Source organism: Zonotrichia leucophrys, chromosome 5, assembly GCF_028769735.1.
Source record: "Zonotrichia leucophrys gambelii isolate GWCS_2022_RI chromosome 5, RI_Zleu_2.0, whole genome shotgun sequence".
NCBI lineage: Eukaryota > Metazoa > Chordata > Aves > Passeriformes > Passerellidae > Zonotrichia > Zonotrichia leucophrys.
The window spans coordinates 27182969-27639375 of record NC_088175.1 but is presented as its reverse complement, the minus strand read 5'-3'; the positions used below and the strand labels follow the sequence as shown (position 1 = coordinate 27639375).

Sequence of the window (456407 nt, the reverse complement as noted above, 5' to 3'; positions counted from 1 at the left end):
TATGCTGAACATCCAATACTCAGCATTCACACATTTAGAAAAAAAACTAAGCAAAAAAAGCTGATCAAAACCTGCATGGTACTGGGGCTAGCACTGCAAGTACCCCACAGTTACTCAGCGCCTGTAAATCCTTCAGTTACTGCCCAACTTAAAACTTTTCAAAGAATAAAGCCACATAAATTTAGCATTTAGACAGTTATATAAAACACCACTTTAAGAAAAAGTTCTGTGAATTTCAGAGAAAGATGGACAAAAATTCAGCAAAATGATCCCCAGGAAGCTGCACTTCCCCTTCTGAAAAGGCAAATTCTCTGTACAGAAATTCCAATCCCCAAAAACGAAGCCTCATTAGGAACAATAAAATTGCAAAGACCACTACTTTAACTGTGGATTGAAGATAATTCAAATTCTTTTAAATTCAAATTGTATTGGCCATAGCTTGTCTGAACACTGAAACTTTTCAAAGCTACATTCATCTCTTCTCAACTCTGACAAGGAGAAAGGAAACTCACATTCCTGAGTCGATATGGTACAACCAACAGGTGCTGAAACAATGAATAACATCCATTTAATCAGCACTAAAAAAGTCAAAAACAGGGTGTGAGGACCTGTAAGAAGTAAAACACAATTTTATACTCAATATTGTGTAAGCTAAATGATGTCACACTCTCTAGTGAATCTTAATCAGAAAGAATTATCAGAAAATTGAGTTGATGGCAAATGCTTAAAAACTGGTCAAGAATATTTACAGTGGGATTAGCTACATATCCTCCATCAAATTTCAAGTGCCAGCTACATAAACGGCCCACCAAAAACTCGTAACTGTATATAGAGTGATAAGATTTAAATCTCTTTAGTTTAGTAACATGAACTAGAAGAGTTGAAGACAAGAGAAACAAAAATATAGGCTGGAATAACAGGCAACCTTAGTAACACTACTCACATTTTCAGTATAAACTGTGTGCAAGACACAAACTCTCTGAACAGGCTACCAAGACATTTAAGTCACTTGTGATAATAGATCTCTACTTTCAGTATGCAAGATCTGAGTCAATCAAGTAAGAAAGAAACAAAAGCTACAGAAAATCAGAGCTCTCTTGCAGCAACAGTCAGAAAACAGTGACAATTTAAGAATTTTGGAGTTTTAAATAAAAAGTATTTCTGGTGTCCCAGAAAGCTAGATACTTCTAAAACCAGCAATAAACAATACAGTAAATGAATCATGCTCAGACTATACAAAATATCATGTTATGAGCCAACATAAAATTTGACCTTATGGAAACACCAAACCAAATACACAAAAACCTGACCCTAGATATAACGAGCTGGTAATCCATAAAAGCATAAGCATGCTGCAAGTCTGGAATGCTGAACAACTTCCTTTAATCACAGAACTTCTGATAACGGGTGACCCCTTCCAAATCTAAGCCCCTGTCCCCCTTCCTGTTGTCTCAGGTCTGCATCAGACATCACAAATCCTCATCTCCAACTGTTTTGGGAAAATGCTATTGCCCAACTGCAATAAATGAAATAAACACGTAAGGAAAGAAAAAACCCAGATCAGCTCTCAAGTCCCTCTACACAGTAGTCCTAAGGGATGCAAAATGTAAAATATTACACTGGTAAAACCTTTAATTTGGTTCTCAAATGAAGGTGTGGCACAGCTGAGATTAAAAATAAGATCCAGTTTAAGGGAAGTACTAGGAACAGAAAATTTTATTTTAACTAATATGCATGGCATCAAAAGTCATAAGATGAATAATTTCAGAAACTGTTCTCTTAATTTTCTCTTTCTGAAGGTTTCTTTTGCAATTTTAAAAATTCTGTGACAGCAACTATAATGCAAGGTTGTTACACCAAGTCTGTTCTCTGCAAATTGTGTATCCAATAATACAGATTTTCAGTCCAAGAGAAGCTTATTTTGCCAAATTAACATTTAGTTCTATGGAGAAAAATTTGCAGACTTGCTCAGTAACAAAAATTTTTACTAGTTCATATGTACAATCTATATAACAACATTTGTAATTGAGAATTCCTTTCCACTTTGGAACTTGGTAGTAGCAGTTCCTGTACTTTCCAGATCTGTACAAGAGTCTGTTACACAGATTGATTGCTCAAAGTTTAATGGGGTTAAATCATGGCTTTGAACATCTTGCTTTGAACTGTTGATATCTAAGTGGGGAATCTTAGTGTTTCCACATGACACGTAGAGCTTTCCAAAATAAACCAGGTTTATGATTCTCTCAGTTCAACTTCCTATCACAAGTCTTACCAACACAGTCCTGGAGAGTGTAGGTGAAAGTCTTTTCTTCACAGATTACTCTCATTTCTGGCCTCCAGAGGAAGATTTCTAAAACCTGATAATGTTAGTACAGCTACTAAAAAACAGCACTTCATTCATTCTGGTCACTACTGGGCATCATATAAAATTCTGACTGGGATATAATCATGAGCAGCAAACAAACAATATCTCTGATGCAAGTTCATAACAGCAAAATTAAAGAAAAAGCACAAGTACTGTTTTGGTAACTATACTAACTATTCTCAAAAATATTGTATTTTACAAGCCACCATTCTTCATTCTTCACAGCTAACAATGTCAGGCTTCTAACATCTATTTAAACATACTGAATACACTAAACAAAGCACAGACCCCAAAAACTCTGTAAAAGAATAAACATACATAAATGCAATGATTTTGGTGTGCAAGGCAGATGCTAGAATAAAATATATACTAACAGAGACTGAAATAGAAGTGCTGTAAGGTGGTTTAAGTTTTCATTTGCTTCCTGGTGACTGTGGCTGGTGTGCATAGCAATCCTAATTGCTTTAACAACTAAATTCTGTACAGTAAAATTAAATTTGCTTTGCTTCAGTGACTTCCAAAGAGTAAAAATGACATTTTCTGGAGGCTGAGGTTGTGTGTTACATTTCAGCAGTGTTTAAATTTCTTTCATTGCTAGAAGTATGATTAGACCTGATAAGTCCCTTTTTAAAATTCATTAAAGTTGCAAATTCTGAATGACTGCAAGGAAGTTCACTGCTTACCTCCAGTGAAATTTCATTAGTTTTGGCACAGATTAGAGTATAAAAGCTCAACCTACATTTGTAATTTTAATATAAACACAAGAAATAGATATTAAATATTAGCACAGTGCAAGGATTTATCATCAGCTTAAAGCCATATACCACAACAGACATGGTATATTAAAATATTAATTAAAAACAACTGGAAGATGAATTCTAGGTTGCTGAAGTCGATAAAAAAGTAGATTAAAATCACATACAAGATGTTTCCCGATATCTGAACTACTAATAAAGTATGAGCATAAAACTATGCTACAGATCTCTGCCGTGTATTATTAATAGTGTGTCTTCTGGTATTTTTACTCAGTACTTCAGATTCTAGGCAACCAAAACCTAAGCCATAAAAATCACAAAGTACCAAAGTAAAACACTTCAATAATTCTACAAATGGAAGCTCGGTGTAGGAAAATAAAAAATAATTCCCAGCTTTCCTTGCATCATCTCCTATGCACCATTTTTTCTTCAGTGGGATTTCAGTGAATCTGCAAGATTAGGAAACTTGGAAAGCAATCACATAAAGGAAAACACAACACAAATAATGTTGTACAGCATAAAAATGACTACCACTAGTTGATGATAATTAAAGATTAGTGTTTATGACAGAAAATACTTCACAGATATTTCCTATGACTCTTAATAATACCTGAAATAATGGATATAGCCTGGAATGGACCGATGTTTTGTAAAAATAAGTAAAAGTTACAAAACTTATGGCAACCTGATACCTCTTGTCTTTAGTTTACAAAAAAAAATCTGTAATGAAAAAAATCTTTACACTAGCTTTGCAACATGTTCAAGAAAATTACTGTCTGGCATGGTTTCTTTTTTCAGTCTAATATTATTATTTAAACTATTCTTTCCTATAACTAGATATTCTAGCATAGACTCTAGTATTGAGAGCAAACTCTTCCTTTAATATCCAGCTGACACTTGTTTTAATAATTTCAAAACAGTTCATTATAACACCTGTCAAGCACAGTAACTCAGTACAACATGTGAATTTCAAAGGGCTGTCAGACATGCCGAGAGGTTTTAGCATTCCACGCTCACTTAAACGTGCAAGATATGTGAATCAACAACAAAAAGGGCTAAACCCCCAAACTGATCATTATTTTTCACTGTTAGCAATTTCTAAGTCACTTTGGTGATTTAGAAAAGAACAAGAGCAAAAGCAATGTTAATTTGCAGCATTAAAGCACAGAGAAATTGAAATGAAACTGAAAATTCAGATGCTAAGGTTAGATTCCAGTTTGATAAATGGTATAAACAAATTGCACAGCCTGGCAACCTGGGATACTATAAGCACATTTTTATATCACATTGGTATTACATCTAAGAACTGTGGTCTATTTAAGACATCAGATTTTATTAGGCTTGTTTATCTCTGAATGCAATGTCACCAATCAAAAAAGTCACAGCTCGAGAACGGGCCTCCAGTATCAACTTCAAAAGACACAAGAGGCAACTCCCTACAAAATAGATACAAAGTGTTTTCCATGAAAAACACGCACCAACAGGACACGTACAGCATGTCAATCAGCAGCCACCTCACTCAGACCTCCTTTCAGGAACTACACCTTTGCAGTAAAATACATGCAAGACCCCTCTTCATACAACTGCTGCAAGGTAGGAACAATCAAGGCTTATTTAAATTCCTTCCCATCTCACTGTGAAAGACAAATGCTGCCTGTTCTACCAGCAGCAACCTTTCCTGGTTAGCATAGCAACAGCGAGCTCCTTTAATCAGCTAAAATTGATAGCACAGGTCAAGCCACACACGATAGCACAGAACCACTCCACACAAAGCTTTCTCTAGTAGTAACACATCTTTCTACAGCATTTATCAACATTTTTTCTTTTCAGTTACACAAACAAAGTAATTCCTAAGTTGACTGAGATTTGAAACAATTGTTGAAAACACTAAGGATAAACATATACCACGATTCCCTTTGTTTTAAATAAACACTACTACTTACATATCATTAATTTCTGCTTTTTAGATCAAATGAAAGATAAATTGGGAGGAGCATAAACTTACAGCTAGGGTGAGAGGGAATAACAACAGAAACAAACTAGAGCCAGTTTCAAGAAGCTTATTGCTAGAAGTCACAGATAGACAAAAAAAGTTAAAATAGTTGTGGAATCAGTTAAGCAATTCTGTAACATAGTATTTATGTTCTAGGTTCTGTTCATATTTTGTATCCTCGATAAAGCTTCAACACAGCTGTGCTGACAAGTCCTAAACTGCGGTGACAAGCACAGCAGAGGGCAGTCTCTGCAGCAATTAGTGAAAACCTGAAAAAATCCCAAAGCTGTTTCAAAAGAGAGCTCACAGAAATCCAACGCTACAGCTCGTTAAATGGTCTGAGCCCACATCACCCCAAAACAGCACACACATATCCCACCCCGGCATTCCAGCAGGGCTTGGATTAATAGGCTACAACTATGCATACATTTGAATACTCAGTTCTAATCAGATCTTCAGCACCCATAATCCCGGTGACAAAACGCTTTTATTTTATATATAGATGTGAGTGGATAACACAGATGCCTACAAGATGCAATGAAAATATGACATAATAGTATGGGAAAAAAAAGAGTTACCTTAAGTGAGTAGTTTTTTAAATGTTTAGAAACCTTCAAGCATAACAAATGAAGAGAAAAGAAATTCCTAGAATTCCAGGGATTGTTAACAGATCTCACAGGACAGCCAGAAGCATGCTAACAAGTCGGTAATTTCTTATCACACATTCACAGCTAAGACTTCAGCTTTCATTGTCTTAAAAGTAAATATGCCTGTCCTCACTTTAAACGGTGGTTATAGTCCCTCTGAAATTAAAAACACTGCTGCTATTTTAGTTTTCTAGTAAGATTCCTCCAGCCCCCTTCAAACTGTGTCCTTGTTGGCTCAGGCTCTTGCTTTCTGGTCTCATTTTAACCCCTCATCTTTTTTAGAATGTTATTTTTTATGTCAATGCTTGCCACTGCTTCTATGTGAAACAGAGTATTAAGAGCAAACGTTCATGGGTACTAGTACATATGTGACACTGTCATTTCAAAGAGGTGGCTGAACCAAAGCTAAATTAATTAACCCCAAATTAAACTGAAGTTACAATGTTCCACAATTTACATCTCATCTAATGCCTAAATTCACACAAAATGCCATTAGTTTAGTATTCCACAGCAAGTTATTCTTAAACCACATTTACAATACTCTAAAGAAAGTCTAACTTCTTCTTTGCTCATTTTAATACTCCAATATCTGCTGAATTCAATTTAGAAATATCACCTAAAGAAAATGGAAATACAGCTATTCATCTAAACCTTTCAGCCAAAAATGCCAAAATGTTAGCTATCTAATTCAACAGTCTTCAGAGATTATACTGGGACCAAGACTGTCTTGTAATTTTACATGATTGAGCTATAGGCTCAATCATATGAATAATTGAGCCTATAGGCTTTGGAAGTTCAATAAAGCAAAATCCTACAACATTATGTAACAAAGATACATGTGCTAGCTTCTTTCATGTGGTCATCCTCCTCAGGCTCCCTTTTCAACTCTATTTTGCAAGATTAACTGGATGCATGTCAGGGATGATTCCAAAAGCTTTTTTTAAATGACCCCCAATGATATAACCTGATTAGCTGTGTCACTATGTTACTCACAGGTATGTGGGGGCGAAGGGGATAAGGATCTTCTGACTTTTTTTTCTGACCACAAAAATAGGTTGAGACTACTAAAAATTGACATTCTGAAAAACAGGACATCAATCACAAAACTACAATTATTCTCTCAGCTTCACAGGACTCACAATCACATACCACAAACTCAGAACAAACATATTTCATTTGAGCTCTTCTCTCATTATTTATAGGAAAAAAAACCAGTGCACAAACTATTTTAGCTACTCAGGTCTCTAATGTCACAAGATTTTCATTCCCAAATTCATCTGAGATGGTGGTAACAGTTTCACTGAGCTAATCCCTAAAAAAATGCTGCATAATTTAAAAAATTTTCTTCCAGAACTATTTTCTCTTCATGGGTATAAGATCTTCTTTGTCTAATTAGCATAATCTGTAGTTGATTTTTCTGAAGGAAACTGTAAGCAAGGTGTACAAGCCATGGGAGTGTGTATGAATTTTTTTAGCCATTTCAGTATTATTAGTATGATGAAATGCCCTGTTAGACATAAATGACAGAAGCCCTTGCTACTATGGAAGAAAGAAACTCTCCTCAGCCAGGACAAATGCCATGGATAACTACAGCAAATGTATCCTCTAAAGAACCAATGGGTGACAGTTGAAGATTCCAGAGGATTATGCTCAACCAAATTCAGGTCCATGAAATCTGCTGGGATGCTTCTCAGTTCTGAGAATACAAACAGCAAAGTCAAAACTCAACATTTTGCAGGCTGAAAAAACTGTTGAGAATTTGCAGTACTGTAGTTTCTTTACACTGTGTCAGTCATACATTACTTAGCATTTGCAAACACTGCAGTAATTTTTTCAGGGAACTCACATAATTCATATGTTTGTGCATAACTAACTGCCAACTGCTAGAAAAGAACAAAGCTGACTAGGCTTTCAAGTGTGCCCTACTTCTGCAGCCTTCCAAACACAAACAGTAGTTCATGAATTTATGACAAGAACCAAAAAAGAGACTGTCAGTATGATTCCTTGGACTGTTAAGCTGTGCTACTTTGCTGCTGCCAAAGACCTGCAGTCTCATTACTCTTGCTCTTGACTGCTCCCTTGTGCTCTCCAGTTCTGGGTTGTACAGCCACTGCCTTCTCTGACAGTTTTGAAGCCTGTCAAATCTGTCACCAAATCATTTTAATTCAACAAGACTGCAGAATGTCACAAAATCTTTTTGTTTGGTTGGTTCTGGTCAAATTGGCATGCCAGAACAGGTCACAATAACCTGAACGGTGATGAGATTGGCATAAGGGTCTGGAGCACATGTTTTGAGACCAGGAGGTAAAGAGGTAAGAATAAAGACAAGTACAAACTCCTAGCCCTGGCAGCAGGGAGACAAGTCCAAACGGGACTGCATCTTATGGGACATATTCTGTGAGTTCTCCTCACCTCCCACAAAAAAAATCCCAACAACACCTACTGATTCTTTTCATCCTAAACAGCCTAGACAAAATCTACCAAAAAAACCCTCAAAAAACAAGCAGTCAAAAAAAAAAAAAAACACCACCAAAAAAACCCACAAAAAACTACCACAGAAAAGCAACCGCACACCTACAACCATTTGCATATCTTCCTGATGATGTAAACAGGGCAGTTAAAAGGGAAGTATTGGTTTCTCTTAAAAAACATGCTCAAACACTGTGGGTGTAAAGCACCACAAAATTTACATTTATTTTTGAGCATATTTCCTACCAAATAAAAATGGTAAATTAATCACCCCAGTGTTTAACATGGTGAGTTCAGTATCTGAACATCTCTGCACATTCATTACTTGAGGATACTCACTAGTATTCTCTATTATCTTTGTGTAAATAGTATCATCCACAACTCAGAAGCAAGAGCTTTTTATCCCCCCTTTTTATAAAGGACAGCAATAACACTGATCTTAATTTTCTGCAGCAGATATTAAATAGACCACCTGCTGATTAAACAGTACACCTACTGGTCAAACACTAATACAAACAAAAGTACTACCTCAGGCATACAACAGAATTCATATATGGATGACCAGTTAGGAATGGACAAAAACTACAAAACACCTTTCCCAGTCCTTATCACAATGATCTCATAAACTTGCAGGAGCAATGCCAAGCATGACCAAGGAACTCATGCTGATTCCTGGGTCACACTATAAAGGAAACCTGCTTTTCATACGTACACCATGCAGTAACTTAAAACACAGGCCACACTGAAAATGTGCAGAAAAATGTTTTATGTGAAGTATGACCAAAATTTCACTATAGGATGTGAAAATCAAATGGTCTGTAAATAACCTCCATTACCAGACTTCATAATAAAAATGCATAAGAAAACTTCACAGGTTAAAAAGACATAACATTAGAGACCTTCTGTACCTTATAAAAACAGTCTGTCTCTTTCCTATTAGATCTAAGTGGACTCTTGGGCCTAATGTTAGCAATCTGTTACACAAACCAAAATAAAATCCTGACAGGAACAACCTCACTTCTGCAAAGTGAATTCAAGTACCTAACCAACTGCAGAGCTTTCCCTATAGCAAAGAATGATCATTTCAGTTTCAGAAACTTTGTTAAAGCACCATGTTCTTTTTATTAAGAAAACATTAGAAATTTGGGATAAATTCACAGGAATTTAAGACTCCTACATGAAGCCAGGCAAACTTTTTTAGTATCTAATGGTGCAATAATCCTGTCCAGAAAACTGTGTTGTCACCTGAGCTGTTGAACCAAGATATTAAACATGACTGTGGAAGCCAGGGAAAAACACTGGCAAGGTAAGTGATGTAATTCCCCCCTCAGAGCTCTCAAATCATGCTAAGGAACAAAATTTGAAGAATTAGGAAAGTGGAATCAGCAGAAACCCTTCTTTGCCTAGGATGATGGAGAGAACTTTTAATGCAATGAACTTCCAACACATCATTTGAAGTTAAGGAAGTATATCTTCTCAACTGTTATCCTAATCAAACTGAAGATGACTCTTCAAACAATACTGTTATAAACTTGGTCTAAAATGTTTTCCTTCTTTGGCAGCATCTTTAAAGCCATTTTTCCCCACCCAACTCATGAGTTTAAAGCTGAATAATGAACTTTGGTTTTCATACAAAAAAAAAAAAATTCCCGGTGATGCTTAATATTCTCTGCCAGTGAAACAGATAAACAGTGAAATGTATGTTAACCTGTACTTTACACTTGCTTATAATAACATATACACAATTACTTATTTTTAAAAACCCAACAAACCAACCCCCCAAAAACCTAAAATAAACATATACTTTGCCACATAGTTAGAACGTTCAGAAGTGTCTAACAACTGAAACTGGTTCCATAAACTCATATTACCTACTACGACCCACTGTAGAAAAGCAAATGTTAACATTAATAATATTAAAGAAAATGTTAACAGCAAGAGAAAATGGAAATCACAATACAACAGCCAGTCAGTCTCCCAAGTTTTATGTGCAAATTCAAAATTCACTAATTTGGCCTCACTTTATCTTTCACAAATTTTTACTTTGTCACCTGAAACAAGTTTCTATTTCTCAAAAGAAAAGTATAAGAGAGGTAAGTTATTAGGACATCACTTTTAGCTAAAGTGAGTGTGCATGAAATTTAAGTTAAATTAAAATAAAATTAAGTAAACTTAAGCTAAGTTAAAATAAAACATGGATGTAAGATAAGGAAACTTCTCTTAAGGAAAGATTTCCTCTTGGTGCTTATGTCAGATCTCAGCAACTGAGATGTTTTTTAACAAGAAAATGGGAAGAGAGGTAAGAATGCTTTCAACTGATGAATGCAGGATATCTTTGCATTACAAAAGGGCAGTAAGCATTAAGAATACCTGAAAGAATCTATCACACACCCAACCCCTTAAACAAATACCTAAAGATTAAGTTTGTACAAGTTATACATACCAGTGATGCAAACACATATATATGCACTACATCAACATACCTGACAAATCTCTCTGAAGAAAGCATCACAACATTTTATTACCCAATATTTATAGCTTGGCCATCAGGCACTTCTGAATCAGAATGTAAGAACTCAGTGTCCCAAAATAATCCCAAAGACATAAACTGTAAACTCTCTCATTTATAGCCACTTGAAGTAACTGTGTCTTCACTAAGCATTCCAGAACCACCAGAGCATAGACTCCTTTGGAACACACTTGTTAGAAAGTTGAAGCTTCATAAGAACACAAATGCCATCCAACTGAATACAAACTACTATTAAATTCAGAACTCAGAGCCAAATTTCCCTAATGAAGCTTATCTGAGAGTGTTAGCAACATATTTGGCAGTTTTTCTTTGGGTAAATAATAAAGTCTTCCATAAATTAGTCTTTGACTCCTTTACTATACTAATACTTTGAATAAAAAGAACTGTAATATTCTGGGCATACTTTCTCAAAATCATGTTTACATAACTGTAAAAGTATCAACTTTTGAGTGAAAGTATTACTTTGTAAACCCTTCAGCAAAATGAGATCCTGGACGCTGCCCTCACGCTGAGACCACACAGAGAGGCGTCTTCCTCTAGAGGTGGACGCAAATCAGCAACCTAACACTAGTCAATCTACAAGACTGCAATTGGCACTCCGATACTGAAACATTCTGGAAAACACTGTTACAATTATGAAGTGAGCCTGAGAAAGACTGATTACAAAAACCTACCATAAATGATTGTATACGCCATCAATAAAAGTCAGAACACCTGGAAATATTCTCAGCACTTTTGACACAAAATTGTCAGTCTTGCCCTAATGCAAAACCAGGCGTCATACTTCAATTGCTGCTCCAGACTACTACCAGAAGCTGTATGCAATATGAATGCTAAGGAGGACCAATCTTGTTTTTTCCTGAGAAAAAACAGAGAAAGGAATGAAAACGTAGAGGACAAAAATTCAGAGAAAAAAAGGGGAGAGTCTGGAACTAAATGATATAAGGAGAAGCCAGAGTAATTATCCATTCCAGCAATAATCAAACCAACAGTAGTCAAAATACTTTAAATTCCCTGCTTGTATAAAAAGCAGAATCCATTGTCAAGGAGCAAGGCTAAGATGACAGAACAGACACCAAGAACACTAACTGGATATGGGGCTCAGGGCCAATATCAGCATTTCTCTATGCTGCTTGGGAAGCTGCCACTGTCTTACACAAAGATTTTCAGATCAAAGAGGTCAGCCAAATGGTAACAGTAAAGAGTGAAAGTTATGGTCCACTGGAAGAGATAAACTGTGTTTTCTCTCTATGACAGAAAAGTAGATAGAAAGCAAGCATATTTTCTTTGATTCTGGTATAGGAAACGTGATGAAAAGTAAACTGAAAGGGTTATGTATGTAGAAATTATAACCACCCAGTCTGGTGCATATATCTTGTGAGCAACAGGAAAAAGCAGAAAATTAGAAGACAGAACACCTAATATCACTGTGAAGCACCAGATCCATCACAGACCAATTTTAGGCCTTCACTGCAGTCATCCCAGGAGACAGGCAGGTTTATCCTGACCTAACCATGGCATCTGACAGGCTGTAAGCACTCCAGTTGCTACAGTTATGTACATTTGTCACTGTAAAGTTTGCAAATATTTGGTTCTTCTCTTTCCTAGCAATTTGAAGAGTTTTGACCGGCTAAAACAGAAGACTACAGTTTCCTAAACATACTTTTTTCAAGACTTCACAGCAGTAAATTCACTCAATGTGCTGGAGCAGCACAGCTGAAAAACTTCAAGGTGTAGCAATACACATCACCCATCCCTTATCAAGTATGTATATCCATGTTTCAGAGCAATCAAGTTACATCCTCTATTTCCTCCTACCAGTTTCCCCACTTGAACTTAAGATATGATTCTGCAACACGGAGACATTCTCTACCTTATATCACAATGCACAAGAGCCAGCTTATCAGAATAAAGCGGCAGAAAACAAACCAAAGAGAAAGGTATCTACCATTCTCAGTAGCAAAAAGCTCTGAGATCATGAGATCATCTACATATCAAACAGTGGTCTCTCTTCATCACCAAAATGACTGCAATTTTTGATGAATTACAGATTTTTCAAAGTTAAATTGTAGAGTAGACCATACACCCAGAACAGGTTTTGCTCATCTTAAAAGAACCAGTAGTGTCTAAAGACCAGTAGTGCAAATTAGAGAGACACGACATGATTTACACATGAAACAAAAAAATACACAAAGAGATGTACAGATAAGGAACAGCCTACAGGAGTTAATTATTTAACTTTTAATTAAAGGCTATTTGACAAAAGTTAAGACCAAAAAAGTGGCTTACAAAAGTAGCAAAGGGCAGTGCACAAAATGAACCAAATAGTTGCATGAACTGGAAAAGACATGCAAATACAAGAGCATGATTTTACTCAAGCTATCACACAGCTATAGCAGCTAAATAGCATTATGAGAACCATGTTGCTGGCTCCCTTCATCCCCCATGTCAAGGGGAGACATGTCAGGACCTCAGTGAATTTTTTTCACCACAGAGGCAAGAGTATGAGGAGGACTGCCATGACCACAAGTCAGTTAAAAACAGTTTTCTAGCAAATTTTCAAAGGACCACTCAGTATAATGTCTGGAAAAAAAAATTGCAATAGAGATATTTTATCAATACTGCCACTAAGCAGCAAGAGCCTGGGAAACTGCATAACAGCGAAGTCTGCAGATACAAGTTTAGAGGACTAAAATCAAATGACATGGTGAAGTTTGTGGGTCCAGCACAAACAAAAGTGGCCTAAAATTAATAAACCATGATAAATTTAATTTCTGTCCCTGCTGTTCTAATTAAGCACTCCAAGTTCTTGACAACTTATTATCTCAGGCACCTGCATTTTAATCACAAGTATAGAGAACAGGGCTCTCAGAAAACAGATATGCTCCCTCCCTGGCAGACCAGTGCATCCATCAGGCAGTATGGCTCTGCAGGGTCCTGGCCAGGTGACAGGTTTTGTCTGGGCACAAACCTTGAATTCCTTCTTTATTCACTAGAAGATGTGACTGTTGTTTTTAGAGACACCAAAGAGTCTAATTATGAAGCTACTGAATATGGTCTTTCAGGCAAAGTCTGGTAGACTGAAAATACTTCTAGCAAAGAATTTTAACTGAGATTTGGAATGCCATATACAAGGCAAGTAAAATCAGTTTGGGAAATAGTTTGTCATAGTAAGAAAGTGCCAGAAGTAACGGTAGATACTCAGTTTTGTACTATTCTTCTGAAGGAACAAAAACAAATCTTTGTGGCTTAGAGCTCCTCGTGAGAGGTTAGCAGAAATGTGAAGCAGTATTAGTTGTCTGAAAAGTCCAGTAGGTTAGCCCAACCTCTAACCCAGCAGATACACTGTGAACAGCATCAGTCCCTCACCTGAAAGCAGCTCCTCTCATATTGTCTTAAAGCCTTACAGACAGAGGTTATTCACTAACAGCTCTGCACATCACTTTCTTTTTCAGCACCCCTTCGGAACACTTGTTACATGCATGCTGTGTGATAACAGGAAACAAAGGCAAGGTTGGAAGAATACCCTTTATAGTTTTGCACAGTGAGAACACAGGTTCTTAAATGCCCTAAGGAAGCATTTAATACTGAGAATTTTTCAGAGGTGGGAGAATTGAACAGACCAAGAACACCCAGATATTTTTCTGAACAAGCCAGGAACACTATGGTGACTTCACCAACCTGTCTGGAACCAGAGCATAGGGAGCAATAGCCACTTTTTCAAACAACATGGGAAAAACTCTGAAGACGTGAGTAAGAGCTGCAGCACTGTTCACATAGAAGGGCAGGTACTGATCTCTTCTCTGGTCACCAATGAAAAACCCAAGGAAATGGCATGAAGCTGCATCAGGGGAGGTTTAGGTTGAATTTTAGGAAAAGGTTCTTCACCTAAAGGTGGCTGGGCACTGGAACAGGCTCCCTAGGGAAGTGGTCACAGCACCAGCCTGACAGAGTTCAAGCAGCATTTGGACAACGCTCTTGACACAGGGTGAGACTCTTGGGGTGTCCTGTACAGGGCCAGGAGCTGATCAATGATCCCTGGATCCCATCCAAATCAGCACGTTCTGTGATTCTACACGTGGAATAACCAACTATCAATTCTGGTCACTGGGTTTAATCCTTAGTGCTGAATCAACCAACAGTATAAGTGAGGCAAATCAGAGCAGATAGATGTGATTTTCACAGAGTCTTGATGAAATTTCTACACTTTATTGTTACTTTTCACCTTTGGCTACTAAGGAAACAAACTAATTTTGGGATGTACATAACCTGTTATCCATTATTTCTGTTTTGTCACTTCAAACTGTCACTTTCACACTTACTACAATGCAGTTTAGGATGGGCTATAAGTCCATTTGAAAATTTCAAAACAATCAATGCAGCAGTCATTGATGATTATCAATGGAAACAGACTAATTCAACAGGACACTCAATATTTACAACAATTAATTCAATTTTTTTCAAGTCTGTGATTTTTGCTTCAAAGCTGCAGAAACTGACAACTTTTTAAACCAAATCAACTATTATATTCTTAAGAACATATCTGTTTAGCAGACATTCTGTTAATAATATCTCACTTAAAGTATAGGAGTGTAGTTGTAGTTCTTTGGTCCCCAGAGACTGCAAATCATCTCAGCAATGCAGGCAGAGAATTTTGGTCCACCACTACCAAGGCTACAATGCTTGACATAGCAAAATTTATTTTTGCAAAGCAGAAATAATAAAGCAAAATTAGAAAGGTTTGGGTATTCCATGGTTGGGTAAGTTTTATGTATCCCACAGGTGGTCCATCACTTCCAGGTGTTTTGAAACTTGAACCAAAAGCTTCACATGCCTTTTTCCAATGGACCAATTCATTGGAAGATACTTGTCTAAGACGTATTTTCTACCTGAAGCCAGCTCACATTTTATATTAAAAAACTCTTTAGTCAGATTTACCTAGAGAACTTCCAAGAGAACTGGCATTCATAACCTTTTTGTTCTTGATGAATTCTGAATTCATGGAAAGAAACAGTATTATTTCCATATATTTATTTATCGTTCACAGATGAAAAATATGCTGAGTTAGAGAAAAAAATAATGTTACAAATTAGGTACTGAAATCAGAATCTATTATTTGAGGTCAGTGAGATTTATGAATACCTTCATGCTCCACTAACTCAAATCATTCTAAGTATGCACCTATGCTCTTTCAAGTCCAAGTTCTGGAATTCTGAACACAAACAAGAGCTATTTATTAGAGAACTTTAAGTTTTAGCAAGCTAAACCCATAAACATACTTTTAACACTTTCTTATTCCTCTAAACTTTAGAGCACCCATTCACACAGCTCCCATGCACAACATTTCAGTGTTAAAGTAACAGGTCTTACACTTTTTACTGCTGCCATTATCTGCCTTTCAGTTCTGTATACCCTGTGGTTCTGTACATTAAAGTGATGCAGTGCATTTCTGCATGGTTTACCTGCTAAAAAAAATGTTCAGAAATATACCTGCATGAATATACTAAAACAACAACATATGAATCCACAATACCTGAAACAGTGTAATGGTCAGCAATAATATGCTACTTATGGATTTCTCAAAGTAGAAGTCACAAGTTTAACATGGAATTTGTTGTGAAGAGACCATAAAATAAGGTCAATTATTATTTCTCCTTGTGGTTTTTTTTCCAAATAAAGAAAAAAATAAGACTTAATATGAGGCTTAACTAAAAGAACAACAAGCTTAAATTAAAGATGCTGATAGACAAGCTCTAGCAAATCTTGTTGTAGCAGATTAAGTTACTATCCTCAGCTGTAGGCTGCTGCCATCAGAAGTCACTGATCCCAAAAGTAGAATTGGCAGGGGGGAAACATGTGCTGCCACCTCAGCCACTTCATTGCTAAGACTGGCATGGCAGTTTGCTTCAGGTATCACACCATGAACCATAATGACTGAGTAAAAGCACTTGTTAATTCTGCAAATGAACTACAGCAGAGGACTTGAGCAGGAAAAGGTCAAAAACTGACATCACAAAATCTAGGATTCCCCAGAGCTGTAGCTGCAATCTAAATTTCTTCTAAAGTAGAAGGAATCAGCTGGGCCAATCCTCACAAATATATCCAAGAATAAAAAACACAATCTCACCAGAAAGTACCAGAAGCACAATGTGAACTGTCGAACAATTTGTAAATAAGTTGAACAGGCAATGATTCATCATGTTAAGTACTTTAAAGGCTGAATGTTCAATTTCAAATTAGCTTTAAGAAATCAAGAACTAAAGATTTGTATGGAATGTTAATTATCAAAGTAAGTCCCAACTACGTAAGTTTTAGGGAGCACTAACACACATAGTATCAAATGAACAGCATTACATATCTTTCTAAGACTTGACAAGAGTATGCACTTAAGAGGGAACACAAACCAGTCTACATTTACTACCCAACCACTCAGGTATGCAGCTGCATTCATTAAATATTTGTATAGAAAAGGCTTCAAAAATATTGACATAAGGAGAAACTGTATGAAGTTTTCACCAACAGAGGTCAAAACTGGCTTAGGGGATAAAGTATATATAAATTCAAGTGTGCAACTCAAGGTGTTAAATTTTAAAGAACATATATGCAAATATTTAATACTTCCCTACTACAGAAGGCTTCAAAAAGATGTTGGTACATCATAAACAGGTCTAACTTAATTTCTGCAGATCATCCCATCTCAACTTTAACTGAGGTATTTAAATTCTAAGGCTGCTTTCTCAAACCAGTACATCATGCTGATTCCAAGTTCAGCATTGATAAATTCATCAATACAGATGAATTTATAACAGAGGGCCCTACTGCTGATCAAAGCTAAGCCATCAACGGACTCAATGACATTTCAGCAGAAAGGAGTCCACAGTTTTGACATTATTATGTTGCAGTATTGTTTTGTTAATATTGTTCAGTTATTCCAGTTCTTCAGTTCCCCCTTTTTGAAACCAAACCAAGCTGTTTACAATCTTGTAGCCCAGTGCAGCACAGCATCTAGCTGAGATAACCTACCACATTTTTACAGGACAAATTTCATTAAGTGCTTCCCAAGGAAATGTAGGAATTGACAAAGTAAACATAACTTGTCCTTCTTCCCAAAAGAAAGAGAAGTAGTGTGCTCCAACACAGAACCTTTGCTTCCCTCCCAGTTTTGCTCATCTTCCCTAAGCAGAGAGAACAGACAGACTCATGTCTGAAGGTCTGCAGAAGGAAAGAATCAAGAAGATGAACAAGGAGCTAAAAAAGCATGGTCAGAAATATAAGTCCACATTATATCAGGAAAGATCTATGGAAAAACAATATATCATGACTCTACAAAAGTGATCCTAAGACTAATCCCTAATAGCAGTAAGTGTACTAGTCTCAATAAATAGACACAAAACATTAGCATTTAACCTAAAAATTACTTCATAAGCTTTAAGCCAAAACCAACTCTTCACTGCTGCCTCAATATATATTATTAGGTGCTGGGTTCTCTTGTTTCAGTCAAGAAAAAATAGCTTTCCATTGCGTATCATTTTGACTTCTCCATACTTCAAAATTAACAAAAGCCTAAAGAAATAAATGACCCACAAAATACACAACAATAACCAGACTTTACCTGAAGAGCTTTTCACCTGTTATCTTAAAATCATCCTCAGTATTTATCTTTTGGGAGGAAGTACAAGTGACATTTACTTTTTCAGTTCTTAGCTTTTCTTGGGATACACTTTCAGTCTTTACTATTTACATCTTGCTTGATGAGCTAATGAAGAAAGAAGAAATCTAAGGAGGCTGAAAAGCAGAAAAGACTCTTCCTGACTGCAGAATCCTCAAACTGCTGCTCTCTTTCCATTGAAGCCAAGCAACTTGCCTCTTCAGACTTCTAGCTGGCCTTCATTATATCAGCTTGAAGGAACACACCTCACCAGAAGTGTTGATGACAATGGTTAAAATCTTGAGAGAAGATCACAACACACACTAAGTTAATATTATCTGAACAGGAAAGAATTAAATTGATAATTCCATTGAAAGAGTCTACAAATCTAACAAGAACTTAGGCTTAAATGGATTTTTAGTGTTATTTATACTCTTAAAAACATAAATATGAAACAGACTATTCCACTTGTCAAAAACAAAACCAATACCGTGAGGCTAGCAAGTAATTTTAGTCAGTCAGCCCAAGAGGACAATGTTGAGCTGATCAGCTTTTACCTCACTTTACACTAAGACACTGTGCTAATTCCTGCCTGTAAGTAATTAGGTTACTAATTTAGAACTTATCTTGATTACTGAAACAAAATTAAATGGTAAGAGTTTGTTTTATGTTGGTTTTAACCCTTGTACAACAATCACCATCCTTAAATACATGTACCCAGTTTCATTTTAAACCAATTTCTTTCTCTCTTGCATTTGAGGACTTTTAATATCACTCAAACAAAATGTAAATGTCATTGCATAGTGGCACTAAGCAATTCCATCACCACTTGATCCCACAGGAACTAATTCTGTGAAAGCACGTGATGTCCACTAATGCTACACTGTCCCAGTAAGAGAGGACCAGAGTTTCTCTCCTGACATCACACAGCTTTTCAGACACTGGGAAGAAGAGATTAGTTCTCTGAAAACAATTATATACATTTGTAAGAAGTACAATCAATATCATACAAACCCTCACCCATTTCAAATCTCGATGTTTAACCCAAAGGCTTGAGCTTTGCTTTCAGAGATGAGAGAACATTCAAAAAACAAGACATACCAGAGGAATTAGCAACGTGCTCTCTTAGCCAATACGAGACTTGCCATTTTCTATAATGCACAACGCAGTTATCTATAACACAGTTTCTCTATTAAAGCAACTTTAATTATCTTAGCCAAGGTACACTGAATTAACCTATAATTCATCTCTCTTAAGCTTAATTAACAGTAGCTGACAAGTAAATGGCAATTTGATAAAACAAGACAAACAAGGGCAATCACAAGCTCTCAACCACAACATTGCAGGAACACTGCATGATCTGATATTAAGGTGAGGCCATAGCTTTATACACAAAGGCATCACATTCAAAAGAAAAAGTTGCCATGGTATCTGTGACTGTAAAGAATTTAACTCAGTACCACAAACATCATGCAGACAAACTTGCTTCTCTCCCTAGTTTTCTCCTCTGCCACACTAAAAACCAGTGATTTCCAAATAAGTGACTAACAGCCAATGCATTACCAAAACATCCCACCTCCACTGACCTTAATTGTAAAGATCACCACAGTTAAGAAAACACTTGGGTTTACACTTGAATATTCAGGTTTGAGATCCAAGAAAACATTTAGGTTTTTACCTGAATATTCAGAGAGCTGACCCTGCTGATTTCTCTGCCGCCCAAATCAAGATCAAAATTTGGCTCCAGAAAACCTCAAAAGCTAAGTAATTTCTCTCAGTAGTGTTTTTACCATGCCATCACATCAGTTATATTTTATCTACCTTCAGATAAGCTCTTTAAAGTTTCATTCCTCTTTAATATACACAAATCACTCCCATGATATGACACAGCTCACATACTCTTCACAATATACTATTAAAATGAGAATTGACTCCTTCGGGTACTAGCATACATCGTCCTCCCTTGAGCTCACACATTTTACTCTGAACTCCACTCAAAACTACTGGTACCTAAATGAACACTCTTCCAGCCTCTCCTTCCTGACTTTAAAAACATACGGTTATCCTTGGAAACAGACTGGGAATGCATACCAGCCACCTCCCAGCACCATCACCAGGTCAAAGACCAGATGCTGAGGTTGCACTGGCACTTCCCAGTTATCAAAGGTTTATGGTTTTACTGAATTCAGCTTTCTAGAGAGCTTGAAAGCTGATTCACACTAGCCAATTCACACTCACTATTCAGTTGATGCATGTACCCAGGCTGATTTAGATACTAACATACTGACTATTACCACACTCCAGTGCTCCTAATACCTTTTGTACAGGACCTCTTAACTGTCGTATCACTTCTAATATATTCTTGCCAGAAATCATTCCCGGTTTTAAACTGCTTTTCCCCAGAAAAACTCCCACATTTGAGAGTCTTCTGTACTATCTGTTACAGCCAAATAACCACACATAACCTAAAATAGCTTCCCCAGAAGATGCATCCTGGTACAAGAATGAAAATTGTGGTTTGGTTTCAATCTTCTATTTCTTAAGAAAAGCTATATTTTCCCAGATTTTCTGTTTAACATCTATTCTTTTGTTAGACCTCTGCAGGACATGAGGAGTTTACTGTCTATGCTGATAAATTACAGCAAATTCAGACTCTAAAGACCATGAGCTGTATTGTCACATGTATCAACAGTCAAGCCTTTTCTCCAACCACAGAACTGAAATTTTAACAATAGAACACTAGAGGCAAAATCAAGTATTAAAAATGTTCAAACAAAACCTACTAGCATTTCTTATTCTTTTTTTTTTTTGTTGTTAAGAAAACAATTATTGCCAGAACTAGAATAGATACATGATGCAACAGGCAAATAATTTAAGGAAACACAAGTCACTGACCAGCCCTATTATAGCAGATAATAATCACAGGTATGTTGAAACAATTACATTTCTAGATCTAATTATTTGGCGTCTTAGAACAAAGCAGAACTAGATCCACAAGGGAACATAAATGCCATGCCACCTACTAGACTCCACAACCCACAAATAAACAACCAAGACCTGCTCTAAAATGAAAAGGAAGTGTTACAGGTACTGTTCAGATATTTAATATTCAACTTGAGTAGGAACCGGTCGAATCAGATAAGAATGAACATAAAGATCAGAGACTTAAGTCTTCAAAATTTCACACCATGCTAGGGAAAATAAACCACCCCCAAGAAAAATCCCTTTCCTTTACTCTTTCAACACTTTGTCTGTAAGAAGGAAAGAAGACCTGAATCCATATCATTATTTTGTACTTGATCAAGCAAGTCCCTGGGCTACGTATTCACTTCCTTCCTAAGTGACTACTACTCCTCAAGAATCAAACCAAACACTCACTGGTCTGGCAGTTAAGATATTCCTTTTGGGAACTGGCAGCTCCCCTAAAGAGTAGAACGATTTGAATCCAAATCTCAATATGCTGGGTAGGTACTCAAAATAATTTCCACCTCTTTAAGGAAATGCAACATTGCATCCTTTTTCTGCCAAAAGAGAAGTGTGCAAGATTAGGTCTTCACATAAGTGGGGCATTCCTTTTAGAAGTGTGCATTACTGATGGTATCTGTGTTTGCTTTCTAATTTAACTGCTGCAACCTTTGAGAGTTACAGCATTTTTTTCTTCCCACACAGCTATGTGTTAGTGTGCAATTAGACAGCATTATAAAACAAGTCTTTACCAACAGACATATAGAGCTGATCACCTCCCGTTAAAAAAAAACAAACAAAAGCTTACTTTAAAATAGTCTCAGATATAAATTTAATTAGTTACAATTTCCTCTTTCCTCTGCTTCATACTTTAGTTTGAACTATACTTAGTTTTGTCTAGCTTGTCTAGCTGTATTGGGAGTGAAGGAAAGAGGATGTGTACATAAAGTGCCCCTGTTGTCAGAACCACCCTATTGAAAAAAGCTCCAAGGTAGGCAACCGCACCAGAAAAGCAACTCTGCCAGCAGACCTGATTTTAAACCACCACTTAAATTGCTTCCACCGAGTTTTCTACCACGGACATACTGCTAACGTTTTCAAATACACAGATACCTCTCTTTGCCCGTTAATAAAATGAAAACAATAGAGCAGTATTTAATTAAAATTTACAAAAAGTCTTGTGGTTTTCAAATGCATGTTCAAGGCAGTAATTAGTCTTCCAAATACCGTAATGTCGAGTATTTCTGCAACAGTGACTGAAAAAGTACTTTAAAAATGTCAGTTGTTAAACATTTAAAAATTTTAAACACGGCACACGAATACAAACACAAATCCTGCTATCTAGGAAGTAGCACACTGTTTGAAATTTTAGCCTTCAGCATTCTAAAAGCCTAACACTGTAAAAGGACTGCACTTCAAAGTACAAACTGAGAAAAAAAAAAGTAGCTGAAACAGTTAAAACAGTTAACTTCTGATGTTAAGATCCAATCTTTGAAGAGACATAATAGAATTTGCATCTAAAAATGCTGTAAGTTTTTTAAAAGCCTGCAACTTTTAAGTATAGCAGGAGATTCTAATTAAAGCAGCAAATGAAGTATTAGGAAAATTTAATCTATTACAATAAATGTAATTATGAACAAGGATCAATATATGGATGCACATAAACTTCAGACTACATTAAGTTTTCAGTATCCATAACTCTTGGTATGAATCCCAACCTCTGCATTGCATTTTCCATAGTTCTTTATCACGTACTGTTGAGGTACTGAGAGATGCTTGTCACTCCTCAAAGGTCATAAGTAACTCCTGCAAATTCCTAAGCCAGATATATCAGTCTACTGATATTTTGATGCACACTTCTAAGTCCAGAACTTTTAAGAAGAAATTCAATAAAAACTAAGTAAAATTATAGTCTTTACCAACAGCTAACTCTATACAGAAAAACATCATCATCCACTGTTATTCCACACATTGCAAAGTAATATGACACACATTAGAAGAATGTAAACTCTGAAAAACTACTTTAAAAAGAGTCCTGTGACCATGGACTAACATTTAAACCTCTATTACTTTATTGACAATAATGATAATTAAATGTAACATCCTACAGCACTGCTTTAAAACGCTATTTTTGATGCCTTCTTAAAAGTGTCTACAATGCTAACCATTACTTAAGCTTTTAATGTGTAAAATACTGGATTTTTTTTTTAAGCACAGCATGTTGGAAAAGAGTTGACGTGTATCATCCAGCCCGACTCTAAATCGTTTGGCATTCAGATGTGTAGTAACAGCTCTAATATGATCATAAGAAAAAATAATGTACTGTGAAAATTTGGACAACATGTCCAATCCAAAAGCTTGCAGACTCACATGTGTAAAGACAATATAAAGATACCTTATTTTTTTACAAATTCATGAAAAACACCTCAATCCTCAAAAAGGACAGAGAGATCTGTTTAAGGCATAGGCAAAAGAAGCAGCAGACACATAGAAGATCACTACCAGTCACTTGTTAGAAGCCTGACTGCAGTCAGCTATATATCATCATGTATCTAGAATGAAAGTATTTTGCTCTATTCAGTGAGGTATGGACATAGTGTATGCCTAAATAATTCCAAGAGAGGCTTCATTTTTAAAAGAAAATACCCTCATATCACTTATTTACCCCTTTTAATATTCCTCATGAAGTTATTTTCGTGGATCTGTCCCATGTGAGACATCTAACAATATTATTATTTTAGGCAGCCTTTGTTTGTATATAAATATCCCTCAGTAAGGTCAAATACAAGTTAATTTCATTTTCTCACGCGGTCTGTCTTTGTTGCCTGGCTGTAGTGCGTCTCCCTCCCACCACACAGGCTCGATGCCTCCGCTAGGAAAGCGGCAGCACCGCAAGAGCATTTCCACTACAGCTCTGGGCACACGGAGCCGCTCCAAGCGGGATGTGCGCTACAGACTGCAAAACGCACTGCAAGTCGCTCACGTTCAACCTGCTTTAACTTAGCTTCGCAAAGCTTCATAAATCAATACGAAGCAGAAACTTCACTGGAATAATTTCCAAACACAGAGCTGCCACAGCATCAGAAGTGCACGGGAGGGGGGCCTAAAGTTCCTCCCTCCCCCTTGCTTAAACACGTACACAACCCGCTACAAGTCCGCAGAAAGAGCACGCAGCCAAGTGCGGGAGGTTTTCTTACAACTCCGGGGCCTAAGCTCCCGGGAGGCACCCCGACAAAGGGCGGCAGGGAAGCCGCAGGAGCCGCTCTAGGGAGGCCCCCGCGCTCCCGGCAGCGCCGCCCGCACCTGCAGCCGCCGCGGCCGGGGCCGCCCCGCCCAGGACCCGCGGCCGCGGTACAGCCCGGGCCACGGCCAGCGGGGCGCGGGGGCCGGGGCCGAGCCCCGAGAGCCGCCGAGCCCGGCTATGCCCCGCCGTCCCGCCCGGCCTCGGCCCGGCCGGACCCCGGGGCCTGCGCGGGCGCCGTGGCCGCGGGGGAGGCGCCGTGGCCGCGGGGGAGGCTCCGGCCAGCCGAGACTCGCGGCTCCGCGGCGGGACCTGTTGCTCGCACGCCGGGCAGGGGCGCTCCGCTCACCGTCTGTCTCTCTCCGCCGCTGACACGCTCCGCTCCGGCCGGGCCCGGCCGCCGGCTGGAACTCAGAGTCTCCGGCGTCCCGCGGCGTCCCCGCGCCCAGTCCCCGGAGCCGCCCGGCCACAGCCCCCGCAGCGCTGCGCAGCCGCCGCCCAGCCCGGCCCGGCCCGGCCCTGCCCCGCGCCCGCCCCAGCGCCACCGCCCCGCCCCGCCGCGCAGGCGCGGGGCCGCCTCACGGCCGCCTCGGCCAGGCGGGTAGCGCGGCGCTGCCCCGGAGGGCGTAGGGGTGGTCGGGGTTGTCGGGTTGGGGCTGCCCTCAGGTGGCGGGGACACGTGATACGTGCACTGCTTCTGTGTGTCCTTCTTCGCAGAATCACTGAATCGAGTAGGTTGGAAAAGACCTCTGAGATCGTCGAGTCCGACCTATGACCGAGCACCACCTGGCTGGACCCTGGCACTGAGTGCCGCGGCCAGTCCTAAACACTTCAGGGACGGTGACTCCACCGCCTCCCTGGGCAGCCCATTTCAGTCCAGTCCATTCCCGCCGTCATCTCCCGTCTCTCTCCCACGGCTTTCTGTGCGCCCCCGAGCGGGACCACCTCGGGAGCCCCGAGCAGAGCCGGCTCGCCCGCCGGGCCTCTCGCTCCTTCCTGCTCGCCCACTCCGGCTGCCGCCCCCGCCCGCTGCAGCTCCGCTGGGCCCGGGGCACACCGGGACACTGCGAGCCCTTTGTCCTCCATCCACCCTCCCTGGCATCCCCTCGTTCGCCTGCTGCTGCTGCTGCCGCGTCCTCAACCCGAGCTTGAATACCCCAGCCAGGCTGGAGCCTGTGTGGGGAAAAAGTATTTAATCTCATCGAGAGTCCACTCTGCCTCTCGGAGGCTGTGCCACAAAAGGTGCCCGTAACACACCGTCTGGAACGATGAAGAAAACAGGAGGTTACAAGTAGTTTTACCGGGTTGTTTATACTCATGGCTGTGTTTTTCATGAACAGGGAAACATCTTTTCAGTGTGCAATAGTTAAGTTTGACTTTTAGCTGCAAACTGCACCTTACTTCCCTGGTTTTTCAGGCTAGCCTGCCTAGATCATTGCTCAAGGCATTAGAAGAAATGTTCTCTGTAACTACACTAGTAAAGAAAGGCTTTCTTAGATAACTAAGTCCTAAAGAGATACCTGCCTTAGTCCATCTCTCCTTGCTTCCATTTAAACCATAAAAAAATCTGTGCCATTTAATGCTATCATTCTTCACAGTGAAATCCACAATTTCTATAATCATACCCTCTATATTATGTTTTCTTTCAGATCTGTTCTAAACACTGAGATACAAAAATTAATTTTAGAAGTCCCAAAATAACATTCTTATGGTTTTTCTTACTGTGTGAAAAGGCTTAAGACACTAAGGTATGTCCTGTCCAGTCACCTGCAGAGGAAAGTCTGAAAGCCTTTCACCTATCCACGTTGTGGCTCAAACTCCCCAGGGCAGTAATGCCTTGTAAGTGCATTTACCATCTATTAACATATTAACATCTATTTCTGTTCTGACCAATAATGAGGGGCTTTGCATCAAGCAAACACAACTGGAGCACTGCAGGACATACAGATGTTTGTGGACTGCAGAATTATTTACTTGGGAAATAAAAAAGAGAGGGAAACCATGACAGTGGTAATTTGTGGCTGAGCAGCACCAAGAGTGGTTCTTCTTACCTTCATATGAACATAGTTCATGAAAGTTCACATGAACCCTTTTTTAGAAAGCACTTTGACAAAGGATCTTAGAACCAAAGGGTGTTTTCAAAATGTCATACTTTCCTAGGAAATATGGCTGCAAAAAGTAGGTAAGTTGATCAGGTTATCTGTTCACTGTTGAACTCTCTTTTCTACGTCCAAGGTTGGGATGGTCAGACAAAAAAAAGGCACAAATTCTGCTTACAGTTTCCTTCAGCTGATAGCATTTGTACATTCCTTTCCACAGAAAATCTCATTGCCTCCAATTTGCATGTTGTCCAGCAGCCATTTTTAAACCAAGATAAGGGAATTTTCTTTAATATATAAAGAATAAAATAAAGGAGGATTCTCATCAGGTCTAGAATTTCCATTTCCATCCTTTACTGTCTTGTACCTGTAGCTGAAGTTTAATTTTTTTGCCAGAAGGGGTTACCAGACCAGGTTAAGACTGAGCTTGGGATATCTCTTGGATATATCTGCTTAAAGATCTGTTTGTTTCTTTGGTAACCAATCTCCTCCCTCTGGCTTTCACAAGGCATCACAGAAACCCTAATATTAGCCTGCACCCAGCTGGCAAATCCATTCAAATGGTGCTGGAATGAGATGTGCTTGGCTAATTCTATCCAACAGATTAAAATACTCTGTCAGGCCAAGAAGTTGTCACACCTGAAAACGATTCACAATAGAGCACAATAGGATCAGCAGCATTATTTGTGAAGACCCAGATAACCTTTCTGTTTTGAACCACTTTGGCAGACAGCTCTTACTGTTCATTTTGCCTTGTGGGTGCTGTTTGGTGGTATGCTGAGAACACAAAAATTACTCTGAGAAAATAAACATTTTAGCTTGAATTTAACAAAATCTTCAAATTAAAAAGAAAATATACAGAGAAAGAAGGTGAATGGGAGGATGAGGAATGACAGTGGAATGATGATTGAGAAGATCAAAGCTTTTAATCTTCCTTTGTTTTGTCTTAGCTGATTAATCTTTCATATGAGGATCTACCAAGACAGCTTTTAAAGGAAATGAGAAAACTACTTACCAAAGTAGTATAAAGCTTTCTGTTCCATGTCTTGTTCAAAGTGCTCAGTTATTATCTTTAAGTAGAAAGGAACAGAAAAGAAATACCCAAGTGATACCTTTTGTGAGCTTGGATCTTTGAACTTTTTAATTTTAGACAACATTTTTTCTATGTTTTTACTATCTGGGATTATGGAAACATTAAATCCTGCTTGCAGCTGCAGAATCAGTGTATTTAGGCAACTTTATTTATTATAGAACTTTCTTTTAAGATCGGTACATTAACTCCACAGACAAATATTATTTAACAAAGAAAATGTTCATCTTTGATGAATTGAATTTGACATGAATTGGTGTCACTGTTTGCCAGCAGGGTGCAGATATAATTGTCATCCATCTAAATCTGGCTGATTGCAATCGATAGAAAGGAGAAAAAGTAAATTCAGACTCAAGCTGAGGAATCAGCCTGACATAGAACAAAATGTTTTCTTTGAAACCATTGCCCTCTGGAGGGGAAATGAAAAATCACCAAGGGATCATGGAAAAATTCCTTTTAATGTCACTGTTTAACTATATTTATGCTTTGCAGTCTGTGAATGGTTCTACAGACAGTTGCAAAAGAGCAGTGCTGTCAGAAGAGCCTCGCTGGCCCCAGTGCTTATGTCAGTGGGTTGGAGAAGTAATCCCCATCTGTCTGCCCCATAACTCTCCTCCCCTTTATCTCTAAACTCTTTATCTCTAAACTCACAGGAGAATCAATTCTATAGCAGATGTACTTTCTCTTCTAACTCCCCCTTGGACCCCTTCCAAGCTGGTGTTGTCCCTCTTTATTTGCCAAAATACTTTTTTTATGCAATCCCTAAGACATTCTTGTCTGCCTGATGCCAGATTCTGTATTCTAGTCTCTTTCTTGACCTTTCTGCTGTTTGTTTGTTTGGTTAGTTCTTTTATTATCTTGATTACCCTTTTCTTCTTGATCTTTAATTCTTGCACAGCTTTGAGAAATTGTGTTCTCTTCTTTTTATCTCTCTACTTTCATGTCTGACATCTATTGAAACAGACTTTTTTCTTCCTGTCTCTGAGAACTTCACAGAGATTTTTCCCTTGGCCTTCAGATATTGATAGCTTATATCTTGGATAATCACATTTAAATGTCACCTGTAATTGAATATGAATGAAAGTGAGCTCCTGCCTGCTCAGACTTTGTCTATATATTCTCCCTGTGTTGCTGGGGAAATTACAGCATCTGTCAGTGAGCTTTCCAGTCTGATTTGCAGCAATTTGATATCTCATGGCTACAAATTTGATGATTAGCTCTTGACACATGCCCCAGCCATCTGAAAGAATGTAACAGCAGCGCTAGTCCGCATGTAGGGCTGGTTGCATTCAGTATCTAATGTTTTGAAGAAGCATGCAAAACACCAAAGTCCATAAGCCAAATTCTGCATTAAGCAAGAAAAATAAAATAGATTTCTTGGTCTCCATAACCCAGCAATAGAAACCCTAAATTTTGAAATCAACACAGGAATCCAATTTTATTTCAACATTTTTCATTGTTCAGGACAACAAATACCAAGGATTCAAATGCAGTTACGTTTTTCTCCTTGATAGCATCTAGAATTTTTGGTTATTTCCTATTGGATAACCTCATTTTGCATTCACTTTCATCTGGGTAGCTGGAACATCTTCCTCTCTGGTTTCTAGTGTCCTCTGCCACTCCTTAAAATCCTTCAGATAAAAAAAATTGTACAACTGCAAGTAAGGTACTCATAATATTTATGAGTAGGGTCATAAACCCAGCAGCAGTTCAGCTGCAGAAAAAGGTTAATCTCCAGAAGAAACGTCTTCAGTCTGGGAGTACTATCCATCCCTCAATGTGGGGTTTGAAGCTCAGAAATAGGAATGGTTCCCAGAAGATGAGTGCCTCAAATAAAAACTGGAAGTGAGGTTGTTAGTGTAACACTTTGGGGCACTATTTTTAATCCAGAAAAGAAAGAAGAGGTAATAAAAATTATCCTTCTTCCACTGTTTTCCCCCACTAAGTTAGTGATTATCTTATCTCTCTGTATCTGTTTGCTGATTCTTGCTTTTCCTCAGTTTGTGAAGAAATTACAGCATACGAGATAGCTCAGGGATCTGTGAGAAAATAGGGGAAGAACCAACAAAAAGAACCAACAAAAGTTTCAGCAGTTGATGCTGCCTAAGAAAAATACTTATGTGGTAAATCCTATTGAAGTAAGTCATTTGTGGTTTTTAGATTCTTCCCAGGTACAATCATCTTTCCTGAAAGGCAGCATAGAAGTGGTAATTATGTTGAAGACAAGACCTTCCTATCTGATCATGCTGCAGTGTAAAGCTTGAGCTTTATATCTTTGTCACTCAAAAGTGTGACACTACAGTTCACATATTCTATAAATGCAATAAATATTTCTCTTGAATGCAAACTAGATGTACAGTAGGACAGGTGCAAGATACTTTAAGACAAACATCATAATTCTCCTTGTTCCCTTTTTCTAAGTTTTCACTGACATAATCTTACATGCTATGCTTTATGAGTCTTTTTTGGTGTAGACTTGCAGTTTGTGCATCCCAGTATGATAGCTCTCCTCTTCCCTAATTACTGAAGATTTGTGGCTAATCTGTGTTGTACCTTTAACAACATGGATGTTTGAATACAGCATGAGGCAGAATCAATTTCAAAATTGTTCTTTTTCAAACCTTTGCTTGAATATTCGTCTGTTTTTTTCAGCTTTCTTTCAGCAGATTATAAACAACATCTGGGGCAATTAAGTGCCAGCCAGCATGTCTGTTGTTCCCCAGCATTAAAATTGTTGCTGAAAATCTGCTTTATTTGGATCCCTAATTCTGTACGTTTTATTGAAAATATTCTGAAACTGAGATCAACCTTTTTTTTTTTTTTCTTTGAGAACCATGCTCAGAAAAATCCTTCTTATCTCATTTCATCACATGCTATAAAGCTGGAGTTCATGGCACAGAGGTAATTCAGGTATGGCATCCAGTCCCTCTGTAGAAGTCCATGCTGATTCCAATATAATGTCTTCCTTATGAAATGCCAGTTGATTTCATTTACCCATCAAGTAATGGAGGCATAGCTGCTTGATTTGTGATAGTGAATTATGGGGGATAGCACCATGATATTCTTGTCATGTTACAGCATATGTGTCATATGCCATAAACAAAGCTGGTCTGCCTAATACCTTTAAGAAAGCAATAGCAGCCACACAATTGCCTTTAAGGAAGGAAAATGTTGTTTTGATACTAACAGAACAATCCTTTTCAGATAGCTGTGTAGAGCTAAATGGATGGTCTTCATTACCCTTGGATAAATCTATAAACTGCAGTGCCAATTCCATAACCTTCTCATGAAGCTGCATCTTGCCAGAGAGTTGCAAAAATTGCTTTGGAATATACTACATGAATACTGCTCAATTTTGCAATATTTCCTAAAAAGCATAGTCAAAACCATTATGCTTGGTAGTTCTACTGCTTGCAGGATCTTCAATGACTGTCATTCTCCCAGCAGTAATTTTTCTTTCACGGGAGCAGATAGACTGTATTGGCTCGGTGAGCCAGCACTGCATACCAGTCTACTGAATCAGCTCAGGATAGGACTGTTTTGGTATGTAACCCAGCAAGCATCCGTGCTGAGTTATTTTTCTTTGCTCCAGGCACAGCAATTAAGAGGTATTTTTTACTACATTTGCAATTCAGGCAATTCGTCCTTCTTCCCACTGTTGTAGTCCGGGAAACACTATACTCTGAAGTTGTTTATTCTTTGCAGCATTGCCTGAGAGCATTTTAGATGGGATTCCAGTAAACTGAGGCTGAATAGCAGCTCCATTTGCATGGGGCAGCAGTCCTTTGCCACACCTTGCCTCTTCGAGGTCTGTCAGAGTGACAGCTTTAGTCAGCACAGGATATTCTCAGAGATCATGGTTTCTGCAGTTAAAGGACCATATCTACCTGTTCAGTCAGTCAGGAGAAGCACAATGCTCAAGAGTAGTTATTCTGGTTTTGCTTTGCCAAATTAATGACTTCAGAACAAATGTCATGAACTTTATGGTTACTGTTGTCACATTTACCACTGCAGAAAGTCTTTGTGGAAGTATTTTGTTAATTCTTCCGTCCTGTCTCGTCAGCTTATCTTGGGTTATGACATACTTGGAATTGGGGCAAATACATTTCTTAACAACAATTAAGCTCTCAGAATTTGAAAGACTATATGTCATTAATGTCATTTCTCATGAGAACAATTACTCCTTGCTTGGCATCTGATCCCTATATTTTGATGGATTTAACATTTTTCCTAAAGATAAGGTTATTTCTGATGGCCCTGTTATTTGCATCCAAACAGGTTGTTTGAATGCAAATAAATGTTTTATTGTAGGCAGTGTGCAATGCTCCTCCAGATGTGGTATTTAGCTTATGAGGGAGGTACTCCTAATTAAATCTTAAATTTATTGCATTCTATTAGTTACTGTGTGCAGCATATCTTGGCATGAAGTCATTCATACCTGTTACCTCTTTTAGCAAAATAATAATTTCTGGTTAATATAAGCAACTTTTCTCTGTATAGGAGTACTCAAAATCCATATAATGAATTTACCAACATTGTACAATTTTAATCTTCTTCACTTCTAATGTGTAAGTTTATGTGAAGACTGATGGTAAGCATCTGCACCCAGTCTGTGCATTGATGAGTATGAAAATACTCTTACTGATCTGTATTTTTGCAGCATTTTAAATTTATACAGCAGCACTTCATAAATTTTGTGTCATCCCAGTACTTACTTGAGCAGAAGTACCTTGAGCAGAAAATATACTGCTACAACCATTTTCTTTGGGACCACCTTGGCAGTAAGTGCTACTTTGTTCATAAACAGAATCTAGAAAATTTTTTTTCCCCATGGAAAATAATGTTGGCATTTCCAGTTATACTGAATGCTATTTCACTCTTCTTCACAGTATGGGTACTATCAAGAATTTGAATTTGCCACTCACTAGTTCCTTACAGTGTTCCAGACTGGAACCTGATTACACATGAGCTGCCCTCAAAGAGTATTAAGTTAATTTATATTCTCAAGGATATTCTCAAGCAGGGAAGAAGCACAGGGTATCTTCTAATAATATGGCCAAACGAATGCTGATCTATTGGCAATGAGTACATAGGAAAATTTGTTCTGAAGAACTTGCAACCCATGAAGTTTCAGCTTCTCTCATCTATTATTAAATTAGGAATAGCAATAGGGAAATGAATAAATAGCAGAAAAACTGTCATACCTGAAGTCTAGTATTTTTTCCCACTTTTTCTTTTCATTGTATTTGACCTAATAAAAGCAGGAAAAAAGATTATACCATTTCCAACAAACTCAGGAATAAATAAGCCTACCCTAGTAATGTCATTATCTACCAGGATGAGTATGAAATAGGTGCTCTTTTAATCTCTTTTCTGTCTGCAGTAGAAACATATATTGGTAAATTATGTAATAAGCCTTGTTTTCAGGTGCAGGCACACTTGAGATATTTAAATGTTATGGACTGCACTTATATATGACACATCTGAACATAGTACACATCCAAGCACATCTCTTGATGTGTACATGTAGCTTGGGAAGTGATAGTGGTGAAGCCTTGTTCTTTGCTGTGGTGCAGATGCTTATATAAGAGACAGTTTTCATTTCCTTCTGCCATCTAACTTTTACTTGCCTAGTTTGTGCAACACCACCGACAAAAAATCTGCTCCTTTTCTGCGCAAGCCAGGGTGCATATGGCAGTGCAGGAGACGCAGAAAAGACAGATTTCTGGTGCCAGGACATACTGCTGATTTTGGGCAGAAAGGAAACATTGAGTGAGCCTCACACTATATGATTCCTTCACATACTGGCAGTCTAAATCAAAGCTATCTGTATGCAGATCCTTCAGCATTCAAGGAGACCACTGGCACTTCAGTCACTGAATATTCATGCACTTTTGCTTGATTGCCCATCTTTGTGAACCCAAAAGGTTATTGCTGAAATGGTCTTTCAAAAGCCCTGAACATCTATCTGAGAAACCAAAGTCTGGAAACTAAAACCTGTATTCTACAGTAAACCTGCAAATGTTTTGCAATAGCGTATTTTCTGAAGACAAAAATATGACACATTTTACTTTTCAAAGTCAGCAGCAGAAACTAAATGTATTAGATTCATTTTCCAAACATACATACCTAGTTTTCATGTTTTCTGTGTGTTTACTCTCCTGTTTTTGCTCCTATTGGGAAAGATAAGAGAGATAAGATCTTTGCTCTCTGCCCATCCAGATTTTGACACCGATCCCTACTAAAATCTTTCTGTCTTCTTTCAAGCAGTTGAGGTAGGGATACCTGTAAGTCTCCCATGTGCAGAAAGATTTCTGCCTAAACAGGAAGAGAACAGGTAGGATATAATAATACAAAAAAAATTAAATCTTAAACCCCAGCAATAAAAAAGACCACACAGTAAGAGCATGTGGACAAAAAAGGAGGTTGATGCATGCAAACAAGGGCTCATGCATACTTTCATGACTTAGCAAAATGGAGAATTGTTTGAAGGAAGATATTAAAGTTGAGAAGTCAATAGTGAGCAACAGCCAACACTTCAAGCTATTAAAGGTCTACTGGAAGTATGACTGGAAAAAATAAGACATCTATTCTGTAAAGAAAAATAGAGATTCTAGTTCTGGATCTTGATTACATTGAATCACTAGTGACAATGACTGTACATACAGGAGGTGACATTCATGTCAGGTCGGCTTATCTCCAGAAGTTGGTAAAGGATCCAGTCTTTGACAAGAGAAGAATGGTGGCTCTGTAGGTATAGTTGAAGCAGGAAAATATCAGCTAAGAAATTTTATAACCCCCTTACTTACTTTCTCACATTCTCTGCATTCTTGTCTCTACATTGCCTTTATTCTACTGTCTTATTTCCTGAGAGTCCTATATCCCAATCTTCCTACCAGCTGTCAGCTTCTGATATATTTAGAGAAAGGTTTATTATGTATTAGCAGTGATTTTTTAATCTATGTGTATATGGATAGCATTGGCCTGAAATGGTTACTGGAGTGGGGCCAAAAGGTGTGTTTTAAATTTGTTTCTCCTAACTTTATGGTGATAGTGGTGAGACAAAGAGCCAGTGTAAATATGAGCTCTGTAAAGCTGGCTTTTGTCTCAGGGTCACAAGGTCTGTTAATAAAGTCACCCTTAAAAGAAGAAAAACAGTGTATGGAAATGGAAAATCCATTTGTATTTCTTAATTAATCTTCAAAGAATATAAATCTTAATTAATCTTCAAAGAAATACTTAACACTTCTAGATGCTAAGTTACCTGGTAAGTTCCACATATTTCATGTGGGATGGCCACTGTGAGAGTTTCCAGAAGTTTTTCATACTTTCCTATGGGAACATGGGTGTGTTGCAGTATCACATTAGGCGTTGGTGAACAGGGATTGACAGCACAGGGATCAGTGATCACACAGTTGGGTCAGTTGTGGGCAAATGGGTTCTATTTTTTATTAACCTGAACAAAAAAAATAAAAGCTCCATCAGTGCTGACATTTGCCATATGGTCTACCAGAGACTACACTACCAATAGATTTCATAGTGGCTTGGTGGCCCTAGAGCTTATCTGCTGGGCTGGTGAGGAGAGAGGAGAATGTGGAATAATGAAACAGGAGTATGCATAAATGAAAAAGAAGGAAAAGAAGGTGAATAAAGATAAAGGATGATTGCAAATCACTCTTTATGTGTAGTTCAAAACATTGGATATCTGATTGCTGTGGTCAGAAACCACTTGAGTACTATTATCAATAATTTCTCCTAGTGTAAACATGATGGGAGAGACACTGTTCTGATGATTCGCTGTCTTTCTAGCATTACTGTGATGTTAATGGTTTTGAACCAGGATTATGCTAAATGCTGTACTAAAACAGACTGGAAAAATATCCCAGGTAATTTAGTGTGAGACATGAAATTACAGAAAGAAAAATGAGAAAATACAAGAAGAATAAGTTGCTAAGTATAATCATATGATTAATGTGGTATGTTAATGTGATAATGAAATCACATGTTATGTACCATTGCCAGAGCTTGGTTTTGACAGGCATCAGAATAAAAATGTCCTAAGAAGAAATATGAGGAAGGGCAGTGCTTTAAATTTCTGTATGTCTAGTAGAATCTCCTCCCAAATGTGAGACACAGTATGTAAAAAAGATCAAAGGCTACTTTTAAATTTTATTTTGGTGTAAATGATTCAGTAATGGAGCTATTTTCTTGGATTGATTGGTTAGGGCAGCTGCCTTCTTTGTAGTAAATTAGGTCTGATAAATAAAGTAGGAATAAATCATAGAGTACCCTGAAAAAGGAGACAAAGCTCATTAACATTCTGCAGGTGTATCAACAATGCAAGATTTAATTAATCAAGGTAAGACTAAAGGATGTCATAATTATCACAAAGGGAGGAGTGAAATCCTGTGAAAAACACTGCTGAGGTACAGCATGTAAATAAAATTCACTTATATTGGACACACTGTGAATGCAGAATTGTAGGGGTGTAGGCTGTTGCCAGAGTCCTGCAGGGCTTTGGCCAGTGCTGGATGACAGGCAGGGAGGATGGTTACACTGCAAGGGTAGGAGAATCTGCAAGTGGTGAGAGATTGCCCAGGAAGGGCTGGCTTTGATTTTGATTGGGTTGAACTGCCATTGGTGGCTAACAACCTTAATGAATTAGCACAGAACAATATTTTTTTATCTACAACACTTCTAGCTGCTGCTACAGGAAGGAGTAGGACCACACAAAGGAAAATGAAAACATAAATCTCTGTTCTTCTCTAATCTGCAGCATTGCTGTTGCTGGGTTTCTGAACTATTGCCTTTAAAATGTGAGCAGAGTGAGTCTACAGGAGAAGGGAAATGTATCTCTATGTGTGTAGTAAACACAGAAAAGCAATAGTGAGAATAACTGAATGAGGAGTACCTGTTGAGCTGAGAGAGAAAATGAAAAATTGTAATAATTGCAAGTAATTTTATCTTTAGCATGCTAAATGCTTTCATTTCAAGGAATTTTTACCTGGAGAAACTTGCTCTTGAAGATGGGAGTAGAAGTAAAAAGAACATATTCTCCTTTGCTAAGAAGTCTCTGAATGTCATACGTAATGGGCATGTACCTGCCCTGTACCTGTGTCCTCTGCTGTGCCTGCAAGTGATGGGCCTGGAGAAGCTTGGGCCAAGTGTTATTTGAGTTTGCCCACCCACCATCCTGTTTGTGATCATTAGTGTGTCTGCTTTTTATCCCAGTCCTTAACAAAGGACTTTTAACTTGGCTTTTTGTTATTGTTGTTTTGCTTGCGGGGGTTTGTTTGTTTGTTTTTATTTTAGGTTTTTCTTTGTGGTTTTTTTTTTTTTTTGTGTGTTTTTCTTTGTTTTGTGTTGGTTTGTTTTTGGTTTTTAGTTTTTGTTTTAATCCAACCCTAGTCACCACCTCTTAGCAAAAATCCAGCTAATGGAGAAAGCTGCAGCATGACTCCTTTGCAATGCAGACTGCCAAGAGCACATTAAATCCTATCTTCTGGTCTGTTCTCTGGCTTTTCATAGCACATTGGGCAAATTAATTGGATTTGGCCTTTAGGGAGTAAATTACAGAAAGTCAGTCATAGATGCATGGTGTCAGCTATCTTTTAGTGAGATGGGCTCAAGTACCATTGCATCTGCATGTGTGCCTCTCCCCTCCTGAGACCGGCAGGTAAATAGCTCTCAGGCCATTTTTATTTTCATTATTCAATATCTTTAGTGATGAATAGCTACCTAGCTCTGACACAAAAGTCCTGGCAGGCATCACAGTACACCACAACCAACCTGCTGTCATCAGCACTGGCTCCAGTTCACTCGCCTACACAACTCCCCGAGCTCATTCTCTTGAGTGCAGCCCATGCCCTGAGCCACAAAGCTCTGCAGAGCCACATCTCTGGAGACTGATCATCAGCCTTGACCATGAACAAGCCTGTTCCAGCAGCTTCATTCAAATACAAGAAAGCTATAGGAAAATATTAAGCCAAATTATTTTTTTTCTCTGCAGTATCTTCATGAATACAAGAGGATGGTCTTGGCTGTCTGGCAGTTCTCCAAAGCAGTGCAACAGCATCCTGAAATGAGCATAGCTGAAGAGACTGTCAGCAACAGCAAGAAGTCTAGCTGGCAAGAAACCACAAGAAAAGATCAGGCATAATAAGGTAAAGTATCAATATTACAGCATAGTTGTCAAACCACCAAAGCAGGTCTTTCCACAAAACATAGAACAGATCCTCAGTGGAGGTAATCATTGCAGTCTCCATTATCAGGCTGAACTGAAGGCAGCTAAATTCCAGGAAGATATCCATTTACCAGGAGCAAGAACTGCACAGGGATTGCTCAAAATTGAGTGGAAGTGAGTTAAAACAGCTAAGGAAATTTAACACAGATGAAAGTAAAGTTACTCATATGAGGAAATTATTTTCTTAAACTGTAGTTATAATTACTGTTCCCAGGTTGGATACTACCAATAAAAGCATGAGAATTTAAGGTCATCTCTTTTAAGAAAATAAGAATGTTACCAATAAAGCATGAGATTTTTAAGATCCATAAAAACATATCAGTCAGAAGTACCGAAGAAGAAAAATATTAGGAAATAGAGAACAAACAGAAGTCATCATGATGTGGTTAGTATGAGGCAGTGGTGCCTTTTAAGACGTATGCAATTCTGATCTCCTTGTTTCTGACAGAAACCTGAAGAGGGTGAAAAAGGAGTAACAGGGATGGGTGATGTGATTTGGGGATGACAGTGACAGTGCTGCATTGGTGATTGGACTTGATGATTTTGAAGGTCCTTTCCAACCTTGATGTTTCCATGAATCTGTGATAGAAATCATCCAATTTACAGACCCTTGCATATAGTCTGTGACCACAAAGGGCAGATTACATAGATTAGGACATTCAATTCAGAAGATAGCTATCTATAAAATTATGGCTGGCAAAGTGAGGATGACTTCTCTTTGTCTGCTCCAATAAAAAATAACTAAGAAGCATCAAACAGAAGTAGGAGATGGCAGATTCAGAATAAAACAGAGGAGATGCTGCTTCACACTGTGAAAATGTGGGTGGTTTTGCCACAAACACCGGGTGGGGATAAAACTTAAAAGCTGGATAATTATCTCCTTGCCATGCATTTATACTTCTCTGGAGGTGTGAACTATTGGCCAGTGTTTTGCAGAGGGCCAATCTGAAAAAAAAAACCAAACCCAAAAATCTAAAAGTGCACAGGCCACACAGTGCATGGATGATTCTGGTTTATGTTGTTTCCTTCTCAGCAGTATCTTAAGTAGTCCCATAGAAGCTTCTCCTGGTAGTATCAGTCATTGCCAGTGTAGGGAGGTGTGCTTGAAAATGTCCATGACGGCTTCTTGGCTCAAGGTCTGGTCTGTACATGGTCACAAAATTGGGTCCCCCTTAGTGGTCCAACCAGCACAACATTTCAAAATTACTAAGTCACTGGTTACTTTGCCATAAGAGACAGACCTAAATAAGAAAGGGTCTTGTCAGACACATTAATGTGTTATATTGTCTTGGGCTACAGTGATATCTGCATGAGGAGAATGCCAGGTACTGACAAAAACCACTTTGCATGTTTCCTTGTCAGTCCAGTGGGGCAGTTTTTTGTGTGCTAATATATATATGTGTGTGTGTATATTTATATATACACTTACCTTTCCTTTTATCTTACACTTTTCTTGAAGTAATTTTATTTTTCAATCCCTGGTTATCAAGGTCAGGGTAATACCTTTGTCTTCTGTGGTATGCTCAGATAATCTTCAGAGTTAGTGGAGTACAATAAGGTTTCAGTTTTGCTTGTGAATTAACTCTGCAAAAATTAATTACTTGGTTTCTTGTATTTTTAAACACAACTTGGGTCCATGGAAATGCAGAAGTCCTTGCATGAGGACAGAGCATGCTTGGTATTGCTGTATGGTGCTGGGATAGAGCTAGTCTTCTGAGCCAGATCAGTCTAAAACTAGAGAGCTACTGAGCCTCTGTGCATCACCTTCTGAAGGCTTCCTATTCCAAGAACTTTATCAGCTTGTGTGTGATATTGCACAAATGCAAAGAGCAAGTCTTAACTGAATGCTGAATGTGAGTCACTGAGCCCTTCCAGAAAACATGCAGCTAGCAGCAGCTCATGAGGTTGTAACATTTGCAAAATGTGCAGGCTTTTCCTCCCCACAAATTACCCAAGATTTGCCTGCATTTCAATGCTGACTTTAAATCCAGCATGACAACTCATCTCTCTGAGTGGAGGCTAGGATAGATTTACTAGAAAACAGTCAAGTTTGAAAAAAACCCAACCGAATAAAAAACCCCATAAAAAACACAGAAAAAATACCAATGTGGCTTTTTTCACTTGGAGTAAACATGGAAATCCAGCTGCTGACAGTATCATGCTGAAAATGCTGTGCTTTGTCTCTTGAAACCAGCTGGCACCAGGAAGGAGAAGGGTTATGTAGTTGCTCTTCGTCATGAGGATAAGGTACTTAATTGTAACTTATGGACCAAATACAGGTATGGGAAACTATACTTTGTTCTATAGATTGCTGCTTTAATGATCACCAGCTGCAACAGCTGTTCTGCCCATGCAAACCCTTTGTCATCAATAGTTGTGACTTCGATTGTCCTCCTCTCCTAGAGGAGTCTCTGCTTTTTTTGGTACATACAGAAATGCTCTTCCATGTCTAACCTGTAGTTCTTATGTTTCGCCTTTTACATGGGAGTAACACCAGCTGGCTTTAGAATCAAGAAAGAAGCAACTGTAGATACAAAGCACTCAAGCAAAGAGTTTTTTACCTGTAATTTTGGGAAATGTAAAAAATGCCTTCACAAAAGAAATGTTAGGTTGGGAATATATTCCTGAATTTATTTGGGATAAAAGTATATCAGAAATGTTTAGAAAGCACCAGCAAAAATCACAGACAATTTTCATTATTTTTTTCCCGATACTAAAAATTAACTTCAATTTGCCAGCTAAGGCAAAATAAAGGTTTTGGCAAATTTTGTGCTTGAGTATTTCAACATCTACTCTCCTGTTAGTCTTAGTTTCCTGCCAGGTAAGAGTATAAGAATCATTAATTGTCAGCTCCAACTTTTGCTTGATAATGTAGCCTCATTTGAGCTCTGACTCCTCATTTGTATTTCTTCTGAGGAAATAGAGGTGGGAGAGTGTGAAAATGTCAAAGTTCTATATCCAAATGCATCAAATGCATGTACTCAAGGAGTAGACTGCCTTTAAAACTATTGAACTTGATTGCTAGTGAGACTTTATGTTATTGGTGCCTTTTATAAACTTCTGATTTTCATTACACATGCTGCCTATAATAATCCTTAACTACATTATAATAATGCTTTGGCTTATAATGGGCAATGTTCTGCATTATTTCTCAGAGATGAGTTAAACCACTTCTCTCTTCCTTCTGTGGTTTATTAGTACAGTAAAAACAGGCATCTATGAATTTAATTTGCTACCACCCTGCTGCTACATAGAGAGATCACAAATGTGGACATGTAGTCCAGAACAAAAAAAATTATGATCAGCAAGTTCTGTTACTGTTTCTCTGAACAATCAATCCCTGGTTTGCCTCCAAACACAGTGTATGCCTACCTGCCTTCAACCTTTGCAATGGGCCACACAGGGAGGCCATTGAGTTTGGTTTTAAAACCAGCCTAGAGGGATGCCCTAGAAATATCATAGAACTATGGCTCTGGTCCACTGTGGCAGTCAGGATTTAAATTTTCTGTGTTCTCCCTGACTTAGTCTTCCAAAAATACTATAGATAAATGCTCTGGCTTCACAAATGGAGTTGGTGGAATAGCATTTTACCCATGAAGTCCAAGAAACAAGGTGTTGTAGGGCATTGCTATGGTCTTAATCCCAGATGAAACATGAAGCTACCAAAATACACAATCTGGTGGGAGCTGAAAAGTCCATATCTCATGGGGAAAAAAAAAAAGAAAAAGAACACTATGAAACTCCAGACAGTGCAGCACAAGAGCTGTTTGCAAATGCCATGCAATTTATATTCAGAAAATAAGTATTCCCCAGATTTGATTAGTCTGATTGTAACCCCACCCAACCTCCAAGTGCTGCTTCTGTTTTGTCCCTTGGGAGGTGTGAGACAGAGCTCACTCTGTAGTTTCAGTTCACTCATGACACTGTACATGAGGAAAGGCCCTAGATTGGACATACTATTTCTCTTCCTCCCTACACTCTTCCCCCACCCCAAATACCCTCTTAAATCACTGCTTTTTTGTTTCAAACAACAAGGCTGAACAGGTGAAATTTTAAATAATGATTGAGGATTTTTTTTATTCATTTAAGTTTCAATATCATTACAGAAAATGTTATGGTACAGAGTTGTTTAACATTAGTTTTATTTCTTTGCTCATTTAATTTCCACACGAATGCTGGTAACACTAATATCTGTACAAGATCAGTCTTTGATTTTTTTTAGTTTTTAGTTCTGTACATTTTTAAATGTATTGGTTAAAAAGGCTGTCAGCACTTAAGGAAGCAATTTTTTTGTTTGTTGAAATAAAAGGTATCCAGTTACTGCCCAAGAGTACTGAGCTGGGTGGCTGCTGGGACAAGAGACATCCCTGAATGCGCGGCGAGGTGGGAGAACCTCGGGGCTTCATTGGGTTCCCAGCACAGCCACTCTGCTTTTGGCACTGTGCACATCAACACGAGATACAAGATAAAGAACAAGCAGAAGCTCTCTGTGAAGCGGTTATGAAGCATACTAATAAGGGAAATCCAAGTGTTGTCTACGCTAGTATAAATAAGCAGACAGCCTTGTTTTAAGAGCGTAAGTAGTTGTATCTTAAAGATGAGAAAAAACACAAGTTCTGCAGGCACCTACTGCTGTCTACTAAAAGCTACCGCTATTGGAACTAGCATTGAACACACAAAGCAATTGCAAGAAAAGGAAAAAGTTGCTTTGATATAATCAGAATAAATTTCTTTGTTAAGATTTGTTTTAAAGTTTTTTTTTAAAAGGTCTTTATTTAAATTCCATTTGAAATATATTTCAAGATGTTGACTATACTGATCAACTTTTATCCAAATCGGAAAAACTAGCTGTGCCGTTGCATATTACAGGATACAGTCAATGATATGTGGACATGCATCAAAGCTTCGCTCTTGCTGGTGACATCATAGCCTTCCAATGACCATGACATCCACCACCTCCCCCTTGTGAAGCTCCACATACTGCTCTGTCTTTGGAGGTAGCATCAACAGTCCATTGGCACTGCGCATACTCATCAGACGACTGCTCATCTGATTCCCTACAGGAGAGAGGCAGAACAATTTCAGTGCACTCTTCAGTTAGTTCCAAATGCTGCAACACGGTACAACAAACAAAAGCTGTTATGATGAAAATATTTATGTGGCTAACTTATTCACGGAGCTTGGGTCTTTCTGTTCCAAGGTGGATGGAAACAGAGAACTCTGTGGAGATTTAGTCACTGCATTGGCTCTCAAAACCATCATTCTCTTTTCTGTTTGTTTTCCTCTCCAGCCTTCCACATTATCTGTACCATGTACCTTGTCCTAGTAAATTGCTAATCCTATCGAAATTACTTTATTTTTCAATTTGTACACCTATTCCACTTGTACAAACATTAAAAGCAGCACAATCTAGAATGTTTTTAATATCCTGTTCTAGAATAAATTTGATTAACTCTATTCTCTCTGAATAGAATAATTTAGGCTGAAAAAAAATCTCCAAGATCATTAAGTCCAACCTTTGACAGAACAGCACCATTTCAACTAAACCATAGCACTAAGTGCCATGTCCAGTTAGTTGTTCCTTGAACTCTTCCAGGGATGGTGACTCCACCACTTCCCTTGGCAGCCTGTTCCAATGTTCATCAGCCCTTTCAAGAGGAAGTTCTTCCAGATGTCCAACCTGAGCCCCAACGAGTGCAGCTTGAGGCCATTTCCTCTTGTCCTGTCACTTGCTGCCACCCCCACTTGGCTACAACTTCCTTTCAGGTAGTTGTAGAGAGTGATAAGATCTCCTCTGATTCTCCTTTCTCCAGGCTAAACACCCCCAGCTCCCTCAGCCACTCCTCACAGAACTTGCTCTCCAAACCCCTCCCCAGGTTCACTGCCTGTCTCTGGAAATTCTCCAGCACCTCAATGACTTTCTTGCAATGAGGGCCCAGAACTGAACTAATATTTTCCCTGTGGAGCCTCACATATGGTGCTTTTTGTTGAACAATTTGGATGTAGCAAAAAGACAATTGTCGAAGGACCTAAATCTCTTGCAAAAGTGTCACAGTCAGCTTTCTAGCAGTACACAGTTGAACCAGTATTCAAATCTAGTATTTACCTTAACTGAAGCTGAGTATTCAGAAGTATTCCTAGGTGGCAAACATGACTAATAAATCCTTACTCTGTTTTAAGAGGACATCTATAGCCTCTGCTATCTTTCCTACTTTTCCAGTTCAGGTAAAATCACACTTCTTTTATTTGTATTGCTCCTACCACTGCCCCAACTTGTGTACAACATGCACAACAGCAAAAGGAAGCAAGTGTGCCTGACTGCAAGTAAGCTTAGTGGATGTTTTAAAAAAGGAATTTATGCACATATTCAAGCATACACACGTAGTGCGTATGTGTATAAGGCAGATTATTCAACAAAAGGATGTTTTAATGGTTAAATTGACAAGCCATATCAGCACTAAATTTTGTACTAATATATGTGTATGCACAGGCACAAATGTGCGAGTAAATCAGCCTGCATAAAGTAGGTTCTATGAAAACAACCTGTGCACACTCTTGGTTGTTCCCAGACACCTCTTTAGGAAGGCAGGGCTGTGTGAGAGTGTCTGTCAGTCTGTGTGACTGGCACTGACCTGTACTCTGTGCCCAAGGTAGTGGTTCTTGGTGATGCCAAGTCAGAATGCACCGATGATATTCTGGGCGGGGGTCCAATTTTACATCACATGATAACTGTAGGATTAAAAAACAAAGGATGAACATGTCATGCATTCACATTGCACTGTCTAAGACAATGGAATAATCTGCTCAGTTGTTTTTCCTTAAAAACAGTCTTTTCCAAAACTTGCATTTTGAGGTAAGATGATGTCTAGTGCAAGATTAAAAGCTGTAGAAGGCACAGACTGCAGTATTTAAGAGACTGCAGTATTTAAGTAAATACAACTGTGATATTACAGTATCAAAGTATCTGAAGGAGTCTCTGTGCATTAAGTGGAATATTCCAAAACTGTTCCTTTACTGAGAGTTTACAGATAGTATTTCTCTAGAAAAAAAAGCCTGGTCTCTTTGGATTACATTGCAGAAGGATAAAAATGGTATTTGCATTCAAAATCCTCCTAGCTCTGACAAAAGGAAAATGGCCAATCTTTGAAATGAAAAGACATACGGGCGATGGCTTATAATGGAGAATACATGCAAAAGTGAAGGTCACTGCAAATTGCTCTCTCTTTTAGAATATTTTAGCTGTGAGATGAAATCTGGATGCTTGAGGAAGGGCAAAAAAGAGACATGGGATAAGCTGTAAGAGAAAAGTGGATAGCCAAGGACACTTAGAAAACTACAAAAGTTGATGTATGCCTTGGTACTTTATTTGAATCAAAAACAGAAGAAGAAGACATTATAATAACATGCCTTAAATCTATATTAAATAGAGTTACACTATCCATGATTTATTAGAAAAGTGAGAAGAGTTTAAGGAATTTATATTTCTTAGGGTGGGGATCATGTGGGTTTCTTATATAAATAACTCAACAAAAAGGCTTTAAAGTTTGTATTTTCTATTGCTAATACAGAACTATCCAGCTCTAGATATTCACAGATTACTCTGCATTTTTTACCATATGTCTTTTTTAAACAGGAGATTATCCTTGCTGCCTGATTGGCAAATGGCTGCCTCCGCATCTCTATATCTCACTCCATTAGATGGCAATCTAACTCTAAAACATTACAGGACTGAATATTACCATTAACAGAGACTGAGAACGTGCCTCTATTTGTGTGAACATCCTTCCACTGCCAGAACTAGTCTGGGGCTCAGATTCCACAAACACAACAGTCTTTCAGAGCCCAAAGAGCTGGGCTTCAACCTCTTGTGAGACTTTTTAAATAGAGGACAATCTTCTCACCCTGGCTTTGATGATGGTGGGCCGAGGATCCAGGATACCCTGCATTTTCCTCAGCGCAGGAACAACAAAGAGATTGCAGGTGACGACAGCTGACACAGGATTGCCTGTAGGACAAAGAACAGTTGGTGGTGATGCCCTCTTGGTTTACTCTGAAATGCTGAAAGTGAACTTATGTTTTATAGCAATTTCATTTTAAAGGACTCTAAAGAGCTTTCGATGCAATGTGCATACAGTACAGACTGCAGAGGTGTGTGGCAAGGAGCATGTGGCAAGTCCATCTGTTGAAAGCTGCACTCTGAATGATGTGTGCTAAGGTCCTGCTCTGACCAGAACTGCCCCATTTTCCTCAGGCCCCAATATTTGCCTCTGTTCTTCTGTTACCTTTCTCCTATGCTTACATTTGTCTGGGGCTGGAGCAGAGTTAATTGGTCATAGTTATTGGTTCTACTCTCACAAGGCTCTTTATTAACGACTAATGGTTCCCAGACACCAAGGGAAGAATAACTTTCAATTCCCTAAGAGAGCAGCAAAATGCTTTAGGACAAATTCTGAGGAGAATTCTATTGATTTATATGTTTTCTGCTGACTCACAAAAGAGGTCTATGACCACCTGTCAAACACCACTGTCTTACATATCTGGACTTCCCTAGGCAACAGTTTTGAAAAAAATACTATAATCAGATGGATGCTCCACTGATCTCTCCCCTGTAAGAAAATGTACTGCAGCAACTAGAGCAAGAGAGGGTAGAAGCACTAGAGATACATCTGAAAACCACCAGCTTATCAAGAAAACAAGGATTCCTTGTGCAGTCAAAATTCATGGAAAGCCAAAGCAATAAGAACAAAATAAATTCCTCCTCATTTAGAAGGACAGAAATCCATAAGGAAATCTCTATTCTAAACAAGTGCTTTCCCAGGGCACACAGCCAGCAGTGGTGCAGCCGTGCTGCCCTCTTTTGGTTCCACAGCATGAGCATGTTAAACCAAAATATTCCGTGATCCGTTCCTTGGCATTCCCTCATTTTTGTCTTCATTTTCAGTATGTCAGAGTGGATGTGCTGACTTACACCCACAGGATATTTATGGTGAAGGTGCAGGGAGCTGTAGGAAAAAACACCCCTGTGAAAAATAGAAGGAAATTGTTGGATGGAAGAAATCCTAAGACCTGTACCAGAAAATTCTGAGGACACAGACAAAAAAGAACTCTTTAGCACATCCCTGTAAGTCCATATATTTTGGAAATTTCTGAGAAAATCTTACAGGTACCTTCCTTAGGGGCCAAAACCAGGCACAGGTGCTGTGAAGTGTCACTATTCTGTTTCATGTCTGACATCTATACACAGCAACAAAAGTAATCCACAAAACATCTTACCTGGAAGCGCAAAGATTATTTTTCTTACGCCGTCAATATCCAGAGTTGCAAAAGTAGTTGGTAGGCTATAGAAAAAGGAAGTTATTTAATATCTGCATTAGAATTTGACTGAACATTATTGTATTATTTAAAACATTTGCAAAAGAAAATAAAAAAAAGCAGGACATCTCTCTCTCTCAGCAGTTCATTAGAACCTGCTGGTTATTCCATACTGGAGGTATAATCCTCTCTTTATGGTAACAGAATAATTTTTCTTGCTATGCAACTCTGAAGTTTTAAGTACACAAATTTGGAGAGGAAATATCTAAAAGGAAATGAACTAGTAATCAAAAAATCTAAATCTTGTCTTCATGCTAGAAGCCAATTAACAATGAAGTAATACTGGAATTATGCAATTACAGAGCCATGTTTGTTTTTCATATAAGGGTTCCCATTTTTTATAACATTGGTGACTCTAATTCTCTTACTCCAGTCTCTACAACAACACTACAAGGAAGCAGTATTTCTGAGCAGCTAGTCTGCAGATGAACAAATTCAGATACCATGGGCAGAGCTGCAGCCAGGTGACTCCCAGGTCTATCAATGAAGAGCTCTCTCTGCCTTTCAGAGCTGCTCAGTGATTTTGGTGATTTGCTGTGAGGGCAATTACTGTTACACAAAGAGGACAGTAATGTGACAGTTCAAGAATATGGCTGGCAAAGAGAAGGGACTCATCCATGAAAAAATAATTTTATATTAGTAAAATCCTTTCAAACATTAGAAACTATACTAGCAGCAATAATAAGGCTGGTTTCCTTGGCTTTATCTCGAGCTGACCACTTCCACCTGGTCAGCAGCTGACAGTTTACAACTTTGAAGATTTGCTGCACTTTTATCATTATCACCCCGTTTTGTATGTGTTAAGACTCATCAATATCCTAGTTTACAGGGAAAGTTAGTGTTTGATGTTCCTGTTTTAAAATGCCTCTAACATGATGGGAACTATGTGCCAGACCTCCAGCTATTATAACCAGTGCACAAACCAATGGACAACAAATTGAATTGCTAATTCATATTTACTAGAAACTCTGAATTCTTGTGTGACACTTCAGCACCATCATTGGTAGAAACTTTCAGTACTTCCTTCTGTCAATGCAGTTAGACAAGATAACCTTACATGAGCTCAGCAAATTTCAGACCAAGTGGAGGGATGGTAAATTCCAAGTACGACCCTGCACTAATGAAGCACATCAAATACAGGCATACAAAAAATTCTGACTTCACTCTTGGAACTTACTCAAGGGATTTTTCCCAATATAATAACCACAATCTACAATCTTTTAAGGTGCAGTTAATAAAACCCAAGATACAATATTTTCTATTGCACTACAGCTAATGAAAAAGAGAGTGCTTACATTCTCAGTAAGAACTGATGAGCAAATGTTTTGGTAGCAATAAGAAATACCTTTCTTGTAGCATAAATTGAAAAGGGACGTTTAAGGGAAAAACCCCACTTCTTGAAGTTTTTCCATCTAGTTATTTACAGTTCGTTGCTGCAGGTCTACAGAGGAGTCACCAGGAGAAAAAATTATGTTCTCTTACATATAAGCCAGAACCAGAATTTAATATTCTGAATTCTCTACATTGAGTTATCCATTTTTGTCAGCAGCAGAGACTGGAGTGCAGATTCTGCTTCTGGGACTTCCCTACATCGGTTGTAGCAGTATGACAGAAGCAGTGAGCAATTTCCATGCTTGGGCTACATCCACCACGGGAAGAAACAAGCTTTTCCTCACTCATTCCTTTTGTGGAAAGGAGGTGGTGGTAGGAGCAGCACAAGCAGCAAGCCCACACGCAGTTCTTTACCAGACTGTACGCAGAGACAGTGAAAGTATTTGTCTGTTTTCACAGCAAACACCCACTTGCAGCTCTGCTCTGTGACAACAGTTCTGGGCTAGAGGGAATCATTCTGCAAAGCTGGGCTTGATCTTGGGCAGCTGGACCATTCTGACCCGGCTTGCAAACAAACTGCCCTCCATAGGGAGGCAGGCAGAGGTGCAGACATCTTTCTGCTCTTGCACTGTGGAGAAATGGGAACTCTGTTTTCAACATGTGTGATTTTCATTCTCTCTGCAGAGCACACTTTCAGACTCACTGATGAGCAGTGCCACAGCACAGAAAAGCAATGCTGAAACAGTTTTCTGAAGCAAGCTAAACACATAAAGGACTCTGCTTACTTTAAAATTACTATGCTCAATATGCCAATTAGACAAAGCTTTGTAAATTACCTGTCATTCCACCTCTCTCAAGGAACTGCTTGTAGGAATATAAATTATGCAAATTTTGAAGGGAAATGAGATACTCTTTAAGCAAACTGCCCATTTAATATCCTTATATTTCCTGGTTATTTCATGGTAATGTCAATGTGAGCACTGTGATCACACTGAAGGCTGTGGCAATGTTTATACCACGCTGGCTTCCCACCAGTCCCCAAACCTGATTTGCAACAGTTATCAGAGAAATATCTCTTACTGATAAAAAAAATATCTCTGTTCCAGTTAATTTCACCCATAAAGATGATGACTAATCTGAAGAGCACTGATTTTGCTGCTTTTCCCTCATATATCTATTCTGTGGTTTATAGTATATTTGGAAAAGTGAAATCTACTGAAGCACTTCACTAGGATATTTGGCCCAATGTAGCCTCTATCGAGGCTTCCTAAGCAGAAAGATTTCTTACCCAGGTTTCATAAAAACTCTGCCAAAGTGAATCTGTGCGTGAAGATCAATATCCAGCACCTGTTTAAGATAGTCCTGTTTAATTAAAAAAAAATAAAATTAAGTAACATCAAAGTGGCTTTACATCATCTAAGCATTCAAAGCAATTAATTAGTATCAAGTGAAGATGAAAATTTGCATATCCTGGAAGTGCTACAGCCCAGTGGGGAATTTTCAGCATTTGAAAGAAAGTGTTTTGCAAAAGAAGTAAAGAACAGACTCATTTAGGTGCCAAACCTGACTCCAGGAGAACGTATATTTCCTTTAAATACATGTGCAGCATGAGAATCTTAGAGCACCCCACAAATACCTACTACTAAAACATTCTCCGTGTCAAAGATGGAAAAAACCCTTTACGATTCAAAGCTAAGACTTTAAATGATCAAGTTGTTTAAATTTTGCCATGAAAGCTATCAGTTGTAGATTAAGAGATCTCCTACTACTTTTGAAATCAATACTGCACTGTAGAAATCATAGTTTTCCAGGATACTGTAATTATTGTAATTTCTTGGCTCTAATGGTTTAATTCACAGTAGTTGGTTTTATATTACTTATAAATAAAAAAACTGGTTTGTGAATGAGTTCAAGCTAAATGATTTTGCACAAACATGATTGATCCAGTTATTAAAACAGATGGAATTACTTGTTTAATCTTTACTGACAATTCCTGTACCTAAAGATATAGTACCTTATCTGTTGTGTTTAGGCTAAAGACTTGGGCCCTAGCAGTCATCTGTGAAGATACTCTTTGAAAGCAGTAAATCTGAAACTCCCTGGCAGTTAGCCCATTTTTTTGTGCATGTGTGTGTTCAAGTACTTGGAAAGCAGCAACTCATTTCAGCCAGGTGTTAACTCTCAATTATTAATGCATTAACCCCTCCTTTACTTTCTGTTTACTGTGTGGATGTTCATAGCTATTTCATTAAAAATTAAGAAAGTTGCAGAAAGCTCAGTATCAGAGGGCAGATCATCAGTGGAATGTAGAGCCTATTGACTTTAGGCTGTTGCCTCAAATTGACTGGGGAGAAATGAGCTGATAGTCTGAATGTCTGTAAGACCAATCAGCAGTTCAGCTACTTCTTAGTGGCATTGTGTCTGCACTATGTTGCCACAATCCCAATTTAAAGACCAGTATTTGTCCTTGATTATTTTTCTAGGCATACTGGAGACAATGGGAATAATTGAAAGTTATTTGCACTGGTTTAATTAATTATCCATTTTCAGTATGTATCCAATGATATGCTTTCTACTCAGAAAAGTAAACAAAACCAGGACTCATGTTTCCCACCTCCTAATGACCATCTTTAGTATCTGTTAGTTATAAAAGATGTTTATTTTACCTGCCAAGCTCACAGATTCAGCTTGGGATCAAAAAGTAATTTGAGTTTTCCTTCGCATAAGTCATGATTAATAAATGTCCTGCAGGTTCATCTATGCCCCACCAGCATCTGTGTATCCCTATTTTCTTTAATGGTTTTGGCACAGGGATAATCAACAGGAACTAAATCAACAATTCTGTTAATGATTCAAAAGGCAAATATATCAGCTCACTGGGTCTCATATGTATTCTCTGTAGGACTATCAGGTGCAAAATGTGATAAAACTATTTTTGTAACAGATAGAGCTTTGTCACATTCAGGAAACAGATGTGCTGAGTAAAAAAAAATACTATTTATATATTCAGGTTGCTTTTCGAAGTACTTTCAAAGTACCTTAAATCTATCTACATTTTACCTGCTCTAAAAATAAAGTCTATTGTCTTCATGTGCTATTAACCCAGCACCTTCCTCATCTACATAAATCATTCCTTAAATAAAGACACATTTATAAATCCCTCACATCAAGAATTAAAAGCTTCTCTGTTGTACTATGTCAACTACACTACAGAAACAAGAATGAACAGAATGAGCTTTGAAGATTATTTTCTTAAGTAATTCACACATAAGTGTTCCAACAAAAGTAAGGCCCATTTTTAATAAACATTAATGCAAAAGTAGTAGTTTGGACAATACACTCTGGTTTGAAATTCTTACATATATTGTAGGAAGTCAACCTTAAATGTTGTGTACCTTTTCCCCCATGGATACACCTCCTGATGTAATGATCACATCAGCACGGCTGATGCCCTCGTTCAGTGCATTCAGTAAATCATCTGGGCTGCAGGAAAGAACACGCAAGCAGATTAGCAGCAGGGAATTATTCTGAGTTGTAATATAAGTCTGTGTGCACACATACAGATGCACATACACACTTGTTTTAAGAGAATAATACAAGCTCTTTTCCTTCGTTAGATTCCACACCGTTCAATTCTAGTCAAGAGCTGCAATCTCATTAAGTGAACACCAGACTGTTTGGCACCTTTCTGTCTAAAGTTTGCAACAGGAACAGTGGGATACTTTAGACTGGGACTGAAGAATGCTATTATAAGTGCCTAAGAGTATGCAATTGGCACAATAGGTAGTAATACAAATTGTGACATAGATGAACTGACAGGGATATATAAAGGCACCTGGCACATGAAAATTGCTGACCACCAAGCAGGCTGCAGTACTACCTGTCTAAGCTTATCTGATGTGTGCAAAAATGGGGATGATGCTCCACTTCAAACTTTTGAAGAGTGGGAGTAAATCCTTTGTTTCTCTTCTCTGTTAGAGGGCTCTGAAGCAAAGCCACCTGTACATATCCGCTTCAGCTTGCAAAAACACAATCCATGCTGTTAAAAGGTCTATTCACCTTCATGAGAAACAGTGCAATGGGAGCTATGATATTCTCCTTACAAAGAGTATAACTGTGAAGGAAATTAGTGTCCTAACTATTTTCTTTCCATTTTAGGTCTAAACTGGAAACTTTGAAGCAAGCATTAGATATTTAAGAGCAGCATTGATGCTAATTCAGAGCTTCAAGGCACGCAGTGGAGAAACTCTGTAGTACACCTCACACAGGTCCAAAGGAATCAAAACCAATTTCCAATATATTAAATCCATACTTTGCATTTAACATTTGTGAACTGACCAGAAGCTGACCGGTTGCTATGAGTGTATTGCTTCTTCAACAGTATGTTTTCAGTTCAGTGATCCTGAAAGATTTCATGGGAGGCTGTTCCTACTTAGAATGCCATTGAAAGAATGGGCAATAAGGCTAGTGACTGTATGAAGGCCTTCAGCTGGAATACAGCACCTCAGGTAAATATCACACTGCAACTACAAAACACCATTGTGGGTGATGAATGCAGGCTGAAAATGGCATGAGGGCTATCCTTTGAGAGCTTGAGCTGTATTTTATCCAAAAGTAGACCTACAGCAGTGATTTTGGAGTTTGAGCTGAAAACACAAAAATTAGGAATATTATGCAAATTCTAGGTGACCTTTCAGAGACTAGCAGAAACTCTGTGTTTCCAAATGTCTCAAAAAGAAAAATCCTTTCCTCTGAGCATCCTTCCTTTGCCCATGGTTCAGTGAAATATAAGCAGCAGTTAGCATGATGTGATGCTAGGATGCAAGAATGAGTGCACTCCCTGAGTAAATAGCTCAGTGCATGCAACCTTGCACATGCCTCATCTCACCAGAGAGCCCTCCAGCATCCTCTACCCTGGTTATGACTTACAGGCAGAAAGACTCAAGACTCTTTCTCCACAATGTCCAGTGACTGAAGCACCATGTTCTTTGGCATCACAGTGTAGTCATCCTGCACAACTTTATTATTTATGCTAGATTACACCCCTCTCTAGGGTCAGATTGCTTTGTGAGAGGTAGGCAACAAGATACAGCAGAAGGAAGGGCAGATTGCTGTAGACTGCAATCAATGGGATAGAATTATACACAAGCCCTTTTTAAAAGGAAATAGTGGCTGCAGTTCTGTGGCATGCCATCATGACTATTGTTTAGGGTACTGGGTATCTTGGATACTCTTAATGGCCTACAAAGAATGCCTAAACTGTTTTCTTTGGGAGAAAAATAAACGGGCCCAAGCAAAACCAACTTCTTTGTTCTTTAGAAAACTGAGACATTTTATCAGCTGCCCCTTCTGAAATCTCAGGATCATTTTCTCCAAAACTCTGCACAAGTCTTCACTAGTCATTGAAGGAAAGCAGAAAGGAGCAAGTCTGCTGTTGGCTACTTCTTCAAAACCAATTGTCTCATATTGATCCTCTAAGTAGTATCTGTATGTAACAAGATATTATTTAAGATTATTATAGAGTTTGTAACAGGAAAAGTCTCTCAAGATCTAAGTATTCTTTAATCCTTGTCAGTGAGGCTGCTTGGAATGCAACAAGGAATACATATTCATTACCTAGGTCGATATTGGCATTCCTGAGGCACAGCAGTCAGACATATGCCACCATCACTAGCCTAAGGTTGCTTTCAGTACATTTTTCTCATTAGGTTGTGATGGAGCTGAGGACCTTATCTTGAACTTGCTCCAGGCTGTTTCATTTTATCTTGTTTAATTATTTAAAAGTCATTCATAGGTAGCAAGTCTACCTGTCTGGGGACATGCTAATTCTGGATAATGAAGTGGGTTTGCTTTCAGTTGTGGTTTGAGAATAATGGAGGGAACAATAAAAAGCAAACAAATATATATTTGTTGTTAAAGTTAAATAGAATGGAAAGGCAACTACTTACATATGGAATATATATGTATATGTATATACATTAAATCACTTAACAAAGGAAAAAAATGCTCTTCCCCCTCCAAATAAGCCTAAACTCAAACCAGGTGAGGACACAATTCATGTCTTTCCTTATGAGGACAGCATACCACTGGACAATCAGGTATTTTTATTTTGTCATGTAAAAAGCTGTATGTTACTAGACTTGGTGCATTTTTAGAATTTCCAGTAGAATGATCTGTATAATATACTTTTCTTCAGCATTTTTAAATTCTTTTTTTACCATCTGGATAGTGCAAGGCATTAAAAAATTCTATCATTAAAACTTATCCAGGCAATAGCACTGCATATCATCTTTAACATAGTTACTGAATGAATTTAATTATTTCAAAAGGAAAGATGGGATAGAAATTTTGTTGCAATAAACTGAATAATTATGTTAGCTTGGTTTATATTTTGAAAAAAGGAGACAGAATTCCCTCCCTTGCTGTTGCAGAAAATGTCTCTTTTTTGGACATTTTTGGCAGACCTCTTTTTGCCATTCAGGTCTGCTTAACTTTATGTTGTACTTAAAACTAGTAGTTCCATGACTCTGCAATTAGCACCAAACACTCCTTTCAGGAGTCCCCTGTTGCAGTCTCCAATCAACACTGTGAACATTTCCCTCACCTTTAGTGGATTTAATGCAGAGAGTCATTACTCAAATTGCATATTAACACTGAGTGGATACAACCAGATAACAAGATACTACTTCTTGTTTCATTTGTTGTGTAACAGTGAGCAGCTGCTCCTTTAGATTGAAAAAGTATATAAAAGGAAAGGGAATAAATAATGAAAACAATTAGATTCTGAAAGAATAGATGACTTTGGCATCTGAGTATAGCATGACAAGATTGTTTTAAAAGGCAGGTGACAAATTGCCATGAAGCTGAGAAATAACACTCTCTGAGCAGGGACAAATCAGAAGCTATATTCTGAAGCAGGGCAGGATACTGGATTAGCTAGATTAATGGTCTAATTTACTGCAATAAATCCTTTAAAATATCTTGTCAAAGTGCTATTCTTGGATTTTTTTCCTTCATGGACAGAACTGTAACAGGTGCTAAAATATAATGGTGAATACCTTAATCAATGTAAAGTAGATTTTGATGGGAAGTCTAATTTCCAGATGGCAAAATTACTCAATTTCATTTGGTGATTTTCAAAGTCAGAGTGACATTGTGCAACACAAGGGAATGTGCTTTTCTAACATGCTGCAACTTATTAAAAACATTATACTCAGGTATGTTTCAGATCACATCTGATCATCTTTTTTAATACCTTGAAGAAAATTTGTTATTTAAGGACTGCATACAGTTTATGAAACTATTCATATACACAAATAAGGAACAAATCCAAACTTTCTCTCAACACCTGGAGCAGATTGTGTCTGCATAAATGTTATGTGTATTGTACACACATTTTTGAAGCTGCATAGTAATTTGCATAAATAGTGCATGTATTTTTAACTACATCTTTATATTCTCTGCTAATTTTGTCAGTCTGATAAACAGAGTGTCTACTCTACTATCGCAGTTTCCTGATCCTTCTTGTTCAGTTTGTGGAACAGAATGAGCAGTATAATGTGGAAATTGGTTGGAGGGTAACTATTGTACAATGGCAGCAGCAAAAATGCAGTAAGTAAATGTGTGACATTGCAGCTGACTCTTGCTTTCATTGATTGGAAGAGAGGACTTGCAGGATGGCAGTACAGCAGGAACACCTTCTGGATTCATGAAAAATTCTGGTTATCAAAGTTAGTTTGTGGAAAACTTATTCAACACTTGAGCTGTCAATTGAGCTGTCTTTGAACTGAAAAGATATACAAGAAAGCTTAAGAGCTTGAACAAGAAAACGATGCAAGCCTCATTAAAATAGACATCAGGCATGTAAATTTTCTCCTTTCCACTCTCAAAAGAAATAGCTACATTATAGTCAAGACCAAAGAATTCTCTGTGTTTTAAGTGCCAGTCTGAAGTACCCTAAATTACAGTGTAATTTTCTCTTTCACATAGAAATCAACACGTTAATTCACTCTTGTTGATCCTATTGTTGTGCTTCACTGTCATTAATTATCAATCTGTCAGCTTTTTCTGTGATACAACCCTTAACAGCAGCACTTTGATACATGCAATTAAACCGCTCAGTTCTATAATTTAATATAGAAAACAAATAACAGCAAATGTTCAAAAAATCACCTACTACCCTGCAATAAAATGAGAGATCCCAGTTAAAATGGGACTAGAACCTTTAGTTAGGACTGACTTATCAAGCCATTGTCACAGTACAAAACCCATAGTTCATTACTAATTTCCAGGACCATTTCCACCACGTTCTTTGCCACAGCAGTCTCGTTCGTTCAATGCAACCTCATTACCTGACAAGTCACTGCCCATCCTCGCTGCCCACTGCCACATACAGCTGCTGCTACTGGGTGACTAACAGAAACACTCGTGGTTGTTGCATTTCTCTATGCAGCAGCCTGGGCTTTTGTAAACCCAGGTCTTCTGGTAACTTGCAAAATGTGTGCATGCACCATCACAGTCAGCACCTTGAGCCTGTGTGCTTTACAGAGATCCTGGACACAGATAAAGAAAGATACACATGCACCATAATGCACTAGATGCATGCACAAGTGTCTATTGTGAGTTCCAAAGCAGAGCTGGCCAACCTTTCTTGCCTGCTGTTTTACTTTATTTGAAAGTATCTCAAGTGTTTCAGTTATATTCTGAAAGACATGATTCTTCACAAATTCTGAGGAGCTACAGATTCCTGGACACACAGGGAAAATGGAAGTGCTTAGCAGTGATCCTACACAATCACACTAGAGACCAAAGTAGTCCAGCTGCTCTCTAAAATACAGTAGTTGACTGCAAACTGCAACTAGAGGTGCCCTGAGCTTAGCACATTCTGCATATGTTCCCACAAACTGGCAACAGTGGTTTGTACTACTTTTGCATCTTAGGAAGTATCTTACCTGCTAAAGAGATGTTCCAGAAGAACAGGTTTAACTGAGGTACAAAGACCTGCTAGAAATTCCCACTGCATGCAAAGATCCCAGTTAAACTTCTAGTTCTACCTCCAAAATAACAAAGAATTTGCCAAATTAAAATTTTCATCAAATGGTCTACTTGTTGTATTCAGAGATCTCATCAAGCTCAGTGATATTTCTTCTTGAGGAAAGACGGGATATGGATTTGATCCTTTAAGATTAACTCTCATTTTTTCACTGCTCATTCAGCTGAGGTGACAGATTTCAAAATGAATAGATGAATGCGGCGAGGCATAAAGACAGAGTCTGTCACCCACTTCTCACCTCATGGCCAAGAGGAATACTTTGCATATCAGTAATTTGCAGGATGCAGAATGGTGCATAGATGCCATTATTTTTAGCCAACTAAAATCCACCTTCTGTAGAATATAACATTGAGTGTAAATCGATGAATACATTTCACTGAATGCAATTCAATGAACGAATATTTGACAGTAATAGGAATTCTGTGTTTTGACTTGTATGGTTCTTGAAAGCAGAAGAAAATCCAGTTTTGATGGTGTATGTAGTAACATATGGACACACTTCTGAAACGGTATTTGTTTCAAAATTCTTAAGTGTATTTCATCATGTTCTCATAATGTATCTTCCTTTTACCTTCTGTGGTATTTCCCTGGATCACTCTGAACAGATGCAGTATGTTCTCCCTAGGAAAATAGGCCAGCTTGTGAAGAAAGCTGGAATAATTACAGCAGCTTTTGGCTTGTTTGACATAACTATGTAAGTTTTTTTCTATTTGACAGAAATATTAAAGAATCTGTCTTTGGTACTTTTTGCTGTTCCTTTAATTGTTGCTGCAAATATAAATGTTACATGTATGAACTTTTAGGGATTTTGGTTAGAGGCCTTCAATTAGAGGTCTTCAACTTTTTGCTGAAGTAACCATGAGAGCTGTCTAATGCCTTCAATGTTTTTTTTTCCTATATCAGGATGATAATAGATTTTCTTCCACTGTTTCCTTGATCTGCTTCAGAAGACTCCCACTCATATATATGCCAGAATGACAAAACATCAGGGAGGTCAGAAAAACAGATAGCCATGGGAGTGCTACAGGAAAAAGTCTCATGCACAGAAGCCAGGTGCTTATGCACTGTGGGCACTTTCCTGCATGAAGGGGCCTCGAGCACATCCTTGTCTGCTGCTCGTGTACATTCAGCTGCAAGCATTTCAGGGTGAATTGTAATTTTTTCCAAAAATGCTAAAAGAACAAGACCAAAGCTTTGATAACAGCTGTCTTCAGTTGCTGTGCCATTATACTGACTATTGAGCACTTAATTCTCTCTAAATCCAGTATAGTGTGTGTCCTTGGAGTGTAAGAAGCAGCCTGAGAACTGCCAGTTTCCACTAATTAAAAAACTATTCCTGGCTATTTTTGCTGGCTGAAGATAATGAACCTTATCAGTACACTTACCAGAAATCCATTAGTTTTTCTAAGAAATTGGACGGGATTACACAGGTAAAGATTTTTATTTTATCTTCCTTCTTACAAAGGAAGTGAGTCAATATGGAGTCACTGAAAAGTTTTCACTTTTTCAGTGCACTGGTGAGTCTGAAGGGCAACTGTGGTTCTGCAATTGTTTCATTTAGAGCACTCATGAAATGAGAATTGGCTTATAGTGACACAACTGAAAATAAAATATATGATGGATGTAATTAGTGCCAGTTGTTTACATTTAGCAAATAATATCACCAAATCTGACACATAGTGAAATGGCATTGTAATCACAGAATTTCTTACCTTTTCATTTTACTTTAGCTTCCACTGTAAGAGTAAATTTTCAATAAATTCAAAAGGAATTTAAAATTATTTAATTCTGTTTACCCCTGTAAATAGGTGTAACTGCTATTGATCTACAGTCTGGATGTCTCTAGGACAGGTAGAAAGGCAGTCCCTAAAAGCAATGCCTCACAATGAAGCAGTTACAATTAAGGTTTTCTCTAGGAAGCTCCAGCCCTTACAGAATCATAACTTAATCACTCAGAAAAATGTCTGTCTTCAGAACAAAAATGATTGGGAAGCCACAGGTTAGAAACAATATAAAAAGATTCTCTGACATCAGCTGTGTCCTAAAACAAGTAGTTATGTTTTAGGAAATACCAAATGAAATATGGCATTGATTTTTGTTTCCTAAAAAAAAAAAATAAAATTCTCCATGAAGAGTAAACTACAGTGTTAGAAATAAATGAAGAGAAGGAACTGAGAAACTTATCCTGTTTGAGACCAGCAACTTAATTTTTTTGACAGCTGCTAGTTAGTGGAAGGAACTAGAACTTCATTTGTCTCTACAACACTGGACCATATTCCTTCAAGCACAAAGATGATTTAAACATAGCAAAATGCCCATTGCCTTTTCTCCTGCTCTGGAAGCAGAAGCATTTTTTATTGCTCATGCTTTGGGTAGGAAGACTTATTCTAGGGGTTGGTTTCTTTTGGTGCTTTCTCTCACACTGCCTAGAAGAGACTAAAGCTTATTTAAGGTTTTATGCAGCAGCAATGAGTTGTAAACTGACTTGTATGAGGAATTCCAAGTTCATCACCTGCTGGTAGATTTCATCTTCTAAGTAATTTCAGATAAAGCAGACAGTCTGTATCACGTTCTTCACATTAATTTAAAATGTTTTAAATAGAACAGATTGTCATAAATTTTTTGGATGTTTAGTATAGCTAAAGGTTTAGTCCATTACATGATAAAAACCTAGATTTATAACAACCTGGCTTCAGCATGAATAACTAATTGCTAAACAAGAACCAGTTTTTTGAAAGCCAGGGATATGGTAGATTGACTCAGTCATGAGAAAAGCAATTTGTTTTGTTTTCCAGTATGCAAACATTAAGCTATAACCCAATCCTCCAACTTTTTCTTACAAAAATGGGCCCATTTACCCTAGTGAGGATCCTCACATGTGAAGTTTTCAGGTACAGTCTTCGATAGGATTTTCATTCCTTTTCTACCTATTTTTATTTTCTACGTGAACGAAACTATAGAAACTCATTATTTCTGTTTGTTAATGGAGAAAATGACAGGTGGCTTGTTCTCCCTCTGTCATCACTCCTGCTCCTTAGGCCTGTCTGTGTTAAAGGGCAAGTTCTGAAAATTAATCTATATTATTAAATAATCTCCCTAAGTAAGACATAGTATATAATTGCATATGTATTTTGGAAAAAATGCATAGTGCATAGTTTAGAGATTTTCTGAATGTTTCAGTTAGCTTGCTTTAGAAAAGTGGAAAACCAAGTATGCAGTATCCCAGACTCACAGAACATCCTGAGTTTGAAGGGCCCCACGAGGATCACTGAGGTCCAACTCCTGTTACAACCGAAGAATCACAGCAGTGACTTCCCTGGATTCCACTACTACCTTCAAGCAGGATTTTTCCTAATTGGCTCAGTTTTTAAAAGGGAAAAACCTTGATGGATAAAGATGTTTGCTCCTACTGATGAGTAATGTAAACATTTTCATTTTAGCAATGCTGTGGAGCCATGTAAGTCTACAGTGCGCTGGTGCGTAAGACCTTAACTGAAAAGGCAGTGCTACTTAATGGAGAGAATAACAGACCATCTGCTCCTGTAGGCCAATGCTGGCAGGAACTGTGCTCCAAGCTCTGCCCTGACAGACACCTGGCCGAGCCTGCCTGTGAGCATGCACGTGCCTCACCGTCCCAAGTGGTTCAAAAACAGTGCTCACCAATCTGGTAGGCCTGTCTCCGCAGTGTTCTGGAAGCTCTGTGTCCCTTCTTCTTTAAAAACATCTGGCTTCCTGAGGGTAAAGGAAGCAGAAGGGGTATAATAAAGAGCCAGGGAAGGAGAAAGTCTCCTGGGGTCAAAGGGAAGCTCTGTGCCCAGCTGTGTCCCCCTTGGTGGCTCTAGATATTCAATATCACCACGGGAAATGCTTCCTCTTTGCATGGCCGGCCAATGGGAGCGAAAGGGAGCACACGGGAACATCTTTCCCTTACAGTTCGGATGGGCTTCTCCCAAGAAATGAAGAGTAAAGTTATGGAAGGATTTAGGCTCAACTGGACATGCCAGCAAAGCATAGTTCATCTTTCCTTGCAGTGTCTATGGAGAAACTTCTTTACTCTTGACTTCAAAACAAAGCAAAATGAAGTGTTAACTTGACGTTTTGGAAGGAGGATTACAGATAATGGGAAAATATTTGGAGATGGGCCCCATTGAAACATTTTTACTCACACTTTTAGCTTCTTATTCAGGAAATAGGTCTCAAGGCATAATAACTGTCACCGGGGGGAAAGAGCTGTAATTATCCTAATTTTATAACTCCATAGTCAATAAAGATGCCACTTCATTCATGAGAAGCTTCATACCCTGCTGCAAGAGGCAGGATTAGAAAAAATGTCCAAAACTGAGAAACTCCTATCAAGACCTTATTTAAAACAATTAATGATTTGTTATGAATTCCCAATTATGAAAGCAGCATTACCTTTTACATATATTTCTTCCAAGTCAGTTTTGCTGTGAAAAAACTATTTTTAGATAGTGTCCTTTGTAAAAGGAATATGAAATCAACAGAAATGATGTTTTTATACTCTTAAATGTAGGGCTATTAAATGCTAAAAAATCTTCATTAGACACGAAGATCTATAAATATACCTTTAAAAAAACCCTGAAATCAGATATTCATGATTGAAATGGACCATGACATCAGTCATCACTGTGTGACTCTTGAGCCATTTCTCCATATCAGCCGGCAAGACAGTTAACAACAACGAAGTCGACCTCCCTCCCCAGTCCATGGCCAGCTGAGCCTGCACAAGGCGGCTTCAGTCTGGTATTTCAAAGTTCATTTCTGTGCTGCAGACACTCATGTCCTGTCTGACTGGGGAATGTGAGAAGAAGACTGGGTCAATGTCCCTACACTACTGTTACACATGCCCAAAGTCACTTCTAACACTGAAATCTAAAATCCTCTTTTGTCACCTTGTAAATCCCCACCATGTTTCTCCTCATAGTTCATAAAGAGAGTCTGGCAGATTGAATGCATACTAATGTTGATAGGAAGAGATGGAAAAATATTCAAATTATTCAGGTTAAAAGTTTAGATGTCCATTTCTTTCTGACAGGCTTCCCAAGAAAGCCATTTCCTAAAATGGCTTCAGTCTCTCATTTTCTCTTCCATTCATTGTCAGAGTAACAAAGTCAATCTCTGTTTCTCAAAACAGGGTACCTGTGTCATGAAATGACACACACAAGACTTTGGGATTTCATGAATGATCCCAGATTCTGGTTTAACCACCAATGTTACAGACAGCAGTCTAAACAATCCAAAATCTTTTCCAGCATGATGCTAAGCTCTGTTGTGTAATTTCTGCTGGTACTAGTCTTCTGATTTTATGCTTCTACTATGTATTGTCCATTAGAATAACGTAAAAATTAATTTAATTCTCTGAAATAATACTTAAGAGATTATTTGCAACCAGGAAAAATAGCTCTCTTTTTTTATGATTTAGTATTTAAAATAGTGTGAGAACCTCCCTGAACTCGCTTCTGTTGGAATTGTAAATAAATATGCAATCTCACTTTGATATAAATATCAAAGCATTTGATTTAGTTTCCTAATAACTAATTACTATCACTGTTAAAATTATGCTTTACTTACACTCTGAATCAGTCTAACTTGAATACATAGGCTTTGCTGCTGAAATAGAAAGCTTATTAAATTTGTTCTCCATGTGGCTCAGTATTACTGGAAGGTAATCAAGTGATCTTGTAAGAATGAACATCTGTTGGACTAAACAGCCTGAGTTCTGGTATTACTTTAGTACTCAGTCCGTCTTTTAACCACTTAAGAGATTTAACGGTCCTTGTCCTGGGAATACAAAGGTGAGGGCGAATTTCATCTTCTAATTCTAGAGAAGATTAGCTCTTTATATATATATATATATATATATATATATATATATATATGTGTGTGTGTGTGTGTGTGTGCTAGAACTTGTATTTAGATGATTCACAAATGTTTCCTTAAATCTTTACTTCTTAGGATATAAACCGCCAGCCTGTAAATTTTACTTATATTCTTTACTCCTCTATAGATGAATTCATATTTGGCTGTATTAACAGCCAAATATTACTTAACCCAGTTTTGTAAGTGATTCCTGTCACTGACACAGTGAGCCATCTTCAGTGTTCACCACCTCTTTGGCTGTTCTGTATCTACTGCCTTTATTAGTTTTCATTGCCTTCTTCTAGGATATTAGTAAAATTTCAAGCCTCAAAAATTTCTCAGTGACTTAGAAACTCAAATTCCTGTATATGCTCTAGGCATTAAGAAGGTTGAAAGTCATTTAAGTGAAGGATACTTTGGCCTCTAGAAGCTGGAATTCTCTTGAAAACAGATCTTATCTCTTCAAGGACTTTTAAAATTGTTAACTTAAGCCTCAAAAATAGACCATAAAAATAGTAATTTTTATTTTCCTCAAACAAATAGATTCTCTCTGTTTTCAAAGACAGAATTTTCAAAGTGTTCTGTCCTCTTTATGATCTCCTCTTTACTGTCATGTGCTACTACTGAGCTGTGATTCTAAACATGCTAATTCAGGAAGGAGCCCATGCTTGTGTTGAACACAGTTAGGAGGAGAATGACACACTGCTGTGCATTAGCTTTGCACCAGCCACCTCTACAGCATGAAATTTTATTACCTGTCACACTATGTAGTTTCCTACTGGTACAGAAGACTCCCTAGGACTTGCACTGTCCCATTTCACAAGTTCTTTTTTCACCTCTGTTTTGGCTGAGACATTCCTTTGTGGTTTTGGAAGATGTGCATTAGAGGAGATGACTTGTCAATATGACAACTTATCTGAAGATTTCCCTAATGATTATCAAGAGTAGTTGTGACAGATATTAAACACTTCTGCTTGAAAAGGAGAATATTCTTGACAGGGCACAAGGAAGGAGAGGACATCTACATCTGAATCACCTTCAAACCATTACTCTGTGTTCCTGCATTCATTAGGCTATGATCAAAATTTATAACAACATCATTTTGTGAGTAGAACTGGAAGTGAAGTCACTTTAGCAAAACCTAATATCGTGACATTTAATGTACTGTCTTTTCTCTAACATGCATTTTCTTGCAGCCATTTGTTAAATGATACTACTACTACTACTACTAATTTGGTTCACAGTATATTTGCTTTTAGCCAAGCTGGCATTAAGCTGGCGCAGGGAGAGACCAGGATTCTGTGCCTGGATTTTGCCCATAACTCATATTGCAACTCGTATGATCATATATATCAGGCTGATATTGCATGAGAAATTTTGGAGTTGGAACAGTTTCTTCCCTCTCCTCCCTCCACTCCAAATGTTCCACCTATATTATAACAGTAGTAATTACATGCAAGCCTCACAAAGACAAAAGATTTAAACCTTTTTTTGGGACGACAAACTTAAAATTGAAGCTGAGCTGACTAAATCCTTCAGTAAGATTTCAGTATATACCTATCAAAGCTTTTATTTTAGGGATATCACAGAGTAATGCTGTTACAACAGCAAGGGTGATTTTTAATAGGTTTACCTGTCATTTAGGAGCTCTATGTCTAATAGTATGTCAAAAAGAAAAGGTAAACAAATAAGAGACTAAACACTTCCCATGTAGAAAAGCTCTCATAAACTGCTGATTTAAGAACTCTTCAGATAAATCTTTCAAGCAAGTGATGAAATAATATGAATTTCCTGAATTTTTCTCCTAAAGAGAGAGAGTCTCTCTCCACTGTGAAATCACAGATTCATAAATGAAAATGCTGTTGGAAGCAACTAAATATTATACATGCCTCTGAGAAAAATTATAAGGGAATTAGAAAATAGGGAAAAGAATGCCGAGAAGGGGAAAATGCACTCATGTAAACAAAAGTAAAAGCAGAGGAAATTGAATTAATTACATACATGATCAAAATTCCTTAGCAAGCCTAATAAGTCTTTCATAGGAGAAAAGCTGTCAAAACTGAAGACCACTTTGTAAAATAGAGGCCCATACTGCAGCAGATTTTGCTAGGGCTAAACTTTACACTTTAAACAATGGAATACAAAGAACAACACAAATGAAATAATCAGACACAAAAATATCCTGACAATTAGACTTCTACAGATCAGATCAGATATGCAACTTATTTTTATCACTGGTTTCCAAAAAAACAAATAAATTCACAAACTATAAGATAAGCAACGTAAATGAAAGCCTTTTTAACTTGATATTGTTATTAGGAGGCAACATTGAGAAGTACATTGGAATACCAACTTTAACAGGCCAGTTGTTATTTTAATTTTTAGCAACTGCATCTGAGATTCAGACAAGAAACGTAAGACACAACAGTAACAACAGTATCAGAAGGGTTCTTCCTTTCCTTAGTTTTGCATTTGTTTCTTGTGTTTGCAGTAGCTCTGGAAATGGATTTATCTTCCATTTCTACTCAGAGATGTGTGCTTTTGAAACAGCTTGGCTTTTATGTGCTAAGAACACAAATAGAGAAAATTTTGGCTTCTGGCCAGACCTAACTTCAGCTGTATCACATTCCCAGGTCTGTTCCTTTCTCCTATTGCTTTCTTCTAGGATTTCAACTGTAAACTTTATCTATAGGTTTTGGAATGGCTGTTTTTTATTTTGAATATTGTGTGATATATACAATTTATGAGAACAGAAATGATGGTGACAATCTCAGAAATCATTAAAATGCTCCCAAAAGAAATATAATATTGGTTTAAAATGAAAGTGCAATTTTAGCCTAAGTCAGACTTGAGTGGTCAGTTCAAAATGTAACTTCATGTATGATCAATATGCAAAGGCATTTTAAAAATGCTTCTAACTACTCTTCAGAAACCCAGACATTCAGTGTGCTTCCCCATCTTTTCACATTCTCTGTGTTTACATGTATCACAATCCTGGGCTTTAAAGCAGCTGGACAAGCTAATTTTTTACCTAAAAACCTCTGAGTGATTTGCATGCTGAAATTATATATAGGAATGACCTCTAAATTTGTCTTTGCAAATAATACTGTAAAAATTTTTTTATGCTTGAATATTAGAACTGCAAATATGATTGAAGAGGATTTCCATGGTTGTTAGAAACCTGAGCCATTACAGCAATTGTAATACTCAACTGTGCTCCCTATTAGCTTCTGTCTCCCACTCCATTAGTGCTTGTGGTGCACAGGAAGTGATACTCCCAGTAAAATGAAGCAAAATTTACCCCATGAAATTTGTTTTGAAAAAAGGAAATAGGAAAACAACCATCTAAATCTAAAGTATGGGAAGGAAGAAATATATACCATGACACATGAAAAAAATAAAAAGTACAAGTTTTCAACTTTTCCTTCTGAAAAGTATGTTTGCCAGTATTTTTACTACACCAGTAGATATTGCAGGCATATAAAATCTTTCTGTTTTTCAGTGTCTGGATACATATTATACACACAAAATACACATATATATGAGCACACACAAACACACATAATCTATGGTTTAACTTCAGTAAACCATAAAACAGACACTGAAGCCTTGTTCCTCTCTTCTACAAGCATGCTAACTCAAGTGTCAAAATTGCACCCTTTGTAACATCTTTCTCCTGCGTTTGTTCAAGTGCCACAGTACTCCATCAAATCAGTCATGTTAGCTCAAAAATATGTACTGAAATATTTGTATGGGCAACACTCTTTTAGCTTTATTACGTAATGAAATAACACCGTACTTCTTATCAAGCTGATTTATACAATCAGATTTTCCTTTTGAGTGAAACAGAACTGCTGATGCGTTTTGCTGTAAAGATGAGGATTGGGCATGTGAGTGTGGAAGAACGGCAGAAGACTTGCTAGGACTGAGTCCTGATATCTGGTGCAGAAGATTCTTAGCTAAGTCAACAGTGCTGAATTATTCTTTCTAAAGTTACTGCAAAGTACACTCTGTGATTGGAGGCTCATTATTTCTATTCTATGAGCTAAAGTAACTACCTCTGCAGAAGCTGCTTTGTTAGCATGAAACAGAAAAAAGCAGAAAACCAAACATTTAAAAAGAACTGTTACTACCTTTGCCAAGGTAATGCTATCTCAAGTCTCAGAGATCATTTTAGTAGCTAAGATTCAAAAGAATCCACCTCTCACATAACTGAAAGCAAAGCTGCAGGCACTTCCTTAGACTGATATATTGGTTTGCTGCCTGGTGTTCAGCTAGCATCTGACAAGTAAAAACAGGTCATAAAATACATTTGTAAAAAATATAGAAAAGCAAAAAGTTCTCTTGGGCCTTAAATCCCATTCACTGCAAGAAAGAAATTCCAAAGAGCAATGAAGCTGTTGAAGGATCTGGGGCACACATCTAATGAGGAGTGTCTGAGGGACCTGGAATTGTTCAGCCTGGAGAAAAAGAGGTGCAGGGGAGACCTTTTCACTCTCTACAGCCACCTGAAAGGAGGGTATAGCCAGGTGGGGATCAGTCTCTTCTCTCAAGAAACTTGTGATAGGATAAAAAGAAATGGCCTCAAGTTGCAGCATGGGAGATTTAGATTGGATATTAGGAAAAATTTCTTCTCTGAACGGTCCTTCAAGCATTGCAACAGGCTGTCCAGGGAAGTGATGGAGTTTCTACCCCTAGAGGTATTTAAAAGACACGTAGGTGTGGCACCTGGGGACATGGTTTAGTTGAGGACTTGGCAATGCTGGTTGGACTTCATGATCCTAAAGTCTTTTCCAACTTAAATGATTCTATGATTCTAAAACTGTTTGCTGTTTATTACTGAGAGCTTTCAAAATTATTTATCTTCACAGACTCTCCATGCCTAGGAGGTCACAGAAACAATTCCTGAAGGCAATGGAGTACATATCTACAGTTTTGTACAATGACCTTAAGTTAAACTTTTTTAACATTTTTAAACTTTTGATAGTGTTAACTTTACAGCAAAGTTGAGACTATAGCTATTTGATTAGGACAAAGCCATAAAGAACAAACAAGCTTTACACTCTTATTTTTCCAGAGGGGACTACCAGGGAAAGCATCTTTTGCACTGGATAAAGCCATTGGTAACACAGGATGCAAGATGCATTGACAATAATGTTGATAACAGTAGCTGTTACTTTTGCTCCTGCAGCTGGTAAAAAGTTCCATCTACAGTATTTTGCTGAAGAAAACCTCTGACAAACCCTTTACACAGAGATGACTCCCAGGAGGTAAGAGACTTTTTGCGGCTGTTTTCTTTTTTCTTGGCTACACAGATCTAGAACCTGATCTCTGGATATAATAGTTTCATTTGAAAACTTTTCTACTTATGCTTACAGTTTAAAAAGGTCCTTATAATATAGAAAGCTCCAGTGATCCAGGAGCAATTTAGCTATCTCATTTAGATACCACTCCTGGAAAGAAGAGCCTCATGAGTTTTTATGACATCACCACCTGAAACTGGAAGCATTCATAGGCAGGAGGGCTGGGTATCTCTTGCTGGTTGGAAATGCAGTGGCATTTGTGGTGTTTTGCTAGGTTAGAGAAGCAAAAAGGGATACCTGGATGCAGTGAGAGTATCCAGAAGGGTTTGCCTTCCCTAAGATCACAACTGTGATGTCACATTCCCTGTATGAGTACTTCAAACTCAACAACATTTCCTGCAGCCACCATGCAAGTTTAATTATTGCAAAACCATGCAGTGGCTGGCCCATTCATGCACTTTCTGTCAAGCCAGTCATGTTTTGTATTGAATACTGCTTTAGGGAAGACTGGGTTTGAAATGACCAGCCCTGTAATAGTAACCTGGTTGGATTCCTTTTTAGTCCTGACTGGGACCTTGTCATCTGCTTATCTGCTTTTCTTTTTTTTTATTTTTATTTTTACTTTTAATTACCCACTGGGATGAACTGAACAACTCCCTGTCAAACCAAGTCTGTCAGTTGGTTTGATACCCCAACTAAAAAGCAAGAAAGACCTTTCAAAGCCTCCAGGTCTCAATACATTGAGGAAATACATTATGCTGAGAAACTCAAGCCTTGGATAGCAGTCACTGCCCAGTCTTGGGAAGGACAGAAAGCTGAGCACTTCAATCACTTATCCCAGAGCTCTCAAAAGATGTCACTTCACTACCACTGGGAAACAAGGAGCAATCACTGTCAGATGAACAGAAAGACTGATCAGTAGGGTGCTACTCTGGGGCAATCAAAGTAAAGATCACTAAAGTTAAAAAAAAATAAAATTCCACATATTTCTGGAAATGATGACCAATATGCAGCAGTGGGTCCTTCCTCAAAAGAGAATTACTCAGAATATGACAAAATTGTATAGTCTAAATCAATTTTGGCATGGAAAATAAACCCTGAGAGAAACTTTCCTTCTCCCTTTATTTGACCAGAAAAAAGTGTAGCTGCTGTAGAACTGTCTCCCCTTATGTGTTTTAAGTATAGCGCTTGGAAGGATACTGCAACAAAAAATTCAATTTGCAACAGGAAACAGATCATCTGTTTCAACAAACAGAATGCAAAACAAATTAAACACCATTAAATACTATTTTTTTCAAAAGAATTGACCTAATATTAAAATAGACTTATTTCTTGCTATAATGAAAAGGATGAAATACTTTCTCCAAGATGTGCCTTGTCACAACACTGTGACATTTGTAATGAGTGACATTTTCTCTGGTATTTCTTTTTCCCATGGATGCCATAAAGTGCATCACATGAATATGAAGTGACATCTTTACTAACATGAGGTACTTACTTATCCCCCACAATTCCCAGGTTGATTGTTGGATAGCCGTGCTCTTGGATTGTAGCTAGCAGAGTTGAACGGTTACTGTCCCGAATCTTGCCTGGCAAGAGGTCATCCTCAGGATTCAGCAGCTATAAAACCAGAAACACTCAGTCAGTTGCCTTGGAACACTGTACTTTACACAAGTCAAGTGAGAATTATTTCTTCAGGTTGGACAGGATATTTTTAGACACATATCATGAAACATATGTATAAAGTGATTTAGTGAATTTTAATTAATAAGATATGTACTGTGCTTGTTTAGTCCAATCCTCCATTGTTTAGTTTGTTTCTACTGGTTCATGTCTGCAAAACATTCTTACTCCTATGAGTACCTGGCCTCTAATCTGAGACATTAGCAATCAAACAAAAAACTTTCAAGTTTTCACGTCATTCTTCCTCTTTAAATGATTCTAAGGGAACCTCATTGATGTTGTTAACCAGATTTAAAGGCATTAATAAACATTTGAACAGAATTTCCTTGTCTGCTCACCAAAAAAGATATCTTAAATACAACATTCTGCATTGGATTAATGAACAGAAGCCTTATGCTTAGTTCATATATCAATTACTGTTTTGGATGAAGAACTTTCTCTTAAGATAATCTATCGTGGCAATTACCTCACATGTGTTATGTATTTTGGAAGCTAAACTACAAAACATACATATATAAATGTATGTTTTATATATATTAGAAATTCCAATACAATATTGACAAGAGGTAAATAATGCTACTACTAATAAGAACATATCTGTCAAAATCACAGCATTAGATAATAAGGTAAGAATAATGAGAAGTGGAGTATGGGTAAATTTTATGCTTTGGCTTGCAGCTCTGTTTCTGTGAAGATTGTCATAGGATGTTAAAGAACATTTTAGCATTTTACAAAAGAGAATGTCTACATCAGTAAAGGACCCTTTAATGACATGCAAGAATCTTCAATCATATGGAAGCTACCAGTCAGAAAATCACCATCTGTAATCCTTGTAGCTCTATGGATTTATTCCTCAGTTAGTGGTTTGGTTCCTGCATGCCACACCCTGTTTATGTTATGAAATCTGGCAATAATCTGTACCCCAAGACAAAAAAACTCAACCTATGAAAAGTTTTCCAAGTCTTTCAAAATTGAACATATCCAAGCTGCATGAGAATACAGCTACTGAGTTAATATTTGAGGCTGGATTTCAAAAAGCTTGTCTTAAAGGACAGTGAAAACTTCATGCTGCCTTAACCCACATATCTCAACCCACATGTTCTTTAGATTTTGCTCTTCCTATTCTTTCTCTGTCCTGTTGCTGGAAGAAGTGAGAGGGCACAGTTGCTGGCCTGGGTCAACACACAACATATGTAAAGTTAGTAAATTAAGTTAATCTTAAACCTGATTTTTCTGATGTAGTTAAAACAATTATAAAGCTGGTCTGCAATTCTACCAACAGGAGAGTGTCTGGATGTCAACATGTGCTACTATAAGAAAGAATATTGAGGCACAATACTGCAACAAGGCATTTGGTAGAACTATTGAGTTTTCCAAGTCAGCTTGTCTGCCATTTGTGTTATAGACATAGAGGACGTTGCTTAAAATAAATTACTCTTCAGTCATGACTGGCAACGTGAATTACAACCCCAACTACCCCACAGGTTCTCCCTTGCTGGCAGGAGGAAAACAGCTGGCACATGGTTGGATACATTACCAAAATTTTGGCAAAGAGAGTGTGAGACCTGTGAGAAAGCCCCTAAGGGAGAAAACACAAGCAGATTATTATGGGTTGATGCCTCACAGAAATAGCTCATGTCAGCATGAGTTGCTCTCAAAAGTGAGTCTGCTTGGGAGTAGGGTGGAAGTCACTAATCCAAAACATTGCTTAAAAAAAAGACAGCATTTCAGACTATAATTCTAAACAAACTTTTCTTACCTCATTCCCTGTTGACATGACTGCAACCACTGGAAACTTGTTAACTTCTACTTCAGTTACTCCAACAGTTGCTAAGAGACCAATCTCAGATGGACCCATGTGGGTTCCTTTAGCCAGCACACATTCACCTCTTTTAATGTCATGTCCTATGGGTCTGAAAATCAGGACAGAAAAACAACATGAAAGAAAAATAGGATGAGAACCAAAGTACCTTTCCTTCATTGGTCCTGCTGCAAGTCTGGAGCGTCCACAGACTCTCAGTCTGACTGTCAAAATGTCAGTACCACTCATGATTAAAAAATTACTTTGAAATTCATCAGCCCTTCAATTCCTAACAGAGATATTTTAATAAATACAGACCTGATATCTTGGCCTGGCCGAGCTTGCACCAGGATTCGAACTTCTAGTTCTTCAGTGCCCTACAAATACAAGGACATCACATTTGGTCAGCTGAACTATTCAAAGAAGATTAATGTTTAATTTCTCAGAAGTCTACAAAGCACTCATTACACTGAGACATTGTGGCTTAAGCATCACATTGTTCTCCTGATTTGTTTGTAAAGGTTGTAAGACAATGTGTACTAAAACTGAAAAACATTTTAAGAAATGCTCTTTACGATGAGCTCACTAGGGAAGGACCAGCACTGAATATGTAGTTTTAACTTCCCTTTTTTTTTTTTTTTTTTTTTTTTTTTTTAATGATACCTGTGTTTATACAGCTTTCCTGTTTACCTCTTGATCCGGTATACTGAGTGGATTCTTTCTACTCCTCTCAGCCAACTTGATCTGGTCAAACCATTTCAAAGATGGCACTTCAAACAGACCATTAGTCTGGCAGACATTACATTAGCAGAAAAGTGGAAAGAAGCTGTGTGCTGCAGCTGTTTCAGGATTCTCACGAACATTCCTGTAGTGGATACTCCTACTTGAGAGCCTTGTATGAATCAGAAAGGGGCTCAATCATCTTGTTTATTTACTGTGAACGAGAGACAGTGGCCTGAAGAGTCTGATGCATTTCCTTACTCAGAATGTCAATAGTTTGGTGATTCATTCAATGCCAATAAATGGTACATGACCTCTATCATTAATATTTAAATTTAAGCCCTGCAAATGGGTTGATGATATATACACTCAGTTTTGAGATAGTGCCAGCCTGTCAGTACCACTAAATCTAAACTTAGACTAGAAAAAATTCTGGTTTTACATTGTGATGTAGTGCTTATATTTGCAATGTGGTAGTCCTCTCAAGATGAGGTGGGCAATGGTCACAAAAAACTTGCTCCGTAAGGCTAATGGAATGGATTAAAAAGCAGTGAAGGCAATGGTGTATTTTGCAGGAAGATATAATCTATACATATACATCTGTAACCTCAAAGCAGGATTGATAATTTCAATAATTTCCCTGCTAGGAATAAGGACATCCTCCACAGCTTGCTGAGTTCATTAGATGTAAAACTCTATGCATTTAATAAGATTAATAAGGCATGAGAAAGGATCCTGAGAGTGAGTTTCAGCTTTTGCAGACTTTATCAGTTTTGAACACTAGAATTCATCTGCTTACACCCCAGCTGCAATTACAATGCTGACACTGAGCTGTGGTGAAGGAATAGCTTGTCAGAACAGCAGCAGTAGAGCAAAGGCTGATCTGAGCACAGAATCACACACACAGCTCATTCCAAAGCTGAACTTGGAAATTGTGTCAATAAGAGACACATCTTCTCGCCTTGAAGTCTCTCAGATGACAGCAAACATGAGGATAGTGCCTTGAAATCACAGCTGGGATTCAGAAGCAAACACAGCAACACAAAGGAAGCCTTAAGATGCACTCTTTGGAATAAAGTTGTCTACAGAGAGCTCCTCTGCTTCATAAAAAGCGCATTTCATATGTTGAGACAATGACGCATACAGAATTAGTACTACAGTATTCATATTTTTTCTGTGTTTTTTTCTGTGTTTTCTTTCTGTGTTCTTATTTGCAGCATCTGTAAGGTAGTCCACTAATATGTAAAGGTAGGCTGGAAAATCTGTTCAAAAACAGGTTTATGCCTAGATTCTGGAGGAATATGCACCTTATCCATTTATTGGTTTTCAGAGGTCTTAAATTCAGTAATGTTCTCATTTTAAAGGAGCACAAATGTCTTTTAAAAATCTTAGTTGTAGTTTAAAAAAACATTTACATCCCCTGTTTCATAACAAAACCTCTTTTCCTAAACAGATTCACTGGAAGGCATTTGTATAAGAAGTATTCTCCAAAATCCACCAAATTCTCCTTTGCTGAAACAAGACCAACTCTGATAATACAGAACTGTCCTCATAGCACAGTTTAAAGCAATCCAAGTCCTCCTATGGACTTTGCAGCACTTAAAATAGAAGTGCAGAAAATCATATTCAGCTTTAATTACATCAGCAGTAATTCACTGTATTATTCTGAGATCATAATGTAATTTAAAAAAAAATTCCCCTTCTTATCTGGTGAGATTTCCACTAGCCTGTGTTTTAAAATGTAGTTACAGTAGGTAATTGAATTGGACTGTGGGCATGGATTTCCAAGAGGCATCTGCCTTTCACTCAAATCATGCTCCCAAACATTTTAGAGTGAGCACTCAACAATTTTGATGAAAAATCAGTCAGAACAGGAAGGTCTGTGGTACTGTTATCACAGCCTGAAAAAGTGAGAAATGCCACTAGGAACTGATGCAAAATCCCTCAAACTTCCCAGACTACTGAAGCACTTTTCTGTATGACTTACTTTCATATTAACAGGACTGTATCACATACCATTTGCTGCCACAAATAAAAGAAAAATGAGTTTTTTAACTTGTGACTCACATCATCTGATTCCCTGATGAGCTCTGTATCTTCCACCTGCACCACTGCATCAGCACCACATGGAATTGGAGCACCAGTTGTAACTCGCATTACCTGACCAGGCATCACAGTCTGAGTTGGCTGAAAAATAAAAAATCAGAAATTAATCTCTTTTTGGAAAAAAAAAAAATTCAAGCCACGGGAACTTTATGCAAGTAAACTATCTGAAAGATCAGAATTCTTATTTGCTGCATGACTCTTGATATATTGTGGGCAATATCAACAGGTACAATAAACTCCAATTCATACCTCGCTTTATTTATATGGCCACATTTTAGGTGGCTTCAGGTTTTTCTCCTTATAATTCTATCACACGAACAACTTTCAGAAGAAGGAATATACTAATATTCAGAAAAATATTTGGCACAGAAAAATAACTGGCTTAAAAATTTAACTGTTAGATGGAAACTTCCATGAACAAAAATCTAGCAGGTCTCAGTACATAAATATTTTTGCAGAGCACTCTGGCTGCCAGGGCTGAAATTGCTTTGGCTGGATTTTTGTTCTGTTTTACCAGCACACTATTTATGAAAAGCCAATATATAATAGTAATGTAACCAACTGCTTAATTTTTAGGCACATTTCTTAAAACTGAGACAGCTCAATACTAGTTCACAGACAATATCTATCGAGGGTCAATTTAGAATTGCCTAAAATTGATAATATTCTACAATTCTATAAAGTCACAGAGCATTAAAAAGTTTCAGCAGAAGCAGTACAAAGAATAGAAAAATATCAGAACAACATGATAAAACAAATTATATGGTTATAATAACACTTCTCACCAGGCAGACTATTTTAATAAACATTTGTCAAAATCAAGGTAAAACTGTAATTTGGCCATAACTACTTAAGAAATAAATGACAAAAATAAAATCCTAAAAAATGAAACTAAAAGAAGCTGATATGATGACTGAGATTTCATTGCTGGCTCCTCCCAGCACGGCAGGAAGCCTGGCCTATCTAGGTTTCAGTGTTATAAGTGAACATGTGCTACACAGAGATCTATGCAGCTGTGAGCAGAGTAAATATTCTGTACGTGCCACACGTACAACTCATGTGCACATTGACTCTAAACTCCATATGCAGCGCTGGAATTCATCCAGGACTTCTCAAGGTGTAATTAGCAGGCATTTGGCAGCAGCCCCCGGGCTGCAGGCAGTACCTCCCAGGAGTGTTACCTGCTCCTGCCCAGCAGGAATTTACTCTATGACTTCTGCCAGGGGCTCACAGACACGACCAAACCCTAGACCAGTGGTCAGCACTTCAGCTGCATAAAGCTCTTTGCCTTGCCCATTCTTCTACCCCACTTCAGCACTGTCATAACCTCTGAAAGGTGAGTTTTACTTTTAAATGTGTGTATTTCACACATTTGGGACAGAAGCCATAGGAAAAAGGTGCGATGGTTTTTATCTGGCTTACCACAGCATCACAGCGACCTTTGTATTCCAAGAAATAACTGACCCTAGAACTGACTGAATCTTAACCCTTCTTGGCAGGTAATGGAAATCTAATATCCTTGGAGAAGAAAAAAAATAAACCCCCACTTGCCATATGTCACAGTTAATGTATTTTTAGGGGAAGATTCATGCTATCATGCAAGTATCTAAACCAGATGACATTAAAAAAAAACTTTTAAGAAAATGGCATTTATTCCTCACCCCAGACTATGCAAGGAATTGTGGATGGATAGCTGAAACACTGCCATTTGTACTAAAGCTGCTTAAAAGGGAAAATAATGCTATCTAGTGTGTAATTTTGATTTTTATGAAAAGAAATGTTACGAAAGGCAAAGCTTACCCCTTGGATTATGTATTTTGCATCCCATTGTATCTTTTTCAAAGACAATTATTGTTCAAAACAATATTACCTATTTTTAATGTATCTTTTAATCTAAACATACATTACAAATAGGTAATATTGTTTTGAACTTACTAAGTATTGCCGGCTTAAATTTCAGAGGAATACAGTGCATAAAAAAAATTCTGCCTATTAAAATGCATCACAAAGAATACAAAATGTCTACTACTGCCACAAATCACAGCCTATGGTGATAAAATGTGCTGTAACTAACCAAATTTCTGGAGTTTATTGTTAGATGAGTTAATTTTTGAGATGCAATGATGCGATACATTTAAACAAATTCATGATACAATTGCTTTTAGAACTGGTCATGTTGCTCATAAATTTAATTTCATTTTTGTCTGCTGAGAATTTGATCAGATTAACTTTATGAACAAAAGTCAACCATTAGATTTATTTGTGAATCTCCAGGGCTGTGTTCCTCTATGATAGATTTTTTGGAGATAAAGAAATGATTGCTTCTCAGAAAACATATTAATGTGCAAAAATTTCACAGAAGCTCTTCTAAAGGCCTTTGGGATCTCACTTTTACCTGCAATGGGGCAATGCTGGTTTCTGTTCTTTGCCTTCATTACTGATAACCTGCTCAATTTTAGTCACTGAATAAAACCCAGAAATAATTTACTAAGCACAACCCCTATCTCAGCCCATTTCTCCTGCACATGATTACACCTCTCCTGTGTCATTTAGGATGATCCATGCTCCTTTCTGTAAAAAGGCACAAGTTAATGGAATAGTGGAAAATGCCTGCTTTTCATTCTAACATTGTAGCTGGTTAGTTTTAGTGCCTCTCCCAAACGCCTTTAGGAAGTCTTGCAGGAAATGCTATGGTCTATATGAGTCTGCAGAAGGAAAACCATTTTTCCTACGCTGAGTGTTCTACACACAGGCCATTGTGGATGGCTCGTGACCAGTAATCTCAAGTGTGCCCTAACCTTCCCAAAGCAGGGTGGTGCCTGAAAGCTTTCCCTGATATACAAAAAAAGGGTTAACATAAACATGACCATCTGTAAATGGAAATCAGAAAACGTACAAATTAAAAATTGATACAGAAATGTCCAACTTGGCTATATGGCCTTCCTGCAATGCACAGTCCCATCTTCTTCCTTGCTACTAGCATTTATGTAACCTTTTTCCCTACAGGAGGAGCCAAATCTAAATCTATTTTGAACTCCCTGCTGTGAATCATTCTGTTAATTGGTCTGTAACATGAAAAGCAGAATGTTGCTGCTGAGAGTGACTGAAGGGTGAAATGAGACTGAGGAGCCTTCCAATGCTATAAATAATTTCTTGGGAAGGAGATGAACCTGAAGATGTGTTTGCTCCAGAAAAAAACTTTGACCAATTATTCTGAGGTCAACAGCCTTGTTTTTCTAACTTGCCACTGGTATTTTCAGAAATAGCCTCTCTCTGCATGCCTGCTTCCCACCCAATTTTTGCTCCTTGCCAGAGAGTCTTCCTATTCCCTGTAATCTGGGAGGACAGACTGTCCCTGTAGAGACATTAGTGAGCTCTTGAACTTTGTTGGAGGGAAGCAGCTTCCATTTGCCCTTTTATCTTTTGTACAAACCTGCTGAACTGATTAGGACACTGAAACACTTCAGACCTCTAATGGTAAGTAGTCCCCATTAGAGACAACTTCAGCAGTACTGCTTTTAAGCAACACTGTGCTGTGATATTTAACTAGCAAAATGATAATATTGATGAGAGGGGAATAGTGATAGGAGTGAAAATTCAGCAAGTTCCTCTGCTGGTTCTTGCTATTTTATAGTGATCATAAAAAGGGTTGTAAAAATAGCTGTCTTTGAATCTTTCGGATTCTGGACCAAAGCTTGAAAATGCAGTCAGGAGGGCTAAAATTATAAGGCAGGTGAAAAAAACTGCTGAATTAACTTGCCCTTGTTTTTTTAGAATTGAAAGTAATTTAACATATTTTTGCAATTGATCCATTAATCTAAATTCATATGAATATCACTACTGAGAAGATGTCTATTATACCAAAGTATAGTTCATGATGATGGATGGGACCTAAAGCAAAAATAATTTTTACAGCTCTTCCTGACATGATTAGCCAAATTAAATGTCTATTACACATTTAGAGACAGTTCAAGTACATTTAAAAACAAATTAAATCATCCTGCACTTGATAATACTTCTAAAACCTGATACAACTTTTGAAATATGTTGATTTTACTTGGACTTTTTTGTTTAGCAGTCAAAATGGACATACTATAAAATCCTAATTGAAATTGATTAATTCCTTGTTTTGCCTGTTACTTATCCCTTTTTCCATCATTTCACATACAAAAAATACACAGAATTATAAATCAGGACTTGAAACAGCTGGACTAATTTTGGACTATCTCATGTTTTCCGGAACACAACTACCAGGTATGATTAAATGGACAGACTTAGACTAGTTGAACATAACTTTTTTTCCCATTTCCCCAGTATGAGTAAAGAACTTCAATGAAATATGCTCTTGAATTTGAGAACAAATCACAAAATGTGTCTATTAATGAATATTTATAGAGCACAGCAGGTCACAAACAGGTCATGCCTCAACTTGCTTTTAAAATCAATCCATGTATCAGCTAAGTTGCACAAACATTCTTCTCACAAACCAGCCTCAAACCAGGCTGCTGCCAGGCTTCCTCAAGATTGTTCTGATCGTTACCTATCTGCAAAAGCTTAATAAAAAATTTATACACTTCATTTTGCAGTTATCAGTGTGAAAAATGGAAGCATCTTATGAAAACTGTTATTGGGCTGACATCCTTAAAAAAATCTGTCAGCAAGAGGGGGTTAAATCACTCTTTTCTCTGCTTATGAATTGTTGTGCCACTAGAAATCTCATGTCCTCAAACATTGGACCAGGGCAGAACGTTACTGTATGCACTCCTATCAGACATGTCAGCACAATGCTCTGAAGTATTTTGGGATATCCTTGTTAGCTCCTTATGTAACTGTACTACCTCACTTTCTGAAATCATGTCCCAAGGCACAGAGCAGGAGGGTCAGTACAGCTGTGTCCTACTTCACACCACATCCAAGACTATTGAATTTTGGAGCACTAGCAAGGCTTGTAAAAATACAAAACAAAATCTTACAGAAGAAAAATACATTAAAAAAAGAGAAAAGAAATTGTGCTCACCTGCTCACCAGCCTGGGATTCTCCTATGATGAATCGATCTCCTGGGCCATCAGCAGCTGTTAAGAGGGACAACATAAATGGTAAACACTGAACCAAAACAAAAGGTGGCATTATAAATAAAGAACAGAAGAGCAAAGATGATATAATGTTCAGTTCTTCAGTGACTTCAGTTCTTCATGACTAAGGTTATAGAAGTTCTGTAAGGATTTTACATTTTAGGTCCATTTGAGGCGTTTATTGTTTTGAAAAACACTGGTTCTAAAAAACAGAGTATTTTTAACTGAAAATTTCTGGGCAGTATGAGGTCATGTAAAGGAAGACTAGGAGGAATTACATTAAAAACAAAGATTTAAGGGTGTTCATGACACTATTGCAATAGTGACAATTAGTAGTCTGAGATCACTGATTTAACAAGTATTCAGGACTTCCAATTTATCAAATCTGCATTTTTACGGGGACAAGGAAGGCACAATTACTAATGACATTTAAACTCCTGCCTGCCTCAAAGGTCTTTCAGCAAGTTGCATTAGTGGGATGATAGGCTTTACCATGGTGTAAAGCATGTGTGAAGCACAAGCAGCTCTGCCTTTCCAAGCACAGCAGAGTGCTCAAGCAAACTAAGCTGGAAAGACAGCATTTAAATCTGCATTATTACTAATTTTAAATCTGTAGCTATAAAAAGTTGATTTCCTAGAGATGAAGTCTAACCAGTGATAACCTTTATCTTAAAAACTTTGGTTTAACTTCAGGAGCTCTGAATGTACACCTAGGTAACCTTGTATCAAGAAGAACTACTTTAAGGAAGGATGTCCATTCAGTCTATGATTTATCACCTTTGTACTCCTGCACTGGCTGCAGCTTTGCAGATCATTATCTTGGTACTTACCCATGTTTGAAGACTAATAATTAACTTAGCTTAAAAGCTTATCAAACAGACTAATCTAAGAGCTTTAGAGCGAACTCAAAAAGGACTCTTCAACTAGATAGCCTTGAATAATGCATGTAATACTACTGAAAACAGTTGTAAGGCCTGCACTGAAAAAAAATGCGCTTGTATGATCCAGCAAAAGAAGAGAAAGAAATCCCTAATAGCTAAATTATTTTAAACCTGATAAAATGCTACTGAACTAGATTTTATTCCCCCACCAATAATAATACAGAGATAAAGTTTATAGATGATACACAACTGATATAAAATGAGAAAAGGACAAGGATTTGGGCAGACATGTTATGTCCCTGAGAGCTAATGCTTATATTTTTGTAAGAAGCATCCATTAATGTAGTCAGTGTCATCTCTGCCTAAAAGCTTTTTTTTTTTTCCCATATCCAAAGATAACAGGTTCACAAGAATAATAAGAATAGAACAAAACAGTATAGAATAGAATAGAACTGCCTGATCAATTCAGGGCTAACCAAAATGTAAAGCAAATTATTAAGGGCACTGTCCAAATGCCTTTGACACAGAGATAGGCTTGGGGCATCAACCCACTCCCTAGGAAGTCTGTTCCAGTGTCTGCCCACCCTCTTGGTAAAGCAATATTTCCTGATGTCAAAGCTAAACCTTCCCTAGCACAGCTTTCAACCATTCCCACACATAATGTCACTGGACACCCTGTGTCCATCCCCTACACAGGGAGCTGTAGGGAGTCATGAGGTCACCTCTCAACATACTTTTCCTCAAACAAGACAAACCCACAGTCCTCAGCTGCTCCTCATCGGACATTCCTTCCAGCACTTTCGCCAGCTTTAGTGCCATTCTCTGGATGCATTCAAATATCTCAGTGTTACTCTGCTTGAATTCACCACCAAATTAGGTTTTGTGTGTTGGTTCTGTCAGAAGTTGCAGGAAATGACATTCATGATCACTCTGCTCACTCTGTGTGTTTACTGAGATTGTACTCATGCTTTTCCTTACCCTGCAGCAATCAGGTTGCAAGACAGCTTTGCCTTGATCCCAAGGCCCTTGTCACTCAGCATTCTACTCAGAGCTCACTCTCTTAGCTTTTCTCAGTGTTACATTACCTGTTGTATTTCTCTGGCTTCATATGCACTCCCTAGACCACATTACTAGTCATTTTGGTCTGCCTGTTTCTCTCACACACTCATCTTGTGGACCTGAAATTTTATTTTTATGTATGGGGAAGCTACTGGATTTCACCCGTTGCCTGGGTCTGCAGGCAGTCTATTTCATGGGCAGTTGCTTTCCATGGTTTCAACTGCCAGTAACAAAAAAGATATTTTAATGTCACTAGAAGAAAGTTGGCTACTGTGTACAAATTTCAACATGGTGTCATGATTGCTACCACAATTAAGTCACTACTAGTAAAATGTTTGATTCTGTATATTTTAAATTTCCTTCATAGACATATGAGGTGAGCATCGTTATTCTTACTTTATGAAGGCAAAAACTGACACACAGAGAAGCAACTGGCTCAAAGTGATGTGGCACTTAGTGGCAAAGCAGAGTGTGAATTCAGGTCTCCTGGGAAATTATATTTGCTGCTTGAAATGAATACAGTCATAAAGCTAATTTTATTTGTATATGGCAGCTGCAGTATTTTTAAAGTAAGAACCTCTGCTTTTGAGGTGTCTCCATAAGAGAACATTATGGTAAGTTCTTCGAAAATTCTCTGATGTAATCAATATCTGTAAGAGTTCAACAAAGTAAAATACATATAAAAAATCCTCATTAAATCTATAACAGAGGAATAGAAGATGAATCCATAATTCAGAACCAGATGTTCTGTTATCGTCCAGAATTTTAAATGTTTCCAAGAAATGCACGAGCAACAGAGGTGTACATCTAGGAGCACACATGGGTGTACATTTTCTCTTGTACACCTGTATCCACTTAAAAGATCTGAACTCAGCTTTGTGACCTCCCTTCAAGACAGTGCATTTTATATAACTGTGACCCCAGCAATGATCTGTATTAAATCTAAACCAAAATAACCCTTGCTGGATCCAAAACAGGTGAATTAACATACTACATGTCCAGAAAGTGAGTGTTTACCTCTGACAGCGTAACCATCTTTTACTGATGCTGGAAATGGTGGCAGATTATCTTTTGCATATACATCTTGAGCAAGGACTCGCCCCATTCCATCTAGAAAAAAGAGAAAAGACTCTGTGTCATTACAATGGGGGAAAGAGGGAAATGAAGTTCACAGCTGTGCCCTCCAATAGATGAAACGTATGTGTATGGGACAGAGAGATCTCTCAGGCTTTGGATTTTTGACCCAACATACAGGAAAAAAGACTAGAGTCTGAAAGTAATGACAAAGGATTTGTTTAAGTCTGTGCTCCTAGTTATGGTGAGATTGCTGACAGTAGATTTGAATGCCAAGTATCCAAACCCAAAGGTGATAGTGCCGATTAAGGACCAGACAGAAAAAAAAATATTTGTTTCTTCAGGACTAGTTTTCCCCCTAAGATCTCTTGAATATATGCACTTTCTTTATTTTCCTTTATTTGAATTTTTATTAAATTAAAAAAAAAAACTTGTAAAATGACATTTCAAAAGTGAATCCTGTGCACAGAAGGTGAGAGGTGATGAATTGAGAACATTAACAATGAACCAGTTTTCATAAATTGACAAAGAAATTTGGCAATAGATTAGCTTCACCTAATTGCTGAGAGCATTTCTGCTTGATGGAGGATGAGTGCACAGAAGTGTCAGAATTATTTATATAAATTTACAGTGTTATAGTTCTAAATATTTTAATAGCTGTTTCAAACATACTCTTTCTCTTAACTTAGCAACTATGGCTGCTGAGCTGTAATGTGGCTCAGCCTCCCTGTAGAGACTGATATGAATTATTTCACCCTCAGTCAAGTGGCTGGTACTTTTATGGCATCAGCAAGAGCTTTATTTTTTAGTATGACATGCAACAGAGTGGAAAATATGTAACTTGGCCCTTGATATAGTGTGAGAGAGAAAGCAGATTTACTACATGTGTGATTAGATGTACAGGGAAAGGACACATGGGTCAGAACTACTGAGACTGGCTTGATTCCAGTATGTCTAAGTAAAAGAAGGGAAGCCCTGCTCATAGCAGAGGCCTGCTCCTAGCGTGCATTGTGGCACTGGAAGGAAATATCCTGCTGAAAGTATGATGGAGTGAGAGAATGCATGATTATTTCTGCCAGGAGAATTTGCATGGATATATGCTTTAGAGATTATGGTCTTTGAGACATGCCAAAAAAGAGAAGTGCATAAAGTGTGATTCTTATTTTACAGAAGAGCTAGTGCTGCACACTAAATGGGCAGATTTTGTAAAAAAGTTCACCTACTTGATTTGAAAACGTTCAGCTCTAGTGAAGTGGTATTACAATGAAGATTGTATTTTACTTATTAACACAAAGTGATTTAGTTAGCAATTAATTATTGTAACTATAACAATATTGTGCTCACATCCTTATGTATCAACTTTCAGCCTGAAGTTACTGTTCATGCTGCATTGCTGAAATAACTATTGCCATGAAAATGCTGCTGAAACCTGTTAAAACAACTAGAAAAGCACTTTTGTAATGGCCATTAATTCACCTGTGCAAACCTGCATATCAGTGCCTGTGATACACAATACAGAATTATTAGAAAGCTCACAGAAGCTTGTACACTTATACTGAGTAAAAGAATGCACACACAGACATTTAAATTATAGCAGAGAAAAGGCAGCTATCAAAGGCCTAGTAAAAACACCCTTTGTTCATATATGCAGGAAATCTCATACTAAAGTGATACTTCCAATTTTAGCAGGCATGTTGTGCCTTCATTTTGCTTCTTGTCTGCATGCAAAATCACGTCAAATAGAGTAAAGTTGAACAGTATGTTCATGGCATACTGCCATGCAATATTTGAAAGGAATAAATGGCTAGCCAGCAATGGGAATGAATTTCATTACAAGAAGAAAAATGTAAGAATTATTTGCTGAAGCAGCCTTAGGCATTTAAAATGAAGCAAGTCAGTAACTAGAGGACAATCTTAAGTGTCTCTGCAGTCTCTTTTAAGAAAATATTCTAAAAATACAGTTTGAGCCTATTTTGATTAATTGTAAGTCAGAAAGATGTTCTGAATTATTTTAATGCCATCAAACTGCCCCTTATGATGCTCATGGCTTTCTGACACAAAATGGAGAATTACATTTAACTCACTTTTCAAACGTGGGTATTTGCTAAGCTTAGGTGGTGAACCTGGTGCAGTTCCATGAAGATTTGATTTGATTTCTCTGGGGCACAGCAGTAAGACATCTTGTACTATGAAGTGATGGATTTTGTAAATCCTGCCCTGGTAGCACTGTAGTGTGATATGAAAAGTCAATGCTACCAAACCAATCAGTTGGGCTCTTGGACTAGACAAGAGTAAATGTGCTGTTCTCTGGCTTAAGCTCATAAAATGTAGATTGCTTCTGTATTATAATTTTATTATCAATTAAACTTCTGTGTCTTAGTTTCAGAAGAATAATAATAATCATGTTGTCTAAAAATTTAACCGTATATGCCCACAGACCTATACTCAGATAACTGCATTTATTTGGAATAAGCCTAATTGGAGGCTACCAGATATCAATGATGGCAGGTGGGAAATATGCTTCAGATGCCTTGGGTTTATGACACTTCCTTAAAATGCTTTAGGACAGTCCATTTTTTTAAAATATGAAAGAGGTTAAATTATCTATATGGTAACTGAGCAACACACCAGTGCAAAAGTCATGTTTCAAAAGACAACTTTAATAATTCTCTCCCTTGTGTTAGGAGAGAATAGATAGATCTGGGAGACTACAGCCTACCTTGACTTAATCAAGAATAAAATCAGGTCTGTACTGGGTATTTGTACAGAATAACATTCAGCTGCTTTATTTATGAGAATGAATGCTATGAAATATGTTTAGTTTTAACTAAATCAGGTTAAATTGATTAGGTAATTAGGACTTCTAGAATTTTGCACATTTCACTTTCCTTGGAGAGAAACTATGCTCCTGAAAGATAGCTCAGAAGCTCAGTTGTAATTCAAGACACAAAATCACAAAGAAAACAAACACAGCACAATAGGGCTTTTCTAAATACAGTTTCAGACCTCCAGAACTAAATTTATACCATTTTCTGAAATTTGACGTATATTAAAATAAAAAGAAAAAAAAGAACAACCCGTTACTAATTTGTCTGTGTAACATGATGGTGATCTTTTAAGAACTTCTGAAAATGCATTTCCATCTTGGGATTCGTAGATACAAATTACAAATCTACAATGTAGATTAAGAGAATTGAATTTGCAGTATCACAGACGCACACATGTCCTTTAGGCTGTCTCCCATAGGCTCAATCCTGAAATTTCATACGATATACTTGGACAACACACAGTACTAAAATAAGTGTATACTACTTAAAAAATAAATTGCAAGATAAAATCTTGCTCTACAGTGCAAAAATATGAAGGAATTGTTGGTATAATCATGTGAACATTAAATCAAGAATCTGTCTCTGAACCTGCTCATGGTACCCTCAATCTAATGCTTGGGTTTTGGGTGAGAGGGAAGAGGGTCAAAACTTAGAGCGACTCAGCAGACTCAGTTCATTACTTTTGAAAGAAAAAGAGTGCCAGGAATAACAATACATACATTCTGGACTCAGAATCTTTTATTTTATTATTCTTCTTTTATTCAAAGAAGAATAATAATCCTACAGTACCTTAACTGTATCTGACATACCAAAATAAATACATGATGTGCTTATCAGGGAGGCAGATGTCAGTCTTTCATCCTTTATTTCAGGAGTTTAGGGTTGCATACGCATTTATTTGGACTAAATGTACCCAACTGCAGCTCATCATATTGTTCACAAAGGGCTGTCTTGGAAAAGACATTTAACTGACAGCTACCCAAAAGGCCCAATAGTTATGCTCAGGCATTTATGCCTTAGTGCCTTCTAATCTGCATGCCATTATGAAAGTGCAGGATGTATTATGCATATTCCTTGTTGATCCAGTATTGGTGCTGTTCTGAATGCAGGGTATGGAGCATTTTCTCAGAAATCCTGCTGCCAAGGCATAGAGGAGCACTGAACTCTGCTTGGAGTCACTAAATGCACAGGTGTGATATTGCATACAGTCTGCTAAATCACTATGTCAATATGAAGACATCTTGAAGGCTTCTGGTAGCACAAAGTTTTGGCAAAGAACTTCCAAGCCAGAAGACAGAATATTCCATTAGGAAACCATTTGTGCCTCTCTGCTGTCTGTAGCACACCAGTGTCCCAAATGTTTTTGCCTTTTGAGGTTTATAGTTCCACAATCTCTTCACTCACCACCTTACTTTTGGACAATCTGGAAGGATCCCTGGAAGAGGTTTCTGCTTCCCTACCTAGTTTAGGCTTACTTGTCAGCATATTTCCTGTCATGGTTTTGTTATGTGCCAAGAACATCTCCCAGATAATGTCTAGGCTTGATGTAAGGAATAGCAGAAGCTTAGGGAGGCATCTAATAGACATTATGAATACAGTATTTCAGGAAGGAGGATAGTTGAGCTGAATAAACATGAGAGATGCCTTGCTAATTCCTTTTAGGGCCAGAAAAATCACTTCATCTATCCCTACTTATTCATGAGTATAGATACAGTCACAAAGTCATAAAGTCTGATATTTTGCTTGCTGTTTGGTGCTTTTGAAGACAATCTCACTGTATCAAAACCAGTTACTCTTTAATTACAAAGTTTCAATAGATGAAACATTAAAAGGAAGTTATTTCAGAAAATGGTCATGTAGTGTTAGATTAGAAAAGGAATTGTATTTATGAGAAGAAGAGGAAAATTCTGGAATGACTAGCAGGCCAACTAGAAACTGGAAAAAGAGACTGAGATGAACTGATAAAGACATGGAAAAAAGTGATCTGGAATCAATAATCACTTTGCTTTGATCATTAATCTTGGATAGGTAAGGGACTTAGTGAGAATCTTCCACAGTAAGACAACAGAGGGAACCAATCACAATACTCGGCACCTACAAAAGTCCACTGAGGCATGTTCAAGCTGAGTACAGTATGTTTCCTGCATGTAATACAAACAGGAAGAAAATAAATTCATGTATTTTATTAGTGTTCCATTACAGATTCCTTCAGGGAGCACCACTGAGTTCAACTAACATTCTCCTAACTTTGAAAGGTTTCCCCTATTACAGGTATTTCCTAAAGCAGTTTCTCCTGGGAAAAGCACTGTTTCAGACACCTCACAACATTAATAAAAGAGAAGGAAGGTTGCCAAATAGGGAAGAACTCACCCTCAAGCTCACAAAGAATCCAATTTAACATACCTCTGTAATTGATGATTTCTGTTCCCAGCACTGGGGTCATCTCCAGGACTGTGATGAAGGCCTTGTCCATAGATGTCAATGGGAATGGAGACATGCGATGTCTTCTTGCTACCTTGGTGATGTCAACAGCACTGTGACCTGCAATGAGAAAGAACAAATTCATGTAGGCTACAGTGAGCAGATTCATATAGTGATGCTCATTTAAACCATTTTACTGAAACTAATCAGCACTTTGGAGCAAATTAAATGAGTTAGTTATCAGTATTGAGCTTTCGTGTCTGACCCTGGGAAGACACTGTATTCAACTAGAAACAAGAGAGTGTATACCCTTATCTGTAGTGAAGAACATACCAGAAGTCTCAATGAGCATAAAAAGATAGGTAAATGTACAACAGAAGCCCTTCCAGGTGATGCAGTATTTTACACTGAGGATGATAATATGAGACTAATTCAGTTCTATGAACTCAGGACAATTCACTCCGTTCTGTTCTGCACAAACACATTTCAACATTCTCTGATAAAGCACAACAATGGACACTGTGCCAGTGAGCCTACAATCCAAGAGTGAGATGGGACTCCAAAGGTTTGAAAGGAAGATGGAGAGAGTACAATGAAATTACTGGGCAGTCAAGGCAGCAGACAGTGTCCCCAGCTAGTGGGCATCCTACCCATTGCCAAGATTTTGTTGTCACCATAGCAAAGTGTTTAAATGTATGATTGGAGTGAAGGCAGTAGGACAACCTAAGAAAGCTTGCTTTTCCTGGGTATGAGGGACAGGTGGGGAGAAAATATGACAGAAATAGTTTGAAAATGAAACCAACAGTGTTTTTGATTTAATGATACTTACTGAGAGATTAAACAAGGGGACAGCAAGCTTTGAAGGATTTTGGAAGTGAAGATGAGCAACTGAAGAGAGAACTATTGCAGGAATATATAAACAAGAGCAACAGATATAAACTGAAAGATTCAGACAATTACAATTGCAGAGTATCTTGAAAGGATTTACCTAGAACAAGAAGGTATTTATGAGAGCCAAAGTGGATGATGTTCTATACGTGATATGTAATGATATTCCTAAGTAATATAAACTACAGTACAGAAAGCATTAGATAATAGAAACTAATTTTTAATGACATGATTTTGCTTTGCAGTCACTACAAAAATATCTCATTTGTTACTGTACATGCCTTCAGATTCTGAAAAAAAAAAGATCATTGCTTCAAGGGTAGTCTTCTAATAAAAAGCAAGTAAAAAATAGCACAGCAATCATGCAGTCTAAGCCCTTCCTTCAGACGAGGAGGTTTCTTAATTAATCTATATATACAACACTTGTTCAGCACTAACACATGCTTACCTTTTCATGTGAGACACTGTTCACTAATTATTTCTTGCTATTAACAGAGTAACTACCTTTCAGAGGAAGAAGTAGAGACAAGTAAAACTGTCCACCTACTTCTTCCAGGAATGATTCTGGAAGAAATTCTTTGAACAATCTCTTTATACGTATTTAGAAGATAACATGATGAAAAAAGCAGGCACTGTGAATTTGTCAAGCACAAATAATTTTTAATTGATTTAATTCCTTTCCTTAAGATAGCAGTTGGCATTTTGAAGAAGAGAGAAACAACCAATGAGACAATTTCTAACTATATTAAGACTTTGCAAACTCAAACCTAACTTTCACATAAGAAAACTAGGGACAAATGATCCACATTAAACTATTGTAAGGTAAAAGTGTAGCATAGAAAAACTGCATTCCTGGTTTAAACAATGGGGATCTCCCTAGCAAGCTTACATTTCCGAGTTATCATGTCTGTTTTTTGTTGACAACATCATTAAAGAGGAAAAGGAAAGCATTTGTGAAATACAGTTAAACTTCCCACACCTGCCTTTGCATAGAGAAAGAAACCCTGCTTTAACAGCACTGTAATTCCAGCAGATTCCACGCAATACACGCTGAAAACCTTTTCCTGATGTTTTAAGTTGGAAAATATGAAGGAAAATGCTAAGAAAAAACATGTCACAGCAATGAAAGCTGAGGGAATTGTGTGGCAGTGCACAACCTTTATTCTATTGCCACTAGATGCTTTTACTGCTTCTAGCAGTAATTTCACTGCTACTTAAAACTCACTGTTAGCTACTTCAGAAAGTGACATTTCACCTCTTTAAACCTTAAAAAGTGAAAGAATTCACAGGTTTTCAATGCTTTGACTGGTCCCCAGAGAACAACCTTCAGATTTACAAGTCTGTCACTAATGCATGTCATTTGCTTAAGTCAAAGGTTCTGTTAAAATCTTCTGAGAAATGCATTCTCCAACATAGACTTTTTGGAAATAGTTAAAATTCCCTAACCTCTGACATCTTTTTTTCCAACACCAGAAGTAACACCCATTATTTCTGCAAAAAAAGTCAAGAAAATAGAGCCCCTTTAGGTTTAACATTAGCATGAATAGCATTTATGAAGGAGGGAAGATACATGCTGGTGTAACCTTTCTCTCTCCCATTTCTTCCTACAAACAAAAGCTAACACTTCTATTAGAGGTATCACAGATTTAAATAGACCCAGAGACAAACAAATGATTTTTTTAAATTGTAGAACTACTAAATGGCACTTTAATTACAAGTAAATGACATTAAACAACTCCTCAGACTTCACCAAGTTATCTTTCACTAATGTGAAATGTCAGATAGCTCTAAAAATAACTACTTATATTAGCTGCACTTTGTACAACAAAATAATCCTCTAGCTTTGAAGCAGCTAATTCAATTGGTTGCATAAGGTAGAAAATTCTTGACAGCCTGCTCTTTTACCACCAAAACAACTTCCTAGTCCTGTCATTATACATATACATGCACATATGGTGGATCAAATTTTAGACTAGAAAAGATTCTCACAACACAAAGAAAAAGATTTGTGCAAATTAAACTAGACATCATCTGGATTAAATGTGAACTCTTAACCTTTGCACTTTTTGGTTTGGTCTATGTAATCCCACATTCAAATTCATGTTTAAGTATGAAATAAAAATATGTACATTCAAGTTGAGAATCTCCATTTTCATTGTCTTTGAGCGTTAATTCTTACCCATAAAACCTGCACACACATGATAATTCACAACAAAACATCACAAACAACACAGACCTCCATGTCATTAGAACCACAACTTGGAAGAATAAATTAAAAGGCGACTCTCCATTAATACATGAACAATATGAGCTATTTACAGTTTTACCTTTGGAATGGATTTCTCTGTCTTAAGCTACTAAATTTCTGCTGCAAACCCACTTAGTCCCACCTCTGATCTGACTATCATTTACTGTCTTCTGAGCAGTCCTAGTTTCTCAATAGAGCTAAGAAGTTTCTGCACTTACTTGCTCTGAGGATGTTCTCCTTGCTGCTGCACCTAGACTGGACCTGCAGAGAGAGCACAGAGTCTATGAGCTACAGAAGTCAACAAGAATGCAAAATACAGAGATAAAATGGGCAAGCTCCTGGGATCTAAGACAGAGGCTATACATATTTTCAGCAACATTTTTAAATATTTCGCATGAGTTAAGTATATTTAAGCAGAAGGGTATATATATGGTCAGAATCTGATACAAGCAATTTGATTCCACACCCCTCCCATAAGAAACAAGATGGCCTAAGGACAGTAAGTGAGAAAAATCAAAGAACAGTGCTTAAGATTATGTGTTAAGCATCAGTTTTCAACAGAAAATCCACATTTTCTTATACAGCTGTAATTACAGTAGCTCTGAATCAAGGTCCTGTTTGATGATTAGATAGAATACTAACAAAAGTATATGATCTGATTTAAAATTCTATTGCTAATATTTTCAGGTATTGAGAGTTTAAAATATTTAGTTTCAATTATGTTGATTCTGAAAATGTTTAGTAAGAAGTCTTCACAATTGTATAAACAACACACAACTGTCTAAATGGCTCCTGGATGGGCTGATAAATTTACTCTGCTGCTCTTATTTGGTTAAAAGAAATGCTATGTTCACTTTGAATTTTGTAGCGGAATTCTACTTTAAAAAGTAACTGTGTGAAAATGACATGGTTTCTCAACAACTCCTCTTCTTTGATGCTTAGCTACCACTGTGCTATTCCAGACAGATTAGTCTGACTACAGGGAAACTGGGCAATTCACATGGGTCTAATATTCTAGTAACACTGAATATTTACAATTCTGTTTACTATGCAGATTTAAAAAAGATTTTTTTTTTTTTTAAGAGTATCAGCCCTGTAAACATCACACAATTGAAACTTTTAATTCTTCTCAGGTTTGGAAAGACAGCGCCATGTATAATAACCTTGAAGTTGCAAGTTTTGAGATGGACTACTGTCAGGCCAGATGACTGATCTGGCAGCACTTGAACAGAAAGCATTTGTATGGACAAAACGCCAGGTAAAGTAAACTTCACAGGAAGACAAACCTCTGAGATAGTAAGAACTGAACCCTTCTCTTTTTTACTTTATTGACAAAGGTCTTTTAAATTTCAATGAGAATACTAATAAAGTAAAAGTGTGTACATGTAGTGAAAGAAGTGGAATAGCACAGGTGATGCTGAGGGTGTAATTTCCCAGCAGAACATCTGTCTCTGCTGCAAAAGCAAAGGAGTGAATCCAGATTATCTTTCAGACCTCACTCTGGACTTGCAGTCACAGAAAAATTGCCTAGAAAGTGAATATATATTATCTAACAATTGATGAAGAATAATAAACCCCCAACTCCTCAAAAGCTGTCTTCAGAAAGGAACAACCATTTAAGTCTGAAACAAATGGTGCCCCAGCTTCTAAACCTCTTTCTTCTGTTCCACAGCAGCTTGCCCCTTAGATAGTCACATAAAAGAATTGGATTCTACAGCGCAACACAATCTACTTATTGTAATGGAATAACTTATGGAAAGTAATGTTGCAACTTAGAGTGGTTTATGGAGTCCTTCCCTGAAAAAAACTCTTGTTTAACAAAAACAAACAGAAAACCCCCACACCCTCCCCACTTCCCACCAAAAATACTATACAAGAAAACTGCAAACAAAATAGTAATGATGCCCAAATTTGGCCCAGAGTTGTTTTACCAGATTTCAAAGGCATAAAAGGAACTCTCTTTGGAAGAAGTAAATATTTACGTATAATTTACCAAAAGACAATTCTGGACCAAAAAGGTGGTATAATGGCAGGAAAGAAAACACAAAAGAAAGAGAAGCACAGCTTGAGAGGGAGAGAGAAGCAGGATGGATGTGGCAAGGCAGAAGATGGCGTATGCAAAAGGAGGCATGGGCCTATGTGTGTAAGACTACTGTTTAAAATGGAAGAGGCTGTCTTATTTCTCACTGAAAAACATGAAAAGAGAAAATGAGGAATGGACCTGCTGCAAAATAACCAAGCGATTCAGCAACTGTGGAATGAAATTCAGTGAGATAACACAATCCTAAAGAAAAAGGCAAAAAACCAAAAATACAAAACACAAACATTTGAAACAATCTACTAAAACAAACTAAGTAAAATATGTGATCCAAAGGACACAGATAAAAGCTACTAGAGAAGGAGGAAAAATGTTAGCAGACAAAGACAGTGCTAAAGAAGTAAAATGGAAGTCAAGAGAGAGTCTTTCAACAAAGTGGAGGAACAGAAGGAGCCCAAACCCATAGCGCAAAGCAATGTTTGCGAATGGAAAACAGCTCCTTTGAGCAGTAATAGTTACTCTCGAGTTGTAGCCTCTATTCCTCCTCAGTTCATCTTTAAGCCCTTCCAACCTATAGTGGAGCTAGTGTATGGACAAAAACAAGAGATTTATAATGAACAGAGCAGCTGAGATTTGCAGATCAAATCTTCTAATATAAAAAACGTGCTGACAAAGTTTTGCTCTTAAAATGTCCAAATGACAATGGTAACAAAAGACAGCTGGCTTCACATACAGCCTCTCACAGGTCATTTTTTTAATTCTGTGCACACAGAGGACTTCATATTTACTTTTTGATTTCTTACACCCAGCCTAAAGTTTCCATGTTATCACTCACCTGATGGGCAACATATGCAGTATGAGAAATAATTTGCTTCCCACAAATTTTAAAAGCAGCTGTGGAAGAGGAATCCATGATAATAAAATAAAAGGCTTGATCAGCTAGACTTGATCGTTTCCCAACCTATGCTCACAGCTGCAGAATACAAACCATGTTTTAACATAACTGACATCAAAATTAGTTATTACATAATACTTCTGTTTAATATGAATTGCACATTCTTATCCTAAATGTTATTTTTAATCAAAACTCCAGTAAAATGATTTTTAATAAAACCCACCAGTTCCCTAACACATACAGTTTTGGCAGCAATGGAGCTTTTTATAAACGGGGTCATGTACTTTAAGTGCCTTTTAAAATATTAATTATTTGTATGTTTTACTACTTTGTTATTTGTGACATTTACAAAACATCTGTATTCTTTTCACAGCTATTGTTAACTGAGGAATCCATGCTACATTGCATATAGTACCATGACTGACTAGGGAGAATTATTATTAGGAGAATTTACTGTAATTCTTCTCATTCACAGGTAGTTATAGAAATAACAACCTATGGCTGTCTTTTCTTTCACAGGGAAAGTATAGACTTATTGTTTGTCCATTCTACAGTCTCTTGGCTCACAATCTATTTTAGCAGAAGATACATTGGGCTACCAGCCAGTACCATTCCCTTGCATAGTTCAGACAGAACGTAACCAAACCCAAAGCATTCAGTTCACATTACTCTGTATTTTAAATAAATTGGATTTTATATTCTTGAAAATGTAACTTCATCATGTTGGAATGCAGAGTAAGCTTTCTCCCATAAGATGAAGTAGTAAATAGAATGTGAAATACAGTACTCAAAAATAAATAAAGGGAATGGTAAAAATAAAGAGTCCTGCTGACAACTTTCATCTATTGGTCATGACTGGTCTGAAAAAAAAACCAAAACAGTGGCTGTACTAAATTGGATTCATTTAAATTTACATAATATGTTTCGCTGCAAATAAAAAACAGTCTAAAATTTTTTTCAAGAAAAATAGAAAAAGACACAAAGAAAAGTTCATGCTACGAGTGAAAAATTCAGGTGAAAAATCATGAAAAAAGAAAACTGAGAAACCCTTTAACACTCTACACCATGACTGTTAGGAATTGTTAGAGAAATTACTTACCTTTTTAAAGTCATAACAAGATTAGCACAGAGTATTAAGTCAGCTCTTCATTATGGGAGGTACAATTAAAAGCCATTGGTTATAATAAAACAAATTGCTAGACAAAGGTGAAGAGTTTCCAGCCCAATATGAAAAGCTAACTCTTACAGGAGTACATTTGAACTCAATACTACAACATGAAGAACAATTCAGAACAACGACATCAAAACATGAGTTACCACCAACAGCAAGAGCCCATTTCTCAGGAGTACAGAGCCTGCAGGAGGCTGGCCCACAACCTTTAGCACTTATGGGGAAGCACATTGCTGCACTCTGAGGAAAGCATGCAGAATGTGGAACCACCAGCAGAAACCCAGACAGAGGCAGACACAGAGGACTAAGGTACAGCAGCAGGAATGAGTTCGCCAAGCTGTAATGAAGGAAGCAGGGGAAGCAAAGCACAGCAGCTGTTTACAATTTCAGAACTGCATTCTCACTCTGCCAAACACCAGGCAGGCCTGAACATGAGGTATTGCACCTACTGCACTTTCTGCTGATGAGAAAGTGCATAACTCATGCAGCCTTTCCTTAAAATTTCAGCAGCTTCATGAAGACAATGTACCTGCTGGGATGTGGGAAAGTTTGCTGCTGCTGCTTTTTTTCTGCATGTGATTTATTTAATGACCCAAGTTCTGTACCATATACACTGTGCACGTGCCATTTGAATGGTCTCTGAAATATTTGCCTGCTTTAAACAGATTTCAAATTACGTGTGATCTGGTTTATAACTGTAGGGGTTTGCACAGTGTCTTCTGCCTAAAATACCTTCTATCCTCTAAGAGTGCAACATACATTATTCACTGTCTCAAAATAAAGAGAAAAGAGAAAACTAAACCATGAATAACCATGTCTGAAGCTGCTCTTATAATACTTAGACAAACTGATTTTGGCATGTTTTTCTAAGCAATATCCATAAGGTTAAAATAGGAGAAAATAAAAAAATCCAATGAAATACATTTTTGATTTCACTAAAAACACTGGGCTAAATCTACCCTGATTTAACAGGATTAATCTATTAATTATTAATGATTATCTCTGTTCTCTGAAGAACAGAGAGAATAGCTTTGATTGAATTAATATGGAGTATAAAAATGAAGTTGTTAAAAAAAAAACATTCACAAGAATGCCTTGGGTTGGAAGGGACCTTAAAGATCATCTAGTTCCAAAAAAAAAGTGCATCTGGAATTGTTTACTTGACAAAACATTCAATAAGGTGTGTGATGTGAAGTTTAAAAAAATCCTATTACAACATGCAATCTTCCAATTTCAGGAATCAATTCTTATTCAAACGATGCTTTTACACTGAACTGAACACACAAGGTCTTAAGAGAATGCTTTATGGCCATCTGAATCAGAACTAAATTCAGTTCAAAACAATAGAATAATTTTTTCCTATTATACTGAGACTACTTCTGAAATGGAAAGAAAAATGAGCACAAGGAATTTGATAGCACAGACATTACTCATTAACACAATTTTTAAAACAAGCACTACTGATGGTGAGATTCAGTTCACCAAAACTTAAATATGAATATTAAATAATGTGGTATTCCACACAAGAAATCATTCATTTGGAGTGTGAAGAAATAAACAGAAAATTATTTCAAGCCAAAATAATTTTAGGAGCAGATTTTTACAACTTATTAAGTGTTATGTTTGGTAGATGGACACTGAACTAAAGTCAATTTTAAATCTTGAATATGTCACTGTCTTCATCAATACATTACTGAGTTCTCTTTTCTGAGCTTTTCTCTAATCACCTACACTTTACATACAGGTTTATTGAATTTTGATAATTGTTTCCCAGTAGACTATGACCACACATATGGAATTCTATGGTCAGATTAGGGCTCATCCTAACTATTATTCAAACAGGACAGTGGAAAGGGATTGATGAATACACTGTAGAAACAGAAGGGCTGAAGTGGGTCCTTTTATAGGAGCAGTATGCAAAAAAAGGTATTATCCAATATTTCAAACAATATGGATTGAAAAGGCAAAGAACAGTTTTCTTAGATTAGTCATCTCTCAACAGAAATTGACATTGTCCTGGAGAGGCAAAATCAAAACATTTATTTATTCTAGAAGAAGATTCAGAGAAATCTTACATGCCAACTAAAATTGCAAGCTGAACACCTCACAATGAGAAGACAGGAAGAATTGTGATATATACAGCAAAAAAAGGAGACAAAATAGCAAACCACAGTAACCTAACAGGAAAGCAAACTGGCTGCTACAAACTGGCAATACAGAGTTCATAGTTGAGAATTAAAAGAAGCAAAGAGAGGTTTCTTCAGTACTTTTTAAATGAAATGTTAACCTTAGTATGAAAAAAAATATATGAGCTGCATTTTGTGCTCTTAGGAGGGGGGACAGCATACAGATAATGCTGTATGAGTAACACTGGAAAGACGGCACATTTCAGTGATATTTTAGGGGTGGTTCAGAGCTTGTTCAAGATCACACTGCTTTTTGTTCAGAGAAGCTGCATTAATTATAATACCTAAATATGAAGAGATCAGGTATCTTGTATAAGCTAAAGCCCATATTAATTCAAGTCATACACATTGCCAAATTTGTTCACAAACTCCACCATCTATTTCTAACCTGTGCCATCAAAATTCAGGTGGGATTTGTAAGACACAAAAAATCTCTAGAAATGCTGCACTTGAAAAAATTAAACATTCTATTACTTGTTTACTAATTGTGAACAAAAGATTTTATTTTTTTGAATGAAAATCTTGAATATTCTCCAAATGCCCTGGAAATAGTCTCCAGTTTGAGAAGCAGATAGTGTAAGCAAAGGCAGAGAGAATAAAATGTATTTCCTAAGAGGTTCAAGGGCAAAAAAAAATCCTGTTATCCTTGTTGTTTGCCATAGAAATGGTATTTACTTGCCTATTCTCATATAATTTCACACCCTGGCAATTTGACTGACAAACAACTTTGCCTTATGAGTATGCATTGGATATCTGAGTTATATCCTATCTGACCAGCTTGAACTCCTTGTCCCAGATTAACCAACTTTTTAAGCTGTTTTCAATCAGATACATTAGTGATATATAGAAATTCTTTTCCTCAAGCACACCATAAATTACTCTCTCAACCTTGACTAGTATGGTTGACATTTAAAAAAGCTTCTTTTCTATTACAAGTATTTTGCTTTTCAATGAAATTTCAATTTTTTTTCACATTTTTATTTATTTACCCAGCAACAGCCAATTTCAATGCAGCATTAAATAGTGAAATATCAACATTACTGAAAAAAAAATGGGAACTACTTTTATTGAATTGCATGAACCATAAAATAAAATTTAAAATAAATTCTTTATTCAAATGTAGTAAAGTAAAATTGGCAAGTTTAAGTGAAACAACATTTAGGGCAAATCAATGTTATGTGGGCAACTCATTTTTCCTTTGACACAAAGGCATCGTAATTTCATCATAATTATTTTCAGCAGGGTTTCTGCATAAGACAAGGCTACTTCATTTTAATCTCCCTGCTCAAAGATTAGTTTCATGTTTTACTTACTAAACATTATTCAAACTGTCTGCTAAATGGGTAATTATTTAATTCTGTATAGATTTCTCTGTTTGGCTTGGTTCTACTAAACAAAACCTTATAATATGCACAAAGGAATTTATTTTTGCAAAATCTTTGTGAAGCAGGGGGATGAGTTGATTTTAGAAATGGGAAACTGAGACCCAGAGACATCTGGAGTAAATTTAACCTAATATGCCTACAGTAGAATTGCAGAGATTAGATCCTGAGTAGCCATTTATTTCAACTGCATTTGGAATGTCCAGTATAGAATCACAGAATAGTTTGCATTGGAAGGGACCTCAAAGGTAGTCCAGTTCCTACCCCCTGCCATGGGCAGGGACACCTTCCAGCAGACTAGGTTGCCCAGAACCCTGTCCAACTTTGCACACTTCCAGGGATGGGGCAACCACAACTTCTCTGGACAACCTGTTCCAGTGCCTCACTACCCTTAACATCTCAAGTGAACCTGCCCTCTTTCAGCTTTAAGCCATTTTCCCTCATTGTATGAGGGAAACATGCCACTGTTAAAAAATCTCTTTTCAGCTCTCTTGTGGTTCCCTCAGGTACTGAAAGGCTACAAAGGTCTTTCTGGAGCCTTCTGCTCTCCAGGCTGAACAGCCCCAATTCTTTTAGCCTATCTTCACAGGACACCTCATGGCCTTCCTCTGGACCCACTCCAACAGATCCATGTCCTTCCTGTGCTGGGATTCCAGAGCACATGGGATCCCACCAGAGCAGAGCAGAGGTGCAGAATCCCGTTCCTCACCTTGCTGCCCACACTTCCTTGGATGCAGCCCAGGATACAATTGGCTTTCTGCGCTGGGAGTGCAGACTGCCAGTGTGGCATGACATGAAAATCAAATAATATGTGTCTCAAGAAGGACACACAAAAAATGAATACTCCTGAAAGTGCTGCAAGATGTTTTTCCAGCAAGAACAATTAAGTCAGCACTAATGTGGAGACAGAAAGTGTGACAGAGGCTTCCTTGGCACCCTTTCAGGCCTTTCTGCTCCAGAAGGAGGAGAGATGGAGTCGCCATTCACCACACCTGCTACTGCTGGGAAATACAATTCCATTTTCTTAATATCTAGTTATTGTCAATATCTGAATAAATGTCGGTGAGGAATTGGCAGAAGCATGTTTGGAATTTTTAGCATTACTGCCTCTTCTTCTATCTGCTTCTAGGCCTACAGCCTCCATCCTTTTGATCCAAGGTCTGTGGAGCGAAAAAGCATCTCCCCACTGAAGTGTGACTCAAACTTGTAGGCTAACAAAGATTACAATACCCATCTCATGCTTACAATCTGGTCTTCCTGAAGGCTGACCACACTGGTAACATTCCTTGTATTCCTATGTTAAAGGAACATGAGCACATGTAAACAGGAACAAAGCAATCAAAACTTATAAACTCTGTTCTGTGACTTTGTGGCTTCAAAAGCCACCAATCAAATGAGCAGTGCCCAAAGCGTCAGCAAAAGCCACCCCCCCAATTTCTTATATTTTTTAAAGCATCTTTAAAGTTAATTTTCACCTTTTTCTTGTTGGTGTTTACCAGAAATTTTGGTTGGAGATTTTTATAGTTATTATCACTCTAAAGTGAATGGTTGGACTACTTTTTTAACTACATGAGCAAGAACAAAACATGTTTCCCTATATAGTATAATCATAACTTCTGTACTAGCATAACTTCAAAGAAGTTGATTTTAGTTAGTATTTTTATTTGAGCTAGGAAGATTAAATTTGAAGGCCTTCAAGGACAAGAGCCAAAACTAGTAAACCCAGGGTAACAATGATCTTATATCTGGTGTATATTATAGTCTCTCATGTATACAATATTCAGTCAAAACCTCAGAACTGTACACTTTAAAATATAAAAATAAATAAAGCTCTTTAAAGTTTAAGATTCAAACTAGGGAAAAACAGCTGTAAGAAAAATAAATCTTCATTTCATGAATCCAACTGAGTAGTAAATATCAGACAGGGAACTTGCTGTATGAAGAGGTAGATTTCTGCCTTTGAGCTGAGACAGAAATACAGACTGTATTCTCTGAGGAGACTCCTTAAACTGAAATTAGAGTAGTCATGGATGAATAACATGAAGAATTCAGAGTATTCATAAACAACAGAAAAGAGAGGCTAGAACTGAACAAATCTTGCACTAAAAACTATCATGAAACTCAAGTCAGAAATTATTTTTGAAAGTAACCAGAAATGCAAAAGAAGAAACGGGATTTGCATTTCTGATTTTGCTTTGAGCCTCAAAGGCTCAACCGGATAAGATTCCTTTAGTGTTGTCTTGAATTTGGCAGTCTGGATTGCAATCAGGCTCTCCACAGCAGATATGCACCTGAGAACACAATAATAATTGGGCTGGGCTTGTAGCAGCACTGAATTTTGGAAACTCAAAGATGAAAAAGGGAAATAGAAAATTCTGTGAATAAGGACATTCATTCTGCCCTCCAGTTCTTAAAAAAACCCCCAACTTTATGGCAAGAATGCTTAGCAAAAAAAGTTTCCACGTGAAAAGCAACATTTGAAAAATGGGAAAAACAGGAAGATAATTTAGGGAGCGCTCATAGGAACCCACTGACATTTGCGCTGTGCATTACTGATACTGACACTGTTGTGAATATCTAACTTGATTTCCATGTATTTAAATAGACTGCCCACTAGAGAAAGATGTAAATTAAATCACATGTGTGGCATTTTACATCAGCGATTTCTCCAAAAGCTTTACAGCAGTAGAAGCTTTCCTCTACTTTAGTTCATTGCTATTTCAGACTTTGGACTAATTTTTTTAAAGATTCTATTACTGAAGCCGACTCTTCAGAGTTAGATTGCTTTGTGAGCTGGAGCTAGAGAACAGTTGCACTAAGTGTTATTACTAGAGAAACACAATGCAAAATGATGTCTGGCTTCTCAAACAAGTTGATTTAAGCAGTAAGCAAATAAATTCTAAACACTGTATGCTGGTGAGCAGCACAATACTGGATCTAAAAAGGAAACAGTGGGTCTCTAGAAAAAACCCCTCACAGTTATATATAATCAAGCCAATTTTATTGCCATACAGTCAAAGGTATGGTACAGCATAAGAAAATGGATAAAAACCCCTTTGCATAAGTGGACACATTTACAGTGAAATAATGGCAAGACTACCTTTGGAAAATGTGAAGGAGCTTATGCTATAATGAAACAAAATAAAAATGACATTGATAGCTCTTTGGCTTGATCTAATTTGTTTCATAAAGGATTGCACATCTCTACCATAAGGCAAGGTGAAATGTCTTCCTGTTTTGTGGTACAAGAAACAAGGGAGAATAAGAATTAAAAACTGAAATGTGAAGATTTGTCTTGAAACAAAAAGTAGGAAATTTTAAATTCCACATGGGGAAGGTCAGAAATTATTTATTTGCCCTTTTTCTATCAGAGCTGATAAATGCAGCTCTGGAAAGCATTTCACCATAACAAAAATCAACAAAAAGTATTACAATTTTGTTAGGTTGAATAGATAAGGTTTAAGTCAAAATCTGCAACATTAAATGAGATGCTGTTCAAAACCCTATCTTTTACCACTCTCCCAAATGTTAAATAGTTTTTCTGTAAATTAACTTAGTACTTGAACTGAACTTATTAATACTGAATGAAAGTGCAAAATTTTAATATGAAGGGATAACTTTATTTGGCAGAAGTCAAAAGCTAAGTACCATGCATAGAGAAGGTGTAGGCTTAAGTAATATTTTGCTTTTATTTTTAATGTATGAACTAATAATGGATCTAATTTGAGATTCAGCAATGGCTGAGTAAAGATAAATAGCATTTAAAGCACAAATATAGCAACACTGGTTAAAGAATAAAAAAGAATCTGATGCCATTAATCAAAATTATTAATGCATATTTTGATCAGATTATTGCAATAACACAGTCCTTCCTGATGTAACTTTGAAATTTTGCCATACTCTATTCTTATAAGATAAAGAGAACACTAAAGATGTTCATAATCTTAATCCTAAACTAATCCTAATATCATGAATGAAGACAGCACTAGCAAAACTATTTTCTGTGAATAAGGAAGATCACCTTTTTCATATATTTTTGCATTTTAATGTGCATTGAGGAAACTGAGCTTCTCTAAAAGTAGGAATTTGAATTAATTAATTTTTCTTAAGCATAGAATAAGGTGGTACTGCTAGCAAATCAAAATGCAATCCTTTAAATGGCAATTGCCAAATAGAAAGCTCTGAGTTCTTGCTCATGTTCAAAAGAGAAATACCTATAAATTCTAATTTTACTTAAAAACTCAATGTTCTATTTGTAGGTGAAAAAAAAATCAAAACCACAGAAAACCAGGAGGAGATAGTGCCAACATATTTGGAAAACCCCCAAATGATTATGAGATTGTTATTGGCTTTATTGTGTTCATTTATTTCTTGGAAAAACATTATTTCAAATTGGAAAGAGCATCTCTGTAAAGTATATGGCATTCCTAAGGCAACAAGATAGGGAATCTGAATTTAATGCAGAAATTTCTGTTCAATGGCTCAGTATATTATTGTATGTCAGAAGTAATGAACTAAGTTCTCTATCTGCTGAACTTCTACATAAAATCAGAGAAAAGAACAGGGGACCTGCTTACATTTACTCAATTTGGGCTATGTAGAACGAATTTACAACAGATATGAACAGGGAACTTAGCATCCTATACCTAAAACTGAATTCAGGTTCTATGCTGGTGGTAAACATCTTCTCCTAAATGACCTCCTGGTCATTCAGCATTGCCTTCTAGTCAAAGCAGTCTAAGCAGAAAGAGAACCAATTCCTTACCTGGCTTTAATTCTGAAAAACAAGATTCAGTTATTTACAACATTTTGCAATGTACACTATATAAAATACTTTAATTTTCAGCACTTAAAGATCTTCATGCGGTCTCGGAATGGTCTTCTGGAGTCAACTACCTATTGCAGAAAATAGTATTTCGTCTTGTTCTCTGAATACTGCTCCTTAATTGCCTGTACTGGTGACCCTCAATGAGATAATACAGGTCTATGCTGTGTAATTAACAATGATAATTACACAATTAAATCCCCTCAATCAGTATGCAGCCAATACATTTTTCAAACCTATCTTTATAGAAATAATATTCTTTGAGGGACAGAGAACTAACACAGTATTTTGCAGATCTTTCACAATAAAAGACAGCATGTTCTAAGCACTCAATGAGGCTAAACAAAACACATGAGAAGCTATGGACCTGCGTGTCTTCCTCCTTGAAAGACTTTAGTATTTGGAAAGAAGGGAGTAGCACTGCAATAAACATTTTGTTGCCACTATCCTTCCAACAAGCAGATCAAGAGGTTTCCTTCATTACGCTTTTAGCCAAACACACAGCGCATGCAAAAGCCAGAGGACAGGGAGAGAGAGGGAGAGAGAAACTGATGCTGCTAATAGAAAGTTTGAGATACAAATGAGAATAAAAAATGGTGCCACTGCATAACACTAACTAAATGTAATTTTATAAATAAGGAGACTATGGGCCTTTATTGAATAATCTGTCCAATTTACATTGGGAATATTTTTGAGATTCATGCTGATGCCAGAGTAGTTCTAAAAATTTAAGTGAAGCTGATTTGATTTAATATCTTAAGTGAACTACTACTATTTAAAAATAAACTATGTTTTGTGACAACTGAATAATAAGTAAATTACATATCTACACTACACATACCATACTGCGCATCTGTTAAGTCATCGTAAGTCCTAATTAATAATTTAACTCTTAGATAAACCATTTCAGTAGTCCTGCTAACATCCACAAAAATTACAGGCATGAAGCTAACTGGTTTACATCAAGGATGAAAAATTTCATTACACACTGTGAAATTTAAAGAGCATATAAACTTATATTTTATCATCATACCATTCTACAGAATTGAAGCCTTACTTCTCTTGACAGAAGGAAATCTCTTTTTAAAAAACCCACTTCAACTTCACTGAATTGTACCAAAACCAAGACCTCATTACAGACATGTGGAATTGTAAAGGGGCTGACTGGGGCTAACAGCATGTATCATACTCCTATACCATAATGTCTGCAAATCTACAAACCTCTCTGTACATAAAAGTAAGTAGAAGTTTCTAAAATCTTCCTGCCCATTACTCTCAAATAGGCATCAGCTGACCACATTTGGAGTTCCACTTATGCTACTAGTGACTATAAAAAAGAACAGATGAAAAGAAGTTTTTCTAATTATTGGACTCTGAAATGCAAAATAGCCTCAACAAGGATATTTTCTATGAACAAAACAGGCAGCAAATTCTACCTCAAATACTTCACAATGCAGAATACACAGGTCCTGTTTGGCTTCTGCTGGAAGATCTTTTATTTCTTCATTCAAAGACCATCTATGTGACAGGAAATCATTGATAGTAGATTGACTTTCCTTTTTTACAATCTGAGCTCTACAAGTGCCAGTTAATCCAATTCCAGACCTTTTCTCAACAATTAAAATCGTGATGAAATTTTATAATTAATCTAATACATCTATTTCCTAAAATGAGATTTCAGAAATCATTTCTATGAGGTTATCTCTTTCAACTTTCATTGTACCTTTGTCAGAAGGCAGGTTCACCTGAAATCTCAGCACTGATTCCATTTTTCTTGCCATTTTGTTCCAGGTATCCTCTGAAGGTCCAAAGCTATCTGATGATGACTCAGATGCAGAAAATTAGGAAGCTCTTAACTTGGTGCTTTAAGAATTAAATTAAGAAAAATATTTCTTTGGAATAAGAACCACAGAAATAAGTGTGGACACAAAAAACCCATTGAGATCCTATCAGAAGTGTGGTTCTTTTTTCCCCCAGGTTATGGGATATTATGTAATACACCATTACTAATTTTCTTCCCATGATTGAAATTACTGACAGGCTTCAGGAGTTGATTTAACTTCAATTTGGGAGATTTTCTATCTTATAATTTAGAGGTCAAGATGTTTACTCATATTATCCTTTCCCATTTTCCAAAATAATAGAGGATGATGTTGAACATTGTTTGACATGCATCCTGATATGAAGCTGTATTTTTGAATGAAGAGCCTCTTAAAGATAGAAACTAGACTACAAATCCTTTATGGACCCCAGAGAACCTCCAAACCCTTCCTGCCTCTTCAAATAATCACAATTTCCACAGACATCTTTAGTTTCAATTGGTTTATAGCTTTGGCTCTGGTTAGTGGTTTGCATGTTCTGCTGAAAAACACACAGGGTGGTAGTCTGCCACCAGAGAATAATGTATCCGTATTTTTTATACCTTGTGCTTTTTACATCTTGTACTGTGTGTTTTGCGAGCATGAAATTCCGATCAGCTGCTGCATCACAAAATCTGGTTCAGCAGACAGCCAGGCCATTTGTAGTTTAGATGTGAAGATCTTGCCTTTGGACAGAGTCTAAAGGATGAACTGCTTGCACAGTCTTGCAGTGCCACTTTGATAGTCCAGATAGCAGATTCTTGAGCACAAATTGCAAGGCAGTGATAGTTTTGGGGAAGGAAAAAAAGTTTTTGGAATCTGATCAAGCAGGAGATCCATATATGCTGACAAGTCAGCAGCTGCAATATGCTGGTTTGTACTTCTGAAGACAGTGATCCCTCCATAAAGTGATGGACAAATGGCTGAAGTTCTGGGCAAAGCAACAAGACTCTAACTTCCCTAGAAGTGTGTCCTGGTTTGGGACAAATTTGGAAAGGAACTTCCAAAGGGATGTCTCCTAAAGGGCAAAATTCAGCGGCCCTTCCCCTCATCCTTTTGCGAGAAAAAACTGTGCTCTTCTTCTCCCCCTCACTTCACTGTAGGAACCAGCCTTAAAGGTGCAACACTTACTTTTGGGCTAAACAGATGAATGGGGATACAATTCAGCATCATAAAGTCACCTCAGGACAAAGTGACTTATTGACTTCATCATGTGTAAGAGCATGTTCATCACTTTTGCTGACATGAACTACGAAATGTCTGTTGATCCACTCCTTTTTCTTAATTTCATTTAGAAAATCAGAAGAATGGAGTGAGGATGGCTTCTGTCTTGCACCCATAAGCACTAAACTTAATTGTTTGTTCTGGTGTTAGCTTAGAAAAAAGTGGCTTTGTATGCACGCGAGTCTAATATAACTTATTTATTCCATATTGGTGCTCTGATGATAATCATGATAAAAACAGTAAGGCTTTCATATAATGCAGTGGTGAGGCACAATGAACTGCAGAATACATATTAGGTGCTTTTATGAACATGTACCTGATTATTTTTAAAACTACTCGTCTCCCAGTAGAGCCAGAAAGATCTGACAGAAAAACTGGTAACCATCTTTCTTTTTAAGAAAAAGTTCTATTACATCTTTTGCCTCTTCATAGACTGAAACTATAAAAACCTTTTAGTACTAAGGATAAGGAAGTGCAAGGAATGATTACTTGAGAAGCTGAAACTTCTGAGCACAAATTACACACACAATCAGCAAGGCAGATATCTTCCTGCTTAGGGACAAAGTGATTGAGTAGGTGAGCTCTTTATGTTTGCATTTTTTATATTGCTCATGAATATAACATCCAGATCAGGCCTAGAACCTGGCCCACAGTGCGAGGTAGAGCAAACTGTTAATTTCTTATGGGATCTTCTCACCTTTAAAGGATTCTTTTAAAATACAGAATAAATAACTGTACGTGTTCAAGACTGATTCAGCATAGCAGGAAACCTTAAGTCCATCTTTTTGATACTCATCCATTTATCAACTATAATAATATGCTGAAGCCTAATCTTTAAACAGCAGGCCATGGAATTAATCTTACATATCTATTCAGTATTTTATAAACTTTGTTTTATCCCATGATGTTGTGAATTCTAGTTTATCTTAAGGTATTTCTTCTTTCTTTCCCATTCTAATTACAACTGAAAGCATTGTCATTTTTGATTCTTGTTAAGATAGTACTATACTTCATTGTAGAAGACCATCATGAAGCTGATACAAAAGTATTTAAAATGGTACATGCATTTTGTCTCGAGCCAGAGCATTGGAAATTAAAAATGAATTTCTGGTGTCATAAACCCACCTATATCTATTCAGGTAATTAACAATCATAACTTGATGGCCATCTTTACAGAGTCCTTCCAGTTTCACTGTTCAAAAATGGGTCAGAAAAGTGAAGCATTTTACAGCCTTGGCATCTGTAAATTTGTTGTTTTTACTTAATGCAAGCAATAACTAAGGATGTTTTTATAAAATCATTTATGCTCATATGCCATGTAGTAGTTGCCTAGCTACTGGACTATACATCATGGTGGTCTCAGACTGGTACAGTGATTTTAAAACCACGCTGAACATGGTTGCAGATTGATCATGCAAAATCTGCCCCCCCAGCTGATTTTTCCCCACTTGTGCACAGTGCAATGCAAAAAAAAAAGAAAAACGTAAATAAAACCAAAAAAGTGTGATGGGTGAGCAGGTCGACCGTGTGAGAGAACACGTGCAAAGTATACCTCAGAAACACTATAGGTGGATGAGCACGAAGGGAGTCGAGCCTGGTTGTGCAGTGGGGAAAAGAAAACATTGTTAAAAAAGAAATGGTGGCACAGTAAGGGTCTCAGAAGGTTTTCTGTATAGGTGGTTCCAGCACTGAGATAGTGGCAGGGGGTTCATAAAGTTTCCATGACCAGCTATTTCAGAAACTTCAAATTTATGCCTTTTAAGGTGGAAGCTTCTTTAAAAGGGGGGAAAAAAGTACTCTATTTGAAAATAATTAAAACTAAAGATGAATCTGAAGACAAATATAAATTCTTGGTCCTCTAGATATCTGACAACACTATATTTAGGACAATAAGGTATTCTAGGACAAAAATTTACTGATCTGTTTCATTTAAAAGTATTAGTCTTATGCTAACTCTACAAAGGACACAATCTCATGGGTGAAAACCCATAAGAGGCTGTGAATATGTGCTGACATACCAAGAACCAGCATTTTGACAAGAAGGTTTTTCTTCAATCTCACTGCTCTAAAAACCAGAATAACTGGCAAAGTTCAATGACTAATGGCCAGATATAGGTCAGTAGAAATCTGCAGATTAGGCCCCTAAGCAACGTCATGTGTGTGGTTCTTGAGGGACTCTGTCCACTGTCAAGAGCTTTCAGTGCAAGTTAACACAAGTTAATTGGTAACCTATAGTTTCATTGATTGCTTAAGACACATTTTGTCTATGCATGATACCCATTATTCCAAACTATTAATCACTCAGACATAACTCGAGTATTAAAAAAAACTCGCCAGTAATTTATAGAAAAATCCTTTCTTTAGGTGAAATATTTCCTGTTTCACTGTCTGAAGTAGGAGTAAAAGCAGCCTAATAAACAGAATGTAAAAAAAAAATTGGTTCTTATAAATGTACAAAAAATAATGTCATGATTTTTTTCTAGGGGTAAGAAAATGAATTATCAGAAGCCTTAGCAAAACTTCCTTAGACTTAAACTGTACAGCAGTTTGGTTACATTTGTGGTAAAGATGAATCCAGCAAGGATTTCCACACAGGTTATTAGTGACCACTTGCTGACTTAGGTATATGACGGACTGAGCAGAGGACATAGTATTCATACAAGTTTCTCAAGAATATTTTTCAGTTTCAAATGTGTATTTCATATTTTTTCATTGAAATAGAATATATCACTTCCAGGAAATTTCTACAGTCACACTGGTCTATGCTAATTTGTGTCTCCATTAAATATACAACTCTTTTTCTTCCTCAAAAAGTTTTAATACTCCAAAAATATTTTTGCTCCTTTCTGGCATTCTGTATTTCATTTGCTCTTCTAAATAACATTGCTAAGAAAATTTGAATCCCACACACTCAGAATTTTCCTCAACTGATAAAATGTTTTCTTAAACTGAGATGAGTTGCAGAAGGATTAAGACAAAAATAGAAAATTCCTTCAACAAACAGCAAGACTGAAAAACACAGTTTTAAGAAATCAACTGTTATTCTTAACAGTCTATTTCATAATTAGAGAAAAACAAGAAAAAAGAAAGATCTTCTGACACAGCAAAAAATGTTTCCAGAAATACAGCTTTAAAATCTTTCTAAGAAAGGTAAGGTGTGCTTTTGCTCAGAACAGGGGTGCAGCTATTCACCTAAGACTTTTGGATGAGGCTCTAATCAAGATTTTCACAAATAATGTCCAGCCATTGTTCCCATGGTTTGTCTTTCAACAGCATGGAAAAAAACACTGGCCTCAGTTTTGCAGGTGAGGATCCAAAGAATGCATGATTAGCAAGAATCATCGCAGCATGGAGTTTTTACATATCAGCAACTAGATACACAGAAGCAACAATGATCAGAAGCTTTGGAACTATACTCCACAAATTTCCAATGGCCTTTGAACTCAATCTGGAAAGAATGTCTTTGCAATTCGTTCTCAAATAAAGGTTCCACCTTAATGGTATTTTGCAATAGCATTTTGTTTTCACTTCTGGAGCTGGCCATCAGATACTACATGCTCCCCCTCCCACACCATTCAATACTTTTGCCACATTGTAGAAATATCAAAAACCTACATCTAAAACCCTTTCCAAAAGCAGTATGGAAAAAATGAAAATTATTTAAAAAATTAACTATTAACTGATCCGTCTTTTTTTTTTCTCCAATTGTTCACTATTTCTTCTCTTTGATCAGACATTTGTATATTGTCTTTTAAAATGCTCTTATCTAAAACATCCATTATTCCTGCATGAATCAGAGGAGCAGTGACAAAGCAGCAAATTTTAGCAATGTGTTCTGCTTGTTTCAGGAGGCACATGCAGAATACATGGAATATTTCTTTATTTACTTACTTACATTCCTTACTAATTGACTGACTTCCATCATGGAGGATATGGTAATGAAATAACAGATGAAGTGGCACAGAGGAACAGGACAATTTCATGACAACTCATGTTGTCATGCTGCCATGGCTATTGCAGTCACAGCTTTTAGTTTGAAATCTTTCCCCATGTGACATGCTGTGAAATAATGTATAATTACAGCATATTTTTTGTAGTACCATGTTTCATGGCATCTTTTTTCCTGGCTTTACATTTATTCTTAAGTACTAAATCAGGAATTTAACAAAAAGTAGTTTAAACTAACTTGCTTTGTCTTTATTGTGAGTTATCACCAAGTCTAAAATATGACAGTTTCCCCCCAAAACTTGATTCCTAAAAGATTTGACAGGATAAAGATATCAGATAAAGGATAAAGATATCCTTTAATTAATTTTATTTTACAGGAAACTGCAAAACATTAGCAGCTCAATTTCCTTGTATTTGACTTGCAAAAGATTATAAACTCAAGAATTTCTACTTGACAATAAGCAGTAATCAACTGTATTCCAGATACAAAGCTGTATATGCAAAAGCATCCAAAAGGGGCAAAATTATAAAAAAAAATTCATTACAAAAATTATCTTGCACTGTATAACCTTACTGGATTATGCATTAGAGTGATAGTTCTGAGGATGACAACAATCATAGTGTATGGAAGACATAGAGGACATGAATCCAAAGAAATTACTGAGAGACCCTTCAGTGGATGGATGTGTAAAGGGATAAAGTGCTATTATCTTTCACATTTACTCTACTACAAACTTTTTCCTAATTGTCATTTTATGCAAAATACATGGCTTAAAGACACTTCTATATAGAATTGCTGGAAAGCTATTCTTAATTTATGAGGTGAACTACTAAAAAAGAGGTGTTGCTGTCTGTGTTGTTATATTGGATTTGACTTGCTTTATTAAATATTTCTGTGAAAACTGGGTGACTTTTATAGGGTGTCATGACTGATATACTAGATCCTAATTCTTTTTTTACAACTTTTTTCATTAAAGAACAAATGTGACACAGAAGAAACATGCTGCTGTATTTTTTGCATTATTCTGCTAAAAAAAACAAGCAACAAAATTTGCATAGCTGTCATTCAACCAAATATTGACCTATTTTGTAAGGTAAAACAGGGACCCAAAAAGATTAATGGCAAAGACAGAGGTACATGTGAACCTATATGCTTTTGGGTTACCTTGTATCAGCCACAGTTTTTGATTCAGGTAAGACTATCACTCGCAGAAAGCCTTTTAAAGAATAAAAATACTATCTGGTTTATTCCTTGCTAAGTTTAATATTCAGGAAACTTTTAGATATGCAACTTCGATTTTGGAAAGGGATTTTTTTTTTTTTAGTTTCTGTAAAGTCGAGCAGTTTGATTAGCACTAATTAAAATGCAGTAGCATATTCTTTACAACAAACTCTGTCAATCAGGTCAGGCTTCTCACATACATTAAGATGAAATCCCAGCTAGAAAAGAAAGAAAACACAAAGGAAGAAATAGAGAGAAAAAGGAAAAGAATGAGGATGAGAGGACAAACCAATCAGATCTGGTGTTACCAGCCAGTAGAGGTTTTTTAAAAAATGAGATCACCGAGTGAAATCATACATTTACTCGGAGAGAGCATCCTTTGACATTGCCTTCTGGGTGATCTCTGAGCTCCTCCAGCTTTCCATGGAGCTACATGTAAACATCAGAAAATGAATTGAAAAAGCAACCTGCTCTCTTGTCACAGTTGTTTTTACTTCATTTTTCTTTTGCTCTTTGTTTTTGTGTTTTGTTTTATTTTGTTTTTAATAAACCATAGCATAATGCATTTCTCACTGCCTCTGCCAAAACATTTCAAGATATCAAAGTGCTTTGAACAACACAGACATACAAGGCTCAGTCAACTTGGTATCTGAAAGCAAGGTATCTTTGCTTAACATGGCTATTTTTCACTACAGGAAAAAAAAAGAAAAATCAAGGGAACTATAAAGCTACTGAATCTCTGCTACATTGTTAGGGTTTTTTTTTTGCTTATTTATTAGTAAGGCTGTGTTCTAGAATTTATTTACATAAAAGAATTTTAATGGAAAAATATTTTATTTAATAAAATACATTTTATTTTATTAAAATATAATATTTTAATTTTTTTTCTGTAAAATGAATATTTTCACGTTTGGGATCCTCAGTTAGGATTTCCCATTTTCTACAGGGAAGATTTTCTGTCTACATATATATTTTAAGTCATGGCATTAAATCACATAAAGAAATATTAATCCAAAATGAGCTATCAGCAGGTCTTCATAATAGCAGGTGAAACCCACCATCTAAGTAAGCTACATCTTCTGCACAAGTGCATGCACTATGCATCTAGATCTGTATGTGATGACTGATGCCTCAAAATGCATGGTCACTGCAATCATGATCATAATTTTCAAAAACAGCACAGAAACTGTGGCTGTCTTGTATTTTTATCCATGTAAATTCAGTGGTCCTGAATGTCTTCCCATGAAACAGAGCCTCATTCATTACACTGCTCTTCTCATCTAACTGTAATTAAAACATCTCCCCAAAACACAAGATGAAAAGATAAAGCCTCACAGCGAGGAATGCTACAGATGCCTCTAGCTAGAACTTGTATAAACAAGTAGCAACTGGCTTCTTTTTCTCTGCTAAAAAGAAGGCAGAGGCATTAAACAGAGGCATTACCGGAAAGAGGTGCATAATTAATCCTTTCCCTCCCCTTCTTTGTGCTCAGTGAAATAACATTTTCACAAAGAGCAGCTGTAGAACAGTGTTAGAGAACAGAGAGGATGGCTTGTCCTGGAACAAATGCAATACACTTACATACAAAACCAAAACAAAAGATCATAAACCAAGAAGACGGGAAAGGCAAGGAGAATACAGAAGAAAAAAATAAATAATTAGTGGTTGAGAAAGTGCTAAAAGGAAACAAAGTAGGAAAAAAGTGAAAAACAGGATAACTGAAATAGAGGCAACTTGAGATCAAAATGGGTTAGACTGCATATGGTCAGCCTCTTGGTTCAAAATCATTCATCAGGGTGTAACACTGTGAATGGTGGGTACTAGTTTAGATATCTGCCTGTTCTATTAAGCAATCTAAATATTTTTGTATGTTTATACAAACGTTAAAAGGCAGAAGATACTATCAGCAAAACAGTGGCTCCATTCTTATTACTCTCCTGTGACTATCTTTCATTTGATCTTTACTTTGATTTTTTTTTCTAATTTAAAGGCTATATATATATTTGAAATATTCAACTCTCTTGAAATGGTCTTTTGCAGTATTAAATGCAAAAAGTGTGAACACTATAAAAGTTTAATTATGTTTCAAGTTGGGAAGCAGTAGTTTGAAGATGAGTAAATCACTTCTCTATGTAACAGGCAGATCAGAGAAGTGGTTTAATCATGATCACCAAATTACAGGCACTTAAAAAAGGTTGTTACTATTTCTCACTTCTAGAGACACCCAAAGCTACCTAACTGGCAGCCTGCCTTCAATTGGTTGTTCTATGTGTAGCACAGAAACAAACAAAATGTGACCCAACAGCAATAAGAATACTGAAATAAAAATGATGTGATGGTGAGAAATGGAAAAGCCCCTTCCCTCCCTCCCCACACCTCCCCCTTCAAAAGGAAAAGTGTAGGCTATAGAAGAAAACTTGCAAAATAAATGTTAGAAACATATTTACTTTGAGGGATCCAACTCTACTAGCAACTCCTTTGCTTTCATCCGGCCGTCTAATTTGCTACAATGGAGGAAGATGGGTAAAAAAGACAGAAGAATAAAGAAAAAGTGAACTTAAAAAAATTTCCACACAATCAGTTAGCAGTACATGCAAGACATTAATTTGACTCTCTGAGACACCTCTAGAGGACAAAGACACAGACTAATTTCTGGAATAAATGACACTTTATCATGGCATTTTAAACTTGCTTTGTTGACCACTTCTTTCTCAGTTTATTACCAATCTGGCACATTTGTTATATGCTGAATTCACTAACATTTTTGAAAAAATACATGTTACTTATCTGATTTGGATATTAAGAATAATGAAATTCTACAACTCTAACTGAAGAAAATCCCCCTCTACCTTCTATAAATTATGTGAGCAGAGTAGGCTATAGCTGGGAGCCTGCAAGTATCATGACTGATACCTGACAGAATGCAATACAGATTCCTATTGACCCAGGCCTAGAGATTTTAGCCACTGCTATCATATTTCCCAGTTAAAAATTATGCTGCCCAACCAGAAAATTTTAATGCCAGACCAATATTAGATTTTTATTTAAAATATTTAAATATCTGTGTATATGACCCCCAACATCTCCTATCTGATCACTTTTCCTTTATTATATATCGTTTTTCCTAGATGATGCAGAGGATGGAAGAAACAAATGAGGTAGCTGCTCAAAAGGCTTCATATTTTTAGAAATAGAAGCATGCAAAATAAAACATTCATTTACAGCAGAAGTTATTTTCAGAATTTCTTAATCTGGTAAATATACCTCTTTTACCACTAAAGTGAACATGTGTCATTTGAAGCAGAGAGGAAGAAGACAATAAAAATTACTTTCGTGACAACCTACTAGTCTCAGCCAAGACTGAACTGAAAGTTCTTATTATCTTAACTAAAACAAAATCCCACACAACTGAGGTGAACCTTTTCAAATTGCAGTAACTGGCTTGTAGAAATCTCAGCAAGGAAACCAAAGATTGAATGAACCATGGAAATTCAACTGTGCTTCATGCTCTCTGGAGCACACTAGCAAGGCACAAGTTAAATTGTCCTGTTTGGTTTTTCCTGACCCACACAAAATAGAGAAATACCTCTTCAAAAAACAGTCAACTGAGTGTTTTGTTTTTTCTACTTGTATTTGATTCTCAAGAAATCAATATGTTAACAATTTAAGTATTTAATTCCGATAGTATGTCCATTAGCAAAATACACTGGAAACATTTATGTTAATTTTTGCTTTCCTTCCCTGGTCTTATGGCATTAAAATCACATCCAGTTTGAACTCTCAAGTGAAACACTGTCACTACTGCTATCATGGGAAAATCTCCAATCAATACTAGTATACAGACCAAGAAGAAACAGCAATTCTTAAATAAATTATGTCTCCTTTAGAAGACACATTCAATTAAAATATATGCAGTTGTAACCGAATTAGTACATATTAGCTGCCTAATTGAGGAAAAAAAAAGAGCATCTCAATTTGGAAAAAGATCCTCATCTGAACAAAAACCATTGTGAGTTAGAGCAAAGATGCCTTCCCCAACATCCTGGTTAGGTACTACCATCCCAATAATAAGACAATCTAGAAGAACTGCAATTCATTTTATCAATTAGAAACTTTTAAATGAATAATAAATTTAGGTTTGTTTGGAAAATGAGAGATAGGAAAAAATAAACACTTATAATCTCACATAATGACATGGAACTAGGGCATTAAGAAAAGTAATACACAACACAGAAACTTGAGGAAAAGTTGTGACAGCAATATGCACTGCCCTTAAGGGAAAAAGTTTTTCTTGCATTACTCACCAATTGTGGCTGCTCAAGTTGTTCTGGAGGTTTAAGATTCAGTTAGAAATGGGACTGGAGATATTACAGGTGCATATATCTAATATTATTTGGTCTTTCTTCAAAATATATGTAGAAATGCATACACAATGTGCACACCGTGGGCAATGAAGCTCTAAATGCTTGCATATATAAATGACAAGGAGGCAGTCTAAGTCTAAGTCTTGCTTTACATCCCTGGCACAGTTAATATACATGACAGCATGTTTTCTGCAGGAACATTGCAGAGTGCAACTTGAATGCTTCTCAAGGGATGAATGAGAATTACATGGGTATTGCACAAACAATACCACATCTGTTCTGGGAGTTAAATAGGATATTACCAAGAAGGCAAGGGACAGCAGGAATAAACAGCCATATCTTTTTCATGGTGAATACCACAAAAAGGAATTCAGGTGCATCCTTATCTTTCTCTGGTCAACTGTAGGAAGATCTAGAAGTTATAATTCAGAAAATGGCATGGATTATACATCCCTTGTTTTTCAGAAACTCAGCTAACACAAGAACCCCATGATGGATGAACACTGGTAAATAGAAAAGATTATGATGAAAAATGTGTCTAAGTGATTTAAATCAAAAGTGTCTATACCACAACACAAATTAAATAAGTGGATTAAAAGATGAGGCAGGAGCAACACCAAGTAGTCATGGCAAAAATATTACCCAAAAATCCTAAGGGTTTGAAGGTGACAAAGGTTTTGAAGGGTCTGAAGGCGACAAATAAAGATACTTAATGTAAAGAAGGAAGAAGGGTGCTGTGTGGGGAACATTTTAGGAAACTAGGAGAGTATAATGCACTGACAGCTCATAAATGCATTATATTTACATCCCTTTCTTATTCACAATGGATAAGCAGCAGGAGTTAATAGCTAAAAATTAACTACAGCCATCTCTATCATTATATCTGAAGAACAAGGTGAAGTTACAGTTGGAGCAGAATGAGATAGGAAGCCAGTCAAAGAAAACTTCAGAAACAAGGAAACCAGAATCAAAGAGTGAGCAAAGAGGAATGCTCAAATATGGTTGGTGGATTTGTTAGAAGATGAGAGAAGAAAAAATGCATAAGCATAAGTCTCATACAGTTTCAGCGTTATTCCACTACCTTCTACTTCATAGAGCACATGAGAAATTACCCTGTTATCTTCATCCTTGATTTCCTCCAGAAAGCAGAATTTAGAAGACCTAACCTTAAATACATATCTAATGGATCTAATCTATTGCTTATACTTGTCATAAAGGAAGAACAGCTCTGAACAATTACCTAATCTGAGACTCTGCCTTTGCTGGATTTATTGAAAGGAAGAGTTCCACAAGAGGAGAAATAGCCTCAAATATTTAACACTATCCAGCTTAGACGCCTTCTCCTTTCTGATAATATATTCCATTTGTGCGGCCCTAAAGTTTCCCTGCTTACATTCCAACAAAGAAATTGGAATTTTGCAGGACCCAAGTCTTTCAGAAAAGTGTTTTCCCATCCACATTCACCAAAAAGCCAAACCTCTGCCAGACTTTTTTCCAAAATCAGCACATGAGTTGTTCATAATGACATCATCTTTTTGATATGATTAAATTACTTAATTCTGAAATCGAACAAGTGCAAAACTCACAATAGAAATTTTTTACAGGAATAGTTTAAAAAGATGCCAAGTACCTTATTCAATGATCTAGGCACGCAATGGTGGAATTACGATAATCAAAAGTAAGAGATTATACTACACAACATGCAAATCAAGTTCAGATTATTTGCTGTACACATAAGAAAAACCTAACTGTTCTCCCACTTGATTACTGCTTCAGAGATCAAAAATGAATGGCAAATCAATAAAAGCATTATTATTATGTGTGGAACATCATGGAGTCTGCAAAGAGATGTTTTGGCAGGTATGTTATACCACATATCCCTGCCAACTTGTGATGACAAGCATTTTCTGTTTCCTTCCACAAACACAGTCCCTGCCAGTTTGTAGCCATTGCCTCTTTTTGCTGCCTTAGGGAATGTGCAGTGCAATGGAGTCAATATCCTCTACTGAATACCAAATCTTGAAACTTGCTTGCATCATATTTGTCAATGTGAGTCCACATGCTGTTACGAAATATTTTATGAAGTTGTACATTCCATGAGAAAATAAGACCTTCCTTGGGTTTTTTTCAGTTTTACCTGCCACTATTTGCTTCCAGTTGCTGTTTTATCTCAAAGGGCAGGGCATCATGCCGAGAAAAGGATGATCAGTTTTGGAAATCCAGAACAAAATTGTACATGTGATGCTCCTACTTTGGTTCATTTCCTTCAGCAGAATTTCACAATATGCCCTGAAATTGCTTTTATTTTTTTTACCCCCAAGGGCCATTCAACTAAGCAAGGAAAATATAGAAGAAAAACAATAGGATAAGCTCCAGTCCAGCTTGAAGAGGTGTTTTGTGATTCAGTGAAAAGGTAGGTGGATGTATAAAAAAATGTGAAAATGATCCTAAAGATAAATGCATTAAGAGGATAAAAACCGTAACAGAAGAGAAATTAAATATGAGTCAGCATATATTCAAACAGCCCCCACATAAAGGAGTTCTGAAAGAATACAACATATAAAGAACAGGGATTTTTAGAGGGCCTCAAGAATTTGTTATCAAAAGCTTGGAGATTTCTCCAGCTGATAAAGTGCATTCAACATGAGAAGGAGGCCCAGTTGATGAAGAGAAACTACAAAAGCTACGCTATGCATATTATTGTACCATTATGTTCCAAATAAATGTTCTTGAAATCTCTCCCAAGTTCTCACAAAGTTCATATTAACAGAGAAACATATCTCAAAAGTAACTTAACTGGCAATGATTTCACATCAGTTGGCCAGGAACAAAAAAGTCTTATGTATTGGCCAGATCACATAAGGGAGCTGAATACAAAGGAGATTAAAACTTAGGAAGATGGAAAATGCATTTTCTGACCCTAAAGAATGCTAATCGAGTACAAGGTATGCAACAAACTGAAAAGAAGTGAGGGGCAGTGACATCCAAGTAAGAAGAAAAAGAAAGAAATGGTAAATATTCCATGCCTAGCAAGAAGTAATTTTAATTAGTGAAGCAATTACTTACTACTTCTGAACAACTTTGATGGTGGGCACAGTGACTGTCAACTTCCAAATATTATATAATACAATACTGGTCTAGGTGGCATGATTTACAACCCTTACTAGCCCAATCAAGAGTGGAAAATGCTGACAGAAATCCAAACTTCAACTTGAATATTCTTCACTGACAAGAACGATGTTCTACATCAAGTGAGCAGTTTCTACTGCTAACAAAGAGCTTAATACATTTTTAATACAGCAGCAAATCAATTTAAGTTTAAAAATGCATTATGTATAACTTTTACATCCATGCATAAAAAATACATTTGCACTTGAAAGTATTTTTACTTCTGCGGTTTTATGGCAGACAAACACCAATTAGAGGGGGCTTCTTAAATGGAGAATATTTCAAACAAAGGGAATACAGGCTCCTCTAACAATGACATACATTCTCAACCAATAAACAATGTCATGTCTGTGCATTATACCACAGTTTGGCATAAAAGTTTTATTAAGGTTGCTGCACTTCTTGATAACATTAAACCCTAATGTTAAACAAAAGTGTAATGTATGTGAATGCTAATGGATGCCAATAAAACATTCATTGATCATACCATCTCAAAATTTTGTTCACACTACCCACAATTTTTTTTTTCATATGGCCATTACTACTCACACTGTTCCATGTGCAGATGTAGGAATAAACACAGTGCAGGTGGAACAAGCAGTGGTAAAAAGTACAGCAATTTTCTTACTGTTTTCAAACTTGTATCATCACTAGATCGAATGCTCTGTTAGCACACATAATGGCAAAGATAATGTAACCATGTCCTTACACAAGAGACTTTGTACACTGATAATTTTACACCCACATTTGTCAATTCTTTAAAAATATCTATTGACCTCAGTGAAATTTAACGCTGAGAAATAAAAATTTGATAGGTAAATGCACAGCCAGGGCAAGACAGACTACAATAAATATAAATATTACATAGTGTACCTCTATTTGTAGTGACTTAAAGTCCTAAATCTCATTCAAGCTAGAAATCTGGGCATATGAGAGCTTGGTCCTTACTGTCACTATAAAGTGAACAGTTGGACAACTCTCCTGTCACACAGCTAAGTTTTGCAAATCCTTCTACCAGCTCAGGGCTGCCTTTTAGACACTTCTTCCTGACCACAGCCCTTCCTTTTCTCATAATGCTATTGCTGCATCCAAGCTACTTCCCACTCTTCCTCAAACACTCTAAGTCCTGCATGCCCATCACTCAAGAGCCACAAATACTGCTTTGGTCTATATTAGACCTTTACCTCCAATTTCCCCTCAATATTTTCAATCCTCTCATTTCAGACCCATTTTATCATTTTTTTACTGTCTGCTGGCACATTTTGCTCCTCACCTATGCCTGCAGCCTCAGTGATTCTCTAGCTCCCCTACAAAAGAAAGCAGGATTCACACCTCATGCTCCAGTAGACTTTTTCAAACCTATTCCTTATATCAGAAATCTGTCTTGGCAAGAAGGAAAGGTCATATTTAAGGCAAAAATAAAAACATTCTAGTCCTGGGTGGTGAAGTTCTGTATTCTTTTTGTACACCTTTTCCAAACTGACAATTCACTTCTGAATGTGCTATTTTGCCTTGCTGTCCTGAGCTGAACTTAAGTTCTAAAAGCTGCAGCAGATACAGGGTTATAGCATGTACAGTGGTGGATGCTGTCCTTGAAACACTTTTAGACACTAAGCTAGCTCCTATCAAAGATATCCTCATGGTCACGGAGAAAACTGTTGCACCAATGAAATCACTTAGGAGTGACCTGATGATGGGACAGGTAAAGCAAACCAGCTCTCTGGTAGGGTTATAAAGCAAATATCTGCTCTCTTTAACCACTTCTAGCACCAAAATTAAAAGAGAGATATTTGCATTAGGGCTCAGTGTAACAAGGAGCCTTTCTGAAAACAGATGGGGACTTTAAAGGGAAGAGGACAAGCACCTTTAAGGTTTCTTTTCAAATATCTGTAACAGCCTGCATTTTATCCTTTTGACTAGACAGGGCTGTGTGTAAACACCTCTTGTCACATGTATTTCCTCACATTTGTACATCCTGAGGAGTTCAATAATCAGAGGAGTGGAAGAGCTGGTAAGGATATTGGAAAAGGGTGTACCCACTAAAGGCACAGGAAACAATTAAAGCAGTGAGAGAACAGTATCAGAAGATTAAGTTAAGGTGGAAAGATCTGGTGAGCAATTCACTTAGCAGAAGCTTAAAACAATATGACCTTTAAGTGGCCAAGTACTAACAAAAACCTGGTAAATGGCCAAGGTCAATCTTTGTCTACACTAACAGCGCTGTTGAGTGACACCATTGTCCAGGGAGGCTGTCGGCAAACTTCATAAAGCAAACACCGTGTTGCAAAGGACTGCCATGCAAACACCTAAGAACTCCTTGATAAAGATGCTCCTCACGTTTTGAAAAACTATATATAAAAGAAAAAAAGGAGCTGTAAGAAATAAACTGCAATTTGAAAAAACACCAGCAGCTGGTTTGAAGTCTTGCCAAACCTGTTACTGTTTCTCACAGAATGATTTCCATAAATCTACTGTGAGTTAATCAAATGGGAGGCCCTATTTCCAACACAGGCATTACAGAGAAATATGTTCCAGCTGTAAGTGCTTTGAATGCCTCACCTTAAGGATTTCTGTTTTCTCATAGGCTTTTTCCATATAGACTTTACTATTGCTAATTTAAATAAAAAGCAACAAACTAAATTGTATGAAGGTTTCAGTAAATGTAAATATCAATAAATGCCTACAGAAATTCATATCCAATAATGTGCAATGATGGCATGGAAGCAATTAGAAATAGAAAAAATCACTTCCCTTCCTTTCAAAGAAATAAATGTACTGTTGAAAATTAATTGAAGAAATCAAATTCTACCCTACTCATAAATGCCCCTTATGTTTTGCCCTTAAAAATAAAACCAAATTGGTGAGCAAATTAAGGGCAATTAATTTCAGCATGTAAGACTTTGGAATGAGTTTGTTTTAAAGGACAAAACTGAAGGAACTTGACTTAATTAATGAAAATAAAATCTGAAAATTTTTACACATCCTTTTTGTCTGGCTGAGGAAAGAATACAAGCAAGGATAGTCCTATTTGAGTTAAAAGGCAAAAAGACAACTGAGTACAGACTGACCAATGAGATAGTGAGATTATAAAACAAGGCTTGAGAGAGCTGTGCAGAAGGGAAAAACTATTTTTAGTTTGCTGATCTTTGATGGTATCACATATTATAATGTTAAATAATATTAGATATTGCTGAAAATAGGAGTTAAGATCACAGAACCAGTAGGTGCCATTTACTCTTAAATCCTCTATTTCCTAAAACCCTTTCCAATGGTGAGAATGGGCTTCAGAAACTATTAATGCACTTGCTAAAGAGCCTACCACTTGAAGGGAATTGCATATTTACATAATGAGAAAAGCAATATCTGTGCTTCAGATTCTTGCTTCCCTCTCAAATCTTGCATCAGATTGATGTTACTCCTGTGATGAAACCAGCAAACTTTTACTGCAGATGATACATTAATCACTGGAGTATACATTCCTTGAAAGAGCTTTATTAGCCTAAATATCAGTTTTGGCTCCTGGGAACACAACTGCCTGCTGCTAGACCACCTTCAGTTGCCTGTTGTGCTGGCTTTGGCTGGGGTGCAGATAATGTTTTTCACAATAGCTGGCACAGGTCTATGCTTTGGATTTGTGCTGGAAACACAGTCAACAATACAGGGATGCTTTTTCTTCTGCTGTGCAGTTCTTGCAACATCATCAAAGCCTTTTCTGTTCCTCCCCACCAGCAAGTGGGCTGGGGGTGCACAAAAACTGGGGACGGGACACAGCTGGAACACCTGACCCCAACCAGAGGGATATCCCACCCCATATGGGGTCATGCATGTAAGCCTGAGGGAAGAAGGAAGGTGGGGACATTTGGAATGATGTATTTTCTTCCCAAACAACTGTTACAAGTGATGGGGCCCTGCTCCCATCAGTATGGCTGAACACCTGCCTGCCCATGGCAAGCAGTGAATTAGTTCCTTGTGTTGCTTTGCTTGTGTGTCCTTTTGCTTTCCCTATTAAACTGTCTTTGTCTCAACTGACAAGTTTTCTCACTTTTACTCTTCTGATTCTCTCCCCCATCCCACTGGTTGGGGAGAGAGTGAACAGCTGCAGGAGGCTTGCCAGCTGGGGTTAAACTGCAAGAGTCTTTTTGGCACCATACATGGAGCTCAAAACATTTGAGATAATGACAGATTTGATTGACATGTGCTAGATTGCATTTATAGCTGCTATTTCTGTTCAACTAATAATCAGCAGGCTCCTGTGATTGTCATGGGGCTCACTTGCCTGACTGTGTATTAGTCTAGTGCTCCTTAGTGGCTGCTTTTGCTGCTTGCTGTAGTGCTGTGTAGCCTCAAACAGCCCTACCCCAGCCAAAACCAGCACATGTGCACGAAATGCAGATGATGATGATGCAAAACTGTAGAAGGATGATACAATATCAAACTGTGACATGTTTGCTTCAATAGCAAGGTAATATAGACCAGCATAAGAACGCTCCTTGAATGTCTAACAGATATATTAAGGGTGGCAGACAAAAGGAGGGAGATGTATGGATGGGGAAGCACCAGAAAGCATATTGGAGGGAACATAAAAATGTTGATGGCATGCAGATTGGTAGTTCATTTAGTTCACAGCACTTCATGCAGCTTCTGGGGATACCCAAGCAGTAAAATCAGACAACCTAAAATAATTTACAGACCAAAACAGAGTCGAGCTGTTGAGATGAAATCAGAATGATAAAGAGCACATTTACATAAGGAGAACACAGTACGGCAAGAAAATCTAACATATTCAAGAAGTGGAACCAGATGGAGAAACAAATATCCCCTTTACTGTTAGGTTCTAAAGAGTATAAAAGATGTATCCAACCCTGACTTAGAGGATACTGGCATAAGAAGGATGCTAGAGAAGCTGTAGAGAAGGTCATAGCTGGTGCTCCACATCCTCTCTGTCATTTCAAGCTATCCTGACCAGACCAGCTGGGTACACACGTATGGATTCTGGACAGACTACTGAATGCAGTAGTTGAGCCTTTGAATACGCAGATATGAAAGGGTGAATAAAACCCTTTTTGTTCTAAAATAGCATCACCTATCTCTCCTATAACATCTGGCACTGAACTTTGTTACACCATCATTAAATTGTTTCATAAAAAAGGACCAACAAGAAGATTGCTGTTTATCCTCACAGGTACATTTTAAAAACTGCTGATTTTTTCATCAGAAAAGAACACAGCAATAAATGATGTGGATTATTTATTACGTCAAGAGTCAGTGAAGGAACAGAAGCTGAGCTGTTACTTAAATGAGATTAATGTATGAATGGACTAAGACATTAAAGAAGAGGAACAAAAGAAAACCAAATTCCTATAGACATAAGACTATATGAAAATTCAGCCTATAGGATGCACAGTTTTCTTATTGAAATAATTTTTCATGAAGAAACATGATTTAGTCAGTTGACATATGTAATAGGAACTAAGAGCTCCAAAGAAAAAAGACTGAATGGAAAAAGGAAGCCAATATTTTTCTGATGCCATCTTCAGCAAGACAAAAATTATTATCAGGTGCCAACAAACTTAATAAGAATCAGTGACAAAACCAGAACTAGATATACTGAAAATGTAGCCTGAAAACAATTCTGTAGAGGTGCATTCACAGTAATTTCTAACTGAAGACGCTGGATAAAATCAAATGTAACTACATAGCTGTTGGTCAAAGAAAACCAAACCACTAAACAAACCCTAAAACCTTCATCTTGTGTTACATCAAAATTCAAACTGGAGATTTGTTTTGGATAGGAACTGAAAAGATCTCAGTAAGGCTTCTAATGTGAGAAGAATGCACATCTTCTCCCTATCTCAAAGAAATGACAAATGGAAGTTACCAGAACTTGAAAATAACATTTGGCCTTGGAAGACAGCATACTAAGAAATGAAAACTCTTGCTCCCAAAGTTAATTGAAAAGAACATTTTAAGGAGGAACTGACAATCTGATGCAGTGCTAGCATACAGAGACTAGAACTCATGCAATGCATATATGTGAGCCAGGATGTACTGAAAGATTGTTCTCTTCTGAAGGAATACATGTAGAGAATGGTTACAATTTGAGAAGAAAAAGTATTTCTAGGGAAAGACCGAGTAACCTTTTCTGACCTGTTTGAAATTTTTCACTGGACTCAGGAAAAGAATGAAATTCTGTCGCTTAATAAACGTCAACTAGTAATTAAGACATACAAATGTAGAGAAGTTTTGCACATTAGAGCTTCTTTGTATGATTCAATCTATAACAGGTCTGAAGAGTAGCTGATTCTGTGACTGCAAGTATTGTTCTGGATGTTCTGGATCTGAAGGTAATTCCCAGCTACTCTAAAATAAACAGTTCCTCAGCATGACTAAGGGAAGAGAACTATATTTTGGTGCTTCTATACTATTTAATACCAACTCCAGGTATGAATAAATAAAGTACTACTTGAAGCACACATATTCAATAAAGAAAGATAATTCTACTGAAAGCCAATGTTCAGCCTGCAGTTCACCCCAGTCTGTCTTCTCCAGAGTTGACTTGTTGATGAGTCTACTTTGGTACTAATAAAAATGCCCAAAAGACTATCCCTGAAGTTTTTGACCTTCCTACAAAGTGTATCTTCCATTTTTGAAAGGATTTTAGTAACTATGATGTATTTGAGGGGTTTTTAATATCCTAAGCAACCAGATTGCTTCTTCCTTAGTTAAAATGTCTCACTCTTGAAGATGCAGCATGCTGTTAACTACCACGGTTTGTAATCAAAAAATAAGACATGCTAGGTCTGCATTATCCACATGTTTTGCCAAGATTATACATTTTAAACAATGGGGGTAAAAGGTAATGAATATATGAAAATATTCTGGTATCTTAATTAGTAATTGATGTGAAAACCACTGCTGCATTGTGCTGAGAAGAACACAGGAGGATACAGTAGATTGATGTGCCTTAGGAACCAGGATTTATTCTAAGGCAACTCGGGCCACTTTCTACTCAAATACACATTATAATAGCATCTCTTTTTATTAAGCATAATTTTCTGTAATCCTGGGTTGTACATTGAAAAAACTAAGAGGAAATTAAACCTAGAAATAACAATGAAAACATTGGAAGTTTTAGCAGGAACAAGTATCTAACTACATCTGTGTGTATTTTTAAAAGAAAAAGCAAGAAACCCTAACAGTGCTTGGAGTGTGATCTCACCTATGTAGATCATCCTAACAATCTGAAACATTCTTGGCACTTTTCTGTGCTCTTCAACCCAATCACAGCTAAACAGCCATGCCAAAGCACCTGCTACTTACTCAAACAAGTTCCTACTTAGAAAAAACTTCAGCTATGCAAACTTCCAAAATAAAAACAAAACAAAATTCACTTGGAAATTTAGCGTACGCATTCAAACTTTAAAATACATTCACCTACTTGCCATATTTCACTTTGATGACCACATTAAGGAGAAACAGTAAGTTTCAAGAAGAAAAAAATATTATGCACTCAAATGAACACAAAATATCTACACTGTGGATACCAATACAGCTTACTAAAACACACCTTCACCAGCATCTTATTATTAGCTAAGAATTTTTGGTAAGGAACCTGATTTTTCTTTTACTGATAAATATTGAACATATCTACTGAAAAATTTCTAACAACAAAAATTGACAAAAACTTCCTGCCAACTCCACCTGCTGCATTCTGCTAATGTGCTTACTTCACATAGCAATTCTATATTGAAAAAGCAATAGACTGAAAACATAAATATTAATCAGATTTATCATTAATTTGTAACTCATTTGATTGTGTGGATGTCAACGGACACATTTCACATTAAAGTGGTGGATCATGACAGATAATTTTTTGTTAGCAGTAAGCATAAGAAATTACTGAAATCAATGGCTTTTTTTTTTTTTGTCACAGAAGCAACTTTCATCAGCATTTTTTTTTCCCCAAAAATCTTTAAAGTATTTTCCTAGGCTATTTCATTTCAGATATTCTCTGCAACTGGAACATTTACATAAATTACATGTGTCATTCTTTCTACATTGGGAATATAAGGTCTTTAGGTGAATATCTACTTATGAATGATAAAGACAATAGTTTTTCATAGGAAACAGAGTAACAGAAAGGGACCAACTAGCAGAATTAAATGTACTGTTACAAAGAAGGTGTTAATGGACGGAGCAGTGGATAGGTGAGATGACTGTTTTGCTAGACTTGAAAAAATTCTGAAAAGCAGCCTTGCTTTCTCATTTTAACTGTAAAATAGAGCCTATAGACTTTTATTACACAGGAATTAAAAGTTATCTATTTCAACTACAAATATGTAAGGATCTCACTTACTACTGAGGGTTTTGTCTGGTTCAGTGTAACTAAACAATGGATAGCTAGGGAAGGGACAGAAAACAAGCAAGTAAAGTAGAGAGAGACTTTCTCTTAAGCAAAATGTAAGGAGTGAAGGGAATGAAGCAGCAAGATGGAAAAAAATCCCACACTCTCATCTTAGAAGTACTATGACAAGTTCCTTAGGATCCTTTATGATCAAAGATAACACTGGAAGAAACTTTGCACCTTGAAGTGAAAGAACGGAACATCAGTGAGACTGATGATCTTGCAAAGTGAAATACTTTGAACATCTCTTGTCACTGAAATGAATTCCTGGTGATAATTAAAAACCTGTCCTTGGTCTTCTAAATCTACTTCCTTTGACTTTGACATGCAACATTGCCAAAAATTAAGTACTGATTATATCATATATGTATGGGAGAAGTGAAGACGTCAACTTGAAAACTGTAATTTTCTTTTATGCTCATATGAACCCCCTAGGAGTAGAACAAAATTCAAAGTTTGAAATAATGATTCAGTCATTTATTCTGGATATATTCTTTTGAGTTATCTGAATTTATGGATCAAAGGTTTTATACTGTAAGCTTAAAAAAACCCCAAGAATCAACAGTAATGCAAACATTAAAAAAATTCTCCGTATTTCTAAAAGTATTTTACCCTAGGTACCCCTACTTGTTTTTGTGTCTGAAAAGAACATTGCATTTTACCTAATGAAAATGCCAAACCCAAACACAGACAAAAACATAGTGAGATCTTATAATCTGAGCAACTTCTCGAATGACAAGAAAAACTTGTAAACCACGCTGTGTCATCCTAAGCTTCTGTGACTACTCAGCAAATTCATCTAATCATGTTAAGAAAGCCGTGAAACTTTTAAAAAAATCAAAACTATATTGAACAAGATAAAAATATGTCACAATCACTGTAAACTTTATGGTTGAATGATTGAAAAGGGAGGACTGTTAGTGCAGTTTTCCTCTGAGTAAAACTTGATTGCCTCTGTATGTGATCCATCTATTACAAATATGGTTTAAATGCTCTTTGTGCAGTGGTCGATGTTCTTTGAAACTCAAACACAATTATAGAGAACAAGAAAGGTGTTCTACAGAGATTTATTAAAAGCTAACAAAAGCTGGTTTGCTTAGTCTTGGGGATGTACCTGATCACTGACATAGAGTAGTCCCAATGGCAATTTGTCTTAAAAAGTTCCTACCTACCAAGAAATAGAATGACTTCTTTTAACAGGAAATGACATTTATGAAAACTGATTGAAATATCCAGGTTCCAACTCAATATTTTTCATTTAGTACTTTGCTTGAAACAGAGATTTTCAGAAAACATGGATGATAAGTTGTAAACAGTAAAGCAAATTTGCAATTAAATGTTGTATTTTGTCTACATGATCCGCTTGTATACATAAACAGGAATAGGTTTTCCAAAATATGATAATGAAAATGTGCATTAGTAATCAGGAGCATTAGTAACCTGTTCTCCCATACCTTTTCTTCAATATCCTCAAGCTTAGTAACCTGCTACTTACATTCATTTAACAGAGGTGCTCCCATCATTGCAGAAGCTTGATTATTTTTTTTTTCCTGAGACACACAGAGCTTTGTGTTATTCAGCAAATTCAGTAAGAGAGATGTAAGGGTTCATGTACACTTAGGACAAAAAAATGCAACAAGAAAACAGTACAACAAAATAAACTGGAATATGCAGTTGACAAAGAAATATAGTGCCACTTGCTCTGTGGCTAGACCAAAAATAAGCGTAATCAAAGAAATAATTTTTTTTTCCCCCGACACTTCCTTTTCTTTGTTTCATGTCATATATGCATGTTTTGGAGCCCTGAAATGAGTTTCTATACCAGCAAATGAGCATATTGAAAAGATACACACTTACAGATTAAAGAAAAAAAATAAATAACCTCAGAACATCACCTGGATGCTGAATTCTATTTATTTTTATTCTCATTACTGTGTGGGGAAGAGGCCAGTATAAATTTAATTCATATTGCATTATTAGAAAGCCAGGATCCAAAAGGAAAAATGGAACAACTGAAGACATTTAGACACATTGATAATCTTGAAGAATCTGAATGAACCACATTTCTTGATAAATTCAGATGATGTTTGGAAACTTGAGGATACTGTAAATGACTGAACAAAAATATAATGAGTAGTTTCTTTGTTTTTTGAAAGTAATATATAAAATGAACCAAGAACTGTCTAAGTGGTAAAGAAGCTTATGTGCAAAATCCAACCCCTAAGTAATAGGAACAGATGCCATCTCCTGTCAAGTTTATTTTCCAGTATGTTTTTTTAAATTTTTTCCTATATCGGCTTGTAACAAACCACCATCAAATACACTGCAGAAAATCTCATCTAGCTAGCTGTTGCATGGCAATTCCTGTTATAAAAGTGCTGTGGTCTCACACATTTTGAATAAAACCTGATTTTGCAGTCATATGTGAAAAGCAGGTCTCAACATGAAATACCAAAGCATGATCTAATTATGAAATGAGCTCACCTCCACTAATAGCCCAAACGCAGTTTCAGATTTTCAATCCTTTTCAAACTTCCAGTACATTCCTTGTATAATCTCTGAATCTATCAAGAGAGTTTAGAGGACTGCATTCTGCTTCAGAGCAGATAGGCTTTACTCCTTCCCATTGTGACAAACTTCCTGAAAATACATAGGTATCATCTAGAGCTATTTTCAGCAGAGCTGTCTCTTACTTATGCCTGCTACTTGCCCACCTTTGGTTTTCTTTGGACAATTTTGTTTTATCAGTGGGCATAAGGCTCAGTGCAGTTTCTCTGTTTTGTCTTGCTCTTCTGCTCTGAGCATTGTAATGTAAAAAGCTCCATGTTTTTATTTTGAAGCTATCACACAAGATACAAGTTTTTAGGAAAAAAGTGAAGGAGATGCTTACAGATAGAATTTGCTGAATAATCTCTAAGAAAAGCAGACTATATAATGAAGTTCAAGTTTGCTGTCCATGAGAATAATTTTGATTCTATTACAGTGAAGGTAAGTACTGCATAAAAAAATCCCATAGGTTAAACCAAAATATTTCCTATGGGTGGTTGCCCATAAATCTTGTTTGCTGACAGAAAAGAATGAGACAGTAGGAGAGAAGAACTAGCAGATGCTGGTAATCATTTTAGCAAGCAGAATAAGCTTCAAGGATCATGAGTTAGATAAGGAAGAATGTTATTATTTGCCATCTGCTACTGGTTTATTATTATGTCAGCATCTGGTGCCACAGAAAGATCTCTGTGATGTGAACACACAAAGCAAATTTAGACAGTTTTCTTCTGCTTAAAGGAATTCTGCTGAAGGTAAACATTACAGGCCTTGCCACTGGTCAATTTGCTTAGCTTTTGATGTATGCTATTTAAAGCCTGATAAAAAGTAAACATATAGAGTTCACCTCAGTGATTAAATAGTACAGTCTAATCACTAAGAACTGAATAATAATCCCACAAGGTTGGCATTAAAACTTTCTTTCTATTAAATTTTGGCTGTTTTTTTGTTTCCAAATGTCAGGCAGCAAATATCTAAGTTTGAGCAAAGCCAGTTGGTTTGAAAGTCTTAAACTGAACAATAATAAAGTGGGGCACAGATCTGCCCCAGCCCAGGCTAGAAATTTGCACATATATTTTTTTATAAAATACTGTTTGGTTAACGTTGTTACTCAGTGGCAGGATTATCTATGTTCCTGGGGATACTGAAGGACGCTAAATACATTCAAGGTGCTAACATTTCATATCCATGACAGGTAGTGCAAGAGATAACATGAAACTTCAGTAACCATAAGGTGTTGGTGGACCCACAGGTTAAACTGCACCAGTACACGTGGAACGAGCTACACTGTCCTGCATTTATCTGTTATATAGAATGAAACAACCCTTGCATGCGAACCAACCTTGTTCAGCAGAGGCAAGACATTAATCTGATAGATTACAGGGCTGAGCATGGAGCTTGCAAGGCATAAATGTACTTACTTTTGGTGTTGGGCAGGATGCAGTGGAGAGGCGAGAGGTGGCTTGGGCACGAGGAGATTCTGAAGGAGTAGTACTGAGGGAGGCTGTATCACGTGGGAGAACCTGAACACCACGAGAGATGATGGAATCTGGAATCTTAAAAAGAAGAGAGGCGGAATTAATAGCAAAAAATACACTGTATGTGAAACTTAAGACCTTGCCTCAAAAACACAGGAATAGCCCACTCCTCAGTTTGCACACCTCCTCATACTCAGTGCTTAGCAGTGGTTAAGGGCATACTTTCCTAATTTCAGTAACAAACGCCTAAGAAATATATAAGGTCACATTCTAATTGAAGTAGCACAGAACATACTAGTTCTGAAAAAACTATGAATCAAACATACTACAACAAGAAAGAATAAGAAAACAACGGTTTCCTCTTAAATCTTTGTTTAAAACCCAACAATGATTTCTACCATGGCATGAAGGGAGGCAGACTTTCCATTCACTAACCAGGGGGAAATACTTTGAAAAGAAAACCCTTTGCTAGAAATTTACTGCAGCCCTCTAAAAGTATGTCATGCAATGAGAAAACTTCTCACAAGAAATGTCATGCATTGAGTAAATACTCTTTATTCCATGAAGACTTTATTTCAGCTACAAAAATTCTCAATGTAAGGCTTGTGCTGCAAAAGCTACAGGCCTCTCTGGAATGAGCGAAGGCAAAAGCATTAGAAACCACCATCTAAAGCCAACACTTGGTTTAAAATACACTCTGTGGGGAAAATTAAAAATTCAGTCTTTTTTTACTTTCCACATAATATATTCGAGTACCAGTCAGGGAAGCATATCCCTCCTGACAAACGACTGGCAATCTGGCAACAATGGATGAGGAAAGGCTGGGAAAATCAACAACTTTTTGCCTCAGTCTTCACTGGCAACCTCTTCTCCCATACTTCTTGAATGGATGGACCTGAAGCCAGAGGGACGATTAAGCCCCACACTAAGGGATGATCAGGTTCATGACCACCTGAGGAACATGAACATACATGAGTATGTGGGACCTGATTACATGAATCCCAGAGTCCTGAGGGAATTGGCTGATGTAGTTGAGAAACAACTGTCCATGGCATTAGAAAAGTCATGGCAGTAGGATGAAGTCCCAGATGACTGGAAGTAGGGAACATTGCATCCATCTTAGAAAAGGGTAGAAAGGAGGAGCTGGGAACTACTGACCTGTCAGCCTCAGCTCTGTGCCTGGGAAGATGACAGAACAGATCCTCCTACAAGCCCTGTTAAGGCATGTGGAGGACAGGGAGGTGATTTGAAGCAGTCAGCATGGCTTCACTGAGGGAAAATTCTGGGAAAATTCTATCACAGCTAACCAGAAAATATAGACATTCAGATCTTTGAAGGAATACATATACACATGCATATTTTAAGATCTTTCTCTTCATTAAGAATTTCTTCATTAGCCTGATGTTCATGTTCTAAGAGGAGCATCAGAAGAACCCTCGTGTCTGGGGAAAGTGTCAGCAGCAGACAATAAAAGGAAGCAAGAAAGGAAAATCCAGTGTCAAGCCAAATCATGAATGTTGGGAATTTCCAGGCAGGATATTTTTAATAAATGGAGATGTTGTAACCCAGTCTGCATCTAGGCATTTTAAGCATACTTGCCTACTAAGGCTTTAGGGCAGATAGAAGCCACTGGTAAGTATGGCTTCCAGGAACAAGCCTGAATCCTAGCTGAAATAGGTTACATTTACATGTAACATGTAGCTGTTACATTTTTAAGGACGTTAAGAGAGCTTTGTTGCTTGTCTCAGTATAGTTAAAATGACCAATCCTTATACTTGTGTCATTAAATACATGTCACTTTCCACTTCCTTGGTTCCCCTCCACAAATAATGACTATGTCTAACTTGGCAGCCTTGACTTAGAAACACTGGGTTACACCTAGGGGATCTTATTTCACCATATTTCCCACCCTCCTCCTGTTAACAGTTTCTTTTGTTTCTAACTTGTTTATAAGTTGGGTGAAAACAGACTTTGTTCTCAGAGTGCCACAAACTGCCTCCTTTCTGCTCTACCATGTTCCTAGACTGTTTTTTGCCAGTCAGTTTCTGTCAGCTCTCCTCAGAGGATCTTTCAAGGCTAAGCACCTGATGCTGCAATGTCCACTGTAAATTCTGAAGTCAGCAGAGTTTCTTTTCACTATGAACAGCTATGCTGGGGATATCTTCCTCTTCAGAAACAGAGCCTAACTGGCCTCTACATGGAGTATTCTGATTTGCAAATCACATCTCAGAGATGTATCTTAGAGGTAAACTGAATCAATGATATTCAAAATGCTCAAATGGTTTGTAATAGAAGCATGATTTCCCTTCTGTTTACTTTTTCCCCTGAAATCCCATCTTAAATTTATTAAAGCCCAAAACCAGCTGACAGTCCCCAAGTTTTATATTGGCATAGATACTCGCTACAACTTTCAACGCTTCTTTTTAATGTCTATGGCTAAGGAAAATACAGCAAAAAATACACTTTCAAAGGGCATAAAATAAAAAAAAAATACAAAATGAAAGAAAAATAGCTTCAATTCTTCAAACAAGATACCTTTTAACTACTCTCCTTTGATAAAAAGCTGCATGCATCTTGATATGATTGTGTATGGGTCCATTACCCCTTTTATGTACTCCAAGACCCCACAATGAATAAAAATATTGCTTTTGGAAATGATATCATGAACCATTTCTCCCTAGGTTTACTCTGGGTGCTCTAGAGTACCAGATACTTCATACCAGATACTCATACCCTTCAGGCAAGAAACATTTTTATTTCCCACCATATTGAGCAATCATTGCTTCTACAATTTTATCTGATATCACCTTTTTGTAATAAAAACCTCTCTCTGCAATAAAGTGACTGAGAGAATCCCAGTTTCCCCTGAACTGCATGTGTAGTACTAATTTTTGCCTGTGAGAAAATGAAAATTTAAGTAAAACTTCAGCCATGATATTAATCAGAAAAGAAGCTGAAGATTAAGGGAAAAGATGATCACAGGCACTTAATTTCAGTAAGAATTATTTCCAAATCACTACCTTCAAATAAAATGTAATTACCAGAAAATAATTAATATATAAACCTATCTAGATTGTAGAGAAAAATTTCTCACTGAGAGTATAAAGTTAGGTCACAGAGTTCAAATTTTGCTCTTTTTCTAATATGAATGTGCTGTATTGCTAGATAAATTAGCACTAACATTCACTTTGGAGCACTACAACCTGCTGAATTTTGTGAATCTACTAGTATGTCTATTCCATTAGCAGAACCATATAAAAAAAATAATGTGACATGGGGAATTTCTCATTTTTCTCACCTGCATTTAGAGAGTTTTTGAATTTTAATATTAAAAAATTAAATTTAGGCAATATAACCTTATAATCAAGTCAGCTTCTTGTTAACTCTGTTAAAGAGTTAATAAACCCCTGAGAAATTTCTGTGTGTCACAGAAACCTGGAATAAAGAAGGGCAGGAACATTTTGGACAGATTGTTTTTCTAACTTTCACTAAGGCACACTGAGGATTTATGATTTGTCTCCCTAATATTTTTATTAATCTTTCATTTTCAAATAAACTGAATACAGAGCAGAGATCTCACAACTTTAAATGGAGTACAGTGAAATTCTTAGTTCTTAGTGAAAATAGTTTCTGTTTGTACTAGCTGGAGTGGAAAACCTGTTGCAACATACTGACAAAGACAGAAAGTAAAGAGAAATGGATGAAAGTGATGGAGAAAGATATTCACCATATCCATCAGTCATGGCTTCTACAATTTTTATCTGACCTGGCCTTTCTCTGGTGTACTTTTATTTTGGTTTAAATATTTCTGTTTTCATATTAGAGAACTTTGACAAGATCATTGATAAGAAAAAGGAAAATATATGAGTTCTTTATTCTCTTTTGCTCAGAACTGAAACAAAGATTGACAATGGTGGTGAGGTGAGAAAACGCTCTCTAGATGGCAATTACTATGACTTTTATACAAGAGAAAAAATGTCTTGAAAACAAAGTACAGCTTAAAAACCGCAATAACCTGTCAAAAAAAATAACCACTTTCTGCTTTGAATTTGAAGATCTGATTTGGATTATATAATGCATAAAACAATAGCTCAAGAGTCATCTGCAAAAGAACACAGAAACATGTATGACAGTTTAACAGTGTTCTTCCTAGAGGCTAAATTAACTGTTCTATTGGTACTGAGTAATTTGGTGCAAATTCTAGTTTAGTGACCTCAACTCAAAAAAAAACCCTCACCAAAAAACAACAACAAAAAAACCACCCAACCATGTATATGTACTATATAGCTTTATCATCAGATGTGTGAACTTTAAAGTTTTCACATTTCCTAAGTGACTTTTCAAGAGACACAGAATTATGTTTTAAATACAGAAGCATTAGGCTATTTGACTGATGGTTTAAATTACTATTTGCCCAAGGGAACAGGTCCTTTATTACCATTCACTGGAATAGTTTTCTACTATTCACCAAAACCCAGTAATTTATAACAAGTCCATTGCTTCCTGACTCCCAGAGTCTTCTGTTTTTGAGAAATTCTACTTCTACACAGGAAGCAAAAATGAGGCAGAAACTGTAAGTCGTGAAAGCAAACTATGAACACCCAGTGCAAATGCTGTATTATGTTGAGAAAAACACTGAGAGAAAAGCAGCAAAACAAGACAAAGAGGAAAAAGGTATCATTTCATAGCTCTAAAGCAGTAATTTTAGGAGATTATTTTAATTATATCCAATTATTGAGTATATTAGATGATAAAACCAGTGACTAATGAGAAACATAAGCTTTATAGCAATTATTATATCTCAGCAGATAAATTATTCTAAGTGACAACACACATGACCTTTACCTTGTTTATCCCTTTATCTTAAACAGATATTTTCTTTAACATGGTCTCTCAAAGATACCACTGATGTGTCTTTGTTAGAAGAAATAAATAGCATTGTCTGTGCATACATAGGCTAGGAGGCAGGCAGAGCATTTTTAGTTAGTGTTAGTGCAAAAGCCTCTTGGAAGTGTCTCTTACCAGTTCTCCTGCACTGCCTGCTGTGTGATGGCAATAACTGATGAGACCAGGGATGGGCTGTTGACCTCTAGCCATGATAACAGCTGGACTGGGATAGGATGGATGCTTCTAATGCACAACACATAACAGCCATGAATACAGTGACAGGAAAACATGAAACTGGACAAGCAAATGACCAAAAATGAATGAGGTGAAAACAACTGTGATACCAAAATGCCAAGCTCATATGAACACAGCCAGTTGAAATCTCAAGTTATTTCCTGCCTTTAAAAATGGCATATATTATTTATCTTTGCCTGCATAAAAAGAAATTAAACAATTTAAAATTTGCATAATAAGAACTGATACTTGCAAAAGATAATTACCTTAATTCATCCCTGCAAAGACATATGTAATCAGGATTTTCTGTATATTGGGAGATGATCTCCAGCTGCAGCTGTCTTAGAAATGTCAAGATGTCTCAGACCTGAATTCACATTTCTGGAGTTAGAATGTTGCTGCTTTGGTTTAGAAATTGTTTAATATAATTTTGACTTACTTAGACTTTCAATTCTCATAATAGGAATTAAAACCAGAACATTTGGAGTAGATATGGAATAACGCAGTTTGGAAAAAACTGTTTCCAAACACACAGGGATACATTATCTTTCTGTTCAAAAACTGAATCCATAAAACTGAGGTAAATATTCATATATTGTTCAAATAGTACAAAAATTCTTGGGAAGATATTTAAAATTTGAATTCAAATTATTTACAAATTATTTACAAATTTCAAATTATTTATTTTTTCTTCTTTTGCACTCTCCAATTTGTTATTTTAGTTTGAGTAATGCTGATCTATGATTATTGGTTAAAGCAAGGCTATAAAGACTTTATGATATTTAGTTTGTTGGCAGAATTTCACATCTTTTATGCAGACATGCACATTGGAATACAGTAATCAGGAGAGTTTCCTGCTTAAATTATTACCTGTCTGTCATACTTTTACCAGTTTCCAGAAACTAAAATTTTAATTTCAAATTAGATATTACGGCTTGCAAAGTTTTGTTGTGATTCCTTAACATGCCGCCTACTGGACTTTGCATGTTCAGGCGTGTGAATACTTTGAATTATAAAAAGCCACTAAAACCAGTCTGTCACATCAGAATGGTATTATAAAACATATGTTAACACCAAGATAATAAATGATATTTCTCCCACTGGAATTCAAAACAGAATTCATATATTTTTATGAAGCTCTACTTCTACAAAATGTACCTGAAATAAATCTGTTTGAGACGAAGACATCAATGTAGAGTCATAACACGCAAATGAACGTTGGTGGGAAGTGCCTGAGACAGAAACTGAAGGGTCTCCTAAGGAAAGAAGCCAGACTCACCTTAGCTGCAATGGCTGCTGCTGTTATATGTGAAGAAGAACTGTCCTCTGTTGAGGCAACTCCGCTATCCTTCTTCTCTTCCTCCTCTTCCTCACACTGCACTCCTTTGTCTTCTGTCTGTTTGTGAGGGCTGGTGGTTGGAGGAGGAGAAAGAGGAGGTGGTGGTGAAGGTAGATCTTCAAGCTCATCGTGTACCTCCTTCACTTTTACAATGGCATCCCGCAAAAGATCAATGGCGTGAGGTAGGGCTGGCAGTATAAACTGAAAGCATTCCTGTGCAGAACGAGAAGAGAAACCACTATGAAAAGCTACCTGCACCTGCAAACAGGAGTTTACTCTTTCAATATATTTGGGATTTAAGTGCATCTTTTCACGTGATCAGAAAAGTGTCCTTATGCACGTGATCAGAAAAGTGTCCTTATGCAAAAAATGTCCTTATGCAACTGCTCTTAAAAGAGAAATGAACTCAGAAACAGATCTGGTGACTATTCTATAAATTTTTGCTTTTTTTCATGCAAGTACAGTAAATTGAACAACAGGGCTATTGTGATGAGCTAATACTGAAAACAAGAGTTACATTTCTGTAATTATGTAATACAGAAAACAGTTCACAGCAACTGGCAGAATGCTACAAAAATACAGAAGAAAAACATTAACTATATCCCTGCAGGGATATTAGCTTCAAATCCTTCCTATTATGCTACCTTACAATTAGAGAACCATTCATAAGGGTTTTTATAATTATACTTTTATATAATTATATCCTTTTTTATTCATGGACCTATTTTACATACTGGAAGAATGACAAACTACACTGATGTCATTGTAATGCCATGTAACTAAAAAACCAAAAATTTCATTAACAAGCTATTTTTTAAACCTTTCCTTGTTCTATTATCTTACAAACAATTAGAACGTTTATTTTATATGGGTTGAGAAAGCGAAACTGCAGATGCTGTGCAATTGCTCTTGCTCCATAATGGGCATACACATAAGTACCACGTTCAGCTACCTGTGCTGCTGAAATACCCTGGTGCTTCATCAGATCAAAGCAGCAGCTCAGGACGGGATGTGCTGCAGCTGCCTGCTCTGATCGGGGTCAGGATGAAACTCAGGCTTCTCAAGGCTTATTCAGTAAAGTCTTGAAAAACAATCCAACAACAGAGAATCCACAACCCTTGCTGACAACATGCTTTAATGCTTAATTACTCTCAAAGTGTTTGGGGTTTTTTTCAGTTTTGTTTTGGTTTTCCATTTCTTTTCTTTTTCATCTGGAAGCTATCTCATTCATTTTGTGACTATTGTCTCATTCCTCTGCCAGGCACCGCAAGAAAGCTTCCTCATGTCATTTGAGGAGACGGCATACAAACATTTAAATATTGGAGAATGATAGCAGGGTCACAAGAAATAATTGCCATGGCAATGCAGTCAGGAACACACAGGTTGACAGAGAAAGCTGGCAATACTCCTTTTGTTGCCCTTCAGTTTTGTTTCAAGCATAGGAAAATTTTAAAAAATGTATTCTGATATTTTAGATTATCCAGAAAATAAGTAATATTAATAAGTTCATAAATTGATAATGAAATAAATATTTTCAATAAATAAAAATAATAACGCAAACAAAATAACAAGCAAAGAATCCATCAGAAATTACTGGAGTTTATATATCCCACTTTGTTAGTAAAACACGACTCACAAGCATTGCAAAGGTTCTAAACAAGAGCACGCCTTTCAGTTGCTTTTTTACGAGTAATGAATGACAAGTCAGACTACCTCATAGGTTTATAAATTCTTTAAACATTCAAGTTGGTAGTGCAAACAGCTGGAGTAAACCAGATGAGTACAAATGCTGTACTCATCTGGTTTACTCCAGCTGTATATAATGAATGTATATTAAAACATATTCGTAAAGATAATAAAGATGATGACTTATAATGTAACTGCAAACTGCAGAGTTATTGTGCCTTTACAGCATTAATTTTAAAATGGTTCAAAATAATGAAGCATACAACCATCATTACTTTAGCAAAGAAGCAGATCTCAAGTAAGTGAGAAAAAAGAACCATTTCTGATCTGACCAATAACTGTAATAATTGACTATTTAGAGAAGCATGTTCCCCACTCCAGCAGTGAAATAAAGCCTTGCTGGCTTCAGTGTTAATGCCCAGATTCCCAGTAAGTCCTCCAGAAGCTCATGTTGCATATGAAACTCATTGTTTTAGGCAACTGTTATTGCAATTATAAAATGTCAAAGACTTAATAAACATCCGGTCATTTCACACTTTTCCTTCTTCCATAACATTAACTATATTTTGCAAGACTAAAAACAAGCCAAAAAAACCCTACAAAAATGGAAGATTTCTGCAGATCTGGATTCAATGGTATATGCCACACAAATGTTCTCTGGTGCATGTTTGGCATGCAGTTCATTTTTGAGGTGAAGCATTTACACTGCTGTCATTTTCCATTAATATTTTATTAAAGAAATATGTATACTGCTGCAAATTCATAGCTTTATATAAGCTTCTCATATGATCCTATTTATACAATGGAAAGGAAATTAGCAAGTGGTAAAAGAGAAAAATGAGGGAAATTCCTGGTGACAATCTGTCCTTTTTGGTTCTTGGGATCCAGTCTTTTATGGGCCAATTTTCTCCACTCTTCATCTTGAAAGTTTTTGCTCAAATCTGAGACTTTACAGAGGTCTCATACTAAAAGAAATCTCATACTAAAATGACAGGACAGATCATCATCATGACAGGAACAAATAAAAATCAGTTTATTAGAAGCTTGCTTGTATGATGAAATCATAGGACTTTTTTCCGGTAGAATTACCTTTTTTATTACTTAACCCTATATCAAACTACTCTTAAAATACTTATTAATGTTTTTTCATTTCTTTTCTTCATTCACTTTCTGCAGTTTACCTATCTTTAAAGTCTGATTGCCTCAGGACAATGACAATTGCTTCTGTGGGTTAGGAGTGCTCCTGAACACAATAAAAACTATTAGAGATTGTAGGCTATTTCATCTCTCTCCTAATTCAGCAAAAGAAGTATTTACTTGTGAAATAACCTTCTTACTGGTACATCACCTCTTTAAAATGGGGAGTCATTGCTATGTTAAATACAGGTACATATATATGATTTCTCATGTGTAACTGGCTGAATTTCAGGAAGGTATACTCCCACCTCATCATCCTCCAATGCATCTTGTGTCTTTTGAAGGCTTTTAAATTTCCTTTAAGTCACAGACTCACTAGATTTCCAGAAATGATGTAAGGAATGGTAGAATCATAGGAGGGCTCACACTGAGTCCTTGAACTGAAACACATCCACAGTGCATCTGAAAACCTGTGGTGGCTGCTTAAGACCACAGTATTCAAAACATCTCCTCTTCAACTTCCAGGTGACAGCCCATATAAATGTTGTTTTTGTATCTCCAGACAGAAGTCTAAGAAACAGGGACTTCAGAGCTGCTGCTAAACACATCAGTACTGTCTGCTCCGTGCCTGGGTACCACAGGTTCATCAGATGTGTACCAGGAACACATTTCTTAGAGGCCAGAGGTAAAGACATTTATTAACAAGGCCAGATGTAGTCTGAGTCTGGAAGAAATAGATTCTTGTGACTGATGGGGAACCTTCCTCAGCAGTCTTGTATCAGGTTGTACAGATCACTACTCAGCTTAGCAGTATTTCTGTGGAGAAGATTGTTTTTCTAGCAGCCAACTACGAAGAAATTAGTGAAAGATCTAGTCTTACTAACACACACAAATCCCTGCTGGAGTTTAATTCTCTTCCTCTCAGCTATAGAGTCAGACAGAAAGCATGGATGAAGACAAAAATTCTAACTTCTCCATCCAAACAGAAAAATGCAAGAAGAAAACAAACTTTATAAAGGGTGAAAAGTCTGATATACCCATATAGAGAAGATTAAAAAACATTCTCAAACATTATTTCCCTTTCTTCCCTCTTGCTGATCAAAACAACAAATGCTCCACCAATTTCTACCATATACTATGCATTCCTGTTCTGTATAAAAGTGAATGATTTCTTGGAAGCTGGAGACAATCCAGAGACAAGGTACAGCTAATTAGGGAAAAAAGGGCAAGTGTAAGAGATCATCAGACTCTTCACTGCCTGCTCAAGTAGGTGCTCTCTTGCACTACATGTAAAGCTGTCCTGGTCACACGGCACCTTCAGTCAGAGTGGAGTGGGACGGTCCTTGGCTAAGAGTGATGGTGTGGTAACTTTACATGAACATGCATTTCCATTCACTTTTGTGAAATTTGTTATAGTGGACACTTTCTACCATTTGAAACAAGGAGAAGTGCTCATCACAGTTCCTTCCTAGCAGATCAGTAAGAATGTTTCTTACCTGTGACCCTTTCTTGCTACCTGGAAGATTAATGATGAGAGTTTTCCCTCTGATTCCACACACAGGCCTGAAATGAAAGAAACACAGACTGAAATTCTTGCATGCAACTATCTCCACTATCAAAACAAAAGGAAAGCATTTAAGATAGATTCTATGATTTATCAGATTTCGTAAACTTAATTTCCAATATATTTGCTGATTATGTTCTCATGAAAGAACTTGGGAGAAGCTGAGGTGATAAAGCATAAAATAAGAATGACAGGGTCTAACCTTAATTTGATAGTATAAACACTGGCTAGACTTCAATTTTTTTGAGATCTGTGTAGCTCCCTTAATTCTACTGTTTACTTGTGCCAATACATTATTTGATATAGTCCCTATTTGGTCATACACATGGTTCCTTTGCAGTGTAATTGACTGTGTCAAACACAATGTCCCTAGCCAGGTAAAAATACTAAGTTGTGCCTGTTGCATTAATTCAAATAGGTTCTTTCTATTTAAAGATCAAACATAAGAAAAGCAGAGAAGGAAGTTACTCTCAGGTGAAAATTGTATTTATGCAATTCACATATAATTCTTCCTAATAGTTTCCCCTCTCTCTCTAGAAAAGGCAAAACCAACCGTCAAAGACAATCCACATTTTATACCATCATTTATTGGTTGCATGGCATTTTTTAGCAGGGTAACAAGTACTTCCATGACAGCTGGCACAACGCTCACAAGTAAATAGCACAGAGATCACTCTGTGCCACCAAATGAACTTTTGATATCACACTCAAGCCAGCCTGAAGTGTTGTTTTCAAATGGCAGTTTGAGTATTGCCTGACTCCTAGCCTCTCTTTTCTCATATTGCCTTCTTTCACACTATGTACCCCCAGTTTAGAAAGAATTCCAAGCTGAGGAATCTCTACTGCAGCAGAGAAGAGCCTGAATTAAAGAAATGTGTTCATTTACTCCTGTTGCAGTAGTCAAGCTTACAGAGTACAAACTCAATCCAGCAAATCCCATACATGGGTTACAGTTTATGGCAGACTTAAAACAAAGGAAATAAGAACTGCCCACAGAGGGATAAAAATGGAATAGTGGAATTGCGTTTGGTAGACAGCTCCTTTAGTAGTCATCTTCTTGTCTCTTCTACTCTGCTTTAAATATTTTTGAGCGATATAAGCTAAATGTCCAGTACAACCACCCAATAATCAAAAAAGGAATAAACCAGCAGCCCAAAACTCAAATTTCAGCTGCCAATAATCAGACCTAGTGGCTCAAGAGAGAAATGGAGCTGTCAAAAATTCTCAAGAGAGTGTGCAAAAGTAAAAGTGCTTAGGAACTGCATTGCTGGCAAAAGTATTGTGTTTGCTTTCAAGAAAACCACACAGATTGTGCATGCATGACAGGGACTTTGAGAGATAAATTAACAGTATTCCTCCAGAGCTGGGGTAGTACAAGCTACGGTAGTTTTTATCAAAGGGATTATTTTTGCCAAAAAACCCCATTTTAATACTTGATACACACAGAAAATTTCTTCACTCACCTCAAAATACAACAGTTCTAAAATGAAAAGGCAGCTATTTAAGAGTGTGCATCAATATGACAAATAACCCGGCACAGAAAACACAGGAGGATACAGTCTCTAACACAGACAACAAAGGGAATTTAATGAGACAGTGCAATTACCATTATTTGAATTTGGCCTCTTCTCTGAAGTTAAGACTTATGGTCTTGATAACAATGATAGTCTTCAATGATTTGTGCTCAGTCATTGGATAACAATAAGTAATTCTGTGGAAAGAGTTCACCTCCTCATATTTTGAAGGAAGCAGCCTTACCTAGAGAGCATGCCCAGAGGTGTAACATTAAGTGATCCCATCAGCATTGCCAGGGCCATTCCTGGGGCCTCTCGCTCTATTACTTCTTTAGTGGCCTGCAACCAAAGATTAATAACAAACTGAGTGAACAAGTGGAAGGATAAGGCAAAAATGAAACCAGCTAAAAATAAAGTAGGAACATCTCCTCATCCAAGAAATGTTGTTACTAAATTCTTAACTGAAACATGCTATAGAGTTTTCTTTTGGTTGTGTAAAAGCAAGGAGTTGGGATGAAGGACCTTTAGCAGCACTGTGAAGATTCTTACAGAGAGTTATGAAAAGTCAGGACCCTATAAATATAAAAAGTGTTAATCAACACCACAGAAATAACAAGTCAGCCTCCAACAGAAAGGAAAAAGTATTTGAGAATAAGCAAAGAATGTAACTGCCTTCTCTTCCGCATCAATCTTGTGCATTTTCCTGTTGAGATTTTCCCAGGCATGAGAAGGATGAATCAGTCTGCGCAGAAGATAGAAAAAAAAATTTGCAAAGGGAAGCCCATGTAGCAGGCAGGCAGGAAAATAGTCAAATGGTAATGATAATGGCCAGAGGCTGAGGCCTTCCCTTTTGATCATGTCAGCAAAACAGCAGTTCCACACAGGCTGGTGGCTTTTATTCATAAGCAGTCCATACACAGTGAGCATTGAAAAGTCTGGAAACAGTCTGAAAATTCTTGTCTTTTTATCCTTTTCCCAAACAGGGAATCAGATGGAAAATCATGCACAATCTTCTGTCCTTACTTCCTAACAGAAATTTTCTCAAATACACAATCTGTCCTGTCTCCCAACATCTAACTTAGGACACAACATCTCAAAGACAGGTTACAGCCCCATCCTCTCTTCATTTCCCCCACAGTAGCTGCTGTTCACTGGATCATATTGCTTCATGCTCTGAAACAAGATTCTAACTTATTCAGCACAACTAAATTGATAGCAATAGTGATAAAACTGTGAAATCCATAGTAGAACCTACAGCCAAACTACAATGCTTTGATGGTACAACTATCAAAACAGAAACAGAAAAGAACATCTTAAGTATAAGGACACCTTGAATAAGCTGAATTTCCTTTGCAGTTTGATATAGAAAAAACCCAGGCAAATTGTTTTGTGGGAAAGATTCAATTATAAATCACATACTTGTACTTTTGTAAGCTCTTAGTTTCCAAATAGAAAACTAAAGCACTAGAGAAGGGAAATGACAGAATTAACCCAACAGCATCCCTTAAAGAAGGACGCTTGCATGTAAGGGTTCTTACATGAAGCAATAAATAAAACAGAAAAAAAAATCCATCAAGAGTACAGACATTCAAATGGCCATATTCTCAGACATGATCACTAGCTTTTGACATTTTTAAAGGAATATCAGAATACTAATTAATTAGAAATTAGTATCAGTATTAGAAGACATCACACAGTGCTGCCATGTAAACCTTTGAATGCTTTATTAATAAACAAACTTGTAATGTGCTCAGTTACAGGAAGCTGGAACTTTGGTTTATAAAAAATCAAGCAATTTTAATTTTGTAGCTGACACCACAGTCTCCTGTATTTCAAGCATAGCATGTTGGTTTTTGGATCTGCCATCCTCTACGCAGAAACAGAAAAGTCATATAAATACAACCCAGTGACTTTACACAGGGGAAAATAAGAAGAAGTGAGCTTGGAATGATGTAGACAAAAATAAAACTCCTCCATGGAGAGAGATTACCTTAAGATACCTTAAGATTTCATACCTGCTGAGGTATGAAATCATCAATTACATTAAAAATTATTAAGACATCCATAGACCTGGTGATTTTTATAATATAGAAGACAAAGGCATTGCAATGGTGAAGAGACACTTTGCTGACCATAAAAAAGGTAAGTGAAACATGGAATTCTGAGTGCGCATACATAGCAAGTCTGTATCTATGCCTTTTCATTTCAGTTAATACCATGCTTCAAAGCTATTCAAAACTGTTTTTAAATATAAAGTGCATTTTGAGATTTATTTTCTGCCCTTGAGCACAGCGACACTTTGAAGATATCATTAGTTAAAATTCTGAGCAGGCTTCAAAGGTAGTACAAGATGCAAGACAGTCCATGAACAACGATCCTGCAGCTCAGGGATTCCTTCAATGAAATTCAAGTCCATTCTCCAACTTCACAAGAAAAATGACCTTCACAAAATGTCGCTGCTAGCAGGCAATGTGATTATTAAAAATGTATAGACTAAGCAACAAAATCTGAAAGGGCATGAAGTCCAAGCAGCAGTACGATCCTCAATACAAGTTTCTAAAAATAGTTGTTTCAAATATTTATGCTTATGTTTATTACTACAGATGGACCTCTACAAACAAGGAAATGTTTCCTGTTTTCATGTTTACAGGCTGACTGGACTGGATGGATGTAACCAAAAAAAGCTGCTGCTAAGTAAACCACTGTTACAGTGACATCTGCTCTTGAAATTAGCCACTGTATAGTCCACTTCTGGGATGTCCTTAAATAACATGACTTAACATGTGCCCTGAACAGGAGCTGAAATCACCATCATACCGAGAAGCAGACTCTAAATTTGCTGTATGTATATGAATGAAATCAGCAATGCTGCAATCTGTAACAACTTTTTGTTTCACCTAACAAGGTACCAAAGTCCTGGTGGCCAGGTTTTCTTGTACTTTTTTCAGTATTTTTTGCTTGAAGGAAGGGTAGAAGAGAGATATCAAATCTAGATTTTCATCTGTGTCCAGTTCAGGAGTTAACTGCTGGGTACCAACACCTGCCTCCACAGAAACTATTAAGGAATTAGTGACTCAGCACCATCACACTTTACCAGTACTCTAGCAAGGCTGAATTAAGGTTGTTCAGACTTGTTTATGGGCAATTTTTTTGCTGGTGGTCTCACCATCAGCCAGCTGTTGCACGCTGCAGGGGGCCATAGTGTTGGCACAGGATGAATCACAAATCAAGGCCGTTGCCCTCGGCTCTCTTACAACAGCAGTGAGGACACTGTTGGGCAGATGCATGAAAAAATGATGTTTCGTTCAGAGCTGTCACACTGATGTCTTAATCAGGACTGAAGCTTTACAATGATTCTTGAACCTGAGTCTGGTGACTCAGGTAGGTGGAAAACACTGGAGCAAAACTGCATAAAACACTAAAATAACACCAAAAAGCATCCCCAGTTTCTGATGGACAAGTTGATAGTGCAAAGAAAACAGGTCCACATAGGAGGGAGGTGGAAGAGAGGGTTTCCACAGAAACAAAAATACTTGAAAGTAAAAGCCAGAGCTCAGGAGAAAGACAAATGCACAAAGTCCAGCTTGGAGGTTGCAAAGAAAGGCAAGGTTTGCAGTTTAGATAGGACAAGGGAATGTGCAAAGAAGGAATCTAAAGTAGAAAGGCAGAATTGCAGGAAATCCAAGCAGTAGGATTCTCAGAAGGGGAGATATGAGAATAGTGAGAAGGCAAGTGAATGAAGTGAATGGGATGGAGAACAGCAAGGAGGTTAGAAATTGAGGATTTTTAAGTTTCCTCCAAACCCAAACCATTCCATGGTTTTACAAAGAAAGGCTGCCCAAGGCAGCTTTGACAGAAAATAGATGAGGGAGAAACTCAGGAAAAGCAAAATGGGAAGACAAGACATGACAAATGTCGGGACGTGGGGTAGCCATGGAGAGAGACAATGGGATTGAAATAAAATGCTAGTTTCCACTCGAAAAAGGAGAAGGAGGGACAAACAATTTAATTATTTAGGATTTACTAAGAACATCTATGAAAGCAGTATTTCATTGCTTATATTTCATTGCTATATGAATAAATGCAATTGATTTTAAAGCACATTTTTGATTGTTTACAAAGTGCCTTTTTATTGGAGTTAGGGCATTATGTTCCCAAACCAACTGGTGTATTTTTAGACATCTTTGACGTAGTTGCGGTTGCTTAACAGATGGCTCACTGCCAATTGGTTTCACAGAGTTTTCTGCTGCTTCACTGCCTTTCTTTGCCTCCACATAAATTGTTAGATCAGCTTCTAACCTGTGGAAACCCTCCCAGGCAGTTATTGGAGGATATACCTAATGCAGACTGATTTAATTGAAAGACCTAGGACTACTCTTCTGGAAATGTTCAGAAACTCCTTATCTTTGTCTTTCAGGTATTAAGCATAGCAAAAGTTGACCTCAATAGTAAGCAATGATCCGAGACATTTCATATACACTGCAGCTGGTTTTAGGCAGTAATATAGTTTTACTTCTTCAACTAAAATGCAAATATGAGACTCAGAAATCATAATAAATTCAATTAACTTGACTGAGACTGCCTCTGTGGAAAATATTATTTCTGTTGAACAAGTTAAAATCTATGACTCTGCATAGAATATAATAGAGCTATAAATGAAAATTAATGGACAAATTTGCGGATAATTTATATTTAACAAACTACAGCATTAGCATCAATAGGATTTAATTACCTATTTGAGCTTTCCACTGAAAGCTGAAATCTTGGAAGGGCTTTACCAAAGAAATACCTATATAACCTCTGCAACAGAGCTCACAGACCCCAGAAGAGCAAAGAAAAACCAGAGAGATAGATCAGTCAAATATGCAAGAAAAGGGTTGGTCACGTCTGTCAACCAGTTGTTTAAGAAGTGTGCACTTTAGGAATAAAAAATGCATCTCTTATCCTGGAGATGAGATGCCTTCTTCAAAGTTATTCAGAAATCCTCTGCTGGAGACAACACAGGTACCAGTAATTTTTATTCACAAAGCAGCTATTTCAGCTTATTGTCTACTTTCCTACTCTTATTTGGCAGGAAGAAAACAGAGCTTACATGGAGCTAGACTGATCAGAGCTTCTTACCAAAAAACACTAATCTATTTCTTCTCCATGAACAATAAGAAATACAGGTTTTAGCAGTTGGTTTCTTTCAATACATTGGAAACCTTTTGGATAAGGATTTTAACTCATCTCAGTTTGACCACTATGCTGTCTTTCCTTGAATTCTTCCTGTTCTTTGCCACCAATAACACGTATGGTGATATTCAGTGTCTTTTTTTATGGATAAGGCATGACAGGATTCGCAGACTTCGATGCTTTCCAAAATTAAATTTCTTTGGCCAATTGCTCAGTTATCTTGACAAATGGATGAAACTGATTACAAATGCTAGTGCTGAAAAACAACCAAAATCAAGTAGGTTTATAAAAATATAATGCTAAAGTAAGGCTAAAGTGGTTGCTGTGTTTGGGCTCACAGGATGACTGGTGGTGACTAGGCAGACATGGGGCCAGTGCTGACCCTGATGCATGTGTTTGTTCCTCCTCATGCAGTGAGCCATGCCAGCTTTGCCAATTTTACTGTACTATGAGTTTAAGAAACTCATATGAGATTGGTAAGTCCTTGTTGGGAATTTTTGATGTTAAATGCAGCTATGTCTACACACATGTGTCTATAGACACATACTAAGAGCACTCTCAGATTTTGTAGATTTTTTTTTACATAAAAGAAAACAAAATATGTCTAATCCTATTAGACATGCTTACCCTAGTGCCTTTTCCTCTTAGCAGTGATAAGCTTGATACATATTTCTCTGCTAACTGACCCGATTCCATTTTCTTTTACCTTTTCTTCTCCCAGCTCAAATGTACAAAGATCCAAAGTTGAATGGATCCTGATTAATGTAGCCAGCTAAAACTGAACTCTACAAACTGGTGTGTCTGCACACACTAATAACACATTTCCACTGACAATAATTCTCCAGCACAAGAATGCTGCTTGCCCTCTCAACACATCTGCACTGATTCTGCTGCCACCCAGAACCTGAACATCACAGAATGACCCTACAAAATGTATCGGTGCTAGGAACAAAAATGTCACAGTAGTTAGTACTGTTAGATTAAATACAGACACTGTTTTCTCTATTTCTCCCTGTCATATCCATGACTCCCTCTGCCTGCAAACTGCCTCCTCTGAATTCTCTCACTCCTTCCACTGGGACCCACCATATCATTTACTGCAGCCTAATGCCCGTGGCAGGAGACCCAAGTGCCAGAAGCTGATTCAGTGTCTGCCTTCTTTATAGACCGGTATCAGCAAACGAGTCTGTCAGAACACTTCCACTGAGGAGATGGCCACAAAAAGCAAGTGGCAAATAGAGGTACATCAATGATTTATGCATGACCAAGCCAGGAATATATTTAATTCCCAATAGCTGGATTCCAATAATAATTACCTTTATAAACAAATTATTATTAGTATCATTATCATCAAATAAAGTGTATATTAATTAATAAAAAATCTTAGTGTTCATTGAAGCTTTCCTTAAAAGTCTTTGTTTTCTTCAATTGAAATCAAACTCATTAAAATATTTACTTGATAACACTCAGTTGCTTTTTTACAAAGAAAAATGCTTGCAAAACACTTGGGGGGAGATGCTTCACCTTTTATACACTACAGAGAAGCTGAAAATTTAAATTAAGATACTAGAAAAAACAACCTTGTGGAATTTGTAAATTATTCTCCCACTTCTGCAGATCTAGATCTAAATTTTTAGCTAAACCTGATTGCATATGATTTATATAAACTCCATAGATCTCCATGAGTTTGTTTTCCAAACTCATGCAGCACAAATGAGAGAAATAATCATGGGTATCTACACTATGCCAATAAGAATTCTACATGACTGAAGTGACAACATAATGAGCTTTAACTAATGGAATAACAGCTAGGGAGCACTGTCTCATAAAAATATACCCTAGACAGTGTTTCTGGTTATGTGTACTATCTTCTAGAATATATATCTATACCTAAGTGGAGTCAGGCTACAGCCAGCTTCATTTCAAAACTAGTGCCAAACTTAGATCCTTCTATATGGGAAGAGTGGGTGTATTTGTGGTTTGGGGAAGTATACTCAGCAATTAACCAGAAAAGAAGTAAGAACCAGAAGTTTTAACTTGCAATTGCACTTCTATAAATAAATAATTTTGCAATGTTTTAGCTCAAGCACACTAGTTACTGAAATTGAAATGTGAAACTCTTCTCTTTCGAGGATCTCGCCTGATGTTTGCTAACATTTGCTACCTTTTGCCAAGAACAAATATGGCATTCAAAACACTTGCACTTCTGAAACTTCAGTCAAATTCTTCCACCGATTAAGTAGCTCCTCCAAACACTTTGAGATCTCAAATCTTCATGTTGAAGATTTATTAAAAACAACCCTTCCCAAAACCATCTTCTGCACTACAAAGGGCAGACTAATGAGCAATAACTTTTCAGGAATACACCATAGCAACAGAAGAACTACAAAAGAATATCTTCTCTTAAGATTTTCTTACACAGTATCTTTACTCCCAAGTAAATGACAAAGCATCTCTAATAAGAGCAACTTTAAAGAACTTTTTCCATAACTTAAAAATTCATAGAAATTATTCTTTTGTGACATTCACTTATGCAATTCATGTGTTCAAAGTCTGAGCAGTTGTCAGTTTTGGCACAAGCAAATGACACTTTCATTAGAACTGAACAAGCAAGCAGATTTTGAAAGCCAAAGTGACCTACTGTGCATTCTGTCAAATGATTTCCTATTTAGGACTATTTTAACTTCTGGCACAAGTCACATCTTTTACCTCCAAGATTCTCATGGAAACAATTGAAACAATTGTAGTTTCTCAAATTGTTTTGTTGAGACTGCTGTAGCACAGAGCACTAAAGTGGAAGACAGTAGAATTCTTAATCTATATTGAGTGAGGAATATTAAATATATCAAGTTTACCTTTTTCTCTGGAATTGCATTATTTAATTAATGGCTTACAGTAGCTTAGAGTAATAGGAAACAATATATATACACACAAAACCCCCAGTGTAGAATACATTTTCTCTGTTGCACTGTCCCTAAGATGTTTACCATGCACATTTCCAAAACAGCAAGTTTTTTCAGTTTTAGATGTTAAAACATCTTTCATGCATTAGATAAAACCAGTTGAATCATTTATTGACACTACTCAGCTGAGGCAGAGCAACGCTTTCACATTATTACAACTTTGCATTGTATAGACAAATTCTGCCAGTTTACTTCCCAGCTGCAGAACTCAGTTCTGAAACCCTCAGGATTCCTATACCATACACAATTTTTCATTAATATAGATATAGCAACAGGTACATAAGCGCCTCCCCTCACATACTTTTCTGCTGTGCTTGAAGCAGCAGACTATGTTGTGCAGAAAAATCTTTTTGCTTTTTAATAAAATTCCCCATGTCCAAACTTTTTCAGCACATAGATTTTCACACTAGCACACTAGTGTGAGTGGATCACTGAGAAAAGGCAGTAGCTTTTAAGAAACGACAAGGCAAAAGAGATTCTTGGATGGGCACAGTGAACAAGTTATTTCTTGCTGTTACTCAAAATGTACCCAGGACTCTTGCACTGAATGTTAAGCACCTCACTACCACAGCAAATGTGCTCATACTAAGTGTACAGCAACTACTAACATCACACCTCTAGGCAGACAAACTCAAGTGAAAAATCAGACAGTATTTCCGTATAAATGATATGAGTGATGCAAGATCATAATTCAGAATAACACAGAAATCAAATGCAGCCAAGGTTAGCTGCCCAACACTTCGTATCTGATGAAACAAATTACATCTTAAATAATCATCTTTCTTTAAAAGAAAAGATAAAAATGAAAATAAACAAAGACACAAAATATTTCTAGAGAAAATATTAGACTGTCTAAACAGTGTAAAAGCTATTGAGAAAATCCCACAATTCTAGCTAGATTGGAAAAATCCATGTTTGCTAACCTTAAAGTCAAAAGAAAATTTTATTCTTTCTTTCCTGTAAAGAATGACGGCGATTTAACAGCAGTTTCTCATTAAGATTCTGCAGGAAATTAGATCCCTAGGAGACAACACATGTAAAAGAATTTCATGCCCTTCTCTGCTCTTTTTCTAGGAATGCCCAATGCTGTCCAGCAGAAATCAGTAAAATATGGATGAATTGTAAAAGAGTTTGAAAGACACCATAGCATTAAGCCTTGCTGTTCATGGATTAATTCTGTATACCACTGGATACCTAAGTATTATTTGGTCTCAAAGGAAGAACTGGTCAGCTTATAGCAGAAAGTAAAAATAAATCAACAATTTTTCACTCTTAAAAAGGGAGGTGTAGGCCAAAAACTCAGCCAAAATTAAAGGTGCAACAAGTAGGTTTCATTCAGCTTTGAAATCTACAAAATCTCCCACTTGAATGGGATGGTGGTTAGTTCACTGGAATGATGTATATGATTGCAACATTACACAAAACAAAGCTTATTTACTACTCAGTCTATCTGCAGAAAAGTTGCAAGAAGAAAGCCTAATAAAGGTGTACAAATATTTATTGAAAGCAACCAATGAAGGTGAAAAAGATTGATTACTGTTGCTATGACGTTCCATGAGAGCAGCAAAGGTTGAATCAAATGAAAGCTTTGGTGCAGTCTCAGATAAAATTTCCAAACAATTATATAGATCTGACTTCATTAAACTTCCAAATGAAGTGAAAGAAGCTCCAGCAAGTCATAGAATACTCTGAGCTGGGAGGGGTGTTTTAAAGGCCATTTAAGTCCAATCTGCCCTGAAATAAGCAAGGATATCTTCAACTAGATCAAGCTGTTCGCAGCCCCATTGAACCTGATCTCTAAAGGTTTCCAGGGATGGGGACACAGACTCCTCTGTGCAAGCTGTGCTAGTGCCTCATCACCCCCACAGTAAGGAATTTTTTCCTAATATCTAAATCCACCCTCCTTCAGTAGAAAATAATTTCTCCTTGTCCTATCACATCAGGCCCTGCTAAAAAGTTTGGTCCCATCTTTTATAGTCCCCCTTCATGTCCTGAAAGAATGTGATAGGGCCCCCCTGAAGCCTTCTCTTCTCCAGGCTGAATCTAAAACCTGTCTGAGCAGAAGAGCAACAAAATGTATGGGGGGAACAATCTGCAGCAGTCGCTGATTCATTACTTTGCACATGCATCTGTAGGAATAAGGCCTAAAGCCAGGTGAGATGCTGTGAGATGTGTGGTGAAGGAATTGATGTGGGCACGATGGCCTGCTGCTAGGGGTGCAAAACCCTGCTTTACATACCAACAGCTGCCCCTCACCATTGATGAAAGCAGCAACAGGATATCTCCACTTCTCCCCAAAGTATAAATTTTGTATTTGAAATGCTCTTTCAGAAGCAAAGGATGAGAACATGATTCCATTTTGCAGACAAGTCAACAGGCTTGCTCCTCTCTTCCTTGCCAGAGCTGGGGTGCCTCGGCCTGCCTTGGACATTACATGTGAAGAGTTGTACACAGCACTGTATGCTGACATTTTGTAGATTTAGTGCATCTATTATAGTCAATCTAACACGAATGTATAACATGCTGCTTTAATGAGCTACACTATCTGTGAAACTGTGCTCATGAAAGCTCTTACTGAATGTACCCAGACTTAAAGTGCCACATTGGCTGCAGCCAGAGAGTAAGCTGACTGCACCTCCTGATCTCTAGCAGGGAAACAAGGGACTGATCTGCTGACAAATTTTTATACTCTAAATCAACATCATCTCCTCATTTTTTCCAACAAAAGCTGTTGGCCAACTAAGTTAAGAGGTAACATCAGAAAGACGCTGGAACTTTGTATCAATTAATTGCAACAGCAAAAGCCTTTGTCAGTGATGACAAGCATGAAGGAAAAGGCGTGTATGTTCTTTAGCACAAGACGTATCATTCAAAGCATTCTTGTCTAAAATTAACCAAATAAACTTTTCAATCTGAATCCAGAAGCAGCATACAGACATTATGAAATCTGAACTCCAAGTTGATACAAGTCACTGTCAGACACATTATTTTTAAGAGTGGAAAACATCAACTGAAAGTGAAGGCAGTGATTAAATGGATCAAGGGAGTGAAACACCTTCTGGAAATCCCAAGGTAGAAAAATAATAATGCATCTCTCTTTCTTTTTGAGTGCAAAAGACCTGTGTTAGTTAGGAATTTGTTTTCTTCTCAGAAACAACTGAAGAAATTAGTTGCTTAGAGACTGCAATGTTGCTATCATCAGAAAAGATACCTTTAGAAAACAGAGAAGAATAAAGTGAACTGTAAAAAAATAAATGGCGATTAAAAAATGCATTGAAGTAAAGAGAATATACAACAAACACTCTCCCGATAAATAATTTGCAAGATTTAGATATTTTAGTTCAGGAAATGACTATGAGAACTGTAACAGGGTTTTTATCAGAGATAATAAGGAAGGAAAAGAATCTGAAAAAAAGAGGAATAAAACAGAGAAAATTGGGCTGATAACAGGAAATTTAGTTATTCTAGAAAGGAAAACACTGAGAGCTGGAAGGACTCCTACTGCTCACAACTGTTTTAGAAGCTAATTTTTAGTAGAAAATCAGCACAGGATAGGTTAAAGAATACCTTCAACCCCCCCCCACCCCACTGAAAATAAGAAGGACAAAGGACTAAAATAACCTCCCCAAAACCCCTATTAAAAAAAAAATGTTGTATATCAGTATTAGAGGGATTTAACAGTGAAAATGTTAGTCTCAGGGCATTGTGTGCAAACTTCTCTTTAACCAAATGCTGACTCAATTATAAGACAAAACCGAAAATTTATTCTTTCAACTTACCACAGATTCTTTTAGAACTAATTTGAGTATTTGTACCAGGCAGAAAACTGATTTAACGTGATATGTTACACTGAAGCTGCCTAAGACAGCACTGCATCAGTTCTGCCATAGTATAAATTTCAGAGAAGTAAATTCCATTCATTCAAGAAAAATCTTAGAGTTTATTTTCCTCCAGCTTCTGCTGCTTTTCTGCATTTAAAACTCATGTAACTCAAATATTATTTAAAAAAATTCCTGCATTTTTGAAGTAACATTAATTTTAAAAAACCCTATATTAAAAAGAACTGAAATGATACACTAACAAATTACCTATGTTTCTTGGGATAAGAGGTGAGTTCTAGCAGTATCCTGCAGCCCCACAGTACTAAAGTGAATATTGCTCCTCCCTTCCAGCCCCTGCTATGCTTCTCAAACAGCCTAGGGAAGCATCAATGTAATACTGGGAGTTAAAGTTTGGAGAAAGAGATTTGCCATTGAGACCTGTTCTTGTCACCACACCCTTCAACAACATGAAGCTGGTGGGAAGTGAGAGACTGACAGCCTACCATCTTTAAGAGTTTATGAAGTTGTGCAAAAAATATGCTTGGAAAAGCAAGGGAGGGTTGGAAAGGCTGAGACAAGAGAGAACAGGAGAGCCTAGCAGACAGCAAAGGACTAAAATATAGGTGGACATTCACATCCTCCAGCTCCTTGGAGCAGAACACAAGTTAACTGGTTCCTAGGCATTAATGTGGAAACTGGGAGAAGGGTCCTACTAGCTCTGCCTCTGAGCATTCCCAACTGTCCTGGGATCCACCCTCCACAGCAGCAAGCTGGCGCTGGGGGCATGGGAACAAGGTGCTCTATCACAATGTCTGTATCTGATTCCACAGCTGGCCCCACACTGGGGAAAGCTGCTACTGATTCGAGGGATGCTGCCCTGCCTCTCTGCTTATGATGCCTCAGGTTTTAGCTTTCATATTTTTTGGATTCTCTGCTGCTTTAGTGTGCAGTTCTGAGCTTCAGATTAAGGAATAGTAAGCTCTTTTCACAGAGTACGTACACAAAGCAATTCCTTCTCTAGCTGGGGACCAAGGACACATGATCCAAATCTCAGGCCCAAGAGCATAAACAACAGTGGACTGAAGAGAGAAAAACAAGAAGAACGGGACTTCATAACCTAAAGCTGTAATTGGACAATTAACTCTAATATGCAAAATGGACCAGAACTTATAAAAGTCAGAGACCTCGTGACCTGTTGTCCATTTTGTGACCGTTTTGGTTCATCTTTGGTGTAGCCCTGGCTGGGCTTGTATGCTGCCCAAGGTGTATCCATTGAGGCCTTTTAATAAATCCCTACTTTATTCTTTAGCTCCATCTAGCCTCTGGTCTAGGTCAGCATTCACAAGGCATCACTTAGATATAATTTCACATATTTAAGGTACCTTTGAAGATAGCAAAAGCAGTAATAATATATCTGAAGAGATTAAAAGCTAAGGTTAAAAGATGTTACATACACTTTATTTAAATATAGTAAGAATTTACTATGAAATTATGACAGGATTCATAATGACAGAATATTTTCTCCAAGTCTAGTTGCTACTGGTTTCAAAACCACAAACCCAACAACACTTCTAATAACCTAAAAACTGTGGAAGAGCTAGGAAAAGAGGTCAAATGAGTTGAATTAAAAGAAGAGCAGGAAATCCTGCTTCTTATTCTAAGACGTGACAATGATTTATTCCTTTAGTATGGACCTTACTGTAGTAGGGTAGTCAAGTCCTTGGTCTTAATCTGAGTGACAAAAGGTTTCTGTAAACAAGCAATTGACCATTCTCCCAGTACAGAAAGAGTAGGAAGCAGCAATTAGGACACATTTCAGTTTGGTAACACTGTACTGATCCAGTGGTTTATTTAGATTAGCTGCAGCCCTCTGTTTTAAATAAGGAGACCTGTAAAATTTATTTAGCTTCTTTGATCCACTGTGTTTAATGAACACAGCTCTACATTCAAACCTTAATCTTTCTGAGCCTGAGCAACAGATTGTGTTTCCTTCCTGTTATTACCTACCTTCCATGGATTCTGAGGTACCTTAGGTAGTATTAGGGTTATAGTACTTAATTACTACTGAATTTAATACTTAATACAGTACAACTTAGTCATATACCTCTCAAATAAAGTGATGGAAGCAAAGACTAAATACAATTCAGTTTAGTTTGGGTTTGGTTTCTTTTTTCATAAGATGGGAAAGGGTTTTTGAGTAGTTCTAGGAAAAAGCTGAATGCTGGTACTGAGATCAGTTTTTGGCTGGTGTGTTATCAGACCATGAAGGAGCCAGACAATAGTCTTTCCCCATTCCTTACAATTCTTCTTAACCTTTTCAGACTGGTGCATATTTAGAAATAAAATCTAGGCAGATGGATAGGACAATATGATAGAAATGCCAGGCATAAAGCAAGTGGACAGGACAGTAAAAGAGCAAGTATCAGTGAGTAAAGCAGACTCAAAGAGCAGCAAGGGGACATTATATTCAAGGACCAGGTGAAAAGGCATGAGGAAAATGCCAAACATTCAGCAAGTTGCTAAAGCAGTACCAAACATTCATCAGGTGCCAAGCAGCAGAAGAGCAATTGCACAAAGTCAGCAGATGCACTCAGCAGGAAGGCAATGCCAGGCACTTGGAGCAGGAGACAGGGCAGCAGGAGGCCAATGCCCGGGTACAATTCGACTGAAAGGACGGTGAGGAGGCGACACGTGCCAGTCAACAGATGGACAGGCCGTAGGTAGTCACTGTCAAGCAATTAGCTGCTCAAGAGGCAATGCCAGACAGCCAGGCAAAGGGCCAGGATTTCTGCAGGACAATGCCACACAGCCAGCAGGTAGAGAGAATATAAGACAGCAGTGAATGCCAGGCAGTCCCCAGACAAGGCAGAAAAAGACCAAAGCCCACCAACAATCAGATGCAGCTGTTGGCAAGAGCAGAACATAAGCCTGCCAAATGACTGACAGGGCAGTAGGGTGGCAGTGCTTTTTCAGCAACTCAGGATACCATGAGTAAAACAGTCCCAAGAGTCTAGATGCTCACCCTTTGGTAATATCATTGATCAGAGTGAACCATGAAAATCCACAGGAGAATAGCACACAAATGGAAACAGCAAATGAGTCTGACCCTAGCACTTGGGGAGGCCATGGGACCTTCCTATAAAACAAAAATATGAGAATCCACAAGAAAATCAAACAAATGGGAAAAATGTGTCTAAAAACTGTTTCTGATGATGATTAAAAAAGCAAAAAAATACTAGCAAAGAATTAGTTTGGAAATGATTGGGTGGGATTGAAGATGTTGCTTACCCCTCTCTGGAGCCCACATAATGGGAATGTTGGGAATTTCTGCAGCAGAAAAACAGAAGAGAAAAGGGATTTCTGACTCCCAGTTCAAGGAAAGCATGTCAGTTTAGGACTGGGTAATCTCTTTGGGCAAAAAATAAGAATTCATCTGAATCTTTGCCCATCCCCAGATACATGCCTTTATGGAGGTTTTTGAAAAATTTAAGAAGCCCACATCACTTTCATCTCATGACCTCCCACCCTTGTTCCCCAAAACCACACTTACCTCTAGCACCTCTAGTATAAGAGGGGAAAGGGGCTGGTCTTGTGAGCTCATTCCCACATCCACTGCAAAAGGGCTTGTGAAGTTGCACAGGAGTACCCATGAGCCACTGCTGGCCATTTGTGAGATAAACAGGAGGCATCATTAACTGTTGCTCATTATCAGTGCAGGTTGGTGCTTGAATTTGGCTTGGACACACCCACACTCTGTGTCTCTAATTTGTCTTTTGAATCTTGAGGGGCAACCCTCTTCTAAGTATCAAACTTATCAGCACCTATTTGCTACCTTGAATATTCTCTTGTCTTCAACTTAAGCATTTTGTTATTTAACATGGTTGATTTTTTAAACAAATGAAACTGTTTCAGAAATCTTAGCTGCTGCTTTATTTCAAATACATGCAATGAACTCTGAAATGTAAGAGCTGAGAAAATCCCAGCACTAATAAAGTTCAGTAATTTAACTGACCTGTCATTTAAATAAGGAGACTTTTTATCCAGTATTCTACCTAGAAACTAAAAGAATCAACCAAGAATCAAACTTTACTATTTCTGTCTACTTAGAAGTCCACATTTTGTGTGCACTTATCTGGTTGCACATTCATTTTTTATTGCCATCACTGAAAACTTGCACTTCACTTTGACAAGGCAGTGATATGAAACAAGAAGCCAACTCTTCCCTCTTCAAACTGTAGAGGACCTTGGATAATAGAAAGGAATCATGAGCTTTTTGTGCCATTGCTGAATCAGGATTTGGAAAGGTTGCAGAGACAATCTGCATGAACTTGCCATGCACTCATATGCAACAAAGTTTTTAAAGAATACAGTAGTGATGGGCTAAGCTATGGAACTTTATTTATACTGATCTCTGGGTATCAACCACTCATTCTTCTCCTAGCAGAGCTAGGCACAAGAATAACAGAGGTTAATAGAACTTCAAATTTAGAAATTTGGATCATAGAATAGGAATTTTTTCCATACCCAAACTTTTCCATATTGAAAACTACTATTTGGACTTAGAAACAAAATGGCTAATAATTTAGGTAGAGAAGACCAACAGACTTCCATTATATGATTAGTAATGGCATAAACCAGCCAGGAACTGCAAATACTGCCTGAACCAGAGATACCAGAGTACAAGGTAAGGGCACACATTGGCAGTTTTATAAAATCCTGTGATTTTGTGGCCAGCAGGAACTACAATTAGCTGCATCACATCAAGAACAAAATTGCCATCACCTTCTCTCTGAGGGGAAATATTTCAAGCTTAATGAAAATGAACTATGACAAACTGATCTCAGTGTACCATAAGAAATTGCTTATTTGTGGAGGAAAATATGGACTTTAAAAATCCAGTGACAGTTTAAATGTCAACAATAAATAACAGTAGGTTATGCACCTCACTATTTAGGTATTCTGATGAAAGAGTAACTAAGAAAAGAATACATGCATGAAGGGACAAGAAACTAAAATATAGTCTAAATAAAAGTTAGAAAGTAATTATTTTCTTGTCCATAACTGATAAGACTTTCATGCCTAAGCGTGACAATAGTCATTTTGGTTTTCTATTTTGGTACTTATACTGAGTCAACATTTTGCTAAAGCTTCACTGCTCCATGCGGTAGCAATTAGCAAAAGCAGGAGAAGAACTAGTTATAATCCTAAGAATAACTCCTGAAGGCAGCTGCTTTCCAAGACTCTTCTAGTTTCTTTCCACTTAGTGGTTGGAAAAGCTCCTACACAGCAGGGAAGAAGTAAATGAGAAATTCTCTATTCTTTAATAAGTATTAGTTTTAATGATCAACTATTTTAATAATGAGTCATTTTGCTATTCTGGTGTGCTAATGTCAAAAGGACTAACTCACTCAATTTTTCATACATCTTAAATCCAAACTGGTATTTGCCATCTAGTTATTATGTCTTTAAGCTGCCTCCACAGGGAAGTCTCCCTAACATGTCCACATTATTTTTTTGTTAATTTCCCCTGTATTTAGCTTTAACTAAACTCTTTGTAATAGACCATGACCAGAAAAAAAATCACACATTAAGGACAAAAATTTCAGGCCTGACACTATTTTCAGGATTATTTTGCTTGAACTTGATGCTTAATTTTGTTCAGTTTCCTATTATCTGCTCCGAAGCCATGCTTTAATGGAAACTATTTCTAAAAATGCCTAAGAGGAAAAAAAATTCCAAAAGTTCCAATTTGAAAATTTCATTATGCAGAAGTCCTATGGCAGGCCTATTTTTCTTCCCCAGTTACAGAAAGGACTGCAAGATACATTCACTGTTGTGGCTACACTGCTAATAGTAGACAAGCCAGTTCATTTAAACTAATAGAGAAATGTCCACATGAGCTGTGGGCTCTACAGTGAAAACACAGCTAAAAGGCATCAGTAAAACCAAGAGGGGGAAAACCCTTCTCTTTATGGTGTGCAAAAAGCACACCATAATCATATTGTTCATCTGGGGGTACTTTTGGAAGTACTGGGCTCGCTCATGCAGGAACCATTTGCCCACTCTCGGGACATGCCAGCCTTCTTCCAACTGCCATTCCTAAATTACCTTGGAAAAAAACCCTTTAATTCCAAAATTAAAAAAAAAAGTTGAGATTTCCAGGCTCATTACAGTGGCTTTGTTTCTCATTTTATGAGAAATGTAAAATGAGTAAATTCCTTACTACTGTTTTACTGGTCTTTTCAGCAGAGCTCGCAAATATTTCCTACATGTTTCAAAGTCAAAAAACACAGCCTCTATTTGCGATTCAAAAGTATTAAGGACACTTTAAAAAAAGGCAAATAAAAGCTGATCCTCAAATGAGCAAAAATAACCAAAGGCTTAATGGAATTCTATTAGCATTACCTTTATCATTTGATAGTCAGACAACTTTACACAGAAGGTTAATAGATTAGTTAAGTAATTAAAAAGATATTTGCCCCAGCATTTTCAGCCAATATTATCAGGGTTTCACATTTTCAAAAAGAGACAAAAGCAGTTCATGAATTCCTTTTGAATTCAGGAAATAAAATAGTTTCATTACTAATTTCAGGATCCATTTGATTCAAACTATCTTCTCATCTAACATATACCGAACATAAGGCTGTAAGTGCAGGATGATTCATTTAACATCATCTATGATTTCTACAAGAAGTACAAGATAACTTGAGTTTTATAAGACATTTCTCCCACTAGCCAACTCTTTTGATTTGACAGAATTAAAATGAAGAAAGCAGTTCTTTAGGAATTTGCTTGTGTGATTAATCTCTTAAACCAACAAACCCTAACCCAAACACATAAAGCCTTTCATTATGACGATTTTTTTAGATTTTCCTGGCTCAAAATTTCTATTATCAGCTACTTTACAATTCTCTTTAGTAGGTAAAGAAAGCCTTTGGTACCTTACAAAGCCTTTAGTATTGTACACTATTTCCCAAAGAAAGTACAGGCAAAATCAAAGTTATTTATCAGTGTTCTTCATGATAAACTAAACAGACTGAGTAGTGCAACTCTCACAGAAATCATCTCTCTTTTTACCTTCATATTTCTACCATCATATTTGTTTTTACCTTTTTCTATATCCATGGTGGCAGTTGCAACTTTGTAAAAGGAATGTCAATAAAAATATGCAGCTTTGCATTTTAGACACATCAATCCCATATACAGACAAGTATTATCTGGTTTTTTTTGATGGTCTTATTTTTTGGATGACCTCTGATGGCTGAGTAATGGAGCTGAAATGGAATCTGCCTTTCTTGCCCCTCACATTTCTCATTAAAGGAGTCTGAGCAGCTCGCAGGTGTTTCCATGCAGACACTGCAGTTGATGATAGCACAACCAAGCCCTTCAGTGATGAGGGTGTGCTACCGAGAAGAGAAGAGAAGAGAAGAGAAGAGAAGAGAAGAGAAGAGAAGAGAAGAGAAGAGAAGAGAAGAGAAGAGAAGAGAAGAGAAGAGAAGAGAAGAGAAGAGAAGAGAAGAGAAGAGAAGAGAAGAGAGAAAGCACTCTTCAGTCCTTTGTAAGTCAGCTAAATCAGAGTGGAATTTCTCAAGACACAGGTACTTCTATAAACTGACAGTGTGTCGTGTGGTGCAAATAATTTGTATACTGCTGCTTCTCAAAGAAACTGGTAATAGATGTTTAGTGAAAACTGTTCTGCAACTAAACATATAAATTTTGCTATAATCTCATGCCTTCCAAGAAAGATTAAAAATCTAAACATATAATTTTAAATTGAAGCATTATGGCACATAAATATATTTGAATTTTATAACACCAAATACAGCATATCAAATAATAAATTTTATTGAAAAATAAAAGCAGATGAGATAAAGACCTAACCATATAAGCTAGGAACTGCCTGGAGGACTGAGTAAAAGCGGATGGTACTTTACAGAGTTGCTGATAAACTTCCAAAAGAGTAGCAGAGAATTTGGAAGGGTCTGTCAGAGAGCAATCTGCTCCATTTAAGTACCTTTGTTTGATAAGATGCACGTAGAAAGGTTTTGTAATGCCAACCCTCCAGAAGCAAGCTGGGCTGGAAACAATTTCCTAAGAACTATGAAGGCCTCAAAAGGTCAGATGTCATCCATACACAGCACATGTTGTTATACAATAGCTCACCACAGAAATCAAACTTAACTCAGAGCAAGACCTCTATTAAGAGATATGAAAAGCTACAGTTTTAAAAGAGACTACAGAAATATTTTCTTAAAATAGCTATTAAATTGGAGGGTACCTGGAATACTGAAGGGTGAAAAACTGAAACATTAGCCTGGGTTATTAGAGGTTGTACAATTTCATATTATTCCTACCATAAAATTACTTATGTCCCATGTGAGATGAAGGCTTCATTCCTCCACTCTATGGAGCCATCCTGAAGTGACAGTTTGTACAATAGAAATTATTTGCTTTTGGCCCAGTGCCAGTAATAAAACATTGCTGAGGAAGAACAGAAGTAGTCCTATATCCACAATAAACAATACTAGAAATCCTGCTGCTCTGGAAAGGCAGTATTTGAACTAGGGAGAACAAAAATCTACTATATTATTTCTAGTTTAAGTTGCTCCTATTGAATGGAAAATGTTATTTGAAAAGTTTAAGTCTCAGTGGATTTGGGTTACTTAGATGGAATGTGTTGCTGTGAGAGTATGGATACAACATGACAATCCCATTGTGTCATAAGTATCTCATTTCATTAACAAAGTTAAAGTGGAAGCGAACAAACAGAAAAACAAAACACATAAAACCTGAAAATTATAATAGAGGTCAAGAGGGTTTCCAATATTACTTGAGACAGAGGAATGGAAGAATATATATATTAAAATAGTCTGCAGAAGTAAAATGTAATTTTAAGAAAAAATCCATGAGAGATACCTTAGGGAATGGGGAAGAGTCAAATGATAGAGAATTTGCATTTGGCAATAATTATAAAAATGCTAATGCAATTTTGAACTGAATATAAAAAGACATACTACAGAAGAATTGAGACTTTCTTCTATCCAAATATGGCTTCTGTGTGGTATGTTTGGAGTATTTGTTTATCCTGAGCATGATTTTTCAGAAACATTGACAAACAGAAGGGAGTTCCAGACAACAATGATTTCTTTTCATGAGTTCTTACAGAACTCTGATGAAAGAATAAATAAGTACGCATATATTTTCAGACTAAATGAAAACAAGTATGTGTCTAAATACATTTTAAACCAGTCCATAAATATTGAAGAATATAAACAAGAACTGAAAGAAGATTCACAACTTTTCCAGAACACTCAAAATGACTGTAAGGAAACATCCATCTAGTGTTACATGCTGGAAAACAGCTCTTCTGTGTTTTTTATAAAGTATTATCTTAAAATCTTAGGGCTCAAAACTACCTGCAGTGTGGATGAACTACTTGTGAATACACACTGTGACACAGCTCAAGAATGTCTATCATCAGCTGAGGACAATACATTGATTTCCACTGCTATTATCTAAGTACATAAAATCTCATAGATGGGCAAACAAGACTTGCACAGAATCATACTAGAGACAAAGGATAAGAAAACAGCTAGAAGACTGTTAGCAGACAGACAAGTGAATTTTTTGAATGTACAGTTTTGCAAAAGAATAAATGTAAAAATATAGAAGACAGAAAACTGAGCAGAGCACCCATATACATAAGATTTTTTCTTTCCCTTTGTACTGAGCAACAGCAACAGAGAAAATACATTAATATTGCAGAAGGGTACCTTAGTGATTGATAAAAATGCTGCAAAATTCCTTAATTTTTTTCACAAAAGTTAATGTATACTGTTATCAACATTCTGTAAGAACTACCACTGAAGTGTTGTAGTTCCAAGAAATAAATGTATGCATCTGGAAATACAAAATGAAAGTTCCCTAAATAAACTTGGGCCATACTTGGATCTCTGTCCAGTACAAACACTTTTAAAATCAACAAGCAGACTGTATGAGCAAACTCCAGCAGAGATTTAAGCGCTATTCCCATAAATTAGATGCAAAATTACCTTGTAAAAAAAAAAGTGTATCTACCAAATTAGGCTTACACTTCAGCTTTAGTACAAATGCAAACTACCACCAACTGCCATAACAGTTAAGAATTCCAGGATTCACTAGTAATGCCTATAACACACTTACTCTCAAATTCAGCCACCCGTTGAGTGAATTTGGTTTTTTAAATATCCACAAACACTTCACCACTTCTACTTGTGCAGCCAAGAAAGTGAAGGATATTCACACTGCTGAAGCAAATGGACCTTCGCCCCTCAAAATGTGAATCGTAGGAACCATTTCAAAAGCTCCTCTCCACACACCAACTAGACTGAGGCTATACATTTACGGATCAGAGACAGGCAAGGAAAATCACATATGGTGAATATTCCTAAATTTTCTAGTCCATTGCAAGAAAAATTGTTACTACACATGACTGAAACAACCTGGAATGGTTCTGATACAGTGTTCAAAAGGCAAAGTGAGTGGGGAAACTACCAATTTTTTGGGATGCTTAATTACATATTTCTGAGATAGCAAGAAGCAATTTTAGCTACATTATGCTAGGCACTTAGTTTCATTTTTATCAATAATTACAAAAGTCAATTAACATTAAGTCTTTGGGTTGCATTATTATTGGGAACTACATTTATTGTGTATCTACAATTATATAACTATAGAAAAGAAACAGAGTAACCTGCTTTCTAATCCAAAGTACAGGGGAATTAAGGAGAAGTAGGACTGAAACATACCAGTGGAAGTATGATTCAACAGAATACTGTATCTATTCTAAGGAAAAATAGTAAAACATTTTCCAGTATCAAATTCAATTCTTAAAAGTTTTAAATTAACATCTCAAAGGTGACATCTCTATAGCATAATACCATGACCACATCCTTTCATTGCCAGCTCAGTGATGAGAGCGTGCTGAACCAATACCATACACACAAAGGTTGAAAACCAATTTCTACATAAATGCAAGTCTTCCTAAAGGCTTGTTATTGCACATTTCACGTTGACATAATGAATTTCCCATTTTGGGTTTTCTCATTGACACAAAAGACATAAAATATGGGGACAAAACTTAGGCTTCTTAGTATGTTTTTGGTATGACACATCCTGGCAAACTAATTTTCTTCCTTTAAAATAATTTGTTTGACTGAATGATGTAATAAATCCTATCATAGGAACAATGTTTGTCATCACAATTTTTTAATAACCTGGGATTCTATATCTCCACTGAGATTAGACTTAATCCAATTTAACTAAGTGAAAAACAACACAGATTTTCTTCAGTACAAGTTATTAATGATTTTTATATCAATGTGTTTTTATTATACAGAGACAGTAACAATTTAGATAACTATCAGAATGGCTTACTCAACCAAACTGATGAAAAAACATCCCTATCTGTATTAATTAGTATGAGTAACAGCAATGCAGAGTAAAGAATATACTGGGTGCTTGTGCATAGAGTTCTCATTTGTTTATTTTTTGTGCCATATGCTGCTTGAGAATCTGTAGCTAATTTTCTGCACTGGCTACAATGCTTCGTCTGGCACTGCTGCCCAGGCTTGACCCTGCACAAAGGAAAAGTGAAGCAGAAATTCATCCCTCCTTCTACCCAGTCCTGGTTACACAACCTTCAAAAGCATTATGTTAGTTTGCAAGAAAGAGACAAATTTAACCAACTCACTTTTCACTTGTGGTGCCTTTAGCAAAGGGAATAATCTGCAAACCAATTTTCATTATGTGACACACTGTGTTCATCTTAACATTGTTCCCATTTCCTGATACACTGACAACCCCCCAGGTTTTAGTTACTCTGGTTACTCAAGGTTTCTATTTCCATCAGAAGTAATGAACAGGAGCATTTTGTGTACATGTTTCTCTAGTTACACAAATGTTATACAATAAATTAAAAAAGGTTTTTAAATTCCTAATGGAAAAAAAAATGAACTTCAGGCATGTGACAAAACACACTTGTAAGTAAAAAGCATTGTAGATACACTATAAAGAACTCAAATCAACTGGAGAGTCTAAGAAATTGAAAACATACATGAGTACTTAAAAGAAATCTAGGTATGTTTAATTGTGCAAATAAACACAACTCACTCAATCTTAGTTCTGCCCGTTAGTGAACAAAATTAAACCAAATGAAAGATGTGATTTTCAAAGTTCATGTTAACCTAATTTGGAACATTAAATAACAAAATACTACAAGAACAATCACACAGTCATTTCACATGACAACTCATGGCCATTCGGTCAGGTTAGGTTAAGTTTCTCATTTTTCCCCCCTTACTTTAGCTTCATGTAAGTGTAACGTAGGCAAATTTCCTGAGCAACATTTACTGGTGCATTACCTCCACCTCTGTGCCTGTTTAGATTTTTCTGACAACCAGATCCATCTCTCTTATGCCACTCTTCCTTGCACAAGACACAACAAAAGCCACACAAAATTTTGCTTAGCAGTGTTGTACTGCAGTGCTAAGGAAAATGATGCCACAAAGCCATTAGAATTTTGTTTTGTGAGAGGACTGCAAAACCATTAAACTGTACCACATTTTAGTTTGAAAATTGTTTTGGGTCAAGAACCCAAGGTCAGAGTAATTCTAATTCTCTTGTGCTATATTTTCTATTACTTTTTTCTGATTACAAGTTGTGTAGCACTTGACCCATCCACAGATACTGCAAAGAAAAGTTACAGAGAAAATTAAAAAAAAACAAAAAACAAAAAATACCTCCCCTCCTCCAGACTCATGCATTTTTGCACCAAAGGGCAGATTTTTCTATTCCAGGACTATCTCACCTCTGGAGTGACATCTCGCGGTGCAAACCCTGTTCCTCCCGTTGTTAAAATCAAATTAAGTTCCTTTTCATCACACCAATCTATCAGCGTCTCCTGAAAGAGAACATGAATCCTGTCAGATCCAGCAAGAAATGGTTTTATCAGATAATACCTGAAGACTTGAAATGTCTTAAAACAGAGACACACACAATATGGGGAATTATAAACCACTCATGGCTTTTTATACAAAGATTTTAAACCAATATTTATAATCAAGATAAGACAGAACAATGCAAGTATCTACAAAATATTATTTTGCATATGGAAACTGAAATCCAGTTCTCTATCTCTTGACCTGAATTGGTGTCATGGTTTGAGCCTGGCACAGAGCCAGTGCCCCCCATGAAAATGCCCTCACCCTGGTGTCTGCTGTGAGATGTGACCAGGAATAAGCAAAACAGGCTTTAGCTTAAACATAAAGAACACTTTATTACCTAAACTACAGGGAAATAGGGAAAAACCATAAGGAAAAGAAAAAAAAAATTGAAAACCTTACAAAAACCACTTTCCTCCTCCCCACTACCTGACTTTCCCAATCCGATACATTCTCCCAAAACACCAACTGCCCAGCCTGGCATGACACTTTAGTATACTCAAACTTCAGTTCATGAAGAGGAAAGGAGTCCTTCTTGTTCCATAGGCTTCCCCTGGAAACACACTGAAACCTCGTGTGCCTCTCTGTCACTTCGGCACCGCCCGGAAAAAGTCCTTTTGCCGCTTGTGACATCTTCCTTCCATGCCCAGTGCTCTCACCACTGTGCATGGATCAGAGCTGCTTTTAGGGTTGTCTTTCAAGGATGCCTTGTCTCACTCCAAAAAGGCACAGTCTCTGCTTTGGGACATCTGTCCCCCCCATATTTTTCCAACCCCCTGGGGCCGGGGGGTCCTCACGATGAACCCTCCTGGTTCTGAGCCACTGCTTCCCCCTAAGTGCAGTCTCTGTGTCACAGGAACAACTGAGTCCATGGCCACAAGAAAAGTCCAGCCAAAAGGCCACTCCAAATCATCTCTCCCCATTCAATCATCTCCATGTTCTTCGGGCCAGGTCCTTGTCTCATCTCATCTCTTATCTCCCTTCTTATTCAGCTTCGAGGAGGATTAGCATTTTTGCAAGGCCCCAATCATGAAAGAAAGAAGTTAAAACTTTCAGTCTCTGTCCCGGAGCTGGGGCACTCCCACACACGCTGCCGCTCCGGCCGGGCACTCTTCCCCCCCCCTTCTCCTCCTGGGCCGGCTGCTATCACATTCGGTGTCGCCGGCTCTCTCTCTCTCTCTCCCTCCTGGGGGGGGGAATGGCTGCCCGAGGGCTGACTCCCTGGGGTCTTCCACCCTTCCATCCTCGAGGCCTCCTCACCTCCCATCTCTGTCCAGGCCCCGGGCCTACCACGTGGCTGCCCCTCCCCCGCCCAGCAGCAGCGGCTGGACGGGGGAGGGAGATCTGACCTCTTCGCCGCGACGTCCCAAGAGAGCCTGCCAGGGGCAGTGCCCTGCTTTTTAACCCCTGTGTATTCTCGGAGGTGTGTCCAAACCCCACTGGCTACACCAGGTGCCAGTCTCAAACTCAAAACCTTCATTGGTTTGACCACAGCTTCCCAGAATTCCCACTTCTTCCTGGTCAAACCACCACAATTGGAAAACAAGAACTCACAGTTATTAATTTCTACTGTTGTTTATTTTGATATATAAATATAATATTCTTTGATACACATTAATAGAGTATGTAAATTTAATTTGGATTACATAATTGATTCTTGTAACAGTAACTTTGGTTTGCATGCTGCACTTTTTCATAGCCTGAAAAAACCAAGAATCATGTATCTGTAAGCCTAACTACCCAAAGATTCAATAATGCACTTGATGCAGCAGGTGATGATCTATAATCATCTTTCCTACATTCCCCTAATAACTCAACAGGAGTGTGTATACCCATTCCAAAGCTGGACTGAGAAATCTGTCATTTAAATGCAATGACTTACAGTTCTGGAAAAATCATGACACTAGAAAAGTGTTTAATTTGATTTAATATATTCATTCAAAAAAATGACTTTTTAAACTAGGTTTCAAACTGTGACAAAAATTTGACATAAGCAGAAGACTTATTTAATGTTAATGTGATTATCTCACTTATCCTTCATACTCGACTGTGGGCCAGCACAGCAGAAGCATCTCTGCCTGGAGTGCAAAATTCACTGTGTTACCTTAAGTACACTCATTACACAGTAAAGTATCATCTGCAGAGATCATATCAATTATTGAGAGAGTTATCCATACTCTAGCAAAGAAACAACATTATTTGAAAATGCTAAGGACAAATTTAAGTTTTGGGAGCATTATATTGGGAAGGAAGGAATAGTTTTGGAGATTGTTGGCTTAAAGCTTATTATTTATCACAAAATTAGCTCTGGGAAATATAGTGGTTTAAAAAGCTTAAAATAAAATGTCTGGAACAATTGAAAAAGTACAACCAATTTAGGTAATCCTCAGCTGTATTTTTGCAGGCCTAGTACTGCTATGTAATTCTCATGTAACAGAAGGATCATACACAGACACTTAAAAATTACAGCTAGAATAAACCTATGTCTGACTGCAAGCCCCACCACACCAATACATCCAAGGATTACTAGAAGAAGTGGCAAAACCAAAGGTTCTGTCTTTATTTCTTCTTCCTTTACTCATTACTTCCACTTCCTCTTTGCATTCTCTCTTTTCTTTATTAAAATCACATTCATCTTTTCACTTTACCCCTTTGGAGAGTAACTCTCTAATTCACAGGGTTGTAAGTGAATATACCAGAAGTTTGTTATATGAACATTTCAAATAAGCTTGGGAAAGGAACAAGGATAATGCCTCAAAGTTGTACATAAATAAATGACTAGTAACTATAGCTCTTGTGTTACATTTTGAAAAAAATGTGAAATATGGTAGTAAAAATTTTAGGTCTTAAAATTCTTCGCTTCAATAACACAGTTACACATTAGGAAATTTCTTTCAAATAGGTGGCATCTCTATCATCTAGAAACATATTTGTCTTGACTTAAATAGGTACACATTTCAGAGAACAGTTTGGAGAAGCTCAGTTTTCGGCAAAGTTAGACCTTAATATTGTATTTATTTTAAAAATTAATATGGTCAGGGAAACATCTTCCTATAGAAAACAGGATGGATAGATTTTCGGTATTTGGTTTGTTTTTTTTTTAAAGCATAATTTAGCTTTGGATAAAATAAAACCTGCTAAATTTCTTTTAACAAGCAAATAGATCCTTCCTCTGTTCTCATTTTGCTACAGTTCAGTAATACTTCCATTAACGAGAGGAGAAAAAGTCATGTGATATCCTACAAAAAACTAAAGAAATTGGCATCCTAACTCTTCAATTAAACTGAGCAAAAATTAAGTGCCTATTCCTGCTACTGCATCAGTGTACCTAGGCAGACTCCTAGATAGAATTCTCAATCAAGTTCTAGTTACAGTAAAGAAACTTTCAAGCTTTCAAGTAGAAGACCTTTAACTACAAGGCAGTGAGTTTGGGTTTCATTGTACTTTAGAAGTGCAAATTCATCACTCAGATATTTTAAAACCATGGAAAAATACCCAAGGCTTATATTCAGCTTATTTATTTTCTTGCTAACCCAAAAAACTGTGTCCCCATGAAATATTCTCATTGCTGCAAAAGTATCTAAAAAAGGAAGCCCCACGCTCATCAATTATGAACAAATTGTGGACTCAGAACAGGTAGATTCTGTACTGGCTTTGCAGGGAAATGAATTTTCTCTGTCTTCAAATGAAGATTTCTCTAGGCAAGTGACCTGATACTTGGCTTTACTGACGCCATGCATGCAAAATTATTATATAACATTTCAACCAAAGAAAATTTAATTTAATATTTTTATGCGTATTTCTCCTCTTCTATTGTTTCACTGATGATAAGCTTTCGAGAGAAAATGGCTAGGTCAACAGATTATGTAAAGCACTATTATTTCATTCAAGCCATTGGAATGATGCTGATGGATACAAAATACAGTAGCTGGCTCTGAAAACAGTCCAGTAAAATTACCACCAAGTTTTAAAAAGCCAGAACAAAGCTACAGAACTCCAGGGTGGGAAAAACCCCAATCAATAAATAGCTTAATACTTTTAAAAATTAGTATTCTAAAGCAGGCTTTATTAGTTATTTTCCAGGGTCAAGTTGTAACAGAAATGAAGTCATTACAGACAGTTCCTCCACAAAAAATTTTATTTCAAAAGGACGCAACCATTTCAGATTTCACTGAAGTCCTAAAATAATTATATTAATTATGTCTTTCTGATGCACAGAAGTAAAATGTCAGGCCAGCTGTCTCCTTAAGCTTTAGATTAGATCTAGTTCCCTGTCCTCTTTACCCAATTGATCATATTTTCTCTCTCAAATACATTTAAATTTCCCTCATTCAAATGAGTAAGAAATCCTTAGGTATAACAAACAACCTCTTTCCATCTCTTGCTCCAAGGAGCTCTTGCTTCTATCAGCTCCCTCTCTCCCACAACATGGAACTACTCATTGGAGTTCCTATGCACTGCCCAGTATTGAAACTACTTCAATTATAACACTACTCAACAAAAACTCTGTTTATGATGCTTGAATTTTCTCATGACCAGTGTTAATTTTACCAGTGCAGAGAAACCTTGCGTCATTTTTTCTCTTAGTCTTTCACATGTGAATTTATTGATTGAAAGACCAATAAAGATCATTACCTCAGGGAAAAAAAGCCTACAGGTACAGCTCAGTGCAGAGACCCTATGTATTTGGCAGGAACAAATTCATAAAGGCACCACCACATCAGGATACACTAATTTGCAAAATCATAAAGGCACCACCACATCGGGATACACTAAGCCCAAAAGCTGTACAGATGCATTTTGGTGGCGCCACCTGACATCTCAGTCAGGGAACTGCTTGACCACTCACTGACATATTTCCTTCTGTGGAGGTAACTTAAGCATCTCCAAGTCCAAGACAAAAACCTGCCATTAGTCTAAACTGCAATGAGCAAGCCACAGAATTTTGGTAATTTCCTTTTGTATTTCAAACTAGTTCCAGGGCTCTGATTCTTCCCTATACCACACCCTGCCTTGATCTACAGCGTTCAAGAGAGAGAAAATACATTATGCTTTAATTTGGTAGGGTTGTCCAGCAATGCTTCATGATTATCATTAGGTATTGTTGTATTTCTAGTAACTCCTCTTCATTAATAATTTCTGTGGGATAATGTCTCACCATGATGCACAAGAAACCTGATCACAGGATACACAATTACAATAGACAGGGAAGTGGGATATTTCATATCTCCATTTTTAATCTCTGTGTAAGTGAACTGGAAAAACAAATAGGAATTCCTTTGTGGAACGAGAGGAACAATGCCCTAATCTTTAAAGATAACTAAGGTTTCTGGATTACTTATCTTAGCCAGAAATTTAAACTTGAGACAGGCTGCAAGTCTCCTCCAGTCCTCCTAGCACTACTGTCTGGTGGTTTTTCACACAGACATTGGGACTACGAGCCTTAACGGGAGCAGAAGCACTACAAAGCACATGAAAATGGTCATTGTGCATCAGATTAAATGCCTACATAGAAAAGCTGAAGTCCTGATGATTTTTCCTTTTCTATGATGCTACAGTCTATGGCACGTCATGCCTTTTTTTTATTGTCCTATTTTCGCCATCACTGCTGTGAAAGTGTGGTAACACTCCCACATGTTTATGCTTCCAAAATTACTAGAATATCTTCCTTCAAGTTAATATTCTGGTGCTTACCATTTAGATAAGAACGTATACATTTTTCTGATCAATACATAATTTACTTCATAATACAAGGTTTGTAAAAATAATTCTCAATCCGCACACAGATTTTCATATACCATAGCCACTAGAACATGACATGTACACTGTTATAATTTAAAACATCCAGAACGAACAGGGAAAATACTGAAAACAGTATAAACAGGGCAGGATTTCATAATGAATCCAATGAATCCATATAAAATTCTTTCATTCTATATTCAGTATTGAAACTAGTTAAACAATTCTTAATTCCATAGTTAACAAAGATGTTTGGCATTTGGCCCATGCTAGATTTTTCCAGCACAGTGCAATTGTGAAGTTATTTCACCTTATGTGCATCACTAACCATACAGTACATAAAATATATAAAAATTTTAACTGCTTAACAAATATAAGTGTTAAATATGGATCTTAACTATGGAAAAAATATACATTTATTTACATTGGACTTTGAAACATAGGTAAGTCGGTATAAACTGGTTTACAGACATGCATACTATCCAGAAGTATTCTCAAAACAACTTCAGGTGACTTAAAAGATCACTGTGGGTTCTAGGACAAACTACTGAGAGTCTTCAGAGATAGAGAAGCTGTGTTCTCCAGAGGGGATCTCAAAATTACAAGCTTTGTAAAATTATGTAAATTCTGCATTTGCAAGCAAATCCTGTTTACTTTAGGAAAATACATTTTTAAATGCAAGGAGAAACATAGGACAGTATGTTTTTAAATGAATAGTGATCAAATAAGTTAAATTAAAAAATATTCATATATGAAAAGCCATCATAAATATCAATCTATTTTTCTTTCACACTTTTTGGGCTCAAGCTTGAAGAGCGTACAAGATAAATTTCATGTATGATGATTTAACATCATCACAATGAAGAAACTATAATGAATGACAATATGACAAGACAGATCTAAGAAGAGAAATTCAGCATAGACACAGATTTTCCAGGAAAATGGGATGCAGTTTCAAGCACTGAGTTCCAGGAATATAAGAATTAGCACATTAAGATCTCATTACAATCTTTACTTAGTCATGTAGCTTGGACTACCCCAGAGCCCAGCTCACTAAAGTTAAGTCTGATTCTATGACAGGAAAGAGCATACATGAGTCAGAAATTCACGTCACAGCACACAAAGCAGAAGAAAAGAAGAATGAAAAGTTGAAGTAACCCATTTGTTCCTCATTGTATTATTTAGGAATTTGAATCTTCTCTATTCTATGGATCATGGCTTGTACATTATTTTAAAATATAGACTGGGGACTATGCAAGAACACGAATACCCACAAAGAAAGGCAACGAAGTAAAGAGTGGAGTACAACATTAAGTCTGAAAAGCAGGGAAGGTCTTCAAAATGTTAGCATATTCTTGGAATTAATTTCATATATTTTTGCCCTACTTCTTGTGAGGGTTTTATTTCTTATGCTAACAATCCTTTATTTATTGTTCAAAAGCTTCCATGAATTGTGGAGGCCTGAAGATACTCATGTGTGGAGCAACAACTTTCCAAGAATTCAATTTCAAAATTATTTAAGAATTCCATAAAATTAAATATTAAAGCATCATGAAAACATGTGTGTTGTTTTCTATTACCTCCATTCCTTTTATCCTTTCCTCACCAGCAGAAGGCAGAAAGTAAGAGAAATGTTAGGAATATGTTCAGTGTAATTACTGTAGTCAAGAGACTTGAATGAAATGCAATTATGTATCTTACTGTGTCTAAATACAGCTTTTCAAATTTTGAGATTTTACAGAACACAGTAAGTCATCTTTCAAAGATCCTACAGGTGAATTTCCAGTTTTCAGCATCACAGTTATGTTGCAGTTGTTTTTTTAAATACTAAGCTAATGTATTAAAAGACGTCATAAAAATGTAACTATTTTATTGAAATGCAAAACTAAAGGAGGAATGGAATAAAAATGTACTCTATAAATGGCTTACTTTTTAAATGGAAATTTAATTACAGGCATTTTCCATTTAAAGTAAATTGCAGCTATCAAGTATTTCAAGGTTCAACATACCAATGCAGTCTGTAATACAGACTTTTTAAAAAAGTACTTCATGTCTTCTAAAGCCTACTATTCAAGGTAATTAGCCCTAAAACAGAGGGGAAAAACAAGTAGGTTCTGAAGTGCAGTTATCAACAGAGTTCATCTATGCAAACAGGTAAGGGAAGTCTAGCAGAGAGATGGGCAAACACTGAAGTGTCTGGTCAAACCATCATGACTGGAAGAGCCAACACTTTTAAGAGCTGAGACTGGCAAAAGTATTTCTCATTATTTTGATGGAGAGAGGTAAAGATAGTTGAGGCCATGTACAAAGTCGATTTCCTCTCAGAAAAACAAAGGAAAGATTCTTATTTCAAGCTACCTACCTTGACATACTAGTCTTAGTATGTCTATACTAAATATAGCTATACTATAATTAAGAAAAATAGTGAGTTGTTGTATGATTTAATAAATTGCATTAAAAACTACAAGTAGATTTAGGTCAGAACAAACCATGCACCCTCATGCACCCAAAGGCACAAAGACCCTTTTCCTTCTGTACAAAAATCTGCTCCCACCTAATGTTGGTGCCACTGGATCCTCCTAGAGCCAGGTTAAGGTTACCCACAGGAAAGGATTGGCATAACAGCTTTCTAGAGATGCTTGGAGGAAGAGATGGAACTTAGATACTTTCCAAACATGTCTGTGTCTACCAAGACCTTTACTGTTGACTCTGCGTTTGGCAGATATACACGTAAGTGTAGGTCTATGTGCGCATGTGCTCATTTTTGTCTAATAAAAATGTAGTAGCAAAAGCACCAAAGCTCAATGTGCCTCATTTCTGCCATGCATAAAAGCCATCTCTCTAAAACACAATATTTACTCACTAAAATAAATATTACAGAGTTATAAAAATTCTGATTTTCTTAAGAATTGAAAACAATTAAAAACTTAAGAAAAGACATAATGTCTCCTTGCCAGTATCACTTTTCCTAGTGAGAATCTCGAGAGGGTTTTTTTTTTGATTATACAAGTATAAAACCAAATAAATGAACCTAATACTATTTACTAACTACAGATAGACAGAAACTTTCTCCATTTTTAAAATTTTCTTAAATTAAAACAGTGCTTCAAAGACCTGTTATCACAAGAATACACGCGTGGTTTTGGAGCCATAAAATTCAGATTATTGGGCACAACAAGATGGCCTTTCCCACATTTTCTTCCCCTTTGCATACATATAGTGTTCATCTAAGGTTGTTTAGAAAACTATTCTTTGGGTTTTCTTCTCAGAATGTGCAAAGGCAGCTTGATATTACAGACAAATCAGTTACTTTGTAAAACTAGAGCTCTTCATACTATTTTATGTATGCGTACCAATACCTACAGCACATGCATCTCATGTCCCACAGACCAGAAGCTGTAAATAAGCCCAGATAAATTACACCTCAATCTTAAGGAAAAGGCAAAGTGATAGAAAACCAACTGTAAATTTCTTTGAGTTGCCAAGGCAACAGTAATGGCTCATTAAGGCTACAACCTTAAGGAACTGGTAAAAACACATCCACCATATTTGCAAAGGTGACAGGTCTCAGAGAAGTCCCAGCACAAATGTCTCAGAATCGTATTTCTGTAACAGCCCTCAACTCACTTGAAAATAATCATTTGCAGAATTTGCATGTAGGGACAAGTACATCTCCACTTTAAGCTAGGTTATACCCCATGTCTACTTATTTAACTGGCAGGAAGTGCAGTGAATTAGAAAATTACTACAAGGCTTCTATGATTAAAAAGAAAAAAACACATGAGGTCAGCTGTGGAAAAAATGTTTAAACTCAAATGTTGACTTTCCTGCAACTAAGAAATTTTAAAGATCAATACACTAGTATAAATAAAACTGATTCTTATAGATCCAGTTCCATTTGGAGCCTCATTTTCTAATAGTAAATACAATCTTACCTGTTACTTCACACACTTAGCTACAATTGTGAACGACATTATTTTATTTTTTAAATTATGTTACAACTTAGACGATCTCAAGTTTTCATGTAGTTCTCAATAGAAATGACAAATTGAATGGAATGAAGATATTTAAATATCTAAATAAGGTTAGGATGGGGGGAAAGACAAGAGATGAAACCATTAGAGAGATAGGGAGCTACTCAGTGTAATGCAGTTTGTGGTATAAATATCCCCCCATGTGTTGCTCATGCATATGATCCATGGAGTCAATGAATTAAATTGGTTTTAAAAATAAAATCTACTGCTTTACCTGTGAGAATACAGTAAAGAAAATTTACCTACCAATGAACAGCTGCAGTACTTTGAGACACTTAGTCCATACATATACTCTAAGAGTGGGTGGGCTTGTGGCCTGCCCTGGAGTGTCCCGGGAGGGGCACTCCCACTCCTCCCCTCGTCCTGCTTGAGGCATTGACACACTGCCACCACTGCAGTTCCTCTTAAATGCACAATCAAACCTGAAAGAGATTCAGAAAGAGGGGAAAAGCAGGTAGGAGACTAATGTACATGCAGACTATACCTCTCAAAGAACACCAGTTACTGATGAGTAACCTTTCTTCTTTGAGTCTGCATGTACATTCCCACAATGACTCACTCTGATCAGTTACCTTTGCCTTTTCCCATCCAGGAGAAGGCCTGAGGACTCCCACAAACAACTGCAGCATCACTCCACTGAAGGCTGAAACAGCCCTGGATCCTATTAGACTAAGACAATGCTGGGTGAAAGCAAAGAGAGAACTCCAGGTGACCTTACAACACATGTCTAAATACCATACAATATAGATACTAAGTTTATCCAGAGATCTAACAAAATTTGGTTTGGCCACATGAAATTCCTTGAGTCTACTCAGAGACAGAAAGGCACCTAAACAATTATTATGTGAAGTCAGCCAAACTTTTTGATATTCCCACTGTGCAACAAGAAGCAAACTAGAAAACTTGGATCTTTGAAGAGAAATTATAAAGGCCTTATGAAATCAAAAATATAAAGCATAAAATTCAAACAAAGAAACATAAGATCTGGAATAAGTATTGAAAGACTAATTTTCTTGTTACTCTGGATCTTCAAGAAGGACTCCTGGATGACTGAAGAACAGATATTCTGCCCATATATAGGTAAAATAGCAGCTATTAGGGCCAATATGCTTTACTAGCTGGCTGAGACAACTATTTCCAAATGCACCACTTTCCTAGACACCAGCAGAAGGAATAAGCAGAAGTAAGAATTAAAGAGCTCAAAAGGGGAGAAGCAACCACCATAATACAGTGGTTTTCCACTGCATGAACAGTGGGAAACTGTCATCAATCATGAACAATTCAATACATCCTGATCATCTCTTAGGAAGATGTGAATTGTGAAATGTGTGAACATTAGTGTGCTCAACCAGAGAGAGCAACCTGGTAACCTCATCAAAATACACAGAGAAATCAAAGGAACTACACATCACAAATATTCAGAGAGCTGAGATCAAAGCAGCAACAAGCATGTCATACAGACATTATCATTTTCTCATAGAGTACACATGCCTAGATTATACTTTCCTGCTACTAATTATCATTACTCTGGAGATAAGCAAAAAGTGACTGCCCTAGAGATTGATTAATGTTTTGGCTTGGGAGTCCCAAGATTGCCACAGACTGAAGAGCAAGGGAAGAACTAAAATAAAATTTCTATGAAGACTACATAGCTGCCCATGACTATTCCCACTACCAGAACAAGGTGAAATCACAAAACAAAAACCCCACAGTTTTGTCTTTACTGAGTTTTTCTCTTTGTTTGCCAGTTGTGATAACTTACAATCAATGCACCATAAAAGGAGAATCATTTTACAAGCCTAATCCAAATAAAATTGCTGTATGGATCTATTAAACCAGGCATCTGTATGACACGCCAAAACAATAAATACATTTTAGCACAACCAAAGGCAGTATTGCAAAAACTGTAACATTCTTGTGTACTGAGAAACAAGGCCCTAACCTAATAGGTTAATAGATAATAGGTTCCTCCTGAGGTGAAATCATTGCTATCTTGTAGCATATGTAAAGGTTATGGTCTCCTTCCTACCCAAAATGTTCTGTAGGTTTAAATAGTCAAATAGAGTGTTATGCTTCACTGTATGAAAAAATGAAGCTTCAATAATGCCTGAGTCTATTAGTCCAAATGATCAGTGTGAGGGGGAAAAAGGGCAGTACAACTATAATAGATGGTAACTATTATAATAGCTCCTGAATTCCAAGTACTGATACTGTTCAAGCCAGAATGGAGTGACTGTGGTGATACAGACACTGCTTTTTCCTAACCACAGCAGAGTTAAGGGTATTGGTAGATGAGCACCAGTCTGAAAAGCATGGAAATCAAAAGATATCTCCCTACCAACTCAGATGCTCTTGCCCTCTAGAGAAGACATTTTTATTTCTGGATGTTATGGTAGATTAATTAATCCTTGGTGAATAATGTTGTCAATACAATTGCCTATTTAAATATGCAGAGAAATTGCTGTTAAGAAGATGTGCCAGCATATTTTGAAGATCCTGAAAATCTGTAACAATTATTTTATGTCAAGCACAACAGTTCCATAGATGGAGTAATTGCATGCCTGCACCTCCATGCTTGCTGCTACAGTGCACTATTGCTGGTGCCATTCACTAAAAAAAAATCATTGTTCTGAGCATCAGCATATGGATCCTGAACAGCATTCTGATATTGCCTGGTAACTTTTATTAGAATCATAGAATATCCTAAAAATGGTGCTCTTGTGCAAAAAAGAAGCCAGCCTAGCTGACATCTCTACATATTTGTAGTGGATTCTGCTACCAGCTGAGAGATTTAAAGATTACTATCTATCAACTATATTAATTCTCTAACATCATCAATGCTAGATTTAGCTTCCAGAAAATAATAAACCATCAGTAAAGAAGCCCCCTCATTCAAAACAAAGAAATTTCTTTTAGTTCTCAAAATATAAGGAAGATATGGACATCCTGCTCTGATATAGTCTTCTGATAGGGACACACAAACAAGAAAGAAAAAGGTATGCACAACTAAAGAAAGAAGACTGGAGTATTCTGGATCTGATTAGATTGTCTGCACTTCTCCATTTTCTGTTGAGTAGGAGTAATCCTGAAGATCCTGAAAATGATTCTCAAAAGCTATAAGGAAAGTATAAAAATCAATTGAAATTCATTGACAGTTATTAATGCAAAAAAACATGTTAACAGCTCTTGAAGGCAATGAAAAATGAGTAACTATGATCAATACAGAAAAAAAATATTTTTCCCTATGTGCCCTGGTTGTTTTTTTCTATAAAGATAGAGCACAATAAAAGAATAATAGAATGAACTAGTAATAGGCTGCCTTGCTGATTAAGTTATTGCTTACTCCTAAGTGAGTGTAAGCATCTAAAGAGTAATATGTAAAGAACCTTTTTACACTTATAAGACTGAACCAAACTTACAAGAGTGACTGAATTACTGAACTGGAAAGGCCATTCTCTTGAAAGGAAAGACATTTTCAGAATTGAGTCCATGCAGAATCTCTTTTATAGGCCCAAAGGATTATAGCTATTACATAATACTGGGTGAAAGCTGTTACCATAGAATTTGATGAGCCATCATCTGTTTCCATTTCAGCTTGCAGAGCTGTCTTAGCATCAGCCAATCCCACTGCAATCAAAGATTTCAATTTTTATACTCAGGAGAACACTAATGCAGAACAATTAATATCAGAAAGACTTATTTCCCTAAAAGCTGAAACTTTTGGGTCATTTCTCTTTTGAAACATTTTTTAAAAATGCTCACTTTTTCTTGATTTTGTTCTTTTCAACAACAAAATTGCTTGGAATAAGGAGGGAATAAAAGCATTCAGAATACTAAAGAGATTTCAAAATCACCTTTGAACTGTTTCTGCAGCTGGTATAAATGAAAGTAAATCTGCCAGGATACTAAGGTTGTTCAACCATGCCTGTATGGCGTTGGAAATCTCTCAGGCAAAATAATATACAGAATTTCAAACAACTTACAGCACTTTTGAAAATTCTTCATACTCTTATCCTCATTGTTTCTAAGGTCCTAAATTCTTGGAAATTATTTTATGCACTAAAGAAAGATATGTTGTCACTGTTGTATAATAAAGACTACACATATGTAAAAATAAAACATGTATCTTTTTCTCAGCCAACTAAACTGGAGACAAGTTTGTAAGAAGTCTTCCTAAATTGATAAAGTTGCTGCATCTGGAGCAAACAGAATCTTAATAAAGCAAATGCTTCACAGAACAGATCTAGCTCAACCTGGTCTCATAATGTTAGCAAAGCCCCAAAGGTTGACTAAGACATGAAGAAAGTTTAAAGAAATACATGAAAAGAGTTGGAAAGGATGATTCTTAGCAGAATCACTAGTCATCTCTTGTTTTTCCAAAGACAAATCCCAAACTTTACTAATTAAATCATAAGAGAAATACTAATCATTAGTATCAGAATGAGAGAAGCATAGAATACTTTCTCCTCACAAATGCTTGCAGCAATCATATTGAGTCTCTTGAGACTGCTGCAGAGGTATTCAAGAATGACCTGGACAGAATCTTGTGCAAAGGAAGGATTCTCCAACACTCCTTTGGGCAATCCCTTCCAGTGCTCAATCACCCCCACAGTAAGGAAGTTCTTCCTCATGTTCAGGTGGAACTTCCTGTGCATCAGTTTCTGCCCATTGTCTCTTGCCCTAGTGTTTGGCACCACCAAAAAGAGCCTGGCTGCTGGTTATGGGATCAAATGCAAAGAAAACTCTAAATGTAAGAAAAAATCTAAATATAAAAAATCAAAATGTCGGTATCAAAATGTTAGCAAAGAAAAAACACACTGGTGCAGTGCAGTAGTTTTTAGTTCCATAGGTGCCGTTTTTCTCTTCCTACACTCTCTCCCATGCGAGCTCCCTTTTATTTGACTTCCTTACAGATAAACCACTGCCTTCTAATTGATCCTTAGGGCCTCTTGCTAATTTTGTAACACACAAAATATGTCTCAAGCATTCCATGCATGTGATTATTTTCAATCACAAAAAGTGACATACTCACACAGTGGTTTTCCACCCAGATTCACAGCATCTTCAGCAAACACAAAAATTACCTGGGCCTTTAGGGCTAACATTCTCTTATTCTGGGTGGTAAGGGTGCCAGATGTTTGGCACCATTCCCATACAAGGCTCCATCCTCAGACACCCTCTCTTCAGATACTGATGGACATTGATGAGGTCCCCGCTCAGTCATCTTTTCTTGAGGCTGAACAGGCCCAGTTTCCTCAGCCTTTTCTTATAAGAGGGATATTCCAGTCCCTTCATCATCATCAGAGTCCTTCACTGGACCTGCTCCAGTAACTCCCTGTCTCTCTTGTCCCGAGGAGCCCAGAACTGGACACAGCCCTCCAGGTGAGGCTCTCCAGGGCTGAGCAGGGGGGCAAGATCCCCACCCTTGACGTGTTGGCCACGCTCCTCCTAATGCAGCCCAGGATCCCATGGTCCTTCTTGCCCACCAGGACACACTGCTGGCTCAGGGACAGTTTGCTGTCCACCAGGACCCCCAGTCCTTCTCCACAGAGCTGCTCCCCAGCAGCTCAGCCCTCAGTCTGTGCTGGCCCATGGGGTTATTCCTGCCCAGGTGCAGGACCCTGCACTTGCCTTTGTTGAATCTCAGGCAGTTCTTCTCTGCCCATCTCTCCAGCCTGTTCTGAAGGGCTGCACAGCCCTCTGGGGTATTCGCCACTGCTCCCAGCTTTGTGTGCTCAGTGACCTCGCTGAGGGTGCATCTGCCCTTCATCCAAGTATTTGATGAGTAAGTTATTGACCACTGAGCCCAATACTGAACCTCAGAAGACTCCACTAGTGACAGCCCTCCAACCAAATCCTGTGCCACTGATGAGACCCTTCCTTGTTAAAGTATGAGTAATTTCTAGAAGTAATTTCCAGAACTCATGGAAAGCCCTCTGGACTACAAGTACTTGTTTGTTATTTCAAAGATTTAAGAAGACATACACGGTAACCTTTACCAGAATCCAGAGTTATTTATATAGTTCAAAGAAGAGTTGCATAAGAAATAATGAGTCTTTTCAACTGTGTATCACCTGCTTTATATACCATTATTCTAACATATGGTCTGGTACATGAAAATGTTTATATAAGTGATTTTTGGTTATTTAATTGGAAAACTTACCTTTCTGGACAAGGTCAAATCACATTACTGCTCACTGCAACTTAGAATAAAGGTTTCATTGCCATAACTAAAAATAGCATATTGCCCCTTTCAAAGAGTTGTATCATCTCCCACACATCCTACTTTGGGGATTATGATGCATGCAGTATATGTTATCTCTGGACTACTGCTTTCCCTTGTAGAGACAATTGCCACTTTAGTGCTAGAGAGTGATGAAGAGCCTACACAGGCAGCACAGTCATACAGATAGTATTTTCAGCAAGAGAGAGTAGGTGGCATTAGTGGATGAGGGAGACAGGCAATAAATTTCATCTGTGAGCAACAACTGGGCAACTCCCTCTGGAAATCAAGGACCACACACTGTTTTGTTGATAACATTTCTTATATTAGAGTGCTCCTGACCAGGAGGCCATTGTACATCAAGGAATTAGCAATCCACATAACAGTTCCCTTGAAATTCCTACAGAAGTCTGCCCTGTGCTTTATGTTCAGCATGATTTTCAGGAAAGTGTCATGCTGCATAAACCTCTTTGGCCAAAGGACAGACTCATCCACCTCATTGTAATGGAGGAGCCTGTAGGCAGCTCCAATTCAGCTCTGGTGATTACACCAGAGCATGGCTTTCCTTTATCTAAAAGAGTAGCAGAAATTTCTCACAAGTGGAGAAATCCATCCACATCTGATGCTGCATGAACATACAGTTCCCAGCATCTGAAAGGAGTAAGATTTATTTGCTACCTATATTCCTCCTCATCCTTTGCTTTATGAAAGCAGGTATTTCATTCAGCTATTTGCTCTCAGGCCTTTCCTACTGAGATACAGACAGAACCTGGCACTTCCCTCTCTCTTGCTTTCTGCCCCAGTAAAGAAAACACACACACACAATTCCCTTTTCATTTCAAGACCCATCATTTCTAACTACAGAAGGAGGGGGCTTTGCTTTTTTCTTGCAACTACTATTCAAGTCTTTTCTGTCCTCTAAGAGTTCTCTCTCCAGGCCCACTTACACTATGATATTTGAAAACATTAAAAAGAAATAAAAGATTTTTTTTCTTCGGCTGAGACTTATAAATCTGTGGTTAAATATCAGGTCTATCAGGAATCCAGTAATTCTATAGCAGTAATCTTCCAAGAGCCTTTACATTTGTATCAATGAGCCTAAGCACAGTATGTTGTTTTTGCAGCTGTAACAATCTATACAGATCAACTTGAAAAAATGTAGCCAATTTTCAAGCCACCATAGCCATTCCTTCCTGAATGTCGCAAAGCATTTAGTAGTCCCTTAAATCTTTAGCTCCTGTTTCAGCTTTCACTTCTATCTAACCCCAAAAGCAGATACATTTAGCAGGAAACTCTAAGCAATTTTTGTCTGTTACCCAAATTTCAAAATATCAGCAAGAAAATGTAGGACTACTGGCTACACTAAATATATTTTATTTGAATGAACAGCATACAGCTTAACAGTGACGAGACTTTTATTTTTCCAGACAACAACTAATCCACCAAATTTTTTGAGTTTGGTAAATTTGAATTTCCTGTATCTTTTGACCTTTAGGAAAAAAAACCCAGACATGATAATAAAACCCACGATAAAGCTGAGGCACAGGAAAATAGACTACCACTTCAATGAAATATACTCAGTTGAAGGTCTTAACTAGCAAGTTAACATCTGGCCATTCTAACTTATAGTACTGACAAAAGAATACTATTTTGCTCAGGAAACAACTGCAGGCTAAAAGAATAAACAGACTTCATACCTTTAGGCTCCTTTTATTATAATGTTGTTTTTGTAGGGAGATATTAAAATTCTCACTGACCTACTTGTACAAAAAATTTCATTAGTAATCTCTGTTCTTTGGCTAGATTAAAGATTTTCTTATCAGACCTCAGTCAGACACTTAAATTCTTTTGCAAACTCTGTACACATACATTGGATGTTTCCTTCAGTTCCCTGCAGATAATCTACAATGGCAAAGAGCAAAAAATTAGGCTTCCATGGAGAGTTTTGCATGTAAGAAATACCAGTGATCTGGAAAACCATTTAAAATTAACCATTTATATCAAAGTTTCAATTTTAAATTTATTTTGGTTTCTTTTAAATTTTATTTGCATTACTAAGCTATTATTCACCCTATGTGTAAAAGAAACTTGTTATTTGTCAGTGGGCTTGATGCCTTGCATCTTATTCCTGATCTTGAAACCGACGTGTTGAAGTGATTTAAGTATGACATTAAATATGCAGTCAGAGAAAAACTTGTGCCCTGTGTATTAATTTGAAGAACTGTGTTGTGACTACTGATGATGTATCCAAGGACAGGCAATGAAGTTGATGAAGGATCTGGAGCACAAGCTTTTGATGAAGAGCTGCTGAGGGAGCTGGAGGTGTTTAGCCTGGAGAAAAGGAGGCTCAGAGAGACCTTGCCATTCTCTACAACCATTCTACCCTGAAAGGAGGCTGTAGAGAGGTGGGGTTCTGTCTCTTTTCACAAGTAACAAGGAATAAATAATAAATAAATTACATATTTATGTCATAGACTATAAAACATATTACATAAGAAGAATGACAGCCATTTGAAGTTGTGCCAGGGAGGTTAGATGGCATCTTACGAAAAAATGGCTTCACCAAAAGGGTTACCAAGCATTGGAACAGGCTACTCAGGGAAGTGGTGGAATTACTCTCTCTGGAGGTATCTAAAAGACATACAGATGGGGCACTGGGGAATATGTCTTGAAGGTGAACTTGGCAGTGTTAAGTTTTATAGTTGGACTTGATGATCTTAAAGGTCCTTTACAACCTAAATGATTCTATGACAGAACAAATTCTTAATTAAAACCACAAGGAAGGACAATATTTGAGAATAGCTGATCACACATTAATTCCATGTTTCATACACATTCAAAATACATAATTATAAGGACAGTAAGAATATTGCCTTTGGTTTTCTTTCCCTATTATTTAGCCGTTCTCAGAAGGCAATATCAGTGCTCAAACATATCCAATAATCTTTTCATTGGTAGAGATCCAGCAGAGTGAATTAAAAAAGCTTTTCAACAAAAAGCTGCTCTGAAATTAGCTATTTATTCCACCAGTGAAGAAAAGTATTTCTATTTTTTTTTCAATTTGTACATTATGAAATTGCCATGGTATTAGATGAACTGCAACATCATCAGCTGTTTTTCCTGTTGCAAAACTAGGACTCTGTTAAAATACTATTTCTCCAAATATAGGATTGATTTTAAAGAGTCTATGATACTGAAATTGCTCAACAAAACACTCAAATTCAAAATATTCTGAATGTGCACACACATATTAAAATCTATATAAAATTTTATATGTGTCATATAAAATATTTAAGTATAATAGCACATTGCAAAAATGCCTGGCTATCCAAATACATGAGGTCTAGCTCAGTTTTAATTAAAGCAAAATGGCAAATGTAGGGAAGTGTGTCATTATGAAAAAAGCTTCATGCTTGCATATCAGCTATTGGCTAAATTGTCAAAATGTTTGTAATAAGCACTTTTAATAATCACGTTTGCAGAAAATATTTAATCCCCAGAAAACTCAGAAATTTTCATCATCTGTGAGATTTGATTTCTTAGTTCTTTTGCTGGTTGTCTCAGAAGTCAACTCCATAGTGGGTACAATGTTTGCGAAAGCTTTAATTACACAGAGCATACTACTTCACAAATATTCTTTTATTTTCATTTTCAAAACATAACAATCCCTTTAGATTTCTCACAAACATATGCATTCACACTTTGTAACACTACTTAAAGGCATTTGGAGCTTTTGTATGTAAAGCAGTTCTTTATAGCTCTCTGATTTTAAACTTGGTCATCTTTCCTTCAAAACAGCCTGACCATAATTGTGTGCTGTCATTTAGAGCCTCAAGATACTCCATAAAACTCAAGCATTAGCTTCAGTGTCCCAAATGACAGACAGCTTTATTTTTACACATTGCCTGTTTTATGTAGCATTATTTCTTAGAAATACTTTTTAAAATACAGAAGACAATCCAAATAAATGAAGAAGGATTATTTTCTGCTTTTTTAAACAAGGACAAGAATTTAAAAACAACTTGATGTTAACCTCTTAGCTTCCTAAGGTACCCTCAGATACACAATTTCATTTTCCAGAGTGATCCATCTTGGGTAATGCTCACTCATGTTAAATTAAGTTCAACTACCAAGAACACAGAAGAACCCTTTAAAATGACAGAACTGAGCAGTACAAATTTCCATAGGGGATCAGCCTATTTGTTAAAAGAGAGGTTTATGTCATCATGGCTACAGAAGCTACTCAGAGAAAATGTTACCATACTTGTATTTTAAAATCAAGGGTATTTGATAGAACATAACAAAAACAAAGCAGGCCATAAATAATTCCAGAAAAAAAAAGGTCATTCTATGCAGAAATGATGAAAGAAGTATATGTGTTACCTTTGCAGTCTTAGGATCCCACCTAATCTTGTCCTAATGATGAGGCAGCTGCAATTGAACGCAATCATTTTTGCCAGAACAATTCTAGAAATTTGTGTCTTATTAAAAAGAACATACTTTAAGAAGTGAAACTCTTCAGCCACTCCACCTTTAACTGAACTTTGAGGAATCGATGGCATTCCCCCCCTTATACCTTTTCTCTAGGACAATTGAGTCACAGAATTTCCAAAATCCTACTATAATTGAAAAGTACAGAATCAGTATTACAGTAAATAATCTCAAAATGTTTCCTATTTTATCATGGCAGAATCCAGAAAATAAGCATATCAAAACCATAGGGGAAATAAAAAGGAAAACATCAAGCTTTAATATTACGTGAGTCCTTAATTTGAAAAGTATTGTTTCCTTTGCCTAAATAGGTGCATGCTAAGACACACTTCAGTAGTGTGCTCAAAGATAATTGTGACCTCAGACACAACAAATTACATAATTTGTCTTGCAATATCAAAACATTGTTTGGTAAAACACATAATCTTGCACCCAAATATAAAATACTACTGTTGTTCAGTCAAATACTTAGTGTTTTCTACACACATCATGGCAAAACTAATTGGTTTTTGTTAGAATTACAACTCTGTGAGATAATTTGTCCATATCAATCCCACTTCCTTAAGGATCTGATGCCTCCACCCAAGATGAACTCCGCTCTTGTATCTGTCCTTTTCTTATATGGTGGCATTGCTTATTAGTTCCCTTAGGTAAAAACCATGATATTAAACAGTTCCACAAACTATTGACCACAAAAACTAAACAGCAGATAAAATATAGTGGTTATGAATATTAATGGACACAATAAACCTTTTATCTTGGAAAAAACCCCAACAAAAACCAGGAAGTTCTTGGGAAAGCTTTTTTATCATGATACAGAAGCAATCTTCAGCGGGGGAATTTCTTTCAGTCTGATAACACATCTGTTGGACTTCCCTCCTTAAAATTGTTGCAATACAGACCAATGTCTGAGGGAGCTGGGGTTGTTTAGCCTGGACAAGAGGTATCTCAGGTGGAATCTTACTGCTCTCTACAGTTGCCTGAAAGGGGATTGTAGCAAGGTGGGGACAGCTCTCTTCTCTCAGGTAACAAGTGACAGGACAAGAGAAAAAGGCACCAGGTTGCACAAGATTGGCTATAAAGCATTGGAGCAGACTGCCCAGAGAAGCAGTGGAATCACTGTCTCAGGAGGTGTTTAAAAGACATCTACATGGGGCACTTGGGGACAGCGTTTATTGGAGGACTTGGCAGTGCTGGGGTTGATGTTTGAACTGGATGATCTTTGAGGTCTTTTCCAAACAAAGGATTCTATGATTCACTGTAGTCCAGGGGGAAAATATTAGAATATACATTTTTGCAGGCTAAATGTTCAAAAATTCTTTACTGATGAGGTAGATGATCAAACCATTTGGAGACTACTGTTCTAGAAAATAATTTGTTTTTTTCTTTGAATAGTCTGCCAGAAGGGCTGGCACTCTCTAAGTACTTAGCTCAGACAATAGGGTTTCACTAGTAACAAGGGTACTGTATGATGAATCTCACATTTGCAACCTGACATGCAGTGTTACGGAACACAAGCTCTGGCTGAAGGCTCGGGACACATCTACCACAGCCTGTTAATACAAACCAGCCCTTTTAATACCTCTGATTAACAGACTTTGGCTCAGATTGCAGAGTAGACTTTGATCATGTGAACTGGAATCCTTTCAGATGAAACTTATTCGGAAGACGGACTTTAGCAGCATGTATAATCCACTTCAGCTGTTAACAGGCACACAGAATAATACCAGAAATAGTTTGAAATAAAATATATCAAAGAACATATGATGTATGCTGGATCTCCAGCACCACATGCTTTACTTCATAGATAGATGTGTTTTATTGGTTTGCTCGACTTGGGAACACAGACACGACTCAAGAGAGATGCTCAGCTCTTGGCATCAAGGACAGGGTGGCAGGCATTTTTAAATTTGTCTCTACACATTTGGCTATGATTTTATTTTGCTGGAAGACATCCATTTCTTGAAGCCTTTAGGACATCAGCTAAGCCAACATTCCAGCTCTGTGCACTATCAGAGATGAGAAGATCCACTTACCCGACATAATAAAACATAGAATCCACTTCTAATTTTTCTTTTTACATCAGTGCTCAGACACAGCTAATCAGCACAAAATCTCACACCAATATTGTGCAACTGATATAAGAAAGTATTTTGGCTAATAAAATGCCTGTAGCCACAGTTCAACATGTCAATACTTTTATACCATTCCCTTATGATATCTTCTTAAAGGAAGTTTTTGTTTGGTTTACTGGTAAAAACATTTCATGTTTCATATTCTGTTTTAGGCAGTGGATCTTCTACATGACAGGGTCACTAATAGAAATAGGACCCCACAAAAACCCTAATTAGTTATCAGAGAAGTTGAATGAGGTGCAATCACACACTGAAGTACTAAGCATCAGTCTATTCATACTGTTTACAAACTTGCATGTCACAGGGAGGCTGGTGCAGCTTCTTCCTATTGTGCTTTCCAATCACTTAAAACACAACCTTAACAATCATCTGAAAACATATGATGAAAGCAAAATAAACTACACTGTCCTGGCAGAATTATTTGCAGTCTGCCAGTTGCAAATCATTTTCAGGAAAATACAGTGTATTAAACGGGTTTCTGCTGGGCTGTGCATGTTCTTTCTTTTTTTTCCCCTTACAATCAGTGTATTATCAACCAATAGAAAACACATAATCAAAACTTTGGCACCTGCTTTCAGGCAGTCTTAAAATTTGCATAAATTAAGAATGAGAGTTAATTTTAAATGTACAGTATAAATAAGGAAGAATGTTGCTGAAATGCAACCAAATGTGCCACTTGTGAACATTTCTGTCCCAGTCTCTTTATCTGTTCCTCACATGAAAGTGCTTCAATAAATTAGATTTTTTTTATAATCTGACTCCAAGTATTTTTCAGTGCTAGTGTGCCATTTGTGTGATTAAGGGAACAGCCCTTCACATGCCACATGGTGTGGCACCAAAGGCTCACGCACAAGAGAAGTTCAGCGTTCTGGCCTTGGTTCCCTTCTCCTCAGTCCATGCCTATGACTCCCACGCCTCTGCCCCTTCAGCTGCCCCTGAACACTGAGCAATAGTTACCACACTGCTCAGCCCTCACTCTTGGATCATAGTAGTGTAATTAGAGGCTTCTATTTCATATGCAAATTGGAATTGGGGATTTTTTCACATCTCCTATACACATCATTTAACACTAATCTCTGCTGAATTTTATCAGATGGTTTGTCACCCAGACACTCAGTATTTTAATGTCCTTATTTGCAGTAATATTTAATTTCTCTACAAATAATAATTTTCTTAATTCACTAAGATACAACCTGTAAATAGCTGTACAACTGAGGGCTATTTAAAAAAAAAAACGAACACCAAACTAAAAAACCCTATACAACACTCCTGATCTCTTTTTCCCTATATACAAAGAACCAGCATAAAGAATCTGAAGGTTTGGGGTTTTGTTTAAAAAAAGCAAACCAAAACAATCCTGATGGCCTTCTCTCTTATATAGGTCTAGCATTCACCTCTTGTGACAATCATAAAAAGAATAAATTTCAGAAATAAAGTTACCACAAGAAATGAACTTAATATTGATCTCCCTCAAACTCAGTCAAGCTCTTAATTACTTATGACATTATCAGTTTTGATAGGATAACATTAAGTTTCCTTCATAGACCTCAAGTAAGAATAATCAGAATGCATTCTTACAGGGTAAATAAAACCAACCAAAACTTAATGTAACAGGTCACGTGGAAAATTATTAGGGCTTTTATATAAACTTGATTTACTTAAACACTTGCCAAAAGCTATTTGCTGCTTAACGAAGCTGAGCATGTTTTCTCCTCTCATTCATGCTAAGTGACATCCCATTTAAGGAATTACTTTTGCAGTGAGAACAGAAGGCACTGCAAACATTGCCCAGTGTGAGGAGTCAGATGAAAAGTACAAGACCTGGTCAGAAGATGCCCTAGGAGACAACTAGGTTTCAGGTGATGGCTGGTACAAAGATATGTATTTAGCAAAAATGGAAAATGAAAGAAAGCCAGGAGGAATTTAGACAAAATTGGTTACTACAGCCACAGAGAGAGACAGATTTTTTTTTTTATGCTGGAAAACAACAGATTTCAATTCCTGTTTCTGACATATTTAATTAAGAAAGACTGAACAGACAAACAGTTCTGTGGAAATGAAAAATCTGATACACATTAATGTCCCCTCTTAAGGGCAACAGCTTAAATTCTGGGCAACCAGAAATGCTTAAAGGATGAATAATAGGTTTGTCTTGTAAATTAACTTACAGATGTTTTTATTCTCTCTTTGCAGGAGAAATACGGAACTATTTTGTTTGTTTTAGAAAGTAAATAATAATATTTCTAAAGTTATTTTGTCTTGTTAGGATTGCACTTGAACTTCCATGGATGCACAGTCTTCCTGTGCTTCCCTTCCCCATGTGGCAATATTCCATGATCTGCAAATCACAGGCTAAACTTTTGTATGTTCATAAGACTAAATCACACAATACTATACAAAATGCATTTGCTTAAATTCTACTCACATCAGGGGACAGGAATTTATAACAATGCTTCAGCCTTTTCTATATTCAAGACAGCCTGGAAGAGCAAGGTAACTTGGTGAGGTGGTCACATCTGTCATTTCTAGAGACATGAAGCCTCTGAAGCCACAAAGCCTATGCATCATAAGATGGAAGACAGCAGGAAAACAAAAAGTGACAATTCCTATTTTCATGTGGAAAGTTGGTGAGTATACTCTTTCATCCAGAGTGTCTGGGCATTTGATGCCCTTGCCAGGAAAGCAGAGGAATGTTTTCGACACATTCAGCAGTCCTAGATCAGAGTTTGATAGACACTTCAGCCACCTCTCATTTTACATTCTTTTTGTAAAGGTGTTTTTTTTTGGTTGAGAGTCTGTGATTGCAGCGAGTATCCATCATCCACAGAAGATGAGAGAAAGAAGAAGATGAAAAGCCCCTTCAGTGAGTACTCCCTAGGGAGTTTCTACACAGAAACTTGAGATAGCAAAAGTTATAGCATGGAGAATAGTCACATCCTCCAAGCAAAAGCAGTCTCAAACCTATCAGAGCAGAAAAAATCCAAAAGTCAAAACTCATATTCACAACTACTAATGGCTTCATAGGTGGGAAAAAAAAACCCCCACAACAGAAAAGGCTTTCCTATGAAACACTCATATTTCACTGCTGTGAGACTGTGCCTGGACTAGTCAGGCTTGCACAGCCAGGCTTGGCACCAAGCAGAGTCAGAAGCCAGACTGCACTTTCCAGAAAAAGGGGGAAAAACAGTTTTAGAAGAAATAAAACATAGATCAACAAAGGGCTCATGACAAGAAAAAATGACATAATACAACAGATAAGGAAATCACAGTCTAGGAGCAATATAACATGATTCAATATAATAGAAATAATCAACTGTGGACTAGATCTACAAGAGTGAAGCGCAAATGCATAGCCATTATTAATGCTGCAGGGGTTGCAAATCTCCAGGTTGCAGCACAAATGCATACACGTGGATGAAAAATTAAAGGAAAGTAAGTTTTTGTTTTATATAAAAGTATTGGACAATTTTCTCACACAATCCCACACAAAACTTTAGTTCTCTCTAGCAGGGAAACAACATCTGTAACAACAGATTAATAATTAAGGATTAATACAGCAAAGTAAAAACTCAGGTTTTGGTCATCTAAACAATGACATGTACTTGAAAAAGAACACTAGTCAGTGATTGACTCTACTAATTCAGGATTTAGAAATTAACTCAGGAAGCAATTTGTGTGTTCATCAGGTGAACTTTGATTAAAGGGAAATATGATGAGACAAAGTTGTTTTAGCTAAACACATCCCACTTCTCAATTGTCCTAGTTAGATTCATGTCCACAGAAAAGTCTACTTCATGAAAATCCAAGAAGCAAGTAGGAAAACCTAATCTGCAAGTTTATCAGGGATTTCATACACTAAGTTGACATCTCAGTGTCAACTTTTTGTTACTGGTTAGGACATTTGCAAAAGGTTTTAGAAACTTTACCTAGATGCGGGAGTATAATTAAGCTGTCTACTGGATGGTCACACTCTGAGTGCATGTTAAGAGAGGTAGAAGACAAGTCCTCAGTTTTTGTCAACACACATAACTAGCAATCTAATGGAATGGATATGACCACCACATACACCCTTTAAATCTTTTTAAACTTGTATCTGTAAGCTTTAGAGTCTATAGAGATGCTACTTAATACTCACTAGACATTCAAGGGATAATACCCTTTTATGTCATGCTTAGTAAGAGTTCTTATGCTGTGAGTTAGTAATTATAATTTGAGATGAAGAAGAAGGAAAACATGAGCAGAAAAACTGAGAACCACAATTGTCATTCCTGCAAGGTAAATAGCAAATTTTCTTGGTGCTTTAGGATTAGCGGGAGTACACACTTCAAACAGCTTGAGCCTCTTCAAAAAATTTATCCTGAGTGGGTAAACCTTTTTGTTTGTGCTGGATCCAAACAGATAAAGGAACAATAATCTCAGTATTATCATCAAATTCTGATTCTTCCCATCATAAACTTTGGAGAAACTTTTTGTGAAGCACTTGGCCAGTGCTGATACACTTGTGAATATCCAAACAGTGATGAAGTAAACCAGATCCAGGACTTAACCTCCTATGCAAAACTGGGATGACAGCACACTTCCTTGTTGATGTAAAGCAAGGCTGATTCTGCAGAAGATGCAAAAGATATCTAAATACTGCCCCACTCTCCAAATATGGGGACATATTTTCATAAATATTTTCAGGCACAACCCTGCTCTTGTGAACTATCCACCACAGTAGTTACAATTCCCTTTCTTTAGTGATTTTTTTTTTTTTTAATATGGGACTGCAAACTGGCACTTACTGACAAATTACTACTTATTTTTGCCACATGTTGATAATTATGAAAATGCTTTGATAATGATCAAGGCCAGTATTTCTTAGCTGCAGACAAAGTTTGTATGAGTTTCATCAGCTACTCTTATCAGCAAAAAACCCAGATTCTGGGATACAGCATTATGTAGGTATATGACACCACAAAGTGGGCAAACCAACTGATTTCTGAGAAGTCTTGGAATAGAGTGATTTTAATTGTAATCCTATCAAAGCTGCCGATTTTTGATGGCAGGGAGTACAGCTTTGCTCTGAAATACATCTCGCTGACACTGAAATCAACTTCCTTTGTTTCTAAGATGTTCCTAAAAATGATTGTGTGGAAAAGTTAAATCTTTTGAATTCCTAAGTCACACAGAGCAACTGACCTCTCAAGAAGACACAGCCTTCACCATTTCCTTTCTGGCTACTTTGCCCTTCCTCATAGTTTTTATCATTTTTTACTCTTGGATCATTATCACTGGCGTCTACTTTGTCAAAGACTGAAGACAATCTGAGAAGAACGTGCCTAAAAATTTTCCTATATTAAACTATTGAGTTAACACACACTCCTAAAGAAAAAAGAGAGCTATCCTACCATTATTCAGGGGAAAATGTCTGTAGTTCTAAATGCAACCTTTAATACTTTATGCATATAAGTTTTCATTAAAATAGTATCTATAGAAGAATTATGAATGTTCCTTGGGGAGCATAAAGCGTGTCTCTGTGCGAAAGGGTGGTTAATGGAATTAAAACCCCTCTCCCATCTTGCTCCAAAACTGCTTTACATCTAATTCTACAATTTATAACTAACAAAATACTTCTAACAAGATTTCTTAAAACTTACTACCACAGGAGGGGGCCACTTAACTTTATTCTCTACACTGGAATATCTGTCTCATGCCACAAATATTATAGGAAAGAAATGTCCAGGCAATGTCTGTCTTGTGCATATTACTTTCATGATTTAAGGACCTGCTACAAAATCCATTTCTGGTCTTGAGATGAGATGCATGAATACGTCTACATGAAAAGTATATATGAAAGCACATAAAAAGTCAACACAAAACAAATTCCTTTCTGCTCTTGACTTGCAAATCCTAGCAAACCAAGTATTTTCTTTTTAGGAATCTATTAAGGAGTGGTTTTTTCATTGACTGAGTCTTCCCCTATAATAGCCACCCTTCACCACATCATATATTTCCTTTGTAATGGCAGAATGTGGAAATCAAAAAGACCATACTCACTACAAACCACAAGATTATACTGTTGACATAAATCTATAGGCACATCACATCATCTGTAATAGTCATAAATTTCTCTTTATTCTTGAGACAGTCTCCATGTTGTTCATCAAAACCAGTGTTGCCTGATAGGCTTGCCAGGCCCCATGTACACAAAACCATTTGGCTTGGAAGATCTCTCCTTTAGGCACATTTTATTACAGTGGGTGAGGAACACGGCTGAAATCTGACAATGCTTTTTTGGTAGTTTGAAAAGCTTCCTGCTTACAGGATGAATATTCTGATGAGAATAGAAGTCTAGAGGAAGTTGAAACAATGACACTTTCTCAGCAATGTGCTGCAGTTTCTATATTTACTATCTTCATCAGTTCTGGAAGCATTTTAAAACCAGCAGGTACTGAAAATGAAGTGACATTGCTTTAACTGGTGTGGAGGAATGACAGGAATGCAGATGGTAGCATATCCATTTATGCATTCTCTGAAAGCTTCTTTTATTGAAGTAGAAGATCATGTGATAGAGGACATACTCACCTTCTAGAAGAGTTTCCAGGGGGGAAACCTGAGATGGTATCTAGGTAAAGCTACCTGTTGAGTGTGCTCACTTTGGGAACCCAAGTACCTGTGACAAAAATCTAGGGAAGGTAGGCTTCAAGACACTTTGTTTCATCCTGATACAGATGTTGTGGAACTGTAGTGGTGATTGGTTCCACACAATCCTTCCTAACCTTGGTGTGGTGCATGAGATTAGTTAGGGTACATGTTATCACTTCTGCCATAAGTATTCCCCATTCACATGCCTGCAATAGGGTTCTACCTAGGATGAATTACTTGAATTGACAAAATCAATACACTGGTTTTCCTCATAAGTTATTCTGAGCTGCAAGAGTTAATCTACCATCTTTCCTAGAACACATGCAAATGCTAAGAGACATATTTATTTGTCAAAATACTATTGCTCTCTGTCTAAAGAAGTTTCTCCTTTCCCATTTAGGAAAGCAGTTTACTTTTTATGGACTATCAAAACATGAAAATACAACTCAAATATAATTCAACAATCCATCAAGTTAAGTGAAATTTTAAAAGTGAAGCTATTATTTCTGTATATTTCATCAAATTAACTTCCTTAATATTTCATGTTAAATAGGGGAGAGATAGTTGCAAGGCAAAATAATTGAATTAAGGTGCATGGAAGAAGATTCTGTTCTCTCTAGAAGCAAAATTCCAGTAAGCTGATTTGCCTTCTATTTTCTCCTCTCTCCTTTTTCTACTCAAATCAGCTAGGAGAGCCTTTCAGATGTTAAAATGACCCCCTACATTTACTGCAAGAACACTCCATCTCGCTGTTTACCAGCTGCTATTCAAAACAGATATGGATGAAATAATACTTCTTGATATCCAATATGTATTTGTCTGTCTTGGTATCTTCCAGTAGTACATTGTTTAATATAAATAACATATTGCAGTTTGGGAAATCCAGCCATTTAAGGTGTGGGAAGTGGCCTGACTTCCAACACAACCTCAAAACCCCACCACCTGAACAAGGCAGGACAGCTACCAGAAACAATTAAAGGGAAGGATTCTCTCCCAGCACTTTAAATAGCTCTGACTTTGAACAATGAAATCCTTTTCCACACTTACATCCTGGCACAACTGAGACTAAAGAGCAACCCGTCCTTTGATGCTTCTTAGGATCTCAAGCACTTAAACACCAGCTAAATAAGAAGAAGCTGAAAATTCAGAACAGTTCTCCTAAGCAGGTGAAGATTCCTGTGACTCTTAATGTTGCAATAAATTCCTAAAAGTAAAATTATTTCTTACCTCCCAACATTCCATTTTTCTTTGTTCACTGAACTCAGTTTAGTGCAATGAAGTCAGAAATATCAGGTTTCTTCAACTTCAACATTAACAAAATATCAGTGGTATTGCTTTTCTTATATTAAAGTAAAAAGATTGCGATTTACGGTCTTTATAATTTTTAAAATAGTTTTTCTGAGCATCATGAAAATACCCCTATTTAATTTTGAAAGCCTCTTTCTTTTATTCCAAGACCAAAGTTTGAATCGTGGATCTATCCAGTAATAAATCATGCTCCCCTTGATAAAATTCAGGATAGAGAAGTCCATGAATCTTAGGTGACAAAAATAAATTTTGATCATGATGGTGTGATAACTTTGACTGATGCAGACACAGGCAGTCACTGTGCAGTGAGTTTGATACTAGTTGAAGAGGAATAAATTCTCACCATTTGCACACTGCAAAGTCATGTCTACATCAGATATTATACAGTCACTTCCCTTCATAAGATTTTACAAGTATTCTTAATTCTCTTTGAGCAGCTGAAAACGAGTATGTGAAACAGCACAGTGGGTTAAGCAATCACAATGAGCAAGCAATATATGAGACTGACCTACTAACAACCAAATGAGGAATCAGCTACACAAACTGTGCTATCAGGTCCAGACCAAATTCCCCCCAGTACCCATCTTTCATTCCACTGAAAACCAAAACTGACACAAATTGCTGAAGCACATTTCAGGAGTGGACTTGGCTAAAGTGAGTTTTGTTAAAATGCACATTACTTTGAAAGTAAACTTCAGTATTTATTGCTATCACTACTCAAAAAACACAGTTTATAACAATTTTTTTAGCTTATAACAAATTTTTTACTTCATGCTTTCCACTTCACAGGACAGACAATATTGAAAAATATGGATGTGTTTTATACACATGGAGGATCATAGTCCTCCATCTCTCTTCAGGTAGCAAAACAGAAATAGGTTGAATTACACAGGTTTCTGGCATCAAACAAATCCTGCTGAAGTCAGCTTAAGCTGAAGGTAAACTGTATTTGTAAAAATAACTAAAATTCTATTTTAGATGCATAAATATGTATCTAATAATTTTCCTTATGACACTTTCCTCTCTCCCCTATGATACACTTCAAAGCAAGGAATAACGTGGCTTTTTAATGTAACATTTCTGTAATTTTCCAAGGAAAGAAAATCAGTGTTGAAAAGCAGTAATACTGTACCTTGATTTCTTCTATTTCGTCTGGCACTATCTTGTATGCAGATATAGTCCCACCCAACCTGAAATCAGGAAAAAAAGTTCTCAAAATCAGTAACAGAAAATATAGTATGTTAATAGTCTTATCACTTTTTCCAAAACATAATATTCCTTCTACCAATTTAGAGGAAAAACCCAGTAAATCCCAAATCAAAAGCAAAACCACCTTCTTTATATCCAACAAAAAATCCGCGTGTGATTAACATAAACACTAGAAACAAGGTATCTATCACATTAACAATTACGTCAGCCAAGCAAAATGATCATCATCAGGCTGGTATTTTATATATTAATGGCAATCATCATATCCTATGATTTCTTGTTGATTGTCCAAGGCACATGGATGACTTTAAGTGTTTGAAGACTGATGCACTTTGTGTTATTTCACTATGCTGCGACACAGTTTGAAATGCATCAAAATACAATTCTGGAAATTGAATTTTTTAAATTAAATGTGCATGTATAGACATGACAAATCACACAACTCTATACCCTCTCTGTTTGAAAAAATCTCTGCAGTTAATGACTGGTAATAAAAAAGTGGGTGATGAGTAATATCTGGCACTGACAGAAAAAATAGAGTGTTTTGTCCTACATGGAACTCCCTGAAATTACTTTTTGAAATCCTGCAAAAATCCTGGTAAAGAACAGCTCATATACTGAAGATGTATGAATAGCATGTACTATAAATGGTGGTTAATATTACATTTTGCCCAGAGACATGCAGACATGGCTTCTTTTATTTCATGAAGCAGTCTCATCGATGGTGACAATTCAGACCTAAAAATATAAGTGCACTAATGACCTCCTGCTGGCTCTACACAGCAACACTATTCATTTTCTGGAGCCTACAAAAATAGAAGTTACACAAGAAACTTCTTTTTGTAAACCAGTAGACACCTATCAAATGTGCATTTGAATTACCTCCCTCTTATTGGAATTTTTCTAATTGTCAGCATTTCCACACGGATCTATTTTCTATATCTTGAAAATATTATAAATATTGTTTAGGCAAGTGAAAAAGAGAAGAGGAGCCTAACACAGAAAATACATTAAGATTTTCCACGGAAGTCCTGCCTTTCCACACTTCTCCTGTAAATGAACTGTTTGACGGTTTTACACAGAGGATGAAGTTGTGTATAGGGAAAGTCTGAAGTCCATCACTGCTCCAGGTAACATCAGCTGTGATTTCCATGGTAGAGGCAGGGCTACGTCCAAATTCATCATGGACAAAGAGTGTAGCAATCGCTCTCTCCCATTTCCTCTGCAACTTCCATTGCTGCCATCCATTAAGTGAGGTTAAAGTTGGAGGAAACTGAAACTTTTTTTGCCAGTGCAAGTACCAACAAGAACTTTTATTTTTCATTACTTTGGTTCAACTAGTGTTTATAGTGATAGCTACAATAAATTAGCTTTAGCATCACAACGAAGGATTGCTCCATCAAACCGTGACAAGCAGTGGCTCAGATGGCACGGTGACATTGCACCTGACCAGTCCCACAGCTGCTGGAATAAGGTCCATAAGAAAGAAACTTTTATGTGCTTCTTTGAGATCCATTCCTGGCTGCACTTTGGAGTACCCAAAAATCACTGACTTTCTACCTTCTAGCAGAAGGCGAATACAGAATCTGTATTGCCAGCACTCCAGAAACATGGAATTACCCCTGGCACAACTATTAAGAACTTTCTTGGAATATCAAAGAAACCAAAAAAACTTGACTCAGTAAACTTACCTATCTCACACCATTAATTAGCATCACCACGCAAATATTTCTGCAAAGTTTTGTGTTAAGAGTTTAACAAACTCTGAATCTGCCAAGCTACAGTTCAAATTGTACTTCTCTTAAAAAGTAAAACGTCAGCTAGCACAACTCCACATTTTTGAAAGAGAAAGACACATTAAAAATTCTGTTACCGTTTAAATAAACAATCTCTCACTGATAGCTCCAGCTCACATATCTTAGTCCATTTACAATCCTACACTGACATCTTTATCTTAAAAATCCAGTCTACAAACATAAACAATAACAAATTTGAAGCTGAAAGAGAATCAGAGAACATTAATATACAATTTTATCAATGTCTCAGATGTGAAATGAAGTTTTAATGGAAGTCTATACTTTCTTCATTTCAGAACATTAGATTTCAGTCAATCTTATAACTTCTGAAAGAGATTCACTGCAGCAGATTACAGTACCAGATTTAACTGGTGAAAGACATAAAAAAGACACTTCACTTTATATATAAAGTTTTCCTGCAAGTTTCACGGAAGTTTAAAGGCATCTCACACACTGGGGGGATGCAGCTAACAGAGCCACATCATTATCAAAAATCTCCAGCAGTCAGTTAAGTCTGAAGTGTAAGGGACTGGACAACATCGCACACACAAGTAACAGAGAAAAATCAAAAACATTGTGACGATTGCTAAGAAAAACCAGCAAAATCAAGGTAAATCAAAAATCAATGCAATAATGGATATGTCCAGCTTGGGGAAAAATTTCTCTTTCAAGTGTTTCTCTGAATTACATTTAAGTGTAACCATCAATTGCAGCCTGTCTGGAAGCTTGCTTGTCATTTTGCAATTCCTTTATTTGATTACTGACATCTGAAAGGAGACCAGACAATGATAAACAGGAGATTTCAGATATAGGATGATACAGAGACCATGATAGAGGGCTTGCACATGGCATATTTTTTCACTTTGTTGTGAAAAACCTTCCTCTGCAGGTTTCTTTTTTAGAATACTTTACAGTACCATTCTTAACCACAATTAAGAATTAATTCTTAATCACATTTTCAGGAAGTAACTGATCAGAAGAGGAAAGGATCAGCTAGCCTGAGTAAGTATACATTAACTACAATGGACTTTGAATGCTAAAATATAATGCAGCAAAGAACATGGCAGAATGGCCAGAATTCAGATCACATTCTGATCCCTCTCTGAATTCAGATAGGGATGCAAATTTTGTGCAGAGTCACTCTTCATCTTTCACATATTTTACTTTAACAGATTTTATTACACTGCTCTCCATTTGAACGACTCAACATCCAGCATCCTCCAACAGAAATGGCATTTTCTCTCTGATAATACACACCCAACCAAGAGTAAAGCTAAATACCAGCCAGTTACTTCCAGTACACTGAAAAGATGGTCCTAACCTTCACCCAGAGAAACCTAATGTGCAAAGTCTTTCTCTCCCAAACTGCAGTATTTTCGCACTATAACAAGACATGCTATTTTACAGTGAAATTATTCTAAATACTAGTTACCTTTAATGTTTCACTTGTATATGTGAGAGATAACTTCAAACATACCAGAATTTGTAATCAAATTTTGACAGACATTAATCTTATCAACTCTGTATCATACCTTGAATGTAATAGAGAGAGCCCAATTCTCCAATCTCTTTGCAAAAGAGAAATGAAATTATTCCTAGACGTAGAAATAAGAGCTGACACAATAATAATGAAAAACCATATCTTACACTGGGCTAAACTGGTGAAGGTGTTTGAGGCAAGGATCAGAAAAGATAGAAATTCCATAAAAATAATCAGGAAATAATAAATATAATTATTTTATCAGAGGTTTTAAAACTAATAGAAATGTAGTGGTTTATCATCTTTTCAGACTGGGCTTGTGAAAGTTCACAAAAAGGATTCAGGAGAACAACAAGGTTTCTATAGCAACCTAAGAAATTAGCAAAATACAGGAAATAAACTGAACCAAGGCCAACAGTTGTATTGAAACAGATGGATGCTTTACTATTTCACAAATTAAAGCTCAACATGCGAGAAGAGAGAAAACTACATCCAAGTTAAGGGAAGTTGAAAACCAGGAAGAGCTGTGCTCAAATGGAGATAAGAAAGCATGAACTACAGGCTCAAATAAAAAGTAAATTCATGACAAAACCAGAAGTGAAATAAATTTACATTGTTACATTAATAAATTTACTCCGTTGCAATATTTTAACAAGCTGACCTGTTTGCTATTTGTGTTTCTTCCCAGATAGTGCAAGTTGGACTTGTGGCTGATTTTCCCTGTGCCCCTCTATATATCCATGCTGGGACAGTCTCACTGGAGTGTTATTGCACAGTAATACTGGAGTATTATTCCCTTTTGTGCAAGACACCTGTGCACTTGGACTGAATCCATATGGGTCAGCTTTTATAATTTGAATTCTGACCAAAGGTAGGAGCACAATCTTTATCTACAGTTCCACATTAAGGGACTGCCATAGGAAGCTGAGCTATTGATTCATCTGTTAACTTAATAAATGAGTCATACCAAATGCAATGAAGTAAATTTTCTAAAAATAGCTTGTAGCCAGCTTGGCTGCTGTCATCTGCTGAATTTCTCCAACACCACTTTAATTAACATTAATCTTTCTTCAGATAGATCACTGTCTAAACAATATCAAGTTGTCACTAAGCCTCCCAAAGAAACTCTCCTTCATCTATTAATGAAAGCAAAACTCAAAATTCTCCACTTGGCATTTTTTTTCCAGAACCATCTCACAAACATGTTTGTTACCTGCCATCAGGATATTCTGTCTTTTGAGTGATTTATAAACCAAGCAGATTATTCAAGAGAGACTGTTCTTGGGAGCAGATCAAATGCCTGGGAGCCAGACTGGCTATTTCTAACTCTACAGGCATGCTCATTTCATCACAGGCTACTTCCTACAACAATTCTCCTGCCAGAGCAAACTGACCAAGTCAGCACCCTTAGCCTGCTCATCTGGACTACCTTGATGTTGGCCCCTATGATATCAACAAATCAACTGGCCTTGGATCCTCACATCCTCACAAAGTACTCCAGGGACAGAGGTAGCAGGATTTAAAAGCATTTGAAAGCTTTTTTCTCCACTACCTGCAAGATACATTAAAAGCAGAGAGAGAGAGCTCCTTTAATTGATAACTAGTTTCTACTGACCTTTGAGAAATTGTTAAAGCACCCTGAGGGAGGTAGTAAGAAGGCTGCTATTCTGGGCTCCTTCCTACACAACAGAACACTGGCAGCTACAGCAAGCTGGGCTGCAGCTCCTGGCGCTGGCTGCTCGCCAGCAAGGAACCGTGCAAAACACAAAACAGCTCCCAGAGAGCATCCTCATGACAGCTTCACTTACTCAAAGGTATTAAACTATGCCATGAAGAGCCACCCCAGGTTTATTGTTTCTTTTTGGGGTATTATTATTATTGTTATTATTATTACTATTTGAGTAGATTCAATAATTACATCCTTGAAAACTTACTTCCCTCCTCCCCCAGTCTTTGGCTAACTTCAACATGCTGTACAGGAAAACATCACAGAAATCAAATTATTGCAGACATGCCCTCTGTCAGTTCATGTCTGTCATGAACAACAGCTCTGAGATTAAAACATCACTTTACAAGATTCTCCCTCTGCCTCACCACATCCCAAAGATTCCTTGCCCACACAAAATAAAAAAAGAGGGGGGAAGGGATTAACCCAAAAGTTTATTCCCTACCATATAATTTTTTTAAGGGTAAAAATATACCACATTTTCTGCCGCTTTCAGGCTTTTTTTTTTTTTCCCCAAGAAAAGCAATAAACAACATGAAAACATCATTTTTAAGGAGGAAAGCCATATTATTTTTCTCTTCCATCCTTCCAAGCTGGTTTGTTGCTTTGTTTTTTCTTTTTTAAAATTTTACTACAGGAAAAGCAATACTAAGTCAGAAGCGGCTATTTTTTCAGACACTTCCGGCAGAAAAATATCACCTCAACATTCTAATACTGGAAAAGAATAGAACAAGAATCTTTGTCCTCAACATATGCCAGAAATTAGGGATGAGGTCATATGTAGGTCACTTGGCAATCGCAGGACCAGGAGCCACTCTTCCCTCCTAGCAGAATTAATCTGACTAGATTTAATTTTGGGGAGGAAAGTTGGAGCTGTTACCAAGTGCATGAGCGTAAAACAACACCCTGTGTAGCGACACACTGTGTGCCGCCATCCAGGCCCACGTGAGCGCAGAGCTCCGTGCAGTTTTTGAGGGGTAACTCTGCTTTACCCCAGCGCACGGGGCACAGCCCTGAGACACATCCACAGATGGACTCCTCCTCTTGAAAATGTTCATCAGCTTGATTGCTGCCTAATAAAAACACACCAGGGGAGCTGGAAGGCACTGGCACCAAAAAGTTTTGGGCTTGCAGCACTATCACCCAAAACAAATTGGATGAAGGGAACACTTAGAATACACTCAGAGTACATACTTTTCAGTGGTGCAATTTATGTTTTTTTTAATCTCAGCATGGGAAAGTGCATTCTGTGCAAAATCAGGAGGACTGCTGAGCTTCCATGAGAAGCAAAAAATATTTAAGTTTTGATTTTTACTAAAATTAATTAATAATTGCTCAAAAGTCCTATCATCAATACTTACATGCTTCATGGCAAGAATATGAAGCATGCAAATAGCAAATATTTTAATACTTTTGAATAAAATGAAATTAAGTATAAACAGCAAGATATTTATAACATCAGACTTTTAAAAAAGATTTTAGCATTTAACTAGTAAATAAATACTTAATAATTTGTAATAGGCTCTTTCCACCAGATTATAGCAACTGAAATGGTCTGAGAATAATGTACTGAAGACTAATTCTGCACTTAGAATTTTCATTAGAGATTCAAAATTTTATTTATAATTAAAACTGACTTATAAAGTCTTCCCAAATGCCAGCAGAATCTAAAACCATTCTTGCCATGTGGACCAGCAGCAAAAGAGCCCACTTCCATGCAGGATGCATGTGTGTTTCTAGTGCAGAGGGATGATTGTACTCTGCTCCATCTGATTGGTGATCTAAATATGGAAATCATACATTAAATCAAACAGACAGAAATGTCAGCTAGATTTAAGTAAAAATGTGCTCAGTGACTTTGAAAGTTCCCACCGGGGCATCAGATGCTTGACCAGCCAGCTCATTAAACAACATGAGCAAGATTTGAAATTTCCTGAGAGAAAAAATATGCAGAAGCAGACAAAAATCATTATCACAAAACCAGTAAAATTCTCACCATTTAGACAAAGAAAAATATATTTAATATCCATGTTGGGATTTAGTCAGTAGACTGAGGACTCTAAAACACTGTATAAAAAGAGATATTTATAGTAAATGCCAAGACAATAATATACGTTGATCTTACTTTGTCCTGTAGGAAATACCATTGTAGGGCAAAGTATGTATTTGCATTTTTTTCCAGCACATAGATACCTAAGAGAGATACAGAGGATTTGCATATATATTGCTGGCAATTGCCTGTCAGAAAATCCTCACCTACCTCAACTGAAAGCAAAAATTTTGGGCGCTGGAGAGTGACCTTTTGCCTACCTTGGAAGGCAGTGCAAATTAAATGATTTAGGTGATCTGATAAGGATTACAATGATCTGCCTGGAAATGGAAGATTTCACTAGTAAATTACCATAGCAGTTTGTAGAAACCCATGCAGGAAGATAAAGCAATTTTTGCTGACACTCCTGTCATTGCAGTTGAGCTCTATTTGCTCCCACCCAAATGTAAAAGAGAGATCATCTAAACCAAATATGAAGAAGATTCTTCCTCGATAATAAGTTGACCCACAACTAGTAGAAACCATAAAGTTAACTTTTATAGAAATTAACATTGTCCACCCCCCCTACGGATTTATCCAACAAGAAATGAATTTTAAAAATATGGCATTTCCCCACAAATCCCTCAAGCTTTTTTTATTTATATGCTGCTCACATTACACTAAAATATTATAATTTTTTTCCCAGTAACTTCAGTGCATTTTTTCTCTTCCATTTTTAGACACTCAAGCATTGAACATGCTTGTGAAGCCTGGTTAGACATGCTTCACATGTCTGTCTCCATGTGCCAGTTTATGCCAAGGTTAAAAAAATTAAGTATTTATTTTAAAAAGAGGAAGTTTGACTGAGATACTGATCCCAAGAAATGGGACCAGCAAGAAAGGAACACTTGATGAACAGGCTGGAATGAATTGCAGACCACAGGTTGAAAAGTGCAATGACATGATTAGGCAAAAAGGCATCCAGAAAATATCTTCACTCCAAAAAAATCAGTAAGAATTGAACGTGAGAGCAGAATGATTAAAACTTGAAAAAAATAAGATGTGGAGAATATGTGGGAATGGTCTGATCATTCCAGAGTCTAGACCAAATTTTTTCTTTACAATTTAAATCACAGGGCTTATGGACAACCACCAGAACTTTTAAATAACTTGATTTTAATAAAACAACTTGATCCTACAATACTGAAATGACAAGAATGAGAGAGGAGTGTCAGAGACAAGCAGCATCCAGAAAGGGGAATAAACTTGTTCACACAATGCTTCCCCCTCTGGAAGCTCTAACACCTTACTTTGCTCCACCACATTTCAGAGAGATGTTAAGTATCAGTATCATCCAGCACACAACTAGTGGCAGTCTTGTTATAGCTGTATTTCTCCAGATAGTTAAATTCAAAAGTAAAATTTGCTGGTTTTCTTTTTCCTTCATACATTAGCATGCTCACATATACATACATATACTGCCCTGTGTGGCCTAAATGAGTGAATGAAATTCTGTTTAAAATAGTAATCTGACTCCAGGGGAGTTTTCTTTGTGTATGCTCTGTGCTGGGAATGTGAAAGGGAAAAAGAAAAATCAGTTTAGCTGCAGAATGGAGTCACAGGAATAAAACAACACCACATTTGATCTATCTGTCTTCATACCTAGAAGGAACTTTCTATAGACAAATAGTATTACTGACAATGCTGCAAGTGAGATTTTATTGCATGTCTCACAGAGTTATCTCCATCCCAGACAACTTACATTTACTTTTGACACCATCATCATCCATATTTTACAGTTGCTTATAAAATATCTGTATAGTTCAAACTCGAGAAACTGAAAAGCAATTCCTTGTTATTCATATATTATTAGCTGTGGGCTTTTAGAACTATTTTTTGTTTTTTGTAGTTGTCACTCCCTTTTTCATTGCACCTGATCATTTACATGTCAACAAAAAGTTTCTAGATTAACTTAAAAACCATTTGATGTATTGTCTCTGCTATTCATGCCACAGCATACTACAACCTGACTCTCATTATTCAGAAACGTGGGAGGCTGGGGACACGTGGATCTTGGACAACTTAAGAAGGCTTTGATTAAACGCATTTATGCATTTTGTTCCATTCAGGTCCCAGAAATAATTTCTATTTTTTAATGTTTAAATAGCTTGCAAAAGCATAATCCATTGGCAAAACGTAACTATTTACACCTCCTTACTTGCAGCTTTAATTTACCTTGTAAGTCCTTAACAGCTATGTTCTCCTTCCATCTATTCTGTACAATGTCCTCTTAAAAGCAAAAACAAGACAGAAAAATCCTCTCTGGTTCCATCTCCCAAAGCCCTTCTCTCTTTTCCTTGCTCCCCCTATAAATATGACTTTAGGAGGAGGTTGCAAGGTTACTGAGTACACTGCAGCCCTTACTATCACATCCTGTGGGTGACAGTGACCATAACATGCCCCATAACTTCAGCATGCATCCAGCAGTTCCCGAGCTGAAGAACATGGATGAGGCAGAGATTTTAGCTCTTCCTCAGTTTCTGCCCCAAAACAGGAGTGAAAACAGATAAGGTGAATCCTGGAGCTTACATTCCTGTAAAATAAGTAACTTCCTTGAGCACTGGCATGTTTATTCCATGTCAGGGAGGCCTGGTAAATTTCTCTAGATAAATTTAGCAAAAGCAACAGGAGGTGAATATCTTATCCAAAGCAGAGATTTAGTCTAGAAGTCTCTGCCACTTATCAGTGTATTGGGAAATTATAACCCCACAGATGTTTAAAGTAAAAAAATTAAACTAGGGATCTTTCATTTGCCAGAACGTCTGTGTCAGTCTTTTCTCAAATCAATTTCATGTATTTGGAGAATAGTCTTGAAAAAAGCTCGACTGCAGTTCTACCAGCAAGCACCACACAGAGCTTAGATGTGTTCCTAGGCATCTGAAACAGGCACTACGTAAACTGTGATCACAGAATCACATTGGAAAAGGTGAAGCACCGTGGATTTTTCTTAGACCAGACACAAAGAACCATGTTATATTAATTAATGCTGAATTCCTGACTAGCAATGGACAAATGACAAAGGTGACCAACACTAACGTTGTTAACGCCTCCCACAGTACTCACTGAGCCCTGGAGCAGAAAGGAAATCAAAGATGGTTATGGCAAACTGGGAGTGAGGACAGCACAGGGCATGCACAACTCTCGTGGATAATAATATAAAAACCAAATACATGAAATTTGTGTACAGGGATAGCTGGGCTTTATCAATAAACCACTGGAAGAAACTGCAATGTTTCTTGCCCAATTACAATTTACTATTTTACTCCAAACACGCAATTATCATTATGAAACCTGCCTTTTCCTTCCAGAACTAGCAATAAACACCCTCACCCTTTAGACAACAACAGTAATAACAAAAAAAGCTAGTTACACAAGCCCAGAAATAACCCAAATTTATATTGAAATGAGTTTAAGTGATAACCAAACTTAGGAACCAAGCTAAACTGCAGCATTGCATTAAGAAAGAACATTTAAAGAACTGATAGAAAAACCCTTACAGATAACACCAGTACAATATATTTTAGGACCTCAGCATCTGGTTAAACTGCAAGATCATATTATGCTGGCAATACCATACTATAATTACTTTACAAAGTTTTATTCTCTTTTGGAATTGCCTTTGTGATCAAAGAACTTAGAGGTAGGTGGGTGGTGCCCTCAAGTCAAGAAATGGAAGGATCTCTTGTATTTAAAACATAAAAGGTAGATCTAGAAAGCTGGTGGAACAAAGACCATTTACAAACTTAAAAAAAGTCCAGATTTTGTATCTTATAAATATTCCCCCTCCCCTCCCTCAAGCAGAATATCATGGGTAGATTTTACTAGGTTATTTTAACATAAACTATATTGTCAGCTATATTTTCATCCAAAACATGTCAGGACAAATAGTGATGCTATCCCTCCTCAACAGCAGTCAATGCTTTAGCTCCTATTTCCTCCAGCCACATCACCTGACTTTAAATGCTCACTGATGCATAATGTTACCCTAGATAAGTGTCAAGATACATTTCATTGCTGCAGTGCCTCTATACCTTAAGCTGCTAAGAAGGCAGGCTTCTCCAAATTCAGCAGTGTTCTTCAAAGCTGAGAAACATGATTACCCAGCGCACATTTAGCTGGCTTCATAAATCAGACAATAATTGTAATAAATGGCTTTTTCAAAAAAAATCGACTTTTCATGCTCTGAAGATGTTTTAGTATGAAAACCAGAATGTCCCCTTTCATCTTACTTAAGGAAAAGTAAATACACAGTAGAAGCATTCCCTCACTGATTCACCTTTGCAAGTCTTATGTAATAATTTGTCCAAAATCCACTCACACCGAATTCAAAACCATTTTAATGAATAAATAAAATGTAGGAGAAGCCTTTTACAAATAAAAGAAAGTAAAAATTGAGTACCTAATACCTAAACATGTCCATTCCAAGGTTACCTTTCTGTCACATCTGTTGATTAGCTCACAGCTCAGCTATCTTTACAGTCCAGCACAGTGACTCCACTTGTTCCACATATGCCATTACAACAAAAAAATTCCACAGGTAGATTTTACAATTTCTCTTTGAGTTTACATTGATAAATTAACACAGTATGTAGCATTATTGGCATTTCTGCTCTTGCCCCAGCTCAGTTTCATCCTCAGAACTGCACTGATCTATACATGAGCAAAACACAGAACATGTTCTCAGCATTTCCTCTCCCCCAGTCTTTCCACCTTCTAAAATCTGCTGAGTAAGTAGCTATAATGCAGAAATACTTCAGGAAGAGCTTTCATATTACTGGAGATTCACAGAGCAATTCAATCCATTACAGTTTTGCATTAAACTGCATTAAAGGAAGTACAAGGCCTAGAAGTCTTCTGATTTTACAATAAATTAAAATAATAACCCTAACTCTGAACAACTGCTAGTGACAGATACTTGAATGATGCATCATAATGCAAGCTAGCTACTTGTTTTTTAAAATGTTTACTACCTCTTCTGGCAGAATTTAGCTTTTATTAACAACTGAACTGCTAAACATAGGAGATGAAGGAAGAAAAAAACCAATCAAAACCTTGGATCTATTTGTTATTTTCAGGGAGCTATACCAGCATCCCACATGAGATCACAGCCAACTCTGTACCACAGTGAGAGTGGCACTGAGCCACAGCTAATAAACCATGCTGAGAGGAAGAGCATGTTGGCTTGTACTCAGCACTGTGCTGCAGACATCTCTTACAACCAGCCAGCTCAGAGTACTCACTCGTCCTCATTTGTCAAAAGCTACTAACTAGGGAGTAAGTAAATTACATTAATTACATAATTTTAATATAAAATGTATAAAATATGTTGCATGATATAACAGCGTAATTAGAAACAGTGTGTTACTCCATGAGAATGGTGCAAAGGAATCGTTCTCAGTAGCAAATATAATTCATTAACACCCATTTGAGATCTTCCAAATTAAAATTGGGAAAGAGCTACTTGACAAATTTTCAGTGACTTTTTCCACTTTAAAATGTAATGCAATTAAAACTAAAATAGTTGTGCATCATAAAATTTTATCAAAGTTCCTCAGTGAAAGGTTCTATAAACACTTCAACATGAAATTAAATATTCAATTTTTTGGTTTGCCAGTTTCATTTCATGTTAAACATTCCACTCCTTTTTACTGGCCAAGTACAAAATATTTATTGCTTAGTTCATCCTCTTTCTCAAGGACTTGTGTTTTCTCAGTATTTTTTGCTCCACTTGATCACAGGGCATCTCAAATTTAGCTTAAGTTACCCATTCGTATTTCTCCCTTAATTCACACCCACACCCCCCCAACCTATCCCACTATTAGACTTTTTATTAATTGCAGTAGTAAACAAACAGTTGTCTTATTTCATAGCTTTCCTTTTACAAATTAGCCAACAGTTCCATGAGAAAAAGTTTTATTTTCTACTGCCTGAAAACATGATCTGTGAAACAGGCTATTTAGAAAGGGTCTTGATTATTAGATTCCGGTTAGAATAACTCATTTTTAGCAAATCCACCAAGAGCAGTCTCTTGCCTCTGCTCAGCACAAAACCCTTCAAATCTTAATTTTCCTTCTCTCAAGGCTGAGTACCACACAGTGCATCACTTTCCTGCAGTATTGTTAGATTTTCCTCCTGTAACTAGCTACTGCAGCAGACGGCTATTTATCTTGTAAGATTGTTACAAGAGCACCCTCAAAAGAAGGAAAAGAGGCTGACCTGCTGCTGAACTGAACGCAGCATCAACACAGGCTAATGATCAATAACTTCAGTTAGCATTTCCTTCCACGGGTTTTCAAACGAAGCAGCAACAGAAACAACTGTAAAATCTGAACAGTGCAGATGTATTTGAATGTCTTATTTCATCACTCACTCCCTGTTCCAGAATAACAGAATGTCAAAACATTTTCTGATAAAGTCTCTCCTCAAGAGTAGCTTCTGCTGAGGTAGAAAGGACATAAACCAGCATGGAGTCCAACTTTGGTGAAGGAAGGGACATAATTTCTGGAAGTAGTCAAATATGTACAAACCTCCTTTTCATATGGCTGTCAGTGGTCTGATCCTTTGCATTACTCAGTATTCCTGTGTCTTAAGAAATAGACATTTCTTTGTGCCACTGTAATTGTAGAAACTACAGATGCCTACCTCTTTGTGGATACACAAAGTCACAGTTCTTGAGCAAATACATTAAGTTTCAAAACTTGCCCTAATGAGCCTGAATAATTTCTTATTAATGATCACTGATGTTTCATTTATCTCTTCTTTCTTCTCCAGTGATGATTCCAACATAATCCTTCTGTAAACTGAATAGAATTAAAGAGTACAGAGCAACACAAAAGCTTGCTATTAGGGTAGCTAATAATCTGAGAATCTAATTTCTGTTCAAAATATTCAGCTAGTGTCCTGTGCAGAAGAACAGAAATGGTAAAAAGAAACCATCCTTTCATATGCCAAAGTAGCACCAAAAACTCATGGTCTTGAGAAGCCTCTGTATATATAGACCACTGCCTTAAACAAAGAGGAAAATCACGGGAGAGATTGACAGAAAAAGATGTGAAGAATGAAGACCCCTCTGATAAAAAAAAAATCCAACTCTTATTAATAAGCTCTCATTTGAGAAATGCTTTTCCACATAACATAAGGTTTTGGACAAGAACAGTTCTAATTAGTCTCAAGTTGAAGGGTATTAAGACCTTGTTAAAAATGGAGGTTTAAATTAGTTCTTTGTTGGGTAATGAAAGTGATTGCTAAGATGACACTGAAACAAATTTTAAGATAAATTATTGCTGCATTAGAGAAATAATAGGAAGAAGGCATTTCTAAGTACTTCTAACTTTGAACAGATTATTGCTATCCCTTCACAGTAAGTCAGTGTATTAAGATATGCAGAAATACCCAAGAAGGCAAGCTAATTAAAAGCTTGGATACTGGTAACTGTGTGTGACTGAAATCAGAAGTTATGACAAAGCCTTCCTTGAAAGGTTATTGTTAGTAATATAAGAATACTATCTGACTATTAAAAATAGCTTGTGTACATGCTTGTAAACATGCTGCAGTCATCACACTGTTCATAATGTTTATTTCCTCATGTACACAATGAAAATAATAGTAGCAAATCAAAGATGACAAAAACTGTGACTGAGGAAAAAAGAATTTCAATCCAATGAAACTTTTATCTTATATTAGAGGTCTTGAGCATCTTAAACATTCATAAACTGTAAAAGAGCATAAGCAAACCCTTTAGTTTAGCATATACAATAAATTAGCTAAAAAGATTAAAAGGCTTAAAAGTGCAGATGACAGGACAAGAGAAACTCCTGAAGGAAGAAAATAAACACCTTCCTAAATGTAGAACTCTCTGCTATCACTGGGATTTCTGAATAAAACCTTGATCTGATAATCTCTTTTTCTACTGGATCTGGGGGCATTTTTGTTTCACATATCTATCTTCAAAATGTTCTGCTCAACCATGCAGGCTGAAGCACCACACTTCTCAAAGGTGTTTGACACAAGCAAAAAGGGAAGACGTTTGCTCAATTTTCACTTTTTAAAAACACACTTCCCAAAATACTTTAACAACGTAAATCTGAATTTTTTGTGTATATGCAAAATATTAGAATTAAAAATATAAAATTTCTCTGAGATCTCTAAATCTCTACAAACTCATCAATTACTAATGCCTATAGAATCATTAGCAAATAATCAAGTACATAGAAGCACACCACCTATTTTTGAACACAAACGTTTCCTTTAAATCTTACTCAGCTTTTGAGCACAAATTCATTCCTTGAGGATTTATTTTTAGTCGCTAGCTTTTTAAAAAAACAATACAGAACACACCGTTAAAAATATGAATCAGTCTGTGAAGTGTGCTTCTTCATCCCCTCATAGGCAGAATTGCCCTTGAAAAGCTATTTGCCTAAGGCTCGTGGCAGGCAGCATTCCTTCTTAAGCCAGGGAGAAGTAGTAAAAAACCTAAAATAACTGGATTTCTTTGCATTTTTCTGGCAAATTCCTGTTTTTAGAAGGGATTCAATGCTGAAAGATTCTGGAAAAGTGCATTTTAAAGTAAACTGTATTAAAAGAATACAGTCTGAATACAGTATCATTCTTATAAACTTAAAATACTTTATTGTAACTCTGCTTATGTCAGATTTGAAGGTAAAGATTCTGAGAGCCATTTTAGATGGATTTTGGGTAAGGGTATTTATTGTAGCTTGGTGGAAAGCAAATTTTGCTCTTACACACAAAAAACCAATATGATCCACCCATGTATGGGGAAGACTGGATAAGCATCACCCTATTTGGGATGAGCATTTTCTGGGTTTTGTTGCTTATTCTATGAAAACTCATCTTAAGAGTTTTAATGTTTCAAGATTATTCAAAACTCAAGTACCTTCTGGAATTTTTCTTTATGGTTTGGCCTTTACACAAGAAACCTGAAATACAATTGGATAATACTCGTGAAGCCTCTGATCTTCCCCTGAAATTCATGTGTGCTTAGATAAAGATGAGGTTCTAAACTGTAAGAAACTGTTAAGATAGGTTGAATTAAAACGTTTTCAAATCTTGTTCACTAATTTTCACAGCATTAAAAATGCAGTATAGTAGGCACAATGCAGAATTTCCTGAACAAAATGCCAACAGTGCGGGTACAGCTCAAGCTCCAGGCACAAAATGGACACAACAGCTGCTCATGGTACCACACACTGCTTCTCAGTCCTGATGGCTTCTCAGCCATCCCAGAACTACAGTGCTAAAAATCTCTCAGCCACATTGCCCTCTATTCTCTTTTTCTGCATGTGAAAACCAAAACGAAATTACATAGTAATGTATTTCCAAGATTATTTGCAATCCATATAGTGAATGGCTTTCCTGGTTCTGTAAGAACAGTATTTTTTATATTAGCAAAAAAGGGAAATACATTAAAGGAATCTTTATGTGCACCTTTTGGAAAAATGGAACACAGTAGACTAAAAATCATCACCTCGTAAATAATAATTACATCTTCTGTTAAAATGGAGAAGAGTTTCCAGTCATGCATTTCCACATTAAATAGTTCCTCCATGAACTATTCTGGTTTTGAATGCTTGCCACTGAACATTTCCACACACTATATTAAGCTATAGAGCACATTAACTGTGTAGAATGCTTGTGACAATGAGAAAAAGAGTGAATGAAGAGGGGTTGAGGAAAAAAAAGAATCTGAATGTGCATTTTCAAAATAGGTGTTACAATAATGTCAGTCAAATGACACTCACTCCAGAGCAACCTGTATTTTCTAAATCAATCACCTATCTGAAAATGACACCAATAACAAATTCCAAAAGGATGCACTGGATATCCAACCACAGATATAGACAGATACAAGAATGTATCTGTAACCAAATAATGAATAAAAAATAGAATTTTAATAGAGTAAGACTTTCTCCTCATTAGAATATAAGGAAGGGGACAAAAATGGAGGTAAGAAGAGAGATACTATAGTTAAGAAAGACCAAAAAGCTTAGAACAGAATTAGTAAGGATATATGTTTTAAAGGGAAGCATTTACTGCTGTAGTATAACTGTGTTTCTTTGACATAGTATGTGAAAAATCACTTGAGGTAATTTTTCAACCCTTAATACATCAGTTTTGAGCTCAATGCTGTCTTCATCCATAAAAATCACTTAAGTCCTGGTTATAGCCTTGTGATGTTTATATGGTAGCATGGATAAAGGGAAAAAGAGTAACTAAGTGAAGAAATGGTAAAATTCAAGCTGTAGTGAAAGAAAGTGAGAAAAGCACACATTAAAACCCTACAAGATTTACTGTAGGATAGCTATACTTTTCTTTCTTAAGCCACCATCTGTAGAGATTTCTATTGTAAACTGCTAAGAAGTGATTTTACAGGAGTCCTCCACAAAAGTTATGGCAGGACAATTCTAATTAAGAAAGCAATCTAGAATTGAAATGCAGTGAATAATGGTGCATAAAAGCATGAACAGATCTCTGCATAGCAATTTTCTGTATATCAGTGTCAGAACCATTCCTAAGATGTGCAGCAGTGGATTCCTCTACATCTCTATTCTATTATAATATTTCAGTAGCAGATGATGCAATCCTCCTAATTGATACTGCAAAGAGGCACACAAATTTCACAGAGACCTTCTCTAAATAAGGCATTCCCTTCAAGTCATTATAGCTTAGACAAAAGGTAGCCCCTCATCCAAAGAGAGGCCAGGGGTCAGCTCACAATCACTTTTCAGAGCAGTTCAGAAGATAATTTAGTAATTTTTACTAGAGAGATTAGAAGAGAGCAATTTTCTATCATGTAGTAAATTACTAAAACCCATGTAGAGATGGTTTTGTTCCTCCCATTTCTGGGAGTTCCAAACTTCAGTTTAGCCATGTCAGGGAAGCCTGCTCTACTTTGAAGGACAAGTGTTTGCTCATGCAATGGAAAAATTGTTCAAGTTTGTGGGTGCTCCACTCTTTATGAAGGTACGACTCCTGAAAGAAGTATATAAAAATTGCCATAGCAGCTCAGTCTAAATGTGCACACAAGTCAGTATGATGTTTCTGGTGCTAAGAAACAAATGCTTAGGGAATAAACACATGACACAGAACATGATTTGCTTGCTGGTACACACTTTTCACCTCTTGCTGCCTTCAGTTCAGGAGCTTTCCTGACCTAGATGCTGCATGCAATTAATTGGCTTTAGCAGCCACAGTAGGCCTATCAGCCTAATTCCTTTATTTGTATCCATCATTTATACTCCAGGCTTCCATATGATGTTACATCAATTATGAAACATCCAGTTCTGCTACACTTGTACAAGTATGTAATTTTATTAATTTTAAACCTGCTGCTCGATTTTTTTCCTGTCACAATTTGTGATCTGTGAAAAACAGTGAATAATTGCCTCTGACTTTTTTTTAATGCTATTCATTCTGTATACCTCCACCATATGTTGTTTCTTTGTTAAAGTGAAAAATTCTAGTCTATTTAATTTCTTTGTGTGGAAGCTGTCCCAAATCTCTGCTTAATCTTATAATCCATACCATACCCCCACTAGATGTTAATAAAGTAGTCAAGATTTGAGCACATCTGAGGTTTATAGTCATATAAATAGGTCTTCTGTTTGGTACTTGATTTTTTTAGTAAGTACTGTTACTTTAAATGTTCTTTTCTGAGTATACAGAAACATACTTAATGCACTATAAAGTATTAGGAGAATCCTTTCAGAGCATTATCTTAGGAAATGCAGTTTAAGCTAAGATCAGCACTGGACCACTTCTTACCTGTAGATACACACACAAAAAAAAAAGCATAGACACTATGAGAGGACAACCCCCTTTAAATATCCAGAAAAGAACAGATTATAAATAGAAAAAACTAAAGTGTGAAAGAATGAAGTCAGGTGAAGAGTCGGGCTAGTGTGATTTGAATGAAGTCTTGAGGTGGCAAATAGGCTAGAGGAAGCTGTTTGAGTTTTGAAAGTTTTAGATCCTCAGAATGGAAAGCTGACAAAAATAGCAAATGCCATGAAAAGACCCCTCCAAAAGAAGCCTGAAGTTAAAAGATCAAGTAAGCAAGATTGGGTCACCAAGAGAAGACTAGAGAATAGAGCTAGAAGCTGTGGTGGATTTGGGTTGGACAAGAAGACGAAATGCAAAGCCAGAGAGGTGTACAGCAGAACCCCTCAAGGAAATCCCTATCATTACACATTAGGATTTCAAAAATAATTTTTAGACTGTGGTTTTAAAAAACAGAATATTGACCAGGAAGCTGAGCTGCTATGCCATTATATTCCAAAGCAAATGACGGGCTGTAAAGTTTTATTCAATCAAATGACCATTTTACATTCTACTCCCATCTATTCTTATTAATTATTAGTGCAAATGATTACAGAAAGAAGTCTTCTGGTACTTAATTCTGAGACTGTGACAGTACTTGGTACATACTCAATTTTCCTGTTTCTTCTGTAAAAGCCATTCTGGTCTGATCCTGAATATACTCAAACACACAGGAAGCTTGCCTATATTCCTTCCAAAAGCAAAAGGAAAAAAGAAATTACAAAAATTATTTACAATTTGCCTAATTACAAAAAGTATTACAATTATAATATTACCCACATGTGACCTAAATCTGATTGGGTTGGAGTTGTCTTCCTCCACAGCAGGTGGCTGCACCAGAATTGCTGTGTTCTGGATTTGTGCCTGAACAGTGCTGATAACACACCAGTGTTTTCCCTGTGGTTGAACAGTGCTTGTAAAGCATCCAGACCTTTTCTTTCCCTTCCCTGCCACCCCAGAAAGTAAGGCTGGGGATAGGAAAGAGCTGGGAGTGAGCACAGTCAGCAACGCTGACCAAATACACATTGTGCCCAGCAATAAATGCTCAAGGAAAGGAGGAGGAAGAGGAGTAACATTAGACATTGCAGTATTTGTCTTCCCAGGCAATTCTTGTGCGTGCTGAGGCCTGGCTTCCCAGAAATTGGCAAAGCATCTGACTGCTGATGGGAAATATTAAATCTCTTTCTTGTACCACTGGAGAATAAAAGTTATAAAGAAAACAGGACTTAAAAATTGCATTTGGAAAAATAACAAATTGACATGAATTTGAAGTTAGAAACAGAGTGGGCAATTTTAAAATGAAGGTTTAAAACAAACATAGAAATAACTTTTAATCAACTGTGATACTGGCTAGACTGAAACCTGATCAAGATTTCTGAACCTATGTCCTATGTATTTCTTTTCAGACATCAAAGAGCAAATATAATGGAACAGAGCAGGAAGGGCATAGTTTTTCTTTTGAATCCTTAAAAAATATTGTAACATTCCGTTTATTTTCCTAAATTAAAGTTTAAGTACATGTAATAATAACAACAACAAACCTTAAATCTGAACATGAAGGATCTAGAAAATCTCCATAACCAATGATGAAGTTTCTTATTTCAACAAACATGATATGCTCTTACACATCCTACAAGCAGAGAAAATCCCTAAACTTTTTAAGATAGCGGTTCCTGGCTAGCAAGCTTGGAGCAGTGCATCCCTGCAACACAGAGAAGTACAATACTTAATTCTGAAACTAGTACTAGAACTGAAAAGAGAGAGAAGACCCAAGATGCAGCTGCCATGAAAACAACCAACCCTCTCCCCTCAACAATACTTATCAGCCCAGACACAGTTCTGGGGCTGCACAGCCTCTAGTTCTAGAACAACTTATGCAGCTACCTGATTAGCTCATAAACTTCTTAATTGCAGGCTACCATAGGTGTTCCAAGAGCAAAAAGAGGAAATTTCCTTCTAAGAATTTGGTAGCTGTGTGATAAGAGAAGACATGTTTGTTCTAAATGGAACTACTATTGGTAGATAAAGCTGACATGGAGCTTTAGAGAGGTTACAGGAGACTGCTTTGGGCCAAGATGTAAAAATCATTAGAGCTGAAAGTTACTAAGTGCTTAAAAACCACATTTTCTTGTGTTCTGCTTTGCACAGTCTGCTCCTATGGGTTTGCTTCAGACAGATGAAGTTGTTGCTATAGGTTTATGAGTCATTAAGCTTAAACAGCCAAAGGACACACGCAATATTAGCCTTTTTTGCTAGAAGCTGCCAAGGAATCTTGTGGGTTGAGAATTCTTTTTCTTGAAGTGCAAGAAACAGAAAACATTTAGGGATTGGTTCATATGACTGGAGGTACAAAAGATTTGGCAAATGAACTTCAAGAACATCCGCTGTGATACATTTGGTGGAGGCTGGCTGGACTATGGAGAAGCCAAGTGGGGAAACTGGCTGGAGAAGAAACCCTAGCCACTTAAGGTCTTAACCATATTTTAATTATCTTGATGGAAGAGCAAATACAAATTTTTAAGGCACACAAAAACTCTGCTCAATCTCCCTGATCAATGAGAAATCATAAGGATAGCATGAAGCCAATTTTATGTATATCAACTTTTAAGAAGTTACTTATTAGATTAGACTCATCCTCATGAATTCCTTTATGCAGGTCTCAGACCTTTGGAAGTCTGTCAAATACAACTTTTTTCATTAGATTCAATGCTTAAAATAGGCAGCACTTCTGTAATGCTCAGCATTGCTTCTCTGCATAACAGTCTGGGCTACCACAGACAGCTCTCCAGCCATCCTAATAAAGATAACCTGATAAAATCACCCAATGTTTAGAGATGACCTCAGGAGGCAAGAGAAGCAGAGAAGTATTTTAGTAAGCCTATCAGGGAAAACATACTAATACAGTCAAATAATGGACAAACAACTAGAAGGCTGCTGCACAGCAAGGTAACTGTGGATAGAATTACCAAATAAATGTTTCCTCTCTCTACCGCATTATTGGGACCAGCAGTTAATAAAAGATATAGGTGTGACATTCATATATAGTAACAGGCATTGAAACACTAGAAAGGCTGCACAAAGGGGAGAGGGTATGAACTGGTATCCTTACAACATTGAATTTGCAATCTTCAGCAAGACAGAATATGTCACTGGTTTTAAAATGATGAGCAAAACACAAAGTATAAGCCACAATACTTCCAGTTATCCTCAAAAAATTGCTAGATAGGTTCCTCCACGTGGAGATGGAAACTTACTAATAGGTCTATTACCATTTTGGTTGTCTTTCTAATGCAATTACACGGAGGGTAAATAACATTTTCTTCTCACAATCTTGTCTTCTCCGTAGTACACACTCATTAAAACAAGTTCTAATTTCCTGTCAAAAGTTACCTGTTCTTACATTTTATATTTATCTACTCTCATAATCAGTCTGAAGGAGACATGAAACACAGTTTAGATGTGATGCAATTTTGCCTAGAAAGAAGTTATTCGGAATCTCTTGGATATTGTTCATCTCAAAGAAGTTCTGAAGATGTTTCCAAAACAAATGCATCAGTGATTATCTGCAGCTGCTGAATTGCACAGAAAGATTAAAAGCATCCTCTTTTCTGTTTAGACAAGTATTTTATGAACTTTGTGTCAAGATACAGGCTAGAGCTGAAAGGAAAATGTTATAAAGTGATGCTAAGAACTAAAACTTTGGAATTTCTATACACAGAACTTCTGCTTGAAGTAGGTGGGCCTATATTTCTAACATTCTAATGATCTGATGGGTCACTCTTCAGGTGTATTTAAGTAACTTCTAGTGAAAAAAGAAAAGTAGTAGTAAAAATCCTAGGAGAAGTTTCAGGTGATAGACATATTGCATTGTAAGTATTCTATTTCTCTCCTGAGCACAGATTGGCTATTTAGGGTGGAAAAGGACAGGAAAACAGAGGAGTGCAAATACATCTGTCTGCTCATGAGCAAGGGGTCAAATGAACTCATCAATATGTTAGACTTTCCTTGAGCACCAGCCTTTTGCCTTGCTAGAGAGCCTCAAAGATGTCCCCTTAAAAGCAGGACTCTGCTAGCATCAAGCTGTTTCACTGCATTTTACTTCAGCTGATTAAAGTCTGAACCATCATCTAAGAACATGCAGCCTAGTCCCTCCAAATGCACCTGCTCTCTGCAGCTCTGCTGTTTAGGACAATGAATGGAAAAATATCTCTAGTCTTTTCCCATAGTCTGTAACTCCTCACTTTAGGTTAATTTGATATGCTTGGTGTTTTGGGGTTTTTTCCCTCTAGCAGAATTTTCACTTTTATTGACACACAGTAAATGGTGAGTTAATCACATACAAGTATAGGTGATCAAACTACTGATTTGAGCAGCAGAGCTTTTATTAGCATTGCTGAAAGAACTGAAAGCAGATGAAGTTTACAGTCCTGCTCCAGCTGGGAAATCACCTGGGGAAAAAAGGCTACTCTGACAACTAGGCATACTTGATATAAATCAAAAATTAATGAAAAAACCAACAATGCTATTTTATAGCTTCATTTCAATGTAAAGACACTTTCAGCTGTCCAAAAAAAAGCCTTCTGCAATAACAAAACAGAAGTAGTCTGTTGCAGAGCCAAGAGTGGCAAACTAAGAGGGACAGAGCCATTTACAGAGAAAGCATGAGAATTTATGTAAATCTAATGTTTGCATCTGAGATTATAAAGAAAAAGAGGCAGTGCATCTCCAGTCAGCACAAACAAGCACTAAAGAAGTCCTAAAGTGTAAATATTAAACAAGTAAGAGGATTAATCAAATGCTATTTTACAATTCCAGGTATTGTTACAGGAATCAATCATAGCCAAATAGGTATAAAATTTTAATTAAACTTTATGCTTTATTGCAAAAAAATATTAAAACATCTCTTTGTCTGGCACTCCCCCGCTTCACCCCAATGCTGTCCTTTGCATAACAAAGGATCCCTTGGGATCTTAAGAGTCACCTACAGAAGGCTGAGTTGGACAATATTGCCTTAGATGGTTTCTTCATTTTGGAGATTCAGACACACTATTACACATTTTGCAAGAACTCTTCATAGGTGTTCAGTCATAATACAGCAAGAATTTTAATTTGGAAAGATAAACCCAAGTCTATACATTCCTATCATTGGTCAGGAAGAGGACATTTTTCTTGCACTGTAATCTGTCATAGAGCCAAGTACCATAAGCAGCCCTTGAAACCTAACATGTATTGAGACTTTACTCAGTCTTTCAAAGTGACAAAAATGGCTATGTTGCAGTCACTTGTGCTTTTTATGCTATAAGAAACAGAAACCCATTTAATTTCTTTTGAACATTACAATAATTTATTCCAATATTCTTCATCTCAGTTACGGTCAAGGAAGAAAATTAAAAGACTATCACTTCTGTTAAAAATATACAGAAAGTAATAATTCTACAACAAAGGCACTTCAACCTTCTGAAAGTAAACTCAAGAGGTGCAAGCCCAAAGCATGTAAGCCTACCTGCAGCTCCAAAATCCACATACAATTCTAAAGCAAATAAACAAAAAAGAACCAACAAAGCCAACCAACCAATCAAAAATATTCAAAAAACCACCACTCAACAGAAAAATTCTGAAAATTAAGACCTTTAAAATAGCCTTGACTTCAATACTTAAACAGTAACTATTAAAAACTTATCTATTGCATTCACTCTGTACATATCTAGCAACAATTATACTTGCTTCTTGTTCCTCTATCATTTCAGATGTGTAAATCATCAGTTACATGCACAACGTCAAAATTGCCCAAGAAGGCATGTTCATGTGCATATATGTCATGTACCTACAGGAACATAAAATTAATTCTGCATCTACCTCCCTGTAACTGAAATAAGATGCCAAATACACCTTATTTTTCACTAGTTCTCAATCAATACTGAAAAATCTGATCTTTCAGCAACAAGGACCATCACATTGGATCTCACTGTGGACTGCACTGTCATGCATGTTAAAAATGTGAATTTTTTTCTCTTTTTCCCTTCCCTCATAACAAGTGGCACACTCACACTAGCAAGAACATTTTCAGCTAGTACTAAAGTTAATGGGTGAGGAAAAAACCCCACAAACCTAAAAAACAAACAAAAAAACTGAATGACAAAGAAGGTCTGATACAATTTCAAGTCTGGCCTAGAGCTCATGAGATTGAATTTTATTTTAGAGAAAGATACAATACTGAGATAAAGACCAGCAGTCCTGTGATGAAGCAAAATTTAGACCATGTGCACATATACTTAAATTGAAACAGGTAGTAGAGGAAGAAACACACATCAGCTGTATGAAATCAGATAGAAAGAAAACAGATTCTAGATGTTAAGTAACAATAACATCATTACCCAGTAATATTCCAATTTATATGCAATTCCTCCTTAAAAAAGAAGAGGCAACAATGTGCATACAAGTCCTCTATAGAAATACCAGCATGCACAATCTGTTACTTCTGATGACTCTTAAACCCTTTACTGTACATGCTCTCTGGATGTTACTTCAGAATTATATTAGAAACAAGGTGGTTTTAATAATACTTGCTTGTATTAAAGACTAACAAGTTGGCCAGTATAAGCCACTAAAGCATTATGTGTACTTGATCATACTACTTCTTTATATAATTACAAAACTACTCACAAGGATATCAACAAGAAGCTTTTCTTTGCTTAGCAATAAGAGCCAGATACTCACAAAGAAGGGTCTTGGACCAGATCTTTAAGGTTTATTCCACTACGATCCTCGGCAAGGTTCCTGAAGCAACTGTCACTCACTAAAAAAAACAGAAATAGAATTTAAACAAAACAAACAAAATAAAATAGGAAGAAAAGAGGTGGAAATTTAAGAATGGAGCACAGTTCTTTTGATTAACTAAAAATGCTTTTTGGTGTTGGCTGGAATTTGAACATTCATATATAAAGTCTGATTTTCACTGAGGTTCCACCTAATTCAAAGATAAGTCAACTCAATGGAAAGTGAAAAACACTGTATCACAGCTTATGCAGAAATAAACTGCACAAATTCCAGGTGGTGAGTTTGCTACTTGTCCACCTGAAGGCAAAGGAAATCTCAAACACGTGGATGCACAGGTACACACGAGTCCATACATTTAACAGGAGAGTCTTTAATCATGCACTGATCAATATACTTAATCAGAAACAGTGAGATTGGCTATGTATTTAAGTTCGTAGTTATTCGTGGGTTAGCAAAAATGTTTAATATGAGCAACAACCAAAACAAGTAATTAAGAGCAAAATTTACTCAAGGAACTTATAAATAACTTATAAAGTTCATGTACAGCAGCTAGTAACTGTAATAACTGAAATTACAGTAAATGTCACACAAGTTTTAAAGAGTACTAGTGTGCTTTCATTTCCTTCACTAATTAAAAGAGAAAACCAGAAGAGACTTAAACCTCAAACTCCAAATTTGTTCTCTTGGCTACGTCTCTCAGCACATGTACTCCAATCCTAAAAGCCACCTCATTTATCTTAAATAACATCACAGTCAGTTTGAGAGGTGGAAAAAGAGTAGCAGCACAAATACTTTAAGAACAACACAGTATCAGTTTAAAGGAATGACTTATTTCTGACTACAGAAAACTTTCTGAAGGACTCAGAGGTTGTGATTTTTCCATATCAGTGTAAGGATCAATTTCCCTTAACGGGCAAGGTAATCTGCGAGATAAAGTTTATGAAGAAATGCAATATTGAACATGTTACAACAGAGGATACAGCTTCACATTTGGTGAACAGGGATGTGTTTAAATCACTGCAAAACATTGCAAAAGCAAGTGTTCCTACTTTTTTCTCTCTAAATGCAAATTACTCTCTTTAATTTACATCTCTAAGTATTCATGCGCATCACCAGCATCAAGAAAATGCAAATCATTCCCAAAATACATTGTTTTCACAGATTACAACACACACAGTGACAGACCTACCTAACATACTACAAAACTGCAAAATGTTTCTACTAGTACCTCTCGTTGGCAACGCATCTCACAAGCGTGAAACCTGGTAAGTCTGCTGGAAAGGACAAGTATTGGAAGAAAGCATCCCAGAAGAAGAGGCTGGGGTAGCTGATGGAGCAGGTAGTAGTCCTGGCCCTCAGACAAAGCCTGACAGCTTATGACTGTGAGAGAGGGATTTGTCAGGTGTTGAAAACACTCGCCTCAACAGGATAATAACCACAGGCTATCCTAAGCCTCTCCCCCACTGTCTCCGAAAACTGCACCTAGCAATTGCCTGCTGCAGACAATCCCTGAAAGCCCTCAGCCTTTCACTAGGGCTCTCTTGTCTCAGATCTTCATTTTAAACAACAGCTGGGTGTGCTAACCGAGCCCAGACTCTCAGCTTGCTCCTCCCATGCCAAGTTCCCAATTGCCTGTGTAACACACTGCACGTTACCTGTGCTGAGCTCACAAGCACTTCCCCCATTGCCAGGCAAGCTCTGAGCGAGCAGCTGGAGCCCTCGGCAATTTCTCATTTCCATCCCCACCTATTACACTGAACCCAAGACTCTTGAGGGGATCTCAACTCTTCAGGAGTAATTCCAAGATCAGCAGATCCACAAACCACTATATGTTGGATTTCATGAGAGAAAAAATTCCCACCTATGTTGATATTTGATAGTTTATATTTGCTTCTTGTCAAGTTTGGCAAAAAACAGCAAACAGAACATTTTACCTACAGTCTTGTCCTAAATCCTACACTACCAATGTATCAATATATCTCCCATGCTAACACAATACATCATGAATAAAAATTATGCTCAACACTGTTTTTTCACTACTGAGAAAGCAAACATTTTTAAAGCATTAAATATTTAATCTAAACATGCTGCATTTCTCTGGTGTCCCATCCAATCTCCTCATGGCAAGCAATCACAGTGATAATAGAGGAAACTAGTGTCTTTATCTCAGAAGTTTTTTAAAGGAGAAATGGAAAATGACAACATAAAATCATCTTATCAGTAAAACTGGCCATTGTTTATCTGTAACTCATGATGTTTAAAACACAAAATGTGTTTCAAAAAAAAATGTTTAAAACGGATCCCTAGATTTGTCAGAGACAGCCTTTGTTTTACTTGTCTCAACATAAAGCAAATATAATAACACTCATTTTATTAATGAATTTTACAATTGCAAATCTTCCCTCTACTTAGTAGACCTTGGCAATGAAACCATTTCCTCGTAAGGCTAATTCAACATCAAATATCTACAAACTTTGAAAAATGTATACATCTTTTCTCCCTTCTTTTTGTCTTTGATTGTAGGAGAGTTAGAGCAATGTGTAGCTGCAACCTGGTAAGCAAGTCTCTTCTTAGGGTACTGTTCTTGCTGGATTTAGAAAACACCAAGGCTACAGATAAATGTAAAAAAATCCAAATCTGGTTTTAACAATCAAGAATTCCAAGAGTTTAGTTAATACTAACATTTGAGTAGTATAATACTAACATTATAACTACTAATAAAATGACTACTATAGATAGCAACAGGAGAGTTTCCAGTGAGTGGAAATAATTCATTGGAATAGGCTAGAATAAGCACTTGGTCTGCATACAAGCACAGCCTTGCCCCTTCACATCCTTGCAAGCTCTTACCATAAATAAATAAAACATATGTTCAGCAATAAATGCAGGGTGGAAGCAATCAAGCAGAGCAGGTAGTCTATTTCTCATAGCTTAGAAAACTTTAAATCAACACTGCACATATTTAAAAAATAACATGTACCCTAACTGAAATGAGAGCTATTTATTTTAAACAGGAGAGTGAAACTGTGATGGTATGGCAGAAATATCAGGGTGATCAATGGTGGTTTGAGGGAAACAGACGAAAACTTTGCATCACAGCCACAAATTGTACTACAGACATAGTAAGGCCATGCCTGACTTCTCTTTGAAGCACAACTAAGGGACACTTTTGCACAGGACATCTATATGAACCAATTCCCATACAGGGTTTTATTGCCTTGCTCCAAAATTATATTTTTATTTTTTAACCCTCCAAAACTTTATAAAAGCTAGTATTTTAAGCATTGTTGAATGGATGGTTTCTGGAGAGATACAGAACTGTTAGCTGGTCCTCTCTACACACACATCAAGTGGCTGAGCCTCTGGTCTGCAGTGCAGCCCCCACAGGTACTTCCTCAGAGACGTGGCAAACGACTACAAAAATAGCACCCTAAAGCACATTTGCTCCGTGGGGTATTGCACAGACAATGACAGTCTGTGAGGTGCCAGAAACGTTCCCAATACACCAAATATTGGCACAAATATCACAGGCATCAACTGAACAAAACACAGTCTCAAAAACATCACAGCGAGGCAAAATCCCTGAATATGCATTGCACAGTTTGACTTCCAAGTGAGCTGTTACATGTATCAAAGCAAACAGGGTTTAGCAATAGCTCCAATTTTCCCAACATTCATCCTACTTCCAGCTCCTGGTTTCTATTACTGATGTTCTGTTTCTCACCCCTGTCTAGTCTTGTGCCTAGGAAGTAACAGAGGTGGGAAGCTAATAAGGGAATACAGCTCTCACCTGTCAGTTACACAGCATACAAAATTCCCGATGGAAAGGTTAAAATCAGCATTCACACTCTAATGTGCAAACATCCAATTTACAACAGTTGTGAAGCCTTCCCACTTGGCATTTGTGAACTTCTAAATTTGTCCATGTGATTTTTTTCCCTTTGCTTTCTTTAGCAGGGTTTTAAACGAGACCATACTGAAGACCAAACTAATATTTTCTTCAAGTAGTGGCAGGTCATAATCTGTTGCAAAATGTATCCTTGTTTTAATTTTATTTTTTTAATGTCCTACAATTTGAAAACCATGTAGCTCCTTAAAAACATCATTTAATCTCCTACCCTACACAAAGTACTCCCAGTAAAGAAGAGTCCTCTTAGATCAAATCACTTCCAAATCTACAGCTGATAACAGTGATTTTTATATTTATATTATTTAGAAAAAATGCAATAACCACTCTCAAAAAGTGAATTTCTATAGTTTAGTAAAGAAAATTAACAATTACCTCCTGTTACAGGCCCTCAGCCAGGTAATAGCTAGCATTGACTCCATGATTCCCAGAAGGCTGATCTCTCACTTTAATGTACTATACTTACTAAGAAACCCATCACCCTTACAGACAGTCACAACACAGGTGGACCCAATTGGTCCTTCAATCCAAACACCATCACCACTGGCCATTTAAGAAACTACCCTTTGGTAAACAATTCTCCATAACACATTCCACACGTGCACAACAACAGGTGCAGCAAGTGAAGATAAGAATTGTTTAGCTCTTTTTTTTTCTGATCTTCTCATAGCCTTCTCCAGGACAATGCTGGGACAGTTGTGCATTGCTCTCTGTGGCCAGAGCTGCTGCCACAACCTCCCCCACACCTAAATATGTGATCCCAGAAAACTACTACTACCTGCCAGATTTTCCTCTAGGTTCCCAGAATTCAGAACTACTTTTAGATCACTTGTGACTGCCTGTAAATAAAAATCATCTTGAATATCATGAAGACAGTCAACAATGCACTATTAGTTTGAAAATGCATGGACTATGACAACCTCAAACAGCATGGACTGAAATATAAGATATCAGTTTCTTACATTTTTGTCCTTTAGAGATAATATCTCCTAAGTTGACTTCTTTTTCTTAAGACCTCTTCATCTACCAATAGTATTTTTGACAAGACTTTACCTTACTCCTCTTTTTACAGGCTCATTTATGTATTTAGGTTTTATAACAGATTCAGTCACCAGTTAATAAATTTAAAAATATATTTAGTACATTTGGGATGTTCTGAAAAGTACTGGTCTAAGCACAGTGTGGTACTCCAGTCTGGATTAGCTTGCTTCAAGAGTTATTCAGAAGTCTTGTTCCAGATTCAGGTGGTGCTGTTCCATGTACTCCATGCAAACAGTGCAGCATTGAAGTATTTTGCTTTTATGGGCCCAACCTTATACACAAGGCAGCAAGCACCTTCTTTACCTATTATACACATTGTAGACTTCAAGAAAAAAAAAACCCTGGTAGGGAAGCTTAAGGTCTTAGGGTTTAGGATATAGCAAGGTAACAGAATTTTTTCACAGACCTTAAAACATCTCCCTTTGAAACCTGTTTTCTCCTGCAAACACAGAATTCTTGTCCTATACATGTGCTATATATGTCCTATAAGGCCTACTTTATGGAAGGCAAAGGAAAGGGAAAGCACCAGAACATTGATTCTCTTAATATTAAAAAGATTTTGAGGTATTTTATGGGTCCCGTGGACAGTAACACCACAGATAAATAATGCTGCCTTTTTTCTCTGCTACTGTCACATTTTTCAAGTTAGTGCATGTCAACTAGAAAACATACATAAGACAGATGGCACATTACAGAAATTTTGTAGCACCTTCTCCAGATCTATCAAAGAAGACAGCAAATTAATTTTAAGAGCAGCATTTGTACCATTTGTATATCTGCACACAAATCTCTGACGTATTCGTAGAATAAAAAGAACTACGAGTCTCCATGCAAACTGCAAACGCTTAAAATTGCCAAGAAAATATGTTGTCTGTGAGTAGCAGAAATAAGGCAGGCTGATTTCCTAAGAACTTGTGATCTAAATGCCATTTGCTAGCACCACATAAATCCAGAATGGTATCCCCACAGATTGACAAAGAAGTACTATCAGAAAAAGGAGCTAAGGTACTGGAACAACAGAAGGGAAAGGTTCAGGTGACCTACTGAAAAACAGGATGATCATAAACCAGAAATACAAGTTAGACATGTGATCCTATGATTTTTCTTTTTCTAGAAAACAGAAGCAATAATGTCACTTGTAAACCAGATGTAAAGGCAGGCTGTTGTAATGATAAAGAAAAGATAGCAGGGGAATTTGAAAAGAACTTGATTAGCTTAGCAAAAAAACTCATTAGATGGTAGCTGCTGGTGAGTTTATGTAAACACAACAGCAAAACAAATATCAGAGGGAGAAAAGAATACTATTGCAGAAGAAATTTAACTGTGAGGAAATCATAAGAAACAGAGCATAATTTTCAAAGAATTAGAGAGGTGAGCCCTCACTAAAAATCCTTCAATAATAATAGTGAGGGCAAGGAAAACACACAGACTTGTTCTCAACAGATTTAAGGATAAATTAAATGACACAGAAATTGTTCTTGAAGACCTGAAGCATTCTGCACCACAGCAGCTAATGTTGTGAAATCTATGTTAGAGTTTCTCTGAAGGCTATGAACTTCTAAACCTCCCCAGGGTTTCTCCCATTTTCTAACAGCAATTAAATGAGGCATTTTTTTCTGTGTATCCATTAGTCTAGCGGGTTATGCCTCTCTCAAATGATTTATCATTTAAATTTTACAATATTTGTGCAGCCTCAGGCTACAAATTCTGCACTGGGTTTTAATCTAATATTTAACAAGCTTGAGTTTCCACTCCATAACACTGTCAGTGTAATCACTGCAGTGATCAGGTGAACTTCAGAAGAAAAACATCAAATCATGGAAGACATTCAACTCTTTGGAGATGCAGCATTAGCAATACTTCTAATTGTTTGTACCCAATAAAAAGGTTCCTTGAAGCTATCAATACCAAGCACTTGATGAATTCTTTTCTTTGGGATCTTGTTGTTGCAGATAAATTAGTTTATGTTTCATGTGGATTTTTTTTTTCCCAACATGTATTTCCGACAAGAAGCTTCCAGAAGAAGTTACTATAAAACCATAAAAAATTCCAGGATGGGAAGGAAAAGTATAGAAGGCAAGCACATCCAAGAGAGGGGAAGAGAAGAATTAAACCAACAATAACAACTAAAAGCTAAGTACCTTTGAATAGCAATATCTCAGACTTCTGTGAAATTTTTAGTTCTACCACAGGTTAGAACAGCTGTACTCAGAGCAGACGTGGAGAATCCTTCCTCTAAAGGGCAGTCTTTACAAGGAGATAATGATTTTCAGCTTTTCTGATTTCTTTAGAGGATGTCTGCTTTTTCAATACCTTGAAAAAGAAAATTCTTATCTCTAAACTTCATTTTCTTGTATGTTATTTAGTTCAGGAAAAGAATATGCTTAGTTTCTTAGTTAACAACACTGGAAACAATTTACAGCACCTTATATAGGCCCATTTTAAATGGGTCCTTGGTTGCAGAGTACACTGATGAACTATACTGTCAACCTCAGCTAGATGCACTTTTAAATATGACCAAGTATGCCGATGCAAGATGTTAATACATGTCACAAATTATCTGCCAGCTTGATTAAGAACCACCAGAATAACATGAAAAACTACACTACATTTTCCTAATGATATATTCTATCTATAAACACTGCATTTGAGTGAACCACTCCAGTATTAGGGACCTGTGACCTCTGATCATTCAGTAATGACAGGATTTCAAGGATTTATGAAACTTCACATTGTGGCTTGGAACAACGCCCCTCTTTGCACTGCTGCATTGCTGCACAGCTAAATGCATACAGACCTGCTGGTAGGTAGATAATCCTCCAGGACCAACCCACAGAGCCCAGGGACTCAGCATCCTGTCTATCTTCTGCTCACATCTCATACAGCCCCAGACATCAGAAATCAGGTAACTCTTCCTCCTTAAGCAAACTGAGGTATTCTCTGCACTGTTCAACATAGCCTATCAAACACTGTCCAAAGAAACCACCTCAAACACGTAGTAAAAAAGGGCAGGAAGAAACAGAAGTCGCTTTGTGCTTCTTAAGCCACCCATTGTGTGATGTCCATGTCATGCCACACTGGCAGTGTGCACTCCCAGCCCAGGAAGCCAATTGTATCCTGGGCTGCATCCAAGGAATTGTGGCCAGCAGGGAAAGGGAGGGAAATTCGCCCCGCTGCTCCACTCTGGGTGGAGTGCTGCATCCAGCTCTGGGGTCCCAGCACAGGAAGGACATCAACCTGTTGGAATGAGTCCAGGGAAGACCACCAAGTTGATTAAAGGGCTGAAGCACCTACCCTGTGCAGACAGACTAAGACAGCCGGCGTGTTCAGCCCAGGCAACAGAAGTTTCTGAGAGAGAAACCTTACAGCACCTTCTAGTACCTAAAGAGGGCTACAAGAGAGTGGGACAGGGAATTTTTACGAGGGCATTTAGTGATAGGCCAAGGAGTGATGGCTTTAAACTGAGAGTAGATTTTAGATTGGATAATAGAAAAACAATCTTTACTGTGAGAGTGGTGAGATACTAGAACAAGTTGTCCAGGGAAGTTGTGGATGCTCCCCCCCTGGAAGTGTTCAAGGCCAGGTTGGATGGAGCAGCCTGGTCTGGTGGAGGGTATCCATGGCAGGGAAGTTGGAATGAGATGATCTTTGAGGTCCCTTACAAATCAAACAACTCTGTGAATCCATGATTCCCCTAATCATTGTATCTACACCTTGAGCAGATGCCTTCCCTGAATCCACAGGTACCACTATGCACTACAGGATTTCCAAGGAGGATTACAAGAAGGCACATGGGAAACACATGGACAAGGTATGGAGCTGGAGGAGATCCAGGATCAGATCACAAAGCTGCTGTCCTACTGAGGGTTTTGGGTTCATCTCGGGAGTTCAAGTAAAAGCAACTAAAGGTCATCAACAGTACTGGACCAGGGGAGTGACACCAGACAAGAGTCACAGAAATTAGGAGAAAGCAGAACACTAAATGTACTAGTGAGCTAATAAAACTGCAGAAATCCCAGTGACAATCAAGGGCAACTCCAGAGTGAGTGGTGTTAAATCATATACAGGTATAAGACTTCAAAGCCTGAAGATGTAATCATAGAAAAATAATGCCAGTTAGCACATAAACCACAACATGTATTGTAGACAACTCCACTACAGGCAAGGACTTGAAGAAAAAGACATTACCTCTTTTATTTTTTAAACAAAATTAGCACCTGGGCCTAGTCTGGTGTGCCTGTCCCCTTCAGTTTGCTTGCTGAAGGAATCACCTGGGACAGAAGAACCTCCTTTAAACAATTACATAATAACCATTTATTTAGCACAACTATGTGCAAAGCTCTGAATTGAGGCCCTACAAACACCATACTGAGATATAAAAGGCATAATTTTGTACTGTTAGCAGAGATGATGAAAATATGTTGACATTAAAATTCAGTTGTAGGTATTTCCTTATTGGATATAAGGATGTCCATTCATACAAAGGGACCTTTAAATTATTTACTTTCACAACAAGAAGATGAAATATTTAAGCAAATCAGTATCATTTAATAATGTAACATGAGAATATGAGTAGAAATAATTTTATAAAACTACTAATATACTTTGTATAATTAAATATTGTTTAGATGACAATGTAATTGTTTTACTCTATTTTTCCCTAAATCTCATTATGAAGCAAATCATATCCATATGTTTAGCATTTTCAATTCATTAAATGTGAATTCTTGACAGCTTACAGGAAAATTCTTCATGAAAGTGGAAAGAAACAGTATTATAAAAAGTGGTTGCAATAATCCTTAAAAATAGGACAGTTCCTCTTTGTCCAAAACATAAGCACTTCTTAAGATATCTTTTTTGTACTAGTACTCTTAAGCCTCCTTAGAACTAGTGGCAGTACAAAACAGACAGCTCCAAAATAGAAACACTTTAAGGAGCGATTTTCAACTCTACCTAGAAAAGAAAAGCAACAAACACCCAATAGCAGAAGTGGCCAAGAAAAACAAAGGGCATTACAATAAATCCTACTGCTTGTTCCAAAAGCCTCTACCTCCATATTGTTTTCTTTTTACAATCAACTTAACATTATCAGAAGTCAAATAACACTTCAGATAGTGGAGTAGTGGAGGGAAACAGCCCTGCAGTTATCACTGAGCATGCACAACATAGCAGCCAACAGAGCCTGCTCTCTTCCCTGGGTTCAGCCCAGCACTGTTTCTGGTAGGTCTCACTTGCCCAGATGCAGCATTTGACTGGCAAAAGAGCTCTGTTGGAATTGAAGAGCCTGGCTAAATCTAGATCTTAAGGCAGAGACACCCCACTAGCAGCACCAGCACCAGCCTGGATACAGCCAGACCAGCACTGGGGCACGCAGGTGAAATCCTGATCAGCGCTGACTGACTCCAGACACACTAACACCACTGTGTGGGCTCGGGTCAGGAAATGCCAAGACACACACCCCCAAGCTAACCTCACACGGTGCCACCTCAGCCACGACAGGGTCTATTAGCCCAGGTTCACTGTGGCATCAAGGCATCTAAAGAGCCTTCTAGTTCCTGGAAGAAGCACAGTCACATTCATGCAAAGCCTAACCACTCATGCTGTTTCAGATTTTTGCTGGCTTCCCAGGGCTCTGCAATTATCACAAGCAGTGGGAAACTGTTTCTACAAAATGATCTGGAAAAGTACCATAGGTCTTTCCAGAACATTGAGCTGCCATCCACAAAAAAGTGCTGATAATAAATCCTACACAGGAAAGTGCAGATTCTAAAAACCAAGATTTTCAGTATTGTTGACGTTTTGTTCACTGCTGTCTCTAGAGGTAGCAGCAGTGAAGATCTCAGTGGGACAAGTTCCATTCAGGTGTCAAGGGAGGAGAGGATATCTCGCCAGAAAGCCTGTAGCTCATGGAACAACTCTAAAAGAAACAGAGATTTATCCCTTACCCCCAGTCTCTAAAATCTTTGCTTCTCTTCAGTTAAACTTCTTTCAGACGTTTTGTTTATTTTAACTTCATGCTTATAAACTGTGCCTACTTTAACAGCTCTGGAGCTGACCACTTTTCATGCAACTGGCTCAAAGAAATTACATCATCAATCCTTCAGCTCAGGGTTCATTTGTTTCCACATGTCTGTTCCTAATGCTTATTAATAACTTTGAAAATGGGAACCAAAGCTTCTTGTCATTTCTTCCAGCTAGGAGGATCCTGAAAAAGCTGCAAATAGTTGGAACTAAGCCAATTATCTCAGTGAGCTGTGAAAAACCTGGAAATCAGTTTAAATGCTAAGTGTTTTCATCATTCACTCATTCAACTAATTATTAAAATTACAACCTCAAATTATTCCAGAGTACTACAAGTCATGCTTCATATACCACTTGAAACATATACTCCACCAAACCTGAAATACAGAAAATAGAGACGTTAAAAATAAGCTAAGAAATTATACCAGGAGTAAGCTTTACATTCGTGTACCTTTGTTGATGCTCAGTCACAGAGTTGCAACATTCAGGACTACCAAGTCTTGATGGCAGTCCTGATTACACGGTGAAGTTTGCTGTTCATTGTCTTTCTGGAATCTTGCAATACTTTTACAATCAGATATTTTAAACAACAGCTCTATACAGCTAATCATGGATTGCATTTTTTTTTTGTTTACAATTTGCTTACTTTAATAGCTTGTGTAAGGCAGTAATAGAAGTGCTTTCCAGCCCTATGCAACCCCCATCTGACACGAGCCCAGAGAACTGTAGCCCAGCTTTTCCCCCTGTGAATGGTCCTCCAAATGTTTAAGTATGTTTGTTCATATCATTCTGTTTGTAGTAGACTCTTTTTTGAGCTACCGTATTTTAACCATGGTCAAAATTTCATTCCTTATTAGTTACAATGAAATTAGAAGTACTGATGCATTAGGTAGCCTACATTAATTCTCCTATTTGTCTTTGCTACCTAAACGCAACTTTTGACATTATCTTGCTGCTGATTTACTTTGGTTTGTCTTTCAGGGACTCACTTCTATTCCTCAACATCTTATTCCTAAACACATAATGTTGTCATTTTACTGCTGTGTGTGTTCATTAGATGTGAATAAATACATCGCCTTTTCTTCACCTGAACAGGGAAAAATTTATATATTCTGGAAATAATCTTGTCACACTGATATTTTACTCCTTTTTCTTAACTTTTAATTTCCTCTCTTTGCTGATTCCAAATCCTTAACTATATTTAACTCTAAGCCTACAGCAAGCAACAAAATGGGAGAAGTCTTTAAAGCCTATACAGCCTGTCATGTCTCATATGTTTGCTTATCCGGGCAATGAATCAAATCAATCAATCAGCTGTCAGGACCATACCAAGCCATGCTGGCATTTGTAGGAGAATGACACCCCATATGAACGCTCCACGTAAATTCCTTGCAGCTCAAAAGAAAGCCAGCAGCTGCCACCTTGGTAACATGGCAACGTGGAGCTCCCTGCCAAGGGCTCTCCCTGGCTGGTTTCTGCCCTGCGCCCCCAGCCAAGGCAGCAGCCCCGTGCAGGAGAGCAGCACAGCAATCCTGAGAGGCTCCTGCCAGCAGAGCCCACGGGAACAGCATTCCCAGGCACTGCTGCCAGGCACTGCCAGAGCCCTCCTGCTGACACCCTGCCTCTGGTGCCTCTGCCTGCTGGCACAGCACAGCACTGGGCACTGCAGGCTGGGATCCAGCCTCAGGCCGGGAATTTGCATGGCTGGCTCAGTCCAGGAAGGCTAAACCGGTCATGATCCATTGTCTGGGCTCATTTCTTGCCACCAGTACAGCCCTATCAAGAATAATGTTCTTGTGGGTGTTCTGAAACTCCGGCTCATAAATGTATACTGGTTTTCCTTATTTGCCCTGAGTTCTTCTTGCTTGATCAACAATGAGGGGAAGGATGACTAGAATGATAGGACTACCATCATTTTTTACTGCACCATCAGTAAACCTCACGGTTTACTCACAAATGGCCAATAAAAATAGATACAAATCGTATATGCCATTGAAAAGTTTGCTGTCATTTTCTACCATTATATAATTACTTTTGTCCTTACTGAAACCTTTGAGCTGTTACATTTTAAACCAGCCATTTGAAGATTATAAAAACAGAAATGGACATCAGGGTAATTTAACTCGGAAAGAAGAAAACACTTCTCTACCAAATATTTTTTCCTTTTTTTTAAGTGTTTTCTGAAACCTGCAACATTATTAATTTCCTCCCTAAATGGGCTGTTGAGTGAATGGGAGACCCAATGTATAAGGCTTTCAGCATTCCTATGACAGAAAAAATCTGACAGCCAAGCATACACACTAAATATTTTCTTAAAGTTCTTCAGCAAGAATGCCTTGTTTTGCCTATAAAAATTACTTAAATGCTGTCCACCCATTTCTCTGCCAAATTCCCCTTTCCCCTTCTCGTGTTTCCTTCCTAACACAGTTTTTCCAACTTGATGAGTAACTTCAAGTGAATTTGAGTGAAATTAGTGAAATTAGAGCTGTCAAAGCTTGTAAATCATTACAGAAAATGAGACATGAAAGATAGTATGATAGAAAGCATGGGAAATCAATGCTTGGAGAGAGGAAAGAAACAAAATGGCTATTTTGTTCCTCCTCTTTGTAGATACAAATATTCATATATAACCATTAAAAAAAAAGTCTCATTACTTTGCAAAAGTCTATATACTTTTTCTGTTATGTCATAAATATCAGAGAAACCAGATAGGGCTCTTATCTATTCTAGTCATCACCAGTCCAGCAGCAGACAATCGTGCAACACGCACATCGCCCTGAATCACTTTAAACAGATCAGTCTAGAATTACCGTGTGACTTTGGGCTACCATTTTCAGCTTGCTAGTGTATTTATAATTGAGTATTTGACTAATTCCAAATGAAGTAATACTCAGATATTACTCAATAACAATGCAAAACAATTACAAAACCAGAAAACACTGAAAACCAAGAATTATCTCTAATGTTTGACAACTCAAAATGTTGGTGCAATTATAAACATAAAGTTGCTGTTCAACTACTTACTATACACATATTCAGCAATGCATTAAAAAACTCAGTATCAAAATGAGTATCATTCAAAGGGAAGTTAAAATGTATTATGGATAATGAGAAAAGTTCTAAATTGAGACACAAGCAGTGCTATTTTAGGAAGTGAACAGATGGCTACAGAAGAGCAGACCTAAAATCAAGAACAATGTACGGAGTCAGAGCAGGGGGTCTGGAATGAGATATAACTGGAGAGCTTGCCTTTCTTATTTTATTGCACACTTTTTGACAGGCTGAAGATACTACAAATCTACAACCGAGAAGACATGAATTACTTTTTTGGGCATTTTAAAGACTTGCAGAGCACTATTTTGTTCCTCCTCTCTATCCATACAAGCATTCATATGGAACCATTTAAAAAAAACCTCATTACTTTGCAAAACTTCATATACTTTTTCTATGATGTCACAAATACCAGGAAAACCAAAAACTAGGTCCAAAGTGTGGCTTATTTGCTTTAAAACATTTCTATACAAATATATGTATTACAACCTCCTAAAGAATTTGCTAAAGTCAAAACAGTGCATACAACCTACAATATTAAATTTTTATCCCGCTGTCAAATCTGCAGTTACCATCCTCTAAAATTTGCAAAAGACACGAATATCAATTAAATGTGCAAAACCCCCTGTATGTCAATAATATCATCTTTCATTTCCACAGAGAAAGGCAGCACTTCCTCCTCTTCCCAAACACGAGATGCATCCACGCCTTATAAGGAGTACAGGATATCTCAATGGATTTAATTTTAAGCCTCAGTAATTAAAATTTACTTTTCCTGAGGAAAGGCAACAACTGCTGTTGTTATTTTGTGGTAGTTATTAGTGTAACCTTAAGAATAACTTATTTCTTCATACTTATCAAATGGAAGCATGAAGTGTTTTAATTAGAACGGTGAAAGTGTTTACCAAAACCAGTAGGTCTTGGCATCAGAGACAAGTTGGCTGGCTTATTTCTCCAGCCTTTTATAATCCCAGACAGAAGTATGACCCTCTAACATAGCAACCACTCATCTCAGCTTTGTGTCATCTGCAAACCTGCTGCCAACATTCAGATTATCAATGAAGATGTTAAACAGGGCTGGAGCTACTATTGACCCCTGGGGGGGTCACCAGGTGTTGTCATCTTATTGCAAAGTTCCCATACATTCTCAGTGATTTCTCATGGACAGCTCCTCACAGCACTGACTCCTTCATCACAGCACCACCAACAGACTCCAGCTCTCTCCTCACTCAGCTAACCCACTCTTTTGTAGCATTCATCATCTTATTGGACACAGCTGTGGCCTGTTAAGGGCAGGCCTGTTCCTAATCTTTGGGGATTAGGGCAGCTGCAACTCCTCAGGTGTGAGACTGCCTTCTGCACTGTCTTTATTTTCTTACATTCTATCCCTCCACAACTAAGTCACCAGCCTCCAACTGGACTTTGGGCCACAGACCACTACTCTCTGCACCCAGCCATTCAGCCAGGAAGTTCCATATACTAAGGACAGTAGCTTCTGTGTTTCCATTTTAACTTTGGGTAAGGATTTTACAAACTTCATATATCTCCTAAAAGCTCTTACTCTTTTTTTTTTTTTTTTTCAGAAACAAGCAAGACAAAGTGGCTGTTGCCAAAAGAGATGTAGAGATGTAAGAAATTTGTTCAAACTAATGTTCCCTAGCTGATTAAATGGAAAACTGCTTCAAAATCACTAATCCTAATCAGTGATCAGTATATAAGAAAACTAACCTGAAATCCATAAAAAAACAAAAACAAAGCTCTGTGTGGCACAGAAAGTCGTTTTGAAGACTACTCAAATTTCTGAAAGATGTCATCTGAAACCATTGACAATCTGCAGTGTGTTATATACCCATTGAGAAAGGTTATCCCTTATGATTGCAAAGTTGAATTATTTTAAAAACCAGACATAATGACACTAAAACAGTGCAGAAAGGTTTAAACTATCTCCCTGTTGATAATTGAAAATCAAATAAAAAAGATTAATGACTTTATATGACCACCCATACAAATGTATATTAGTCATACTTTGAAATGGATGGACAAAGCAAGACCTCCTTCAGAATCCAGCCAGACCACTGAAATGGTGCTAAGCCTGAGCTGAAACGACAGGTCTGCCAAGGTCAGCTCTAGAACTGAAAAACCACATTAACAATGACATCAGCTACCTAGGCTGAAGGATGGGCAAAGCAACCCAGGTGTGTCTACAAATAAAACTCTAACTATATCCAGCACAAATATTCAGTATTAGAGTGACACTAATCATATATCTATTTTGTAGTTCTAAAGTAACTAAGTGCTTTATTTTTCCCAGCAGTGTTGTCATTATATTGCAAAGGTTTCGTACTGTTGTCTCCTTAGTACAAGAGTTCCATACCTCCTTGATCTTTCTCATAGGCAGCTCCTCTAAGCACTGACTCTTCCCTCTTCTCACTGAAACCAACCAACTCCAGTTCCCCCTCAACCAGTCAATCCACTCTTTTATAACACTCATTCTTCTTATTGGCTACAGCTGTGGCCTGTTAAAGTCAGGCCTGTTCCCAATCTCTAATAATTAACCCAGCTGCAACTCTTTCCGGGGGTAAGATTACTTTCTATACTACCTTGATTTACTTATATTCTATCCCCCTACAATCCAGCTATTTCCTTATGCAACAAGGCATTTCTCTTTGTGTTGTAGAGAACAATATGTCTATCTCAACCTTGTGACTTCAGTGGCACATCCATGCTTGGAAAGAACCACCTCTAATTGTTATCAGAAGTTTTAAGGCTTCACAACTACCAGCCCGTTTTCTTTGTTTTAAATACAGAACTGTAAAGAAAAAACCCAACAGATGTAGTTCCTCAGCAGAGATGGAGAGTTTCCACAGTCCTGGCAGACTGACGCTGGTGGGGAGCAGCAGAGCCGGCCCTGTGCAGGCATGGCAGGCTCTGGGCCCACAGCCGGGCACAGCCTCCCAGCTGAGGCCCCTGAGCAGCCGGGCAGCACCTGCCACAGGAACCTCTCGCCACAGAGACACCACTCTGAGACCAAACCCAACAAAATCCTGCCATTAAGCAGAGCTAAAAGAAAATGCTAAGTCGAGGAGACAGCTTCTGGCTTTTCCCATTTATTTTTGGAGGGCTCCTCGGCCTCTAGGGCCAAAGGCAAGGTGATTGCAGCATGCTGTGAAGTGAGACACCCTGGGAAGCATGAAATCATTGTAACACTTGTTTAGACTGAAGGAGAAAAGATGAGCGAGTACAAATTCTAAGCTGATAAAAAACCCTCTTTGTATAACATCTTGATTACTGTAACACCTAGTCCCTTTCCCAAAGTCAATTCACTAACATGATTTAGATTCTTCCCATTTTAATCCACATTTTCTTTTTTCCCCCAGACATTATGTAGTTTTTAGGATTTATTAAGATTTGTTTGTTCCTTGTAGTAACGCTACATTACAAAAAAAAAAGAGAAACAGAAGGCAGATGTTAATATCTGCAGCTCTCATTTGATATTTTGCTTCATAGCCTTAGATAAGCACCTGAGAAAAGCCTGTGTCTGATAAAATAGATTTTATCCTTGCTGTACATACTCCACAGTGGCAAAGGAACAGCTACCAACCATACACATCATCTGTAAACTTCAGGTGAGAAGCTAGGTATGCTGAGCTCACTCTGTCTGCATCTTCAAGTTGTTAAAGAGCCTTTTTTTTTTGATGATTTGTACAGAGAATAGACTGAAAAGAATGACTGACCCTCACAGCCTTCACTGCATTATTAAAATGCTTTAAAGCAAACTTTCTCAAAGGCTTATGTCTAACTTTTCCAGGCATTGTTAATGCAATATTATTATTCAGCTAAAAGGCAATGAATTCCACAAAAAACAAACTGGTTGCCATGATTCAGCAGTTTGCCCAACAGTGTGCTGTGATAAACACTAACATCAGATAAAAAAATAGAAATCACCAATAAGAAATTTAAATACCTCCAGCTTTGAACACTTGGTAAGTTCTGTATGTAGAATTCAGCCAATAGCACCTCCAGATGCAGGGTCCCAAAAGCTTTTGCTGCTGGCAGCTTGTATATCATCACCTTGTATTCACTGTTTTAGCCTGCTGCTGGCTTTCTCTAATCTGTTCTCTACCACAACGAATTAGCTGTTTTCTAAAAATGTGAGGTAAAAGAAGAGGGAAAAAACGTGAAACCCTGAAATGGCTACAGCACCAAAATTGTTGCATAACAGAAAAAAAAAAAAAAGCCAGAGTAGGGCCTTGGGTTTGATAGTTGTGCTTCAGAAACGCCTTTAATATATTATTTTGCAGGGATTGAAATATTGCTTCTGTACTGTTTGAAGAGCAGGAGTAGTCACAGTAGGACTTTAAATCCACCAGAGCTTTCAGAAGTACAAGTTCTCAAAAACAGCTTAGAAAATGCAAGTTGGGACACAGTTACTGCTTGTGTGGATCCATGTACATGTCATGAAAGCAGCAAGACCCTCCTTAATATACATGTTTACTGGCAGGATCTTATCTAAAGATCAGACACTACAATAAAATAGAGTGAGCCACATCAGAGTCAGCGAGCTGGTACTCTTTGTTTTGGACTGAGCTGCCAAAGCTGCACAGTTTTGTTTAAATCTGTATAATATTAGAAATAATGCATATATCTGGCAGACAGGCTCGAAGTCTTTTGCATCTGTTCATAGCTGTAACTGAGCAGCAGCAAGGGAAAGCTACCACTGCAGGGCCAACAGAGGTGTTTTCATCCTCTTACCAACCAACGTCTAATCCACAGCAAAATTACAACCTCAAACTGCATTAGAATTGGCTAGCTACTCCAAGACTTTCCTTTGGAAAGCTATCACCAGGCCTTTTTTCTGCACTTACTCCCCCTCAGAACAGATCATCCTCCTGCCCATGTCAGGGGAATCTGTGTGTTGGGAGCTCACTGTGCCCGAGGATTTAGGGATCCTGAGCTGGCAGTGCCCACTCTGCTGGGCCCTGTGGTCAAAGCCCAAATGCTGGCACAAGCAGTGCTGCAGGGACCCTGCTGGCATGGCCCAGGTGCCACTGGGGGATGGCATGACAGGGATGGCCTGCCAGCTCCTTTGGAAAAATGCCTGCTTGTTACACAAAATCAAAGGCACTGTACAGGGAAGAGGAATCCATCCACATACAGCATGCAATCCATGCACAGCATGCTGTGGAAAACCCACCTGGGCTCCATCTGAGGCTGTGTGATCAAGAGGTCCCAAATCTCTGAAGGGACATAAGATTTAATTGCTGAGTTTCTCTTTTTATTCTTCCCTATTAATAAGGCTACTGTATCATGCTGTTCATTGGCCAGTTTTTCTTAGTGAGATCCAAACAGAATTCTACAACATCTCCCTCCGTCCCATAGTGCAGAATTAATACAAAAAGTGAACAAAAAGAAAAACAGCTGAGCTATTTAGCCCTCATGTCATCTGTTTAATTTTCATTAGCTTTTTTTCCCATTCTGCACTCATTTTACTATTTTTGGGCTGTCAAATTCATGTACAGCTATGAATGCAACTTTAGATATGCTATATAAATACAAACTTTATAAAAGCAATACAGTTTAATATATGTATATACCATTTAACAGATCATTGTTTGGATCCTCCTGCTATTATGGAAAAAAAATTACAATTCTAATGGTAGATATAATGAAGTTGGAAATAGCACTTAGTATTATCACTCCATAATAATAAAATATTAAGTTATATGCTCTTTAAAACCATTTAAAAATACAATAAAATTATGCTTTGCTAAAAGAGAGGCTTACAATGATACACAACTGCTGATTAAACCTAAGTCCAAAGTCACCACCCAACAATTTAAAAAGTATACATTCTGCCAAGACATCTAGGCTATGAACCATGAAAGGGTAAATCCAAGACAGTACTGTAAGATTTCAGCCAAAATTGCAATAGACACTCTGTTCTCTTCTTGTAAAGTAACATGTTGCAAGCAACTACTTTCAATATCAAATGTAAACAAATTGAGAGTAATCTTAAAAACATGTTAAACTCATAAATCAAAGTGTTTATTAAATCCTATGCAACTCATTGTAGACAACTGGCCATTACAAGCAATTTTAGTTTTCTTAATAATGCTCATCAGAAGATCCAGAACACCTACCACTACGGCCAAAAATCTAAAATAGTCATGGAAGGGAGACATAAGCACCTTTGCTTAATTATTACAAAAAAAGTGGAACATACCACAAAAGACTAATAAATTTCACAAGAACAACAACTGTAAATGACACAGATTAAGATAATTTTGAAGAGCCTGTATCCTGAAACCTAAGCTGCTAATGCTAACACTGTGAATTCAAACCTGACAAAAGTCGTATCTGCAACCACAACTATGATTATAACCTATGTCATGAATAACACTAACACAATTTCCAGTACAATAATGAATAGTTACATATCTTATAAACTGGTAAAGGGGTAAAAAAGTAAAAAGAAGGCAGCAAGCTAGTTTCTAAAAAAACCCCACCAATGAGAAGAGAGGGAGATAGAGGAGAGGCAGGAAAAAGTAGTACAAAGTGGGTAAATCAAACATCAGAGGCTGTTTTTGCAGAGAAAACTCTCCCTTCTAAAGCTCCTCATCTAAAAATAACAGCAGAAATGGCTTTCTCACTTCTGTATGAACGACAATATTTATAATCTTAATTTACATGAATTATCTTACCAAAGCCAATGGTAACTGCTCTCTTCTCTCTGTAAGACGACTCACAAAGTCTGGTATTATACATTATATTTTTAATTACTCAGAAAGGGACTAAGCATCCACACAGGCACACATTCACCAGTGTTCTGGAAATTAACATACTGCACTTCTGTAGTATAATTCTCTTCTAATTTTACAGTCTTTATTTCTTAGAACTTGGCAGGAAAAAAGGGGTAGATGTTTCCAGTCTCTCATTTGGTTCCAATCAGTGGACACACCACTGCAGGACCTGCTCCCACCCATGCAGCAGGTTTTTATCTCAACTAGAAATCCTGAATGACAGAACAACTTCAGAGCATTCAGGCAGAGCCTGAAATAATAGCAACACTCCATTTTTCTTCAAGCATGACTAAAGTAACACATGATTGGTTCAGAAGCAGAAGTTAACTTGATTTAAGGTGAAGTGTAAATGTAAAACATAATAGATAAATCATAAGGAAAAATGAACTCTGACTGCATTGATAGTCATCTGGTAAAACTTGAATGTAGCAGAGAGTAAGTTATTGGTATGCAGTAATGGTAGCCAAAAACTAAAATAAATACTGTGGGTAAACTCAATCCCGCCCCTCTGTTTGGAAAAAGAAGAAAAAGCCCCTTTCAGCTATTCCATTCCTTCCTTGTCTCCCACCTATCCACTGTCAATTGCTGCTTCTTCTTTGGTACTTTCCTGCCTGAGAGAGATCACAGAGAGGGCAAAGGAATGAATACATTTGGAGCCCTTCCCCAGTACCCAGTCCCACCCCTGCCTGTGCCGGGGAAGCTGCTGCTGCTGCACAGTGCCTGCAGGCACAGCTGTGTCCCCAGGTGAGTCAGGCTGGTTTGCATGAGCTACAGCCCAGCAGGCATCCTGCCACTCAGCAGCCAGGGATACAGCCCCACAGCACCTAATTCTTCACACCTGACCCTCCTCGTCCTCCTTGGTTTGTTTGATAATTACAAACACATCTTCTTAGGGTTTGAGCCCTTCGGGTTTTACAAGTTCATTTTTTTCTTCATACTATTAACTAGAAATATTCTAACTTCATAGATCCCCCTGTACACAACCCCAGACTTAAGCAGTTGGAGAAGAACATTCCAGTATTTCAACAGTTTATTGCATTGAGTTATTATCCCAACATCTAGCTTTTGGGATAGTAACACAGCCAGAAAAAAACCCCTAAATTAATCCAATATTTTATAAACTTATTATGCTAATTTAATTTCAAATTACACAGTATCTGTCTTACTGTTTTTAATCTTTCCATATAAGCCTCAACAACTAATCAATCAGGAAAGCAATTTATCAGGCTTAAATATTGGCCCACATTGCATCATGTCCAAAATCCAATGCAATCAGTGTCTCTACAACACATAGAATGCAAAGAAAGTACATGTGCAATTGTTTTAGCTGCACTGTAGTTCTCAGCATTTCATAATGAAAATGTTTCCATTTATAGCCTTCAGTCTTTATATTCATATGGTAATAGCAAAGTCTACCTCAATTTTGTCTTTGAAAAGAGAACAGTAAGATTCAATTCACTACAATCTTTTGACTAGAGATACTCATCTCCTAAAAAATAAGACCAGCAAATAAGCAATTACGAGGTAAGCTTTTTAAGAGTAACAGTTATTAAAGTCAACAGAGAGCAAAGGTTAAAAACAAGCAGTCTACAAATTCAACTAAGAAAAACATGGTTATTGCTCAAAGAAAATGAATTATGTATTCCAGATTTATTGTAAATACAGTTTAGGAAGCACATGTTTATAATACACCAATTTGAAACACTGTTTGTGACACAATTCTGTTTTGAATTTCAGTATTTGCAATATATATTTATTATTAAAAATGGATGCTGTTCCTAGCAGAGTGTTTGTAAGGACTGGCACAAATTCTCTGTAGAAATGGGAGAAAAAGCAAGAAGCAGTCTTCAATTTACAGAATTGACATATAAAATGGAGATAAGATTGCTGTGATTAGAAATAAATCCTATTTGCTAATTTCATGTGCACTGTTTAGTGTTTTTAAAAATCATGCCTGCTTCTCATAGCCTTGTCCATAATGATGTTTCTGATGATTTCAAATTTAATTTAAAACTCAGATTTAAAGAACATAAATAATGATTTTAAAATGATACTTTCATACAAGACTCCTAAAAATTTTAACAGGTAGACAAAGATCAAAGATCATATAAGAATGAAAGCTCAGTGCAGAAACACACGACAAAAAAAAACCCTAATGCAAACAACCCTCCTCCAAATACAGCTTTTTCAGTTCCTGTTGTAGGATACTCCACAACTGCATAACCACAGGTACATCCTAAACTTTAAGCAATAAATACACATTATGGAGAAAGGAAATCCAAGAGCAACAGACATTGTAAACTTTTTTTTTGTTTCAGTGGTAGCAGTAAACAATTGTCACTGCAAGTCCTTTACTCACAAGCTCATATACATCACTGAATTTCAGCAATCCAGTTTTCTGAGTGCTCAGTGAAACAATGCAATAAACAAACTCGATTTTTATTAAATTACCACAAGTTTTCCAATCTTTGACATAATTTACCTTTTTGATTTGCACTAAAGAACTAACTTGAAAAACATAAGGAGCCTTTGCAGTATTTTGAAAAAGACTTCTGCAAAAGCAAGACATGTAAATGTACTACTGCATACATCTCTCTCTCACACAAAAACTACTTCATTATACATGGCAGTGATTTTCCAAGAAATAACAGGAAGGGAAAATTATTTCAGATATGGATTACACAACTAGAAGTCATCCCAGAAGACAGATTACAGTTATGAGAGCTATACTAGGAAAGTAAAAATGAGAGCTTCTTGCTGACCTTAAAAACACAAAATGTTCCTACAGTTTAACAGAACTGATGAAGTTCACATCTTCCAGTTACTCATCTCATTCATCCTCTTAATCTTTGCTTGCCACAGAATTATTTTTTTTTTTTGTGAACATGGTAGTAGCCACAATGTGCTAGAATTTTCCAGAAGAAAGGGATGGTCCATGCCCCAGGGAGCTTAGACCCTGAAGACAGGCAGGCAAATAGACAGAAGTCAGGAAAAACAAAATTAACAAGTCAAGCTAAACATGTACATTTGCTACTGGTATTGCAACGAAATTGACCTGTGAGCTGTGAAGGTGACAAGCTGAAAGGATGATGTCTGGAGGGAAAGAACCAGCAGAAGAATTCTTCTAGATTGTGCCATGCACTGATGCTGCAGAGCAGAAAGCAAAACTGAGTCTGAAAAAAGCTGACAAACAAGCAACTAGGAAGCTTGACAGGAGAAGCATAAGCAGAAAGGGATAGTTAAATACTGTCTTTCATGTTCTAGTTTACCTTTTGTACTTCTTAGCTTCTAAGCAACTCCTTTAATAAAGCCCTAGTAGTACAATAAATCTAAATCATTTGGGTTCTGTCAACATTCTCAAAACAGTGGTTCCCTGTACCTCAACCACACAAAAATGGCTACTTAACAGAAAGGCCATTCTGTTTCCTTCATTGAGGATATCCATCAGAGGATGTGCTGGACTAAAAATGCAGTCCTTGCTGTGAGACTGGAAATCCAAATTAAATTTGTATCTTATTTTTCAGAACTATTTTTTTCAAACTTAATAGGTTGAGTGTTGTACAAACATTGTTATATAATTCTACATAGTGAATGATGCAACACATTGGGTTTTTACAAGGCAAAACAATGTTCCAAGACCCTCAGAAAACTAGCAGAAGGGAGCTGCATGAATGCCAGGTTTGTGCCACAAGTATGAACTCCCTGTTTCTGTCCTTAATTTTTCCCTCTTAGTTGCCAATGAATCATGACTTAATTCTGCTAACACTTTTTTGGTAAAATTTTTTTTAAAATAAATATTTAGGAGTAAGATCAAGGCTGTGACCCAAAAATCTCTAAAAGCTGTTCAGATTTCCATAGTATTAAAAATGTTGTCATATCAACTTCCTGTTTGAATGAATTAGAGATATATGATAGAATCACACAATGTCTGGGGCTGGAGGGAGCTCTGGACACCACCTGGCCCATCCCCCTTGCCTCAAGCTGGACCACCTACAATCCAGGACCATATGTCCACGCCCCTTTTGATTCTCCCCAAGGACGGAGGGACCAAAACCTCCATGGGCAACCTGTGCTGGTGCCCAGTGTCCCTTACAGTAAAAAAGTGTTTCCTGATGTTCAGAGGGAACCTCCTGTGTTACAGTTTGTGCCAGTTGCTTCTGGTCCCATCACTATGCAGCTGTGCAAGAAGTCAAGCTTGGACTTCTTAGCACAGTTCCTTCAGATACTGATAAAAAAAGAGCCATCTCTTCCCCAGGCTATAAAGTCCCAGCTCTCAGCCTTTCCTCGTTAAAGAGATGCTCAAGATCTGTAATCATCTTTGTGATCCTTTGTTGGGCTCTCTCCACTGGACCCACTCCAGGTTCCCCCCCCACCTCTCTTCCACTGGGAAGCCCAGAAGTGGAAACTGCGCACCAAGCGCATCCTCCCCAGTGCTGAGCAGAAGGGATGGATGATCTCCCTCAACCTGCTGGCAACACTTTGTCCAGTACAGCTCAGGCACCACTCACCCTCTGTCATAGGGTTGCACTGCTTATTTCACCTTGGTGTCTACCAGGACCTTCATGTCCTTTCTGCAAAGCTGCTTTCCAGTTCCCTGTGGTTGTTCCTCCCCAGCTGCAGGACTCTGCACTTCCCCATGTAGAATTTCATGACGTTCCTGTGTACCCCACTGTGTACAGTACAATCCTCTGGTACATCAGCCACTCTCCCAGTTTTGTGCCTACTGCAAACTTGCTGAGGGGTACACCCTGCTCCCTTCTCCAGGTCCTTGATGAAGATATTTAACAGGACTGGACTCCTGGAATACACTGGCCTCCAACTAGACTTTGTGCCACTAGTTACTGGCTGTTCTACCAGTTTTCAACCCAGCCCCTTAATCACCAAATTTATCATTGGTGAATCCATGCTGACTGCTCCTTATGACCTTATCCTTCATATGCCTGGAAATTTCAACTAAACTCTCTTTACAGACTCCCTTTCAGAAGGTCAATCCAGTTGGAACACTGATGTACACTAGACAGTTGTGAAGCTTTGGAGCAGCCAAGTGAGAGAAGCTGCATGCATTGGGATGCAGTGAGCAATCCCAATGCCATGCTCCAAATTTCAAATATTTCACAACAGGTAATTGGGCTGCAGTATTTGTTCAAATCTGACCAAAGCATTACAATTATAGACTTCTAACTAAGATTAGAAGCAAGCAAGTATGTCCATATCCAAAAAACCCATTTTTCAATGGCAATGAGCCAACAAGAGATAGAAAAAAACATGTCTCTACACAAAAGAGAAGTAAGATCCTTTATGGAAACTTATGTCTCTTGCTGGCTGTACCTCAGCTCTCCTGTAGTGGCTTAAAAGACATCTCCCTGTTCTCTGCCATGGCTTCCCATATCCTCCTATTTCCATTCTATCTGCTTTCAATTAAGGTTTTACCAGCAGAGATCATGTGCCATGAAAGTTCATTTCTGATCTTAACTTGAACCACTAGGTGCTGCTGCAACACAGACAATAAATAATTACAGCATAAACTGTCCCATAAAATTATTTAGGATTTACACTGTAAGTGACAAAACTGACTTTAGGACAGTATGTGAGAACTTTTGTCCTTTTACCATGCTGCAACAGAAAGTGAGCAGTTTCCAGCCTGGGGACTGGTCTTCTGTTTTTCTTGGACTACAAACTTTATTCACTGATCCAGGATTCAAAAGCAGCACATGAAAATCAAGCATAGATCAATCTGTCTGTCACTGTTCTCTCCTTCTAAGCTAAGTGTATAATGCCAGAAATACTTAAAAAGCTCACTCTCAGAAGTGAGATTTCCAGCAGAGCATGAAGCAAGTAACACACTGAATATTGCCAGACAGAGTACAACACTGGCAGCCTGGTCATCAGCCAGGACCTTTCCTTTGGAGCTCCAACCTCTGAGAAACCCTGGTGATCTAACTCTTCCCTAACACAACACTGATCAGCATTACCAGCTTATCACAGCACAGGGAGTCCCAGGATGAAGAATTTGCATTCCCTCAGGCTGTATCAGGTCTATCTGGTTGCTAGCAAGTTTAAAAATCTAATAAATGGAGAATGGGTTTCCAGTACCAGAATGGTCTGTCCAAGAAATTGATAGAATTTGATAGAAATGTTACAACACTAATCTATCAGGCATGTAAATATGATATTCTATGTAACTGAGTAACATTATCACCTCTTTTTACAGTGACAAACACAACACCACCACTAACCGTAAGAGCTGTTGCCTTAAAAATCACACATATTTCTAATGTTTGAAGTAGTTATCTGACAGTATATAAGCAGTGTACAGAAAAGTCATACTCTACCACGGCCACCAGTGTTAAATTCTTTTTATTGTCAAATTTTGATTGAACCCCTGGAGGTTTGGGATTAAACAGTTAGACAACTTTAATGTGGATGAGAGTACTCCTAATTTCCTTGTAACATCATGGACTAAATTAACTTCTTTTGGGGGAGGGCTTAAACTTTTCACTGCTGCTACCAAGACACTCAAAATCATTCTATAAGGAAAGGGAAAACAATAGTGGATTATACTTTGAAACCTCTTACATCCCAGTGAAAAAGTACACAGCAAACAGTCATGCTGTCAACCTCCCTGCCAGTTTCCCTACAAGAAAGGAGAGGCTGGAAAACCACACAGCTTTGGGTTCAGGTGCTAGCTGAGACATGACCAGAAATACAGGCTGGGTGCAGAATGGATTGAGAGCAGCCCTGCCCAGAGGGACTTGGGGGTGCTGCTGCCTGAGAGGCTGCACATGAGGCACCATGGGCACTGCCAGCCCAGAGAGCCAAACATGCCCTGGGCTGCATCCAGAGCAGCGTGGGCAGCAGGGCCAGGGAGGGGATTCTGCCCCTCTGCTCTGCTGAGAGCCACTGCAGGGCTGCATCAGCTCTGGGGGCCAGCACAGGAGGGACAGGGAGCTGCTGCAGTGACCCAGAGGAGGGCCTGGAAGATGATGAGAGGGCTGGAGCACCTCTCCTATGAAGACAGGCTGAGAGAGTTGGGGTTGTTCAGTCTGGAGAATAGAAGGCTCTGGGGATCCTACAGCACTTTCCAGTACTTAAAGGGGGTTAAAAGAGACAGAGAGGGACTTTTTATAAGAGCAGGTAGTGACAGAACAAGGAGAAATAGCTTCAAACTGCAAGGGTATGTCTAGATTAGATTTTGGGAATAAATTCTTTACTGTGAGGATGGTGAGGCACTGGGACAGGTTGCCCAGAGAAGCTGTAGTCCCCCATCCCTGAGGGTGTTCAAGGCCAGGCTGGATGGGGGCTTGGAGCAACCTGGCCTGGTGGAAGGTGCCCTTGGCCAAGGCAGGGAGGTTGAAATGATATGACCTTTAAGGACCCATCCAATGCCAACCCTTCTGTAATTCTATGACCTTTCCTGCTTCCAACATAAATTATTACGCACAGAAGAGTTGAAGTCAGCTGTCATTTTTGGTCCTATATCAATTTTTATCATCTTGTTGACAAATTTTTGATACAATCTGAACTATTTGGCCCCATAATTCAATTCATCTGTCAACAGGGATGCATTGACTATTCTGAAGGATCTAATTCACAGCTTTCTTCCCAGGGAACAGGGAAGAAGACAGGGAACAGTTGCTTAAGCAGTGATAAATGTAGACCAAACAAATTTTAAATTTTCTCCTGCATCCTCAGTCTGGGTCTTACAGCTGCTGAAGGACAAAGTTTCAGTGGAGATAACTACCCAGAGTCCTGAGACAAGTTATTTCAATGGCCAATTACCCTAAGTCTTCTGTATTTCATTCCTGAAACAGATTTATCTGGCATTGGCTTATGTAGACTCCTGATCCACAGTGAATATCTTCTAAAGAAATCCTGGAAAGGAATCTGGAAATACTGATCCAGGAGGACCTGATTACCATGCTCAGGGTAATTGCCAAGTGTCTGATTTTAGATTTGGAGTTCAGCTCTTTTTCTTCCAAGACTCTGGGACAAAATAAACAGTGTTGACCTGAAGCAGACTATTTCTCAAGGCTTTAAAAAAAGGCTTACCATAGCCTAATTTTTTAAGTTTTTTTTTTTTTAGTCACATCACACTGACAACCTACAATTATGTCACAATCAACACTTACTCACTTCTCAAACACACTCTTCTCCCCTGCCATTTTCAGTTGATAGAAGAAATTTATTGCAACATTTTTCTAGATATCAAGTACATTAACCTGCATTTTGCATTCCAACACCTTAACCTTTTATGTCAGTCCAGGAAGACTCTTGCTCTTCTACACAATATTTTGCTCTATATCAGTGGTGTTTTCTGGCTATTTTTGTCCCAGTGACAACACCATTATTATGCAGACCTAGAAGGACATCCTCCCAATGTTCCAACCTCTTCTATTTGTGTCATGTTCAAGTACTTTCTACACAACAGGATAAACATATAAATGCAATCATACAAACTAAGTTTTGTGCTTAACCAATATAAAGACACTGTAACCAAGCGATGCTGCAGGATAAGGAGCAGTGGCCTACACCTGACAAATTTAACTAAGTTCCCATGTACTCAATATCTAGAAAAATGTTGCATTACTACTTGTTTGACTGAAGATCAGGCACATTAAATCTAGATTTTACTTTGCAGGAAAAAGAAATTAACAAAAGAAAGCTTACCCTTAGTGAAATCTAGCTGTCAATGCTTTGTTTCATGCTACTTTTTGTTTGCTTCTCTATTTTGAAATATTCTTTTGTTAATATTTCAATATTACTGCCCTTTAGTAAAACTAAAATGCATGGTAATTCCACCTCTAGCTAAAGGCATGCATAAAAATTTATTATTTTGTAGTTATATGGCTATGTGCCCAGCTTATTAAAAATCCCCACTACATACCTACAAGACCGAATGCATTAAAAAAATTCTTTCTCTACTCCACTTCAAAAGAAACTCCTGAGAAAATTTACATGCTTATGCTGCAGACTGCAATCATTTGGATCTTAAGTGTGTCTTCCATCATCTTATTTTTGTCTAAAACAGTAAGTTTCTAAATGTGAGTCAACACCACTTAAATAGTGCAGAAGAGCTCTCCTGGATGAGAGAAGAAATGGCTTCCTTGGAGCATTTATTTCTATCCTTGCCACAAATCACGGGGCCAAGTCCGTTCACACGTGGTGTCTGACACGGGTCTCCCCCTGCAAACCACTCCTAAATGGCCATGCCCTTCCTGCAGCTACAGCCATCAAGAAGAAATCACTGAAGAAATGAAATACATTACTAATATGAAGAATTTTGAAAACTAGGCATTCTCTAAGCAAACAAAATAATATGATGTTTTTGACCACACAAACTTTAAATCTCCACTTCTGCGTCTGCCATTTGTGAAAAAGAGAAATACTTCCCTATATCGGAGATGACAAATAAATTCCACTTTCAGACAAACTGATATGCAGAGATGAAAAATTACAGAAAACCTGCTAGCAAAACTTGTTTCTTTTCAACAATGTAGCCTGTGAATGATGAAGCCTCATTGCCCACAAAAAATGATCATGTCATAAAGAAATGCATAGCTACTCATTTACAGCATTGATAAAGTTCACCAGGAAAGGAAAAAAATTACCATTACAGACTAACATGATATTCAACCTTAAGGAGGACAGGCATTTTCAATACAGACTCATTGAATTTCATGTGATGAGGTTAAAAACTACATTTAACATAGCTTTAAATGCATAACTAAGGGCTGAGTAAGGCTTCTAGATTCAGTAGTACATGACAAGTGCACACGCATTAAGTTTTATAGCATCATTCTGTTTTTTCTCTAATTAAGAAGATTACTTTGCATTTTATCTTTTGAGTTTATAAACACAAAGAAATCCAATGAAGTCTTGCTGGTTTTGACTAACAACCTTCTAGATAAATATATTTCTGGCATTCACCATAATTTTACTTTTATGGATACTCCTTGTAAGATCATCTAATGCAAAAATCATATTCATTTTGCCCTGATGAAAATTTTAATTTAATATTTCATTACATATATGTTAGAACTGTATACTGCTTTGTAAATCAATTATCATAACTTTTGGAGAGGCATGAGAATAAGACTGAGTAGCCTTAGTTCAAAAATAATTGTTTGCAGTTTACAGTAGACAGCTGAATGAATAGCAAAGTAGAAAACAAAAGACTAAAGTAAAAGTAGTTGCCAAACACCTGATATCTATCTCCATACTATTATTTTCCCCATATGTCTACACACCTCTTCAAATGATAATTGGAAATAATCATTTCCTGGAGTAAAATTTTTCAAAGTACCTTTCCACGTCTTGAAAGAAATGCTGACATTAAAATAAGATAGTTTACAACTATTCTTACAAACAGGCAAAAACATATTCGTTATTATCTGCCTAAATCCCTAACGGTTCCCCTGTTTTCCTGAGAGAAACCACCAGGACTGTTTGTCCACAGAGAACTCTCCTTATCAGCTCCATGACCATCACTAGCAACTCAGTGCATCTCTACTATCATCTTCTGCACACCTCCCTGCAGATCAGCACTGCAAAGGCAAGCACGGCAAGAACAGTCTTTGCAGCAGTTTTGTGTCAGGGACTGCAGGAGGGTTTCCCACCAACAAACACATTGCCCTGTCTGAGAACAGCCTAAATACAAATCAAACATTTACTTGCAATATTCCAAATAAAAGCACCCCCAATCCCATGGGTTACGAAGAATGATTAACAGAAATTTTAGCAAGATGCTCACATCTCTGAGCTAAGGTAAGATTTTTAAGACTGTTCCTAGTCTTAAAGCAAATCTCCTTCTTTGCACAGTGAGTCAGAAGCTGAGACGTTTCCCATCTGATGAGTCTTTCCTATGTAAGACTTGCACCCTTCTTTACATGAAGATTTGACAGATTGTGATAAACACACATCAGTTTGTGTTCTTTTTTATTTGGATTAAAGCCCTTGTTTTCTTTGTCCCAGCAAGATTACTGGCCACCAGCTTTTTTAAAAAGCCGTTTCAAAGCACTTCTCCTGGATTACTTAGTGACTCTACCATTCTAGAAAGAATAATTACCATTTGGAAGCCTGGGTGCAATTGCCTTCTGTCGTGACAGCTACCAGAACCTTTTAAGAAATATCCTGACATCCAACTAGATGAAGCTATAAGTGAACAGTGGCTTTGCATTGAAAGAAAACAGTTTTCTTTTCTACCATGGGCAACATTCAAAATTCAGTGCAAAGTATTTGCAGGATACAATTCCCAAAATTTGATATATTTCATGTTTGCATTTCATATAAAATCTTGCACAGCACATAAATTAAGAGACACACATTATACAACCTACAGGTGGGATTAATACATGCAGTTATCATTGGATTTTAATTTGGGTCAATTACGAGGAATACCCATAACTTTTGACTGATAAAGCAAAATAGGCCTGAGATTATGCAAAACACATTACTATCTACCTTTGAAAGAAGGAGAAAGTGCCCAAAACGTCTTTCAACTGTTTGTATGTTTTCAAAATGCTTTACTTAAAGTAAATAAATACATCAGAGAGCCACATAAAAACCCAGTCACTGAGAACTTAATTTTATTCAGTAGTTCTAAACAGCCTCAGATATAAAACTTGCTATGACCAGTTACTGAATCTTCAAAAATACAAGAGAGTAATATCTCAAACAGCTTAGACATCTCCACTGGGTAAAAGGTAAACATTCTTCTAATGTAGAATATCTACTCTGCCTTAATAAAAGGCTAAGAAAGCATCATTTCATTAAGTATTTTACTATTATTATGGAAGAACCCAAATATCAATCTCTACCATTCAAAATAACATAATTATTGTTATTATTTCAAAACATTTCTCACCTGCAAACCGTTATTCCAAAACACAATGGGTATTGAAAAACTGACACTTTGAGATGGTAAATAGATTTTTTCAACCATGTAAGAAGCCAGTATCTACAAAATCTTGCCTTTTTAAAAATCCTGGTCACCTCAAAATAATTTTTTTTTTCAGAAAATTAATAAAGTCAGTTGTGAAAGTAAGGTATCAGTTACAAAACACCACACATGCTACTACAAAAACAGTTCTTGGCAACATCAGCATTCTCTGAAGGAGATGGCTAAGAATGGACAGCCTTTAGAGAGGAAGAAGTATAAACAGGCAATAACTTTTTCTAAGGGAACACTACCACAAAGTCATTCACCTTCCAAAAAGCTTTGCAAAGTTTCTTCAGCTGAAAGAGGTATGAAAAACAATGGCCCTGCCAAAAGTAAATATTCCTGAATGGCAAGATGCTGTTTCCATTTTCCTTGCACAGGTTTGCTTCCATGGAGCAATGGCTTCATAAGCAAATCCTCTCTGCACTGTATAACACTGTCCCCCTCAGTCTGTGAAACAGAAACAAATTACTGCATCCTGTTAAATGAAAACCATCAGTCAGGAGAAAACATGGGGTTTTTACCTCCCTTATACTCACACACTAGTTCAACTTACACCAAGGGGAATTCTGAATCAAGTGTCATACCAGATATGAGAGTATCAGTCAGTATGGTGAAAGAAATACAGCTTTCCAGTCATGGGGTAGCTGAAACAGACATGAACCAATTCGGTAACTTGAACAAATTGTTTTTAAAATCATATTGAAAAAGTGCTGTGAACACTCAGTAAAAAAATATCACTCCATTAGTTTTAAATATGTAACAGAGGTAAGGAAATAGCAAGCTTAGACTGAATTATCTCTGCAGATTGTCAGGTTAAAAAAATAGTAGATGACTCCACCACCCACCTCCTCATCAATACTTTTACACTGAACAAGGCTGGGAGTGGAGGCAGACACAGTGTGTACACTGTGTACGCTGTGTTTGCTGACTAGAATAAACACAAGGCCATTGCCTTTTCATCTTTCTTATACAATAAGAGTACTTCAGAATAATGGAAGTAAGACTTGTGTGCAAAGGGTTCAATAATCAGACCCCTAGCAAAATTTCATTGTTACCATGATTACAGAAGAATCACTAAGATCACTAAGAAGTACTTATTGAAGCTGAATGACAGTATTTTATTTTTGTCATTTACTGAATGGTCGGAAGTGGGATCTACAAAAAACCCCAAATATAAAAACCACCCAGACTCAAAAGTTCTCATTTTCTTCTAGAGCACATCGTAAATGCAAATAATTAATTAAACCAATTTCAAAGTCAACCAATTCTGCCAATTTATGGAACAGGACAAGAAATGAGAATGTGAGTTTCAATAAAGCAACTGACATTTGCTTCAGGAATGGCAAAACTATGCGTAAGGAAACAAAATTAACTCCATTCCTCAAAATAGCCTACTGCTATCAGACATGTAGATCATAATGAACAACACATAAAGCCTTCTGGATGGAAGGAATTCAGGACTTTATGAAAAAGTAGTATCTCTCCCTCTCCCACCTTTAATTCATGAAAATTGGAATGGGGTATGTGCACTGCAGAGAGATACTGACTTTACAGGTTGATAAATTATTTTTAAAACAAAGGGAAAAGTACTGTCTTGTCAGTAACTAACTATCAACTATTTTATTGGGTTTTCACAAATTGGACATAGGTTTTACTAAATCTGTATGATTATAATGAGCTTTCCACTGATCTAACTATAGCTTTATGTCAAATTTAGTTTTAGCTACCTTAAACTACTCGATTTAGGGTGTGATCCCACTCTTGAATCACCCAAGCAGAGTTAGATAGCAAATTTCTTTCCAAGTTTAAGTGTACAAAAATAGCACATCAGCTACTCGCAACTGTTTCTCCTGGGTAGGTCAAGCCTTAAAGGACAAAGCAGAAAAAGTGAAAGATGGATTTCAAATTAAAAACTGCCTTATTGGGAGCATATTTCAAGAAGATTCAAGTTTCACTTCAAATGGAACTGTATCTTCACCTGCAAGTTGACTGAAAACCTTTCCTTTTTATATTCATCCTTTTTTATTTCAGCTTGTTCTTGCTTTTCAAATGTTTGGCCATTGTAAACCAGACATTATTTGTGGGAGCACAGCAAAAGCATACAAATTATTTACTTCTGATGGACACCAGTTATCTTGAAACAAGTGCTCATTTGTGCCTTATTCTTGTGCCTTGTCACTCCAGATACAAAACAGTAATGGCTTACTTCTAAATTTTAAAAATGTCGTATTTTTAACACTGCATGCATAGAAAACCTTGTGGGAAAAGGCACTGACCAAAAAACCCCCATAAGTGATCAGGAAGAATGTGAAGTGGCTCCCTAGCTAATCCTGCACGTGATTTCTTGGTTTGCTGTCAGTGTTGTAACTGAACAGAATGAAGGATCATCACCTACGACATGCACGGGGGAAACCAAAACCAATTGCAGCTGCTAAATGAACTGAGAATACTGTAACAATGACAGCAGTAACTTTTTTCTTCTTTAACATCAGATCAAGAGCATTCCACAACATGAATGCCACTGCTGTTCCCCACGTATTTAAGCAACCTTCCATTAAGAACAAAAGAATGATTGTGCTGTACTAGACAGATGTTTATGGAGCTCAAGCTCTCTTATAGTGGCAAACAGCAGACAGCTCAGTAATATTAAGCCCAGCATGCAGTGATACTGCCAAGGAAGACTATGTCAGCATCCAAGTTTTCAGAGCCCCCAAAGACCTGAAGTATTTATCCTTATCTTCTCCAGTGAATGCTCCTTTCATCAAGTTGTTAAACATAAAACACTTGGTATCCACAAGACCATACCACAAGAGGCTACATTCTGTGCTGTATGCCAAGAACCATCTCCATGCGATTGAGTACAACTACGCTAAAATCTCCTTTTATTTGATGGTCCCTACTTCCAGCAGTAAAAGTCAGAGCAATGACCTTTCCAACCCAGGAGGGTTGAAGAGCCCATCAGGACCAACCACAGTCCAATGATCTGTGTCTCACCCAGCTGGCCTTCACCATGGCCAGCCATGCCAGCAGTGTCTTCATTTGCACATGCTTCCCATGATGCTGATGCAAGGAACTCTTTAACAGGCAATTATGAAAAACACTGGACAGAAAAAAATAAAATTAAAAAACAAACAAACAAAAAAAAAAACCCAAAAAAACCAAACCAACAACTATGGAGCTAGTACTGACTAACACTCTTGAGCAGAGGGTTTTTTAAAATTTATTTTAATGCTCTGTGAACAATCATGTAATTTGCAGACAGAGTTGCAGAACCCATTCTTAAAGCTGGGGCTCCAGCACTAGAAGTCGCAGCAAAATCACTTTCCTGCATCACTGAAAAATCATCAGGAAACAGTATAGCAATTGGCAGCCTGTAACAAAATGATTATAGTCCAAGGGAGCCAGGAGAACATAATTAGTATGCATGGTTTTTAATGCTGAACTAAAAGAATAATTATTTAAATACTAGAAATTAAAATTCTTTTTATTGATTTATTTAAAATAAAACTTGTATCTTCTGTGATGTAAGAGAGGAAATTCTTACCTAGGAGTCCCAAACACGCATTACAAATTCTACAAATATAGAGACCAAATGCATCAGGAGGAAGACTCTCTTCAGGGAAATCTGGAGGGCAATTAATCCTTGAAATCCGTGATATGAAAAAGCAGAAACTTGATGAGACTCCAGATACGTAGCAAGCTAGGCACCATGCTTAGGGTTCCTACTGAAAATGTCAAGGCAAAGCAACATAAATCACAGATGAAGCAGCATGTCTTAAAATGCTTTCTCCTTTGAGCTATCTACACTATGAATTTACTCTTGCTAACAGTATTATTAAGGAAAGTACTGCAGGTGAGAAGCCACTAGGTGAACAAATTCTGACACAAGGTTACAATGCAGTCACACGTTCTGTGATCAACTTCACCCCATCACTTCCAAGCAGCAAAGCTAAATAAAACATATGAAGCAAACACACAACAACAAAGCCTCTTCGCTCCCCAGAAGGAAACCAGCCCATTCCATACAATATTTCAAAGGCATTAACATTTTTCTCAGTCCTTCCAATATTTGCCTCCATCCAGTGAGAAATGCTAGCTTACAGAGACAGGGAAAATAAATCCAAAAATATCCTGCTTGAATTGTAAAGTCAGGAAGAAAACTAGAGGAAGTATTTGACATCACCCAACAAAATCAGAAGTTTTCACTTTAACCAAAGCAGTATTCTGAGACTGAGATATTTAAGCAAATTTTGAGGAATTTTAAAAAGCCAATGCAGTGACTAGATTTTCTTTCCGTGCATAACTTCTCAGCAGATAAAATGTATTACAAGCACTTGGGAGAGAATGTGACAGCTGAGTAGTAAAAAACCAGTAAGGTGGCACAAACAACATCAGAAGCAGTGTCAGAGAAATATCAGAATAAATTACAACAAAAGGAGGTATGAACCACAACGTTACTATGAAAAAACATGTACAAGAGATGATTTTGCTTATACAGTGATGTTTCAGAAAGGTTTGCTTTCCTCAACAAAATACTTTTGAAAGTCCAATTATCTTTTTTGTCTAGATATTATGAAAAGTATAATAATTATTTAGAAATAGTCTGCTTTGATTTTGATTTCTGATTAAATAACCTGCAACTTTTTGTAAAAATTTTAGTAAAACTGGCTGGCAGTCAGGCCTAGCAACAGTAATATATTAATTAAAATTATCTAGCCTCTCACCTGTCAAGACCTTAAGCATGTATTTAAAATGATGACGAGACAGCCACAAAGATATTACATATACTGGCTTTAGTTTAGACAAATGAGTCAGTTCACCACTAGCATTTCAAGAACTGGCAGTATAAAGATAATAGTTACAGATATTTATATGAACATCCTTCCTGTAATTTTCTAAGACCAGACCTTGTGAGGAAGAAAAAAAAATTAAATCAAAAATACAAGAAGTAAAAGACAACAACAAATCACTCAAGGATTTTAAGGAGAAGAGTTACAAAAACATATGAAGCACAACAGAAAAGCAGAAAATTATCACAAGATACAGAGAGCTCAAGGACAAGAAAGGGGTGAAATTTCACTGAGTAAAGGACAGCATTTTCAAGCTAATTGTTTGCAAAATTACTTTAAGAATTTGCAATGCCTAAGCAACTGTTTGTGAAATTTTTCAGGACTGATTTTTGATTAGTTAAAAAGCTAAAGGAATTAAGAAAATTTCTCCTAAAGAAGTGGAACAGTACATTTGGGAATACTTTTTTTCTGGTTTAAGTGTTTTACAAAGACTGCTTTTACCATCGAGAGCTACTAAATGCATATGAAAGACTCCTGCCTTTACTAACAAGGCATATAGAGCATCTGCTGCTGCAACAGAGATTCCTTTCCCTGCAGTGAAATTTTAAAGATTTCTTCCTCAAAAACAGCAAGATGACTAATTAGGAAACTTCTCGGTACAAATGCTAAACAGAAAATGTTTATGCTCTTACAATAGTTAACACTTCACTCCCAATAGAGTGTAAAAAATCCCCAAAAATCCCTCAAAAAACCAAAACTCAACCAAAAATCTGTTTAGCAAATGCAAGATGAATCTTCTCTGCTGTGATTTTTAGCAACCAAGTTACACAACAAAATCATACTGGAGTTTAGTCCCAGGCCCTGAACAGAAGATGGTTTGAGAGGCAGTTGTTGGGCACGACGGCTCCCACAACACCCAAAGCAAGGCAAGGAGCTGCAGCTCAGATACACGATGGGGAGGCACACCATGCTCACTGAAAACACATGCAAAACACTTGGACAGTGACTAGACTTGGAATCAAACTGAGATATATCCACTTTAAAAACAGGCAGGAATACACAATTTGTGACTTTCCACATTTGTTACACTAAAAAATCTGATAAAAAACCCTGTGAACTGCGATGGCAGGACCACAAGCCAGCCAACACTTCAAGATATAACTTTTGAGAATTTCTTCCTTGAAATGAGAACAAAAAAACCATTGCAAGAGGTCTGCATCTCTACAGCTTTTTTTTCGAAGGAAATAAAACTATAGCAAGGAAGCTTTGAAATAATGAAACTCACATCTGCTGGATATAATATATTAAAAGCAAAGGATTTGAAAACAAACTCATAGCCTGTGCCTTTGAGGGGATGGAATCTTCCTTTCAGATTTCCTCTCAGTTTGGCAACTGTCATCCATGTTCTGGACTGAAACAAGCATCGTGCAGTTCTTTGAGATGTTCTGGAAATTCATCATGTCTTAGCAGCCAAGCGAAGATTTGAGGTATTTTTCTGAGTCACACAGCTCACTCATTAGTGTGCAACTGTTCATTGCAATAAACAAATTGCTGTCAGCATTCTCAGATCTCCTGCAGCAAGCAAGTATGCAAGCATCCCACACATTGCTGGATTCTGAGCTGCACATTTATGAGGTTATCTTTTCATTTCAATCTAGCACAGCAAGACCCACTTCAATTCCATGACTATCCAGATGGGGCACTTAAGGACTTAAAAACAAGCTATTTCAGTAATGAATAAAAACATACACACACAGCATCTCTCCACTGTCAGCAAATTCCGTCTAGGCATGAGGGGAGTCAAAACAAATGAGAATGTAATTATTCCTTAACTTTTCTAAGCTACTATTAATGGAATAATGCATTACAACAAAGATCATAAACTTTAATGAGGCATAAACACTGTTCACATAATACGCAGAGCAGCAATATTTACTTCATCATTTTTCTTTTCATGAGATGTTGGTAACCTAACACGGGTGCCCGTAAACTTATTACTCAGAATTCACAGTTCACAGCACTAAAGTATCAATTGCTCTCTTCACTACAAAACAAATTTATTAGCAGAACTCAAGTACCACAAAAAGCTTTCTAGAGTTGCTGATAAGATTCAAAATAAATAAACAAAAAATCCCTTTGATCTCCACTGCTGTTGGAGTCAACCAAACGTCACCATAAAACATAAATCTGCAGTTAACAGATACTAGAACCATTACAATTCTCAATGAAACATTGAGCTGTTTTCCAAATGTAAATTTTGACTAGGAAGAAAAAAAAAAGAATACAAGGAATTTCCTTCTCTCTTAATGAGAATGATACTTTACCAAAACTCAAAACTCAGTAATTAACAAAACCAAACCAATACAATATAAAAACACAGTGCTGTTTGTTGTAAAACAGCATACTAAAATGTCCCCAACAAGAGAATCACTAGTTAAGACTGTATTTTTTGAAAACACTATTATTCCTGCTACCAGCTCCTTGTGATACAAGCTGCTGGCTTCACTGGCCAACAGTTCTGCTGAAAATCCTCCAGAGAAAGAAAAGTTGTGCCTAAAATCCAATGCACTTTGCATGGGATCAAAACATTTGTATTTCACAAATGAGCACTCTATGATGGTCAGTTTGCATTTCAAGCAAAAAAGCATACCTGCTAAACTGAATAAGTCTGCAAACCAATAGGCTTGCTTTCTAAATCCTGAAAGAATTTTTAATTTTTAGAATTCACATACCATTTGTGAGCCTAGGCATGGAGGCAAATGACAGAGCCAAAGGACAGACAGATTTTTTTCTTCTTTAAAAATCAGCTGGCACTAGGACTAAAAGTCAGTTCACCTGAACAACCTTACTCACCAGTCTTCCTGAAATAAAGCAACTAATACCATGCATTTCTTAAGATAAAATTATGAAATGCCATTTACAAATTATACTTATTGTCTAAATTATCATTATTCTTACTGGAATCATTTTCTCTTTTACCTTACTCATATATGATTGAGAAGTCTGCCTTCCTGCACTTTTCCTTATGAAGTACATAAAAACAAGGAGAGAGCATATCTGGAAGGCACATTCACTGACAGCCTGGAGTCGTGAATAAAACATTGAATTATGGGGTACAGTGGAAACATTTCTATTAACATCCAGTCCTTAACTCTTGCAACTAGACATATTCTTTAAATTATTTTCTTTGGTCATTGTTTACTCCAGCTGTCTACATTGTGTATTTTATTTAAAATACTGCACAACCAAGAAGGTTCTGTTCTTACTGTGTCTTGGTGCTGACTTTGGCTCAATTGCAGCCTTCCCAACAGGAACTGGGCCTGGTAAGCTCTGCAGGACCTTCTCAGCAGGGAAGGAGAGCTCGAAGGCAGCTAAAGGGAAAGTCTTCATGCCCATGGGGAGCTGAGCTGGGTGTCTGTAGCAGGTACACAGACTGGAAAACTTGCAAGAAAAGGCTGCTGAGGAATGGCCCAGGAGCACAGTGAATTAAAGTGCTCATGCAACCACAGCCTCCATCACAGCATGATCTCTTCTCTAAGAATAGTCGAAGTGGGCAGAGCAAAGGCTTGCCTGTGATTCAGCGTGATTATATGGCTCCTCAGACCCTGACCAATAACAAACACCTAGAAAGGTGTTACCACCAAAACCACTCAGCCCTTTCCAAGGGTATTCCTGTACCTCCTGTTAGGGCTGCAAGAAAATGGCCCTGGTGCCAACCAGGTCCAGGCATGAGCTTAAGATAAATGAGCAGGACACAAGAAACTGTCACTACCTTAAAGTAGTACCATATAAATGTGAACTTCCTGTGGCAACACCATCAGTAATAACAGTTTCAGTATCTGTGTGACTAAGCAATCAGGGAGAACATAATTAGGGGTGAATTGTTGTCTTGGAAGAAGCCTGGGTTAGAGAAAGATAGCTGTAAAAGTGGAATAGAGGGTCAGAAAACTGTAAAATCTGTATCAAGGCATGTAAATTACATGGCCACTGCTGCCTGGGAATATATGCTGGATGGCTCTGCCACAGCCTGAATCTGACAAACCAAACCATTGTCCACATGTTGTGCAACCTGCTTCTGCAGTCAGGAAGGAGGGAGCAGGAGTTTTCCCTGTTTGGCAGGGTGAATCAAGCATCTTGACATCACTGTGTCATCATGCCATACCTCAGCCTGTCTACCCACTGCATCCTAATGTTTCCAAGACCACACCCAGTTTCCCAATGTTCTGCTTTAAGGGCATCCTGAACAAGAAGTGACACCCGTGTATTAACTGCACTCAGGGATTTTTCTTCCATGCATTTGTCTCATGATGTCTCAAGGTAGCAGATGTAACATCCTGTGGCAAAAAATACCAGGAACTGAACCACAAGATCTACCAGAGCATCCTAAACCTCTAAGCGAGCAAGGCGAAACCAGCACAAGTGCTGATGAACGCAATGCACTCTCCATACAGCAGACAGACTGAAACAATACTTTGTCCTTCAAACCTGTACAAACACCAAGCCTATGTAAGAAATGTGTACTGGATTCCATGGATATGCTGTGACAATCTCCTGTGCAAACTGACAGCTGCTCTCCTGGGAGCACCAGTCCCGTAGTGCTGGAAGTACAAATCTTCCTTATCTATTTTGCATTCCACCTCTGCTATACTCTTCCTCCACAGAAAAATGGATATAAATATACCCTTTTAAAAAATATTCCTCCTAAAAATAGTTACAAGCATTTATCTACAGATTGGTGAAATGGCCCAGCTGTACAGTCCAGCTTGCAAAAATAACTTCTGATATGGTGTGAAGGATCTTGACTAGTAGGTGAAAATAGAAGCATGATATTTAGAAACCAATTCTAGTATTCTGAGTAACATGGACTAACTTCAGGTTTTAGAAACTGCTAATTTAGACATTTAGAAATTGCTAGACATAGAGCTAGGGCCTGAAAACTGTGCACAGTCTGGTCATTTGGGATAAAAATAAAGAAAAGAGGCTGGTTGCCCCTGTTTCTTACAAGTATTAAAACTAGGGTGATTATATTCTCTACTAAACATCAAAAAATTTCCCCTATTAATTTTGCTCCCTAGCTCCTGTCCATCAGTGACAATACCAATACAAGCGTCACGTACAATAACCCAGTCACTTGCTGGGCCAACAAACTTACCACAGAGCACTGTGGGTCAGGTTTTAGTCACTCCAGCGAGAATGAAAACAGGCAAATGTCAGGAAAGAATGGGAGCCCTCTACCAGTCATTCAAATGTTTTAATACAGTGACATTTAGATTCATTATTTCAGTTTACCATTAATCATGCCAATCAACAGGATGTAAAAGTGAGTGTTCTCCCTTTAAACTCCCCATGAATTCCACATTTCATTTGCTGCATATTGTCACTACTCATCTCCATGGAAACAGTTGTGATGGGAAAAACTCACTGGTATATTGTATCACCAAGTGAATCAGACAAGACTAATTAAAGACAACTCTTTCTAAATATACATACAGCCTGCAAACCCAGAATACTAAGAAAATATTTTCAAAACGGTTTTACAGGCAGAGCTTTATTAAAACTAGTAGGACAGTCTTATGGACAGATGCACAGGATTACAGTACATAGTACCCCTATTAAAAACCTTTTTTGCTTAACCCATAACAATTCAAAGTCTCTTGCTGATATTTAATGTCTGAATATATAATATTTTAAATGGCAGATGGCAGTTAAGACCATTTAACCACAACAAATTTGTACAAAACTATTCATACAATGTACTTCGCAAACCATCCACATACAATGAGTCTCCTACATTTTTTCAATTTTTGAAGGCATCCCATGATATCTATTACAAAGAAAAATTGCAAATATACTGTAGAAACAAACTCATAAACAGGAAACAGGCCCTGGGTGTGATTACAAGAGAAATCTGCCAAAAAGTGACATCCATACAGACATCTTAGCTTTCCTCCTGGGTATTTTCACAGCTACCTCACTGTTCTTTAAGCCATTTACTTACCAATTCCTGTGGTATTCATAGAATTCACTAAAAATGAAAGGGAATGAACTAAAAAAAAAAAATCCCTGTAGAAATCTCCTATTACATTATCTCTTTTTCAGTTTAAGTAGTCACTCAGCATATTAAGGGTTACTTAGGGATGAAGAATATTCCACAATTTCAAGCTGACAAGCAATTCCCAAACAGCTTCATAAGCATTCAGTTCATATTTTTGTTTCCATATTAATTAAAATTAAATTTAAAACCAATTGTAAATATAGATTTGGGGTTTGTTTTTTTTTTCTTTAGTTAATATAAGCATTAAGGCAGAGCAAAGAAAAAGTATCTTTACTTAAATTAAAAGTGACATCAAAGTTACAAGACATTTCAAGGCTCAAAAGGAAATACATAAAGTTAGGACAGAGGGGAGGTGCCTTACACAAAGAACCTCTAATTAATGCAGCCTCAGACCCAGCCTAATGAAATTACTGATCCCATATCCTGTGCTATCTTGGGCTCTCATCTGCCACTTTCTGCACCACATTTCAATGTACAACCTAAACATGTCCTTGCACACCTGTAGACATTTTTAAACACATCCTAAGAAAACCAGGCATTTTAGATTAATGCATTCATAGCAGCAAAATGAAAAGCCACCTTCAATTTAAATTAAATGCCATCAAAAATACACATTTGTGCTTCATATTAATAAAGATGGTACTACAGAATACAGTATTTATCCAAAAATTTATAGTATTTGGAATATGACATTCATCTGATGCAAGACACTAAATTTTCATATCTACACTTATATGATACAAGTTTTGTGTAAATGGAAGCAAGTTGTTCAAGTAATACATGTGCTTCAAATTTGACAACCAGAAGAAAAGACTACTTACTGTAAGATTATTTTTCCTGCTACCATGTCAAAAGGGATTTAAAACTTTTCTGCATGACTTACTGTCTTCTTCACTCAAAATCTTAAATTCTATTAATTTAAATGGCTCTTTTTATCAGCTCAAATGCCCTCTTTACAAATAATGCAACAAACATACAGTTATTCAAAATAAAATAGCTGATTTCATAACTGAAAAAAAATTCAAAGCAATTACCAATGACAAATGCAACTATTTTATTGCAACATCAGCATAAACAAGTCCTATTCAGAAGATTCTTAAAAACTAAGCATAGGTTATCTAAGCAAAAATGGGTCAAATTACTAGGAAGATAGAGTTATTGAAAAGAAAATTAATATAACTGTATTTGAACAAAAAGATAACAGAATAACTGGCATCCTAAGTGCTTCCCATGCAATGCAAAACAAGGCATTCAGGAAGACAGAAAACTCATAAGCACACAAAGCAAATATACTGGAATGCAGCATGATACACATGGGCAAACTCTCACAGCCAGGAACCACTAACCAAAAAAAGACAATCAATCCAAAAGTAGTTTGTTTTTCCTCGTAACAGTCTCAAAACTAACAACATTTTGGCTTGATATGGGGCCTATATGCTAATGTCCTGCAAAAACATCAAGTTTGTGGAGAAGTAAAGAACCTTTCAACTTTAGAACACTTCTGCTGTCTTCTCAAGCACCTGTTATTTTGCTTCAGTGATTTGTCCCAGTCACTATCAGGACTGGGACAAGTAAAGTAGAAAGATGTGAGATTTGATGAAATATGAAGATTTTATGTTATTTATTATAAAATTATGACCAACAGTAGTTTTGCATGAGCTGCAAAATTAGCTCATTTAATTCTGATTTCTGTATTTTCTGACTTTTCTACATAAAGTATTATGCATATTTACTATGTACTACAATTTAACATGAATGCATGGCTCAAAAGAGTTAGCCTGTACTGTTAAACATGATGTTCTAAAAGAATATTCATTTCACAGTGAAATATGAGCACAAAAGAAACAAACAAACAAATATATAAAAAGAAACCAATCCACGACTCATGAACAACAGTATGTAGAACACTGTTTATGACTTTGCTATCCTCCTAGAAGTCAACTATTTTGGATGCTTATGCAAATGCATCATATCTCTAAGCAAATACTTAAAAGAGACACCTTTTGCTTGACAGAAGTATGAATCACATAAAAATTAAAGATCCTCCTCTTGGCAACCCCAATATTAATTTTTCCACATATCTTAAGCATTTTAATACAAAATTCTCCTTGCAAAAAAAATCCAATTTTTTTAATATAACCAAAATGCTAATACTAAAAAACCTACCAAACCTATATTATTATAAGCCACGCACAACACAATGTAATAATGCACCGCTGTATCTCTAAAAAGGAGTCTCACCAACAGTTGCACTTGTAACATTTTTAGCTGTTCAGCAGTATTTGCAGGGCGTTCCATTTTTGGTAAACACTTGCATAAATCAACAGATTGAAAATCAGAAACTTAAGGAAGAAAAGTGGCAAATTCTAGTTAAATGGATCGGAACAGATTAAAAAAAAAAACAAACTATTTCCTGCATATCCAGAAATTTGAGATGTACTACTATAACCTCATGGAGTTAATTTAGAACACACAGCAGTGATTCTCAAGGAAAAGCAATGAAGATTGCCAATAAATTTTTTCCTTCTCTTATCTTGAAAATCTAGTGCAGTTTGCCTACATAAGTACTCCCTAAGAGATCAACAACTGCAGGAGGCCAGTGCAATGCCAAACAGCCCCAAAACATAACAATATTTTCATCTTATTGTTTATAGAGATCACGTAAGACCTTCAGGCCAACATCTGCCTTTATTGCTTCATTTTACACAAGCAAAAAGGGAGTTCTCTATCTGTCTTGATCCCTAACATCTACAAGAACCATCATGATTTCTTGAACAGTCTTTTCCTCATACACAAAACCTACATGCATTATGAGACAACGACATTCTCATTATTAAGTGGTATCTCAAATTTTTACAAGTTAGCACCAGCACCAATTTTCAAGAATTCTCTGCACCAAAATTCTGACACACCTAGAGCTTACTTTAAACAAACAAGTAAAACCTAAATATAAATATATGTGTACACATAAACACATACACAGAACCATAACAATAATACCTTACAAGCGAGAATCTGTGGCAAGTTTAATGATCCACAATCAAATATAGGATTTTGGTTATTTCAAACTGCAACTAAAGCTTTTTCAGTTACTTCTCAAAATCATGTAGAAATACAGACATAAAAATAGGTACCTTACCCTTCACAATTAATCCATATAGCAAGCTGTATTTATATTTGTTACAGCCTCTTTTTTAATAATTATGAATGACTCAATTGATAAGTTGCCAGCAAGGACGACTTCCTATTATCAGTCAAGTAACATCCTGACAGTGGCAATCATTAAGCTTCTGTAGAAATGCAGCCCATCACATCTACCTTGCAAATTCTTATATTGCATTATCTGGGTACTCAAAGATACTAAGCCCATGTAGCATGAAAGTCAGTTTGTTTTGTATCTGCTGTCACACTTTGGTAAGATGATGCAAAAGCATCAAAAAAAAGCCCAAACCACACCCAAAATTTTGTGTTAGTCTTGTAGGTTGTGGCCCATTAACCTCTTTCAAAACTGCTTGGAACAAAATATTATTCTCATCCAAAACCTGTTCTATGTTACATATCTCAGTTAGGAGAATACATGATATAGCAAATACCTCAAAGAAGTAAAAATGCATGTTTTAGCTGATGCCAACATATGCATGGCTTGCTCAAAAAAAAAAAAATTACAGATTACAAGGAAGTAGAGATTAATAATTAAGAAGCTTAGCAAGGAAATAAAAAATTATGACAGTAAATAAACTATACAGGAAATAAGACTAACCTGTCAAATCCCTCAATCCTGCTTCTGAAATCGTTTAAGGGGAAAGAAGTAATATCAATGTCCTCTTGAGACCATTCACCCCAAAAAATCTTTCATTCAACAAACCCCTATCATGGGCAAGAAATGGAGAGAAAATGGTACCCAAATGGGTGTTTTAGGTAGTACTCAGGAGCAAATGTTTAATTTCCTTCTTTCTTATAAAACAGGTACTAACAAATTGAAAGCATCTTTCAATTCATGGGATCAGAGTTTCAAGGAAACAAAGCAATGATGAAAACTAGACATATGCTGGAAGGAAGCAACATAATATAATGAAATACTTTTTCCTCATTGGAACAAAGGCCTCATTGAACAAGGGAACAGACTGAAATGATCCCCTCGATCCAAGAAGTCATGAAGAATACATGTTTCTACTTGAAACATTAGGCCACATCATGAGTGGAAAGAAGAGAAGGGGATAGGCATGACTAGCTGAACAAACAGCTAGAACAAGTTCTAGAATATCAGACTAAAAAGGCGTACCTCAAAAGTGAATTTAGAAGAGTAGAAAGGAAATGTCTTAACATCAAAAAGTTTCCAAGGGATGCAGAGAGAAACACACGTGGGCTGCTATCTTCTTCTTTGGCAGATGTTCTCAAACATCAAGATGAAGTATTTAGTGTTTGGTGAAAAACCTGTTGAAGACAAATTTCTGGCACCAAGCATGAGGCAAAACTCGATTCATTTGCAATTTTTTATTATAGCTTCTGTTCTGCTTCAAAAATTGCTTTTTTCTGATAAAAAGCTCTCCAATCCAGCACGCTTATTTATGTGGAGCACATATCCTTGAAAGAATCACCAAGTACCCAGAGCTTACACACATGCATGTTCAGCAATTGTTTACACTTTTGTCCAATGGAACAGCTTATAAATATATTTTTCCCATTTACTGCCCAAAGATGATTTACCTTGGGTGGGCAGCTGATGTGCCTTTCATAAAGACGAATGAAGTTCGTCACACTTTCTGAGATTCCTACATACCACACATGTTCCTAGGATTCACCATCATTAATGAATGAGTGGGCATTATTCCACAGTGGAGGTTTTCAAATTAAAATAATTATCTCAAGAGACACTTCACTTGTCTGTATTTCAAATCTAAGAGGGAGACAAAGCACCATATATTTAGACTAGGTTTTACAAGGTACCCTTCTAAAATAAACTTCTCAATGGTAATGGAGTACTTTTAACAATCTTAGTCCAATTTCCAAGTTTGGTACTATTGATCTACTGCTAATCATGTAGCCCATATAGTTTTCTACTGACTTCTCTATTTACTTTTATTATTTTTACCCCAAAAGGAAAGTCAGAAGCCTTCAAGTACTATTTTAGGTTCTGAATAAGCCGTTTGTTTTAAACATATTTTTACTACAGTACTTCAACCTGTTGTAAGCAGTCCTGATTAGCTGACAAAAAACAGGACTAGAGGTGTCCTGACCTGTTCCACCAAAAGGGAGAAGATCAGTGGGGAAAAGACATCCATTATATACCAAGACAGGCAACAACCACTACAGACCATGCACCAAATCACATAATGAAGCATCAGTTCTTAGAACAATTCAAAAAGTAATTTTGATGCATCTTGAAACTTCCAGTGTATTTTTAGGGTCATTTAGAGCAGCTAGGTATTGCTAGGTCACAAGCCTCCCAGGAATATTCCTCAAATACATAGACAGGTAAGCAGGAAACAAAAGACACTGGAGAGTAGAATTCCCTTCAAGGAGGTTATCTCTTTCTGTCAGATAATGCAGATTCTAACATCTTTGCCAAGGTACTCACCTGGCAGGGTGGAAGAGACAGCATTCTAAATACATAGACACCCTTCTTGTTGTGCATTACCAAGGAAGATCGCACTCACTGATTAAGGCATTCAGGATGGCCACGCCACACCAGATTTATGTGAAAGTTCTGTACCACAGAACTTAATTGTTTTCTCTCAGGATATGTGTAGAAATATAGGTCTTTTAAAACTTGATCAGATGCAGGAAGTAATTTGGAGCTTAAAGGTTTCCACAACATATTTTTTGTTTGTGTCTTAGGTTGCAATGCTAGATGCAACCAAAACTATGTATTCTATCATCATGTGTTAAAACCAGGTGGGCAGTGCTCTTTATCTCTTCCACAATGCATCATCCCTTCAGGAGATATCTTCTGTTAATGGGCCATTGGGTCTCACTGCATGACTGAGAAAATTACATCGTCCCACTGTAAAGTACTCCACCCAGGGGGAAGAGCCAAGCATTTCTACCTGGATATAATCTGAGATTTGGAACACTACAGGCAGCCTTTTTCCACTGGATTCCCAGAGGAAGACCAGGCCCATCTACACCACCACTGGACCTTCAGAAGAAAACCACACCCTTCTATAGGATCAATGCTTCAACACAACCCCATCTGTCACTCCAGGAGGACTGCAGCCACCATTTATTCGGATTGCTACCAACACCCTGACCAACAGTGTCAGGCTGTATTCTGACTCTATCAGTAGTTTCATACTACTGCATTTTATTTTCATTTTCCTATTAAAATTGTAGTTTTGACTTAGGATCTCCCACTGATTTGCTTTTAAACCAGTACAGCTAGTTTGAAGAAATGGCTTTCAAAGTCAAGGAACAAAGTCATGAGTACACTTTGTAACTTAAGTTTAGCAGAAATATCAGCTTAGAGTGTCAAATTCTTGTCTCTTGCTCTCACCTTGACTGCCCCTTTTGCTGCACCAACAGAACAATTTCTGCAGCAATTTTATAAACAACAGATAAGCCGAACACAGTCATGAAACCATCAAAAAAAAAAAATGAAGGATACACTAATCTAACTCACATTGCAGTTCCACAGACTGCTTACTGGCACAAACAGGGAGTTGGACTTGGTGTACAAACACCCAGTAAAGGGGAGGGAGAACAACAATTGCTACAAAAGGAAACGTCCTACTTTCCTGTTCAATCTTCCTGATTTCGATGCGGCTTTATCTTCGAGACAACTCCTTAACAAATTTCAAGCAAGAATGAATACATTTTAATATAATAAGTAATACAGGATACAGACAATAGTCCATAATCCTTGTAATTAGAAGAAAAAAATTGAGTTATAAAGCTGACTTTACCCACTGTGGAATATAAGAAGCAGGGTGTGATATTAAAATATGACTCAGTGACCCAGGGGATATTCTGTATAAGGTATGTCATGTATGCTTGGCAATTCAGAGCAGAAATACTAATCTCCATACCAACGTTAACTGTGCCTGGTTCATATCCCTGTTGTACGATTTCTAGAAGCATTGCCATTAAAAAATTAGTCATGCCTCTGGAACAGTTTGCAGGTTGCAAAGACTAATTTACTATCTGTAATTAGAGCTCTGCCCATGTTATCAAGATGTAACACCAGGCACAGGAAAACAATCCTGGAATAGGAAGCTTTACTTGTAAAGTTCTCAGGAATAAAACAATCCACTTAGAATATTACATAAAAGAAAACAGCACCTGAAAAATCTGTTACTATTTCAGAAAAAAAGTCAATTTAAACAAGTCAGAGAATGCAGCAAAGGCTGCTCTGGACTCTTCACAGCTCCCTTGAAAGTCTAACATCCAAGAGCCACTCCTGTCTCTGCTCCTGTCAAGGTAATGTTCTACAAATCAGAAGTCCTTTTCTGTCCCTGCCAGCAATTTCAGTGAATGAAAAAGCAAAATACCTGGACTTATGTGGGTTTTTTTAACATCAGAAGTTGAGAAATGGACCTAAGGGTGTCTGTCTGCTGCAGAAGACAAGTCTGAGAATTGCAATGTTTTAGGCAAAGCATAGCAACAATAAAAATGGTAAAAGCATGTCAGAGATAAATTTAAGTTATTTGATGGAGGTGGGGGAAGGTCCTTATTCAAAATTATTCATATCACAAAGGCAAATGCATATGTAACAGCAAATCATCCAATGACATACTACTAAAAATAAGACTTATCAGAAGAAAATTTAGTTGCCTGACCACAAGTGTCAATAAACTCAGCATAACAAACTCAATTTACAGGGGATTTAAGAACTTCATTAAAGTAAACCATCTCCCTAAAAATAACTTTTTCTTTCATTTAGCAAAATTGAAACTAGAAGTCTCTCACAGCTTGTCCCTTGAGGGCTACATATATGACCATCTTTCATACTGCATGAAAGAAATTTTCAACTCAACAAGTAGATCTTTCTTTCCCTCACAGAAGATGTATACAGGTATCACTACTGGGATTTAAGCAGTAGAGGATACTGAAGAAGGCAAACTTCAACAAAAATGTTAAGAAAAAAAAATAATTACTACTACTGGTGATGACTGTAAAGTTATGTTTAAATAACCTCTCTGCTGGAAAGAAGATCAAAGGAGCTGTGTTGTTAGAGTAATTTTTGAAAAACAGCACACTTTTAGCATTCTTAATTTGCTGCCACATAATATATTTTACAGCCATGTAAATATCATGGCTCCTAGAAGCACTGTTCCATTTCTGGCTGGGCAGATCTCCTTCTTGTCTATACAGAAAATATCAACTGATCCAAGATTATCCTGTCCATTACTAGCAGATAGGACCAAACAAATACAAGAGCTTCAGTTCAGGCTAATGGAAGTCTCTAGTGCTCTCACATCCCAAGTATGCTTGTTCTGTGGGTGCCTCAGGCGTGGACAGGGAGTAGGCAATAGTCAGAACAGGAACACAAAGTCCACTTTGGAAAAAAAGTTCTAGTTGCTTACTGTTATGTTCTACAAGGACAAATCAATAGCAAGCATTCCACTTCTTTAAATGGATAAATAACAGTCATGTGGAAGGGGAGGACTTAGGATTTTAAGATTGCACATTTCTATTCTCAGAAAGATTAAGTATGAAAGTCATTAATCCAGAAAGAGAAATCAATAGTTGAAGGAAGAATATTTAGATTCTATTAAAGGGCATTAATACATTGCCACTTAAAGCTGAAACCTCTTCCATCATGCATTTTTCTCAACTACTATGTTTTCAAGTCTAATGATAATTGGTACTATTCAGCTCAAACAGTAAGTTCAGACTTCTAGCCTGCAGAGGTAAAATGATGTTCACAACTGACTAGAATTACAAGTGTAAGAAGCTGCTTAAAACATCCTTTCCAAACCCTTCACATTGATAGGAGTAGGAAGGTTTATTGTGGATACTTTTTCAAATTCCTTTTACATTGTCACAATTTGTTTAATTATAGACAAGCCATATAAAAACACTAAGCCACATAGAGTTCCATTAACAAAGCAAATCCTAAAAACATTCTCCCCTCTGCCCTTCACAGTAATTTGAAATGTGCTTATCCACACAGTTAGGGATAGGATGCTCTCTTTGTACAAGATGACAAGACTAGAACATACAAAAAGAAACAGACAACAAAGGAGGAGAATAAAAGCATAACTCACTGACAAGACTAAGGAAGACTTGTTTTGCTGAACATAAATGACAACAAGAAAATATCCTATGGGTATTGTTAGCAAGAAAGAAAGTTCAGGAAAACAAGATTCTTCTGGTGGATGGGTAAAAATAGCCCAGTGATAATGTTGCAGAACAGACTGAAATGTCTCATTTTTTCCTGTTCCATAGAGAAAGCTTGCTCCCAAATAACTGCAGGTACTGACAGGGTTTGGGAAAGGGCAGGGAAACTAACACTATGGGACCAACAGTTTTGGAATACTTAGTGTAGCTGTATTCAGACCCTTGGGGCTAGAAGGCATTCACCTAAGGCAGCTGAAAAGGTTGGCCAATGTGATTACGAGATTGCTAACAGCTACCAAAAATTCTAACAGTTGAGGTGTTTGAGAGGTCCTAGGGCTTCAAAAAAGGCTAATCTCTAAAAAAGTGAAGAGACCCAGAGAACAGGCCAGACATCAACTACAAAGTACCAAGGAACCCCGCATGGAGGATGCCCTCCTAGAGTCAGGTTTCAAACACAAGATGAACAACAAAGTAACCAGAAACAGCCAAAACTGTTTTACCAAGATCAAATTACCAACCTGACTACCTACTTTAATGATATGACTACTTAGGTAGCTAAGGGAAAAACTATGGATTACATGGAACCAAATCTCAGTAAGGTTTTTATACAGTATTGCCTGGAAGCTGAGAAGCACAGAGTGGAAGAGTAAACTGTTAGGTTAAAAATGAGGCATTCTGCCTAGATCAAAAAGCAACAATAAATTAGTCAATATTCACTTAGCAGCTTGCAAAGACCAGAATACCAAAAAGGTTAATATTGGGGCCCAAGTGGTTGATATTAAATTGTGCTGCAGTTTTTCTCTTTTTCTTTTTTTCTTAAATTAGTACCCTGAATGATGAGACAGCCCGCACACCTAGAAATTTGTAGAGAGCATTGCATCACAGAGAACAGCTGATCAGATCAACCTCAGAGCTTCAATCCAGGCAACCTAAGCAAAATAAGAAGGTTTCCTGACAGATCCAGGGAAGTTACTATCCCTTCCTGTTGTCATTGTATTGCAAAAGTTCCATACCTTCTTGGCGATTTCTCATGTGCAGCTCCTCACAGCACTGACTTCTTCTCCTTAACAACATGGCCAACAGACTCCAACTCCCTCCTCACCCACCTAAGCCACTCTTTTGTAGCACTCGTCTTCTTATTGGACACAGCTGTGGCCTGTTAAGGGCAGGCCTGTTCCTAATCTTTGGGGATTAGTACAGCTGCAACTCCTCAGGTGTGAAGCTACCTTCTGCACTATTTTCTTACATTCTATCCCTTCATACCTTCCTACTCTGCATCTGAACAGAGTGTTCAGTTTTGGATCTCTAGCTGAAGAGTAATGTTGAAAAATTAGAGAGGGTCTAGCAGAGACCACCAAGGTGGTCAGGAGCCCAGAGCAAATGCACAAAGATAGATTGTGGGAGTTAAACTTAGTCAACCTGGCAAAGATGAAGCTAAAATGCTACCTAGTAGCAACTCAAAACTATCCAAAGTGTAATTCCAAATTATTGCAACAACAATAAAAATGTGGCTTGGCTATTCAGATTGAGCACAAGACCTCCAGAGGTTCTACCCAAACAATTTCTATGATTCCATATGACAGCTCATTGTTCTACAAATTCTAGAGAAAATGATGACTCATTTTTTAAGAGGCAAAATTTTCATTTCTACAAATGTAAACTTGGGTTAAGTTACTCTAAAAGCTCTCCCATTATTAAAGAACTCAGTCATCCTAAGTAAATATCTTAACAACACTTGAGCTTAGGAGACTACAAAGAGATTTTTTTAAAAGCAAAGAAGCACATTTGTTACTAGTTAAGAGTCCTTATATGTGTCCTGGTTTCACCTGGGATAGAGTTAATTTTCTTCTTAGTAGCTGCTACAGTGCTGTGGTTTTGATTTAGAACAAAAAAATATAACATCAATAACTCATTGATGTTTTAGTTGTTGCTAAGTAGTGTTACTCTAAATCAAGGATTTTTCAGTTTCCTATGTTCTGCCAGTGAGGAGATGCACAAGAACTGAGAGGAAGCATAGCCAGGAGAGCTGACCCAAAGGAGTACCATCTGGCTAAAGGACAGCTGGCTAAAGGAATACCATCTCACTGAAGCTCATGCCCAGTATATGAACTGGGAGGAATCACTTGGGACAGGCTGGGCATCAGTGTGCCACTGTATTGTGCAACACTTGCTTCTCTTCAGTTTTATTCTACTTGGAATAAACAGGAATTTATTCCCATTGGGACAAATAATATAGGAGGGTTAATGACTTGGGGTGGGGGGGTTGAGATTTAACAGCAATAGTTTATCAGGGCAGGCCTTGGAGAAAAGCCAAGTAGGAACTATTATGGCATAGATTGTGCTTTTCTTGTCTTTGTGTTTTGTTTTGGGAGGATTGGCAGTTGGATCCAATCTTTAACCTTATTATTGTGATGGCCTCTGCTGCAGGGTCAGGCTGTTGAGTTTAGCCTCCTTTGTATCGTTAATGTTACTTATGGGGGTTTTGGGTAGGATATTGTTAGGTTTTGTTAATTCTTGTCTCTTTAGCCATACTTAGTCATAATTAGTATTATTCTATTTTATTTTGTTTCAGTTATTAACCTGTTCTTACCTTAATCCATGAGGCTGTTTGGGTTTTTTATAAGACTCTGCTCCCCACAGCAGGGAGAAAGGAGGGGAAAGCCAGCGAGCAGCTGCATGGCTACTTTGTTGCTGACTCGGGTGAAACACTAAGTCACTTCATTAAACAGACAAACCTGAGATCTGCAAGAAGCGTTACTACATACTGCTACAGCATGACCAAATTCCACTGAGACCTTTTCATAATCATTGACCTTAAAATTACTTTAAAAACATGCAAAACACATTGCAGCAAAAAACCATAACTTTGTTAACAACAGAGAAGTTACTCAGCACATCTAGATGGGCTTTTCCAGAATTTAGAGGTAACAACTGCTATATTTTAGAAGAATTTGCTTAGACTCAAATCACTGGTGAGTATTGTGTCAACTGGTCAGAGTGACAACTATCAAGAGGTTTGAACAAAAGGCAAGGATTATTGCATTCCTGAAGCAACAAGACATGTTCCTTTACCCTGAAAAGCTACTGAAAACAGCATGCAGTTCTGTCTTCAGAACTCTAACAAAGCTGAAAGAATAAAGTAACAGAAATGCACAACTGTCATCTGTTTTTTCTTATGGACAGTATTATATCATGGCCTCTTACCATCTTTAAACTATTTTCATATATTCCTTTACAATTTTTATTCAAAAAATTACCACTTCAAAAATCTAAAACATGCCAAAGGCATTATAAGAAAATTTTTACTTTTAACACATGCACATCTCTCAAAACTCTTTTGATATCATCTCTCAGACGAACTCTAAAATTCGATGTAGAACTCTAAAATTCTGAGAAGAACAACAGCCTGTGTTTTTCAAACCAAAGCGCTCCATCTGCCTGCACACTCTAGACCTGTTTTATGCATTCAAGTTGTCCATGGCAGCACTACCCCACAATGGTAAAAAAACCCCAGCAAAATAAACCCAAACCTTTAAAACAGACTATTCAGTAAAATGAATGTTATTTGTTCAGCCAGTCACTTGCGTAGAACTGCAAGCTGCAATTCTTCTTGAAAAGCATCAGTTGCCTTTCACAAAACTACCTACAGCCTGCCAAATTTAGGATGGCAAAGTTTCTTACAAAGTAAGAAGTAGGCCAACTTAATTATTACTGATGGGGAAAGGCTGACAACAGTCTGAATTAATGGGATTCTTGAGAGCAATGTTCAAGTAAAAATGCTGGAAATTTTTTTGATAAAAATGTTTATTTTGAAAATACTTAAACCTCATGCCCATTGAATAACTGGTATCTACTATAAATTTTTCTTTCCCATGCCTAGAGAACAAAACTGTAGTAGAATGATGGTTATACACAGCACAGGGAGCTTATATTGCCAAAATCTCAAGGCCAAGATTAGAAGCAGGGGAATGGGCATCAAGAATACTGCCAATCCATCTATTACTGAACTGGCAAGAATTTCTACTACTTGATGAAAATAAAGCAGAACTCTTTTACCTTCTTGCCAAAACTAGGGTGAAGTCTATAGCAGAAGGCAAGAAGCCAGTTATTTACAGATGGCCAATGTGCTGGGCAACCCTGTTCTGGTTGAGATCTGCATTTTCCTGCACAACCCTATCAAAGAGTGATGCTACAGATGGACTAAATAAGCCAAGGTCTACCCTAGAGTTCTGAAATGCAGAGCTAAATCAAATATAGTAGCTCAGGTTATTATTTATTGACAGCTATTTCAGATGACAACCTGTAACAGGCTGGGATTGCTGAAGACACAGTATGCACACACCACACCACAGATCTGCCAGATCCAACTGGCTCAAATGCCTCATCAGCATTTCACACCTTGGACAGTTATGGCACAGATTCTGCCCTCATCTCTAATGGCAAAAAAATGCGTGGAGAATGCAGGTGATACTTCTGGCATCCTTCATTGTCGCCCTACATTCTTACACTGCCTGCACCGTTTTCTCCACTTTTATTAAAAAGAATTTTATATTCAAATAAAATCTTTTGTCTGGGAAACAGAGCTCCCAGCTTCAATTTCTCTAGCTGTTCTGCAACCCAGAATACTTTCTGGTTTTTTACCCCTGATTTTTGACCCTGATATATGAAACTGTTTCTAAAAACTCACATATACTTTTAACTCATAAATATTAATGAATGTAAATGCTATTAATACCAATCACAAGTAAGTAGCACAGCTTGACAGCAGAGTAACACTGTATGAGAAATCAGGGTATACTAAATAAATAAGACAAAAGAGTTTACAAATAGTTAGCTTCTGAAGTATTTTCAGACTTTTATCTAATTCTCAGTAGCTTTTAAAACATCAACAAAATCCTAGTGTAAGTCATTTGCAGTTAATATCACACCTTTGTTATTTACACTAAATTCAGAAAGTGTATGTCTGTGATAATCTGAAACTGAACTTTATTTACCATTTAAGGTGCAAAATATGCTGGCTGTTTGCTCTGTAGTCCTGCAATGAAGATCACTTGCATGCTCTGACCACAGATAATTACCCGTGCTGTTTCTTTGCACTCTGCCAACTGTATTCACTTGTTCCCTCACCACCTAGAGCACAATCCTGTGACTTACATATTCATTTCCACTGAGAGCACCAACATGTTTAATTGAAGTTAATGGGAAAACTCACAACAAAATGCTAAATATGTGTAAGTAGTAAGTCTTCACAAAGCTCTTCCACCCCTAAATTTAGAACATTTAAGCAGCATTTTTTCTAGCGTAAATATACTCACAACAGTATTTAAGCATCTGTAAAACAAATTAGACACTGAGAGTGCTTCCTAATAATTCTAAACATGACTTGCATTGCAAAAGTAGTTGGTGGTCCCAAGATTAGGATTTCTAGTCTGAAAAACAGACACAACAAAGACAATTAAGCAAAAAGGCTTCTGTTACATAAAGACTAAATAAAGAGTGCAATGTTTTGCATTTCTATTAGTTTCAATGTAATGGTGATAATTAGAAGATACTTCTGCAAGGAGCTTAGAAAGTAACATATTAACATTCACCATTCAATTTCCCCCAAGTCCTTGCAGTCTATTTCTGTCTTTAGCACCAAGTATCCAGCCTATTCTTACAGATACCTCCAGTGATTCAATCCTAGGAAAGTGAATCTCATTCACAACTAAAGACTAAAGAAATACAACTGTTTTCAACCTAATCTGTTAGACAATTCCTCCCTGACCCCAAATTAATAACCCTGATCTTAAAACTAAGATTACTAGTAAGGCCATGCAGCTCTTGGTATCACTAAGAACAATGGGAAAATCTCAGTTTTAGTGGCAATCAATATGAAATGTACTTTACAGAATAAGAAAGTGTTTTCAAAATCTCAAAGAAACCAGTAGAATCCCTAAGTATTTGACAGTTGCCAATTTTTTTTTTCATACTTGGGCAAATCTATGTGCTAATTTCCATAAAATTATGTAAAAATAAAAGTGGCATATGCTACCTTGATTCTAAAAATGGCAAGCAAAGTCTTCTTACAGCTACTGTAAAAAAAATTAATTGATCACTACTACATAGTAGAACTACAAAGACTAGAACTACAAATTTTATCCAAATATAGGTTAACTTTGAAGACATTGCAATGATATGTATAATTAAAACTACTAACCCATAATTTCATTTATGCCTCCTGCAACTTGACATATGAGAAGCAATAAATAGCACAGAAGCTGGTTTGTACTATCTTATGTTAACCATCACAGCCTGCAGAGCTGATTCCTACATGATTCTGTTTGTGAATGCCTCTACTGAGAAGTCTGACAATTTATTCCTAAACTTTTCTAAATACTAACTGACTATTAAGCAGAAAGACTTTGCTTCTTATTGCAGGACACTTTAATTTCTTTAAGAGCCATTTGAAGCATTCTGAAAATGCATATTTATATCATATGCCTCATATTGAAGGCATCATGAGATATTTAAAAAACCCTCCGGCAGACTGAGTGAAGTAACCTCAGGAAAAGCTGGATCAACCCTTCTCCAGTACACAAGCAGATATGCTAAAAACAAACTAGTTTCTTCTATAGCTTCTGAAGTGTGATCAATGCAGAATCCAGACTTCTTGGCCTAAACTTGCTATCATTACCATAAATAGTCCCTTAAAAAAAGCAATCAAACTCTTCCTTTCAGAGTTCTGTTACTTCAGTATCAGTAACTCTTGCTAAAAACCTTCAAGGTGAAATATGTTGAGGAAAAAAAACCAAACCAACCCCCCAAACATACTTAACTTTTACATGACAGTTTTATTTTTTTCAACTGTTACTTTCATATTTTGATCAGCTACTGATCCCACCAACACTGATAAACTTTCAGCTCCCTGATATCATGAACATTAGTTACTATTAGGTATAATGCCTTTAGCAAGTTCATTCTCAACAGTCTTTTTTGGGCTTGCCTTCTTACTTTTGCATTTAACTTGACAGCCTCTCTGATCTCTTTTCCCACTCTGCATTACATCCTTTTATTATGAACAACTTCCTTTTTCCTGAAGTTTCAAGGTGTCACCTTTAATTTTGTTCTGCTGGTACTGTATCAAAGCCTGGCAAACAGAGGAGTACTCTGCAGTCCTTGCAGAGCAGCACTGCTGATGGCTACTTGCCAGTTCTGTTCTGGGGGAAGCAGGAGTGCTCTACACCTTCACAGCTTGGTTTCCACAGAACAGAATGCAGGTACACAGGCTACATGGGAGATGCAAGGCACAGAAATGGCCTTCTGATCTAGATAAAACCAACACTAATATATTGCACCATTTGAAGAAGTGAGAGGTCAGCCAATTGAAGCCTTTTCTTTTGCAGCCCACATTCCAGTTCTGAGTCTCATACAATGACTTTAAACAGATTGCACAGCATCACAAACCATTCAGCTGCTCTTTCTGACTTCCCTTTAGCTAACTGCCTCAATTTATATATGCTCAGTCTGACTTTTTGGTTTTTTTCCCCTCTTAAGCAAGCTGAACTTGACTAAAAATTACAGAGTACACCTTCTGTAATTAGCAGACCCTAAGTAAAATATTATTTATCCTCCTACAGTTCATCGAACTGCTTCTTCCTAGAAGCACTCACTTAAACATCTAGAATTTTATCTTTGCATTCTGCACCAACACAATCTTAACTCAGACTGCATGGGAATAACCCAATTTCTTTTTACAACTACTTTTTCTGCATGTTTCCCCCAAGAGTAATTGTAGTGGGTGAGGGAGATGATGCGAGTGAAGCGGGACGTTATTGTTTAGGCTGATGCTGGTATAACTTGAATAAAGTAGAAAACCTCATCACTCATTTAATGTTATGAACTTTTATAACTCTTTTTAGAACTCAGAAGAGTTTTTTAGAATATCTTTTACAGAGAATATGACATTATGAATAGCACATTAAGCAGCTCATTGACATCTGCCAGCTGCCACTCAGTCTTTACCTTGAGCATGGACATTACATGGAAAATAACAGCTGAGTGTTATTTACAAAAATAAACTGTTTTCCATAGAAAAAAAAGTTTTTCATAGAAACAAGAATGGTATATTAAGAAATTCATACAAATCTTGAGTCATTACTTAAAGTTTTAAAATGCAACATGTTGGGAGCAAAAAAGTGTCAGCAGATTTGTATTTTGGCAACTTCAAGAAAAAACACGCATAACAAATTGTGCAAGGAGAAACGAGAGCTAGAACACATGGAGTATATGCCTGGATTTTCTCATTAAGTTTCCGTAAAATAATAAAAACAAAAAGAATATCCAATCCCACAGCATGGTTTATAATCCTTTACTGCCCAATCATAGATCAAACCCAATATTTAGTTTTGGAGGAAAAAAACTGTTCAGCTGCTTACTTTCAGCTGTCCTGTGCTCGAGTACCCAATGAAATTTTTAATAGGAACCTTTCTTTTTTAAATTTAATTTTCACCACTTGTACAGAGACCTCCTTGCCTCTTCCTTCATGGTGCAATGTCTTCTCATTTACAACCCATTGTTCTTTCTCATTTTACATTGCAAGCTGATGAGATGCCTTCAGTTTCGGTCATATATCTTTTGACAGCACAGTCCTGCAACTGAACATCCTATTCTAAAATAATGAGTAACAAAATGTGTCACAGCAATCAAGAGCTTAACAGGACTGAAACAGGCAAGCCATTACTATGACAAAGCAGAGCAAAAAACTTTATAACACATTGAATGCACACACTTACATCCTCCACTAATTTACTGTACTACAGAAGAATGTCTTTTTCTGGATGTGAACTGGCAGTATGTTTGAAACATTTTGTACTAGTCACTGTCCACTAGTAAATTATGAAAAATATTTATATTGTTTAAATGATGTCCCGATATGGTTTAAATGATGTCCCAACAAAAAGAATGCAAATACATATTTGAATCCTCTGTGTTTCTACATTCAGTACAGTTCATTCAATAAACTGAATTTCCATGGGTGATGGAATAAATGAAGTGCCATTTGTCTGCGAAGGGATGAACTTGCACAGAAGTCCTTTCCTTGCTGGATATTCCTTCTACCTTTCCTTGCTGGATACAATTTTCAATACTGCTATTCCTCTATCAAACTTGATTGAAAATAACCAAAGAGCTCAAAAATAAGGTAACAGTTCCCACTTGCAAAAGCCTCTTCCATAGGAAACACAAGCTGAAAAAAAGAAAACATGCTGCTAAGTAGACAAATAGCAAGATTTTTCACAAATATATACATAAATACATACATCTGAGGATTCCTTATTGATCAAAACATTACCACTGATATACTATTAAATGAAATTATGGCTACAAAAGTGTTACAAATATAGAACTATAAATACATTATCTAAAGATCTATTGACTTAAAAAATCCTGAAAATATATGTCTTATTTGTGTTTTAATAAGAGGTTAAACTGAGACACAAGAAAGGGAAAAGTAAAAATGCTAACTAACTCTAATGCCTATTACAACATGGTAGTATGCAATATTGATTCTAGTCTGAGACAGTACTGTAATTACATTTTCCTATTGAACACCAAGAAAAGAAAAAATAAGTGTTCTCTGACCCTGGATATTAGTTTTATTGTTCTAGTCTAAATAGAGAAATAGAAAACGTGTCACAAGGACATTAAACTATGACAGGACAATCCAATGAGGAGATTACTTATATTATTCAATTTAAAATGGCAGGCTGGAAAACAGGAATTTATCCTATTAGTGGAAACTGAAATAAGTCAAAATGCATGCTCAAATTTTTTCAAATGAAGAGGGAGACTTCTCAGAAGGCAATTCTCTCTTTCACATTAAAAAACTGTACATACAAGAACTCTGACTTATTGACAGCTTGACTGAGATACAATGGAATCAGAAAAACATTATTGTTAACTCACATTCAGGCAACCAATTCAAGAGGCACAGGTTAACAAGCTGACCTCACCAGGATTCCCTAGCTCCTGGGAAGTCCAATTTCCCACTACAGTCTGTCACACAGTACTCACGTTATCTGAAATTGAGATTCAGAAATGTACCCCCACACACAGTGTCAGTAAACAAGAAATGTTTTTCAAGCTACACCTCTACTGAAGATCAAAACAACGACATTTCCACACCTCAGGTAAACCTTGACAGATTAACTGTTGAACAGAACAAAAACCAATATCAACCATACTAAATAAAGCAAGTTATTGCACTTACAGTGTTACAGTGTTTCAAAAATCTCATCTCCAATATGCTTTCATTTGTGTTCTGCTCACAGGAATGCTCTGTCAGTCATGAAGGAAATGTTCCTCTTCATGTTTTTGGTATAGTTTTGGGGCTTTGTTTATTTGGTTTTTTTTCCCCTTTGAAGCTATGAAGTGAGTATTCTGTGTACAATGCACCTTTAAACAGAAACCTAACAATTAGCTTACAGGCTACCTGGTAACAAAAATGAGCACGACCAAAACACCATACTGTTTGAAGACCTCAGAGAAACTGCATCCTCCAAGTAATTTTCAATTTCTTGATTGGATTTGAATCAGTACACTACCTCCACCAGAATTACTAACACATCAAACCTGCTGCTAGGAAAGAGCTTGCCAAAAAATATGCATTCCCTATAATTATGCAGAATTCCAATACTTACAGAGAGATGATTTTATTACATGTATAGAAAAGAATGCTTTGCAAAACTGGTATATCTATTTCCAAAGAAAGAGCCCTTTTTTACTCACAGCAGATCCCCACTAATTAAACCTTAAAAATGTAGTGCTGTTTTATAGGTCAAATTTCTTTAGGAAGTTTCTTTGTTTTTTAATCATGCAATTCTTGCTACACACATATTCACTGCACTCATTCATTAAATACAGAATCCTAATTTTGTAAGTGAAGACTGCAGAGACCTAAGGATTTCTTACCTACATTTTGTTAATGTAAAAAATAAGCAAGCTAGGTGAAGTCAGTCCCCTTTGTGCTCCATTTTCCAAATGTGTTAGCACACTTGAATTACCTATATTCAGATAATAGGAAGCTCATAGGAAAACAGCATAGAAAGAAGATAAGAATACTCTAGTCCACCAGAAAATGTTATGGCTCGTGATTTGAAATATTTAGGTTTGTACTAGTTTTTCTCCTTGTATTAGTACTAATCTGTGTAATGGAAATAGTCAGCTACTCTGTTTCCTAAGTGCAATATAAGACTATAACAAAAGTTTTCTATGTTCAGTTTACAGTGAATGTAGCTGAGTGATAAGAGATCTTGGGGTAAAATACAGCTAATCTGAACTAACAAGTTTATAAAAACTTGTGCTCATCTTATTAAGGCAAATTCAATGAACATTAAATGTACAGAGTATCCTCAAACACTTCAGGATCCTTACATTCTAGGAAAACACAGAGTTACCCAAGAGTAGGTCAGTATTTACAGAATCCTGAAGTTTTCCTCTTAAGACTTGCCCCTTACAATCATTGCGCTCACATGAAATACATTTTCTTGACAAACTGAAACCAGCATCAAAATAGGCACATTTAGCATAGAGATCAGATACTGTGTTACACAGAAAATTTGATCACAAATTTCCAAATCACAGGCTGCAACTTCTAACGGCCACTACAGTGTTAAACATTAAACAGTCTCTGAAAGTTCTGCCTAATTAAGTGGGACATGAATTTCCTTGAGGAAGTCTTTAGTATTTCTTCTGCTGTGTGAATCTGTTATATGGACAGATGTATAGACTAATATTAAAGGGAGAGATTATGCTGCTGAAGCTTTTTTCCGCTAGTTTTTTTTTTTAACTATACAGATTAAATAATTACTTTTCCATTAGTTCTCTTTTGATCTCCACAAAGAACATCATTACTTTGTAGACTTTCTTCACCCCAATCCAGAATTTTTGAGTACAAGATTACTTATAAGAAAGTGCTTCTGTCCTTTCTTAAAATAGATTCTGAGTGGGAGCACATGCCATCATGATGCTGTAACTCATCAGGAAATTATGATGCAGTACCATCTTATTCTAAAGGCACTCGCTAGCTAAGATATGGACAAGGTCACATCAGCACTTTTTATATTTTTCAGGACTATTTTCCTTATCAGATTAAAAGAAGTCCAACAAACAAGCAAAAACACAGTATGTTTTTTTCAAGAAGAAACCACCAAACATAAACCCACCAACAACAAAAAACCCCAACAAAACAAAACAAAAAAAAAACCAAGCAAACAATGACCAAAAAAGCCCCACCGAAACACAAAACCAAAAAACTTGACACCAATCACTTGGAGTAACTTCAATTTTGATTTTGCATACAACCATTGCTACCAAAAAAATTCGGATGGAAAATGATAATTGTGAAAATACTAAGTGTACATAATTTTAAAACGCCGTGAGCTACCATGGAATTCTTTATCTAGGAAGGCAAATTAAGGGGAGGAGAACTGATTTCAAATATTTTTTTCTTTCTTCTTTTTTTACTCATATGGCATGTCAACAAGGTTGTGGGGAAGACTGGTGGGAAGAGCAACCCAACATTTTTTTCCTACTTGCTACAGTCTTAAAGTATACCCAAATAATTTTTATGAGAAGACACTGAAGAAGACTGCATCAGAGAAGCCATGCAAGAAAAACCTTAAGTAAAGCAGGCAGTTAGTTATTTCAATTTTCTTAAAGAAAAAAAAAATTATTATTATTTAACTTAAACAACTGAAAGGAAATCTAATTATCCAGCAGCTTTACTCCTTCAGATGTGTTAATAAATCATCCAGGCTGGGTGGCCCCAGAACTTTCTAACTGTTAAGATATTTTTACTTAAATGGCACAAAAAACAGTGTTCCTTGCTATTACCATATCCAAATATTTGATAAGCATGATGTTTTCTCATCATCTCACTGTCTGAACACTTGGCAGCATGTAATAAAAGTATTTTTGCATATAAGCAAATTCAGGCCCTCAAGTCCTATACAAAGTAATCCAACAAACACCACAGGATTTCCCTAGAAAAAGAGATGATAAATGCAGTTAATTTTTCTGGTGGAAACCTTAATGGAAGGCTGGAGCTGCACCAAGCCACGCTCGGAGGCTCATTCATGTGCAAGGTAACACAGAGGTGACACCTGAGGCAGCAAACACACCCCTGGGAAAGGCACATGGTAAAGGGGCTGTGGAACAGCACTGCAAGGTGCACAGGGGTCTGATGCAATGCACAGCCTCTCCTGTAGATACATACTGTATTACAGAGACTACCACAGAGTCAAGGCACTTGGCTTTAATTCCCTGTTAGCATATGGAGATTCAAACCCATGCATTTATTTCCCAGAAGAGCACTTTAATTAGGAAACTAAATGGATGGATAGTAACAAGCTTCTTGTCTGCTAAAGCTAGGTAACTACCCAGCAACGAATTAAAATGCTATGGCATCTGGACAATTAGCAAGGATCACACTGTAGCCTAATAACCAGGGTGCTCAACTGGGAGAGAAGACCTAGATTCTAGTCCATGCTCCATGGGCTATTTCTGTTTGTTACTTGCCCTTTAACAGGAGAAGCAAACTCTATGACAGTTCAAAATGCAAATATCTGAACCCTGTTCTCCTCCCTCCCACTGCATGCTGCATACTACTAAAGTTTAAGACACTGAAGCGTGACCACATCGATGTCTCTCTTTGGATCTAGCCTACAAAGTGTTACAGATACCTGGTTTTGATTGAATATTTATCTCTCTCTTCAGAAATACAAGATTTCATAGAATTTGGGCATCCTTCCAGCCATGAAGCTTTTTTTAATTTCACAAGTGTGTAACTAGGGATATAGCTCCTAATAGCACTGCTCCACAGAGAGAATAAAGGCAATGCATTCCATTTTACAGAATATTTAAAGCTGCTTCTACTTTTAATACAGCATTCCCTGGAGCAATCAAAATATCTCCAAATTACTGGATCAACACAATATTCTCTGCTTAGGGAACACACAAACTCTAGTAAATCCATCTCACAAGTCTAAAACAATGACTTAACACCCTCCTCTGCCCCTGACATCCATTATCACACTATATGTTAACGCTAGCCACCTTCTTGTGTCAACTGCAGCTTTTCTTCCTTTTTTTTTTTTTTTGCAACTTGCATCTTTTGGATCATGTAGTATTTTTTTGTTTGTCTTCATTCAAAAATCTTCAGCCCACCCTTAAGACACACAAGAAAGGCAATGTTCACATAATGTTGAAAGTATGATAAATCAATTGTTAAATGTTTGTTCATTTTTTAAGAAACTGTTACATACTTTCAAGTACCACATTAAGTTAAAACTACTGGAGCTTCTTCGACTTCCCATCTCAAATTCTTATCCCTGGAGCAAGAACAGATGCAGCCAAAAGTAAACACTCAGATGTAAGAGGAAGGCAAAATGTATTATTCCATGTATGTAATTTCCAGTAGACTACTAGTGCTTCAGTAAATTAAGAGGTTTGCAAACCTTAATTACCAAAGGAATACATAATTATTACTTTTAAAGTACTCTTTTTAAATATCATGTCTTCCCTCTAGTTTAATGACTGCATTTTAGGCCTCATCCAGATAGGTAATGCTTTGGTAATATTAATATGACAGACAGTGAGGGAAAATCCAAAGCTTATTGACCCTCTTAGAGCAAAGTATACAGTGAAGATGTACATTATGAAATTCAAATGTACAGATTAACTTCTCTGAATTAGCTAATTTGAACAGACTAGTGAGTTCATATGGGCATTCATTTAAAACAGAGTAGACAAATTGAGCAGAATTTTAGCTATTCAGCTAACAAATGCTATACAAAAATATTCAGTTAAAAAAACAAGGAACTAAAAAGAAATCCAAGAACAATAAATCCAAGAACAAAGCTCTGTCCATGTAATGCTTTCAACACATCTTATCCTGGTTACCTGATGTGAAAAGGCTTAGTAAGAAACTATATTCAAGCACAGAACAATCCTAAAAAAACACTCTCTTTCAAAACAGAAAACTGAAATAAAAGTATCATATGTGTTCTAAGAGCATCTCTCAACTGCTAAATTCTGGTTTTATAAATGATATGTAGGCCTGAGACTGCTATATACATATTTAATAAATGACATCTCATGTAATACTCAAATTGACTGTGTCCTCTGGGGATGCCTTAACTCTTATATTACATTATACTAGTTCTCCTGAAATTCTTAAATAACCAATGAGTGGTTTTTAGCTTTTAAGATATATTTTAGAAGTCAGACTAGAGTAGCCAAAGTTAATTATGAGTGAGTCCAAGCTAATACAAGAATCCAAGTTTATTTCAGCACTTTGCATATCAGTTCAGTACTGGCTCCTGTCCCCAGAGATGTAAAAACTCTTTTTTTTACTATGTAGTCTGTGTAGCACATAAGTTTCAAGATTACCTCTTTACCTGAGCATTTGCAAAGTACTTACATAAAAGTAAGTAACAAAGTAATAAAAGAAACCTGCATAATATATAAATAAGTAATGTATTTTGGCAGAAGGAACTTCATGGACAGTGAATAATGTTATCAGTCACAACCTAGCATCTGAAATTGCTTTTAATATAAAATAAATCACAGAACCATATCAAGCTGTGAAGTACTGTGAGCTTTAAATATCTTTAAAAACATCCTTACTCAAATATTTACATTTGGGCACTCAATGAAAGGATTTTCTTCAATTACATACAAAATTTAAAAAAAACTAGTTTGTATCTTAAGATGTATCACCCATGCATGGTAATTGGCATTAGATAGTTGTGTAGCAGACCAGGGGAACATTGTAAACATATTATATTGACTCAAATGGAACTCACAGTTAGAATGTATACTTTTTTTTTCCTTATGAAGGAAACTCCTTGAAAGTATAGAAGCTGAATTTCCATTTCTGAATCCATTGAAAGGACAAGAAAAGGAGATGAATCACCAAAGCTTTTTCAGCAACTAGAAACAGCTCACACATGAGAGAAGTAAAAATGCTACTCATCAATTGTAGAAAAGCCAACAAAAGCCAACATTTTTATAAACAAAAATGTTTATAAAAATCTTTCTTCATCCTAGAGGATGTGTACCAGATGGCAAAGCCATACAGTGGGGCATAGCTTTCTTGCACGGATCTACAAAATGCCTGTATTCCTGAACATAGGGGGCAGATAGATTTGCAGAACAAGCTATAAAATTTCTTATTGTAGCTTTTTGTCTGGTAGAAGGCCACACACAAAGGAAAATTAGACTTTTATAACTGTCTGGCTAACAGGTAGAAAAGAAATTCAGCAGAACACAGAGACCAGCCTAACAAAAACTTTCTACCAGATGACTGGCTTGGTAAATGGGCAGCAGTGGATATGGTCTGGCTTGATCTCAGTGAGGCACACACCTTTCCCTCACTTATTAAACTGCCTTTATCTCAACTGATAAGTTTCCACACCTTTGCTTTTCTAATTCTGTCCCTCCTCCTGCCTGGGGACAGTGAGTAAGCCTCTGGGTAGGGCTCAGCTGCTGCACAGGGTCAACCCACCACAATATTCTTTAGTGATTTCTTTCAATTACTTCCTTTGTACAGCATTAAAACAGTACATTCTCCAGATATATCCTCCCAGACAACAGACTATTAGAAAGATCACTGGCTGCAAAATGAAAGAAACACAGAGAAAAAAAGCCTTGAAAGAAACAGCCACGGTCAAAAGTGGTAATATTTACAGGCAATTATAGACAGAAAACACATTCTTCTCATAGCTATTCTAACACAGGAAAGATGGGCCATGGGAAAAGCCTTTCACAGAGCTGCCTATGAAGTCATTCAGGAATGTGAGGCAAAGTGGAAGAAATGCCTTGTTATCTGTCAGATTTAAGAAAATAAAGTAAGAAAGAAAGGAAAAAACAAAGGTAATTATGACTGTTGACCTGATAATGAAATCCTGAGATTCCAGGAGATGTCAATTCAAAGCAGGTACAAATTAAAAAGTTGCAAGAAAAGAAGCACTTTACATTTAGTAGAAATTCTGTAAGAAAACCCTCAATCTAGTTGCATTCAAGAGGTTGACTTTTTCATCTAACACCAAAAATAATCTGAATTAGATATATGATGTATTTGATCAACAAACTCTGCATCAAGACACATACATTAAAAAAAAAACAAAACAAAACAAAAAAAACTGCTGAGAAAGGTTTTAGTATAGCTTGTCATGTTACAGGCAACAAAAGATTTTACAGTCAGACCCAAAGGAAGTATGCCTTTGTCACTTCATAAAAGAATAAAACTTGCACTAGAACAGAAATAAAAGTCTTTACAATGCAAAAAATAGCAGAAAAGCACTAAAAAGCCATTTCCAGTATTTAGCCAGCATAATCTACATCAAATACAAAGATGAAAAGTCAGAAATGGAAGAAAATTACAGCAAAGGAATCTGTTGGCCTCACATCTTTACCTTCCATTGTTTTTAAAGAAGAGCTAAGGTTTCTAATACTTTCTTTTGTTGCAGTCATTAAGAAAGTAGGAACATCTTGCTCCATGGTGAGGATATTAAGGGGGAAAAAGAATGGCTGAAACTCTTCACCTTTTTCCAAACTTTTCCTTTTTTTTTATCAGTTGTAATAAGAGCTGTAACTAAATTCTGAAACCAAAACAAATATCCAGTAATTCTATATAGGTTACTAAAGAAAAGTAATGAAAATAAACAAAATCTGATGGTCTCCTGAAGGAAGAAGAGACATTAGTAATGCAGGAGCAGATTCACAGATCAACCAGACATCACCAGAAGTAGCACAGTTACTTCAAAACCAGGAAGCCAATCACTCCACACCCCAAAAAAAAAGAAAAATATCCTACAGACACACAAACAGAACATGCTTCTGTGAGCATGATTAAGTGAATGACTAGTAACTGAGTTCTGGAGCATTGTACGTAGCCTCAGGTCACTGACTGAAACTGAAATCAGCAGCCAATGGGTGGTGCACAAGGCTACAAACTGTAATCGTATCCATGCAATCTTTCCAAGGAATGTAACTTCTGATTTTGATAAAAGTGAACTACAGTAAAAAAAAAAAAGTTTTGAAGGCCTGGCAGCAGTATGCTCCCCAAATACATGGGCCACTAATGTCTTGGCAAAAGATCCGTTTTTCTCATGCATTATTAGCAAAAGCAAAAAAATCCTACTTTCTTTACACTGGCAGCAACTTGTTCCTTCTCTACTGTGTGGGCACAAGCATTTACTCATAGTAAACTGAAAGAAATTCACTGAAAGCTGGCTTGGCAAAATACTATCATCTGGATCAGTTCATATTTTGTTCACCCTATATAGGAATAATTTTGCTGGGATAAATGAGAACTCATGGACAGATGAGAGCTCGAGGTGGGAATAATTTCACTATTGGTACAATGGAGTAAAAAACAAATTCATAAAGAATTGCTAAAAGATTCAAAACTTTTCAGCTTTGAATAAGGCTCAGTGAGGGACTTTTAAGGAAAGGCTATTGGGATTATGAACATCTAGGATATTTAGTTTATTACTCTATTTGTCTTATAAAACCAATTTGCTAATTTTGCTCTTGTTAGGCTTTTTCTAGTGAACAGGATGCTTGCACATACCTACAGATGCATAATCTTTAAGCACACAAATGTTTTCCCTGTTGAGCTTGTCTGCTGTCCATTAACAGCCACCACACCTCATTTGTATAACCCTGGTTTCTATATTATTTGCTAGAAGCTGTCCTTTATAATACTGCTTCAATTTTACATAATGTGATTATCGATTCCTTCTATAGTTTCTTTTTCTCACACTTCCTGTAAAATTCCATTTTTATTATTAATCCTTAATTTTTTTTTCCTAGCCAGACTGTACTTTTATGTTATGATTGCCTTTACAGTGACTACAGCATTTCAGTATTTTCTGCTATTTCAAAAATCACACTTCCACTATAGATGTACCTTAATATTGAAGATGTTACTCACATTTGCAATTTACAAAACTCAGTTTAGCTAGCTACCTTTATCTCAAAACACTGCCTTTCAATACCAAAATCATGGTCTGTACATAATTAGTAGCCATGGAGACCATGAAAACACATAATATTAGACAAATGCATGGACCAGCAGGCTTCTGAGCTGCACTTAAAGACTTAAATAAGTGCACATGGTCCACTGACCACAATTATACAACTAAATTATCTATAAATTATCCTCATCTTCACCCCCAACCCTCTCCCATTTTAAGGGGGATTCTTGATATTTACCAAGAATCTCAAAGCCTGACTTACCTAAACAGCTGATGCCTTTGACTGGCTGGTCCAGTTACCTCCATCAATCACAAGGGTAACAGCCCACTCAAGAAAAAGGTTCACATCAGCAAGAAGATATGCAGGGCAGAAACAAAATTACATGATGATCTTGCATGCAGATGTTTTAAGTACTTGGTATACAGACTGATGAAGAACAGAAGAAAAATAAGTCAGTAGCACATAATCTGCCATTTAGTACATATCAGGCCAGCAGCCTCAAAGTTAGCAAAATAGCTAGACTGAGCTAGAGATAGGCTTAGAAAACTATACTGAGTGTAAGGAAGATGACAGATTGAATGGTGCCAAAGAAATCCCTCAAGCAAAAGGAAAATCAGAACTGGCAAAAGTGTGTCACTTTTATTTTTTTAAAAATTATTGATATACACTATAATAAATGTTTATGTGGGTATGTATATTAATTACATGTATATAGTCTTCAAATTAGTTGTGTCAGGCAAACTGTAGTCAAGATAATAAGTTAGAAAAACTAATGTTAGAAATTTTAACTATTAAAAAATTAATACCTTCATAAAGTGACCTTCCATGCCTGATAATGCATAACATAGTGTTTACCTTTTCCCAAATTTAACACTGCAGGAATCTAATGTTCAGCATTTCTAGTTGCCCACCATGCAAGTTCTCAGATGTTCAGCTCTTTGCTAAGCATAAATGCCTAGCACAGCCTTCATATTCTCCTACTTCTACATGAATCAAATATCTTTACATACAAAATGGAAAAATATATCTTGACTTACCCTCTCCTCAAAAAAATTTCCTGCAACAGGCAAATCCTTCTCTTTCTTCACCATGATTTTTACTGCTTATTATTGAGCAGAGGCAGTGTCTTTGCTTGTCCATGAGCACAAGCTAGTAAATACCACCAAGAGGACACCTGGCCCGACAAAGCAATATCTGCATGGAAGGAGGCAACACAGCCAAATAAAGGAGTGTCAAGGCTGCCTTCCCAATTTATGCAAGTGAACTACACAAAATTAGAACATGATTACATCTGCTTGAGCTGTGCTGAGAAAACAGAAGTCTTATCTCCCACTTTTTCCTATCCTACCTTTACAATCCAGCTCCTCCCTCGAACTGGCACTCCTGAGGTCCCTTGCCGAGTTGATTCAGTCTGTTCCGGCAGCAGCAAACTAATTCCTCAAAAGAAGAGCACTTTTTCCACTAGGTTAGCCAGTTAAATTTATTTTGCACAGAGGAAAGAAATGGAAATGGCAGGATAGAAGTAAGGCAGACCAGAATTGAAAAAAAAAAAAAAAATTACAATAGAGGTAAAAAATTGCCAGCCTTGTTCACCATTCACCTACAGGAGCAGAAGTCTGCAGAGCTCTGTGCTGAACCAGATCACACAACTGATTCAGCTCAAGAAGATCTGGTGGGTTTTTTTGGCAGGGTAATTTTCAGCTGTTTCAGTTCCCTGTCTGCACAGCCACACAACAGGTTATGCCAGCACAGCATGGCATGGCAGTGAACAAGAAAAGTGATGATAGAATCATACCCAAGATTAAACCTGGACAGAGTCCTATTGGGTTCTAAAGCAGTGGCCACTTACAGCAGACTGCCTGGTACACCAGAAGAAAAGTCTCTCAGTAACTCACCTTGAGACGTAGTGAATGCAGGAAGATAAAATCCCTTAAAAGGTGCTGCATGTACTTTCCTAACAGACAAGTCAGATACAAGGTACAAGGAGGGCATGTTCAAACTAAGGATTAATTTAAATATGCTTTTTCTGTCATTTCCTTAGCTATAGCTTTTATAAAAATTTGTAATTCTATTACTAGTTTTGGACATTTGAAATACTTCTACATACTACTGAACCTTGTGCTATCTTAAGAGTCATTTCAAGGCTAGTTAACAAAAGACATCTCAATTTCTCTAGAGTATCCAAATATTCAAAGGTTCTGCCCTTTCACCCACATCACCTTCACAAAATGCACAAGAGCAGTTCAAGAGCCAGTGTCTTCCTGGTCACCTCCCATTTCTAGGAAGTTCCCCTTATTGCTACCTAGGGGAAGACCCTCTGGCACGCACAAGAATTTTAAGAGGCACACACAACCCTGTGGAGGCAAAAAACACCAGTGTGTCTGTATTAGTTTTTGTGGTCCAAAAATGTGGCTTTTAACCAGTGTCCCAAGAGTCCCCAGTCATCACACTTGGTTCACACTGCAGTGAGGAATCAAAGTATGAATGTGGAATTCACTTTGGACAAAACTAAATGAGATGCACTCCACAAGTGCACCTACTGCATTCCAACAGTTACTGAGGTCACTCCATGGGTTCTGAGCTAGTGTGAAGCAAAACACACTCAGCAGTCTGCAGGAGAAGCCCCCAGTACTAGGATCTGTTTCTCTAAAGCAGCAGCCCTTGATATCAAAGATTTTACTTACATTGAATGAAATCACAAAAGGTAAATTAACCTACTAAATTACAGTCAAAAGACTTACATAGGTACAGAACAAAATATTTCTTAATTGTGTACTTATCATTGAAGAATTGAGAGAGTACCTAATTATCCAAATATAGGGAATTTCTACATCTGAGGGGTTGTTTTCTTCAATGGCTGCTAGTTGGAATGTCAGCATCTAGGGGGTATTAGAGTTTAAATTTGTACTTAGAAGGAATTAGAATATGTATTTTACTATCACCTCAAATGGCTCCAGGCTGATGTTTTCCCAACATCTAAAACACTGAAAAAGCTCTTGAATGTGGCCTAATCATTAGCTGCTTTCTAGATGCTAATAAGATCTCAAGCATTCATTTTAAAGTAGTTTTCCTCAGCACACTTTTCATATGCACAGCTGAATTTACTTTCTGGAGGCTGAAGCAAAGGTAGAACATTTTTAGCGGGTGTTTGTTCGGTGCAAAAAAGGTTCCTAGGACTCATCTGAATGTGAAGACCTGCTAAAATTATTCTGGGGTGTACTAAAAGCTGCTACTATTCTGGTAAGAAATACTGAAAATTATTACTACTTCACATCTAAAATCTCCCTTATGATTTGATGAGTCCTCACAGCAACTTAAACATAACAATAATGGAATACAAGACATGCTATCAAGGAATTAAAAGATTTTTCTAATATTAAAGATAATCCATGATGTCCCAGTTTAATGCTATACAGAAATTTGCCTCAGATGGCTTTTCCAGAAAGATGTTCTGTTCATCAAAGCACACACAGAAAGTCTACTTGAACCTTTTTCTGACATAACAATGGTGAAATGACAACTAGTATTTTCTCTAATCCTCTTTGATCAACTGCCAAGCCAAAGAGAAAAGTCATGTACTGAAACCATTGTGCATAAACTAGAGCTATACCCTTTGGAATAAAGAAATAGGAACAGGCAGGTGAGCTTCCTTGAAGCTTAACAATCACAGGAAATTCTTCATCAGTTGCTTTTTTCATCAGCTTTTAACATGAACTTTAGAGTTTCCATTTTGATTTTTGATGCTCAGGAAAAAAACCTGAGTCTCACTCAGATAAGAAGGTCCTGCACACTGGAGACATTGGTAACAGCTTTAATTCTTACCATGCTGGAATTTAACTGCAAAATCAGATCTTAAGGCTTCACAGCTTACCTTCCTACTGTGGAACAGAGCACATTCCTAAAAAATAGATATCAGAATAACATTAGGTTCTGAAACATCAGATTCTGGAACAAACATACCCAGCTTGAACCACATACATTTCACTAATATGACCACTCCCAACTTTTTAAAGCTCTGTGCCTTGTCTTCTTTCCAAAGAATTATGTCATACAGCACTACCCTGTAGTCACATTTACTTGAAAAAGTTAAGAGGTTTCTCTCAAAAGTCTCCAAACCCTCCTCAGTCTCCTGGTTTATTCTACATATCTTTTACTGGCCTCTTCTTTTCTTTATTTTGTTACCTTAATGCCATTATATATGTCCACATGACCAGAAGGGTTTGGAATCTCTTGCAATAGAAGGTTGGGAGGGAAAGAAATTCCCCCTGCAGCCTTTTCAGTCTGCTTGATTACAGCACTCATTAAAAAAGCCTACCATCAAGTACATTTTAGTAAAACCAGAAGTACTCAGATTTAGATTCAGCTAAATTCTAGTTTTGAAGTATTAAATTTTGAAGTATCAAATCAGTGCACCAGCAATGATGAAGTTTTAATCAGCAGGAGTTACACACATAGGAACACCTGTTGCAACTTCATCTCAGCATCCCTGGAGCTTTGTGTGTATTATCTACAGAAACACTTTGTCCCTGTACTCTCTGTTAAAGGTGTTTTACAACTTTTTTCCTCACTAGGCTTAATTTACAGCATGTTTCTTCAAGGAAGTTGATTTTAAGAACCCTCGATTTGCTGTAGGCTTATTTAATTCTTGCCTTGAATATTCATACAACTAACACAAGAAATTTTGCTAAGAAAGAGGAAAGGAGAACTACATTTTCCCTTTCATCTTTTGAGTTGCTTTTTTTTTTGCTTTTTTTTCCTGGAAACAAGCATTTTTCTCACCAGATATGTACTTACTTTAGGCATCTTGCTGCTTTCTCCCAGTTTTTTTCCAAGGTGACGTTTCTAACAGGGAATCCATAGTAAGCCTTTGGTTTCTCACCGTTTACACTGCTATGCCACTACTCTAGATCATATGAAACAGTCATGTCAGTAGGAAACTGTGTCATATCTGCTTGAATACCTGGAAATCTTCTTCTTCCAGAAACTTACTGCCACTCACACTTTCCCAGGACAGGATTTGTGAGTACCTAGTAGAAGGATACATACCTACTCAACAACATCTCTTTGGCAGCCTGATTTGTCTTCCTGATCCCATGAGAATTGTTTTAAGAAGGGGTAAGAAATAGCAGTGTAGAAGTGTGTTGGTTTGCAGATTTTCTAACTAGTACCATATTCAATGTTTCTTCAAGAATTACTGGATTAAGACTTTACAGACTTCACCTCAGGTCTTGCTATCAATTCCTTCCTAAGTGGCCCATCTCATGGCACCAAAAGCAGCTTCATAAGAATAAAGGGAATTTCTTTTTTTTAAGGACAAGCATCATTTGTAGAGATTCTAGAAGCCTTTCCATTCCGAGTCAGATCTGCAAAACACTTTACTGCAATTCATTTTAATTCCCAAAGAATGTGTTTTATTTTTCATCCATACAACTTCCCATAAAATGATTCTGAATAAACAACTTACTTCCTAGATTTCAGTATGCATTTAAATCCCTTCCAGCATACATCTAAAAAAAAAAGAAAAGCACCTATAATCCCACCTCCCAAAAATTCCAAACTATAATACATGGAACAAAACCCACAAAAACCACAAACTCAAATAAAACCACACCATATAATTTAACATATACTTTAATTCCTACTTCCCACTTTTAGATCTCAAAAGTCACGTACAATAGCCAGAAAAACCAACAAAATACATGCATAAAAGATTTTTTTAAAGGAAAAATATTCCACATAAATTCCCTACAATATACAGGACAATGAAGAAAACTAACAATTTCATAACCACATAGTAAGTACTAAAAGCACACAAAAATTTTATAGTTCAAATCCCAAGTGTATTCTGCTTCTTCACGTTCTTCACTTGAGTAAGTGATATAATTGAATTAGAAAAGGAAGAAATAAAAATATGTATTTCTACACTTGTGATTGTAAGTGCATATGCAATTCTTAATATATTTACTTATTTTATAGATCTCCTTATACAATCTGTATGCTGAATAAATAATGAAATGTCAGAATCCGTATGTAATTATTAAGATTACTGTTCTACCTAATATATATAAAGCCAAATTAATGTTGAGTCAGTTCTTGAAGGTCATGGTATATATCAAAAAACATTTTACTGCTCAAAAATAGGTTTTGCTATACATAGCTATTCCCCAACCATTCAAATCAGACAGTGGAAGTCTTGTTGATTATTTCATAGTATAGGAAACAGAAAATGCATTTTATTCCTTACATCATTCACCCACATTGTAACTGCAGGATAGAGCCCTGTTTTGCAGGATATTGCAAAATTTACACAGAAGATTATTCTTAAAGGTTTATGCTAATTTTTTTCCACTTGACAAGTTAGGCATAAAATAGGCCTCAGTAAATTAGTTTGAAACAAAACAAGTAAACAAAACATCACATATAAGTCTCTTACTTGCAAAATGAAATTTTCTAAAATAACTGCCTAATTAGATCTATTTTTCCCAAGCACTTTTTATGCAATTACTGTTCTTTTTAAATGTTAAATTATTTTTTTCATTTGTTTTGTGATAAAATAAAACAGCTAAAGGCTATGCTCTTTTTTTGTTAATTAAAAACACCCCACAGGAAAAAGGCTGCTACCTGCTCTTTTCACTTATGGATATTAGCCTCCAGTTCATCAAGGAGACCTTTTTCAGGCATTCTGTTAAACTTTCAAGAAGAATTCTGTCATACACAACACTACAAATTATAAGGCCATTTCTGTGTAAGAGGTGGAGAGTGGCATAGTGCATCTACATATATGAACAGAATGTAAATTATTTCTTTTCCTTAATTCACACTTCAAGACATTATAAATATCTAACAAGAATTAAAATTTGTTCTCATTTTTAGTTATCATGTCCTCTTGTTGCATAAGAATCTCACAAATTGCAGACAACAGAATCTATTCTTGCTTACCTACAAAAAATTCCAGATAGCTATGGCTAAATCAACAATAAAGGTGGAATTCTGTGTGTATATCAGAATTTTGTACGCTAGACTCTCCAAAACACGGCCTGATGATCACATACTCTGTTACTGTCCAATTAACAAAGCCAGCAGACCAACTAAAGGTTATCCCAGAACTAAGCTGGTCCTCATGAAATTCACAATCAGTAATTTTTAAGGTAAATATCATGGAAAGTTTTCCTGCAGGACTGGAAAAGGCGACAAATATAAACGTAGAAAAGCAAATGAAAACATGCTGTAATGGGTATGCTCTGTGCTGCTAAATATGAACCACAGACATGGAGCGTGGGTGAAGATGGAAGTCTTTCAACTGTATTTGGATAAGTAAACTCCAAATCAAGAAACACTGAGTACACAAGACTTCTTACCCCTGATATATAAAAACACAAAATTCTCCAAATTAATGCCCATTTCTTATGCAAGTAGGTATCATTTCCCAACTATACATGTATAACTTCATCTCTTTCTTTAGGTGCTTTTACTTTCAGTGTTTCTACTTCCCATTCAAAAGAAAGAATACTATAGCAAGCAAGTTACATTTCAAGTACAAGAGTCTGAAATCAGAGAGATTTCAGCCACCTATTTTTGTTCCATGCCATACACTAAAAAATGATGGGGGGGGGGGAAGCAAGGACTTTCTTCCTCTAAGTTTAAAAGGTAAAGCACAGTTAGACTACAAAAAGGAAGTGAGGTGATTTCACTGATCATGTTCACGAGATTAAGCTCATCATCCTAGCCATATAAAGTCAAAAAGAAAAATGTACAGCTGCCAATGGCAAACAGGGAGGAGATCTCCTAGTTTCTATGGATAAACTCAACATTAGGACAGTCTTACAGGTGAGAAAGATGAAAATCAATTTTACTCTAAATCCAGAGTGTTTTAATGGAAGCACAGTGAAGGTACTGCCTTTAATCTATGTTTTGAAGATAAGTGCCCAATAAGGTGTAATTTTGGACAGAAGTCAGATCACAAACAAAAAGTAAGCAACCTCAATTTAGACAATTAGGGCAACTTGATGATAACTCCTAGGAAACCTAGTGTCAGTCCTCCTCCTGCAAGCACCTCTATAAGAAGGTTTCCCACTAATTCCAAAGCATGAACAGAGCCACCATCACTAAGAGACCTTGCAACTTGCATGCTATTAATGAACAGTTAGAGGAAAGTCATGAGAAGGTACCTCATAAAATAAGAAAGAGGCAAATGACTTCAGTTGGGAAACAGACAGCCTATATATTTCTAAAACAGTCTGACCAACATATAGTGACACCCTAAGTATTTTGTCACATTTCTCAAAGATAATTTTTACAAAACAGTCATATCTCTGAAATTCAGATCTGCCCAGGCAACCTCTTTGGTTTCAGTTGTCATGTAGATAAGGGCCTCACCATCTCAGAAGAAAGCTTGCTTCAAAGTGATACATTCAGACACAATGTCCACGCTCAGAGTCATTTCAACCAACTAAGGAGTCCCAGACACAAAGGCAAGGCTGTAATCTTCCTCACTACAGGGTTACCTGGACATCAAGGTCTGAGTCACACATTCAGAAACATTTGTCTGCTTTACTGTGTAGGTTATGGCCACAGCTATCATTGAAAATGTTTTAATCTTTACACAGAGGAAGAAAGGAAGAACAATGTATCTGAAGAGAAATTTGCCTAAACTCCTTACTTCCTTTATGAAAGGGAAAGGCTGTACCACATTGAAAGCAATACTGAACACAATAAAACTGGCCTGAAAAAAAGTTAGCCTGAAAGTTTTTTCCTAAACAAGGAAGAAACAATACAAAATGAGGAGCAAAGACAGAAAATGATGTTTATGTCTGGTGAGGACTTTCTCACAGACCTGCCTCAAAAGCAGACAACCTGAATGAAGAGTTATTAGCCAACCCAAAATCTGACAAATTTTTATCACTAATATTCTGAAAAAACCAAACATGTAACAAAACCTTGAGTTTTGGCCAGCTACATTAAATGCTTACTGGAGAGAAAACAAAAAGAGAAGCAAATAAGAAGATAACGGGGATGGAGAGGAAAAAAAGCACAAAATAGGAAAAACCAGAGAGAACCAGAGCATGTTTTTTTTCCATTGAGCCAGTGGAGATGGCAACATCATTCAGAACTCTCTGGATGGTTCCAGTCAAGGGTCTGCTTTAGTCACTGACAAAACAAGAAAGGTCACAGATTATATAACTGCTACCAATGCCACCACCAGTGAAGGATGACCTAATATTGATTCAACCTTGGCCAGAGCACACAATTTCTCCTCTTTTCTAGCCAACTTCAATATTACAAAATTCTGTACTTAGAACACCAGGTCCAGCAGCCTGGCACCACTGGTAACTGATTAACAACTGTTCTGTTAGAGATATCCCAAACATGAAAGGCTTGCAAGGGGCAACCAGAGTAATTCTGTACCTGCACTTTGCTAAGGAAGCACTGATGCACAACAGTACACACAAAGCATGCATAGAATCCAGCCTTTACTGTAAATGTGGAGATCTCTCCTCTTTTTCATTTATCTACCCTACATTTCTTCTTTCTCCATGACTGTTTTATTTTTAAAAGAAGATATCCAGAACACTTAAATGACAAAGCTTTGGACGTTGTTTGTCCAACTCTGTTATTCCATCACAAAAATCTCCCAATCTGACATTTAGCATTACAGCCCTTTTAAAATGCATTTTACCATAAAAGTAAACTCACAACAACATAATACTGAAGCTCTATTAGTAGCTCATGTGCTTGCACTACATATCAAAGGTAGCAGAGGGAAAACCTAGGTTTGGAACCTAAGTGAGCAGTATCTTTAATCTGAACACTTCATTAAACCCTGGCGCTGACTATGCCACTTTCATGGTTCCACTCTTCACTAATTAGAAAACTTACTGAAATGATAACACACAAAGATTAGAATTCATATTTCTATCCACAAACCAGTGAGGATTCCTATGTGCATAAGACATAACCCTGTATTTCTCAAGTTTCACAGTTTTGTAATCAGTCAGTTGTATTTTTCCTCCTGTTTCAGTAAAGAAGTCTAACTCTACAACTTTCTATACAGAGACTCAAAAATAAGCATGAGTGTCATCCTCAACTCCATAGATGCTGTACACACCGAAGTATTTTTCCTGATTTCAGGAAGACAGTTCTTTCATGCTGAGAAAACGTCCTAATTATGGGTTTTGTTCTTATCATTGACTCTTAACTAAAAGACCTCCACAGTTTGGGAATAAGAGAAATTAGCAAGTAATTCCTGTAAAAAAAGCCCAAGGTGCTACATTCTGCATAAATTTGCATTTGAACACAGTTACTTTAGTAAACAACAACCAAGATTTCTATTTCTTTAATCCACTATACCAGTCCAAATTTGCCACAAGTGGAAAAGTACCCATTTGTTTCTAGATGAAACCAGCGAGACATACACAATCACAGAGCTCTACCAAGCAAAACTAAATACAATAACTTAAAACAAAACAATGTAATGAAACTAAGCCTTGTGACAAACATTACTCACTCTCAGTATTCTCTGGAGCCATGTGCATCAGTCTCTACACGTAAGAATAACAATGTGCCCAAATAATTTTTATATGTCCTCATTTAAAAATAAACACACAACTTTACACCAAAGTAATTCAACAGTTACTTCTTCATAAATAAATTTAAATTCCATCTGAGTACGACCATAAGGTGCAGTACTGATTATTTTCTAAACTGAGCATACCAAGTCTAACAGGAGCATAAATCTGTATGCCTGTGCTGATAAGACCACAAGTATATACTGCTAAGAAAACAAACATATGTCTATGATCTTAATGAGAAAAGCTAAAGGAGTCATGTTATGTTAATGATCTAATTTCTGATCACTAAGCTATTCTAAATGTTAAAAATAATAGTGCACATACCTAACCTTTTCATTTCTACACTTATTCCTCCATACAACAGCATGCATTATTAGTTCATTTCTATGAGAAAAATTCAGAAGAGTACATTTTTAATTTGTCTTTTCATAGCTGAAACAGAAGAAACAGCTAGGGGGTCCAAATCCCCCAAAGTACAAATATTCTCTTCCCAGGTTAAAGGAGATGCTGGAGCAGAAAATAATATTTTATTTCAGGTTTACAAACACACACAAAAAGGGGGCTAGGAAAATTGTAAGAAACCAAGGTGTCCCCTTTCAAAATAAAAATAATTATTTGCAAAAACTGTCAGCCTGAAATTCAAAACAACCACATTAAGGTGAAAAAAACTAAAACTGTTCTGTTTGGTTATGCCTCTTGGATTTCCTCTAAAAAAAATACTAAAATTAGGCCAGAAGCTCTTCTCAATGAAATTACAAATTATGATACAAAGTTAAAAGAGTTTAACAATGATCAAACAGGATTTACGGTACAAAATAAGTGTATTCTGAAAGACTATCTGAACCTATTGAGAGACTAAATAGTTATTTTAACTATTATAACACCATATGTGCCTGGTAGTGTATTTTGGGAACACTTACATGTGAAAATTATTACAACTCTGATCAAAAGAAAATAATAGTCCACGTTACACACCATGAAGTTGCACAAAATATGCGAAGAAAAATATGCATTCTGCTTGCACTCCCTTCCCACTTTAACTTTTACAATAATAGGTAGTGGCACACATGTCCTATCCTTCAGGAACAAAGGGAACAAACCCCCCCATGTGACTTTTGCATCTGGTCCAACACGCTCTACCCATATTAAGGATCTGACTGCCTGGAATTCACAAGCACGCTGAGGATTTCCACTTGCATGTACCGTGCTTTTCTAGCGGTTTATCGTCACCATCACCTTGCGGCCGAGCGCTGCCCAGGAAGGGAAGGAGGGGAAGGGCTCCAGCCTGGCTGCCGGCTGCGGGATCAGCACCGGGCACAGGAACAGCGCCGGGGGCTGCCGCGGGCTCACAACGCGCCGCTCGGGTCAAACACTGCTAGCGGGAATAAATAACTTCAGGGTTAACTCCAGGCCTCCTCTGCCGTCAGTGTCCCCTCTCTCACTCCAAGCATCCTCCTACTCCTGAGCGAGCTCACAACGCCGCTTTCCACGAACAATCATGTCTTCCCAGGATCCCTCTGAAACCTACGGAGCTTGACGCCTAAAAATTTCGCCGGTATCTCTGGCCCCTTCCTTGCACAGAAGCGGCGCTGACGCCCGTGTACAGCGGAACCTCTCGGGGCTCCGCTCCTGGGCGCGCCGCCCGCTGCGCCGAGCTCCGCGGGGCTCCGGGATACGCCGAGATCCCGGCACAGGAGCCCCCGGCCCGTCACACCCGCACCGGCTCCGGGAGCCCGTCTGTGCAGCCACCGCAGGTCATGTGCCACGGGTTTATTAAAGGATCATCCGTGCGCTATGAGCGGCAGCATCATAAATGCCCTCCTCCCCCTCCCCACAGAGAGCACACAGGCACAGGCATCCCCACCCACCCCCTCCCGATCCCCAAAGTAAAGGCCAGGGAGGGGGAGGGGAAGGAGCCATCCCAAAGGAGCTGCCGTGCGGAGCGTGCCCAGCTCGGGCATTCCCGCGGCCGGGAGCTGAGGCCGCCTCCCGCCCGGGGAAGGCAGGCCCGGCACCTGCCGGCCCGCAGCCTGCGCCGGCCGCGGGCTCCCTTCTCCAGCGCCTTCGCGCTGCCGGCACCGCCGCGCTCGGAGGAAGCCCGGCCGTGTTCCGGCCCCCCAGCCCCTCCGGCGTTCGCCCACTCGCGCACTCCGTCCCCTTCGCGCGGGTTATCCCCGGGTCAGTCCCCGTGGCTGCGGCGCCCGCCCGCCTGCGGCAGCGCTGCCCAGCGCCGGCCGGCCCCGCTCACGCCGTCCGCCGGCGGCCGGAGCGCCGCCCCCACGCCCCGACCCCGGCTCCGGGCTTCGGGTACCGCACGCACGGCGGAGGGGCGCTCCCTGCGTAGCGGCGGCGGCGCCGCCACGGGAGAGACGGGCGGCCGGCGGGGCACCCCGCGGGGCGGCCTGAGGCGCGCACCGACCCGCGGCCGCCCCCCGCGCGTCCCCAGCGCCGTGCCCGGCGCGGCCCGGTACCTGTGAGGACGCCGACGCGGATCTGGTGGTCGTGGTTCGTCAGGATCATCCCCTCCGACGCCATGTTCGCGGCGCAGGACCGCACTGCCGGGGGGGGGGGGGCGGCGCGGGAGCGGCGCGGGCGCAGAGTGGGCGGGGCCGGGGTGGCGGGGCGGGGATGAGGGGCGGGGCCGAGCGGGGGCGGGGCCTGGGCTACGACGGCGCCGGGGGGGTGCGAGACTAGCGCCGTGCGCGCGGCGCAGGCAGCACCAATCCAGCGCCGAGAACCCTGCCCGAGCCTGGGCATCCCTGATTCCGGGCGCTGGTAGGTTCATTCCCGAGACTTCGGAAAACGGGAATAGACAAATAGCTAGGGTGCTCATCATCTTGGTTAGCGTGACGCCACAGAGCCACAGATTCAATTAGGCTGGAAAAAACCTCTGTGATCGTCAGCTATGAGCAGCCTTGCCGAGTAGAGCACGGCCCTGACACCACATCCAGTCCTCTGTCAAACACCTCCGGGGATGTGGCTGCACCTCCTCCCTGCGCAGCCCGTTGCCACGGCTAATTTTTCACGTCTCTGTGAAAAATCTCATCCTGACATCCAGCCGGAGCCTCCCCTGGTGCAGCTTCAGACTGACAGACTGACAGACTGACAGACCCTTGTCCTGTCGCTGGCTGCCCGGAGAAGAGGCCGACCCGCACCTGGCTGCGCCTCCTTTCAGGTGGCTGTGGACAGCGACGAGGTCACCCCTGAGCTCCTGTTCTCCAGGCTGGAAATAAAGACATACATTTTTTTCCCCCACCAATTTCCTCAGCAGAGCTCAGCAGGATGGTTTTTTTACCTTTCCAGGCCTCTTCCGCCACCTGTGAGTTCTTCCTCTTTACTCTGAGACTAAAGCTGTTGTTACACAACAAAGCAACAGTTGTTTTGACAAAGTAACTTAGTGTCATCTTTTTTTGTCTAACTTATGTTAGGTTGGATACTCTCAGGAAGCAAATATTTAAACTCGTTTTGAATAAATATGTGGGCAAACGTCTTCCACATTGATTAGCACCATCACCAACTACAAATGATAACCCATTGTCAAAATTCAAGTCCCCTGACTTCTGCAGATCTTTATATTTTTGGGTATTCCTCTTGCATTTTCAATGCTATCTTACTAATAGCAGACTCTGTATTAGTCTCCTTTTGACTGCCTACTAACAAGCAATTATTGAAAGCATGTGTAATTTGTATGTACATAAATGAACGACTTCAGTTTTCTCCTTAGCATATCACTTTCTTCGATGAACGGCTAGCACCAAAAAAAAAAAAAAAAAAAAAGAAAGAAATGGCTGAAGAAATATCCTCAGTCTATGGGGAAGTCACACTAGTAGCACTTTGGTGGGGTGTGCAGCAGCACACGATATCAGTATTTCTGTATTGGCACAGCAGTTGCAGTGTGTGCAGCCATAGAGACTGAGAATCCAGGCTCCAGGGATCTCTGGTTATGCAATGGTATAATACAACATATGTGGGTGGGTGTAAGCCTGAACCCAAAACAGCATGGTTACTGAAGATATACTGCATCTCTGGTGCTCATACTGCTGTTCCCTCATGGGTTCAGACACTATTTGTTGAATATTCTGCTGTAGACAAGGCAAAAAGATTTTTTTTTTTTGCAAATGTATCTGAAATTATCTAAAGTGAGAGCAAATAGCTTGACATTTTGTAGTTCCTGCAGAGGATTCTCACACCCTAAAAACAGTATTGTTTATTCAGAGCATCTCAGTCTCCCTGTGTAGCCTGTTGATTTGTTGCTCTTGTGGATGGTAAGGAGGAGGAGCAAAATTCAGATTCCACTGGCAGCATTAGGTGTATTATTTCTGGATTTATAAGTGCCTGCTAGAGGGATTTGTATGAGAATTTTTTTTGTACAGAAATGTAGTAGATGATTGTATTAAAGCAACAAAATAAGTTTACAAATTTTTAAAACACTGAAATTGATGAGAAGCTGAAATTGACAATAGGGGTTTGTTACTGTGATGTGAAAAGCCTTGTAAACTGGATGGGAGATCCATAATAGTTCAGGAGAAGGTTGTGAATGGAATGATGTCCTGCAGTCAAATTTGTGACACAGCAAGAAAGCAAGTGTGTGTGATGCAGAAGCCTTTTACTGCAGGGACATATTCTAGGTAATTGTGCTAGCAATCCACACTGGAGTTCACATTGACTACCCAGAGAAAAACAAGTTTTCCTCATCAAAGTCTATACAAAGCTGATAGTCACATTTTGCCCTGGTCGTGTCAGAGTTGAAGTATAACTCAATTCAGTAACCTCTCAGCAAATTTTTTACATTATTTTGTCTGCCAGCTGGCAATTATCAGTATCTCTGTTAACTGAAGCACTGCCTTTTCATCAAGCTGGCTCTGCCAGCTATGCTTGTTCCATGTGGTCTACTGGGAAACAGAGTGGCTTTCTCAGTTTATCATGAGCACCACTGAATTACATCTTCTACATACTTTTATTTGGGGAAAACACTTTGAGCAGACAGGAGGCTCCTGTACTAACCTCCATAGTAACCTGCAGAAATCTTAACTATTAAAATAAGGAGCCTTCAGTATGATTACAGGAAGATTGTTTTCTTCATTACAGTGTGGGAAAGGATGATTTAAACTCTCCATGAAAGTGATCAGACACTTCATATTTACAATTAGGATTCAGTATAATTTCTATAGTTTTGCTGTCTTGTGGATCTGATTTTTTTTTTTAGTAACTCCTTAACTATAACTTCTTACTCTATTCTGTTTTGTTTACAACTGGTTGGATGTTTGGATCAGCAGTGGGACATGGCTCTTCAACTGTGTGCCATTGGTGCAGATCCTGCTGAAGACATTAACTAGCTGGTTTAATAAATCATTAATTAAATTTAAAACATTTCCATTTGTGCCACTGGTGCAAATCCAAGTCAGGTCAAGAGCCTAGCTGGCTCAATGGTTAAGTAATAGGAAACAAAGTTGTATCTCCAGCTTATTCATGTTAGTCTATAAACAGTCAGGAAACTAAGGCTGAGACTTTAAAATAAAAAGATTTTCCAATTCAGCCATTGTTTTAAAGTCAGTCTATTACAGGTTATTACTTTCTGATATGTTTACATACTCTGTGTTGATCTACAAATTTTGAAAAAGAAGAGTACAAACATTTACATGTGTAACCACTGCCACTGATGTAGCACAATATTCATCACTCTAAAAGAGGGTGAGAGAGGTGATTTCTCCAAACAATCCATTTCCTTGGGCAAGCATCTAGGAAAAATACAGATCATGCACCATATTTTAGCTATGTAGGGTTAGAAAACCATCCAAATGTCGTCATGGCATATTCCATAGTTCATTCTTGCCACCTGAACATTGCCAGAGGCCTCCTGAGAATCCTTTCTGGATTTCTATCTCCAGTCATGAGTAGGAACCCAATTTCAGTGATTGCTCTAACTATTGACGGGAAACAAAATGTGTTTTGCTTACAGTAAAACTTAATTACTCCTTGCATTGCACCAATACTTGCAACGTCAAATTTGTCTATTAAGCAAACAACCTATATCTGTGAGACTACATGATAAGAGAAGCTGTTAACTCTTCCACTTGGTAACAAACTACATCACAATTTAGCTGATTACTGTTTGCAATGTGGGCATTTGCAGCAATGACAGGCATGTGGAAAACTCCAAAGGAAAGGTGGCCTTGAGAGACATCCATGCACACTCTCTCCCTTCCTGCCTCCTCCCACTCAGCTGCCTACTGTGGTGCAACTTTTGAAATGGCACCATATGCTCTAGGATACAACCTCACATATATTCTTAGAAACAGCAACATCTGGAAGAGTGATATTTACTGAGCTTATGTGCTATGACTTTGATGGCTGTGGTAGTGACAGCCATTTGAGCTGCCTCCAATTCAAACCCATTGCAGCCTTTTTTCTCTTACTCTCCTACCAGGTCAGACCAAAAAATCTCTTCCTTTCCAGTCATCCTTCCCGTGATAAAGGTTATAGCAAACCCCTGTATTCTCATTATTTAATGCACAAAGCACGTCTATCCAGCTTGTCTTTCTTTATCTGAGATTTCAGATGTTACTGTTTTGCTGCTCAGTTGAATAAACGTTTCTGTTTCTATGAGTCTCTGGGAAAGAGTGTTCTGTAGATCTCCAGGACATGCTGGACCACTGTGGTTTTTTGCATTATGCAGACACACAAATTTTTGTCCAGACTTTCCCAGACAGAATTCCTAGGCAGGGAAGTTCCAGATTGAAGTATATCCTCAGCATGGTAACAAGGTTTGAATCCTTCTCTAAGAAGCAGTGGAGGTCTTGCAGATCCTGTGATAAGGATTATCTTTTGATTCATCATCTTTATCTTTTTGACCACCATCCATTGAGCTGGTCCTACTACTTTCTTGGTTCCACCTTGAAAATTATGCACCAGATATTTTGCTGTAGTTATTCTGTGTTAATCTGACAAAGTAGGCTTTTCTTGAATAGCACTTCACTAAAACAGGGTTTCCTTTCTTTTAGAATAATTTGGAAATGGGGCCAGCCAAAGGCAATCTTGATGCTCCCAGGTGCCAATTCTCTGCAGCCCTTACTGCAGAGTACAGCCCGCCCGAGAGCAGAACCAAAGCCTTTGAGATAGGTTTGCAATGTGTGTGACATCTGACTACAAATGCAGTGCCATTGATTCACTACTAGTATGGGTGCCTGACAAAAATAAATGAATCTTAGTGTGACTCCACGAGTGGTGTTGACACATTCAATTGTCTGTGCTTCGTTTGCTGCAAAACAGTAGCTATTTTAGAAAAGCATTTGACGAGTTTAGCATACACAAAGAGTAGACAGATTTAAAAGACATCTTACTGGAACATTCTATTTTTGAGATTTCACTTTGACAAAACTGCCTCATTAAGGACTTGGATATGAAAAGCAGGAAAATGCTTTTGGATCTCATGTAAACTAAATTCAGAATTCTGATGAGCTGAATCAGTTCTTTCCATACATTATTTTCCTTTATCTGTATTTCTCCTTGTTTTTTTGTAAGAGATGACATAAAACCTTAAGGTATCTCGATCTTGATGAATGAGCAAGATGACTCCAAACTGTATGAAATAAGGGAGAAAGAGGAAAGAGAAGGTATTTTGAACCCAAATTAAATTATAATATTTTGGAATGAACTAACCACAAATAATCATCACATGTTGTAGCCAAAAGTGAAAAAATGACTCTCCTGCAGGAAACCTTGCTGTTTAGTTTGCTTTGACTTAGTATAAGCATTAAAACTCTTAGAATAGATCCTCTAAGGAAGAAAAAGATTCTTTATGGCAAAGAGCAGCTGCAGCCTCCTGCCAGCTTGGCTGAAGGCAAATTCACCAACGTGCATTTTCAAATATTGGATTTCAGCTCTCAGCAATGTGACAGTGGCTTTCAGAGAGTCTGTCCACCTTCAGACAAATGCAACTATATAAAAAAATAAAATTCAGGCAAAAAGCAAGTGGCCATGCCCTCTCCAGGCTCATAAATCCTGATTTAGGTCATTTATGTTATATTTATGGTATAAAGTGGTTGGCTTGTTGTCAAATTGCATACAATGGGACACATGAGACTCCTTGTACCCACAACTGCCTTTGTTCTTTGATAAATGAGACTTGGAAAGTACACCTGTTTTTCATGTGTTAACCCCATGATTGGTGTGCATCATTCTCACTAGGTCACTCTGCACCTTTGTGGGTTTTTTTACCAGAAGAGTTCTTGGCCCAGCTGTGGCTCAAGCCTTTACCTTCTTTGAAGCCTGTAGCAAAGATTTGTTTAAGTTGCCACCTGTGTGACTACAAAATTACCGAGACACAAATGACATAGTATATTTGCAAACCATTTCATGTAGTCATATTAAATGCAAAAAGATTTTAATATGCATCCTCGGTGTATTATTAGGGTTTCATATATTTTTGGTTTAGACAGGGCCAAAAATAGTTGGATATACTTTGTAGTAGATCACTTAGTCTTGCTCTAGAATTCTTTCTTACCTCAGCTTCATCTCAGATGCTTCCTAAACTTCCAGTATAGTCAGACTGTGGTAATCAATAGACTACTACAGTTAATCAAAGTTCAAGAAGAAAAACACGTAGAAAAAATAAGCTTTCTGGTAAAGAAACCTTTCTTTTTTGTCTTTGCATTTCCATGCCAGTCTTTAGTCCTGTATGTACATATCCTCCATCTGTCCTTCTGCACAGCTTGTTTGAAATGCTGGTGTAATAGCCATTACTTGAGTATCCAGGTGTATCACCATCAGTGTATTTATCCTGATTATCCACTATTACTCTGGTTTTACAGAGAGGAAGGTAACAGAGCTGCTGGCTGCATCACAACCAGCTGATAGATGCTGTGGTATTGTGGTCTCCTGATTAAGGATCTGCCACAGTCTCCTTGGCTCCTGCTGAAGCAGCATATGGACACAAACTTGGGCTTCATATCAACAGAAAGACAAGCCATTCAGCTGGGACCTGAGAGCTCAAAAGTGTTTCAGCTCTCCAGTCAAAGAGTGGCTGAAATCTGAATTTAAATCTGCAGCTCCAAATGTGCCAGGGAGCAATCTGTCAGCTGCTCTGGATGTGTAATGCTTCCAGGTCCTTCTTGTTTACAGAGTTTGTACTTTGGGTAAGTAAATAATTATTCTTAAGCCAGAAGGTGAATACCCAAGCATGACTGACTATTCAAGGTATTAAAGAACTCGCCCAGGAAAAAAGGGACTTGGGTTCCAATCACAATTTTAGTCAACATTTAATCTAAAACTGGAACAGAGACTAGAAGTAAAGTGTTTCTGTTTTAAGGTCCTTGCTTCTAAGAGAACTATGTTAAAGAACTAAACAAATTTTTTCTCTCTCCCTCAGTTAACTGAAATCCTTCTTGTCCCTTTTGAAAATGTTTTTTGAAAACGTTAGCATCTCAGGTTCTAGTGTTGCTGTATCTGAGATGGGATTTGTAGCTGCAGGTGCATTGCTGCTTCATCCTATTGCACTCTTCCTGCCCCCCACACCCTCTCTCCACACCTGATCCTCACTCCTCTCTGGCGCGGCACGCATCAGACTCCTCTGTCAGCCAAGGCATTTCACTCCTGTGGCAAAAATCTGTGCAGGATTTAACATGGTCTGGCAGAAAACTCACTCACAGATGGGTCTGAGGAGTGCCAGAGATAGCACAGCAATCAGTGTGAATGGGAGGAAGGGACCAATGAAACTTGGGAAAGGGAAACAATCTTCCTCTTTGGTTTCTTTTATTGGTTTGCAACACTTCAGGGAATGACATCCCAAAGCAGACCAATTATGGGAAAAAGGTGGTATTTCTGACTACACTCAAAGTTTGCATGGTCACACTCTTGTTCCTTTTAGCCAGTTTTATTAGAAATATTGGTATTTTACCACTTCATATTAAACTTGTCTCATATTTAATTGCAATATTTTAAAAATTTGTCTATTTTTCCTGTGGCTGTAGCTGTTTATCAAATTTGAAACAGAGGCATCACTTGAAATTATATTTTAAAACATGTAACTTATCTATAAACAGGAGTTTCAAGAAGTTACTAATGTGCATATTTACCTTTATGGTATAACTCTGATGTATCAATTTTCACTTGTATGTTTTGAAATGTTTAGAAATTGCTGAAATTTATTATCTGTCTTTAAAAGATTAAGAAACTTAGTCAAAACTACGAGTGTCCAGAAATCTTCTATCCCAGATCAGCAGCTGTTTAGACAAGCTGACTCTTAAAAGCCCTTAGAGAAGGCAATACATTGGTGCTAGGAGGACCTTTCTGAATGTTTGTCATAGTCTCAAACTAAATCCAAAATACAGCACTGTACCAGCTACTAAGAAGGAAATTATTATTGTTGTTGTTGTTATTATTATTATTATTATTATTATTATTATTATTATTATCCAGGTTAAACAGGAAGATATGTTACTACATTTTCTCTCTTAAATCAAATAAACTATAATGTAATTGTCAATTTCTATTTTGGCTAAAAATAGTTTATTTTTAGTCTTACATACTGACAAAATAATGCTTTTTTTTTTTTTTTTTTTTTTTTTTTTTAGTTTTCACCAGCAAAAAGCTCAGTCTGTCTTTTGATGTTGGTCCTAGAGTTTCCAAATGCTTACTCTGTAGCAGTGTAGCTCATTTCTGCCTGGTAGCTTCCTCTCTGATAAAAGTATTAGCATCCTAACATCCATCAATCTAGCAGATTAGTCTCCTAGAGCAAGAATTTGTTTCAGCCATTTACGCAGTACTGTCCATTTTATTGAACATGATATTCCCAAGCTACATTTAGTACAGAATTTTCCAGTTCTTAATATGAGATATAGTAACTTCGCTTTGGAGATTACTTGTTTTTTTGGGAAACCAACAGGAAAAGTTTCTGCTGATAGAGTGGAATTTTATCCTTTCCACCTGCTCTTTCCACCAGTAAGTAAAGCCAGTTGACCTAGAACTTCACATTCAGTATTTAAATATAGCCAAGTAGTTTGTATTTATTTTATTTAGGATCCCACCTCACTATTTGAAAATACACTTTTCTTAACCCTACTTGAGTGCAATTCTTTCTTGAACTTAATTTTGGAAGAGATTGTTTACCAGTCATTTTCTGAGTATTTCAGGAGAATATCTTCATATCTCTGTAACTCCTCTTCTGTCTTCAGTGATCAGGCTGCAGTATAACTGTTAAAAACTGCTAAGTATAGAAAAATATCTGTTTAGTAGGTGAGATCTCTGAAGGATTTTCATCTTTATTTTGTAGAAACAAACTGGATTTTTTTTTTGCTTTTACTGTTACATTGCTAGGAATAAGGGAGCTAGTGTTTCAAGTAGAAAAAAACCCTGGTATTTCCTCACTGTGTCATCAGCTATACAAATAAGATACCTTTACAGATGCCCACGTAAGAGATCTTCTAAAATATGTTTCATATATTGAGACAAAGTAAAATTAATAAGTATATCTTGTATATACAATTGCCTAATTAATGTTAGAATTCAGGTAGATTTGTATAAGCTCTTGTGTTATCTGATACTACAGGTTCTGGTAAGGGCAAATACTATATGCAGTCCTGAGTTTTGGATACCATTGAGTTTTGGAATTACGGATAGGTTTTGCCATCAATTCATATCAATTCACATCAATTCATCAACTGTTGTTTAATTCACCAATTCACCAATTCACACAAAGTACTTTTGTGCCCTTCATTGCCTAGGTCTTTTAGGGATTCTCTGGGTCTTGATAGATATTGTCAGTGACCCTGTTGCACAGTGCAGGGTAGAACATACTGCCTTAGGGTGTGAGGTGATACTGCAGCCAGGCTGCCTGATTACAGCAATAACTCACATGTAGTCCAGACTATGTAAAATAACATTTTCTTTTTCATGTCTGCTAAATTGCACTGGTATCCAATTGAGCATGGAGTTATTGTATCAATGAGTTGGTATAAGTAATGATGGCAGTAATTAGAAAAGAATAGAAAGAAGGAAAAAGTGTTGGAGGAGAAGAACAGGCTTGTCCCCTTCATTGGCAGCATAATGTGAAACTTTAAGAAACCTTATGACAGTGATGTTATTTTTAAATGTAGAAGTGTGAGAGAATTATTGCTGTAATGTGAAACTGCACTCTGTGTCCTCTCTAACATAGGGCTCCTACGACCCTTCTTGGTTTAATCTCTTTCTCTTCTAATTCACTTTTCTTTTGTTGTGGGAGTTCTGATTTACTTCTAGGATGACTTGCAAGCTGTAATTCCCTTTTCACTCCACACACCCTATAAATGGAGGATTTTTGCAAGTGCTTGGCCTCTTTACTCTCCCTTAATTCAAATTCTAAAATGAGATTCTTTACACCTTTGAACAGAACAGTCACCATCTGCCTTCCTAAATCAGCAAGGCTCACTTCAGTGAACTAGAAATCTGTACTCCACTCTTACGACTCTTGGAACTATAGAATGTTCAAAGGCATCTCTGGACATCATCTGGTCCAATTTTCCTGCTCAAAACAAGATCAGCTAGGGGAGGTTGCTCGGAGATGTGTCCAGTCAGATTTCAAACATCTCCAAGGGTGGAGACTCCACAATCTCCCTGGGCAGCCTCTTCCATGTGCTCAGTCAGCCTCACAATAAAACATCTTTTTCTTATGTTTAATCCTTCTTTACTTCAATTTGTGTACTTGTCCTTTCACTGGGTACCACTGAGAAGAGTCTGGCTCCATCTTCCCCCAAATGAGAGATGTTCCAGCCCCTTAATGATCTTCATGGCACTGTGCTGGACTCTTTCCAGCATGTCCATTTCTGGCTTGTAGGGACAGTTACCTGCAGTTAGCTGAAGGCCTCATGCAAATCTTTAATTAAAAGATGGGAGAAAATACTTAACAATTAAGAGTCTTTTCCTTCTTGTTCTCTGGGTCATTGAAAGAGAGTTACAAGCACGATGATGATACTCTGGAGGCAAACATGCTTCTGTAAATACTCACAAGTAAGAAAAGCAGGCTAACAGCAGCAGTTAGCTGCTCTGTGCCTTAGAATGTAGCCATTTCTGACAAAAAATATTCTCTAAATGTATTCAGGGATATATTATACATAAGTTCTAGAGGCTTTTTAGGCAAGACTGTTTTCTGCCTAATAAAGTATTCAATAGCACTTTGTATTTCTTTAGCTGGCAAATAGATATAAATATGCTTGGTTTCAAAGGGAAAGCATGTCTGATATGTATATACTGTATAGGATCAGGAACACTCTCATGAATAAGCCAACAGATCCCAACACAGCAATTCATATAAATGAATTCTGTTCTGTTTTAGAGAAGACAGTACAGCAGCAGAGATGGCAGCCATGGTTATTTAATCACAAATCCTGTGATATTTTATTAGATTCCCTTCTCTTGGAAACTGAATCTCAGTTTGACTTCCAGCATTCTTGGCTGGAAAAAAATTTGAGAAATTGACATGACATTTCGAAAATACAATCAAAAGAAAAAAATAGCTTAATTTTTCCTTCAAGGTGTCTAAACCAAACTCTTTCTCAGATTTTGATTTCTTAGTTTTGAAATGTTCAGACAGGTACTACTGGGCTCAGATTGAAGGGTCACCTCTGCCCAGTTCTGTGGGACCAGGTGCAGCAGCCCTCTGTGGCCAGACTGTCTGATCCTGAGCAGCACTACAGGAGGGCTCTAACTGTTGTGATGTATGATATATAGTATTTTTTGTGTTAGGCATTGGCACACCATTTTCAGAGAAAGGGACTCGCTGGGGATCACACAGTTTGAGGGGAATTCTCCCCATCGTACTGACTGGCAGAGAAACTGATCTCAGGCTTGGTGTACACTAATGGTCAAGATTATGATTACAGCTCTAAGGAAGGGAAATCTAAGACTAGTGCTCAGAGGAGGTTGCTGGTATAATTTAAGGCTAAAAGCAAAAGAAGCTCATTGTTTCTTGAATGTGCATCTATAATTTTCACAAGATCAATGGCAGATCTTTTATTCTTACATTTTCTTCCTTCTTTTGCATTGCATGTCTGTACATGATAGTGCATGGCAGGTTTTTTTCAGTTATGAAGCTCAAGAGTCACAGTTCTGATGGATCTCAAACAAAGGACCTGGTGTGGGCCAACTGAGAACTAAATCCATCTTGCTTGTTTCAGATGGGTAAAAGAAATTCTACATCAGCAATTAATTCTTACTTTTTAATGCAAGGCCTCAAGGAGTTGTCTGAACTTTACTTACAGAGGTCTCATCTACCTTTCAGTGGCAGGTGCAGGTGGTAAAACAACTTTAGGAAAATGAGGCAGAATTTTTCATAGAATTTTTGGAATGTACATGTCCTCCATCTCAAAAATGGGTACGTTGTATAACTTTCATTTTACAGTTGAGGAAACTGGAAGGGAAAGTTCAAGTGACTTATCCAATGTCATAGAGATAAATAACTTTGGAAGTGGCTGAATAAGTTCAAAACTCTCCTGTTCCATTTTCTTTCCTATGGACAGTTTTTACAGATAATAGAACTATTTATGAAAGAAAAAGGGGTTTTAGATATGCACTACAGTCTTAAGAGAAGAAGAGACTTCTCAAATCAAAGTTTGAATTGAATGGATAATAAATGCAAATCAAAGTATTGATTATATGTCCACAAAGATGTAGGGTACCCTTTCCCTCCAATGCTATAACACAGTTAAGTAATTTCTGACTATTTTTGCTCATCTTTAGAGCAGAGGCAAATGGTGGAATGTCAGTATCATTCCTTCATCCATTCACATAGCACTATAAAAGAAAGCAAAGCTTTCCAAGCACTTCAATATTTTTATGAGAGGTTTTGGGGTTTAGGTATTTTAATTCTTCTTCATCAGACTAATTCCCTTTCAAATTTTCCTGGAAAATTATGCCCACTAGTTAACATTTCAAAGTTTTGAAACCCCAAACTAATTAAACTAATGGCATTTTTCATTTGTTTCTAGAAAGCTATGGATTATGGAGAACTAGAAGTGAGGAAACAGGCCATATGATTTGCATATCCCAAAGGATGAGATAGGGAGCTGTGGAAAGGGACTTATGATACAATTGCTCTGGGGTAATGGAGCCTGTGATCTGCTTGAAGGTAGAAAGGAAAGAACCAGGAGAGCAGTACAGGATTGAGAATGAGAGAGAAAAAAGTCATGAGGATGGTATGGAGATGTTACAGTCAAAAAGTCAAAAGACTGAGCAAGAGAAAAAATCATTACTAAAAATGGGCATGGAGGGAGGGGTAAAGAGATGGGAAAGCAGTGAAAGTGGAGAATTCTGCTGTTGCCTTCTGGTCAGAAAGTAATGTGAAAGGGAAGTAGACAAAAGAAGATGGTTAGGATCTGGAAAATGTCTGAAAATGCAGAAGAGAAGAGGCTACAGTGGTTAAAGACAGGGGAATATTACCATAACAGTAATTTTGACTTTGGCTCTGTGAGTTGTGAATAATATAGAGCTTCTCTGAGTAGAAGTACATTACTTCTTATTGATAGCATAGAGGATCTGCTTCTACAGTTGCTGCAGCAATATATGAGAGGCAGTTTTTTAAGTTATCCCTTTTCTTTGTTATGCTCTACTGCTTTTTCACATTTACAATTTTCCAGATGCAGGCATCCCTTTGACACAGTAAAGGAAAAAAGACATCCACAAGGATTTATCTCTCACTGATTCCTTCAAGAATTTTGATGGATTTTTCTTTCTTAAGAAAAACCCTTGTTAGAGCACTTTAGATGGAAGTGTATGGATGCTTTGTAGTAGTGATTAAACCATGCCTGTCAGCTATAAAAAGCTTTCTTAACTGATGTAGCATGGGTCATTTTGCCTTTAATTTGAGGACAGAAACAGATTATACTACCCATTTAGTGCTTTTTTCATCTTTAGAAGAGAAATCTGCAACAAGCCTCCAGTGTGGAGGACTGTATGCTATACAAAGAAGCAAAGTTAGAAGGTGCTTTACACTGCAAACTAATTTTGCTCTAAGACATAAAATGAAAATTATGATAAGGTGAGGCATGTATACAGCATACACCCAGATCCTGGATCAGAAACAAGTAATTATAAAATATGAATGATTTTCCATGAAATGAAGATTCTGAAACAACTAGCAGTGTTCAAAGTGGAGATTTTCCGAAGAGCCTTGTTCCCACAGAGAGTGTGAGCTTTGGTGGTTAATGATGTGTCCAAGTCACAGTTCTGTGTTCAGTAGCCAGGAACCTGCTCACTCCGAGGGCCCCTAAGCAGCACATGCGTGCATTGCCCGGGCAGCTCGCATCAGGCCCAGTGGCCACTGCAGATATGAGCTTCCTACTCCCTCTAGTGCAGCAATTGTGCACTCAGGCACTGCCTGCTACAGCTTTTAAAAAAGGTTCAAGTGATATGAATGAAGTTAAAGAAAATCCATTTTTGTGATATAAATTGAATCAGTTGGTGTGTTGATTTACAAAAAAACTCAGGAACACTGTCAAAAGAAGAATATTTTTGTCAACTGATTTGATTGACGTGGTCTTTAAAGGTGCTTATGGGCTTGAAAAGGGGAGCTATCCTGGCTAAAACCAGATCTGAATAGTAATGAGGGGCTGGAAGTTAGAAGTTGAGTTTCTATGCTGCCATAACTGGGGAATTGCAAGTCAGATGCTGATATCTCAATCTCCTGTACAGAAAGTAGAGGAGAGGCCAAAGCTGCAGCAGCTGGACTGGGGAGCTGCCTGCAAGCAGCAAATATGGATTTGGATTTTTAGGAAAGGGAAAATATAGGCCCAGTGTCTCTCACTTCCCTGTGCCCATGCTGGCATCACTTGTGTAAGTGGAGCTGGAGCATTTTTGTATGCAGATGAGTAAATCTCCCCTCCTAGTTATTACTGGACCATGAAAGAACAGGGTGGTAAATTAAAACGTCTTTTAAAAGGTGATAAAAGTGCCTGGTAGTAGCTCTAGGTTCCTACTCCATTCAGCCTTTGGAAGACTCCTCTCTCTGCTAGTGCTAGGATCAATACTTTCCCTTTCCACATCACCTGCAGTCCTAAAAAAGGCCCAGAATTGGTGGTATGACAGAGTGGGCTGCAGAAATGCCAACAGAGCACTAAGAAAACCATTTCCTTTTCTTATGTTCTGGCAATACATTTTATATGGACAAAAATTTGTATGGAAGAGGTATTACAGAAAGTACTGATACCCTTGAACTGCCAGAAATATTTTACATTTCAAATTGAATCAGTGTTATTATATTCATTCCCTTCCTCAGGTTATTGCCTGTGTGCCTCTTTATAATTCTCCTCCAATCAAATATTTTTTTCTACTTCCAATAAAACTCCTGTCATCTCCCTGGCATCTGGTGGCTGTCTATTGTGGACACAGCAAGGACAGACAGATTTTATTTTGCCATTAGCTGTGACCTTAAGGGTGATTACATTTCCTTTCCCTTCTATTTCTAAATTATACTTTTTCAGGGTGTTTCTGTCATTTATGTATTTAATCCCTTCTTAGAGATCCATTTCTGAGTGCCTAGTATCATATAAGACATTTTTAAACATATATTCTGCTAAATAAATGATCTCCAGCAGAGATCACACATCAAGCATTGGCAACAGGGATGGCCTAATGGTTACAAGATTCTTTGCTTGACTGTTCTCTCCCCAGCTGTTGTCAGTACAAGGGACTCCTTTACTCCATTCTCCCTCACAGTAAATATTTTATTATCTGAGGCACCTGTTGTGTCACCTCTAAGAACGTGCCCTGGAGGGTGTGGGGATATGATTCTCAAAGGTCCCTGTACATAGCACTTCACAGGGATTCACTACCAAGAGGGACACAAGGTGAGATAGGCAATCATAACTTGTCATCAGACATGGCTTTTGGACAGCAAAACAAAGCCAAACAAAAAAACAAAAAAAGAGAAGATTTTTTTTTAGTTATAATGTTGTGGTGATCATAAATGCCATTACTTTGGTATCAAAAAGTAAACCATAAATGCTATTACTTTGGTATTATTTTGGTCTTTTTTTACATTGTCACTATTTTCCCACTATCTAGACAGATATTAGCAGTCACTGAGACTTCAAAACTTACCAGGTAGAAGTTATTTTGTTACTTGCTTAAACAATACTTTCCCTCAACTAAACAAGGCACAATATATGTTCTGCTCTTCTTTTTTCAAAGTTAATCCACCAGTTAGTGGTTAGCATGAGGTTGTTCTAACATTTGAATTCTTTGCACAGTATATGTCATCTGGCTTAGCCAGTGAATTATGAAACATACAGCGTCTGGATGGTTTGTCCTGAGCTAGTCCCACCCCAGTACAGCACAAGCAATAACCCTGGGCCATTCTGAAGGTCTATTATACGTTTTCTTCCTTGCCACTCTCACTCCCTGACAGGCTCATCCCTCTTGGCTGTTTTTTAAAGCCTGAAAAAAACTTGAAAGTCTCAGAAAAGTTCCATACAATGTCACTCCTGTCTCTCCACTTTTTCTGTACAATTTTCCTGTGTCTCCATTGAAGACTGTGGCCAAATGTTTAAAATGGAAAGGATAGCATACATCTACAAGTTCCAGGTGTCCCCAGAAACCTCGGGTACTTAACATCTCAATATCTGGGCCATGATTTCTATATTTATGAGATTCAAAATTCTCTCTGAGTTTTTAATAAAACTAAATTGTGTTTTGCTGCCATCAGAATCCACTGTGATAAAGTGAGATCTGATAAAGCACTAGGAAGTTTTCTCATTGTGTATAAATATTTATGTATGTAAATAGGTGTATGGTTAATTATAACTGACAAGAACAGACTGACACAAACTCAGATCCTCTGTCCCCATGGACAGATACAAGTTGCTTGTTGAAGTGTTGTGGCATATCTCATGGGCTGTGTACTGAATCATTGATTAAATGCTGCAGCATGTGGATAGCTGAAATGCCGGTGACTCTTGAGCAGGCAGGGAGGAAGGAATGTGCACTGAATAAGAACACAGAGAGATCGTCTGGTTTGTATTTCTTGTTTTTTCAGAAATTGGTCAAGAGCTGAAAGGTTTCCCTTTATATTTTACTGAAGTTTGAACAGAAACCTTTACTGAAGACTGCACAGGCTGTCTAGCTCACATATGCATACAGAATAGAATTCCTCACCCAGGAAAGAGTTAGAAAAGGATTTAATAGGAAGATAGGACAAGCTGCACTTGACAGGCACAACAGGGCAGTTTGAAAACAACCCTCAAATCTGACTCTTTCAGCACAGGCAGAATCCCTGAATCTGCTTATATATTTGGAAAATATTTGCATATATCTGGCACTTTTGAATGAGGCTTGCATTTTTTTTGTTTCTGGGGTTTTTTTTCTTTTTTCTTCTTTTCATTTTAATTCTTTTTTTACTGCTTTTTTCTTTTTTTGCAGGTAAGCTTATATCTCTTCTGCCAGCTACATCAAAAGAAAAACTCCATTGTACTTCTGCTTTTGCCTTGTAATAGATTTATAGTGTTAGTTGAAGAGAAAAGAACTGTTTAGATTAAATTTACAGTGCTGCTGAAAATCAGGAATGTCTATTTAATTAAAATATATATCTATTCAATAAAATATGAGTAAATGTGTTATAATGTGTAGCTGAAACCACAATTCTTCTGCATGACATTTTTGGGACATAGAGGAGGGGTATTTCCTTTTAATACTTCAGCTTGTTTTTTAGCATGGCATCATGCACTGCTGATGCATTCCTTGAAAGAGTATTGAAGTGTGCTCTTTTTTGTGGGCTTTTTTGTCATTTCATGATGAAAAGCTGCATAGTTATGATAACAACATACTACCATCATTTTACATGTTTTCTGCACGACATTCCTTTATTGGATGAAGGCTGTTAGACTGGCATTTTTTGATTAATGGTGTGCCATGTGGTCTCCTCCTGTTTTGGAGGGAAGTCTCAATTTTGTCTTTGGAACCCTGCTTCAAGGAAACCTGGAAACAAAAATAGATCATACCAAAACATACACTGGCATGAAATTTTTTCTGGAACTAAACCTGTGAAACTGTTTTGAAATGCCTTGTTCAACAAATGTACTGCATGCATGTCTAATATATGTGGATGTAAGGAACCTGGTAGGTAATTTGCCTTCTGTATAGAAGCAGAGATGTCTATTGATCAAGTGCATAGCATTTTCCCTTCCCTTTCCCCATATATTTTATTTCTATATGTAGAAAAATAGAAATAAAAGAGGCTCATCAATTACTTTTCTGAAACAAAATAGAACTAAAAGACCTCCAAGCAACAAAGTCAGCTTGTGCTCTTAAATATCCAGCATTTTGCCTATACTGAGTTATCAATCTACACGGTCTTGGATACACAGAAATTGGTATCTGAGTGCTAACAAATCTCGAAGTGCCTGACGGGAAAGAGAAAAATATTACACTGCAATTGTTGTTCAGTTTTGTAGTAATTAACTAGAATGATGTCTCTAAAAATTTTTGCAGCTTACTCGTAGGTATATTCCTGTATTGCAAAGACATTAATAGGTTCATTGTTTTACTCATGGAAGGCTTAAGTATAACAGCCTGCGCCTTCAGACTTTGCTGAAACCCTAGTGAGCCCAGAGAGGCAGAGTAACTCAGGTGTTACACTCCGGCAAAATTCACTTGTCTTAAAGCCAAATGGGTTCTTAATGCTAAAAATTATTTGCAAGCATGATGAAAGTGCACCTAACTTCATGGTCCCTATTCCAAAGCCCTTCTTATTGCCACCTATACTGCACTGCACACTTCGTGTAAGCTGGGCTGTCAGTCTGTCTTTTTGTGCCCTTCCAGAAAGTCCTTGCTGTGCTGGGTTCCTTTAGGTCATTTTCAAGTCAATCTCCCATTTGTGCTATTGCTGCTGATGGGGAACCTGCTGCCTTGCTTTTACTGCCTTCATCTCACAATAACTCCTATCACCCATATTTCTTCTTACCCTCTTGAGCAGAGGTAGTTGATGGCAAAAACTTTTATTTTCTTTCTAGTCCCTATCTTCATATTCTTTTGCATGTAGCTTGTCTGCTTCTATCACATAGCTGTCTTCTAGAGCTGAGCCTCTTCTGCTATCTTTAATGTATAACCATTCCAAATGACCTGCATTCCAGTGCAACTTGAATATTATACTGCTGGATTAAGGAGCCTTAATGAGTTCATGGAATCATATTGTCTTGTGCATAATTTATTTTAATTGGAATCCAATGACAGAAGATGCACACAGGGCAGCTAATGTTGATTTTCCTGTCAACTTTGAAGCCTCCATTTACAAACTACTTAAGTGTTCTTTTTTGCATACAGCAGTGCTGAAGAAACTTATGCACTGGGTATAGCCAAAAGGCCTTTTACATGTTACACATTTTAGGAAGATCCATTAACATATTTATATGGAAATTCAGAAATCATTTTCTAGAGTAGAAGATTATGCCAAGATATTTGAAGACTTGTCGAGTCAACCTCAACTTCTTAATTTCACAAAATTGGTTCTCCATTGGCCTGTATAAATCCTACACTGTTTTTAGAGCCAGCTCTAAATGTATGAGTGTTACTACCTAAATGCCCTCATAGATTCAGTTGCAAATTACTGTTCAAGGGAAAAAGAGATAAAGGCTCATGAGGTAAAATCATTAATTATGTTGGGTGCACCTGTTGGACTTCACTTGTAGAAAGCCAAATTAAATACTGTTTTGACCATAGATTCAGGATTGCAAATACATAACAGCTGAAAAAGGACATGGACAGCTTAAATTAGCAGTTAAAGCTTTATAAGATGCCAAGTGTTAGATAATAGCAAATACTGCAATTTAGGATGGAGGTTTAATATCAGAATTGGGCTATGACTGGAATAGCTATGCCACAGGGAATAAGGATAAATGAAATTGAAGAGCATGGGTAAGCAAGTCTGGAGATTCCACAACTTGATAAGCAGGAGGCAACAGATGAGAACTGAAGCAGTGCAGCAGATGTAGGCTGAGGAAGAGCCTCTGGACCCCTCACCAGAAGACCAGAGACTGCTGTGAATTTCTTTAAGATGCATTATTAGAAAGTAGTTTTGTAACACCTGCAAGTGAGAAGTACCAGTTGCTATGGCTTACATTTCAAGTTTCAATTTTAAGATTTTTAATCTATTCTTTTTGATGGAAGAGGAGGTGATTCCAGTCTTAAAATTGCTAAACTGGTTGTTGCTGCTCCTGTCTAGTAGCAACAATGGAATACAGAACCTTGCATTATCTTACTATTTATTTTATTTTATTTTTTATATAAACCTTCTTAGAAATAGAAATAGAAAAACTGACTTTAGCTTTCACTGTCCCTGTTTGGAAAGTTTGGTCAAAGGTGTATGGCAGAACTGTGCAATATCCTCTGAACTAAAATAGCTGTCTGTTAGAGTGGTTGAACTGCTCTTTTCTCTTACAGAGGGAATACTTCTTACATAGGTTACATTTGCTTCAGTATCCACAGACAGTAAAATCATCCATCTTTTTTATTTTAAAAACAAAATAAGTAGTCATTAAATTTACCTGTTAAATTTACCTGTTTTACAAGAAACCAAGATGCAAGATATTTTGACAGATGTGACATTAACTACATATGAAATGGTGCCATGTAGGTTTCTCTTTAGTGTCATTCCAGATAAAAACATATGGAAGAGGTTTTTATTATTATTTTTGAAACACATAATTTTTATCCCAAACCTGGATAAGGTTTTTCGCCCTAAGAAATTTGCAGATGTCAGCTGATGGACAACTACTCATAACATTATTTTCTCATGTTTGTTAGCATCAATTTTCCATTAATAAAAGACACTCTGAACATCCTTGGGAAATTTATCACTCTCTGTTTTTCTGTTGTGGATGTATTTGTAATGTGTGTTAAACATGATGTGGAGTAATAGAGTTTGTTTAAACTGATCAGTACCTCTCCACAATCTTCTATTTTATGGTCTGAATATAAGACAGACCAAATAAGTCACTTTACAAAACCAAAAGCCTTCTGTAGTTTGTTTACGTGTGAAGTCTGTGCCTGTCTTGCCTGCTACCCATCTCTTTTAGACTGGCCAGCTACTAGATTTCACCAAGTAAAGGATCTTGTTTCAGCTATTTTGTGAATGCTATTTCAGTTGTAACAATAGTGATTAAGCTCTTTTCAGAACAGAAGGAAACAGCCTCTTCCTCACTGGCTATGCAGCCCTTTTCTCACTAGAATAGTATTTAGGACATTAGCAACCTTGGGTATTAATGTATGCTAGTCAGCTAAATAAAGCTTATCTTTTATAATGGATTTTAGACCACCTAAGTTTTCAGTTACATGATATGCTGATTTTTGTACTTATTCCCATGACATTTTCTGCAAGAATTGGATCACAACATAAAAAGGCATTTCAGATAGATAAGTTAGTCACCATATTCTTTTCTTTCTCCTGCTCTCAAAATGTTCACCTTAGTTTACTATAGGTATTTGTGAATTTATTTGGAAAATATTTTCACTACATGAATATCTTGTGAACAGTTTGTTGTGAATATTTATTATCTAACATCTACATTAATTCAGTGTTGATTAGTCATTTGACAGTTTCTCTACTGAGTTACTTTGAATCTTACAAAGACCTTTCACATTCAAAGTATTGTAAAAAATCTAACTCAACATACATTTTGCTACTACTTAAGATTTTGCTTAAATTCTCTATGGCAAATGAAAGTAAGCCTTGATTATTTCAGAACTCAGGTAAACATCAGAGGCACTTTTCTTATTGCTCGGGCAACTCAAGTGATTGCAATCTTCTGACCCAGATTCTCCCTGCAGACTCAGGTCTGTACAACCTTCTTCACCTGGACTCTCACACTGTTGTGCAAAGTCCCTATGGGCTGTGAAGGAGTTGTCACTGTCCACTCCAGAAATGGCTTCATTGCAGCAAAAGACATTTATTAAGTCCTTTGGGATCCTTCCATGTAGGGCCCTGAAATGTAAGGTTTCTTTCACATGCTTTGTAATTAAAGAATACAGTCAAGCACTATTAAGCCTAAGAAGGTATCGCTTCAAATCGGGCATTTACAGAAGGATTTCTACAGTTGAAGAGAAAAGCTTCATTTGTCTATCTTTGTGTCACCTTCTGGTTTCTGTAAATCAGTGACAGACATATATTTAACACTTACTAAAATAAATAGGGCTTCAAATTGTTGTATTTAATCGTTCATGCTTGATAATTTTGGCTCTATCTTCTCAGTGTTTCTGGTGTCCTAACTGTAAACACTACAATTCTATCATTACAAGGTGTTGTGAGGGTTTTGTAATTGTTTAGAAAATACTTTAAGATAATCAAAGGAAAGAAAATTACATGAGTGCAAGGCAAGGCATTTTAATATGGTTTCTCTCAATATTGGCCATGCTATAATAATATTTTTTCATGGACAATATCTTGAATAAAGTTTAATTGAATCTACTTTGACTTTTAATTTAATTGTTAGTATCTGAAAAAAGTTTGCATTTAGGGACTGTAGATGGGATATCCAGTGCTGGTATCCAGACAGCTGTGAAGGATTTCTCCTGAAGAAATGGTACAACAGACTCTGAGTGATGATCCTCCTTGTATCCAAGGTGGCCAAAGTCACAACTGCCAGCCAGCACTGCTGGTTTGTCTCTGTGAAGTTAAAAAACCTTTCTCTTGGGACAGGAATATGAAATTAGCAATGCCTTGGAGCTGCTTTCTAGATGTTGGAGGAACCAACAGGGAAGGCAGAGTAAAGAATTTGGCAGCAAATTGGAGGGAGCAGAATACTGAAGGGGAAGACTCTGGTGTTTGCATTTTCAGTGGAAGGCTCCCAGAAAAGAATAAATGAGAGACACAAAGGCATCTTGGGTTTTTAAGGCTGAAGTATCTCAGGATACCCTGAGAACAAATTTTCTGCATACAAAATGAATTCTGGAGCCATTGATTATTTCATGTCTGAAATTTTGTCAGCAAGAGCATCAGAGAATAAATATATCAGTTCTTGTAATGTCAGTAAGTATTTAGTATTTATGAATGAAGTCTCTTCCTCTGATATTGATATATTTGCTGCCTTTTATTGTCATATAGGAAGATTATGCCATTTATGAATCAACCTGCATCTCATCCATCTGCAGAACATCAGAGCATCTTGCCAAGATGCATCTGACACACACAAACATGTGATTTCACTCCCTTTGGTTGTTTTCCTATTTATTACACAACTGCAGCAGCAATTTTTCCCTCTGACTTACTTTTTATCTATAACCACTGGGTATTCTCCTGGATACTGCTGCTTCTTTGCTTTAATAGTCTTTAAGAGTCAGAAGAGAGACTGAAGAAGATACCAGAGCAACTTATGTTCTCTTGGCAGATTATTTTTTTCTGTGTGAGGACATCCATGGCCATTTTAAAAATTATTCAGGTGACTCATGGTATTGAGTAGACAGAGAGCAATATGGTGGAAATTTTTACTGAGGTTTTTGCACATTAAGACTTTCAATGGGAGTCTTTCTGTGACCCTGCAGTCTTTTTCACTCAGATTCTCCCCAGGTATTTCCTCATGCCCTTGAGTTTGAATGTGTCCAATGTTGGGGGGATTTTCACAGGACATCCCCATGAGGAAATGACATCCAGAAGTTGACTCTCCAGTTATTAAACATTAATACACAGTGTTCAATACATCTATAGCTCACTTATATGGCATTTGTATACCCCTTCTCATGGATACTGTATGCAATATCACTCCCACACCACCCCTTCCAGTGCTGCCTCAAATTCAGTTTTGGTTGCCAGTCCCAGACAACTGCTTTGAGAACAAATGCAAAGATGTGTAGTTGTCAGGTTTTAATTACTTTTCCTTAAACACACCTCTGTTTCCATTTTGTTTTTCTCCATGCAGTTTAATTCCCTTATTACAAACACCAGTTTTTCCCAGCCTTTTTGTTTCTACACATACAGAAGAGCTGCAGTAGACTCCTAAAACATTTTGTCCTGGGACAATTTCATCCAAGCACTTGATATTGCTGGGCAGTTAAGAGTTGCAATTTGAGATGACCACCATCAAATTGAGACATGAGACATTCCCATCAGCCTCTGTGTAAGAGAAAAACTTGGATAAGAAAGGGGAAAGCTGGCAGCCAAGTTAGTGTGTGTTGTCAAGTTACCCTGTTGGAGCCTATCAGTGTCAGCTTGTGCACAGAAATACAAGCCTCTTGGTAAACTAAATCTATTAAAACAAAATAGGTGAAAAGTAAGGGGCACACTTAACCTCCTGAACCTACTATTCCGTAATTTTAGCTCAGTCTATTTTGGGCCAAGCATTGTTTTTCAATGTTTCCATTAATTGAACAGCTGTGTAGTTCATTAAGCTAAGAAAAATAGTTGAGGTGAAGATTTAGACAGTTTAAGAGCTGCAAGTAGTGGAAACATTACAAACTAGGAAAAGCAGAAGAGAAAAACTAAAAAGAGAATGAAATGGAAATAAGAGACACATACCACTCATTTTGTGCTTCTATACTGATTAGCTTTCCCTTATTCCTTTTTTGTTTTGTTTGAAGAATTGCAGTCCATCTGGCAGAGAGGTGCATCTTCTCTTTTAGTGGCTGAGGTAGTATGAAAAAAATTTTAAGCCAACATCAATATTTTAGGAAGTTGAACTAAGACAGCATGTGCCCCCATAGCTCCAACTCCTGTTTCTTTTACCAGAATATGCGTAAATTATTTTAGAATGTTTTATGGCCAGTGATTTTATTTGCATAAGAGCCTATGCAGTTACTGAGTCTTGGCCTGATCTGGCTTCTTGGGCTCTGTGCATGTTCACTGAAGGGGAGCGACAACCAGTAGGCAGCTATTGGCAATGAAACAGGAGCAAGGAATCCTTCTGTGAGTGAAAAAGACAGACTCTTGAGCCTCTGGAGGCTGTGCCCAGCTGACCACACTGGGGGCAGAGACAGCAGCTATATATAGGTGTGGCCTGAGGCTGCAGGGGACCACACACAGGCACAGTGGTGCTCCTCACAAGCCAAATAAAGCTGCTGCTGCCTGTGTGAATCAGCTGGTGAGTCAGCAAAGCCTTTGCCAGCAGAGCAGCAGGCACAGAGAAAGGGGTGCTAACTGGGTTTCCTAAGTAATAGCTTTTTGTTGTGCCTTTTGGGTCTCAGAAAGTGAAGAAATGTGCACAGTCTGCTGTTTCACTGAGTGATTTCACATTTAACCTGGCAAGTTCTTCAAAAACACGAGGAAAAAGCAAATGACTGAGAAATGTTGCAGAGCTATTGGGAACGTCTGAAGGCATTTGAATAGTGCCAGACATGTAAGGTTAGATGTGTTTGGCTTTTGAAATTTGGAAACTGTTGTCAGAGAGACATAGGAGAATCGACTGGAGTGCTCTGGAAGTATCTACATCCAGGGCAGATGAGAGAAACTGACACCTAAGAACAGATTTAGGTGAGAAAGTTAGTTTTGGGGAAAGCAGCATTTTTTCCCAAGGCAGATGGTCACGATGCTGTTTTTTCTTTATGGTCATCTGGACATGGTGCAAGGCCAGTAGTGTTCACCATGTGGTTGTGCCTGGGTTTGGCAGGTGCAGAAGTGGAGGAGCTTGCCTTGACACATGCAAGGTGAAGAGGAAGCAAGGGCAGATGTGTGGGACAGGGCAGCTTCTGCAGCCAGGATGTGCATCTCACTGGGGAGCACAGCTTCCTGGAGCCAGGAGAATGGCAGGCAAGCAAGCCTACAGATCTGGAGAAGGATTATGGTCATAACTGCTAAAGAAACACTGATGTGAAAGAGTGGGCTCTAAAATATGTCTGTGAGAGTAGGAAACACTGTTTCACTCTCTACCACGCACACATCTTCCTGGAGTATCCCATGCACATCTTTGCATGGAATAAAAACATACCCAGGCTCAATCTTCTCATTTGATGGTATGTATGCAGCTCCTTTGCGATGTGGCTTAGGACCTTTGTTCTCTTTGATTTAGCAATACTGAAATAATTTCCCAGCTTACACCACCTCAGCTGCTGAGAGGTGGAAGTGATATTGGTAACTGACATTCATCCTCAGAGACAGCCATATGAACATAAAAGCAGAGCCATTCCCCCTGCAAACATCTGCTGCCCTAGCAGACCTCTGATCTATTTTGTCCTCACAGCTCTAATCCTCACAGGAACTCAGAAATAAAACAAATCAAATGATTAATTTGCATAGTGATCCACAAAAATAATAAGAAAAATAAGAGCTGTTGTACTTAAATGTTTGACTACAACAGTTCTCCTGGCAACATGACGGAGCTCAGTTTAGATCCCATGGCTGTAAACAGCAGAGTGATTCCCCTGGCCCTTGATCCCCTTTTTCCTCTTTGCTGTTCCTGGGAAAGCAGCTAGAGAGCAGGCAATTGTGGCTGGCAGTGGCTGCCTGTTCTCAGCTGTTATTTTGCCAGGATGCCTAGCTGCTTTCCCCAGCACGCTGGACTCACTGTGCATAAGCAGAGTAGGACATGGGCACAGCTTGTCCTCTGCCTTCTAGATCACAGAGTGGCAAACAATTGCCCACAAAGAACAGAGGTTCACAAAACCTCCTCTCATGCCTCTTTTCCTTGGTGTGGGCAGGGCAGATTTGTTGAGGACGTACAGAGTAATGGGCACACTTAGCAAAAGCAGTGGGCACAGTCCCCATGTGGCAAGCTCAGGCATGTGGTAGAGGGGGCCAGTATGCATGAGGTCCATGGCCCTGGATCCTCCTGGATAAAAAGTCAACATAGGTTAACAGAAAGCTAATAATTTTGCTCTTTCTTTGGCAGTGGTTGCAGAAAAATGGAATTGTCTTGCTTATGAGTTGTGTGATTAGCAAGTATTTGAGTGTTAGCAGCATGTTCTGAGAAGCTTCTCAACCTCATTAAACTAGACCTAGGACTTGCACAAACATTTGGGTTTACTGGAAGCACAAGGGCTTTAGTTGGCTGCAAAGTGGTAAATTAATTCAAAGCTGAAACTACCTTTCAGCTTCAGACAGTGTCATTTGCATTCAAAAACAAGGTTGTAAATAACACTCTTCCAATGTTATTTACCAGCAAATGTGTGATATTATTTTAACTGAAAATTTGGGAAGCCTGCCCAACATGAAGCAGCAAACCATTTCTGTCTGAAATAGATTATTCTTTAAATCTCTGAAGATTGGAAAGAGATTTATTTTCTCTTGAACAGCTGCTACTAACAACATAGATGGCAAAAAATTGCTTCTTTATTTTTAGAAGAAAATTATTACTAAACAGTTGTAGGCTTGAAAAAATAGAACTGAGGTCTCCAAGTATTTTAATTCTCTGACCTGAATGATGTAATTTTTCTTAATGCTGGTAAATTATTTAATAGCATTATTATTATTTAAACAAAAGTCTTAAGACTTTGAGTTTTTCTGCCTGCTGACTTGTAAAAGGGATGATGTTTTATTTGGCTTTGAGATTTTAAAGAACACAACAAAGGCCTTGGACAGATTCTGCAGAGCAGCTAAGAGATACTTACGCCTGAGCTTGGAAAAGGTGTAGGAAGTGGATGACAGTTGAACAAACACCTCTTAAATTGTTATATTGCATGAGGAAGTAGATAAGAGCAGTTAAAGGTGGCAGGGCATTGCAGCTGAGATTGTGAGGTAGGAGAGGTCTGAGATAAAGGACACAGATATGGGAATACTGACAATAGATACCCAAACTACTCATTGTCCTTGGACTAGAGTAGTTTGTCAGCTGTCCATGGGCAGAGTACCTAAACTGCTGTTTAAACTGGAGTTTCAGAGGTGCCACAGCTGTTTGCAAGCAGAGCTGGCCCAGGTCCCCAGGGTGGGTTAGCTCCCACCAGCACCACATAAGCACAGCCCAGATGTGGCCCATGCTCTGGTGTTTGAGGAGCATCACTTAGTAACTGTATGGCAGATTAAATCCATTTTTCCTGCACAATATATAACCACCATGGGGCTCTTATTTCTTCAGCTGATTTCCATCGCACTTGACTTTCTTTCTCTAGCAAGGCAGCCACACTGTCCCCCAGACAGTGCTTACTCTGCTATATATTGCATTATCTCCAGAGCAAAAGTGCCTGTGGAGAAAACACTAGGCATAAATTAATTTTGTGCCATTTATTTTGCAGATGTGTGTTTGCATGTTTTATGTATAGATGAAGTGAAGTTTATAATGATTCAATGCAATTGCCTGTGGCCCAGCTCTTGGAAAAAGCTGAAGGGACTGGCTGAAGCATGCATCCAGGACCTGCATTTACGAGTTTGCAGTTTCAGGCGGGCCTCAGTCATATCTGGAGAACAGCATGTGTTCCAGACACTGTCAAAGGCAGCAAACTGCTGAAAAAATCCTGCCAAAGCAACAGCTGAAGCAATGAGAGCTTTCAGTTTCTTACAACTCCGTTTAACTGCGTGCTTAGGAGCAACTCATTAAGTAGCAAGCAACCATGTGAGGGGATGCCAAAGATTAAAGGAATCCTGTCATGAGATAGTGGTGACATTTGCCTGCTGCTTTCCAAGTGACAGTGCTTGCCAAGCCCGGGGGAAGCCAGTGACAGCCCACAGTAGCAGCATCAATTTAAGCAGCAGATTGGCAGGAACGGTGCCTGCTTTGAATGGGAATGCTTGAGCCACGCTCAGGGTAGGTCCAATTTGTGAATCCTGTCAAGAGAAAGAGTGTTACAGAAACCAATTACCTTTTACACACATTTTCATGTGTGTGTACACATCCAGGTGGATCTAGCTCAAACAAGACTCTTGCACTGATAAATCAGTGCCTGCAGTGGCAAACACGAAGGGACAGGGGCTGTTGTGCCACTGCCTCAGAAGTGAGCACAGGGAGCAGTTCTCGTCTACTTCACAAGTTCCTATGACTGTTGTGACCTGATGGAAACAAAGAGCAGCTCTGAATTTCCCACCTGTGGGAGGTTGGAAGGCATTCAAGACACCAGCAGACTCATCAGGACATCTTCAGCCCTATGAAGCCTATGGCTTCCCTGTGCTCTCTGAACCCCAGAAATTCCAGGCTTCACTACCTCTGCACTACCTGTGTGACCTGGCAGAAGGATGCTGATGTCTGTGGAGTTCACTGGCCATTCTAACAATCCTGCAGGCTTGGTAATCACCTCTCATCCAGGAAGACTGAGAGCATGGAAATAGACTTTAGCACAATTTAAAAAAATTTTGCAAGAGGTTTCTTTTTGTGGTTGTTTTTCTGGTTGTTTTCTTTTCCCCCTGAAGTACTATGCTGCTACTACACAGAAAAGCCTTGCTGAATTTATAAGAAATATGCCTTACTGATGTTTCTTACAGTTAGCCTCAGGAAAGTGGAGCTTTTTTAGTGTTCTTATTGAGATGTACTGCTCAAGAGAAATAACCTGGAAAAAGGCCATGAATGCTATGCAGCTACTTATATCAAAGAGCAGCACTGCAATTAATAAATCCCCATTAACATCTCTCATTCTAATAACTTTCCAACATTCATAGAAATCCCAACCCTTCTCCTCCAGTTACTGTTTTTATGTACTCTCAGTTATTTTTAGGAATTTCAAATGCTCAGTCCCAAAGTCCCAACATTGTGTAAAAAGTCCTTGTTCTTGCTTTGTGCAGCAGAAGGTATTAATTTAGCTTAGAGCAAGAAATCTTGTAAGAACTGTAGGCTGGAAAATAAAGCCAAATTGCATGGTTGATCAGAAAAGGGTAACAAGGTCTTTGGAGATTATACTACCACCTAGAGAGTGAAAGCAGCTACTTGAAACAGTATGTGCATAGCACAACTACAAACTCCATTTTTTCTTCCTGGTACCTATTTGTCTTCTAACTTCTCTGCCCTGTTTGTTACATCTTTGCCTTGTATTCTCAAGATAAAGATATGCCCAAAGATGTTATGGAATTGTATAAGCTAAGGTAGTTGCTAGAGACCAAGCAAGGGGAAGTAGTTTCCAACTTCCACAGCTCTTTCTGTTCTGAAGTCTCTAAAGCCCTTGTTTTGTTTTTTCAGCTGGTTGCTACAGATGTCTTGAGCTTTAGTTAGATTTTTCTGCATATATGAAACAGAGATAAGAAAAAAGAACAGGTTTTTCCTGTAAGAGCAAGAAAGAATTTTCTCTCCCTCTCTAGCAGCATTAGCATAAATAAGTACTTGGGTTTTAAAGAAATCCCAGAGTATTGCTTTGGTTGCTCAGATAAGAATGATTTATCTTCTTAGATAATAACAAAAATCAATATATAGTGTTGGTCTAGAGAGGACTCTTCTGGAAGTGGGAGACAACTCATCTTCTGGGTGCCAAGCAAAACTAATATGGCTTCTAGAGTAATAATTCCCTTTAATTTTACATAAGAGAGAAGGCAGTTTGTGATTTGTTTTTCCATTTGCCATAAATTTCATTTGACTGAGAATGGCTCATGGTCACTTGTCCCAGGCTAGCACTGAATTTGTATAGTTACAACAGCACTCCAGCTGACAAATTGAAGCTGTATTTCAGCTTCACTTCAGTAGTGGCTTTTATTCCCATTCAGGAATTAACCCCATCTGTCTTCATGCAGCACTTCAGTGAGAGCACAAGATGACTGCAGGATCAAGATAAATAACCTGTACATCCAGTCTCTTTCCAAACACTTCTGACTGCAATTGCAACACATCCATCTTTGGAAGCAAAATTCACCAGCTAGGCAGCTAAACACATGTAATGGCAAGCACATACTTTTTTTAAAGAATGTTTTACTTACCTTTATTAGAGACAAACCCGTCTGGCCTTGCTTTGGACTCAGGTAGCATTTTATGATGAAGGCTCAGTAACATTCCTGCACTTATGTCAATCATTTCAGGACTCTATTGACTATATTTCACAGAATCACAGAATGGTCAGGTTGGAAGAGACAAAAGTGATCATCTGTCCCAACCTCCCTGCTCAAGCACATTGCACAGGATTGTATCTGGATGCACATGATTGTATCCCCTCCCTCGACCTGCTGGCCATGCTCTCCCTAATGCAGCCCAGGATCCCATGGTCCTTCTTGTCCACCAGGACACACTGCTGGCTCAGGGACAGTTTGCTGTCCACCAGGACCCCCAGTCCTTCTCCACAGAGCTGCTCCCCAGCAGCTCAGCCCTCAGTCTGTGCTGGCCCATGGGGTTATTCCTGCCCAGGTGCAGGGCCCTGCACTTGCCTTTGTTGAATCTCAGGCAGTTCTTCTCTGCCCATCTCTCCAGCCTGTTCTGAAGGGCTGCACAGCCCTCTGGGGTACCGGCCACTGCTCCCAGCTTTGTGTGCTCAGTGACCTCGCTGAGGGTGCATCTGCCCTTCATCCAAGGAATCAGCGAGTAAGTTAAAAAAGTTCCAATAAACAGGGAAGGATAAAGAGGTTTGTTATGAAGTTTGTTCTGCAGTTCAAGATTGCAGTGCCTAGTGATTACATCACACAGATTTAAAGCAGGAAATTATTCCTTATCATGAGATTCTAAAGCCTTTTTAATTTCAAATATTCTTATAGCTCAAGTTTGTCACAGTCACAAGCTGCTGTTGTTTATAAAATTATAAAAATAAATTTAAATAAATATTAAATAAAGCAGTTTCAAGAAGAAAACCCCAGTTATGAAAGAAAAATTTGGAGGTGAGAATTACTTTCTAGTTCTGTCTTCATTTCAAGGAAAGAGAAATCTTTTTCCTCCTATCCTGAACAATTGTCTCTGATGTGAAAGTGTGCTGGTACTGAATGTACAATAGATGGAGAATCCTTTCAGAAAATATCAGGAGGAGACACAAAATGACCCAAAACTGAACTCCTCAAATTAGAAGCAAAACAGTCTGTTAGATGCCAAGAAGTCTACAGGGAGTCAGTAGTTCATTTGTCTTCTGTGCTTGTTGTTCAAGATAGGATAAATGGGATCTCTTCAACCATCACTTCCACGGTATAAAAACAGATACAAAACTAGAAGTGTTCTTAATTGCCATGCAAGTGGGGGCTCTCCATCATTTATTACGTCTTCACAACTCAGACACAACGGGGTCATATTTGCAGCTCATACTCATCCAAGTGTTTGACCTCATTACTTTTAACTTCTTTTATGAATGCCTAGAAAAACTCTGACAAGGAACTTTTGCCAGGTTCTGTAATCCCAGGGTTCAAAGGACTTCATGCCTTGCATCTTTAACTCTCTGCTACATCTTACAGTCCTGAACTGGGCTGCTGAGTCCGCCCCAGGCCCAGTGATCTTTGGGCCTTTTCAGTATCCTCAGTTGTTCATCACATTTTGGTATCCAAAAGGTTCACATTTAACTCCATAACTGACTTATGTGCAATTTCAACATCAAATACTCAATACATCCTTTTTCCCTCCAGTTATCAAGTTCCCTCTGCCTCAACATGACCACAGCTGCAATTCTCATGCCAGTGATTCCAATTGCTTTTGTTACAGGTTGTATGAGTTGCATCTTGCTTTGTGCACTACCAGTATCAACCTTTCTAATAATGTTTGATCATATTTACAAGGCTTCATATTGACCTGGTAGTGGTCTTTTTTGCAGTACTAGAAATAAGTTTACAGGGGAGATGTACCTTATAAAGGGGGAAATAGAATAACAGATGGCAATTTCATTACAACTACAGATGGAAAGAATCCCTTTGAAATATATTTTGAAACTTTGGTTTGGAGGTGTCTGACCTTTGGAGCCTGTGAAAGAACAGTACACAGCAAAAAGCCATCACTATGGAGTCTGACATGTCTGATGGGCAAGTTTCTGGAGAATATTCTGTTTCTGACAAGCTCAGCAATAAAGCATGGACATGACATCAAGTCCTACCCCTGCAGATGGCAGCAGTACTTCAAATTTCAGTTCCACAGCACAGGATGTGGTAGAAGCTGAGTCAGATTTCCAGAGTGAAGGTACTGTTGACTGTCAGGCTCCTAAAGTGATGTGTTGCTACTCATCAGCAGGTCACTGGCAATTTTTCCAGTTGGAAGATGAAAATTTTAATATTTGACAAGTAGCAGAAAGATGTTCCTGAGTTTTGTGGAACCCCTCTTAGTTCCAAGCATAATCGGCTCTTATTCTGCTTTATCTCAAGGACTGCAGGTGTTATTTTAAAGCTAATTTATATTCTTCAAGCTAACAACAGCATTTGGCTTTGTTGGCTTGGAGGAGCACAGCACAGTAATAAAAGCAATACTTCAGTAATAAATTCAGCTGTAGCAAGATGTTGCAAAAAGAAATCCTTTCAGTGGCAGATAGCTAGCCCTAACAACTGCCGGCTGAAGCAGGATGATCAAACAGACCAAGATACCTCTTTATTCATAGCATACAAAAAAGGTTTAAAGTACTATAATTCAGCCATCTGGAACTTTCTGTGCTCTGCATGGATCCTGAAGGGTTTGAATTTAGATGTAAACAACTTCACCTCAGGACCCCCAAGATTAATTGTTAACATTAAAATATTGACAGTAAAAAAGTTGTTAATGTTAATAAAAATTAACATTAAAAAATTTCAGTCGAAGCATCCAACAAATTGGGGTTTTAATAATGTGAGAGGTTTGTGCAGAGCCATGTCCTTATCTGCTGCCAGCACAAGCAAAGGGAAGACCAGCAGTACATACCGGGACAACCCTTTCAGCAAGGTCCAAACCAGGTATCTACTCTTGTGTCTGTTGAGGTGTCTGGAAAGAAGGACAAGTGAGGAATTATATTCTCCCTACAAATTTGAGAAGCAGCTGCCCAAAATCCTCAATCTGTATCAAATACTACTAAGTCAGCTCCACACCTGCAGCTTCCCAGTTCAGGCCTGAAAGTGCTGCTTAACATTTAAGCCTGGGAAAAAGTCAAACTCCCAACATTCCTACTTCCCAGTGACTTGTGGAGACTTCACCTGGACAGCATAGTCTCAGCCACATGAGTCTGTCAGGCAGAGACCCAACACCCTTGTCCTTGTGCCCACCCTGCAGCCAATAAACGGAAAGATGCCAGCAAGCAAAAATAACAAGAATTTCTGCAGTGGTTTTGGAGAAGAACCAAGAACTCCTGTGTGAATTACCTATAACGCATGATGTGAAAAACAGTTCAAATGAGCTGAAGTTACTGGTAGTTATCCATATGCACCAGCTTTCCAAGTCCCAGCAGCCTGCGAGGCACATCTTGGCAACAACCACTTCGTCCTCCTAAATTGCCATGGGCAGCTTTCATGGCTGTCTGTTGCTATTAGAGAAGAAAAGACTGTTTCGGTTGGAAGGGACTACAACAATATTAGTCTTCATTCAGATACAGATAATGAAGGCCCTGCAGAGCAGTACAAAACAGAAGAAATCAGGGTTTCAGCTCTGCATTCCTGACAAAATATCTCTACTTATTTAGAATATGAAATAGTTTCCCTTGATTTTTCTAGCTTTTTTGACCTAAGCTGACATCTTCAGCTTTTATGATTATATGGGCTCTTCTTCCCTCTGATGTGTCTTTCCTTTTATGTCATCATCATTAGAGATGAATAAAAATTCACCTGTAGTTTTTATTTCCTGCATTTACCTCTTCATCATTTCTGCAGTTCCTAACACTAAATTTTATTTTACAAACAATCCAGAAATACAATGAGCAATCAACATCATACAAGTAAACCTATCCAGGCAAGTTTACAATTTGTTTCACAGGAGATCCTGTAACTTTAGGACAAGGATTAGGAGCTGATTACATTTATTATTTTATATCTATTCAAGACTTTGGCTATAAGCTTTGGATTTTCATCTACCTCTGCTACCACTAGCTCATTGCTATGAGCTACTGTTTTCACAAGTGCATTGTTTTATGTTACCTAGTGTCTTTTCATTTTAAGTACAGTCTTTGCAAGTAAGCACAATGGTGTGGCTGATCCTTAGTGGAGAGTTGTCTATTTCAACATCATTACTAGAGTTCATGCCATTTCCCAGCTTAAATCAGATTTCATGTTTATTGCGACACAAATGCAATTAACGTGAAATCATTTAGTAGCAGTTTAAGTAAAATATGGACTGTGAAGTCTGAACTTTAGATTGTTGTGTGGATTTCTGCAGGACAATTTCAAAATGGATGGGTTGGATTTTTTTGGTTATTCAGAAGATTTGTGACTGAGGCTGTAAATTCTGCCCACTGCTAAGATCTGTTCAACAAACAAGTAATTGACAGCCTAGTTTAGACTCAGCACTTTTGTGTTCCATCTCCTACCATATACCATTTATAAGATTGCTGGGTGCTTTGTAAGGCTGTGCTTCAATAGGAGGGGAAACTATCCCTGTAAAGCCTTGGCATTCATCAAATGAAAGGTGCTATGTACGTTGCTACTGGTTTTCCTGTTTAATATATTGTGAATTGATGAAAGAGAGCAAGAGAGTGATGGTTACCTCTCAACAGAATATAAAATTTGCCTTAGGTGGAGACACTATTTACTGAACACTTCTTTCACCCAAAGAGAAAAACCAATGATGGCATTTGCTGTTTTCATAACAACCCAGGAGAGAGCTGACTCTGACAGGCTGCTATTCCCTGATGGCTAAATAGCTAAGGAGAAGTAACGTGAGAAACAACTCTGCTGAAAATAACTCCAGCCTTCATCACTGAAGCACATGGACTCATTCCTGCCATAAGCCTGTTTCCCCTGCAGCAAAATCCCTCTTATTCCCCTCCCATGGTGGTGGCTTGCTGCTCAGGCTGCCTTTAAGATTGTCACTTTTGGTTTTTTCCTTTATTCCACTGTGTAAACCACAGGACAAAGGGGAAGGGAGGAGCTGTCAAAACCAATGTGCCATTCTGCTGCTGAACTACTGAGCAAAGGTGGTATTAGTAAAGAAAACTGAAGCTTAGTGCCTAGGTGTTCTGGGAACTGGATTCTGAGCTCCGTTTCCAGAATATTTCCATTCTGGAAGTCAGTGAGAGAGAACAAGAACGGCACTGTAGCCACCTAAAGTGATGGAAAGACAGGCAGAAAAAAATAAAATAAACAAAGTCAAGAAGAAACAATAACATTGTAAATCTACCTAGGATTAGTGGTACAACCCCAGTGGAAGACCTCACCAATATACATTTACAACAGTTGATTCCAGGCAAACCTAGGTACTGTCCACCCTAATCAGTCTGCAAGTATACAACCTGATGAACCACTGGTTATGTTGAGAAGTGGAAACTTACTACACATGGACCCTTGGATAGTCTAGTATTAGTGGGGGTAGCTAATTGGCTAATTGTTTCATAATCATCCAAACTTTAACATACACTACAATTTTTGGAACAAAAAGCAAAAGTATTAATATCAACAAAATGGCAACAGGGTGAAGAACTTGGTTGAGAATTCCAGTAGCTGCTGGTGACTATCCAAAAAGAGTGTCCCAACATTGGTGTTCTCCATCTTTCTTCTCCTGCTCCATCACACATTGTATTTCTTCCATATTGTGATAGGCATTAATAAGAAAGTTTTTGTTTCCAGGTTTTTATTAGGATGAATCTAAAAATAACAAACATTTGGTTTTGAGCTTTGATGGTGCTACTTTCACAATGGAATCCTTTTTGCTCTCATACAATGCAAGCATTTACATCAATAGTCTGCCACTTACTTTTGGACCCATACTCCACACTCCAGAGGACAGAGTATAGTTCCATTGTGATTTAATCCTATTGCAATGACTAAGTATATTTTGTATACTGAAGTACTGTGGATTGGTGAAACAAAAACTGGCTGTGCTGCAGATGGGATCATAGGTAGAATGTCTAGATACCACCAGGACTGGCATTTATTTTCAAATTGAATAATGTTATCCCAAATTACCTTTTGAATTTCAACAGGTAAGGTACCTTCTTCACCTTCCCTTGTGACTGGAGCTGTCATTGATTGCATCCACAGTTGAGCTTGGATACAACTGAGAGCTAAAGAAACATTGATTGGAACTATGCTAAGTGCATCTGTGATAAGTGGAGGATCTTTTTCATTAATTCCCTCCCACTGAGTTAATATGTCCCTTAGAAACCATTGATTAGCTCCCCAAACCAAAGGGAAGATTGTAGAGAGTGTTTCAGTTTATTTAGGTCCCTAATTATTGTGACAAGTTTGCTCATTAACACCTCAGAGTCTATGTCATTTACAGCTCCCAATCCTATTCCCAGAACACCAGTCACATCCCTACTGGTTTGCCAGGAAGAAGGGAGGGCTTCTTCATGCAACCATGCTGTCCATCCTGCAGAGGAAAACTGTGGAAACATTATTCTGCATTAACAGCTCAGCTTACTTGAGGAACCACGTTGGGCTGAACAGCAGCTGCTGTTGACCTGTATTTTTGATTAAGTAAGGAAAATAGTGTACATGTGAGGAGACAGTTCAACAGGAGGCTTAGTTATTAAGTATGGCTCTTCAGCAAGAATTTCAAATTCTTGCTGAAGAAGGCCCAAGCTCAATCAAGAGTTGGGGTCTGTCTAGAGACACACGTCACAAGCATTGGATGGGATATTTTCAAGGTATGCCAGCACTCGGGCTTAAAAGAGCAGGTATGTATGTTGTTTTTCTCTTTGGCATAGTTTACAACACTTATTTCCTCGACATAGCTCACAACAATGTGACAACAATTGTCAGGCATTTAGCATGACTTTGAATTAAGCATCCTATCAAGGTGATGTCACCTTTCATTCCCTTTAGAGATGGAATGTGTCGATTTTCACTCTTATCTGTGATGATCCACTTTAGCTCATAAAATAAGATGTTATATTGTAGTGCCACTGCTAATAAATTAGGCCAGGCATAGATATGTCTACAAGCACATGTTCTTCTATCCATGGCTACCCCATTGTACATAAATTTCACAGTTTGTGTTCTACAGTTACGAAATCAAATGACAGTTCTACACCCTGTTTTTCCCATAAACAAAATGCAAGCACATGCTGTGTAAAAGTAAAATTGTAACAAGATTTCTTGTTGTTATTTGGTTTAGTAAAATCAATGTGGTTGATTTTAATTTCAGTGGGTTTTTCATGAGTAGACCCATTGATTGCTCTGCACCCTATTTTTATTTCTTTCCCAGGCATTGCTTGAAGCCCTGGTATTTCAGAAATATCATGGTTGTCATGAGTTCCTTTTCCATCCCACTCACTTGTGAGATATAATTAATCTTCATGTACAACCCCAACAAGGTTCAGGTTGGCCTTACTTTTGTGTGGGCCCCCAACTCTTGCTGTATATTTAACATGACCTTGGGGACCATTGCCATTCTGTACCTTGATTATGAGCCAAGAGGAATTGCATTGTCATATTATGAACAGAATAACATAACAAATCCAATCTATTGATTTGCTATCCTCAAAATTTAGGTTTCCATACAACTATGCACAGCAAAATTAGTATTACAGCCAAAACTAATGACAGTATTCCTTGTAGACATTCAGGGTTGGTGTTGGCTAATCCAACTGCCAGCACTGTGGAGGTCTCACACTAGAAATTTACAGAATAACTCTCTTTATTAATAGAAAATTGTGACAGGTAAAGATTTGAGGATAGTCAGTGGTAGTATCTGACTGCAAAAGCATATTCAAAGCAATACAGACAAGCTCTGATCCCCCCTAAAAGTATTCAGCACTCATGGTTCTTATCCAATGGGCACCCCTATGGGCGGGAAGACAGGTTCAGCCTGTCAGGTCAGCTGATCCCAGTAGTTACGAAGGAGTCTTCCCTGAATTCTTCCCACTCTCAACTTAGTATTATACTATTTCTTTACATTTAGATGGAGCTTGAGTGACTCCAATCATATATACATTTGTTACCGATTGGTGTAAAATTCTGTTGCTTCACTGCTGAAGAGCCAATAAAATATAGAGCGCATGCTCAGTGAGGGGTGAGTAACTTTGGCATGGAGGTGTGCGTTAGTGTTACAATTAGGTTCCAATGAACCAGGTTCCTCTGAGGAGAGCAATTTCTTCCCAGCTGTTGGCTCAGGAGCAAGATATCTTGTCCTCTCTGCCCTGGCTGACAGGTGCTATGCAGTTCACGAGCTAAAAAGCACTTTCCATTCCCCTCCCTGCAAGGCTTTCTGTAGAGCCTGGCCACAGTATCTGCACTCTGCTCCACCCTCGTTCTGCTCCCCTTAGCAGGTGCTATGGTTGCAGATTGTGTGCATGGAGAATCATTGTGGAATAGGTTTCAAGGAACAGGAATAGGTTTTGAGCATGCCAACCATATTCCATACAGGTAGAATAAACTGCATTTTATCCTATAATTTCCATACCATTATAACTTCTGGTAGGATATGAATAGAGCTTCTAGATTTTCTCTGATTTTACCCCAGCCATTTTTCCACAGCCACAAAACCCCGGACCTCCTACAAAGTAAAACTGTGCTGTGATAAAGAAATGTAGCAACAGCTGTCTGAGATGAAAAGTTGTCCCAGTAAAACCCTTTTTAGCCAACAATAATGGATAAGGCAGACAGGGAGATTACTTAGATCAGGTGGTTATTCTGCAGTAGTTATAATGAAATGTGAGAAGACATAGGTATCAAGAGTAATAAGAAATTCCAGATGCATCAAAAAAAGAGCCATAAGAGGAAACCAAAATAGCTTCCACTGCCTCTGAACAAAGCGTTTCTCTTAATTCTGAGAGAACAAAAAAAGCTGGCAAGTATGCCCAGCAGCACTGAAATATCTGAAGATATTCCTGTGAAAACACCTGTCAGTATGGGCAAGAGTGATTAAACACAGCTAGATCTGAGGCAGAAATTTCAAAAACCTGAGCAGTCAAATTTTGCAGACTGGTGTATATGTGGTTCTTCACAGTTATTTATGTATATTATTCAGCATAGGATATCTGGAAGCAGCCCTAAAATGCACTGCACTCAGATAGAGTCAAGAAATAAAGCAGAACTGGGCTATCATTCAAGGAAATAACTTTCTAACTGACATTTCCAGAGTTTTAAAAGGTACCTCCTTATGCTCAAATTAGAGTTGCCTCTCTGTATGAATGACTGTGTTTTGCCACAGATACTTTGAAAACTGTTGATGGAAGGGAAATTGCTGTACTGGTACACTGGTTGGGGGTTGTTTTTAAATGACTATTAAGAATTTATATTGCTTCGTGCAGAGCAATAGGTGCAAAAAATTGCAAAAATTGCGTTTTGGCTGCTGAGTTAGCCCAGGAACTGAATTTACAGTCAAAGGATAAACCTGCTTCAGAAATAAGAAAGAAAAATCCCTGAAGTTATTTACAGTGCACATTTCCAAGCCAAGAAACACAGATGAGCCTGATACAGGCCATCTGGCATGCTACAAGAATTGTAAACATTATTACAGAAAACTGTGCACCTGGGGGACAGTTGAACCTTTTGAAGGGGCAAATGGCTTCCCACCAAATAGAGAGTTAAAAATCCCATTGCTGGACTGTTGGTCCCACCTGAATTTTCTCAAAGCTGATGGGCTAAAGGCTGCAGAATGAACACATGTTCATCAAAATGGGAACAGATTAAAATTTGAATCCATGTGTTTTCTAGATGCAATAATGGTCAAAGCTGGAAATCTGATGAAGACCTAATTTGTGCTTTTGAAGCTGTTAGCTGTCCAATCTGTGACATCAGGGTGTGGCTGAACCACATAGTCAAATTGATAGGCTCATCCATTACTCAGTACTCATATTTTCCATATTTTCCTTGCATCAGCACTCCTAGAATTTCTGTAAAGGGAGCAATGAGGGCACCTAGGAAAGTGTGAACAGGTTGGGAAATAATTGCAGTGACTGAGCAGAAATTATTTCTGAGTAAAAGTTCTCAACATGCCATCATGATAGCTAATATTTAACTAGTCTGGAAGTTATTTAAGAGAAATCTGGTGATGTTCATGGCTGCAATATCTCTGACAGAAACATGCAATTGATGGGGATTTCTTGGGGACAAATGATAACTACACAACTAGGGGATAAATTCACTTCTGCCTTGAACAAAATATAATCAAACTCATGCAAGGATATATAACTGCATTTTAAATACTGCAATTTTGTGCCTTACAATCAACCATAAATAGGAAAAACAGAGAAGGTGGCCTGGTGCAGTGCAGGCACAAGTGCGCTGCTAGAGACTCACTGAGGATGTACCAGGGGGCAGAGTCACAGAGGGAAGAAAAGACTGGAAAAGACTGGGAGGGAGAAGCACAGCACAGAAGGCAGAATCTATGGGAGTCCAGGACCCCTGGAAGCTCTGCTGCTCACAGCTCATAGCTGCTCAGCCATGCCTCAGCATGCTGCTGTCCCAAGGCTCCTTGGGGGCCTGCAGGAATATTTATCACAGCGGGTTCCTTCTGCTCTTTGCCTTTCCCAGTTTCTCCTGTAATAGTCTCTTGTTTCCTATATCCTTCCCCAGTCTACAGATTCCCCTTGGTTGCATTTTCCTTGTCCTTATGTCTCCCTGCCAGCCATTGATCTAATATAGAATCATACAGTATAAAGTATTTTCAGATCCAATGGATTTCCAGATGTCATCAGATTGAACCCATTGCTCAAAGCGGGGCTATTTGTGATCAAGTAGCTCAAAGACTTTATCTCTAGCAAGGGAGATTGGACCATGTGGCCAAAGAAGCTGCACAATATTTGATTACTCTTATTGCAAAGAATATCAGAGTTTCCCTTGTAAATGTGGCCCCTGACTCTCACCCTGTGGTGTTTCACAGAAACTTTTAAAGGAAGAATCTGATGCAATCTGCAAGTGTAATAGACACGAATAGACAGTTTATTTGTTTGCTATCTTTTAAAGTTTGATGAGCCATTTTATAGAGCCTCACATTGATTTGGACAGCTTAAGTATACAGTAAAGGAAGCAGGGGAAAAAATATGGCATATCATCCTTTATGCAAGTTTATCACAGTTGCTTTAAAACTTGCAGAAGATTTTAGATATAAGGTGAGGCTCTACCTAAACTCTTTTCAGGGCCCTAGAAAGAGATTAGAGACATGGGAGGGGTTTTTGTCTCAAAGTGCCTTCTTTAGCAAAGTATAGCATCTTAGGCCAAGCCAGACCTTCAGTAAGGAGCAGAGGTGAAAACTTCTGCCTGACCTCATTCCTTGTCCACTAGTTAGCTACAAGAAGGCAGGGAAGGTGGGCAGGTCTAATACAAGCATGTCTGGAGACTGACAAGGACACTAACTGCAGTTTTCTCTGTGGGATGATTATGGATTGTGATGGGAATAATGAGTGCCTATTTTGGCTGGCATACTAGTCCTGAAGCTTCAGGTAAAGTTTTTCACACAATGCAGAACTTGGTATTCGATTTTGTGGAAGGACAGATATTCCTTCTGGTGCTGAGAAATGTGGGCATTTTGAAGCAGGTAATTAAGTGTTACAGTCACTTAGTGGATGCTTTGGTGAATTCTAAAAAAAAAAAAAAAATCAATTCCTTGCACTGATATTTTTAATTTGCTGGTATGTTCTTGAAGCTCAGGTCACCTATTTACATGCCTCTCATCTTTCTCTTCCCATTTCAGGGATTAGCTGCCTAGGAAATCCACACATTTTTCTCCATTTGTTGAAGTTTTTAAGACAATCACCATAAGCAATCTCAAGAGGAATTAGGTACACACAGGATAATTTTAATCAGTCAGTGAAAACTTTCAATAAGGCTGAATTTCGAAGACCTAACAACATTTTTTTTACTACTGGATGTCTCTGTTGCCTTAGCATAGCTCCCAGGAGGATCTGTTCTGTGATCTTCCTAGGCACAGAGCTGAGGATGACAGGTCAGTAGTCCCCAGCTCCTCCTTTCTACCCTTTTCTAAGATGGATGCAATGTTCCCTACTTCCAGTCATCTGGGACTTCATCCTACTGCCAAGACTTTTCCAATGCCATGCACAGTGGTTTAGCAGCTACATTTGTCTATTCCCTCAGGACTCTGGGATTCATCTCATCAGGTCCCACAGACTTATATATGTTCTCCAGGGTGTTTTTATTCTACTTTGAGCACTATCCTTCACAGGTTTTAACAGGCAAAGTTAACATAGGCATGAAACTGCTGATAAAATCAATTCCTCACCACCTATCCCCAGGCACAGGGCTCTGGACTTTGGTGCTGCTAAGATCTTTCTTCCCTCTAATTACCAGTTTCTGGGGTATCTAATTTGTGAGAGCTTCCTGGGCCCCACCCATCTGAGATCCTGATTGAGTCTATTGATTCATCCCTTTATTACTTGATTTATTCCTCTGAGATCTGAGCTATATGCTAAAGGCCTACCTACTTGCAAATTAGTCTGAGCTCTGCATCTTACTGCAGTTAGGTTAGAGGAGAACACAAGCAATAAATATTTAGCAGCTCATAGCTATTTCAGCTTCTGTTGTCCTCAGTGGTAGGTTGTCACTGTTCATCCCGCAAACTCTTTCAGAGTAAGTTGACTCCCAGCAACAAGAATGCTGCAGAGATCATCCACAATCAAGAAGCATTCGCTGAAGTTTCTTTCCCATGCTGAGGGCTTCTCTATGAGTGGAAATTTACTATACTTGGACATTCTGAAATGGCTCTTGGTGTGAATCTAGGCTTGTAATAGCTCTAGGCATATACCAAAGCAGTTATTCCTTAATGCCTGTCCTGATTACTTTAAGTGCAGATGAACTGTAGCAGTAGCTGAGGCAGAAGCAGCAGCGAGTGTGCTGGAGTAAACACAGTTCAGGCAGCTGCTGGTGTTTTATAGGGGAGGTCACAGAGCCCTGCTTTGAGGCTGGACTGCTTTAAATGTTAGTTGCTGTCTGGAGCACTGTTTACAGTAAAGCTCCCTCCTCTGAGGTGAACTGCTGTTAGCAACAATGGAAAATTCTAGTTGAAGAAGAAATTAAATATTATTAGACACAGCAAAAGAAAAACCATTAAAGGAAATTACAGTAGCACTTTTAGAGAAACACTGTTATTTGGCAGTGATGTTTGCAAAGATTAGTTACTACTTAGATTCAATTATGTGACCTCAGCTATTTATTTCAAGGGCAAGGATAATTTTCTATGTGTAGTTAAACTACATACATTGGCTAGAAAAAAGCCATTAAAGATGCATCTACATCAGGTAAACATTGTTTTGATATTCTCTTTTCCCCCTTTCTAGGCTGACGACTCTAAGTCCAGATGCCTCCTTAGCAGGGAAGGGCTATTAAGCTGAAGGCAAAAAATAATGTCTCTGAAGTCCTACCTCTGAGCCTTCCTATCTCCCAGAGCTCTAAATTCAAGGGGTAGTCACTTGTCTGGGGTCCTCAAACAGCCAGTGGCTGCTAATGGGCCAGGCTGTCATATGTGACACTTCTGAATTTATTTTCTTAAAATATGGGCACTGAGAATCTCCATCTTCCCCATGCACAGAGGGGCTTGCCCTACAATTTACGTCTTCTCTGCCTTTTGATGCCAGCCTTTGTTTTGACCCTCACACTGAGCTGCAGTTCTGCTCTCCCTGAATGACTACCCCACTACTTGCTCTGCCCCCATACTGAATGCTGCAGTGAATGTATACATGTGAAGGTTTATTGCAACAAAACTGTTTTGAAGATGTGGGGTTTGAAAGTATTAAATTACAAAGCCACCTTCTTACAGACGAGCTTTCAATAAAGAAGATTATGTTAGAGAATCAGAGCCAAAAGAGAAAGGTGTACTTCTACAGGAAAGGAAGGGATGAAAGGTTATGCCTTAAAGCTTGAAGCAGGAAACAAAGGACTTTGAAGATCATGAGGCAGTTTGGAGGCCTCACAAATCCAAGTCCCTGATGGACAGTATCACCCTGCATGTGGACATAGGTTGTGACACTACAGTTGCTTTCTTACTATAAGAGTTACCCAAGCCAAGGGTGATTTAAAATCCTCTTTCCCCAAAGGAGTATTCAATTTTCACCAAGTAAGACACTTAATTACAGCTGAAAGCCAAGCTGCACTGTTATTTTAGAATCTTTCACTATTCAGAAATACTGAACAAATTCCAGAGCAAGACCTCCTAATAAACACAGAATTTTCTTTGAACTTCTCACATTTCTGAAGACAGCTGAAACAGATTCAAGCCCAGACATACATGCTTATAAATGTATAGGCCCTACATACAAGTGAAAAAAAAAGAATAGTCCTCAATTAGGACATTAAATGCTATATATCTTGAGTGTTTCTCTTTTGTAGTGTGCTGTAAAGTCTCCAGTAAGTAACACAGATGAATCCTACAAAATTATCCTAGACATGTAAAGCTTAGTTTCCATGGCTATGCAGAGAGAGCTTTTCTAGAGTCAGGTAAAGAATACACAGAATTGCAAGTAGACTATGGGTTGCTCAAGTTGAAAGTGCCCTGTGACAAAGGGCTTTGGCATCTCTTTTGCCCTTTAATTACAGAAGGGTGGAAATTATATTTCTGTGGCATTATAAAGCCTGGAGTTCTCTTTTAATGCCAGGCCTGTTCTCAGCTGCTGACCCTACCTAACAATATGAATTTGATGCAACTAGATCAAGCTATGTTTGTGCCAGCTCTACACTGATGGTTTTGATATTCTTAGACCACTATATCACCTGATCTGGCACACAATGGCTGGAATAAGTCAAATGTAAGCCAGAAGGATGATTTGGAGAGGCTTATCTTTAGTGAACCAAGACTGCAGTCATAGCTCACCCTGTGTGCAGCTGGAGCTGCCTCTGCCTGCCTTTAACCACCTGCTGCTTGGCTTCCTGAGTCACCAGAGAAGCCACATGTTTTCTTCCTAGCCTCCTCCAGCTGGGGGGATCCAATGCTAAACACATTTATGCTAGCCCAAGTCATTTTGGCTGAAGGTGATGAGGGAAGCAGTGTTACAGGTAGATACCAAAGGAAAGTAAGGATAGGAAAAATAGATATAGAAGTGCAGTACTTGTCCATCTAAGACCTAATGTCTTATTTAGAAGGAGAGCTGCTAAAACAGCAAGACAAACGAAAACAATTGCTGAGTGAGTGTTCAAGGTCTAAGCTGTGTTGCACAGAGAAAGAGCAAGACTTAATACAACTATTAAATTACGTCTACTTTTATTTTTACAATTAATACATTACTTGCAACTTAGCTATGGAGCTTATAGGACAAAATAAAACCACTGTTATAAAAGGTTACAGAAGACAGGTCTGTGACATTGCATATTATAGAGACAGGGAAGTTGTACAGTTTTTCTGGATCTTCCACTAAACATCACCCCCTTGTACTCAGAATTCAATACAGTTACACAGAACACAAGAGGTCTTCTACCCAAACCAGCAGGACATAGTACTAGAATGAGAAGAGCTATTTTGGAAGACTGACTCTGAATGAGCTCAGGATCATATGGCATGACCTAAAAAAAAAAAAAAGTAACCGTGTACCACCCAACAAAACTATGGTGTTGCTACTACCACCAAACAGGCAGAAGAAAATAAAAATATTAAGGCACTTACCAAGTAGGATAAGATGTCTCTTCGATCTACCAGATAAAGCCGCCACAAAAATTCAGTCAAGCACATCAGGTCGAATTCTTTAAATCAAGATAAGACCTTTGTGGAAGGTATGCTAAATTCTGGTAAAAGTTGTAGGCTATCCAGATGAATTGTTTAATAAAAATTACCAGACTATCATACATAAAGTATGACAAGATTATCACAAGTCTTCCATCTAAAGAGTTTCATTGGGTGGGTTTTGGTTTATTTTTTGAAGTTTTTTTAGGCAGGGTGAGGATTTATTTGCAGAGCCACAGAATATCTCCAAATGTCACAGCCCTGGGGACTTGCTCTATGTGATGTACACATAGCAGATAAACCAGGCATTTGTCTCTGAAATAGAAGCAAGTATAATAATTGAATTACCATTACAGTACCCAACATTAGACTAACAAGACAAGGCCTGCCTTCACTGCAGTTTAGTACCTGGTACAGGCCACTGAGGCAATGTACACAAGAACACTTTAATGTTGCAATGCATTTTCTTAGCACCCACACAGAAAAAAAGTGATTTTACCAATGATTATACTTGCAGCCAGTAGGTAGTAAATAGTGAGTCACTGTGCTCTCTCCAGCTTCAGCTTCCTTCCTTTCTCTGGCCTATCATCTAGGCTTACTCTGCATCCAGTGTTTTTCTCCATTTTCAATGGAATTAGCACAAATCAGGGCCTTTTTCAGCAAGGGATTAAAGACTTGATACAAAAGTGGTATTTCATTTCCATAGCAGCAGCCCAAGTTTATTTTGACAGGGGAATCAAATCCCTTGTCAGGGAAGGGCAGAAGGCTGGGATGGCAACAGGGCAGTAATAAACACTTGCCCCAGCCCCCAAAAAGGGTTCAGCCATGCTGTATCTGAGCAAGAAAGGCCAGGGTACCCAATGGCAGCAGTGTCAGGGTCACTTAAACCCCAGGACAGCACACAGACACTCCTGCTCTAGCAAGGTCTAAACCCCCATCCCCTGAGGTTTGAATGCAGCTCCAGGGCACAAGGGTGGCTGGTGGATGGGTGGGGACTCACGTGAGGCTAACCAGGTCAATCAGTGCCTGCTGGCCTGGTCAGGGCCCTGGCCAAGTCACAGCCCCCTCCACTTCCTGGGGGAAGAAAAAAAATCCCATTTAGGTCTGAAGGGAGCTAAACATGTTTAACTAAAGTTTATGCTTTAGCGCAGATTAGGCATAAAAAACATTTCTGAGGTGTTCCTTTATAGATATGCTTGTGGAGGTTATTGGTGTGCTGAACCTCACAAGTGAAGAAAAATAATAAACTAATGCCACGTTTGAAAGCTGAAAATACTTAGACATCAGGTTTCTTCTACTGATTGTGCTTTTCATGTACCTGTCCTCCTGGTCAAGGTTATAATCTGCTACAGATTCACAAAGTACTGAGCACAGGGGAAAAAAAGTCATCCATAGGTAGGCAGCTGGCCCTGAGATGTCAGAGGCAAGTTTCCAGCTGCCTAGATAAGAGTCTCCAGACTTTTAAGAAGCCATCCAGCTCTATGGAGCATGTGTTGATGTCTGTGCAGTGTCCAGTGCATGACTGTTTTATGACAAAATGCTTGTTTTGAGTTAAAAAAAAAATCAGAGATTTATCTACGAGCACTTTTATCAGCTTAGCCTTAACTTGGGAAAGGAATTACAGTTCTATGTAAGGCACTATGTTGACTTTTCTGGTTGAGTCTTTATTGAGCGAGTGTTTTTCTAGGCTGAAAAACTGCTGCATTGACAAGTTGACTTGAAACACAGCCCATCTGCCTCAGCAACCTCAAGGGAATTTGCTGTAGCTTGAAGCTAATCTTTGCTCACTTCTTTGAACAGCATTGGGAAGATGAGCTGACCCTCATTTTCTGCCTTGGAGACAGATGCTGGTTAGTAGTGCTGCACAGAATTTGCTGTAGTGCATTACATAATATCTGCAACAAAAAGGTACAGCTCCTAAACTGTCAACCAATAATTATGCTAACAATAACAGATAATAGATAAATTAAACTGAAATAGAGGTAAACCATATAGCTATAAAATCATGTATAATGAATACTTATTCATATATCTCTGATAATATATATGGATAATAATTGTATAGATCAAGAACAGTATCCTATATAACAATATATAGATATAATTCTGAGAATCTCTGTCAAGGTCTATTTTACATTTCGATAGAGAGTTAAGATCTCTATGTCTAGAGATATATAGATCTGTATGTACAAAAATTGTATTCAGGATCTTCTTCAGAGTATTGATTGGCAGCTTGCAGTGAGAATGTCGTGTGTCCTACAGAAAATATCCTGTATACAAGAATTTCTACCTCTTTTTACCTGTATAAATCATCTTGTCTGTCCCTAAGAAAATAATTAGAAATTGCTCATTTCATCCTTACCAAACAAATTTACACTATGGAACTCATTCCGTGTTATTTGGGCAATCTACTAAACCACCCTTTTATAAGACCTGTGTGCTGAGTAAGAAAGTCAGGAATCTGGTGGTTGGTGGGTTTTATAGATTCTAGCTGGGGATTCACTTCAGTTATACTAAATCTGCTAAGGTCTCTATATCATTACGTTTCTGAAGAAGAATGGAATATTACACTTCTCTGGCAGTTCTACCTTGGGCAATGGCAATCTTAATGGCTTTTTAAAACTATCTAGAAAGTCTTGTAAAGGTTGATATGAAATTTTGTGCTCTTACTGGCTTGTTTATTTTACCAAGCCGAATGATTCAAGCTAGATGTGAACCACCTTGTGTTTGCAAGACATTCTGTCTAATAATCTAGCATAATATTAACTACCAAACAACTTTGAGACAGTCATGAAACATCATAAAGCATATCAGAAAGCTTAATGCAAGGACTGATACTTCATCTCTGGCCTATCAGAAACCTTTTGAAATTTGAGAGTATAAATGGCTATGGCTCAATCTTTGGAGGAAATAGGAACATATAAACCTCTCTTTTGCAGCACTTTGCTTGCAAAGAAAGTAATGAGATTGCAAGAAATTGGGTTGCACTGGCTAAGGCTTATAAGGACTGTCAAGAGAGACTGGCAAGCAAGGCAAACTTTAGTTTCTTGGGCACAGCAAGAAACATCTTGTGCTGCAAAGCTACTGACCTGATTTCAGATGTTGATTGCTAAAAGTGAATTGGCTTTTGACAGCTCCCCTTCATCTGAGCAGGTGATGGCGTGGCTTTGGAAGTGAAGGCAGGTTGCTAATTGCCCTCTCACTGTGCTGTTTGGCAAACCTGCACTGTCCTGGTGTCAGCCAGAATGGCAGCCTCTTGTCTCCAGCTTTGAATGGGAGTTATATACAGGTGGCAGAATCCCAAAGTCCTCTTTTGCCAATTTAGTAGGCCAGCAAGGATTCACGGTAATGTTGTTTCTAGAAAAAGAAGATACAAGAAAGGATGTAGGATAGGCTTGCACAGACAGTAAGTTCCTGTTCATTATTAATTTTTTTATAGTGGTAGCTCAAAGAAACCTCAGTCAAGAGAATTAAACTCTCCTTTTAGACATGCAGGTGTATTCCTTCAGCTAGCAGCCTGAACTAAAGATGTCAACTGATTAATTGTCTCATAGGCTGGATATTGTATACTCAAGCATATTTGGAATTTCCTTTAAAAGGAAACCTTTCAGTTACTGAAAAGATTATCTTTTAGATATACACTCACTGCCAAATGGCACAGAGTTCCCTTCCTAAAGGTACAAACTAGATTAGATAGGGACTGAATGCCATGAATCTCTTATCCCTTATTTAGATAATTGAATTATAGATGTATGCACCTATATCCATCTACCTCCATGCAGTAACATCATGCTTAAGTAGTCATACTGCTTAAAAAGGACACTAGTGTGGGTAAAGTAGGTCTAATCTTGCTTCTCCTTGATTTTGAGTGCAGTAGGAAAACATAGCAATTTGTTACTGCAAATTTCATCATCCCTAACTAATATCAGGTAAAACAACCATTTCTCTTTGGTTTAAGTATTTGCTCTGAGAGAGAAATTCAGTAACAAGGACCAATTAACTACGTACCTCTAATGAGATTCAGTAACATCCTAAGACTTATAAGGGCCTAATATCCTATGGGAAAGAAGATGGAGAAGAATCCTTTGGCAAAGCATAAATCTCATTTTAAATGATCATAAACTGCTGACTAGCTACCCTAATTTTACTTTTGCATATAATACTATGTGCTTTCCCTTGCTTACAAATTTTAACTCCTATTCATGTCATCAATAGCAGTATTTAGCTTATTTCTAAAGCAAGAGAAGCCATTTTTTGCTAACATGGTTGCAAGAAAATTCTGCAGGATAATATGATCATATTTAAAACAATAGGAAACTAATAAGTCTAGGGAATAAACACTTCAGGGGTAAGGAAAATGTTCCACAATTTAATCAGTCGGGTCTGAACATCTACATGGAAAACACAGTTTTTAACCTGTGCTCTGAGGGAGCTGGGAGGGCCGGCCAGAGAGAAGTTTTGAAACTGACAGATGAAGCTGACACCTGAATGCATCTCTTCTACTCTGTTGTTGTGGCCACTGGTAAACTAAAATCATGTGTGATACTTAGGAGAAAACAACATTGCATTAATTCAGTTTTTTCATTTATCATTCTCAAACTGTGGCTGCCTTTTTGAATACTTTTAAAAACCTTAGAAATTTTGACTTTTGTGTTAATACATTTTATACTCTTCAGATTTAGCTTTTACTTACTACCATTTTTCCTGCTTTTTTCCCCCATGTGGAACCTTATTTGTTCCACAAGTATTATCTATCTGCCTTTCTTCCCTTGCTTCCTTTTCTGAGTGAAAACAGATGCACTACGTCTCAGCTTGATGATCATCTCTGCTTTTATTTTTTCTGCTCTGAGATAGTACTTATAGCGTGAATAAGAACCTGCCTGAAGAATGATTTCGTTTAATTAACAAATAAGGTTACTAAATTCCTCCTGTGATTGAAAAAGTCAGGGAAAGGCAGAGAACTGTGAGCTGTTACCATCGGAGCTGGCGACGTGCCCTCTCGTGGTCACACTGCTCCAGGAGCAATGCCTTGCTTTCATTGAGGGCAGCCTCCTGTTCGGCTAGGACTTCGGCATTTTAGCTGGGTGAGACTGGTTTTAAAACATGCCAGTGCCTAAAGTGTGAGCTGGCTTGACAGTACAATGCTACAAGCATAGAAACAGTTAGGAAAAAGTGAAGTTGTGTGTTGAACTGTCTGCACAGTATTGGAGTACAGTTTTTGGGGCACAGTGTTGGAGTACAGTTTTTGTGGCATTATTCTGGAAATACAGATCAACTTTCCCTACTGAGAAATACAAAGGCCTTTATCAGATTGTTTGATGCCTGATGTTGTGTATCATAAAGCACAATAAATAGACTTGGAAGACCTAAGACATAATGACAATATTTAAATTCTTTCCAAATATCAGATGTCATTTCTGATCTACAGTTGAATATAGATCAGAAATACAGATTTAGTCTGCAGGTAAAGATTGTTGATTATTTGCACAATTGATTCTGACTGAAATTAACAAGGTATTCTTGTTATCTAGGATAAGGTACTCTGATTTAATTAGGAATATGCAATTAGGTTACTCTTTGCATTTGAATAGATAGTGCATTCATTTTAGAGACTGAATCCAAAATTGTCCACACAAGATGAAATACCTACCTCCGTTTAGTCTGAGCTAGGCATTACACCCCTCAGTCACTGCAATTTCTGCTAGAATCCTAGTCCCGGGTTGCTCTTGCTACAGGTGTGCTGAATGATGCAGAAAGCAGCATTACATCTGCTATACACTACTGATTAAAATGTATTTTAATCCCCTAAATATCATAATAGCATTTTTATCCTCTGTGCTTACACATACCAATAGTACACAGAAAAGAGAAGACAGTTTTATTTGCAGCATAGTATCTCTGAAAGTGATCACTGTGATGTACATAATTTCACAGAGCACCTTTTGTGCCCATTTTTCAGGAACTTGGCCTTTGTGGCTGCTGCAGTCACATGCAGGAAGTTGCAGCGGTTGAAACGTAATGGCCTTTATGCTAGAAAGTGTGCTAAAGGTTATTAAACAACAAATACACAGATATTCACAAAACACGAAGTCAGAAACTCTGTAACTTCATTTTTGTCCATCCCATGTGAATTTATTCCAGGAGAACCATGTATTTCTTGTAAACAGTGTCCCAGTCTGGGCACAAGGGCAGTAGCAATACTGCACTCTCCCTCTTAGTATTGGGGTAATATAGCAGGAAGACTTCCACTCAGTGTGAAATCCACAACAGCACAATGCCATTTTCTGCCTATTATTGCCCCCATTATATGATTTGTTACTCTTGCTTGTGTTTTTTAGCCAATGTTTATCTGTCAGATTTCTCTCTTTTTTTTTTTCCCAGAGCTTATCTCCAATCTTCTAAATGACTTTGGTGTCTGATTCTGCCATCCAGCATTTTTCTTCCATCAGGATTTAAGCTCAGTCATTCCATCAACCCGTGTACCAAGTCCACATAAATGTATATCAAATTAATGAAAATTATTGTGGTCTGGGGAACTCCTAGCCACTGTTGCTGGAGATCACTCACTGCCCCAGTGAAGTCGATGACTCCTTGAGTCAGTGTCAGCACAGCCTTTTTTGTTCTCTTTAAGAAGTGTTTTCTTCAGGCTGGTGTGCTCCTGCAGCTCACCACTGCACAAGAGCTCACCACATGCACACCAGTGCTACAGCAGCCTGCTGACACTGGAGCTTGGGGAGCCCTGTTTGTATTTGCTGCTGCCCAATTGCCTTCCCTGCCTGCAGCCTCCAGGGCAGGAGAGAAGGGTCTAATGAATCTCTTTTTCCATGCCAGTGCCTCTGGAAAATGCCCCCAAAGCAATCCTATGGCTATTTCTAGCAGCTGTGAAGCTTATGTCTTTACAGTACAAGATAGCAAAAATTCCTTACTTCAAGTCTGAAGCAAGAAAAATGATGATAATACAAATTGTCTACTAAACTGAACTTCCATTTTTCATAAATATATCAGTAAAGCAGCTTGCTGTCAGTGGCTGGATGACTCAATTACCAAATACTTCTAAAGAAAAATGTCCTTCTATAGTTTTATTACTAAGAATACTTTTTCCAATAGAGTAAAACAGTTTAGACTTACAAATCAACCAAAAAGATTTAAATAGATGGATTTAAAATAAGACTGGAAGATAAGTGCATAAAACAGTTCCAGAAAATCCAGGCCATAATTCATATATCTTTGATTATGCACTTCTAAAGATGGGAAGTGCTCATTGAATTTAATGAATATTTTGATTCTTTATCAACTTGTGGATCAGAGCCTTGATATAAACACAGCTGGTGTGTGTTCAACGACATCTTCTACTGCTTTTCCAGTTATAGGATGTTATTTAATGGGATCTTCTGAGGATGTTTATCAAGTTAGCTTGAGTTTGGCAGAAGCAGATTATGTAAGCATTTTGCAACAGAAACATACACAAAATATGCCTAAAGCTTTAAAACTTCTTCCCCAAAAAATGCAGTTGTATATTACATATTCCATAAAATATCATCATACTTATAAGTTCCACGTGAAATTTGTGGGACAAAGTTCTTCTACGCCAAAGAAATAGCTAAGATTTATATTTAGTTTCACATCATAGTACATCTGTTTGATTTGATTTTAAAATTCTCTTACTACAGATTAATATTTGATGTTTATCTAAGTTGTCCATGTGTAACTTCAATGGGGACAGTGGCCCTGCCTAAGATATTTCCATACTGTACCATGTGTTGCAGTGAAATGGATGGCTAATACATAAATAGTTCAATGCTTTCTCAAAATAAAATAAAATAACGTACCTACTTATGGAATTTCTGGAAAAAATATGGAATTTGCTGAATCTCAAGGTTAGGCAATATAAAAAGTATGAAAAATAGCTTGGATTGGGGTTTAACTGGATGCAGCCTGTTTCCATCACAGGGCAAATACCATTTGATATTTGTTTTAGGAGCACACAAAACAAAGGACAAAGGGAGATGCTGCCACTGGTAGAATCAGCTGATGTTAGAAATTTCCTGTGCTTAGGGGTTTCTGGCATCCTGCACAAAGGCTCTGCCTCACCAAGGCATGGCTACTTGGTTAGCTTAGTGATGTCAAGGGGAAGGAATCAATGCATCAAGGGTGATGAATAAAACTTGCTGAATGCTCTCACTGGGTGACCTGGGAAAAAGAAAGCAAGCTCACTGATTGCTGATATGTAAAGTGCAGAACTAAGGCCATTTCTGATGGGAGCACTGATTTTAGTTTTGGCTGAATTCTGAGCCTAAAATGCTGATGCTCCTGTTCTTCGTGTGTCTGGGTGAACTGGCTAAACTCCCAGTTTAGCCTTTGTAAGGCAGGAGGAGAAGGGAGTAGCTGTTTTTGTGGGCAAGAGACAGTATCAAATTGTTTTTAATATTACCAGTTGGTGCTGGTTCTATGCATCTGAATGAGAACTTTGACTTTCAGGGAAACTTGGGAAGGTTGTGCTGAGTGTGTCTGAAAATCTCACTGACAGTGTGTCTGTACAGAGTGAGAAATGATTTCTATGTATACTGTATCTCTACTTCTGCATTACTCTCTTCTCTGGAAATACAACTCCAGTTGCATTGCCCAGTTCCTACAAATCTGGACTGGAAGTGATGTTTGTAAATTAAATTAATACCTCAATATCCACAATTAAGTCTCCTTTAAGGAAATATTCATAGCTCAATATGATAAAATATAGTCTAGGTGTTCTTTCTGTTTGCTACTTGCCACTGCAACTTCTGAGAAAACACTAATGGATGACTCAGAAAAGAGGAAAATGAAGTTTTATCATGTGAGAAGTGAAATATAGGAAACATTTCAATAAGGCAGTATTCCAATGGCAACTTCTAACCTTTTCTGTCTAATGCAGCAAACCAAAGTGGTAGGTTCAGCACGTACACAGGAAGGTGTATGGGGTGGGACAGAAAAACAGGCACAGATATAATCTGATTTTCACATTTCATTGTTATCATTCTTATAAAGTAATAATTCCTTTATTCTCAGAGTGAATGCCTGACTTAAGTTTGCTCATTTGCTTCCGTAAGTAAGAACTTTACTTTCTCTGCGAGGGAAACCCCAGCCGAGGTTGACCTGGGTGGAGTTTTCCCTCAGGCCAGGGATGCTCACACAGCCCCGCAGCTCTGGATGCTCCCGGCCTCCAGGCAGGAGTGGGCTTTTTTACATTAAAAACAAAACAAAGAAAAGGCCTTAAGCTAGAAGAATACCAGGAGAAAATAAATTTAAAAAATAGAAAAAAAAAATCAGGAATTGCCAGAATCAAGTTGTGTAGGTTGATTTGGTCCATATGTGTGCACATGATGACACTCATTAGATTAATAATCAGACTTTTTCTAAAGAATGTGCACATTTGGTGCACATTAAATGTCAGTTGTTTATTTTTCTTCACTTCAGCACATATATTCTGCATTATTTATTGTATAAAGCATACATGCTCTGTTTTTCAATAAGGAATTCTGTGTATCTCTTCACAACATCTTCTGTGTTCACAGTATTCTCATTTTCTGCCTGGTTAATAAACTTTCCACTTTTCTGGACAGTACCTAGAAGGCCAGATGATCTTATTCTGATCTCTGGATAAGAAGCTGAGCAATGGAAGGTAAATCCAGCATTTCTCGGGGCAACTGTTTTGTCTCATATCCAGTACAAGTTCCACAAACTTTGGTGCTCTAGAGCCCTAGAACATGCACCCTATCTTCAAAGCCTCAAAAAGTTAGTTTTGGTTACTGCAAGGGCTCAGTACCTTTGCAGGATGCACCCAGGTTTGGGAGCTAGAAGGAACAGGAGTGTTCGTCCCTCTGTGATGCTGAACAGATGGGGTGGAATCTGTTTCCCCAGAGAAGCCCTCAGTGCTCTCGGCTGGTCCCTTCCAGCTTTCCTTGACCCCCGTGGCCTGGCCTGTCTGTCTGGCTCCTTCTGCAACAAATTAACTACAGGACACATTCCTGGCACGAAGGCTGCTCTCGTTGCCCAGTTTGGAGGTCTCGCTCCGGAGCAGCGGCACAGCAGGAACCGAGAGCGGTGTCAGCCTGTGCTACCCCCGATCCCATCACCGAGCGGCACTGTTGCCTTGGCTTAAAGAGCCCGCCCTGGAAAATAAAACACGGCTCGCTGTGGAAAGGGTCCCCCACCCTGGCGCTGCTCAAACAAGCGGCCCTACTCCATCAGGAATGCCAGAAGCAGAGAAATAAAGCCTAGTAGTTGGGCTTTTTGCTGAGATTGCCTCTCTCTAGCAGCTGGGAAATCGCCTCCGAGAGTTATGCACCGGGCACTAACAGAGACCAAGTCACTTTGCATTCCTGAGTACACGCTACGATTCAGCTGATCTGAATAAAGGTAGAGTTGGCAAGCAACATCTCATTTCCAGCCTCTCATACGTTCATGTCTCAAAGAGACACCAAATCTTGAATTTAAAAGAACCCTGATTTATCCATCTAATTTCAAACACCTGGCATGAATTCTGCAGACAACTGCAGGAATCAGATCCTGATCTTGCTTGCTGTGATTGTAGAGTGAGAAAAACACCAGTAGCTTCAACAGACTTTTATTAGATTAGTTCCATTTGTGCTGAACTACCACAAAACTGTTTTAGCCTTGGAACTGGCAGCATAGTTACATGACTGTGAAGGTCCTGGTCGCTACACTAGAAACAAGATTACAGGAGGCTTTTCCATCTAATGGCATTTCTGCCAGTTTGTACTTCTGGCATGAATATTCTTTTAAAATAGCTCTCTGAAGGCAATTAGGGAAAACAAAAAAAATAAGGAGAATAAAGAGACTGTCATTAGTAATCCAAGAAGGGTTTCATTTCTGAGAAAGGATTAACAATGAAGACAAAGAGCAGAATGAGAAAGCAATTGCTGTTGTCATTATCAGCAATTTCTTCAAATTAAGTTGGCAAGTCTTGTATTCAGTGTGCAATATTCATTGTGGATTGGCATTTGAAAAGATTTGTAAGAATTAAAAGTAAGTCTTTAGAGCAAAGCAGCAGCAATGTGGTCTTGGATTGTGACCTTGGGTAATTCCATCAGGACTTCAGTGCAGCTCTAGCCATGTAATATATCACTTGGTCCTGGGGAGATCCTGTATCTTTTCACTGTTCTACTGATCCCTTAGAGAAAAGTTAAGCACACAAAGTTTTTTGCAGACCAGCCAAAACTTTGCTTTCTGCTTTGCAGATCTATGTAGAAACAACATAGCAAACCTCAGCAAAACTAAATAAGCAGACTGGTTTAGAGCGAAGGAAGCATTAATAATATTATTAGGGAGAAAGAAATTGAGCTGGGACTTTCCTTCTTTGTAATAGTGCAGAGCTTCACCATGTAACAGTGAGTCGTGATAGGGATGGCTGAAGAACCCCAGCTAATTTATATCATAACAGGAATTGCCTGGTGTGGAGCACACTCCAGTGGGAGGAATGAAATGTCACTGAACATGTGTGATTTCTAAACAAAAAATAGTAACCAGTGCACTATGGTGCAATATTAACATTGTTTCCTTAAGCGCATATCATCAAGCAAATATCATCAAGGAGATGGGAAATGTCAGGGTGTGTCCTAGACACATCCTTCATGATCTAAGATATTGCCCCAAAACAATTAGGCTGGTGGCTCCTCAAATCTGCCTTTCCCTGGCTTTGCCAAGAATGCATCGGAATACCTTGATTTCACCTGATGCAGAATGAGAAAACTGCATAAAGCATCCCAGGCTGTGACATTAGTTCAGATCATGCCATCAAGAAACCTGATGCCTTTGTCTCTGTCCTTTAATGTCTTCCATCTTTGCTTAGCCAAGGCCACTGTGTTCACAGAACAAAACGAGACCTTGCTATTGTCATTCAGCCTCACAATTGCTCCTTGCAGTGCTTCTCTTGGCATTTCCCACCATTCTTTCGCGTCCTGCATCTCTGCTGCTCCTGCCTCCTTTCCCCTCTGCTCTCCCTGCTTTATCTCCCGCTTTTGTCTGCTGCTCCCCACTGTGCCTCTGTTAATCCTTTTGCCGTGTCCCTCCCGTCGGTGCGAGCACCGCTCCTCCGTCAGCCTCCTCTGCTCTTCCTGCTCCCTCTCGCTGCGCATGCCGCCGCTTCCCCTGGTCTGTCTCCGCTCTGCCATGCACAGCTGCTGCTCTTCTCCCCACCTCCGCCACTCCCGCTGCTGCTGCTGCTCCAAAAACAGTTCTGACCAGCTCTACTTCCAAACAATGAGGCTTTGACCTCTTTCCCCTGGGAGAAGATTTCACAGCCAAACACGTCTCACTGGCAGGAGCTTTTCCTGATATTCAGCCTGTTTCCTTCTCCCATTGCTCCTACTTAAATCTCTTTATATTGAACTAACAGCTCATGCCCCAGGCTAGGTGTTTTACCCCTCCTGCTCCGCCTGTTGCAGAGAAGGGCTGGATACAGATAGTGCGGCCAAAAGGAGCAGGGACACCCTCCTAATATGCAGCGCTGTCTGTCCAACCAAGTGAGCAAGCTCCTGTTGTACCCAGAAGGAGCAGAACAAACACTCTTACCATAATGAAAAATAGGCCACATGCCTTACAAAAATTCACCAAGGGCCAAATCTTGATCAGTTTTTATTCATCTGAAGGAAAGATACTCGTACGGACAGCTGTGTCAACAGCCTGTGAGCCAGGGGCTGAGTGAATCTGAGCTCCTGAAGGGGAACAGGGATCTGAAATAGGTGAATAAGGCCCAAACAGAGAACATTTGCACATGGGGAGAGAGGTTTGAACCCAGGAGGCAGAGGAGAAAAACACTGAGCTCGCACAGAGTGCAAAAGCAGGAGACACCAAGTTTAATTAGTGAAGGAAAAAAAAAAGGAAGAAATAAACCAGACCCTATATAGAAGGGAGAGGGGTGGGAGGGGGTTCAAGCAGCTGGATGTGGGCTGAGGTGCATTAGGTGACCTGCAGCGGCATGACAAGGGTTGAGTGGGGCTAAAGGTGAACGCACCCACACACACAGCGAGATTAACAAATTGTGGAATGACTGAGCACAACTGCGAAGAGACTTGTTCTCTAAGGGTGAAGACTGTCTTTTAACAAAGTATCAGAAGAGTGCAAAGAGGAGATTAAGACTGATAGTAAAGCTCCACTTAGAGTCTAAGGCAGCCAACTGATGTCTAAAACAGCTCCATGGTTGGTGTGAAACAGAAGTGGTCATCTATCCACACCACCACTGAGACTCCTCCTTGCTGGGTTCGACACACATACCAGGGATAGAGAAAGCAGTTTTACCGCGTAGAGAGAGCCAACTGAACTGCTGAAAAAAGGTGGAGATTTTCTGTTCCTTCCTACCCTCCCAGCTCCACCTTCTGGACACTTACTGTGCTCTGGCACCTCTTCACACCTTTCATCTACGGATGTCACCCACTAAACTATCACAAACATATCCATTTCCTTTTTTGTGATCAGTTTGCTGCTGGCTTAGTGAATTGGTGCTAGCAAGGGTTCAGAGAGTACAATTTCAAAAGCACAAATCACAGCTGTTTGGGCACAGGATAATGAAGATGAAGGGAAAATGGAGCATTGTTTATCCTCATCAGAGGCAATATTGAATCTAGTTGAGTGTACACGGCACTATAACCTGAGTGAACTCTTTTTCCTTTTCTCAGGTGTTTTAAAATGTGCCAACCGATATGTTCCCATTAGCACGTTGTAAGGGCTGCTCATTTTCCTAGTCTAGACAGGCCTTTCAAGCAGACATGCAGATCTGCCTTCAGGCATTTTGTCAGGGCAATCCTCAAAAGCACCTTTCAGAGGCTCAACAGACAACTTCAAATGGCAATTTGGAATCTTATTCTTGGTGGTTAAAATAGCTTATTTTGGCCAGTCCAAAAGCTAAATTATTAATACCAGATGAATTAATAGCAGTGAAAACTGCTCATTAGAAATGATAATGGCACTGAACACCATAACAAATCCCCTATAGTGTAAATCAACCTGGTCCCATTTATTTAATGAAGCTACAACCACTTACAGCAGCCAAGGACCTGCCCTAACATTTTCATGTACCTAACATACCATTGCAACCTTCTCCCTCAATTTTTCTGCCATTCTTATAATTTTTCCCTTAGAGGGCTTCTTTAGACATAGCAAAGACTGCTTGGTAATTTTTATGTCTAGCCTCCTATTTCCCTTGCTACTCTCCCGCACAGTAATTTGTGTGAGGAAAAGGTAAATCAGAGCCACATGTTCCCTTTAAAAGCCCGAGATAAAGGACAGCAGCAATATTGTTTGCTGAGAATTCACTGGGATTAGGCAAAATGCTGCTTACTATGGAGAAGACCACAGTATCAGCATGCTTCCTCTGTTTTGCATGTTATTTGTTGGGACAAGCACAGTTTCTTCTATCAATATAAGAGGCAGCTGAGGGTGGTGCATCCTGTCCTGGACTTCCTAGGCAGCGGGCCCATTGCCCTCCAACAAGCTGGCACAGTCAGATATGCCATTCTCAGCCACCAAACAAGTTGTATCTAGTGAAGGCACTAGCTGAAGGTGTGGAGAACATACAAACTTTTTAAAATTCTTGAGTACTCCCAAAACAAAAAGAGCTAGTCAAAATCAGAGTTTAGTTTGTTAATGAAAAAATAGGAGAGGGGGATTACTTTGAGATTTTTTTCCAAGTAAACTGCAGTACTCGTGTAAATCTGAAAACATGTCATTTTTATTTTGAAATGCCACCATTGTAGTGTGAGTGTATGTTCTGATCTGTTTTGTCTCCTGTAGTGGAGAGGGAGTTGTGTATCACTTGCATCACCGGTGACATCCCAGTCAAGGGGACATCACCAAGGGAGATACAGTCCAGTCATTTTCTGCAGCTCCAGAACAAAGATGGGCATTATTACTGGATCAAAGAAAAACCTCCTTAATTAATATCTCCTCTAGAGTCTGACAGTCCACCAGGCCACAACAAAAAGAACCATGACCTATTCTAATAAAGTCAAGAGCATCACTGTGGAATTACACTTACATGGGTGCAGACTAACACTTTTGTTCTTATTCTGGCTGTTTTATCTGTTCCCAGTTACTCTAATTAGCATTTCCCTGAGGAATGATTAATCCACCTATCTCCAGCTGAAGAATGCAAAGCTGACTATTTGAAAATAAATTTAATGCTTCCCACCAGATACTTTTGGAAACTGTTTCATGCCACACTTCCTTAGTTTTGCATCTATGTTGGACTTACATATGTGCAAAAAAGTATGTCCTGCATTTATATCTATTCTGGAAATAAATTAATTCCACAAATTATTTTGGCATTTCAGGTAATGCTCTTGCACTAGAGCTGCTGGCCAGTGCTTGTTGGTAACAATTTGCTTAAAATCAGTGTTTTTTCAGCGTTTCAAGAACTAGTTATCAATAACATTTAATGAACGCCCAGCAGTCCTGGACTACTCAATTGTATCACCTGTAGCCACATGGCTTCAAAGTGACTCTTCTGCCACATTTAGAGTGTTGGAGGCACTTAGGCATTGTTGATACTGGTACTGGAACAATTTTGCCCAAATCAATGCTGTTCTATTCATCTAAAGCTTAAAGACTTGGGGGATGTTTTCTCCCACTTCATTTTGGGCTCTAAGCCATGCAGTGCTTTCCTGAAACTTCTAGCACTAAATCTCAGCAAATGATACCTGGATCTGTTTGCTTTGAAGACAGAAGAAATTCTTACATACAGTGGGACCTCTTAATACTTCTCTACGGCACTTCCATCACCTGCCATAGCTTTGCTCAGAGCCATGGTTTGCTGTAGGCCTTGGCTGATGGAAGATGCTGCACCACAGGTACAAAACCATAAAACTTATCAACATAAATATCCCCCTTGCAGCAGAAAACTAACCACAACTGCTGTGTGTAACTGCAGCAATATTCCCAGCAGCTTGCTGGTGTAAATGAGGATAGGGACATATCCATCTACAGCACAAACTGCTGGGCTCTGAACAGAAGGGTGCCAGCACCATCTGCATGGTTCTTACCTGTCCAGCAGTCACCCAGCACAGCCCAACACAAACTAGGTTTGTTTGTTAGTGAGGTTGCTGCCTTTCCTCTTCCTCACAGGACCAGTCTCAGGTTACTCCATGCTGGCTGTGGCCAGGAGAATGTCTCTGCACTGGAACTTTCACAAGCTTTGATGATTTAATGTGTCTGTACCCTGAGGACAGCACTAGGTATTCCTGGTTTTCAGTCACAACCTCTGATCTTTTTAAAACTTGCTTAGCTCTTTTAAAACTTGCTTAGATCTTCTTTGCTCATTTCCTTTTCACTTTGCTGGCTTAATCCAGGCTTTGGTCAGGTGAGATGGCTCTGGGAAGCTTTCCCACTGTGAGATAGCTACTCCATTACCTCTGTTACTGTACATTTGTTTAATTAATTGCTCATTTTGTTCCTGAGCTGTTGTACTGGCCCAGTGCACTTAGTGTATGCATGAGTGCCTAAAAGGTGACGAGGCTCCTAGGGATGACTCTGTCCCTTTCATTTATTCATGGAAGTTGGGCACATGATCCCTTATAAATTGCAGGCACCACTTGCTCAGCCTGACTGTAGATACAGTGCCACAGGCTCCAGCCCCTCTCAGCTGGCACTGACAGCAAGCAAGGAAGGCAGCAAGGACCGTGCTGCAGAGAGCAGGACTGATCAGCCTGGATCAGGAAAGCAATTAAACTTTATGTGGCATTTGAACTGTGGACCTGGAGGTGCACAAAATAGCCTTTGGCCACTCTAAGATCTTTTTTTTAAGTGCTGTGACTACTTAACAGAGGTAATTGTAAGAGCATAAATCAATGGTTCTGTTATTCCTCAAGAGGCAAACATTTATTACAGCAGACTTTAAAATTATTTTGAAGGATAGAAATAATGAGAATTTAGATAGCAGATTACTTATTGTCAACAGGCAATGTAGCAGAAGCTTCAGCAACAGCAGCTGAGACAAGCAGTCTCATCAGTTTATGGGCTGATATTTAAGCATTGAACTATGATGACAGATGTTCCTTCTGGTAGGAATGCTGGCTTAAACAGCCCAAACCAATGGTTCTGATCCCTGAGCTGCCTTGGTCAGTCTGGGTCACCATCCAACCCCTCAAACAGCTACAATGGAAAGGAGGAGGAGGTGGCACATGGTGGGATGGAGAGAGGGTGTGAGGGCTTGTCTGGGGGTGACTTGAGCCTGCAGTGCTGCCAAAAGCCATCCTTGTCAGACTAGGTTCCAGCTGTCTGAAGCCCTGGGATCTTTGCTTCTTTTCTGCCTAGAGACAGCTTCAAAGGCTGCTCAAGTGTCAAACTGGGTGTTTCCAGGCCCACTTCATCCACCTTCCCCATCTCTGGTGTGCGAGCAGGGGTGTGTACAGTGGGATATTGTAGGATATGCTGCACCTGTGTAAAACAGAGTCAATAGAGGTTTCACTTGGAGGATGGGATGAGGGAAGGTACAAGCAGTTGTCCTCCACAGTAGATCCGTGCATTGAGGGAGTCTACTGAGGCATAAAACCCTCCTTGCCAGGCTACCTCAAGTCCAGTGCAGAGAATTTATTGTCCTGGATCCAGGCCCAGGAGTGCAGCTCTGGCTCTGTTGCTATTTGAGTAGTCTGGGACCAACAATTTACCTATAGTTCACTTTTCGCCATCTGTTAAACATCTTAAGACAATTGTGCTGAATGTCAAACCTGTTGGGTTCCGTATCAGCTGGGTTATAATTGATGAGTGGCTCTGATGTGGCTGTTGGAAGACTTCCACAGAAAGTGGAACTTCTTTTATCCACAACTCTGCTGCCCCTATTCATCCTCTGCGCTTTCCCTGTGGGTATGTGTAGTTGAATCACTGAGCACTGATCTGGTTTTCCTTGTTCATAAGCACTGCTTTTTTTCCAGTACAAAAAGGACACACCAAAGAAGGTTGTTGACTTCGTGTAATTTCTCTGAGGTGCTCAGACACCGAGTTGCTGCACACACTCTTGATAGATGAGATTAGATAAAGGAATGAGGTCAAATAGCAGTTTTCTGCTGCTATCTTCCAGGCAGTGGAGATGGAGCTAATATGATGGGCATCCTGGGAACACCAAAGAAATATAGGTCACTGAGAATCAACTTAATAAACCATTTTCTCCTCCTAGAAGTGCAACTATGCAGACAATGTCCCCCATCCCATTCAACTCTTCCCTATTCCTGAGATGCAGTAGTCTGAGTCTCTAAGTACAGTATTTCTAGATTTTTTTTTCTTCTTGCACTGACTGTTGGAAAACTGGATGTAAAAAGAAGTATGTAGCAAAAAAGAAAATTTGTAGTTATGAAACTTTAAAAATTCACTAGCAAAAATGCTATCCTTTTTAAAAATTAGCAAGTATGATTATTCTAATTCCAAGATATTTGAATGGAGAGCTAGAAAACTTGCAAAGTATACTTCTGCTAATGGATTGAACTTGACAATGTTTTGTGAACTAATCCTATGCCTTGGAAAGGCTTGGATATATATTTTGTTCAAATTAATTGATTCCACAGAGCACAAGTTGTCAGTAGCCTGTTAACAATAAGTAAATTTAGAAGAGTACTGTTCTATTGGGATTTAAATCTTTATCTCAGCAGTAATACTTGCCATCTAATTTTGATCAATGGTTACAAAGCCATTACTTACTTCCAGGAAAATCTTCACAAAAACTATCACTGGAATTACCTTTTTTTCTGAAATGCTTGGAAGAATTTTTGGGAAAGAAATGAGGAAAAGATCAAGAATCTAACCTTCCTGCACAAATACAAAATACTAGAGAAGCATTTCAAACAATTTCATTCAGAGATTTCCCAGGTTATCTTCCTCCTCTTTCCTTTTCCCCTTGTATTCCCCTTGTTCCCCAGTAAACCTTTGACCCTATCTCCCATGGCATCCCCCTGGATACACTGGCAGCCCATGTCTTGGAGAGGTGTGCTGCTCACTGAGTTAAGAACTGGCTGGATGGCCGGGCCCAGAGTGATGGTTAATGGTGCTGAATGCACCCAGTGTCTGGCAAACAGTGGTGATACCCAGGGCTCACTGTTGGGGCCAGTCCTGTTTAACATTTTTCTCAACCCCCTGAAGGAGGGGACTGAGTGTCTCCTCAGTCATTTTGCTGGTGACACCAAGCTGGGCAGGAGTGTTGATCTGCTGGAGTGTAGGAAGGCTCTGCAGAGGGATCTGGACAGGCTGGATCATTGGGCTGAGACCAGTGGTATGGGGTTCAACAAGGCCAAGTGCCATGTCCTGCACGTGGGTCACAGCAACCCCAGGCAGTGCGAGGCTGGGGGAAGAGAGCCTGGAAAGCTGCCCAGCAGAAAAGCAGCCGGATGTGCTGGTTGAGCCTCTTTGCAGAAGTGGTTGATTAAAAAGGTTTTTCTGCCTTCTTGAAGAAGGACACCTTGTGTGCCACAAACTTCTCTTCAAGCTCCTTCTTGACTGAAGTCTCTCTGATTTGCAGTTTAGCACCCGATAGAGGCCATGCCAGCAGCAGAGCAAAGAAACATTCCCCTGCACTGAGCAAGAGCAGTACCCATGTCACTAGTTATTTGAAGAAATTGCCAGTCAGGGTAGCTGTACATCTCTAGGCGGTGACACTTCTGAGGCTGTATTGCTGTCTGTACCATTCAGAGCTGCAGTGCCAAAGAATAAAAATATCTCTAATATCATGTCATCCAGCTCTTTTCAGGGATGCTCAATACTGAACTGAGCAAGAGGAGATTTCTAGAGTCTCTCATCTCCTGTGGTATCACAGCTTCAGAAATCCTAGAATCCTTTCCTCTGGAGGAAGCTTCTGGATATCCTTAGCATCACTGAATGATCCCTTTGTGAACTTGTGTCCAGGCCCTGGACCAGTGCCTGGTTTTCAAATCCCATATACTTTGTGCTATGAGGGGTGTCCCTTTTGACCCTGGAGTCTCTGTTCTACCTCAGGCTGAGACTACAGAGGGTTTGGCCAGAAACTTCTCCATTACCTCTCCAGTAAGAGTCAGTTCTTCCGATGAGACCTGGTCTCCAGAAGTTCCTGATGTGGCGGTGTGCATTCCAGATTCCACTTCAATTATTCACACGGGACTGCTCTGTGCTACTTGCTACTCAGACAGCCTCCCTCTCTCACTTTTCTTTTAAATAAGACATGCTCTCCTCTAACCACAGAGAAAGGTCTCAGGAGTTGACATGTATTTACTCTAGGTGGGGTTCTTGATCCTACCCTTTTGAAAAGGAAATCTCCTGTAACAGGTGCAACCCCAAAGACAGTTTTAGTGGAGCAGGAAAGACTAGGAAAGATTTCACCCTTTGAATTGTTTCGTCAATTAAACAAGAGCAAGTCTGTCCCTCAGGCTTTGGGGACCTTGGGGCTTGCAATTCAGCTTTGAGGCATTTATGTTCTGTATGTTTCCTATACAGTGTTTTCTGTCTTAAGAACATGAGGGCTCTGTCATTATAAAGCTGCTTTTTGTGCTGAAGGATTTGCTGTCCTTGATCCTGAGAATCCAAACCAAACTATTCCAAGTCTGGTCTTAGGAGTGCTGCTAGTTCCTTGTGACCTGTCAGAAGCACTTTGCTCTTGTGCTCACACACCTCAGAGAAGATCAGTGATTGGCATCACTGCACAGGAACCCTGCAAGCAGCAGCCAGCTCTGTGCAGCACAGCTGGGGTTATTAAATGTCCAAATGCTTAGACAGAAAGACTTCCTGGACTACTAAAAATTATGTGATAGATTAATTAGAGATGACATTTAGAAAGGATCTTCCATTGTAGTCCCAGAAAGCCTCAGATTTCACCTATAAAAGGGATGCTCTGACTGGCAGCTTAAGGGCCACACTTTGCCCAGAGAAAATTCCTTTGCTGTGCTGGAAATGGGGAACATCTGCTAGTACTGCATGTATGGCCCAGCAGCTGAATGACCCCTGTAGTGCCTGTATATAATCAATTATTAAGAGTCAAGGTCTGCCATTCTTGTAACCACATGACCAGCAAGACAGGTTGTGGGGAGAGGGCTGAAGAGGGAATTAGCCAGGATCACCTGGAAAGGCTCCATTGTCCCACCCATGGCTAGCATGTGAGGGGGAGCACACAGTTTGTTTTACACTAGGCTGCTGGGTCAGACAGGGTCAGCAAGACAGTAGATCATACAGCTTTTAACTGTGTTCAAATCCTACAGAGCTTTGTAGGAGATAGAAGGGCAGGCTGGCATCAGTTGTATCAGTGCTGATAGAATATGCTGGTTTTTTTCTGTGTAGTAAGGGATTGTTTACACTAACAGCAGCTACCATACATAAACTGGGGGAAAAAGGTGCATTTTAACATACCAAGCCCAGACACAGTAAGTCCTGGCTTTGCCAAACATCTTCACAGCTGCTTTACAGGCACTTGCTTTTGAGTTCCTGAGCCCCAATTAGATGGCCAACGCCCCAGAGCAGCTGATAGCTGGAATGAGATTCACAGCAGCCAGGGTGCTGAGCAGGGGAATACCAGAGGAAAGCAGGAAGGCTGGGGTGAGTGTGGAGCCTCATTGTTCCCTAGAACTTAAGGATTTGAGTGGCCTTGAGTTAGGTACTTGCTGCTTTCAATGGGTATTTATGGCCACAGAGTTATTTCCTAAAAGTAGTCGTCCCTTCGGACACGAGTAACTGGCTCATCAGGCACGTACTTGACATTGTAACCAACCTTATCATTAGAGCAAAGCACAGGATAGAGCAGCTATAACCAGTCTCATTCAAAAGCAAGGCTAGAAGATGAGAGAGCCAAATGCCTCGTGTGTCATTGCTGGTGTATAACTACCACGCCGGGAAATGTCAAGAAACAAAGAGGCATCCCTGAATCCTGGTCCTGTTCATCTTCACAGCTCCTGCAAATTCTGTTACATTAAGTATGGTGTGGCACGAGCCTGGCAGCGACTCAGTGTGTGAAAGTCATCATGCTGTGTGAGTCCTTATTCATGTCCCTTCCAGAACACCTGTAAGTCAGTCACACTGTGAACAAAGGCACACATAAGAAAAATTAAACTCTTGGAACAACTTTTCCTAAATTTCCATCTCTTCAAAGTCTGTGTGTACAGTCAGTCTTGTTTAGGTTATACATGAATATCACAGACTCATTTGTAACACTCTGTACTCTTTGTAACCCATTGTACTGCACACCTGCCTGACCACACAACCACAGAACCTCCTTGCAACTCCGCTCAGGCCATCTCTGGCTGTTCTAGTAGAATCACAGCACCAGCTTTGCTAACAGAATGTTTTCACTGTGGTTGTGCGAGGGACTATCAGTACCAGCAATGCCAAATACCTGGCAACCAAGAACCAAGCCACAAAAAAAGCCAGAGTTTGCTTTAAAACTACATTTATAAGAAGTAATAACAGTATAGTAGGATTCATTCTACCTGACTTCTTGCATTTCAGTATTGATACTTCCTTCCAAGTTTTCTCCTACATCACCATGGTTAGAAATAATGTTTTGGTCCACGCTTTGGGTGTGCCAGAAACCACTAGATAGCTAGAGGCTCACAATGGATTGTTTGAATTGACAATGTTGTTCAGCTGTTTATAAGACTATCTGGCATTTAAACCCAGTGTATGAAAAAATCTGAAGCGGGTGGAAAATGCTGTCAGACTGGAATGGTAGCTGACTTTGCAAAGGTGTAAAGTGCAGTGAAGGATGAGTGGTGCCAGCTGCCTGCATAGTCCCTTGCCTGCCATGGACTTCCTGCGTGGCCCTGGGCAAGCACATGGCTTCCTTGGGCTTCAGCTCCTTATCATTGCACCTGGGGCATCTGCTCACTGCACAGAGGTGCTGGGGAGATCCGTGCTTCAAGGGAGATGTGCCAAGGCAGTTGGGTTTCTAAGATTTATTCTACAGGGTCAAAGCAATAGAGAGCCTCCAAAGTATTGGTTAGCCTCGGTACAGAAATGGAAATTGTTTATCATGTTAAAACTGTTTCAGGAAACAAAGATATTAGAGTAAAATACTTCCCTTCCTTCCTCTCCCCCCACCTCCCCCCAAAAAAAGCTACAATTTGATACTGCTAAAACACCTTATAAAATCTCACTTGTCATTTTAATTAGCTTTCCCTTCAGTCTTTGCACTTCAAGGGCCTGTAGCGCTGCCTTAATTCAGGTGAGATGTGTTAGTGATGCCTCCAAACAGTCAGTCTGGTCTCGTGGCAGAAACGAGAGGCCAGGCTCTGCCAGTGAGACTCTGCCTCACCAGCCCAGCTGGGGAAGTGGCTCTGTCTGAGCAGTACCAGGGACCCTGAGCCTCAGAGCAGCACTCGGGGTCTGGCTGCCTCGGAGCTCACCTTCCCTCCTGGCAGCGTCTTTCACTTCTCCCCACGGGTCTGTAACGAAGCTGAGTTACAAACACAATAAAGATGGACCTAAAGGACCATGTTTTGTAAGCAGCCCTCTAAAACTTTTGTGGGTTAACAACACGGTTCCACTTTTGACTCATCTCTAGAAATGAGCCTCCTTTCTTTCTGCCAAAAAAGGTGACCTGCCAGCCAGTCTGACGCAAGGTAATTTGTCCTGTTTATCTGATGACTTCGATAAGGCATAAAGACTACTGCTCTACCTTCATCCTCAAGTACCAAGTTGTTTATGTGCTGTAATCCCGAGTGACCTTTTTTACAGTGAGATCTTGAATGTGACCATAATTTGGAGAAAAATCTTTGTTGTAAAACTAAAAAAGCGCTTTAAATATGTTCTTGGTGTATTTTCTTCCAGCTTGCACATTATCCCTAGTCCTGGCCCCTCTCAGCAGTCACGAGATAAGCTTCGAAGAAACAAGGTTGTTGATTGACGGCTCATTAGAAGTTGCAAGAGCAACAAAAGGGAGCCTGCAGCAGCCGGAGCTCACCGCCCGCCTGGCTCTGAGGACGCTGGTCAGCGCTGGCCTGAGAGGAACAAAGACCGCGGGAGACACTGGAGGAAAACAACATGAAATTTTCATGGTGTGCGAGAAAGGCCAGGTGTAATGGATCAGGGCCAAAGCCTCCCCTGCCCCCACGGCCCCGCCGCATAGATTGACTTTCTATATTTAGGCACTCACGGAGAGCATAGGTTGTGCCACACCGCACGTACACGTGTGCACAAATCCATGGTACCCTGACTTCTCTGTGCCAGACTGAATTATCCGTCAATCCATTTAGAATGAAGGGCTCCAAGTACATACAGTGTTAATATCTGTACATATTAGATGTCACGGCTCCAGCCTTAGATAAGGTCACACACTGAGCCAAACTCACCCCTGCAGTGTAAGCCAGGCGAGGCTTACGAGGAATGAATTTGGCTTAAGGTGCCTGCCCGTAGCTATGTTTGTTTTTACAAATCTTGTTTATCCCTCGTGTAAGCATTTCCTCGTAGTTAGGAGACTTCTGCCAGGCACACGCCAATCCACCTCCAACCCACAAACTGGGGTGTCTGCTTCTTTAGCTTCCCACAGGGCTCTTCCAAGCCCCCTGATCCAAGTGCTGAAGGGCACTGGCTCATCAGACATGCTGGCTGGTGACAGCCTTCCCTCAATCCTCTCAGAGCTAAACAGCAGAGACATGTTCATGACAAATGGATGCAAAGAAAATTAGCCTTTGCCCTTTGTATACAGTGTCATCTGACAATAGTTGCAAGTGAGTTTTAATTAAAAATTTTCAGTGGAATCTTTTTGCTCAAATTCCCTCTTTTCCATGCTGAGGAGAATTCTGTTGAGGCATAGGTAGGTGTGCTTGATGTCAAAAATCACATTTTAATTCTAGTAGGTCACTTAGACTTCTTCAGTAAGTGCTCAAAAAAGAACAGTTATCTGCCTTATCTAGTAGTTATCTAACTTCCAGTTATGTGCATTTCATGAATAGTCAGATATAGGGCTTTATATTTATCTCTTGTAAGATTTCATAATAGTACAAATTCACTATGAAAGTGGATCAAAATTCCTGCATCATGCTCTTTTTTTTTTGCATTTTAATACATTAAATACATGCAGAAACATTTGTAGGATTCTCCTAAATGGGGAACATCCAGTAGAAACACTGGACTTGGAGAGAAAATCAGATTGTAGAGGTGGTGTGCAACAAGGTGCCATTAATTATTTAACTTAGAAACTCACATGCTGCTGGAATTTAGGTAACACTTCTGGTTGTATTAAGACTTTACAGGTTGAGGAAAGCCAGTATTTTGTGAAATGGATAAAATGACACCAAAGACATTATTCTGCCATGGGATTTACTGATAAAACCTAAACCTATTACCTCTGCTCTTCAGTAAGCATAACTTAATACTAGATTTCATAAATTTAGTAGTGTTACGTGAGCATAAAATTGGGATAAACACAGATTTAATTTGCAGCTTGACTTTAAATTAATAAAATTCCCTGTCCTATAACACACAATAACCATTTTCATATCTTTAATATGTTTTCTCTTCAGTTCTTGAAGGGCTATAAGGGTAATGCTTAAAACTGAATCTTTATTTTAGCAATCGAGAGTTTGAGTCCTGAGTCCAGGCAAGGTGATTTGCCCAGGATTGCCTGTAGATTCCTTTTGAGCCATCTTTCATTCCTTTGTTCTGCCTTCAGCTCATGCCAGATCTAATTTTGATTTCACTTAAGAATTGAATTTACTTGTAGTTAGCTCTTCAGAAAAACTTCCAAAGTGTTATCTGCTGTAAACCACAATAAATTACTAAGGACTGAAGTTTGCATACAGAAATCTGCTGATTTCAGTAGAAGTGTGAGGATGGGGAAAGGGAGCTCTGAGAGAATCACCTAGCACGCAGCTATAGCAGCAAGCCTGTACAAAGTTGCTGTCGCAGCACAGCCATACACAAAAAGGCATGAGATGTAACCTTTCTCCTGGTTTGTAACCCACCCCTTCCCAGAGTGGCCGCAGTGAATGGAAAGGAAATATTGAAGCAGGCTGTGCATTCTTCAGCCGTGGGGCCGTGCGGGCTTCCTCGGGCCCTGCCCACACAAAGGCCAGCGCGGCTCTGCGGGGACCCCGCGGTCCCGGCGGGGCCCTGCGCGGGAGCTCCACATCCCTCCATTGTGATTTCCCCTGGAAAATAGTGCTGTGCTTTACAAAAAGCCCAAAACACAATAGTGTGACTCAGCAGTTCGGACCTGCGGGCCAGCAAGCCGGCTCTGAAAAGGTGTTGTTGCCTGTGAGGGAAGGAGGGAAGATTCCAGCGCTGCCTGCTTTTGGACCTCGCTTTGCCTCAGCCTTGGGTAAAGGTGTCTCCTGTCAGTGCTGTGCTGAGCTGCCAGGGGGCACAGACACGTCAGCCTGGGAGGTGCTGGAAGAACAGGCGTTCAAGGAAAACTCATAGAAATCACACAATCGTCAAATCTGCCCCGGGATTTTGGAAAGCCAGCTGGCATCTCGGACTGATACCACAAATCATACGGCAGGCAGATGAGGCAGCTATCTCGGCTTTGCTGTCAATAAAAGTAGGTCAGGCACTGGCTTGCCAGCCTCTCAGTTACCATAACAATACTACTTGTAACACACTTCGACAACAAAAAGCACCAAAGCTAGAAACTACAGCTAGTAACACTCCGTGGCCATGCTGGGGGCCAGTCGCCGGTCCCCTTCCTGGGCAGGAGACAGCAAGAGAGAGACAAATGAAAAATGAGACCAGGTGGTGGTAGAAAGCAAAGAGACTGGCAGAGCAGCGAAGCAGATGAGAGGAAGAAAAGACAAGAGGGGAGGCAACATCAGCAAATAAGCAGAGAGGTGAAAAAGTAGCAGAAAACTTTAACAAAAGAAAGGAGAAATAGAATATGAAAGTCGATTTAACCAGAAACAGTCCCTCTGGCTAGTCCCCTTAGAAGGGGAGTGATGACTTAGGTCAGAGGAGGGGCTGTGCAGCACCAGAGGGGAGGGCAGGGTGTGAACAAACCCACTTCCCCAGGGAGTGAACAAACCAGCCGAGAGTCACAAATGCAGAGAGGCAGGGCACTGCCTGCCCATCTGCTCACAGCTTCCCCCTGCCCCTTGCCTTGCAGCCACTGAAAGGTGGGATCCACGTCTCTCGGCCACTGCCTGCCTCTGCTCACCCTGCGTTCTCCCCACTCCTCCACCCGGTCCTGCTGCCGTTCCTCTGAAGCCACAGTGAGCCTGCTCTCTGTGTGAAACACTCAGGAGAGCTTCCATTGCCTCAAGCTTCTGCACGGCTGCCTGATTGCCTTTCAACCTCCCCACTTTTGCTCCCCACTTGTTTTCCCCCTCAGTTTGCTTCTAATCAGAAGTTCTGGGCAAGATTTTAAAATCTGAGGCACTGCTCAGGTGGGACTTCTGTACCCAAGGTGAGACGGACATTTGAAAAGCTGACCATTCAGGGTTTGGGACTTTTCAGTAAAGCAGTCCTTTGAACCACTGTGCTATTTGTTCAATTGCAGGCTGTTTTTTCCATGGGATTTTTAAAATACATTATGATTGAGTCTCCCTTTTAAGAGCAGAAAACTCTTGTGTTTCACTGTTTTTGGGGATTTTGTTTTTGTTACAGACCACTCAATTTTCACTGAGCATCCCCCAAAATTTTTATTTTTTCTTTTTTTTTCTTTTCTTTTTCTTTTCTTTTCTTTTCTTTTCTTTTCTTTTCTTTTCTTTTCTTTTCTTTTCTTTTCTTTTCTTTTCTTTTCTTTTCTTTTCTTTTCTTTTTCTTTTCTTTTCTTTTCTTTTCTTTTCTTTTCTTTTCTTTTCTCTTTTCTTTTCTTCTCCTCTCCTCTCCTCTCTCTCTTCCTCTCCTCTCCTCTCCTCCCCTCCTCTTCCTCTCCTCCTCTCCTCTCCTCTCCTCTCCTCTCCTCTCCTCTCCTCTCCTCTCCTCTCCTCTCCTCTCCTCTCCTCTTTCAAAAATAGATCATTCAAATAATTGGAAGCAAGTAATGAAAACTGGTCCAGAGAGTTTCATGTTCTATTATGAGTTTTCCACATGTGTCAATCTGCTCTGCTGCTGCAAACCCTCAGCAGCAGGCAGGGAGGGAGGATGGGAGTTTGAAGGAAGACAACCTCCCTTTAACAGAATGGACAAAAGTACTACTTGCCACCTGCTGGCACCTTTTGAAGGAACTCAGCATGTTTTCCCCCACAGAATTGTCCATCTACTACTGTACACCTGTGGAACCTGAAGCACAAAGCATGTGAGTGGGTCCCACTGCAGTATTGTGTCTTCTGCAGAGCTGGGATGCAAGCATCTCCTCACCATTTCTCTGCCCTCTGTAGCTCTTCCTCCCCTGTCTGTCCCAGCAGTGAATGACTTGCTGGACTTTGATGAGCCACAAAAATGAAAAAAAGATTGCAAAAAAGAAATAGCAAACACCTCTCCAGATTTAAGGAGATACTTTACTGTAGTTTTGTAAGAGGATCTCATCTATCTCTTTAATAAGTAAAGAATTTGGGTGACACAGGACCTTCTTGTCTCCAGTGGAGAACATTTTTTTCCCAGGGAACCTGAAGCTCAGTTATTAAAAATGAAAATCTGTCTCAGCCTTTCAACTCTGTTCTTGGAAACACCAGCCCTTAAAAAGGGGAGAGTTAAAAAGGAGCCAAACAGAGGGACCTTTTCCAGATAAAGCTTTCCTGTCGTCTTGGTATCGGGACGGACGGCAGCACTCGGCTGCAGAGAGGAGAAAAGGTGAGCTGTGTTGCTTTTTACATATCACAGAAAATGCTGTGTTTCCTCTTCAGAATTGCTGCCCACCTGGAGTGCTGAGCTGCACATGCACAATTAAAACCCAAAGAAAACCCTTTTCCCAAAAGTGCCTTATGAAACTCCCCAGGCTGGTGTGGGAAAGGGGATTTCATGAGCATTAGAGATACTGTGATGAACTGGTGAATCGTTAGTTGCAAACTAACGATTTTCCTTCAGGAAAATTGTAAAGCAGCATCCTGTTCTGCCAAATTATTTTCAGCCTTGTTTTCCAGAGTTTGACATTTGTCAAGAACTTGGGTTTTTTTTCCCCACCCATACTATAAAGTCTATCCATTCTAGTTGTACTGGCATTTGGAGATGATTTACCAGTGGATTCAATGGAAGAAGAATAAGGTCCTCAGTTTTGTTAGTTGTCATAAGTATGCATTAAAATATACTGCATTTAAAATGAATACAGTGAAAACAAAAATTCAAGGCAGCAAAAGGAACTTTTTCTTCAGAAAGTAGGATTTTTTTGCCTACATAGTAAACTTAAAATTTTGGGGTTTATAAAAAAAAGTTTCTAACACGAGGAGAGCATATTAATGTCATTAATTGAAGAGAATAAAGACAAAGATCAAAAATTACTTGAAGAATATTCTCTAGTTTGTGAAACAGGGAACACCATAGATTTACATACGAAAATGGAGGGTTGGAATTTGCAAACAACAGTGTCCCTAGACAGACTCTTCATAAACGTATGAGCTGACTGAATATTCAATGTCCTGAAAGCCCTTTAAGATACGAAAACTTGCTATTGGAGAAAAAAAAATATATTTTTCTATTCTATATTTTTAATGCTTATCTTTCTTTTTATATATTTAAATAGGTAACAATGTGAAGTACTCAGCAGATTCTAGCACTAGATCCTCCTTTTGAACTATTGACAGAATTAGGCAATTCTGTTTTTATATTTACTTTTACTTTCTAGCTTCAGTTTTAATTTTATTGCATCTAGGACTTAATGCTTCAGTGTGCTGAACACCCTGAATGGTCCTGTACTGCAACATAAACAGTCAGCACTAGGGGTCAAATCTCTCTGCTTTACCATCACATTAAGGATAGCTGAGTGCTACTTTTCTACCATTTTCTATCCAAATATGAATGATTTTGAGGTCAAACCTCAATAAATAACACTGAATATTTACCAAACTAAATGAATTCTCTGCTGGTTCCAGCCAAAGGTCCACACAGCACAACACACAGTCTCTGGCAGTTGTTTGCCAAAACATGTGACACACGTAAATGTGATGTTCCTCTTCTGCATGATGACAACAATACAACATCTACAGGATGACAATATCTGTATGGGGATCTTCCACAATGTACTTTGTTAGGACCTGATGCTGCAAGGACTTCTCTGCTTGGTGACCTGTGAGCAGCACTGAGAATAATGAAAAAGCTGAGAATCTCGAATCTGTGCATGTGCCCCTAGATAGGAACAATCACTGTCATTAGTTTTAAAATAAATGAAAGAAATAGATTTGGGAGTTTTTAAAGAATGTAATAAAAATGTGTCCCTTAGGTATTTTGAACTTGGAATTCCAAAAGAATTTTCCACCCTAGCTGATTTGCACTGGCACACGTTGGTAAGGGAGGTAATGGAGTCTCCATCCCTGGAAATATTCTAAAGGCATCGGGATATAGTGTAGGTTTATGTGGCCTTGTCTGAGCAGTGGGGTTGGACCAATCATCTCCAGGCATCCCTTCTACCTCAGCAGTTTTGCAGATCTGTGATAACTGAGCCCCAAAATCAAAAGTCTCAACCAGGCAAGGAACCCTTGCAGGCAGTGAAGTGTGGTGCCAAACCCCAAGCTTACACATGACCCAGCTGTGACATTTGGCAGCACCATAACTTTTCATGCAGTGAGATAAAGACCTGATTCTGCCCTGCCCTGAGTATATCTGGGGAGGCCTGAGTATAGTCAGTGCTCATTACCAATCACAGTCAAAATGTTCTTGATCTTATCCCTCTGAAGTCAAGTCTGTCTTTGCAAGGAGTGGATCAGGCCTTTACAGAATGAGGCTGCAACTCTGTAAAGATCAGATATAGATTTTCCTTTAGTATAGCCCTTATGAAATCCCAATAGTGGAGTCAAACATCTGAGGAAGTTTATGCTGCAGGAGTTCATCCAGAATCCAAGAAAGGAAGATGATGAAGAAGAGAAGTCATAAGAGTGAGATGGGAAAAAGCAGGAGAGAGTGCACAGGAGTACAGAATTAGGAGGGAAAACATGGGCCATGTTTTGGAAGAAACCCAGAGACAGGAGAAAATGCTGCTGTTTGGTCTCTCTCTCTCTCTGTTTTTTTTTGGTTTTTTTTCAAAAAAAGGGAAGAAAAATCTTAGGAACTTCCCCCTACATCAACAGCAGGCAAAAGAAATTCTATTCTGTGCAAAATCTCTAGAACTGGACAACTGCTTCGAGGAGATGGAAGTGTATAGCAAGTGTTTTTGAGAGGAGAAGGAAGGAAGGAAGGAAGGAAGGAAGGAAGGAAGGAAGGAAGGAAGGAAGGAGGAAGGAAAGAGGAAGGAAGGAAGGAAGGAAGGAAGGAAGGAAGGAAGGAAGGAAGGAAGGAAGGAAGGAAGGAAGAGGAAGGAAGGAGAGGAAGGAAGGAAGGAAGGAAGGAAGGAGAAGGAAGGAAGGAAGGAAGGAAGGAAGGAAGGAAAGGAAGGAAGGAAGGAAGGAAGAAGGAAAGGAAGGAAGGAAGGAAGGAAGGAAGGAAGGAAGGAAGGAAGGAAGGAAGGAAAAAGGAAGGAAAGAAAAAGAAAAAGAAAAAGAAAAAGAAAGAAAAATTCAGATTGACTCCAGTATACAAGAGCATGTTCAGTAACACACAGAAACACAGACACCTCAAACCTGGTTGTCAGTGTTTCCCTCAGCCCAATACATCCAAGGCACGGCTGAATTTGCAGGACTGGCTGTAGAAAGGCTATATGGAAAACGCAAACTCCTGTCTTCGGTGTTTGCAGTAGGAGCCAGAGCACCCCAAGAGAGGGTGAAGCATTTTCCCGATCCAGTGACATTATCTGGAGGGAAAAAGTGGCCTCAGTTTTGGTTTCAGAAAAGCAAGGAGTAACCTTGGCAGGCTGCCTTAAACTTTGCTCCCTTCAGAAGAAAACCCCAACAGCAATATCCTCTCACTTTTATTTATAGACAGCAAGCAATCCTGTTCTCACACACACTGGTGGAAATGTGCAGCACTTTCTCCTACCAGCACTGGGTGCTGAACACAGGGAGCCCTTCCATCAGGATGCAGGCCAGCTTTCCCTCAGAGTCTGGCTTATGTGAGAAATACACAGGGATGGTCAAACATGAAATTCAAGACTTTTTTTCTGCCTCACACAACAATAAAGTGTGGCAGAACACATTTAGTAAAGCCACTGATATGTGTCAGGGCAGAAGACACTGTTTTCCACTCCTCTGCACTCAGACTGAGCCCCCTGAAAAATCACCCCATTGACCAAATGTTTTTAAGATAACAAAATAAATAGAATCAACCCCGTATGTTTTTCTTGTTCATCCTTTGCTTTATGATCCATGAGACTACCCTTAATTTCCCTATTCCAACCATGAGAGCTACAAAAATAGAAAAATAGAAATGAAAACTGAGCTCATCAGACAAGACTACCCCCACCAAAGTCAAGCTGGCCCTGTGTGGGTTTTGGAGCCCACCCAGGCAGAGCAGCTTGCAAGGCCCGTGCCTAAGATCACAATGTACTCTGCAATTACAGCACAATGCTGACAATAGCATTTTGTCAGTAAAATAAGAAATAGTTGTGAAGACATGTGAGGAATATGTAGGGGGGATAACTAATAAAAAGAAGCAATTTTTGTTCACTATTCTTTTGAACAGTAGAGCAGGCTGATAGAAGGGTTATAGGATGGTACAGTATTTCCATCCACAGATGTCACAGGGACACTGCTGCACGTGATTTAAGATTAATCTCTTGAATCAAAATGTCACCATGTACACTAATGAGCAAAAACTCTCTGGCAGAGAATCTGTCCCTTGGGCTCCTGTTCCCAGGTAAGAAGCTTGTCTCCATACTGTTGTAGAAACTCCCTCAGCTGAGAGCAGTGAGGTTGGTGGTATAACTTGCCCCTGGTTCACAATTTTCCATTTCAGACTCGCTGTCTCTGTCTTGGTTTCGGTCTATTTACTCGGAGCCATTTCTTAACAATGTCTAATTTCCTCAAGGAATCCCTCTGAGTCCCCTCTCTTAGAAATGCTGCCATATCTTTTTTTTTAATCACTGAAAGGCACAAATATCCTTCCTGAGCCCTCTTACCATCCAGCCTGATTACACACATAGATTTCAGTTTCCATACATTTTGTACACAGTAGGAGTTCCCAAAATGCAGCCTCTGGGGATATAAAGTGTGGCCCCAACTGCAGCTCAATGAGATGAAAACAAAGCCGATCAGGTACTGTTCTTACTGTTAATGAGCCTAACCAGCAGGCAATTATTACTCAGTCTGGAAGACATAAGTGGTTGGAATCATAGCACATTCATTTTTTATTTATAGTGATACACATTCAAATTAGAAGTAGCCCTCCAGCAGCTGGCATTTTGCCAGGGTCTGACCATCAGTGTGATAAAATTTGACTTGATGATATAGAATGCCTCTTGTTGCCTTTGGTTTTTTTTTAAATATCAGTTGCCTCTTCCCCTACTCACAATTCCCTTGACTATCAAAAGTGAACAATGAGGCTTAATTACTTTAAGAACCTTGTCCTCTTGTCCTTTACTGAAAATAAAAAAAAAGAGTATTTTTTCTTTCTTACTTGATGGTGAGGTACAAGTCAAACATGATCTGACCTTCTCGTAAACAAGTAGACTCAAGCCTTCTGGCAAATAAAAGAGTCGAAATGAACACTTGGACGAGAACCACAAAGAAATGGGGTTTTGGAGACAATGAATATTATTAGCCTGTTAATCTATTAATGGCAACTGCAAATACCTCACTCAAAATCATAGTGACTCTGAAACGTTTAACTGGAGAGGCTCTGTGAGCCTGCCCAGGACAATGTGATACGAGGAAAACGTAGTAATTCGCCTCACCTTGCTAGCCATCGGTTTGCAATCTAACCCCTCCCCTGAGTTTAAGTTACAAACCTCAGTAACTGTGTGGCAGACTTGACAGCAATTAACATTACTCAGCTGCCAGCTGGGTTTTAAAACCTCCCTTGCAGGCGATCTTGTTACGTAGGTTTTAAAAACAGCCTGACAGGGTGCTGCTCTGCGCCAAGGAGCTGGGTACTGCCTCTCTTAGCATGGTGAGATTTTGCCACTGATTACAGGGGGAGCTGATAAATCATTGGCAGAGTTAAGGTAAATGCACCGAGCTGTTGTTCGCGGCATGAGGCTTGGGGTTTTTATGCTAACCTCATCGAGGGGGCTTCACAGAAAGTGCTGTGAATAAATTATCCTTATTAGTTTGATTCTTAGTCCTGTAGTCGTACTCATCTACAGGAAAGAGCACAACACACTGCGAAGAACTCCTAGACCCTCACACCTCAGGGCTCAGACTTTACAAATCGCGAAGAACTTTCTAAGTCATTTAAAGCTGAAAAATCAAAGTTTTGTTGGAAATCAACTAGCTGGAGTGGCACTCCCATCAGATTTAAAGCTAGCCCAGCGCGGCTGCGGCTCAGTCCCGGCTGGGGCTGCCCACCGAGCTGCGGGAGCGTTCCGAGGTGTGAGCAGCGCGTCCCGCTGAGGGCGGACACGGACCGGGCCGGAGAGGGCCCGCGCCGCCCCGCCTCAGCCGCGCGCCGGGCCCGCCTCTCCCCCCCCCATTGGCTGGCGGGCGGGGGCGGGGCGGGGCGCGGCGGGGGCGGGGCTGCCGTCAGCTGTTCGCGGCGCGCCCGCCGGCGCCGGCCGCAGTTTGACGGTGCGGAGGCTGCAGCGGAGGCGGCTCCTCCCGGGACGCCCCGTCCCCGAGGGACGCCCGTCCCGCTTCTCGGTGAGTGCCCAGGAAGTGCCCTCGCCACTGGGGGCCGGTCGCTCTGTGCCAGGACGCCCTTGAGGGCGGTGCCGAGGCCGGGCGCGATCGTGACAGGGAAGGGGGTTCGCCTCGGGGCTGCCCCGGCCCGGCCGATCCAGCCCGGGGTCTGCTGGGGAGCGGGAAGAAAGAGGGAGGGTGCGGGCGAGGAATGAGCTCGGTGGGCACTGAGAAAACAGCTGATTCGCTGATGTAGGCGACGGCTGATTCCACAGCCAGCGCTGCCTCTCCCGGGCCGCCCAGCCGAGCTCGGGAGTCCCGTCCCACGGCGCTGCCCGGAGAAGCCGCGTTAAACCTCTTGGCCGGGGGCACATCTGCGGGGCTAGCGTCCGGGCGGGGAGGAGTTAAAGGCGGCCAGCGGTGGCGAAGCGAGGCCGGCCAGCTTTGTTTTGGGACGCTGGCACGCACGTGTGCGCTGAGCCCTCCCTCCGCTCCCGGCCCGCCGCCTGTCAGCGCGGGCGTGCGGCTGCCCCGGGCCGCGGCTGTGTGCGAGGAAGTGCCGTGGGCAGGACACGGCTCCGGAGACGCGGGCGCTGCCCGGGCAAAGACCCGTAGCCCGAGCTGCCCGGGGTCTGTGGCTCCCAGCGTGAGCTGCGTTTGGAGGTTGTAGAAGGAGTTCCATTGTAGAATGAGCTGCCCTTCGCGCTGCATCGGCATTCTCTGAAAATCTCTGCTAAAGGGTCGGACCGTAATGCAGGAGGTCGAGTTAAACTTCTTGGTTTTAAACCCTCTTTTGTTTGAGGTTTGCTCTGTGCCTTTGCTGCACTTCCCTTGAGGAATGCCCGTGTCCCAGTGAGGCTGACAGATGAGATCTGGCAAACTTTCCTGTAAAGACAAAATACATTCCCGCCTGCTTCTCTGTCAGGTGACTGATCCAGCAGAAAAGCTGGCAAGGAGATCATCCATGCCTGCCTCTTGGGGCCCATAACTCCTTTCAGTGTGCTACTTTAAGCCATGGATGAGAATGTTATGAGTGCTCTGCCACTGTTGTCATCCAGCAGAGTTGCATCCGGCTGTGGGGCTGGTACCTGTTCCGCTCTGCAGAAACTTCTTTTGGAGTTGTGGCTCAGTTGAGTGAACTGCTGAGATGCGGCAATTTAAATAGGCAGAGTGCCCCCCAGCCAGAGCCCTGCAGAAACTGTTCTTGCACTGCTTGCTCCTGTTGTCTCTAGCTGGTGTCCGGAGTGCTGCTCACCTGGGGGGAGATGGGAGCACCAAGGGCAGCGCTGAACACATCCTTATAAAATTATTATTAATGTCTCCTTCAGGCCTGAAATTCCTCTTGCTAGTCTTCCATTCTGTTAAATGCTTCGCAAACCAGAGCAAAGGAAGAGACATGAAGAGTTGAATTTCACTGCCTTGTTTGGAACTGGGTGGAAATCCTGGAGATGGATCTCTTAGGAGTCTGTCTTCCAATTGGGTTAGATGCACAGGTAACAGTAAAGGGACTCGTGGCATTTTTGGTAATACTGCTTCTAATTGCTTTATGTTTGCAAAGAGCTCTGAGATAGTGATTTAGGGTTCATGGGGGTTTTTCCCCTCTACCATTTTTGTTCATCTTTGTGCTGTAACAGAGCTCAGGAGTGTTTACTGTGGCAACTACAGAAATCCTGCTTTAAACATTGACACCAGCCATGTTTTTCTTGAGTAGTAGGATGAACCATTGCACTAACGGCACACGTAGGCTTGAGCATAAGAGGGATAAGGAAGTGACAACATTGCCAAGTTTGGGACATGTCTTAGGTTGAGCTGAGGGGAGAAATGAGAAGTTGAAAGGAAAGTTGGCCCTCATAGGGAGAAGTAATGGAGAGCTTCGTGCCACAGACGTGGCTTTGACAACTCTTAAGTTTTGCAACCACTTGGGTTTCTTAAAAATCTGGCCTTGCAGCCTTATGATTACAAGAGCTTTTCTTTATGGATAAGAAATAGGTGGGGAAAAGTGAATGGGATATACCATAAAGTTCAAGTATAGCAGGCCAAAACAAAGCAGACCCCAAAGAAGTGGAGTGGCCATGGGGCTATGAGAAGAATCTGGGTTGCTTTTTGAAATGTCTTTTCAGTTTCTATGTGCTGAGATTGGGGGTTGGCTCTCTACTTGTGAGCAGGTGTGGAATTGGAGCTCTGGACTTATACGCGTGTGAACTTTTTCTCTCTCTGGCCCAGCACCTGAGGACTTTGTGCAAAGACTTAACCTTCATCAGAGTCGCTCACCTCTCCTGTCCATGCAGATGGGCAGCACTGGGAAGTGGGGAAGAGGGAAGGTGTGATAAAATCGGTTGTGTTTTACTGTTGGAGCAGAAGGCATTCTCTCCTGGACAACATTCTTGCTGTGTCTTAGCTGTTTCCTCAAATGTCCCTTTATTGCAGGAGCAATGGATCGCCCCAGCTACCTGGAAGAGGACTATTCTAGCCTGGATGGGCTGGACGATGACGTGTTTCACTCTGATGACTTTGGACTTGCAGGTCAGCCTGGTGAGATGACTGCAACTGGCTTTTTCACACAGAACCAGTCCTACAGCTGCCTTCTGGGGAGGTTTCAACTATTCCCCCTCACACACTGCTGTGGTCCCGGTATCAGGCATCCTGAGCAGCAGGACAAGGCAACTCAAACACTCAGCCCATCCTCTTCCAGTCAGGATGTTATGTTGCCTTGTGGAGTCACTGAAGAGCCACGGAGACTCTTCTATGGTAAGAGCACTCCAGTGTCACTAGCTTTGCAGCAAAGAAACTGTCCCTTTAGCACTTCCCCAATCAAGAAAGGTCTCTTTCATTAGGGTGTTTTATTAAAGGACTGAAATTATTTTGCTTTAGTCCTACTCCCTCAAGAAAGACAACCTGTATTTTCTTACCCTTGCTTGTCCACTGCAGGAACCAGACATCTGCTCATTGCTTCTGCTGTCTTTGATATTCCCTCTTTCTCTCTCTGGCTTTATTCTGCCACATTTGATTTTACTGCTAGATGTCTAAATGTTCACCGTACTTCATATCCTACAATTTGCCTACATTTTTAACTGCCAACGGTCTGTCTCATCCACATAGGAAATGGAAACTCCTAGGAGTTTTCAGTGGAGAGAAGAAGATGCAAAAAGTTACAGCTTTTAGGCTCTTCACTGGAGTTAAAAGTTTCTGAATAAGTAGCATGTCCATCCACTATTTTACTAGTAACTGATGGGTCACCACTCAGCTTTGTGTATCCAATTCAGCTTTAATTCAAATCACTAAAATCACTAAATGACAGAAAACTGAGAAAAAACTGACAAAAAAGATACTTCTGCCTTTTGTAGAAGGGGGAGACAACTTGAGGCAGAGATCCTGTAAAACTGCAAAACTGTCCTTAAAAAAATCCCAAGCCACAGCATTTGGCTGAGCTGTAAACAAGCAAAAGGAATCAATTTTAAGATCCTGCCACTCATTTGACTATGGGAATCAACACATCAGTGCTCTGTTTAATCAATATAAGTTTATTTGAAATCTGGGCAAATCTTTTACTGCACTGTGTTACAGCATACAGTCATTCTTTGGCCTTCAGAAACTAGACTTCAAACGTCAAAAATGTAGGACTATGTACAGCTCTTTCCTCCATGAAGTGTACTAAGCAGAAAAGATAATCTTTGCACTGGAAGAATGACTCTTGTGCTCTGTTTTGTAGGGAGTGCTGGTTACCGTTTACATGTCCCTCCAGCTGGCTTTGTGTTGGATCCGCAGCTCCAGGAGGACCCTCAGGAAGGTCAGCGGGAAGCACGTGCTGAGGTGCAGATCGCACGGAAGTTGCAGTGCATTGCCGACCAGTTCCACCGGCTCCACATACAGAGGGTAGGGTGTCTCTGCAGGGGAAAGTGGGCTTTACCTGTCCAAGAGTGCTACTCTGAGGACTGGCTCCAGCCATCAGCTAAGTGAACCGTTGTCTAAGACAGCAGACTGCCAGCAATGATAAAACGGCAGGAGTATCCTGATGCATTTTGCTTATGCTAGATTGCTTACTCTTTCTAAAGACTGGCAGGTGGAGGGAAGAGAATATGAGGGAATATGAATATGAGCATTTAGTGCCCAGGAAGGGAGCTCTTCTGTTAGCTGCTGCTATTCCAGCTCTTCCTGTTCATCAGCAGTGGGTTTGAGGTTTTTCCCAGGCCTCTTGCTTTTTATTACAGCTTTTAGTCTTCTCCATTCTCCTCACTACCAGCACCTTCTCTTCTGTGGTACATGTAGCCATCAGTGGCTTATGTCAGCTCATTGCCTTGGAGATAACAAGCCTGGAGTCTGTTCTGACGCTCCTTGTTGTCTAACGGTAGTTCTATGTAATGTTGTAAAGAATATTTAGATCATACTAGACTTACTAGCAGCTACTAGTAAGACAGTCGTAGCTAGTGTCTCAGACTTGTGACTAACTTCCTCACCACAAAATACACCTGTAAGATGCTATCAGGTCTGAAAAACACACTCCAGATTCTTGGTTTCTTAAAAAAACAAAACAAAACAAAAAAAAAAAACCAAAACCCAAACACTGCTGTTCAAAGAAACAAAATAACCATTACCCCCAGAACCCTTGATTCTTTCTTCCTTGCTCTCCTTCCCCTTTGACTAGAGATAAAATGAAAATCTCAGCCCATAGAGAGATGGTCAGAGGTGGCAGAAGCTTGGCAGTAGGCAGCAGTTTGCCCCTTCTATGGAAGCCCAACAAGGAGGGTGTGCATCTGCTTGTATATGAAGAAATTTTGCTGACTTCAGAAAGGGACAGAAAGTTTATCCTACTCCAAGTGAGTTTGTCCTCTGTTAACTGTGGGATCGTTTGCACCCCTTCTCTAAGGTAAGTGAGGATCTCTGTCCGGGTCAGAGAGTGTGGCTTGTGGCTGGGCAAAAGCTTGGTCTCTCTGTGTCACCTGAGAGATGAGGAAATTCTGGGACTACTCATCTCCTAATAGGTGGATGATTAAAGAAGGAAAAGGAAGATTAGCCTGTAGAAATGTAGATGGGGCTATGAATGTCATTTAGCAAACTGCAGGAATAAAGAGCTACCACGAGATTTTTAACGTGTTGTTTGTGGTTGAATGGGGTTTTCCCCGGTGGCGCCTTTTCGCCAGCGTTAGCTGCAGGCCCCGCTCTCTCGCCAGGCTGTCTCTCAGAAAAGGGAAGGTTTAACCAACTTGGCAGAGGAGCCCTGCACCGAACTGGTGGAACTGGTTGTAACTTGACCCCTTTCATCTGGGGGGAGTGTCCCTATCTGATGCCCGTGCCTTGGAAACGCGTCCCGGAGCGTCCCCCGGGCCGGCCCCAGCAGGGCAGGCGGGGTCGGGCTCCCGGTGCCCGGCCGCGGCTCCCGGTGCCGGCCCGGCCGCGCAGCCCCGGCCGGCGGCCAGCCCGGCGTGTGGAGCCGTAGTAAACAAAGGCGTCCGGCTGTGCTGGGCGGCGCGGCCCGGCCCGGCCCCCGGGGCCCGCCAGAGGAGGAGCTCCGCGCTCTTTGTTTGAACTGGAACAGCAACAAGTTGTAAAGGGGACGGGAGCCTTCAGCCATTTAAATTTGAAAACAAAACGGGGAAAAAAATACCAAAACCAAACCAACCCGAAAACTTAACCCGAGGACAGAGTAGTTCAGCCAGTGGTTATCCACAGCCTGACCCTGGGATAGGCCTTGGCATTTGGATCTGCTGAGGGATTCTTTCTTGTTTGTCAGGAAAACTGATATTGAGCCACATATTGGTGTCCAAAGCACTGATCCCTGTAGAGTGTTTGGTTGTCATGCCCAATCCCTTCCCTGCCAGTCCTGCATGGAGGATTTCCTTTGGCTTTTGGCATGAATCCCCCGTGGAGAACCCCCTCTGTCCTATGAGCAATGTCTCTGCCCGGCCCGTTGCTGAAGGAGCAGGCGGTCTGCCCCTGGAGACACGAGAGCTGTTCTCAGTGTGCTGAGGTTTGGAAGGGGCAGTCTCTGAGGCATGGAAAACTGGGCTGTCGTTTATCTTGCTGTGAAACTAACCCCTGATTTGAAAACCCCATTTCAGCTTGTCTAAAACATTTGGTCAAAACCAACTTTCCAGAGTGGTGTCTTGAATCAGATTTAGAATACCACAAAGTTAGTCACACCAGTGTGGTCTTGTGAAGTCCTGAGAGAGAGCAAGCTTGGTTTTCAACAAGCTGTGCCTGTTTTCAGAGCCTACAAAACATTTATCTGTGAACCTGTGAAAAGAAAATGTGTGTGCCTTTTCAGTGGAAGTTAGGAAAGGCTTTTAGCATTGGAATGGTGCATCCAGCTAGCTCAAGAGCTGCCTTGCCATGGCTCTTGACTTCTGTGAGACTCTCCAGCAGTTCAGGTATCGCCCCCATTCTGCTGCTGCAGCAGCAGCAAGGTTGTGTTGACACAAAGGGTGCTGGTTAATGTACATCCCTGGCTGAGAGAGAAACTGAGCAGGCAATTGCTGCTGAGGCTGACATCACTGAGTTGTCATTGGACTCTGCTGCATGCATGGTCTAACCCCATCCTACACTTGGAGCCCTGGAGAGTCATTGTTATCTCTTCTCTGGGCTTCTGGAGCTAAATGGTATTTATTCTGTGGTTCTTGGCTATACAAAAGATTTTTGGGTATGCATCTAGCAAGAATAAGAAAATTGGCTGCACCTATGCTTGCTTTTGGCATGAAAATCACTTTCAGAGATTCATTTCCTATTAATATGTTAAACAGAAAACAGTAATATAAAACCTGGCTATTTAATCCTTAGAACAGTGCTAGAGCAATAACACAACATTCCCTAGAACTCCATGTCTTTCATCTCCTCAAGATGCTGAATTTCTTGTAAGAAGACTTGAGCAATATTCTGTGTTCCTAAATAGCAGAGCCTGCTACAGGTTGATCTAGATTGCAAGGGCTCTTGCAGAATGACTTGTGAGACCCATAAAGATGGGGTTTTTTTGAGTTCTTTACTGTCTCTTACCTGATTGAGGCTGTGTAGCTTCTAGCAGACTTCCCTGTTTTATTTTTTTCACCCTGCCCCTGGAAGACAAAGATAGAGGCAAGCCATGCTTTCTGCAAGAGAAGCCAGTACCTGCCACCTTCTCCTGGGTTTGAAGCAACTGTATCTTTGCTATGCAATCAGTGAACTGCTGCTGTAGCTCAGCCTGTGGCTGAACTTCAAGAGCATGCTCTGACATTATGGAGATCAGAGCTGAGCTTATGGGTTGGTTGGCTGGGATATGTTTCCCACACCCCACATGTCCAGGCTGTGGCAACAAGTGCTTGGGCTCTGCTTCAGGTCCTGAGTGCACTTGGGTTTCCTTGCCTTGAGGAGGGGCTTTGAGCTGTGCTGAATGGAGGGTGTATTTCATGACATGAGGGGTTGTTAGATGGGGTTGCGTGAGTACACAACCAGGAATGGTGGCGGCAGCAAAGCCGTCCCAGAGGAGTAGGGGGTTATCCAGGGGTGGGGTGGATGACACTGTATATCAGGATCACACCCCTTCAGTTTGATGGGCTCCAGTGAGGCATTGGAACGCTATAGCTTTTTCCAAATAAAATAACTCTTTTTAAGCAAGCTGCAGCTTTGAGGGGACTGCTTTTATCATATTTCTTCTTCGTGGAGATAAGATCACTTCACAGGGGATAAAATTGTCTCTTTAAGAGCCAAGGAGTGGTAGCCTTGAACAGTTCTGGGCTCAGGTCCAAGCAGAGCCACTGACTTGCTGTATGACCTCAGACAAGTCTCTTGACCTCCTTGTGCTTCAGTCAACCCATCTGGAAAGCTCAGTTTAAAAAAAGCTGAGCCTCAATGAGAACCAGATGCTGAATCAGAACTGAGCTTTCTTGAGTAAATAAGTGCATTACAAACAACAACAAAGTCCCTTTCCAACACATCAGGAATCCTGCAGTTGATTTAGATATGCTGACCATGCTCAAAAATCCTCTGTGGATCTAGCTATAGAAAACTTTGTTTCTCTAAATTCCCCAGTTGGTTCAGCAAGTCTTACCATCACTGCAACAGGGTTCAGCAGCCCATGGAACACAAATGCCTGCATCCACACTGGCTGTGGGCAGACAGCTAGGCATGTACCTGTTTGCCTCAAGCTAATGACACTGAAAATGTCCAGAAGGAAATGTTGTTTTCCTTTGAAAGTGAAACGTGTTATGTTTTGCATACTTCTTCCTGTCTGTCTCTCATAAAAGTTATCAGGGCCTCCTCTGAGACACTTCTACTTATGCAACAGGGAGCCTGCATCGCTTGTTGGAAACTTACTGGCGTGAGAGAATGGGTGCATAGTACTACATGTGCATCATTTATCCCAACTCCGTCAGGCTTTTTTCACTATTAAGGATATTCAGGGCATTTTAACAGTTGCTTTTTACATTGGAATCATTTGCAGAAATCTGTTCTTTATGATGACCTTATATTTTAGGAAAAATGTTCAGGAATGCTTCCTAATAATAATGCAGAGATTCAGACTGTTCTGCAGCTAAGCCTGTAGCACCAGCAGCTCCATACTTCACTTGCATCTACAGTCTCTCTGAGACCTGGGGTGTGTGTTTTTGTTCATTTGTTTCTTGAGTAGGTCAGTGTGTTTCAGGATCTTCCCTGCTGCTCTGCACAGCAGTGGGTCACCTCTTCAGCTCTGCTTTCTGTGCGTTGCCCACTGGTGCAGGACTCGAATCTCCAGCTGAGGATGCACATGGTGAGGGAGAGAGCTCCTGAAGTGAGTGAGCCCAATTTAAAGGGTAGGGCGTAGGGTGGGTGTGAGTTTGGGAAGCCTGAGATGTAAAACAAAGTTCTTTCAGGGCTATGGAACTGGAATCCTACGCTCCATTCTTATGGTCAGTGGAGTAAAAAATTTGATATAAGGAGGTAGAAACAGATTTTTTGCTTAATGTTATTAGATTTTTCCCCCTTTCTTTTCATTATGACAAATGACAATGAAGGAAGAGGTGGCCTTGGAAGTGTACCTTCCCCATGCATACAAATGACAGAACAACTTGCTGCCCCTTGTCTATCTTGTTTTGAAATCCTGCTGCCTATGGAGCTGATTACTTGACATGTAGGTTAACAGAAATGTGCTGGACCATTTCACATCTTGTCTGAAATGGTATTCCCTGGTATGCTAAGAAAAGACACTGAGAACAAGAATGTAATTATGCCACTGTATAAATTTGTGTTTCTACTGTATCTTGAATGTCATATGAAGTTCTGGTTTCCTTCATCAAAAATGATGCAGCAGAACTGGAAAAGGTTCAGAGAAGGGCAAGACAGATGATAGAACTTCCATATGAAAAAATGAGCTAAGGACTGCTAAGCCTAAAAAAAGATACAAACTAAGCGGGAAGCAATATTAAACAGAAATCAAAAGTGACACGAAGGAGATGAATAGACTAATTTCTCCCAGTACAAGAACTAGGCAAAATCAAGTCAAACTAGTGGGAGCCAGCTCAAAGTAAATGAGGTCATTTTTCATGGAACAGGTGAAAGCTGTGGAGCTCCTTGTCAAGGCATATTGTGCATCCCAGTGCTTTATCTGGGTTCAAGGGGAATTGAGACAAGTTTATGGCCATTGAGGCAGACGTTAAATAAACAGAAACCAGATCTGACTCAGAAAATCCTAAGCTCAAACCAGTTAGATGCTGGAAGAGAGTACTAGTGGAAGCTATTGCATGTACTTACCCTTAGCTTTCCCTCAGGCAGCCATGTAAAGGCTGCTGCTGGAGACTGGGCTATACAAACTCTTGATGCAAGCCACATATAATCATTGTGTATCAGTTTAATAAAACCCACAAAAGTTCTACATCATCCTAATCTAGCCTCTTCTATGTTTTCAGCTGACAAAAGACTTACATATATATCATGTATGTTCCTGCTTAAAATAGGGGATAATGTTAAAAAGCAAAACTTCCTGCCTAGCTCTGATAGAGAAGGTGGGCAGAGGATAAGGGAGCTGGGAGGGAGCAGGGTGGCAGGAGAGCCGTGCAAGCTCTGTGCAACTGTGTGCAGTGAATCCTGCTGGACACAGGACTGTCTTGAGGCAGTAGGGCCACAACCTCAAAAGACCAAGATTGCCCAGAATAAAGAGCACAAAACGGCTCTTTGAGACAGTGCAGGTGAATTGTTCTGCAGTATTTCTAACATCAGTGTTCAGTGCTGCTGTCTCTCCTGTGCAACCCCTTCAGTCTCTGCAGGTTCCTCTGGATCTCCTCAGCTCTTGCAGCACTGTGACAGTGGTAACATGCTTTCTGCTTGTAGCAGTGTGACAGCTGAGAAATTATTTTTGAATTAAGAAATAATTGTGGTAATGCCCCACTTATTTTTTATTGTGGGAGAGTAGAAAATGCAGGTTATAACTTGACTGAGATCATGCAAGGATTGCTGATAGGAACCTAGTTGTTCTGCCTCCAGCCCTCCACCTAAGTTGGTTGATCTTATTAAGATAGTGCCATCTCTGAGGGGGATGATGAGATATTTGGGCTGATTATTTACAGAAAGGAGTGTACATGTTTGTATTTTACTCAATTAAATTTTATGGTGGAAGGGCAGGAAAGCAAGTGCCCAAATGCAGAGTTCTCTTTTGTTTCAAGCCACTGAGGAGGAATGTCCTGCCAGCCTTTATAGTCTCCGTTTGGATGTTGGGGTTTGTTTGTTTGTTTGTTCCTCCTCACTAGCCGCCTTGCCAATTGAAAAGGAATCCTTCCGAGGACCGGACCACGGCAGAAAAAAATAGCGGTCCAAAAACAAGCAGTGAGGCAACTCCTGTTAACCCCAGTTGGGTTTTCCGTGATGGGAGCCAGACCCGAGGGCGCGCTGGCAGCGGGGCCGGAGCCCCCGGGGCCAGCGGAGCCGGCGGGCGGGCGCGGAGGAGCGGGCGGTGCGTGCGAGGGCCCGGCCGGCCGTGTTTGCGCTCGGCGGCTGTGTTTATATCGCCGGCTAAATTTAGCCTCTGACTCATCGGCGCTGCTGACGAGAGTTTGCGCTGCCCGCAGGCTCCAGCCCTGCACCTGCCCTCCCGCCGCCTCCTCGCGCAGCCGGGCGGCCCCGCGCCCACCCCTGCCCCCCCGCGCCAGGATATTTTTCCTGTAAAAACTTTAAAGTGTTATTTTAAGCAAACCCCGAGGCAGACTTTTATCACTAGGGGGGGTCTCCGCAGCAGTGAGCAGTTTTGGGAGCGCCTCCCTTCTGCTGGTGAAGCAATGGATGCCAAACACAGGTCAGCGGGTCCCAGGCCCGCGCAGGGCGGGCATGAACACCGGGAGCTGTGGAACAGCCCTGCCCCATCACACGCAGGTTCAGTCAATAAACCCTTAAAAAGGTCAAAAACTCTTGCAGCTGCCGGCTGTGGCTGAGCGGTGTGGGGTGTCCTCTCGTGGGTATCTCTTCCAGCATTCTCATACACACACCCCACGCCCAGAGCATGGGACCGAGCTGTGCCGGACCCCGGGCCGCAGGTACAGATTGGTGTCAGGCACTGTTCTGTGTAAATACGGGAATTTTATTTACCATATTTGTGGAAAATAAGCCAGCGTGCCCCTCGGGATGGGGAAGGAGGGGAAGGCCGAGGGCCTGGGAACGCAGTGGCCGGTGGTTGCCCTTCCCAGGTTGCCGTCAGCTGGCTGTTGCCATGGCGGCTGTCTGCTTCCCCTTCCTGCCCGCGCTGGAGAGGAAGGCGCGAGTGGCGGCGTGTTTGTTTTTAAACGCCGAGAAAGCTCAGAAAGGGCTCACCTGCGCAGCTGCGCCCGCAGCGGCCTTGGGGCAGCAGCCGCCGCTGCTTGCTGCTCCGTCCGTGCCCTCTCCCGTGCTTGGGCTGGGCAGCCCATGCATTGTTTTGGGGGTCCCCTGCACCCTACGTCCTTTTGGCTTTGCCCAGTATTGTCTGTCCTCTCTCCATAAACACACGTGTTGCTCATCTTGTTGCAAAGTCTGATGGAGGCTCATGAGAAAGGAAGCAATACTTGACATAACGCCTCCTTTTACTACAAGTTGAGTCCCGTGTAAGAGTCATTGCAAGACAGAAGGATGGAGTTTCCCGATTAAGGGCTCTCATCCTCTTTATTGTGTTACCATGAGAAGCCATGTGGCTGAGCTACTCTTTCATTTTTTTCCTCTATTACTGCCTTCTTTTTTTCTCTGCTGGTTCTACACATGCATTATACTGTGGTCATTAGGAATCACAGCTGGAAAGATTTGTATTTGACTTCCAATGGCCTGCATTTCTCTCTCCAGTAGGGGACACCTTCTGTAACCTCTGTTGCCTTGGGGACTGTGACTTTCTAGTCTTTGTAAGCTAAAGCATATTTTGTGGCAGCACAATATGCCTCCAGCCACCTGGCAGCAAAAACAGCCTTCAGCGATGAGTCAGCAACTGCTCCTGGTGTGCAAGTATTTTTGTATTCAGTGAATAAATACAATCCCAACAACTTGTTGCTAATACTTGTATTAGTCATTAAAGGAAGAATAATATTTTTATGTACACATATGCGATTATTCTCCTTTTGCTCTCATAGCACCATTTAGGTCCATATTAATCCTTCTAGTTAAGATGGGATCAGAATACGACCCTTAATTGTCTGGAAGCTATGAAGCAAAGTCAGAAGCTGCCCATGAGATCAGAAGGGTAGATGGAGTCTACCAGACAGGCCCCACATACAACATGTGCATATGACAAGCATATTTACTTTTTTTAAACAGGGCTGTTAATGGCACGTGTATATCAAGTGTAAAAATGAGTCTTATTAATCTGTTAAACATTTATGCTCATGGATTCAAGGAGCCGTGTCAAAGAGACAACATTTTCTTTGAAGTGCATCACCTGTCCTGATCTTCCCTTTGATCACCCTGTGCAAAGGCTTGGTAGGAGTACAAAAGGTTTTGACGTCTGGAGTGTTATTTGCCAGATATGTATCTGTATGCTTAGAGTGTGAAACATGTATTAGGAATTAATTGTGGGGAAGGACTAAGTGTCGGGTCAGTCATGTTCCTCTTTCATTTGCTTCCAGTAAAAGTCTTGCATGTTTTTTTTTGTGTTTGTTTACAAGTAGTCTGGTTTTTGGTTCAGCACAGTTCATGGAAGAGGCTTCGCTAATGTACTGTTGCTGCAGAGAACACTTTTCCTGTAAAATGGCCTTTTCTTGTGACTCATTGAAGCATTCATGCTAACATTTCAGACAGACAGTCTCTTAAGGATATCCCCTTTAAAAAGCAGCAGCTGCAATAGGAAATGGTTTTATGTGTTTCCAGCTTTGTGTTGACTTACTGTATTCACAAGTCTACTCTTTAGTTAAAGTTAGTGTGGAGGGCAAAAGGGGCTTCTTTCCTTCTTGGGAAGGAAGCCTCAAAAGGGTTACTTTGTTGCTCCCACATGGAGGTGGCAAAGTGTTCATCCCTGGTATTTTTGTGCAGTAGTGATTCTGAGGATTGAATTATTTTGATAAAGGGCAAATCAGCCTTGTAAAGCTTAGGGAAATGATACACCAGTATCACAATAGTTATGAATCTTAGAAAAATGTCTCAAAATATATCACATTTTAAAAAAATATATATGCCAAGTTCATGGAATCACTGTTCTGGATTTTCTGTCCATCCTGAAAGGTAAATTATACCACACCAAAAACTCCTCAGTCTTGAAATATTTAAGAATTTTGGTCTTGGCTGAAGCGTATCTGGGGAAAAAGACACAGAAACTTGTGAAAAGGGCATTTTTTAGTTATTTCCATAAATTGTTTACTGCAAATAATATCTGCCATTCCATTCTGTGGCTCTTGCCCCATGCTGAATTATACCACAGAAAGCAGATCAGCCCAGAAGCAGAGCTGTAACTCCAAACCCTATTAGCTAGGCTTGCTGCTGAAGCCCATAGTCCCAGGTTGCTCCTCTTCACAGGTCATCATCTTTCTGTTGTCCTGGAACAAGCATCAGTCTGAGTACATGATGCCATGGATCAGATAGTTTAGGATGACCTGTTAAACAGTAAGGGCAGTTTATGGGATTAGTTCTGGCCTTGATCATTGTGCTGCTCTAGTTCACTTTCCAGCACTGCTGTGGGGACAGGACATCATGAGTGAGCTGCTCCAGTATGTGGGCCAGTGAAAGTGTGTGTGGGACCACACCACCATGGAAAAAAATGCTGGGTGAATACAGACCTAGGGAAATGCAAGCAAGCCCTAGATCTAGGAATAAAACCTGGAAAGCTGCCCTCAACATAGTGCTCTATTTTCTACTTCAAAGCAAAATGGTGTCAACATTCTTAAAAAAGTTATTTGAGATGGTATGCTTCTTATAAGCAAGGAGAACCAAGGGTAAAATATTTCCTATTCTGCTCTTGCATGGAAATCTCGAGTGTGTTAGGCAAATACATGAAACAATTTTAATTGGAAAAGGACAAAAATGCTGTACCAAAAAGTGACTTCAAGAGGCAGTAATAGCTTGATAAAAACATGTTATCTACATGTCACATGGACGTTGTGGTTCCCTGTGCAGTTTGAGCAGTTTTAGGACTGTGGCTGTAGGGAGGAGGGTGCTAAGAATCTCTGGAGTTTGATGAGGAAGGGAAAGCCTGGTCAAACTGAGATGCAAGTAAAAAACCAAAAACTTTGCTTTTGCTTTTTGAGACCAAATTAGTGTTTTTTAAGCCAGTCCTACAGGACAGTTTATAAAATATTGTTTTCCCCTGTAAAACTAGCAATGCCTGTGCAATCCGTAAGGACTGAACCCAGGACTAGTTACTTTGAAATAAATAATAGCAGGCTCTAGCGCCACTACTTACAGGTTATGCTACAAACGCAGTGCTCTTCAAATGTGCCATGGGATGGATCTGTGTGAACTTTTCCAAATCCATTTCTTCTTCTTGTTAATTCTTGAGGGCAAGAATAATGACCCACTGCTAAGATGTAAGATGAACACAGGTTTTCTGGAAGCCTCTTTTGTGTGTGCTTGTGATTCAAATGGCACAGATCTACTCACACTGGAATATGAACATAATTTAATGGCTATCTGGAAGGGTTTTGAAGAGCTGTCTGTTGACACATCTCAAATACACCAACTCCAGTTGCAACTCTCTTATTTGTGATTATGTAAAAAATGCCTTGCAACTGTGTTATTCTGCCCTGTTGGGCTAATCTGAGTTGAAACATCTTGTTCATATAATGTGCTTCAGTGCTCTTTTATGAACTCCTGTGTACTGAGGCAAAGTTGTGGGAAGCCAATCTTCTGTTTCCTCGTCTGCTGGGGATTGGGGAGGGGGGTAGGGGGTGGAGATTTGGGCTGGTTTGTTTTGTTTTCCAGAAATGATCAAGCTTGCTTAGCAAATATGGAATTCTGGATGAGAAAATGAAGACTGACTTCTAATAGAGAGTTGGTTATTGAGGTGAAATAGTATCCCAGACTGGGCAATGTAAGGAGAAACCCACCTGTTTGTGCGAGATGCCATTAAAGTGCAGGAAGGTGGGGGTATAATCGGAGCCACTTTTGCAGGGGTGATTACTTATAACAAAAGGAGGAACAGCATCCCTGTCCCAAAGCTGCATTATGTAGTCTGGTGTCCCCCTGAAACTCAACTCCCATGTTTCTTCCTTGACAATGGGACCTGAAATAACCTCTTGGTTTTGGTTTTTTGTGTGTTTTCAAGTATGTTCTTGCTTAAGGTTTAATTGGCTCCAGTCAGTAGGAAAGGGCTCCAAGGCTGATTATTTATGGCTTACTGTCAAAAGTGGCTATAAAAAGGGCAGTATTATCTTGGAGATGCTGGGAAGGAAAATGTGGTGGGGGGAGGGTGGGGGAGTGTGTGTGTGCACGAATGTGTTTTCTTGTACTAGATGAAATCAGAGTTTTGCTGTCTCAGCAGTGTGGTTTAAATTGAAGATTAACCCTTTGACCTTCACGGTGTCAAATCACTTACAGATGGATCACCAGTTATATTTTTTCTTTTTTTTACTTTCGGGGTGAAGGGGGGCTTTTTTTTTAAAAAAAAAAAAAGGTTGTTTGTTCATGCAGCTGGGGCTTTTGAAAGGCTCAGAAGCCAATCTGATTAAAAACAGCACTTGGCTAAACTCTGCGAAATCCTACAAGCAAAAAAAAAAGTTTAATCCTCTTGTGCACAATGCATAAAGGGTCTGCTCTTTTCTTTTTGTAATGTTAGAGCTACAATTATTTCTGGAGAACTTATCATTTCCCTCTCTCCCCTCATCCCTTGCTGCACCCCCTTGTTATGCTGATGGGATTAAAGTGTCTGCTCTTGAAAAGTGTAACTGAGTTGTTATTGGAAAAGAGAAGTGGTATGTTGCAATTTTAGAAATATAAATAACCTTGCTTTAACTGTTCTTCTCTACAGCATCAGCAGAACAGAAATCAAGTGTGGTGGCAGCTTTTTCTCTTCCTACACAACTTGGCCTTAAACACGGAGGTGAACAGGAACCACACTGGGCAGAGGTGAGCTTCGCCCGCCTGTTTCAGGCCACATCCAGTCTGCAGGGAGCACTGAACAAACACTGGTTCGGGGGCGAGACGTTGCACACCGCCGGCCGGATGTGAGGACTCTGACTTTCGGATACTCGTCTTCAAGTCTGGGTGTTTTCACGGACTCTTCTTTGCTGCTGCCTGCCTCGCGAGGCAGGGAGCTCTTGTCCAACACTGTTGAAGGAAAGCCAGAATGTGGGTGTGTTTGGTAAAGCTTGCTGCTGGCTCCCCGCACCGGTGACCTCTGTGCAAGGGAGGCAGGTATTAGACTGACGGCTTCCTCTGCCCTGTGTAGTAGGGGATGGTAGAGTGCAGGAGTGTCATTTTGGCTGCTAGTTAAAAGTGATGCCTGGGATTGATGACTAAACACACTTGGGGTATCTTTTAGAGCAGAGATGCTCAATTCCTCCACATTTTTAGCAGTGAAAAACATTCGAGTAGCTTGGTTCCATCAGGTTACTTGTTTTATTCATTGGTTACTGTTTATTTCATTGTGCCCTGTGTGAGAGAAAATCACAAAGAAATCTGACCTTTTCGGCCATTCCATTGGGCACCACTTGCAGAGCTCTCACAAGAAAAGCTGTTCTTTGTCATTGCCGTCAATTAAGAATAAATAAATCAGTAGAACAGGCTGAAAAAGAAACCTTCTTGGAGTTGCTGGTGGCTACTAGCTTCTGCCTGCTTTCAGTTCAGTGTTCTCAGTGCCCATGAGCCAGCAGGAAGCCAAAATCCATGGAATATCGCATGTGTCATTCTTCTACAATGCTAATGTATATGTTTTTAGTAGTTTTATGATGGATGTTTATTTTATTTTGGTTTTCTTTTCTCCTACTATATAATGTGGTTGGTCAGGAAGGCTTAGATCCCAGGCATCCGATAATTTTGCTTCAGGATTTGACAGGGAAATTAATTAGCATCTAGTCTGATATGTACACTGTACAAGCAGTCTGTCCATTTACTCTAGTGTGCAGTATTTGGAGGCTGCTGTAAGCATATACTGACTAGCAGCAGTAATGTTATTTCAAGGGAGATCTTCTGTCAGTTTGTATGCACTCAGAGGTTTGTCCGTATGGCTGACACTATTGGACCAGCACAGGGAAACTACCCTACCAAAAAGAAGTAGCCTAAAATATTGATGGCTGCTTCTCTGTAGCCTTAAATATGCTTAGTTCAAGACCCAGTGACAGCTAGGGTAAAACATGAACAGAGAAGCAATACAGACCTTATTATTTTTTCTGAAAATTTCCATATTACCACTGCACCTTGTTGTAGGTCTCAAATGATACAACCAACTTGAGGAAGAGCTGTCCAGAGAATTGCTCTTCAGTTGTGTTAGAAATGTTCAGCAGCAGGTGTTGAGAAATTCTTGATCCACTCTGAAAAATACTCATTACTGTACGGAAGAGTAGTTTACTTGCACATATGCTTTCCTTCTCCACCCCTCTTTGCATATTTGTCTCTAATTCCTGCTTTCTCTGGTATTTGTAATCTCATCATTGCACTGTAGTGTCTGGTAACAGTTTGCTGAACAGAGTTAAATTTGGACCTTCTTCCTTTCTCTCAGACCCATTCTCTTTGATTTTCATCCTGCGTCTACTGTGGCAAAAATGTACTTTAGCTTCCTGAAAGAGGTTCCCAAGCCTTTTTCACCCTCCTATATTCACAGTCACTCTCTTTAAACATAAGGAGAGAGTTTATGTGAGAAAAGCTTTTTTTCTCCTTTTGTGTTATTTTTCTAGCTAGAGCTAGAGTAATATGTTTGTCCATGATGGTTAATAATTCATATAAATGAATCTCAAGTAATATTTTTGGGGGTGGGTTTATGGAGAGGGAGGGTGGGAGGTTTTTTTTAGAAGGGGGAATTTTTTTGGTTTTGTATTGTTCCTTTAAGCATGTGCACTACAGAGTTACCCAGAGTGATCTAAGTGATAGCTGTTGCTGACTATGCTGTAGCAGGATGGAAGCTGCTCTCTGCCCACGCTGCCAGAGATCAGGCTTTCCATACTTTGCTTTGCACAGTCTGCTTGATGTAAATGCTGGTCATTGGAGAAAAAGGACTTAAATGGTGGGGAAAGCCTGAGGTGTAGTGCAAGCACAGATTGGGCTGGGGACCCCTGAGAAACCAAATATAAAGGAGAAGACTCTTAAATAAGAAGCTCTTTAAGAGGCAGTAGTGGAAGTGTGGAGGCTCAGGCAGCAATGCAGCAATGAGGCCTCCCCTTGTGGCATGCCCTTGGACGTGATGCATGCCTTTCCCTCTGCTTGCCAGGACCCTTTTATCAGGAACAGTCAATGCTACATCATAACCCTGCAAACTATGAAAAATTCAGCAACTGCTTCTAACATTTAAAAATCATTGTGAGCTTTCCCCTTTCTCTCTGCCTTGACTTGATGATCAAATGGGCTAATAAGGCCTGTCCTCTGGATGCATAAGCTGGAAAGATAAGTCTGGTACTGCCACTTTCTAGTGTTAAGACCTGACCAATTTGTCAAGGACGAGACTCTTCTTAACATGGAGAAACAAGTACCTGAAATGGTTCCTCATTCAGGCTGCTGGCCTCAGTAAAGTCATTTGGCTCAGGGAAAGACACATCTTTGCCAGTCCATATTTCCCACTGCAACAACAGACTTATCAAAATTGGTCATGCCAGGGTCTCAAAACCTCCTTGAACAACAATACTTCATTGGAGACATAGAGCTAATGCTAGACAAAGGCCGACTTCCTGCAATATGTGTGTTGGTTACTGGTGCCAGAGATTTACAACCACTGATAATATATTTTAATTATATTCCATATCTGCATATCTCAGAGAAAGGAAATATGCTCTGTCAACCCAAAAGTATTACTTTGCTTCTTGTAGATTTGGAGGGGCAGGCTGGTTATTTGCTTAGGGAAAAGCAACTACTTCATACTTAAAGTCTCACCTGCTTGGGGAAATGGTTTCACACATTTAGCAACAAACACATGGATGCACAGCTCTCATGCATGTGTCACCCATTCTGTGTTTGTAAGCCCCTTTGAACACCTGCTGGGGAGATCTTGCCCGCAGAGTAGCAAGCTACTGCAGCATGGCCAGGGACATACATTGATTATTTGTTGAAATGGTTCCAAAGAACATGATTTAAATCCTGTGCTGAAGGATTATGCTCAGGTTTTTAGATATGAGTTTGTTCTGTTGTAAGGAATGGGATGCTTTCTCTCTGTGCTGTGAACTAGAGTCTAGCAATTTAGAAAGAAGAGTTGGATCTTTCTCTTAAAACAAATTCCTGTTTTTAATGAGCAGTTCTTAAGAAAAATTTGAGCTGCTGCTCATGGTGCCAGCAGCCTTTAAAAATCTTTTTTGCCTTCCCCAGATCTCCAAAATGGCTTCAGAACTCAACTGTCCTTACTTGAGGGATGGAGTTCTTTCCATCCCTTCCCAGCTTCCTACTCTTTTGATTATCTTGTAGCCTGCTCATCCTAGGATCCAGCAAGCCTGGTGCTAGTAGGGAATAGTTAGCTTTATTTTTGTTTCCTGCAATTTTTGAAAGCTGAGCCAGTAATCACAAAGTACTGCCCAGGGATAGCTGCAAACTGCTGCAAATAGAATACAAAAAAGGCAGGAAAGGATGAAATTGCATGGAAAATGCTACTGCTGGATCTGTATCAGGTTGCAGCCCTCTCTCAAGGTGCTGATGATCCCTGGTAGCATTGAATTCCTGCATAACTGGTCACATATTTCAGTTTAAATACGTTGTTACTAAATATTTGTTGGCTAAACTCTTGTTTAGGAGTCCTGAAAGAAACTTCCTTGTCAGCCTTTGTTTTGGAGCTGTGTATCAGCAAGAAAATAGAGGCGAGGAACCCAGCCTTTCTTGGTGTAGAAAGCGTGATTGCAAAGACATCTTTCTTTCTACTGGCTGTTTATTTTGTCCCCTCAAGCCTGGATTAAAGGTATAGGCAATGTGTGTATGTGAAGTTACTGCAGTCCTCGAGTTGCTCCATAGCAGTCACTGGAGCTGTACCCAAGGTGGAACCTCATTCGGTGTGGCACTTGGCACTCTTCTGGGAAACAGCAGATCCTGACCATTAGTAAACTAGGAAGAAAGGTTGGTTTGTTGTTTTTTTGGTTTTTTTTTTTTAAGAAAAAGCAAAATTACTTGAGGCAGTTATTACAATGTGACCCTATCAACTGTACAATGAATTCCACCCTTCTGCTGCTGGTCCTGACCCATATCTCTGCTGAAGCTGTGGGAATGGTGAGACTGTGACATGCTGAACGGTGTGATATTGAGGGTATTTTTAAAGGGAAAAATAGGGAAAGTACTCAGTGTATGTGCTAGAATCAAACAAGAATGCAGATTTGTGGAGTTCTGGCCTTGTTTTACCAGCAGTATTTACTGTGGGATCATAAATAAAAGAATCATAGAATGCTGGTTCATATTAATGGGAGGTCTACCCATGAACCAAGCACTGTTGAGTATTAGCATAATTTGACAACAAAGGTTTTTATAATGTCCTTCAAAAGACTCTGTCTTTCAAACTGGCATTTGTGATCATTTGCAAAAATGCCTACCTGTTGCCTTTGATCGTTTTAGCAAGAAGAAATACCTCAAGGAATTGATAAAAGATCGTTGGACAATCTTTTACAGTTCCTAAAGACTTCAGTGGTCTCTGTTTCTTTGGTTTGCATGTGTTCACACAGGTGTTACACCTGTGCTCAGCTCTTCTCCACCAGGAAAAGCAGAAAAGACCAAACACATCAAATGCACTGGAATGTAATTGTGTGGGTGTGCGTGAGTGTGAGTGTGTGTGTGTGTGTTCTTGAACTGAATGCAGTCTGACATCCCCTACCCCTTCTTTCTTCCATGTGCCTCACCTTCCCCCTTAGCCACAGAAAGGAGGGTCTCTTCCTGCGAATCCCATGCTGGAAGTTGGTTTCTGGGAAGCGAAACCTAATGTCTGTGGGCTGTTTTTTAAAGCCATGTTTCAGTTCTGTCTTCAGACTTTTTGCTGCCTTTGGGGAACAGAGGGGTGGGAAGGGTAGATTGTTAAACTGTTCTTAAAATCTATTATGGAAATTTTGCATGTATAAAGTTATTCTTAAATCTAAAGGAGTCTCCCCAGTTTTTGGACATGGCTCCAGGAGAGCATCATCACAGATTCCTCAACTCAGTTTTAGATGAGACCATCTATACTCAAATAGTCTATACTCCTGAAAGTATAGATGACAAAAGTATTGATGACAAAAGGAGGATGGATGGGTATGATGGAAGGACATTGTCAGTATGTCCTTAAATGCATGTCAGAAGTTAGGCTTGTAAAAGGGAAATTTTAAAACAGTCCACAGGATATGTATGTCTATTTCTACTGGGTGCATTTGAAAATCCTCCCACTAAATTTGATTTTGGGTATCTAGATGTTGGGGTTTTTTGGTTAAAATAATTGTGGCTGTCTTCTGTTCTCTTCCACGGTATGTAGTACAGTCTCCCATGTTTCTAGGTGAAATTCACTGATAAAAATACTGTGAAATGTGGATTCATATTTTCTTCTCCTCCTTCCCCCCCTGCTTCCTGCATGACTGTTCTTCGGTGGGATATTAAAAAACAAACAAACAACGACAAAGTTGTTCAGAGTCCTTCATCTGGAAAACAAAAAGGGTAAGACGAGCTAGAATTTGCAATGTACTTAATAAATTTCCTCTCAGTGGAGGGTTTCCCCATGACTTCTGATTTCCACCAGAATATGATACTGTCCTGCTGCAGAAGTAAACCCGATGCTCTCCTGTGAGATTTCTGTCTGGATTAGTCCTGAAGTGCACACACCTTCTTTGCCATGGACTGAGACCCAGTGAGAATGTAGCATTTTGTTTATCCTGGTTGTGTGCCTCCAGGACTCCTGCCTGTACCAATGGTGACTGGGCAGAGCTCCTTTTTTGTATCTGTGCAGTATATTTGCTTTCTGCTTTCTTCTTTGGTGCTTTTTAATACTTTAATACTTGGATTTTTTTTTTCTAATAACTGGTACAATTTTTAATAAAATTGTTAAATTTGTCTGTGTTCCTTGATTTATTTTTTAAGGGATGGAGGGTGTTTACACAGCTGACCTATGGAGTTACCTAAATCAGTGATACAATTTGCATTGTTCAACTTTGAAAATATCTGGTGGGTCATTTTATGTGCACCCTAAGACCAGGCCCTGCGGCAAGGACAAGATCTGCTTTTGAGATTGGACTGCTTTCCTTGGGCATAATTTGATTTATAAAATAGTCTTTCAATAAGATATATTCCTGCGCTTGGACAGAGAACTGCTGCTGCTTGGAACTGCACAGTTAACTCGCTTCAAATCAGGAAGATCTTGTTAAGATACATGAGGTACATCCTCCAATTTGCAAAATGTAATCTTTGATTGATGACCACTTGCCTACTGCCTACACAGGTACAAAGGTACTGAAGCCTTAAGAATAAAGACTCATTGCTAGGTAATCCTATTAAGGAAATATGGTTCTCACTGGTCTTCTGAGGCAGCAGAGGAAGGTGAGAGTGCTTGTAGGGTGGTAATGACTCCTTCAAACACAGACTTGTGAATGTCTTGGCCGTCCCAAGCACAGCAATATCAGGCCTGTCTTCAAGTTTTCCTCTGTTCCTATTGGGAAAAACTACCTCCAGTAAGAAAAGGTAGCTAACCTGGGTGGATCAGCAATCATGATACGTGTATTGTGAATTATTTGTAATATAGCTGGTCAAATTCCTTCAACCTCATTGTTCCTCCAGTGCAATGCTGCTGCAGTGAGCATGGGAGGCTTGGGGAACCCAGTTAACAATCCTACCCGATGTTAAGTTGCCTTGACTGGTGTCTGCATGTTACAAAAGGGCCTTTCATTCCAAGAACACATGATGTGTGTGGTATGAAAAGCCACATGTGCATCTAAGACCACAGGGGGAAAAAGACAGTTTTTCTTTTCATTGTATTAGATCTAGTGAGAAGTGTGTCCCCTGGTCAGCCTCATGTGACCGTGAAAGAGCCTGTTGTAACACACTGATATGGGGGGACAGACGTGAGGTTGACTTCGATGGGTGGATTTGCTCAGAGTTCCCTCATTTTCATGGTTAAGTTCTCACTGTTAATTTAACTCTCACTCTTAGAAGCTTTAATAATTCTTGTACCAAAGAGAAGAATGGCTTTTAAAAACGAATGGTCTGTAATGCTACCCCAGAAGCATTTGCCAAAGCAGCAGCATGCACTGCACCTTGGTCAAAGTAAAGGCAAGCGTGCAGATGTATGATCAGCCTCCCTTCCTCTGAGACCTGCTAAATTACTCTTGACTCCTTGGTTTGGCTCTATCATGACCTGCTGGCCATTTCTTGCCTAAGGCAAAGTAGGCTCAGAGTGCATGGAAACATTTTCAGGGTTAGGCATCAGGACCAAATAGTACAGGCTGGAACATTCCTATTGTACATGAATACTTTTAAATTTATTTTATTTTATTGTTAGTTTGAAAGAAATTGGATATCCTAGAAAATGTGCTTTGGAAAACTTTCTTCTTAAAGTACTAAGCCTGTATACTAACAGGGCAACTTTCAATTTATTTCCAGCCATGGCCCCTTTCATGACAATCACATATGCCTCACTTTCTATACTAACATGACTAGCACTTTAAAGGAAAATGAGTTCTGTTATTCACTTCCTAGCTGCAAGCTGTAGGGACAAGGTAAAAAGTTTAAGTAGGATTACTGCTTCAAGGAAAAAATGTTTATCAAGAAGTGCTCAGCCTGTCTCGTTAAAAATAATAAAGCACTCTGAGGACAAGAAAGTTCTTTGGTTGCGCAAGCTACTGCACAAAGCACTCTATTTTCATTACTCTGGCTGCTGAAGTTTAGAAGCCACTATAGTGTATTGATTGGGGAATATTTTTCAAGCACTCATAACATTGTTTTATGGTGCAGTAAATGTGCTTGTCCTCAGTCTCCGCAATGTATATGCAAGCATAGAAACAACTCTACTAACCAGCTTTCTCCTTGTGCTCTCATACTTGAGTAATTCAGACATGATACAGCCCCATTTCCTTAATTTGCTTGCAACCCCCCCTGCCGCCTTGTTTCTGGTTATGAAGAGATGGGGTTTGGGGAGGAAAAAGCATCCTGAAAGCTTTTGACAGCTTTGGGAGGCTGGTGTTAAAATGCAAGAGCTACAGTTGTTTCATTGTTCATATTACTGGTTACTGTCAAAGAAACCTGTTTCCAATGGGAATCTAAAAAGGAGGTGACAATAACTTCTGGTAGTGAGTTGTCTTCCACCTGACAAGATGCATGATGCCCTAACACAGCTAGAGTGTCTGACAACAAACCACCAGGCGTGACGCACTGACATCAGTATTCATATTGCCCTCTATAAGTCCTTTAAATCTTGATTTCTCTTAAATGAATTATGTTCTCTGTAACGTTCATAATGGACTCTTTTCTTTCTCCATTAAAGTCTGTGTCAGCATTCTCCTTCTCTGTGTTTTGCCTTAGGGCTCTTGATGTATACAAAGACTCCTCTGTTTTCTGCTCTTAGTCACACGCTTTCACTCTTAACCTCAGTGCTATAAACTAAACATCCACCCACTATGGCTGGAGATGACCCTGTTTACGTCTGCTGCTCAAATCACGACAGCAGCAGTCATGAAACTTTGTTTTCATGGAGACAGTCAGCTCTTAGTAAGAAAACAATAAGGCTTGACTTCAACACTGCAAGTTTTTGAAAAAAATTTAACAGAAATAAATAGTCAGGAAGGATTAATGGAATATATAAAGAAATTGGTTGTCTCAATCATTTTACATCACCAACCTTTTAAAATTACCGTATATGAATTGTTGCAGCAGTCCACTCTGGTATTGGAACACGCCAACTCAATCTGAGACAGCAAGGGCACAAGCAGGAGAATGGGGCTTATGTTTACATTTCAGGGCTGGTTATGATGATCAGCCTGCAATGATGACTCTCTGCAATCCAGCAGTGAGTGTAGAACAGCAGGGTCACCCACACCACTGAGAAATTCCCATTTTCAGACACCTGTGCTACCAGACTTACTGCCATGACTACTGATCAGAGAGCTGCTTGAGAGGATGGCTGTTCCTAAGGAGACCAGCAGCCCCTTAGTAAACAGGTTGATGAATGACCGGTTTGAGAACATGAAGGAAAGCGTAAGGAGCACTGCTAACTCACAGTGGAGTGTCCCCTCCCTCGACCTGCTGGCCATGCTTTCCCTAATGCAGCCCAGGATCCCCTGGTCCTTCTTGCCCACCAGGATGCACTGCTGGCTCAGGGACAGTTTGCTGTCCACCAGGACCCCCAGTCCTTCTCCACAGAGCTGCTCCCCAGCAGCTCAGCCCTTAGCCTGGGCTGAGCCATGCGGTTATTCCTGCCCAGGTACAGGATCCTGCATTGTTGAATCTCAGGCAGTTCTTCTCTGCCCGTCTCTCCAGCCTGCTGAGGTCCTTCTGAAGGGCTGCACAGCCCTCTGGGGTATCAGTCACTCCTCCCAGCTTTGTGTGCTCAGTGACCTTGCTGTCAAAAGTTAGCAAGAAGGTGTTGAGATGCACTCAATAGAAAACATATTTCAATGTCTTCCAATAGCCTTCCCTGTGACCCTGCTCAACATTTCCACTACTGGAGCAGCAGCTTCCCAGAGCTCTCCATACTACTCCCCATCACACAGGGAGGCTCAGGGCTCTGCAGCTGGCAGCCAGCTTGCCCAGTCTCTTAGGCATTTGCACAAAGCCCTTCTTCGACAGGACAGGGTCACAGAGCTCATTTTTGCCTCAGTGCAAGCAGGGTCCCCACGGAATCTTTGCTGGCACTTTCATTAGTCTAATTTTAAATATCCCAAGTGAATGGCTCTCTACTATTTCCCTTGAGAGACTGCTGTACCTACTAATAAATCTTACTGACAAATGGTTTTTCGCAATATCCATCCTAACTTCTTTCTCTCTTAATTATATTCCAATACCCCAGTTGTATGTCCTTGTGTCACTTTGCAAGGAAACCTTACCAAAGTCATTTCTATAACTAACACAGCGCTCACTGAACTCCTTGGCAAAAGCTCCTGCTGACTTCAAGGTACTTGCAGCCAGTTTTTGGGCAAAGCTCTGCGTTCCCCCTCAGTGCAAGCCTGTAATCCTAGAGCCAGCATGGTGTGCCATAGCAAGGCTCAGTTAGTGTTGCTACCCAACCCTTTCGCTGCTGCCCTCAGTCTTTCTGCCTGGGACCACCAAAGACTTCAATGAGGGTAGGAAAGTGGATAAGACGTATAACCCAGGATTTTCTTCAGGCTTTCTGAGGTGCATAATTCCCCTGCTTGCTGGCACTGGCTCCCCCAGCAGGGCTGGCAGCCTGTGGGATTCAGGGCTGAGGCTCCAGTGGGATGGTTTGGTATGTATATATTGGGAGCAGCTCACCTGGGAACAGAAACTTGGCTGCACCACCCAAGTACTGCTGGTCTGGCAGCCTGGCTGTGTCCCTGCATGGCAATATCCCTGCCTGGGGTTACACTAGTAACAACAACATGACATTCATTCCTGCAGTGTTGGATGTAGGAAAGCATTTCCCCTTCACTTCCTTCCCTGTATGATTGTGAGTCATGGTTCTTGGGGGCCGATAACACGGGAATCCAAACGGCACTTCGAGCTGAGCCCAAACACGAACAAATACTTGATCAGTCAGGGATTTATCAGAAAAAGAAATGTTTGTTGATGTAAGCTGTTATTTGGAGCTCATGTCATGTTTTGTGGTCTTTATGCCTCCATATGAACTAGGCACTTTTCCTTCAGGTAAAGTTTCCTTCCTCATCCAGAGAAACAGAACCAATCCCCTCCTCGCTCCTGCTGCAGTAGTTTGCTTGCCCTTTGCAAAAGGAAAACCAAAGCAGAATATCTATCCAGCTTTGTACCAGCTGCCCCTGAGTTTGGCCAGAGGGAGTTTCCCTTGCTGGAGGAGGGGTTACTGCAGGCCACAGCTACAGCTGAATTCTCCTTAACATGGTAGATATGGTGTGTAATTGTAACATCCCACTCTGTTGTGATCCTTAGTTAAAGGTGCGTGGAGTCAGTCAACCAACTTGATCCTTTATTGGAGTGGATACAACAAAGAATGATGGAAGGTGAGCAAAGGGATTTTTACTCCTGGTTGTTAAATTCTCTTGTAACATAAGGCAGAAAATCAGATCCAGCAAGGTGCATTGCTGTTTACCTATCCCTTTTTAAACTGAAGTCCAACCCCACAATCTCATCCAGCTGCTGCCTAACCCTGGAAGGGATTTTCACATTCCTCACCATCCTAAAATTCTGTTGGAGGCACTGAATATCTCAGGACCAATCCCATGCCACAGTCCTGTGTGATCTACCAAGCTGGTGCTTTTCTGGCACTCTCATTTGAGATAGCTGTTGGGGCAGCCTGTTTCAGAGTGTGCCACCAAAGCAAGGTTCAGAAAAGATGCAGAGGAGGGTGATCCTTCCTCTGCTGTGAACCAAGCACTCTCATTTGAACTCTCACCCAGAGTCACTGCCTACTGCCAGACAGGATCTGAGCCTGGTGCTCTCTGTTCCCAGAGGAAGGCCCTACACATGTGAGGATGAGTTGCTCTAAGCTCCTTCTGTCACATCTATAACACATTTTTGAGTCCAGAGAGTGGGAAAAGAGAGTGAACACAACCATCTTAGGGCTAGCGAAAGCATGGTGTGACTGTAAATTCTGTGTTTCTGTTTACAATCAATTGAATTTGAGGGTTCAATCTTTGAACCAGGTTGAGAGAAGTTCTGAATCCAAGGGTTTTGAATACCTTGTGAGGTATTCAAAATCTGGAGAGAAGTGTTTTATTGACACATTTCTCATGATCTCTGTGCCTCAATGGCCCTCCCAGCTGTCTCCCTGCTGAGGACACCAGTGGATGTTCTCTGCTCTTAGACATCTGCTGCTTCCTACATTGCCTGAGGGGCAGCTCAGGCACCTGGTTCAGGGCAGTGGAGCTGATGGAGGAACCTAAGAGCTAGTGCTGTAGAGTTCAAAGTTAGGATGTTAACTGCCTTTTGTGCTTCTCCTTGATCATTACTGTGGAAAACAGGGTAGTGCATTTCGTTAATCTCAGAATAGACACAGTTCTATAATGGGACATTACTTCTGTGCATTTCACTTCTTTGTCTGAGATAAGATATGGTCTCTAATGTCTCTTTTTTTTTCCTTTCTTCGAGTTGGTACTTTTCCAGAGCACTTCTTCTTGCCAACTAGTGATTAATTGGCTGTACTGAAAGGTTCAACACTTTTCTGTACGTTTACCAGAGGAGGCAGAGGAATGTGTGCTCTATCTAGAGTAAAAGCATGCCCTAAGTGGATTTAAAAATGGGTCATCACTTGCTCATTTTAGAATCTGTGCCCTTAAAGCACATAAGCAGAGGTGCCCTACCTTTTTGATACCATTTAAAAAAAATAAATTCATGGTGAATGGGAATGTCAGTGGGAAGTTCCAAGACTTCTGTTTATCTTCAGTCAAACACCATACAAGCAGCTCAATCACAGACTTCTTTGTGCTATGCTGGTCTTGTCAGCTGTCACATAGAATGTGATTTTGTCCCTTGCTGCTGAAATTTCCATGCTGATTATACAATTTTACCTCTTGACAGTCCAGGGGGAAAAACGTTACTAAAAAACATCAGCCTAGGCAGGGCCTTGTCAGCCCTAGTTTCAGTTCTAGCACCTGGTGTCTTTCAGCATTTCCAGCCCTACACTAAGGCTTTGGAGGGTTAATGGTCCACTTAACAGAGAGACTTGAGAACTCTTTGAGCAAAGCTTGGAATGGGAGTCAGCTCTCTGTTTCACAGAACTGCATCTCTGCTACTTGCTACATATTCTTTTGAAAGGAAATCCCAAATTAGGGCCTTCTAAAATTTGTGTTGTCACCCTTCTGCAAGAGAGCTTCATGAAGCAATTTGACCTTGTTCCTACTTCTGTGTTAGCATCTGATTCATTTGCCCTTAAGTTGGAAATTCATGCTCTTGCAACCAGACATCCATGGTTCATGTCTTACAGATGACCCAAACATGGGTGTGTTTCAGCTGGCCATGATGCTTGTAACCACCAGACCACAATCTGCTCCCAGAGCCAAGAATAGCAGCAGGATTTCTGATGTTCAATTTTCAACAAAGCTGTCTCCCTTGAAAGACATTTTGGAGTGTTAGCAATGTTGGTAAACTGACAAGGACCCAGGACTGGGCAGGTTGAATTGGAAATGAGAAGACAGAACAAAACAAAAATGGTATTTTTTAAAACATTCTCTGTGGCCACAGCTCTCTTCACAGAGAGCAGCAGGCACAACTCATTCTCTAGTCTTGTTTTTAGTGTTTTGGTTTTGTTTTGGTTTGTTTTGTTTTTTTTAAGTGACTCACAATTTTTAAATTTGTGGTGGTTATAGCGTTGCCAAATCTAATATATCTTATCCTTCATCTAAACCTCTCTCCAAAGTTTTCATGCTTATTCAGTCCTTGATCTGTCTTTTGGGATGGCTTCTAAGGACACCAACCAGTAGCAGATGTGATAGTATTTTTTTTATTGTGGACATCTCCTGAAAGCATTGTACCAAAATAACAAAACAGCAACAGCTCTTGGGGGCTACCAAACAGTCTCCAGCCAGTCACTTCTTTTTGTCCTTGCCAGCCTAATTTGATTTGAACAGACAACTGATAAAGGAATGCTATCAAGCCCAGGCAAGTCGTATTTCTGCTTCTCCATCTGAATCATTTCTTGACTGCCTGTTGAATGCTTGAGAGCAAGTTGGGTGCCTTCCAAAACAAAGCAAAGATAGCCTCCCTGTCCCAGAGAGGTTACCGTGCAAACAGAGACTGCCCAGCATGTAACAGCAGCCTCGTGTGCATACGGGAAGCACTGGAGGCAGTTGATCATATGGATTGTGTAGGCAGGACTTAAAGACAGATGTGAGGCCATATGAGTTGCCTGTGTGTGCTGTTGGCCTGCTGGAGCTCCCAGGGCACAGCTCTGGGCAGCCCTTCCTCCCAGGGGCAGGGGGAATGCAGCCCAGGCAGGTCACTGGGCCCAGACACGTCCCATGGGCACACTGTGCTCATGTGTAATGCTTTAAACTGAGCTTAACGGAGTTTGCACCCGTTTGCACCACAGGATCCAAGTGACCAAGACTAAATTGCCAAGCTTTTCAACAGGAAAGGAGGCTTCTAGATCAAAAATTATAATGTTTCACCATACATAAATTACAGGTTCATTTCTCTACGTACTGACAGTTATAAACAACACTTTTTTGGCCCTAGGTCAGAGGTATGGCTTTGACCATAATTGTATTCTTTGTAGATAACTTATTTTTGTTTTGGTTACCAGAGCTTTTGCAATGGATCGGGCCTTTGCATTACTGTTTGTGTCCCATGGTTCCATTTTTCTGCCATGACAGCCACCTCCTGTCACCAACACTACCTGGGTGCTGGGCACAAAGGCACAAAGGGTCACCATGGGTCACCATCAAGGGGAGGGGAGCTCAGCAGAGAAAAGCTCTTCAGTTTTGAGCAGGACCTATGATGGCAGAGTAGCGAGAAGCCCTGGTGTGGTGGTGTGTAGTGCAAGGTGCTTTTCCCTGCCAGAGGAGGAGGAGGAGGAGGAGGAGGAGGAAGCAGTGTTCTTTATCACTTTTGTTTCCCACTATCCTGCAGTCAGATTTTCTGCTTGTTTTTCACTGTGCCCTTCATGTGTTTTCCATCTCTCCAGAAATCACTGGCTTTGTTTAAAATAGACTTCGAGTGGCTGCCAAGACTTTATCCAGAGAGGGAGAAAAACGCACGGACGCCAAGTTCCTATAGAGTTATCAAAAGCTTTCACTCCCCATCAAGTATACACCAGAAGCCTGGTCTTCTCAAGAAGAGTTCTGAATACTCACTACAAGTCATCCTACAAGAGCCACCAAAGCACTTCTGCCCAGGAGAGCTACCCTCAGATCCCAGTGGTGTCTGCTGAGATCTGCTTGCAAGTGCCCTCACAAATCACTCACATCCTGGGATGTTGGCAGTGTATTGAATCTACACAGAAATATCACAGAAATTAGAGGAAAATGGCTTAAGGATGTTTGATTCAAAAATATTTAAAGGTACCCTGTTCATAAAGTCACAGATTTCATCAGAGCACAACTTTGTGCTATAGGCTTGCAGCCAAGGAAGATTCACCTTGAGGGGCTTTGCTGGCTGTATTTGCTTTGTCTTTATGTTTTACCACCTTTTTCTAACCCAACCCTAAAGGGATTTCCTGCTCTATGTCCAAAAGGAGATGCTATTGTTAAGTAATTCCCAGCTTAGAGCTTAGCATCTCCTTCTCTCAGCAACAGTTCAAGTCAGCAAGATAAGTACATGTAAAATTGAAAACAGGATCAGCTCCTTCATCACCAGGGCAAAAGGTATTGAAATAGAGACAAAACCAGATATTCTTTGCTTTTAGGTAGAGCAGTATGCTTTAACTCTGGCTTTTGGACTTGTTTCCTAATATTTCTTGATTAGAAAAGCTTACTGAAAATATTTGAGATGGCTGGTGGGGAGAGACTTTCCTGACAGAAGCAGCTTTCTGACAGAACGTAAACAATCCCAGAGCAGGCTTCATGAACAGCACTCCTCCCACCAGGAGCAAAAACACACCAGCTCAAAGCCAGCAGCTCTGATGCGTTGGTTGCTACAAAAAGCTGTGGTGTGTGTCTAAAAGGTACCAGGAGCAAAGCGCTGTCCTTGCACACTTTGGTTTCCAAGGGGCAGCAAGGTCTCATTTTGACTAAGTCATGCAACAGCCTCTTCTCACATGCTCTTTTACCTCCCAAAACAGCATCAGGGAGGGAAAGCTGCCTTGGCTGAAAGAAGTGTGTAGTGAATGCCAGACTTCCTGATGTTTTAAAGGAGGGAGAGACTTACAATTTTAGATGAAGTGAAAAATTATGATCTCCTGTTTCTCCTATTGCTCATCTCCCTGCTCCCCTTGGAGGCTGTCCTATGCTCTCTGCTTTGTCACAGGTAGTCTTGGTTTGCTGCAGCTGCTTTTGTTGTGTTCCTCCTCTTACTCTTCATAGGAAACTAACATCAACTCATTACTATTTTTTACTGCATGTTGAAAGAGACTGATACAAGCAACATCTTCTACAAATCCTGACTGTAGATTAGTGAAAGCCATGTAGGTCTTTCATGAAGCCTGTGGGAGCTGGATGCTGAGGTCCTTCCTCATTTCACCACCAGCATGGATGCAGTGTTTTCAGGGAAAAAGGAGTGTCCCTGACTATGCTACCCCTGCACATGTGTGTATCCCTACTGTGATTAAGTCGGCAATTATGGTAAGCACACAGAGAACTCAATACACAAAATATGAACTTGTTTTGAAAGTCTGGGCAATAACATCTTGATGACTCACTTTATCTCTTTAAAGAATGACTGAGAAATATTCCTTTCTCCATAGTATTGTGACAAATCACAATACTCTAGAAAGCATCTTGGGGGAAATTGCTGCTCCCAGTACTACTGTAAATTAAATATTTGGTCATTCACCTCATTTGTGGTACTGATGGTCCGTAGGAAAAGGGTAGTACTTCCACTGCTTTTTTCCTAGTACTGTTTTACTGCCACTTCCTGTGTAAGCAGGGAATGCTCATAGAGCCCAAAGCAGTCCTGCATTACAAAATATCTTTCTATCTAACCAGGTTCACTGAATCCCAAAAAGCTGAGTATCCACTGCAGGAATTAGCCTTAGATGTTGTTAAGACAAACAGCTACCCCCCAGTTCACAGTGGGGAGGGGGGAACTAAGGGGGAGACCAAGTAACAGAAAACCCCTGGTGCTGTGAAAAATGGGGTGAGATGTAAGAGGGAAGAGATGCAGCACCCAAGTAACCAGCAAGAACAAAGGACAAATTCAGCCTTTGCACAGCAAGCAGAAATTTATAAAAGGCATCAGACCAGGATGCTTCTTGCTTAGTTCCTTTCAAACAGCTCTGAAAATGAATTAATAGCTTCCAAACCTAACAGGTAAGTTTGCAGCAATCAGAAACATGAGAATTAAAAGGGTGGTGAAGCAATATTGAGAAAGAAGATTACATTCTGGAAATTGGGCTCTGTGCAAAATCTTTTTTCTGTCTCTTTTTTTTTAGTTACTGTAACTATAAGCAAGAAATGTGTGCCAGAGGAAATGAGAATTTAGGAAAATATAGACAGTTTGGCAGGGCCACAAAATGAAAGCTTTAAGAAAAGAACATTTAGAGAACAGAAGGAAATATTAGTGGGAGAAATGATAGCAGCATAAAAATACCACCTTTTGAAAGATATCATTTTGCACCCAACCTTTTAACATCATTTAACATGCATATGGTAGGTTTTATCATATTGATGCTGGGATGGGAAATTATGAGCGTGTGTTTTTTTAACCTGCTGGAAGAAAAAAGTGCATACAGAAAGGCAGGGAAAGAAGAAAGCAATTCCAGCAACTTAATAGTTAAGGTGTTGGAATAGTTACCAGACACTGTTTCTGTAGGAATGATGAAGCTGAGATTTAGAAGACGTTGAAAGAATTGTGATTCTGAATGGCCAAATACACATTAGTGCCCCCACCTTGACACAAATAAACCACAGCTGCCTGGACAGCATAATTCCCTTTTGGCTTGAAACTGTATATGTTATTTAGAAGGCTCTTTGAGAATAGAAGTAGCCCAGTGAGAGATTCATAGAGAAGCCAGGGATCTAAAGCTGACCCAGCAAATAACTGCTTCTTGCTGTCTGTGCTAGAAAACTAAGTCAGTTGGATCCCTAGCAAAGGTAGCTGGAAATACAGAAAAATAAGCCCTGATCCTTTCCTCTAAGAAGATAACAAAGAGATAGCAGGTGCTTGGAAGTTGTGGCAAAAGGCCTCATTTTGAATGCCTGTGAGCATGGAGCTTGTGCTGCCATGTTTGCCTTTGGTTGGATGTCAGCAAAGAATGGAATTTGGCTCCTCCTCATTCTGCAATGTGTAATTTTAATCTCTCCAATATATGAAGTCACCAAACCTTCTGATCTGTTTACTCAGTGCTTCCAGAGGCCGTTCATTTCAAAACATTACCATGTTACAGGTACCTGGAGTCCCCAGTTCAACCCTTTTTAGTAGTTATTTATTACTCTGCTTTGGTTTGTGAATGCTGAAACAAGAGTTTTTCTGCCCCAGCTGGCCCACTGCAGGGCTTCACCCTCTTCAGCCTTTGCCACAAAAACATCCCTGGTCCTTGTGCAAGAGTAGCTTCAGCAATCATTCAGCCAGCTGGTCCTGGCTCCACAGTCCTCAGCCTGCACATCCATCTGCAAACAACGTGCTGGCCAGATAGGAGCATCCATGGAAGGCATCATAGGCATCATGCCAAAGGGGTGGCCATCATATGTTCCACAAGGCCAAGGATGGAAAGGGCAGCCTGCTTGTGGTTGCTTTTCATGAAACTTCACCAAAAGTTCCTGTGGAGCATACTCAAGAAAAAAGGGGAAAAGCTTGGTGGCGTGGTGGGAATTTTGGATTGTTTTGTTCTTGTGTGCATGGTATACCAGTTTCCAGTCATTGATTGAGAAGTGAAAGACTGAACAACTCTTCTGTTCCAGGACAGTAGTGGAGTTTGTTTAGGCGGGACCTGTCAGAACTTGCAGTCTACCCATAGTGAGACTCAGACTTGGATGGAAAACTGGCCCAAGAAAACTAAATATTTGAGCAGCTAATCTGTCCTGCACTATCAGTACCTGAGATAGGTAATTAAAGCTAGCTCTTGCAGAGCTACAAAGTCTCTGGCCATGCCTTTATGTTGCAGTGTTGGCATCCTCTCAGGTGCCTGAGAATCTTTGCTTCCAGCCTCCCTTTGGAATTACTTAGTGCTAAATGCACCACATATGGTGGTGTTTGTTTAGTCAGACGAAAATGTCCCTGTGGATATGGAGACCATTCCTTGATGCAGATCGCTGCCATTCATGCTTTGGGATATTATAATCTAAAATGCTGCATGTGCTGGGACAGGCAGGTCACTGCTTTCCAGAAGGAAACAACCACAAATGCACTGCACTCGCCATTTGTCCCTTTTGTTTGCCCTTCAGGCTGCCAAGTGCTTTGGTAGCCTCACAACTGCAGGCATCACATCAGCAAATCTTTGGATGTTTGCTCCTGTCAGGCCTGTCGGTTAAATATTTGGGAAAGGTGGCTACGGTGTGCAGGTCACTGAAATGCAGGAAGGATCCCAAAGTGTTTTACAAATGGTGTTTAACTCATGGTTCATCCCATCTAATATTAGGGTTTTGCCTGGAATACTTCAATTGAAGCTTTGTCACTTTGGCTTAGTTTCTGTCATCCAGAGAAGCCTTCTAGTTCCTAGCAATTCATAACCCACTGATGGGATGCTGAAAACCCAGCCTGAAACACCACCTACATCCTATGTGAAGAGGATGAGGACCAGGAGGTACTCATCTTCATCCCACTGGGAACTCCCTTGCTTGCAGCAGGATAGGTGGAGGAGGGGAATGGTGTCTCATAGAATACCCAGGATATGGACAAACTCCTTTGGCCTTTACTGCTTCACATCCTTGTCAGGTGTGATCTAGGGCACAATAGTGTATATTCCTTGAAATAGTGTATATTCCTGGCAGATCTTACAGCTGGAAACTCCCTGGGATGTTGGCTTGCTTAGCCAAAGCTGGGAGAGCAAGTTGCTCTTTCACAGAAAGCTAGGGAAACCCCTGACTGCAGAGGGAAGGGTCAGAGGTGCTGCCAGTGGAAGCTACAGAGATGAGCCTGGGTCAGGAAAACCCACTGGCCCATGCAGGAAGGTCAGAAAAATGAGTCAGGAAGTGAGGAACATGCTCATGTAAGCTGTGGCACCAGTGTACAGAAAGGCTCTGTGATTCACAGGACAAGCTATGAACTTTTGGAAATGGGTTCTGGACCTCCTCCTTCTGCCTGAGCCCAGCTCAGAGGTTCTTCTGCAGTGTAGTGGAGGCAAGGGGGGAGAAATGCTGGTGACATTCACTACTGTCACCAAGGTCTACATATTGTGCTGTCACTTGTTTTAAGGTGCTGGGGAAGGTCTGCATGCTATGTGCTGTATTCAGTGTGTGCTCTGTGAACATTTAAACCATCCTGTGACACAAGCCTGGAGGTTTGGGGCAGGGTATGCTGAAGATACCATGGGTCTCTGGAGAGCTGGACTCATCCTTGAGGCTTAGGGCAACTGGAGGTACCAGAATTTCTGCCTGGAAGAGGGGAAGAGAGAAAAGTGAAGCCAGAAACAGTGATGTAGCCGTTTCAATCATAGGATTCATAAATGAATGGATTACAGACCAATACAGCCACCAGGCCCCCTTCTGGTCTTACTGCAGCAGCAGTGCACACCAAGCACGCCTTGCTCAAGAGAAGTGAGTCCTCTGTGCTCTTTTATATGGAGCTTGATGGCTGCTTTGAGACTGCCAGTCCTGGTGGGCACACGAGGGATGCCCTGTGCTTTCCAACCCTACTGGTCTGGCAAAATGCCCCGAGTCTGGCATTGTGTCTGCACATCTGCAGTGAATGTCTGTGCCTCAGGAGGGATGGAGGTGACTTCATTCTCTTTAGTGCCGTGGTGGCAGTCCATTTTCACCACTCCGCTGCTGGTCCAGTGGTGTGCTGGACCACCTAAGCACTGCCTTTATTTTTCAGACAGTATGAAATTAATCAGCAGACTTATTGCCACATCACCGTGTCCAAGAGTGAGTAAATGAAGCTAGATGGTCCTGTGCAAGAGCATTGATTTGCAACATTAAATTAGAGAAGTGATATGAAAAACATAAATCAAACTCTTGCTACTGGTAACAGAGAAGCAATTTTCTCCAGGACAGATCACTATAGAAGATTTCTTGCATCTTCCAGAAAAAGAAATGTTGGCTGCTGCCAGAGAGATGTTACAGACTAAACAGGCTGTATGGCAGTTCAGGCCCATGAGTGAATGAGCCACAGTGCCAGCAAATGGCTCCCACCCACTGCACTGCCCAACACGCTTCCTCAAGTGAGAACCAAATACCACTGCCTGTGTCACCAAACTCAGAGGTAATAAACATCAGCTGCCAAGTGAAAAGACACTCTTCCTTTTTCCTTCCCCTGTCTGCAGCAAACAGCCTGGGCTACTTACACAGGAGGGCAATGGGCCCCCTGCTCCTCATCACAACTGCTGAACCCCTTGCCCCCAGGTTGCCTTCTGCCCCCATGGCCAGGCTGCCTTCACCAGCCCCCAGCGAGGGGAAGGCTCAGCTGTGAGTAATCTGATGTGATATAACTACAGGCTCAGTTAGCAGGTACAAGCAGTGAAGGTGAATATTAAGAGCTGCTTAGAGGATTGATTTTTCATTAAGATGAATCTATTGTAATTAAGCCTAACAGAGATGTTTGTGCTAATGCTGCATTATTAATTGCCTGAATTCAATCCTTTTTTTAAAAGTTTTTAAGTACGTGAAGTTTCTTTGACTTTTTTTTTCTTTCAGTCTTGTATTACTTCTCCCTCTAGAATATATATTGGTGTGCCTTTTCTTCTTTCAATGTCTGTTTTCTCTCAAGACCATTTTTTTTTCTGTTGTGTTTAATTGTTTTTCTCCTGATTTATTATTCCAAGCCCATGCTAGGCAGTCTGTTTATTTATAATTTGGATTATTTTAAAATGGATACAGAGCTCTAGGTCAGTGTTTAAAAATTAACTAAAAAAATACACAAATGAGGCCCAATGGTCAACATAAGATTACACATCCTCTAGGATTCACATGCTACTCCAAATAAACCACTGGGGAATACCAGCCCCAGGCCCCAAAAACATGGAAAATTCCCTAATCTGAGCTGAAGTGGGCTGCTATAGAACATGTATATGGGAACCCCTCACAGAAAACACCAGGCCACTTTTCTTACAATTGAACCAGCAGGTGTTAGTGTGAACCCTTGGGAGGAGTGGCAGTGATGATATGCTATGGCAGAGAAATGCTGGGCTCTGCCCAGCCCAGGTACCCACTTCCCAAGAGCTGATCCTCTCACATTTAGGCATTTTGGGAGAATGAAATTCCAAGAAGAATAACATGGCCCTCACAATACATATCCAAAGACCAGAGCATCCTGAACTTCTACTGCACCTTCCTCCTTCCACTATGGAGGCTGCCAATTCCCAGTGGAAAGGAAAACCCAGGGAAGGTGATGGGTGCTGTTCTGCGCAGAGACAGAACCCTCCCATCAGCTCCCCCCTGCTTTGGCACTACCCCACATGTGGTACCCTGAGGTTGTATCCCTCTCTTCACACTCCATTGCAAAACTTCTCCAGTAAACAAACAACCGTTGTCAGCCACTGTGTGTGTTTGAGAGGCAGCGCTGCCCGTGGAGGAGGGGCAGCAGCCCCAGATGGCAGCGTGCAGTGCACACAGGCCTGGATGGCAGCAGGCAGAGGGGGCGGCCATGCTGTGGCCTGCAGAAGGGGTGGTCGTGCCATCACACCCCCACAGGGAAGCAGTGCCGTGGTCAGCTGGCCACAGAAACACCATCACCCCCCAGCAAACAGGGCTTCCCACGGGGGCTGCCATCGGTGCTCTGAGGTCCCTTGTTCCTGCATAAAGAGTGCAGCGCTGAGGGCTGGCCTGAGGCAGCAGGGAAGGAGCAATGCCCTTGTTCATGCCCAGAGAGGCCTCGCTGGCAAGGCCCAAGGGAGAAGCACTTTGGGCTTTCCCGTGCTGGCTTGACAACTGGGACATTGAGTTGGTTTGCACAAAGGTATAGAGCAGTGGCATGGGGTAGCCAGTGCTATGTGTCCTGCCCATCCCCCTGCAGAGGTGAGGGCATGTCCACCAAAGACAAGAATGCTGGAGATGCAGGAATGAAATCCACCTGCTCTGTCAGTCACAGCCTGGGCTGCTGCTTAAGACACTCAGATCTTTCACAGTGCTGCAAAGGGTAGCGAAACCTTCCCCAGGGAGGGCTGTGCCGTGTGCCCAGACAGAGGCAGGGCTGGTGTGTGGAGATGCTGGTGCTGGACACCAAACCAGCACCGCTCCCACTGCAGCACAAGGGTGATTTAGCTGTTGCCCCAATGAAAACAAGATCAGGCTTTTTAGTGCGGTGTTAACAGCTATGTTAAAATCCTCACACTTTCCAACAAAAGAAAGGCCCTCAGAGAAACCCAAACAAACACTCACACAAGCAACACTGGAAGTTGGCTTGAGTTACAAACACAGGAAATTAAATACAAAACCATGTTACAATAGCACTGAGAATCTGACTTAAAACAAGCCAGACTAGAGCATGCACTGTTCAGATGGCCGTATTTTCCCTACCCCCAGTCCCAGGGGGATTGTCTCTATAAATACACGCATGCATGTAAGTAGTTGTATGTTTGTATATGCACATACATGCGTGCACAATTCCTACCACATTGAATAAACCAGGGAATTAAAGGAATACAGTAGCCTTTCCCTGGACTGAGTTGGCCCAGTATACAAATACATGAAGGTGTTTCAGCCAATTCTTCAAATATAGTATATTATGGGGAGAAAGTTTGTTTAGCTTTTTTTTCTTCATTCCCAAATAAAGATTCTTGCAAAGATTCAGTTCACAGCACAATTTCACAACAAATGAAGGTGCAACTGAGAACAGTGTGAAGGTGAGAGCAAGAACAAGAAGACAAGAGTTCCTTAAACAGGTTTTATTGCTGAAGAAAACACCATATTTAATCATCAGTTTCAATTACATTAGCAGAAGACACATTTATTCCAAGAGAAATTCACACCAAGGGTTATGCCACTTCAGCAGGATTACCTGGAAAAAATACTCTCCTACTGACAAAGCTTTAATGGGCTTTACAATTGGTCCTCTTGTGTGCCCCTTGGTATGACACCAGGCTGCCATCAGGTGCCATTCCATGTCCTCAGCAGGAGGCTCTTCTCACCTCCAGTTGCAGCCTCACGCTGCTGGAGGCCAGTGGAAAAGGGAGGGTGGCCTCAGGTTAACATGTCCTGACTTGTCCCTTTCTGTAGGCAAAGCCCTTTCCCTTTGCTGCAAATCCCTATCTCGTGGCCTCAGTCCTAAGGTGCATGCTTGTTTTTCTGCTTTTATCTTCAAAACACTCACAAATGTATTTCAAATGAGAACTCTATTATGTTTTCCTTTCCTTTATTACACTCTGCTACAGTTTGTCAATACTGGCTACCGGTGTTATTTGAGGCCACACTTGAAAAAAAAAAAAGGTCCTTCCCGAGCTCTGCACATTTATCTGAAGTTCTGCATAAGGTCACATGTCTCCTCCAGCAGAAGGTCTTGCAAAGTTAAACAAAGTCCCCTCGCTTGCTCTGTCTGAGTAAATACAGACCATATTGGAGTAAATAAACAGCCAGGCAGTGTCCCAGACAATGGGCCTTGGCGATGAATTAATAAACTCTGCCTCTCGCATTAGTAGAGTGTGACTGGAACTGGCAGGAGGCCCTGGCGGCGCTCCAGAAACGATTATTACTAGACAGAGCCAAAGGAGACTTGGCACGGCGCGGAGCCCACAGCTGGAGATTAGGTAACAGAGCCCGCCCGCTGGCCGAGCTGCCAGGGCGTTGGTTACCCTGCCTGAGGAGAGGGTCAGGGCTCTGCTTTTGTGCTCCTATTCATGTTGGGTGCCTATCTCTGAAACTCACACTGCTCCAGTCTGTAATCCATGGCTTTATTCTGCAGGGTCCAACTGCCATCCCAAACCCTGGCAGCTGACCAAATGCCTGTCTGGTGAAACTACAGAGGATGAGCCTGCACCATCCCTGTCCTGTGCAGCACCCAGAGAGTCTGTACCTGTGGGGAAACAGGGCTTGGTGGCACTGCACAGGTAGCACAGCAGGGCAGTGCTGCTCTGGGTGAGGAAGCAAGAATTGCTTCTGTGGAGAGAAGCTATATCTGGGCTTGTCTTCTGAGCTGGGAGTTGAATCCAGAGCTGGGAGGTCTGCTGAGGATATAAAGTCCTCCTGATGGCTTGCTCTGGGGGTTGGCTGAAACCCATGGGGAGCTACTGCTCTTCCTGAGCTAGACAAAATTGTCAGCCAGACATACTGATAAAGCAGGTGTAAATAGGAGGGGACCATGGTAAGCCATCCCCTCTGTTCCCACCTCCAAAGAAAAGGTGTCCATGTTGCTTCATGAACTGTGGTGTTGCAGCCCCTGAGCTCTCTCCCAAACCCAAAGAACCATTGCCTTGGAAGCCTGGCAGCCACGTTGGATGAGCACTGCAGCAACCTCAGGTAGCAGGTTTATTATCTGGGCTGCCTCCAGCATGGATGCCCTGCTGACACAGCTCTTCTGCTTCCAAGAGCTGAGCTACTTTCTGCACCCAGGGTTATCCTGGTCTATTTAGACCTGCTTCTTGGATCTTTGACATAGGGCTGCTCATTGCCATGCATAGACATGCCTGTGTTTGCAACTCACATCCCTGCAATCAGCTGTAAACCTGTTAGCAATATATCAGGTAAGCTTGGCACTAGTGTGCTGGAGTATCGGTGGAGGGGGAAGTGATGCCTTCTCCTGCTAGGAAGCATTTTGAGAAGTCTGAATGCAAAACTCAAACTTTTACAGTGTCTGCTGACCAAGAGAGGCTGTATGCTAAACCACTCTCTTCTCATTCATATATCTACAGAGAGAAGATGGTGGTCTGAACTCCATCCCTGAGGGCCCCACACTATTCTGATGACCCTAATTTCAGGAACATCTCTTTTTGGTGCCCATGTCTTTTACATCTCAATGACTGCAGCACTGAAAATGAAAAAGTATAAATCAGCCTTTCTGAGAGCCATCAACATGAATAGAACTACCTGGATTACCTCGGAAATACACTTTGCTAAATATGAGGTGGTAAGAAAAGTTACCAAAATGAAGAGGATGATGTCTTTTATTTCACATATATGCTATGGTAAATGGCATTTTCTTATCCTCATTTACTGCTGAATTTCCAACCTGTCCTGGACTGAATGTCCCCAGAGAAGAACAATAGTTCCCAGCTCTGAATACTGCCTTTTGTCATCAGGTTTGAAAGCCCTTCACAAAGGAGAGGAATCTCATTTTCTGTGTTTTTCCACAGGGAGAAAAGGGGTCACGCAGGCAGAGCCGGAGCACCGCTGCACTCAATGCCAGCCCGCTGTTGTGCCTCCTTCCCAGGACACGACCGTGCCCTCGGCTGCCACCCCGCTCCGAGGCTGCACTGCTGCAATGCTGCACTGCTGCAGTGCCCCTTGCGCGGGCTTGTCCGATAAACATTCGCTGCTGCTTGAATCAAACCGAGGAGTTTCCACTGAATGCGGACCAGGGCTAATGTAAAACCGACTCCACAGCCCTTTGCTCACTCTCCAAGCTCCTCCTTCCTCAGCAAACAAGCGGGTTTTTTCTTTCATAACAAAACTTGAAGCGAAGACTTGCTTTCCATTACCTAAAGTGCAGATCTTGTCCTTCTCCTTAAATCACCTTCAGCTTCATGAGCGTGGGCACTCCTTGCTGGTGCCTCTAAACATCGCCTGGAGAGAAAACCTCTGCGGAAAGTGAAATTCAGAAGAGCTAATAAAACATTTTCTGAAGAGTTTGAATCTCTCATTCCAAAGAAAACAAAAAGGTCGGCTGACCTTTCAACCTGACCCTTTTCTCTTTTTTTCTAAGGCATTAAGAAAAACATTCTGCAAACAATGAGTGCTCGTGGTAATTGTCCCTCCCCTGTGCCCCAGTTCTTGCCAAAAGCAACATTTCAATGGCTATGGGGGGTGGAGGTTGAAAGCAAATGAGTGAGCAAGCAAATGCTGGCTTTCACACATCAGTGGCTGGCTCCGCCCTGACCACATCCAAGAAGGTTCAAGGTGAGGGAGTCAAGCTCTCAGGCTGCTCCTCACTGAGTTTTACAGTTGCAGAGTCTAAAATATTGCCGTTCAAGAATGGAAATCTGTGTCGGAAGCATTCAGAAAGTCCAGTCAAAGGGTAAGAAAAAGGGTCATATAGCCTTAAAGTGAAGTGTAATTTAGATCAACATCTCTTCCATCAGTTGTTGAATGTTGTTCCACCTTCACATCACGTGCCACATATACTCATTCCTCAGCTTGTCACCGTCCTTCTAGTGTTAGGGAGAGGCCTGTGTGAGAACAATTTCATGTTAGAAAAAAAAATGTGTTTTTTATATGAGAAAAGCCTTCTTGTACCATTTATCTCCATTGTTTTCCAGCACTCGGACCTGCAGTGGATCCTGCTGTGACATGTTTCCAGCTGCAAAAGGAATCAAAAGATTTAGGGTTGAGTTCCCTCCTGATTCTGGAACATGTTCCACTGTGCAATCTTTTGTAATATCTCTCTGCAATAAAAGCACTAATGCTCTCCAAGAGGCCTCCCCCTTTCACTTTCCTCATAAGAGGTGATGACAAGCTCCCAGCCCAATTGTCTGCACACATCCTTAACTGCGTGAGCCAGAGATTTAGCTACCTTTCCTGGTTCTGACACTAACCTGTGCACTGGTCCAGGGCAAACCATTTAATCTTTACCCCACCCCGGCAAAATGTGCATAGAAATCCCTTCTTGCTAGTACCAGAGCAGAAGCATTAGCACTACTGGGAGATGGTTTTAAACAGGGGGGCTTTCAGCTGCCTTTCGGACTCAACTGGCAGGAAAAGAAACCTGCCTATGTCAGGGCTCATCTTGCTAATTCTGAGGCAGCTGAATCCATTCTGTAAAAGCACACTGGTAGTGTCAAGGTCCTGCCTTTGAACGTGTTTCTCCAGCTGTAAAATGTGGATAGAAACACTGAGTGAGCTCTGTAAAGGTCTGCTGAGATTTAAGCTATGTTGGCATTCTCCTCCTCGGTGTTAGTGGAACTGGCAAACACTAGGAGAGAGCAGGAGGGTTTCTACTTTTCTCTGAATTGTACTGTAAATCTTCACAACCCTGAGAACAGACCTTGTAATTGCCAACAAGCACACAAGTGGGTTTAGGTGCTGGTGTGGGAGGAAAGAAGAGGGCCGGGGGGTGGTGGTAAGGTGGGGGCTGGGGGGTGTGTGTGTCATGACATGATAGGTAAACAGTGCATCCAGAATCTCTTCGTTACCCTCCAGATTTACTTCTCCTCTTCAGTAGGGGTTTGTACAGCAAAGTACAGTTTTGTGGCTCTTCTTCAAGACCATTAACTCAATATAAAAATATCAGCACTGTTTTTATTATCTGAAAAAAGAGCTCAGAGCTGAGTTTTTGTGAGCAATGCTTGGTTCATTATACAATGACTCAGACTAGGTTTTGTGGTGGAGGATTCAGTTTTTCCTTAGTGGTAGGATCAAGATGTTCTGTTTCCATGATAATCTACCTTTCATCTCTCTCACGTTGCAAAATTCATTTTTACCTTGATCCCACACAAACGTCTTAGTTTCTTGCCTTTGTTATTGTAAATTATTTACTTTAGAAATGCTGAATCATGACACTGAGGTTAGAGAAAATTGCGCTTGTATTTAAAGTAAGAATTGTTCCCACATCTTCTGAAGATTCCTGGACTATTATTTTTGTGTGTCCTTACATTTTATGGTTCAAAAAAGTTCAAGTGGCACTCGGCTTGACCCCCCTCAGAGAGGTCCAAGCCTGAACCTTTTACCCTGGTGGAGATATTTAATTCTAGCAAATGATGCCTCCCCAATGCTATGTGGGAGAAGCTGTGCCTGTGTATCCACAGAAGAGCTGCATGCTCAGTGACAGTACTGACTTCTTCAGCCTTCCTTGAAGCCTGGGTGGCACTGCACCACCCAGGTGGGTCTTGGGGGCAGCTGTGTGGGCTCCTGTTTCTGGGAATGGTGTGGCACCTGAACAAAGGCTGCCTGCAGTTCAGAGAAGTGCTCCAGAGTTTGTGTGCACACCTGAAGCTTACATTCACACCTAGAGCCTGCAAAGATTGGGCTAGATTCTCCTGAAGAAAAAGATGATCATAGTTCCTGGTTTTTATTTGAATAGAAACACAGGGAAAAGGAGCCAGAGCCCCAGACCCAAGCATGCACTGCAGCCCATCAAGCAGCCTGAAAATACATAACAGTGTGATGCCATGGCTTGGTTATTACCCAGCTGCAACCTGGCCCACGAGTGGCAGGGCCGTCTCTCGCCTCTCCATAAGCTGTGTTCCAGTGGCTGAATGACAGCGGTGAGCAGACATGGTGCTGTAAGCAGACATGCACTGCTTGCCCATGCTCCAGTGGCACACAGCTACCAAGGCTCCCTCCACTGTGATCACCAATGGCACTGAGAACTCGTTTATGTGTCACATCCTGCAGTGGATGTGAGTGCTGGGACGGGCTGCCGTGTGGTGTGTGCTGCCTGCCGTACTGCAGTGACTGGCTACCAGCAGCAAACAACCAGTCTGACCCAGTAACCTTTCTTTTCCCATTTTTAATAGTTTTTATGAATGCAAGGAGGAGATGCAGGAGAGTGGTTAGAAGACAGTGTGCATAATTTTCAATTTTCTTTTCAATTTTTTTTTTAAGCCATAATTCACACATTCCTGTGTTACATATACTTACAGGTATCTGTTTTACCACCCTGTGCATTTTCTATAGGGTCACTGCAACACTGGCACTACTTTGAGAGTAAACTCTGATGAGATACAACCAGTGGGGTGGGGCCAGTGGCCTGGGGGTGGCATGCACGGCTCCTGCCCTCTCCTCTCTGAGCCAGCTGGTCGCCCACTGCCTCTATCAGCGGCCGCCACCTCCGCTCCGCTGAGCCCAGACAGGGGCCACCTCGTTAGTCATTTAATGAGTAAACAAACCATTTCTCCAGCCTTCTCCAGGATCATTCAGCCTGAGCCAGAAGGCGAGCCTGGCAGAAAAGGGTCTCTTGTTCTGGCCCCCCTCTGCAGCAGGTGACGAGGGGCTTCTCCCTCGAAGTGGTGCAGGGCTGCCACACAAGCAAGCCCACTGTGTACATAGCACATGGGACCAGCGTGCCAATGACTTCTTCCAGAGGCCAGCTCAATCTGTATCAGTTAATCCATGTCTTCTGTGCATTAGATCTCATATTCTTTTATATTCCCACTGATAATTGAATTCTCCATTTTAATGGCTCTCATCTTCTGTAGATGTCAGCAGTGCTCTGTAACTGTGGATTATTTAAGCCTCAGCACATCTTTAAGGCAGGTTTAATACCCTCCATTTAGAGAAGAGCTGGGCGAGGCCAGGCAGCAGTCAGAGGGTACGTGCCAAACTGCACCATGGCCAGGGATAAAGCCCCATTTTCCTCTGTTTCTGAAATGGGATGTTGTCCGTTTAATCTAGGCAACTCTGTCAAAGGATGGGGTTTCCCATCAGGATGATGGGATAGTTTCTGTGCATGTGAGAGCCCGAGCCAAAGTTCAAAGCTGAAGTGCTTTTGACTTTTCCAGTGTCAAAGTAACTATTTTACCTGTTAGTTGCCCTGCATTTTACAACCCTTCACATCCTGCGTGACCTCACACCTTCATGGATGGACTCTCAGGAAGTGCTAGCCTGCTTATAGGCACAGCTACAGGGCAGCCACTATTTCAGCTCAGGCTGGAAGGAAAGGTGTTGGAGTGCAGAGCTGTGGGGAGTTGTAGGACAGCAGGAACACCACCCATCTTCTTTTCTCCCAGGGTTTATCAGGATGCCATGAAGGCAGTCGATGCTTGCTCCTGCTTCATGTGTGAGGCTTTGCCACCCTGTGCAGGAGTCACATGGGTGCTGTCCCTGCCAGCTCGGAGGCAGCGCTGCAGGCAGGCAGACCTCCCTTGCCCTGCCACCCGCTCTCCGGAGGGGTGGTGAGGGGAGAACCGATTCTGGAGGATTGGAAACCATGCAGGATGGGGGGAGAGCATAGGACTCATGAAGCAGGAACATTTGGGTCGCGTGTTAGCACTAGAAACCTGCCAGAAATGGGACAAATGCAGAAGTGCAATTAGTGACCCGTATTCCTGGCTGTTTCCAGGGAGCGTTCATTCCCCCTTCCCAGCTGTGCTGGGGTGGAGGTGAATTTGCAGTGCAGCGGGAGCACTAACAAGTTAATGTTTAACATTATTATTACCTCATCTTCCAGAGGCTCCTTCTAAACATAACAATTGACGACAGGCTCCTGATAGTTCGGAGAAGACCGACCTCAGCCCAAAGACTATGATGAATATGATTTCCCTTCCCCCTCTGTTTTGATTTTCTGCTCTGTTACTCCAGAGCATTGGCTGGCCATGACCCCTGGCTGCTTTTTCTGTAATTACCAGCTCCTGCCAGATTTACTGTGGAAGTTAATGTCTGTTCCAGCCAAGTCAGCCCCACTGTTATATTGTACGAGACAGTAACCCCTTCAGTACAGGCAGAGCTCTGGTGAAGCAAAACAAAGAGTTGGGACCAGGGCTTCTTGAGACCCTGGGGAAAATTTCACGTGCTTGATGGGGGTGCTGCATTAACAGGAGCACTGTCATTGTGCAATCTGCCTCAGGGTCTTTCAAGTCCTTCAGAGCACAAGGGGTGCGTGGTGTGGAAACAACAAGAAAGCAACTTGTACAAGAGTTTACTCTGACAAACTCTCAGGATTTGCTCTCAGTCCCCTATGCGCCTCTGGGCCATTTCTTCAGAGCCTGTGCATGGTCTGGTGGGACTTGCTTTAATAAATTAACATTCTGGACATTTACCCTTAAAACTGGAAGGATTTTTTTCAGATGTTGTTTTTGCAAGCAATTTTTTACATGCTCAGACGAAGCATGCTAAAAAGGGCAAGATTCAGGCTCAGATGGCTGTCCAGCAGATGCACAGGTCTGAGCTTCGGTCCAGCCATCAGAAACACCCAGTTCTGCACCGACACGTTCTGCCCAGCTAATCAGAGCAGCTCCTGGGCTGCACTCACTGCAGCAGTGTGCAAGTGCAAGGGCATTTTAAATGTCTATGGAAGGTGAAACATAATTGAAACATAGTCAGGGGCTAAATGTGGTTAAAATACAGTCCAGATTCTGATAGAAATTATATTCAGCTATGTCTGGAATTATTCCATCTAAGCCATTGGAGCTGTGGGGTGCAAATCCTGTGCCAGGAGGTTGTGGGGAAATTAGATGAGTAGCCTTCGTACGGTGTGCACCTCAGGAACAAGAAGTGGCCACCAGTGCAGTGAGCAAAGTCAGAAACTTCTGCTTCAGACACAGTTGGGAGATAATAATGAGAAATCAAAGAGATCACGCAAATACCAGTCTGTTAACATGACCCGTTACTGTGGAGGGGAAGGCACTAAGAATAGACCAAGTAGGCTTGAGTAACGCATTTGCAACAAATTCTGCTCTAGGGCTCCCATATTTCTGTTTAAGATTTTGCAGACAGATGCACAGCATGTGTGTGTCCTGTCATTCTTTGCGATTTACACTGATATTTAGATGTTTGGGGCAGTACACACACTGCATTGGACTTACTGGGATGACTCCTGGACACCTGTCTGAGACTCTGAATTGTGCTGCAGCACAGTAAGGGGCTTTTGACCTCCTGGGCCAACCAAATATTCAGAAAACCATGAGAAATCTATAAAGTTTAAAGAAAAGAAAAATATCCAAAAATATCTAACTGGAGATATTTATCCATAGAAAAAGAGGACACATCTGAAAATGTGTATGGATGGGCATCACTAGTCTTCACCACAATTTGAATCTGTGGTTCATGGCAGATAGCCCATTCTTGAGGGAAAACCAGCACTCTCTTTTTCACCAACACTATCAGAGCCCACTTTTGTGTTTGTGGGGCTGCAAATGGGACTGGGCACCAGAGCTGCTTGGAAGGAGAGGCTCTCTACTTATTCCCTCTGTGGAAGCTGGGACTGGAGCCATGCCAGGACAGTGAGGCTGGAAGGAGCAGTTTGATGTGTGGGGACTCACAGAACCCAGCTTTCGGGTAGAAGACCACCAGTGACTACAGGCACAGCTGAGGTATAAAGAGCCACTGGCTATCTCCATCCAGATTTGCCAGGAGCTCCCCTGCACCGCTGTCCCCAATGTGGTCAATGTGGATCCTGAGCTCTCCTGGCCAGGCTGCCTTTTGGCACTGATAGAGAAGGGAAGGTGTACACCCTGGTGATGTTGGCAGTGGATTGCAAAACAGAAACAGTGGATTGCAAAACAGAAGAGTAAATGCAGAGTATCCCTATCAGAAACATGGGGAGATGAAAATCATCTGCAGCACCCTGGGCACCAATTCTTAACCAGAACCAGGAGGAGGCTCACCGGCCAACCCCTCCAAAGCCCAGGCAGAGTGAGGACAGTGAAGGGGACCCTGCATGGGCCTCTCAGTGATGAAGCAGACCTTCTCAAATCTTTTCTAGCCTGTGAAACAACCCAGTGGCCTGTCACGCGACGAGGGGACGTGTCTGGCAGGCTGGCCCTGCGAGATGCAGGGTCTGTGGCAGGAGGCCACGGCGTCCTGGCTGCCCGCCAGCCCGCGAGGCTCCCTCCTCCAGCAACCTGCCAATCTGCCGCCCCTGGACGTGCTGTCGGGAGCCGAGAGCAGCCTGGCCCCATGCTGTGCTCAGGCGTGAGGTATTTATTATCCCAGCAGTGAGAAGGTGGGAGTTGGATCCGTGAGGAAGGCAGGGATTGGCTCTGCCCTTGGCACAGGGGATGCCTGAACTGGGGACAGGAGGGTGCCGCAGGAGCCATGGATAGCACTGTGGATGGAGGTGTCTGTCTTCCAGTGTGCACAGGTGCCTGTTGTGAGTTGGCTAAAGTAATCCTCAACACCTCAGCTTAGGTCCCAGGAGATCACCCCAGCTCCTGCCCTTGTCCCCCAGGCTGGCAAAATCTGCAGCACTGCCTGCAACATGCTGCGTGCAGTGTGCTGGACGCACTCAGGTACATTTGCCTGCCCTCTGGATGCCATCACAGGTTTTTGGGAGCACCCCCAGGCTCCCCCATTGTGGGAGGCTGTGCAGACATGAAGAGAGGCCATCAGTGTCCCTGGGTGAACTGTGAATGGGGTCGTGCTCCCCCTCGCCGCTCTGCAGATGCAGAAGCCCTGCATGGATGGTATTGCATGAGCTGAGTTGTTTCAAGGCATGCTTGTGAAACAACCCACAAGGTGTCAGGGATCACCAGGGCAGGGCTGACCACTTGTCTGGAGCAGCTGGCTGGGTACCTGCCCCTGGCTGTGGCTTGTACCCACACTGCTGAGATGAAGGAAGGTCTGATTCCTGCATCAGAGCAGTGATGCTGTGCTGGACTTTGCAGGCAGGGAGCAGCCCAGCTTGCTGTCCACCTTGTGAGGGAACAGGGCTATTGCTTCTGTCCTTCATCCCCTCTCCCTTTGGTATGAAGTACATTGCTGGACATGTGGGAATCTTTCAGGTATTTCCATGTGAGGAATAGCACAGGATAGATAAATGTGTTACAGGCCATTTGCAACATCTTCACTTTACCAGTGTAGAGTTTGAGAGTCTCCAACAGCTGCAGCCTGGCATCCTCTTGGGTTCCCAATTTCCAGCCTTCAGCTTTGCAATACTGAGAGAGCTGGATTGGCAAAAAATGAGTTAGACTGTCTTGATCTTAAATCACTCACTGTCTGATTTTTAAAATATATTTTCAACTAATACTGAAATGTGAAATACATTGCCAGTGTTTTCTTAAGTGTCTTCAGGTGCAAGTAAACATGACTGGAAGCCCTTGAATGAGGGCAGGAGTGGGAGGTAGTTCTGTCAGTTCCATTTATGATGTTGACTGGGATTTGCTTAATTTGTTGAGTTTGATTGCAGTTTTCTTGCCATTTTGTGGTGGGTATGTGTTTTGTTTGAGTAACTATTTTAACAGTTACAGCCTAGGGTAAGAGCTTTCTGTGTCTGTAAATTATTGGTATAGATGGGCAATTTGTCAGCTTGAAACACTAAAGAATTACACCTACACTGCTGTGCTGATATATACAGGTACCTATAGGCAGACTGTTTATTGTTTATTATTGGCAATTACACATCCTGGAAAGCCTGTAGTGAAACCCTCCTGTCAATAAACACACTCAGCTATCTGGTCATCAAGCTGTGGGATTTTTCTTGTTGGGTTGGAGGCTGACACCAAACCCAGCAACAGAACAAAAGCTTGGTCAGAGGGAAGAGGGTTTGCTGTGTATGAAGTGAGTTTTGATTCATTCCCAAGCTCAGATGTTGCTTTGGGAAATATATTCTCTTCAGGCCTCTCGCTGTGACTCTATAAACAGAGGCAGCAACGGGCATTTGGAGGCACTAAAAGTGATTTAAATGATCCAGCCTGGGACTTTTGCCAAGCAGCACCTCCTTCTGTTTGCTGCGGGGGCTTTTCTGCCCTCCCCCTTGCTGGTGGGTTGATTGTTGTTTTTTGGGATTTTTTTCTCCTTCCATGCAAAATTTTTTGAGACTATCCTTTGAGACAATCTCTTTCTCCTAAAAGAAGAAGGAGGAAAAAAAAAAGCTTGCTTCTCCAGATGGACAGCTGCTCCTTGCTCCTTTTGATGTTGCTTTTATCTGCCAGGCCAGTGCTCTCTCACCCTCTCCCCTCCCCCGGAGGCAGTTTCCATGGGGGTCTCAGGGGAGCTTTGTCTCTCACATGTGTTTAAAGAGAAATGTGGAGCTGACACAAAGGCTCCACAGCTCGACCTTTCGCCCTCCCAAGTTATGAGGGCCATAAAGCTCGAGTCCCTGGTAACAGCGCCGATGACCAGGGCAGTTCTGGACACAGGCAGAGCTTTTTTGGCAGAAAATTGTTTAACTAAAAATAGTTCTAGGAAAGAAAATAAAAGGTTGTGCAAACTAAGCAATGTCTTTTATTGCCTTATTTGGTGTTACTGGTAATAACATTAATTTCTTTGGTATGGCCAGAGGCAGATGGCTTCACTGCATTTAGTACCAGCTTTGAAATGCGTGGGGCACAGATAAAAAGTGACACCTGCTGAGGTGCTGGGGACCGAGCCTGTGCTCGCTGTCCTGCAGATGCAAGACATCTGCAGGATGTCTGATGCTGGGCAGAGCTTAGTGGAGGCCCTAGCTGAGGAAAAACCTCCAGGCATCAAGGCTTTCTCCACCAGGCAATGGGAGACCTGCTGGAGAGGAGGAACCTTCCAGTCCAGCAAAGGGCTGAGGAGCTGCCAAGCCAGCCAACAAACAACTTTTAGCCTCAAGGGTCACAGAAGTATTCAAGTGCCTTAGCTCCAGAGCAGATGAAGGGATTGCTTTTCCCTTCCTGCTCACACCTGTGAGGCTGTCCAGGACTAGGTGTGCCCCCTGGGAGCTTCCCACCATGATTTGGGTCATTAGTAGTGCCATCTTTCTCTTGTTGTCACTTCCTATTTGGCCTGGCTAGCAGCAGATGTTGGATCCAGGTCCTCCAGAGTTGACACCAAAGGTTCACTAGTATTTGCTTCCCTGCTGAAGCTCTTCCCTTTGCCTAAAATGGGCCAGATATGGAATGAATGGGAGAGAAAGTCCCTATGCATGAGTTGTATCAAGTGGAGAAGCTTGGAAGCTCACAGGCAAATTACTTGCCCAGGACAGCTGGAGCCTATTGACAAAGCTGCTCCCCTCAGAGCTGCTGAAGACCAGAAGAGGAATTCAGAGGTGGATCCTTCAATTCCTTAAGGGAAAGTGTAATGCTTGAATGTGAAAAAGGGCTTGCGACAATGAAGTCCTGTTGCCCCAGTTTTCTCTCCTCCAAGTCAAACTTGCTGCAGTGTGGCCTGGTCTTTCAGGCAGGGGTTTGACAGCATGCATGAAGACAGAAAAGGAGTTTCAAAATTTTTATGGAATCTAAATATTGTAAGAAAATACCTCACTGTCTTTTGGTAGCAGGTTGTTAGGGAGCAGTGGCCACCTGTTACAAATGTATGTGTGGGTGTATCAGCTTGATGGAGTTCTTATCAAGGCTTAGGGCTGTAGCAGTAATAAGACATTTCCCAGGAATCTTTCCTATAACTTTTGTTCTTCTAAACCAGATAAAGTGGGGGTCACTTGCTGTGCAACAGAGGGATAGGCTTTTCCTACTCAGAAGAAAATTCAGGAGGCTTTTATTTTTTAGGTTAAATAAAGCAAAGCCAAGAAGCAGAGGGGAAGGGAGGAAACCAAGTCTCCAAAAAAAGGAAAAACTTCAGTGATTTATTCTGAGACATTTTGTGTTTTTAACCTAAATACAGCTACTGTTAGAGCAGACAGGGAAAATTTTTACACCAAAAGGTACACACAAAAAACAAAGACAGCATCTCTTCCACTTACATGATCTCTCACCCTGGTAGTTTTTTGCTTGAAATGAGTAGCTTTGTGCATCAACCTAAGTAAAACTCCCTGTGCAACCTTGCACCAACAACCACATGCAGTAATTCTTCATGTAGCCACGTTTGTCTGCCTGTCTTGCATGATAAGGTGCACATATGCACTATCATATTTCTTCCATAAATCTCCTTTTCTTTTCAGAAAGTTGTAAACCTAAAGATAACAGCACACACTCTCTTAAAAGCAAGGTTGACATTGAAATCCTTGGCTTAAAAATGTTGCCTGGGGGAAAAAAGTCTCCATCAGTCCAAAGGCAGCAGATTTGGCTCATGTGCCAATTGTCACTCTCCCACCACACCACGGGGAGCCTGCTGGGGGAAGGAATGGTGCAGAAAAGGAGTGTGAAGGGCAAGCAGTCCTTCGACTCTGGCGATCCTTCAGTGGTATATGAGCCTTGAGGGGATCACATGATGGAAATAGAGCAAAACAACCATCTAGCTCCTCTAAATCACATCACCTTGTGGAATCAGTGAACACAATCTCTTCCCTCCCGTATATCATCCTCACACCAGACAGATCTTGAATGCAGAGGAGAACTGAGCACTTCTGCTCCAAAGCATGCGTCTGTGGTTAATAACAGATGATCCTAATCACTGCTCCTGGAGCCCAGGGCTAGCTGATAACTCTCTCTTCTGACTACTGACCCCCATAATCATCTCATTCCTGAGAGGGAGCAGATATTGTGAATGATGGGTTTCAGCAATTGGGACAAAAATAGTCCTCCTTTTGCTTAAGGAATTCAGATATCAGCAAACTAAGGGAGAAGCAAAGAGGCTGAACAGCCACACTACAGGGCTGGGAAAGATCTTCATCGTGTATCTGGATCTGTCACAGGTTTGCTCTCAGTGACCCTAGGCAAATTAGTTAGTCTCATAGCCTCATTTTCTTCCTCTGGAAAAATCAAGATAATAATAGACAGCAGCTCCAGAATGGCACTATGAGGACGCATCATTAATTGGTATATTTATAAGAAGTGTTGAATTTTCCGGAGATATTATATTAACAGCTGAGAAACACACTTTGCTGAACCCACTTCTTTCCTCAGAGAGTGGTTTCAGTGCTTCTGCAGCAGCCCTTGAGGCTGCAGTGCCACTGAAGGGCAGCCTTACCAGCTCTCCACTTACACTTTAAAACCTCTGTGCAGGCAGCAGAGTCACAGATGCAGCTGCAAGAAGAAACCACACACCACACTTGTGCAGGTGCATGTGGGCCCCAGTGGGGAAGAATATTAACTATTTCCTGGTAATAGGGACACAGAGGTCCTTCACACAGCTCAAATAATCTCAGCACAGTTCCAGGACATGGCCCATGTGGGAAGCTGCTATCCAAATGAATGCACAACTGTGCTTAACAGATCCTGGCTTACTTAACTGCACACTGTATTCTGGATTCTCTTTCAAATTCATCTGGGTTTGTGCATTGGGCCTTGTATCTTCAATGTGGCAGGGAAAGCTTTCATCCTATGACTTCCATTAGTGTTAGATTAATTTCTAGAAGGCATAGTTGATATTTACCCCAGTATTTCAAGATCAGATCCATTTTGTGTAGCAAGCTAATCATATTATTTGCATCTCTCCTTGACAAAAAGTTGCAGCAGGATCATTCTTTAGTTTCCACTAGGTACCTGGGAACTAGAAGAAAAAATTATAATTAATGTTTTTTAAGAACAGTTTTATCTCTTTGGGAGAAAATTGTTTAGTTATATTTTTCTAATATGTTCTTTAATTGTAATTATTGTATGAAATGGAAACTGCATGCTTATTTGCAGAAGTAACAAGGCGAGTTTCCCTTCTCAGAAAAGACTGAAGTGAGGATGAGGCCTCCACTATGAATGTATGCAGCTACATTTAAAAATAATTTTCTATGAAATTGCTTCCAGTTATCTGGTTTTCTAGAATATTAAGATGCAAATCTAGGCAAAGTAGATTTTTTTTTTATAGACTAAATATCTGTGAACCTATTAGGATTGGCTGAGCTGAAGCTGCTAGAGGAGATAATGATGTTCTGCTGAAACGCAGCAATGCTTCAGTGAACCCTGATGATGACAATACATTGAAATAACAACATGTGGCATTGCAATCCACCCACACATCATCATGCATCACACCAAAATGTCACGTTATGCTGATGGTAAAGTTTCTCTTCTAAAATCACAAAGCTGGCAGTTCTAGCTGCAATGCTCACAACAAACTGTCCCTTTTCATTTCATGACTTGCTGGTTTCAACAGTACCCAGGATCTTTCTTGTTGATGGTGGATGCCTCAGAGCATTTAAAAACGGTATTCAGAAAAAAAACTTAACCATCCAAGTTACTGCTCTTACAGACCCCCACCTGAACGGTAGGAGGCTGTAAAATGAGGCAGAAAATCTAGCAAGAAAGAAGTCTGGCACCAGATTTCCATGCCATCCTGCTTTCAAGCAAGAAGTGGTCTCTGTCTTTCAATTCTACTTGAAATATACCTTCTTCAGGTGTTCCAAATGCCTTTGCACATAAAAATCTTTGAAAGCTGAGATTTGGCATGAATTTCAGAAAAGGATTTAGGGTGGTAGTTATTGCTATTATGGCAGAAATGGGATTTTATCTTCCATCTAGGGCAATATAACAAAATAGTTAAGAAAACTTTTTCTTTTTGTTTGCCCCCTTGTCTATTTGCCTCCTTGTCTAATAAATAAGACAACAGATTTTTTCACAACCACCTTCAACATTCTACCACTAAGGAAGCTAAAGAGAAAGATTTTATGGAAAAAATGCTGAAATTGATCGGGCAAAATCCAAAGAGGGCCTGCCTATATTAAGGTTGGGATCTGGATGGAGTTTTGGTTTCCATACCATAAATTTTAATGCTGATAACCTCAGTTATGCTTAACTCTGCAAATACATGCTTTTAACAGGTGTTTCAACTGTTAACATCCATAGAGAAATCCTATCTAAGCACTCTTACAGTGTTTACTGGCACTTCAGTGTTTTCAGGCCAGAGTACTGTGACTTCTGCTCCATACTGACACTAGTGGAGATCCAGACACAAAATATTTCTTCCCTCTGCCATTCCCTCCTTTTCCCTGTTGGGCTGGAGGATGATGCTTGCTGGTTTTTGTTGGGGATAATTTTTCCCCCCCAAAACAACACTGATGATGATGATGACGATGACGACAATGATGACAGTCTTAAACATGGTTGAGTCCATGAGGACTTCTTTCATCTAACCAAGGAGAGAGATCTCATCTTATATTTTTAAGGTACTGTGGAGATGGACATAGTTCCCTTAAAGAAGGGTTTAAAATTCACATTTCCCACCCTCCTAGAAAGTGTGACAATGCTCAGGGGAGAGACTGGGGTGGGACATTTCTTCTCTTGGAGGTCTTCAGCAGGGAAAGGAAAGAAAATTGGATATGTCAGAGAGAAAAAGAGTGACTATGGTTATGATGCCTACTGGCTAGGACACACAATAGCCAGAGCCTTGGCTTCCCTGCCCTGCTCAGGATTGCTTGTGCATTTCCCTTACCATCTGACTGCAAACTAGACAGCTATAAACTTTTCTTTTGGTCCAACTAATATCTAATCCTTTCCTAAACTGGTTTTCCCACAAGAGAGTTTAGGAATACCCCCAGATTTCTTGTCTGGTGGCCAGAGTACTGTAAGCAGCTGTGGCTCTATGGAGGGTAGGAAAGGGCAATAAGCAAGGCTCCCCTGCATTTCACATCCCTGGCCAGTTGCACCTGCTAAGATATCATACACATGAATTACATGATGCGACAGTGGCCATGTGACTCACTGTGTGCTGCACATTTCCCGCTGCACTTAGATCTGAGTTGTGTCTGTCCCTGCCTCCTGCAAGGTCTGAACCTCCTCTGGCTCCTGGCTTCTGCTCAATGGGACTGAAAATCAGGCATCACACAGCCTCGCCCTGCAGTGACAACGTTTCTCTTTTGGCCTCAGAAAGTACAGGGAGTGAGTGAAGCCATTCAGCCCTCAGTCTTTCAGGTGATACTGCCAGTAATATTTGCAGTGATTTAGTTAGGGCAGGGATATTTTGTGGTGGGAAATCCCATCCACTGGCCCCTGAACTGAGCACACAGGTTTCACACTGCAAAGGCAAGAAGCAGTTCCTCAGCAGAAAGAGCTTTGGATGGCTATTGGGCACAGACAGATTTAGAAACAGGGAAGAGTCTTATGGACCCCATTACTGACCAATAGAGCCACTGTTTCCTGAGCGTGGCATGGCATACATATAAAAACAAAGACAGTATAAAAAGTATAAAAATAGATGTGACGCAGTGCATGGACTTCTTAGCAAAAGGACTTTGGGTTTGGGAACTTCCTGTACAGACACATGCTGATCTTCTCCTTGTTCATATGGCAGGGGAAATGAAAGATGAGAAACACCAAGGGTGGGAATTAAGACTGTTTTCATTTCCTCTTTCTTGTTTGTTACTTGGTCTTTCTCTAGTAAAAGAAAAAAAACCCAAAAACAACCTGACAACAAAAACCCAGCTGCACCTGGGGTTTTACATAAATGTTCTCTTGCACTTCAGCTCGTTCACCTCCTGGCAACACTGAACTCCAGCAAAATATGGTGTACTCTCTCTTTAAGAGAGACTGCTCCCTGCCCAGCTGTTGACTTGCCTGAAGGTGAGACCTCTGCTTAAATTCATGGCTCCAGCTGTCAAAAGCAAAGAAAAGCAGCTTTTCCTTGGCGGCTCTCTGCTTTGGGTAGAATTTGACATCTTCCTCAGTCAGCAGAATTTAATCAGCATCAAGTGCCCACAGCCACTCAGCTCCACCACTGCTGGGGCTGGGGCTGGGGAACCAGACCTGAGAAGGAGAAGAGGGGGAGAGTCTTCAACGCAGCAGGCAAAGACACAGGCACAATCACACGTTTCTATGGGAAATCCAAAGCTTGTCACCATCTAGGGAGAGCTTCATTATCCCATTTGACTTAAGAACTGCTGTTATCATGCAGTAACCTTACTCGGCTCAGAGTCTGCCATGTCCTCCTGAGCAGCTGAGAGCAGTAAATGGAGTGAGTTATTGACAGCTAACAATTATACTGATCCAAAGTAGAGCTGGTGAAATGGGCTTAGGGATATGGTTTCCCAGACCTGAGTTGACAAGTAAAGCCAAGGGAGCAACTTTTGATATTGTTATGCCTTGTTTGCCTTTCTCCTGGGGAAAAGTGCACCTTAAGTTATTGTAACATAGATGCCAACAAACTAAATGATCCAGCATGTGTCAGAAAATTGTTAATTTTCTGAGTTTAATTTCCGAGTGCCTAACCTACAAAGGCCAGCATGTGATCCATTCATGAACCTCAAATGATCAGACCAGACCAGTGTGTGCACACATAGGTACGCTCAGACCTGCCTATGTACATACTACAGCAGGAGAGCATTTGATTTTTCTTGGTACTGTCACCTGCTTCCTGCAACCAAGGCCCCAAATCCTGCAGAGGGAAACATACTGGGGAGAGATCAGAATAAGGTGAGGTGAGGGAGTGGCAGTTCCCAGTCCAGGGAAGAAGAAACTTCTTACTGTGAGGGTGTTGAGACACTGGAATGGGTTACCCAGAGAAATTGTGGATGTGCCATCACTGGAAGTGGTCAAGACCAGGTAAAATGGAACTTTGAGCAACCTGGTCTAGTGGAAGATGTTCCTGCCCATGGCAGAAGGGCTGGGACAAGATGATCTTTAACCCCTTCCAACCCAAAGCATCCTATGATGTTGGGGGACTTGCTTAGAGCAAGACAGCTGCTGTCACAAAAGAACTGTGCGTAAGGTGCTTTGTCAAGGAGATCTTGCATTAGTGCTTACCTATTTAGAATAACCTATTCACAGTCAAAGTTATTTGTCTGTATATTTTCAACACTCAAACTCCAGGCATTCTTATACATGTAGTTAATTTTCTAGCACCTGCAACTATTACCCATTTCCTGACAATATCATCATGCCCATTGAGGAGAGGAAGGACATGTTGGGTTGTTGGGAGGTTTTTTTAATGTTTACCCCTTCCACCTGTGTGATATTAGCCTGCATAATGGCCTGGAGTTAAAGCAAAGGAGGCGGCTGCTAGGAGCAAACAGGAAATGAGGCAATGCCCGAGGTGAGGCAGGCAAGGGCAGCAGAGAAACAAGCCTGGGGGGACATTAACTGGTGAATATCCACGTGCCTCCAAGCACAGGGGTGATTTAGCTCTCCCTAGACCCAACCTGTGTATCAGAGGGACACTGAAGACCAGAATGCTCTCAGCTAGGAAGGTAGAGGAGTGAGAAAGAAGGAGATGGGTTGGGGGGAGAGGCTGTGAACGCAGGTGGGAGTGCAGGTAAAGGCTTGCTGCTCAGGGAGCGGGGAGAGCTCGCAGGTGCATTGCAGGCTAGCAGCTTGACAGTGATCAATGGAGGGCTCCGGCTGTGAACTGTGTACTCTCGCAGCCTGTAGCCATGAATGTGGTGGGGGTTTTTTCCCCTGTTCCTTTGTATTTGGGGAATGAACTCCATAAAACCTGCATTCATCGTTTCTGCTCAGCCACATGACAAACTTCTACTGAACTGTGTCCTGGAGGGGTGATGCAGCCACAATAACAAGATCCCTCCTGCTCCAGTCATTAAAAACACTGCATTTCTCATGTCACAGAGCAGGGGGAGGGGACCGAGAGCAGCCGAGGAAGCAAATCCCGCTGAGGATACTGTTTCAATATGAAAGAGACCATTAACCCGGTGTATTTACCTACAAAACTCATCAAATGCCCTACCAAAAGACATACTTTTAATCTTACCATAAATATCACTCATCTTTCTCAACATTTGCCTTCCAAAAAAGCTGTTACTGATAAGCAAACTTACAATCTTGCTCCCCTCTTTAAACCTCTTTAAAACTTTGCAGTGCTAAAGGCACAATGCCGATCTTGTGTAGTGGCTGGAACCTCTTCTTCTCAAATGATACTGCCTGTATAGAGCAGCTAACTGAACACATCTGTTGAATGTAATTTGAATGCTGCATGTTTGTTCTATATGTATTACCTTCTATATTACTTAGAAATAATGGGTTTAATTTTTTTTGACAATGATATTATTTGTGAAGGTGGTTTTCTACTGCCAGCCAAGTTCAGTGAGTGGTCAAACACTGTTTGCATTTTTTTCAGTAAAATTTAGTTATTGATTGTGTATGTAGATGTATATGTGTATGTTTAATTCTTTTAATAGTTCTTATATATATGTATAGAATATACATATATGTTCTTACATATATGTAGATGTGTATGTTTAATTATTTTAATAGTTCTTCCTGCTTCCTTTAACTAGTAGAGGTGATCTGCTCATTCACAAGCAGATCCTCAGTTATCATTCACTCTAATGCAGTTTCATGGAAGCAGATGAGCTGTGACAAGCTTTGTGTCTGTAGGATTACCTGCTGTACATCACTCTGCTTGTGGGAAATGGGCCAACTAATAATGCTGGATTACAGAATAGATGGAACTGACTGAAATGTATTTTCTTTTGGGATCAGAAATATTTTGCTAGAAGTCTTAGAACTTTCATCAAATTTAGTGACAGCAACTGGCACGGACTATTTTAAAAAGTACACATTCAGCAAATGTCTGCTGAGAATTTTTCTCTACCAACTCCATTTTATCTGTTTTCTAAAAGAGGTCCTATAGACTCTGACAGATTGCTGTGGCATGCAAAAATACTAGTGTTAGCTGAACCCCAGTAATTGTACAAACATGTGCTTTTAGCTGGGGCAAACACAGGATAAATGACATTAACACTTCTCTCGGGTATAGACTAAACATACTTCTCCTCTCAGGAGGAAGCCTGATTGCAGGTCCAGCAGGGCAGCCTGGCTAATGGGCAGTAACTATCTGAGCTTAGCCTGAAGATGTGCCCAGCTTGATGTGAAGCCCAGCTCCTTCCCAACAGTGACAAGGGGCCTTCCCTCATGTCTGACCTGGTGAGTAGAGAGGGAAAGTGTATGATAAGTGTTATTTAATTTGCATTACTGTGATACTTAAGAGCTCTGGTTTGGATTAAGGACTTTGTTGTGCTAGGCTCTGTTTAAACACACATAAAAACATGACACTGTCCTTGAGAGCTGCCTGCCTTGCACAAACACTCACGGAAGTCAGGTATGGTTTCCCCCGAAGTTGGGCTGTGTCTTCTGTAACACCTTGTGCTGTGCCAGGCATGTTGTCAGTTGTTGCAGGCCCTCCACATCTCACAGCCCACACCTCTGCCTGCTCCTGGCTGAATTGGTGACTCAGCAAGTGCCTGTGTTTGTGTAGTATGCAGTAGAGTACCCAGAAAGATACTTGAGGCCAAGTGGGACAGAACTCCTATTTTAAGGGTAGCTACAAAAAAGACCCCAAGTACTGCAGTTCTGAGTGGGAACAGCTTGAACTGGCTCATGGTGGAAAACAAGCACCTAGCACTAGGAAACTCAGGGGTCAGGAGAAGGCAGAGCTGAACTGGCATGGGCAGTACTACAACACCTCTTGGGAGTGCTGCATGCTTGATGCATGCACGATGACTAAAAGGCTGCAGGGCTTGTCATCCCATGGGAAGTATCTCTCCATCAACTCTGAGGCAATCTGTTGAAAAACAACAACAAAACTGCCTTTGGAGGCAGCAACTAAAGTAGGACCAGTGAGAAGCAGTTAGTTTACCCTGTGAGAAATATGTATTTGTTTTGCCTGTAGGCTGTTCATAGGACTTCTGGCTTTAGCAGATGTATCATAGAATGTTAAGGGTTGGAAGCAACCTTAAAGATCACCTAGTCCCACCCCTGCCTTCCATGGGTAGGGATACCTACCACTAGACCAGGTTGCTCAAGGCCTTAAAAATCCTACCATGTTCCCTAAAACTTCCTCAATAAAGGTGAATTCTACGCAATATTTGTGTTTCAAAGCAGCAATCCTTCCTTTATGAAGGAATGGTGGCGTGATTCCTGAGAAGGAACTGGATAAAAAACCAGTTTGGGCAATACCCAAGAGTGTTCAGCGCCCTATAGTGACAGACTCATAGTGGTGTGTGTCCAAATGGTATTTGGATTTATTTTTCTTTTCATTTTTCATTTATTTTTCTTTTCTTTTTTCATTTTCTAAAAGTAGGCAAAGACTTCTCTTTGCAGCAATCTTCTAATTTGCCCTCTTTCTCTCAACATTAAAGGTCTGACTACATTACTCCTCACAAACCTAGGCTCATAGAATGTGCTGAGTTGAAAGGGACTCACTAGAATCATCAAAGTTCAGGTCCTGATCCTGTGCACATCACCCCAAGAATCACATCATGTGCCTGAGGGCATTGTCCAAATGCCTCTTGAACTTTGTCAGGCTGGTGCTGTGACCACTTCCCTGGGGTCCCTGTTCCAGTGCCCAAACACCCTCTGGGTGAAGAACCTTCTTCCTGGAATCAGTCTCAGGCCATTCCCTCAGGTTTTGTCATTGGTCACCAGAGAGAAGAGATTGGTGCCTGCCCCTCCAATTCTCCTGATGAGGAGGCTGCAGTCAGCCATGAGGTCTTCCCTCAGTCTCCTCCTGGATGCAGACCAGGTGATCCCACCCACTATTACTGCTTTCCCCTCTAGACTCTTACCCATCCTTGGTGCCCTCCTTTGGGTACTATCTAACACTTTATATCTTTCTTATACTGCGGTGCCCAAAAGTGTCCCCAGCACTGGAGGTGAGGCCACCCCAGCTCAGAGCAGAGGGGACAGTCCCCTCCCTTGCCTGGCTGTGATGCTGTGCCTGATGCACCCCAGGACAGGGCTGGCCCTCCTGGCTGCCAGGGCACTGCTGACTCACGTTCACCTAGCCACAGACCAGGACCACCAGGTTCCTTTCCACAGCATTGCTCTCAAGTGTCTCGTTCCCCCATCTGTATGTACACTCAGTTTTT

At 39.0% G+C, this 456407-nt stretch overlaps 2 protein-coding genes across 25 annotated transcripts; one reads left to right on the top strand and one right to left on the bottom strand.

The window, feature by feature from the left end:
- Positions 1-42089: 42089 nt before the first annotated feature.
- On the bottom strand, positions 42090-312313 carry GPHN (gephyrin). 18 transcript variants are annotated; one of them, XM_064713496.1, is made up of 27 exons: positions 312190-312301; positions 227183-227261; positions 201463-201520; positions 169641-169733; positions 160082-160120; positions 145079-145173; positions 143253-143319; positions 138874-139146; positions 137496-137603; positions 132417-132551; positions 114963-115019; positions 108898-108939; positions 94323-94385; positions 91984-92026; positions 88612-88749; positions 83324-83416; positions 80311-80366; positions 75255-75374; positions 72786-72844; positions 72426-72579; positions 70482-70603; positions 52144-52231; positions 50037-50110; positions 47318-47382; positions 45946-46049; positions 44677-44773; positions 42819-43101 (listed from the first exon to the last, which is right to left on the bottom strand). In XM_064713496.1, the coding sequence occupies exons 1-27, from the start codon at positions 312251-312253 to the stop codon at positions 42968-42970; spliced, it is 2520 nt and encodes an 839-aa protein (XP_064569566.1). In that variant the 5' UTR covers positions 312254-312301; the 3' UTR covers positions 42819-42967. The 18 variants fall into 18 exon arrangements, with proteins under 18 accessions (XP_064569573.1, XP_064569579.1, XP_064569582.1 ...); XM_064713499.1 differs by lacking the exon at positions 94323-94385; XM_064713498.1 differs by lacking the exon at positions 108898-108939.
- Positions 312314-392095: 79782 nt separating this feature from the next.
- BMF (Bcl2 modifying factor) lies at positions 392096-411052 on the top strand. Of its 7 annotated transcripts, none has more exons than XM_064715554.1 (5): positions 392702-392801; positions 394109-394273; positions 395304-395528; positions 396490-396653; positions 409123-411052. In XM_064715554.1, the coding sequence occupies exons 3-5, from the start codon at positions 395318-395320 to the stop codon at positions 409222-409224; spliced, it is 477 nt and encodes a 158-aa protein (XP_064571624.1). In that variant the 5' UTR covers positions 392702-392801; positions 394109-394273; positions 395304-395317; the 3' UTR covers positions 409225-411052. The 7 variants fall into 7 exon arrangements, with proteins under 7 accessions (XP_064571622.1, XP_064571625.1, XP_064571623.1 ...); XM_064715556.1 differs by lacking the exon at positions 395304-395528 and adding an exon at positions 395208-395303; XM_064715550.1 differs by having other exon boundaries at positions 395208-395528.
- The last annotated feature ends 45355 nt before the right edge of the window (positions 411053-456407 follow it).

Excerpts from the sequence above, each read along its gene's own strand:
- BMF (XM_064715552.1), top strand. The coding sequence starts at position 395,213 with ATGGATCGCCCCAGCTACCTGGAAGAGGACTATTCTAGCCTGGATGGG. Across the intron at positions 395,529-396,489 it reads GCCACGGAGACTCTTCTATG|GGAGTGCTGGTTACCGTTTA; the intron begins GTAAGAGCACTC and ends TCTGTTTTGTAG. Across the intron at positions 396,654-409,122 it reads ACCGGCTCCACATACAGAGG|CATCAGCAGAACAGAAATCA; the intron begins GTAGGGTGTCTC and ends TCTTCTCTACAG.
- GPHN (XM_064713496.1), bottom strand. The coding sequence starts at position 312,253 with ATGGCGTCGGAGGGGATGATCCTGACGAACCACGACCACCAGATCCGC. Across the intron at positions 227,262-312,189 it reads CCGCGTCGGCGTCCTCACAG|TGAGTGACAGTTGCTTCAGG; the intron begins GTACCGGGCCGC and ends TGTTTTTTTTAG. Across the intron at positions 46,050-47,317 it reads AATAATCTTTGCGCTTCCAG|GCAATCCTGTGTCAGCTGTC; the intron begins GTAAGATGTTTT and ends TTTGTCCTACAG.